The sequence below is a fragment of the Hylobates moloch genome, unplaced genomic scaffold, assembly GCF_009828535.3.
Source record: "Hylobates moloch isolate HMO894 unplaced genomic scaffold, HMol_V3 SCAFFOLD_2, whole genome shotgun sequence".
In the NCBI taxonomy this organism is placed as follows: Eukaryota; Metazoa; Chordata; class Mammalia; order Primates; family Hylobatidae; genus Hylobates; species Hylobates moloch.
Window position 1 is genome coordinate 29542130 of NW_026652277.1, and position 488554 is coordinate 30030683.

The 488554-nt window shown below is 38.6% G+C and overlaps 8 protein-coding genes, 3 long non-coding RNA genes, 1 other non-coding gene and 4 pseudogenes across 38 annotated transcripts in view; 10 read left to right on the forward strand and 6 right to left on the reverse strand.

The window, feature by feature from the left end:
* CENPE (centromere protein E) overlaps positions 1–6779 on the forward strand; it is a 92590-nt gene extending 85811 nt beyond the window's left edge. For all 5 annotated transcript variants that reach the window (XM_032175131.2, XM_032175208.2, XM_032175441.2 and 2 more), the window contains 3 exons: positions 1756–1939; positions 3680–3966; positions 6406–6779. In XM_032175131.2, coding sequence (XP_032031022.1) covers positions 1756–1939; positions 3680–3966; positions 6406–6500 — 566 coding nt within the window. In that variant the 3' untranslated portion in view covers positions 6501–6779. The remainder of the gene's footprint in view (positions 1–1755; positions 1940–3679; positions 3967–6405) is intronic.
* A 6090-nt stretch (positions 6780–12869) lies between these two features.
* Positions 12870–34419, forward strand: BDH2 (3-hydroxybutyrate dehydrogenase 2). The gene is made up of 10 exons (XM_032175703.2): positions 12870–13186; positions 16708–16799; positions 17697–17775; positions 20109–20205; positions 21525–21633; positions 26281–26341; positions 27329–27442; positions 30391–30449; positions 31147–31239; positions 33564–34419. Exons 2-10 carry the CDS (start codon positions 16728–16730, stop codon positions 33615–33617), a joined length of 738 nt encoding a protein of 245 aa, XP_032031594.1. The 5' UTR covers positions 12870–13186; positions 16708–16727; the 3' UTR covers positions 33618–34419.
* A 1891-nt stretch (positions 34420–36310) lies between these two features.
* On the forward strand, positions 36311–97131 carry SLC9B2 (solute carrier family 9 member B2). Of its 7 annotated transcripts, none has more exons than XM_032175963.2 (13): positions 36311–36484; positions 52206–52337; positions 53294–53474; positions 61771–61941; positions 67252–67394; positions 68611–68738; positions 70403–70578; positions 72557–72663; positions 74107–74256; positions 85837–85945; positions 88734–88870; positions 90873–91096; positions 97043–97131. In XM_032175963.2, exons 2-12 carry the CDS (start codon positions 52248–52250, stop codon positions 91092–91094), a joined length of 1614 nt encoding a protein of 537 aa, XP_032031854.1. In that variant the 5' UTR covers positions 36311–36484; positions 52206–52247; the 3' UTR covers positions 91095–91096; positions 97043–97131. The 7 variants fall into 7 exon arrangements, with proteins under 7 accessions (XP_032031854.1, XP_032032052.1, XP_058288526.1 ...); XM_032175797.2 differs by lacking the exon at positions 36311–36484 and adding an exon at positions 36870–37446; XM_032175879.2 differs by lacking the exons at positions 36311–36484; positions 97043–97131 and adding exons at positions 36955–37446; positions 93187–95182.
* LOC131382153 (uncharacterized) lies at positions 90971–97583 on the reverse strand. The gene is made up of 3 exons (XR_009211378.1): positions 97463–97583; positions 92587–92687; positions 90971–91080 (listed from the first exon to the last, which is right to left on the reverse strand). It is a non-coding gene; the product is annotated as an uncharacterized LOC131382153 (long non-coding RNA).
* On the forward strand, positions 97503–236872 carry SLC9B1 (solute carrier family 9 member B1). Of its 7 annotated transcripts, none has more exons than XR_009211357.1 (12): positions 97503–97827; positions 125743–125812; positions 172668–172738; positions 175194–175336; positions 177379–177506; positions 186933–187108; positions 207195–207301; positions 208972–209121; positions 212951–213059; positions 213951–214087; positions 231466–231558; positions 236784–236872. XR_009211357.1 is itself a non-coding variant. In XM_032176287.2 (12 exons), the coding sequence occupies exons 2-12, from the start codon at positions 125744–125746 to the stop codon at positions 218468–218470; spliced, it is 1548 nt and encodes a 515-aa protein (XP_032032178.1). In that variant the 5' UTR covers positions 97762–97827; position 125743; the 3' UTR covers positions 218471–218485. The 7 variants fall into 7 exon arrangements, 6 of the variants coding, with proteins under 6 accessions (XP_058288504.1, XP_058288509.1, XP_032032178.1 ...); XM_032176287.2 differs by lacking the exons at positions 231466–231558; positions 236784–236872 and adding exons at positions 127512–127653; positions 218255–218485 and having other exon boundaries at positions 97762–97827; positions 172568–172738; XM_058432521.1 differs by lacking the exons at positions 231466–231558; positions 236784–236872 and adding an exon at positions 218255–218485.
* Positions 160794–162169, reverse strand: LOC116482691 (actin-related protein 3B-like; annotated as a pseudogene).
* Positions 233912–253205, reverse strand: CISD2 (CDGSH iron sulfur domain 2). The gene is made up of 3 exons (XM_032176376.2): positions 252893–253205; positions 236682–236896; positions 233912–234793 (listed from the first exon to the last, which is right to left on the reverse strand). The coding sequence occupies exons 1-3, from the start codon at positions 252993–252995 to the stop codon at positions 234704–234706; spliced, it is 408 nt and encodes a 135-aa protein (XP_032032267.1). The 5' UTR covers positions 252996–253205; the 3' UTR covers positions 233912–234703.
* On the forward strand, positions 253185–326824 carry UBE2D3 (ubiquitin conjugating enzyme E2 D3). 7 transcript variants are annotated; one of them, XM_058432579.1, is made up of 8 exons: positions 292384–292755; positions 294389–294536; positions 311152–311215; positions 311302–311333; positions 318578–318655; positions 319668–319773; positions 321733–321826; positions 323744–326824. In XM_058432579.1, the coding sequence occupies exons 2-8, from the start codon at positions 294513–294515 to the stop codon at positions 323787–323789; spliced, it is 444 nt and encodes a 147-aa protein (XP_058288562.1). In that variant the 5' UTR covers positions 292384–292755; positions 294389–294512; the 3' UTR covers positions 323790–326824. The 7 variants fall into 7 exon arrangements, with proteins under 7 accessions (XP_058288554.1, XP_058288562.1, XP_032032469.1 ...); XM_032176578.2 differs by lacking the exon at positions 292384–292755 and adding an exon at positions 292968–293082; XM_032176665.1 differs by lacking the exon at positions 292384–292755 and adding an exon at positions 293078–293437.
* On the reverse strand, positions 255154–292835 carry LOC116483104 (uncharacterized). 2 transcript variants are annotated; one of them, XR_009211376.1, is made up of 9 exons: positions 292710–292835; positions 291537–291663; positions 281402–281557; positions 280226–280300; positions 277462–277637; positions 262272–262403; positions 259683–259884; positions 255273–255346; positions 255154–255168 (listed from the first exon to the last, which is right to left on the reverse strand). It is a non-coding gene; the product is annotated as an uncharacterized LOC116483104 (long non-coding RNA). The 2 variants fall into 2 exon arrangements; XR_009211377.1 differs by lacking the exon at positions 259683–259884.
* LOC116477807 (small nucleolar RNA U13) lies at positions 261327–261430 on the forward strand. The gene has a single exon (XR_004250651.1). It is a non-coding gene; the product is annotated as a small nucleolar RNA U13 (small nucleolar RNA).
* On the forward strand, positions 283894–283946 carry LOC116477598 (U7 small nuclear RNA; annotated as a pseudogene).
* Positions 326825–341543: 14719 nt separating the features above from the next.
* LOC116483151 (uncharacterized) lies at positions 341544–344370 on the reverse strand. The gene is made up of 3 exons (XR_009211379.1): positions 344253–344370; positions 342117–342277; positions 341544–341719 (listed from the first exon to the last, which is right to left on the reverse strand). It is a non-coding gene; the product is annotated as an uncharacterized LOC116483151 (long non-coding RNA).
* Positions 344371–361668: 17298 nt separating this feature from the next.
* MANBA (mannosidase beta) lies at positions 361669–476583 on the forward strand. 4 transcript variants are annotated; one of them, XM_058432597.1, is made up of 18 exons: positions 361679–361919; positions 383889–383983; positions 385988–386093; positions 386560–386665; positions 387484–387654; positions 396287–396410; positions 416411–416586; positions 417492–417602; positions 432973–433124; positions 435638–435755; positions 438003–438089; positions 442195–442362; positions 449134–449352; positions 456311–456475; positions 467512–467656; positions 471357–471499; positions 472317–472574; positions 475069–475830. In XM_058432597.1, the coding sequence occupies exons 2-18, from the start codon at positions 383908–383910 to the stop codon at positions 475291–475293; spliced, it is 2550 nt and encodes an 849-aa protein (XP_058288580.1). In that variant the 5' UTR covers positions 361679–361919; positions 383889–383907; the 3' UTR covers positions 475294–475830. The 4 variants fall into 4 exon arrangements, with proteins under 4 accessions (XP_032032911.1, XP_058288580.1, XP_032032993.1 ...); XM_058432599.1 differs by lacking the exon at positions 361679–361919 and adding an exon at positions 383216–383309; XM_032177020.2 differs by lacking the exon at positions 385988–386093 and having other exon boundaries at positions 361669–361919; positions 475069–476583.
* Positions 375858–376367, reverse strand: LOC116474280 (protein MANBAL-like). The gene has a single exon (XM_032754359.2). The coding sequence runs from the start codon at positions 376218–376220 to the stop codon at positions 375858–375860; it is 363 nt and encodes a 120-aa protein (XP_032610250.1). The 5' UTR covers positions 376221–376367.
* Positions 376219–383443, forward strand: LOC131382623 (leucine-rich repeat-containing protein 37A2-like; annotated as a pseudogene).
* Positions 380408–381849, forward strand: LOC116483287 (keratin, type II cytoskeletal 8-like; annotated as a pseudogene).
* Positions 476584–488554: the final 11971 nt, after the last annotated feature.

A 488554-nucleotide genomic window follows, 5' to 3' on the forward strand; every position in this document is an offset into this window, starting at 1 on the left:
TATATATACACACTTATATACTTATAAGTATATGTACACTTGTATATGCTTACAAGTATATATACAGACATATATACTTATATATATACTTACAAGTATATATACAGACATATATACTTATAAGTATATATACATTTATAAGTATATATACACATACACATATATACTTATAAGTGTATATATGTATACGTATATATGTGTATATATACACATATACATAAGTATACTTAGTATATGTAAGTATATATGTATAGATATGTATATATAAGTATATATGTATAGATATATTATAAGTATATGTATGTATAAGTATATAAGTATATACTTATATATATAAGTGTATATTTGTGTGTGCACATGTATATATAAGTGTATATACTTACATACTTACATATACGTATATATAAGTACTTACATATACGTATATATAAGTACTTACATATACTTATATATACTTATATGTGTGTATATATATACACTTATAAGTGTATAATACAAGCGAATATCTTCTGTTTTGCTTAGTATTTGGAATTTTCAATATGCAATATATAGTATGTAATACTTATATATTTACAGAATATATAGAATTCTATATATGTTACAGGATACATATAAGTGTATACACCTATATATGCACATGCACACATATATATATGGACATGGTATATGCACATATTTTTTGCGGGTAGTAACACTTCAGTCATGGGGAAAGTAATTTTTAGAGTTCATGTAATAAGTGTCTTTTTTAAAAAAGTGTATATACGTATACACTTATTTATATACATGCACACGCACACACATATACATAAAGATCAAACCAAAAGTTGTGGGTAAAAACACATTGAAAATTCCAAATACTAAGCAAAACATAAGATGATATTTGCTTATATTATTGTCCACTTGTTTCCAAAAAAAAAAAAAAGGTGGTGCTAAAGATGTTAAGGTGTTACCTAGTACCTATTGTAGCTTAAAGTTCCCTAGTGTCTGTTACAGGATAACCACAGCACCTACGGAGAAAACTTAAATGGGTAAAAATAGAAGTGAGGATTCTTTGTTTCAGAAGGTTGAGGATAATTATTCTTGATTTGTAGATGACTTTCAAGTACATAGTGTAGATGAATTCAAAATAAAATAGACATCAAGAATCGCCCCCCACACACACACTATCTCTCTTTTGAGAATTCCCAGTGACCTAATGGATTAATCCACTTCATAACTATCTCACATTTTTATGCAACTTTGCCTACAATTTACAAAACACAGTCTGTTTACACACATAGTGTAGAATATTTAATATGTACTTTAATATTATCGTAACATATATTTAGTTAATAATATGTATTGAATATACATGATGCACTGAATGACGGGGTGGCCCTACCTCACCTCCCCGCCACACACGCAGTGTGTTGTAACAAGCCCTCTAGGGGAAAACTGATGTAGAAAATATAGATCAATAAAGGACAGCGGTAAGTGGAGAGGATTGCTATTGCTGCAGTCAGGGTGAAAGATCTTGGTGATCAGGATATGCTGGTGGAATTGGTTGAGGGGGATTCTAGAGGCATAGAATTAATGGTTGGTCAAATAAGCAGAGGGAGTAAGGTAGAAGGCAGAAGTCAAGAGTGACTTCCAGAGAAATAAGACTTGAGGTGTTTGGGTCTCTATAATGGCTTATTGTACTTAGTAGTATTTCCTTTATTTTGAACTTTGGAGACAATTAAAATTATCACCTATTTGTATATTTTCCTCCCACAGTGATATCAGAACATACTGATCCTCAGCCTTCAAATAAACCCTTAACTTGTGGAGGTGGCAGCGGCATTGTACAAAACACAAAAGCTCTTATTTTGAAAAGTGAACATATAAGGCTAGAAAAGGAAATTTCTAAATTAAAGCAGCAAAATGAACAGCTAATAAAGCAAAAGAATGAATTGTTAAGGTAAGATCTGCTTACGTGATACGGATATTATGCTTATGGCTATTACATATATGTAGGGACATGGTATATGCACATATTTTTTGCAGGTGGTAACACTTTAGTCATTATGGGGAAAGTAATTTTTAGAGCTCATGTAATAAGTATCTTTTTTAAAAAATGAGAATATGGTAGCACTATTCCAATGTTTGCTGTCTATCAACTGACCAATTCTTAACTAAGGCAAGAAACAGGAAAGAAACAAAGACCTTTGAGGGGGCAGCTGAAATACACCACAAGTCCATATACCCAAGCCAGTGAGGCCTTACTTAGAGGGGAACTCCTTACGTCCATTATTGTAGGCTTTTTACTTTATAAACAGATCTAACAAATTATTTGGCTTCTACCACATGGAAGATTAGAATCTTTTCCCCAAGCACTCTACTATGATACAGTAGAAAAAAAAAAGCGTTAAATAATTTTACAAATAACTAACTCTTTGCCATGAGTGCTATTAAAAAAGAAACAAAAACAAAAGGGACATTATAAAAGGGTTATATTATGAAAGAGAGAGATCCAACGTTATCTAGGTGTTAGGGGTGGAGGGTTGGTTGATCAAGAAGCCAACAGGCATACCTCATTTTATTGCACTTATCTTTCTACTATATACACTGGGAACCCAAAAGATTTCTGCAATTCACTTTATTGCAGTGATCTGGAACCAAACCTGCAATATCTCCAAGGTATGCCTATATCAGAATAGATAGGAAAAATGAGTAGGAATTAGGCTAGATGAGGGAAGAAGAAGGGTAAGTTTTCCAGACCAGGGGAACATGTTCACAGGCTTTGAATTAAGAAGAATAACTAATTGGTGGGACTGAAAGACATCCAGTATGGCCAGAGTGTAGAGAATGAGACAGAGTAAAGTGCAAGACAAGGTGCCAGAGGTAACTAGATTCAGATTACATGGGCCCTTATAGTTCATTCTGAAGGATATGGAGTGGTATCCTAAATGTAATGGCAGGATTACCTGCACTGGAGGGTTTTAAGCTAGTGGCCTGATGAGATCATATAGCATCTTTGGCTGCTAGAGCATTATAGAGGGATCAAATTTTAGAATGTGTTTATGGTAGTTCAGGCAAAAAATAATTTTCGCATGGAGTAGCTTGGCCCCAATAGGGATAAAAACAAGGAAGTGAATTTGATAGATAGGATGAGATTGTATCAAGAGACTTGGATGACTGTTAAAATAAAAGAGAGTGAGGTCTCTAGGATTGCTTCCCAGGTTTCTCTCCGGAGGAACTGGATAAATGCCGGTGGCATCTCCTGTAAGAAGCAGCATTGTAACTAGAAAAGCACAGTGTAATATTTCTTTTATAGTAAGGTACATCAAAGATTCATCTATCCAGGAGGCTAATTTATCAAATTATTGTGGCAAAGCATCAATAGATAAGCCACTCTGGATTATTTCATTGATTCATTTGAAAACCTAATGTTGTACTTAGAGCTTTCTTTTCAAGACTCCATGATCATGGAAACTTACTACATTATTCAATTTATATAGATCCATTTTGTTTTCTGAACTTTGAAAATAGTCAAAACAGGAAGCATGAGGTTGAAATTAAAATGTAAATGTGATAAAATGGTACATTTTATGTTATATATATTTCATCACAATTTATTTTTAATTTTTAAATATAAATGTGAATACATCTTAAGAATCAAGAAGTCTTACAGTCTCTCTTTTTTTCCCCCACATTTAAGCAATAATCAGCATCTTTCCAATGAGGTCAAAACTTGGAAGGAAAGAACCCTTAAAAGAGAGGCTCACAAACAAGTAACTTGTGAGAATTCTCCAAAGTCTCCTAAAGTGACTGGAACAGCTTCTAAAAAGAAACAAATGACACCCTCTCAGTGCAAGGAACGGAATTTACAAGATCCTGTGCCAAAGGAATCACCAAAATCTTGGTTTTTTGATAGCCGATCAAAGTCTTTACCATCACCTCATCCAGTTCGCTATTTTGATAACTCAAGTTTAGGCCTTTGTCCAGGTAAGTAAATATACTGGTTACTTGGAAATCAGAGGGTAACAGTTGGAACTTATCATTAATATGTGATCCCAAAGGGCAAGTTTAGATAAGAGATGATTTAGTCGAGTAAGCTACAATGACAGGCTTCATTGATTTCTCCAAGGCACAGCAGTGAAGTGCAATTCACTTTTACCCCAAGTGAAGTCTTTAGTCTACCCTTTAAGCCCTTAGTTTTGTCCAAAGAGAGACAAGCAACTTTCTCAAGGACATGATACTACCCTAAAAAGCAACTTTTACTGAAAAGTCTTATCAATTCAATGGACCAGAATATCCAATAGCATTATATTTACTTTACCCAAGCCAGATAATAGACGAATCATTTACTTATTCATTTATTCAGTCAACAAAATTGTTTTGAGCCCCTACTATGTGTTAAGGATTAGATCCTGGTGGCACATTGATAAGCAAAACCAGACAGGGTCCCCACCTTCATAGAGCTTAATTCTCATGGAAGATACAGACAGTAATCAAGTGGTTAAAAAAAAAAAAAAAGTGAAATTCTAGCAGTGCAAGTACAAAAGACTATGAGAAATATAATAAGTATTTGAGGAATATTGAGGAAGGAAACAGATCAGATCTAAAAGGTTAACATGAGTTATCTTAACAAAGAGCAGAGGGAAAAGCATCTCAGGCAGATGGAACGTTAGGGTAGGTGGGAACATGACCAGGGGAAGAGTTGAAAGAAATACGGTGTGGTCAGAGCACAGTGAGTACAAGCTTGTGTGGGTGAAGTCAGTGAGGCCAAAGAGAGAAATAAGAGCCAGAAATGCTGGACTTTTATAAATTATATAAAGGAATTGTTTCATTTATTGTGTAGAGGAAGACTTTGAAAGATCTGAAGCAATGGCAGGAGAACATGAGTTATACATTTTGAAAACATCACCTCATCTCTAAGGTGACCAGCAAATAATAGGAGCAGGAGTTTGACAGTTGTCTAAACAAGACATGATGGTAGTGTGGACTTGGAGTAGAGAAGGAGAGAAGTAGACCGACGGGAGAGATTTTGGAGTAAAATCAGCAACACCAGGCACCTGATTGAACAAAGGAGTGGGGAGGTATCAAGGATCACCCCCAGCTCTGCATGGAGGTTGTCCACAGAAGTGGGGGGACTTGCAGTAGAAACAGTAACCAGCATTTCTTATAGTCTTTCTCACCACAAAGCATCTACTGTGCACAGCCCTTTGTGACAGTGTATCTGCCTACCCTACCAGAGGTACCCTGTTATGCAAGTGTAGAAATCTAAAGCAACAAAATTGTACAGTAAGAAAGGCAGTTGCCAAATCATTTAAAACCTTGAGCAATATTTGCCAGAGTTTATAAACCTCTACTTTGTGATTAAGAAAAAATCTATCCATTCTCATCAACTACATCAAAATTAGATCAAGTTGACTGTCTAAAAGTGTTCTTAGGGAGATAGGCACAGAAACATTTGGAATAAAAACATGTTTGAAATATTCTCTTCATTAAATAGTATTTAACAAATATTTAAGGACCTTCTATTGGCTAGCTAACACTTGCATGGAACTGTCTCGCTATGTTGCCCAAGCTGGCCTTGAACTCCTAGGCTCAAGCAATCCTCCTAAGCATCAAGGACTACAGGTGCATGCTACCGCACCCAGCTGTAATCACCTTTTGATTTTGTCTGCTAGTGCCAGAGGCATATGAATAATGTGAATTCATCAAACTGCAAATAAAAATGTTTGAGTCCTTTTTTAGTATGTGGATCTCTCTGGTACTGTTTTTAGATAAATAAGAGTAGCCTAGAAGAATACATAAATCAAAAACTGACCAATTCAGAGTTAAATGAGATAGTCCCAGCTTGAATTAATACCAGTCTTTAAAAAAATAAATGTGAGTTTTTACTTTTAATTATAAAAGGTAATCTAAATTACCTTAAACTAAGGTAATTGCCAAGACCAGTTATGCTAGATTTACTTTTATAAATATAATAATTGTAAAATAAATACTGTTTATAAGCAAATAGATGCAGCTAAAGTCCTTTTTAAAGGCTCACAGAAAGCTTTCCAAAGATGATTAAATATTCTCTAAAATACTATTTGTTTAGCACACCATTTATTTTGAAAAACAGGACGAAAGAAAACTCAATCAGTACGTGTTTGATTCACTTTGAATTTCAAATTGAAGAATTCCAAATAAAACTTTATTACCTCTCAGTTTAACTATGGTTTGTCTAATAGTTCATTTCAGGACAAAATGGGGAGTAAACTTCTCCAACTCTGAGGTGAAATACACCATCTTCATGACCAAACACGGTGAATCACGTTGCCATTTTTCATTCTTCACATCTCTCCTGTCTTAACGTTCTTTCCACTTCCAGCTGTGCTTGGTTTTTGTGTATTTTTGTAATAGGATGAATGTTGTTTCCATTTTCTTTCTCAGAGGTACAAAATGCAGGAGCAGAGAGTGTGGATTCTCAGCCAGGTCCTTGGCATGCCTCCTCAGGAAAAGATGTGCCTGAGTGCAAAACTCAGTAGACTCCTCTTTGTCACTTCTCTGGAGATCCAGCATTCCTTGTTTGGAAATGACTTTGTTGATGTGTCTATCCCTGGTAATGATGTCGTAGTGCAGCTTAATTTCAATTCAGTCTTTACTTTGCCACTAGAGTTGAAAGATAAGGGAACAGGAAATGAATGCATTGTGGTAATTTAGAATGGTGATAGCAATACCTTCTTCTTGCATATGGTAATACTTTTAAAAGTTGAATTGTTTTATTTATTTGTATATTTTGTAAAGAATAAAGTTATTGAAAGAAATGTAAAGTTATCTACATGACTTAGCATATTCCAAAGCATAATACATATTCCAAAGCATAATACATACATTAATGTAAAACATCATTTTATTAACAAAACTGTAAACATTTTTAATACCTTACACATTCAATAAATGTTTAGTAGTTCTGAATCACCACTCTTCTACATAATGTTAATGGTTTCTTGGTGAGGTAGTCTCTCTTGTTGACTCAGTATTTTGCTATGAAAACATACACAAGCTTTCTGGATTTAAATTCTTAAAGGATAGCAGAGGCTACGTCTTCTTAACTTTCCAGTTCTAATATTCCTTTTGCTGTAATAACCACAGAAGTTCTTTCTCACATTTCTGGTAACCTACCTATCCCGATCCCTATACAAACTCTCTAAATTGGTTGGTTTATTATTAGACTTTGTTTTTCATTGCCCCTCACTCCCAGCCTGGAGGAACCTGTAGATCATTTATTCTACCTCTTCATTGTAGACATAAGGAAACAGTACCAGGGTTTTTATCAAAGTAAAGTTTTCTAAACCTGGAGTCCCCACAGATAGATAAAGCATATATGGATGGGCTTCTTGTAATCTGTAAAACTTTTGAAATTTTTTATGAACTTTTTTGTGTGGATTTATTTTGGGGGAGGGGATACTAGGGTTTATACTTTGTTGTATCATATTCTTAGAGGGGCCCGTGATCCTGTAAAAATCTAAGAACTATGGTTTTAGAGGATATTTGATACTACTTTTATACCATATGACTTTGAAAAACCACTTAAAACAAGTTGCATTAGGTTATAGAACAGAGGTAAGTGATTTCAAGGCATTCTCGGCTCTTTGGTAAGATTCATTCAAAGGGAGAGATTATTGATTGCATCATATCTAGTATTTTAAAGTCTGTGGATTGGATATTTCCCCGTATCTTAACATACCACCAAAGGAATTAACTAAGACTAAGGAGAAACTATCCCTTCCTAAAATCTTTTCCCCCAGACCTGTACCTTGAGAGTCTGTCTTCTGCTTTCCACCCTTATCCAAACAAAACACTAACACACCTGCAGGTTTGATTCTTTATGTCTGCTTCTCCACCGAACAAAAGTAACCCAAAGTAGTGGTTGTTTACCTGATTGATAAAACTACATTAAAGCCATTAAAAATCTAGTTGTCAGGTGGCCAGCCTAGTAGAATATTGCTTAACTTTTGAATTTGGGTGTCCATTTTATTCCTCAAATTTGGGAAGTTTGTGGCCATTATTTCTTCAAATAAGCTCTGTCCCTTTTGCTGCCACCATTATCCCACACCCTTAATATCTATTCCCACCCATTTTTCTCAGATTTCTGCTTGTATAAGTTAGAAAACTCAAGTGGTTCTTTTGATTGTGATGCAGCTCCTCATGGGCCACACTTTTTACCTCGCATTAGGGATCTGCTGGGACTTGAGTCTAGTTATAGGTCTAGGAGCATAGAGGGGTGGTGGGGGTAGGTCATGAGGAGAATCAGCATTGTCTTGCTTGGCAGCTGCCTCAGGGGGGAGGCCATTATTATTTCGTCAGGCAATGCAGGGTTAACCCTTCAGACAGAGGTGGAAAGGCCATTACCAACCCCAACAGGTTGGAGAGGCCACTTCAGCTGGTAAAAAAAACTCATCAGAACGTAGGAACTGGCCAGGCATGGTGGCTCACACCTGTAATCCCAGCACTTTGGGAGGCTGAGGTGTGGGACTCAAGCCTAGCAGTTCATGACCAGCCTGGGCAACGTAGTGAAACCCTGTCTCTACAAAAAATACAAAAATTAGCCTGGCATGGTGGCATATGCCAATAGTCTCAGCTACTTGGGGGTGCTGAGGTGGGAGGATCACTTGAACCCCAGAAGTCAACGTTGTAGTGAGCCGAGATCATGCCATTGCACTCCAGCCTGGCCAACAGGGTGAAACTGAAAAAAAGAAAGGAGCTCAATGTTCTTGGCTTCAGGGTCTTCCCACACGTCCCCATCCCAACTTACAGAATCTCACTCTCCCAATCAATTTTACCAGTGGACACACTGAGGCCTTTTGTAATTGCACCAATCAAATGATGAAGACTGGTGTTTGATTTTCAGCAATTTTAGCCTTATGTCTACAAGAGAGAAGATCCTCTTTCAGGGTACGCCTAGAAGCTCTTAGGTTACTTATGTGGAGCTTGAGCCAGGAATTTGAATCCCTAAAGTCATCCTTTTTTTTTTTTTTTTTTTTTTAATAACTTTGCCCAACAATATTAGGAGCAACCAACCAACATTGGTATATTTCTTAGTTTTCCATAAATATTTGAAATTATTATAGGGCTGGGCACAGTGGCTCACGCCTGTAATCCCAGCACTTAGGGAGGCTGAGGTGGACGGATCACAAGGTCAAGAGTTCGAGACCAGCCTGGCCAACATGGTGAAACCCCTTCTCTACTAAGAATACAAAAATTAGCCAGACATGGTGATGCGTACCTGTAATGCCAGCTACTCAAGAGGCTGAGGCAGAAGAATCACTTGAACCCAGGAGGCAGAGGTTGCAGTGAGCCGAGATCATGCCACTGCACTCCAGCCTGGGCGACAGAGCAAGATTCTGTCTCAAAAATAAAAAAAGTATTACACATAGAGTCACTTAAGTTCCTCACCTCTAAGAAGTGGTTGATTAGGAGTATCCAATGCAGACATTTTGCATACCTCTATGAACAGTTCATTTCTTGGACAATCAGTGCTCTCTGTACTATTAAAAGGAGAGCCAGGCTGGGTGCAGTGACTCATCCCTGTAATCTCAACACTTTGAGAAACTGAGGCAGGAGGAGCACTTGAGACCAGGAGTTTGAGACCAGCCTAGGCAACATACTGAGACCTCATCTCTACCAAAAAAAATAATAATAATTTGGAGGGCTGAGGCAGGAGGATGGCCTGAGCCCAGGTATTCAAGGCTACAGTCAGCTATGATGGGGCTACTGCACTCCAACCTGTTCAAGAGTGGGACCCCATCTCAAAGAATAGAGCCTTTAGCATTTTCAAATCTAATCAGACTAAGAGCCAATTCCAGGAACCCCAAAACCAACTTAGGAAACTCATCCTTAAAATTTTGTTCCTTTAGAACCTCTCCTAGTACCAAAATCTGTCTCAGGATTTTCCAGAGAGACAGAACCAATAGAATATATACAGATGGTCATCAACTTATCATGGTTCAACTTGCGATTTTTCAACTTTAGGACGGTGTGAGAGTGATACGCATTCAGTGAAAACTTTACTTTGAATTCTGATCTCTTCACAAGATAGCAGTACTCTACTGTGATCATGGGCAGTGGCAGCAAGACACAGCTCTCAGTCAGCCACGGGATCATGAGTAAACAACTGACACTGTTCAGTGTACTCTGTTCAATAAATCCCATGAGTCAGTCAACACCTTGTTATAAAATAGGCTTTGTATTAAGTGATTTTGTCCAACTGTAGGCTAACAAGTGTTCTGAGCACATTTAAGTAGGCTTGGCTAAGCCCTATGTTCAGTGAATTAGGTATATTAAATACATTTTCAACTGACGATATTTTCAGTTTACAATGGGCTTATTGGGATGTAACCCCACTGAAGATTGAGGAAAATATACATACATATATATATATATACATTTATGTGTATATATATACATATATATATTTATGTGTGTATATATATATACGTATATATATATATGTATGTATATTTTCCTCAGTCTTCAGTGGGGTTACATCCCAATAAGCCCATTGTAAACTGAAAATATATATATACACATGTGTATGTATGTATATATACATATATATATACACATGTGTATGTATGTATATATACATATATATATATATATATGCATGCAGAGAGAGAGAGAGAGGATGTTTATTAGGGGAATTGGCTTACACAATTAGGGAGGCTAAGTCCCACCATAGGCTGTCTGCAAGCTGGAGAGCCAGGGAAACTAGGAGCATGTCTCAGTCCAAGTCTGAAGGCCTGAGAATCTGGCTGGAGTTCAGGTATCCAAGGGCAGGAGAAGATGGATGTCCCAGCTCCGGAAGAGAGAGAACTCACTTTTTCTCTGCCTTTTTGTTTTATCTGGGCCCTCAGCCAATTGGATAGTGCCTGCCCACATTGGGTGAAGTAGATCCTTACCCAGTTCACTGATTCCAATGCTGATCTCTTCCAGAAACACTCACAGATGTCCCAGAAATAATGCTTACCAGCTCTCCGGGGATCCGTAAATCCAGTCCAGTTGACACCTAAAATTAACTATCACAAACATTGTCTTGAGAGCCTGGCAGAATTATATTCAGGAAACTTATTAAGAAACTGCCATTCACTCAGCAAATATTTAATGACCATCTACTGTCTGCCAATTACTGTTTTAGGCACTGAAAGGCATTACCAATGTGGAACTCATATTGTAGCTAAGAAAACAAGTAACTAATACTCTTTTAATACGAGCTAATCACAATATAAAGGTGTAAAACATAGTCCCCACCCTTGAAGAAATTTAGTCTGCTGACAATACAAATGGGTAAGCAAGTATTTGCAATACCATGTGACTTACGCTGTTATCATCAAGTAAGCATTATTGCTGAAGATTACAGAGGGAGGCTGAAGAAAGCTACATCAAGAAGCATTGGAGTTGGCTTTGGTTAGAGAACTCTCATACTCATAAACAGTCTGTTCCAAAAGCCTCAAAATTCAAAGGGTATTATTAGTAAAGCAGGAACAAAGGTAGATGTGATTACAGATTGTTAGAGCCAGCGTTAGAAGTTGCTGAAACAATGAACAAGGAAGGACAATTTTACCATAGACCTTATATGGACACATGCAGAAACTAAGTCCAGTTTTTAAAAGAACATTAAAAAGGGCAACTTTTACCATCCATTATAATTAAATTTCTCCAACCATGTCTTCATCATAATAATCACTAACATGTATGAAGTACCTGTATGGCAAACATTGTGCTGATGGATTCACAGGCTTAGTTGTTCCTCCTCACCACATCCCTGAGGTAGGTGCTATTTTACCTTCATTTTACAGAAGAGAAACATAAAAGGTTCAGAGATTCAAGTGATTTACTCACTTAGCTAGTGAGAGAAAGATATGGGACTTGCCCTAGTCTTTCTGACGCCACAGTCTTTGTTCTTATCCACTGTGATGTTAGAAATCACTTAGCTCCATGTAATGAAAAACCTGAAAAACACTAAAGTTTATTGTCCTCACATAAGAAGTCCAGAGGAGTTGTTGCCTTGAGGCTGTCATCAGGGACACAGGCTCCTTCTCTTGCTGGTCCCTGTCATTAATGTGTGCCTCCAGCCTCAAACAAACTCACTAAATGGCTGCTCTGTCCCACGGCATCCTATCTTCATTCCAGGCAAAAAGAAAGGGAGGAGCAAAAGCTAAAAGCCTTTCAGAAGGGTTTACTTTTCTATTGAAGAAGGAAGCCCTCCTCAGAAATTCCCACCTGCATTTCATTGGCAAGATCTATGCTGCTTGGCCACCCCTAGCAGCAAAAGAGGTTATGAAGTTGAGAGTCTTGTTTTCCAGCTTTGACAAGTGAAAAAAGGGGAAAGTGAGTTGGATGAGTGCCAAGGAAACCAATTTATACAGTACCTATACAAGTAGCCTACACAATCACTCTGCTCAATGGCACCACAGATACATGTTGCTATCGTAACCTAGAGGGCTCATGAGATCTAGTCCTTTCTTTTTGGCTTTATATCTCTGTTCTCTTCAGCCACACTGTTTTGTTGTTGTTGTTGTTGTTGTTGTTTTTCTTGCTGTTAACATGTTCTCTTTTAAGCCTCCACCCTGTCATCCAAGTTTCACGTTCTCCCCGACCCCATTCCCAGTGTAGTAAGGCTCCTGGCATTCTGCCACTAAATGTGCATTAGTGTTAGAATAGTCTGAGCATGAAAAAATAAAAATCACAACTGTACCTTAAACAAAAAGGATTTTTTTTTTATTTCTCTCCCTTAAAACAATCCAGGCCAAGTGACAGGAAGGCTCTAGAATTTTCAGTGACCTGGGTTCCATTTTGTTGCTCTGCTATCTTCCACACGCAGTTTCCAGCTCAGCCAATCTCGTCTACCCTGGCACTGCATATAGTAGGCATAAACAAAACAGAGAAGTGGAGAGATTGAAGTGAAGGAAATGATTTCCGCATCCTAAGTAAGCTGTAAGGTGCTTTTCCACTTTTCACCTTCCACTTGGAATTCATAGTTCTACCTGAACTCCACTAGATGGCAGCACATACATTTATAAAGTTCATGGATGGAGCCACTAAACTCTGACAGCAGGGAAACTACAAATCCCAGCATGCATTATTAAGCACTTGACTTGCTTCCAGTCAAAGGTCTCAAGTTTGTTGCTCCCACCGAGTTCTGGAGAACGCCATCAGCTCGCTGCTTAAAGTAAGATTTCCTAATACTTTTGAAATGAAACTTTAGAAAGGAAAGAGGGGAGGTTTAATTTTTAGATGTTGTTTTGTTCTGCACGTTGCCTATTTCAAAATTAATCTGAGCAGTTAGATCAATGTAAAGATGGATTTTTAATGAGCCTGAAACTCTGTCGTATGTATGTTTTATAAAGTAGCCCAAGAAAAAAGGATTGTTACGGTATCCTAAGTGAACATTTTTCTTTCTGGCTCTTGAAAACAATGACTTCCTGAATATGCTGTTTGTGTCTCTGCTAATCAAAAATCAACATTTTGATTCTAACTTTTGGACTAAGGAAGCCAACATGTATGGTTTTCACGCTGGATATATTGAGAGGTACTTGTTTTACCATTTCAGGCCGTGTTTGCTCTCATTTTCCCAAAGAAATCTGTTTTAGTTTGAGATTACAGTTTATCAAATGTTAAGGCTTTGACCCCAAAATCTGGTCCCAGAAAGACAGGAAAGCCAACTAAGAGGAGGTTTTCAGAGTGCGTAGAAAGGCTGCTCTGTGCTTCGGCAATTGTTCTGGAAGTGCTTCTTCGGGTGGCAAAGATTCCTAGCAAAACCTTTGACTGGAGGCTTTACAGGGCCATACACCCAATATCACTAATGACAGTGTTGTAAAATAGCTTTCTGTACACCATGCTTAGGATTCAAGGAGGATAAAGATAAAGTATATCTTTCTAAAGTTATACTTTAGAAACTATCATTCCATGTTGAAATGATAAACATTCCATGTTTATCTTTTGTGTAAGAAGTAAAAAAGCAAAAATTCATTGCATCAAAGTAGGTCAGGCACTGTTAAAGCCCAGCTTCCCCATTGCCTAAAAAATGTGGACAAACTCAGAGGAAGTCAGTGAGTTGTAAGCTGATCCCTGGAGCCAGTTCTTACATAATTGTGTTAGTCTGCTCCTCCAAGAAGCAGACTCCAAGATAGAATTAAATATGCATGGATTTTATTAGGGGAAATGCTGGTGTGAGAGAGAATGAGGAGAGAACTAGGGAAGGCTGTGAGAGCCATCAGACCTCGATGCAAGTCCACCTGCGAGGGGGGAAGAGAAGGAAGCCAGGTTGAGTGGAAGCATCCCAGACAGCTGTGCAGTCTAAGAGAACTTCAGCAAGGTAGTAAGGAGCTTCTCCAGCCAGTCATCCGTTGGGGAGGAGCTCTACGTCTCCCAGAAATGGGTCTGCCTTAGTAAGCATGCATGCTCAGGCACTGGCTTGTAATGGCCCCAAGAAGGTGGCCTCAGCACAAGCTCAGAGAGGCAGCAGCAGCTGCGCCTCATTGTCCATTACTTCCTGGGTCAGCGGTCTGCGAGGCACAGGCTCCTGGTGCCACAGTGGGGATTTAGAGAGGCCGGCAGGGCTTTGAGTACCATGAGACAATGCCATGAGATCTTCCCTTGAACCTGCAACAAGAAGGCCTGGGTTTGAAATCATAGCTGTAAAACACTGGGCAAATAACATTTCTTTGAAATTAGCCACGTTGGTGATCAGGTCCTACCTATCTCTTATCTCTGAAACACTTCTCCAATCCACCTATCTCTCCATCCCTGCTATTTTCTCCAGCCCTGCTATTTCACCAGCGCCCCCCCGCCCCCAAGATAACCCTAGCAGCCTCATAATGGCACCCCATACTCCTGCCCAGGTATGTTCTCCACAGCAGTCCTTCCAAAATACGAATCTGATCATGTCACACCCTTTCCATAAATCCTTCAGTGGCTGTTGCCTATAGGAGTAACTTGCCCTTCACCATGTGGACCTTGGACCAAGTGTGGAGGTTTGAAATGGAAGAGCATACTGGGTATTTAAAAAAAAAAAAAAAAAGTTTGGCTAAAGAGAGAACTGAGATAAGTTCAAAGAGAAAGGACTAGGTAATATAAGCCCTTTAGGCAAGGCTATCAACCTGTACAAAATCAGGCAGATAATGGAGCAGAGTGATTGTGTAGGCTAATTGTGCATGTACTGTAAGTTGGTTCATCAACACCATCCAACTCACTTTCCCCTGTTCTTCACTTTATCAAAGCTGGAAACAAAAGTCTCAACTTCCAAACTCTTTGTAGCTAGGAGTGGCCAAGTAGCATAGATCTGGTGAATGAACTGCAGCTGGGAATTTCTGAGACGGTTTCCTTCTTAAATAGAAAGGTGAGGCCTCTCTGAAAGCCTTTTGGCTTTTGCTTCTCCCTTTCTTTTTGCCTGAAATGTGGATATGATGCCTTGGACAAAGCAGCCACTTTGTGAGTTCGTATGAGGTCAGAGGCACACATTAATGAGAGAGCCCAGCAAGACTTGGAGCCTGAGTCCTTGAAGACAGCCTCATTTGATGGTCATTTGACTCTTCTCCACCCCCTGCCTCACTACTAGCTCTTTCTCTCACCTTGTGATCTATAATCCAAGCACTGGTGGAATATCTCATGAACATGAGCCCCCGTATCAATGTTTCTCAATCTTTTAGAAATTACTGATTATGCCTGTTAATGTGTTACTACTGCCTGCTTAAACTTTATAAGAGGATCAGCAGCATTGTGGGCTGGACTGTTCACATAGCAAAAGAGTCTGGAAGTCTAAGTTTAGTTCTGGCTTTCCCATTGACTGGCACTATGACATCGGGCAGGTTTCAGCAGTTTCCTCATCTGTAAAATGGGAGTATTGGATGTGATTTGATTTTTCCATCCTTTTTTTTTTCGATGAATATCTGAGACCAACTATGAAATCTTTCCAAGAGAAAAGAAAAAATCATAAGCAATCGATAGTGCAAACCTCAACAAAAGTTTATGGAAGAGAAATCAAGAAGCAGCCCTGAGTAGTAAGGACACAAATAATGTCATAGCAATGTGTGCAGGGGTCATGGAGACAGTGATGGTGGTAGTGAGGAAACTCAGCACCAGAGGCTATCCTCTCCAGGTACTGAAGGAAGGGTGAGGTAGATTAAAGTGCAATATCTGGGCTGGGCGCAGTGGCTCACGCCTGTAATCTCAGCACTTTGGAAGGCTGAGGCAGGTGGATCGCCTGAGGTCAGGAGTTTGAGACCAGTCTGGCCAACATGGTGAAAGCCCATCTCTACAAAAAACACAGAAATTGGCTAGGCATGGTGGCAGGCACCTGTAATCCCAGCTACTCGGGAGGCTGAGGCAGGAGAATTGCTTGAACCTAAGAGGCGGAGGTTGCAGTGAGCCGAGATCACTCCATTACACTCCAGCCTGGGTGACAAGAGCGAAACTCCATCTCAAAAAAAAAAAAAGGCCAATGTCTGTCACCAGTCATCACTTCAGTGGGTTATAGTAAATGTGTTTGATATACAAAGCTAAGTATGTAGAGTAAGCATTCTAGGAGAATTCAGATGATGGGACTACTTGCACAGAGGTGCTGTCTTCAAGTTCCTGAAGGAGCTCACTAAATTATTCTTAAAAGAGCACACTGAACTACTCATTCTAGATGTTACTGCCTGCTCAAGATCATGTTCTACAGTATAACTCATTAAACACACATGTCTTTAGATTAAACCACAGGTTCCATTATGGGTCGACTTGATGGGAAAGTCATCATCCTGACAGCTGCTGCTCAGGGGATTGGCCAAGCAGCTGCCTTAGTAAGTTATAAGTTACTATCTTTGTTGTTTGCCTACTAACTCTTGACATATTGAATTATGTGGACTGATGCCATGGTTGTTTACTTCTGCTCTGCTTTTTTATTTTTTTACTTTTGTGCTTCTGTTGTCTTAAGTTATAAAAATAAATAAATAAATAGGTCCCTACTCCTGACTCCAGGCAGATGAAGGAATAAATACCTCGTGTTTAGTACATGACATCACTGATAACCATTGACTCTGAGAAACTTCCCTACTTCGGCTTCTCTGCATCATAATATATTCGCTACAGAGGGCAAACAGGGTTACACAGCTTTCTGAAATTGTGTCAATTTAGATATATGACTCCAGAGTTATAAGACAGGATACCTTGGTCTCCTGATTTATATCAATTTCTGTTACATTATGTACCCCACTTAAGCTAATAACGGCACCTTAAGTATAACAGTACCTTAAGTATAACGGCAGGGTATGGTTTGACATTTATGAAAGCACTAGCATACTCTCAGTAGGAAAAGTGTTGGAACAACCAATTTTTCTCTTATTGTTTGAAGTTTAGTAACTCAAACTCAGAAATGATATATAGTCTCATTACAGAAGAGCAGTATTTTGAGAGTATTGAAAACAGCTGTCATTTTTTTTAAAACATTATTTTGTTTGATATTACTTAAAGGGACTAAGTCAGATGACAAGCACAATGTATGTCACATTGTTCTAATTAATGATAAAAATAATAACAATGGAGAAGGGGTAAGACTAGATAGTTTGAAATTCTAGCTATCTTATAGGGAAAAGAACAACGAAAATAAGATAAAGGAGAAAAAGACCACATGATGTTTCATTCATGAGCACAGTGTATTCAAGTAAACAAGGGATTTATTTGTACTTTGTGTCTACTAGGCTTTTGCAAGAGAAGGTGCCAAAGTCATAGCCACAGACATTAATGAGTCAAAACTTCAGGAACTGGAAAAGTACTCGGGTAAGCAACTCAGCAGCTTGAACTTGGGATTCAGTGTCTGCAAGGTATTATAAAGCATGGTGCTCACATGTTGAAAGAAAATTCCTTAGCTACTGAGCTCCACTGCCCTACTTTTTAGATTCTCACTCTCCGGTATGAAATCTATATTTTGTGAACCTATAGACAAAAATCTGTGTACTTACATGCATAAAAAAATTTGAGGACGAATACTTACAATCCTTTATTTAGCCAACACATTGAGGGATTCGGTTCCTAATTACAAACTTACATGTGAAAATTTACTAGTTGTTAGGTTAACTTTTCATGACAGCTTTTCACTTCTGTGCCCTCCTCCTTTAGGATAGCCCTGTCTAATAGTAACATGTTGTGAGCTGCCTGTGTAATTTTAAATTTTCTAGTATCCACATTAAAAAAGTAAAAAGAAACAAGTGAAAATTAATTTAATAATATATTTTCTTTTATCCAATATATCTAAAATATAATCTCAACATGCACTCAAGTTAAAAAATTAATAGAATATTTTAATTTTTTTCTTACTAATTTTTTATTTAAATTATTAGAAGTTTCTTACAAACTTCAATCATTAATTTTCTCTTCTTTGCAGCTTTTCTCTTAATTTTCTCTTCTTTTAGGTATAATTGAGAGATAAAAATTGCATATATTCAAGATGTCCAACATGATGTTTTCATATATGTTGTAAAATACCTTGTGAAATGATTATCACCGTCAAGCTAATTAACATATCCATTACCTCATTTAGTTACCTCTGTGTGTATGTATGTGTGTGCTAAGAATACCTAGGATCTACCCTCTTAGCAAATTTCAAGTATACAATACATTATTCATAACTATAGTCACTGTACTGTACATGAAGTCTTATAACTGCAAGAGACTACCCTTTGACCAACATCTCAATATTTTCATACTAAATCTTTAAAACTCATGTGTATTTTACACTTGCAGCACATTTCATTTCAGACTAGCTGCATTTCAGGTGCTCAGTAGCCACATGTGGCTGGTAGCTACCATACTGGAGACAGCTCAGCCCTAAAAATCACACATCATCATGAGAAACCCTAAGAGATTACCCAGATTATTAGGTGTGCACCACCACTTCTTCACCCCACTGAACCAAACTCCAACATCAAAGGATTTTAATTGCAGTTTATCCAAAGAAATCAGAACAGAGAACCTATCTGAAAGTTAACCCTCACAGCAAAATAGAACAGGTTACATAATCAAACAGCAATTAGTTCCTCGAATTAGTTAATTGAATTGGAATATGTTGAACTATAATTCAAACAAGTCAAAGTAAAGCTGCTGCACTGGGAAAGCACAAAGATAAAGAAATGTTTCTGAAACAAAATTTCAAGTCTTCGCTTTCCTTATGAATCTTTCCTTTCTATATTTCCCCAAAATAAAATAAACCATACACATATTATTTATAACATATTATGAATTATAAAATATAATACACATTATAAATAATTATATATTATAATATATGTATTATACATATATTATTATATATACATATTAATACATTGTATATGTTATAAGTTATATTACTATATATTATAATATATATTATGGACATTATAAATAATATGTGTATATATTTATAATGATGACTGCTGCTTTTGTTAGACACTGTTTGGAGTTTCTCAGCAACTAGTACAGTGTGTATCTCTCAGGTGCCCGCCATGCCAGATCTCTCATGTCTAGCCTTCAAGTGTGTCATCCCTTCTTCTGACCCCCTCATTTCTTCTCCTTGCAGTTTAGTCCAGAAATACATGTATTTGACTGGATATCTTTGACTAACATAGTCATTTCTAATAAATAATGGAAATGACATAAAGGGGAAGCTCACAAATAGAAACAGTCTCTTATTCCAGAACCCTTGCTCTTCCCCACCCCTCACTCAGACAAAATTCTGCATTACTGTATAGGTACCAGCAACCCAGTCTCTGGCAGGGGAAGGATAGGCTCAAATGAGCCCATTTTCGGTTATTACTGCTGGCTTACTGAGAAACATCTAATGTACACCAGTCATTCTTTACTATAAAGCCATTACTCAGAAAGGACCCTTATTATTCAACTTGGAAAATGGACAGAGAGGAAGGAAGAGGGACGGATGGGTTATTGGAGGAGTCAAGATGGACTTTAAGTTTACTAATGAGACTCTGAAGATTCTTAAGACCCTAGTAAGAAGGTCAGCAATCTATGAAGCCTAGCTGGATAGATGTTGCCATCTTCACACTTCACACTTCAAAACAGCTAAACCTTCAAGGCTAAACACTTTTAGGAATAGTGCCTCTTGTTTTATTTTTCAGGTATTCAAACTCGTGTCCTTGATGTCACAAAGAAGAAACAAATTGATCAGTTTGCCAATGAAGTTGAGAGACTTGATGTTCTCTTTAATGTTGCTGGGTAATTCATAATTTTTTAATTTCACTTTCCTTACAGAAAGTTTTCTATGACTTTCATTCAAAGAATTTTGATAATATAGCAAAATCATTCCTTGTGAACCATGACATATTCCTTGGGAAATATGGCTAGATTTTACACAGCATTTTCATTACACATAAAATTCAGCAGATAAGACAGCCTTAGAGTGTGACATGATCTGGGGCAAATGAGGTCTACTCAAGACAGATGATACTGATACAAAGCTGTATTGTGTGTTACAATGTATGGAAGTTAAATTAAAGCAATAATTTCTGATAATCTATTTTATAAATAGTCTTGCATCCTCATGTAAGAATACAGCCAGAAACATGAAACAAATAGTTAGCAAAGTTGGTTTGTGAGCATCTATTAAATTTTCACCCATGTAGGGGATGCAGAAATATATCATGTGGTTCCTGCTGTCATGAAACTGACATTCTGATGAGCTGGCAGAACTTTGGTACATGGAAGTCACAGCCAACAATATTTTATAATTAATTACATAATTTGGGTCCAGAGGACCAAATCAGTAAGGGTTCCAGTGTTTTGGAAGCTTCCCTCAGAAAACATAACTTGAAAAATAGTGAAGGCTACTTTAAGGGTTTGTTTTGTTCCGCCTTAACGTCTCCCTTAAAACAAACTAACATCTCTCAGTATGTTAGAACACTAGCAATATCACTTTGCTGCTCTGAGATGTGGAGACACTTGTTTTCCTTGCAATTTGCATTTCCCTTGAGAATTCTAAATCTGTGCCACCTGAGGGCACTGTTGCTCTTGAAATAGGAATCACATAGGCAAATAGGGCAGATGTTTTTTCTCTCTTTTTTTTTTTTTTTTCTGAAACAGGGTTTGTCTTGGTTCCCCAGGCTAGAGGGCAGTGGAATGATCATAGCTCACTGCACCCTAAAACTCCTGGGCTCAAGTGGTCCTCCTGCCTCAGCCTTCAAAGTAGCTGAGGCTGCAGGTGTGTGCTACCATGCCTAGCCCTGTTCTCCTTTATTTGTTGTTTGTTTTTAATGGCATTGATGTTTCCAGCACAATTAATATAAAGCTTCTTATGTTTGGTGACCATACTTTTGTTTGGAAAACAAGAAGGATCTTGTTTTCAGATGACATTTCTAGCTTAAGTTGTTGGGATTCTTACTAATATAATGTACTAAGTGATACTATGATTTGTTTAAAGTCTTGATAAGGGAAAGAGACAGTGATCTAAGTCACTAAGTGACCATAAAAATAATCAGCAAATGGAATAGAAAAATTTTAATGGCAGTTATTCCTCCATTGTTTAATCACTCTTCTAGTTTTGTCCACCATGGAACTGTCCTGGATTGTGAAGAGAAAGACTGGGACTTCTCGATGAATCTCAATGTGCGCAGCATGTACCTGATGATCAAGGCATTCCTTCCTAAAGTAAGATCACCACCACCACCACCAGGATAAGCACCACATTAGGTCTCTGTACTGGGCACACAGAAGGGATTCCCACATGTGCTGAAGAGTGATAACTAACACAATGGTTAACATGCATTGAACATTTATATCAAGGCATTTCACATAAATTAATCTATTTAACCTTCCAGCTCATCCACTCAAGGAATATTTATTAAGCACTTTCCACATGCCAGGCTCCATTCTAGGCACAGAAGATACACAAGTGAACTAAACAAAGTGCCTTCTATAAGGCAGGTTCCATTATTGGGGGTGAGACGGGATAATTAGTAATCAAATAGACATAGAATATGTGGCGTGGTTTTAAGTATAATGAAGAGAAAGAAGCTAGGATATCAATGAGGCCCCTCTGGACTCCACCGCGAAAGTGAAATTGTCATAGCAGTCCGAGAAATGAGACAGCTGATCATTCAGGTACCTTGGGAGAGGATTCCAGGCAGAGGTAACAGCAGGGAGGCACACGAGACTGGAATGAGTGTATGAGGTAGATACTATTATCTCATCCATTGTTCAGAAGATGAAACTGAGAGTTCAGACAACTTGCTCAAGGTCACCCAACCAGCACATGGTTAGAACCAAGATTTAAAGCCTGGACATTGAGCCCCTTCATGAATTTCAGTCTAGGCTCACACTCTCAAGAGGGATGTACCCCATTGCTTTTCTCTACCCTGAAGAGTCTCCCTTTGCTCTTGTTTTGATCTGAACCACAGTGGTACTGGGCAGGTGAGAGACAGTGTGTGCTCAAGACAGCGTTCCTCCTAGGCCTGCTTCCCTTGAATTCTCAAGCCTTCACACAGCGCATCAATGTTTTAAAGTTTATTTTATAAACTAGCATTAAGCACCTCTTGGTATAAATCACTATATAAAGTATCCTAGGGGAGTATAAATATGAGCAACATACATCCCTGATTTCAAATGAGCTTATAAACCAGTAGTAACAGACAGCGCAGGCTGAGACAATGAAAGGGGTTGACTGGGTACAGAGCCAGCTCAACTCAAGGTTGTAAACTGAACTCAGTGAAATGCAGAAGAACAACTTTTCCCTTCCATCCTAGCTGGATTTGATGTCCTGTCCATGTCCGGGCAGGCGAAGAGCTTTGTTAATGGCACAGCAGGGCTGATATTCTACTCTGAATATTCAACTTAATGTTAAGGTTCCAGATGAACATTAACAGGAAAATTAGAGAAACTGACTTAGTAATGAAGAAACTTTGAAAAATCTACTTGTTTAGTGCCTAGAAGGGATTTTTGGGTGGGTCCACAGAATGCTGAACTAGCAAATTTTTATAACAAATTGTTTTTTTAAATGTAAGTTGCTTTTTTAGCCTCTTTGGAGTTTATGAGAAACTATATTATTTGGAACACGAATGTATTTTTGAAGACAGATCCTTTGCATAGGTTACAGAGGTAGAGCAGAGACTGTGGTACAGGAGGAAAGCTTAGGTAATCGTGGGTAAGACTGTGGCACATGCATGAGACTCATTTGCAAAACCAGGCTCCAAAGTGCTTTACAAATTTTAGTAAAGCAAGTAGGTTTGGAGTACAGTGGAGCTGAAATGTAAACTTGTGTTAATTTTTAAAATATACAAACATTAACTTGCAAACTAGTGAGTTTTGCTTGTGACTTACAATATCTTAACAATTATCCATATGGGCCAAAAACACAGATTTGTTTAAAAAAAAAAATCCCAAGAGATGTTAATGGCAGGAATATGGTATTAGAAGGTGCTAGTGCCTCTTGTTTAAAGTGACCTTGACAAAATCAAATCCTGGTCTTGGACTCTTATCATCAGAAGTCCTTAGGTGCAGTCTGCACCCTGCCCCTAATTGGCCATGTGCCATAGAGATGGCACTTGTACCCTCCCAGTACATATTTCTTTTAGCTAAAAAATGATGATGATAGGTTACACAATCACTTCCAGCAGTAATTATCTAGGATCCTCTGTATCATTAACTGTGACACACATATCTCATGTTAGAACTTTCCAGGGGAAGCTAGGATTTGGAGTCTAGGCAGCTCTGGAAGGTCAGCTGGTCAGAACATAGAACACTCATAGGAAATTTTTATTCATGGATAGATACACAGGAAAGCATTCCAAGACTCGAAGATCAGTCAAAAGCCAGAGAACAAGTTGAAAATACTTTAAGAAGAGGTCAATGCAGAATCCAGACTCCACCAGAAGAGAAGATCCATTAGGGCAAAGATTTGGGGATATCTTTGTTGTTTGGGTTGGTTGGTTTGCTTGCTTTTTTCCCCCACCTTGCTGTGTCTTAGAAGAGTCTTTAGCATATAGAGGTGCTCAGCAAACATTTGTCAAATAAATAAATGAATCAAGGTTGTCAGTCTAGCAGGAACCACTGGGGACCCAAGTGGCCAAGTTCCACCAGGGTTAGGGGCTGAGCTCTGGCCAATGGAGACAGAAGGGCTGGGTCAGAGTACGACTAACTAGGTACAGCTCCAGGGACTCTTAAGGGGTATTTCTAGCCCCTACCTAGGCTTCTGGAAGATCAATCCTAGAGAGCAGTACTATGTACCAGGCACTTCACTTTATAGTCATGCCTGCCAGAGAGGGCTATTGCATGGGGAGCCAGGAAGAGCCTGACACCACGACGACAGCTCCTGACCTGGACTGGGAAGGCAGCATGGGAACAGGCACCGACTATGGGCTCTAGAAGCAGCAGAGGGACCTTGGTTGAACTTGGTTGAATGGATAGTGCAAGTGTTAGGGGGCAGCACTAACATCTCTTAGGTGGCTTTATTCTAAGGTTTTGCCTGAGATAATATTGCATTTCTAGAGAGGACTTGAGATTGAACCTACTTAATAACCCATCTTTATGTATTAAATTGGGGTATATGTATTCTACATGTATTTTAAATGGGGAATGCTATTTGCTAAAATGGATAAGAAAGAACAATTTTAAGGCTTACTTTTCAACACCATTACACTTGACCAACATTCTTGACAATTTTTATGAGAACCCCATTTCGTTATGGTCTTCTTTATTATATAAAACACACAATTAAGTTAAACATTATTTTTTCCCCTGCTGTCTTCCTTAACTTGGTTGGGTTACAGTCAGCCTCTCCTTGTATCCACTTAGTCCATTCAGCATAGTGCCTTGGGGTTATTTTAGATTCTGTTTTTAGGGGCAATTAGTAGCTAAATCTCAGAACAAAAGCAGAAGAATATCCTAAGGAATCAATCATCTTGGCCACACCAATCCTGGATCCATTCAATTATTTACTTTCCCCTTTCCTATACCTCTTTTTCTAAAAGCTGCTAAAGAAACTCATCCCAACAGAAGTCATTTTTTTTCTCTGGCCCTTTACACTGCCTATTGAGACTTCTACGTACATGTTATAATTAGTAAAGTTTGAAAACATTTTTAAATTCATAGCAGTTTTCTTTATTATATATTTATTTAGCTACAGGACAGGGCCCAGCAATCTGTGTTTTAAACTAGCACCTCAGGAGCTTCTGATTCGTCAACATTTATTGACTGCCTACTGTGTATACTGTCTAGGACGAAACAGCCAAAGACACTCATCTTAATAAATTCACACTTTAGTGGGGGAATTCTGAAGAAGGTGTTCTTAGGAAACACTGCCCCAAATTGGTGAGGCCCGCCACCCCTGCAGCAACCATCTACAAGGTCCTGCCCATCCTGCCTCAGCCCTCTCCTCCTCAGCTACCCATAGACATTTCTGCAGCTCCACCTTTATCACTCTTTCCTGAACCCTGCATCAGCTTCCACTAGTCTCTGGGCACCAGAGTAATCCTTGCAGTCCCCAAGTCTGAACATGCCACTTCTCCTCTGCTTTAAACCCTTCAATGTCACTGCATCGCATTCAGGGTAAAACCCAGGTTCTAAATTCAGCCCTTGTTGACCTCTGCAGCCTCATTGCTTCCACACCCTGCATTCCAGCCAGACCCAGCCCCTCCTCCCAGTTCCTGATGGGACCTTTATACCTGTGTATCCACTCCTCAAAACATCCTTTTCTTTTTCTGACCAATACTCTAGTGTTCAAAATTCAGCCCATATCCTTCCTTCTCAGGAGGTACCCTCTGAGTGTTGCCCAGCCTGAATTCCTCCCTTTCTGCCCTCACTCTGCTGGCAGATCTCTGTGGAGGTCTCTGCGGTGGCTGGATGTGGATTATGTCAGCCACTCTAACCAGACTGGTTGTCTCCTGTAGGCAGTAATCTCCTGGACCTAGCACAATACCTGGCCTCACTAGGTATTCAAAAAATATGTGTTGAATGGAGTAAGTTTCCCAACATCAGTAACACACAATAACAACATTTATTCGCATTTCATTTAAGTCAGCATTCATTTGTAGTCTTGCTGACATTCTTGTACCATTGGAAGGTGGTAATCTCCCTGGGAAATGCCAGTGAGTGCGGTCACATTGCCATCATTTCCCAGCAATAGTTGATGAGGTGTTTTGGGTTCACTGTTAAGACTGCTTAATAGTGCTTAATGTGACTAGCTAATACAGTAATTAAATTCATTCTGCAAACCCTAAGAAAATGCAAATCTTTTTAAAAGGTAGTATTTTAGCCCACAAAGTGGATTTTTATATATATATATTTGTTTTGTTTTGGCAGATGCTTGCTCAGAAATCTGGCAATATTATCAACATGTCTTCTGTGGCTTCCAGCATCAAAGGTGGGTCTGTCTCCTTCTGAGGACTACGATGCTCATACACGCACATCAGTAAGAGCTCTGCGTTTAGGAACAGGCATAGCAGAGATCATAATTTCAAGTACTGAAATGATTTCAAAACTGCTTTTTTCGAAATTGGTATTAAGTTCCTTAACCACAGATCTTTTGCTCTAGATGTGAGCAGTGGTAAAATTAAATTAAAATGTGGGGTATTTTTGCCCTCCCTTTTATTCTTTCTAATGGATACAGAAATGAACATCAAACTGGGAGAAAGAACCATTTAACATTTAATTAATTTAAAATAGTGTATTGAGCACCGGTATGAGCTCTGCCCATAAAAGAATTCACAGTCCAAAACTAGAAGGAAGGCAGCAAACATCTTCTCCAGTGTGATGATATATAACAGAGGTTTATACAAAGTGCTGTCAAAATACAGGGAAATAACTGCCTGTGAGTTTGTGGAATGCTTCACAAAGACAGCTGATCTGAGCCATCAGCGAGAAGTCAAGTTGAAGGACAAGGACAGCAGTGCAAAATGTGGATTATGTCACAATCTGGCATAGTTGGATCTGTGAGTTTAAAATGAAATAGTTACTGCTGAGATAACATTTCTTCTCTTTGCAAGGATACACATATTCAACATACACAAGAGAGGAATGTAAAGAAGTGCCTAGGCCTCCTGTTTTATTGTTTTGTTTTGTTGTTAATCTTTATTTTCTTTTGGAATCTGCCTAAGAGTTATGGCAACTGATGATGAGAAACTAAGACTACCAATGTTAAATAAGTTCAGCATTTCAATTAAGTCTCAATTAAGTATAGGCACCTATACTGATATTATTTCCCTAGATCTAGAAACTGACTCTATTAAAGGAAAAAAATCTGATATCAATCTTTTTAAAAGGGGAGGAATGTGGGAGAAAGCATGAAAATTTTCTAAAGGAAAATACATTTTTTATTCCTTCAATTGTTGAACCTTTCCTCCACCCTCAGGAGTTGTGAACCGATGTGTGTACAGCACAACCAAGGCAGCCGTGATTGGCCTCACAAAATCTGTGGCTGCAGATTTCATCCAGCAGGGCATCAGGTGCAACTGTGTGTGCCCAGGTGAGTAAGGCACTGCAGGGCTGTGAACTTGGCCTTCTGACACTGTGTTTGCCACTGTGAAATGTATCTATAAAAGTTTGTTTACCATATGTTATATTGTATTCTGGGGAAAAGTTCAGAAAAAGGGGATGAGGGCTGGGCTTATTAAGATAACAGTACAGTTGTAAGTTGAGACGGAGATCCTAAGTCACTGGGAACGAGCCACAGATGCAAAAGGCTTAAATGCTACTCATGTGTTGGACAATTCAGAAGCAAGTGGCTAAGAGACATAGTTGGCCAGGCTTGCTGTTGGGAAGCCGACCAGGGTTGACCTTTTCAGGGGAAAGATGTCAAGGGAAAGATGAAAATAGACCACGCTCACAGGACAGCAGGAAAAAAGAAACGGGAGTCTTCCAAAACACAAGGATCCACTAAAATCATTTGAACCACTGGGGTGGCCTATAAATAAAAAGGAGGCATTAACCTTCCTTTATGCTATAAAAAGGGGGGCGGCAAACCATGGCCTATGGGCCACATCTGGGTCGCCACCTGTTTTGTAAGCAAAGTTTTACTGAAACACTTCCACACCCGATTTGCTTATGTTATTGCCTATGGCTGTTTTCATGCTACAAAGGCAGAGTTTAGTATAATAGTTGCAATAGATAAAATGACTCTCAAAGCCATACATATTTTTTGTCTGCCTCTTTACCAAGAAAGGTGTGCCAATCCCTCATACAAAGGAAAGAAGAAAAGCAGAACTTTCCTTTTCTTAATAACTATGGGGATATGTCTCATTTTCACAATAACCATAGATGTGTTTATTGAATTGATATGTACTTTTGCCTGGTTCTACCAATCTAAAAGGAACTTAAGGTATCTAATAAGGATTATAACATTCTTTAAAAAGAAATTATTGCTTATCCAGGATCAAGGTTTCTCAAGGTTTCCCTCGGTAGTGCACAATTGATATGGGGGGCGGTGTGTGAAAGGGAAACATTTCAGTATGACCTGGGGACCTTTCAAACCTGAAGGGCATGCCAGAATTTAGGGAAGGAGTTCATGGAGAGAACTGTGTTGTTTAGAAAGACCCACAAGAGATTCTGATTGAATCTTCAGTTGAAACCCACTGACTTAAAGAGGGAAAACTAAACATCCCCCAAGCTACAGAATTTCAGTGATTCAGATGTTCTGTTTTATTTTTCTTGGAACAGAGATGTAAACATAGGTAACACTAAGAAAAAGAAGAATACATGAGAGGTCATTTCACTGGGTTTTGATGTACATCCTGGCGATGCTTGAGTCTAGCTATTCTTGGTGCCATTTACCCAGTGGAATAAATGGTAAAATGATTTGGAAAATGTGGTTGTTTCAGCGACTGGACCTATCAGAAGATTGGAAAATATGCTATCAAACTCTTTGGAACAAGGAACTAACTAGCTGTGACTCAGTGAACCAATCACAGGAGAAAACTTGAGTAGGACTGAGTGTGTCTGAGATGCTGCTGATGGTTGTTATAGTCACAAATCTCCAGCCAGACTTGTGTAGACCCTGGCATAGTATGTCTGTGCCATGGACACAGCTGAACCCAGTGACACTGGAATACTCTAAAGGCATGGGCTTGCTCTACAGTTCTTATTTAATAGCCATTAGTACCAGTCATATGTAAGACATGATGTTCATTTACCTCAGAGGGACAAAGCTGTTAAAGCTGTAAGGATTCTGAGGAGACTGTTAGTGAAAGCTTGAGGTGCACACTGTTGGTAAAACTGTGGACTTTAAGGAGGCTATTGAGGAAAGTGAAGAAAATATTATTGAAAATTAGAAAAAAGAGTGTCTTTGTCATACAGTTTCAGAAAGTATATCAACACTGTTGCCTGTAGTGTGAAGGTAGAAGATGTTACTAATGAACTGGGTGACCTAGTTAAGGCGATTTCTACCCAGAGTCTTAAAAGTGCTGGCTTCTTATAGTAAAATGTGACAAGAGACAGATAACCAACCTAAAGAGGGGGTTCCAAAACGGAGTCAGGCTTTCTGATTTTGAAGATTTCCAGCTTCATCAGAAAAAATAGCAAATGATGCTAAAATTAAGAAATGTTTTCTGAACAAGGATCAAATCTATGGCACTCTCAGGAACATGATCCAAGGGTGAAGTATGACTGTAAAACCATTTGTTACAACCTCGGAAAGATCACATTATTTGCCAGAGTACTCTTTAGTCTGAAAAAAGGGCCCTCTAAAGAGAATGAACAGTTTATGTCAGTTAACAAAAAAGACTGGGTAACTTGCTCTAGGAGACCATAAACTAAGTGGAATTTTAAAATGTTGGTATTGTTCTTATTTTTCTTTTTTCAAGTAAAATAATTTTAAATTAGATTAAATTATATTTTTGATTAAAAACTTGAAACTGTGGTTAAAAGTAGGAATTTGATACAATGAAAATAGGCAAGGTGATAAGAAAAATTTAGCACCACCTGAATTACCAAGGACTATGGTAGCCATGGGATTGTCCCCAAAGATGCCACAGTGAACTTGACAGCAAAGAATGGTTTTGAGATCACTGAGGCAAACTGGCTCCTTAAGCTGGCAAAGTGCTTGTACGATTTTATGTACATCTCAGGGTTATTGTGAGGATTAGCTGAGATAATATACATAAAAGTCTTTAAAATCCATAAAGCATCATATAAATGCAATATGACTAAAATATATGTCCTTGAGAATGCTGGGTGATTCATCCAGAGTCCCTACATAGTGTCACAAAGAATCATAAACTGTGTTTTTAAAATCATAGAAATGTTATTGAAGAAGTTATAAGCCTATTAAATAAGAGGCCTCAGGCAGGCAGCTGTAAAGTTGTCATTTGAAGTCAAGGAGAAGAATCTCACTGACTATCATATGGAAAGGAAGTTTAGTTATCGACTTCTTTTTCAGTCTAATTGAGTAACCAAGCTGAATATCACCCTTTGATTTAGGAACGGTTGATACGCCATCTCTACAAGAAAGAATACAAGCCAGAGGAAATCCTGAAGAGGTATATCTAGCATTTAAAATGTATTTAAACCTTTGGTTAATAAATGCCTTCTTCCATACCTATAGCAGACAAATTCATAGAGACAGAAAGTGAAATGGTAGTTGCCAGGGGCTTGGAAGGAGGGAAATGAGTAGTTAATGCTTAATGAGTAGAGAGGTTCCATTTTGTAAGATGAAAAGAGCTCTGCTTGGGAAGCTGAGGTTGGGGGATCGCTTGAGCCCAGGAGTTTGAGGTACAACAGTGAGCTATGATCACAACGCTGCACTCCTGCCTGGGCAACAGAGCAAGACTCTGTCTCCAAGAAAAAATAATAATAATAAAAATAAGAGTTCTGGAGATGGACAGTGGTGATGGTGGCACAACAGTGTGAATGTGCCTAACACTATTGAACTGTACACTTAAAATGGTTAAGATAGTAAATTTTATATTCTGTATACTTTACCACAACTTTTGAAGATGAAAAAATAATGCCCTCATCCTTTAATATTAGCTTTCTGATCTGTCACAATATCTGTGAGTTTTAGTATAACACAAACAATTTGAGTGACTTTAGCAAAAGAATCACCATAACCCTAGTTGATTATTCATCAAGGCAGCAAGCCAGTGGATTCTCTTGCCTTTAAATCCTTGAAGAAGATGCAGGTGAGCACATACAGCTGCTTCCATCACTGATGTCTGGTATGGTCTCTGGTCACAGGCACAGAATGATTTCCTAAAGAGACAAAAGACGGGAAGATTTGCAACTGCAGAAGAAATAGCCATGCTCTGCGTGTATTTGGCTGCTGATGAAGTAAGCACTATTCTTCCCAAGGAGTTCATTACCCTCAATCACATTTGGCCACAATTTGCTCATCAAAATAATATCATTTTAGAGAGTTTATGGCATATATATGCTAAGATGCTACATTTATAAGATAAGGATAAGTTCTCATTTAATTTGCTCAAAGAAAGACCACTTTGATGTGAGCCACTAATTCTTCCTTATTGAGCTTTACATAAAATCTTGTAGCAAACAAAATGGAGGACTAAAAAAGTTAAAATGCTCAATTTTCTGAGAGACAGTTCCTTTCAAAAATTATAATTGGGCAAACCCTGATTAAATGCAAATCAAACAATTGAACCTCCAGGATTATAAGAGCTTTAAGTGAAATGGGGAGAGGATTAAGCAGATTTGTGTTCAGTGGACACAGAATTGGCATGTGGTGTTTTAGTTTTACTTGTAACTTGTTTGGGAGAATTCCGCTGGCTCTTTTTTCTCTATTAATTCTTGCTTGTGGCCCGGCATGGTGGCTCATGCCTGTAATCCCAGCACTTTGGGAGGTCAAGGCAGGCGGATCACCTGAGTTCAGGAGTTTGAGACCAGCCTGGCCAACATGGTGAAACTTCATCTCTACTAAAAACAGAAAATAGCTGGGCATGGTGGCGGGCGCCTGTAGTCCCAACTACTCGGGAGGCTGAGGCAAGAGAATCACTTGAACCAGGGAGGCGGAGGTTGCAATGAGCTGAGATTGGCCACTGCACTCCAGCCTGGGTGACAGAGCGAAACTCCGTCTCAAAATAAATAAATATTTTAAAAAATTCTTATTTGTTCATCATCGTGTATGGAAACTCCTAATTTAATCTCTTCCACTTTGCATCCGTTTAACAGTTTTTTCCTTAATGGCTATTGTTTACTTTTAAATGGTTTAAGATGAAAGCAAAAATGATGTTTATAAGGTATAGAGCACAAGAACGTCCTCCTCTGTTTTATGTCTCTGAATACTACAGGAACAAGGAACTGTAATGTGTGAGAAGAGGGAAGGAAAGGGGACTAGGCGGGAGTGAGGAGGGAACAACTGATAGCTCCTCTTCCCAGTAACTTGGTGCACACCAGATAGTTGGTGAATGTGACAAATACAGGGATTGAAATGTTTCTGTGACAGCGCAGTTTCTTCTCAGAACTTCTCCCAACTATTAACAACAATTGTTAATAGCTGGGGAAATTAATAGACAAATGTGTAATGGAGAAGCACATGAGCCTTTGTGATTTCTTTGAATCCATATCTTCAGCAGAGCTCATTTGATTTGGGTACTGCTGATAAGCTAAATTACCCTTAGTTAGCCAGAGTTTAGGTTACAAAATATTTGGAAGTGTTCTGGCTTGAAATGTGCTACAAAAGTACCTTTGGCTTTTTAGAGGTTTCCAGAGGAGTTCATATGTGTAATAGAGCTTGTCTTTTAAAAGAACTTGGGGGAGTTGGAGGTATTTCTTTGGTGAAGTGACTAGTAACTCCCTGGTTCACCTACTGTATATTATCAGCTTTGATATATTGAACTCTTAAAATTTCTCTATTCATTATGATGTCCTTATTTCCTCTTCCATTGTTTCAGGCTTTAGATGAATTTAGACTGTTTGAGTCTTTATTATCCATTTTAAGTTAAAAGATTTTTAAACTTCTACCAAAAAGATCACTTCAGCCTTATTTAGAAAATGAAAAATTTATGGAAATAAACCAGCAATTGTTTTTTAAATTCCTTAGTTTTATAAAGATTTGGATATCTGAAACTAACATAGAATATTTTTATAGCTTAATATATTATAGTTATTATTATTCATGTAAATTTTTAAAACACATTTAGTGTGCTTCAGCTCCTAGAATTATCCACTTATAATTGATCAACTAAATATATGCTGTCTTTTTTAAAAAACTGGTCATTAATATGACCATTTTATGACTGACACACTTATGTTCAAAGGTTTATTAGTGGCATAAAACTTAGCTAGTTTTGAATAGTTCTGAGTTTCAAAATGAAAATGTGCTTTTAGCCTATATCCTAATTTGGGGAATGGCTATACATCACTGTTCCTTAATTTGGGGATTCTGAGACCAAATACCTAACAGTGACAGGTGCTTAGACACCAGCCAGAGGCCATTTAGTTCCAGATCACAGGACACTCAGCAGTTCTAAATCAACCAAACGTTAATTTGGATTTCCCTGAATTAAGTGTTTAAGTGAGGTTTCCTGTTAGGACAAGAGTAAATTGTTTAGTTATCCTAGTCACAGGAAAATTTGAAAATACAGCCTGTATCAAACCTGGTTAATTGTTCTGTCTCCTTGTGTTTATCACTGCAGTCTGCTTATGTAACTGGTAACCCTGTCATCATTGATGGAGGCTGGAGCTTGTGATTTTAGGATCTCCATGGTGGGAAGGAAGGCAGGCCCTTCCTATCCATAGTGAACCTGGTTACGAAGAAAACTCACCAATCATCTCCTTCCTGTTAATCACATGTTAATGAAAATAAGCTCTTTTTAATGATGTCACTGTTTGCAAGAGTCTGATTCTTTAAGTATATTAATCTCTTTGTAATCTCTTCTGAAATCATTGTAAAGAAATAAAAATATTGAACTCATAGCAAGAGAATAGTTTTTAAAATAAATCTCAATATGTAAGCATCTGTCTTAGTCACTTTGGGCTGCTATAACAAATTACCATAGATGGAGTGTCATAGACAACAAACATTTATTTTTCAGTCTGGAGGCTAGGAAGTGCAAGATAAAGTTGCCAGCAGATATGGTATCTGGTTAGGGCCCACTTCCTGGTTTGCAGATGGTCCTCTTGCTATATCCTCACATAGCAAGAGCAGAGAAAAAAAGCAAGCTCTTATGTGTCTTTTTATAAGGACACTAATCCTGTTCGTGAGGGCACTACCCTTATGACCTGATTATCTCTCAAGGGCCCCACCTCCTAATGTATCATATTGGGGGTTAGGATGTCAACACATGACTTTGGGGTAATACAAATAGGCCATTGCAGCATATACAATTAAAATATAAATACGAAGAAAAAAAGGAAGTTTTTGGTTTTTTTTTGTGGGGGCGGGGGTTAAGGAAGAAGATAGTAATTTCAGGACTAGGCATGGTAGCTCATGCCTATAATTCCTGTATTTGGGAGGCCAAGGCAGGAGGATCACTTGCTGTCAGGAGTTCAGGACCAGCCTGGTTAACAGAGAGAGGCTAAGGCAGGAGGATTACTTGAGCCCAAGAGTTCCAGGCTGCAGTGAGCCGTAATCATGCCACTGCACTCCAGGGTGACAGAGCAAGACCCTGTACCTAAATAATAATAATAATAATAATAATTTCCACTTTATTTTTCAATATTCAAATTTTTTTTTTTTGAGATGGAGTCTCGCTCTTTCGCCCAGGCTGGAGTGCAGTGGCGCGATCTCGGCTCACTGCAAGCTCCACCTCCCGGGTTCACGCCATTCTCCTGCCTCAGCCTCCCGAGTAGCTGGGACTACAGGTGTCCGCCACCACGCCCGGCTAATTTTTTGTATTTTTAGTAGAGACGGGGTTTCACCGTGTTAACCAGGATGGTCTCAATCTCCTGACCTCGTGATCCACCCACCTCGGCCTCCCAAAGTGCTGGGATTACAGGCGTGAGCCACCACGCCCGGCCTCAATATTCAAATATTTTTATATAATTCTGCGTTGTTCTGTATGTAGATCCTAATTTTAAAATTTTACACTATCATAAATGAACAAAGGTAGGAAGGAGTTTGGCTTCAATAGCTTACAGTAAAAGGAGTAAAGGAGTTCAGCCTCAAAACCATATTGTTGACCTGTTATGTTATGAAAAATAATCCAGTGTTTATACTTAATGGATGCCATCCCTTATTATTTACTATTTTCTTAGTCTAACTAAACAATCTTTATTAAAATAAGCAATGATACTTGACATGGGCCTAAGAAATATATAGTTAGTTAACTGACAATATCGTCAGTTAGAGGGATTTCTTTTTTAAATTAAGTACAGATTTCTTCACCAAACAGGATAACAGAAAAGAGGACATAAAATTTGGACATAGTCTCTGGATAAATAAATGTAAATTTAAATATAAATCATATAACAGGAAACAAGCGAAATTAAAGAAAATAAGTTTTTCAAGAAAAGTAAATTTATGGATGGTAATTCTGTAACATTGTCAGGGCAAAGTTTTTTGTTTTTATTTTAAGGGTTTCATGTTTGTTTTTTACTTGTTGCAACCTCAAATGACCAAATGGTATGATGCACACTGAGATACTCAATAAATGTGCAGTTATTCTTAGCCTTTTTTCCTAGAACTTTAATATTAACAAGGAAAATTTTGAAATGGACAATGAAAAGATAACACTTTGTGTATCGGGAAGAATATCATGCAGTTGACGACGGTACATTAAAATTCACACAAAAGGACATTTTGACTAGCATTCCGAAAGAGTCCATTGATTATAAGATTATCTATGAGGTTTTGGACCAGGCATTACACTACTGAATTATGGCTAACTTTGGTTTGTGATCTAGACCAAGTCACCCAACCTACCTTGGATTTTAGTTTTCTGGTTTATGAAATTAAGGAGTTAAGCTAAATGACTTGGGTTTCTTTTCGTGTATCATAATCAAAATGCTGTAACTTCTCTAGTGAATTCATAGAACACTGACTCTTACAAGTATGTCATGAAATACTTTATGCTGTGAGCAGGTGAACATGTATAATATATGTATAGCTATGAACAAATAAATTCTAAATAAATGCACAACGAATTCTACAAAATGGGCTCCAATATTAACAAAGGATCTGAGTTAGTCTTTCTCAGAGCTGACCATAAACTATAAAACATTTTTATAAACACTATCAGCAATAAAAACGAAGTAAAATCTAGCCAAAAAATTCAGTGTTCTCCAAAGTCATGTTAATCAAATCAGGTGATATATTAATGAAGTACATATGACTAAAAGGAAAAATATATGTCATTCCTGTGGTAAGAGGAAGCTGAATGTCACTAGAAATTTTTACAAGCTTTAGGAGAGGAAGAGTTTCGTTTAGGAAAATAATTATTTCAGATGATCTGAAGAAGGGTATTGGATGGAACCTATCCAATAGGCTTCAGAAACAAAAGAGGACCTGAGAGACAAGAATGAATCGTTTCCGACTGGTGGAGAAATTTGAGGATAATCTCCCTTGCTTGAAAAGCGGTGATTAAGATTGGCACTTGCTTACAGGAGTGAAAAACAGGTAAGGGGTGCGCGCGTCTTCACACACACAAGAGGAAATCCAGAGAAAAGGAAGACACAAACATAAAATGAGAATTAAATGAAATAGAATCACACTGCTGATAGAAGGGTTAAAAATCTAAAATACAACAAGAAGGGCAGGTGTTAAGCGATAAAGGGGGGCAGAACAAGTCTTTTATCCCGCCATTTAATTGGTCACCTTAAGAAAGAATCCTATCTTCCCACCGCAGCTGAGAAGACACTTCTAAGAGGTACAGCTAAAAGGTGGAGGACTGATAGACAACTTAGAGGTTGGTTTCAGGAACGATAAAATAAGCAATGGGCTGCGCGGCCTGCGCCGCGGAGTCCCGAGGAGCCTGAGCTGTGCTCCTCGCGCGGTGTCTCGTCATCTCCGGGAAGACTCGGCGCCTGGGTCCGCGCTCTCTGGGTAAGCCTTCCGGGAAGCTTTCCCGGGAGCTCGCTGGTCCTGGCCCCAGAAGCCTGCGGACCCACCCAGGGAGGATAAGCAGCTGAAAGGCCGCGCGGTGCCGCTCCGAGGCCGGGACGTGGGCCCATAGTCGGCCTGGCGCCACCTTTCCGGGAAAAGCCACGCGCACCCGGCATCGCACGCGGCTCTGCACCCGCGCCGCCGGACCTGAAACCCAGCGGAGGGCACACGGGGCTGCCGCTGCGGGCCCCGGACCAACCCACGCTTACTCCGGAGCCTGTACCGGCGCCGACGGGTCGGACCTCCCTGCGCGGAGTCGCCCCGCGTGTATGTGCGAATGGCGGGGCCGACTACACGCGGTGCTGCGCCCTGCGACCGGTTATCTGCAGTCAACGCAGCCTCCCGGCTCAGCCTGGGATGATGCGCGAATCGGGAACCCCAGAGCGCGGTGGCTAGACCAGGCTCCGCCGCCTCCCCCACAGCCCCTTTCCCAGTCGTTCAGACGGAGCCTGGTCGACTTCGCCGGAGACTGCCAGGTGAGAGGCCTCAGAGACACTAAGGGTAAAAATAAACCCAGCGCCAGCGGCGGGTACCCTGTAGGCCTGCTGGGCCGGAGACGCGAGCGAGGGCCCAGCCTTTTCTGTTTGTACACCCGGTGACGGGCGCGTGTCTGTTTACTGTTGTCAGGTGTTGGCGTGGGTTTTTCTTGCTTGCTTTTATTTTAGTTCTCAGATTAACCAGAGGGTGTTGCCTTTGTGGACTGGGTTAGCATCCTCGAGGTGCTAAGAATCATCATATGCTATTGACTGAAGAATATAACCTTAAGACAGCAGTAGCTGCTGTAAGAGATAAAGTAAAAAATCTCAGTAACTAAACATAATTCAGGCTTATTTCTCGTTCACGTCAAGTCTATTCACGTATTCAGCTGTTGGCCTTCTACTCAATTATTCAGGAACCCAAACTCCTTTTACATTATGGCTTTGCCATCCCCTAAGACCTTGGAGTCCTTAGTTTCCAGGCAACAGACAGAAAAAGAAAAGCTACTAGAGGATTGCATGAGGATTGTTTCTTATGGGTGAGGACTGGAAATCACATACTATTTATGTCCACATGCCATTGACCAAACTTCAGTCACATGCCACACTGACCTGCAAGTGAGACTGGAAATGTACTATGGACCCAGGCAGAAGAGTAAACGATTTTGGTAAACACATATCAGTCTCTGACCCTCCCTGAAAGGGCAGACTGCATCTTAGTCATCTTTGTTACTCTTGTGCCTAGCACACCATAGAAACTTGTTAAGGCTTTGGGAGGCCGAGGTGGGCATATCACCTGAGGTCAGGAGTTCGAGACCAGCCTAGCCAACATGGTGAAACCCCATCTCTACTAAAAATATAAAAATTAGCTGGGCATGGTGGTGCACGCCCGTAATTCCAGCTATTCAGGAGGCTGAGGCAGGAGAATCGCGTGAACCCAGGAGGCACAGGTTGCAGTGAGCCAAGATTGTGCCACTGCTCTCCAGCCTAGGTGACAGAGCAAGACTCCATCTCAAAAAAAAGGAAATGAAACTTGTTAAGGGATGGCGTTGTTATGTGTCTAAAGTTGAAACTTAACCATATTTCATTGTGATTGCTTAGGAATCATTTATCATCCTCTAACTAGATTACAAGACCTGAATATAGGAACTACTTAAGACCGTTCACTTCTGAATCCTCAGCTCAAGGACTGGGACGTAACAAGAGCTTAATAGCTCTTGTTTGTTGAATGAATGAATGAATCCTCAGAGAGGAAAACGAGGGAGACAGTTTGTCAATGTTGGAGTTAGGAAATACTGAGAAGGTGACATTTGAGTTAGATTTTGAATTTCTTCAAGTAGAAAAAGCAGAAATGAAACTCCAGGCAGCAGTAGTAGTGATATTTTATTGTTGTTGTTTTGTTTCATGAGTGGAAATTTGGAAAACAACCAAATGTTTATAAGTCCAACTTTTCTTAATTCAATATTCAAATATTACAATTTAACTTCAGGGTAGAGGAGGAGAAATACATAATCTTACAATCCAAATAATTTCTATTGATTAAAAGAATAGCAGTGAAAACCTTGGCATTAATTTTTAACTTTCTAAAATGTTATTTTCTGGACATTTTTGAGAAATTTCAATACAAAGGCGGTGTTCTGATCATTCATTGTCTATGATGATTTTGCACTGTATCAAGAAGCTAGAAAGAAACTAAAGTTTATAAGACAGAGGTTCCTCATCATCGCTGTTCATCAGGGCTTCTCAGGGATGGTTCTGCAACAAAATCACCTGTTATATTGGTTAGGATGCTTTTGGCTGCAAGTAACAGGATATTCAGCCAAAACTCCCTTCAAAAATACAGATGTACTTTGCTCATACATGAAGATGTTTGAAGGTAGGTAGATCCAGGATTTGTTCAGTAGCTCAATAATATCAGGGCTCTAGGTTGCTTTCTGTGTTCAGCTAATCTTGACTTTTCTTCATGGGTGAATGATGGCTGCTAGAATTGTCCCAAGAAACCCATCCACAATCCCAACTTCCCTTGCCTCTTTACCTGGTCATTTAAAGACAAAAAGAGGAGAGGATTTTCCTCCTCTCTCTCTGTCTTTATTAAGAAGGAAAATCTTACGTAATGTGCCCCAATAGTCTTGCCTACAAATTCCAATGGCAAGAAATGAATCATGCTCAGTCCTCAGCCAATAAGTGGCAAAGAGGAATGGTGTTACAGAGATTGATTTACACCAATAATGACTTATCCCTAGGGCTGGAGAAGGGTCCCACTGGCACACCTGAACACTTGGCATTTAGACAGGCCGTAAGTCATGTCTGTCCCACTTGGGGTAGATTCAGTCTCTGTAGATTCTGATTTTAGTGGGCCTAGAAATAATATTTTAAACTTTTAGTAAATATATTTCACTTTGGTGAGGAGAGAGAATAGAAAGAATGAAAGCAAGTACTAGGTCCCTTATGTAGGGGTAATTTCCCTTTATTCTTATCTCATTATATAGTGTTTTCCTTCATGAGTCAATGAAATTACTAAATCAATTAACCAAATAAAATAGCGATTGTTTTCCTTTGGTAACTTGGCCCCATGTATTTGACACGCCTAAGTCTTTCAGATAAGGTGGTTCTCATTAAGGGAAACACTGTTAGTCATTTTAGTAATTAATTGTCTAAGAAAGTGTTAAGCCCTACTCTGAGCCTGATCTGAATTCCTCGTTGCTGGGTAGGGCTCCTTTTGGGAAATAAGCATTAGATCAGTGTTGATAAGCAAATACAGAAACTGGAATGTTTCTGTATGTTCTGTGTATAAATACTATATGAGACTCAGAACCTACACATTCAACACATGAATGGATGAACACAAAGGTAGGAGATTGTTGTTATTATGATCATTATAGAGTATCGAACAATCATAGTGATGCTCTTTCAAAGGCATGAATACAACCCAGAGTACTCTAGCAATGTCTTAGTCCATTTTTGTTACTATAACAAAATACCACAAACTAAATAATTTATAAATAATCAAATTTATTTCTCACAGTTCTGGAGGCTGGGAAGTCCTAGGTCAAGGTGCCAATTAGATTTGATGTCTGTTACACACTTGATCTCTGCTTGCGAGATGGTGCCTTCTTGCCATGTCTTCTTCACATGGAGGAAGAGACTAATGCTGTGTTCTCAGATGGTGGAAGGGAAAGAGCCAAAGGGACTAGGCTGCTCCCTTCGACCTCTTTTTTTTTTTTTTTTTTTCCATAATTTTTTTTATTATACTTTAGGGTTTTAGGGTACATGTGCACAATGTGCAGGTTTGTTACATATGTATCCATGTGCCATGTTGATTTCCTGCACCCATTAACTCATCATTTAGCATTAGGTGTATCTCCTAATGCTGTCCCTCCCCCCTCCCCCCACCCCACAACAGTCCCCGGAGTGTGATGTTCCCCTTCCTGTGTCCATGAGTTCTCATTGTTCAATTCCCACCTATGAGTGAGAACATGCGGTGTTTGGTTTTTTGTCCTTGCGATAGTTTACTGAGAATGATGTTTTCCAGTTTCATCCATGTCCCTACAAAGGACACGAACTCATCATTTTTTATGGCTGCATAGTATTCCATGGTGTATATGTGCCACATTTTCTTAATCCAGTCTATCGTTGTTGGACATTTGGGTTGGTTCCAACTCTTTGCTATTGTGAATAGTGCTGCAATAAACATACGTGTGCATGTGTCTTTATAGCAGCATGAGTTATAGTCCTTTGGGTATATACCCAGTAATGGGATGGCTGGGTCAAATGGTATTTCTAGTTCGAGATCTCTGAGGAATCGCCACACTGACTTCCACAATGGTTGAACTAGTTTACAGTCCCACCAACAGTGTAAAAGTGTTCCTATTTCTCCACATCCTCTCCAGCACCTGTTGTTTCCTGATTTTTTAATGATGGCCATTCTAACTGGTGTGAGATGGTATCTCACTGTGGTTTTGATTTGCATTTCTCTGATGGCCAGTGATGATGAGCATTTCTTCATGTGTTTTCTGGCTGCATAAATGTCTTCTTTTCAGAAGTGTCTGTTCATGTCCTCTGCCCACTTTTTGATGGGGTTGTTTGTTTTTTTCTTGTAAATTTGTTTGAGTTCATTGTAGATTCTGGATATTAGCCCTTTGTCAGATGAGTAGGTTGCAAAAATTTTCTCCCATTCTGTAGGTTGCCTGTTCACTCTGATGATAGTTTCTTTTGCTGTGCAGAAGCTCTTTAGTTTAATGAGATCCCATTTGTCGATTTTGGCTTTTGTTGCCATTGCTTTTGGTGTTTTAGACATGAAGTCCTTGCCCACGCCTATGTCCTGAATGGTATTGCCTAGGTTTTCTTGTAGGATTTTAATGGTTTTAGGTCTAACATATAAGTCTTTAATCCATCTTGAATTAATTTTTGTATAAGGTGTAAGGAAGGGATCCAGTTGCAGCTTTCTACATATGGCTAGCCAGTTTTCCCAGCACCATTTATTAAATAGGGAATCCTTTCCCCATTTCCTGTTTTTGTCAGGTTTGTCAAAGATCAGATAGTTGTAGATATGCGGCATCATTTCTGAGGGCTCTGTTCTGTTCCATTGATCTATGTCTCTGTTGTGGTACCAGTACCACGCTGTTTTGGTTACTGTAGCCTTGTAGTATAGTTTAAAGTCAGGCAGCGTGATGCCTCCAGCTTTGTTCTTTTGGCTTAGGATTGACTTGGCAATGCGGGCTCTTTTTTGGTTCCATATGAACTTTAAAGTAGTTTTTTCCAATTCTGTGAAGAAAGTCATTGGTAGCTTGATGGGGATGGCATTGAATCTATAAATTACCTTGGGCAGTATGGCCATTTTCACGATATTGATTCTTCCAACCCATGAGCATGGAATGTTCTTCCATTTGTTTGTATCCTCTTTTATTTCATTGAGCAGTGGTTTGTAGTTCTCCTTGAAGAGGTCCTTCACATCCCTTGTAAGTTGGATTCCTAGGTATTTTATTCTCTTTGAAGCAATTGTGAATGAGAGTTCACTCATGATTTGGCTCTCTGTTTGTCTGTTATTGGTGTACAAGAATGCTTGTGATTTTTGTACATTAATTTTGTATCCTGGGACTTTGCTGAAGTTGCTAATCAGCTTAAGGAGATTTTGGGCTGAGACAATGGGGTTTTCTAGATATACAATCATGTCATCTGCAAACAGGGATAATTTGACTTCCTCTTTTCCTAGTTGAATACCCTTTATTTCCTTCTCCTGCCTGATTGCTCTGGCCAGAACTTCCAGCACTATGTTGAATAGGAGCGGTGAGAGAGGGCATCCCTGTCTTGTGCCAGTTTTCAGAGGGAATGCTTCCAGTTTTTGCCCATTCAGTATGATATTGGCTGTGGGTTTGTCATAGATAGCTCTTATTATTTTGAGATACGTCTCATCAATACCTAATTTATTGAGAGTTTTTAGCATGAAGGGTTGTTGAATTTTGTCAAAGGCCTTTTCTGCATCTATTGAGATAATCATGTGGTTTTTGTCTTTGGTTCTGTTTATATGCTGGATTACATTTATTGATTTGCATATGTTGAACCAGCCTTGCATCCCAGGGATGAAGCCCACTTGATCATGGTGGATAAGCTTTTTGATGTGCTGCTGGATTCGGTTTGCCAGTATTTTATTGAGGATTTTTGCATCAATGTTCATCAAGGATATTGGTCTGAAATTCTCTTTTTTGGTTATGTCTCTGCCAGGTTTTGGTATCAGGATGATGCTGGCTTCATAAAATGTGTTAGGGAGGATTCCCTCTTTTTCTATCGATTGGAATAGTTTCAGAAGGAATGGTACCAGTTCCTCCTTGTACCTCTGGTAGAATTCAGCTGTGAATCCATCAGGTCCTGGACTCTTTTTGGTTGGTAAGCTATTGATTATTGCCACAATTTCAGAACCTGTTATTGGTCTATTCAGAGATTCAACTTCTTCCTGGTTTAGTCTTGGGAGGGTGTATTTGTCGAGGAATTTATCCATTTCTTCTAGATTTTCTAGTTTATTTGCATAGAGGTGTTTGTAGTATTCTCTGATGGTAGATTGTATTTCTGTGGGATCGGTGGTGATATCCCCTTTTTCGTTTTTTATTGCATCTATTTGATTCTTCTCTCTTTTCTTCTTTATTAGTCTTGCTAGCGGTCCATCAATTTTGTTGATCTTTTCAAAAAACCAGCTCCTGGATTCATTAATTTTTTGAAGGGTTTTTTGTGTCTCTATTTCCTTCAGTTCTGCTCTGATTTTAGTTATTTCTAGCCTTCTGCTAGCTTTTGAATGTGTTTGCTCTTGCTTTTCTAGTTCTTTTAATTGTGATGTTAGGGTGTCAATTTTGGATCTTTCCTGCTTTCTCTTGTGGGCATTTAGTGCTATAAATTTCCCTCTACACACTGCTTTGAATGTGTCCCAGAGATTCTGGTATGTTGTATCTTTGTTCTCGTTGGTTTCAAAGAACATCTTTATTTCTGCCTTCATTTCATTATGTACCCAATAGTCATTCAGGAGCAGGTTGTTCAGTTTCCATGTAGTTGAGCGGTTTTGAGTGAGTTTCTTAATCCTGAGTTCTAGTTTGATTGCACTGTGGTCTGAGAGACAGTTTGTTATAATTTCTGTTCTTTTACATTTGCTGAGGAGAGCTTTACTTCCAACTATGTGGTCAATTTTGGAATAGGTGTGGTGTGGTGCTGAAAAAAATGTATATTCTGTTGACTTGGGGTGGAGAGTTCTGTAGATGTCTATTAGGTCCACTTTATGTAGAGCTGAGTTCAATTCCTGGATATCCTTATTAACTTTCTGTCTCGTTGATCTGTCTAATGCTGACAGTGGGGTGTTAAAATCTCCCATTATTATTGTGTGGGAGTTTAAGTCCCTTTGTAGGTCACTCAGGACTTGCTTTATGAATCTGGGTGCTCCTGTGTTGGGTGCATATATATTTAGGATAGTTAGCTCTTCTTGTTGAATTGATCCCTTTACCATTATGTAATGGCCTTCTTTGTCTCTTTTGATCTTTGTTGGTTTAAAGTCTATTTTATCAGAGACTAGGATTGCAACCCCTGCCTTTTTTTGTTTTCCAGTTGCTTGATAGATCTTCCTCCATCCCTTTATTTTGAGCCTATGTGTGTCTCTGCACGTGAGATGGGTTTCCTGAATACCGCACACTGATGGGTCCTGACTCCTTATCCAGTTTGCCAGTCTGTGTCTTTTGATTGGAGCATTTAGCCCATTTACATTTAATGTTAATATTGTTATGTGTGAATCTGATCCTGTCATTATGATGTTAGTTGGTTATTTTGCTCGTTAGTTGCTATTGTTTCTTCCTAGGATCGATGGTCTTTACAATTTGGCATGTTTTTGCAGTGGCTGGTACCGGTTGTTCCTTTCCATGTTTAGTGCTTCCTTCAGGAGCTCTTTTAGGGCAGGCCTGGTGGTGACAAAATCACTCAGCGTTTGCTTGTCTGTAAAGTATTTTATTTCTCCTTCACTTATGAAGCTTAGTTTGGCGGGATAGCAAATTCTGGGTTGAAAATTCTTTTCTTTAAGAATGTTGAATATCGGCCCCCACTCTCTTCTGGCTTGTAGAGTTTCTGCTGAGAGATCAGCTGTTAGTCTGATGGGCTTCCCTTTGTGGGTAACCCGACCTTTCTCTCTGGCTGCCCTTAACATTTTTTCCTTCATTTCAACTTTGGTGAATCTGACAATTATGTGTCTTGGAGTTGCCCTTCTCGAGGAGTATCTTTGTGGCGTTCTCTGTATTTCCTGAATCTGAATGCTGGCCTGCCTTGCTAGATTGGGGAAGTTCTCCTGGATAATATCTTGCAGAGTGTTTTCCAACTTGGTTCCATTCTCCCCATCATTTTCAGGTACACCAATCAGACGTAGGTTTGGTCTTTTCACATAGTCCCAAATTTCTTGGAGGCTTTGTTCATTTCTTTTTATTCTTTTTTCTCTAAACTTCCCTTCTCTCTTCATTTCATTCATTTCATCTTCCATCAGTGATACCCTTCTTCCAGTTGATCGCATCTGCTACTGAGGCTTCTGCAATCTTCACGTAGTTCTCGAAACTTGGCTTTCAGCTCCCTCAGCTCCTTTAAGCCCTTCTCTGCATTGGTTATTCTAGTTATCCATTCTTCTAATATTTTTTCAAAGTTTTTAACTTCTTTGCTATTGTTTTGAATTTCCTCTCGTAGCTCAGAGTAGTTTGATCGTCTGAAGCCTTCTTCTCTCAACTCATCAAAGTCATCCTCCATCCAGCTTTGTTCCGTTGCTGGTGAGGAACTGCGTTCCTTTGGAGGAGGAGAGGTGCTCTGTTTTTTAGAGTTTCCAGTTTTTCTGCTCTGTTTTTTCCCCATCTTTGTGGTTTTATCTACTTTTTGTCTTCGATGATGGTGATGTACAGGTGAGTTTTTGGTGTGGATGTCCTTTCTGTTTGTTAGTTTTCCTTCTACCAGACAGGACCCTCAGCTGCAGGTCTGTTGGAGTTTACTAGAGGTCCACTCCAGACCCTGTTTGGCTGGGTGTCAGCAGCGGTGGCTGCAGAACAGCGGATTTTCGTGAGACCACAAATTCAGCTGTCTGATAGTTCGTCTGAAAGTTTTGTCTCAGAGGAGTACCCAGTTGAATGAGGTGTCAGTCTGTCCCTACTGGGGGGGTGCCTCCCAGTTAGGCTGCTCAGGGGTGAGGGACCCACTTTAGGAGGCAGTCTGTCCGTTCTCAGATCTCCAGCTGCGTGCTGGGAGAACCACTACTCTCTTCAAAGCTGTCAGTCAGACAGGGACCTTTAAGTCTGTGGAGGTTCTTGCTGAGTTTTTGTTTGTCTGTGCCCTGCCCCCAGAGGTGGAGCCTACAGAGGCAGGCAGGCCTCCTTGAGCTGTGGTGGGCTCCACCCAGTTCAAGCTTCCTGGCTGTTTTGTTTACCTAAGCAAGCCTGGGCAATGGCGGGCGCCCCTCCCCCAGCCTCGCTGCCGCCTTGTAGCTTGATCTCAGACTGCTGTGCTAGCAATCAGCGAGACTCCGTGGGCACAGGACCCTCCGAGCCAGGTGCGGGACACAATCTCCTAGTGTGCCGTTTTCCAGGCCCGTTGGAAAAGCGCAGTATTGGGGTGGGACTGACCCGATATTCCAGGTGCCGTCTGTTTCCCCTTTCTTTGACTAGGAAAGGGAACTCCCTGACCCCTTGCGCTTCCCGAGTGAGGCAATGCCTCGCCCTGCTTCGGCTCGCGCACAGTGCGCTTCACCAACTGTCCTGCACCCACTGTTAGGCACTCCCTAGTGAGATGAAACCGGTACCTCAAGCAGAAATGCAGAAATCACCAGTCTTCGGTGTCACTGGGGCTGGGAGCTGGATACCGGAGCTGTTCCTATTCGGCCATCTTGGCTCCACCCCCCTCGACCTCTTTTATAAGAGCACTAGTCCCATTCATGAGGGTTGAGTGCTAGTGACTTAATCACTTCCCCAAAGTACCTCCCTCTTAATACCATCACCTTGGCAGTTACATTCCAAAATCTGAATTTTGGAGGGACACAAACATTCAAGCCATAGCAAGCAATACATGTAAATTCTCCATAAGATTACTCCTTTAAATGTCAGCCTATCCAAATCACAGGCAGCAAATAGCAAGAATAAAAAGTCTTTATCCGTATCTTTTAGCAGTAACTGAAATGATAGCAGTAAGTCTATTTTACTTGACTGAGAGCCTACGGACATTTGCAAGTTGATAGTTCCTTTATTTCTTCTGGAATATTACAGAAAGTACTTGTAAACATTTAGATTAGTAAGATAATTTGAAAAAGAGAACATTTAACAAATATCTCTCTATGTGAAAACATATTTACAGAAGTGGTTTCCAAAGTATGCTCCACTTGCCAGAAGGAACAGGGGTGAGTAGACAGGGCTCCTGCAGTACCACCTTATTCGTTCCATTTGTAGGATTTAAGGATTAGGTTTCTTTTGATGAAAGATATTTGACATAAAGATATGAAGACCAGGGCCGGGTGCGGTGGCTCACGCCTGTAATCCCAGCACTTTGGGAGGCCAAGGCGGGCAGATCACGAGGTCAGGAGTTTGAGACCAGCCTGGCCAACATGGTGAAACCCCGTCTCTACTAAAAATAGAAAAATTAGCTGGGCATGGTGGCCGGCACCTGTAATCCCAGCTACTCGGGAGGCTGAGGCAGGAGAATAGCTTGAAACCGGAAGGCGGAGGTTGCAGTGAGCTGAGATCTCGCCACTGCACTCCAGCCTGGGCAAAAGAGCGAAACTCCGCCTCAAAAAAAAAAAACATGAAAACCAAACTTGAAAATTTTGAAAACCACTGCTGTTGGTGATTCTGGGCAGTTACTCATCTTCTTTGAAAAATCACAACTACAAAAAATGATTTTAAATTGTGGCAGGTGGAATTAAGTTACCTCAAATCAAACCACCAGACTGTATCTATGAAAAATATTACCAAGAAATGTGGTACCATTTTCTTTTCTCTAAAGCTTTAGGAATTGCGTAGATTATTTTTAAATGTATTTAAAATTAGGGCCAGGCAGGGTGGCTCACATCTCTAATCCCAGCACTTTAGGAGGCCAAGGCCGGTGGATCACTTGAGGTCAGGAGTTTGAGACCATTCTGGCCAACATAGTGAAAGCCATCCCTATTAAAAATACAAAAATTAGCCAGGCGCTGTGGCTCACGCCTGTAATCCCAACACTTTGGGAGGCCAAGGCGGGTGGATCATGAGGTCAAGAGATCGAGACCATCCTGGCCAACATGGTGAAACCCCGTCTCTACTAAAAATACAAAACTTAGCCAGGGATGGTGGCACGCACCTGTAGTCCCAGCTACTCGGGAGGCTGAAGCAGGAGAATCACTTGAACCCGGGAGGTGGAGGTTGCAGTGAGCTGAGATCGTGCCATTGCACTTCAGCCTAGTGACAGAGTGAGACTCCGTCTAAAAAAAAAAAAATACAAAAATTAGCCAGGCATGGTGGCGCATGCCTCTAGTCCTAGCTACTCAGGAGGCCGAGTCAGGAGAATCACTTGAACCCAGGAGGCGGAGGTTGCAGTGAGCCAAGATCATGCCACTGAACTCCAGCCTGGGTGACAGAGCGAGAATCCATCTCAAAAAACAAAACAAAACAAAACAAAAATATATATATATATGTATATTAAATTACATAAGAAAATCCTATTAAATCTGAATAATGTAGAAAATAAAAGTGAAAGTCCAGCCACTTCTCTTCCATTTCCCTTCCCAAAGGCAACTGCTGTTAAAGGATTTTTTTTTCTGTTTCCTTCTTAACAGGTACATATACCAAATTGCTTATATTCTTGATCTTTTAAGGACAGTTCTTTCAAGTGGGGAGAAAAGGTTAAGAAACTTTTTTCTTTTTTATTTTTTTATACAGAGTCTTGCTCTGTCGCCCCCACTATAAATGACTCTTAGATTGCTGTCCTTTTCATCTCTTTCACTGTCATCACTTGTCACTAATGCTGCTCTCAGTTTGCCTCTATCACAGCACTCTCTTCCTGAATTTTAATATTTAACACCTAATCTTCTGAGGGTTTGAAAAAGAAAGGAGCAAAGTCATTAGAATTGTTTTCAAAATAAGGGCCGGGCATGGTGGCTCACGCCTGTAATCCCAGCGTTTTGGGAGGCCTAGGCAGGTGGATCACTGAGGTCAGGAGTTGGAGACCAGCCTTGCTGACATGGCGAAACCCCATCTCTACTAAAAATACAAAAAATTAGCCAGGCGAGGTGGCGGGCACCTGTAATCCCAGCTACTCAGAAGGCTGAGGCAGGAGAGTCTCTTGAACCCAGGAGGCAGAGGTTTCAGTGAGCTGGGATCATGCCACTACACTCTAGCCTGGGCAACAGAGGGAGACTTCATCTCAAAAATCAGACAAACAAACCAAACAAAATAAGGGTTAATGGGCTCTGCGTGAGTCCTTAAGAACCTCTCTATGAGTAAGGAGAATAAACTTTCTAATAAGCATTTCATGACATTTTTTATGGCCCTTCAAAGGTCATTTTTGTAATTTCAAGACCCGATGACTATGAATAATAAATACCATGAACATGGTCACTTTAAGTAAAGCTAACATGTTTGAAATTTTCCTAAATTTAAGTGGGTTCCTGAAATGAGACATGCGTTTTAAATGGTCTTTTAGAAATGGAAACACAGCAGACAGCAAACAAATACAGGTGACTCATTGTAAGATCTCTTACTGGGCTTATTAAAAGACTTGTATTTCATTTTACCCTTTATTTCTGCAGTACCTTTCTGATCATGTATAAGTACTTTGGTATTTATGGTTGAGAGTATTGGAGAATAGGGAACTTTTCTGGAATGTAAAATTATATAAATTCCCACAGATGGCATAACATGCCAAGTTGTGATTGTTTATATTTAAAAGGACCCCATAATAACATTGATAAAACTTGCTCGCAAAGGCTTCATTTTAACCAATAGTTTTTGTCTACTAAAAATAATAATTTCTAATTCATGACTATTTAAAAATAATTTTTGTAAGTGGTGGAATTGGCTGATTTTGAGAATTTGATGAAAGAGGTAATTCTAGTGGTACTGCCAAAGAATTTCCATGTAATTCTCCTAATGAGAAAGGTGAAGAAATGAATGTTACATCCACCTGATCAAGAAGTGGGCCTCAAAAACAGATGAAAAATCATGACCAAATAAAATCTATGGGATTAAGTAGTAAATTCTTCAAGGTTGAGGTGACTTTTTCTTGCTTAATAGGGAAAGCAAAATGATTCTTAAAGATTCTTCTTATGATAATCAGGAAGAAGGAATATGCATGGTTAGCAATAACCAACACTATTGAATGCCAACTGTGCATAGTTAGAACTATTCTTGTCTCCATTTCATAAATAAGAAATTAATCACAAAGAGGTTAAGCAATTTGGTATAGATGGACTTCAAACTCAGGCTTATCCAAATCCGAACCCAGCCCATCTTGTCAGTTACCATATTTGGGGTCATTCACTTCAGAAGGTAAAGGCCAAGTGCTGTGGTTTGAGATACGGTATCCTAACTCTTTAACCTCATCTCTCATTACTGTCAGCCTCCTGCCACAAGCTCCAGCAGTTTCCCCTCACACACCACTGGCTTTCATGTCTCCATGCCTTTAAGACAAGTGTTCTCTGAGTCTAACATTTTCTGGTCAAGTGACTTTTTTATTATCAGTCTAAATTTTGAAATAAGTTTTTTAATTTAAAAAATTATATATACAAACATATATACACATATGTATATATCATTATATAAACGTATTTATTATAAATTGTATATAATGAAAAACAAACTAAAGGTTTTTTTGAGATGGCACTCTGGTTACCATTGTGTTTTGTAAGTAGGAAAAATGGGGGTGGTGGTGGTGAAAAGATTATGATGTTCTTTGAAATTTTAAATGCAAATTTCTTGGCACTTCATTGAACAGAGAAAATGATTCCTTGAGGGAGGGGTCCTGTCTAATTCATCCTTGTCTTTATGTCTAGCATAGTGCCTGGAACACATTAGGCACTTTGATATGTGTTGAATTAGATTTTCCCTTCTCTTACATAATTTTCTCTTTGATTCTACCACAAGTTTGTAGTGTGTACCTCTATCAAGATACTCATTGTACTTGTTGCATTAGGAGTAAGTTTCCTTACTAGTTAAAAAAGAAGAAAAAACTTGATTAATGGTGGTTTAAACAGTTACCCCAATGCTTGGCGTCCAAGGCTGATGGAGCAACTGGAAGATGTCGTCAAGGAACCAGCTTCTCCTATCTTACTTATCTACTATCCTAAGTAGAGGGCTTTTATTCTCATGCTTGAAAGATGTCTGCTGCCCTTCCAGGCACTGTATCTACATTCTAGGAAGGAGAAAGGGAAATGTTAGAGGACAAAGAGTACAAAGTATTATCCTCTAAAGGCCTCCCCCAAAACTCCCACCTAAATCTCATATGTAGAACTGTGACATACGGCCACCTCTACCTGCAGAAGTGGCTAGGAACTGGAGTACTGTATTTGCCTTGTAGCCTGTATAGCATGGAAAGCCAAGGGAGAATGGGTTGAAGTGAGTGTTTATTGAGCCAATCAGTAGTCTTACAGGTTTTCTTAGTTATTTGGTATAAATTTATTTTTCCTGGTATATGATAAGTCAATGGAAAACAAACAATATGTTTTGGTAATTTTTGAATTGCCCACAATGACTAAAAAGTGACTACCATAGCACTTATCATAGTGTCTGAGACATTGTGGCTACTCAGTCAATTGTGCTGTATTTTTAAACTTTAATTTAGAAATAAGAACCAGGCAGGAGTTAGTGACTCTAGATTCTCCGAAAAGGATGGAATCCAGAGATTTCCGTTTAGTGACTCATTCCTCATATCAACATTGGAAAGTTACCTGGAGCCTTCCTGCTTCGTCCAGTTGGCCCATGAGAGAGGACAGTTTAACACTGATATTGCTTGGATTGTTTTTAAGTTTAACTCAAAAAATAGTGTGGGAAAGAAATCATAAAAATGGGATGGGTCAACAAAGGCTTTTTCAAGAAAAATAAAAAGGTAGATAAGAATGATGATAATATACTAGAATCAAGCAAAAAAAAAAAAAAAAAACCAGCCATTGAAAATTAAGAATAGTCTAATTTCAAATAGTTTAGCCATTCGGAATTCTTAGGGAAAAAATAAGTACAATCCAAAGTCCTTGAAATCAAAAGACTTTCAAATTACTGCTCTATATCTATACTCTTTCAAAACAGATCTCGTTCCTCTTCCCTGTGTCATCTTCTTAATTATAAATAATGGGGGATGAAGATAAAAGAATTACATATGAAGATTCAGAACCATCCACAGGAATGAATCACATGCCCTCCATGCATCAAGAAACCCAGGTAAATCTAAGCTGTGATAGAATTGTGTTTTCTTCATATTCTACCACTCATTTACCAATTCTCCTATCCCCAAACTCACACAATCCAAGGCAGGTGTGACTACCAGTTTTCCCAGCTAACGTCATTGCCAGCTGACCCTATCTGTGGCTAGAAAAATGGAGAGCCTATGAAACGCTTTGTGTCTCTGACCTCATCTCTAGAATGGTTTTGATTTCTTCCTTTCTTTTTATTGTTTAAATTCAAGTAGATTAATGAATGTGAAGTGGTTTTCATTACAGATAGTTATCTTTTTCTAAACCACTTTGGTATATGTGCCAATTATTGCCCTGAATTTTATCTTAAATATACTTATTTTAAAACCCAGTATTACAAAATATAATAAAATGTTATGTGACCCAAGCATTTATAATACAGGTTGAATATCCCTTATATGAAATGCTTGGGACCATAAGTGTCTTGGATTTTTTATTTTTTTTAACATTTGCATGCACCTAATGAGGTATCTTGCAGATGGAACCCAAGTCTAAACAGGAAATTTATTTATGTTTCATATTTATACAGGTAATCCGAAGGTAATTTTATACAATATTTTAAATAATTTGTACATGAAACAAAGTTGCATTTGACTATTATCTGTCATGTGACTTTAGGTGTGGAATTTTTCACTTGTGTGTCATGTCAGTGCTCAAAAAGTTTCAGATTTTGAAGCATTTCAGATTTTAGACTTCCAGATTAGTGATACTCAACCTGTACTAAAAATAGTGACTGTGCTAAATACTCCTAGCATAATTCTTGTTTCAAGCTGATTAGCTAGTAATAAAGCTGTGTGTTTTTCCTACAAAGTGTTATCCTTGATTCTAGTCATAGAAATTTGATTTGTAAGGTGATGATGCAGTACCTATAAAAATGTGTAAAATATATACAGTTTTAAGGATTTTTAATTACTTTAAATACAGGAGGAGACAGTTATGAAGCTCAAAGGTATAGATGCAAATGAACCAACAGAAGGAAGTATTCTTTTGAAAAGCAGTGAAAAAAAGCTACAAGAAACACCAACTGAAGCAAATCACGTACAAAGGCTGAGACAAATGTTGGCTTGCCCTCCACATGGTTTACTGGACAGGGTCATAACAAATGGTAAGGATGAATTCAGAAAGAGACGGCAAAAGATGAAGTTGTTACAATGACAGATTACTAAATAATATGGTTGAAAGGACAAAAAGAAGTTCACTTCTTCCACACATAAAAACTAGTTGGTGAACAATTCACACACATGGGCGGCTCTGCTCCACACATTCAAGGGAAGGACCTGGACTAACAGGGCTCCACTGTCTTCACCTTGGCTTTCAGGATCACTGTGGTCTGAGTAATTTCACAGGATTACTTTAGGACTATCTAAAACACTACATAAATGTTTGTTGTTATTACTGTTATGTAATGCAAGTAATATTTTAGCAAACACAGCCCCATTTATACTTCCAGATGAATCCTATTACTTTATAAGTAAGAATATTGGTTTGCAATTCAGCTTATTTTAGTAGAGTTGCTGTTACATAAGACATTTGGGGGATTTTTCTTTGGGAGTTTATCTCAGCACTATTGTGAAAATTTTTAGGCTTGTAATATATTTGTCTTTCAGGAATGGATTTGGTCTTTGGAGGAAGCCAAAGGTTATTCTGCTATCAATTTGATAAATATATGGAAGTTCAGATTCATTTATGCCCTATTTTTCTTCAGAAATGAATTGTGTGCATATTTGTGTCTGTGCTGTGTATGCTGGGGGGATATGTGATAAAGTAGAAAAAAGAAGAGATTTGAAAATTATCTATAAAGGCAAATTAGGCTTTTTTAAGAAGACAATATTCTTTTATTGAGAGTTAAAATTGATTTTATTTTTTACATTGATAGATAAAATTGTATGTATTTACTATGTGCAACATGATGTTTTGAAGTATGTATACATACTGGAATGACTAATTTTAGCTAATTAACATATGTATTACCTCACATAGCTATCATTTTTTGTGGTGAGAACACAATACATTCACTCTTAGCATTTTTCAAGAATACAATATATTTATTAACTATAGTCTTCATGTTGTACAATGGACCTCTTAAACTTATTCCTCCTGTCTAACTGAAATTTTGTATCCTGTGACCAACAACCCAATATATATCACCCAATATACTTGAGTTATATATGTGTGTGTGTGTGTGTGTGTGTGTGTGTGTGTGTGTGTGTGTACATTTTTTTTTTCATGGATCTTCAGATTTAAAGTCTAGAGAAAATTACATGTCAAGGCATTGGTCATGGTCTTCCTGCCACTTTCACCTCCCCTACCCAACTTTTTTTTCCTGGAGACAGGATCTTGTTATGTTGCCCAGCCTGGTCTTGAACTCCTGGGCTCAAGGGATCCTCCCACCTCAGCTTCCCAAGTAGCTTGTTACAGATATATACCACTGCACCTGGCAAAACTAGTTTTAACCGGCCAACTTTTAAATGCCTGGAATCTGTCCAGAATTTTCACTTTTATAAATCATATTTTCAAAAGATAAAGATAATTTTAACATCAAAATATAAAAAGAACTGTTCAAAAACATAAACGTCCATTCATCAGCATTATTTATTTATTTTTATTTTTGACACATATTTGTACATATTTGTGGGGTACAATATGATGTTTCAATACATGTATATATTGTATAATGATCAAATCTAGCTAATTAGCATATCTAACACCTGAAGCATTTATCGTTTCTTCGTGGTGAGAACATAGAAAATCTTCTGTTTTGAAGTATGCAATGCCTTATTCCTGACTATAGTCACGTTGCTGTGGTACAGAACGAACTACTCTTCCTATCTAACTATCACTTTTTACCTGTTGACCACTCTCTCCCCATAACCCCAAGCTCCTCCCCTCCCCAGTCCCTGGTAATCACTGTTCTATTTACTACTTCCATATGAACAACTTTTTTAGATTCTACATATGAGGGAGAACATGCAGTATTTGTCTTTCTGTGCCTGGCTTATTTCTCTTAGCATAATGTCCTCCAGGTTCATCCATGTTGTTGCAAATGACAGGATTTCATTCTTTTTTATGGCTGAAAAGCATATCATTGTGTATATACACCATATTTTCTTAATCCAGTCATTCATTGTTGGACACTTAGGTTGATTCCATATCTTGGCTGTTGTGAATACTACTGCAATAAACATGGGAGTGCAGAAATCTCTTCAACATACTGATTTCATTTCCTTTGGATACATACCCAGTCATGGGATTGCCGGATCATATGGTAGTACTATTTTTACTTTTTTGAGGACTCTCCATACCATTTTGCATAATAGTGGTATTAATTTACATTCCCACCCATAGTGCACAGAGTTGCCTTTTCTCTACATCCTTGCCAACCCCTTGTTATCTTTTGTCTTTTTGATAAGAGCCATCCTGACAGGCATGAGGTGAAATGTTGAACATTTTTTCCTATACCTGTTGGCCATTTATATGTCTTCTTTTGAAAAATTCAGGTCCTTTGCCCATTTTAAATTGGATTATTTGTTTCCCTGCTATTGAGTTTTTTGAGTTCCTTTTATATTCTGGACATTAACTCCTTGCCAGGTACGTAGTTTGCAACTGCTCTCTCCCATTCTGTAGGTTGTCTCTTCACTCCGTGGATTGTTTACTGTGCAAAAGCTTTTTAGTTTGGTATAATCTGGTTTGTCTGTTTTTGCTGTTGTTGCCTATATTTTTGCAGTCATATCCAAAAAGTTATTGCTCAGACCAGTGTCATGGAGCTTTTTTCTTATGTTTTTTTTCTAACAGTTTTCATAGTTTTATGTCTTACTAAATTTGCCTTTTAAGGAAAATTTAAAGACAATTTCAAAAATTGTGTTGAGGAATAATAGCATCATTGAAGTAAATATATGGATGCCTACATATGTTTACTGAAAAATGAGAATCAATTCCATAGTTATACTTTGTGGGCTCTGAAAGACGTCTTTACCATTATCATCTGGGACAATGAAAACCAAGCATAATATATTATACTTTAGGCTCTAGATGTGTTTTTAATGAAACCAAGTCAGGTTACTTAACTAAGCATGGAAGAAAATCTCAAACTTAGAACATGTACAGAAAACCAGAATCCAAAAATATACACTAGCTGATAAGATCACAGATAATTGAATACCCTTTCTGTTCTTTTTATTATTTTTTTAAACTTTTATTATTCAAAATGTGGCCTACTTATAGTTAAGACGTTTACAATGAAACAGATATGGACTGACATAAGGAAAGAGTAAAAATGAATAATGTAATTTTGGGACACTTTTTAAAAAATGTATAATCGTTCATAAAGCAGCCTGAAAAATGAGGTTCATGGTAGATAAACATCTCATCGCTTATTTTTCTGTTCTTCTGTTCCAGAGGTTTACAAGACGACTTTTGTCCTATATTTTTTCCTGTGCCTATGCAGTATATATCAGTATTCTTCTTAAAAAGTAGGCTGGGTGCAGTGGTTCATGCCTGTAATCCCAGCACTTTGGGAGGCCAAGGCAGGTGGATCACGAGGTCAGGAGTTCAAGACCAGCCTGGCCAACATAGTGAAACCTCATCTCCACTAAAAATGCAAAAAATTTGCCATGCATGGTGGCTGGTGCCTGTAATTGCAGCTACTTAGGAGGCTGAGACAGGAGAATCACTTGAACCCAGGAGGCAGAGGTTGCAGTGAGCTGAGATTGTGCCATTGCACTGCAGCCTGGGTGACAAGAGTGAAACTGTCTCAAAAAATAAAAATAAAAAAAGGAAATCTTACATGTGAAAATTTGTGGTTTTCCATAATCGTAAATGAGAAGTAAATTGTTAACTGATTTAAACATGATTTAGAGAAACCTTATAGACATACCATTTGCTATGTATTTACAACCGTATTTCAAGTAAAGCACAGGGAAAGAGAGTTAGAGATTTTTTTAATAGTCTTGAAGTAGAAAAATCTCTTTTTTTTTTTTTTGAGATGGAGTCTCGCTCTGTTGCCCAGGCTGGAGTGCAATGGCTCAATCTCGGCTCACTGCAAGCTCCACCTCCTGGGTTCAAGTGATTCTCCTTCTTCAGCCTCCTGAATAGCTGGGATTACAGGCACGTGCCACCATGCCCGGCTAATTTTTGTATTTACTAGAGACGGGGTTTCACCATGTTGGTCAGGCTGGTCTCGAACTCCTGACCTCGTGATCCGCCTGCCTCGGCCTCCCAAAGTGCTGGGATTACAGGCGTGAGCCACTGTGCCCAGCCGAAAAGAGAAAACACTTAATTCTACCTTGCTGAATTTAATATTAGCTTGGGTTTATGCTATGATAAAGTATAATTTAGTATAATAGCTGGCAAATCCTGCTTTCCCATTCTACCTCTGATATCGCATAGAAATTTCAACCCTTGTAGCTAATTGGAAAATACTGAAAGTCCCTTAGGTATTCCACTGCAGTAGTGTCATAAGCCTAGAAAATCTGGAACAATTCTGTGAGGGTTTAGAAAAAGGGACATTGAATTCAGTCTCTGGCAGTATGGTAGACAAGACTCAATGAACAATCTTGTCACAAACCAAGGACATCATCTGAAAAAATATTTTAAGTCTTTTGAAATGATCTGGCAGAAAACAAGGAATCATCAGACACCAAAACCAAAGTGTAAGTAGCAGAGGTCAGTAAGCATTCAAGGTGGCCCCACCCTGGAGGTTTCTACCAAACCTCAGGGAACTTTTTTTTTATTATTATTATTATACTTTAAGTTTTAGGGTATGTGTGCACAATGTCCAGGTTTGTTACATATGTATACATGTGCCATGTTGGTGTGCTGCACCCATTAACTCGTCATTTAACATCAGGTATATCTCCTAATGCTGTCCCTCCCTCCTCCCGCCACCCCACAACAGGCCCCGGTGTGTGATGGTCCCCTTCCTGTGTCCATGTGTTCTCATCGTTCAATTCCCACCTGTGAGTGAGAATATGCAGTGTTTGGTTTTTTGTCCTTGCGATAGTTTGCTGAGAATGATGGTTTCCAGCTTCATCCATGTCCCTACAAAGGACATGAACTCATCATTTTTTATGGCTGCATAGTATTCCATGGTGTTTATGTGCCACATTTTCTTAACCCAGTCTATCATTGTTGGACATTTGGGTTGGTTCCAAGTCTTTGCTATTGTGAATAGTGCCGCAATAAACGTACGTGTGCATGTGTCTTTATAGCAGCATGTTTTATAATCCTTTGGGTATATACCCAGTAATGGGATGGCTGGGTCAAATGGTATTTCTAGTTCTAGATCCACCTCAGGAAACTTGAGATTGATTTTGAGAGTGCTGCGAGCACAGAAGGCTAAGCTAGAGCCTGCCCAGGTTGGGAGAAGTCTAACAGGAAAAAGCATTCTCCTTCACCCACATAAAGTTGAAACCCAGTGTGATGCCAAATTTGACGTAAACCTGTTCTGCAGATGGGGCCTGTGACTAAACCTGTCTAAACTGTAGTTGCTGGCTGGGGCAGGTATGGGGTCTCCAATAAAAATGGTTAACTTCATCCTGATTTGTCTCCAATTGCACAGAAAAAATTCAATTTGAAAATATATCTATTTTCAAAAAACATTTTCAGGTGGTCTCGGATGGGAAGCTTTTAAGTACATGGTAGAAGTAAATTCATTTCCCATCTGGGAAAACTCATTCAACGTAAGGCTTCAACAAAGTTGGACAAAGTTCCAAGGGAGAGCTCACTGTTGGAAAAGACAAACTAAAAAGTTTAGTTTTAGACAAAGTTCCAAGGGAGAGCTCACTATTGCAAAAAAACTAAAAAAAAAAAAAAAAAAAAAAAAAAAGAAACACAACATGCAGCAGGAAACAAAAAAAACAGATTTCAAAAATGTACATTATCAGAAAACAGAATATAAGACATTTATATATATAAAGAAGTTAAGAATTAGAAAACATGAGTACCAAACAAGTAACTTTTAAAAATGAATAGATTTGAAGAAGAACCAATAGATTGGAACTTGAACTTCTAGAAATGAAAGATATAGGATAGTAATTGAAATTAAAAACTCAATGGACAAATTAGGCAACAGATTAAGTGAAAAAAATGGTGAACTGGCAAATAAATGTGAAGAGATTATCTAGAATGCAGTACACACAAAGATGAAAGATACGAAAACTAGGGTTAGCAACATGGTAAAAGAGAATGGGGAAGAGGAAATCTTTGAAGAAATAAAGGCTAAGAATTTTCTGGAACTGATTTTTTTTAAAAAAAACATAAATCTTAAGCAAAACAAAAGGAAGTCACACCTAAACACATCATACTGAAAGGAAAACCAAAGAAAAAGAGAAGATGTTGAAAACAAGGAAAAAGAATTCCTTCAAAAAGCTGAAATCAGGCTCTTCAAAACCAGAAAACCAAGGAATAGTATTTTCAAGGAATGGAGAGACAATAACACTCAACCTAGAATTTAACATAAAACTGAGGTATACCTAGAAAAACCATCTTTTAAGAATGAGAATAAAGATAATTCCAGACGATAAAACTAAGAATTTACTACAACAGATCCTCCTGAGAAATACAGCACGCTGTGATACAGAGTGTTTCTGTATCATGAATTAGCTCATATGCAATGGTAAATAGAATTTTGTTAGAGTGTATGGAATTTGCAGTTTTGTGTATAATTTTTCCTGGCCCATAATATTTTGTGTCGTCAAGCAATAGCAAGAGAAGGCAAAGTGAACTGGAGAAGAAAAGACCAAATATATGCTTTCTTACAATTAAAGCCTTCCCTGCATGAGGACCTTTTAAAGGATGAAACCCCTGTGGAAGTGCTGACTTTTCATACAATTAGTAGCTGGTTTAGGGGCTTCAAGGACTCAAACATTCCACAACATTAAGCTATCTAATAAAACACATGTGGATGAAGCGGCTGAGAGTATAAGCTGAGATAAAGAAGCTGCCAACGCTTTTCCTTTTGTTGAAATTTATTGTATTGAGGCAGAGGGCTAAAATATGGATCAGATTTTGATGGAACTGCTCTCTGTTTAAAGAAAATACTCTCAAGAATTTCCATCTTGAAGTAGGAAATGTGAGGCCAGGTTTAAGTCTGTAAAGAACAGACTGCCTGTGTGGGACACAAATGTCAGTGTGTAGATTCATCTGTGCTAAGACTCTTATTAGGATTGTTTTGGTTTTTCTTAGTGCTTTGGTCACCAGTTTTGAGTATTCTGCCCCAACTCTCTTTTTCCCATAAACTTTTCAATTTTTAGTGCACAGTTTTGTAAAACACAAGTTTTCAAACGGAAACATTTCACATTTTTTTTTTTTTGGCAGGGTATCGCTGTGTAACGCAGGCTGGAGTGCAGTGGTGCAGTCGTAGCTCACTGCATCCTCAAACTTCTGGGCTCAAGGGATCCTCCTGCCTCAGCTTCCCGAGTAGCTGGGATTACAGATGCCCACCACCATACCCAGCTAATTTTTATATTTTATATTTAGTAGAGACAAGGTCTCACTATGTTGCTCAGGCTGGTTTCGAACTCCTGAGCTCAAGCAATCCTCCTGCCTTGACTTCCTAAAGTGATGGGACAGGCATAAACCACCATGCCTGGCCTATTTCACATTCGTATAGAAATGCTTTTCCTAAAGGAAATGCTTTAGGCAGCAGGATAATTGTCCCGATGAAAAATTTGAGGCTGGATGTTCACACCAGTAATCTCAGCACTTTGGAAGGCTGAGACAGGAGGATCACTTGAGCTCAAGACTTTGAGACCAGCCTTGGTAACATGATGAAACCCTGTCTCCACTAAAAACTTTTTAAGAAATTAACCAGGCATGGTGGTACACACCTGTAGTCCCAGCTACGTGAGAGGCTGAGGCAGAAGGATCACTTGAGCCTGGGAGGTTGAGGCTGTAGTGAGCCATGATTGTGCTACTGCACTCCAGCCTGGGCTACAGAGGGAGACCCTGTTTCAAAACAAAAAAAAAAAAGAAAAGTTTGAGATGCCATAATGAATGATGATTTCAAAAAAGGTAACTTAGTAGGTAATTCTAAACAAATACTGACTATAAAAAAAGAAACAATAATGTCTAATTCAAGACAGAACTAAATAATATATTTGTGTTAAAATTATAAAGAAAAAAGTGAATGGTGAAAAAAGTCAAAATAATGGTTCCTTCTGACAGTATAAAGGGAGATGGATGGGGAGGGGCACATAGGCAGATTCAAAAGTACTGGTAATATCTGATTTCTTAAGATGTTGGCAGTTACCCAGTTGTTCATCTTACTGATACTCTTTACAGAAACATGATTATAAATATTTGCATTTTCATTCAGTATTTATTTTTACAAATTATTTTAGATTTTGTCAAAACCTCCATGTGACCACTTATTGATAGTAACTAGTATTCCTGGTTTATTTCAGTTACCGTCATTGTTCTTCTGTGGGCTGTAGTTTGGTCAATTACTGGCAGTGAATGTCTTCCTGGAGGAAACCTATTTGGAATTATAATCCTATTCTATTGTGCCATCATTGGAGGTAAACTTTTGGGGCTTATTAAGTTACCTACATTGCCTCCACTGCCTTCTCTTCTTGGTAAGTGCTAAATGTTTCCTGTTTTATCATGAGTAAACCGTATTTTTAAGATAGTAGTTTGGAAAGCTTTGGGAAATAAAGTAATAAAATATTTCTGTATTTGCCATGCTGGAGCCAAAAGCCAGTTGTTAAATTTTGAGGAGTCCTGTGATCCAGTTGTTAAACATGGCAACTTAAAAAATTAAATTATCCTGGCCCGGGTGCTGTGGCTCACACCTGTAATCCCAGCACTTTGGGAGGCCAAGGTAGGCAGATTGCTTGAGCTCTGGAGTTCGAGACCAGCCAGGGCAAACATGGTGAAACCCTGTCTCTACAAAAAAATACAAAAATTAGCCGGGCATGGTGACGTGCACCTGTAGTCCTAGCTAATCAGGAGGCTGAGGTGGGAGGATTGATTGAACCCGGGAGGTCGAGGCTGCCATGATTGCACCATTACACTCCAATCTGGGCAACAGAACGAGACTTTGTCTCAAAATATGTGTGTGTGTATATATATATATATACTTAAAATTAAATAACTGACATTAAAAACAAGCATTCAGTGCTCAACACTGAAGACTTCCTAATGTTTTACTCTGTTTCCCCTCACCTATGCTCTTGAGATTATGGAAATACTACATAATGGTGTGCCACTGCCACCTCTTCCCAACTCCACTTTCAGTGACATCATGTTGTAGCTTAAAATCAGCCATGGTAGAAGTAACTGTAACAAAAAAAAAAAAATCAGCAAATGCTACAAATCAAAGTTTGTCATAGTATAAGTCACTTATGTCATTGACAGAGTGAAGTTCTGACATTTTTTTTATTGTTTCATTTTCATCTTATTAATATAAGCGAAAATATCAGCCAACATTCATGGTGACACTGCACTTGCTCATTCATGATATGTGACTTCTCTGCTGAATCAGATAGTATGCAACCATTTATTTGTAGTCTGATTCTGTCAAATCTTGGTAGAACTGCAACCACAGTTGGTTATGGACACAGAAGTTTGACAAACAGCAGTGAAAACATTCTGTGAGAATAAATTGGCTATATAGAATTTACAGTGAAGATGGTTGTATATTTGTAAACTGTGTGCTGCACATCCTTTATATCAGTAAAATTTAATAATGTATGTGCCTATATAAAATGCATACTTTTTTGGCAAGCCATTTGTTAAGCATTTACCAGCACACCATTGGATATATTTAAAATCTAATATTGGCCGAGCATGGTGGCTCACACCTATAATCCCAGCACTTTGGGAGGCCAAGGCAGGCGGATCACCTGAGGTCAGGAGTTCAAGACCAGCCTGGCCAACATGGTGAAACTCCATCTCTACTAAAAATAAAAAATTAGCTGGGCATGGTGGCAGGTGCCTGTAATCCCAGCTACTTGGGAGGCTGAGGCAGGAGAATCACTTAAACCTGGGAGGTGGAGGTTGCAGTGAGCCAGGATTGCACTGCTGCACTCTAGCCTGGGTGACAAGTGAGACTCCATCTCAAAAAAGATAAAAATGAAATAAAATACCATGATTCTTAAAGACATAGCTGAAAATACTCTTCCAGAGGCAATGAGAACTGCCCAGACAAGACACATACACAAATTAGTCTTAAAACTAGGTGTGATACCTTTAAGGTTTCTTCAAAGAATTCTGCATTATAGGCCAGGTGCGGTGGCTCACGCCTGTAATCCCAGCACTTTAGGAGGCTGAGGCGGGCGGATCACGAGGTCAGGAGATCAAGATTATCCTGCCAACATGGTGAAACCCCGTCTCTACTAAAAATACAAAAAATTAGCCAGGCATGGTTGGCACGCACCTGTAGCCCCAGCTACTCAAGAGGCTGAGGCAGGAGAATTGCTGAACCCAGGAGGCAGAGGTTGCAGTGAGCCGAAATCGCCCCACTGCACTCCAGCCTGGCGACAGAGCGAGACTCCGTCTCAGAAAAAAAAAAAAAAAAAAAAAAGCTGATGCCTAGGTCTTACCCCAGAGATTCTGAATTAATTGAAATGGAATATGGCCTGGACATCAGAAGTTTTAAAAAGCTCTCTAGATGATTCTAATATGCAACCTATGTTGAAGACTGTTGTTCTAGACACATGAAAATGCCCATTACACCCCATTTGTCTTTTTTTCACTCCATGCCTATTGCAAAAACAAAATATACCATGTTCCAAAAAAATGTAAAGTCTTGGGATTTGTGATAAAATGAGATCTCCTAAGGTAACTGAAATCATTCTCAAAAATTACATACATATTTCACCATTCTTTTTTATAGTTGTATACTTGCATAGAGGAAGAAAGTTTACTGGTTTTTATTATATTAAGGCCAGTATCCAAAACTGAAGCATTATCTGAATCCATAAAGGAAACTTATTAAGACAAAATATATGTGATGGTTTCCTGTTCTATATTTTTAAGAGTTTAATTGAAGTGATTGCCAGGGACAGCGTATGAGTGAGCATTTTTGATTCCTGAAATGAATTTGAAAACGGCTTCCCTTTGGAAGAGAAGAAAAATCATTATTGAAAAAATTTCCGTAACACAAATTATAAAAAAAAAAACAAACTTGGGAGTAGATGAAATGAGATTAGCCATGTGTTGATAATTTTCATAATACAAAATTTTAAGAGAACAACACTTCTCTATCCAGGAAAATGTTCTTTCCTCCATGACCAGGGGAGGCCCTAGAGGCAAGAGTGGGGACACGTGCCAAATCAAAATCAGGTGGTCATATTACATCAACCAGACCACTAGCAAAGGAAACAGTGTCCCAGGGAAGCTGCTATCACGTTCATTTCAGGAATGAAAAATGCCCTCTCAGGCCAAGAGAGAGCACTGGCTCATGCCTGTAATCCCAGCAACTTGGGAGTCTAAGGTGGGTGAATCGCTTGAGCCCAGGAGTTTAAGACCAACCTGGGCAACATATCAAGACCCTGTCTCAAAAAAAAAAAAAAAAATGCCCCTTCATATCCCCCAAAACAAAAAAAAACTCTTAACATAGTTTTGAGTTCTTCTTAGGATATTCCATTTGATTTCAGGTCATTGAATGCCGTAATTAATTTAGGAATGGCTTAGACACACATTTTAAATTTCATTAAAGAGCTATTGTCATGATAATGGAATGTAAGCATTAGTGCAGTATTTTTGGCTGGTAAGCCATCAATATATATAAAAATGATATATACCTATACCATAGGGCCTAACATTTCCACTGCTAGAAATTATAATATGAATGTAGTTAATGTAACCCTACAAATATATAAGCTCCATATGGACAAGGACCACATTAGTCTAGCTCAGGGGTGCCCAAGCCCTGGGCCATGGCAGGAGGTGAGTGAGCATTACTGCCTGAGCTCTCCTCTTGTCAGATCAGCAGCGACATTAGATTCTCATAGGAGCATGAGCTCTGTTGTGAACTGCACATGCAAGGAATCTAGGTTGTGTGCTCCTTATGAGAATCTAATTAATGCCTGATGATCTGAGGTGGAAAGCTTCATCCTGAAACCATTCCCCCTGCCATCCGTGGAAAAATCGTCTTCCACTACACCGGTCCCTGGTGCCAAAAGGGCTGGGGACTGCTGGTCTAGCTCACCTCTTTGTTACTAGGATCTCATACAGGGCTAGCATGTAGCAGGCAATTAAATACTTGATGTATGAATTGTGCTCATTTCAGCACGTTTATAATGAAAAACCTGAAAAGTTTCTTAAAATCTAGTATTAGTAGTCCAAAAATTATGGAACTTCCAAACAGTGAGATACTATTCCAGCTATTAAAAGAGAATAAAGCAAATATATATGTGCTTCAGTGGGAAAATGTCCAGGATATATTATTAAATGGGAAAAAACCCAAGCCGTACAGCAGTGTATAAGTGTCCTATTTGTGTTGAGCACAAAAGAGCTTATACACACAGAAATATACTTGAATAGGTACAGAAACTTTCTGGAAGGGCACAGAAGACCCTTAATGAAAAACATTCAGGAATGAAGATGGAAGGTTGCAGTTGGGGTACAGTATGCACTTGTCACTTTACATTTTGTCAGCAATGTCTTAATTTTACCAAGTGCATCTATAACTCATCATTCTTTCTTCCAAAAACCAAGCCTGTTCATATTGTTGCCCAATAAACATTCCAGAAAGACCATCGCCACAGCATTCAGAACTTAAGAGTCTTTCCCGAAGATAAATGGCAGTGATGAGAGACACCTGGCGTGATGCTTTCATGTGCAGCAGGTTGTCTCTCTTCTCCCATCTTGCATCACAAAATAACCTAACTTCAGTAAATTTATTTAGTTGTTTGAAGTGTGGTGCTTATAGAGACAAGGTGAGAAGAGGGCACTGCTGGAGAAGCATGGAGGGAAGAGGCTCACAGTCTCTCACAGAAACCTTTCCCTTTGTGTGGGCATGTGGTATCAGTGAAGGCAGAATTCCCTCACTAACTACTCAGCTTCCTCAGTTACACTCAACTACTTGCAGTTTCCAGAATGAGTCACTTTTTCTTTTACCTTTGAATAAACTACTGTCTTTTCCAGAAACTTCTCAACTCCCGCAGCCATTTCTTCATCCTCTTCCCCCTTCTCTAAATCCCCCTTCCTGCCTCAGCTCATGTAATATCTCCCTCATACTTTCATAAAATTGGTATTGTCCGTTTGTCTTGTTCCCTAGAGGCTGAAAGCTTGTTGAAATGTAGTCCATTATTATATGCGTGATGCATACTCTAGTATCTAAACTACTGAAGGCATTCAGTACAGTTGAATGACCGAGTGAAAGAAGAATTACCAACTGACATGACAGGGCAATGTCCATTTCATCATAATTGACATCTAAAACCTTTGCAAAGTAGATTATGTGTCTCTTGTGAAATTATCTAATCTGAAGGTAAAACAGAATCCATATAAGTATTTATTGATATTTCAAGTAATCTGACATAGCAAATAATTTCAGGGGCTGTTTGCTGTTTGCACGCAAAGGGCTGACTGAGCTGGCATTGTATTAAAACATTTTATATTTAGAATTTGATCATACTCTCTATCCAAATGCTGCATCTTGTCTCCCTTTTAAGTTCAGTTATTTTGGGAATATTAATTATTATAATCTATCTTTTTATCTGTACATTAAGGTATTTTCTTAGCTGATTTATTATACTAATTTTTAATTAAAAGTTTAACTTAATTTCTTCCAAGTTAAACTAAAAGTTTAACTTAATTTCTTCTAAGCATAATGAAGTGGTTCCTGGGATTATATAGTAGTCTCTATAAAATTAAAGTACTAAAAATATTTTCTGTGTTTGAAAACTAACTAGACATGTTTGATTTCTTCGTTCAAGGCATGCTGCTTGCAGGGTTTCTCATCAGAAATATCCCAGTCATCAACGATAATGTGCAGATCAAGCACAAGTGGTCTTCCTCTTTGAGAAGCATAGCCCTGTCTATCATCCTGGTTCGTGCTGGCCTTGGTCTGGATTCAAAGGTATGATGGGTAAATTTCTCATTATTAAATAGGAATTTTGTTTCTTCAATGCTTCAAGTATCTAATGGAATCACTAAGCATTAGGAAATGGATATGGACACTTTGCATGACATTCTTGAGAATAGAATAGAATTTATTTCATGGCGGATTGTTTTGCAAGTGAGACCTTGTGCTTTGCAATAACTCAAAAGATGGTCTCATTTTCTTCCTTTTTTTTTTTTTTTTTGAGACGGGTCTCGCTCTGTCACCCAGGCTGGAGTACAGTGGCTTGATCTCAGCTCACTGCAACCTCCGTCTCCCAGGTTCAAGTGATTCTCCTGCCTCAGCCTCCCAAGTAGGTGGGATTATAGGCATGCACTACCACACCTGGCTAATTTTTGTATTTTTAGTAGAGACGGGGTTTTGCCATGTTGGCCAGGCTGTTCTCAAACTCCTGATCTCAGGTGATCTGCCTGCTTCCACCTCCCAAAGTGCTGGGATTACAGGCATGAGCCACTGCGCCCAGCCGGTCTCATTCTATTTCTTGGAGAAAGGTAGAGTCTGTCTATGGGGCCAGCACCAAGAATAAAGGCCCCACTTTTCTCTGACATTGATACAGACCATGGTTATAAATAATGCTCACAGGGGAGGAAACAACATATTTTTGGTTTGCAAAGCCCTATACAAGTGTTCAGGGTTAACTATACTAGCTCAGGAAACTGCCTAATATATAAAATGAGGGTCAAATATGCCTTTTTAATGCTTTTCTTTCATGTATGTTTTTGAATACAGGAATGAATTTTCTTGGGGGTTCAGGCTCTTCACTTTAGTCTCATTCTGGGACCACAAATTATAAATAAAACTAATGAGAATGTTAAATTAGCTAGAGATTATGAACACAGATGCTGAAAGCAGCCTGCCTGGGTTCAGACCTGGCCCCATCACTCACCAGTTTCATGATCTTGGGCAAATGACTTTAGCCTCTGCCTTTTCAGATGAGGACATCTAAAAAAATGGGGATAATAATAGTATTACCTATCTTATAAGGTTGTAGTGAGGACTAAATAAGCTGTCTGAAAACACTTGGAGTGCTAAAATGTTCGTTAAATACAACTCATTACCTTGAAAACTCATGATGACCCAGACATGGTCCATATACTGAAGAGAAAGCATTCAAGGTCATCTTCTCTGCACATCTTCAGAGGATTATATTAGGATGTCTACTTTTCTATTTCAGGCCCTGAAGAAGTTAAAGGGCGTTTGTGTAAGACTGTCCATGGGTCCCTGTATTGTGGAGGCGTGCACATCTGCTCTTCTTGCCCATTACCTGCTGGGTTTACCATGGCAATGGGGATTTATACTGGGGTAATGATTGTTTCTTTGTCATATGAAAATATGTAGGGACATTTAGGCCTTTCCCTGATTCCATACAAGAGAATGCATAATAGAATTTTCTTATAGATATCAGAAAATGCAACACAGATGTTACAGCATAATCTAAATATTCTAACTTCAAAACATAGTTTATGTGTTAATAGGCGCTAACTCTTATAGTTAGCACCTACTATTCAAACTGTTGAAGAAATCGTGGTCTTTTGCCTACACCTGATTCAATGCCTGTTAAAGAGATACTGGATACCACCTAAAGTCTGCACAAAGGATAATAAACACAGCAACAGTGATCAACAGCTACTATTGTTTTCCTCCTGTCACCAGACTATTATGACTTGGCAGTTCTGCTGTCTCTTCCTTCCACTGTCAGTTCTTTACTTCCAACAGTTAAGAGCCACACAAAGTAAATAAATAAGAAAGGACTTAGTAGGAATTTAGTGCTAATAAGAGGCAAGAAGTAAGAAATTCTTCTCATGGTTAAGACTCTGGAACTCTACTCCCTGGATTCAAATCCCAGCCTTGTGATTTTCCAGTGCGTGATCTTTAACAAGTATTTAATCTCTCTGTGCCTCAGTTTCCTCAATTATAAAATTAAGATAGATTATGTCTATCTTATAGGGTTGTTGTGAGGATTAAATTAGTGAATACGTGTAAAGTGCTCAAAATGGTATCTGGTACATAGTAAATCTGTAAAATGCTTTCCGCTGTTACCACTGCTGTTGTTACTGGTATCAATGTGACTGTCATATCATTTTCTTCTAATCTGTTGCCTTATTTGACATAGCAAGCCCTGATAGAAGGCCCAGCATCACTGGGTTCCAAATCAGAAAGTCCATGCATTGTTTTTCAAACCTTATAACGTGAATTTTTTTGTTTAAAAAAGCCAGCATCCTGGGGCCTACCCTCATTAGGCCTTCTATACCACTAATAAATATATCTTTTTAGGCAACCTAAGTAGTCCAAAGCAGGTTGTTTATGGCTACATTTTGAAAAACAGTGTTCTGTAGAAGTTTTATACATACATGTTTTTCTGGATTCATGCTTCTCTGCCATTTGAAAGACTGTAGTTGTCAATGATAGACTGGATTAAAAAAATGTGGCACATATACACCATGGAATACTATGCAGCCATAAAAAAGGATGAGTTCATGTCCTTTGTAGGGACATGGATGAAGCTGGAAACCATCATTCTCAGCAAACTATCGCAAGGACAAAAAAACAAACACCGCATGTTCTCACTCATAGGTGGGAATTGAACAATGAGAACACATGGACACAGGAAGGGGAACATCACACACCGGGGCCTGTTGTGGTGTGGGGGGAAGGGGGAGGGATAGCATTAGGAGATAAACCTGATGTTAAATGACGAGTTAATGGGTGCAGCACACCAACATGGCACATGTATACATATGTAACAAACCTGGACGTTGTGCACATGTACCCTAAAACTTAAAGTACAAAAAAAAAGAAAAAAAAAAACAAAAACAATTCTTATTAGAGTTTGTTTTTTTAATTTAGAAAAAAAAAGAAAGACTGTAGTTGTCCAAGTATAACCCCTAAAAAGTGGAGGGTATTATAATTTCAAAATAGTAATAAGTAAGATGTTATCATAAATGTTTAAAATGCTGTCTGCCTAGTTTTGTTTTAGGTGCTGTATCTCCAGCTGTTGTGGTGCCTTCAATGCTCCTTTTGCAGGGAGGAGGCTATGGTGTTGAGAAGGGTGTCCCAACCTTGCTCATGGCAGCTGGCAGCTTCGATGACATTCTGGCCATCACTGGCTTCAACACATGCTTGGGCATAGCCTTTTCCACAGGTAACCTAATCAGTTCACAACAGGCTTTACTCCTGCACTGTAGGGATGTAGGTTAAAATGTTCTAAGCATGACATATTTGCTTGATAATTGATTAAGGCAAATTAAAAATAGGCAAAAGAACACTAAGAGTTCTGTACCTAAGGAGGGGCCAGAAGCTGTCTATCTTTACTCTCTTCCTCCCTCTAGGGACTGCTCAAGTAGCATGCAGTAGGTGCAGTACGGCGGGGGCGGTACAAGGTAGAAACATTTAAAGAACAGTTTCTGCTTGAAGTGATCCAGGAACGTTCAGGCTTCACACAAAAGATGTGTGGAGACTTCATACTAAAGTTAAGTAGGTTTTTCAAGGAGCACAAATGACAGAGAGCAGTCCAAGTGAAAGGAACAGCATGCCTTTAAAATAAGAAAAATTTCTCTTCTCTCCTCTTCAGCTTTTTATGGGTAATAACAGCAATGATTTTAATGGATGTCCTATTAATACTTAGTAAGTGTCTGAAATTGAGGTATTTTGTTTCAAGTATAATAAAAGAAGAACTTAAGTTATTTTTTCTCCCACTGTTGTTCAACACCTATATTAAACTGATGTGAACAGATAGTATGCTTGATCTTAGCCAAAAGGCCAAAAGCAGTTCAACACTTTTATTATCCTGTGGTACAGCACAAGTTTAAGTTCATTTCTTAATCTTATGTTCAAAATTGGGATATAAAATTTGCAACATTATATGATTGACAAAGTATAATTGTAATCTAAGTTTAGCTTCAGATTCTGTAGTGGGAACACATCTTCTTGGCAGGTTATACATTCTCGTTATCTCCCTATAGTTATCTTCCCATTCTGTGATTGTGTATGATTTATGCCTGTTACCTAGAATCCCACCCTGTCTCATTGCTCCAGAGCCTGCCTTCCATCCATTCCCTGGTAAATTGATTTTCTCAAAACATTGTTTTCATTACATTACTTTCTTGTTCAAGAACCTTTGAGGATGCTCTGCTACCTATTAAGTCAAATTCATACTCCTATTTTTAATGCTACTACACATATCTAAATTTATGTTCATACCACTGTCCTGGTATATACCTTTAAAACAATTGTTCTCAGCCTTAGCATCACACTAGAATTACCTGGGCGATTTTTAAAAATACTCTTATGTAGGTCCTATCTTAGACAATTAAATCAGAACCTTTGGGAGTGGAAACCAGTGCAGCTTGGAATAGGAACCACAGCTTTAGAGCAACAGAGTTTGCATCAGAATCATGGTGGTGGGAGGAGAAAGGAAAAAGGCAGTGGGGTTTTCATAAGCTACAGCTCGAAGAACCTTCCTAGTTGACTCTGCTGTGTTTCCTCTCCCCGCCCCACCTCCCCAGCAACTAAGTGTGGTCCTTAGACCTTTTGGATCTGAGCCCTGCTAGACTTACTGAATCAGATTTTTAGGGGTGGGGCCAAAGACTTTTTTTTTTTAACACCTCAATATACCAGAGACTAAAGCTAATTAGCTACTTGCTACATATTCATGGTAAATTATTACCACAATAGCTTAAGCATAATGCTACTATCACAACTAGATGCTTTTAACAGTCATAGCTTTACCTGGTAGAAAGCTATCCTAGCTAAATAAAATTACTTCAGAGGTAATTTTATTTAGATAAGAAGAATGATTGCCATAATAACAAGAGACCACAGAAACTAGTTAGTACATTTTTCTTGGGACAGTCTGTGAAGTGCTTTGTGTGTGGAGAAACTTTAATATAATTTTCTGCACAATGTGCTAACAAAAAAATTTTTTTAATTAAAGTTTCCTAAATCCTATATGCTATGGGGGAAAATGTACGTTCTACATACATATTTAAGAATATGGAAAGCAGAAACTCTCTTTAAAATGTTTCTTCTTTGTAATTAGATGCTTTATGTTGATGATTGTGGAATAAAACTTGTGTATTTGTTGGATTTAGAGCTCTAAGTTTTTTTAATGTATTTTTCAGGCTCTACTGTCTTTAATGTCCTCAGAGGAGTTTTGGAGGTGGTAATTGGTGTGGCAACTGGATCTGTTCTTGGATTTTTCATTCAGTACTTTCCAAGCCGTGACCAGGTGAAAGAAATAATATGTGGGAAAGTTGTGCTCTCAAATATCATTGGGAAAACATTCTAGAACACTTCCTCCAAAGACAGATGTGAAGGACATGTTTGAGCAAATGGTCCCTCATTTTAAAATTGCTTACTGCTATCCATGAGATTTATGAAGTGGGCTCAATATAGAAGATTTCAATGCAGTCCTGTAATGGGTTTCTGTTTTATATTCTGTACATTTCAAATTCCACTGTAAAACAAATAATATCATTCCAAAGTAATAGGATATGCAAGTTTTTTAAATGTTCATAATACTCAACTAAACCCAGATGTATAATAGCTTTTTTGTACCCTTTTTTAGTATCAAAATATCTTAGATTCTAGCCAGGCCTGGTAGTCCCAGCCACTCAGGAGGCTGAGGCAAAAGGATCCCTCTGGGAGTTTGAGTCCAGTCTGAGCAACATAGCAAGAGCCCATATCTAATACATACATGCATACACACACACATAAATCAGGCAATCATCATCCAGTGCCACTTTGTTCAGTACAGTAGCCACTAGCTACGTGTGGCTATAGCAGATACAGAACATTTCCATCATCACTAAACATTCTATTGGAAAGCACTGCTCTAGTACAACCCACAAAATAGTTCATAAAGAGATTTCTATTACTATGACCATTTTACTGATAAGGAAATTGAGGCTTAGGCAGGGTAAGTGACTTGAACAAGGTCACATAGTTAGAAAGCAGTGGAACTGGGAATGAACTTAGGTAATTCACCTGCAGAGCTTGCATGCCTTTTCCAAGTTAAGCACTTTTAAAGACCTACTTTCTAAAGTTATCAAGAAGTTTAAAAGCCTGGACAGGGAAAAGTAAAGGGAAAAAAAGTACACAATTCTTAGACTTTAAAACAACACCAACAAAAACTAATGTCAGTCTAGAACCTCTTAAAGCTTCCTGGTTTTCAAAGATTCAGAAAGAAAAACCAAGGGGGCGTCAAATTTAAAACAGTAAACATAGAGCCTGAAAATAATAGAGATATATATTTAACCTTCACACAAACCCTATGATGTAAATGCTTTCAGGAAACAAAGCTTGGAGAGGTTAAGTAATATGGCCACTACAGACGCCAACGATGTATAAAAACTATAAGTTTAACCTTGGTCTGTCCAGCTCCAAAGCTCGTGTACTTTTTTTCTGCTACTTCATTAAGTGCTGTGAAATTCTGCATTGATAACTGCAGAGGAGAGAATTGGTGTTCCTGAAAGAAGAGCTCACCTTTGCAGTGTGCTAACTGTGCTTTTGTTTAAGGAAATAAAGTAAATGTTATGTAGTGCACTTGTTTTGTCTATTTACATAGACATTTTAATTTTTATTTTCTTTCTAAATCCTAGATATGGAAAAAATCAATCATTAAAAATCAGGGATTTGAAATAATTAGCAAATGAATTTTTTTCTCCTAAAGGACAAACTTGTGTGTAAGAGAACATTCCTTGTGTTGGGGTTGTCTGTGCTAGCTGTGTTCAGCAGTGTGCATTTTGGTTTCCCTGGATCAGGAGGACTGTGCACGTTGGTCATGGCTTTCCTTGCAGGCATGGGATGGACCAGCGAAAAGGTGAATTTCATTTTAAGTTTTTCTGCTCATGACTCTTTTCTAATGAGATTAAGTTGGCTTTCCAGATACTTTCTTAGCATCGAATTAATAAAATATTTCATTATAAAAGCTATCTTATGGCATATACGAATGTACACCCAATGTTCATCTTTTTTCCCCTTACACATCAATCTATAACTTGATGTCTTTACTTAAAATATATCATGGTCATACTACCGTAATGCCTTCCTTATTCTTTGTAATGGCTACAGAATATTGAATTTTATAGATATTTACGTTGTTTCTAATTTTCTGCCAAGATAAACAGTGCTTCAGTAATATATCCTTACATACCATATTTCATAAACTCTGAGTCAATTCTAAAAAACACAATTATTTTATATGACACCAAGAAAGAAAAAAAAAGTGCCAATTAAACTATAACATAACATTCTAATTTCAGAAATGTTAAAATATAAAAATATGTGTCTTAAAATCAATAAAATATAGTATATATTTTAGTTTATACAATAAATTTCTAGAAATCAGATTGCTGTAGGAAAGAGTACTCACATTTATACTTTTGATAATATCAATATGACCTTTTAAAAGACTGTACCAATTTATATTTTTATCAATATTATGTGAGAGGATCTGTTTTTCTGATCTAAGTCTTCGAGATATTTTGCTGATATTATGAATTAAAAATATATCTTATTATTATTCTGATTTTCATTTCTTTATGGGCAATGCTCATCATCTTTTCATATGATTACTACCCAGTTTGTTCAAAAGCCTTTGCCATTTTTATAAGGTTGCTTTGGTTTTTCATACTGATTTTCAAGATTATTAAGAATATTCATTTGGTTTATATGTATTATGGAAATTCACTAGTTGTCATTTATTTATTTTAATTTTCAGATGCACTTTTATAGATTTGAACTTGATAGGATCATATGCTATTCTGCTTAATGAAGATGTTGGTGACCTAAAATAAATGCAGCTATATCATTTTGAGATAATCTTACAAAGCCTGAAGACAACTGTTTAAAATAATTAAACTTAAATAATTAAAATAATGCCATATGGAAAATATGGAAACGTTACAAATTTTGAGATGAGATATATAATCATAACTCAATTAAGTGGATCTCTGTGGGGATCTTCCATAGACAGCATTCACTGTGGGTAAATAACATTCATTCTCATATCAACAGTGTAACAGAACTGCTTTCTGTCACCACCTCTTTACAAATCTTTGCAAATTGAAATCAACTCATTATATTATACTGTCATGGGTAAAAAGAGAAAAAGGAATTAATAAATTTTTATTGCTACTCTGTATGAGGCACTAAGTGGATATGGTCATTTATTTTCACAAAAATACCTTTGAAAAGTATTATGATTTCTACTTTATAGAAGCTATATGTCAGAAAGACTTAAATAACATGTCCAAGGTCACAAAATTAGAAAATGGCACTGAGATTTAAGCTCAGATTAATTTGACTCCAAGGTGACTTGTACTATGCTGTAGTACAACTGTAGCATTATTGTGCATGACACAATTTTATATTTTGACATCTGTTTGAGTAACACTTACCATGTGTATTTAAACATAATTCTAAACTTTTGCAGTTTAAAATTCAGTTTCTAAATTCATAAATGATAGGATAAAAGGAATAAACAATGAGAAGGAGCAATATCATTTGAAACAGAGCATAAAAAGTAGTTTTAGCAACAGGGAAATCAAGGTGAGACTGATACCTCCTGCAAGTGGGCACTGGATAAGAGCACAGAAAGAAAAAGGAGGGAAAGGGAAACTTTGATCACTTCCAATTACACTGTTATTCAGAGAAACTATAATGTGGTTATCTAGAAATGATTCTTATAAACCAAACCATTGTTCCCTTTGTTTACATTTCCTGTAGCCCTGCTACGTAGAAGGTCAGTGTAACCCCACAATGAGAAAGATAACTATTAACATTTTTAAAAATATTTACCTCTAGTAACTCTCCTATGGGAATCTCTTTATCTGCACACATGGATGCACCATAGTTGGGTTTTTGGATTTTTTACCCATTCCTTTATATATAGTTATAAGGTTATTTCCACTCTCTGCTATTTTAAATTATGCTGAAATGATCAAAAATTGATCACTTCCTTAAGGAATATTCCTAACAGTAAAATTTGGGGGTGAAATAATATGAACATTTTGAGGTTTTCAACACATATTACCAAACTGCTTTCTAGAGTTCTATCCATTTACTTTTCTACCAGTAAAATATGAAGTACCTGTCTCATTACAACTTCACCTTAGAATAGTTTTCTCAAACTTTAGCAGAATTACCTAGAAGGATTGTTAAATTTGAGTTCTGGGCCCTACTGCAAATTTCTGATTTTAGACTGTGGTGGGGCTTGAGAATTTGCACTTCTAATTAATTTCCAGATGAGGCTGATGTTGCCAGTCTAGGGACTACACTGTGAACCACTGGCTTAAAATATTATTGCTTTTAATCTTTAGCCATACTGATAGGTAAAAAGTTGCATCTTGTTTATTTTGTGTTTCTTTAACAGTGAAATTGAACAGTTTTTCACATATTTAGACACTTGTATTTTTTTTCTTTTTCTTTGATAGGTCTTTTGTTCATTGTCTTCCAAAGTATAATGTGTGTTGATTATCCATCTGTAAGATACACCCCCCAATACACATATCTACATAAGTGATGACACAGTCTTCGTTACCCTGGGCTTATCTTTTATACACAGCCTATTCAATGACTCCATTTTCTTTATAGGCAAATTCATTTTAGTTTTGGCATTATGAAAAACCCACAAGAAGATAAGTTGTAACTTTTCTATGTTTTTCTATGTTTTGCAATATATAAGCCCATGTCTGATGTTCAACTAGTCTGAAGTGTTATAATCAAAATACAAATTGTGGTCTTTGTCCACACTTTAGAAATAAAAAATAATTTGATATAGAAATCTTGTTAGTCCTTCTACTTTCATTACTATTCTGAGTGTATGAAATACATTTGAGGACTTCTGTTAAACAATTAGTCCCAGCAACAAAAGTCTAAGTAATCTTTGTACCTTTTTATGTTGTTCACTTTTAACACTTAGGTATTTTATATTTTCATGTAGTCAGATCTGTCAGTCTCTTATAATAGTTTTAATTTTTTTGAAGAGCTCTTTGTTAGTGAAATATATGTTATTTATTCTTAACAATAATCTTGAAAGGTAAACATTAGAGCAACTTTTAAAGTCAGGATACCAAGGCTTACAAATACTAAGTATATTGCAAACGCCAAAAATATTTGACCAGAGGACAAAAAGTAAGTGGCAGAGCCAGGATAAGAATATACCATTTGAGACTGGGTGCGGTGGCTCACATCTGTAATCCCAGCACTTTGGGAGACCGATGTGGGCGGATCATGAGGTCAGGAATTCGAGACCAGCCTGGCCAGCATGGTGAAACCTCATCTCTAATAAAAATACAAAAAATTAGCCGGGCATGGTGGTATGCGCCTGTAGTCCCAGCTACTTGGGTGGCTGAGGCAGAGAATTGCTTGAACCTGGCAGGCGGAGGTTACAGTGAGCCGAGATCGCGCCATTGCACTCCAGCCTGGGTGACAGACCGAGACTCCGTCTCAAAAAAAAAAAAAAAAAGAATATACCATCTGAATATATCAAAATGGTTCCCCAAAGAAAGGAAGGAAAAGTAATGTTTATTGACTCTGTCGTGTGGCAGGCACTCTCCATATCTTTTCTAATTTAGTACTCAGGAAAGTTCTTATTCCTGTAGGAACTAAACCAAAGTCCTGAGTTTGGATTCCTTTTCTTACCTTATTCTAAAGGATAGCCTAGGGCCAAGAGCTCAGACTCCTCAGGCCAGTCTCAACTCTACAGCTTTTACTAGGTGTGTCTGACCATGTACAAGTTATCTAACTTCCCAATGATGATGACAACTTCACTGACTGGAGGATTCGGTAAAATAACCTATGCAAAGCACTAAGGAAAGTGCTTAATCATAGAACACATTCAGTGAATAATAACCCTTATTATTTTTATAGTTACCTCCAGAACAGCATGATATCATACTAAGAGCATAAGATTTAAAATATAGAGATTGGGATGCCAATCCCAGTTCTACTACTTTCTAGCTGTATAATCCCAAGCATGTTATTTGCCTTCCCAAATACTCAGTTTTCTCAACTCTAAAGTGAATACAATAATCATCTAAAAAATTGCTGTAACTATTATGTGAGAAAATGAAAATGACACACTTGTAAATTCTACAGGGCTGTAGCAATATTGTTGTTAACTTATTAGACTTTGAAAAGCTAAAATATTTTATAAAATTCTGTTTGTGTCCATAGTTTTCTGATACTATTTTATACTTTGTGCTTGGTTTTCTTATAAGCATTAATCTTTCCATTCGTTTGTTGTATTCAGATGCACTCACCTTTTTTAAAGCTGCTTCTCTTTTTTTGTCTGTTGTCAAATCTAGTGCTGCTTCTAATGACTTTTACAGATTTTTTTTGTTGATAACGGTATTTTGGATTTTCTGAATATTAAAATGTTCTTTCAAAAAACTATAAACTTAAGTAGATATCCAACTCATGATGAAACTTCCATTTATCTTAACTTTCTCCTTTGTCAGTCCTCCAAAGTAATTGATATTTTTTCAGATTCTTACTAATGATGCATACAAATGTGTCAAATGGCCTTAATTTTCAAGGGACAACACAGTCTTCATTACCCTGGGCTTATCTTTTATACACAGCCTATTCAGTGACTCCATTTTCTTTATAGGCAAATTCATTTTAGTTTTGACATTATGGAAAACCCACAAGAAGATACATTGTGACTTTTCTATGTTTTTCTATGTTTTGCAATATATAAGCCCATGTCTGATGTTCAACTAGTCTAAAGTGTTATAATCAAAATACAAATTGTGGCCTTTGTCTACAGTTTAGAAATAAAAAATAGTTTGATACAGAAATATTTTTAGTCCTACTTTCATTTGTATTCTAAGTATATGAAACACATTTGAGGACTTCTCTTAAACAATTATTCATGGCAAAAAAAGTCTAAGTAATCTAAAATTAATAGAGTTGATTCTTGTTCTTTACTACAGTGAGTATCAACTAAAGTCTACGTTGGCTGGATGCAGTGGGTCACACCTGTAATCCCAGCACTTGGGAGGCTGAGGCAGGCAGATTGCCTGAGCTCTGGAGTTTGAGACCAGCCTGGGCAACATGACAAAACCTCATCTCTACTAAAAATACGAAACTTTCCCAGGTGTGGTGGTGCACACCTGTAGTCCCAGCCTACTCGGGAAACTGAGGCAGGAGAATCACTTGAACCCAGGATTGAAGGTTGCAATGAGCCAAGATCACATCACTGCACACCAGCCTGGGCGACATAGCAAGACTCTGCCTCAAAAAAAAGAAAAGTCTTACCTTTAGCTATAATATACTAAAAAAACTAAATTAAAAAGTAAAATTTAAAGATATGTGGAAGGGTGTTAACTGGATCGTAGTTTTGGCAGAACTAGCCATTACATAATAAATGATCTTAGATGTTATCTAATATAAACCTTTTGTTCTACAGATGAGAAAGTGAGGTACTCAGAGGCAAGTGCCTTGCAGTTAGTGGTGGAAGGTTCAAACTTAACTCATTATCTGATGAAAACATAACATTTTGCAGGCTATAGAAACAGAACTATTAAATAAATCAACCAATGCCCTTACATATGCTCTCTTTCAACACTTGTAAGCTGAATGGAAATAGAATCTTCCCCCTATAAACACGCCAGAAATAATGCAAATAAAGAATACAAAGAAACATTGTAATCCTTCTTTGTCAAACTGCTGAATATATTAATAGTAAGTCCTCATTTTAGCATTGTCAGTAGGTTCTCAGAAGCTGCAATTTTAAGTGAAAGGACAAATAACAAAACCAATTTTACCATAGGCCAATTGATATAAACAAGAGCTAAGTTCCTAAGGCATATTTCTGGTCACAAAAACATCACCAAACTTCTGAATAAAAACCAAAACACTGTGAAGATTAAACATTGAAATAATTGTAATCTACACATACATTTCAGAAAGGTTAATACAAACAAGTAAGATAATAAGCCCGAGCCTATCCCAGAGGCTGAGGGCAGAAGGCAGGCACCAACCCTACACAGGATGCCATCCCATCACAGGGTGCATTCACATACTCCCACACTCATTCAGATAGGGACCATGTAGACACATCAGTTCACCTAATGAGAACATCTTTGGGATTTAGGAGGAAACCAAATTACTCACAGAAAATGCTTGCAGATATGGGGAGAACATGAAGAATTGATTTTTTTTTCATTGCTGGAAGGAAACAACGTTGAAAGAAAGGACATTATTTGAGGACCTGGTGTATATATTGCAGATCCTTAAATTGTGTAATTGTAAGCATTGAAATGTCATCAAAAAATATAGCTTCTTTTTAGTTATGAGAAAATCTGTTCTATGTAAATTCTTAGACAGTATAACAGGTACTGCTCAATTGCCCTCCAAAAAAGCATTATCAATTTGTTGTCCTGCCAAGTGGTGAGTTTCCTTACAAAGTCATGAACACTTTTCATTATTAAAACGTTTTACTATTTATCCAATGTGGTGTTCCCCCTTGAAAACAAAAAGGCATGTCAATTTAATTTGTGTTTCATAATTACTCAGTTTTAGTGTCTTAGATTTTGTGACTATTTGTATCTCTTCTTCTGTGAATTAGTTATGCATATGTATTGCCCATTTTTCTTTTTTTTTTCTTTTCAGCTTTTATTTTAGGTTCAAGGGGTACATGTGCAGGTTTGTTACATGGATAAATGATGTGTTGCAAGGGCTTGGAGTACAGATAATTTTGTCACCCAGGTAATCAGCATACTATTTTCAATCCTCACCCTCCTGCCACCCTCCACTTTAAAATAGGCCCCAGTGTTTATCATGCCCTTCTTTGTGTCCCTGTGGACTCACTGTTTAGCTCCCACTTATAAGTGATAACTGTGGTATTTGGTTTTCTGTTCCTGCATTAATTAGCTTAGGATTATGGCCTCCAGTTCCATCGACGTCACTGCAAAGGACATGATTTCATTATTTTTTATGACTGCATGGTATTCCATCGTATATATGTACATGGTATCTATGAGTTCTTGCCACATTGCTTGTTCTTGTTGGCTTTGTGACATATCAGATGGTTGTAGGGGTGCAGCTTTATCTCTGGGTTCTCTAGCCTGTTCTTTTGATTCATGTGTCTGTCTTAGTACCAGTAACATTGCTGTTTTAGTTACTGTAGCCTTGTAGTATATAGTATATATACTACATAGTATATATATATATGTAGTATATATATAGTATATAGTATAGTTATATATAGTATATATATACTATAGTTATATATATAGTATATATATATATACTATATATATAGTATACAGTATAGTTTGAATTCAAATAGTGTGATGCCTCCAGCTTTTTTCATTTTTCTTATCTGCATAGTACTCTATGGTGTATATGTACCACATTTTCTTTATCTAGTCTACTGTTGATGGGCATGTAGGTTGATTCCATGTCTTTGCTATTGTGAATAGCACTTTGATGAACATACACGTGCATGTGTCTTAATGGTAGGATGATTTCTGTTCCTTTGGGTATATAACCAGTAATGGAATGGCTGTGTCAAATGGTAGTTCTATTTATTTGAGAAATCTCCAGACTGCTTTCCACAGTGGCTGAACTAACTTACAGTCCCACCAGCAGTGTATCAGCATTCCCTTTTCTCCACAACCTCACCATCATCTGTTATTTTTTGACTTAATAATAGCCATTCTGTTGGTGGAAGTGTAAATTAATTCAACCATTGTGGAAGACAGTGTGGTGATTACTCAGACACCTAAAGACAGAAATGCATTTGACTCAGCAATCCTATTACTGGGTATATACCCAAAGGAATATAAATCATTCTGTTATAAAGACACATGCATGAGTGTGTTCGTTGCAACACTATTCACAATAGCAAAGACGTGAAATCAACAGAAATGCCTATTAATGATACATTGAATAAAGAAAATGTGGTATATATGCCCCCATCGAATACTCTGCAGCCATAAAAAAGAAGAAGATCATGTCCTTTTCAGGGACATAGATAGAGTGGGTGGCCATTATCCTTAGCAAACTAACACAGAAACAGAAAACCAAATACCACATTTTTGCTTATAAGTGGGAGCTAAATGATGAGAACACATGGACACATAGAGAAGAACAACAGACACTGGGGCCTATTGTAGGGTGGAGGGTGGGAGGAGGAAGAGGATCAGGAAAAATATAACTAATGGATACTAGGCTTAATACCAGAGTGATGAAATAATCTGTACAACAAACTCCCACAACACAAGTTTACCTATGTAACAAACCTGCACATGTGCCCCTGAATTTAAAATAAATGTTTTCAAAAAATTAAAAAGTATCAAAAGATGTACAATTATGTTTCCTTTGACATTTGGTCACCCAGTTTACTTCCACAAGCTCAAATATTGTGGTTAATTTTAAATATTAAAAAAATAATAATAGCCATCCTGACTGATGTGAGATGGTGTCTCATTTTGGTTTTGATTTGCATTTCCCCAGTGATTAGAGATGTTGAGCATTTTTATATGCTTGTTGGCCACATGTATGTCTCCTTTTGAGAAGTATCTGTTCATGTGCTTTGCCCATTTTTTAATGGAGTTGTTTGTTTTCTGCTTGTTGATTTGTTTGAGTTTCTTAAAGATTCTGGACATTAGACCTTTGTCAGATGCATGGTTTGCAGATATTTTCTCCTGTTATAAAGGTTGTCTGTTTACTCCATTGATAGTATCTTCTGCTGTGCAGAGCTCTTTAGTTTAATAAGGTCCCACTTGTCAATCTTTGATTTTGTCACAATTGCTTTTGGAGTCTTCATCTTGAAGTCTTTGCCTGGGCCAATGTCCAGAATGGTATTTCCTAGATCTTCTAGGGGCTTTGTAGTTTTTGGTTTTACATTTAAGTCTTTCATTCATCTTAAATTGATTTTTGTATACAGTGTAAGGAAGGGGTCCAGAGTCAACCTTCTGCATATGGTTAGCCAGTTATCCCAGCACAGTTTATTGAATAGGGGGTCCTTTACCAGTTGCTTGTTTTTGTTAGCTTTATCAAAGATCACATGGTTGTAGGTGTGCAGTTTTGTTTCTGCATTATCTAACCTGTTCTATTGGTCTATGTGTCTGTTTTTGTACTAGTGCCATCTGTTTTAGTTATTGTAGCCTTGTGGTATAGTTTGAAGTTGGGTAGTGTGATGTCCCTGGATTTGCTCTTTTTGCTTAGGATTACTTTGGCTATTCAGGCTCTTTTTTGGTTCCAAATGAATTTTAGAATGTTTTTTCTAATTCTGTGAAAAATGTCATTGGTAGTTTGATAGGAATATCATTGAATCTGTAAATAGCCTTGGACAATATGGCCATTTTAACAATATTGATTCTTCCTATCCATGAGCATGGTATGTTTTTCCATTTGTGTCGTCTCTGATTTCTTTCAGCAGTGTTTTGTAATTCTCATTGTAGAGATTTTTTACCTCGCTGGTTAGCTGTATTCCTGGATATTTTGTTCTTCTTGTGGAGACTGTGAATGAGATCACGTTCTTGAATTGGCTCTCAGCTTATACGTTATTGGTATATAGAAATACTGATTTTTGTGCATTGATTTTTTTATCTTAAAACTTTGCTGAAGTTGTTTCTAAGATCTAGAAGCCTCTGGGCAGAGACTATGAAGTTTTCTAGGTATAGTATCTCTATACTATTCTTGGTATAGTATTTCCAGGTATAGTATAATCTGCGAAGAGAAATAGTTTGACTTCCTCTCTTCCTAATTGGATGCGTTTTATTTCTTTCTCTTGCCTAATTGCTCTTGCTAGGACTTCCAGTACTCCAGTTAAATAGAAGTGGTGAAAGTGGGCATCCTTGTCTTATTCTGGTTCTCAAAAGGAATGCTTCCAGCTTTTGCCTATTCAGTATGATGATGTTGTCTCTGGGTTCATTGCCCATTTTTCTGTTAGGAACTATGTCTTTTTTTATTGATTGGCCAATGTTTCTTATTCTGTTACACATGGTACAGATATTTTCTTCTAGTTTGTCACTTTTTTGTTTTATGGCTTCTTTTGCCACAAAACATTTTAATGTTACTCTAGTCAATTGTGTCACTGTTTTCCTAGAGTCTTTTGCATTATGTGTTACAAAGTTAGTTCTTGTATCAATTAGGGTCCTATGAGTAAAGAGAAATCACATAGTAACTGGAATAGGGAAAGTTGGTTATTAACCACACCAGGGATTCCAGTAACAAGGTATTGGCTAGTAAGATGTGAAGACATCCTTAAAGAATATGGGAATAGCACCTATGGCTATAATAGATCATCCCCTTAAGCCTGTCCCCTCCTCATTCCTGCCTGCAGGACTGAGATCCAGACTTTGTTAGAGCTTAGAGAAGTCGCTGTGGTGCTGTGCTTGCAGAATTTGCTGAAAATCTACCCTCCCAATTTGCAGGAGATCCATCCCCTTGGGTGCATGGGGACGTATCTTGCTCAAGAGAATATGCTATGAAACTGCCCCAGGGGTATGCTAGGGAATGTAATGGCCACTAAGTGCTGGTGGTTGCATGAACTGTAGTACCCTGATACTGGAGAAGCCACCTAGGATGCAGGAACCTAGAGCTAAGGCCACCAGTGCATGCTATAAGATCTTGCTAGGAAGAGCCACAGAAACCAGGAAGAAAAGCACCTTCAGCTTGCAATAGCTCTTTAGCACACTGTACTGACAAAGTTTAAGATGGTGCTACCTGGCAAAGGAAAAATATTTTAAAGGCCCAGCTCCATTTTCTGTGGAGCAACAGTGAAAGAGGAATTGGAGATAATGGGTAATAAAGTGATAATTGGCACTGATAATCACTTTAGCAAACCTAGATTTTACTCTTGTGCATGATTTGAGATAACCTTAAACAGTATTTTTTGTACAGATAAAATTGGAAACAATTTAAAGATCTGTCAATAAAGAAATGATTGAATAAACTATGGTACTTCCATACTGTAGATTACTATGCAGCAGTAATAGGGGCATATCTAGATATATGTACCAATATTGCAAGCTCTCTAAATCATATTGTTGAAGGAAAGTTGACATAAAATTTTAAACTACAAAAAAAAAATTTAAACTACAAAACACTACTATATATTACAATATGTATACACACATGCACATATACACAGTGTATTCCGAAGTAGGAGTCCTCATAAGATTACTTTATAAGAATCTTTTTATTAACATCCATGTGCAAACTAATATTTAGTATGCTAAAACACCTCATGTATCTTAACTGTGTTAGAAAGATCTTCATGCAATTTTTTTGCTCTGTTCTAGCTAACCTTTTAGTTATAGATGGCACAGAAATAAAGCTTATGTCAGGCCAAATAATTCAAACCTCAAATTAATAAAATTCTTTGCATTTGTAACTTCACATAATAAAAATCTGTGTGTGTGTTTTATTATTATTTTAGGCAGAGGTTGAAAAGATAATTGCAGTTGCCTGGGACATTTTTCAGCCCCTTCTTTTTGGACTAATTGGAGCAGAGGTATCTATTGCATCTCTCAGACCAGAAACTGTAGGTAAGAATTTCAAAGTGTACTTTTGTTAAAATTCACTTTTTTTGGTCAACCTACTCACCAATAAAGTCTACTTTTTATATTCATTGAAATATCTCCAGTAGGTATGTGTACAGTGGTTACTATTGTCACAATTATATAAAAAGTTAATTATGATCTAAGTTTTTTAGAGTAGGGTTAGAAAATAATGCTTGTTCATCTAAGATGGTATATTTTACACATTTAATATTGTTCCTTGTATATGAAAGTGACACTGCTGACCACTACCCAGAAAATTCAAGCCTTACAATTCTTTTTCCAAGGGTAAGAATATTCATCTAGCCTTGTCCTGAACAAGAGCAAGAATTTTAAAGACAACTAGTTAGTTCTATAGTTTGTATCCATGGGATAGAAATGCCTGGTTGTTCATTAATTATTTATTCATACATTCAAAAGCCATCATATTAAAACTCTGTTGATTCAAAACACTGCACTTAAAAATTAATTTGCATACATGTACTCATTATTTCCTTCTTTCCTTCCATCACAGTATTCTTCCATCCATGCTAGGAATCCCATGTCCCGCTACCTCCTTCTGAATCTTGCGTGTGGATTTTTTCCTTTTCTCATACATCTTAAATATCCACGTCACAATTTTCTTCTTTTCAGAATTTAGTCTCCAATCTCTCTTATCTTAAAACAAAATGCTTCTCTTCTGACACATGCTGCAACATGGATGAACCTTGAGAACATTATGCTAAGTGAAATAAGCCAGTCACAAAAAGACTAACCCTGTATGATTCCACTTACATGAGGTATCCAGAGTAGTCAAACTCATAAATGGTACTTGCCAGGGGCTGGGAGTAAAGGGAAATTGTTGTTTAATGGGTATAGAGTTTAAATTCTGCAAGATGAAAAAATTCTGGAGATTGATTGCGTAATAGTGTGAATATACTTAATGATACTAACTATACACATAAAAATGGTTAAGATGGTGAATGTTATGTGTATTTTACTATAATTATAATAATGTGTATTAAAATAATATGTTAAAATTATATACATATAATTTCTCTATTTCACTTGCCCCCATCTCTACCATGCTACCTCTCTCATCTTCTTTTCAGGCTTTTTAAAAGAGGTCACTACATTCCCCTTTCCACTTCAGTTCCCATTTCCTTCTTCTATACATTTTAGCCCAGCTTCTGCCTATCACACAACCTGCCAACCTCTCACCAAGGAAATATTGCTAAATCCAGTCTTTGCTTTACTTGATCTGTCAGCAGCATTTGCTGCTTTTGACCCTCTAACACTCCTTTATATTAAGTTCTTAAACTTCCTATTTCCCAGTGCTGTTTGAACCTTTCCTTACACCATATGTAGCTTAAACGCTGCCCTTTATCAAAGTTCTAACTTTGTGCCTCTGGCTCTATATCACTTCTCTAACGTCATCTATACTAGTGACATCAACTATAAACTGTATAATTCCAAACTATTTATCTCTAAATCAATATATCCAATTGTTGATTGGACAGCACCACTTGTATGTCCTGTTAACCTTCAAACTCAGCTAAAACTTCCTTCTCATCCTCTTCTTAAACTTTCAGTGTTTCCTTCTGGGAATGGTATCAACTCTTTATCTTGTACTTCAGGCTACAGATATTTTTGAATACTTTCCAACCTTGAAGAAATACCTTTCAACAAAGAACCACAAAACTTTCCCATAAAAAAGCCATATGGCAGATTTACAATAGATCCTCCTGCTATGTCTATCTGATGTTTTACCAGCCCTTTGAATTTGAGAAAAGTACTTTTCTTTTCTGAGCTTCTGGTTTTTTCAACTATAAAATAATACTTATCCCACAGGTTGTAAGGACTAAGTAAAATAATACATTTAAAGCTTAGTACAGCACTTGGCACAGAGTAAATACTCAACAAATGTTACTTTTTTAAAAATCACCCTAATACTCAGGAGTCACCTTAGCTGTACCATTCTTAGGTCCAGTAGCATGCAGCAGCACTACTCACAATCCTTTGTTTGGCAAATGATGATGAACTTGTCTTTATCAGCAAAGAGTTCTACAGGACTAACTGGAGTAGCTGTATAGGTTAACCAGGGATAATTGGGACCAGTACAACCAGTACACATCAGTATGGTGAAACACTGGTAGACTGCCAGTGTCTATTCTGATTGGTCAGTGCCCAGCCAGCTCTGATTGGCTAATTCCCTCCATACTGGCTCATAAATATTTTGGCTATCACTTCTGGTCTTATACTCTGTAAAGAATTATTGACTTTTTGGGTTAAAATATTATTTTTCTCTCTTTTATGCCCTTAGTTTGTTTATACCTCACTTACCGTATAGTCTATGAATTAGTTGTTTATGTTTCTGTCTTTCTCTGACTTTGAGACAAAGTCTATACATTATACATTTATGTGTACCCAGTACTTAGTTTAAAGCTTATTACTTATCATTTAATCATATCGTTTAATGAATTCATCTTACACACATGAACAAGCATGGTTCTTGCTATAAAGCATAAGACATACATAACATTCAAATCTCTATATCAGAATTCAAATATGCTTAATTTCTGGTTTTAATCTAGGGAAACACCTTATTTTAAACAAATAGCCTGATTCATCCTTAATATTGATTGTTTTTATATATTCTTCCTAAACATTTTTGTATTTGTAATTTTTTAATGCTTTAAAAATTATTTCTGTTGATGGTTATTTTGAATTGGTAACCATGAGATGCAATTTCTCTCCTAGTATTTTATTATTTCTAAAAATTGAATATTTCTTACAGGCCTTTGTGTTGCCACCGTAGGCATTGCAGTATTGATACGAATTTTGACTACATTTCTGATGGTGTGTTTTGCTGGTTTTAACTTAAAAGAAAAGATATTTATTTCTTTTGCATGGCTTCCAAAGGCCACAGTTCAGGTATGATGGATAGGATGGCTTAGCATTTTAACTGCTATTTCTGCATGACACCTTGAAATATTGAATAAGAGGGCTTGTTTAAATTTAGTGAAAATAAATAATTGAAGTGGATTTATGAAAAGAGTTTATCCTAATCTATTCTTTAAAACCTATATTTTTGGTATATTCATTCCTTAAATGTGATAGCTCATTAAATTTCCTAGGATCACCAGGGTACAAGTAAAAATCCAGTAAATCTCTACTCTACTAGAAAGCAGTAGTAACAGGAGAGAAGAATTTGAATTTCATCAGTCAGCACTCTCTAAGTCACCCAAGGAAAGAGTTGTTAACTCTTTTCATGTTAATAACTTCCAAGAAGAGAGTAAAATAGAAATAACATGGTTCCCTTAATGTTTGGAGATACTTTAATGTTAATATGATTGATGATCAGTTGAGCTTGACCAGAGTCGTTGTATGTAATGGAGAAAAGATTATTGAAAAACAACTCAGAAAGTACTTTATTGATTTCCTAGATTATTAGTTGGTATTAATTATTCAAAACTCACTGAACTTCCTGGTAAATGTCTCAATCACTTAACCAAAAATTTGTGCATTCTAATAAACATGTGATAAATAAAGCTATTACAGATAGGTGCTTGAATTTGTTGACCATGCATTTGTTAGAATACCTATGATTGCTAATTAAGTTAGAACTGTATAGATTATGATTTGTTGCAAATGTGATGTATCTTTGGTTGTATATTTTCAGACTAATTACATCAAACAACATTTAACTGTTTTGTCCCAGATTATTTTATAATTAAATATTCAAATTTCTGCTATTAAGGAATTAAAATCAAGTGTTTTTCATTTAGGAGGCTTCGGAGGATGTGTATGCTCAGTAAATATATTCCAGATTTCAATTATGCTCTTTGCATTTGGGTATTACTTCAGAATTCCCCCCACCCCTATCAGACTTTCAAAAATGTCTAAAACATAATGGCTAAGAGTTCTATAAAAAGGTCTCTGGACAGCAATGTGACCAGCCAAACTTCAGGAGTTCTATTATAGAAGAGAAAGGGGTCATTCACATTTTTATGAGCAACTAGTAGTTTCTGCCATTGTTTCTGATGTACACTTTTCTTTTTCATTGTCTTAGAGGCTTACATTGTTCTCTGTGGAATAAGGGATAACCAGATTAATTAATACATTTTCCCATCTGCACTGATAATATTGCATTTCGCCTGTAAAAGAAACCGAGAATTTTCATAATATTTTCCAACAGATACATTCCAAATAAAACATTTCACCAACTTGTGTGGCAAGGAGTTGACCAAATACCTAATAAGATCAACTTCAAGTTGTCAGGGTGTCCACTATTTTCATGTTTCATGATGTTTGACAATGAGTTTAAGCTCTAAAGCAATATATATTTATTTAAAATTTAACAGTTTTCAGTAGGTATCACTGCATGTTTTTCATCTTATTTTTTAGTTCCAAATTCCTAGAGATAAAAGGAGATGACCAGTAATTTTCATCTTTATTCAGGAAAAATTCAGTACATAGAACTTTATGTTATATTTAATTAATATTGTGAGTCTGGATTTGCGTTGTGTTTTGAAATGTATTTTACTGATATTTATGTAACCCTGCCTTACACAGATAGGTACAAATGAGTCATCAGTATGTTCCCATGCAAGGGCAGAGAGAGTTTTTACATCATCACAACCAGCTGGGCTGGGCACAGTGACTTACACCTGTAATCCCAGCACTTTGGGAGGCTAAGGAGGGAGGATCACTTGAGGCCAGGAGTTCAAGACCAGTCTGGGCAACACAGCGAGACCCTGTCTCTAAAAGTAAAAAAAAAAAACAAAACCTGCAATACACTTTGAAAGAAGACTAAAACAACTTTCTTAGTTGAGCAAAAGAGCAAGCAATTTGCTTTTGCAAACAATAAAAAAATCACTTTTTTAATATATGCTTATCTTATCATGATTCCATTTTTACCCTTAAACTTTTATAGGCTGCAATAGGATCTGTGGCTTTGGACACAGCAAGGTCACATGGAGAGAAACAATTAGAAGACTATGGAATGGATGTGTTGACAGTGGCATTTTTGTCCATCCTCATCACAGCCCCAATTGGAAGTCTGCTTATTGGTTTACTGGGCCCCAGGCTTCTGCAGAAAGTTGAACATCAAAACGAAGATGAAAAAGTTCAAGGAGAGACTTCTGTGCAAGTTTAGAGGTGAAAAGAGAGAGTGCTGAACGTAATGTTTAGAAAGCTGCTACTTTTTTCAAGATGCATATTGAAATATGTAATGTTTAAGCTTAAAATGTAATAGAACCAAAAGTGTAGCTGTTTCTTTAGACAGCATTTTTAGCCCTTGCTCTTTCCATGTGGGTGGTAATGATCTATATCACCAACCTTAATCTCTCTACCTTTTTTTTCAAACACCCCTTCATCATCCATCTTAATTTGCATAAGGACATACCTACTTTAATGTACTACCACAGTTTACAGTTAACATGGGAAAGACCAGCTTCAGTATCCTCTTCAGCTAGGATTGCTCCTTTAACTTTCACAGTTTGCTGATTCATATTTGCCCAGGCTCTGATGCCTTGAATTGGTTTTGGCTCTTCTTTTTTGGTTTTGTTTTTGTTGTTAAACATCATAATGCAGTCTCTCATTAATTTTACCCTCATTTTCCCTGATAATCTGCCTCTTCTCCATTTCTCCTTCCCTTACTACCTTTCTTTGAATTACTGTAACTGATTGGTCCCACCAAAATTTTAAAGTACATGAAGTATCTTCATTGGTTCATCCTCTTGCCCCCTCCAGATGTCAAAAAACTTTATCCTGCCCCCTAGCTGATGACCCAGGTTCCTTTATTTCAGTGGCCCATGTGAGTCTACCTTCCCCTAAGGAGTGCCCTAATCCAGCCCTTTTTTCATTTGTTTTTATGACCCATATCTTAGGCTCTTCCCATTTCTAGATGGGAGATAGATAAGTTTCAAATCTATGCCAGTCTTATGAATATTACATTAGGGTAATGTGCTATAATGAAGAAACAAAAAATACAGTGCTTAAAAGAAAATAGAATTCTATTTCCGTCTAATGAAACTGGCTGGTTGGTTAATACTAACAGGGTTACTCTGCTCATGAGGTCTGCTCAGAGTCCCATATCTTTCTGTCCTGAAGCTCTGCCATGCCCTAGCTTAGGACATGGCTTAACCTATTTATGCCAGAGGTGCAAAATTTTTTGTGAAACATGAGACCTTGGCGATGACCTTGAGCAGTAGGATATAAATAACTCCCACAGGCTTAGCGTTCTAATAATGGAACACTAGGCATAAATGGGTTAAAAATGGATCTCTACCATGTCTCCATTCTATCTCTCAAGGAAAATGCAAGTATAGCAATTTATTTTTGAGGAAGTGATGTGGAAGTTGGACACATCTCTTCTCCTACATTTACTGGTAATGATCATATCTGGCTGTGAGGCAGCTAAGTGTTGTCTCTAGCTAAGCATTCATACTCCTAGGAGGAACGGAACATCAAATTTTTGGGGCCAGAGCTTCCACTATGTTGGATGTTATCATCACTTAGTAACATATTCTTACATGCAAACAAAAGCTTTTGAAAGACATTGCCTTAAACCAAAAGAGTGACTTCTATGGCAGGAATTTCAGAAATTGTGACTTGCCAGCAGAGAAAATATTAGAAGAAAGACTTACCTGCATAGGTCATATTTTATCCTACTTTGTAACAGGCCATCTCTGCTTTTGTGTATCACTCATAAGTTCCTCTTCACTCTAGGTCATCTTCTGTGTAGTTACTGAAATAATCACATTCACATACAGTTTACGGTTTTTATCATGTTATCTGTGTACCTGAAGTGTTTATTATATACTTGTCATATCCTATCTAAACTCCTCGACCTAGAATTCAAAGTTCATTTTAATCTTGAAGTAGGTATTAAATATGTATTAGATGAATGAATTATGAATATCCTAATCCCACCAAGCTAATCTGCATAAATAAAGCCTGTCCATTCCTCTCTTCATTAGACTTCTGTTCGAGCCCTATCCACCATGGCTTTCACCTCTATTCAAAACTAGTTTAATATTCACTTCTTCTAAATAGCTTTCAATTTTATGTCAACTTGACTGGTTACCCTATGGTGCTGTATTCCTTTAATGTTTATGCTCTTGATTTGGACTTGATTAATTTATACCAAAGGTCAGATAAGTGTTTTGAACTGAACTTCATTGGTTAGGTACACTTTGCTAGGGGCACCATAAACTTAATGATCATCTGGTCCTCTATTTTTGCAGGCTCTAAAAGTAGATGCATCCAAAAAATACTTACTGAAAGCTTTTGAGATCCAGGCACATCATCAAGAATAATATTGTCCCTGTCCTTAAGGATTTAACAGTCCAATAGAGATGACAGACAAATAAGAGAATGCAAAACAATATGATAAGTGCTATTATGCAGGAACTACAGGGCTGCTAGGGAGCGCATGGCAGGAGCACTCAATCAATCCAAGGGTGGTGGAGTTTAGGCACAGCTTCCCAGAGAAAGTAGAGCATTGGCTGAGGGAAGATTAGGACTTAGCCAGCAAAAGGGATGTGAGACCAAAAAGTGTTACACTTCATGCTGTTTCCCAGGTAATCAGTGGCATTTTGTCCAAGTAACAGGCTTGGAATATTTATTAACTTATACATAATACAGTTAGTATAACTAAATCAGAATGCTATTGAATATGTTTAGGGCCCCTAGGAAAATTAGAAATGGAAGTCCACAGAGTATAGAAATGATTGAAGGGCACCTCAAGCCACTGCCAATACCTGTTTCATTTTGCAAGTCATGCAGCAAACTCTTTTCTACCTCTAAGAGGGCAGCCACCATCTAAATCTCTGTGACTGCCCAGTGCTGGTTTTTTGACTTCCTCTACTGGATCTCTGAAATTTGTGCCTATTCCTGGAAGCTCTTTGTAGGAATTTATTAATTGCTATAAGACTATGTTGCTGTTATATATCATGGAGATGGTGAGGTTAAGAATGACAGAGGCTGACCATTCAGCAGGGGGTTTGTCACCACATTGAAAGCCACATCTCTTGACTTGGTTGGTGAACTTAGGGTTAACCCAATAGAGTACTGACCAACCCAACCTATCCCCACTTAAACCACAGATAGAAACAATTACTCTAACTTTTGGGTCCCTTATACATACTTACGTAAGAGCACATATAACACTTTTTTTCAGTTTATTTACATGTTTGTCTCTTATTAAATCAGCTCCCTATGGGTAGGAACCTTGTCTTAATTATCCTTGAATCCTCCGCATTTTTCACAGGGCATGGAACACAGTAGACATTTAATAAACATTTACTGACTAAATCTGAGAGGAAGAGGATCCTCTCTCAATATCAGAAAACTACTTGCCACACAACAGTTTGGATCTTAGTCTGCTTAGTCTATCTTAGTCAGCTTGGGCTGCTATAATAAAATACCATACACTGGGTGGCTTACACAACAGAAACTTACTTCTATTAAAGGTTGGAAGTTTGAGATCAGGATTCCAGCATTGTTGGACTCTGGTGAAGTCTCTCTCCCTGGCTTGCCAATGGCCACCTTCTCACTGTGTCATCACATGACACCAAGAGAGAGCAAGCAAGCTCTCTGGTGTCTCTTCTTATAAGGGTACTCTAATCACAGCATGAGGGCCCTACCCTCATGACCTCATCCAAATCTAATTGCCTTCCCAAATCCTCATATCCAAATACATCACATTGGAAGTTGGGGCTTCAACATATGAATTTGTGAGGAAGGACATAATTCAGTCCCTGAAAGAAGTGTCATATTTCCAAGGACAGTATTTTTCTCTCTGGTATTAACTCTCAGTCACCTTGATTGACCTTGATGTCCTCAAAATTTCCTCAGGTATACATTTGCAAATGATCTCAACCACTACATTCTTTAAAAATAGTATTTTTTTTCTGATTATAAAGTAACACATTTTCATTGCAGAAAATTTAGAACACAGAAAAATACAAACAAGAAAACTGAAACTAATATAAACATCTATTTTATTTTTCTTTAAAATTGTACTGCAGTTTTGGGGGATGTATTATTTTCAGAAAGATATATCATCAACTGAATTTGTTGGGTGAAAGGCAACATAAGTATTTCATATTTGACTTTTATGATGCTATGTAGATTGAAGAATTTTGTTGTGTATAATAAATGCTAAGCCTTCATGTTTATATTCGGATATTCATTTTGCAATGAATAAAACAGACATATCCCTGCCTTCATGGAGCTTATTTTAAAATCCATTTACTCCCTCACTCAGAATATATTATAACATGCCTACTATGTGCCAGGTCTTGTGCTAGATACTAGGGATACAGTGATGAACAAGATATTCAAGGGCTTGGTTTTCCATAAACTTGAATTCTAGTGGAAAATTGACAATGTGAGGTATACAAATATGAATAAGACATGATACTTGCCTTTAAGGACCTTAGAAGGAACTAAGATATGTACAAATAGCTATAATCCAAGTGAATAATTCAAAAGTGTTTTTAGCATAGAAGTTAAGGAAATCTTAGAGGAGCTGATACTTGAACTAGACCTTCGAGAATGGAGAGGATCTAGATGGATGGGGTTATATTAGGGAGTAAGGTGAAGATGGGAACAACTAATGTGGGAGACTGGCATATTAGCAAAGTTTTGAAAACAGTAAAGCCTGGAGCATAGAATGTGATTGGCACTTGAGATTGATGAAGAGAATTAGAGATAAGACCAGAAAAGAAAGTTGGCACTGAAATCATACTAAATAGATCATTGGCCAAATTTTTATTTTTATTGAAGTACTTTCAGAAGTATGAAACTATTTATGTAGAAAGTTTTAAAACTTTTTTTATCATGTCAAATATAGTTTTAAAAAATTGCTCTCAGTTAAGATTCTCCTTATTCCTCAAAAGCTTTTGCTTTCTATGACCTTGTTGCAAATATAATCAATTTACTTATTTTTAAAACACTATTAATTTTTATAAGAAAGGTTATCAGATGATTAAATGTTTTTTTATTAGTAAATTTTCATTATATTGTCTCCCAAAGAACCACTGTATTTTTTTAATGTCTCAGAACATTATATTTTTATATGAATCATTTATGTACCTCTCTGTAACAAGTGGGAATTGCTTCATGGCATTTGGGGAGTACGTAATATTATATTTATAGTTGACTGACTCAAATCCAGCCTGAGCCCTCTGGCCTGGTGAGAATTCCAAAACTCCATTTGTTGATGTGCCCTCCATCTTCCTTACATGGACCCTAAAGCGCTTAGCTCTCCAGGAGCCCATTCCTTCTAGAGCGTAAGAGTAGTGCCTTGGAGGCAAACAGACTCCCAGCAAAGGTCTTCCTTCCCTGCTTTACCATTTGTCCCACCTCCCATTATCTTTAGGGATCTACCTGCTTTTCCTGTGAGTACAAAACATTTCCTTTTCATGAGTACAAAACATTCCCTTAACCCTGTAATCATGAAACCCTGTCTACTCTCCTGAAATGAGGAAGAAAAATAAATCCTTGCTGAGATGTCTATAACACGTTGAAGGAGGGAAGGTGTTAATAAAAAGGGCAGGGCTGTGGTGGCTCACGCTTGTAATCCCAGTACTGTGGAAAGCCAAGGGGGGCAGATCACTTAAGTCCAGGAGTTCAAGTCTTCCTGGGCAACATGTGAAACTCCTCTGTACTAAAAATACAAAAATTAGCCGGGGGGGGTGGTGGCGCCCGCCTGTAGTCCCAGCTACTCAGGAGGCAGAAGGATCGCTTGAATCAAGGAGGCGGAGGCTGCAGGGAGCCTAGATCGCACTGCACTCCAGCCGGGGTAATAGAGTGAGACAACCCTGTCTCAACAACGACAACAAAACCAAAAAAAGATAATTTCGTATTTAAGTTACCCAAGAAGGAACTGTAATTTGAATCAGATCTTAGATGATGACTAAGAAAAAGAACACTCCGGTAGAGGAATTAACTTTAGAAAACGCACTGAGGCAAAAAGGAATACAGTGTTCAAGAGTAAATATTGTTTTGAGTGTCAGGAGAAACATTAAAAAGGGCAGTTTGTCTTTCTAAGAAGTTTACACTTTCTCCAATAACAGTTGTTTTTGTCTTTTATAGGAAGCGTGGATTCTATTACTGGAAACTTTGGGACTGAAAGGCCAAAGCTTCTGGGCCCACCATCAACGCAGCTCCGCTTTCATTTCTTTCACATACAACTTTCCACATAAGATTTCATGCGGAAAAAAAACCTCACAAAGGTTTTATACTGATAACAGTATATTAAGTGTTTACTTTGTACACAGCGTCTTTGTTCCAGACACTTGCCATGTCTCATTTACTCTCACACCACCACCACGGCGTCCTTTAAAGATGAGAAGGCAACCTCAGGGAGATGATGTATTTGCCTAGGTCCCATAGCTAGCAAGTGACAGCGCTGCAGTTTAAGCTCACGCCGCCTTGGGGAGAGACCGTGCTCTTTTACCATTGCACTTTAAGCTGACTTTAGGGAAAACACAATCTGAGTTTTGACAAGTTTACCTCTGGCACATGCAGTCCCGAGCACTGCTTTTTAGCTAAAATGCCCAGTGATGTCAACTCTGTCCCTGGATTTCTACAACCCGATGAGTCAATATTCAGAAGAGACGTCGAAAGGAAAGGGTTCAATAGACAGAAAACACACCAGACACTCCCAGAAGCCCCAGAACCCTCGCCTCTGCCGGCGCGGGAGGCCAAGACGTCACTTAAACGCGCTGCCGCCTCCTCGCCCCGCCCCGCCCCTGCGCGGGAGTCTATCCGGGCTTTCGCGTCACCACCCTGCCCACCAGGGTGGCGCGTGGCTTACGCAACGGTTACCGGGCTCCTGAGCCGCTCCCGGGCCAGCGAGGGCTGCGAAAGAGTTGTAGGTACGGCCCATTTTTCTTAACTCCGCCCTTCCAAGCCCTTTGGCGCTAGTCCCGACTCTCCCGCGATCGTTTCCTTGCCGTAGGCCCCAGGAGGGCCTTTCCTCTCCCTCACTTCAATAGGATTCTTGGGCTCCTCTCCCAGACGCTGAGGAAACAGCCACAGACATTGTCTCTCCTCGCCGTGACTCCTTTCCTTACTCTGTCATCCCACATCTCTCTTGTTTGTTCTCTCTCCCTCCTATTTTTCTTATTTTACAAATACTCGCCAGTAGTAAAGAAGAGATCTGTCAGTCAAGATTGACTGCAAAATTAATTTTATTAAGCGTGTACTATTTTACAAACAGTGGATCCCTGCAAATAAACCTTCACATACATGCTCCTGCGATTGGAGATTCTGGGATTGGTTGCCGATCCTGAAAAAGTTCTCTTCCCCCACCCACCCACCTCCACGCCCCTTAATCCTGTTTACTCTTCTTGGCTTTAACCCAGGGGACAAGCACTTCCAGCAATCCCCAACCTTTTTGGCACCAGGGACCAGTTTCATGGAAGACAGTTTGGGGTGGGGGGCAGGATGGGATAAAACTCTTCCATCTCAGATCATCAGGCATTAGATTCTCATGAGAAGGCACAATTTAGATCCCTCGCCTGTGCAGTTCATAATCGGGTCTGTGCTCCTATGAGAATCTAATGCCTTTGCTGATCTGACAGGAGGTGGAGCTCAGGCATAATCCTCTAGCCCCGCTCACCTGCTGTGTGGCCTCTTCCTAATAGGCCACAAACCTGTACCTGTCTGCTGCCCAGAGTTTGGGGATCCCTGCTTTAGACCAGTGCTTTTGAAGGAAAAAGGACAGTTGCACACACACTGTGTCTGTCACATCAGTCAGTAGCATTACAAGAGCTCTTCAAGGGACCATACCAGGTCCCTCACTCCCCTCTATGGGTGTCCTAGAGCCTATGAAATAACAGATTTGGTGTTGCAGGGAGACAATTGGCCCAGGTGGCAATGAGGGAGGCCACACCCCACTCTGATTTTCCTTATAGATAAATATAATTATGTGTGCAATAGAAGCATGAAAAATAACACTTATTATTGTCACCCCTAGAGAATTCATGCCCCAAATATTTTAGTCACTGTGTGCCTATGAAAAGGGCATTCATATGTATTGTCCTCTGTGAGTACCAGAATTTTTTTTAACTTACTTTAAAAAATTCTATACAGATTTAGTTAGTACAAGTTCAGTTTTGTTGTGTGGATATGTTGCACAGTGGTGAAGTCTGGGCTTTTAGAGTACCAGAATTTATACTGCTGTTTTTCAGTTGGCTCTTGTCATAAGGTCCTGCCAATTACTAGACAAAAGGAAATAGGTGGGTGCTGTAATTGTAACATATAAAGTATGGTTTTTATAGTACTTCTCATTTTGTACTTATTTTCATACTCATCCTGTTTAAACACTTCTGTTGGTTAACCCAATCCCATGTTACTGTGGTGTTTACTAAACACTGAGATTGAATAGTACCTGGAACATAGTGTAATATACATTCAATAAATATTTTTTGAGGGAATGAATGGATGAGCTTCTCAAGAAGCCATACCTTAGCCACTTTTGTTTTTCCTGGACTCAGAGCTTAGTCTAGCAGTAGTAAACTCACCAGTGTGAGTTAAGTAGAGAAGTCAAATGACTTGCTTAGGGAAAGGCATTCATTAAGTATTTTTTAAAGAATATCCTACTTTGTCAGGCATTGTTTTAGGCATTGTGAATACAATGGTAAGAAAGACTAGCAAGATCGCTGTTCTTATGAAGTTTAAATTCTAGTGAGTGGAAGATAGAAAATAGGTAAACTATATGAGCAAGGAATTTTGGATAATAGTAAGCACAGTGAAGAAGTAAAACATTGTGAAGGTCTTCCTTAAGACTGGGGGAGGGGTCAGTTTAGATTGATTGCTTAGTGATATTTTTAAAAACCAACCATGGAAATATTTGGGATCAGCTCACTACAGGTAAAGGCAACTCCAATTGCAAGTGCCCTAAGGAAGGAAAGAACTTGGCTCCTTCAAGGAACATCATAAAGACCACTGTAGCTAAAATGTAGAGAAAGTGGTACGGGATGAGCTTGGAGGGATAGGTAGGGGCCAAATCATGTAAGGCTTTGAATAGGCCATGGAAATCTACCCATGGAATAAGTTTGGAATTTATTTAAAATGTAAAGAGAAACCAGTAGTGAGTTTGGAGGGAGTGATAGGATCTGATTTACAATGTAAAAAGGTTTGTTCTGCCTATTATGTGATGACTGAATCATACTGGGTGGGGAGCAAGATCTATAGCAGAAGATAATTGCAGAAATCCAAAGAGGAATGACAAGTTCGGGATAAAATAGCAGAGAAATAGATGTATATGAGCTCTATTTTTGGGGCAGAGCCTACAGATTTTGTGATGTTTTGAATATAGAGGTGATGAAAAAGGAGTCACCTCTAGCCCCTAAATTTTTGTCTTGAGCTTGTGTGGATGGTTGTGCCATTTACCAAATGGAAAAGACTAAGGAAGAAAAAGGAGCAGCCAGGGTGGTGGGAGGGGGGGAGTTTTATTTTGCTTACCTTAATTTTTACATTCTTATTAGAAATCAAAGGTAAGTTGAGTCTTGAGCTCTGTGCAGAGTGTAAGGAACCAAAGATACAAAGTTGGGAGTCACCAGCATATGGAAAACTACCTAGGGCAAGTGTGCTCACAGAGAACATTGCAATGACTAGTGTAAAGCAGAGGAAAAGAAGCAAACAAAGGAGATGGAAGAATAGCCAATGAAGTAGGAAGAAAATCTGAAGAGTGCGATGACATAAAAGCCAAGACTGGCCGGGCATGGTGGCTCATGCCTGTAATCCCAGCACTTTGGGAGGCTGAGGCGGGTGGATCACCTGAGGACAGGAGTTCCAGACCAACCTGACCAACATGGAGAAACCCATCTCAATTAAAAAAAAAAAAAAAAAAAAAGCCAAGACTACAAAACATGGCCAATAGTACTGAATCATGCTTAGAAATCAAGTAAAATAAAGAGATCTGTGCATTGGGTTTTGGAAACATTAAGTAGTTATATGCCTTGACTAGTACAATAAAGAGAAAATGTGGTGTCAAGAAATTGACATAGTACTGCTGGCCGGGCAGAAATTGACGTAGTACTATAGACATCTCAAGATGTTTTACTATAAAAGAGAGCCAAGAAATGGAGGTAATAGAGGAATATGTATGGTCAAAGAAGGGTTCTTAAAGATAAGGATACTTAAGCATATTTAGACTGAGAATAACCCAATAGAGGGGGGTGGAAATGATGGTATAAGAGAAAGTGTATATATTTTAGGAGTGAAGTCTTTGAGAAAATGAGAGGGTATGGAATCCAGGGAATATATAGAAGTATTGGCATTAGGTAGGAACATGAACATATAAGATATAATTTCTTTTTTTTTTTTGTGACAGAGTTTGGTTCTTGTTGCCCAGGCCACAGTGCAATGGCGCAGTCTCAACTCACTGCAACCTCTGCCTCCCGGGTTCAAGCAATTCTCCTGCCTCAGCTTCCCGAGTAGCTGGGATTACAGGTGCGCACCACCACACCACGCCTGGCTGATTTTTTGTATTTTTAGTAGAGACAGGGTTTCACCATGGCCAGGCTGGTCTTGAACTCCTGACCTCAGGTGATTCACCTGCCTCAGCCTCCCACAGTGCTGAGATTACAGGTGTGAGCCACCATGCCCAACGACATGAACGTATAATTTCTAGTAAGAAGAAAGACAGCAAGTATGGGTAAAGATGCAGATAGATGGGTAGATTCAGTGGTCAGAGGTGAGACCTTTCTGCCTGATACTGATACTTTTCTCAATGAAGATAAGGTATGACGCAAGATTAGTAAGGAGTGAGGAGGAATATTTGGGTAGGAGGTTTAAGGGGAGAAGATAAGATACAAAATAGTCATTTGGAGGATGGAAAGCAATCAGAATAGTAGCACAGCTGGGCAAACTTGAGTGGCCATTTGAGATTTGTGGCCCTGTGAGTGAGTGGCTGAGATACAGTAGAAGAAAAAGACAATAGGAGCTAAGGAGATCAAGGAACTGAAAAACTAGAGTGTTGGGTGGGTAGACTACCTGGGTATTAGTGGTTGAATTGGTAGCTAAATTAGTATTTGAGCCCAGATATCTTGACTTTCTAGGTCAATGGGTTACCATTTTACTGTGAAACAGTTCACAGCATTACTCTTTTGTGCCACCTACCTACCCTTCTGGTCAACATTTTAAAAAGTTGTGGCCTGATTTTTTTTTTTTTTTTTTGGTCCATACATTCAAATTATAAACTATCATAGGCTGGTACTTTTGTCTTGTCCCTTTCGTACATTAATGTATACTTATTCAATTTTTGGCTTGTTTCTCTTTGTGATTTTTAACCATTTCCATCAATATGTGTTTATTAAAGTACAAAAGATTATCTCTTGGATGGTAAAGGGAAGATGAAGAATGAACTTTGAAAATCTTGTAGCCTTACAGAGCTGGGATAACCAGTCATAAGGAGACTTGATCTGCATTGACTTTAATAACAATAATAATAATAGACATCATTTTGGATAACCTTTTACATTTTATGCTTTTATTTTCTATTTATCTCATTTCATTCTTGTAACGGCCCTTTTCAGATGAGGAAATTGAGACTCAGAGAGGTTAAGGGTCTTGACCAAGGGCATATACCTAGTAAGTGGCAGAATTATTAATCACAGTGTTCTGACTCTAAGTCCCTTATTTTCCACTATATTAGTTTGTCTCTTTGCTTTTTACACTCTATTGTATGCAAAGTGATAGCAAAGAAAAAGTCGCTGGGTAGAAAGTATTGGCTGGTTGGTGGCCTCTTACAATGCAAAGAATATTTAGTATGTGTTTAAAATCCAATAATTGATGATATAAAATATTAATCTACTATATTACTATGTTAGGCAATTCAAATAACTCAGAAATGATTATGAAACTGTCTCTGCTTTAATTTAGTAGGGAAATAGATGGGAACACAAGTCACTAAGAAGCATTTCTTGGACTTCTCTCACATCCTAAATGTGCTTCTACAATACTCTATATTAACCACATTCTGTATACAGAGGAGAATACAGTATCTGTAATATAATGGGCTCTCAATGAATGTTTGTCAAATTTAAAAATGATGACAGTTAAACAAGGATTAAAATAGTGTGGTGGATGCTGTAATAAGTGTTGGATGCCATGATAAGGATGCATGTTGAAGGTAGTGTCAGGAAATCTAGAAGAAATGACTTCTAAATTGATGAAGCGTTAGCTGGATGAAAAGCAAGAGTGTTGGTGTTGGAAGGCAGCGTACAGAATGCATAAAGATTTGGAGATGTGAGACATGGCAAGTTTGAAGAACAAAAATTTAGTATGGCTAAAGTTTAGAGTGTCAAGTGATGAATGAGAAGGTAGGCAGGGTCAAGGTTAGAGCCTTATTCAAAGGATGCTATAAGCTGAATGTAAGGAGTTTTAACACTTTTCTTCTATGAGAAGTCATTGAAGAATATTAAGAAGGTAGTTGCCATAATCAAGCTTACATTTAAGAATATTGTTCTGCATTGTGAAAATTACATTTGGGAGGAACAAGACTGGACGTGGGGGAAAGATGGAAAGCCATTACAGTGTTTAGGTGGGGAAATGCTTATGGCTTGGACTGGACTAGGGACAATTTATCTGGAAAGAAATGAATAAAATTTTTAAACATTCAGTAACTTGTCTTAACATGATTTAATAATTCACTTGATTTTAGCAGATAAAGAAAAGCGAGAAAGAATAACTTCTCAGTTTCTATTTTGAGCAACTAGGTCGATGGTGGCTTCATTCTCTGAGATAGGAAATTATCTAGAGAAGGAATAACTTTGGTGGGGAAAGATCTTGAGTTTGTGCATATACTAATTGAAGATGCTTGTAAGACAAGTAGAGATATTCAATAAGTAATTAGATATACTAAATAGAATCTTGAGAGCTTTTCTAGTTCAAATTCCTCAGCATATTAGTTAGAACTGTAGCCATAATAGTAGAATAGATGTTGAGAAATGTATATAGAGTGAGAAGAGAATAGGGCATAGAGAAGAATTCTGAGGAAGCCCAATATTTAAAGGATGAATAGGGAAAAGAAACCACTAACAAAGACCAAGAAAGGACACCAGAGAGGTAAGGATGGTAGAGCAAATAACAAAATGATGTGAGAATTCAAAAGGGGAAAAACACATCCAGTTTTTGTAGTGTGCATTGCAGGAAGCTTTATTTAGAATAATTTGGATATTTACAAAGAGTTGCAGTGGGAAGATGTTCCAACCAAATAAAAGCATGGAGTGCAGTTAACAGTTTGACTGAAATGTAGGGTCACAAGAAAGAACCAGAAAGAAAGCTGGTAAGACAGTTTGATTCCATGTATAGCAAACCTTGGATTCTGGGTAAGTTTTTGGTAGCTTTGTCTGTAGTTGAGAAAAACCATTGTGTTTGGTGCTAAGAGAAAGACAAGAATATAAAACATGCCTGGAATGGTTTATGCTATGGTTTGACTGTTTATGTCTCTTCCAACATTCACGTTGAAACTGAATCTCCAACGCAACAATATTAAGAGGTGGGGCCTTTAGGAAATGATTAGGTCATGAGGGATCTGCCCTCATGAATGTATTATAAAAGTCCTTACTTTTATAAAGTTGAGGGCCAACTTTCTGCTCCACACATGTAGCTCAGCATTCCTTAGCCACACCAGCTGTGGCTCAAGCAGGCCCAGGTGCAGTGTCAGAGAGCCTGGGGACAGCTAGCTAGGACTTTTTTGCCTTTCCATCCCTTCCACCATATGAAGACACAATGTTCATTCCCTTCAGAGAATACAGTGTTCAAGGCACCCTTTTGGAAGCAGAGACCTCACCAGACACTGAACCTGACCGAACCTTAATCTTGGATTTCCCAGCCTCCAGAATTGTGAGAAAATAGATTTCTGTTATTTATAAATTACTCAGTCTCAAGTATTTAGGCATAGCAGCAGGAATGGGCTAAGAAATTGTTACTAAGAAGTGGAGTGTTCCTATAATAAATACCTATTATTGTAAAAGCAGCTTTGTAACTAGTAGTGAATAAAAGCTAGAACAGCTGTGAAGTGCCTCCTAGAAAAAGTCTAGATTACCATGAATAGAGCATGAAGGGCAATTCTGATAAAGGTTCAGAAGACGAGGAGAGCTGTAGAGAGAGGCTCCATGTTCTTAGAGATTATCTAAGTAATCGTGATCAGAAGGCTGGTAGAAATGTGGAGAGTAAAGACCATTCTGATGAGTTCTTCAATGGAAATAAAGAATATCTTCCTAGAAACTGGAGGAAAGGTCATCCTTGTTATACAGTAGCCAAGAACTTGGCTGAATTTCACCTGTGTCCTAATGCTTTGTGAAAGGCAGAACCTGTGAGCAATGAACTAGGATATTTAGGGGAAGAAATACCTAAACAAAATGCTGAGGGTGCTACATGCTTCTCTTGACTGTTTATGATAGTAGACAAAAAGAGAAAAATTAATTCAAGATGGAAATTATAATCAAAAAGGAAGCAGAACTTAAAGAATTGGAAAATTTTCAGCCTAACCAGGTTGTAAAGACTATAAAGGTGAGTTCAGGAGGGAATACCAAGAATACGGCCAAGTGAATGTTTGATACGGAGATTAGTATGGATGGAAGGAAGCCAGATGTTATTCATCAAGTCAGTGGAGGAGTGGCCCTGAAAGTATTACAGAGATCTTTGAGGCTACCACTCTTATCACAGGCTCAGAGTGCCAGGGTCTTCAGGGCAGAACAGTTTCAAGGGAGGGGCCCAGGGTGTCCATGGGACTTCAGGGCTTGCTGCCTAGGGCCACCTCAACTTTCTGCTCTACACATGTGGCTCAGCATTCCTTAGCCACACCAGCTGTGGCTCAAGCAGGCCCAGGTGCAGTGTCAGAGAGTATAAACAGTAAACCTTGGTGGTGTCCATGTGGTGCCAAGTCTGTAGTCATGGCTATCTCCACATAGATTTCAAAGGAGATCACAGAGAACCTTGGGGCTCAGGCACAGAACTGCCAGAGGTGTGAGGTCAGCACAGAGAGTCACCACTAGGGCAGTGCCTACAAGAGCTGTGGAGTCAGGGATACCACAGAGAGCCCCCATAAGAGCAATGCCTAGTGGAGCTATGGGGACAGGGCCATCTCCAAGACTGTAGGCAACTAGAGATACCAGTGTGCAATTCCTGCCTGGGAGAGCCACAGGCATGTGATACCAACATGTGAGAGCTGGTGCATGGGCTACTCCCACTAAAGCCATGCAGGCAAGGCTCCCAGGAGACATGGGGGCTCAACCCCTTCCCCATTGTATGCAGAAGGCAGGACATGGAGTCAAAAAAGATTATTCTCAAGCCTCAAGATTTAATGTTGTTTGCCTTGCTGGGTTTGGGACTTACTTGGAACTTATAACCCTTTCTCCTTTTCTATTTCTTCCCTTTTGAAAAGGGAATATCTATCCTCTGTCTGTCCCATTATTGTATTTTAGAATGATATAACTTGCTTGATATCATAGGCTCACAGCTGAGCAATTTGCCTCAGGATGAATCAAACCTTGAGTCTCACCCATATCTGATTAGATGAGACTCTGGACTCTAGACTTTTGAGTTGGTATTGGAAACCGTTAAGACTTTTGGAGCTACTGGGATGGAACAAGTGTGTTTTATATGTGAGAAAGACATGAATTTGTTGGGGAGGAAGGGGCAAAATGCTATGGTTTGAATGTTTGTGTCCCCTCCAATTTCATGTTGAAACTTAATCCCCAATGCAACAGTATTAAGAGCTGGGGCCTTTAGGAGGTGACTAGGTCATGAGGGCTCTGCCCTCATAAATGGATTAATGCCCTTATAAAATAAGTGGAGGGAGCTAGCTAGCCCCTTTTCACCCTTCTGTCTCTTCCAACATGTAAAAATAAAGCGTTTATTTCCTCCAGAAGACACAGCATTCAAGGCACCATTTTGGAAGCAGAGATCTGAGCTTTTACCAGGTGCCAAATCTGTCAGCACTTTGATGTTGGATTTTCCAGCCTCCAGAACTGTGACAAAATAAATTTTTGTTATTTATAAATTACCCAATCTTGAGTATTTTGTTAAAGCAACACAAATAGACTAAGACACTACTATGGTTTGAATGTTTGTCCCCTCCAAAACTCATGTTGATTGTAACAGTATCAAGAGGTGGGACCTTTAAGAGGTTATTAGGCCATGAGGGCTGTGCCCACATGGGTGAGGTTAATTTCATTATAAAAGGACAAGTTCTGCCACCCATTTGCATCCCTTACCCTTATACCTTCTGCCATGTGAGGACACAGACTCCCTCCCCTCCAGAGAATGGAACAAGAAGGCCCTCACAAGATGCTGGTGCCTTGATCTTGAACTTCTCAGCCTCCAGAACTGTGAGAAAGAAATTTTTTTCATTATAGATTATCCAATCTGTGGTATTCTGTTACAGCAGTACAAAATGAGCTGTACAATAAGACAGACACCGTGTCACTTTATTGTGGAAACAAGATCTAGGCACCCGAAAACAATTTAAAATCAAGGTACTATCTGACTAATGAGATCAAATCCTAAATACTATTAGGAATTTTAACAATGACAGTCAATTTGAATTATAGTAGTAGAAGTTTAGCCCAGATTTTTATTGTCCTGATTAAATAATAATACTAGGTAGTCATTATCTTAAAAAAAATACTGACCTAGTTTGAATGCTTTTTATAAAGAGTATTCTGTTGTGTATGTAGGTCTCAAATTCATTTGTTCAGAAAGATGTATACTGTGGTTGTTTATAATTGTGTTAATCTTTTATCTAATCTCAAGAAGAGTTCTTTGTTTGAAAGGCAGCAATAGTTCCAAAGATTCCAAAGCAATACATACTCACAAACACAACTATTATGCATATGTTTTACCTAACATTAATTGAATAAGTATGTGTTAAATGCTTACTACATGTCAGCAATGCATAGTAGATAAGAGAATAGACTATATTTAAACACACTGGAATTCAAAATCCCAGCTTTGCCACTCTCAATGGAAGGAAAAGAGCTGCAGTCTCATTTAGAATAATTTATACTGAATTCCGTATACATTATGATTTTTAAAGGAAATTTCAGTTCTTATTTAGCCAATTATTAATGCTATTGTCAAATTTAATTGGCATTCCTTTCTTTAGAGGAGAGAGGTGAGGAATTATTTTAAAGTATTTAGCTGGGCTACAAAGTAAATCATCCACATTTAGAAGAGTACAAGTTGGCCATAAAGTTTTGCTGAATGATCTGTGATATGTAGTCACTAGATGTCACTGTTGCACAACATTGCTCCAAAAACATAAACCCATAGTATTGTGTATGGACACACCAAGGAAAGACAAGTTGTTTATATTAAGTGATACATATGCACATACATGGTATTTAAGAAATGAAGTTCCCAAGAAGTATGTATTGCTATTCTTTCAGCCTATTTCTTGGTATGCCCCTCAGATAATAGAATCATAGACTTAAAACTGTTAAAGCCTGGCCAAGCACAGTGGCTCACACCTGTAATCCCAGTACTTTGGAGGCCAAGGTGGGCGGATCACGAGGTCAGGAGATCAAAACCATCCTGGCTAACACAGTGAAACCTGTCTCTACTAAAAATACAAAAAATTAGCCGGGCATGGTGGCATGCGCCTGTAGTCCCAGTTGCTCAGGAGGCTGAGTCAGGAGAATCGCTTGAACCCGGGAGGCGGAGGCAGCCGTGAGCCGAGATTGCACCACTGCACTCCAGCCTGCTACAGAGCGAGACTCTGACTCAAAAAAAAAAAAAAAAAACTGTTAAAGCCCTTAGATCATCTAAAATCCTCACTCCCTACTTCATTTTATAGGCTTGGAATCGAGCAGAGAGATGAAATGACAAGAAATTTACTGAATATGATGTATCAGGGTCAGGTGCAGTGTCTCATGCCTGTAATCCCAGCACTTTGGAAGGCTGAGGCGGGCGGACCACTTGAGATCAGGAGTTTGAGACCATTCTGGCCAACATGGTGAAACCCCATCTCTTCCAAAAAATAAAAAAACTAGACGGACATGGTGACGCGCGTCGGTAGTCCCAGCTACTCGGGAGGCAGAGGTTGCAGTGAACTGAAATCGCACCACTGTACTCCATCCTGGGCGGTGAGACTCTGTCAAAAAAAAAAAAAACATGTAGCAAATGAAAAACAGAGAACTTAGACTGCCCAATTCTTTTTACAATACCACACTGTGTCCATTATTAATATATAATCAAACAGACGTTCTAAAAAACCAAGGTGAAAATGGAACTTCTAAATCCATCAAAATTTTTCACTATTTTAAAAGCAAAGCCTAGCAATATAACAGCAGTACAGACTTCTAATAAAAGTTTTAAATACCATAGCTTTTGCTATAGGTTGTACAAACATCTCACTTAATTCCCATAATAGCAAGATATGTATATATGTGTGTTTATGTATGTACTTGTATCTACCTCATTCCAAAAAGAATTTTAAGAAGCTTATTGAAATAAGTAGAGCATAAAAATTTTTTAAACTAAGCTGGTCATTTATATGTAAGACACTGGAATATAAACCAGTAAGAAGTCTTATTTTTGTTAGTACAAAAAGCATTCCATAATTTCTAATAAACTTATCCAGTAAACTCATATTTGGGTGTCTGTCCTCAAATTTGATTCTGCTTTCCCTAACTGTAAATATGAAGAAAAACAGATAGTACTATGCCCAATAAAAGATGATGAGATTTGGGAGGCCAAGGCAGGAGGATCACTTGAGCCCAGGAGTTCAAGACCAGCCTGAGCAACATAGGGAGACCCCGTCCCTACAAAAAATTAACCAGACATGACATGCCTGTAGTCCCAGCTACTTGGGAGGCTGAGGTGGGAGGATCACTTGAGCTGGGGAGGTGGAGGTTGCAGTGAGCCATGATCGCACCACCGCACTCCAGCCTGGGTGACAGAGTGAGAACCCATCTCTCCAGAAAAAAAAAAAAAAAGGTGACGAGATTGTAAATTACCCAAGATCATACAACCAGTATATTTCTGATTTCAAGGCTGTTATGCATTTATAGTGATGCCAAGATACTGTAGCAGGAAATGTTTTTCCCTTTGTGTCATATCTGATTTCTTTCAGCAGTGTTTTGTAATTCTCACCATAAAGATCCTTCACTTCCCTGGTTAGCTGTATTCCTACGTATTTTCTTTTTGTGGCTGTTGTATATGGAATCTTGTTCTTGATTTGGCTCACAGCTTGGACTTGTTGGTGTATAGAAATGCTACTGATTTTTGTACATTGATTTTGTATCCTGAAATTTTTCTGTAGTTTGTTATATCTAGGAGCTTTTGGGCAGAGACTGGGGATTTCTAGGTGTAGAATCATACCATCTACAGACAGATTGTTTGACTTCCTCTCTTCCTACTTGGATGCCTTTTCTTTCTTTCTCCTGCCTGATTGCTCTGGCTAGAACTTCCAGTATTACGTTGAATAGGAGTGTTGAAAGAGGGCATCCTCGACTTGCTCTGGTTTTCAAGGGTAATACTTCCAGCTTTTGCCTGTTCAGTGTGATGTTGGCTATGGGTTTGTCATAAATGACATTATTTTAAGATATATTCCTTCAGTGCCTATTTGTTGAAGGCTTTTAACATGAAGTTATGCTGAATTTTATCAAAAGCCATTTCTGCATCTATTGAGATTATTATATGGTTTCGGGTTTAGTTCTAATTATGCAATGAATCACAATTATTGGTACATATGTTGAACCAACTTTGCATGCCAGGGATAGTCTACTTGATCGTGATGGATTAGCTTTTTCATGTGCTGCTGAATTCCGTTTGCTAGTATTTTGCTGAGGATTTTTGCATCAGTGTTCATCAAGGATATTGGCCTTTTTCTTTTTTATTGTTTCTCTGCCAGGTTTGGGCATCAGGATGATGCTATCCTCATAGAATGAGTTGGGGAGTTCTTCCTCTTCAATTTTTTGGAATGTTTTCGGTAAGAATGGTACCAGCTCTTCTTTATATATCTGGCAGAATTTGGCTGTGAATCATTCTGGTCCTGGGCTTTTTCTAGTTAGTAAGCGTTTTATTACTGATTCAATTTCAGAATTCATTATTTGTCTGTTCAGGATTTTAATTTCTTCCTGGTTCAATCTTGGGAGGTTGTACGTTTCCAGAATTTTACCCATTTCTTGTAGTTGTTCTAATTTGTTTGCATAGAGGTGTTCCTAATAGTCTGAGGATTTTTTGTATTTCTCTGGGGTAATGTCCCTTTGTCATTTCCAATTGTGTTTATTGGGATGTTCTCTCATTTTTTCTTTGTTAGTCTAGCTGCAGTCGTATTTATTCTTTCAAATAATCTTATTTGTTCTTATGTGTAATCTTATTTATTCTTTAAATAATCTTATTTATTCTTTCAAAAAACCAACTCCTGGATTCCTTGATCTTTTTGTATTGCTTGTCATGTCCCAATTTCATTCAGTTCAGGTGTAATTTTGGTTATTTCTTTTCTTCTGCTTACCTTGGGGTTGGTTTGCTCTTGTTTTTCTATTTCTTCCAGCCGTGAGGATAGGTTGTTAATTTGAGATCTTTCTAACTTTTCTATGGGGGCATTTAGTGCTATAAACTTTTCTCTTAGCATGCTTTGGCCCTGTCTCAGAGATTGTTATATTGTGTCTTTGTTCTCCATAGTTTCAAAGAATTTCTTAATTTCTGACTAATTTTATTGTTTACCCGAAAGTCATTCAGGAACAGGTTGTTTAATTTCCATGTAACTCTATGGTTTTGAGAGTTCTTTTTAGTATTGATTTCTATTGTTACTGCACTGTGGTCTAAGAGTGTTGTTCAGTTTTTTTTTAAATTTGCTGAGAATTGTTTTATGGCTGATCATGTGGCCAATTTACAGTATATGCCATGTGCAGATGAGAATAATGTATATTTTATTGTTTTGGGGTGGCAAATTCTGTAAAAGTCTGTTAGGTTCATTGATCAAGTGTTGAGTGCAGGTCCCAAATATCTTTGTCAGTTTTCTGCCTCAATGATCTGTCTAGTACTGTCAATGGGATGTTTAAACTTCCCACTACTTGTATGTGGTTATCTAAGTTTCTTCATAGGTCTTTAAGACTTATTTTATGAATCTGTTTGCTTCTGTGGTGGATGCATACATATATTTAGTATAGTTAGGTCTTCCTGTTGAACTGAACTCTTTACCATTATGTAATGTCCTTCTTTGTCATCTTTTTTCATCACTGTTTGTTTAAAGTCTGTTTTGTCTGAAATTAGAATAGTAGCCCCTGCTTTTTTCTGTTTTTTTTTTATTTGCTTGGTAGATTTTTCTCCGTTCCTTTACTTTGAGCTTATAGTTATCATTGCATGTGAGATGAGTCTTTTGAAGACAGTATATTGTTGGGTCTTGCTTCTTTATCCAACTTGCCATTCTGTGCCTTTTAATTGGGGCATTTGGCTCATTTACATTCAAAGTTGATACTTTGATACATGCAAATTTAATTCTGTCATCATGTTGCTAGAGGTTATTATGCAGATTTGATTGTGTAGTTTCTGCTTTATAGTGTCAATGGTCTATGTATTTAAGTGTGTTTTGTGGTGGCTGGTAACGGTCTTTAATTTCCATGTTTAGCACTCCCTTCAGGACCTCTCGTAAGGCACATCTGGTGGTAACAAATTCCCTTAGCATTTGTTTGTCTGAAAGGATCTTATTTCTCCTCTGCTTATGAAGCGTCTTTTAACTAGATAAGAAATTCTTGGTTGAAATGTCTTTTCTTTAAGAATGCTGATATAGGCCCCTCAATCTTTTCTGCCTTGTAGAGTTTCTGCTGAAAGGTCCACTCTTAGCCTAATGGGGCTCCATTTGTAGGTGACCTGCCTCTTCTCTCTAGCTGCCTTTAATGCTTTTTTCTTTCATTTCGACCTTGGAGAATCTGATTACTTTGTGTTTTGGGGATGGTCATTTTGTGTAGTATCTCACAGGGGTTCTCTGCATTTCTTGAATTTGAATATTGGCCTCTCTAGCAAGATTGGGGAAATTTTCATGGATGATATCCTCAAATATGTATTCCACATTACTTACTCTTTCTCCCTCTCTTTCTGGGACATAAATGAGTTGTAGATTTGTTCTCTTTACATAATCCCATATTTCTCAGACATGTTTATTCTTTTGGTTCATTTTTCTTTATTTTTGTCTGACAGAGTTGATTCAAAGAAATGGTATTCAAGCTCTGAGATTATTTCCTGAGCTTGGTCTATTCTGCTGTTAATACTTGTGGTCGTATTATGAAATTCTTGTAGTGAGTTTCTCAGTTCTATCAGATAAGTTTGGTTCTCTCTTAAAATGGCCATTTCATTTTTAAGTTCCTATATCATTTTATCATATTCCTTAGAATCCTTGCATTGGGGTTCAACTTTCTCCTGAATGTCAATGTTCATTCTTATCTATATTCTGAATTATGTCTGTCATTTCAGCCTAGTTGAGAATCATTGCTGAGGAACAACTACAGTCATATGGAGGTAAGAAGATACTCAGGCTTCTTGAGTTGCCAGAGTTCTTGTGCTGGTTATTTCTCATCTGTGTGGACTGATGTTCCTTCAACATTTAAGCTGTTGTCCTATAGATGGGGTTTTTTGCTTTTATCTTCTTTGGTGCCCTTGGGGGTTTGGTTGTGGTATAAGGTGGGTTCAGTTGGCTGGCTTCATTTCTGGAAGATTTTAAGGGGTCAAGGCTCAGCTGAGCTCTCCTTGGCTGTGTGCTCTAGCTCTGGGGGGCTGAAACCAGGCCCCTAGCTCTGTTCTCTGGCCCCTCAAGATTAGGAACATGCTGTGCTACAGGAGCCAAGGTGTTCCTAGTCCACTGCCACAGTACTCCAATGGGGAATTACCCCCATTGGAGTGCATCACTGGGGTAGTGGCAAGAGGATCTTTGCTTGCTCACACATGCCAGCCACCTCAGCAGTGCGAAAGGGTGCATGTCTGTCAGCTGGGGAGAGGCATCAGTGGAAGTAGGGCAGCAGCATTCCTAGATTGAGGTGTTTCTAGAAATGTGCAAAAATGAAGCAACAAAGATATTTCAAGATAGTTTAGGATATTTATAACAGTATTTTGAGGATGATGGATCACAGATATTGAATACAAAAACAGGTAAAGAAGGAAGACGGCAAAGTTTGAGTTACAGGGTTCATTACACTGCACATCCTGATGAAAGTGAAGAATAATTGGAGGGGATGAAGTGAATACAACTGAACAAGAGAACTGAAAGAAGATGAAGTAGTATTCAGAGATGTAGATGCTTGAAATCATGATTATCAATAATAGAGTATTCCAGATGATAGAAGGGTTTAGTGTGGTCTTTCCTTTATTAGAAAGGAAGTAAAGAACTGAAGAAACAAGATAGTAGATGAATTATCCAAGTGTGTAAGATGAAAAGATTACAAATATGAGGGTCAAGCACCAATGTCTTTGGTGAATAATGGAAAGGGATCAAAATAAGGTGAGTAAGTAACAGTGAGTAGAAGAGGAGGAAGGTGGTATTGTCAAATTATACAAGCTTTAAAAAAGCAAGGATTTTGTTTCTTTTTTATATAAGAAGTTTTAGAAATAGCAGTAGGGTGTCAGAAGGAATGTTAGTGAATAAACTGCTGTTATGTAAGAGGACTATAGGGGAAGCAGTGTCCTTCTTAAAGGAAGGGCTTGGTTTCAGATAGGGCACAGAATTTGAGAGAATGCTTTGAAAAGAGGTTGAGAGTATAATACAGTTTGATAATCATCTGGCAGAAGTGCCAGAGTGTTCAGTGAAAGCACCCGAGAGTTAAGGACCATGGAGAGGGCTGCTCAGAGGCAATGGAATAGCATTATTGGCATAATCCCCAAGGGTCTGAACAGCTTTGTAATTGATTTCCAATGGGCTATTTCTAAACTATTTTAGCCTTCTGTGACTTATTCATCCTTTATTTTCTATTTTTAAGTTTTTCTTAAGACTCTTTTTTACTTCCTAAAGAAGTTACTTGTACTAGTTCATTTTCTAAAACAGAAAAGTCAAAAAATTATATAGTTGTTTGATTTTTTTCTCTTTTCTTGGTAGATAATTTAATCTTTTATAGATTTAAGTTATTACAGCATTTTCTAAATGTTAGCCTATAAATTCTTATGAGAGCTTTAGTCTGTCTTGCACAGAATACTTGTCACATTATAAGCACTTTAGTTTTAAGAGTATGGGCTCTGGAGTCAGACTGCCTGATGGACTCCAACTCCTTTATTTATAGTTATGTAACATTGAAGATGTTAATTCAGCTATTCCAGTACAGGAAAGTATGGACAGTAGAAATAAACCAAGTCAGGAAATGGTAAGGTATTCCTGATATGGTTTGGCCCTGTGTCCCCACCCAAATCTCATCTTGAATTGGAATCCCCACTTGTTGAGGGAGAGACCTGTAAGCCCACATGTTGAGGGAGAGAGGTGACTGGATCATAGAAGCAGTTTCCCCCATGCTGTTCTCAAGATAGCGAGTGAGTTCTCATGAGATCTGATAATTTTATAAGCATTTGGCCTGTTCCCTTCTTGCACTTCTCTCTCCTGCCACCATGTGAAGAAGGTCCGTGCTCCTCCTTTGCCTTCTACCATGATTGTAAGTTTTCTGTGGCCTCCCCAGCCATGCAGAACTGTGAGTCAATTAAACCTCTTTTGTTTATAAATTACCCAGTGTTGGGCAGTTCTTTATAGCTGTGTGAAAATGGGACTAATACAGAAAATTGGTACTGTGAAGAGTGGGGTACTGCTATAAAGATACTTGAAAATGTGGAAGTGACTTTGGAACTGGGTAATAGGTAGAGGTTGGAACAGTTTGGAGGGCTCAGAAGAATAGAGTAGTATGTGAGGAAGTTTGGAACTTCCTGGAGACTTGTTGAATGGTTTTGATCAAAATGCTGGATAGTGATATGGAGACTGAATTTCAGGCTGAGGTGGTCTCAAATGATGATGGGAGCTTATTGTAACTGGACCAAAGATCACTCTTCTATGCTTTCACAAAGAGACTGCTGGCATTTTGCCCCTGCCCTAGAAATCTGTGGAACTTCATACTCAAGAGAGATGATTTTGGGTATCTGGCAGGAGAAACTTCTAAGCAGCAAAGTGTTCAAGAGGTGATAGACCATAAGAGTTTGGAAAATTTGTGGCCTGACCATGTAATAGAAAAGAAAAATCCATTTTCGGGGGAGAAGTTCAAGCTGCCTGCAGACATTTGCATAAGTAATGAGGAGAATGGGGAAAATATCAGAGATCTTCATGGCAGCCCCTCCCATAACAGGCCTGGAAGCCTAGGAGGAGAAAATGGTTATGTGGGCCAGGCCCAGGGCCTTGCTGCTTTGTGCACTCTCAGGACTTGGTTCCCTGCATCCCAGCCATGGCTAACAGGGGCCAATGTACAGCTCAGGTTGTTGCTCGAAGAGGGTGCAAGCCCCAAGCCCTGGTGGCTTACACATGGTGTTGGGCCTATGGGTGCACAGAAGTCAATAATTGAGCTTTGGAAACCTCCACCTAGATTTCAGAGGATGTATGGAAATGACTGGATGCCCAGGCAGAAGTTTGGTACAGGGGTGGAGCCTCAAGAAGAACCTCTGCTAGGGCAGTGTGGAAGGGAAATATGGGGTTGGAGCCCCTCACACAGGGTCCCCAATGGGGCACTACCTAGTGGAGCTGTGAGAAGAGGGCCATCATTCTCCAGACACCAGAATGGTAGATCCATTGACAGCTTGCACCATGCCCCTGTAATGTCAGCAGACACTCAATGCCAGCTGTGAAAGCAGCCAGGCATGGGGCTATACCCTGCCAAGCCACAGAGGCAGAGCTGCCCTAGGCCATGGGAGTCTACCCTTTACATCAGCATGCCCTGGATATGAGACATGGAGTCAAAGGGGATTACTTTGGAGCTTTAAGGTTTAATGACTGCCCCCACTGGATTTTGGACTTACGTGGGGACCATAGCCCCTTTGTTTTGACCAATTTCTCTCCCATCTAGAACAGGAATATTTACCCAATGCCTGTACCCCCATTGTATCTTGGAAGTAACTAACTTGCTTTTGATTTTACAGGCTCATAGGTGGAAGGAACTTGCCTTGTTTCAGATGAGACATTGGTCTGTGGACTTTTGAGTTAATGCTGGAATGAATTAAGACTTTGGGGGATTGTTGTGAAGGCGTGATTGGTTTTGAAAACTTGCCTTGCCTCAGATGAGACTTCGGACTTGTACTTTTGAGTTAATGCTGGAATGAGTTAAGACTTTGGGGGACTGTCGGGAAGGCATGATTGATGTTGAAATGTATAAAGGACATGCAATTTGGGAGGGCCAGGGCAGAACTATATGGTTTGGTTTTGTGTCTCCACCCAAATCTCATCTCATATTGTAATCTCCATGTGTAGAAGGAGAGACCTGTAATTTCCATGTGTCAAGGGAGGAAGGTGACTGGATCAAGGGGGCGGTTTCCCTCATCCTATTCTCCAGATAGTGAATGCATTCTCATGAGATCTGATGGTTTTATAAGCATCTGGCATTTTCCCCTGCTTGCACTTCTCTCTCCTGCCACCATGTGAAGAGGGTCCTTGCTTCCCCTTCACCTTCCACTTGATTGTAAGTTTCCTGAAGCCACCTCAGCCATGTTGAGTTGTGAGTCAATTAAACCTCTTTCCTTTTTAAATTACTCAGTCTTGGGCAGTTCTTTATAGAAGTGTGAAAACAGACTAATACAATTCTTGATATGGGAGGAATCAAGTAACACTGCCATAATTTATCAAGGAAATCATTTAGGGCAAAATACCTAAAGGACTATACTTGAGGAACAAGGACAAATTGAAATAAAACTGAGCATTACAAAGCTATCAACTGAGCTCAATCTCTGATTTGGTTAAAGTGATTTTTCACTCCCCCTACTCCACATATTTCTTTCCAACAGAAGTTATCATCTGGAGACTGTACAATTTGTACACGATATCAAGCTTTCAATAAAAATTGTGACCCATAGTATTAGACAATGTTATATGACCTTAAGCCAAGATAGAAAATTGAAAAGAGAAACAGACTCAAAAGGGATCCAGATTTTTGAGTTAAAGAGGTTACGATAACTATGATTATAAGAACTAAAAATATTAAAACTCTTAAAGGAAAATATAGAAGGAAAGCTCCATGATATTGGATTTGGCAGTTTACTTCTCGGCTATGATGCCAAAAGTACAGGCAACAAAAGGAAAAACAGATATATTGGACTACATTAACATTTAAAACTTATGTGCAACAAAGGACACTATTAACAGAGTGACAAGGCAACTTACAGAAAATACTTGCATGTTACTAATAAGATATTAATACCTATAGTATATAAAGAACTCCTACAACTCAGCAACAGAAAAAAACAAACATCCCAATTTTAAAGTGGGCAAAGATGCTGGGTACAGTAGCTCATGCCCATAATCCCAGCACTTTGAGGCTGGGGAGTTTTAGACCAGCCTGGGCAACATAGCAAGACCCTGGCTGTACAAAAAAATAAATTGCTGGGTGTGTACATGTGCACCAGTAGTCCTAGCACTTGGGAGGCTGAGGCAGAGGATCCCTTGAGCCCAGGAGTTCAAGGTTGCAATGATCTATGTTTGTGCCACTGCACTCCAGCCTGGGTGACATAATGAGACCTTGTCTCAAAAAAAATAAAAATAAAAATGGGCAAAGGACTTGAAGAGACATTTCTCCAAAGAAGATATATGCAAATAGTAAGCACATGAAAAGATACTCAACCTCATTAATCATTAGGGAAGTGGAAATCAAAACTACAGTAGATACCATCCACACCTATTGGGATGGCTATTACCAAAAAACAGAAAATAACAAGTGTTTGCACGCATGTGGAGAAACTGGAATCATTGTGCATTGTTGATGTCAATATAAAATGATGTAGCTGCTGTGAAAAAAACCATATGATGATGATTCCTCCAAAAGTTAAACATAGAATTATCATATGATCCATCATTTCCATTTCTAGGTATATACCAAATAGAATTGAAAGCAGGTATTCAAACAGATATTGGTACACCTATTTTCATAGCAGCATTATTCACAATAGCCAAAAGGTCTATCAGCAGATGAATGGATAAACAAAATGTGATATATACATATAAATGCATATTATTCAGCCTTTAAGAAGGAAGGAAATTCTGTACATGCTACAACATGTACAGAATTTTGAATAAATTTTAGATGGATTTTGAAGACATGATAAGTGCAATAAGCAAGATAAAAAAGGGCAAATATTGTATGACTTGACTCACGTAAAGTACATAGGATATTCAAATTCATAGAGACAGAAAGGAGAATGGTGGCTATCAAGGATTAGAGGAGGGGAGAATGGGAAGTTATTGTTTAATTAATACATACAGAGTTTCAGGTCAAGATAATGAAAAAGTTCTGAAGATGGATGGTGGTGATGGTTGCTTAACAATGCAAATATACATAATGCCCCTGGAACTATATACTTTAAAGTGGTTAAAATGGTAAATTTTATGCATATTTTACCACAGGAAAATTGATTAAAATAATTGTGATTAGTATCAGCCAAAATAAAAAAGATATTATTATTATCAAAGGAGGCATAGCAAGAATGACAGTTAAATTTTTGACAGAAACTATGGGAGCCAGAATACAGTGGAACATCTTTAAAGTACTTAAAGAAAATAAATTCTAACCTATATCTAATAAGAATCACTTTCAAAAGTGAAGGTTAAATATAGATATTTTTCAGGCAAAGAAATAAGGAATTTATCGCCAACAGATCTATATTAAAACAAATTCTGAAGACAGACATTACCAAGGTTAGCAGTGATTTAGAGCAACTTAACAGCAGGTTAAAGCCAGAAAAACAAAGAAAAAGGGAGAAAAATGCATAACATTTAGACAGGAAGAAATAAAACTTATATTTGCTGACAGTATATGTATGTACTTAGAAAATCCAAACAAATCTACAGACTATTAGAATTAAGTGAATTTATCAAGGCCTGATACAAAGTGAAATGAATGAAAATTATGTGTATTTCTGTATGCCAGCAAGAAACAAATAATGAATTTTTAAAGTTATAATTTCTATAACCATCCAAAAAACGTAAAATACCTAAAAATAAGCCTAATGAAAGACATACTGTTCTTTACATTGAAAACATAAAAAATTATTAAGATCAAGAAAATCTAAATAAATGGAGGAATATATAGTGTTCAAAGATTGGAAGACTCAATATTGCTAAGATGTTAGTTCTCCCCAAATTAATCTATAGATTCAATGTAACTTCAGTCAAAATTCCAGCTGTGTGTGTGTAAATTGACAACTTCGTCCTAAAATGTATGTGGAAATACAGAGGATCAAAGAGTCAATCCAATTCTGAAGAACAACAAAAGTGGAGAATGTACAACACCACCAGATGTCAATATGTATTATACTGGCTGGATGCAATGGCTCATGCCTGTCAGCACTATGGGAGGCTGAGACAAAAGGATTGCTTGAGCTCAGGAGTTTGAGACCAGCCTGGGCAACATAATGAGACTTGGTCTCTACTAAAAATAAAAATAAAAAAAATTGCTGCACATGATGGCTTGTGGCTGTAGTCCCAGCTACTTGGGAGGCTGAGGTGGGAGGATCACTTGAGCCCAGGAGATTGAGGCTGTAGTGGGCTATTATTGTGTCACTGCACTCCAGCCTGGGTGACAGAGCAAGACCCTATCTCAGAAAAAAAAATACAAGCACTAGCATAATGTTAGCCTAAGGACAGACAAATGAGCCAGTGGAACAGGATAGAATATGAAAATAAATGCATATATATGTGATTACCTGATTTACAAAAAAAGTGGCATTGCAATACAATGGATAAAGGATGATATTTTTAATAAATTGTGCTGAATCAATTAGATATTGATATGGGAAAAATAAATTTTGATCTCTTCCTCACATCCCATATATGAAATTCAATTCCAGATGGCTCATAGACCATAGACCTATTGTTGTTCCTTTCCTATGTGAAAAGCAAAACAATAATGTTCATGGAAGAATATATAGGAGAATAAACATTTGTGACCTCAGGGTTGGCAAAGATTTCTTAAACAATGAAAGCTCTAAGGATAAAGAAAGGAAAGATTAAACTGGGCCAAATTAAAGTATCTTTTTAAAAAGGTATTATCAGCATAAAAAGGCAAGACACAGAGTGGGAGATGATATTATCTCTTTATATATCTAATAAAAGATTTATATTTTTAATACCTAAAAAGAACTCCAACAAATCAATATGAAAATGGGATCCAGTACAACAAGAAAATGGAAAAGAGATTTGAACACTTTACTAAAGAAGATATTCAAATGGCCAGTAAATATATGAAAAAATGCTCATTATAGAAATGCAGTTTAAATTCATAATGCAATGTCACCACAACAGTTAAAAGAAAAAAGAGACAATACCAAAGTTGACAAAGATCTGAGTAATATTAAAGAGTACTTCATTTAAATTCCAGCTCTGCCACTTGCTAGTTATATGACTATATTGAAAGTTAAATTACTTAACTTTCCTGCATCCATAGTTTGAACATCTATAAAATGAGATAATAGTAGTAAATACCTCATAGAGTTGTTGAGAGAATTGAGGGAGATGATTCATATTAAGTGCTTAATATAGTTCAACTGGCATCAGCTATTATAATTTAATTCTTATGATAACCAATAAACTAAGCATTATTATATATTTTTTCAGATAAGGAAATTGAGGCCAATGGAGATAAATCACTTCCCACAGTTATGAAAAGATAAGAGAAGCGTTGAATACATTTCTTTCTCAGCTCAAAGACCTTGCTTTTAGGCATACCACCTACCAATTCCACTCTTGGCAGATATATAAAGAGGGTATTGAGTGACTGCCAGTCACAAATATTGCTTGACTCAGTATAAAGCTTCTCTTACAGCTATTAACCTGTACATCTATTATTCAGACCCCTTACTTAGGTTTTGAAGTTCTAGTGCATAGTCTGCTTGCCTGGATTCCAAGCCCTGCTATCCTAATCATTATAGTTACATATCTTAAAATATGCTGCCTAGTTTCTTGATGTCTCTATTTATATGATTCTTGGTGTTATGTTTGCCTGCTCCTTGTCCATCTGCTTACTTATGACTCACAGCTTCTCCTCATTTAGGGCACAGTTCAAATGTCACCTTGATCTCTATAATATGGTCCTCATTTATTTTCTGCAGTACTGAAAATGTTTTTTATAATCTTCCCCTTCCACCTAACAAGAGTATAAGATCCATGAGAACAGAATCCTATGTTTCTGTTTTATTTTGTTTTGTTTGGCTGCTTTACTTTCAGAGGCCAGAAGAGTAGGCATTCAAAAATTATTAAGTGCGTAAATTAATTTTGTGTCCTCTCCTCAAAATTTATGTGCACTTCAGCTCAAACTTTTTAATGGCTCTAATTCCCAATCTGTCTATTCAGAACATGACACAACTTAGGTGATTCACCTACCTCCCTTATTCTTACCAATTACCTCATAATCTAACAGCTTATGACAAGGTAGTCATTTTATATGGTTTGGTTCTGTGTCTCCACCCAAATTTCACCTTGAATTGTAATAATCCCCATGTGTGTGTCAGGGGTGGAACCAAGTGGAGGTAACTGGATCATGGGGGCAGTTTCCCCATGCTGTTCTCATGATAATGAGTGATCTGATGTGATCACATCATGAGATCTGATGATTTTTATAAATGTCTGGCATTTCCCCTGCTTGCACTCATTCTCTTTCCTGCCGCCTTGTGAAGAGCTGCCCTCTGCCGTGATTGTAAGTTTCCTGAGGCCTCCCCAGCCATGTGGAACTGTGAGTCCATTAAACCTCTTTCCTTTATAAATTACTCAGTCTTGGGTATTTCTTTGTAGTAGCATGAAAAAGGACTAATGTAAACTGGCACCACAGAGTGGGGTGTTGTTATAAAGATACCCAGAAATGTGGAAACGACTTTGGAACTGGGTAACAAGCTGAGGTTGGAACAGGTTGGAGGGCTCAGAAGAGAGGAAGATGTGGGAAAGTTTGGAACTTCCTAGAGACTTGTTGAATGGCTTTGACAAAAATGCTGATGGTGATATGGACAATGAAGTGTAGGCTGAGGTGGTTTGAAATGGAGATGAGGAATTTGTTGGGAATTGGAGTAAAGATCACCCTTGCTATGCTTTAGCAAAGAGACTGGTGGCCTTTTGCCTCTGCCCCAGAGATCTGTAGAACTTTGAACTTGAGAGTGATAATTTAGGATATCTGGCAGAAGAAATTTCTAAGTGGCAGAGCATAGAAATTTGGAAAAATTGCAGCCTGATGATGCAATAGAAAAAAAACATTTTCTGGGGAAGGGGGTAGAAATTCAAGCCTGCTGCAGAAATTTGCATAAGTAATGAGGAGTCAAATGTTAATCACCAAGACAATGGGGAAAATGTCTCCAGGGCATTTTCAGAGACCTTTGTGGGAGCCCCTCCCATCACAAGCCTGGAGACCTAGGAGGGAAAAATGGCTTTGTAGGCCAGGCCCAGGGTCACCCTGCTCTATGCAGCCTTGGGACATGGTGCCCTGATTCCCAGCTTCTTCAGCTCCAGCCATGTCTAAAGGAGGCCAGATACAGCTCTGGCATTGCTTCAGAGGGTGCAAGCCCCAAGCCTTGGCAGCTTACACGTGGTGTTAGGCCGACAGGTGCACAGAAGTCAGGAACTGAGCTTTGGGAACCTCCACCTAGATTTCAGAGGATATATAGAAATGCCTAGATATCCAGGCACAAGTTTGCTCCAGTGGCAGAGCCCTCATGGAGAACCTCTGCTAGGGCAGTGCAAAGGGAAAATGTGGGGTTGGAGCCCCCACACCGAGTCCCCACTAGGGCACTACCTGGTGGAGCTGTGAGAAGAGGGCCAACATCTTCCAGACCCCAGAATGGTAGATCCACCAGCAGCTTGCACTATGTGCCTGGAAAAGCAGCAGACCCTCAATGCCAGCCTGTGAAAGCACCAGAGAGTGGGACGGTAACTCTGCAGAGCCACAGGGGCGGAGCTACCCAAGGCCATAGGAGCCCACGTCTTGCATCAGCGTGACCTGGATGTGCTACATGGAGTAAAAGGAGATCATTTTGGAACTTTAAGGTTTAATGATTGTCCTGTTGGATTTCGGACTTGCATGGGGTCTCTAGCCTCTTTGTTTTGGCCAATTTCTCCCAGTACCTCCATTGTACCTAGGAAGTAACCAACTTGCTTTTGATTTTATAGACTTATAGGCAGAAGCGACTTGCCTTGTCTCAGACAAGACTTTGGACTTAGGCTTTTGAGTTAATGCTGGAATTAGTTAAGACTTTGGGGGACTGTTGGAAAGGCATAATTGTGTTTTGAAATGTGAGCACATGAGATTTGGGAGGGGCCAGGGGCAGAATGATATGATTTGGCTCTTTGTCCCCACCCAAATCTCGCCTTGAGTTATAACAATCCCCGCATGTCATGGGTGGAACAAGGTATAGGTAGTTGGATCTTGTGAATTAGTCTCACAAGATCTAATGGTTTTATAAGTGTCTGGCATTTCCCCTGCTTGCATGCATTCTCTCTTCTGCCACCCTGTAAAGAGGTCCCCTCCAGTATGATTTTAAGTTTCCTGAGGCCTCCCCAGCCATGTGGAACTGTGAGGCAATTAAACCTCTTTCCTTTATAAATTACCCAGGCTCAGGTATCTCTTCATAGCTGCATAAAATGGACTAATACATCATTCTAATGACAAGATAGTTATTTTGACAGTCACTTCAATCAAAATGGAACTACACTTTAAAGGAATTTAGATCTAACTTTCTAATCAAAATTTTTAAAGGTTATTTTTTGCTTTAATAAAGTTATAAATTTAGTTATGATTCTTTATAGGATTTTACACAGTAATATTTTACTTCATTACAGTAAGACAATAGATGTAAAGCAGCTAGCATATGGTAGCTACTCAACTGTTAATGTTCCTTTTCATTAACAATTTTCATTATTAAAATTGTTTTCCTTTTAGAAAAGTATAGATACTTGAAACACTACAGGATATGGTAATAAGACTATCTAAAAATTAAAACTTGAAATCTTTAGTTTTGTTCTTAACAACAACTCAAAAATTGAGAGAAGATATTTTTAAGAAAAGTTACCCTTCTTACATTCGAAACTAGCAAAGATTACAGAGGAGGTAGAAACAACAGATACTTTAAAATAAAAGTTATAAGTAATTATTCTTTTATTAATCTAGTTTATTCTTCTTCAAAATAAAACTTTATAGATATGTTTAAATGTTGGACCTACAGATCCTTCAAATGGACCATATAAAAAGATAGTATGTATCAGTAACTTATAGATGTAGGTGTTAATGTAGTTGGTCATATTTCATTTAAAATTTTTCTGGAGTCTTTTATGTAAAAGCATGACAGAAGATAGATTAAATCAACAGTGGATATTAACTCAAACACACCAGTTCAGTGCATAAAATAAATTTCTGCATTTTCTGATACATGATTCTATGACATGGGCCAGCATTATGAACTGTTGAGAAATGTTACATTTCTGTATGATAATGGTTTTTAAGACTTATGCATATGGCTTTGGTTAATAATGTTAAAGATGAATATTTGGATCTATGTTGACTATAAAGGTATCTGACTTGACTGTGATACAACTATAGAACAAAAAAATCCTTTAAAAAATTAATCCCACTTAACCATGTTTGTTTTCATATGGATTTATAGTCTTGTTTCTTCTTTTAAAGTATTTTTCTTTTAAATCTTAGCATGCACACCACAGAATCAAAAAATGAACATTTGGAGGATGAAAACTTCCAAACATCTACAACTCCTCAGGTAAAAACTTAAAAGTATATTGTAATATATGATATAAAATCAACCTGATCTTAAAATTTATTCCTAAAGTTTACTTATTTGATAGGTTTCTTTTATATATCTGGTTAAAAATGAAAAGTGGTAAATTTAAAAATAGCTAGTGGTAATGGGTCCTAGGAAATGAGCAGAAATAATGAAACAAATGGAAAGGTGTGACTATAGAGCATTTTAGAGCTAAAGAGCACAGATTTTAGGAATAAGGACATTTGTCGCTTATTATTTCTTGCCACATTCAGGGAAAACTCAGTAACTTAAACTAACAGAGCTAAAGATAAGTCTAGATTAATTAAAATGTTGTGCTGTGTATATTGAAGAGACCCAAGTTTTTTATTTTTATAGATACATAGAGCAAGTGGTTAGACCTTTTGTTGATCTAGTTTTACTTAGTAATAATTGCTCATAATTAGAATTGTAAATTTCATATTTTTTTAAAATAGAGATTTCTACAGTTCTTACGGGGCAAAAAGTCATTTTTAAAAATATTTTAAATATTCACCATTGATTCTAATTATCTGTGAAGAAGTCATCTTAGTCTACATCAGTTTATTACAAATTCTAAAATAATAAAACTTAAAATAATATGGTTTTACTCTACATGACCTTTCACCCACCTTAATAAAAATTCACCATTGTGTCTTTATCCCTTTTATATGGTAACAGAATTTTCAGAAAAAGCCTCTATACCAGAACTCCAATAGGTTAATTATGATCAGATTTGAAGAACTTTGATCTTAAAGAGCTATGTAATTCATTTTTAGCCATCAGCTGCTTTGATATCTCTGTCTCCTTAGTCATTACATGTAAAATTCCGTTCCTCAATGTGTCCGTGCACTCTAGCCTTTTTATTGTTTCCTGGGATTATGTGATATTCCCTCTTTCACTCACTCAAAGTATTATCAAGTCACTCAAATTGCTGGCATACACACCCCCACACCCACCCACCCATGACAATCATAAGGCAAATTTGGAGATTTCTATTGCAGAGTTAACCGTACTCTGGTGTTTTGTTGTTGTTATCATTGTTTATGTTTTGTTTTTTACATTGGAAGAAGTTTCTCAATATTCTCACGAACCAAAGATTCCTTTTTTTCAAAATCAGCAGTTTCATAATCAGGCTACCATTAAAAGGCCTGGGAGATTAAGGTATACCCTTGCACTATTTAATATGTTATCTATAAATATTAGTGGAAGCATGCTTGAATTTCTGAAGGCTTGACCTATGTTGTTCTCATTTTTCTTTCAGTTATATAAATTTATCAAATGAGATGAATCCAAGTAAAATTATATTTCACCTCCTTTCTAATTGAGTTGTATTTTCATTTCACAAAAGTTTTGGTGAATAATCTTTGGGATGTATACGGAGGATGGACACTTTTAATTATTGTGCCCAAACTGTAGGCACCTTTATTCAGTATACACAAATGATTGAATATAGTGGGGACCCAAGTCTATAAAAGGTTAAATCGAGGTACCTTGCAAAATACACTGCTGTTACATCCCCAAACAACTACTGATATGGAGCATGAATCTTCTTTTCTATCTGTGATTCCTTGCATTAACAGTAATAATATAAATTTAATTCTAAAATTTGGTGGTTTAGTTAATTCATAAAATTATACAGAAAGTATGGTTCCTTAAAGATTTTCTTGTTTTACTACAGAGTCTCATTGATCCTAGTAATACTGCACATGAAGAAACTAAAACTGTCCTATTAGATACAGAAGAAATAAAACCACAGACAAAAAAGGAGACATGCATTTCTTGTCCTCTAAGAGGAGTATTGAATGTAATTATTACAAATGGTATGTGAAACAAAAAATGTAAATGAAGAGAAAATGAGAAATATGTTTGATAAATATTAAAACATGAGACAACAAAGACACTTCTTAATCAATATACTCCAGATCAGATGATCAGCTCTATTACAAGCAATATGTGAACAAAGAGGAAATATTTTCTTGAATCTTTCAAAGATAAAAACAAAATATTGCCTAGGAGGTGTATGTTTTAATATTTGTCATACTTTTTTATGTTAAATTTTTGGGATTAGAAACATCACTGATTAAGCGGTTTTATTTAAAACTTACTTTGACATTTCGTTTTAAGTTAGCTAGAAAGAACATTATAATTTTGGAAATATTGTGTTTCTTATTAAAATTGGGCCCTAAGTTTTAAAACAACAGCAACCTTGTAAAAAGTTGTATAACACTTGCTTTCCCACTACAATTTTAAAGCATATTGTTGTTGTCAGCAAATACTTATACAGAGCTTTTTTTGTGTTTTTTTTTCCTAAATATTCTGTTTGATTAAACCTATGAGAGAAAGAGATTTTGGCTTCCAGAAGTATATAGAATTTTATTCCCTATAGAGTACAAAAAATTGATTAAAAATGATGAAGCACAAGTAATTGAAGTTTTAAATTTTTATTTTCTTATTTGCTGCTTGCTAACTTTAAACTTTTGAAGCAAATTTTATTCATTGATTTTTTTATTAGTAAAAGTTGCTTTTTAATTTACCTCAGTATATTGATAGCCTTGAATCAAAGTTTTCAGTGAACTTGAATAGTCCTCATCTGCCAGTGTAAGTGATTGGACTCCTTTGTAAATATACATATGTTCCCATGACCTGGTCTATTTAGTAGGCCATTTCTAGAGAGCAGTTATTAGGAGTACGGCCAGGGCCTGTGGAAGAGAGGGAAATGTATTATTTACCAAAATTATTCACTGAGTGTGGACTACAGTTTGCTCAGGAACTAATTGAGGAGTTCTAGAACATCAGAACTGAAACTGCAGGTTTAGATATAACTCATTTCCCCCTCTGTTTTCTTTCATTTTTGATTTTGCAGTTTTGGACACATTTATAGGAAAAGGAGATTTTCTATGTTTCTATTTGGGGGTGCATATTCTTGCACTCTCTTTTTTGAAATCAATCTCTCTCTGTTAGTCACTCTTTCTCAACACACTCCCTACATTCAAACTGTTTCCTTTATATACAAAGTACAGAATCTCAATCTCTGGGTATGCTTAGAACATGCCACTGTTAGTAATCCCACTCTGCCGCATCATGGAATAAGTAATGTACAACCATGTGTAAGCAGAATGAAACAACAAAATAATTTCTTAAAACTGCATAGAGTTTGGATAATAAAAGGAAATAGAACAACATGTTTTTCTATAAATAATAGTTAATTCACCAATACCACATGTGTACAAGTTAAATTTAAATAAGAAATCTAAACTCTCCAACGCACACAGAAATCAGTCTCATCACATTTAATCATACTGTTTACATACCTTATTTGAGGAATGGCTTGCTTCATCCCAAATAAATGGATAGTCTAGGACAGTAGATTTAGAGCTTAAGATATTATTCCTTTTTGTTTCTTTTCAGCCTACTTTTAACAAAAATGCTAATGTATTTTTATGAAGCTTTTTTTTCTTTAAATCAATTACAGTTTTCTTATACATCCAACTATGATTTTTAAGAATCTTGGGGACAGAACTTCTCCATTAAAATTGTATTATCAGTTTTATGAAGTTAGCAGTCTTGGAAGTTTAAGGTTCAAAAATAATATCCCAGAGACTTCCAGTTTCCAGTTCTACATGTAAGGAGATTAGAAGTCATCACTCTGTCCTAAAAACAAATAAAAAGCTGAAGAAACTGAAAAATCAACAATTCTTTTTAAATCCATCAGAGAAGTGAGTCACAGGGCAAACTGCTGCCCAAAAAATAGGAGTGATTAGACAGATTCAGAGAATCATAACTTACAGGAATGAAAACCTCTTTGGGAACCAGGAGCAGGGTACGAAAACCTGAATTGTAATTTAAAACTTGGCTAAAGCTCTGTGTGGAAAAATCAAGAGTTAAAAACTCCAGGAGGTCCCCAGTTATGGGATAAGAGAGGCCCACACTTTTTTAAGTTTTACCTTCTGCAGCCAACCAGCAGGGGGAGATGGAAAATATCAAGGAAGGAAGAGGGTAACCATTGTGAAATATACCACAGCATTCTGTTCTTCTTACAAGGTCTGCCCCCCAAAAAAAACACAATTTTTATCAGAGCCTAACCTATACATGTTTTTATCAGAGCCTAACCAACTTAGATCTGATGGGTCTAAGAAGAGTTGTTGATTTTTCAGTTTCTTCAGCTTTTTATTTGTTTTTAGGACAGTGATGACTTCTAATATCCTTACATGTAGAACTGGAACCTGGAAGTCTCTGGGATGTTATTTTTGAACTAAACTTCCAAGACTTCTAACTTTATAAAAACTGATAGTAAGATTTTAATGGAGAAGTTCTGTTCCCAACTCTAGTCAGCCTCCTCTAGCCTTCCAAATAGTTGAAGGGAAATATCCAATTCTGGCCCCCTCTAACCATCCTGCACCAACTAATGGAGTGGAAAAAAACTGAAAAGCATTTTTGACATTCACAGCTCAGAGGCACAGGCCTACTAAAAGGCTGAGATCTAGTGATAGAACTATAGAATGTTCTCTCCACCCCCAACACACACACCTTATCACCACATTACTAAAGTCTTACTTACCATAGGTCCTTTTACTCAGTACATCATGTTCATCTTTCAACTAAAATTTACAAGGTGTATTAAAAGGCAAAAAACACAGTTTAAAGAAATGGAGCAAACATCAGAACCAGACTAATATATGGAGGGTATGCTGGAATTAGACTGTGAATTTAAAACAGTTATGTTAAATATGCTAAGATCTCTAACGGAAAAAAAATAGAAAACATGTAAGAACGGATGAGTATTATAAACAGGATGAAAATTGTAAGAAAGAAATGTCAGATATTAAAAACACTGTAACAAATGAAGGATGCCTTTGATGGGCTTATTAGTAGGCTGGACAAAGCTGAGAAAGAATCTCCGGGCTTGAGAATATGCCAGTAGAAACTTCTAAAACTGAAAAGCAAAGAGAAAAAAATACTGAAGAACAATGAAACAGAATATCCAAGAATTGTGGGGTCACTACAAAAGGTGTAACATACATGAAATGGGAATACCAAAAGGAAAAGGAAGACAGAAAGGAATAGAAGACATAGGTGAAGCCATAATGGCTAGGAATTTCCATAAATGAATGTCAAGCACCAAGTCACAGATTCTGGAAGCCCAGAGAAGACCAAACAGGGTAAATGTCCAAACTGACTACACCTAGGCATATCATATTCAAACTTCAGAAAAGTCAAAGATAAAGAAAAAATCTTGAAAGAAGACAGAGGTAAAACTACCTATAAAAGAGCAAAGGTAAGAATTACATCCAACTTCTCATCAGAAACCATGGAAGCAAGAATCGAGTGGCACAAAATATTTAAAATGTTGAGAGCGAGAAAAAAAAAACAACACCAGCCTTAGAATTCTGTATCCTGTCAAATTGTCCTTGAAAAGTGAAGGAGAAACAAAGACTTTCACAGATAAACAAAAATTGAAGAACTTTTGTGCCAGTTGACTTGGCTTGCAAGAGATGTTGAAAGATGGTCTTCAGAGAGAAGGAAAATAATGTAGGTCAGAAACTCACATCTACGTGAAAAAGGAAGAATATTTGAAAGGAAATACACAAAGAAAATCTTTTTTAAGTTCTTAGTTTATCTAATAACGATTTGCTCAAATTAAGAATAGCAATAATGTATTTATGACTATAGCTTATGTGTAAGGGAAATGAATGAGAGCAGTAATACAAGAAATGGGAGGGAGGAATTAGAAATATTATTATAAAGTGTTTGCTCTACATATAAAGCCATATAGTATTATTTGAAAGTGGACTTTGACCAGGCACGGTGGCTCACACCTGTAATCCCAGCACTTTGGGAGGTTGAGGTGGGCGGATCACTTGACGTCAGGAGTTTGAGACCAACCTGGCCAACATGGTGAAACCCTGTCTCTACTAAAAATACAAAAAATTAGCCGGGCATGGTGGCAGGCACCTGTAATCCCAGCTACTCAATTTGCTGAGGCAGAAGAATTGCTTGAACCCAGGAGATGGAGGTTGCAGTGAGACGAGATCACACCCTGCACTCCAGCCTGGGCAAAAGAAAGAAGAAAAAAAAAAACAGAAGAGAAAGTGGATTTGTATTAGTTGTAAATGCATGTTGTAAGCTCTCAGGCAACCATTACAAAAATTTATAAAGAAGTATAATTGATATGCTAACAGAAAATTGAATCATATAAAATGCTCAATTAAAACCACAAAAGGCAGGAAAAGAATGGAAGACAAAAGTAGGAACAAAGAAGAAGGGCAATGAATAGCAAAGAGGAACAAGCATGATTGATATTAATCCAAATATATCAATAATCACTTTAAATGTCAATGGTCTAAATACACTAGGTAAAATACAGAGATTGCTAGAGTGGGTCAAAAATAAGACCCAACTATGTGTTTTTTACAAGATACATATTGATTAAGGAAAGAGATGGAGAATGATATTCCATTCTAACACTAATAAAAAGAAAGATAAATTAGGTATATTAATTTCAGACAGCAGACTTCCAGCAATGAGTGTTATCAGGAATAAAGTAGAGCATTACATAATAATAAAAGGGTTAATTATTCAAAAAGACATGACAATCCTTAATGTATTTGTGCATAACAAAAGAACATTAAAATACATGAGTCAAGCCAGGCTCATTGGTATGCATCTGTAGTCCTAGCTACTCTGGAGGCTGAATAGGAGGATTGCTTAAGCCCAGGAGGCCAGCCTGGGAAACATAGCCAGACCGTTTTTCTTAAAAAAAGAACACGAGTCAAAAACTGATAAAACTATAAGAAGAAAGAGATAAATTTCATTTTTCTAGTTGGAACTTTAACACCTGTCTATCCGAAATGGACAGAGACAGTAGGCAAAAATTCAATAAGGACATAGTTGAACTCAACAGTATCATCAGTCAACTGGATATAATTGACATTTATAGACTACTTCATCCCAAAAGAGCAAAATACGAATTCTGCTCCGGCTAATATGGAACACTCACCAAGGTAGACTGTATCCTGAGCCATAAAACATACCTTAATAAATTTGAAAAGATGCAATCTATGCTCTCAGACCACAATGAATTTTAACTAAAAATCAGTAACTGAAAAACAGCTTTAACATCCCAAAATACTTAAAGATTAAAAAACACACTTCTAAATAACACCAAATCAAAGAAGAACTCTCAAGAGAAATGTAAAAATACTTTGAACAGCCAGACATGTTGGCACACACCTGTAATCCCAGTACTCTGCTAGGCCGAGGCAGGCGGATTACTTGAGCTCAGGAGTTTGAGACTAGCCTGGACAACATGATGAAGCCCTGTCTCTACAAAGAAATATAAAAATTAGCTGAGTGTGGTGACACATGCCTATAGTCTCAGCTACTTGGGAGGCTGAGGTGGGAAGATTGCTTACCCCAGGAGGCAGAGGCTAGCTATAATGAGCCAAGATCACACCACTGTATTTCAGTGTGGGCGACGGAGTGAGACTCTGTCTCAATAAAATAAAATAAAATAAAAAATACAAGTACTTTGAACAAAATGAAAATACTACTTATCAAAATTTATGGGATGCAGCAAAAGCAATGCATAGAAGGAAGTTTATAACATTTGATAATATTTCTTAATAGAAGAAAAGAAAGATCTAAAATGAATAAATTAAGCTTCCACCTCAGGAAGCTAGAAAGAAAAGAGCTAATTGAGTTCAAAGTAAACAAACAAAAAAAAGTAATATAATTTAGAGTAGATATCAATACAATTAAAAACAGGAAATCAATAAATTCAATGAAACAAAAACCTGGTTCTTTGAAAAGGTCAACATAATAGCCAAACTAACTAAGAAAAATATGAGAGAAGACACACATTACTTATATCAGAAATAAAAGAGAAGACATTGCTGCAGATCCCATGGGCATTAAAAGGATAATAAAGGAATACTATGAACAACTTTATGCCCACAAATTCAATAACCTATATAAAAAGGACCAATTCCTGGAAAGACACAATCTGCCAAAACTCACAAGAAGAAATGGATAATATGAATAGGCCTATAACTATTAAAGAAACTGAATCAGTGTTTCTTTCCAAAAGAGAAAGTACCAGGCCCAGGTGGATTCACTGATGAATTCTACAAAACATTTAAGGATGAAATTATACAGTTTTCTCAGCTATTTCTAGAAGACATAAGCAGAAGGAATACTTTCCAATTTTTTCTATAAGGTCAGCATTCCTAATATCAAAATCTGGCAAAAACATTATAGAACCAATATCTACAGACCAATATCTCTCATGCACATAGATGCAAAAATTGTTAACAAAGTATTAACAAATTGAATTAAACAGCATATAAAAAGGATACACCATGACCATGACCAAGTGGGATTTATCCCAGATATACGAGATTAGTTCATCATTCAAAAATTAAGTAATGTGATCCATCACATCAACAGGCTAAGGAAGAAAAATCACATGATTTTATCAGTAGATACAGAAAGGTATCTGACAAAATCCCATGCCCAATCATGATTTAAAAAAAAAAACTATCAGCAAGCTAGAGTAGAGTGGAATCTTCCTCAACTGGATAAAAACTATTTACTAAAATCCTACAGCTAACGTTGTACTCATTGGTGAAAAACTAGAAGGTTTTCTTCTAGATCAGTAACAAGGTAAGGATGCCTCCTCTTACCACGTCTGTTCAACATTGTCCTGGAAGTCCAACTAATGAATTATGACAAAGAAAATAAATAAAAGGTATACAGGTTAGGAAGGAAGAAACAAATTTGTCTTTGTTTACAGATAAGATGATTGTATTGGTAAAAATTCTAAAAGAATCATGTAAAAAATACTCCTGGAACAACTACTAAGTGAGTAAGGTTGCAGTTGCAAGATTAATATACAAAAGTCAATTGTTTTCCTATGTGCCACAGTGAACAAATGGAATTTGAAATTAAAAACAGCACCATTTACGTTAGCACCACAAAAATTAACATCTTAGATACATGTCTAACAAAAATATATACAAGATCTATTTGAGTAATAACTATTTGAATAATAACTATAACTATAAAACTCTGATGAAATAAATAAAAGAACTAAATAAATTGAGAAATATTTTATGTTCATGAAAGACTAGTATTGTCAGATATCAGTACTTCCTAACTTGATTCAATGCAATCCAAATCAAAATTCCTGAAAGTTATTTTGTGGATATGAACAAATTTATTTAAAAATTTGTTTGGGCAGGCGGCAGGCAAAAGACCCAGAAAAGCCAACTCGACATTGAAAGAGAGAAACAAAATCAGAGAACTGACATTACCCAACTTCAAGACTTACTATAAAGCTACAATAATCAGGACAATGTGGTATTGGTAAAACACTAGACAAAGAGATCTATCAAACAGAATAGTCCAGAAATAGACCCATAAAAATATTGTCAACTGATCTTTGACAAAGGAATAAAGGCAACACAATGGAGCAAACATAATCTTTTCAACTAAACATGATGCCAAAACATATGGACATGCACATGCATGCAAAAAAAAAAAAAAGGGGGATCTATACATAGACCTTAAAATGTTCCACAAAATTACCTCAAAATGTATCATAGACTTGAATGTAAAACACAGAACTATAAATGTAGATGGTAACATAGAAAATCTAGATGACCTTTGGTATGGTAATGAGTTTTAGATATAACATCAAAGGCACACTCCATGAAAGAAATAATAGATAAACTTGATTTCCTTAATATTAAAATGTATGTTCTTCCATGCTGTTCCCTTATGTGAAAGAGAAGGGAAAAAAATCTATGCTCTGTGGAATACACTTTCAAGAGAATGAAAAGATAAGCAACAGACTGGAAGAAAATGTTTGCAAAGGACATATTTGATAAAGACTGTTATCTAAAATATAAAAAGAACTCTAAAACCTCACCAAAAAGAAAACAAACAACCAGATTAAAAAATGAACACAACACTGGAACAGGAACCTCACGGAATAAGATATACAGATGGCAAGTAAGCTTATGAAAAGATACTCAACATGATAGGTCATTAGGTAATTGTAAATTAATACAACAGTCAGAGACCACTACACACCTATTAGGATGGCCATAATCCAAAACACTGACACCACTAAATCTTGGCAAGGGTACGGGGCAACAGGAACTTTCATTCATTGCTGGTGGGAGTTGTACAAACTGTACAGCCCCTTTGGATGATAGTTTGGTAGCTTCTTACAAAAACAAAAAGACTCTTAGCATACAATCCAGCAATTACACTCCTTGATATTTACCCCAATAAGCTGAAACCTTAAGTCCACACAAAAACCTGCATATAAACATGGATGTTTATGACAACCTTATTTATAATTGTCAAAATTTAGAAGCAATCAAAATGTGTTTTTTTATGGTTTTATTTTTATTTATTTATTTATTTATTTTATTATTATACTTTAGGTTTTAGGGTACATGTGCACAATGTGCAGGTTTGTTACATATGTATCCATGTGCCATGTTGTTTTGCTGCACCCATTAACTCGTCATTTAGCATTAGCTATATCTCCTAATCCTGTCCCTCCCCCCTCCCCCCACCCCACAACAGTCCCCGGAGTGTGATGTTCCCCTTCCTGTGTCCATGAGTTCTCATTGTTCAATTCCCACCTATGAGAACATACGGTGTTTGGTTTTTTGTCCTTGGCGATAGTTTACTGAGAATGATGTTTTCCAGTTTCATCCATGTCCCTACAAAGGACACGAACTCATCATTTTTTATGGCTGCATAGTATTCCATGGTGTATATGTGCCACATTTTCTTAATCCCATCTATCGTTGTTGGACATTTGGCTTGGTTCCAAGTCTTTGCTATTGTGAATAGTGCCACAATAAACATACGTGTGCATGTGTCTTTATAGCAGCATGATTTATAGTCCTTTGGGTATATACCCAGTAATGGGATGGCTGGGTCAAATGGTATTTCTAGTTCTAGATCCCTGAGGAATCGCCACACTGACTTCCATAATGGTTGACTAGTTTACAGTCCCACAAACAGTGTCAAAGTGTTCCTATTTCTCCACATCCTCTCCAGCACCTGTTGTTTCCTGACTTTTGAATGATGGCCATTCTAACTGGTGTGAGATGGTATCTCACTGTGGTTTTGATTTGCATTTCTCTGACGGCCAGTGATGATGAGCATTTCTTCATGTGTTTTTTGGCTTCATATATGTCTTCTTTTGAGAAGTGTCTGTTGATGTCCTTCGCCCACTTTTTGATGGGGTTGTTTGTTTTTTTCTTGTAAATTTGTTTGAGTTAATTGTAGATTCTGGATATTAGCCCTTTGTCAGATGAGTAGGTTGCAAAAATTTTCTCCCATTCTGTAGGTTGCCTGTTCACTCTGATGGTAGTTTCTTTTGCTGTGCAGAAGCTCTTTAGTTTTAATGAGATCCCATTTGTCAATTTTGGCTTTTGTTGCCATTGCTTTTGGTGGTTTAGACATGAAGACCTTGCCCACGCCTATGTCCTGAATGGTATTGCCTAGGTATTCTTCTAGGGTTTTTATGGTTTTAGGTCTAACATGTAAGTCTTTAATCCATCTTGAATTAATTTTTATATAAGATGTAAGGGAGGGATCTAGTTTCAGCTTTCTACATATGGCTAGCCAGTTTTCCTAGCACCATTTATTAAATAGGGAATCCTTTCCCCTTTCCTTGTTTATGTCAGGTTTGTCAAAGATCAGATGGTTGTAGATGTGTGGTATTATTTCCGAGGGCTCTATTCTGTTCCATTGGTCTATATCTCTGTTTTGGCACCAGTACCATGCTGCTTTGGTTACTGTAGCCTTGTAGTGTAGTTTGAAGTCAGGTAGTGTGATGCCTCCAGCTTTGTTCTTTTGGCTTAGGATTGACTTGGCGATACGGGCTCTTTTTTGGTTCCATATGAACTTTAAAGTAGTTTTTTCCAATTCTGTGAAGAAAGTCATTGGTAGCTTGATGGGGATGGCATTGAATCTATAAATTACCTTGGGCAGTGTGGCCATTTTCACGATATTGATTCTTCCAACCCATGAGCATGGAATGCTCTTCCATTTGTTTGTATCCTGTTTTATTTCATTGAGCAGTGGTTTGTAGTTCTCCTTGAAGAGGTCCTTCACGTCCCTTGTAAGTTGGATTCCTAGGTATTTTATTGTCTTTGAAGCAATTGTGAATGGGAGTTCACTCAAGATTTGGCTCTCTGTTTGTCTGTGATTGGTGTACAAGAATGCTTGTGATTTTTGTACATTGATTTTGTATCCTGAGACTTTGCTGAAGTTGCTAATCAGCTTAAGGAGATTTGGGGCTGAGACAATTGGGTTTTCTAGATATACAATCATGTCATCTGCAAACAGGGACAATTTGACTTCCTCTTTTCCTAATTGAATACCCTTTATTTCCTTCTCCTGCCTGATTGCTCTGGCCAGAGCTTCCAGCACTATGTTGAATAGGAGTGGTGAGAGAGGGCCTCCCTGTCTTGTGGCAGTTTTCAAAGGGAATGCTTCCAGTTTTTGCCCATTCAGTATGATATTGGCTGTGGGTTTGTCATAGATAGCTCTTATTATTTTGAGATACGTCCCATCAATACCTAATTTATTGAGAGTTTTTAGCATGAAGGGTTGTTGAATTTTGTCAAAGGCCTTTTCTGCATCTATTGAGATAATCATGTGGTTTTTGTCTTTGGTTCTGTTTATATGCTGGATTACATTTATTGATTTGCGTATGTTGTACCAGCCTTCCATCCCAGGGATGAAGCCCACTTGATCATGGTGTGTAAGCTTTTTGATGTGCTGCTGTATTCAGTTTGCCAGTATTTTATTGAGGATTTTTGCATCAATGTTCATCAAGGATATTGGTCTGAAATTCTCTTTTTTGGTTATGTCTCTGCCAGGCTTTGGTATCAGGACGATGCTGGCTTCATAAAATGTGTTAGGGAGGATTCCCTCTTTTTCTATTGATTGGAATTGTTTCAGAAGGAATGGTACCAGTTCCACCTTGTGCCTCTGATAGAATTCGGCTGTGAATCCATCAGGTCCTGGACTCTTTTTGGTTGGTAAGCTATTGATTATTGCCACAATTTCAGAGCCTGTTATTGGTCTATTCAGCGATTCAACTTCTTCCTGGTTTAGTCTTGGGAGGGTGTATCTGTCGAGGAATTTATCCATTTCTTCTAGATTTTCTAGTTTATTTGCATAGAGGTGTTTGTAGTATTCTCTGATGGTAGATTGTATTTCTGTGGAATCGGTGGTGATATCCCCTTTTTCATTTTTTATTGCATCTATTTGATTCTTCTCTCTTTTCTTCTTTATTAATCTTGCTAGCAGTGTATCAATTTTGTTGATCTTTTCAAAAAACCAGCTCCTGGATTCATTAATTTTTTGAAGGGTTTTTTGTGTGTCTATTTCCTTCAGTTCTGTTCTGATTTTAGTTATTTTTTGCCTTCTGCTAGCTTTTGAATGTGTTTGCTCTTGCTTTTCTAGTTCTTTTAATTGTGATGTTAGGGTGTCAATTTTGGATCTTTCCTGCTTTCTCTTGTGGGCATTTAGTGCTATAAATTTCCCTCTACACACTGCTTTGAATGTGTCCCAGAGTTTCTGGTATGTTGTGTCTTTGTTCTCGTTGGTTTCAAAGAACATCTTTATTTCTGCCTTCATTTCATTATGTACCCAATAGTCATTCAGGAGCAGGTTGTTCAGTTTCCATGTAGTTGAGCAGTTTTGAGTGAGTTTCTTAATCCTGAGTTCTAGTTTGATTGCACTGTGGTCTGAGAGACAGTTTGTTATAATTTCTGTTCTTTCAGACACTTCTCAAAAGAAGACATTTATACAGCCAAAAAACACATGAAGAAATGCTCATCATCACTGGCCATCAGAGAAATGCAAATCAAAACCACAGTGAGATACCATCTCACACCAATTAGAATGGCCATCATTAAAAAATCAGGAAACAACAGGTGCTGGAGACGATGTGGAGAAATAGGAACACTTTTACACTGTTGGTGGGACTGTAAACTAGTTCAACCATTGTGGAAGTCAGTGTGGCGATTCCTCAGGGATCTAGAACTAGAAATACCATTTGACCCAGCCATCCCATTACTGAGTATATACCCAAAGGACTATAAATCATGCTGCTATAAAGACACATGCACACGTATGTTTATTGCGGCACTATTCACAATAGCAAAGAGTTGGAACCAACCCAAATGTCCAACAACGATAGACTGGATTAAGAAAATGTGGCACATATACACCATGGAATACTATGCAGCCATAAAAAATGATGAGTTCGTGTCCTTTGTAGGGACATGGATGAAACTGGAAAACATCATTCTCAGTAAACTATCGCAAGGACAAAAAACCAAACACCGCATGTTCTCACTCATAGGTGGGAATTGAACAATGAGAACTCATGGACACAGGAAGGGGAACATCACACTCCGGGGACTGTTGTGGGGTGGGGGGAGGGGGGAGGGACAGCATTAGGAGATACACCTAATGCTAAATGACGAGTTAATGGGTGCAGGAAATCAACATGGCACATGGATACATATGTAACAAACCTGCACATTGTGCACATGTACCCTAAAACCCTAAAGTATAATAAAAAAAAAAAGACCCCAATCCTCCCCCAAAAAAGTGAAAAAAAAAAATGAAAAAAAAATTTCTGTTCTTTTACCTTTGCTGAGGAGAGCTTTACTTCCAACTATGTGGTCAATTTTGGAATAGGTATGGTGTGGTGCTGAAGAAAATGTAAATTCTTTTGATTTGTGGTGGAGAGTTCTGTAGATGTTTATTAGGTCCACTTTGTGCAGAGCTGAGTTCAATTCCTGGATATCCTTGTTAACTTTCTGTCTCATTGATCTGTCTAATGTTGACAGTGGGGTGTTAAAATCTCCCATTATTATTGTGTGGGAGTTTAAGTCCCTTTGTAGGTCACTCAGGACTTGCTTTATGAATCTGGGTGCTCCTGTGTTGGGTGCATATATATTTAGGATAGTTAGCTCTTCTTGTTTAATTGATCCCTTTACCATTATGTAATGGCCTTTTTTGTCTCTTTTGATCTTTGTTGGTTTAAAGTCTATTTTATCAGAGACTAGGATTGCAACCCCTGCCTTTTTTTGTTTTCCATTTGCTTGATAGATCTTCCTCCATCCCTTTATTTTGAGTCTATGTGTGTCTCTGCACGTGAGATGGGTTTCCTGAATACAGCACACTGATGGGTCCTGACTCCTTATCCAGTTTGCCAGTCTGTGTCATTTAATTGGAGCATTTAGGCCATTTACATTTAAAGTTAATATTGTTATGTGTGAATCTGATCCTGTCATTATGATGTTAGTTGGTTATTTTGCTCATTAGTTGATGCAGTTTCTTCCTAGGATCGATGGTCTTTACAATTTGGCATGTTTTTGCAGGGGGCTGGTACCGGTTGTTCCTTTCCATGTTTAGTGCTTCCTTCAGGAGCTCTTTTAGGGCAGGCCTGGTGGTGACAAAATCACACTCAGCATTTGCTTGTCTGTAAGGTATTTTATTTCTCCTTCACTTATGAAGCTTAGTTTGGCTGGATATGAAATTCTGGGTTGAAAATTCTTTTCTTTAAGAATGTTGAATATCAGCCCCCACTCTCTTCTGGCTTGTAGTTTCTGCCATGAGATCAGCTGTTAGTCTGATGGGCTTCCCTTTGTGGGTAACCCGACCTTTCTGTCTGGCTGCCCTTAACATTTTTTCCTTCATTTCAACTTTGGTGAATCTGACAATTATGTGTCTTGGAGTTGCTCTTCTCGAGGAGTATCTTTGTGGTGTTCTCTGTATTTCCTGAATCCGAATGTTGGCCTGCCTTGCTAGATTGGGGAAGTTCTCCTGGATAATGTCTTGCAGAGTGTTTTCCAACTTGGTTCCATTCTCCCCATCATTTTCAGGTACACCAATCAGATGTAGGTTTGCTCTTTTCACATAGTCCCAAATTTCTTGGAGGCTTTGTTCGTTTCTTTTTATTCTTTGTTCTCTAAACTTCCCTTCTCTCTTCATTTCATTCATTTCATCTTCCATCAGCAATACGCTTTCTTCCAGTTGATCGCATCGGCTACCGAGGCTTCTGCAATCTTTGTGTAGTTCTCGATACTTGGCTTTCAGCTCCATCAGCTCCTTTAAGCCCTTCTCTCCATTTGTTTTTCCAGTTATCCATTCGTCTAATTTTTTTTCAAAGTTTTTAACTTCTTTGCTATTGTTTTGAATTTCCTCCTGTAGCTCGGAAGCCTTCTTCTCTCAACTCGTCAAAGTCATTCTCCGTCCAGCTTTTTTCCGTTGCTGGTGAGGACCTGTGTTCCTTTGGAGGAGGAGAGGTGCTCTGCTTTTTAGAGTTTCCAGTTTTTCTGCTCTGTTTTTTCCCCATCTTTGTGGTTTTATCTACTTTTGGTCTTTGATGATGGTGATGTACAGATGGGTTTTTGGTGTGGATGTCCTTTCTGTTTGTTAGTTTTCCTTCTACCAGACAGGACCCTCAGCCTCCTTGAGCTGTGGTGGGCTCCACCCAGTTGGAGCTTCGGGGCTGCTTTGTTTACCTAAGCAAGCCTCGGCAATGGTGGACGCCCCTCCCCCAGCCTCGCTGCCGCCTTGCAGTTTGATCTCAGACTGCTGTGCTAGCAATCAGCAAGACTCCGTGGGCATAGGACCCTCCGAGCCAGGTGTGGGACACAATCTCCTGGTGTGCCGTTTTCCAGGCCCATTGGAAAAGTGCAGTATTAGGGTGGGACTGACCCGATTTTCCAGGTGCCATCTGTTACCCCTTTCTTTGACTAGGAAAGGGAACTCCCTGACCCCTTGTGCTTCCCGAGTGAGGCAATGCCTCGCCCTGCTTCGGCTCACGCACAGTGTGCTTCACCAACTGTCCTGCACCCACTGTTTGGCACTCCCTAGTGAGATGAAACTGGTACCTCAAACAGAAATGCAGAAATCACCCGTCTTCTGTGTCTCTCAGGCTGGGAGCTGTAGACCGGAGCTGCTTCTATTCGGCCATCTTGGCTCCCAAAAACTAGAAGCAATCAAAATGTGTTTCATTAGGTGAGTGAGTAAATAAACTGTGGTACATCTGGAAAGTGGAATATTATTCAATACTGAAAAGAAATGAGCTATCAAGCAATGAAACAACATAGAGTAAACTTAAATGCATGTTTCTAAGTGAAAGAAGCCAATCTGAAATAGCTACGTTCTGTGCAAGTCCAACTATATGACATTCTAACAAGGGCAAAACTATGGACACAGTAAAAAGATCAGTGGTTGTCAGGAATTGAGAGGAGGGAGGGATGAGCGGGCAGAGCCCAGGGGATTTTTAGGGCAATGAAACTGTTCTATATGATATTATAATGATGGAAATATGTCATTATACATTTGTTAAAAGCCATAGAACATACAAACCCAAGAGGGAACCTAATGTAAACTCTGAGCTTTGTGTGACTTTGATGTGTTAATATAGGTTTATCAATTCTAAAATATCGACCACTCTTGTGTGGAATGTTGGTCATAGAGGAAGTGTGTGGGAGCTGGGATTTTTTTTTTCATCAACCTTTATTTTAAGTTCCAGGGTATGTATGCAGGATGTGTAGGTTTGTTACAAGGGTAAACGTGTGCCATGGTGGTTTGCTGCACAGATCAACCCATCACCTAGGTATTAAGCTCAGCATCCATTAGCTATTCTTCCTAATGCTCTCCATCCCTCATCCCCCTCAACAAGCCTCAGTGTGTGTTGTTCCCCCCATGTGTTCTCATCATTCAGCTCCCACATATAAGTGAAAACGTGTTATTTCGTTTTCTGTTTCTGCATTAGTTTGCTGAAGATAACAGCTTCCAGCTCCATCCATGTCCCTGCAAAGGACACGATCTCATTCCTTTTTATGACTGCATAGTAGTCCATGGTATATGTACCACATTTTCTTTACCCAGTCTATCATTGGTGGGCATTTATGTTGAATCCACATCTTTTTTATTGTGAATAGTGCTGCAGTGAACATCCATGTGCATGTGTCTTTATAACAGAATGATTTATATTCCTTTGGGTATATACTCAGTAATGGGATTGCTAGGTCAAATGGTATTTCTGCTCCTGGATCTTTGAGGAATTGCCACACTGTCTTCTACAATGGTTGAACTAATGTAGATTCCCACCAACAGTGTAAAAGTGTTTCTTTTTCTCTGAACGTCACCAGCATCTGTTGTTTTTTGACTTTTTAATAATCACCATTCTGACTGGCATAAGATGGTAAATCATTGTGGTTTTGATTTGCATTTCTCTAATGATCAATGAAGTTGAGCTTTTTTTCATACATTTGCTGGCTGCATAAATGTCTTCTTTTGATAAGTGTCTGTTCATGTCCTTTACCCACTTTTTAATGGGGTTGTTTTTTTTCTTGTAAATTTGTTTAACTTCCATGTAGACTCTGGATATTAGACCTTTATCAGATGGATAGATTGCAAAAATTTTCTCCCATTCTGTAGGTTGTAGAGAGCAGGGATTTTTGAGATCTCTCTGTAATCTTTGCTCAATTTTGCTGTGAGCCTAAAACTGCTCTAAAAAATAAAGCCTATTAAAAATACAATAATATCCCCATTCCTTCTGGGTTATAGTCAGTAGAGAACAGACACTAAGGAGCCAAGTGGGGATGAACATAGTTCCACTAATGGAGGGCCAGTGCTTCCCCCAAGTAAGACCTCCTTGGAAAACTGGAGTAAACATAAGGCTTCTCCATAGATCGTGTCTCCTCCTGTCTGGAAAGCTGATCCTTCAGAGCAGACTTTGAGTACCCAGTTAACTATGAGGAAGGACTTGCCTCAAAAACACCATGATGAGCAGACTGGAGTTCACTAGAGGCTGGAGAAGAGAAATGGACGCCTTTTAGAGGGGTCCTGATCTACATGTGTTTACTACTGAGAATAACAAATGAAAAGAGGAGAGTTTACTCATCTAAACAATGCAAAACAGACAGAGGAATGGATTTCTCACTTTTGAGGCAAAAGAATCCTACCTACTGGTTCTAGGATATGGCTCAATAACTCTGAGGTTCTCACCAATCAGGTTAACTACTTACTATTCCAATCTTGGCAAAGAGAAAATAGGAAATGAAAAGAGTTGAAAACTTATGTCTCTAACATAATGAACTTGAGAAGGGTTTTCACCTACAGTTTCACATTATAATGCTTTTTTATTCCCCAAGAAGTCATTCATTCAATTAAGTATGTTTGCTTAGTGGTTTTTAGCCTGTCATAAGTAGAACTATTTATGCAGCTGCTCTCTGTAATACCTTTCACAGCATCATATTTAAAAAGCTTTTAATAATGAGTATAACCATGTACTGTAAATTAAGAAACCAGAAAGCTAACCACATCAATAAATACTAGAGAGCAAATAAAAAGTTTTAGAGCATTTATTTTAGAAAAGTTTTGTAATGTTATCCTAAAGATAAGAATACGTATTTAATGCTTTGGGTATATACCCAGTAATGGGATTGCTGGGTCAAATGGTATTTCTAGTTCTAGATTCCTGAGGAATCACCACACTGACTTCCGCAATGGTTGAACTAGTTTACAGTCCCACCAGCAGTGTAAAAGTGTTCCTATTTCTCCACATCCTCTCCAGCACCTGTTGTTTCCTGACTTTTTAATGATTGCCATTCTAACTGGTGTGAGATGGTATCTCATTGTGGTTTTGATTTGCATTTCTCTGATGGCCAGTGATGTTCAGCATTTTTTCATGTGTCTTTGGCTGCATAAATGTCTTCTTCTGAGAAGTCTGTTCATATCCTTTGCCCACTGGTTGATGGGGTTATTTGTTTTTTTCTTGTAAATTTGTTGGAGTTCATTGTAGATTCTGGATATTAGCCCTTTGTCAGATGAGTAGATTGCAAAAATTTTCTCCCATTCTATAGGTTGCCTATTCACTCTGATAGTAGTTTCTTTTGCTGTGCAGAAGCTCTTTAGTTTAATTAGATCCCATTTAAGGATTATAAATCATGCTGCTCTAAAGACACATGCACACGTATGTTTACTGCGGCACTATTCACAATAGCAAAGACTTGGAACCAAGCCAAATGTCCAACAATGATAGACTGGATTAAGAAAATGTGGCACATATACACCATGGAATACTATGCAGCCATAAAAAAGGATGAGTTCATGTCCTTTGTAGGGACATGGATGAAGCTGGAAACCATCATTCTCAGCAAACTATCACAAGGACAAAAAAACCAAACACCGCATGTTCTCACTCATAGGTGGGAATTGAACAATGAGAACACATGGACACAGGAGGGGTAACATTACACACTGGAGATGGTTGTGGGGTGGGGGGAGGGGGGTGGGATAGCATTAGGAGATATACCTAATGTTAAATGACGAGTTAATGGGTGCAGCACAACAACATGGCACATGTATACATATGTAACTAACCTGCACACTGTGCACATGTACCCTAAAACTTAAAGTATAATAATAAAAAAAGAATACGATTTTAAAAATTTGTAACTTCTCATAGACTACACATTTTTAAAACTCTAGCTGTCCCATATTAATTGCTTAGCCATATACTGCACCCAGCTGGGGCTCTGAGAATGGCACATTGAAAAGAATTATGAGGGACAAGAAATTTTTCTGGTTGTTAGAAAAAAATTGTACTAATGTTCTAAAAGTTCATAATTAAAGTATTCCCAAAAACGTTCTCAACATTGGTGTTTAGGTGCTCTCCTGAAGTAACATTAATTAAGATACATCAAAATGTCATTTACTCAGCAAACATTTATTGAATACCTATAAGGTTCTGTTTGCCAGGGAGCTAAAACAAAATATCTACCCTCAACTACAAGCATAATAATAAATTATTTAGCCAGAATCCTGTTTGTAATTCTCTTAAGGTCCCTCACACCAGTGTAGTCAAAAGTATCTTCATCTTCTCACTAGAAAACTCTGCTCCTCTTGTTCTTCTTTCTTTTTTCTGTTTTTTTTAAGTTATAATATTGTCTCAGTTATACAGCCTAGAGAGCTCATAAGCACCTTTGACTTGGCCTTTTTTCCTCATGCTGTTATTCAGTTTGTTTATAAGCCCTATCAATTCCACTTCCATAATATTTCTCTCTTTTTTTTTTCTTTTTTTGGAGGCAGAGTCTCACTCTGTTGCCCAGGCTGCAATACAATGGTACCATCACAACTCACTGCACCCTTGACTTCCCGGGCTCAGGCGATCCTCCTGCCTCAGCCTACTGAGTAGCTGGGACTGCAGTCACATGTCACCATACCTGGATAATTTTTAAAATTTTTTGTAGGGACAGCATTGCCCTGAGTTTCCCAGGCTGGTCTTCAACTTCCGGGCTCAAGCCATCTTCCAGCCTTGGCCTCCCAAAGTTCTGGGATTACAGATAATAAGCCATTGCACCCAGCCCATAACATTTCTTATGTTTATTTTACTCCTAAAATTTAGCAAAGCCTTCAAGACACTTCATGTTTCAATTATGAATTTTCTTTCCACTCTCACCTGCCAAAATATCTCACTTCATCCGGACAAATTTACTTACCTCTCAATGTGCTCTTGACTTCACATTGCTATATCTGTGTCCATCCTATCCCTTAACTTAGCATGTCCTTATCTTTGCCTATTGAAATTTCATCTTTCAAGAACCTATGATTTTTTTCCAGATTTTCCAGTTTTACTTTGGCACTTATGCCATTTTAATTTGTACATTTCTGTCTTTTTATTAAATTAATTGTAAGTTCCTTCAAAGCAGGGGTTAGCTCTTTATGATTGGGACCTTTCCTTGCATATAGTCATTTAGAAACCATTTATTAAATTAGCTAATGCAATATTAATTAGTTATTGCTTCAAATGAGATGTCATGAAAACTATTGATGACTGTTAAGAAATGGTAACATCTTTGAATTTCAGAAGAGACAATTTCTTGATTTTAAAGTAGAAGTTCAAAGTAAATCAATACTGATATCTACATTCAAGACCTAGAATATTATATAGGCTAGTGAATATTATCCTTCATCTCTGGAGAATGAAAAGGACTGTAACTGGTGAAATTGCCGTTTTTTTGTTATCTGACTAAGTGTATTAACCAAATCCAGTGAACGTTTCTGTCTGCATCGTATTCAAGATCTTTGCAGCTTTTGACACCAATGATCACTCTCTTATTGAAACACTTGTCTTTTTTTTTCTAATTCTGAGACACCACTTACTGGTTGTCTTCTTCCTTCAGTGCTTCTTCCTTTCTTATCTTCCATATTCCATTCTTCTTTTCCTAACTTCTAAATACCAAATATCACTCAGGACTTAGACCTGGGCCTTTTCCTCTTTTCCTTTTATATAGTTTGTCTATGTGGTCTCATCAATGTCCAAGATAATCATATTTATGCATGCGACCTTCTAATTTAAACATTATCTGGCCAGGCGTGGTAGTTCATGCCTGTAATCCCAGCACTTTGGGGGCTGAGGCGGGCAGATCACCTGAGGTTGGGAGTTCAAACCAGCCTGGCCAACATGGTGAAACCCCATCTCTACTAAAAAATGCAAAATTAACCAGACATCATGGCATGCACCTGTAGTCCCAGCTACTCAAGAGGCTGAGGCAGGAGAATCGCTTGAACCCAGGAGGCGGAGGTTGCAGTGAGCCGAGATTGCGCCACTGCACTCCAGCCTCAAAAAAAAAAAAAAAAATGTATATATAATCATTACAGATATAGTTGAAGCTTCCTGTGTACTATTTTCCAACCTCATTCCCCTCCTTTTCCTGGAGGTACCAACTATGCAGATAAAAGCAGAAATTAATGTCAGTAGCAGTGTGTTCGTCATGTGTCTATCTATGCCTTCACGAAAAAGGAAGTTTAAAAACTTGAGTTCCTGGCTTCTACATTGGGAAAGTAATATTAATAATGTTAGAAATTCTCCAAACATGGGGTGACTTATTAAAACCTGCTCAGGCCAGGTGCCATGACTGATGCCTGTAATCCCAACACTTTGGGGCACCAAGGTGGAAGAATCATTTGAAGCCAAGAGTTTGAGGCTAGCCTGGGCAACATAGTGAGACTTCATCTCTACAAAATAAAAACTTTTTTAGAATTAGCTAGGCATTGTGGTGTGTGCCTGTAGTCCCAGCTACTCAGGAGGCTAAGGCAGAGGGTCCCTGGAACCCAGGAGTTCAAGGATGCTGTGAGCTATACGATCGTGCCACTATTCCAACCCAGGCAACAGGGCAAGACCCTGTCTCTTTAAAAATAATAAAATAAAATAAAAGCTGCTTGGGCAAACTGTTAAATGTTTGCTTCTATTCCTGAGATACCCAACTGGTCCAGAATTTTTTTAGAATGCATTACTAGATTTACTATTATTTTATTTTAGATGTTTGTATCTAAGCTTAGTTTGGCCTCCAATTTTCTTGGATTATAATGATCTTAAATATTTATATTGCATTTATGTTAGCCTCACAAAATGAATTGAAGGTGTTCCCTCTTTTTCCATTCTCTGAAATTATTTTGATATGATAGTGCTTATTTATATGTTCTTTGAATGTTTGGTAGAACTTTCATATTAAAGTATCTCATACTAGTGGGTGTTTTCTATGAGAAAGTATTTACTGATTGAATTTTTAAAAATAGATACAGGAATATTCAGGTGTCCCATTTCTTCTTGACTAAGTGTTTATAAGTTATAGTAGCCAACAAAGTTGTTCATTTCACTTATGTTTTTAGACTGTTGTCATATAGTCATTTATAGTATTCACTTTATTATTTTTTCACTCATATTTTATGTTATACTTCATTTTTATTCCTAATATTGCTTATTTATGCCTTCTCTTTTTAATTAATCAATCTTACCAGAAGAGTGCCTATTTTATTATTCTTTTCAAAGAATCAGCATTTGGTTTTGTGAATCTTGCCTATTGTTTCTTTGTTTTATAGTTTATTAATGTCTATTTCTACTTTTAGCCTTATTTCCTTTAATTTATTTTATTTAGATTTACTCCGATTTTTTTTTTTTTTTTTTTAGACAGAGTCTTGCTCTGTTGCCCAGGCTGGAATGCAGTGGCCCAATCTCGGCTCACTGCAACCTCTGCCTCCTGGCTCAAGCAATTCTTCTGCCTCAGCCTCTCAAGTAGCTGGAATTACAGGCACCCACCACTACACCCAGCTAATTTTTGTATTTTCAGTAGAGACGGGGGTTTCACCATGTTGGCCAAACTGATCTTGAACTCCCGACCTCAGGTAATCTGCCCGCCTTGACCTCCCAAAGTGCTGGGATTACAGGCCTGAGCCACCATGCCCAATCTCTTTTGCTCTTTCTAAACTTCCTAAGGTGGACACTTAACTAATTTTCAGCCTATTTTTCAATATAAACATTTAAAGATATAAATTACCCTTTCAGTACTGCCTCAGCTCTATCTCACAAGTTTTGTTATGTAGTATTTCACTTCCAAATATCTTCTGATTTTTGTTTTCATGTCTTCTTTGACTGAAAAATTATTTAAGGTATGCCTTTAGTTTGAAAATGAAAGAAATTTACATTTTTTTCTATTATAAATTACATTTTGGTTACAGAGTATAAGCCGCATGTTATAATGTTTGTTTATTTGTTGTGATTTAATTCATAGGCTAGTATAGGTTCAGTTCTCCTAAGACTTTACCAGGCTTCAAAGTATATATATTCTCTAATTTGAGCATACAGCAGTCTATATATTTCCTTTAAATTAAGCTTTTTTAATACGGTGGTTAAAATCTGAGATAATCTTACTACATTTTGATTATCATTGACTCAGAGGTTTAAGTTTCTTCAAGGTTGAGGATTTAGCCATTTTTCTTTGTAATTCTGTCAATTTGTGCTTCATGTATTTTAAGGTTGAATTGTTACATGCATACATGTCTTTACATAATGACTTATTCCTCAGAATGTTTTTTGTCTTAAATTATAGTTTTTGATATGAAAATAGCTATATCAGCCATATATTGGTTAATATTTGTTTTATTTATCATTTACTCTTCTCATACCTTCAGAATTTTGTGTCTTCATGTTTTTAACTATTACAGGTTATACCTGGATTCTCATGTTTTTAATCCAGTCTTCAAGTGTCTGTCTTTAACTAATTTGGACCATTTAAGTTTATTGTGGTTATGGATAAATTTATATTTACTTCTGTCATCATATTTTGTGCTTTCTGTTAACCATATTATTTCTCTAATTCTTTTCCCCAATGCATTCTATTAGATTGATCAAGGTTTTTCCCCTCTATTTGTTTAAAAGTTGTATGTTCTAGTTCTGTTCTATTCACGATTACCCTTGAAATTTAATATGTGTACTTGAATTAACAAGTAATTTAAAAAACTAATTTTAAAATAAAATCACTAGTTTCATCTTGAAGGATGCATTAATTTTGATCACCCTCATTCGTCCCCAACTTATTGTTTTCCAGTACTTTTGTTCCAATTTATATTTTATCAGCTTTTTTGAAGTATAATATACAGACAACAAAATTTATTTATTTTAAATGCACATTTCGATGAGTTTTGGTAAATTTATAGAGTTGTACAACAATTACAAAAATTCAGTTTTTGAATACTTATATAATCTCAAAAAGTTTCCTCATGCTTATTTGCATTAAATCCTCACTCCCACCTACCCAAGTCCCAAGTAACAAATGATCTGCTTTCTTCATAGTTTTGCCTTCCATGAAAAGTTACATAGATTGTCTGGGCACAGTGGCTCACGCTGGTAATCCTAGCATTTTGGGAGGCCAAGGCGAGCAGATCACCTGAGCCCAGGAGTTCAAGACTAACCTAGGCAACATGGTGAAACCCCATCTCTACTAAAAATACAAAAATTAGCTGGGCATGTTGGCGCACCTGTCAGCTACTTGAAGGCTGAAGTGTGATGGATTACGTTTATTGATTTGCATATATTGAACCAGGCTTGCATCCCAGGGATGAAGCCGACTTGATAGTGGTGGACAAGCTTTTTGATGTGCTGCTGGATTCGGTTTGCCAGTATTTTATTGAGGATTTTTGCATTGATGTTCATCAGGGATATTGGTCTAAAATTCTCTTTTTTTGTTGTGTCTCTGCCAGGCTTTGGTATCGGGATGATGCTGGCCTCATAAAATGTGTTAGGGAGGATTCCCTCTTTTTCTATTCGTTGGAATACTTTTAGAAGGAATGGTACCAGCTCCTCTTTGTACCCCGGTAGAATTCGGCTGTGAATCCATCTGGTCCTGGGCTTTTTTTCGTTGGTAAGCTAATTAATTATTGCCTCAATTTCAGAGCCTGTTATTGGTCTATTCAGGGATTCAACTTCTTCCTGGTTTAGTCTTGGGAGGGTGTATTTGTCCAGGAATTTATCCATTTCTTCTAGATTTTCTAGTTTATTTGTGTAGAGGTGTTTATAGTATTCTCTGATGGTAGTTTGTATTTCCATGGGATCGGTGGTGAAATCCCCTTTATCATTTTTTATTGCATCTATTTGATTCTTCTCTCTTTTCTTCTTTATTAGTCTTGCTAGTGGTCTATCAATTTTGTTGATCTTTTCAAAAAACCAGCTCCTGGATTCATTGATTTTTTGAAGAGTTTTTTTGTGTCTCTATCTCCTTCAGTTCTGCTCTGATCTTAGTTATTTCTTGCCTTCTGCTAGATTTTGAATGTGTTTGCTCTTGCTTCTCTAGTTCTTTTAATTATGATGTTAGGGTGTTGATTTTAGATCTTTCCTGTTTTCTCTTGTGGTTATTTACTGCTATAAATTTCCCTCTACACACTGCTTTAAATGTGTCCCAGAGATTCTGATATGTTGTGTCTTCGTTCTCGTTGGTTTCAAAGAACGTCTTTATTTCTGCCTTCATTTCGTTATTTACCCAATAGTCATTCAGGAGCAGGTTGTTCAGTTTCCATGTATTTGTGTGGTTTTGAGTGAGTTTCTTAATCCTGAGTTCTAATTTGATTGCACTGTGGTCTGGGAGACAGTTTGTTGTGATTTCTGTTCTTTTACATTTGCTGAGGAGTGCTTTACTTCTAACCATGTGGTAAATTTTGGAATCAGTGAGATGTGGCGCTGAGAAGAATGTACATTCTGTTGATTTGGGGTGGAGGGTTCTGTAGATGTCTATTAGGTCTGCTTGTTGCAGAGCTGAGTTCAAGTCCTGGAAATCCTTGTTAACATTCTGTCTCATTGATCTGTCTAATATTGACAGTGGGGTGTTAAAGTCTCTCATTATTATTGTGTGGATGTCTAAGTCTCTTTGTAGGTCTCTAAGGACTTGCTTTATGAATCTGGGTGCTCCTGTATTGGGTGCATGTATAGTTAGGATATTTAGATCTTCTTGTTGCATTGATCCCTTTACCATTATATAATGGCCTTCTTTGTCTCTTTTGTTCTTTGTTGGTTTAAAGTCTGTTTTATCAGAGACTAGGATTGCAACCCCTGCTATTTTTCGCTTTCCATTTGCTTGGTAGATCCTCCTCCATCCCTTTATTTTGAGCCTATGTGTGTCTCTGCACGTGAGATGGGTCTCCTGAATACAGCACACTGATGGATCTTGACTCTTTATCCAGTTTGCCAGTCTGTGTCTTTTAATTGGGGCATTTAGCCCATTTACATTTAAAGTTAATATTGTTATGTGTGAATTTGATCCTGTCATTATGATGTTAGCTGGTTATTTTGCTCGTTAGTTGATGCAGTTTCTTCCTAGGATCGATGGTCTTTACAATTTGGCATGTTTTTGTGTGGCTGGTACTGGTTATTGCTTTCCATGTTTAGTGCTTCCTTCAGGAGCTCTTTTAGGGCAGGCCTGGTGGTGACAAAATCTCTCAGCATTTGCGTGTCTATAAAGGATTTTATTTCTCCTTCACTTATGAAGCTTAGTTTGGCTGGATATGAAATTCTGAGTTGAAAATTCTTTTCTTTAAGAATGTTGAATATTGGCCCCCACTCTCTTCTGGCTTGTAGGGTTTCTGCCAAGAGATCTGCTGTTAGTCCGATGTGCTTCCCTTTGTGGGTAACCCGACCTTTCTCTCTGGCTGCCCTTAACATTTTTCCCTTCATTTCAACTTTGGTGAATCTGACAATTATGTGTCTTGGGGTTGCTCTTCTTGAGGAGTATCTTTGTGGTGTTTTCTGTATTTCCTGAATTTGAATGTTGGCCTGCCTTACTAGGTTGGGGAAGTTCTCCTGAATAATATCCTGAAGAGTGTTTCCCAACTTTGTTCCATTCTCCCCATCACTTTCAAGTACACCAATCAAACTTAGATTTGGTCTTTTCACATAGTCCCATATTTCTTGGAGGCTTTGTTCATTTCTTTTTACTCTTTTTCCCTAACTTTCCCTTCTCACTTCATTTCATTCATTTGATCTTCTGTCACTGATACCCTTTCTTCCACTTGATCGAATCGGCTACGGAAGCTTGTGCATGCGTCATGTAGTTCTTGTGCCATGGTTTTCAGCTCCGTCAGGTCATTTAAGGTCTTCTCTATGCTGTTTATTCTAGTTAGCCATTCATCTAATCTTTGTTCAAGGTTTTTAGCTTCCTTGCAATGGGTTCGAGCATTCTCCTTTAGCTCGGAGAAGTTTGTTATTATTGACCTTCTAAAGCCTACTTCTGTCAACTCGTCAAAGTCATTCTCCGTCCAGCTTTGTTCCATTGCTGGCGAGGAGCTGCGATCCTTTGGAGGAGAAGAGGTGCTCTGGTTTTTTGAATTTTCAGCTTGTCTGCTCTGGTTTCCCCCCTTCTTTGTGGTTTTATCTACCTTTGGTCATTGATGATGGTGACCTACACATGGGGTTTTGGTGTGGATGTCCTTTTTGTTGATGATGTTCCTTTCTGTTAGTTTTCCTTCTAACAATCAGGACCCTCAGCTGCAGGTCTGTTGGAGTTTGCTGGAGGTCCACTCCAGACCCTGTTTGCCTGGGTGTCACCAATGGAGGCTGCAGAACAGCAAATATTGCTGCCTGATCCTTCCTCTGGAAGCTTCATCTCAGAGGGACACCTGGCTGTATGAGGTGTCAGTCAGTCCCTACTGGCAGCTCCGTCCATTCTTAAAGTTCAAATTCCATGCTGGAGAACCACTGCTCTCTTCAGAGCTGTCAGACAGGGACGTTTAAGTCTGCAGAAGTTTCTGCTGCCTTTTATTCAGCTATACCCTGCCCCCAGAGGTGGAGTCTACAGAGGCTGCCAGGCCTTGTTGAGCTGCAGTGACCTCCACCCAGTTCGAGCTTCCCAGCTGCTTTGTTTACCTACTCAAGCCTCAGCAATGGTGGACGCCCCTCCCTCAGCCCAGGCTGCTGCCTTGCAGTTTGATATCGGACTGCTGCGCTAGCAGTAAGCAAGGCTCTGTGGGCATGGGACCCACCAAGCCAGGCATGGGATATAATCTCCTGGTGTGCCATTTGCTAAGACCATTGGAAAAGCACAGTATTAGGGTGGGAGTGTCCGGATTTTCCAGGTACCGTCTGTCACGGCTTCCCTTGGCTAGGAAAGGGAAATCCCCTGACCCCTTGTACGGCTTCCCAGGTGAGGCGACGCCCCACCCTGCTTTGGCTCACCCTCTGTGGGCTGCACCCACTGTCCAACCACTCCCAGTGAGATGAACCAGGTACCTCAGTTGGAAATGCAGAAATCACCTGTCTTCTACATCAAGTATGCTGAGAGCTGCAGACAGGAGCTGTTCCTATTCGGCCATCTTGGAACGATCCTTTCTTTTCATTTATTTAAGAAATATTTGAAAAGCAAAGATTTCATCATCTTGATGAAGTCCAATTTATCAGTTTTTCTTTTATGGAACATGTTTTTGATATTATATCTAAGAAACCTTTTCTTAGTCCAAGGTCATAAATATTTTCTCCTATATTTTTTTCCTAGAAGTTTTACAGTTTTAGCTCGTACAATTAGGTCTACGATCCATTTTAGTTAATTTTTATATATGACCTAAGGATCTAGGTTTAGTTTTTGTAAATGAATAACCAGTTCTCATAGAATCATTTGTTGAAAGAACATCTTTTTCCTATTGAATTGTCTTAGCATCTTTGATGAAAATTAATTGACTATTTATGTGGGTTGGATTCTGAACTCCACTTAGTTCCATTGATCTATCTCTCTTAATGTGGATTCTACACTGTCTTGACTACGGTTGCTTTACACTGAATTTTTAAAAAAGGCAATATTAAGTACTCTAACTTCATTCTTACTTAGCAAGATGGTTTTGGCTATTCTAGGTATTTTTGTATTTCTATATAATTTTAGAATCAGCTTGTCAATTTTTCCAATAATCTTTCTAGACTTTTGGCAGGAATTGCAGTTAATTTGTAGATCAATTGACATCTAACAATATTGAGTCATCTAATCCATTAACATGATATATCTCTCCATTTATTTAGGCATTTATCTGAGTGATGTTTTTTAGTTTTCAGTGCAAAGGTTTCACACTTATTTTGTTAAATTTATATTCCTAATTATTATTGCTATAGTAGAGTGTCTCTACCAAAACTCATGTTGGAATGCTTAAGAGGTGGGGCCTAACTGGAAGTGTTTGGGTCTTGAGAGCTCTTTCTTTGTGGGCAGCTTGGTACTATTCTTACACTGGTGAGTGAGTTCTCACTCTTGTGAGATTAGTTCTCTCAGGAATGGATTAGTTACCATGAGAATGAGTTGCTATATGGTGAGGTCACACTTCATGCTTGGCCTCCTGGTACATGCCTACTCCCCTTTGACCTTCTTCTATCATGTTGTGACACAACACTAAAGCTTTCACCAGAACCCAAGCAGATGCCAGTGTCATTCTTTCCAGCCTGCAGAACTGCAAGCCAAATATACCTCTTTATAAATTACTCAGTCTCCGTTATTCTGTTATAGCAACACAAAATGGACTAAGACAGAAAATTGGTACTGAGAGTGGGATGTTGCTATTTGGATACTCAAAAATGCAGAAGCGTCATTGGAACTCGGTGATGGGCAGAAGTTGGAAAAGTTTGAAGGAGCAGACTAGGAAAAGACTGTATTGCCATAAACAGAGCATTAAGGATAATTTCAGTGAGGGCTCAGAAGACAACAAAAAGACGAGAGAAAGTTTAGAATTTCCTAGAGATTGGTTAAGTAGTCATTACCACAATGCTGATAAAAATATGGACAGCAAAGGCCATTCTAATGAGATCTCAGATAGAAATGAGGAACAAGGTATTAGGAACTGGAGACCAAGTCATCCTTGTTAGACCATAGCAAAAATTTGGCTGTGTTGTTTCTAAGGCTTTGTGCCCTAAGGTTTTGTGGAAGGCCAAACTTAAGAGTGATGAACTAGGGTACCTGGCAGAAGAAATTTCTAAGCAAAATATAGAGCAGCTATGTAGTTACTCCTTACTACATTCAGTGAAATGCAAAATGACAAGGGAAGCAAGCATAAAAATTTGAAAATTAATAGCCTGGCCATGTGGTAGAGAATGAAAGAGCATTTTCAGGAGAGGAATCTAAGGGTGCAGCAGAACAACCAATACTAAAGAGATTAGCACTGAGAGAAGAAAGCCAGTTGATAATTATTGAGACAATTTTTTAAAGGCCCTGAAGACATTTCAGAAATTTTTGAGGTTGCCTCTCCAGAGGTCTAGGAGGACATAATGGTTTTAAGAGACAGAACCCATGCATCACTGCCCTATGCTGTTTTGAGATCCTGCTCCCCAAATTCTGGCACAGCCCTCAGCAGCCACCCCAGCCATGGCACAATCATACCCAGGTGTGGCTCAGGCTGCCATTCCACAAGATACAAACCATAAACCTTGGTGGCACGCAGTCATGGATCAAGCAGCCTCAGATACAGCTCATGACAGCACTCCGGAGGGTGCAAGCGGTAAGCCTTGATGGCATTTACAACCATGTGGTACTAGTTTTGCAGATGTGCAGAATACAAGAGAAGTGGAGGCATGGTGGCTTCCACCTAGATTTTAAGGAATGTACTGAAAAGACTGGGAGCTCAGGTGGAGATTTGTTGCAGGGCCAGAGCCACTGCAGTGTACCTCCCCTAGGGCAATGCTGAGCAGAAATGTAGGGTTGGAGCTGCCACAAAGAGTCTGTACCAGGGCAATGCCTAGTGAATCCATGAAGTGGACCACCAGTGGGACTCCAGAACTATAGAGCCATTGCCACCATACAACCTCAGCCTGGAAAAGCCACAGGTATCCAACTCCAACCAGTGAGAGCAGCCGTGTGGCTATGCCCAACAAAGCAATGGAGGTGGAACTGCCCAAGGCTTTAGGGATAAAAACTCCCCACTGTGCCCAGGAGGTAGCACGTGGAGTGGATAATTATTCTGGAGCTTTAAGATTTAGTGTCTGCCCTGCTGAGTTTTGAACTTGCTCGAGGCCTGTCACCTCTTTCTTCTTTTGGCCTATTTCTCCCTTTTGGAATGGGACTGTCTGCCATATGACTATTCCACCATTGTATCTTGGAAGTAAATAACTTGTTGTTGTTTTTTTTTATTTTATTTTACAGGCTCATAGCTAGAAGGAACTTGCCTTGAGTCTTATATGAGACTTTGGACTTTGACCTTTGAATTGTTGCTGGAATACATTAAGACTCTGGGGACCATTGAGATTGAATAATTACATTTTATAGTGTAAGAGGGACATGAGTTTGGGGTTCCAAGGGTGGAATGCCATGGTTTCCGTGTCTCTGCCAAAAATCATGTTGGAACCTTTAAGAGGTAGGGCCTAATGGGAGATGCTTGGGTCATGGGGGCTCTGCCATTTTGAGCAGCTTGGTACAGTCCTCATATAGTGAATGAGTTCTTGCTCTCATGAAACTGGATTGGTTCCTGTGGGAATAGATTAGTTACCCTGAGAATGGATTGTTATAAAGCAACCCATTGTACAAGGTTGTACCTTGTGTTTGGCCTCTTGGCACATTCCCACTTCCTCTTTGGTCTTCTGCCATGTTGTGATGCACTGCTAAAGCCCTCACAAGAAGCTAAGCAGATACTGGTGTCATGCTTCTTGAACTTCCCAGTCTGGAGAAACATGAGCTAAATAAACCTCTTTATACAGTCTCAGATATTCTATTGTAACAACATAAAACAAACTAAGACATTTATTTTTGATGCTATTGTGATTGGAATTGTTTTCTTTATTTCATCTTTGTATTGTTTGTTGCTACTACATATATAACCGATTTTTGTATATTGATCATATACTCTCCAAACTTTCTAAGCCCCCCTCTTAGTTCTCATAAGTCTGGGAGGGGGTGTGGTATGTGGGTGTGTATGTGGGTGTGTTCCTTAGGATTTTCTGTATACAAGGCTAACAATAAAAAGAGTTGTCTTTTTTCCATACTTTTTTTCCTTGACTATTGAACAAACTAAGACCTGTGGTGCATTGTTAAATAGAAGTGGTAAACACAGATATCTTTGCATGTTTCCTAATCTAGAGGGAAGCACATTTTTACCATTAAGTATGTTGGCTATAGGCTTCTGGTAGATGCCTTGATCATTTGAAGAAGTTCCCTTCTATTCATAAGTTGATGAGATTTTTTTTAATATATGAGTGTTGAATTCTGTCAAATGCTTTTCTGTCTCTTATTGAGGTGATCATATGGTTTTGTCCTTTATTCTGTTAATATAGTTTATTACATTGATTTTTGGATGTTAAGTCAACCTCACATTCCTGAGATAAACTTCATTTGATTATGGTATAAAATCCTTTTCTTATGTTGCTCAATTACGTTTGCTAATATTTGGTTAAGAATTTTTATGTCTAGGTTCACAAGGGATATTGGTATATAGCTGTGTTTTCTTGTAATGTCTTTGTCTTGTTTTGATATCAGGGTAGTATTGATATCAAATGAAATAAAGTTAGTTGGGAAGTTTCCTTCCTCCTCTATTTCCTGAATAAAGTTTTTGTAACATTGGTATTATTTCCTCCCTTAATAGTTTGATAGAATTCACCAGTGAAGTATATTTTTTCTCTATAGGAAGATTTGAAATTACTGATGCAATTTCTTTACTTGATATTGGTATTTGTTTTTTTTTTCCTTTTTCCTTGAGTCAGTTTTGGTAATTTGTGTCTTTCTAAGAATTGTTCTATTTTGTCTAAGTTGTCCAATTTTTTGCCTTAAAGTTATTATGCTGTTTTCTTAACATCCTTTTAAGGGTAGGGTCTGTGGTGATATTTCTCTTTGATTCTTGATTTTGGGAATTAGTGTCTTCTTTCTTTTTTCTTGGTCAATGTAACTAAATATTATTTATCTGCTTGACTTTCTGAAATAAGCAATTTTGGATTTCTTTGGTTGTTTTTAATGTTATCCTGTTCTGTATTTATCGTTTTCCACTGTGACCTTTTTATTTCATACATCCTACTTACTTTTGGCTTGGTTTACTCATCTTTTTCTAGAGTCTTAAGATGGAAGTTTTAATTTTCAATTTTAGATTATTTTTCTTTCTGTTTTTAAAGCTATACAATTTCCTCTATACACTGCTTTAATTGCATCCTGTAAATAATGCTATGTTATTGGTTTTTTGTATTTTAAGTTTATAACATTTTATTTATAAAAATAGGCTGGGGGAAAAGGATTTATACCACTGCATTCTTTCCTGGGGGAGAACTATTTTGGGCCATTTTTGAAATTTTTTTCCTCTTAACAATTTTCGAAGTCACATTTGAATTCCTTCAGAATGGTATTTGTCAACAAAAAAGCTCAAGTGAAAAGGAGGAGGGAAACTGGGGAAGCGTGAAGAAAGGGAGTGAGAGAAGAAGGAGTGGACATACAACAGTCAACACATAAAGAAATGGCTTTTACTGAAATGACTCTGCCCTGTGCCTCATGCACTAGGTAATGCAAGCATGCTGCTCAGACATCAACACCAAATGTCATTTAGAAATGGTAGTCTTCTCTGAGTTCTGAAGGACACTTGTTCCCCAACATGACACTACTAAATGATGCTTTCAAGGCAGACACTAAGACATTACTCCAAAGAGAAGGCTGTGGTGGCAGATGCTGGGGCCATATTATTCGTAGTCCTTCTTGGTGTGACAGGCCTGAAATAACTCCAGAGTTGAGGCTAGCACTAAGCTTCCAAACCATAAGGCATAGTGCTGCATGTGATGGATTACCACCCGAACCTCTGCAAGCTTAGGTTTGATTCTCCTACCACTGAGCTCCTTAGTGAGTTTTAATCTGGTATGTACCACTCTTCAAATCTCTCTGTAATTGAGGTTCAAATCCCCGAATATGGTCAAACCCCTTGAAAGAACAACATTCTTATACAGTGGACAATGCACATCAATGGGACAGTTTTGTATTCATCAACAACATTCAAGATGGATTCCATAAAGTCTGGGTTGGCAAACTCTGGGTAAAAAAATATTTCAGGTTGCAGGAACCTTTTGTAACCAACATCTGTTATGAACTTCTCCTGGTTGATCACATTGATACCTGTGTACTGTTTGATCCACTTCCAGGGATCCACATCATGCTTAGCAAATTCCTTGACTATATCAGGGCAAATGTAACAGTATTTCTCCTTAATGCCTTTTGTGGTCTCCAGTGACTTCTCAAGAGGGATTCCTACCTCCCTCTCCCTTAGCAGCTGTTGAATGAAATACACAGTATCACCTACAATCAGGATGTGATTGATGCAGCTCCCAATTACATAACCTTCCACAACTTGGAGAACATGGGTGACTCCATCTCCTTTGTCAATGACTATACTCATTAACATACATTCACCCACTTGTTGAGATGTCCAAGATACTGCCAAGGCCAGTACCTCCTGAACTGCAATGTAGAATCCTGGTACATTAAATAATTCAAACATAATTTCTGTAAAAATGCTCTGTATTTTCTAGTGTATTCAGTGGAAGTTCTGTCATTAAAAAATAATGGTCCTCAGATTCTGCTCAAAGATATTTAAAAACCACTTGCTCCATGGACCTTTCCATAATATCCCAGTCTTCAGTGATTCCATGTCATATTGACCACTTTGTAGCATACATAGATTTATCAATGGCTTCATCCTGTATGAAAAAGTCAAGGTCATCAACTCCCCTCAACATTCTCCTTTGGGCTTTGTCAACTACCTTTGCCGACTCTCTGATAGAAATACATGAAAGAATAGTAAACTATGGCTCAGTGTTGCCTGCATAGCCAAGCTTGGAATATCTACTGAGGTGATCACAGGGCTGAGACCCAGAGCAGTGGGTGCAGCTCAACCTCCAGGTGTGGGCTGGATGCCAGGGGCTGAGAGCAAGGCAATGGAGGAGCCAGGGTGGGCACCAAGTGGCTCTTATCAGATGCCACAATCTGCCACACAGGAAGGCAGGAATCCCGCCATGCTTGGAATACACAGCACTTAGCCCCACTGGCCACCCTGGAGCACCCTGCCACCATCCACTTGGCAACCCACTCACCCCATACACCACGTCTCCTGTGTGTTTCCACTTTTATTCATTTTAAGATATATTGTAGCTGGGTGCAGCAAACCACATGGCACGTGTATACCTATGTAACAAACCTGCACGTTCTGCACATGTATCCCAGAACTTAAAGTACAATAAATTTTAAAAAAGGAATATTTTAAAGGATCAACCTACTATTTGACAGTCATGGAAATAGTGAATGGGAATTAAAGGGAAAAAAATAAGTTAGCAAAGGAAGGGAAGAGGAAACGGAAAAAGAAAGGGAAGGAAAAGGAAAAGGGAAATATAAGAAAAGAGCCAAATAAATAAATAAATAAATAAACAAATAAGTGACTGAAAGTCTGGGAGTTGGCAAATACTATTCAGACAACACTGACAAAATAGGCCTCTTGCTAAAAATAGCAGAATGCACAAAGCATAGGAGCAGCCTGTCTGTCCTGAGAGGCTGGGGAGGTTTAGGAAAAGAGGCTGGGGAGATTTGAGACAGATCTGAAGTATGTAGTCAGTTTTTGCTTGGTGAAAAAAGTAATCATGGGTGATTCAGAAAAAGGAAGATACTTACATAGTAATTGTTTTGTACCTTTTTTTAGTCTTGTATTACTTTCATAAAATTATCTTTGCATCAAAATTTATTAACACTTTCAGGACTCCTTGTATGCAAAATTCATTGAATTGCATTTCTTAATTTGTGATCGCACTGGTAATTTATCTAGCACAATGAGCTGAACATGTGTCTTTATGTTTAAAGGGAAAAATAAAATTCAAAACAGCATATTCGATGTAATTTATGATTAGATAATAGAGAAATATCAATTTTAATATATTTTTTAGAAAGTAAAGCTTAGGCCTGTCACGGTGGCTCATGCCTGTAATCCCAGCACTTTGGGAGGCTGAGGCGGGCGGATCACCTGAGGTTGGGAGTTCAAGACCAGCCTGACCAACATGGAGAAACCCTGTCTCTACTAAAAATACCAAATTAGCCGGGTATGGTGCTGCATGCCCTGTAATCCCAGCTACTTGGGAGGCTGAGGCAGGAGAGTCGCTTGAACCCAGGAGGTGGAAGTTGTGGTGAGCCGAGATCACGCCATTGCACTCCAGCCTGGGCAACAAGAGTGAAACTCCATCTCAAAAAAATAAATAAATAAATAAAATAAAGCTTAATGAAAATTTCTTATTAGCAGAACTACTAAAAAAATATAGTGACTCTAAACTCATATCTTACCATGCAGTAGGAGATGTGTATCAGAATTTAAGCAGCAGAGAAATCATTTTTAACTTTTTTTTATTTTTACTTATCAAAAAACCATATGAGCTAAAAATAACAAGGCTTCCTAAAATGTACAAACCTCACCACAGCTTTATCATACTGTTTTTTGGGGGGGTTTGCTATTTTAAAATATAAAATAATTCTTCAATATAACTCACAATTATTTAAGTATCAGCAATACTTTGTTATTTATATTAATAAATTCTGCTTCCTTTTGTGAGATTAATTGCTCCATAGCCTTTGCCAGTCTGTTTCTGGGCATTTTACTATTTCTCTACTCAGAGTTGTAATTGCCCTTTACCTATCCTTCTTAATCAGAACATCTTTCCTTTATACCACTTTTTAAAAAATAAATTTAATACTTAATTCAATTTAATATTTCTAAATAAACATATATATATATATCTATAATATAGTCAAGTTCATTAGGAATATATGTGTGATTTCTCACATTTCTTTAATGTCCAAAAAGATATCCCACTGCATATATGTTTTCTGGTGGGTTTTAATGTACATATTATTTATTATTCTTTTTTCATGACACTAGTGCTTCTCAAATTATCTATGATGAAGAAACAGATGTGGTTTTTTGTTTTGTTTTTCTTTTATAAAAAAAACTTTTATTTTGGGTTCAGGGGTACATGTTCAGGTTTGTAACATAGGTAAACTTGTGTCATGTGGGTTTGTTGTACAGATTATTTTGTCACCTAGGGACTAAGCTTAGTAGATTAATACCCAATTGTTTTTGTTTTTAATTTCCTATTTGATGTAGACTGATATTTACTTTTTATAAGATACAGTGTCAAATTGCTATAGAAGTTTGTAACCACTCTCCATTTCTGTGTTTGTCTTGTCACTGAGAACAAATCCTTGGCACCAGCCAAGCAGGCCCCTGACCAACAGCACAGGGGAGCGTCCTTCCGGCTCCTTGCTTCCTGTCAGCGTTCCACTCACTAGACAAGTGCCTGAACCACCCCCTTCTCTTGTCTATTGATATTCAAGCAAAATCTCAATGCAAAAAGAGAATCCATGATGTAATTAGAGAAGATAAAGTGTTCTTTTCGCATATATCCTAAAAAATATCTTTCCTCAAAAATGTCAAAAATTATATTACCAGAAATGTTCTGATTCTCCTAGAATGCAAGAATTCCTGGAAGAACATCTTAACAGATTGCAATGTTCTTTCATGCTCACTAGTTCATTTTATTGTAACAAAACCTATTTATGTTGGCAGGAGATAATTTTTTTATCCCCATTTTACAGACAATAAAACTGACAGGTTAAAAAAATTACATATATATATACTAATTACACTTGTGTTTTCTTCTTTCACCCATAATTACCATTTGCATATATATATATGTCTCCTAATCTCCTATCCTTTTACATTCAACCTGCTTGTTTTATCTAAAGTTTGTTTCTTGTAGGCACCATATAGCTGAATCTTGTTTTTTTAAAGTCCTGTACAGTAGTAGTTGCCTTTTTATTTTAGTTCATTCACATAATTATTGATATGGTTGGACTTGCATTTAACATTTTGTTATTTGTTTTCTATGTGTCATGTTTTTTTGTTTTTCTTTTCTTACATTACTGCTTCTTTCATGTTAACCAAGTATTTTTAGTGCCCTATTTCAATTTCTCTGTTGATTTTTTTTTTTTTTTTTTTTTGAGACAGAGTCATGTTCTGTCGCCCAGGCTGGAAGTGCAGTGGCGGGATCTTGGCTCACTGCAAGCTCCACCTCCTGAGTTCATGCCATTCTCCTGCCTCAGCCTCCCGAGTAGCTGGGACTACAGGTGCCCGCCACCACTCCTGGCTAATTTTTTTGTATTTTCAGTAGACATGGGGTTTCACCATGTTAGCCAGGATAGTCTCCATCTCCTGACCTTGTGATCTGCCCACCACGGCCTCCCAAAGTGCTGGGATTACAGGTGTGAGCCACTGCGCCCGGCTTCTCTGGGGCTTACTTTTTTTAAGAGACAGTGGCATGGTCATAGCTTATTGCAGCCTCAAACTCCTGGGCTCAATCAGTCCTCTCATCTTTGCCTGTCAAGTAGCTGGGACTACAGGCATGTGTCATCACACCTGGGTAATTTTGCTTAAATTTTTTAGAGACAGGTGTATTAGTCCATTCTTGCATTGCTTTCAAATACCTGAGACTCAATAATTTATAAGAGGTTTAATTGCCTCACAGTTCTTCAGGCTGTACAGGAAGCATAGAGGCTTCTGCTTCTGGGAAGGCTTCAGGAAGCTTACAATCATGGCAGAAGGCAAAGACATGTCACATAGCGAAAGCAGGAGTAAAAGAGCAAGGGGCAGTGCCACACACTTTTAAATGATGAGATCTCACAAGAATTTACTCACTGCCCCAAGGATAGCACCAAGAGGATGGTACTAACCATTCATGAGAAATCTGCCCCCATCATCCATTCACCTCCCAGCAGGACCTATCTCCAACATTGGGGATAACAATTCAACATGAGATTTGGGCAGGGACACATATCCAAACTATATCAACAGAGTTTCATTGTGTTGCTAGGGCTAGTCTCAAACTCCTAGCCTCAAGCAATACTTCTATCTCAGCCTCCCAAGTACCTTTGGGGATTATAATAATCAGTCATCTTCACTTTTTACAATCTACTTTGGTTTAATAATTTTTACTTAATTCCAGTGTTATATAGCAACTTTGATCCAATGTACCTCTTACATGCTATGAACTCAGCAGTATTGTTATAGTTATTGCCTATAATAATCAGATGCTTTTTTTAAAAAAAGAGATGAAATCAGAATATGCACACACACACACACACACACACACAATCTTTTATACTTACAAATTTATTTACCATTTCCAGTGCCGTTTATTCCTTATAGGTTCAAGTTGCCATCTGGTGTCATATCCTTTTATCTTAAAAGCATTTTCTTTAGTGTTTCTTTAGCAAGGATAAGTTCTCTTTATTTTTATTTATCTGGAAATGTCTTTATTTCAGCTCCATTTTTGAAGGATCATTTAACTGGATACAGAATTCTTAATTGACAGTTATTTTTCTCTCCACTTTTGAAATGTTGCTTCATAAGGCCTCCATTTTTTTCAGATAAAAATGCCAGTATTGATCATATTATTGTTCCCCTGTATGTGATAAGTCATCTCTTGCTACTTTCATGATTTTCTTATTATCCTTGGTTTTCACCAATTTGACAATGATGGCTCTAGGTGTGAATCTCTTTGTGTTTATCCTACTTGAGATTTGTTGAACTTCTTATATCTGAAGATTAATGTTTTTCATAGCATTTTTGAAGTTTTCAGACATTACGCTTTCAAATATTTTTCTGCCCTCTTATCTCTCTCTTCTCCTGGAATTCCCATTATGCATATGTTAGTGCTCTTGATGGTATCCCATAAGTTTCTGAGGATCTGTTTATTATCCTTCATTCTTTTTTCTTTTTGTTCTTCAGATTGATTAACCTCTATTGGTCTATCTTCAAGTTCACTGGTACTTTCTTTCACAAGGTCAAATATGCTATTGAACCTTGCTAGTGATTTTTTCACTTTAACTGTTGTACTTTTCAGTTCTAGATTCTATTTTTAAACATATTCTGTCTCCTATTCATATTCCCTATTAGACAGCACATTATCATATTTTTAATTTGAACATATTTATAATATATACTTTGAAAACTTTCTTTCTAAATCCAATATCTGAATTGAGACAGTTTCTATTCACTGCTTTTTTTTCCAGAGTATGAGCCATATTTTCCTGTTTCCTTACATGTCTGATAATTTTTAATTGAAAACTAAACACTTTAATTATACATTATAGCAAATCTGGATTTGGTTTTTATTTGTGATTGTTTTTGTTGTTGTTATTGTTTTGGTAATTGGCCTATACTTGTGCTGTGTAACCTTCTGCCCAGTGGTTTTCAGCAGTGATGTCTTTTATATTGTGTTGTTGTTGTTATTGTTGTTTTAGCCTGTCTTTCTAGGGATTTCCTTTTTTTTTTTTTTTTTTTTTTGAGACGGAGTCTCGCTCTGTCACCCAGGCTGGAGTGCAGTGGCACGATCTTGGCTCACTGCAAGCTCCGCCTCCCGGGTTCACGCCATTCTCCTGCCTCAGCCTCTCCGAGTAGCTGGGACTACAGGCGCCCGCCACCACGCCCGGCTAATTTTTTGTATTTTTAGTAGAGAGGGGGTTTCACCATGGTCTCGATCTCCTGACCTCGTGATCCGCCCGCCTCGGCCTCCCAAAGTGCTGGGATTACAAGCGTGAGCCACCGCGCCCGGCCTAGGGATTTCCTTTGTGTCTGTTGCATAGCTTGGTTTTGGAGAGACATTATGTTAAAGCTAGTAAGGCTTCCACTCTCTGCCAAATAATCTGTGGGTGGGTGGGTGAATGCATTCAAAGTTGCAATTAATACTCAAGTCTTACTTCATTTTTACTTTTTGTCATACTTTCTTGAGTCTTTCCTGCACTTCTATACTTTTCCAATCGGCCGTATATGTGTGGAGAACTTATCTCAAACTTTCTATGATTCTCTCCTTTCCAGGATCTCTCTTTTTTTTTTTTTTGAGTAATACTCAGGTTTTTAATTTATTATAGTGAATGGATACAAAGCAAAATTAGCAAAGGGAAAAAGTTGAATGTGGTAAAGTCTGGAGGATACCAGGCACAAACTTCCTGGAATCATCTCCTATGGAGTTACAAGGATGTGTTTCTCTTCCCCAGCAGGAAATTTTGACAGCACATGTGCAATGTCGTCTACCGGGACCAGAGTCTCATTAGAGACTCAGTACTCAGGATTTTACGGAGGTTACTCTCCTTCACATATACCAGAATTCCAGACTCCCAGAAGAAAAGCAGCTGTTCAGAGTAAACCACATTGTTTGTATAAACAGTTTAGGCACAGTGAGCCACTCCTCTCAGTGAGAGAACTGGAACTTGGAACTGGAAACTCTAGCCTTGCATGTGGGTCTTTCTTTTCTTTGCTTGCTTGCTTGCTTGCTTGCTTTCTTTCTTTCTTTCTTTCTTTCTTTCTCTTTGTTTCTTTCTCTCTCTCTTTCTTCCTCTTTCTTTCTCTCTCTCTCTCTCTCTCTCTCTTTCTTTCTTTTTTAATTTTACTTTGAGTTCCAGGATACATGTGCAGAACGTGCAGTTTGTTACACAGGTATACTTGTGCCATGGTGGTTTGCTGCACCTATTGACCCTCAGGATCTCTCATTTAAATTTTTGTCGTGTCTTCTACTTCCCCAGTTGAAACTGCAACCTCAGACTAGCAAAACTGCAATTCTCTCTGTTCATTCCCAGACCACTCTGCTATATTTAACTGGCAAAACCATTGATTTCTTCCCTCTACTCCATACCAAATCCACCCCTGCCCCCAGCCCTAACAGGAAAGCTGCTGGGTTTTACATGCAGCTTCAAACTGGTAAAACTACAGTTTTTCCCAACTGAGCTTCGGGATGAGAAGAGAGATGGGAGTGTATTAGTCCGTTTTCATTCTGCTGATAAAGACATACCCAAGACTGGGAAGAAAAAGAGGTTTAATTGGACTTATAGTTCCAGATGGCTGGGGAGGCCTCAGAATCATGGTGGGAGATGAAAGGCACTTCTTACTTGGTGGCAGCAAGAGAAAATGAGGAAGATGCAAAAGCGGAAACCCCTGATAAAGCCATCAGATCTTGTGAGACTTATTCACTACCACGAGAACAGTATGGGGGGAACCACCCCCATGATTCAATTATCTCCCACCAGGTCTCTCCCACAACACATGGGAATTATGGGAGTACAATTCAAGATGAGATTTGGATGGGGACACAAAGCCAAACCATATCAGGGAGCAACCCCAGTCAGGAAGGGCTCAGACTTTTACCAATCCTACCCAAAACCCTAACACTTTTTTCAAGAATAAATGCTTCTTAAATTTGATAACTGCCTTTGATGAGTTTTCAGGGTCCTGAAATGATTGTTTTTGGTATTTCTGCAATTTTGGGGGGGAGTTTTGGTGTGGAAATAAATTGCCAACCTTTTCATGTCACCTCCCAACCTTATCTTTATATCCTCTGATTAATAATTTTCATTAGTAATGTGTTACACAACCAATACTTGTTTAGACTAACCTACATTTTACCAATTTCTTTGCACATTGTTCCTTCCTTTTTGGTTCTATGTCATATTTCTAAAGCATATCTTTCAGTAGATTTGTCCCTGGTAAAAAATGGCATATGTTCTTAAGTGTATTTGTTTGACAATATCTTTCATTTGTCTTTTGTTCGAGTGACAGTTAACTGGCTACAGAATTCAACATTGCATGGTTTCTTTATCTCTGTACTTTGAAGATGTTATTTAATTATCTTCCATCTTCTATTGTTGCTGATAAGAATTGAGAATCTGCTCTATTGTTTATTCGATTATGATTAATCTCTCTCTGTCTAGATTCTTTAAGATTTTATTTTTGCCTTTGGTAGTCTATAGTTTCTCAACATTTTATCTAAGTATCTATTTTTACTTAATCCTGATTAGAACTCATGTGACTTCCTGTGTCCAAATCAATAAAAACCCTAATCAATTCTGTAAAATTTGAAGCCAGTTTTCTTCTCAAATATTATATCTTCTTCATTCTTTCAATTATGTTTCTGAAACTACCATTAGTTGTGTTTTAGATCTTTTCCATAATCTAAATCTCTCATTTTCCACCTCGGTTTTTTGTGTGTGTGCTATGCTCTTAAGTAATTTCCTCATATCTACTACTTTGCTGTGTTCTCTCTTCAGCCATGTCTAGACTGCTATTTGGGTACTTAGTGGGTTTTATTATTATTATTATTATTATACCTTAAGTTTTAGGGTACATGTGCACAATGTGCAGGTTTGTTACATATGTATCCATGTGCTTAGTGGGTTTTTTTTAGTTGAGTAAATTTTAAAGTTTTTTCTAGATGTTCTATTTAATTATTTTACAATACTTCCAAGTAATTTCTTCTTCTCATGTCTCCAATTTTTAAAAATTGTCTCTAGTCCCTTTGAAAATACATATTTTATAGTGTCTATCTAGTGGTTCTATTAGCTGAGGTATTTAGACATCTAATCCCATTCTTTGTTGTATCTGTTAACTTTTGCTCATGGGATATTTCTTATTTTAAGTTAGATTCACTTGGCTTTACCTTTGAGACTTTATGCAGTCTGGGATCAGGAGTGTCATTAGAGATTTTTTGAATTAGCATCTACTAAGTGTTCTAGGGATACTTCTATGCAGGGACACTTTTATGGTAGGTTTAGAACTTTGGGATCCCTAACTTGTGCACATAATGTGATTTGAGCCCTACACATAAGTTGGATGAGGCCAGTTTTACATATGAATTCTCAAAAAAGACTTTGCCACCCAGAGACCAGCTAAGACAAACTGCCTTGTCTTCTCAATTTGTCAGTAGGATGACATTTTCTGGTCCGTGTTTTTTATTTTTTTGTTTTTTGTTTTGTTTTGTTTTGTTTTCTTGAGATGGAGTTTTGCTCTTGTCACCCAGGCTGGAGTGAAGTGGCGCCATCTCAGCTCACTGCAATGTCCGCCTCCTGAGTTGAAGCAATTCTCCTACCTCAGCCTCCCAAGTAGCTGGGATTACAGGCATGCGCCACCAGGCCAGGCTAATTGTTTGTATCTTTAATAGAGACAGCGTTTCACCGTGTTGGTCAGGCTCATCTTGAACTCCTGACCTTGGGTGATCCGCCCGCCTCGGCCTCCCAAAGTGCTGGGATTACAGGCACGAGCCACTATGCCCAGCCTGGTCCATTCTTTTAGTAAGAGTTTAGCCCTCAAGGCTTCCAGTTTTGCAGAATGACAATAATCAGAGGGGAGGAGGAAAGAAACTTTGTTCTAACTTTCTACCTGGAGTGAGTCAAAATCCTCCTCTTTTACCCTGGCAAATTCTATACAGCCAGAAAGGGGTCATAGCTAAAAAATTCATGTAAGCTGTTTTAAGAATATTAAAAGCATTAGCAATTATGATTCATAGCAAATAAAGGTAGCCATTTAATTAGCATATGGAAATTTACCATGTTATTGTCTGTCCTTTACGGAAACCTATGGATTCCTCAGTGAGTAGCACCTAGTTGCCAGAAACAAGATGTCTAGTAACTTACACCTACTCATCTTATCTACCTCTACCTCCTACACATAATCTAAGATACTTTATATTTATTCCCACAAAATCTAGGTTCATTTCTTCCAGCCATTACCTCGTCTAATACATTTATGCCAAATATTGGTTGAATTATCATTTCAATACAAAGATTTAGTAGGTTCCTGTTAAAAGATTTGGCACCTTAACACTGTGATCTTCAATAAGGTTGTGAATTCTTATCACAGCCAATCATCCTCTTATTTTCCATCCTGATGAAAAAGTTATTTTAAAATATAAAATGAAGTAAATCTCATCATATTGCCATGATGTTTTTAACTATCATATATTATAAGTTAGCATTTTCAAGAGTTCACATATAGGTTTTTTTTATTTTTTTATTTTTTTATTGAGACTGAGTCTCACTGTCACCCAGGCTGGAGTGCAGTGGCACAATCTTGGCTCACTGCAACCTCCACCTCCCGGATTCAAGCAATTCTCCTGACTCAGCCTCCCATGTAGCTAGGATTACAGGCACTCACCACCATGCCTGGCTAATTTTTGCATTTTTAGTAGAGACGGGATTTCACTGTGTTGGCCAGGCTGGTCTCAAACTCCTGACCTCATGTGATCCAGCCTGCCTCAGCCTCCCAAAGTGCTGGGATTAAGGCGTGAGCCACTGCACCTGGCCCACATATAGGTTTTAAATATTTTTAAAATGAAAACACTTTGTTTAAAACCTACTTCATAAATTGACAGGTTATTTGGAATATATGTTAAGCAGATATCTCTTTCACCAAACTAGTAAGCAATGTTGATCTATACCATGTATCATTTTACAGAACTGGCTATTAGTATATATGATAAAAGAGAATTGATCCTTTGTTTGTATACATCTATGTGTACGTAGATATATAGCTGCATGCTTTTTTGTATTTCAGGAGTTACACTGTTTGTGATATGGTGTATGACCTGGTCAATCTTAGGCTCTGAAGCTCTCCCTGGTGGAAATTTATTTGGATTGTTAATTATTTTTTATAGTGCCATTATTGGGGGAAAAATTTTACAACGCATTAGAATACCTTTAGTGCCTCCACTTCCACCTCTTCTTGGTAAGTATATAATTAGCTCTCTTTTCTTTATTATTGACTATATGCAAATTTTGAACATTTTCTTGTTGAATTAGTTATAATTCAGAAATATTTCAATGTAGTATGTTTTATATAGTTTCTTCATGTATGTATTTACTGTATGTGTGTGTGTGTGTGTGTACAGCTCCTTTATAGATGCATTTATTTCTCTGTCTACATATATACACTCACAAGTTTTATCCAAAATTTATTTTTAAAATAAATTTAATATCCTTAGCACATTATTCCTGTTGCTTTATTGTTTAATAGAATCTTTAAAAATTTTAGATTCACGGAGTACATGTGCAGGTTTGGAACATGGATATATTGCATAATGGTGAGATTTGGGCTCTAGTGAACCCATCACCAAATAGTGAATACTATACCCAATAGGTAATTCTTCAACCTTAACCCTCCAACCCTCTCTCCTTTTGGACTCCCCAGTGTCTATTATTTCCATCTTTATGTCCATATGTACCCATTGTTTAGCTCCCACATATAAGTGAGAACATGTGGTATTTGATTTTTCTGTTTCTGAGTTATTTCACTTAGGATAATGGTGTTCAGCTCTATCCATGTTGCTGCAAAGGACATGATGTCATTCTTTTTTATGACTGCATCGTATTCCATTGTTTATATGTACCACATTTTCTTTATTTAGTCATTTAAGTTGATTCCATGTCTTTTTATTGTGAGTAGTGCTACAATGAACATATGTGTATATATGTCTTTATGGAAGAATGATTCACATGTTGAACCATCCTTGTATTTCTGGAGTAAAACCCACTTAACTATATTATCTTTTTGATGTACTATTAAATTCATTTTGCTAGTTGAGAATTTTTGCATCTATGTTCATCAGGGATATTGACCAGTAGTGTGTGTGTGTGTGTGTGCGTGTGTGTGTGTGTGTGTATGGCTTTGCCTGATTTGGGTATAATTGTGATACTAGATTCATAGAATGTGTTAGGGAGGGAGGCCCTCCTTGATTTTTTCGGATTAAGGTTCAGTCACCTTTGACCCTGAACTAGTATTCTAGTGGATTGTACCATGACCCTGAACTAGTGGATTGTACAATGAATAAATGAATGAATACAAATTATTGTAAAATAAAATTTTGTTAAGTATATGATAACCAAACAAATGCATGACAATAAACAATGTGATGTGACAACTCTTAGCCAGCCTACCATATTTATGATTGTTTTTGAACTGCATAGTGGGAGGAGGTGCTCCTTACAATTTTCACTTTGTAAACATTTATTCTTTGATTTTAACCATCACCGCTATAACCACCATCACTCGTGAATTCACCAAAAATTAAGTAAATAATCATCTTATTTGTTTTTATAAAACTTTGTAAAATGTATGTAGAGCTCACATGTATTTCACTGTTTAATACTAGAAGTGTTTTGGATCTTTATTTAGAAGTTTGGTGATGTTTTTTGACCAGAAACATGCTGTAGGAAATTGACTCTTGTTTATATCACTTAGCCTATGCTAAAATTGGTTTTGTTATATACGATTTTACTCAAAGTTGCCATTTCCAATAACCTATCGATGATGTTAAGTGAGAACTTACTGTATTCAAATGTATCTAAATATTCAGTAAAGTGGGCCAGGCATGGTGGCTCATGCCCATAATCCCAGCACTTTGGGAGGCCAAGGCAGGAGGATCACCTGAGCCCAGGAGTTCAAAACCAGCCTGGGCAACATAGCAGACCTTGCCTTTACAAAATATTAAAAATTTTTCTGGGTCTCAGCTGCTCAGGAGGCTAAGGCAAGAGGATCACTTGAGCTCAGTAGGTTAAGCCTACAGTGAGCCATGTTTGCATCACTGCACTCACCTTGGACAACAGAATGAGACCCTGTCCCCAAAAATAAATATATATTCAGTACACTGTCAGTAGAGAGAATCTCTACATCTTATCTCTGCTGTCCCTTCTGTATCCACAATTTTCTTGCAGCACCTTCTAAGTATTTATTGAATCATTTTCCTCCTCTCCAAACTTTCTCTTTTGCTCTAGCTTAGGCTGTTTGTTTCCAACTTTTGCGTGGACTGTGGCAGAGCCTTCAATTTGGTCTCTGTCTCCAGTTTTATCCCTAACTAATTCACCAAGGCCTAAAACCTTCCCATGGTGCCTTACTTTGCCAAAGTGGAGGGAGACCTTTCTATGTTCTGGCCCACCAAACTCATTCTCCTCCCTCCTTTCCTTGCCCTGTATGTTCCAGCAACACTAAATTAATTGTTGAACCCCATTTAGGTGTATTGTTTCTTATCGCCATTCCTTTATTCATGCTGCCTTCCCTACTTGCTTGTAACCTGCCTTTTACCAAAATAATGAGAGACATAGTGCATTAGAGAAGAAAGTAAACATTTCCGTTTTCTTTCTCAGAAAAATGAACTGTCATGTATCTTTATTTTCTTTCTTTTAAGGGATGTTACTGGCTGGTTTTACAATTAGGAATGTTCCATTCATCAATGAACATGTCCATGTTTCTAAGACATGGTCTTCAATTTTAAGAAGCATTGCCCTTACCATTATTCTAATACAAGCTGGGCTTGGACTCGATCCACAGGTAGATTTACAATTACAAATCGAGTAAGGTTATTTCAAATATTAGAGGATGATAAGAAAGAAAAAGAGGGAAAAATTTTGTTTACCTGTTCCAAGTGGAGTCTGTAAACAAACCTAAGATAAAGAAAAAAAGGCCGAGCATGGTGGCTCATGCCTGTAATCTACAAAAATTAGCCGAGCGTGGTGGCATTTACCTGGTAATCCCAGCTACTCTGGAGGCTGAGGCAAAAGAATCGCTTGAACCTGAGCAACGGAGGTTGCAGTGAGCTGAGATAGTGCCACTGTACTCCAGCCTGGGGGACAGAGTGAGACTCCATCTCAAAAAAACAAAACAAACAAACAAAGAAAAAAACAGAAGAAAAAATGACTGTATAGAAATATTGGCACCTTAGTGGCACATATACACCATGGAATACTATGCAGCCATAAAAAAAATGAAGAGTTCATGTCCTTTGTGGGGACATGGATGAAACTGGAAACCATCATTGTCAGTAAACTATCACAAGGACAAAAAACCGAACACCACATGTTCTCACTCATAGGTGGGAATTGAACAATGAGAACACATGGACACAGGAAGGGGAACATCACACTCTGGGGACTGTTGTGGGGTGGGGGGAGGGGGGAGGGATGGCATTAGGAGATATACCTAATGCTAAATGATGAGTTAATGGGTACAGCACACCAACATGGCACATATATATGTTACATGTATACATATGTAACAAACCTGCACATTGTGCACATGTACCCTAAAACTTAAAGTATAATATTAATAAAAAAAAAAAGAAATTGGCACCTTAATTTCTATTTCTAGCCATCATAATCACTGATATGAAGAGAACTGACTGTGTTGTAAGGTCTTTATTAGTGATCTAATAATTTGCACAGAGATAAATGTTATGTAGCACCTATATTATTTGGGAGGCTCTTCTATGGAGAACTATGTACTTTTCAGTTAACATAGGGTAAGAAAAACCTTATAAAATTCTTTTTCTTTTTTTAGGGAGATTAAGAATTTCAGTAATTTTTTATGATGTTTTCTCCACAGGATTATGTTCCTGATTATCTTTGCATTATTGTAAAATCTAATATTTTAAAGCATTTCTTAAAATATTACATTCTAGGGATCATAAATCCTATCTATAAGAAGATGACTATTCATGAATATGACAGCCACTCAAATAAATGTAGCAAATGTGGTTTAATAGAAATAGCTCAAGAGCATAAATAATTATAGCCAATGAGATTATATTCTCCAGTAGAAAGTATGAACCAAGGAGAAAATTGAAAAGTTCTCCCTTTTTTTTTTTTTTTTTTTTTTTTCTGAGACGGAGTCTCGCTCTGTCACCCAGGCTGGAGTGCAGTGGCGCAATCTCGGCTCACTGCAAGCTCCACCTCCCGAGTTCACGCCATTCCCCTGCCTCAGCCTCTCCAAGTAGCTGGGACTACAGGCGCCCGCCACCATGCCCGGCTAATTTTTTTTTTTTGTATTTTTAGTAGAGACGGGGTTTCACCGTGGTCTCGATCTCCTGACCTCGTGATCCGCCCGCCTCGGCCTCCCAAAGTGCTGGGATTACGAGCGTGAGCCACAGCGCCCGGCCAAGTTTTCCCTTTTAAAATGAATTATGTAGTTTTTAAGTTATTTTCTTTGGCATGTTGGTATTCTATTTATACTTATTAAGTTAATCAAACAGTTCATATCAAAAAGTTAATGGGAAAACACTAATAGGACACTATTATTATACTATTTATTAGGAAAGTTTGGGAAGGTAGCATTAGCTATTTAATCACAGTAAAATTGATCTTTTAATAATTAAAATACAATAATATTTTATAAAAGATGAAATTGTTTATAATCCAACCTATGATGACATATAAAATATAATAGAGTTCAAAGTCCAGTGGGACAATCTGTTGAAATGAGATTTCGTTTAGTGAAAGCTTCTTATGAAAAAAAGACTTTATAGTTCGACATTTGTTAAAATAATTTTCTTGTTGGCCATTGTAAATGTATCTAAATGTGACTGTTTTGTATTTCAGGCTTTGAGGCATTTGAAGGTGGTTTGTTTCAGATTGGCTGTAGGTCCATGCCTTATGGAGGCAAGTGCAGCTGCTGTTTTTTCCCACTTCATTATGAAATTTCCCTGGCAATGGGCATTTCTATTAGGGTAATTTCTTTCTCATTTTTTCTTTTGGAAATATTCAATTAAGGATGCTTGGTTAAAACTGTTAAAATATTCAGAATGTTGTATAGAAAAGCTCTATTAAAATTCATTTCACAGTGTTAAAATCCTTGGAAAGCAGTTGATTAAAAGCAGAGCCATGTCCCAAATTGTACGAATTTTTTTTAACAAACATTCATAGCCCCTAAATGTTTATCATCAAGAAAATTCACATGATCAATTTATTCCTTTTCATCTGTATTATAACATATCTGTATGTTTTAATCTATCTAATGGCCTCTTCCTCATAGCTATATGTAAATATAGTTGCACATTTCATATATATGTATGTGTATATATATATATTTGAGAAATATTTTATATAGACATAGGTGTATAAATATAAACTCTCCCATTTTAAAGAAAGCAAGCAAACAAAAACTCTTGCCGTATATCCATTGCCCCATCCATCTTTATCTACCATCCATTTGTCTTATGTTTGAATTCCTCAAAATAAGCCTGTAACTACTGTCTCTAGATCCTAAGTCCTTTTCATTTCTTAATTCATCAACTTTTGTCTCTGTTTATCCATTCCAATGACACTCATAGCAAAGTTCATCTATTACATAGTTACTATAAAATCCAGTGAATTTTTAAATTAATGTTTATGATAAAATACTCAAATGCACTTTTATTTTAAAAATTAGAACTTTATAAATAAAGGAGGAATGACCTTAGACTATGCCTTCAAATCATAATGCCCATAACTCTACCCAAAGTGACAACTCTTAAGAGTTTTTTTTCTTCTCCAATTTTTATTTCGGCTCAAGGGGTACATGAGCAGGCTTGTTATATGGATAAATTGCATGTCACAGGGTTTTGGTATGCAGATTATTTTGTCACCCGGGTTATAAGTATAATACCCAATAGGTAGTTTTTCTATTCTCCCCCTCCTTCCACCCTCCACCCTCAAATTCACCTAGTGACGATTGTTCCCTTCTTTCTGTCCATGTATACTCAGTGTTTAGCTCCCACTTATAAGTGAGAATATGGGATATTTGGTTTCCTGTTCCTGTGTTAATTCACTTAGGATAATGACCTCAACTCCATCCACGTTGCTCCAAAGGACATGATCTCGTTCTTTCCTATGGCTGTGTATTACTCTGTGGTGTATATGTGCCACATTTTCTTTATCCAGTTCACCGTTGATGGGCATTTAGGTTGATCTCATGTCTTTTTTATTTTTTTCATTAGTTTTTAAGGAACAGGTGGTGTTTGTTTACATGGAAAATATTTTTAGTGATAATTTCTGAGATTTTGGTGCACCCGTCACCAGAGCAGTGTACACTGCACCCAGGGTGTAGTCTTTTATCCCTCACCCTCCTCCTACTCTTCCCCCAAGTCCCCAAAGTCCATTGTATCATTCTTATGCTTTTGCATCCTCATAGCATAACTCTCACTTATAAGTCAGAACATACAATGTTTGGTTTTTTCATTCCTGAATTACTTCACTTAGAATAATGGTCTCCGACTCCTTCCAGGTTGCTGTGAATGCCATTATTTCATTCCTTTTTAAGGCTGAGTAGTATTCCTTTTTAAGTATTATTCCTTTTTAAGGCTGAGTAGTATTCCGTCCATGGTGTGTGTGTGTGTATATATATATACATATATACACATATATATATACACATGTATATATGTGTGTGTATATATATATACATATATACACATATATATATACACATGTATATATGTGTGTGTATATATATACATAAATATACATATATACATATATATACACACACATATATGTGTATATATACACACACATATATGTGTATATATACACACACATATGTGTATATATACACACACATATATATGTGTATATATACATATATACATATATGTGTGTGTATACACATATATACATATATGCACATATATGTGTGTATATACACATACATATATACACCACATTTTCTCTATGCATTCATTGATTGATGGGCATTTGAGCTAGTTCCATATTTTTTGCAATTGCAAATTGTGCTGCAATAAACGTGTGTGCAAGTGTTTTTTTCATATAATGACTTCTTTTCCTCTGGGTAGATACCCAGTAGTGGGATTGCTAGATCAAATGGTAGATCTACTTTTAATTATTTAAGAAATCTTCATACTCTTTTCCATAGTGGTTGTACTAGTTTACATTCCCCCCAGCAGTGTAAAAGTGTTCCCTTTTTACCACACCCATGGCAACATCTATTTTTTTTTATTTTTTGATTATGGCTATTCTTGGAGGAGTGAGATGGTATCGCATTGTGGTTTTGTTTGCATTTCCCTGATAATTAGTGATATTGAGGATTTTTTCATGTTTCTTGGCCATTTATATATCTCTTTTGGGAAGTGTCTATTCATGTCCTTAGCACACTTTTTGATAGGATAATTTGTTTTTTTCTTGCTGATTTGTTTGAGTTCCTTATAGATTCTGGATATTAGTACTTTGTTGGATGCATAGTTTGTAAAGATTTTCTCCCACTCTATAGGTTGTCTTTTTACTCTGCTGATTATTTCTTTTGCTGTGTAGAAGCTTCTTAGTTTAATTAAGTCCCATCTATTTATCTTTGTTTTTGTTGCCTTTGCTTTTGGGTTCTTGGTCATGAAGTCTTTGCCTAAGCAAATGTCTAGAAGGGTATTTCCAATGTTACCTTCTAGAATTTTTATAGTTTCAGGTGTTAGATTTAAGTCTTTGATCGATCTTGAGTTGATTTTTGTATAAGGTGAGAGATGAGGATCCAGTTTCATTCTTCTACATATGGCTTGCCAATTATCCCAGCACCATTTGTTGAATAGGGTGTCCTTTCCCAACTTTATGTTTTTGTTTCCTTTGTCAAAGATCAGTTGGCTTAAGTATTTGGCTTTATTTCTCGGTTCTCTATTCTGTTCCATTGGTCTATGTGCCTATTTTTATACCAGTATTATGCTGCTTTGGTGACTATAGCCTTGTAGTATAGTTTGAAGTCAAGTAATATGATGCATCCACATTTGTTCTTTTTGCTTAGTCTTGCTTTGGTTATGCGGGCTATTTTTGGGTTCCACATGAATTTTAGGATTGCTTTTTCTAGTTCAGGGAAGAATGATGATGTAGATTGCTTTTGGCAGTATGGTCATTTTCACAATATTGATTCTACCTATCCATGAGCATGTGATGTGTTTCTGTTTGTTTGTTTCATCTATGATTTCTTTCTGCAGTGTTTTGTAGTTTTCACTGTAGAGGTCTTTCACCTCCTTGGTTAGGTATATTCCTAAGTTCGTTTGCTTGGGGTTTTTTCATTGGTTTTGTTTGTTGGTTGGTTGGTTTGTTTTTTGCAGCTGTTGTAAAAGGGGTTGAGATCTTGATTTAATTCTCAGCTCAGTCACCGTTGGTGTATACCAGTGCTACTGATTTGTGTACATTGATTTTGTATCCTGAAACGTTACTGAATTCGTTTATCAGATCTAGGAGCTTTTTGGATGAGTCTTTAGGGTTTTCTCATTATATGATCATATCATCATGAACAGCAACAATTTGACTTCCTCTTTACTGACTTGGATGCCCTTTATTTCTTTCTCTTGTCTGATTGCTCTGGCTAAGACTTCCAGTACTATGTTGAACAGAAGTGGTGAAAATGGGCATCCTTGTCTTGTTCCAGTTCTCAGGGGAATGCTTTCAACTTTTCCCCATTCAGTATAATGTTGGCTGTGGGTTTTTCTTTCTCTCTCTCTCTCTGTTTTTTTTTTTATTTTTTATTTTTTGAGATAGAGTCTTGCTCTGTTGCCCAGGCTGGAGTACAATGGCCCAATCTCACCTCACTGCAACCTCTGCCTCCCAGGTTCAAGTAATTCTCATGCCTCAGCCTTCCAAAGACCTGGGAGTAGCTCCCCAAGCTCACCAGCGTCTATTACTTTTTGACTTTTTAATAATAGCCATTCTGCCTCCTGTGAGGTTGTATCTCATTGCAGTTTTGTTTTGCATTTCTCTAATGATTAGTGATGTTGAATATTTTTCCATATGCTTGTTGACTATGTGTTTGTCTTCTTTTGAGAAGTGTCTGTTCCTGTCCTTTGCCCATTTAATGGGGTTGTTAGGTTTTTGCTTGTTGATTTTTCTAAGTTCTTTTTGGATTCTGGATATTAGACTTTTGTCAAATGCATGGTTTGCAAATATTTTCTCCCATTCCACCATTCCATAGGTTGTTGATGATTTCTTTTGCTGTGCAGAGCCCTTTAGTTTAATTAGGTCCCATTTGTCAATTTTTGTTTTTGTTGCAACTGCTTTTGGCGCCTTCGTCATAAAGTGTTTTCCAGAATTGAAACTTCCTAGGATATGTCCAGAATGGCCTGTATCCAGAATGGTATTTCTTAGGATATGTCCAGAATGGCCTGTATCCAGAATGGTATTTCTTAGGATATCTTCCAGGGTTTTTATAGTTTTGAGTTTTACATTTAAGTCTTTAATCTATCTTGAGTTGATTTTTGTAAACAGTGAAACGTATGGAGTCCAGTTTCAATTTTCTGCATATGGCTAGCCAGTTATCCCAGCACAATTTCCGAGTAGGGATTCCTTTCCCCGTTGCTTGTTTTTGTCAAGTTTGTTGAAGAGTAGATAGCTATAGGTGTGTGGCTTTATTTCTGTGTTCTGTAACCTGTTCCAGTGGTCTATGTCTGTTTTTGAGTTCCTTACAGATTCTGGATATTAGTACTTTGTTGGATGCATAGTTTGTAAAGATTTTCTCCCATTCTATAGGTTGTCTTTTTACTCTGCTGATTATTTCTTTTGCTGAGCATAACCATGCTGTTTTGCTTACTGTAGCATTGTAGTACAGTTTGAAGTCAGGTAGCGTGACGCTTTCGGCTTTGTTCTTTTTGCTTAGGATTGCTTTGGCTATTTGGGCTTTTTTTTGGCTCCAAATGAATTTTAGAATGCTTTTTTTAATCCTGTGAAAAATGTCATTGGTAGTATGATAGGAATAGCATTGACTCTGTAAATAGCCTTAGGCAGTATGGCCATTTTAACAATATTGCTTCTTCCTACCTGTGATCATGGAATGGTTTCCTTTTGTTTCTCTTGTCTCTGATTCTTTGAGCACTCATTTGTAATTTTCATTGTAGAGATATTTCACCTCCCTGCTTAGCTGTATTCCAAGGTATTTTGTAGTTTTTTTGTGGCTATTGTGAATGGGATTGCATTCTTGATTTGGCTGTCAGCTTGGATGTTGTTGGTGTATAGAAATGCTACAGATTTTTGAACATTGATTTTTGTATCCTGAAACATTGCTGAAGTCATTTGTCAGCTCTGGGAGCTCTTGAGAGGCTACTATGGGGTTTTCTTTGTATAAAAGTGTTTCACCTATGAAGAGGCATAGCTTGACTTCCATTCTTCCTATTTAGATGTCTGTGTTTCTTTCTCTTGCCTAATTGCACTGGCTAGGACATCCAGCACTATGTTGAATAGGAGTAGTGAGAGTGGGCATCCTTGTCTTGTTCCAGTTCTCAAAGGGAATATTCCAGCTTTTTCCCATTCAGTATGAAGTTGGCTGTGGGTTTGTCATAAATGGCTCCAATTATTTTGAGGTATGCTCCTTCAGTAACTCAGTGGACTGGGAGAAGCAGATCCACCCTCAATGTGGGTGGGCACTGAGGTGTTCCCAGTCCACTGGCAACACACTCTGATGGGGTGTGCCAGCCAAAGTGCTTCATTGTAGTGATTGTAGCAAGGTCCCCACTCACACATATGTGCCAGCAGCAGCAGCACACAGCAGGTATGCATGTGTTGGCAGGGGTGCAGTGCCGGCAGGAGTGGGATGGGGGTGTTCTGCATACTTGCATGTGCCAGCCGGGGCAATGGTGCTGTGGGGTGCACTCATGTGCCACTGGGGACAGAGTGGCAGCATCTTCGTGAGTTTTATCTTATCATTCTAGATCTTTAAAAATAATGTTCTGGACTTCTAACAAATGTATTTGTGAACCCAGAGAAAAAAAAAGAGTATTATTTTGTGCATTTTTATTTAATCGTACCCAAGAAAATTTTACTTTACAATTTGTTCTTTTCACTCAACAATAGTCTTGAAGTTTATCCATCTCAAGATGGATACACACGTAGTTTATTCCTTTTAATTGTATAAGATTACATTGTATGTCAACAGCAGATTTTATTTACAATGTTACAACAAAAATAGCATTTTATTCGTCTCATTTTACATAAATATAAGTTTGTCTAGAATAGTTACCTGGGTTATATGCATTTTTAGTTTGATGTACACTGCCAAAATCCCTTCGGTATGGCCACTTTAATTTGCCCTAATACCAATAGCTTATGAGCATACCTGTTGTTCTTGAAAATCCTTGATATTATTAAATTTTATAATGTTTTCCAATCTGATAATTGAAAAAATGGCATATTTTTGTTGTTTTAATTTGCATTTCTGTGATCATTCACAAGCTTGAATATCTTTTATATATGTGTTGTCCTTCAACTTTTCCTTATCTGTAACTAGCCTGTTCATATCCTTTGTCCATTTTTTTGTTGAGTTGGTCTTCTCTTCTGTGTTAATTATATCTGTTATATGCATTTGTAAATTATATGTATTGCAAATATCACTAGATATTTAATTTGTTTGTGATGATTTGTTTTCACTCTAAGAAGTATATTTTGTTATTTTCAACAGACAAAATTGCCAATACACAACACTGTTCACTTGACTTTGAAAATGAAAAAGAAAAAAAGGGGGAGAAAGAGCAGAATTGCTTTTGAAGCTTTTGGAAGTTTTGAAGTACTTTATTGTAGTACTTTTGAAGTTGCTTTTGAAGTACTACTTTAATAAAATTGAATGTATCAAAATCTCTTTTTATGTCTAATGCCTTTGTATGTACCATTCAAAAGGTCCTTTTTACCTCATGATCACAAATATATTATTCTACATTTTCTTTTTTTTTTTTTTGAGGCAGAGTCTTGCTGTCACCCAGGCTGTAGTGCAGTAGTGTGATCTCAGCTCACTGCAACCTCCACCTCCCAGGTTCAAGTGATTCTCCTGCCTCAGCATCCCACATAGCTGGGACTACAGGCATGCACCACTGCACCCAGCTATTGGTTTCATCATGTTGGCCAGGCTGGTCTCAAATTCCTGATCTGTCCGCCTCAGCCTCCCAAAGTGCTGGGATTACAGGTGTGAGCCATCGCGCCCAGCCCCCTACATTTTCTTATTACTACTTTTCCTTTTAAGCTTTTAACATTTATTATGTGTAAGGATCTATCTATATTCCTTTCCACATAAATAGTTATCTCAACACCATTTATGAAAGATTTCTTTCTTTCTCCCACTGATTTAAAATACCAATTGTATGATGTAACATATCCCATAGATTTGTTTCCACACTTTGTATTCTCTTTTCTTCCAATTTATTTTGTCTATTTATATGTCACTATTATTCAGTTTTAACTATTTTACCTTTACAAAAACAGTATCTTGTTTTCTTAAGTTTACTTGATCTTTCGTTCTAAGATCTTATTCTTCCAAATGAATTTTATAATCAGCTTGTCAAGCTCAGTAAAAATCCCTGCAAAGGTTTTGATTGGTGTATCCCTGATTAATTTATTTGGGGGAGAGATTACATCTTTATATTATTGAGGCTTTGGCCGGGTGTGGTGGCTCACGCCTATAATCCCAGCACTTTGGGAGGCCAAGGCAGGCATATCACTTGAGGTCAGGAGTTCAAGACCAGCCTGGCCAAAATGGTGAAACACCGTATCTACTAAAAACACAAAAACTAGCTAGGCGTGGTGTTGGGCGATGGTAAATTAAGGCTTTTTGGTTCACACTTGTGAAATGTCTAAGTATTCAGGTATTATCTTAATTATTATATTATTATATTCACAACTTTTATAAAAGTATAGACTATCTTCACAGTTTTGTTCTTAGATATTTTGTGTTTTTAATTGATGTTGTGGATTAAATTCTCTTTGATCACTTATTCCTGGGGAAGCCAGCTGCCATGTCCTGAGGCAGACCTGTGGAGAAAACCCCATTGGAAAAAACTGAAGCCTGCAATAGCTACATGAGTAAACTTGGAAGCAGATCTTCTCCCACCCTACCCTACCTCATGGGAAATCTTAAGTCAAGGCATACAGCTAAGCCGTGCCCAGATTCCTGACCCACAGAAGTCATAAGACAATAAATATTTGTTGTTTTAAGCTGCTATGTTTGGGGATGACTTGTTAAGCAAAATGAGAAAAATAATACAACAGGTGATTACAATGTGCAGCAGAGTCCAGGAACTACTGAACTAGACCAGTATGTGGTCTTAGAGAAGTCTAGTCTCTTCTTGAGCCCACAGGGAAATCTGTAGCATAAACTGCACCATAGAGGTTGTACAGCCAGAAGCAAATGGGCTAAACTATTAGACACTCACATCAGTCAGTCACTGGCAGATGCTGTCTGGAGGGAAAGTAGAGGGGTGCACAACCTCCCTAGTATTTCCAGGTAGGTGCTTGTCAGCAGGACAAGGGTTCTGGAAACCTGCAGATATTAGCAGCCAACAAGCAGCACTGGGAGATGTGTTCATTGACCTGGTAAATGGATTCTGGCAGGAGCACCAAAAGCATTTCTACACAGGATATACTTCAGCCTTTATAAAGTAAATGTAGAAGAGATGAGGTGAAATTCTGGAAAAGATATGCCAATAGAAGGTATTCTGAGCAGGAGCCTCCCCATTCCTCCTGGGTGTCATCAACCACTCCAGAAATGTAACTGCCTTTGTAACTTAGGTGGCCACACTTGTTTTTTTGGGCAGACAACTCTGTTCCTTCCTTCCTTACTTATTTACTCAAGAGGTAGGAAATGTGTGGAAGGTAGATTTGTCTGACCATTCTTACAGTGGTACTACAAATAATCAACTATTTGGTTTCCCCAGAGGTCTCTCCTGCTCCCAGCATCTGCCATTTCAGGGTTTGGAGCACTTTTAGAAGCACATGTATCTTTTGAGGCGATCTTATTTACACACATTTTGGTTTATGATTTCCTTTTTTCAATCCTAAATTGTCTGTCTCTTATCTTCCTGGGATATACTTAGTTTCTTGTCCATTGAGGATTCACCTTTTGCTTTCTAGTTAGGTTATGAATTTTTCTATTACTTTTACATCTTCACTTCAAAGGATTTAGAAATAGAGGGAGAGGCTGCAACCTGTGCTCAGCCCAACATTTTAAACCACGTCTGTATAAAATTTTAGCCAGCACTAAACAATGCATGAAAAGTTTTATCACCATTAAATTGCATTCACTCAAATTGGAAATTCTTCTAAACAATGTTTGTTATAAAGTTATTATAAACTACTTGTACTTATAAAACACTACTTGATTAAAAAGATGCTTTTAAATTAATTTTCATTCTTTCTTTCAGTTTTGTCCTAGGTGCTGTCTCTCCTGCTGTTGTTGTCCCTTACATGACGATGTTGCAAAAAGATGGATATGGTGTTGAGGAAGGCATTCCAACCTTACTAATGGCTGCTAGCAGTATGGACGACATTCTGGCTATCACTGGATTCAATACATGTTTGAGCATAGTCTTCTCCTCGGGTAAACAAGAAAACATAACAAACACCAGATCATTCATGACCTTTTTTGTTAGTTCTTCAAACAGGGTTTCTGGCTTTGCTTCTTCATTTATTAACCAAGACTGTTCAATTTAACATCTTTTTAATCTCCATAGAAAGCTCATTCCAGACCAAGGAAGATGTTTCAGTGGCTTAAGATACTACTACTTAACTCACATGATCTCATTTTAACAATCATGTGACCATTAATTTGATAAACCATATTATTACTATTTATCTGCTTATGTTGCTTTGGAATTTTATCAGTTCTCATTAGAAAAAATTAAGCAGCAGTATTATTTGTACTACTAATATTTTAATAGGCATTTTTGAAATGTGCCTTTTTGGCCATCCTAATAAACAACTGGTTGCTCTATTATAAGGCAACATAAACATACAGAGCTGCGACAGCCATATGCCTTTTTGGTAGTGTTAGGACAAGATCCTGCACCGGTTCTGATTCCCAAGGTGATATCTGGTCTTGAATATCACTACAGAAATTGTGAAAGTAAACATTTCCACATTTAGTAATGCTTTAATTATCTGCAATGTTTGAGTCTTCTGTATTATTGAAGCACTAAAATATTTTTAAGTTGAAAAGTAATATATATAGTTTTATAGTTTCTCTTAAAATCAGAAAATATAAATAAATAAGAAAAAGAGGAAAAGTTAAAAATAAAATCTGCAATAGTCACATCCAGAAGAAAAGAATCATTTCCTTCTGAACCTTTTGATATAAATCCATCCATATTCCCTTCCCCTCCCTTCCCTTCCCTTCCCCCTTCCCTTCCCTTCCGCCTTCCCTTCCCTTCCCCCATCTCTGTCAAATATTCTTATAAAAATCTGTGAATATTGACCAATATGTTCTTTTTTTTTTTTTTTTTTTTGAGGCAGAGTCTTGCTCTGTCGCCCAGGTTGGAGTGCAGTGGCACAATCTCGGCTCACTGCATGCTCTGCCTTCCGGGTTCACGCCATTCTCCTGCCTCAACCTCCCAAGTAGTTGGGACTACAGGCGCCCGCCACCACGCCCGGCTAATTTTTTTGTATTTTTAGTAAAGACAGGATTTCACCATGTTAGCCAGGATGGTCTTGATCTCCTGACCTCATGATCCGCCCGCCTCAGCCTCCCAAAGTGCTGGGTTTACAGGCGTGAGCCATCACACCCGGCCTAATATGTTCTTATAACCTGAATTGTTTTACACTTAACTGTATATCACAAACATGTTTCTTTTCAGTAAATGTCTTTGTATATCATTTTTAATAGTTGTTTAGCTTGATGAAAGAATATACAATGGGCCGGGCGCGGTGGCTCACGCTTGTAATCCCAGCACTTTGGGAGGCCGAGGCGGGCGGATCACGAGGTCAGGAGATCGAGACCACGGTGAAACCCCGTCTCTACTAAAAATACAAAAAAATTAGCCGGGCGTGGTGGCGGGCGCCTGTAGTCCCAGCTACTCGGAGAGGCTGAGGCAGGAGAATGGCATGAACCCGGGAGGCGGAGCTTGCAGTGAGCCGAGATCGTGCCACTGCACTCCAGCCTGGGCGACAGAGCGAGACTCCGTCTCAAAAAAAAAAAAAAAAAAAAGAATATACAATGTGCTGCATCATAATTACTTATCCTGTTCAAAATTAAAGTTGACTCCAATATTTACTATTAAAATAATACTTAGTTGTGCTGCTATAAAAATATTTTTTTAAATTAAAAAATTGGCCAAGCATGGTGGCTCATGCCTGTAATCTCAGCACTTTCGGAGGCCAAGAAGGGTGGATCACTTGAGGTCAGGAGTTCAAGACCAGACTGGCCAACCAACATGGTGAAACCCCGTCTCTACTAAAAATACAAAACTTAGCTGGGCATGGTGGTGGGCATCTGTAATCCCAGCTACTCAGGAGGCTAAAGCAGAAGAATCACTTGAACCCAGGGGGCAGAGGCTGTAGGGAGCTATCCAGCCTGAACAACAGAGCGAGACTCTGTCTCAAAAAAAAATTTTTTTTTAATTTAAAAAATAATACTTAGTTGAACATATAGAGAAATATTTCTACCTAATCTTCATATTTTCTTAAACTTAAAAGTGTAATTGTTGATCTAAAGGGTATATACATTTATGAGTGTTCTGAAACATATTGCCACAATATCATATCCTACCAGGGTACATAAACTTGTCATTTCCTCTCACCTCTCTTCAAAACTTGGTATTACTAGCCTTTTTCATCTTTGCTAATTTGATAGGTGAAGGAGGGATCTCTATACATGAAGTACTTTGAATACTAGTGATGTTAAATATCCATGTTTATTAGTCATTGGCATTTTGTAAATTGCTTTTCTTGAAAGTTTTTTGCCTATTTCTTTTAGGTGGCTTCACCTTTTGTTCTTTTTGATTTGTCAAGATTCTGCATTAAATTAAGGATGAAAACCTTTGTTTTATATACTTTAGTTTTTTCAATTTGTAATTTGGCTTTTAATTTTCTCACTCTTTTTACCATTCAGAAGTTAAAGTTTTTTACTGTCAATTGTGAAAATCTTTTCCTTCATGATTGGTATCTGTCATTCTTTCAAAAAATATTGTTATCAGTCATGTTTCAAAAAAATATCAAGACCAGCCTGGCCAACATAGCAAAGGTCCATCTCTACTAAAAATACAAAAAGTTAGCTGGGTGTGGTGGCACAGGCCTGTAATCCCAGCTACTCAGGGGGCTGAGGCACAAGAATCGCTTGAACCCAAGAGGCAGAGGTTGCAGTGAGCCAAGATCACACCACTGTACTCCAGCCTGGGTGACAGAGGGAGACTGTCTGAAAAAAAGAAAAAAAAAAATTCCTCTTCCTTTTGCCGGCTACTATGCCAAACACTGAGAATAAACAGTAGGCAACAACATTAGCTTTTATTGAATACTTGCTTGGCTCTTGTTCTAAGTTCCATATATATCACCACTCATTTACAGGTAAGGAAACTGAGAAAGATGTTAAGTAATTTACTCAAGGTCAGAGATCCAATAAGTAGGGGAGCCAAGATACAAATCTGGCAGTCTCACTCCACACCCACACATTTAACTCTTCTCTTCTCCACTGCCTCCCAACACAACAGACAGACAAGATCAAATGGTGCATGTTCTCAAGGAGCTTGTATATTAAAGAAAAATTACAAATGGGATGAATATTACATTGTGAAGGTTAATATTAAGTGAGTGTCAACTTGATTGGATTGAAGGATCCAAAGTATTGTTCTCATTTGTGTCTGTGAGGGTGTTGCCAAAGGAGATTAACATTTATTTAGTGGACTGGGAGAGGCAGATCCACCCTCAGTGTGGGTGGACACCATACAATCAGCTGCCAACATGGCTAGAATAAAGCAGGCAGAAGAAGGTTAGGAGAAGTTGACTTGCTGAGCCTTCTGGCCTTCATCATTCTCCCATGCCGGATGCTTCCTGCACTCAAATATCAGACTCCAGGTTCTTTGGCTTTTGGACTCTTGGACTTAATCCACTTGTTTTCCAGGGACTCTCAGGCCTTCATCCAGAGACTCAAAGCTGGCCTGTCGGTTTCCCTACTTTTGAGGTTTTGGGACTCGGACTGAGCCAATACTAGATTCCTTGCTCCTCAACTTGCAGACGGCCTGTTGTGGGACTTCACTTTGTGATGGTGTGATTCAATTCTCCTTAATAAACTCCCTTTCATACATATATATATATCCTACTAGTTCTATCCCTCTAGAGAACCATGACTAATACAGATTTTGATACTGAGGTAATGGAGTATTGCTGTAAGATACCTGAGAATGTGGAAGTGACTTTGCAACTGTGTAATGTGCAGAGGTTGGAACAGTTGGGAGGACTCAGAAGAAGACCAGAAGATGTGAGAAAGTTTGGAACTGCCTAGAGACTTGTTGAATGGCTTTGACCAAACTGCTGATAGTGACCTGGACAGTGAAGTCCAGGCTGAGGAGGTCTGAGATGGAGATGAAGAACTTGTTGGGAACTGAAGTAAAGGTCACTCTTGCTATGCTTTAGTAAAGAGACTGGTGGCATTTTGCCCCTGCCCTAGAGATTTATGGAACTTTGAAATTGAGAGAGATGATTGAAGACATCTGGTAGAAGAAACTTCTTTTTTTGTTGTTGTTGTTATACCTTAAGTTCTAGGGTATATGTGCACAACGTGCAGGTTTGGTACATAGGTATACATGTGCCATGTTGGTTTGCTTCACCCATCAACTCATCATTTACATTAGGTATTGCTCCTAATGCTCTCCCTCCCTCAGCCCTCCACCCCCCGACAGGCCCCAGTGTGTGATGTTCCCAGCCCTGTGTCCAAGTGATCTCATTGTTCAATTCCCACCTATGAGTGAGAACATGTGGTGTTTGGTTTTCTGTCCTTGTGATAGTTTTGCTGACAATGATGGTTTCCAGCTTCATCTATCTTCCTGCAAAGGACATGAACTCATCCTTTTTTATGGTTTTAGGTCTAACAATTAAGTCTTTAATCCATCTTGAGTTAATTTTTGTAGAAGATGTAAGGAAGGAATCCAGTTTCAGCTTTCTACATATGGCTATCCAGTTTTCCCAGCATCATTTATCAAATAGCCAATCCTTTCCCCATTTCTTGTTTTTGTTAGGTTTGTCAAAGATCAGATGGCTGTAGATGTGTGGTCTTATTTCTGAGGCCTCTGTTCTGTTCCATTGGTCTATATATCTGTTTTGGTACCAGTACCATGCTGTTTTGGTTACTGTAGCCTTGTAGTATAGTTTGAAGTCAGGTAGTGTGATGCCTCCAGCTTTGTTCTTTTTGCGTAGGATTGTCTTGGCAATGCAGGCTCTTTTTTGGTTCCATATGAACTTTAAAGTAGTTTTTTCCAATTCTGTGAAGAAAGTCATTAGTAGCTTGATGGGGATGGTATTTAATCTATAAATTACTTTGGGCAGTATGGCCATTTTCATGATATTGATTCTTCCTATCCATGAACGTGGAATATTCTTCCATTGGTTTGCGTCCTCTTTTATTTCTTTGAGCAGTGATTTGTAGTTCTCCTTGAAGAGGTCCTTCAACAACCCTTGTAAGTTGGATTCCTAGGTATTTTATTTTCTTTGTAGCAGTTGTGAATGGGAGTTCACTCATGATTTGGCTCTCTGTTTGTCTATTAATGGTGTGTAGGAATGCTTGTGATTTTTGCACATTGATGTTGTATCCTGAGAGTTTGCTGAAGTTGCTTATCAGCTTAAGGAGATTTGGGGCTGAGATGATGGGGTTTTGTAAATATACAATCATGTCATCTGCAAACAGGGACAATTTGACTTCCTCTTTTCCTAACTGAATACCGTTTATTTCTTTCTCCTGCCTGATTGCACTGGTCAGAACTTCCAACACCATGTTGAATAGGAGTGGTGAGAGAGGGCATCCTTGTCTTGTGCCAGTTTTCAAAAGGAATGCTTCCAGTTTTTGCCCATTCAGTATGATACTGCCTGTGGGTTTGTCATAAATAGCTCTTATTATTTTGAGATATGTCCCATCAATACCTAGTTTATTGAGAGTTTTTAGCATGAAAGAGTGTTGAATTTTGTTGAAGGCCTTTTCTGCATCTATTGAGATAATCATGTGGTTTTTGTCTTTGGTTCTGTTTATGTAATGGATTACGTTTATTGATTTGCATATGTTGAACCAGCCTTGCATCCCAGGGATGAAGCCCATTTGATCGTGGTGGATAAGCTTTTTGATGTGCTGCTGGATTCGGTTTTCCAGTATTTTATTGAGGATTTTTGCCTCGATGTTCATCAGGGATATTGGTCTAAAAATCTCTTTTTTTGTTGTGTCTCTGCCAGGCTTTGGTACCAGGATGATGCTGGCCTCATAAAATGAGTTAGGGAGGATTCCTTATTGTTCTTTTTTTTTTTTTTTTTTTGGACGAAAGAAGAACTGTTTAATTTTTTTGATGTTTTCAATGTTGGTATATTTTCCAAGAAGTAGAGAAATATCTCTGGATGGTTATCTCAAATTTATAATTTTTGTACAGATATGGTATATAGGACAGTGTCATAGTTTTTTTTATTATTATACTTTAAGTTCTAGGGTGCATGTGCACAATGTGTAGGTTTGTTACATATGTATACATATGCTATGTTGGTGTACTGCACCCATTAACTCGTCATTTACATTAGGTATATCTCCTAATGCTATTCCCCCCCCCCTTTGCCAACTCCATGACAGGCCCCAGTGTGTGATGTTCCCCACCCTGTGTCCAAGTGTTCTCATTGTTCAATTCCCACCTATGAGTGAGAACATGAGGTGTTTGGTTTTTTGTCCTTGCGATAGTTTTCTCAGAATGATGGTTTCTAGCTTCATCCATGTCCTTACAAAGGACATGAACTCATCATTATTATGGCTGCATAGTATTCCATGGTGTATATGTGCCACATTTTCTTAATCCAGTCTACCATTGATGGACATTTGGGTTGGTTCCAAGTCTTTGCTATTGTGAATAGTGCCTCAATAAACATATGTGTGCATGTGTCTTTATAGCAGCATGATTCATAATCCTTTGGGTATATGCCCAGTAATGGGATGGCTGGGTGAAATGGTATTTCCAGTTCTAGATCCTTGAGGAATCGCCACACTGTCTTCTACAATGATTGAACTAGTTAACACTCCCACCAACAGTGTAAAAGCATTCCTGTTTCTCCATATCCTCTCCAGCACCTGTTGTTTCCTGACTTTTTAATGATCGCCATTCTAATTGGTGTGAGATGGTATCTCATTGTGGTTTTGATTTGCATTTCTCTGATGGCCAGTGATGATGAGCATTTTTTCATGTGTCTGTTGGCTGCATAGATGTCTTCTTTTGAGAAGTGTCTGTTCATATCCTTTGCCCACTTTTTGATAGGGTAGTTTGATTTCTTCATATAAATTTGTTTAATTTCTTTGTAGATTCTGGATGTTAGCCCTTTGTCAGATGGGTAGATTGTAAAAATTTTCTCCCATTCTGTAGGTTGTCTGCTCACTCTGATGGTAATTTCTTTTGCTGTGCCGAAGCTCTTGAATTTAATTAAATCCCATTTGTCAATTTTGGCTTTTGTTGCCATTGCTATTGGTGTTTTAGTCATGAATTCCTTGCCCATGCCTGTGGCCTGAATGGTATTGCCTAGGTATTCTTCCAGGGTTTTTATGGTTTTAGGTCTTACATGTAAGTCTTTAATCCATCTTGAATTAATTTTTATATAAGATGTAAGGGAGGGATCTAGTTTCAGCTTTCTACATATGGCTAGCCAGTTTTCCTAGCACCATTTATTAAATAGGGAATCCTTTCCCCATTCCTTGTTTATGTCAGGTTTGTCAAAGATCAGATGGTTGTAGATGTGTGGTATTATTTCCAAGGGCTCTATTCTGTTCCATTGGTCTATATCTCTGTTTTGGCACCAGTACCATGCTGCTTTGGTTACTGTAGCCTTGTAGTGTAGTTTGAAGTCAGGTAGTGTGATGCCTCCAGCTTTGTTCTTTTGGCTTAGGATTGACTTGGCAATGCAGGTTCTTTTTTGGTTCCATATGAACTTTAAAGTAGTTTTTTCCAATTCTGTGAAGAAAGTCATTGGTAGCTTGATGGGGATGGCATTGAATCTATAAATTACCTTTGGCAGTATGGCCATTTTCACGATATTGATTCTTCTTATCTATGAGCATGGAATGTTCTTCCATTTGTTTGTGTCCTCTTTTATTTCATTGAGCAGTGGTTTGTAGTTCTCCTTGAAGAGGTCCTTCATATCCCTTGTAAGTTGGATTCCTAGGTATTTTATTGTCTTTGAAGCAACTGTGAATGGGAGTTCACTCATGATTTGGCTCTCTGTTTGTCTGTTATTGGTGTATGGGAATGCTTGTGATTTTTGCACATTGATTTTGTATCCTGAGAGTTTGCTGAAGTTGCTTATCAGCTTAAGGAGATTTTGGGCTGAGATGATGGGGTTTTGTAAATATACAATCATATCATCTGCAGACAGGGACAATTTGACTTCCTCTTTTCCTAATTGAATACTCTTTATTTCATTCTCTTGCCTGATTTCCCTGGCCAGAACTTCCAAGACTATGTTGAATAGGAGTGGTGAGAGAGGGCATCCTTGTTTTGTGCCAGTTTTCAAAGGGAATGCTTCCAGTTATTGTCCATTTAGTATGATATTGGCTGTGGGTTTGTCATAAATAGCTCTTATTATTTTGAGATATGTCCCATCAATACCTAGTTTATTGAGAGTTTTTAGCATGAAGGGCTGTTGAATTTTGTTGAAGGCCTTTTCTGCATCTATTAAGACAATCATGTGGTTTTGGTCTTTGGTTCTGTTTATATGATGGATTACGTTTATTGATTTGCATATGTTGAACCAGCCTTGCATCCCAGGGATGCCAACTTGATGATGGTGGATAAGCTTTTTGATGTGCTGCTGGATTCAGTTTGTCAGTATCTTATTGAGGATTTTTGCATCAATGTTCATCAGGGATATTGGTCTAAAATTCTCTTTTTGTTGTTGTTGTGTCTCTGTCAGGCTTTGGTATCAGGATGATGTTGGCCTCATAAAATGAATTTGGGAGGATTCTGTCTTTTTCTATTGATTGGAATAGTTTCAGAAAGAATGGTACCAGCTCCTCTTTGTACCTCTGGTAGAATTCATCTATGGATCCATCTGGTCCTGGACTTTTTTTTGGTTGGTAGGCTATTAATTATTGCCTCAATTTCAGAGCCTGTTATTGGTCTATTCAGAGATTCATCTTCTTCCTGGTTTAGTCTTGGAAGGGTGTTTGTGTCCCGGAATTTATCCATTTCTTCTAGATGTTCTAGTTTATTTGCATAGAGGTGTTTATAGTATTCTCTGATGGTAGTTTGTATTTCCATGGCCTCAGTGGTGGTATCTCCTTTATCATTTTCATTGCATCTATTTGATTCCTCTCTCTTTTCTTCTTTATTAGTCTTGCTAGCAGTCTATCAATTTTGTTGATCTTTTCAAAAAACCAGCTCCTGGATTCATTGATTTTTTGAAGAGTTTTTTTGTGTCTCTATCTCCTTCAGCTGTGCTCTGATCTTATTTTTTGCCTTCTGCTAGCTTTTGAATGTGTTTGCTGTTGCTTCTCTAGTTCTTTTAATTGTGATGTTATGGTGTAGATTTTAGATCTTTCTTGCTTTCTCTTGTGGGCATTTAGTGCTATAAATTTCCCTCTACACACTTCTTTAAATGTGTCCCAGAGATTCTGGTACATTGTGTCTTTGTTCTCATTGGTTTCAAAGAACATCTTTATTTCTGCCTTCATTTTGTTATTTACCCAGTAGTCATTCAGGAGCAAATTGTTCAGTTTCCATGTAGTTGTTCAGTTTTGAGTGAGCTTCTTAATCCTAAGTTCTAATTTGATTGCACTGTGGTCTGAGACAGTTTGTTGTGATTTCTGTTCTTTTACATTTGCTGAGGAGTGCTTTACTTCCAATTATGTGGTCAATTTTAGAATAAGTGCAATGTGGTGCTGAGAAGAATGTATACTCTGTTGATTTGGGGTGGAGAGTTCTGTGGATGTCTATTAGGTCTGTTTGTTGCAGAGCTGAGTTCAGGTCCTGGATATCTTTGTTAACTTTCTATCTCGTTGATCTTTCTAATATCGACAGTGGGGTGTTAAAGTCTCCCATTATTATTGTGTGGGAGTCTAAGTCTCTTTGTAGGTCTCTAAGGACTTGCTTTATGAATCTGGGTGCTCTTGTATTGGGCGCATATATTTTTAGGATAGTTAGCTCTTCTTGTTGCATTGATCCCTTTACCATTATGTAATGGCCTTCTTTGTCTCTTTTTGATCTTTGTTGGTTTAAAGTCTGCTTTATCAGAGACTAGGTTTGCAACCCCTGCTATTTTTTGCTTTCCATTTGCTTGGTAGATCTTCCTCCATCCCTTTATTTTGAGCCTGTGTGCGAATTTGCGCATGAGATGGGTCTCCTGGATAAAGCACACTGATGGGTCTTGATTCTTTATCCAATTTGCCAGTCTGTGTCCTTTAATTGGGGCATTTAGCCCATTAACGTTTATGGTTAATATTGTTATGTGTGAATTTGATCCTGTCATTATGATATTTGCTGGTTATTTGCCCGTTAATTGATGCAGTTTCTTCCTAGCATTGATGGTCTTTACAATTTGGCACGTTTTTATACTGGCTGGTACCGGGTGTTTCTTTCCATGTTTAGTGCTTCCTTCAGGAGCTCTTGTAAGGCAGGCCTGGTGGTGACAAAATCTCTCAGCATTTGCTTGTCAGTAAAGGATTTTATTTTCTCCTTCACTTATGAAGCTTAGTTTGGCTGGATATGAAACTCTGGGTTGAAAATTCTTTTCTTTAAGAATGTTGAATATTGGCCCCCACTCTCTTCTGGCTTGTAGGGTTTCTGCTGAGAGATCTGCTGTTAGTCTGATGGGCTTCCCTTTGTGGCTAACCTGACCTTTCTCTCTGGCTGCCCTTAACACTTTTTCCTTCATTTCAACCTTGGTGGATCTGACAATTATTTGTCTTGGAATTGCTCTTCTCAAGGAGTATCTTTGTGGTGTTCTCTGTATTTCCTGAAGTTGAATGTTGGCCTGCCTTGCTAGGTTGGGGAAATTCTCCTGGATAATATCCTTAAGAGTGTTTTCCAACTTGGTTCCATTCTCCTCATCACTTTCTGGTACACTAATCAAATATAGATTTGGTCTTTTCACATAGTCCCATATTTCTTGGAGGCTTTCTTCATTTCTTTCTACTCTTGTTTCTCTGACCTTGTCTTCTCACTTTATTTCATTTATTTGATCCTCGATCACTGATACCCTTTCTTCCACTTGATTGAATCAGCTATTGAAGCTTGTGCATGCATCACAAAGTTCTCATGCCATGGTTTTCAGCTCCATCGGGTCACTTAAGGTCTTCCCTACACTTGTTTATTCTTGTAAGCCATTCGTCTAATCTTTTTTCCAGGTTTTTAGGTTCCTTGCAATGGGTTCCAACTTCCTCCTTTAGCTCGGAGAAGTTTGTTATTACCAACCTTCTGAAGCCTACTTCAGTCAACTCGTCAAAGTCATTCTCCATCCAACTTTGTTCCATTGCTGACAAGGAACTGTGATCCTTTGGAGGAGAAGAGGCGCTCTGATTTTTAGAATTTTCAGCTTTTCTGCTCTGGTTTATCTCCATCCTTTTGGTTTTATCTACCTTTGGTCTTTGATATTGTTGACCTACAGATGGGGTTTTGGTGTAGATGATCTTTTTGTTAATGTTGATGCTATTCCTTTCTGTTTGTTAGTTTTCCTTCTAACAGTCAGGACCCTCAGCTGCAGGTCTGTTGGAGTTTGCTAGAGTTCCACTCCAGACCCTGTTTGCCTGGGTATCACCAGTGGAGGCTGCAGAACAGCAAATATTGCAGAACAGCAAATATTGCTGGCTGATCCTTCCTCTGGAAGCTTCATCCAAGAGGGGCAGCCACCTATATGAGGTGTCTGTCAGCCCCTACTGCCGAGGTGTGTCCAAGTTAGGCTACACAGGGGTCAGGGACCCACTTGAGGAGGCAGTCTGTCCATTCTCAGAACTCAAACGCCATGCTGGGAAAACCACTGCTCTCTTCAGAGCTGTCAGACAGGGACGTTTAAGTCTGCAGAAGTTGCTGCCTTTTGTTCAGCTATCCCTGCCCACAGACGTGGAGTCTAGAGGCAATAGCCTTGCTGAGCTGTGGTGGGCTCCACCCAGTTCAAGCTTCCCAGCTGCTTTGTTTACCTACTTAAGCCTCAGCAATGGTGGATGGCCCTCCCCCAGCCAGGCTGCCACCTTGCAGATGGATCTCAGACTGTTGCGCTAGCAGTGACCAAGGCTCCATGGGTGTGGGACCCGCTGAGCCAGGCACAGGAGAGAATCACCTTGTCTGCTAGTTGCTAAGACCTTGGGAAAAGTGCAGTATTTGGGTGGGAGTGCCCTGTTTTTCCAGGTAGTCTGTCACGGCTTCCCTTGGCTAGGAAAGGGAAATCCCCCAACCCCTTGTGCTTCCCGGGTGAGGCAACGCCCCACCCTGCTTCAGCTCACCCTCTGTGGGCCTGCACCCACTCTCCAACCAGTCCCAATGAGATGAACCACGTACCTCAGTTGGAAGTGCAGAAATCACCCGTTTTCTACGTCGATCATGCTGGTAGCTGCAGACCGGAACTGTTCCTATTTGGCCATCTTGGAACCCATCCAGGACATCTGGTAGAAGAAATTTCTAAGCAGCAAAGTGTTCACTTTATGACCTGAGTGCTCTTAAAAGTGTTCAGTTTTATGCATTCACAAAAATATGGTTTGGAATTGGAACTTATGTTTAAAAGGGAGACAGAGCATAAAAGTTTGGAAGATTTGCAGCCTGATGATGTGATAGAAAAGAAAAGCCCATTTTCTGGGGAGAAATTCAAGCTGACTGCAGAAATTTGCGGAAGTAACAAGGAGCCAAATGTTAATTGACAAGATAATGGGGAAATTGTCTCCAGGGCGTGTCAGAGTTCTTCATGACAGCCCCTCCCATCACAGGGTTGGAGGCCTAGGAGGGAAAAAATGGTTTTGTCGGCCAGGCCCAGAGCTTTGCTGCTCTGTGCAGTCTTGGGTCTTGGTGCCCTGTGTCCCAGCCATGGCTAAAAGGAGCCAACATACAGCTCAGGCTATTGCTTCAGAGAGTTCAATCCCCAAGCCTTGGCAGCTTCCACGTAGTGTTGGGTTGATATGCTAGTTGGCCGTTTGTATTTTTTTTGGAAAAAATGTCTGTTCAAGTCTATCTTAGTCCATTCCTGCTGCTATAACAAAATACCTTAGGCTGGTAATTTATGAACAACAGAAATTTATTTCTTGCATTCTGGAGTGTGAGAAGTCCAAGATTTAGGCTACAACAGACACAGTGACTGGTGAGGTCACTATATGCACTATAGATAGCACCTTCTCTGTGTCCTCACATGTTCAAAAGGGAAAACAAACTCTCTTAAGCCTCTTTTATAAAGGCCCTAGTCCTATTTCTGAGGGCTACGACTTCATGAACTAATCATCTCCAAAATGCCCCACCTCTTAATATTATCACATTGAATATTAAGCTCCAGCATATGAATATTGGGAGAACATAAACATTTGGACCATAGCAAAGTCAACTGACCATTTCTCATTTAGGTTGTTTTGTTATTGAGTTGTTGTTCTGTATATATTTTAGATATTAACCCCTTATCAGGTATTTGGTTTGCTGGGAGGTTTTTGATTCCTGATTCAGTTACTAGTTATAGGTCTATTAAGATTTTTTATTTTGTGACTTAGTCTTGGTAACTTGCATGTTACTAGGAATCTGTTCATTTCTCCTAGGTTATCCAACTTGTCAGTATATAATCATTCATAGTAGACTCTTAGAATCCTTTTTATTTCTGTAATATCTGTTGGAATGTCTTCTCTTTTGTTCCTAAAAGAAGTTGAGTCTTTATTTTTTTCCTTAAATATTCTAGCTGATGATTTGTCAATTTTGTTGAACTTTGAAACAACTACTAGTTTCATTGAGTTTTTTCTATTCTCTAGCCATTTTTTTTGAGATGAAGTTTTGCTCTTATTGCCCAGGCTGGAGTGCAATGGCACGATCTCAGCTCACTGCAACCTCCGCCTCCCGGTTTAAGTGACTCTCCTGCCTCAGCCTCCAGAGTAGCTGGGATTACAGGCATGCACCACTATGCCCGGCTAATTTTGTATTTTTTAGTAGAGACAGGTTTCTCCATGTTGCTCCGGCTGGTCTCGAACTCCCGACCTCAGGTGATCCACCTGCCTCGGCCTCCCAAAGTGCTGGGATTACAGTTGTGAGCCACTGCACCCGGACTTCTGCTCTAGACTTTATTATTTCCTTCCTTTTGCCAACATTGGGTTGAGTTCTTCTTTTTCCAGTTTCTTGAGGTGTAAAGCTAAGTTGCTGATTTTAGATCTTTCTTCTTTTTTAAGGTAGGTAGTTAGATATATAAACTGTCCTCTTCATATTCATTTTGCTGCATCCCACAAGCTTTGGAATGTTGTGTTTCCATTTTTATTTGTCTCAAGACATTTTCTAATTTTCCTTGTGACTTATTCTTTGACTATATATTAATCAGATTTCTCCAGAGGGTCAGAACCCATAGGAGATATAGATATAGATATAGATATAGATATAGATATAGATATAGATATAGATATAGATACATATACATGCATATAAAAGAGAATATATTTACATATATATGAAATATAATTTATTAAGGAGAATTGGCTCACATAATTACAAAGGCAAAGTCCCACAATAGGCCATCTGTAAGCTGGAAAATGAGAGAAGCCTACAGCATGGCTCCCAAGGAAGCCAGTGACATGGCTCAGTCCAAATCTGAAAGTCTCAAAACCAGGGAAGCTGACAGTGCAGCCACTAGTCTGAGGCCAAAGGCCTGAGAGCTCCCAAAAGGCTGCTGATGCAAGTCCCAGTGTCCAAAGGCCAAAGAATCTAGAGTTTGATGTGCAAGGGCAAGAGGAGAAAAAGGCATACTGCTCTGGAAGAGAGAGAAAGTGCATAGAAAAGAAATCCAAGCAAGCTGAATGTTCTCATTCTTCTGTCTTTTTGTTCTAGTCACACTTGCAACCAATTGCATGATGCCTACCCACAGTGAGGATGGGTCTTTCTCTCTCAGTCCACTAATTCATCCATCATTCTCCTGTGGCAGCACCCTCACAGATAAACCCACACACGGTGCTTCATCAGGCATCTAAGCATCCCTCAATCAAATTGACAATGTTAACCATACAGGCCAATTGGTTAAGAGAGTATATTTTTGTAATTTCCACATATTTATTACTTTTCCTTTGTCCTTCTTCTATGAATTTGTAATTTCATTTAATGTGATCAGAAAAGATACTTGGTATGAGTTCAGTTTTCTTAAATTTTTAAAAACTTGTTTGTGGACTAGCATGCCATCTATCCTGGAGAAGTCTTGGTATGTACTTGAGAAGAAAGCGTATTTTGCTATTATTGGGTGAAGTGTTCTGTATATGTCAGATAGGTCCAGTTGGTCTACAATGTTGTTCAAGTTCTGTGTTTTCCAGTTGATCTTCTGTCTGGTTATTGTATCCATAATTGAAAGTGGGATATTGAAGTTTTCTGTTATTATGATGTTGTTATCTATGTTACCCCTCAATTCTGTCTGTGTTGGCTTCATATATTTAGATGCTGTACTGTTAGTTGCATATACATTTATAATTGCTATATCTTCTTGGTCAATTGGCTCTTTTATTATTATGTAATATCCTTGTCTCTTGTGCTATTATTTGACTTAAACTCTATTTTGTCTAAGTATGGCCATCCTTGTTCTCTTTTGGTTACCAACTGCACTGAGTATCTTTTTCTATCCTTTCACTTTCAACCTTTGTGTGTGTTTAGATCTAATGTAAGTCTCTTGCATATAGTATATATTTAGATTTTTTTAATCCATTCGGCCAATTCTCTGTCTTTTGATTGGAAAATTAGCCTATTTGCATTTAAAGTAGTTACTGATAGGGAGGGGCTTACTATTGTCATTTTGTTCATCTTTTATATGCGTCTTGCAGCTATTTTTTTTCCACTTTTCCTCTCTTCCTGCCTCCCTTTATGTTTCACTGATTTCTTTTTTTGGTAGGGACATGCTTTGGTTCCTTTCTCATTTTTATTTGTGTATCTTCTGTAGGTCTTTTCTTTGTGGTTACTGTAGAATTACATGAAAACATCTTATAGTTATAATAATCTATTTTAAATTGACAACAACAACTTTAATCACATACAAAAACTCTACTTCTTTACACCTCTTTCTCACTTTGTTATCAGTGTCACACAATATATATTTTTATATTGTTTATTCACATAATTTAATACAGTACTATTATGCTTATACCTTTTAAATTCTATGCTTCAATTAAAAGTGAATTACAGGCTGGGTGTGGTGTCTCACACCTGTAGTCCCAGCACTTTGAGAGGCCAAAATGGGAGGATCGCTTGAGCCTAGGAGTTTGAGACCAGCAAGACCTTATCTCTGCTAAAAATTTAAAAATATTATCTGATTGTGGTGGTGCATGTGTGTAGTCCCAGCCACTCAGGAGGCTGAGGTGGGAGGATTGCTTTAGCCCAGGACTGCAAGGCTGCAGTGAGCTGTGATCAAACCACTGCACTCCAGCCTGGGCAACAGAGCAAGACTTTGTCTCAAAAAAGAAAAAGAAAAAAAGTAAAGAAAAAAAAGTGTTTTACTTACCACCATTACAGTATTAAAGGATTCTATGTTCACTCATATATTTACCTTTACCAAAGAAGTTTATATTTTGTATGCTTTTGTATTTCTATCCAATGCCCTTTCATTTCCACTTGGAGGACTCCCTTTAACATTTTTTCTAAGGTAGGTCTAGTGGTGATCAATTTCCTCACCTTTTACTTCTCTGGGGAACTCTTTGTTTGTCCTTCATTTTTGAAGTACAGTTTTACTGGCTATACAGTTCTTGGTTGACAGTTTGTTTTTTCTTTCAGCCCTTTTAATATATCATCCCATTCTCTTCTGGCCTGTAGAGTTTTTGCTGAGAATTCCACTGGTAACCATATGGCATCTCCCTTGTATATGAAAAGTTGCTTTGATCCTCTTCCTTTAAAAATTCTCTCTTTGTCTTTGACTTTTGACAGTTTGATTGTAATGTGTCTCATTGTAGGTCTTTTGCAAATTATCCAACTTGGAGTTCTTTGAGCCTCTTGGATTTGTATGTTCATTTCCTTCTTTAAATTTAAGAAGTTTTTGGTCATTATTTTTTTAACTGGCTCTCTGCCCCTTTATTTTTCTCTTCTCCTTCTGGCACTTTCATAATGCATACATTGGTCTGCTTGATGGCATCCTGTAAGTCTCTTAGGCTGTCTTCACTCTTCATTCCTTTTCTCTTTTGTTCCTCTGACTCCGTAATTTCAAATGACTAGTCTTCGTTTCACTGATTCTTTCTTCTGCTTGATGTTATTGAAACTGCCTTTGCAAAAATTATAACTGAAGAAATTATGACAGTGAAAGACATCAGACCTAATCAACTCCATCTTGCTTCTAGCATTTAAACCGTCCTTGTTCATTCCTGGCAGTAGGATGAACTAATTTTGGGAAGGTATTCAGTTCATGGTTTGACTCTGAAACAAAGTTGATAATAGCCATTTCCCAAAAAGATCCCCTTCTTGCCTGGAACCAGTCTGCCTTTGCAGGATAAACGAATTAGCTATAACATTAGAAATTACAGTTGAGGGGTTATGCAGCCTCTGGCTCCAAGAGTCTGAACCTCTCCAAATTGCTCCTGGGGATAACATCACTATTGTAAAACCTAAAATCAGTGCTTGAGATATTTTGTAGACCCTGCACTGGATGAATCAGCTGACACCACCCAGACTGGTAAAATGGCTCAACTAGTTCTGCCATCCCACCCACAAACAGAAGACAGCAAGAAAACATCACTTCAACCCCCTAAGATTTCATCTCCAACCTGATGAATCAGCAGTCCCCACTTCCCAAGCCCCTACCTGCCAAATTATCTTTAAAAGTTCTGATCCCCGAATGCTCGGGAGACTGATTTGAGTAATAATAAAACTCTGATCTCCCGCACAGCCGGCTCTGCGTGAATTACTCTTTCTCCATTGCAATTCCCCTGTCTTGATAAATCAGCTCTGTCTAAGCAGGGCATGAGGTGAACCCATTGGGCAGTTAACACAGTCCGTTGGTGATTTCTGATAGTGAATTTTTCAGTTGAGCTATTGTATTCCTTAGCTCCAGAGTTTCTGTATGGTTCCTTTTTTTTTTTTTTTTTTTTTTTTAGTTTCTATCTCTTTGTTAATATTTTCATTTTGTTTATGAATTATTTCCTGCTTTCATTTAGTTGTCTATTTCTGTTATCACTGGGCTTCACTAAGATAGTTAATTTGGATTCTTTGTCAGGTAACTCATTTATCTATTTCTTTAGGGTTGGTTTCTGGAGATTTATTTTGCTCCTTTAATTTAGTCATCAGGTTTCTCTGTTTCTTCTTATGCCTTGTTATTTTTTATTTTTTTATTCTTTATTTATTTTTGCCAAGATTTGGACCTTTGAAAAAACTGACACTTCTCCCAGTTTCTATCAGCTGGCTTCATATGGAAGACCTTTACCTGAATCAGCATGGCTACAGGTTCTAGCGGCCTCTCAAACCTTTTCTGGGAATGCATCTTCTTTGGGTTTATACATTACAACATCCCAAGTAGAGGTTTGCCAGTTTCTTTTTCTGGAGCTGTTGCTCCCTCTGGTATTTGTCTGTGGTACTGCAGGTTCCCTGGTGCTGCATCATCTCTGACCTCTCCTTTATTCCCAGTGGCTCCCATGCATCCAAAGTATGCCAGTTGGGTGTCAAGTTAGAGAGAGAGAGAGAGAGCTTCAGGTAACCTCATAAAACAATTCCATTCCAGTCTTCTCTTTCCCTGCTAATGGAGAAGCTGCAAGTTGAGTGCTTCCCAGCCACACCAACCTGTTCCAGCTTGGGGAAGGGGTATCATGAGTATAATGCAACAGCTTTTCTTATTTGTTCAATGCCACTATTCTTGGCTTTGCACTTGTCTGTGCTACTACAGCTTCTTAATGGTTTATGGAATGCCATAAAGGCTTTTAGACCATATATTGTTGTTCAGTTGGTATCTTTATGGAGAATCAAGGTTTGGAGCTTCCCATTCCACCATCTGGCTGACATCACTCTGTTTATATTATTTTTTATTTTTATTATATTTTATTTTCTTGAGACAGGATCTTGCTCTGTCAGCCAGGCTGGAGTGCAGCCTCGAACTCCTGAGCTCAAGGGACCTCCTCCCTCAGGCTACTGAGTACTTGGACTACAGGCACACACCACATACCGGGCTAATTTTTTATTTTCTTGTAAAGATGGGGTTTCACTCTGTTGCCCAAGCTGGTCTCAAACTCTTGGGCTCAAGCAATCCTTCTGCCTTGGCCTCCCAAAGTGCTAGGATTAAAGGTGTGAGCCCACTATGCCTGTTATATTTAGTAGAAAATATGTCTAAAAATATACTTATTTACTATATTGAATCCACTACCCATAGCTTAACTGAACTATTTTTGTGACTCATTCTGTTTTTTTATTTTTTGTTTTTTACTTATTACAATAAACTACAAGTATGGATATATTAATATTAATTAATATAAAATATACTGGAATCTTTTGTATTTTTTTTCCTTTTTTCGTCACCAAAAGCAGATACTTAAATATACTGAAATCTTAAATGACCCTTGAATGTTTCTAGGACTGACCCTGGAACAAAATTTTTTATGTTGTTATTACATTGTTCTTTTCATGTTAAAATCATTTGTTTCTTTTTCATATAGTACATCAAAGAAGAATTGTTAATATAGCCCTTACCAGCCATATGCTAAGTGCCGCAAGTGTTTCGGTCTCTCTCCATTCTTGTACCTCATTTGGTCTTTTTTTTTTTTTCTTTTGGAGGTGTAGCCTCCGTCTTTCACCCAGGCTGGAGTGTGGTGGCACGATCTCAGCTCACTGCAACTTCTGCCTCCTGAGTTCAAGTGATTCTCCTCCCTCAGCCTCCTGAGTACCTGGGACCACAGGTGTGTGCCACCATGCCCAGCTAATTTTTGTATTTTTAGTAGAGATGGGGTTTCATTATGTTGGCCAGGCTGGTCTTGAACTCCTGACCTCAAGTAATCTACCCTCCTCAGCCTCCCAAAGCTCTGGGATTACAGGCGTGAGCCACTGCACCCGGACTACCTCACTCTGTCTTTTAAGTTGGCTATGTAAGGGGAGCATCTTGTGCTTGTTAAGTCTTTGTTTTCTGGCCTATTTATATAATGGACATTTCTGAGTTGTGTGTATATATTAAATTATTTGAGAGTATATATTTAATGTACTAAATAGATCTACATGTTTTCATATATGTCACTATAAAAAGACCATTTGCATATATTTGTTCTATAAAATGCTTTTCTATAAAATGAACCACCTAGATTTGCTTTTCTGATGTGTAGTGTATATGAAAATATTTCTTTGTGAATTTTTTTTTATTGTGTGCCCCTACAGGTGGTATACTTAATAATGCCATAGCCTCTATAAGGAATGTATGTATTAGTCTGCTGGCAGGAATTGTTTTGGGATTTTTTGTTCGATATTTTCCAAGTGAAGACCAGGTAAATACAAAATCTATTTTATAGAAGTATAGTATTAGACATTTTTTTCAAAATATTAAACTTTGGTAAGATCCACGAAATTTAATACTTAATTCTATTTGTCTAAAACTAGGCTCCAATGCCTACTCTGTACTTAAAACTGAGCACAGCAGTGGTTGATACAGGTCAATGGCTTTGATTAAAGTCTCTGCTTCCTGATTTGGCAAATAAGGAATATCAAAATATATACTTAATGCAGAGTATCCCTCTGAATTATACTTTCCCTTTCTCTACTAAATTGCCTATTGATGTTTGATAATTTCCCTCAAATTTTCCCTTAAACATTTTAGGGGGAGATAGGTTCCCATTTATTTCTGCGTATTTTCTGACTGAAATTCATTCCTGCTCTCCTTTGACAAAGGCAACACTCAAACTTAGCCATTTCCTGCCTTAAAGGAAAACATGCCATTACTTTTGTATTTCTGTAATTTCCATCCAAATTTAGCTGTAACATATTGACCAAAGAGATATTCAAATATTTTTAAAGAATTCATTGGATATGTTATATGAAACTGGAGATTTTATGGGTTTCTTTTCTTCCTCACTTAAAGTAATACTTTAACCATTTTACTGATACTAGTATCAGAGATGTGGCAGAAGATGAAACGTTACTAATTGCAAATTTTGTTACTTGGTAGTAAGTCTGCTAAAATATATGGTGAGAAAGAAAATCAAAATTTTAGACATTTAATAAAGACATAATATCAAAAGGACATGAACAGATACTTCTCAAAAGAAGACACTTATGCAGCCAAAAAACACATGAAGAAATGCTCATCATCACTGGCCATCAGAGAAATGCAAATCAAAACCACAGTGAGATACCATCTCACACCAGTTAGAATGGCCATCATTCAAAAGTCAGGAAACAACAGGTGCTGGAGAGGATGTGGAGAAATAGGAACACTTTTACACTGTTGGTGGGACTGTAAACTAGTTCAACCATTGTGGAAGTCAGTGTGGCGATTCCTCAGGGATCTAGAACTAGAAATGCCATTTGACCCAGCCATCCCATTACTGGGTATATACCCAAAGGACTATAAATCATGCTGCTATAAAGACACATGCACATGTATGTTTATTGCAGCACTATTTACAATAGCAAAGACTTGGAACCAACCCAAATGTCCAACAACGATAGACTGGATTAAGAAAATGTGGCACATATACACCATGGAATACTACGCAGCCATAAAAAGGATGAGTTCATGTCCTTTGTAGGGACATAGATGAAACTGGAAACCATCATTCTCAGTAAACTATCGCAAGGACAAAAAACCAAACACCACATGTTCTCACTCATAGGTGGGAATTGAACAATGAGAACTCATGGACACAGGAAGGGGAACATCACACTCCGGGGACTGTTGTGGGGTGGGGGGAGGGGGGAGGGACAGCATTAGGAGATATACCTAATGCTAAATGACGAGTTAATGGGTGCAGGAAATCAACATGGCACATGGATACATATGTAACAAACCTGCACATTGTGCACATGTACCCTAAAACCTAAAGTATAATAATAAAAAAAATACATAATATCAAAGGGTCAAAAATATATAATAGATAATGTCAAATCTTGTATTATATATTTAATATAAACTAATTTCTAAATATCTGTCTACTTCTAGAAAAAACTTGCATTGAAGAGAGGATTCCTTGTGTTGACTATGTGTGTTTCTGCTGTCTTAGGCAGCCAACGTATTGGTTTACATGGATCTGGAGGATTATGCACACTAGTGTTGAGTTTCATTGCAGGGACAAAATGGTCCCAAGAAAAGGTGAATATTTTTAATATGCTATATTTTAAAAGCTAAAACAACTGAGTTTTTTACATATATTTAGGAAATCCCCTCATTCTGGTTGGAAAATATTCCAAAAGGTTTTCTATCCTCAAGAAAGTGTATGAATCAATCGAGGAAATAAAATATTTAGGAAAAGCACCTGGAAATATACTAATATGGAATCAGAAGTTGAGTTAATCACATCAGGCTTCTCTTTTTCCCAAGTTTTATATAATATTATTATATTACTTTTATCAATCTAATTATTTTATTCCTTGAAATTTTAATTATACAATTAATCCATGAAAAATGTTTGTAAAAGGCCGGGCACGGTGGCTCATGCCTGTAATCCCAGAACTTTGGGAGGTCAAGGCGGACAGATCACCTGGGGTCAGGAGTTTGAGACCAGTGTGGCCAACATGGTGAAATCCCATCTCTACTAAAAATACAAAAATTAGCTGGGCATGGTGGCGTGGAGGTGGGCACCTGTAATTCCAGCTACTCAGGAGGCTGAGGCAGGAGCATCGCTTCAACCCAGGAGGCGGAGGTTGCAGTGAGCCGAGATCATGCCATTGCACTCCAGCCTGGGCAGTAAGTGCAAAACTCCATCACAAAAAATAATAATAATAAACAAACAAATAATAAAAATAGAAATGCTTGTAAAAGAATAAAACATATAGAATTAAACGTAAAAGATTTCTTTATTCCCCACAACTGTCAAATATCAAACCCCCTTACATTTTTTTAAGTAACCAGTATTCTATTTATAGACATTAAGATTGTTTCTACTTCTTGTTATTTGCAAACAGTGCTGTCATAAACAGTGTTAGTCATGTCTTTTTTTTTTTTTTTTTTTTGAGACACAGTTTCACTCTTGTCACCCAGGCTGGAGTGCAAGTAGCATAATCTTGGCTCACTGCAACCTCCACCTCCTGGATTCAAGTGATTCTTCTGTTTCAGCCTCCCTAGTAGCTGGGATTACAGGCGCACACCACCACGCCCAGCAAATTTTTGTATTTTTAGTAGAGATGGGGTTTCACCATGTTGGCCAGGCAGGTCTTGAACTCCTGACCTCAGGTGATACTCCTGCCTCAGCCTCCCAAAGTGTTGGGATTACAGGTACATCTATAGGGATAGAGTCCTAGGTATGATTTTTTTTTTTTTTTTTTTTGAGACAGAGTCTCTCTATGTTGCCCAGGCTAATCTCAAAATCCTGAGCTCAAGGGATCCTCCTAACTTGACATCTCAAAGTGCTAGGATTACAAGCATGAGCTACCACACCTGGCTGGAAATGATCTGTGTTTTATTTTGATGGACACTGCTAAATTATCCCTTCAAAAGATTTTGGTTATTTACACTCTGCCAACAGTGCACAAAAATATCTAATACCTTAACTCATCAACAGCACTTGATATTATCACTAGTTCTATTCTTTTTACTATTAGATGACCTCACCATCCAATTCTTATAGTTTCTTACAATTATGTGATATTGTTATTCTTTATTTACATTTCTCTGATTAGTAGTATAGTAAGCTTCTCTTCATATATTCTTTTTAAAATACCTATGATCTTCTTTGACCATTTTTATTGGGTTATGTTTTTTTGTTTCTAATTTATAGTTTCTCTTAGTGTTAGGGCTACTGATCCTTTGTTATGTATATATTGCATATAATTTTTGCTTATCTTCAACTTTGTTTATGGTGTCTGGTGTATGAAAGTAAAATTTCCTCTGACCAAACCTATTGGGTTTTCCTTTTTTGGTTCTGGATTCTGCATCTCATTTAAGAAAAACTTTCTCACTGAGGATTATAACATATAAACATTACAAAGATATACTATTTTGTATAGTATCATTTAATATTTTGGTAGTTTTTGTTTAATTTGTTTTTTCATTTAGTCTTTTAATCTATCTGTAATTTATCTTTGTGAATGCTGTGAGGTAAGGTTATACATACATACATATGTGTATCTTACAAACTATATATATATATATACACACACACACACATACAGTTTGTAAGTTAACTGAACAGAGATAGAACTACATCATGCCTGATGTGTGTGTGTATAGATATATATATCTATACACACATACATAAATATACATACATATTCAGACACACATATATACTTGCATGTGATGAATATGTACATACAGATATATGCACATAAACTAGACAGTCATTTTTTGCCAAATTGTTTATTTATTGACCAATTCATTAATAGTTCGGTTTTTTAACATGAACTAAATTCTCCCATATATATTAATTCTGAAGTCTATTTAATCCTACTTCTCTATTTCTATGCCAACACCACTGTTTTAAATCACTGCAGTTTTATGTGTCAAAATCTAATATAGATTATACTTCTTTTTAACGTATTTTTTGGCTGTTCCTACACATATTCTTTCTTAGATAAATTTTAGAATCAGCTTGAGAAGTTCCCTAACCAAAAATCATAGTGGCATTTTGTTTAGTATTCTTACATAAACATAATTATAAAAGAAATGAAATGAATGAAATGCAAATCAATAAATAAAATTAAAACTGCTAGAATTTTTTTAAATGGTAAAAGAAACAGAACTAAAACGAGTTTTAAAGATTAAAAGTAACAAATAGGATAATTATGCTGTAAAGAATAGTAACATTGTTTTTCTTTTTTTAAACTATAGTAAGTGGGGATCAGAAAACACAGTCATAAGGGAAATAGTTATGAAGATAGTTTATGCCTCAAGGAAGAGACATCAAAGTTCTTATGTATCTTCTGTTTAAAAAAAAAAAATGTTAAACCCAGACTGAGACTGAAATCTCTTCATCCAAATTCCTGGAGAAGAGCCAGAGTAATGTAGGCCAATAGGGGCCTTTCCTGTAATCTTTTAATTGGGGAAGTAGCACTGGGAGGCATTCGTTTCCAGAAAGGGAAGCTGGGTAGGCAGCTAAATGAGAATCTAATATATGTTTTGGTTTTGTTTAAAGGAAAAAGTAACTTTAAAGTATTCAACATGGGTTCTTTGAAAGCAGGCCTAGCAGATTTCTAAATTGTTTTTCCTAGTAGTATATGCTATATATATCAGGATTCACTTTAATGGGATTGAGTTCCAGGATGGTTGTTAGTGGAGGGCTTCCCAACCCCCTTCTAAGAACCCAAATGTTTGCATGAACTAGGTATGTTCTCATCAGGCATGATGTAGTTCTATCTCTGTTCAGTTAACTTACAGACAAAATCTGGAACTCATACAAAACATGGCTAGAACCCTAAGGACATCACTTATTCTGTGACAAAATGGCCAAATAGTATTATTTTATTGCTTTGTGAGTTTCTTTTAATCAAATTCTACCTAAATGTTTGAGTAAAACTATTGAAGTGCTCAGTTTTTATTAATTAAGTTTAACATTTTTATTAAAATAAAGTGTCTTAAATTTATTAAATGTTAAGTGACTTCAGGCCAGGCATGGTGGCTCATGCCTATAATGCCAGTGCTTTGGGAGGCCACAGCCAGAGATCACTTGAGGACAGGAGTTCTAGACCATCCTGGGCAACATAGCAAGACCCCATCTCTATAAACAATTTAAAAATTAGCCCAGCATGGTGGTACACACCTGTAGTTCTACTTGGGAGGCTGCGAGAGGATCACTTGAGCCCAGGAGTTCAAGGCTACAGTGAGCTATGATTATGCCACTACACTCCAGCCTGGGCAACAGAGCAAGATCCCATCTCTAAAATACTTAAAAAGTGAAAAGAAAAAAAAAGGCGGGAGAGACTTTAAGTTTCTGAAATATATTTATGTGCCAAAATAATTATAAATGTATTTCTCTTTTCTATAGATTAAAGTCCAAAAGATTATTACAAATGTATGGAATATTTTTCAACCACTTCTTTTTGGCTTAGTTGGAGCAGAAGTATCTATTTCATCACTTGAATCAAATATTGTTGGTAAGAATAATTAGAGCACAAAAAATATGAAATTCATAAATATTTAAGAAAATTATAAATACATTTATTTTTATTTACAATATATCTTTGAATGGCTACAAGGACCTTCTTCAGAAACACATGTTGATACAGTGTCATATTTTCATATTGCTCTTCCTTTAAACTGTGTGCTCTTTTTTTTTTAAACCAAGGACAGCCCTGAATATCTTCCCTGAGTTATCTGAGGAAATAAATGTAAGATTTCTTTCCTGAGGGAACATGTTTGATACGATCAGCACTTTTTGAGTACTTTCATTTAAAACTATCAGCTGGGTGTGGTGGCTCATGCCTGTAATCTTAGCACTTTGGGAGGCCGAAGCAGGCGGATTTCTTGAAGTTACGAGTTCAAGACCTGCCTGGCTAACATGGGGAACCCCCCTCTCTCCTAGAAATACAAAAATTAGCCAGGTGTGGTAGTGCGTGCCTGTAATCCCAGCTACTCGGGAGGCTGAGGCAGGAGAATTGTGTGAACCCGGGAGTCAGAAGTTGCAGTGAGCTGAGATTGTACCACTGCACTCCAGCCTGGGTGACAGAGCAAGAATCCTTCTCAAAAAGTAAATTATTATTAATAATAATAAAAGTATTCAAAAAAAGTCTATTAGTTCAGAATTGTATAAATGTCATCTGTCTTATTTTTCATGGTACCTCCACTATCAGATACTGTCTTGCACTTTACAGAGAATCCTCCATCGTATTCATTTTTTATAATCATTGTTTTTATGTAAAAAATAAACACATGAAGAGACAATAGCCTTAAAATGTTTTCAAAAGTTTTAGAAATCATATTCCTGGGCATAAAGAACACTTCTTCACAAATATTTTGTTATTTATGTTTGTTTTCATCTGTTGTAGGCATATCTGTTGCCACTCTGAGTTTGGCATTATGTGTTCGAATTTTAACCACCTATCTATTGATGTGCTTTGCTGGTTTTAGTTTTAAGGAGAAAATATTTATTGCTTTAGCGTGGATGCCCAAAGCTACAGTACAGGTAAGAACATATTAAGCCTATTGCTTAATGCTTTCGTTTTGATGCTTTTGAAATTTAAAATGAAAAATGTTACTCCAGTCACAAAATATGAGCTATTATCCTTACTTTTTAAATGTTTGATTGATCATAACTATTCATTAAAATTAATGTAACCAGTCCCAGCTACTCAGGAGGCTGAGATGGGAGAATCGCTTGAACCCAGGAGGCAGAGGTTGCAGTAAGCTGAGATGGCACACTGTACTCCAGTCTGGGCGACAGAGCAAGACTCAATCTCAAATAAATAAATAAATAAACAAAAACAAACAAAGAAACTTAATGTAACCTTTTTCTATTTTTATTTTTATTTTCATTTTGAGAACAGGTCTCACTCTGTCACCCAAACTGGAGTGCAGTGGCATGATCACAGCTCACTGCAGCCTCAACCTCCTGGGCTCAAACAATCCTCTCACATCAGCCTCCTGAGTAGCTAGGATCACAGGCACTTGCCATCACACCCAACTGCTTTTTTTCTGATTTTTTTTTTTTTTTTTTGAGACAGAGTCTTACTCTGTTGCCCAGGCTGGAGTACAGTGGCATGATCTCAGCTCAATGCAACCTCCACCTCCCAGGTTCAAGCGATTCTTCTGCCTCAGCCTCCTCAGTAGCTGTGATTACAGGTGCACACCAACACACCCAGCTAATTTTTGTATTTTTAGTAGAGATGGGGTCTCACCATGTTAGCCAGGCTAGTCTCAAACTCCTGACCTCAAGTGATCCACCCGCCTCAGCCTCCCAAAGTGCTGAGATGACAGGCATGAGCCACTGCACCTGGCCTTTTTTTTTTTCTGATTTTTTTGTAGAGAGGAGGTCTTGCTATGTTGCCCAGGCTGGTCTTGAACTCCTAGGTTCAAGTGATCTTCCTGCCTCAGCCTCCTAAAGTTCTGGGATTACAAGCATAACCCATTGGGCCCAGCCAATATAACCTTTTTAAATCTCAGTTTTAAAAGCAATTATTTTGAAATTAAAAAGTATTCTTTCAATAAGTACTTCCTAAGTTTATGAAAATATGTTTTTTATTTTCCTAAAATATATAATAAGAATATATCTGAAAATTGGAGTTGTTATATTTTGCTGAATATAACAAAGCTAAATGTTATGATTTTAAAAAGTAGAGACACAGGCCAGGCATGGTGGCTCATGCCTGTAATCCTAGCACTTCGGGAGGCTGAGGAAGGCAGATCACTTGAGCTCAGGAGTTCAAGACCACCCTGGGCAACATGGTAAAACCCCCGTCTCTACAAACAATACAAAAAAATTAGTCAGGTGTGGTGGCACGCACCTGTAGTCACAGCTACTTGGGGGCTGAGGCAGGAGGATTGCTTGAACTCGGAAGGTTGAGGCTGCAGTGAGCTGAGGTCACGCCACTTCATTCCAGCTTGGGTGACAAAGTGAGACCCTGTCACAAAAAAAAGTAAAGTAAAATAGAGACACATTGATTTTTTAAAAAATACTTTTCCTACCTTGCCACTCACTCCATCACACAAATGCACATATATTGTTTTTAATTACACATTTATTTGTATACTATTTGGTTAACAGCTAAATCCCTGCCCCCATCCCCTTGATAGACTACGTAAGGACAGGGACAGTGTCTGGTTGTTGCAGTTGTTTTTCATTATATCTCCCTGGCACTTAACACAGTGCCTGACATGCAGGAGGCAAATATGTATTGCATGCCTGCAAGAATGAATGAATGGAAAGGGAAACCTTGTAATTTTGCCCTGTTATGCAAGGATCTTCTCCTCCTACTAAAATATATTGCTACTTCTTGTTCGACTGTTTAACTTGGCAGCATAATATACCTTAATTTCCTGTGGCTCTTTTCTTAGTTGTTATTCCAAAACAGAAGCTCCTAAATTTTCATGCAAAAAAACCTCTATTATCATGTTAGAAAAGCAGGTTCATAGGGCCAGACTACCTGTTTTGAATACCATGTTACTTGCCTATAACCTCAGGAAAATTATTTTCTAATCGCAGTCCTTCAGTATTCTCATCTTACAATGAAGTCTATGACTGTATCTATTTCTTAGCAGTGTTGTCAGGATTCAATGAGATAATCCATGTAAAGTGCTTAGCACTCTCTCTGGCATATGGTGGTGCTCAGTTAACAATGTTGTTATTTTATCTTACCTTCAAGTAATATAAATAATAACTTTTTATTTTTAATGTGTACTGTAGGGGATAATAAATCTACGAAAGGAGTATCTGTTCTCTCTCCTTCCAACAATACTCTTGCAATTTTGTTTTATTATTTCATAATTTTCATAAAGCAGGGAAAAAAGAAAAGCAGGTATGAGGAAAGAGACCACTCACTCGAGTCCTGCAGTATTATTCTGTTTCTGCCTATTCCTGTCTGCTGGCTCCAGGCTAGCTTCTACACAAAGAATATCAAGCTGGTTCCAGGAACTGGCAAGACATAAAAAATTAATTATTTATACAAATAGAGTCACAACAGCAATAATAGATAACAATAATGTCACAAGAAAATAAGATCAACAAATATTTAAATTTCAATTTTAAATTATTTTCACCTTTATCCTCTTCCACCGTTCTCTGCTGCTAAAATAAAATTGGCTAAGGTTCAGCTTTCTCTTTTTCCTTAGTTTCGAGTTACTGATAGAAATTAGAGTGGAAAATTAGAAGCTATTAGGAGAGTAAGTAAATAATTTAGTTTACAAATGTAAGATCAGCTTGGCAATTGGATTCTTTTAAAGGAATAATATTAAATTTCAGTCACTAGGAGGAAATCATTTATCATCTAATAAAAGTCCTCATGTAATAAGGTTGTCATAAGAATTAAATGAATTGATAAATGGAAAGCTTTAAGAATGATACCTGCCATATGATGAATGCCATATAACTATATAAATATTATTTCTAGTTTCACCATTATCATCATCATCTCTTAAAAGTCAATGGGTTTGGTTTTGGTTTTTGTTTTTTCTGTTGGCAGTTCTTTTATGTTCAAATCCTCTTCTAAACTGTAAGATTCTTTCAAGTTGGTTTTCTGCATGATTGTCTTTTTCTCCCTAGCATCCTCCAGCACACTGGCTCATGTTCAGTACATTAAAAGTTATGATATAAAAATGATACCATTTTAAATTATTGATTTAGGATATAGAAATTGATCTTAAATTGAGGGGTTCTTTTGCCATAATGTTGCATATCAGAGGTAATATTTCTACCATTGTGTTGTTACTTTGCAACTCCATAGAAAATCTTATATATTGGTATTTAATTCCCCAAAACTTTAAGGCAATTTCATGCCTAGATTATTAAACACAAAGAAAGAGGGTTAGCAAGAAATTTGCTTTATGTTATTAAAAATAATGTGGTAGAAGGTAACTAGGGAAAAAAACTTGTGACCCAGTAGAGTCATTCTAAAACAAAAACTTCAAAGGAACTAATTCTCTGACCTGGCAGGGGATGAGGAGTGAAGGAGAAAGAAACTTACTACTATCTGAATACCTACTGTGTGCCAGGTGTTCTTTGCATTCTCATATTTAATTTTCACAACTGTCCAGTAAGATAAGTATTTTGTCCTTCATTTTACACGTAAGTAAGTAGAAGGTTAGAGAGTGTGAGTCATTTGTACAAGGTCACTAACCTAGTTGCAACAAAAATAGAATTCAAACCCAGTTGGCTAGATTCCAAGCCTGCTGTCAGTTCTGCTATCACCCAGTGCCCCCTGAATAGGGAGAACAATGAGAAGAAGGGCAACAAATCCTAGAGAACCATAAGAAATCTTAATATTTTATGTTGTCTTCTTGTAGTCAAGAACCACTGGTACATGGTAAAGGCAACTAAGCAAAATTGGTTTCATTAGAACTCCTGGTGTTATGAGGGCAACACTCAAAAGAGATATTTGAATAGAGGAACACTGAGAGGACAAGAGTGCAAAATCAGCCCAAAAATGTTTGCCTGCTGATTTGTCACTATTGTACTCTTCCTCCACATATATTTGCTAGGAGGAACATGGAACTGATGAGTAACTTATGAAAATTACTGAATACTTTTTTTTCTAATAGTCTAGTACTAGGTTTTGTTTATTTTAACAGAGCCATTTACATTATATATTAACTCAGTTTAATATTTTTCTTTATGCCCCATTTTTACCCCTAAATGCAGGCTGTGTTAGGTCCTCTGGCTCTAGAAACAGCAAGAGTCTCCACACCCCACTTGGAACCATATGCGAAGGATGTGATGACAGTAGCATTTTTAGCCATCTTGATCACAGCTCCAAATGGAGCTCTACTTACGACCATTCTGGGGCCTAAAATGCTTACACGCCATTATGATCCAAGCAAAATAAAACTGCAGTTGTCAACATTAGAACATCATTAAAAAGTTTACCTGTCATCATCTGCCTGCTTCTTTTAATGAATTATTTCACATGACAGAAGAATTTTAAAGTAGAAATATGTGGGGACCGTACAGAAAATCCAGGATTTAGTAAACATGTGATTTCAGTACAAGGCTTTTCTTGGACTTTTTACTCCAAAGTTAATTTAATAAAAATAATATTAAATGGAATGCTCTCTTGGTATTTACATACTGTAAGAACAAATTAAATCTGTAAATACCCTAGGAAAGTTTAAAGTAATCCCTCAGGCTGACTTTGATATCATAATACAAACTGAGCTTAATATAAAACTAAACTTAATGGCAGAAAGAAAAACTTTGAATATTGAACTTGGTAAGATAGCCTAAGTTTCCAAATAGGAGGAGGAGAACTCCCCATGATGTCCAGTAATTCAGTTAAAAATATCACCACAAAAAGAAAAAAAAAAGGAATAAAACACATCAACTTTAAATGGGTTAACTAAATAGATTTTAAATTCTGGTTTTGGTGACTACCTGAATAAATAATATGTTAAGTAATAGAACCAAGTTAGTCTTTCCTTACTTCTGCCATGCCCTTAAAATGAAAGTCTGGTTTAGCAGTTTTTAGATGAAACACTATCTGTATTTTTATTTATAGAAATAAAATTAAATCACAAATGGAAGTAAACTATATTTTTTTCAATTAGTATTTTAAAATCTAGGCATAAAAGGCAGCCTCCAAAAATGAAAGATTTGGAGACTACTGTCATGTGGCAGTTTCTTCTCCTTAGTAATACAGAATTACCTTTTAATTCTGGCTGATTAAATCTGCCATGTTAATGTAGAACCCATCACAAGCAAAGTGAGTTTTAATTAACTTCAAGACTCTTTATTTTAAAGTTATAAGAGTCATATAAATGCTTCTAAAATGGCCTTATTGAATGGCATCTTAGAAATTGTTTAGACTTCTTTGGCAAAAGCTCAATGCAAGGACTGAATATTTCTTTCATTTCTCTTTTTCCTCTTCTCCACAAGCAAGGTATTAAAATACCACAGAATATGAAATTTACACACAAATTTGCCAAGTGAAGCAATTAAAATTTAAGACAATCAAAACTATGTGTTATTCCTATTAAGACTAAGGGCTTTTACAGAATGTATCACCAAAACTGCCAAAAGTTCTAAAACCCTCTGGGAAATAACTGTTAGAAAATACACTCTAGGAGAATAACTCTGGGAAAAGATAAAATAGCTACTGTTTTAGTGACATTTTCTCCTTATAGTTTTACAACAAAGTACAGACTCTATTTTCTAATATTGTAATTCTAGTACTCAAATTCTAAAAATTTAAACTGTGCCTGTGTTTTGACTACTATTTAAATCATGAGGGCATCTCATTGTCACTTATAAGAAAATAAAAATATAGGCAGGGTGTTGTGGCTTATGCCTGTAATCCCAGCACTTTGGGAGGCCAACACGGGCAGATCACGAGGTCAGGAGTTCAAGACCAAACTGACCAATATGGTGAAACTCCGTCTCCACTAAAAACACAAAAATTTGTCAGGTGTGGTGGTGCGCACCTGTAATCCCAGCTACTCAGAAGGCGAGGCAGGAGAATCGCTTGAACCCAGGAGGCAGAGGTTGCAGTGAGCTGAGATCGCACCACTGCACTCCAGCCTAGGAAACAGAGCAAGACTCTGTCTCAAAAAATAATAATAATAAAAATATATATATATATATTTACAAGATAGTATTTTACATTCACAAGAGGACTAGATTTCAAAGTAGAAAGTTTATTTTAATAAAAGAGAGATAAGAAATAATTTTCAAAATAAGGAATTGTGTTTTTGATTAGGAGGAAAATTGTTGTACCTATTCTTTTTATTCTTTATTTATTGAACTTTCTCTAAGTGTCTGTGATATATGTTTATTATACTGAAATAGTCGCCCTTTTAAGGTAGTGTGGCAGATGTTGTTATTTATTTGAAATTTTTTTATTTATAAAAAGTTTTTATAAAAATTTATTAATATAATTTAAAAATTACAACCAGTTAACCATGTGTATGATATTAGTGTTTATAGTATTTAAACAAATAAGGCTGGGCACAGTGGCTCACACCATCCCAGCACTTTGGGAGGCCAAGGCGGATGGATCATGAGGTTAGGAGAGGGAGATCATCCTGGCTAACATAGTGAAACCCTGTCTCTACTAAAAATACAAAAAAACTAGCCAGGCGTGGTGGCAGTTGCCTGTAGTCCCAGCTACTCGGGAGGCTGAGGCAGGAGAATCACTTGAACCCGGGAGGCAGAGGTTGCAGTGAGCCAAGATCATGCCACTGCACTCCAGCCTGGGTGACAGAGCGAGACTCCGTCTCAAAAAAATAAAATAAAATAACAAATAAATACAAGATTGTTGTTTCTTATAAACTTTTTTTGTATCTTTGCCTGTTTTTTCACTGTTTAAGGAATTTTTATTAAAGCAAAATTTTATAATCCAAATTACCTTTCCTTGCTCAGTTATCAATTCTGTTACTTAAAACAGAAGTGACATTCTTAGCTATTCCACACTAACTAACTACAAAATTAAAGGAATGCTTTAAATTTTTATACTTTGCTGAAAATTATTTATCACAGAGTCTGAAAAGCATTACAGTGTTTTTATATTTTATTATTTGGGGAGGATTTTTTGTTTTCAAATCAATAAGTAATCTAGGACTATCATTGCATTTGTTAGATCTGACATTTGCTTGGTATGTAAAGTTCAAAGTTTCCTTTTTAAATTTATTTTATACTTTACAAATTTTTTCCATAGTATTTAAGGTTTTTGATATTGAGATATTTTTCTTCAGTGATGCACAAGTTTCTTTCTGTGGTCCCTGATCAGTTTTAAACAATTGGAACACCAGTGGCACCATTAACTGCTTTCTGGGCAGCCTCTTTAGCTTGGTGGTCTTGTAGTACAGCTATACCTTTGTGAACTTTAGTATAGAGAGGCTCTGGAGATTCAAGCATATGAAGAAGTTCTAAATTACCAATCTCCAACAACATGCCAATGATTTTACCAGCATGACTAGGGCATAGCTTGAAGAAGAGGAAAGAGCCATTCACTTGTTTGCTTTTGCTTTTGAGGAGGAGCAGATGCCATCATGGAAGTCAAAGGTTCTTGACCTTCTACATGAACAGCAGGCTGCTGCATGGTAACTTGGGGCTGTGCATGAAAATGCCATTGAGGATTGTGAGCTTCTATAGCATATTTATACTGTGAAATGGTGCAAATAGCAGGAGTATCTGTAGTAGCAGTAGCGGCAACTGCAGGATGTGCTCCTATTGTCTGTGTTGATATGTTACAACAGCTGTGTTGACATGACTCGTGGAAGCTGTGAAGAAGCTGGTCTCTTACTACTAAATGTAGTGAGCTAGGAGTGGCTTGGGCATATTTTCAATGGATCAGGTCTGGCACCCTGAGCAATTTAGGGAGGATTTGATCTTAGTTGAGCAGTTTGGCTAGGAGAATACTTTGCAGCATGGCTGTCAGTCTGTGGGATAACTGCCATGATGTCAATTGAAGAAGGTGCTGGCTGATAGGGGCTGATTCCCAGGTTGAGCATAGTTTTTACACTTGCCATTCTTTGCACATACTGTACTGGTTAATGAGCTGAGCCTGGTGCTCTTCATTGCTCTTCTTCCCATGGAGTTAATACTATATACAATGGCTCAGTGCCCACGATTCTACCATTCATTTCTGAAAGTGCTTTAGTTGCTTCCTCTGGAGAGGAGAAGCATACACAAATCAAACCTTTTGTTGTGACAACCATCCTTCATAACCTTTGCGTTAGTGATTGTACCAAGTGGAGAAAGTTCTTTCCAGAGACATTCATCAATACCATCAAGATTTTTTGCATAAATGTTAACACTTTGTTATCTGGTGATCCTATACTGCTTGATCTTTTCAAATTTGCACACAAGTTCCATCTGCCATTCTACTTCTTTCTGAGCTTGACCAACATCAATTTGTTTTCCATTGAGCTTCTTTCTGTTCATCTCATCTGTGCATCTTCATGCCTTTCAAAGCTGACAAATCCAAAACCTTTGGGTTTTCCACTTTCATTAACCACTACTTTCACACTTAAGACGGATCCCAACTTGCCAAAGAGATCTCTAAGGCACCTACCATCCATGTCTTCTCCAAAAATCTTCCTGTAAACATTGGTGAACTTTTTGACTCCGAGTTCTGCTTTTCATTGTTTACAAGACTTAATCCAACAAAGACTTTGCTATCATTTAGAAGCATCCATTTCATTTTTTAATAGATCTTTCAGCTGCTTCTGTGTCTCAAAATGTACAATGCCATCACCCTTGAAACCATTTTCACCACAAAGCACCTAATGTGAAAGTGATAGAGACAGGAGGCAGCCAAGGGTCCCCCGGTAAAACCCCACCTTCAAGACTAAAACAGCCTGAAGGCTGATAAACTGGACTGCGGGTCCTGGTTGAAGCCACCCTTTCCCCACTGATTCTGAATAATGCCCACCTGCACACTGGGATTATGGGGTGGGGCCTCGGGAAGTTTGTGCGGTGTGCAGTGGAGAGGAGTCTGGCCTGTTCCCATGTAGTGACCTAGGATTTAATCTATGAGGTGGGCTGGGCGCGGTGGCTCACGCTTGTAATCCCAGCACTTTGGGAGGCCGAGGCAGGCGGATCACGAGGTCAGTAGATCAAGACCATCCTGGCTAACACGGTGAAACCCTGTCTCCACTAAAAATACAAAAAATAAATTATTTCTTCTTCTTGACTAATTATTCTGGCTAGAACTTGAATAGAAGTGGTGAAAATGGGCATCCATCTTGTTTCTGATCTTAGAGAAAAAGCTTTCAACTTTTTACCAGTGAGTATGATATTAGCTGTGGGCCTGTCATATATGTCTTTATTGTGTTACATGGACATTGATACCTAATTTGTTGAAAGTTTTTATTACAGAAAGATGTTGAATTTTGTCAAATGCTTTCTCTGCATCCATGGAGATATTCATATGGTTTTTGTCCTTCATTCTGTTAATGTGTATATCACATTTATTGATTCGTATATGTTGAACCGTCCTTGGGAGGATTTAATCTACTGCTATCTTTCCATAGCTGAAGTAGGCTGCTATCATTTTTTACTTACATCCACATCCTGAGTTGATCTTCCAATGAACAAGCTTAGCTTTTTTCCTCTTTTAGCAATATTGGAACTCCCACATAGCCAGAGTTGCCAGCTGAGGGAGAGAATCTAGTGTCACAATTTTGATAATGTGGGGACCTGGATCACCTGATCATATTGCTTACTTGTGTCCTCTAGTCTTTCTCATGCCCAGTCCTTGATGTGATATGGTTTGGCTCTGTGTCCCCACAAAATCTCATCTCAAATTATAATCCCCACATGTAGAGAGAGGGACCTGGTGGCAGGTGACTGGATCATGGGGGCAGTTTCCCTCATGCTGTTCTCATGATAGTGAGTGAGTTCTCATGAGAGCTGATAGTTTAAAAGTGTTTGGCACATCCCCCCTTGCTCTCTGTCTCTCCTGCTGCCTTGTAAAGAAGGTGCCTGCTTCACCTTTGCCTTTAGTCGTAAGTGTAAGTTTCCTGAGGCCTCTCCAGCCATATGGAACTGTGAGTCAATTAAACCTCTTTTGTTTATTAATTACCCAGTCTTGGGTAGTTCTTTATAGCAATGTGAAAATGGACTAATTCAATGTGCTACTTCTATTTTATTATGATTTGTTGCTGAGCCAGCCTGTCCTTGTGATCTGATAGATCTAACAAGACCAAACTCATGGTGGGAACTTTTAGCCACATGGTCACTTAATATTTGTTGTCAGATAGTCCATCTCTACCTAGATGCAGTAGCATGCTAGGACCTATTAAAGTACACAATTATGCTATATATTTATACAATATACAATTACTTGCAGATAGCATGACCGTGCTAGTGAACCCCACAAGACTATGTGTGAATCTTCTATTAGGGTTTGCTATAAACTCTACATGGTGCTTTTTCCAACTGCATATACTTCTAATACCATAGAGCCTACTAGATTGTATGGCTCAAACAGTAGGGCTGCTTGCACTGGATCCTGGACCTGCTGCAGAGGCCTTTTCTGCCCTAAGCTTTTGTCAAAGGTGGCAGCCTTCTGTGTCACTCAGCAAATGTGTCAGAACAGTATTCCTTAGTATAGGGGGACCAATGGGCCCCCTAAAATCTTCTGCTACTGGTGTCACAGGTCCTTAAATCTTCAGACGATTTTCTCTCTCAGGGATGCATGTGTCTCACCAGGCCATCCAACATGCTATTTCTTACCCAGTCTATTTTAACTGGTAAATAAAATGGACAAATGTAACATTCTACAGAATATCCAGACAGCTCAGGTCTCTGGACTACATTAGGACAGAGAGTCAAAGAACTAATATACATCTTGGACAAGTCTCTAAATGTATGCTGTTGTCCTTCCCATGAATGTGAATTGCTTCTGGTAAATTTCACACTAAGAACTGCTTCAGTTATTTTACATGTATATTGATCTGTAATCTTTTCGTTTTCATTCAATTTTAAGCATGTTCTAATTTTTATTATAATTTCTTCTTGCTTCCATGAATCATTTGGAAGCTGTTTTTAGTTTCTAAAATTCATGGATTACTTTTGGATAAGTTTTTGTTATTGATTTCTAATAGTACTATTACACATTTGTTATACCAATGTAAATATTTGATACTACCTTTAGGCCTAATATCTGGTCAATTTTTGTAAATACTGCAAGTGTGCTTGAAAAGAATAGAAATTCTTTAACTGTTGATTAGCCTTACTAATTTTATGTTTATTTATTCAATTACTAAAAATGAATTGTTAAAATCTCTCACTGTGTTTGTGGATTTTTTTATTGCTCATTCCAATTCTAATTTTGGCTTTATTTATTTTGAGACTACATTATTAGGTATCCACAATTTTATAAAAATTAAGAAAAAATTAGAAAAGTTTAGAAAAAAATTAGAAAAATATAGAAAAAGATGTGACAGAAGCACACATGGGCTTTATCAGGATGATCTCTTGTCAGGTTTGTATCCTGGGGAAGGCCTTCACAGCAAGAGATGGACCAGAGGATTGAGACAAGGGAGCCACCACTCAGAAGGGGAGGAGGGCAAAGGAACTCCTGAGGGAGGAAAGGATCAGAGAGGAGGCTTTCATGTCTCAGTGATATCACTCAGCAGCATGGCATGGAGTCTGTAGTTCACAGAGTTCCAAAGAGCAGAAGCAGCTTGGGGTCTTTACAGCCTAGAGTTTATCTGTGGCAAGCAGATTTTGGACGTAGTTTCCCAGGGCATGTAAATCACGCAGGCTCTAAATGCCTACAAATCTGCATGTCTGGGCTATGTTTAACACCAGTGGATGTTTAAAAATTTGAGTTTGGTGCCAGTTGGCTTTTGAGCTAATGGGTCTCAGCTTGCTGTGAAGAAATAACCTAGGCGCCAATACACCGAGGCCATCCTTGTCTCATTTACGTTATATGCAGTGACTCTATCCTTTTTTGCTCACGATTGTTTTATTCATTTCTTTTAGATTTGTTTACTGAGATTATTTGGTAGGTAAGATTTCAGTTTATTGTAGTTTGCTAATTCATTATTCAAAGTGTTCTAATAAAAATTTTGCTCCATCCTTAGTCCCCATTTAAACAAAGCTGCTGTGGGTAAGGTCATCGATGGCCTTCGTGTTATCAAATCCGTTTTGTTAAGAGAATTTTAATGTTTAAAATTTTCTTATGTGTACACATGTTTAATTTATGTAATTTCAAAACGGGGTATCATACATGGAATTTGGTAGTTTTCTTTCATTTTTTGTTCACTTACTCTGTTTCTTAATGCTTTACTTTAACCCACAAAGCAATGTCCCCAATATTTATTATGTATAACTGATATTCACATAAAACATATTTTGTCATTAAGTGTTATCTTTTTCCACATATGTGTTCCTGTCTTTAGTCTTCTATTTTCTCTCTCTCCCGCTTCTCTCCTACCCTTCCTCTCTCCATTTATGTACGTATTTAAATCATTTTAAAAATCATTTTATGCGTCACTTCAAAGCCTTCAGTGTAAATTGAGGGTCCAATTTTGTTTTCTTTGAATTGTTTATTTTCATATATTAATTTTTCATCTACATGTAGATTCTCAATTTTTTACCACTCTTGCTTATTCTTAATTAATACAATTGTTTTTCTTAATTGATCAATTCCAACAGTTCTATAGTAGGTGCCGATATCTGGTGAGAAAAGTTCCTCTTAATAGTCTTTTTTTGGTACAATTTTCTGACTATTCTTCTACATGAACTTTAAGATAATTTAATCCAATTTTAAAATGCTTTTGTGATTCTAATGTGAATTTAATTGAATTTATATATAATTTTAGGAGATTTATGTTTTTACAAGAGCTTTGTTTGTTTTTTTGAGACAGGGTCTCACTTTGTCACCCAGGCTGGAGTGCAGTGGTGGGATCTCAGCTCACTGAAGCCCCAGCCTCCCACCTCAGCCTCCCAAGTACCTGGTTCTATAAGCATGCGCCAAGCCCAACTAGTTTTTTGTTTTGTTTTGTTTTGTTTTGTTTAGAGATAGCATTTCACAATTTGCCCTAGCTGGTCTTGAACTCCTGGGCTCAAGCAGTCCTCCTGCCTCAGCCTCCCAAAGTGCTGGGATTACACGTATGAGCCACTGCGCCTAGCCTCATCTGTTTCTTATTCAATAGCTTTTGGTAACATTTTTATAGTTTTTTTCTTATAGATCTTCTTTCTTGGTGAATTTATTTTACCTTTATTATTTTTGTTATTGTGAATATTTTTACCATTAGCATTTCAAGGTGCTTATTGCTAATATATTTTGTATTATCATCTTATTTCCAAATACCTTACCAATATCCCTCTTTAAAACATTTGAAAGTTCTGTTTTTCCTAATCTCTGTGATTTCCTAGGCATATAATCATACCCACAAAAAGTTTTCTATATATTTATACTATTATTTCATTTAAAAATCTTGTTACATTCATGGATCCTCCAAGATAATCTTTAATAACAAATAATGACAGCAGCTATTCCTACTGGTTCCTTGTTTTAATTGAAACGTTCTTTTATGACTTAAAATAAACTTGTTTTGTAGGCGTTTCATAAATAATGGTTATGTTTAGACACTTTCCTTCAATTTCTATTTTACTCAAGAATCTTCATTAGGAGTGGATGTTTAATCTTAACAATAGCCCTCTCAGCATCTATTGATATAATCACATTTTTCTCTTCTTTGATGTCATTTATGTAATTGTATTACTATAGTTAACTGATATTGAAATACCCATGAATTCCTGAAATACAATGCTCTTTGCGTACTGTATTACTCTTTTTTGTTGTTGCAATTATTGATAACAGTGCTGGGTTTTTATTTAGAATATTCATTCATATGTATAAGTCAGATTGGTCTATAGTTTTGGTTTTTTGTTTTTTTGTTTTGAGACGGAGACTTGCTCTGTCACCGAGGCTGGAGTGCAGTGGCGTGATCTTGGCTCACTGCAACCTCTGCCTCCTGGGTTCAAGCTGGGATTACAAGCAGGCACCACCATGCCGGGCTAATTTTTGTATTTTTAGTAGAGATGGGGTTTCGCCGTATTGTCCAGGCTGGTCTTGAACTCCTGACCTTAAGTGATCCACCTGCCTTGGCTTCCCAAAGTGCTGGGATTACAGGTGTAAGCCACTGCACCTGGCCTATAGTTTTGTCTTGTGTTTATCAGGTTTTCATATTAATGCTGCACTGCCTATGTGAAATGAATTGGATTTTCCTTTTTTAAAAAATTTGGGATACTTTAACATTGGAATTATCCTTCTTGCAACCCTAGTACTTTTTAAATTATGGATTTAAAAAAATCACTTTACATTCTCTTCTTTGTAACTGGTCTATTAACATTTTAAATTTCTTCTTGGATTAGTTTTGGTCATTTATATTTTTCCAGAAAATTACCCATTTTCTCTAGATTTTCCAATGTGTTGCTATATAGTTGCATGCAGCATTTCAAAGTGAATCTTTCTTTTTTCTTTTTTCTTTTTTTTTTTGAGATAGTCTTGCTCTGTGGCCCAGGCTGGAATGCAATGGCACGACCTTGGCACAGTGCAACCTCTGCCTCCTGGATTCAAGCGATTCTTCCACCTCAGCCTCCCAAGTAGCTGAGATTACAGACATCCGCCATCATGCCCAGCTAATTTTTGTATTTTTGTAGAGATGAGTTTTCACGATGTTGGCCAGGCTGGTCTTGAACTCCTGACCTTAGGCGATCTGCCGCCTTGGCCTCCCAAAGTGCTGGAATTAATTACAAGGTGTGAGCCACCGCATCTGGCCCTCAAAGAGAATCTTTCTACCTTCATCTTATTTTACTTCTTGGTAGCATTCTACAGAGTTGAAGATTGTACTTGTGAGTTTTGAGTTTCTTGATTTGTTGAATGGATGTGATTAATTTATATCTTTAGTGTGATCATGCAGAGAAATGTATGAGGGTTAGTGACAGAAAATTACAGGAAATCTGAAAATTTAATAAATTGTTAACATTTTCATTTTCTCACTAGTACAGGGTTCATCTCAGTAATTATGAAATGTACTACCCTCTTTTCCTTTTCTATATTATTTTGAAAATTACAGCCTTTTTATAGAGATCAGAAATGTGTTAACATTATGGCTGATCTATCTGACAAGAGTATTCTAAGAAAACAGTATCACAAATATACTTTCTCACCATAATTGTTCAAAACAGAAATTTTGTAAGCAAAGAATCAAGCATTTAAATCAAAGGAAAGTTAGAGTGATGTCATCTCTGGTTGAAAAACACAGTCTTTCTAAACAGATTTTCAATGTCCTTCAAGACCATAACTAATATAAAATTATACAATTGCTAATAATATGAACCGTACACTTTTTATATTAAAATGATGCTTGCTACAACATGACTTTACTAAATTGGATTTCTGCAAAAGATAAAACACCAGGCATGGTTGCACACGCCTGCAATCCCAGCACTTTGGGAATGCTGAGGCAGGGAGGATCACTTGAGTCCAGGACTTCAAGACCAGCCTGGGTAACACAGTGAGACTCTGTCTCTTAGAAAAGTACAAAATTAGCCAGGCATGATGAAGCATGACTGTAGTCTCAGCTACTTGGGAGGCTGAGGTGGGAGGATCGCTTGAGCACAAGAGGCTGAGGCTGCAGTGAGCTAGGATCACGCCCCCGCACTCCAGCCTGGGTGACAGGGCCAGACATTGTCTCAAAATATATGAAAGTAGATAAAATTAGTTTACTTGCTGAACATGATCAAATATAGCAACTTTCCAGTAAAAGACTATTAGGACAAACTATGTTAACACAACCTCAGATGATGCAGCATAATTAAAACAAAACAAAACAGCTTTGGGCATATTCTATACTCCAACCTCTGTGTTGCAAAGGGACTATATGGCCAACTAGGTGTTGAGGCAGTCACAGAACTGCTGCACATGTGGTTTTTAAACATGATTTTTAATTCCCCCTAAAGTGGAAGAAGTCATCTAACAAAATTTACTATGACTTAAATTGCTACTGCTTTAGTTTTCCTCAAACTTTAACAAAATAAATTATGTAGTAAATTATAGTCATTAAGCTTGAAAAATGTTTCAATTGAATGGGAAAACTTCCTGTGATAAAGCCTCCAATCATCAAGGAATAAGTCAATATATTTTACGCATAAATTTTCCAACATGTTAAGCACTAAGCTTTTAACTAAATAGCTAAGGGGAGCCGGGCGCGGTGGCTCACGCTTGTAATCCCAGCACTTTGGGAGGCCGAGGCGGGCGGATCACGAGGTCAGGAGATCGAGACCACGGTGAAACCCCGTCTCTACTAAAAATACAAAAAATTAGCCGGGCGTGGTGGCGGGCGCCTGTAGTCCCAGCTACTCGGAGAGGCTGAGGCAGGAGAATGGCGTGAACCCAGGAGGCGGAGCTTGCAGTGAGCCGAGATCGCGCCACTGCACTCCAGCCTGGGTGACAGAGCAAGACTCCGTCTCAAAAAAAAAAAAAAAAAAAAAGCTAAGGGGAAATTGTTACCACCAAATGCAACACATATCCTGCCTTTTTAAATAACACATACTTACTTATCTTGATTCCAATTCATCACTAAATATCACTTGTATAATTTGATCACAGTGATGTCCTCAGAGACGGTTGTATGCAGAATCTTATGAATCGTCTCAAGCTGCTATGCTTTTAATGTTCACCTTAAATTTATTTTTGTTCCCCTGCCTTACTGTCAGCTGCCACATTTTATAGTTCACCCCTTCTGCGAGACCCTTTCAATACTTGTGATTTGTTAAGAAGCAGAAATCAGATAACCAAACTTGTTAGAATTCAGTGTGAAGTAAGAATAAGTAGACTCTGGGTAGCTGCTGCCTCTACCATTAAAAAATTTTTAAAAAGAAGACTTTTCAATTACCATTTAATTTGAACTTGACTTACCTAGACTACTGTTAGTCGATATTAGTTTAACAGAGGGAAAATTGTTAATAAAGTAGATGTAATATGTAAACACATACATCATTGCCTTGTTCCGGATCTATCAATGATTTCATACTTTGACTATATCTAAATTACCTGCTTTTCCTGGCCTTCTAAGTGGTCTTTAATTCAGCCCTGCTTTCCATGGGTCAAATTTCCTACAATGCTGAGATGTTTATATTGGTTTCCTCCTGTCCTATGAACTTCGTACTGATTTCTGCCCCAATAAATTTGATTAGATGAAGAAAAAAAAAGACTTTTTTTTTTTTTTAAGATAGAGTTTCACTCCTATTGCCCAGGCTGGAGTGCAGTGGCACGATCTTGGCTCACTGCAACCTAGGCCTCCTCAACTCAAGAGATTCTTGTGCCTCAGCCTCCCAAGTAACTGGGACTACGGGTGCGCCACTGTGCCCAGCTAATTTTTGTATTTTTTTTGTAGAGATGAGATCTCACCATGTTGCCCAGGCTGGTATGGAACTCCTGAGACCAAGTACTCCACCCACCTCAGCCTCCCAAAGTGCTGAGATTACAGGTGTGTAGTCACTGCACCAAGCCAATGAGGCACTCACTTCTGAATAAAGTACAAGCATTAGTAACATCTCCCCTGGTCTTTTCAGTTTGGTTATGCTGCCACAACTGAATTCTAAATGGGTTAAGTATTACACAATTAGTTAGGTTTCTTTGGTAGGTATCAAATAAAACATCCACATAATTCTTAAGAACCTTGTCAAATAGTGGAATTTACAAACTCTCTATACAGATTCTGATAGCACATTTCTATTGGAAGACTATGGAATCACAATGAGGAAGGTAGTACTATATAGATCAGCAGCTGGCTTAATTGGCTTCCTGTAACTTATTAACAAATTAGGTTACAAAATACAAAGGCAACTTAATGAATCATCATATTTGGCATTGAACTCAAAGCTGAATTGTATGAATTGTGAGGTGCTTTCCATAATTCAACTTGCTTAATTACCCATATGAATGAATCATTCATACCTCAAGCCTGCTAACACTTTTGGATACCTGATGTTTATGTAATTGTGGTGCTCATTTGCTGAGTAAGGCATGAGTAGTTTCCTAGGTAAGCAGAAGCAGCCCTCAAAACAATCATAATGTGACACAGTAACAACAGGGCTGTATTTTGAAGGCTCTAGAAACCCAAGAGGTATTTCAAGAGCCAAGTTACTTTTTTTTTCTTTTACCACTTATCCTCAAGTTCTACAAGTTACTTATACTGTATCAATTCAAATACATTTGGTTATTAGATGTCTATTTTTTAAAGATGGACAAGATAAAATTGTGTGAATTTACAAGAAGTAATGGAAACTGCTAATAATGCTTATTTAAAGGAGTTATTAAAGCAACAGCTTACTACCAACCCTAGGCTTCTAAAAAATTTGCACAGGTGGGAAAAGATATGGGCATAGCTCTTAGCATATTTTAACAACTGAAAATGTGGCAGGGAAAAAGTTTTTATTCTGAGAGTATAACCATCTTACTTTTGGGGTATTAAAATTACCTTTTATGAGATAATTAATTTTCAATGTTATTTGACAAAATTCAAAGTTGGTCATTCATTTTAGTCTCATTTTTAGTAAATTTGCCTCCTGTCAAATCTAAGTTATGGGAACCACTAGAACATGTGTGAAAACAAGTTGCTGTGAGATGCAGTGATAGATTTTACAAAAAGAAAAGCATTTCATGACCACAGACCAGGATATCCAAAATTTTGGTGAGGTGGATTTTTTCCAAAGTCTGGTGACCAACTGTGGAAAAATAATTGGTTAATCTGACAGTAAGGCCCCTTAACAGTGTTGAAGAAAATGTATCCAAAAAAGTACCCAGAGTCAAAGAAGTGAGAGCAATGCTGTATTTATCCCCCACTGACATATGAGGAAAGAACAATAATTTTGGACATACACCTTGTAAAACTTCTCAAAAACCAGACTACATTTCTAACTCTAAAATACATGCTGCTGGTCATGAAGATGTTACAATCATATAATTGAACCTACTGACATTACATGTAATAAATTAAAAACCCAAGTACCATGCTTAGTGTAGTGTCTGGTACATACAAGTGCTCAATAACAATTAGTTTTATTTCTAGAAGGATTACCTCTCTCTGCCTCTTGTACCTTCTTATAAAAAGCAAGCAAAGTGAACTGAATAAATTGTATCTTAAACAGACTAAAGAAAAGCTTTTGTATTATTTCTCTTTTCTCAACTAAGCAGTTTCCATAGTGCCCAGCAAGGTCTCAGAAACGCACTCAGTGAAGGGGGTTAAATGATAACTCTTTCAGAACAGAAAGGATTCCCTACAGAGCCCAGCAGAGGCAGAGCACTATGTTGCCCAGCCTGGCCTTGAACTCCTGGGCTCCGGCATTGCAGCCATCCTCCCACCTCAATCTTCCCAGCAGTTTGGACTATAGGCCTGTGCCATGGCACCTGGCTAAGGATAGCTATTATGAGAGTAGTAATGTAAGATGAAACTAAAAAGACTCCTAATAGTAGGATTAAAAAGCACAAAAATTTTAACAGTTCTCCAGTACGTTTATTTTGCAAACTTTTTTGTACAGTTGACCCTTACACATGGGTTTGAACTGGGTGGGTATACTTATGTGCATACTTTTTTCAATCAAATGCAGGTGAGCTCACACAGATCAGCATTTGTGCATGGGATGTGAAACTCATGTGTACAAGGGTCAATTGGAGGGCCAACTTTTCTACGTATGGGTTCTGCAAGACTTTCTGTGGGACTTGAGTATGGGCAGATTTTGGTATATGTGTGGCCCTGGAACCAGTCCCCAGCGTATACAAGGGATGACTGTATTTTAACGGTTTATAGTGTTAAAAAGAGAAAAATGTCCACATAAGCACAATTTTGAACACTGAACTATTTTAATATGAATTAATATGTCTTATGTTTACTACCAATTGATCTTCAAATTGCAGCAGCCCATGAGTTTGGTTAAGTGTTCTTGCCATTCCACCCCAGCTGTCACTGAGTCAAACAGTTTAAAATATACACACACACAAACAGACACAAGCCTTTTGTAAAGTAAACAAATCTTTTATATTGTAAATAACTGTTCCTCAATGGAACTTTTTGTATCCAGTTTACTTCTTTTCTAAAGCTGGGATATTCATATTAAATACACAACAATCTCTATAAAGCAAAGAGTCTATCTCTGTGAAAACACAAGTAATTCTTGATGGCAATATTTTTCTTAATTCACCTAAACAAATGCAGTTTGGAAGGCCAAAAGGAGAAAAAAACACTTCAGATTATCAAAACCAAAAGAGATATGAAAAAATAACATATTTAACAATGTAGGTGGGAATTTTAAATACAAGATCCTGTTGAAAATATTGATATTCAAAGAAACAAACAGCTTTGGATACATAGCCACAATTTAGGTTTTCCTAGATTAGAATCAGAAGTGATTTTATTGTTGGAAGATACATTAATTCTTTGAAGTCAGAATAAGAGGCTTGACAATTTAATTTCTAATTAAGTGACTGAATAGACAAAGGATCAAATACAAACAGTAGTGCAGGAAGAAAATAAATTGGAAGAAATAATTGTTCAACCAGTAGTAATAATTAAGACCACCACTTTAAAATTTTCTATACACAAAGAATGAGAAAATATTGTTACAATATTATTATTATACTTCTTTCTTCTTCAGTATTAGTGGACCCACATTATCTCCTGTCAATTCATTGTGTTTATTATGTGAACCATCACAGGCAGGAAACTAAAAAGAAAAAAGAATTACAAGTGTTATTTTTAAAATATGATTCATTAGGTAGAAACATTTGTGAAATGCTCTCAGAAAGAAAGCATATCACTTGCTAAAAAAATCAGATCGTTTTCCTGAGTAATAGTTACATTCTACATCCAACTGAACCATATTCAAAATCTAACAATTTAAAGTTACTTCATTATTTGGTTTAGATTTTAAATAAAAACCTGTAAATGATTCCATATGAGTGATTAAAATAGACAACAGGTTTAACAGGGAATCAAATAAGTTCTTGGTCATTTGTGGAGCTTAAAATTCGAGCTTACCTATTGCTTAATTTTAAAACAATGGAATTTAATTCAAAATAAATTATAATTTTTTCTTGCTATAAAACTCATGCATACCACACAATTTTTGAAAACAAAAATATATTTTAGGCTGGGTGTGGTATCTTATGCCTGTAATCCCAACACTTTCGGAGGCAGAGGTGGACAAATCACTTGACATCAGGAGTTCAAGACTAGTCTGGCCAACATGGCAAAACCCCATCTCTAACTAAAAATACAAAAGTTAGCTGGGCGTGGTGGCATACGCCTGTGTCTCGGGTGCTTGGGAGGCTGAGGTGGGAGAATTCCTTGAACCCAGGAGGTGGAGGTTGCAGTGAGCTGAGATCATGCCATCGCACTCCAGCCTGAGTGACAGAGCAAGACTCTGTCCCCCGCAAAAATAAAGAATGAAAATAAATTTTAAAAAATTCACTCATAACACATCCAGATATAGGTAATAATAATTAACAGTTTGGTATATTTTTTCCTATGCATTTACTGTGTGTATTCTTTTTTTTCTTTTTTTTTTTGTGAGACAGAGTCTCACCTTGTCACCCAGGCTGGAGTGCAGTGGCGTGATCTTGGCTCACTGCAACCTCTGTCTCCTGGGTTCAAGTGATTCTCCTGCCTCAGCCTCCTGAGTAGCTGGGATTACAGGTGCGTGCCACCATGCCTGGCTAATTTTTTTTGTATTTTTTAGTAGAGACAGGGTTTCACCATGTTGGTCAGGCTGTTCTCAAACCCCTGACCTCGTGATCCACCTGCCTCGGCCTCCCAAAGTGCTGGGATTACAGGCGTGAGCCACCGCGCCCGGCCTGTGTGTGTACGTTTTTTAAACAAAATTGGGATCATACTGTAATATGCTTTCTTACTTATATCAGGATCTCATGTCATTATATATCCTTTAAAAACATGATCATTCCCTTAGTTTATAAAAATTTTGCTATTACAAAGGATGCTGTGATGAGCAATACTGTACTTAAAACCTCAAATAATCTATGATCAAGTACAAGAAAACAGATTTTGTCAACTACTTATAGTACTTATCACTCCAAACTCCTTCCCCCATTAAAAATCATGTATAATTGAGGCTATCATTTACTACCTCATATTATTAAAGCAGTTTACATATATCATCTCACTTCTTAATATGTAATGTGGATGTATCAGGTTAAAACAAACCCTGAAGATTAGATTAAAAATTAAGTAACTTGTCCAACCAAACTCATTCTGTGACAATTATCATATTTGACCACTATTTACTATGACACCAAAGCTTTTTTCCATTAAACCTTATGTCCTCTCTCAAAGAATGTGTATTTTAAAATACATGTTACTCTACATAAATGCCAAACATTGCAAAAGCATGAGATTTTTCTTTTTTGCTGCTCCAACTTTTCTAATGTAGGTAGTATCTATCATGACATGAAAACTTCAATTTAGGAATATGGTCTTTCAATACCAAATATTACAGAAAATTCTCTCATCTTAAAGAACTTCAAAACTGGGAATTTAAGAGGCAAAACAATCCTAGCACTGCAAAATTTTAGTGTACACGTAAACAGACATCTTACCGTTTTAGAACGCCAACACCTACAATAAGCTGCTTTAGTAAGACACAAATCTTCAATGTTTATTTCATTCACTACTTTCGGATTTTCCTTTTGTATTTTAAGATTAATCAAGCTATCCTTCTGTTGTTTCTTCTTCGGGAGGAATGGACGAACTGCAAGGTAGCCAAGAAGTGCCAGTACACCAAGGAAAGGCAATAATCGAAGCCATTCTGAAACTAAACATGTAGATTTGTCAGAATCTGCAGTGCTCTTGGAAAAGAATTCAAAATAGCATGTCTAGTTTCATCCTTGAGCTTATTCTTTATCTGTTACTTTTCACATTAATTCCTTTTTAATGGATCCATAAAACTGTGAGTAAATAACACAATAAAGCCAGCTCTACCAAAGACCACCTTATTTTATTTATAATTTGAGACCAGTGAAACTAGAAACCTAACTTTTCATAAATATGTTCCATTTCAAATATCCTATCTCATTGTCTACATCAAGTCTATTTGTGATTGTCTATTTTTATTTTAGGAATTATGATCACTATAACTATAAACAAAATTCAATGTATGTTTTATAGGTTAAGAAAACATTTTAACTCTTATCTCCTTAATACTATGTCTAAAATCATACAACAGAATATCTGCAAAATTTTTAGCACTGATTCATAATATCAGAGAGAACATATCCTCTGATGCTTTAAGGTACATTTTTGGTAAATGTTGCTAAAGAGCACTGAAATGTTCTGTAAAAGCTACTATTTTAAAGAACAAATTGAAACTTTCTATGTTGAATGTTCTCATTTTAAGATACATCTAATTCCATAAACTTCACTTAAAGCCTTTTGGAGTACCTAGCCTGTCTTAAGGGGACAGAAAATATAAGTGATACAAATGAAACAGTCCCTATGCCTGTGGAAACAAAAATACCAGGAAACCAAGATAAACATTCAACACACATTTATCAAATGTTTGCTAGCACCCTGCCTCTGCTGGGCTTTTTTCTGTTCTTATAGACTTATCAGTTAACTTCCTTCACTGAATGCCTAATCTGATACCTTGCTAGGCACTATGTAGAAATAGCTTAGTTGAGAAAAGAGAAAAACAGGAAATAATATGCTAACGCATGCTAATAAACATTAAAGATAAATGAACAGGTTATGCTAGGAGAATAAGGGCACTAGCTCATTTAACACTATGTTAGCTTAAACAACTATATGTGGTAGGTATCATTATTATCCCCATTTTACATGTGAGAAAACTGTAGCCTAAGCAGGTTTAGTCCAGGACACCCTAAATCCAAAGCCTGTTGTCAGTTATCATGAATCAAACCCAATAGATCTAAAATTAAAATCTGTTCCTCTCTTGGTAAAACTACTCTCAAGAGATAATAGTACTATTTAACTATTGAAAGAAAGACAATACGAACTCTTCCAAAATGGAATTATTTTTGATATAACATCGTGCCAAAGAAATCTAAATGAAAAAACCTATTTATCTACCATTTGCATAGATAGCACCTATAAGAGTGGCTGGCAAAAAAGACACAATAAATGGTAGCTTTTATTCAGAGATTACAGAGATTGGTGAGGAAGTACTAGCAACTCCTTTGAAAAAAATATTTTGCCAAATAACTTGACAATGCTATATGGGCAAAAATCTTCAGGAATATAATCTTGTAGTTACCACAATAAAACTCTGTAAAAGTATGAACTTTGTCTGCCATGTTGGCTGTTACATTCTCATAACCAAAGTGGAGACAATCCAAATAGGTTCTCTGAGTGAATTAAAGCTCTGGAGATGACACAGAACTGTTTTCTGGGGAAGGAGGCCTATGTATAAGATCTGTGCTACTCAATATGGGCACCACTAGCCATACTGTTTAGATTTGTACCCAATAGACTTGTAGAAACTGTCTTGAAATAACAGTTTATTACTTATAGTTCCCAAGAGGAGAGGATACACTGCAATGCAGGGCCACATGAGAAGGTACTAGGGTTGATCAGGAGGAAGAAAGAGGAAAGGGAAAAAGCATGGGCACAGGCCTTTATTGTGGTTTCCATGGAAAAGGCAAGGCAGGAAACTGTTCAGGACTGGCTAGCTTGAATAATTTCAGTGGGTTCTGGTCAAAAGTACTGGTCCCCAGTCGTCTCCTACCTGTCCCTGGGGTGATTTAGGACAGGAGAAATATTGACTTCATGTGTAAGGGTTAGATAAAGGAGGTGGTTGGGGGCATGGGCTTTGGATTGGTTGGTTAGCATATGAAAGGCATGCTCACAGGCAAGTTATTTAGTATCTCTAGGAATTAAATCGTCTCCACAGCCAACAAGGCTCCTAAGATATTAAAGCATAATAAAATACAGAAAATTGAAAACACGGTTAATATACACATGTGGGTGTGGTGGCTCATGCCTATAATCCCAACACTTTGGGAGGCTGAGGAGGGCGGATCACAAGGTTAGGAGTTCAAGACCAGCCTGGCCAACATGGTGAAACCCCGTCTCTAATAAAAACACAAAAAATTATCCAGGCATGGTGGCAGGCGCCTGTAATTCCAGCTACTTGGGAGGCTGAGGCAGGAGAATCACTTGAACTCAGGAGGCGGAGGTTGCAGTGAGCCAAGATCATGCCATTGCACTCCAGCCTGGGCGATAAGAGCAAGACTCCATCTCAAAAACAAAACAAAACAAAGCAAAAACACATGTGGCTATTCACATGTAAATAAATTAAAATTAAGTAAAATGTAAAATGCTGTTTCTAAGACACACTGGTAACCTTTCAGAGGCTCAATAGCTAGCTACATGTGATTAGTGACTACCATATTGAACAGTACAGAGAACATTTCCATTACCACAAAGTTTTACTGGACAGTGCTACTATAGATCATTGGCTCTATAAAGTGCCATCTCCATAGAATGGCAAGGCTACCTTTCCAGCTTCAACTTCCACAAACATGGTCTCTTCACGTACCTGAGGCTAGCCAAAGCTACTGTCTAGTAAGCAGCCTTTTTGAGTTCTTTGCATATGGAGTTCCTTCTGTTTTATCTGACTAATTATCCTAGCTGGCAATTGGCCCCAGCATCCGGTATGTAACTTGAAATGGCAGTCATTAAATGTTTGTTCAATGTAGAATAACGTTAAGTATTTGTATATATTATGATATTTTAGAAGTCATAAGAGCTTAAATTTATCAAAAAGCAAGTGAATGGGAATGCAAAGATGAAAACCTTATTTATTTTTGAGACAGGGTTTCACTTCCATTGCCCAGGCTGGAGTGCAGTGGTATGCTCTTGGCTCACTGCAACCTCCACCTCCCGGTCTCAAGCTATCCTCCTGCCTCAGCCTCCCAAGTAACTGAAACTGCAGGAGCACACCACAACATCTGGCTAATTTTTGTATTTTTAGTAGAGATGGGGTTTCACCGTGTTGGCCAGGCTGGTCTCAAACTCCTGACCTCAAGTGATCTGCCTGCCTCAGCCCCCCCAAAGTCCTGGGATTACAGGTGTAAGCCACCATGCCTGGTTGAAAACCGTAATGTTAGACTCTTAAATATAGCATTTCCTATCTTAACCCACAAACCTCAAGAACAAATGGTATTATTACTGTTTTAAAATCCACTTCAGAAAATATTCTTTTGAACACTTAATTCCTTGGTAAAACACTACGCTTAAAAATACAGTAATGAGAGGTACTATTACCTCCTACAACAAATAACTTACCAAAGTCTTAACGTAATCTACTTTTTAAAGATAACCAACTACAATTTAACTACTGAAAAACTTTATACATGAAAGCAATACAGCTTGAAAAGCTCAATTCAAATGACTGTAAGTACATTTATTCAGGCTGATTTTTTTGTACTGATACATAGTAACTGTACATATTTATGGGGTACATGTGATATTTTGGTACATGCATACATGCATACGATTTGCAATATCAACTCAGTGTAACTGGGATATTCATCACCTCAAACATTTATCATTTATTTATATTGAGAACCTTCCAAATTTTCTCTCCTAGCTATTTTGAAATATACACTAAAATTACTGATAACAATAGTCACCCTATTATGCTATTGAATACTAGAACTTTTCTTATATAACTGTACTATAGTGCCCATTAACCAACCTCTCTTCATTCTCTCCCTCCCTACCCTTCTAGCCTCTGGTAACTATCATTTGACTATCTCCATGAGATCAACTTTTTTAGTTCCCACATATGAATGAGTACATAGAATATTTCTCTGTCAATTAAGGCTGATTTTATATGAAGAAAGATAAAATACAGAAGAATCCAACAAGAAATTTAAAAAAAAATTTTTAATGTGCTAGTCCCTATGGATCTGTTTGATATATGTTCAGCTATTACAGACATTTTAGATACTTTGAAAGGAAAATATTACTAACTGTAAATAATGTACACAAAAAATTTTTTTTTTGAGACAGAGTCTTGCTCTGTTTCCCAGGCTGGAGTGCAGTGTCAGCTCACTGCAACCTCCACCGCCCGGGTTCAAGCGATTCTCGTGCCTCAGTGACCTCCCGAGAATCCGAGCTGGGATTATAGGCACATGCCACCATGCCCAGCTAATTTTTGTATTTTAGTAGAGACAGGGTTTCACCGTGTTGGTCAGGTTGGTCTCAAGCTCCTGAACTCAGGTGATCCACCCACCTTGGCCTCTCAAAGTGCTAGGATTACAGGCGTGAGCCACCGTGCCTGACCAAATAAAATAATTTAAAATAATTTTTTTTTAATGAGGCAGTCTCACTCTGTCACCCAGGCTGGAGTGCAGTGGCGTGATCTTGGCTCACTGCAACCTCTGCCTCCCAGGTTCAAGTGATTCTTGTGCCTCAGCCACCCAAATAGCTGGGATTATGGACGTGCACCACCACACCAAGCAAATTTTTGTATAAAATAATGTATTTCATTCAGCATATATTTATTTTTGTCTTAGGATTATTAAAAATAACATTTATGTATTTATTTGGTAAATATATCTTTTTTGGTATGTAAATACATAGGCTATAAATGCTTAAAAAAATAAGGCTATATTGTACTTTTCACTTAATGGTATGTCAGGTTATTATATTATTTCCCCAACTCCTTAATATCAGTTGGAAACATAAATTTTAATGGCTGCATCTACCTATCATGTTCCCCAATCACAATATAAGAGATACAAGGGGGCTGGGCGTGGTGGCTCACGCCTGTAATCCCAGCACTTTAGGAGGCTGAGGTGGGCCGATCACTTGAGGTCAGGAGTTCGTGACCAGCCTGGCCAACATGGTGAAATCCCAACTCTACTAAAAATACAAAAAATTAGCTAGGCGTGGTGGCACGCGCCTGTAATCCCAGCTACTCAGGAGGCTGAGGCAGGAGAATCACTTAAATCCCAGAAGTGGAGGTGGCAGTGAGGTAAGATCTCACCACTGCACTCCAGCCTGGGAGACAGAGAAGAGACTCTCTCTCAAAAAAAAATTAAAAAAAAAGAAAAAAAAAGAGAAAAAAAAGAAAGAAAAAGAGAGATACAAGGGCAGGGACTTTATTTGTCCCTGTGTCTATATAATGTCTGGCTCAATTTATTTAACTTACTTTTGTTTAAAGTGTTTAATATACAGTTCAGTTTATTGAGCTTGGTGTTTGGTTTTTTTTTTTTTTTTTGAGGTGGAGTCTCGCTCTGTCGCCCAGGCTGGAGTGCAGTGGCATGATCTTGGCTCACTGCAACCTCTGCCTCCCAGGTTCAAGCGATTCTCCTGCCTCGGCCTTCCGAGTAACTAGGATTACAGGTGCCTGCCAAAACACCCTGCTAATTTTTGTATTTTTAGTAGAGATGGGGTTTCACAACGTTGGCCAGGCTGGTCTCAAACTCCCATCTGCCTGCCTCAGCCTCCCAAAGTGCTGAGATTACAGGCGTGAGCCACCGCACCTGGCCAAGCTTTGTGTTTGTGAAGCACTCAGTTTGATGAGTTTTGGAACTATATGGACCTATAAACACCACCTAAGACAAAATATATTTCCATTGCCCCAGAAAGTTTGCTCTTGTAGTACTTTTCCAATCAATCCCCCCCTTTCTGATTTTTATTAAGTGCTTACTAAACATTTTCTGAAAGAATAAATCAATTTCTCATTGTTAAACAAATTTTTACTATATAATTACTATAAAAATTAAATATTTACTATATAAAGTATTACTAATATGGTTTGGTTCTGTGTCCCCATCCAAATCTCATCTCAAATTGTAATCCCATAATCCCCACATCAAGGGAGGAACCTGGTGGGTGGTGATTAAATCATCAAGGCAATCTCCCCCATGCTGTTCCCTGATAGTGAGTTCTCATGAGATCTGGTTTTAAAATGGGCTCTTCCTGCTTTGCTCTTCACTCTTCTCTCCTGCCTCCTTGTGAAAAAGGTGCCCCTTCCACCATAATTGTAAGTTTCCTGAGGCCTCCTTAGTCATGCATAACTGTGAGTCAATTAAACTTATTTCTTTTATAAATTACCCAGTTTGGGGTAGTATTTTTATTTTATGTTTTTATTTCTTTTATAGCAGTGTGAAAACTAATACAGTAAATTGCTACAACAGAGAGTTGGGTACTGCTAATAAAGATACCTGAAAATGTGGAAGCAATTTTGGAACTGGGTAACTGGCAGAGGTTGGAACACTTTGGAGGGGTCAGAAGACAGTAAGATGTGGGAAAGTTTGGAACTTTCTAGAGATTTATTGAATGGTTTTGACCAAAATGCTGACAGTGATATGGACAATAACATCCAGGTGGACATGGTCTCAGCTGGAGATGAGGAACTTATTGGGAAATGGAGCAAAGGTCACTCTTGCTATGCTTTAGCAAAAAGACTGGTGGCATTTTGCCCCTGCCCAAGAGAGTTATGAAACCTGTAACTTGAGAGAGAAATGATCTGAAATCGGAACTTAGGTTTAAGGGGAAGCAGAGCATAAAAGTTTGGAAAATTTGCAGCCTGATGATGCAACAGAAAAGAAAAACCCAGCTGGGTGCTGGTGGCTCATGCCTGTAATCCCAGCACTTTGGGAGGCTGAGGCGGGCGGATCATGAGGTCAAGAGATCGAGACCATCCTGGCCAACATGGTGAAACCCCATCTCTACTAAAAATACAAAATTAGCTGGGCATGGTGGTGCGCACCTGTAGTCCTACTCGGGAGGCTGAGGCAGGAGAATCACTTGAACCCAGGAGGCGGAGGTTGCAGTGAGCTGAGATCGTGTCACTGCACTCCAGCTTGGATGACAGTGCAAGACTCTGTCCCCCTCTTTCCCCCCCACCAAAAAAAAAGAAAAACCCATTTTCTGGGGAGAAATTCAAGCTGGCTGCAGAAATTTGCATAAGTAACAAGGAGCCAAATATTAATTGCCAAGACAATGGGGAATATGTCTCCAGGACATGTCAGAGGTCTTCACAGCAGGCCCTTCCATCACAGGCCCAGAGGCCTAGAAGGAAAAAATGATTTTTCATTTTGTGGGCCAGGCCCAGGGTTTTGCTGCTTTGTGCAGTATTGGGACTTGATGCCGTGTCCCAGCCATGGCTAAAAAGGGCCAACATACAGCTTGAGCCACTGCTTCAGAAGGCAGTGGTGGCTTCTATGTGGTGTTGGGCCTGTGGGTGCATAGAAGTCTAGAATTGAGGTTTGGGAACGTCACCCTAGATTTCAAAGGATGTATGGAAACACCTGGATGTCCAGGCAGAAGTCTACTGCATGGGTGGAGCCTTCATGGAGAACCTCTGCTAGCACAGTGCAAAGGGGAAAATGTGGGGTTGGAGCCCTCACACAGAGTCCCCACTGGGTCACTGCCTAGCAGAGCTGTGAGAAGGCAGCTACCTGCTCCAGACCCCAGAATGGTATATCTAACAACAGCTTGCACCATGCATCTGGAAAAGCTGCAGGCACTCAATGCCAGCCCATGAAGGAGCTGCCCAAGGCCATGGGAGCCTACCCCTGGCATCGGTGTGCTCCAGATGTGACATGGGGTCAAGGGAGAACATTTTGGAGCTTTATGATTTAATGACCGCCCCACTGGATTTCAGACTTGCATGGGCCCTGTGGCCCTTCTGTTTTGGCCAATTTTGCTCATTTGGAATAGGTGTATTTACCCAATGCCTGTACTGCCATTGTATCTTAAAAGGAACTAACTTGTGTTTTATTTTACTGGCTCATAGGTGGAAGGGACTTGCCTTGTTTCAGATGAGACTTTGTACTGTGGACTTTTGAGTTAATGATGAAATGAATTAAGACTCTGGAGGACTGTTGGGAAGGCATGATTGATTTTGAAATGCAAAATGGATGTGAAATTTGAGAGGAACCAGGGGTGGAATAATATGGCTTGGCTCTGTGTCCCCACCCAAATCTCACCTCTTATAATCCCCGTAATTTCCACATGTTGAGGGAGGAAACTGGTGGGAGGTGACTGGATCATGGGAGTGGTTTTCCCCATGCTGTTCACATGAGATCTGGTTTTATAAGGGGCTCTTGCCCTTTCACTCCTCACTCTTCTCTCTCCAGCCTCCTTGTGAAGAAGGTATCTGTGTTCCCTTCTACCATGACCGTAAGTTTCCTAAGGCCTACCTAGCCATGCAGAACTGTGAGTCAACTAAACCTCTTTCCTTTATAAATTACCTACTCTTGGGTATTATCTTTTTTTTTTTTTTTCAGATGGAGTCTTACTCTGTCACCATGCTGGAGTGCAGTGGCGTGATCTTGGCTCACTGCAATCTCCGCCTCATGGGTTCAAGTGACTCTCCTGCCTCAGCCTCCTGAGTAGCTGGGATTACAGGTGTGCGCCACCACACCCAGCTCATTTTTTTGTATTTTTAGTACAGACGGGGTTTCACCATGTTGACCAGGATGGTCTCGATCTCTGACCTCGTGATCTGCCCACCTTGGCCTCTCAAAGTGCTGGGATTACAGGCGTGAGCCACAGCACCTGGCCTCTTGAGTAGTTATCTTTATAGCAGTGTGAAAACAGACTAATACACCTACTATGTAGAGATACTGTGCTAAATGCAAATACAGTAGCTGTCTTATTTATATCTATGTAACCAGTGCTTAGTAATTTGCACAGAACAGGACTTCAGTAAACAACTAATTCAGTTTATCTGTGGTGTAAATCCAGATTTTCATATACTTGGAACCAGGTTTCTTTTGTCTGCAAAGCAGGAGTAACAACTGTAAGTTCATTTATTCAACAGTATTTACTTGGTACCCACCACACTCCAAAAATTGCACTACATGGGGATAAAGGCTAATAGATAAGGTCCCTTCTCTCATAGGGTATATATTTCAGAAGACAGTGACTATAAACAAGTGAACAAATAAACAAGATGATCACAGACTGTAGTAACTGTTATAAAAGAAACAAAGGATGACATAAGAGAAAAACTAACCTGGGGCAAAGCAGTAGGTTGGCTGCAATTTTAGGTAAGGGGTCAGGAAAGGTTTCTGAAAAAAGAACCTTTAAGCAGAGACCTAACGAATGAGAAGCCAGGAGCTCAAGCACTTGAGAGCAGAATTTTCAAGGCACAAAGAAAAGTAAAGAGTCTTCTAACTTCACAGGATTGCTGGGAGAAACAAATGAAGTAGGAACCCACTCAGTAAAAACTACAGAACATAATTGAAACTATTAACGCATTCTGCCTTAAAACTATATAGTTAGGTAAATATTTGTCTCCTCCCCAACTAAACAAAACAAAAAATCCCTAACTTCCTACCCTTTAACAGAGACTTACATAAACCAAGACCTCAGTAAGTTTTAGCCTAATTGAGTTTGTACTCTAATAAACTGGCATTTGAGATAATTCCTACAAGGTCTGGTCTTATTTGTCTTTGTTCATGGCTTATGAATAATAACAGTGTAAGTTAAAATACAGTAAGACTACTTAAAATATTTAAGAAAAAAACTTTCAGCACCTTCTCAAATTATAATACCTCACTCACATGTATCAGGTGATGGGACAGGTACTGAAGATACAAAAATTATAAAACACAGTCCCTGTTAGAAAGGAGCTTGCCATTTAGTATGGAAGACAAACCTATAAAAGACGATTATAGTACTGTGTAGTATGAGCAGTCATACAGAAGCAACACAGAGGTACAAGTTATTCACTCTTTACTGGCATGAGCAAAAACTGTACAGGTTTTGATACTTAAATAGGTTTCTGAAAGATGAAGAATACAGAAGTTCATGGGAATATGGGAGGAGGAGCTTCATTCCATGCAGAGGAAGCTGCATAGGCAAAGGTACGGAGATATGACATACATTAAGTGTCTGGGAAACTAAGCACCATAGTATTGTTAGAATTTAATGAAAGGGAACTGTAGAACTGAGCAGGTGCCATATGATGACAAGCTCTGATATTCAACAGGTAAGTAGGAATCTAACCTGTGCATAATAGGAAACCACTGAAATATTTGACTATTAACCTAACTAGGAAATTGTTCACCTATGAAGTCACTCTGGTATCAGATGGAAGATGGATTAGAGGGCCACAGGAATAGCAGAGAGGGCTAGTGGAAGAACACAAGGCAAGACAACCTGTTGGAAATCCATGGAAATGGTCTGGAAGAAAATAGTTTGAGATAAAACTAAGGTAGTGGCCATTAAAGCAGAGAAGAGAGAACAAATGTGAGCAGTAGTCTCTACTAGGATTCCCTAAACTGCAGAGAACAATGTGTTTGTGCTTGCATTTTCGTTTTCTTTTTTAGCTTAAAACAACAGAAACGTATTCACTCACAGTTCTAGTGGTGAGAAGTCCAAAATCAAGGTGTCAGCATGGTTGGTTCCTTCTGGAGGATCTGAGGGAGAAGCTGTGGTGTCCCTTAGCTTGTAGGCCTATCACCCCAATCTCTGCCTCCATCTTCACATGGTGTTCTCCCTTTGTGTGTGCCCAAATTTCCTTTTTAAAATATTTTAATATAATTTTGACTTTTATTTTAGGTTGAGGAGGTAAATGTGCAGGTTTGTCATATGGGTATATTGTGTGATGCTGAGGTTTGGGATATGGCTGATCCTCTCACCTAGGTAGTAAGCATAGTACCCAATAGTCTTCAACCCTTGACCTCCTGCCTCCCTCCCCTTTAGCAGTTCCCAGTGTCTACTGTTGCCATCTTCATGTCCATGAATACTCAATGTTTAGTTCCCAGTTGTAAGAATATGTGTTATTTGGTTTTCTGTTTCTGTGTTAATCTCCTTAGGATAATGGTCTCCAGCTGCATCCATATTGCTACAAAGGATAAGATTTTGTTCCTTTTTCTGTTTTGCCAATTTTTTTTTTTTTTTTTTTTTTTTGAAGACAGAGTCTTACTCTGTTGCCCAGGCTGTAGTGCAGTGGCACGATCTCAGCTCACTGTGACCTCTGTGTCCCAGGTTCAAGCGATTCTCCTGCCTCGGCCTCCTGAGTAGCTGAGAATACAAGTGTGCACTACCACACCCGGCTAATTTTTGCATTTTTAGTAGAGACGGGGTTTCACCATGTTGGCCAGGCTAGTCTCGTACTCCCAACTTCAAGTGATCTGCCTGCCTCAGCCTCCCAAAGCGGTGGGATTAAAGGCATGAGCCACACCGTGCCTGGCCTGTTTTGCCAATTTTTAAATGTGAGTTGTTCATCTTCTTACTGAGCTCAATACTGAGCAAGGACCTAATATTCATATTGACTTTTATGTCCCATTTTTTTTTTTTAAGAGATGGTTTCGCTCTGCTGCCTCGGCTGGAATGTAGTGCCACGACTCAAGCAATTCTCTTGCCTCAGCCTTCCACGTATCCCACTATTAAGATAAATAACAGGACCAAAAAGGAAGAATGAAAGAACCAGCACCATCAGAGAAACAAAATCTAGGCCACTCGCAGTGGCTCACACCTGTAATTCCAGCACTTTGGGAGGCTGAGGTGAGTGGATAGCTTGAGCTCAGGAGCTCAAGACCAGCCTGGGCAACATGGCAAAACCCCGTCTCTAAAAAAAGATACCAAAAAATGAGCCAGGTGTGGTGGCGTGCACCTGTAGTACCAGCTACTCAAGAGATTGAGGTGGGAGGATGGCTTGAGCTTGTGAAGTCAAGGCTGCAATGAGTGGGTAGAGATCATGCCACCTGCACTCCAGCCTGGGCAACAGAGTGAAACCCTTTCTCAAAAAAGAAAACCAAAATCTAGTCAGAAAAGAAAATTTCAAAGCAACTTGAATAGCTGATTTGGTCAGGCTTTGTGTCCCCACTGAAATCTCATCTTGAATTATAATCCCCATAATCCCCACGTGTCAAGGGAAAGACCAGGTGGAGGTAATTGGATTATGGGTGTGGTATCCCCCATGCTGTTGTTGTGATAGTGAGTGAGTTCTCATGAGATCTGATGGTTTTATAAGGGGCTCTTCCTCCTTTGCTCGGCACTTCTTCTTGCCATGATGTGAACAAGGTGCCTTGTCTCCCCTTCGCCTTCCACCATAATTGTACATTTCCTGAGGCCTCCCCAGCCATGCTGAACTCTGAGTGGATTAAACCTCTTTCCTTTATAAATTACCCAGTCTTGCATCGTTCTTTATAGCAGTATGAAAACGGACTAATACAGTAGCTACCAATTTTAACATAAATTTTCTGAAAGTTTAGACACTGTTAAAACGAAGTATCTTCTTTGAGAAACAAAATTAGGTTTAACCTTTTATTATATATAGTGACACAGGCTAGCTATGACACCTATTCCTTATGACATATAAATACTATTATTAAAACATTTTTTAACATACTCATAGACAAACTCGGATCTCAATGAGGAATTACAATCCACAGAACTAGAACAGAATTTTTCCATTTCAAATTTTCAAACATCTACATCTAATATAGCCATATCATCTTCTGATACCATAAAAATACTGGCAGCTTGGTTGCTGGTTATTTTATAACATATTTTCTCATTTATCATTTGTAGCTAAACACAGAAATTATTTCTATTTCTTAACTGTAGAAAAGATAAAATATTTTCAATGCATGGGTTTACTATTACCACTTAAAACCTAAGGTAGGGCTGGGTGCAGTGGCTCACACCTGTAATCCCAGCACTTTGGGCGGCCGAGGCAGGTGGATCACCTGAGGTCAGGAATTCAAGACCAGACTGGCCAACATGGTGAAACTCCGTCTCTACTAAAAATACAAACAATTAGACAGGCATGGTGGCACATGCCTGTAGTCCCGGCTACTCAGGAGGCTGAGGCATAACCATTGCTTGAACCCAGGAGGCAGAGGTTGCAGTGAGCTGACACTGCACTCCAGCGTGGGCAACAGAGACTCCCTCTCAAAAAACAAAACAAAAACCTAAGTTAAACATAAATTAGCTAATCACAGTAATTTATCTTGAACACCTCACTCTTGAAAATGTGACATAAACAAAGATAGTTAAGTTGTTTCTGATAGGTAAGAACTGCCTGTACTTAATTAGTATATGGTCATTAAAGATCTCCATGTGGTTTCTAAGAATGCAGTCATCATAAGAGAGTCAATAGCTTTAAAAAAAAACAGCTAGATTTAAATAGGGAAGGAAATGTAGGCAATAATAATGTAAACTGTATTGTTTTTTGCTCTAATTTTCATAGAAGAAAATGGAAATATTTTTTGGTCTCCTAGACATTTTAAACAATTGCTAAATGTTGTCTTCCAGGTGTTTATTTTAACAAAAGTGTACATTATGGGTTCTACAAGTAACTCATTTAAGAAAGCCAAATGTCATTAACTGTTACAATCTATTCAGAATGGGAGACCGAGAGTGGAAAATAGCCACTGAAATTTTTCTTCTATAGTACTCCAAAATAAACCCTGCAATTGTTTTGTCCAGTCCAAAAAGGGCTAGCTCATGTTTTTCATAAACCAGTTATTACAAGTATGTTCATGTTTCCTAAATAAACCAGCAATAATATGAGAACTATTAACTATAACCACACTGTAATGGGACTTAAGTTAAATGTATGTTACTAAAATACTTCTCAGAATGGTCATTATTTCTGAGAAGCAGTCTTCATATTAAATATTCAACAACTTTTAAGAGGAAGTTACTATATATTCTTGATTTAAGAGGGAAAAGGTTTTGGTTGAGTTTTCTTAATGTCTTTAATAGGAATTAAATATTTGTTGACACTAGGGATCCTCAAGAAAAGAAAGCATACTTCTAAAATCTAGCCATTAAATCTAGTTTCATACTTTCTAATTTTCTTCAATTATACTTGATTTACAGAGAATTGAAACTAATACAAATGTAGCCACCATCTGGAAAAAACATACGTAATTCATTGGACATTTTCCTTTCTTGACTGTTAAAAATTCCTCAACAGTTAACTTATGCAAATTAGTAAGAAGGTACAAATGTCAAAATGACAAAAGGGTACAAATGTCACAATATGATCATACCGTTTTGGCCTGGTATTGCTATTTAAGTGAAGATATCCAAAAGGGAGAAATATGACAACTGGTATTTGCTTACTTGCCAATGAATTATTACATAATGAATTTTAAAAAGTAGAAACATTTCTAATTTCCAGCTGTAAGGGAATGAATGGTTAGGCCCATTGTGATGTTAAAACTAAAATAAGTATTTAGTTGTTAGGGAAAAAATGAGGATTACATTAAAATATGTAAAGTACTTAAGTAAAAGAAGTGGGGAAAGAAAATTTTATGGAATTGCTGCAATTCTGTCAGAGTAAACTGGTAGGATCAAAAGATTTGATGTTTATAAACACTTGTGGTGAAACGTTTTTCATTTTATTTTACTTTTGCATTGCTTCTGATGTTTACATATTCCTTTTTAATGTTTATTATTGTTACCATGCTTTCAATTGCATGTTTTCTACTAAAGCTCTTAATATTTAAAAAATATTAAAATCTCACGATCCACTCAACAGAGCGTCTGTCTGACCACAATTCAATGAATCTCTAGATTTGGAAGAGAATTTAATTGTCGTCTAGTTTATCCCTTCTAAATCTATCGATCACCCACCACCAGTCTTTTTGTTTGTTTGTTTGTTTCATCTTTGAGAGGGGCTATCACTGAAGCACCACATTTGTTTGGGGAAAGCATTCTTTAATTTAAAAAAAAATCTTCCTTAGACTGAAATTCACCTCTCAATAACCTTCACTAATTTGGTTAATTTGTTATCAGTTCTATATTTTAGTCTACACAAATCTTATCTTTCTTCTACCACACAGCTGTGCGATTGCTGTATTTTAGGTCAGGTACTATAGATCTTTAGAACGTTCCCGGCGAAGCAACCCTATTTACCTCAGAATTATCTTAATTCATGTTTGCACTCCCTGATAACCTAGGACATAGTAGTTCAATACTTGCTGATTTCTTCACCATCCTACTCGGTCTGAGTTCCGTTTAGAAATATCCCCCTTACAATGAAATGCTCATAACTCAACACAATCTCCCAAGTGTTGACTGCATTCTGGAGATTTTCATCCTTTAGATGTGAAATCCTCATGAGTTGTGTGGGTTAAGTGAGGGTCCTTAAGTATAGAACGTTAAACATATTCACTAAATTTCATTTTCTAAGATTTCACTCCTCATAGCGGCCTTCGAATACTTTCTTGGGTAAGGTATCTTTCTTCCAACTTAAGTTACCTCAGCAGGCCCCGGGGCTGTAGAAACGGAGGTGACCTCAAACGCCCCCCATGATAGGTCAATTCTAACCTGAGGGAATGGAGGTTATCTCCTACTTTCGTTACTAAATAAAACGGTCATATACGTGTTACGTGTGAGTCTATATTTCTCTCCCACACACTCCCACCCACACGCTGAGGGTACAACCCAGCCGGTAGCTGGGGCTGCCTGTTACATGAGGCCTTAGATAACGACGACTTAGCCCGCTTTAAAATAAACAAGTACGCTACAGAGAGCGATGAGCAGGACAGGAGATGAAAGACACTGGCCTGTTCCCAACTCAGCACCTTCCAGCACCTTCTCTGCAAAAACCTAGTATCTTGCCACAGAATGACACCGGAGACAACTCCGAGGACAAAAGACCCTGGGACATCAAGCACCGGGAGGCTGCCTCACAGGCGTTCCCCAAGCAGCTGCGCCGGCGCGCGCCCACCTTCCTCTGCGCGCGGGGATCACGTGCCAGGCGCCGAGCTCCGTCCCGCCCCTTGGCCCTAGGATTTTTACGCCTCCTTCCCCCGCTTGGCGAGCGTGCAAGGATGGGGACTGGCTGATGGGGGAGGATTACCTGTGAGCCTAGCGAACCCGGTAATGCTTTCAGGGACTGGGAGCCGCTTCAGATATGCGGGGAGCTGCACCTTCACGATGCGGGCCACGCTCTCCAGCACCATCCTGGCCCGCGGTGTCCACTCTTCTCCCGAGCCCCCTCCGCTCTGGCCAAGCTGCAGCGCCTGCGCCGAGAGCGGAAGCGGCCGGCGGGCACTCGCGGCCTCGGCCTGGGCGGCGGGCGGGGCGGCGGGCCCTGGGAGGAGAGGTGACCTGCCGGGCGCCGATTGGCGGCGGGCGAGTGACGTACGCTCGCGGCGGACTGCCGAGCCGCGGGAACTGGCGGGTAGCGAGGCCCTCGTCGGAATCTCGTGTGAAGGTGTTGGGCCTTTAAGGTCTGTAGATGCATGCTGGAGACCAGCAGAAAGGATACTGTGTGCGATGAGATAAGCATGTGAGAATGCTTTCTAACCGAAAGTGCCTTTCAAAAGTGAGTCTCTCTTGCTGTCTCTACTTCGTCCCCTCTTGCCCCGCCTCTTCCCCTACAGTTTGGGTGTTGTGGCCCTAGGGTTGCATACTCGCCCATGAGTATCCTACCCCTACCTAGACCCCGGTGCCTAATTTTACTCCTTCACCCAAAAGGCCAGGCTTAAAAAAATAAAAATTAAAATATTTTAACTAAACCAGGAACTGCTTACATCTCTGCCCCTTGGCAACTGAACTGCAGCCCTGGCTCCAAAAACCTTCTCTGGTTTTTGCCACTACAGAGAAGATTCATAGTAGTCCTTCCTTAGATATTTTCAGTTCCTTTCCCTTCGGGAAAGTGGTAAAAGAATCTAAAGCTGGCCAGGCGCGGTGGCTCACGCCTGTAATCCCAGCACTTCGGAAGGCGGAGGCGGGTGGATCACGAGGTCAGGAGTTCGAGGCCAGCCAGGTCAAGATGGTGAAACCCCGTCTCTACTAAAAATACAAAAATTAGCCGGGCGCGGTGGCAGGTGCCTGTCTCAGCTACTCAGGAGACTGAAGCAGGAGAATCGCTTGAACCAGGGAGGCAGAGGTTGCAGTGAGCCAAGAATGTGCCACTGCAGTCTAGCCTGGGCGACAGAGCAAGACTCCGTTTCAAAAAAAAAATCTAAAGCCTTATGTATGGTTTTCTTTATGTTGCAAGGCTTCTGCTGAAGTCTAGCGCAGGGGGTCTTTATGGCTTCCCTAGGCCACACTGGAAGAAGAATTGTCTTGGGCCACACATAAATACACTAACACTAATGGTAGCTAATGAGCTAAAAAAAAAAAAAAATTCATAATGTTTTAAGAAAGTTTACAGATTTGCATTGAGTGGCATTCAAAGCCATCCTGTTGGGCAAGCTTGATCTTGAAGGTTTTAATTTTTTTGTTGTTACAAGGTTTCGCTCTATCGCCCAGGCTGTAGTGCAGTGGTCAGATCATAGCTCATTGCAGCCTCTAACTTCGGCTTAAGGGATCCTTCTGCCTCAGCCTTCCAAGTGTCTGGGTTTACAGGTGTGTGCTACCACACTCAACTAATTTTAAAAAATTTTGTGTGTATGTAGATGGAGTCCCATTATATCGCCCAGGCTGGATAGTTGTTTTTATTATGTCTAAAAGATTTGAAGGGTAAGAGGAGAAAATTTCACTCCCTTGAAATAACTTTCTTGCTATGACTTTGTTTCATATTTTGGCTGAAGTCAAAATGTCCGAAGTCGTGCACTTGCTGATTGGATAATGTGTGTGATATCTTAATAACATGCCTCATTATTTACAGTTCTACACTTAACAACATATAATAACGAACTGCTCATGGTCCAGTATTTCATTGTGTATGACAGTGTAACAGCCAGTTATAATAAATACTTTCTGTTTTTCCCCTTGGTATTTTTATTTTACAGTGAGAAAAGGAATTTTTTGAAGCAATCTTTCATTCTCTGGACTGTATACATTTAGTGTTTGTTCTTCACTAAAAAAGAATAACTATCAGTAATAGAGTTGACCAAAATCTAGATTAAATAATTTTCTATCATTATAACCTGTTCAAAATTGTTAAAGTAAAATTTACGACGGAAATTCTACAAAAATGTTTAGATACAGGTTCATGTTTTTGAGCTAGGGCAGTACAGAAGATGGTACATACAAAGTGATGTTTAAAAGGTTGATGGGATTTCCTTTAGAGAGCTTTAAGTTTGGAGGTAAACCCTGGAGCTTTTTTATCCTGAAGATGATGGAACTTGAATATCCTTGTCCTCTGGACTATTCTGTTAGCTGTTATCTTTAATCTCTGTGGATCTAATATAGAAGCACCCTTGGGTACAACTAGATACCCTAGTTGAGGTAGGGGTAGGTTGGAAGTGGGGTACATTAGGAAAAGAAAATCTGGAAAAGGCCATTACCTATTCGCTTCTTCTCTTAGAGGATCTGTCATCTTGACAAGGGCAAGACTTGCTGTGTTGAGTTCATTTTTCCCCTTGGTATTTAAAAGTGAGAAACGGAAAGAATTTTTTTAAAGCAACTTTACATTCTCTGGACTGTATAAATTTAATGTTTGTGATTGTTGTGCGTTAAGAATAAGACCTCCAAGCAGTTTTTCTTTAAAGAATTTAAAAAAAATACATACCTCAATTTAAAGGCATAACATAGTAAAATGCTCAAGTGCCAAATGTACAGTTCCAGGTAACCACCACCCACATCAATATATAGAATGTTCAACAGAGGCGTTTTAAAAAAGTGACCCTTCCAACCACATCCACCACCATTACTACTATTCTGTATTGCTGTGCATGTTTTTGACCCTCACATATAAGTAATTTTATAGTATGTAATTTTTTATGGCTGGCTTCCTTCCTCTTAGCAGTTTATGTGAATAGCTGGTTTGCTATTTTCAAGTAGAAAAAATGTAGTGAATGCAAGTCTATATGGATAAAACTTTTTTGGGAGGCCTTGAAATTCAGAGAACAGGTGTGGATCATATATTAGGTATTCTGATGCATTACATGAGCTATGCAAATGTATAAAAGGAGATAATTCCTAACTCCACCAATTTAAAAATCCTTATTATCCACTTAAAAGGAATATTTTCTTAAATTCCCTTTACTTAAAAGTTAAATCCTGTTTTCATTTATATTTGTATTTCATTTCCACAACCCTGCCTTCTTGGCTGCAGATGAAACATGGTCTAAAGATAATATTGCTCTAAATAGATGTAATAGGCTTATCTGACCACCTTATGAGATAGTGTTTTTAGATTCCATCTTTAAAAGACATAAAGAAACTGTGGCCAGAAAAGTCAGGATAAAGTAAACATGTAAATACGGTTAAAGGAGTCATTATTTACTTTCAGGCACTTGAGCGAGGATCACTAATCCTCTGCCTGTCCTAGCTAGGCCCAAGACTTTTATTTCTTTCATGCTTTTTTTCCCATTAGGTCATCCAGTGCCCCAAATTCAAATATGATCATTAAGATATAGGCCGGGCGCAGTGGCTCACGCTTGTAATCCCAGCACTTTGGGAGGCCGAGGCGGGCAGATCACGAGGTCAGGAGATCGAGACCATCCTGGCTAACACAGTGAAACCCCGTCTCTACTAAAAATACAAAAAATTAGCCGGGCGAGGTGGCGGGCGCCTGTAGTCCCAGCTACTGGGGAGGCTGAGGCAGGAGAATGGCGTGAACCCCCAGGGGGTGGAGCATGCAGTGAGCCGAGATCGCGCCACTGCACTCCAGCCTGGGCGACAGCGAGACTCTGTCTCAAAAAAAAAAAAAAAAAAAAAAGACTGTAGACTCTTGGAGCCACACTGTTTGGACTACAGTTCTGATTCTACTAGGATAAATTATATAACCTGTAAAAATGTAGGTAATACCTACATGTTAAGGTTGTGTTGTGTATATTCACTGAATTAAGACATAGATAGCAATTAAAACAGTACCTGGCACATAAACATGCATAGTCAGTATGATATTTCATCATCATCATTTTTTTTTTACCTCATTATCAACTCATCTTTTTTTATTATTAGCTGCACCTTGTTTTTTCACAGTGGTTGGTCTAGATCTACATGATCAATGTAATTATGTAATGTGTCAATACTAATAACATGGCTATTGAGTATGTAAGATTGTTACTAATATAAAATGCTTAAGGAACCCCATGCAGATTTCTGGAGCTCTTTCTCTAGATGTGGTTTGTTTGACCCCTCCAAGTCTCATATTGAAATTTGATCCCAGCTGGGCATGGTGACTCACACCTGTAATCCCAGCACTTTGGGAGGCTGAGCCGGGCAGATCACTTGAGACCAGGAGTTCAAGACCAGTCTGGCCAACATGGTGAAACCCCATCTCTACTAAAAATACAAAAATTAGCCAGATGTGGTGGCACACACCTGTAACCCCAGCTACTCAGGTGGCTGAGGCATGAGAATCACTTGAACCCAGGAGATGGAGGTTGCAGTGAGCTGAGATTGTACCACTGCAACCAGCTTGGGTCACAGACTGAGACTGTCTCAAAAAAGAAAAAGAAATTTGATCCCCAATGTTGTTGGTAGGGCCTAGTGGGAGGTGTTTGGTCATAGGGGTGGTTCCCTCCTGAATGGTTTGGTATAGTCCTTGTGATAATTAGTTCTTACTCTGTTCGCTCCTGTGAGAGGCAGTTGTTAAAAAGAGCCTGGGGCCGGTCTCGGTGGCTCACGCCTATAATCCTAGCACTTTGGGAGGCCAAGGTGGGTGGATCACCTGAGGTCAGGAGTTCGAGACCAGACTGACCAACATAGTGAAACCCTGTCTCTACTAAAAATACAAAAATTAGCTGGGTGTGGTGGCACACACCTGTAATCCCAGCTACTTGGGAGGCTGAGGCAGGAGACTCACTTGAACCTGGGAGACGGAGGTTGAGCCAAGATCGTGCCACTGCACTCCAGCATGGACTATAGAGTGAGACTCTGTCTCAAAAAAAGAAACAAAACAAAACAAAACAAAAATACAAAGAAGCCTGGGCATACCCATACCCCTCATTTCTGGCCTTTCTCTCTCACCATGTGAACTGTGTATTCATGGGCTCCTCTTGCCTTCTGCCCTCAGTGTAAGCAGTCTGAAGATTTCACAAGAAGCAGATACTGGCCTCATGCTTCTTGTACAGCCTGCAGAACCATGAGCCAAATAAACCTCTTATTTAAATAAATGACCCAACCTCAGGTATTCCTTTATAGCAACCCAAACAGACTGAGACACATACTACAAAAGTTAAATGTACTGGACTTCTTAACAGTAGCTCTGGAAGTTAAAGGGCAATTCTTAAAATATCTGAAGAAAAATTACCTATAATTTAGAATTCTATACCAATCCAAACCAAGAACCCATTATGAAACTACAATAAACTCATTTTCAAACCTAAAAGGTTTAAAAATACACAATTTACGCATTCTCTTCTCAAAAAGCTAATAGAGGATGTGTTCCACCTAAATGAGGAATAAACTAAGAAAAAGTAGGACATTTGATCAAGGTATAAGAAACCCAAAATAAGAGAAAGGTAAAAGGAATCACAGATTGATGGATTGGAAAAGTAGATGAAATTAATGGAACAATTAATATGCTTTAACAAATTAAGAGGATACTTACAGTGGACTATAGGTTGGGGTTAAATTAATGATTATCATATGAGAAACTAATCAATTTTTTTAAAAAAAGAATTATTATTAAATGTCTATTCAACATTTTAAAGAGATAAACAAATTTTTTTTATTAGAACATTTTGATTTTGGTGTTTGGTGTTCTTACTTCCCCTTTGTGTATGAGGAACTACATTTGGAACTGCCTTGCCTTAACCCCACAGTTTTAAGAGGAAGTCCAGCAAACTAGAAATAAATGGAAAACTAAAGAAACAAAACTGGGATCTATAAATCAATAACATGGCGAAATTATTTTGAAATCACCTTCCATAATACTTTGTGGTACTAAAAACTAGCAGTATATAGAATTATCTATGTAGCTAAGGTGGGAGGATCACCTCAGGCCAGGAGTTTAAGGTTACAGTGAGGTATAGTTATGCCTCTGCACCCCAGCCTGAGCAACAGAGTGAGACCCTGTCAGTCAATCCATAATAAATAAATAAACAAGCAAACACATGATAGAATAGAGTAAGCTCTGAAGAAAGCTTTTCTTTCCTATAATTCTATAAGTGTATACTGATATACCACTTTTGCAGTCATTGACTAGACAAAGATTATGCTTACAAAGCAAATATATGATATACATAATTGTATATGCATATGTGCATAATTAAAAGCTTAATTCCACAGATCTTTGAAGTTTCTTTTTTCTGTTTTGGAAGCCATCTTTTTTGCCTTAGAAATTTCATGGTTACTGTAATCTGCAAATATAGTCATTAAATAATAAAATAACAAGGCAGATTCTTGTTTACCTCAGAACTTTGTGGAACTAGCTACTCCAAGCACTGGTGAACTAGGCATTAAGAAGGAACCTGTATAATGCTTTCCGATATTGTAGTTGTGCACAGAATAAATGTGAGTTTAATAATGTTACCTTATATATTTAACTGTTTGTATTTTGCCTCTGAGCTACTAAACTCAGAGATAGCATTCTGTGTGAAATAATACTATTCAGATTAAAGGCACCCTGACTGACATCAGCAAGTTGGTGGATTTAGTAGGTTCCGGCCCTCAAACCCATGCAGAAATACTAAATACCGTTTTGGGAGCCTGGGAGACCTGCTAAGAGGTTCCAGCACCCCAGTAGAATGAAAAACTCAAGAATAGACACATTGAAGAGGGTAAGAAAAACAGTTTCACTTTACCTACATCCTTCTCCTCCAAGGCAGCAGAGTTCAGTGCCAAGAGAGGCCCTTTTGGCCCATGAGTTCTCCCAGGAAGGAAAGTAAGAGTCAAGTGAGTGCCCAGCTTCCCTAGCCTTGCGTGGTGCCGCCCAAAAGGCTCACTTCTGTTTTTCCCTATCCAGAATACTGAGGGACTCTTCACAGATGAATAGTCTAGGAATATCTAGGAGAAGAGAAAAGAAGCAGAGGCTTATAGCAACCAACACATGATTCTTCAGAGCTAGATGTGGAGTCTGCTAACTGGCTTGCAGACTCCACCATAGGCTCACCCATGAGCCCTACAGGACACTTCACCTGCAGAACCCCTCAACTGACAAGTACACCCAACACTCCATGCACCCACCCACTAGCCAGCAGCCCAACCTCCCCTATAGATAGTGTATGTAGGCCCCAGCAGATAGCACACAGATATCAGCAACTGGCTCCTGCTGGATTGGAAGAAGGCACACTACCTTGAACACTCTGGGGCACTGCACTAGAGAAAATAAAAGGAGGTTCTCAGCACATAGTCTAGCTTTGTGAGACGGAAAGAAAGCACACAATCCTAAGACTTCCCCTCCCAAGACAGAACAAGAGGAATGGAATGGGCATATCATAGGAAAGGTCTGAGAGACCTTCAGAATCTCTAGTCAGGCTGACTGGTGATCATCTTTCCCTTCTGAAGCTAGTCAGTAAAGACTGGAGGAAGTGACTGTTCAAATGCAAAGGTAGAAGGCAAGGCTTAAAGGAACACACACACACACACACACACAAACACACACACACACACACACGAAAACATGACAGCCAAAGGAACAAATTAAAGTTCTAGCAGTTGACCCCAAAGAAGCAGAGACCTATAAATTACCTGATAAAGAATTCAGAACACTCACCTTGAATCTCAGTGAGCTAAACGAAATCAGGAAAACAATACATGAACAAATGAGAATTTCAACAAAGAAACCATTAAAAAATCTAATTCTGGCTGGGCGCGGTGGCTCACGCCTATAATCCCAGCACGTTGAGAGGCTGAGGCGGGTGGATCATGAGGTTAGGAGATTGAGACCATCCTGGCTAACACGGTGAAACACCGTCTCTAATAAAATTACAAAAAAAATTAGCCGGGAGTGGTGGTGGGTGCCTGTAGTCCCAGCTACTCAGGAGGCTGAGGCAGGAGAATGGTGTGAACCTGGGAGGCGGAGCTTGCAGTGAGCTGAGATCGCGCCACTGCACTCCAGCCTGGGCAACAGAGCGAGACTCCATCTCAAAAAAAAATCAAATTCTGAAACTAAAGAACACAGTAACTGAACTGAAAAATTCAAAAGTGAGCTTCAGTGGCAGATTCAATCAAGCAGAAGGAAGAATCAATGAACTTGAAGACAGATAATTTTATATTATCCAGTCAAAGGAACAAAAAGAAAAAATAATGAAGTAAGCCTACAGGACTCTAAACCAATATGCGCATTATAGAAGTGGTAGAGCAAGCAGAGAACGAGAAAGGAGGCAGATTGCTTTTTTAAAGAAATAATAGCAGAAAACTGCCCAAATCTGGGGAGGAAAATGAACATCCAGATCCACAATTCCCAAAGAATTCCATGTAGATTAAACATAAAGGTGTCTTCACTGATCTTTTTGTGGTTCATAAGCATGGTGATTGGGTTTTCATGCCATTGTGTAAGATGTGCCTTTCTCAGACCTTGCTAAAACACTGGCACATTACCTGTCCGATATGAAAATTTTTTCACTGAGACACATTATAATCAAATTGTCAAAAGTTAATGACAAAGAATTTTGAAAGCAGCAGAGGAAAGCAATTTGTCACGTACAAGGGAGCTCCTATAAGACTTTCAGCGGGTTTTTCAGCAAACCTTGCAAGCCAGAAGAGAATGGGATGATATACTCAAAATACTGAAAGAAAAAAAGCCTCCTAACTAAGAATAATTTACCCACAAAGCTGTCATTCAGAAAAGGAAAGATAAAGACTTTTCCAGAAAAAAAAAAGCTGAGGGAGTTCATCACTAGACCTGCCTCAAAAGAAATGCTAAAACTGAAACTAAAGTTGAAGTACTTCAAGTGGAAACTAAAGGATGTTAATTAGCAACATGAAAACGTGAAAGTATGAAACTCCCTGGTAAAGGGAAGTATAGAGTTATGTTCAGAATACTCTAATACTGTAATGTAATGGTGGTACATAAAATCATTTTTAACTCTGAGTTAAAAGTATTACAAATAACTATAGCTACAGTAATTTGTTAATTGATGCACAATAAAAAAATGTAAATTTTGACATCAATAACAATGTGAGAGAGGATAGATGAGTTAAAGTGTTGAGTTTTTGTATGAGATCTAAGTTGTTATTAGCATAAATGATTAGAATGTATCCCCAAACTATTTGTATTATATACAATATATACAGCTTTACATGTCAATCATACCTTAATAAAGTAGTTATTTTTTTAAATTAACATGCTCTTTCCAGAACCATTACTTTATAGTGAGTAACTTGGAAGCTTTTACTACATTATTAATGGATATAAATAGAATATTTTTTTAAGTTGAAAATGAACTCACCTTGTGTCGTTTCTGAACATCTTCATTTGATACTCCTAGAGATGCCAAACCTATTTCTTGTAAAAATTGAGCAAGGAAATACCAGGATCCACAAGCAGTGGAACATGTCCCAAGAGTTCATCATACGTGTCTCTGAAAAGAAAAACATCACAAAGAACCATTATACAAGAAGCCTTAAACTACCACTGGTGGTAGAACAAAACTTAAAATCTCAAATATAACCTTGTTACTATAATAAAAATACTTTTAAGTCTGAATTTCAGATTCATCTTATCAGCATTTTGAGCTGTATGATAACACACTATTTTAATAAAATAGCCACTACTATTTTCAAGTGCTTACTATATGCCAAATCATGGTGTTTTATTATGTACATTATGTGTTTTAATTCTCAAGACAAACTTAAAGAATCAAAGTAACTTATTAGTGCAAGATCCTATAGAGCAGACCACTGCCTCTTTTTGTCAATCAATTTTTATTGGAATATGGATACACTAACAAAAGAGATTAAAGGCATCCAATAATAACTTGGTAATGGCTGATCTTTTAAGAAAATACAGGCTGGGTGCAGTGGCTCATGCCTATAATCCCATCATTTTGGTAGGCCGAGGTGGGTGGATCACGAGGTCAGGAGTTCGAGATCAGCCTGGCCAACATGGTGAAACCTTGTCTCTACTAAATACAAAAAAATTAGCCAGGCGTGGTGGTGCACGCCTGTAATCCTAGCTACTCAGGAGGCTGAGGCAGGAGAATTGCTTGAACCTGGAAGGCAGAGGTTGTAATAAGCTAAGATCGCGCCACTGCACTCCAGCCTAGGTGAGGGAGTGATACTCCCTCACACACACACACACAAAATAAAACTGAATTAAAAAATACATATATATGTTACAGAAATCTGGAAATAAACAATTTAAGAATATAAATAAAACTAAATACAGTAGATGCATTTCCTGTTCCTGTGTGTCATGTTAACTTTAAAAAGAAACAACATATTCAACATGTTATGGCTATTAGCATCTTTTCAGCCACATTTCCGTTTGCTCTCATAATTTTTATGCATATTGTGTTTTTTCCTACTTTTGATTAACACACTGTGTTTGATACATGATTTCTTTATATTAGAAACTTTAAATTCCACTCAATAATTTCTTTTTTTTTTTTTTTTTTTGAGACAGAGTCTTGCTCTGTCGCCCAGGCTGGAGTGCAGTGGCGCGATCTCGGCTCACTGCAAGCTCCGCCTCCCGGGTTCACGCCATTCTCCTGCCTCAACCTCTCCGAGTAGCTGGGACTACAGGCGCCCGCCACCACGCCCGGCTAATTTTTTGTATTTTTAGTAGAGACAGGGTTTCACTGTGGTCTCTATCTCCTGACCTCGTGATCCACCCGCCTCAGCCTCCCAAAGTGCTGGGATTACAAGCGTGAGCCACCGCGCCCGGCCCACTCAATAATTTCTAATGTGAAATTTTCTTAGGTATTAGCAAACCTATTCAAAGTAATTTTATTTGCTACCATAGTATAGCCCTTTATTATTTTATGTTTGGGCCATAGCAACAGTCTACCAGATATGTGACCTCTACCCTCCAACTTTAAAATATTCTATACAAAGCTTTAAGAATAGTTTTTCTAAATGAAGTTTTTTCAAAGACTTTTTAAAGAATAGCTTTAAATTTACAGAAGAATAGGGCAGAAAATACAGATTCCCATATGTCACCCTCTAACCCAACACACACCATTTCTCCTATTAATATCCTCCATTAGTGTGGTACATTTGTCACAACTGATGACCCAGTACTGCTACATTATTAACTAAAATCCATAGTTAACATTAGGGGTCACTCTGTGCTGTATAGTTGTATCAATTTTGACAACTGCATAGTGTCATGTATCCACCATAATAGTAGCATACGTAATCATTTTATTACCCTATAAATGCCCTATGCTCTACCTATTTACCCCTACCAACTCATACCCCTGGGTAACCAATTATCTTTTGTCTCTGTAGTTTTGCCTTCTAAATAAAAATTTTCATGATATTTAAAACCTCAATCTCTGGAGTAGGGCCATATGTGTGAATGAAAAAAGCAAATTGTAGAAAGTATGTATAGTATCCTATTTATAAATTTTAAAAATTACATGTATTTGATTATACATAGAACATTTCTGGAAGGATACCTAGAAAAATAACTTATGAGGAAAGGAGGAGAGACAGTGGATGAGGCCTTTTACTTTCTACTGTCCTATTTTGTTTGAATTTCTTTCCATATACGAATATTATAATTTAAAATAGTTTAATTATCAACCTAAAAATATCTCTGGATAAAAAGTTTTTTTTCAAAGCATGAAAGCACGAGAAAGCACAAAGGAAAAGTTTTCTAGAGATTTTAACTGCACAAAAATATTAAAATTCTGTATCTCAAAAGCATCATAAGATCCGATCCACCTGCTATTTATCTATGATGTTCTTTATTTTTTAATTATTTATTTATTATTATTTTTGAGACAGTCTTGCTCTGTTGCCCAGACAGGAGTGCAGTGGCACAATCTCAGCTTACTGCAGCCTCTGCCTCCCAATTTCAAGAAATTTTCGGTGCCTCAGCCTTCCGAGTAGCTGGGATCACAGGCTTGCGCCACCATGTCTGGCTAATTTTTGTATTTTTAGTAGAGACAGGGTTTTGCCATGTTGGCGAGGCTGGTCTTGAACTCCTGGCCTTAAGTGATTTGCCTGCCTAGGCCTCTCACAGTGCTGGGAGTACAGGCATGAGCCACCATGCCCAGCTATGATCCTTATTTTAGCTCATACTTTTCCACACCTAATAATCTCACATGGCTTTATGATTTCCTGTTCACTCTTCACATATTACCAACCTTACTGCAGCCCTGCATCTCTGTGGCTCCTATTTTAGAATGGGTTTCATTTTTAAATGGCAACCCTTTTATCAGTCCCTATCTACCTACTCTGCATTGTTTTGGTAGTAAATATTACCTTCTAAAATTGTTTATTATTATTTGTATGTTTTTGTCTCTATCCCCTTGCCATGTCCCACATGAACAAAATTATTCACCTATCTTGTTGACTGATGAAACCTTAGTACCTGACACTTGGTAGGTGTTCAGTAAAAAACTACTGAATGGACTGGGCACAGTGGCTCATGCTTATAATCACAGCACTTTAGGAGGCCAAGGCAGGATGATTGCTTGAGGCCAGGTGTTTGAAGCAGCCTGGGAAACGTTGCAAGACCTCGTCTCTATAAACAATATTCTAAAATTAGGTGGGTGTGGTGGCACACACCTGTAATCCCAGCTAGCAAGGAGGCTGAGGCAGGAGGATTGCTTGAGCCCAAGAGTTCAAGGCTGCATGAAGTGAACTATGATTTCTCCAGCTTGGGCAACAGAGTGAGACCGTATATCTTTACAAATTGTGTTGAATGAATAATTGAGTTATTAAAAGTATTGGCATATCCTATTATTCTACTTCTGTTGGTATATGTTGTAGAATTTGTTGTGTTTGATAGTGATCATACTCCTCAGGTGTCTAGATACTTTGGTTCACAAGCCATGTTCTCCTAGTGTTATCTACTACCCCTTCTAATAATGGATACAAAGGTAGAGCAAAATGGCAGACCCTAGTTTTTATCCCTTCCCACAAGTTTAAGGAGCAGAAAGCAAGAGCTCTAGGCAACCACAGAACTGATGGTCTCTCTTTGCTACTGTTTCTCTAGTAAGGATCTGTGTTGAGATCCACAGTCCAGCAGCAGAAGGCTGTTATAATTTATCAAAATTCTGGCAGCAGGGAAGGAGTGGAGGGGTGAATGCCCCAATATTCTATAGTATCTGGCAGCCCCACTTTTTCATTGGCAACTCACTTCAATTAGGTCCTTTATCTAATCCTACAGGAAGCCTGATTTGTTGCTGGTGATTTCTGTAGCAATCAGTAGTTTGGCACTGATTGTCCCAAAGCAAAGTGGGGCATGGCGAAACAGTATTTCAGAACTTACTCCTAACACTAACTATGGTTTCCTCTAAGTTTTTCATCTTATTCCTCAAGCTTTTGCTTCCTTCTTGTTTCTGTTGTTACTCAGGGTTGATTTGGAGGGAGGAAGACAATAGCCTTTATTAGTTTTTCATTTTTTCAGGAACCATATGTAAGAAACTCACTTTAAATATAAAGACATAGATAGGTTAAAAGTAAATAAAGAAAGATCTGCCATGCTAAAACTAATAGAAAGCTGGAGTTGCTATATTGTCAGACAAAGGAGATTTTAGAAAAAGGAAAACTGTCAGGGATAGAGAGAAGCATTACATAAGTATAAAGAGGTAAATTCTCCAAAAAGAATTAACAATCTTAACATATATGCACCTAACAGCATTAAAATGTGTAAGGCAAAAACTGATAGAACCACAAAGAGAAATAGACAAATCCAGTATCACAGAGACTTCAATATCTCTCTTTCAATAATTCATCCAGCAGGCAGAAAATCAGTAAAAATTGAACTGTAGTATCATTAATCTACTGGATCTAGTTGACATTTATAGAATACTTCATGTAAGAACAGCAGAATATACATTATCTTTAAAAAATATACACATTTGTCAATATAAAAATAACCTTTGTTTGCAAAAAAAATCTAAACGAAATTAACAGATACACAACAAATTTAGAAAAATATTTGCAAGGAGGTTTAATCAGGGAACTCAGAAATTCACATCAAGGAAACAAGCAATTCAACAGAAGAATGGATGGGCAAATAATATGAATTCAGAGAATAATAAATCCAAATGTGAAAAGCAGCTCAGAATCAGGAGAAATCAGGAAAATGCAAATTAAAATAATAAGATGCCAGTTAGTTCTAACAGACTGACAAACAATTTTTTTTAATTCAACTAACATTTACTGAGTGCCTAATATGGGACAGACACTGAGCTAAGCACACCTCTAATTTAGTGTTCAGAAAGTACTGTGAAATGGATCTTATCCCTTTTATTCAACTGATGAAAGGATCATAAAACTCACAGTACGGGAAATTGAATTCACTGTATAGGAGCTATTTTTCTTTTTGAATAGATAGTTCATTCAAATAGTGTATGTGTAGAGAGAGAGTGAGATGTTTTGAGTTTCAGTCTCCCCTGTGATCTCCTGTTCACCAATTTCTCATAACACCACCACCTATCCCATTAATACTTTTATTAGTTTTTTGCGTACCTTCCCAGAGATTTTACAGAAAAATACAAATTTATATTATTCTCCATTTTAAAAATAAAGGTAACAATATATACACTGTCCTACATATATTAGTTTACAATATATCTTAGAATTATTTATGTAACTCCATAATGAGATTCCTTATCTTTTAATGGCTGCTTAGTATTCCACTACATGAATGCCAGAATTTATTTTACTAGCCCTTATGATGGACATGGGCATTGTTTTCAGTCTTCGGCTTTTAAAACAGTATCATTGAATAATAATGTACATAATTTTGTCTCACATGTTCAAGATATCTGCTGGATAAATTCACAGAAAAGAGATTGCTAAGTTAAAGATGGGTGTGTTTGTGTGTGTGTGTAATTTTGACAGATATTGCCAAATTTGTCTCCATAGGTGCTGTATAAACAGATAAGAGTGCCCCCACAGCATTGTTACTAGAGTATGTTATTCAAACTGTTGGATTTGGGACTAATAAGCAGAAATGTTTAATCTCAGTAAAGTTTTACTATGCATTTCTCTTGTCACAAGTGAGGTGAAACATCTTCTCAGACTGGGAAAAATGTTAAATGACCAACAGCAACTATGGCTGGTGAGGGGTCCAAGTAAAAGGGTATTGTTATAGATAGCTGGCATAAATGTGAAATTTTTCAACCTATTTGTAAAACAGTCTGGCAACCTGTATTAAAATTTTTTAAGCTACAAATATCTTTTGTCCTTGCTATACCATTCTTGGGAATCTGTTCTATAGAAATAAAATACATAAGGTTATATTCACAAAAATATTCATAGTGGAAAAAAGGGTAACAAAATGAAAGCTAATCAGTAGGAAAACAGCAGAATGAATTACAACTCCTGCATCCTATAAAATATTATACAGCTATCAAAAGGAATTAATTCAAGTTGTATGAGTTGTCATTTCCAGATATTGCTAAATGAGAAAAAGATGGAGAAAAGTGTAGGATCTCAATCTGTAAAACAAAATACATCAATACCTATAGAGATGTTTACATATTTGTGTGTGCACATACAGATATTTGTATTTGTAGATGTATATATATACATGAACATATATATACGAGGGAATGTGAAAAACACATATTACTTGGGATTGCAGGTTTGCTTGCTCTCAGGTCAAAATAGTAATGACATAAGATGTAAATTTCTTTTTCTCATAGTCCAAAGATAATCAGTTCAGGACTGATAGAGCAGCTCTGGATATTAGGTACTCAAGCTACTTTTAGCTTTTTAATCTGATCTACTCAATATGTGGCTTCCATTTCATGGCCTAAGATGGTAGTTCCAGCTCCTGCCATGATACATTTGAGAATAGGAAATAGTAAAAGAGTATACCTCTTCTAAGGGCATATCACAGAAGTTGGAGCCATCATTTCCACTTATGACCCATGGGCCAAAATCTAGTTACATGGCCACACTTTCAAGAGTTAGGAAATTATAGTCACTATCTGTGTAGCAATGTACCCAGCTAACATATGGGGGTTCTGCCGGGCACGGTGGCTCACGCCTGTAATCCCAGCACTTTGGGAGGCTGAGGCGGGTGGATCACCTGAGGTCAGGAGTTCGAGACCAGCCTGACCAATACGGTGAAACCCTGTCTCTACTAAAAATACAAAAATATTAGCCGGGTGTGGTGGCGCGCACCTGTAGTCCCAGCTACTCGGGAGGCTGAGACAGGAGAATTGCTTGAACCCAGGCAGCGGAGGTTGCAGTGAGCCGATATCACACCATTGCACTCCAGCCTGGGCGACAGAGCAAGACTCCATCTCAAAAAAAAAAAAAACAAAACAAAACAAAACCAAAAAACATATGGGGGTTCTAATATTAAAGGAAGGAGAGGATAAAGGACATTGGGAAATAATAGTATTCTCTGCCACAACAGAGTAAATTAATAGGTGAGCTAGGTAATGGAAAAGGGATTCTGTTTCCTACAAGTTATCTACTTCTGCATTACACATGCATTCCAAAACAGTGGCTTAAAACAACATGATTTATTATCTCTCACCACACTGTGATTTGGCCAGAAAGTTCTGTTAGTCTCCCCTGTGTTCACTCCTGTGGCTGCCTTTACACTGTCTTTCACTCCCAGACTTATAACATAGTGGTCTCAGTGCAGTGTTCCAAACGGTGGAAAAAGAAGCTGTGAAGCTTCTCTAGACCTAGTCTAAGAAGTTGTACAAAGTCACATCTATTTGCATTCTACGGTCAAAGCAAGTCACAAAGATAGCTAGATTCAAGGGGTAAGGAAATAAACCCTTTGATGGGAAAAGTGGCAAAAGCACATTGCAAAGATGCATGAACAAAGTAGGCATGATTTATTGAGGGCAAATATTGTAACAATCTCACAAATTACACATTTTATGTATCTTTAAATTTTTATTTCAATAGTTTGTGGGGAACAGGTGGGTTTTGGTTACATGGATAAGTTCTTTAGTGATGATTTCGGAGATTCTGGTGCACCTGTCACCTGAGCAATGTACACTGTAGCCAATGTGTAGTCTTTTATCCCTCACCCCCCCTCACCCTCCCCCAACAAAGTTCCCAAAGTCCACTATATCATTCTTAAGCCTTTGCATCTTCATAGCTTAGCTCCCACTTATAAGTGAGAACATATGATGTTTGGTTTTCCATTCCTGAGTTACTTCACTTAGAATAATGGTCTCCAACTCCATCCAAGTTGCTGTGAATGCCATTATTTCATTTCTTTTTATGGCTGAGTAGTATTCCGTGGTATAAAAGCTATATATTTATATTTAATATATGTATATAAATTTTCATATTTGTTCACAAAGAAATATAAGTAAAATTGGTTAAATTTGTGGTGGGTAGATACAAGTCTGACCGAGTCACTCTTCTGCTCTTTATTGCCACACAGATTAAAGTCCAAGTTCCTTAGCCTATACTATTTCCACTATATTACACTACCTCCCAGAGAACATGGTATAAAAACCAGGAAGAAAGAGAAATTGTTTCTGGCTGAAATGGTTGGGAAAGGCTTCATGTAAGGTGTGGGATCTGAACTGGAAGAAATATTTGAATTGATAGAGAGGGGCAAGGCGGTAAACCCTAAATCATAATCTTTTAAGGACCACCCTTTTAAAAAATTGAAATATAGCATATATGCAAAAATGAGTGATTTATCATAAAGAATGTCCCTGTATCCAGCACCCAGGAAATAGAAACCTTCTTATGAGAGCTCCCAGTAACTATCCTGTCACTTTTCCCCAAATGTAACCACTCTTCTAATTTCTAACCATACATCATTTTTGCCTAGTTTTGAATCTTACATGAATGAAATTATGTAATGTGTATTTTCACCATTATATTTCTGAAAATGATCTGTGGTGTTTATAGTTTGTTCATACTCACTTCTATATTCTATTAAATGGATAAAATATATTTATCCATTTTATTGTTGATATTTCAGTGGGCTGTTTCCACTTTAAAGCTATTAACCAATTATGGTGCATTCTTCTGTATGTCTCTTCACATGCAAGTGAAGACATTTCTGTTGAGTATATACTTAGGTACTTAGGATTAAAGTTGCTTAGTCATTGATGTATTTTCAAATTTTGTAAAGAATGACAGTTTTGCAAAGTTTATGGAAACTTTACCCAATCCCTGTCCCCCGTCCCCCGTCACTGCCCCACAACAGTGTGTCAAAGTTTCACTTTCTCCACACTGTGGTCAACACGTGGTATTGTCAATCTTTTTAATTTGGTCATTCTGATGGGAATGTAGTGGTATCTCATTTTGACATTAACCTTTTACTTGATGACCATTGAAGTTGAGCACCATTTTATGGTACTTAACATTCGGAGATGTTTTTGTTTTTGACAAAAATGGCCTTCAGAGACATTTCGGAGATCTTTTCTGTAGTGCCTGTTTAAGTCACTTGCCCATATTTCTGTTGGGTTGTCATTCTTTTTCTTACTGATTTTTAGGAATCATTTATATATTCTGGATATGAGTTCTTGGTCAAATATATGTGTGGCCAGTATCTTGTCTTACATTGTGGTTAGTCTTTTTGTAATGGTGCCTTGATAAACAGAATTTTTAATGTAATACATTTTACCAGTATTTTTCCTTTTTTTTTTTTTTTTTTGAGACAGGGGTCTCACTGTGTCACCCAAGCTGCAGTGTAGTGGCACAACCAGGGCTCACTGCAGCCTCAACCTCCTGGGCTCAGGCGATCCTCCTACCTTAGCCTCCCAAGTAGCAGGGACTACAGGTGTGTGCCACCACACCCAGCCAGTTTTTTTTGTAGAAATGGGATTTTGCCATGTTGTCCCGGCTAGTTTCAAACTCCTGGGCTCAAGCCATCCTCTTGGCTCAGCTTCTCAAAGTGCTGGGATTACATGCATGAGCCACCATGCCCAGCCTTCTTAAATTATTTTTAATCTGTTCTCTATTTCTTCTTAAGACTCCAAAGATATGGTAATTTGCAACAGAAGTATTACAGGAAATGGGCCCTTAAGTAAGATTTTGAGATTGGGTTGGATACACACACACACACACACACACACACACACACACACACACAAAATCAATCGGAGGAATAACCTGGTTGCTACAAGGAAAGAGACTACAGACTACAGGTAATCCACGGCTTACGGTATTTAGTTTTTTTTGAGACAAGGTCTCATTCTGTTGCCCAGACTGGAGTGCAGTGGTGGGACCATAGCTCACTGCAGCCTCAACCTCCTCGGCTCAAGCAATCCTCCTGCCTCTGCCTCCTAAGTAGCTGGGACTATAGGCGTGCACTACCATACCCAGCCATTATTTATTTATTTATTTATTCATTTATGAGATGGTTTCGCTCTTGTCACCCAGGCTTGAGTACAATGGTGTGATCTCGGCTCACTGCATCCTCCGCCTCCCAGGTTCATGTGATTCTCCTGTCTCAGCCTCCCCGGTAACTGGGGATAACAGGCACCCACCACCACACCCAGCTAATTTTTGTATTTTTAGTAGAGACAGAGTTTCACCACGTTGGCAAGGCTGGTCTTGAACTCCTGACCTCAGGTGATCCACCCACCTCGGCCTCCCAAAGTGCTAGGATTACAGGTGTGAGCCACCATGCCCGGCCTATTTTTATTTTTTTGTAGAGACAGAGTCTCACTATATTGCCCAGGCTGGTCTTGAACTCCTGAGCTCCAGTGGTCCTCCTGCCTTTGCCTCCCAAAGTGCTAGGATTACAGGAAGGAGTCACTGCGCCCAGCCAGTTTGCAGTAGTATTATGATTACCAGTAACAACATGAAATCAAGTGAAGCAGGTGAGGAGTGTACCACCATGGTAACCATAATAGTAATTATAAAGATTATAGATCCATCTGGCTTTTCTTATGGTCCGAAACAGAAAGTACTTAACCCGTTTATGCCAGAGGTTGCAATTTTTTGAATTTTTGCATGAGTGAAAAATCAGACCTTGCCGATGACCTTGAGTAGTAGGCTATAAATAATTCCCACATGCTTAGCGTTCCAATAATGGAACACTAGGCATACGTGGGTTAAGGGGCATGGTGGCTAATACCTGTAGTCCCCTATTTGGGAGGCTATGGTGGGAGGATCTCTTGAGGCCAAGAGTTTGAGGCCAGCCTGGGCAACACTGCAAGACCCCATCTCTAAAAAATTTTTTTTTAATTAGCTCGCATGGTGGTGCACACCTGTTGTCCCAGCAACTCAGGAGGCTGCGGCAGGAGGGTTGTCTAAGCCCAGGAGTTTGAGGCTGCAGTGAACTATGATCTTGCTACTGCACTTCAGCCTGGGTGATAGAGTGGGACCCTATCTCTAAAAAAAGAAAAGAAAAATACATAAGAAAAAGAAAAACATAAAAACTACAATTAAATCTGTATGTGGTGACCAGGTGTGGTGGCTCACACCTGTAATCTCAGCACTTTGGGAGGCTGAGGTGGGTGGATCACTTGAGGCCAGGAGTTCAAGGCCAGCCTGGCTAACATGGTAAAACCCCATCTCTATGAAAAAATACAAAAATTAGCTGGGTGTGGTGGCGCATGCCTGTAGTCCTAGCTACTTGGGAGGCTGAGGCATGAGAATCACTTGAACCCGGGAGGTGGAGGTTGCAGTGAGCCTTGATTGCACAATTGCACTCCAGCCTGGATGACAGAGTAAGACACTATCATAAACAACACAAAAAGAAAATGACTGTATGTGGAGCATCAGAACTCCATTACAGGTCTGAAGGAGTTGATTATCTTCTGTAATTACTGGGCAGATGTGGTAGATTTGTAGTATCAATTATATGCTTAATTCTTCCCCTTTCCTATTCTAATGCTGGGACACTGGTGGGGAGAGGGGTCCTAAGACATACGATAGGGACATTTGAGCAGAGAAAAATGAAGCTGAAAACTCTGAACATCCATCTTCCCCTAAATCTCTTTCTGAGGAAACCAGCCTCCTATGCATAGAGGCTTTCAGTGATTGCACTTGGGCAAGCACCTTCACAAGCTGATACATGCTCTCCTCAGAATTTACCAGCTGGGGCGAGGCATGGTAGCTCATGCCTGTAATCCCAGCCCTTTGGGAGGCTGAGGTGGGAGGACTGCTTGAGCCCAGAAGTTCAAGACTAGCCTAGGCAACACAGCAAGGCTCTGTCTCTAAAAAAAAATTTATTTTTAATTAGCCATGCATGGTGGTTTGCGCCTGTAGTCCCAGCTACTCAGAAGGTTGAGGTGGGAGGATCACTTGAGCCCAGGAGTTCAAAGTTGCAATGAGCCATGATCACACCACTGCACTCCAGTCTGAACAAAGCAAGACCCTCCCTGTCTCCAAAAAATAATAATAAAATAAAGAATTTACCCTTACTACCTATTAGTGCCTCCAGTTATATCCCAACATAGCCTAGTCAGAGAAGTATGAGGCCTTCTCTGGAGAGAGAAAGCCTACGTAGGAGAACTAAAGGCCTTGCCATTTTAATCAGCGGGAACTTGGACAGCATATATGAGAATGCATTTAAGGTTAGATGATGGCACATTTATTGGTATGGGTGCACGTACCTAAGAATCAAGAGTTAATATTTTGGCATTAATAATTTGGTAGGATGAGGCTTAAATTCAGTAATAGCCTATAAATAAGATGGCCAAAATGCCAGAAATTCCTGGGCATATTGTAGAGGAGAAAACACAAAGGCTCCTTAGCCATTATTAATTTTCACCATGTCATTAAAGAATGCTATGATGATGGGAGCACCACCATTTCCAAGGAGCCCTGAAGTGGCTGTCTTTATTTGTGAGAGATGATGGTGGTGAACACTGTAGTGGAACCGGGTTTGCTGATCTTAGTGGGAACATTAGAATCCTAAGGCAGTAGAGGCCACATAATGGCATATAAATATCAGAGACAACACGGACACAGTGGCTCATGTCTGTAATCATAGCACTTTGGGAGGCCAACACAGGCAGATCACTTGAGGCCAGGAGTTCGAGACCAGCCTGGCCAACATGGTGAAACCCCATCTCTAGTAAAAATACAAAAATTAGCTGGGTGTGGTGGTGCATGCCTATGGTCTCAGCTACTCAGGAGTGGCTCTGAGGCAAGAGGCAAGAGAATGGCTTGAGCCTGGGAGGTGGAGGTTGCAGTGAGCCGAGATCACGCCACTGCACTCAGCCTGGGCAACAGAGCAAGACTCTGTCTCAAAAAACATAAAAATATAAATAAATAAATATCAGAGACAAAGTAGGCACAATTACCAAAATAAGTCAAAGGAGAGAACGTTAACCAGAGTAGTTTGACCCACAGGGAAAAGTGATAATGGCTAAATGATCATGAGGTCCCTGGAAATATAATAGATTAAGTAACCTACCAAGGTGCTGCTTGACATATATAGGTGGAAAAATTATTGTGTTTTTGTAATAAAATTTGAAGCATCTCATCTAGCTCCCACACTTGGTACTCCTTCACTGATGGAAAGAGACTGGATCCTTTGACGAAAGGGGCAATGCAATCACAGCTGTATACAACGAATTGTTCCCTAATCCAGTGGGGTTCCCAAACTTGTCTGCACATTAGAACACCTTAGGATTCTAAAGCCCAGGCCACAACCCAGACTAATTAAATAGTAATCACGGGGAAGACCCAGGCATCAGTATTTTTTCAAGTTCCCCAGATACTTCCAGTGAGCAGACATGTTGGGGGAATCATTGCCCTAAGCCTTTTCCATAGGGACCAGTGACCATTCAATAGAGAAAGGAAAATATCCAAAATTCTTTTTGTTTTTTGTTTTTGTTTTTCTCTTTTGAGACAAGGTCTTGCTCTGTTGTCACCCAGGCTGGAGTGCAGTGGCACAATCTCAGCTCACTGCAACCTCTACCTCCCGAATAGCTGGGACTACAGGCGTGCACCATCACTCCCAGCTAGTTTCTGTGTTTTTGGTAGAGATGGGGTTTCATCATGTTGGCCAGGCTGGGTAGAATTCTTTTTTTTTTTTTTTTTTTTTTTGAGATGGAGTCTTGCTCTGTAGCCCAGGCTGGAGTGCAGTGGCACGATCTCGGCTCACTGCAAGCCCTGCCTCCCAGGTTCACGCCATTCTCCTGCCTCAGCCTCCCAAGTAGCTGGGACTATAGGCGCCCGCCACCATGCCTGGCTAATTTTTTTTGTATTTTTAGTAGAGACGGGGTTTCACCATGTTATCCAGGATGGTCTCGATCTGCTGACCTCGTGATCCACCCGCCTCAGCCTCCCAAAGTGCTGAGATTACAGGCGTGACCCACTGCCCGGCCCAGGCTGGCTAGAATTCTTAAGGCACTGTCTCTTAACTTGTACTTATACTAGAAACCCAAAACTCTACCCTCGACAACTAGTCAAAATAGGGGACCTAAGGAAGTCAAGTGATGGAATCTTGGCCTGGCTGTGGCTAACAGTAGATCCAGAAGGACCCATACTGTGGTTATTTCTCCAGTCCCAGATGTGTAGTAGTAATATATATCTTTTAATAACAATCTTTATTTTGGTTTCCTGATCCATGGAGGGATTGCTATTATGGTAGAAAGTGCTACACAGCAGCTTAGGTCTGCTTTCTACCACTCCTCATTAAGATAGTAAAGGAAAAGCAGGACTATATCCCTGAGGAAATTGCAGAGATTGGCCAGGCACAGTGGCTCATGCCTGCAACCCCAGCACTTAGGGGGGCCAAGGCAGGAGGATTGATTGACCCCAGGAGTTTGAGACCAGCCTATATAACATGGCAAGACTCCATTTCTACAAAACATAAAAAAGCAACATAGAAAAACCAAAAGAATTGCAGAGATTAGTGCCACCATGTTGCCATAGTGATTCATACCACATTCCCATTTAAATTTCCTGTGGCCACCAGATGCATCATGGAGAATGACAGTATAAAAACCAGATGGCTAGTGAAGAATGACAGTGGACTGCAAACTTTAATTAGGTAGGGATGCCAATTATGGTTGCTGTTCTAGGTGTGGTATCTTCTTTGGAAGAAATACACATGTTGACATGATACTGATCTGATATTGATCTGGAAATGTCCCCCCACCCCCATTCTAATTATAAGGAGAATCAGACTACGTTTAAATAGGAGGGATAACAGTAAGTCCTTACTGTCTTGTCTCTGGCTACATCAACTCTCCTGTTCTCTATATGGTATGAAGGGACCTGGAAGGTCTTGTTATTCCATAGAACATGACACTGATTTATTAGAGTAATGAAATTATATTAAATGAAACTGATGAGCAGAAGTAGGCAGCATTCTACATGCTTTGGTAAGACATATGCATGCTAGAGGTGCAAGATGAACCTTGAAAAACTTCCAGGACTTGCCATAGGTTTCTAGGGGTCCAATGGCCAGAGATATGTTAGGATATCCACAACATCCATACTTTTTTCTCTTCCATTAACTGGTCAGAGGGAACTCCTTATGATGACAGTTTATGTGGGTTGAGGGAGAAGTGCTGAAGGAGTAGAGGCAGGTACTATAGGAGTCTGAGTCACCTGCTCATTCATGGTTCCAGTCCCATATGTAGTGCACTGCTCCTGTGTTCATCCAGTTGTACAGTTTGGTGAATCAAATAACAATTCATGACAGGCAGTTTGATTCATGCAGTCACTTGATGTCCGATGGTCAGGTGTTACATCTCTTCCAGGTACTAGTAGCAAGTCAAGAGGTGCTTTTCAAAAAAAAAAAAAAAAAAAAAAAAAATGAAACAAAACCATGGCTAAGGAAGATATGGCCTTACTCCTAAACCTTAAGGGTCTATGTTGTAATTCTTGCACTGAAACTTGCCAGAGGCTTCATATAACATCTCTCCTACATTAACTTCTAATACCATTGGGTCTACAGGATCATAAAGCCTAAGTCTGGGCCCTACCCCACTCAAAACTGGTAATTTTTTTTGAGATGGAGTCTTGTTCTGTTGCCCACACTGGAGTGCAGTGGCAAGATCTCGGCTCACTGCAACCTCTGCCTCCCAGGTTCAACCAATTCTCCTGCCTCAGCCTCCTGAGTAGCTGGGATTACAAGCATGCACCACCACTTCCAGCTAATTTTTGTATTTTTAGTAGAGACGGGGTTTCACCACGTTGGCCAGGCTGGTCTTGAGCTCCTGACCTCAGGTGATCCGCCCACCTCAGCCTCCCAAAGTGCTGGGATTACAGGTGTGAGCCACCACGCCTGGCCAAAACTGGTAGTCTTATAGTTACAGTTAAGCCTCTAAGAACAGCTTACCCAATTGTACTATGTTTTGTTGTCTCCAAATCTAAAGACGCCTGCCACATATTTTGCCTTTTCCTTTGTTGTGATAGTGGAAAATATAACTTGTCACTAACAAGTGCCTTTAAACAGGGGTGTTTGTTTGGTTTTGGTCTAGCTTTTCTAGTAGTTCACAGCAGAAGTATGATCAAAACCACGAGTTCTTAATTATCAGAAGTGAAACTCGAGGTTTTGTTTTGTTTTGTTTTGTTTTGTTTTTGAGACAGGCTTTCTGTCGCTCAGGCTGGAGTGCACTGGCCTCATCATAGCTCACTGCAGTTTTGAACTCCTGGCCTCAATTGATTCTCCCACCTCAGCCTCCTTGAGTAGCTGAGATTACAGGCATGCACCACCATGCCCAGAGTTTTTTTGTTTTTTGTTTTGGTAGAAACAGGGTCTCACTGTGTTGCCCAGGCTGGTCTCAAACTCCTGGTCTCAAGTGATTCTCCTGCTTTGGCATCCCAAAGCAATGGGATTACAGGCATGAGGCACCTCACCCAGCAAAGAGGACTCTTTTTTTTTTTTTTTTTTTAATACCAAAAGCTTTACTCCCTCAGTCAAAATATACAAGGTAGTTGTTGTGGATATATGTAGTCTATAGATAATGCTTGGTACATAAATATCTAGATCTACGGCAATAACTGTTACTTAGGGACTTGAAACTCAAAGAAGGTTAACACTGCTAAAAGCAAAGGCATACTCTTAGAAAAGTAAAAGTATGTTCAAAAGAATATGAGGATCACAGTTGAATATAGAGATATCCTGTAAAAAGCAGAGATAAAGTTTTTCTCCTCTATACAATAGGAAACCATTGAAAAGGTCTTTATTGTGCTACATTATAATGAAACCTGTGTTTAATTTAATGGTGATGTGGTTTGTAGTCTCCAGACTACAAGATAGTCTGGAGAAGGAAAAGTAGAGTCAGAGAAGCCGACTATGAATTTACAGTAATGGACCAAATATGAGTTGAGAGGCATCATAGTGTGACGAAAAGAATGTTGACATTAGAATCATAGGACTGGTAATAATCACTGATCCTGTCACCTTGGGCAAGTCATTTAACCTGTCTGATTCTGCATCCTTATTTATATGTCACTCACCTTGTAGTGACCTTGTAGGCCCTCAATAAATACTTGAGTGATGAAATGTTAATCACTTCTGCTTAACTCAGAGTGATTATATAATGATGAAAATATTTTAAAATGTATAAACTGTTATACAATTTAAGGTGTAATATGCATTGAAGGCCTAAATAAGTAGAAAGGGACACTCATAAGGAAAGGGAAGGGTGAAAGACAAAGATGACTCCATTATACTGAATCTTAGTCGTGGTAACTGGAAAAATATATTCACTTAAGTAGACTGGTTAAGAGAGTAACTGAGTTTTGGAAATCTGGACAAGGTTAGGGAAAAAATAGTGATTTGTTTAAATAGTCAAGATGTTCGGCAGTAACTAAAAACTGAACAACTAAGTTACCATTAATATATGTAATAGCTTTCTATTACGTATATTAGTTTCATATATTCTTAGGTATTTTTCATATGAGAATATTCTGTCTCCTCCATAAAACTTTATGTTCTTAGAAAAAGAGGTTATCTCCTGGGGAATTTGTATTCCCTCCTCATTTAAAAATAAACCACTTGTATCCACTAAAGTTCCATCTGTTCTGTCCAATTTATGGGTAAACAAATTACATAGGGCATTGACTGGTTTCAAGATTATTTGTTAGGTCCTTTGGTCCTTCCAGTTTTAATACCAAATTGCTATACTTTTTAAGGGTCTTGTTCTGTCACCCAGACTGGAGTGCAGTGGCACGATCTCAGCTCACTGCAGCAAACTCTGCCTCCTGGGTTCAAGCGATTCTCCTGCCTCAGCATCCCGAGTAGCTGGGACTACAGGCGCTTGCCACTGTGCCCGGCTAATTTTTGTACCAAACTGCTATACTTTTAAAAAAATTGATATATAATAGTTTACATATTTATGACGTATATGGGCTATTTTGTTACCTTGACTGGGGTATCCATCACCTCGAATATTTCTCATTTCTAAGTGCTGGGAACATTTCAAGTCTTCTCTCCTAGCTATTTTAAAATACAAAAAGCATTCATTGTTACTAACTATAGTTACCCTACTCTGCTATTAAACATTCTTTTGTTCCATATCTCACTGTATGTTTGTAGCCATTCACCAACCTCTCTTCATCCCCCCTCCCACCCAGACACCTTTCCCAGCTTCTGGTAACCATCATTCTACTCTCTGCCTCCGTGAGATCAACATGTTTAGCTTCCACATGAGTGAGAGAAGATGTGATATTTGTCATTCTGTGTCTGGCTTATTTCACTTAACAGAATAATCTCCAGTACCTTCCACGTTTCTGCAGAGGAAATGATTTCATTCTTTTTTGTGGCCGAATAGTATTCATTGTGCATAGGTAACACATTTTCTTTATCCATTCATCTGTTGATGGACACTTAAGCTGATTCTGTTCTTTGCTACTGTGAATAGTGCCGCATTGAACTGATTTCTTTTCCTTTGAATAAATACCCATTAGTGGGACTGACAGATCATATGGCAGTTCTTTTAGTTTTTTGAGAAATACTGTGTTTCCATAGAGGCTGTACTAATTTACAATCCCACTGACAGTATAAAAGAATTTCTTCTGCATCCTTACCAGCATCTGTTATTTTCTGTCTTTTTAGTCATAACCACTCTGTCATAGGTGATACCTTATTGTGGTTTTCATTTGCATCTTTCTGATGATTAGTGATATTAAGCATTTTTCATATACTTATTGGGCATTTGTGTCTTCTGAGAAATGTCTATTCACATCCTTTGCCCACTTTTAATGGGGTTTTTTTTTTTACTTTTAAGTTCCTTGTATACTCTCAACATTAGTCCCTTGTTGGATTAATAGTTTGTAAATATTTTCTTCCATACAACAGGTTATCTCTTCACTCTGCTGTTTCCTTTGCTGAGCTTTTTAGTTTAATACAGTCCAATTTGGCTATTTTTTTCTTTGCTGTTTATGCTTTTGAGGTCTTAGCCATAAAATCTTTGCCTAGACCCAATGTCCTGAAATGGTTTTCCTGTTTTCTTCTAGTAGTTTTATAGCTTCAGGTCTTACATTTATGTCTGAACTGTTCTTTATGTGCATCACTCTAAACAGTTTTTACTGCTAGTACCTTGTAAAGCATAAAGCAAATGCCTTATTCAAAATCATATGAGGCCGGGTCCTGTAGCTCATACTGTAATCGTGGCACTTTGGGAAGCCGAGGCGGGCAGGTTGCTTGATCCCAGGAGTTCAAGACAAGCCTGGGCAATATGGCGAAACCCTGTTTCTACAAAAGATAAAAAAAAAAAAATTATCTGGGTGTGGTGGCAAGCAGCTGTAGTCCTAGCTCCTTGGTGGTGGTGGCTGAGGTGGGAGGATCACTTGAGCCTGGGAGGTTGAGGCTGTAGTGAGCCATGATAGTGCCACTGCATTCCAGCCTAGGTGACAGAGTGAGACCCTGTCTCAAAAAAGTAAGAAAGAAGAAGAAAGTCATATGATATATTTCTTTCTTTTACATTTTAAATGTATATGCCTTTCATTTAGACCCTAAAGTGTAAGACAGTTTCTATTCCATTTGAAATCCTTAGTCAGTTTCTCCTAATTTTAAAAAAATTTAATTGTAATAGCCATTCAACCTTAGCTGTAGATTTATCTTTTATACTAAGAATTTCCCTTCCCTCCCTCTCCCTGCAAGTTTATTTGGTTTTCTCTGGACTGCTATAGTATTTTACTGAATCTGTTTGGGAACTTAAATTCCTAACAACATCCAGAAGCTTCAGTAACTCTGGACAAAAAGAGCTTCATCCCTTAAAAAGCTGATTTGGGGGTCAGAAGAAACTCTCCTCTTGTATCATCTTTTGCTCCCTCACATGAATAGAATTTTGGTTAGATAGAGCTATTTGCCTTTCCTTTTCTTTTTTTTTTTTTTTTGCCCAGCAGAGTTTTGTTTAGCATCCTTTCTAGTTCTACTTCAAATGTAATATTTTATGCCTTTACTTGAGACCACAGAACTACTGTATTAGTATCCCCCCTTATCCAGTAGTCAGACTTTACCTTTCTCTACCTTAGAGAATTTGGAAATAAGGAAAACATTGAACACCAAGAAAACTAGGTGTTACAAGCTTTATTCTGTAACAAAAATATTTCTTTTTGAGAGTTAAGTGTTTCACAAAGGTAAACTCTCCATCTAACTGATGCCTCGATTATTCATTACTGACAGAAGTCAGTCAACTTGAAGGGTCATGTCATCACAAGTGTGCTGGTAAAGTTTAACAACAGGCAGAGATCTGATCTGTGGTGTTTGCAAATTTCCCTGGGGAAAGTACTCCTATGTGGTACTGTGTCATGTTCCAAAGAACATCACTGAACACAGAGCTGGGAAGAGGTGCACACTATCAAACTGTAATACTTCCACCATGCAGATACAATAGACATAACCACAAAAACACAGAACATGGTAAAAGGTATAGCATACCTCAGAGATACTGTGGGTTTAGTTCGCGTGAATTTTTCCATTTCCTAGTGCATATGAAAGTTATGTTTACACTATATTAAATGTGCAATAGCATTATGTCTGAAACAAGTGTACACATTTTTTTTTGAGACAGAGTCTTGCTCTGTCACCAGGTTGGAGTACAGTGGCAAGATCACGGCTCACAGCAGCCTCAACCTCCCAGGTTCCAGCAATCCTCCCACCTCGGCCTCCCAAATAGCTGAGACTACAGCTATTTTAGAAAATTTTCGAAAAATATATATATATTTTTTGAGACGGAGTCTCACCCTGTCGCCCAGGCTCGAGTGCAGTGGTGCGATCTCGGCTCACTGCAAGCTCTGCCTGCCGGGTTCACACCATTCTTCTGCCTCAGCCTCTCCCGAGTAGCTGGGACTACAGGTGCCCGCCACCACGCCTGGCTAATTTTTTTGTATTTTTAATAGAGATGGGGTTTCACCGTGTTAGCCAGGATGGTCTCGATCTCCTGACCTCGTGATCTGCCCACCTTGGCCTCCCAAAGTTCTGGGATTACAGGCGTGAGCCACTGCGCCCGGCCGAAACATTTTTTGTAGAGATAGGATCACTGTGTTGCCTAAGCTTGTCTCAAACTCCTGGGCGGAAGCAATCCTCCCACCTCAGCCTCCCAAAATGCTGGGATTACAGGCATAAGCCATTGAACCTGGCCTGTGTACATACTTTAATTAAAATATACTTTATTGCTAAAACATACTAACAAAGTGGGCACATGCTGTTGGAAAAATGGCACCACAAACTTGCACAATATGGGCTGCCACAAACTTGCAATTTGTAAAATATACCATATCCATGAAATTCAATAAAATGAGGTATGTCTGTAGTAAAATAACTAGGAAGTGAGTTTTGAGTATTTATTATTGAGCTTTATTTAACAGATTTTAATATAATTGTCAGTTTCTATAATTAATTTTTAATAATGGCTGTGTTTAACAATCAGCCTGCAAAATTCCTAAAATTTTTAAATTGACCCTTGTAAGCTGTTACAAGCCAGTTCTATCACACTACTGCCTATACTCTTAATTGTGGAAGTGACTTAGGGACTAGTCAATATGAGTTGAGGTGGTTCTGCTAGCTAATAATTTAAAAAATAGACATAGTATGACTGCTCTTTTAGAATCTGTCTAGCAGGTTTCACCCAAAAACCCACAAAAAAAAACTTGACCTAATACTCAGATTTATATAGTGAAACCTTAAATTTTGCTATCTCGCAAAGTAAAGTTTGTCATGCTTTTTCATATTCCTCCAGGTATGTGTTACCTTGTTATGACTTTATTAGTTAAAAAACATTTAAGGCCACTCCCATATGTGTCACCTATAAATAAATACTGACAAAAGGAATACAATGAACAATGGGGAAAAATACAGACAGGCATTTCAGCAAAGAAGATATGTGGATGACAAAGAAGCACATGAAAAAATGCCAATATCATTAGTCACTAGGAAAATGCAAATTAAAATGGCAATGAAATACCACTACACACCTATTACAATGGCTAAAATTGAAAAGACTAATCCTAACCAGTCAGGAGAAATTGGAACACTCATACATAGCTGTGGGACCATAAAGTGGTAAAAAACACTTGGGACAGTTTGGCAGTTTCTTAAAAAGTTGAACACATATCTACCATATGATCTAGCTATTCCACTCCTAAGCTACTTAAGAGAAATGAAAACATATGTCCATATAAACACTGTACAGAATGTTCATAGTAGCCCTATTTGTAATAAGACAAAAATTGCAAGAGGCTGGGCGGAGTGCCTCACTCTTGTAATCCCAGCACTTTGGGAGGCCGAGCTGAGCGGATCACCTGAGGTCAGGAGTTCGAGACCAGCCTGGCCAACATGGTGAAACCCCGTCTCTACTAAAAAATAAAAAAATTAGCCGGCGTGGTGGCGGGCGCCTATAGTCCCAGCTACTCAGGAGGCTGAGACAGGAGAATCATTTGAACCCAGAAGGCAGAGGTTACAGTAAGCCAAGATTGCACCACTGCACTCCAGCCTGGGTGACAGAGTGAGACTCAGTCTCAAAAAAAAAAACTGGAAACAAACCAAATGTCCACTGACTGATGAATGGATAAATTGTGGCAAATACATACAATGGAATATTACTTAGCAATAAAAGATAATGAACTACTGAGAGACAACAATATAGGTAAGTCTCAAAATAATTATGCTAAGTGAAAAAAGGCAGACAAGAAGGTGTATTGTGATTCAACTTCAATAAAGTTGTAGAAAATGCAAACTAATCTACCGTGACAAAAAACAGATCAGAGGTGTCCGGTGGGTAAGAAGACAGAGGGGTGGGGGAAGAACAAGAGAAAGGATTTATAAAAGAGTGTAAGGAAACTTGTGGTGAAGTTCATTATCTTGATTTTGGTGAGCTTCATGGGTATATACATATATGTCAGCTTATCAAACTGTTTAGGTATGTATAATTTATTGTATGTCAATTATATTTCAATAAAGCTGTTAAAAATATAACAGTGTAGCTGTGGTCTAAGTGGTAGAGATGAGAAAAAGGTAAGTGCTTTATGCTAGACAACATAGTTCCTTTCTTTCAGGGTTAAACTGAAATAGGTTCTTTGGGCAGCCAACGAGCACATATCTCTGGCTTACACTGAGATGTCAGGCAACTGAAATTCTCATGTTTTTATTACATGTCTGCTGGTAAGCCACTCCTCTGAGTGCCTGTCTTTATATGTTTATCTCTAATATACTTCATATTATAGTCATCCTCCAGTATCCATGAGGGATTGTTTCCAGAACCACTCTCAGATACCAAAATCCAAGGATGCTTAAATCCATTATATAAAATGCCATAATATTTGCATATAACTTATACACATCCTCCTTAGATTGCTTATAATACTTAGTACAATGTAAACACGCTGTAAATATACTGTATTGTTTAGGGAACAGTAACAAGAAAAAAGTATGTATGTTCTGAAAATATGCAATTAAAAATGTGTATTTTGGATCTGTGGTTGGTTGAATCCATGGATGTGGAACTCACAGATCTGGAGGGCTGAGTGTATTTGCTTTACGTGTTACTATTACTCATAATTAGGCTTCCTCATTATAATTTAAAATATTTTATATTCGTTAGACTGGTGGTTCTGGAGACTGTGATAAGTGAACACTAAGGATACCCACAGAGCCATCATGGTATCCTGAGAGAGTGGGGATTGGAGATGGATGGAAAAGGGGAAAGAATCTGAGTGGGCAAGTTCAAAAATTAGCCAGGCCTAGTGGCATATGCCTGTAGTCCCGGCTACTCAGGAGGCTGAGGTGGGAGGGCTGCTTGAGCCCTGGAGGCAGAGGCTTCAGTGAGCCAAGATGGTGCCACTGCACTCCAACTTGGGTAACAGAGAGACCCTGTCTCAAAACAAACAAAAGACAAGACAAAAAAAATTAGTTGAGCTTTTTTTTTTTTTTTTTCCAGACAGGGTCTCACTCTGTCATCCAGGCTGGAGGGCAGTGGCCTGATCACAGCTCACTATAGCCTTGACCTCCTGGGCCCAAGTAATCCTCCCACCTCAGCCTCCCTAGTATCTGGGACTACTGGTGCACACCACCACGCCATGCTGATTTTTTATTTTCTGTACAGACAGGGTTTTGCCATGTTGCCCAAGATGGTCTCTAACTCCTGGGTTTAAGCAATCCACCCTGCCTTGGCCTCCCAAAGTGCTGGGATTACAGCTATGTACCACCATACCCGGCCCTCAATCTTGTGACTTTTTCTATTGGGTCTAATTTGTTAGGTAGGGGTTGGGGCCTGAAGTGGTGGTAGGAGGGAAACCAGGATCAAATGAGAGTTTTTTAACCCTTTACCCATGGATTCCCTGCTAGCTGCCTGCTTATAATCATATATAAACACTAAAGTCATACTTGTAGAAATAAAAGCCCTTATGAAAACTTAACAGGGTGTATATCTGTTTTAGGAACAAAAGTATAAGAAAAGTTGAATCTTGTGAAACTGCTCTTCTCCGTAGAAAAGGGGGGAAAAGAAAGCTTACTGGTTTCTGTCAGGAAGCAATTGATAATGGCAGTGGAGAGGAATGTAAATTAATGGATCTGGCACCAGAAAAGTATCCCAGCACTAACCCAAAACATACAGTGACACTCAAGAAGGCTGAATGTACGGATTCCTTAACCACCATTCTCCAACTTTCCAAAGCTTTCATCCAACCACTCAACATGATTTACCCTCAGTCAATTCTTCCTATTCAGCTTCAGTACTTGCCCTGAGCCACAGGAATTCTGGTGGGCAGAGGGGTAGGTCGGTCCTCCTGTATCAATTTGGAATTCTATGGAGCATTTTCTCATAGGTGTAATATATACAGGGAGGGTGGGTTTTAAAGCCTTTTGTGGATTGACCTGCAGGCACAACTACTTTTCTATAAGAAATTATGTCTTGAGATCCAGAATGAGAATGAATCTTAAAATGCTTCTAACTCTTTAAAGCCCTTTTACTTCCATTTCAGAATCAGGTTTATTAATTTATCTGTTCTACCTGCCTAGCATTTCTTGACTCGAAAGTCACAAGGTCAAACTCAACAAATTCCACTTTAGGTATGTGACAAAAGGATTTTTATAATCTCTATATCAAACTAAATTCTTTCAATTCTCCACATGAACTTTTTTCCATTTTGTGATTTTAGTAATCTATAATTACTGTAAGCACAGTCCCAGTCACCTTGATACCCACTTATACTAAGTACTGCCATGTGATTTTAGAACCTGTGTTTTATTTAGGTTTATGATCTTGTTGGCAACACGTAATCGTATTTTGTCTGAGGCAGATGGAACAGAAATAGATAATGAATTCTTTCTTCTGGCCACATGAAAGCCAAATGATATCAGTCAAAGAATGAACAAAAGTCTCCCAAAGGTTCTAGTAAAGTGGTAGGAGAACTGAGACACGGATCACAGCAGTTAGTACAGACATGGCCAAATTTAAAAGAAATGAAATTGTGGCAGTTAGTCCTACATTTGAGTTTCAAGAAGATTTGATTTGCAAAAAAAAAAAAAAAATGTAGCACGTGTTTCCAATGTTATGTAAACTTTAGTTTCATAGTTCTTTAAGAGCTAAAAACATAGGAAGTTCATATTGTTGTTTCAAGTTATTTTATTAGAATATCATATTTTATTGTCTTTTTTCTATAAACTTTTTTTTTTTTTTGAGACAGGGTCTCACTCTGTCACCTAGGCTAGAGTGCAATGGTGCGACATGGCTCACTGCAGCCTTGACCTTCTGGGCTCAAGGGATCCTCCCACGTCAGCCTCCAGAGTAGCTGGGACCACAGGCACATGCCACTATGCCTAATTTTTTTGTAGAGACACAGTTTCATCATGTTGCACAGGCTGATCTCAAACTCTTGGACTCAAGCGATCCTCCTGCTTTGGCCTCCCAAAGTGCTGGAATTACAGGCATAAGCCACTGTGCCTGGCTTGATTTTATTGTAACATTCTAATAAAAGTAACTGGAAGGAGCATTCCTCCCCCCCAAAATGTTTTTTAGGCAAACTTGACCCAGTAAATAAACTAAATTTACTTCCTGTACTGAGAATCCCCCCCAAAATATTTTTTAGGCAAGCTTGACCCAGTAAGTAAACTAGGTTTACTTCCTATACTCTCTCTTATTAGTGCAACTATTTCAGATCTTTCTCACATTTCCTCAGGATTATTTCATTAACATCCTGTTTTTCTTACCTCTAGTCTCCATCCCAATACATACTTTGGGCACATGCATCAACACTGCTATCACAGTTACCTTTTTGCCATCAAATCTGATCAGGCCATTTTTGTTAAAAATTCAATTCCTCCATCCCATCCCATCCCCTTCAAAATAAAAGGCCCTCAAGATCTCCAGTCATGTCTTTCAAATCTATCTTGTCTCCTCATCTTCTCTGTCTTCTCATTCTCTCCTTGCCGCTCCCCCCGCCACCTCAACCTCCCAATACTGCAGCCAAAGTTTTTCTAGTTTCAAAAACTTATCAAGTCATCTCTGAGACTTTGCATGCTGTTTCCTCTGCCTAGGAGCCTCCCTCACAATTTTTTTCCAACTTTGCCTTGCTCCCTTTTTTTCGTTTGTTTTAATACAAACGAATGTCTTCCTCAGAGAAACTTTCCCTGACCACCCCCAGCTGAGTTCAGTACATTAATAGTGCTCTGTGCACACATTTATGTCACTGAACCCACTCTATGATGTTGTCTGATGCTTACTGGTCTCCTCAAAAGACTTTCTTAAAGATGACATCTGTGTCTTTTATGTATCTTCAGTGTCTAGCACCTAATAGTAATTCGATGTTTTTTAAATAAATAGAAAACTAGGAGTGATTCTATCAACAGATCTCTACTACATTAACATTCTTTGTCCTAAACCTGAAAGACTCTCACTTGCCTATTCAGACCTAAGTATCACTGATTGACAAACTGAATGGCAGTCTCTTTATCGTGCCTCACCCTACACCAAAAGCAGTATTACAAATATATATTTTTTTAACCTGTGTTTATAAGTAAACAAGCTTTTTGGAAGAAGACAGAATGCACTATTCTGGTCATTTCATATAAATAGAATCAAACAGTATGTGGCCTTTTGTGTCTGGCTCTTTCACTTGACAGAATGTTTTAAGGCTTCAAGATACATTTTGTAACATGTATTAGTACTTTGTTCCTTATAATAATAATTATATTCCATTATACACATATATCACATCTTCTTTACCCATTCATCAGCTGATGGACATTTGAGTTGTTTCTACTAAAAAGTAGAATAGCCCTACTCTGAACATTTGTGTATATATATAAGTTTTTGTGTGGAAAAATGCTCTATTTTTATCTCAAAGATTTGTGCATGGTTCATTACATGCCAAAAGCCTTATTAAGGCCAAAATGATATCTTAGCATGAAATAAAGTACAGTTTCTTAAACCATATTAATTTGACTTAATGAGATTCTGAATTAAGTATAGAAATTAATTTGATTTTTGTGCAAGCAAGGTAAAATAACATTTGGTTGACCTGGGCTCCCAAATTACTTGGTCCAGGCAGAATATGTAAATGAGCATTCTGAATATAAAATCTGGACCGTAGCATTTACAATTTAATAAAATGGTATACACTGTACTAGAGCCAGTGTCTTTGGCAAGTTATAATATTCTGTAACAAAGGTAAAGATACATGAAAACATAGATACAATATTAAGTATATATATATATATAAAATCTGTTAATTATGTTTATTCATCAGTACATTCTAATTAACCCCTTACTCAAGTCATTATAATAACGTGGCCTCACTGAAAAATTCATGTAATATTAAGACCCTGGCACACCACCATTATTCAGATTAGTAGATTAATTGCCCATTTACTAGTAATTTTCTCTGAGACAGGGTCTCGCTCTGTCACAGGCTTGAGTATAGTGGCACAATCACAGCTCACTGCAGCCTCAACCTCACAGGCTCAGGCAATCCTCCCACCTCAGCCTCCCAAGTAGCTGGGACCATAGGCATGTACCACCATGCTCGGCTAATTGTTTTATTATTTTGTAGAGATCGGGTCACCCTATGTTATCCAGGCTGGTCTCAAACTCCTGGGCTCAAGTGATTGTTCCACCCTGGCCTCACAAAGTGCTGGGATTACAGGCATGAGCCACCAGCCCAGCTTTAATTTTCTTGATCCTTTATATTTTCTCATGTTTTATGTCAATTCATGCAAGATAATCTGATCTACTATATTTACAAAGTTTTTAGGACTTCAAAATAGTATTTATTAAGGAAGGGATTTTGTTAATTAAATTTTCAACATTTTTGTACCTTTATTAATTTCTAAATGTAAATTTTTCAGTATTTACAGCCATAATTTTTTTCTTTTTAGCATATTTCCGACTGCAATATAAAAAACATGATTATTTTCCTTTCTTGTTTCAAATGAGGACATTTCTACCATTGTAATTCAAGTAAGTTAAATGAATGCAAATGTTTTAGCTTTATTTGCAACTGTAAAGTGGGCTCTCTGTAACAACAGGTATGTGAATAATGTTTAAAAATTTGACTTAATCTTAGCCTGCTTTATCCTAAGGCATCAAAATGCTTCTAGGCTATGTTTCTTTTGATTTTAACCATGGCAAAATATAAGCAGAAATGTACGTCCACTAATGCAAATACAAACGTGTAAACAGAAAGCCCAATCAACCAATGAATTTACTGCCTAACAAAAATGAGTTTGTGATTACACAATCACTTGCCTTTATAAGCATAGATAATCTAGAACTCCATATATATTAGTTTTTTTTTTTTTTTTGAGACAGGGTCTCACTCTGTCGCACAGACTGGAGTGCAGTGGCGTGATCTTGGCCCACCGCAACCTCCGCCTTCCAGGCTCAAGCGATTCTCTGGCCTCAGCCTCCCAAGCAGCTGGGATTACAGGCGCCCACCACCACGCCCAGCTAATTTTTGTATTTTTGGTAGAAATGGGGTTTCACTATTTTGGCCAGGCTGGTCTCGAACTCCTGATCTCATATGATCCACCCGTCTCAGCCTCCCAAAGTGCTGGAATTACAGGCGTGGCCACTATTACTACATTTGTTTCACACTATGACCAGTTAATGTCTGACTGGTTACTTTAATAACTGACATTTATACAGCACTGTAGAGTCTCCGGTGTCCTTTCACATATATTATGACACTTAAACCACACAATCACCCTGTGAGAAAGGACAGTTATTATTACTTACTTTAGCAGTGAAGAAACGGGGTCAGAAGATAACTAACCAGGCCAATATCAAACAAATGGGAAGCAATAACAAATCTGGGTTCCTCTCTCCATCTTCATGCCTACTCCTGTGCTTTTAGTGTATCAGGCTAGATAGGAGAGAGAACACAGATTATTCAGGGAGGAGGGAGGGGCCAGAGGTGTTCATGAGGTGAGCCTCACGAGCAGTTAGGCCATGAGGTAAGCACTTAAGTGCTTTGCTACTCACGGGGTGGTTCGGACTAGAAAAATCTGTATCACCTGGGAGCTAGTTAGAAATGTAGGCTCTCAGGCTCCACCTCTGCCCTACCAAATCAAAGTCGCATTTTCAACAAAACCCCAGGTGGTTCCTATGGACACTAGTTTGAGAAGTGCTTCACTAGTGACACTACATGGTCACTTGAACAGTATACATTAGACCATTTATATTCATTATTGTTGACGTGTTTAAGTTTTTGTTAGGTAAAACTTTTGCAACAGTTTTCAAATTAAGTGTATTTTTTAAACAAGTTTATTTTTCCATGTAATTAAAGATCTCCACTTCGGTAACTGGGGTCATGAAGGAATGTTAGAAAACCTTAAGCTGGTCAGTGCTTACCCACCTTTAAATTCCTCATAAAAATTAAGTTCTTTCTTTTGCCTGAAGGATACACTAGAGAGCATAACTGCCCTCTCCACACTTTAAACCCTTGACTAAAATAGGCCAATCCTATTCATGTAAATCCCACCTCCCAACTTGGATATTTCAGGAAGTATTGTATTGTTTTTCTGACTCTAAACTCTACCTAATTTCTTAATTAGTCTCAACACTTTCTGGCTCAAGAACTGAAACACAGCAACAGAAGCTAAAGGTTGAGAATTTAAGCTTGTTCCCACACCTTGGCGGACGGCAGCGACTGATTGCGGAGACCAGTGAAAACCCTGCCCCTAACCCTCTCTGTCCTAGCCCCATCCACTCAATTGAGCTTGACTCAGCCTGCTCCCTGCTCGTCTCAGTATTGCTCCCTTAGGGTCAGACATGCACTAGACTTCAGCACGTGGGAGCGCTGATGAGCGGCCAACCTGGGTCTATTTAAAACTACTATTCCCATCTCGAGGGGCACCTCCTCCCACAGCACAACCAGCCCAGGAGGGCAGGCAAGAAAATACTGCTCACCTGCTCCACCGGAAACCTCAAAATCCCGACCCGACCTAAACTAAAGGTATCTGGTAATTAATCCTTGGCACCTCCCACCACACGCTCCTGATTGGGCGCGTGAGAGAAGGCTGTGTCTGCGCGCGCTCTTACTAGTCCGGGGAATTCCATATCCTCTTCCAACCACCGGCATAAGCATTCAGGGGCGTTGCTTTCCTGGCAGTGGCCCGCCCCAGTTCGAGCCGGTGCCTTCCTGCGTCTCGCGATAACTTGTGCATTTTTTGGGGGCGGAACCACGTCAGGAAGAGCGCACAAAACTGCTCTTAGGTCATTGCAGAGCTACCGCTTCGGTTAGCCAGCCACGAAGTTCTCGCGAGAGTCGTCTCAATACCAAGTGAGGAAACTGGGGGACGCTGTGGGGAGGGGCGTGGGGATGGATCGCGCAGCGGCTGCTTCCTTTACCTTCCTCCCATGGTCTCCTTCCGGTTCTCGATGCTTCTCTGAGCTTAAGGGTTTCCGCCACTCGTTTACCCTCCCCCCAGCTCATGATCCTCCTCCCTCCCCCGCCCTCCTGCTCCAATCTCCGATCTGTTTAGTAAGAAGGTGCTGTTCCGAGAAGGAGAAGGAAAAGGGCTTGGCGCGTATTCACTCGGCCCCGGACGTGGGAAGCAAGCCGTCTGGCTTTGGCCTCACATCGGTCCTCTGCTCGCGACGGCGGCGTTGGCGGACTGATCCGCGGCGGTGAAGAGGCAGGAGGAGGGGGAGGGGCGGAGCGTGGCAGCTGGCAGTAGTTCCGTCAGAGCGGACATCTTGTGGCTGTGTCGTGCGCGTGAGCCCCGTAGGGCCGGGGAGGCACCAGCTGCCGCGCGGGGAGGAGGCCGAGGCCGCAGCTTGAGGGAGGCCCCGGCCCCTCTGTACGCGTGGGTGTGGACGGCTAGGGCAGGGAAGGGAGGCCGGCCCAGTGGCCGGCCGGGTAAGAGGGGCAGTGCGGGCCCTGGGCGGCTTGAGCGGCCAGCCTATTGGGTGCGGTGGGTTAGGATGGGAAGGCTGGGGAAGCCGCGGTCTCCTGCTGGAGGAGGAGGGGGAATGGGCGCGTCCTCGCGCCTAAGCCAGAGCCTCAGGGATAACACGGGCGCGTGGTGGAGGTGGCTGGGCGGGCACGCGCGGGAGCGCGCTGGAAGGCGGAGTGAGTGTACGGTGGCGTCAAGGGTGACAGAATAGCTCGCTGCGAGGACAGCAACACACATCAAGCCTCCCTTCCTTTATTTCCTTTCCTTCTCCGGCCGCACCTTTGGGCAGAAACCGAAAGCAGCCCGGCGTCCGTCCAGAGTCTTATGCTTCCCCCTCCCCCCTTGCCTTTCTTTGCCCTAGTGACGCCGGTATAGCGCCAACTAGGCCCCGGCTCCTCCTCTGCTGGGCTCCGGACCCTGCCCCGCACCCACCCCTTTCTCCTACGCCTCTTCCTCTCCCACCCGGGTCTCTTCCTTTCTAGAAGCTGGGAAGTTAAACTTGTAGCCACCACCTCCGGTCTTCCCGTCACCCTCGCCCCCACTTTGGGCCGAAAGCACGGTACACAGGCTGTTGGTGGCTTTGCCACGCCACCCCACCCACCCCGGATCGCGGCCGTTTTAAGGGACCTGGATTCATCAGGGGCTCTCCGGGGCCTGTGCGAGTGCTGATCTGCTCCGTTTTTGCAAAAGGCGCCTGTGTCTGGCAGAGCTGGTGTGAGACGAGACAATCCTGCCCCGCCGCCGGGATAATCGAGAGTTTTGGCCGGACCTTTGAGCATACACCGAGAGAGGAGCCAGACGACAAGCACACACTATGGCGCTGAAACGGATTAATAAGGTAACCCGCGGGGACAAGGGCATGGGGTGGTAGGAGAAAAGGAAGGCTCGGGCCAAGAGGAAAGCGTGGGGGTGGGAAGGAAGCATAATTCTGAAAATACCTCTTGGATCACTTCTTCCATGGGGGGATGGAGAACGCGGATATACTTCTTGAAGAAATGAAGTTTAAAGCTAGGAAACGGAGAACACTTGTGGCAAATGAGGTGTTATCCTGAGTGTGCTTCAGTGGAATCGGTGCAAATTAGGGGTGGAGGAGAGTGACTTAAGGCGCCTTTATTTTATTTTTTTGCTGCTTAAAAGAGTTCTTTTTGGGGTCCGAATTGCGGAGAGACGCTCCAGCAGATGTCATGGCGCTTCCTATTCTTGGTGCTTGAAAACTTACTTTAGTTGTGAGATCAAGGTTATCTAGGCCTTCTAGGGGGGAAAAAAGTCGGAGGAGAGAAAAAAAATCTGGCGAGTCCCGAACTTGACTGAGGGTCGGGTAGAAGTCTTGCGTATTGAAGGACACTCAGTGAGTCTAGTAGAAACTCTTAGTCAACTCTGGGCAGGTTACACCGAATAAGTGGGTTTGGGAGGAGATGGAATGACACAGTGTTGCCACTTCCTGTATTTTGTAGTTGCGGCTTTTCACCCGAAGCTATTTATCCGAGGGACACCGGGAACTGATGTAAAAGGCATTCTGGAAGCTCCCTTTTCCTTTTGGCTGGAGAGTGGGGGTGGATAAGGGGTGCGATGGCAGTAAGGGAAAGCTAATGTACCTATTTTTGCCTCATTCTATTTAATAACACCCTTGGGGAAGATTCTTTCGTTACTTGAAATGTGGTTTGATAGTATATTATCGATTTAAGTTGGAAAAAAATTAGGATTTTTCGGAGCTCTGGGAGTGAGCGGAACCTCCACCTCCGGTGGTTTAGTCTCATTTTCTTGCTCTAACTTCTATCCCGCATTTTAAGATGGCGGCTGCTTTAACTGGTTCAGGCTCTTTCCGGCATCTCCTTTCGTAATAATGTGAAATAATATGCTTTGTTTAATGTTAACTTTTATATCGCGTTGTGCACTGCTCTAAGACCCTCTGCTCAAAACTTACCTAAATTCAAACTCTTAAACTGTATTTCCCTTTTCTGTGACTTGTGTTTGTGTGGTGTGTTTGGTTGTTGCACAATCGAAGAGGGTGGAGTGTTTACAGCTAACTTGAAAAAAATGTCATGGAATAAATTCAGCCTTACTAGAAAAATTGTGGGGGGGGCGGTGAGTGTTAGAAACTTTGGTTTTAATAGATTACTTTTTTAAAAAGAGTTCTGAGAGGAATGGCAAGAATTTGCTTTTACTAAAATAGACTTGATACTACATTTGCATTTATTTAATTATGACTGAAGTTTATTTGGCAAGATTGGTGTTTCATGAAAGAGGGAGGTTTAAATATTCACTCTTAATATATATTGATACGAAATCTTGAATTTTGTTTTGGGCCTTCATTACATCGTCATTTTGGGTTATGCGAAATACAAATTCAAATCTGTGTGTTTGTGAAATGAAAAGAGGAAGAAAAGCTTTTTAGGAGTTAAGGATTAAAGTAAAAATTATTTTGAAATAATAACCTCTTTCTGTGACCACTTTAAAGGCCAGGAACATATTGGAGAAGCCTAGTTGTATGTTACAGTGTAGTTTACACAAAGAGCGTAACATTCAGCACAAATAAAAATCTTTTCTGTTGGAATTAGTTTAGGCCACTAAAATGTGGAATAGTTTCAGATCCATAGCTTTTTGTGCATGTGGAACAGAACACGTTAAAGGAAGGCCTCTGATTTTTTTTTCTCTTACAGGTCATACCCAGCTGCTGTGACACCACTTAAATGATTTTAAAGCTTTAGAGAGACAATGTAACAGTGGCTAAGAGTGTGAACATTGGAGCAGAAATGCTCCAGTTAGAATTCTAGCTCTGGGCAAGTTTATGTGCCTCTATAAGAAGGGTATCTGTTGTAATATGAACAATAAATGACTGTGTGCCTAATATGTACCAGGCACTGTTTTAGACATTGGGGTGGCAGCAGTGAACAAAACAAATTTTAAGTTCTTAGATTTGTTTTGAGGATTAAATAATGTGCAAATTTGAACATGCTCTTGGCACATGACACTTCTAGTTATTACTATTTTAATATCACCATTTATAATTTTTAAAAACCATTTTTGTTAACTTTGATTTCTAGGTTAGTACTCTTAACCAGGTTGTCTCCTTTTGTAAATATTTTCAGGATTTATGTAATATAGACATAACATAAAAACTTGGCAGATTGGAAGTACCAGTGTTTATGTGAACATTATTGATTCAACTTACAGAAACTTTGACATGTGCATGTGGTTTGGTTTTTCAGCTGTTAATGTTAGAATCACATGAGGCAACTTTCAGACATTCCACATCCAAACAGTTTTAGTGAGTGGACAGCTCTGAACTGGAATGCTGTTCGGTTTAGGCACCTCTTCTAGAAATACGGAGTCAAGTAGCCGTTGATGTCAGTATGGTATGCTTGTGTTACATACCTATTTCGAATTTATTCTTGTCTGATGGTCCCACATTTCAAATATTAAGATATATCTGTACTCTTCATTAATATTTTACTGAAATGATTATTGGAATACTTTTAACCGTTAGTCCATTTGATCGAGCTTTTGAATTTATACTTTGTTTCAGCTATGTTCTTGGAGTAAGTTTTTTGACTGTTAGACCAATCAACTTTTTTCCTGTATTCTTTATTTGAACGAGCTGTAATAATGGTCTTAAATAGGGCTATTAAACAACAGGAGTTAAAAGTGGCACTCCAAGTAGATTGGTATTGAGAGCCGTAGACAATTTTGCCACTCCCATTAAACAGGGACTACAGTATATGTGTTTTAGGGACGTTTGAAGATAAATATGTGAACCAAGCCTAAAAGAATAGCTCATGTTTTCATTATATACACCCTGTTAAGTTTTCATAAGGGTTTTTATTTCTGGAAGTATGACTTTAGTCTTTATATATGATTATAAGCAAGCAGCTAGCAGGGAAACCATGGGTAAAGGGTTAAAAAACCCTCATTTGGTCTTGGTTTCCCTCCTACCACCACTTCCACTGAGATAATTTCAAGATTATCTCCATCTCGAAATTGAAAAACTTCGGCACAGAGGTTAAGAAGATGACTCCGGGTTCATGTTGTGACAGTTGGGATTAGAACCTAGGCAGCCTGGTCCAGAGTATGTGCTCTTAACTACAGTTTGATATCATCCTTTAGGTTTGTCATTCAGAACGGTTTACTTTTGCATATAGTATTGCCTATTACAGTAGTTCAGACAGTGCAGTCCCATCTAAACCCTAACTCATTTAATCTTCAAGACAACCATGTGGGATAGATGTGAGAATTTTATAGATGAAGTAACAGGCTCAGAGAAATAGTTGTCTAGTCACACAACTAGTAAGTGACTGAGATTCAAATCAGATAGGCACCAAAAGCTCAAGCTCTTTTTTGAACCATTTCAATTCCCCCCCCTTTTGTTGTTGTTGTTGTTGTTGTTGTTGTTGTTGTTGTTGGAGAGGGAATCTCACTGTGTCGCCCAGGCTGGAGTGCAGTGGCACGATCTCAGCTCACTGCAAGCTCCGCCTTCTGGGTTCACGCCATTCTGCCTCAGCCTCCTGAGTAGCTGGGACTACAGGCGCCCGCCACCACGTCCGGCTAATTTTTTAATATTTTTAGTAGAGACACGGTTTCACCGTGTTAGCCAGGACGGTCTTGGCTTGATCTCCTGACCTCGTGATCCAACCGCTTCAGCCTCCCAAAGTGCTGCGATTACAGGCGTGAGCCATCACTCCTGGCCCTTCAATTCCTGTTTTATGTATGTGGTTTTAGTTTGTTGCCTGAAATAAGCTGCTTTGCTCTCCCACTTCTACATCTAAGTAATTGGGAGTTAGCTTTACTCTTAGGTTATAGCTAATTTGTGAGTTAAGATTTTAGCTAATAATGTTTTGAAAGTAGAAGTGGATTTAATTCTTTTGGAGTAGTCTATTCAAGCACTGAAAACTAACATGTGCCAGTTAACTGCTTAGGATGTCTTAGAGTAAACAAAATATACTTACTGTCCCCAACTAGTATATAGGCTGGGTAAACTGTCTTGCATGTGTTTCATATATGGTCCTCAAGGCTTGTCTATAGCCAGCTCACTTCATGTGTAGGATAGTTGTGTGTCTGAAGGATGCTGATAATAATAAGACCTCAGTATTTGTTTAATTTGAAAAAGGATGCATTACTGACACTGCATACTTTTCTTTCATCATGCTCATCTGCAGTGTTGATTCTGGTTTTTGTTATTTACACAAATAAAAAGTTGAATGCTCCATCATTGGGATGAACTACTGTGTCACTAGATTGCTCTGTCAGACTTTGCACCTGAGTTTAGGTGACCCTTTTTATCCAAGACAGGCAATCTTTGAGGATTCTCCACAGCATGTTGCTATAATCTATTAAAAAAGAAACTAGATTCCTAACAGTAAGACAAAAAAAATCTTTCAGATTAAAATCTCAAACCTAGGTTGGTTTTTGCATTCTTTTTTTAAATAGCAGTTTTCTTCTATCTGTTAGTGTATAGAAGAGCTTACTGAATATTATATATTATTGGGTGTGACATGAATTACATTTATATTCCAGAACATTTGGAGTTTTTAAAAAAATTTTGTGGGTACATAGTTGGTGTATATATTTATGGGTTACATTAAATATTTTGATACAGGCATGCAATGCATAATCACATTAGGGTAAATGGGGTACATACCTTGAGCATTTATCCTTTGTGTTACAATCCAATTATACTTGTTTAGTTATTTTTAAATGTCAGATTGTTTAGAGTTAAAAAAAAAAAATACAGCTGCATGGGGGTCTTAGACTTACTAAATCATTTTCCCTGGAAACATAATTTCGAAAATTTTGTAGGTGATTCTGAAGCTCCTCTCTGATTAAGAACCACAGATACAGGGGAGTGAAGGTCCTAATCTGCATTAGACGTAGTATTCTAGTCCCAGGGAATAAATGAGGAAGATGGTCCTTACCTATGGTAATCTTTGCGTTCAGTGGTGAAAATAAGCATGTAAACATATGAATAGTTGTTTGTCACTTTGTACATTTACCTTTCAAGAATATTAGATCTAGTAGGGGAGGTATGTAAAATAAATTTTCTGTACTATATTTTTTATACTAGTATTATTACAGTGTGGTTTGTCTTGTATTATAATGACTTAAAATTCCCTTTGCCAAAACCAGTGTTTTGAAATTAGCGAAATAAAACTCTTCATTCTTGGAAATGTTGTGGTCTTGAGCTTGCTACCATAGCAATGTTATTTCATAATTAAAAATGAATGCATTCACCAAATATCTTATTGTCCAGTTTCTCTTAATAGATAAGATTTATTCAGAATTGTACCCTCAACCTTGTTATGTAGGGAAGGGAAAAGTTTATGGAAGTGTTTTTATACTTTGTTGAAACATCTGATTTTTATCTCCTAACTATACTTTCAGCATAATGTGTTGTAAAAGAGACCTTCAACTTTTCATAGCTGAATTTGTCGTATTTAAATGTTTCTCAGTTGTGAGTCACGATTTCTTGTACCTTTTTCAGTATGAAATACTTACATTAATCCTAACCTTGCTGTAATTTCATGGCTAATGTATAATTGAATGTTTTCTACTACTGGGCAGCTGTTTGGCTGTTAATCTTTGTTTTTTTGTTTGTTTGTTTTAATGTCCATAAAATTGCTTTCATGGAGCAGAGCTTCAAATCTAAATTTGGGTTTCTTTGCCCATTTTTAAATAATGCTTACAAAAGAATGGCTTCGAATGATGTTAAGTGACTTTACCTTCAGTGGTGATTGAAAGAACATTAGTAATATTCAGTCCATTCTTAGTACCTCATGTAATGAACACGCATGCTTGTTTCACCTATAATTACAACTAAACAGGAAGTTAATACCTTGTCAGTGATGCAGTGAGATACTGTGCAGTGCCTACTGTTAATCCTTAAGATAAAAAAGGATTTCTCAGAAGAAATTTCAAATTAAAATGCGTTTTAAAGGGACTATTTGGAGTTCTGTGAAATTGTTCATATCTTTTTGCCAAGCATCCTTCTTTTGAAATAACCATGTTTCTGAAGTTTGTTGTTCCCTTCCTTGATACTCGCATCTACATATTTTATACAGACATTCATAACATTAAAGTTAATAAAACTTTTTACTTTATGGTAAACTAGATCTTTATATGAGCAATTACAGTAGTTATTTTCTGCCTGGTGGGCAGCTAATTGCACTGCATTTCGAACTCTGTTGTTGGTTCGTACCTTTGTATTTTTCTAGGTTGGTTGTAAAGTCTCCTTGAGGATGATTCTTAAAATTTCTTAAGGCACTTACTCCCTTTGTTTCCCACCTCATTTTGTCATCTCGTCCAGTCCCCAAAGCTGTGTTTTGTGTTGCTCAGTATAGGTTTTTGAGGCAAGGGCTGTTTTTATGGTGCTGATTCACAGTCGTACAAATCTTGTCTTTGAGTCATGTAAATCTTGTCTTTAGTTCTGAAAGAAACAGACTCTTAAATAGAATACAAGAAATTAACTTTTAGTAATGGCATAAGCTTTTAGTTTTCCCGAAAGTGCTGAGAGGAAATGTTGTATACTACATTCTGTCCTCTGTATGACCTTTATGTGATGACGTGCAAAATAGATGGTAGAGATTGGGATAGCAAATGATTTGTGGAACATCGTGGTGATAATTTTACTGTCTTAAAGGTAGAATCCATGAACTTGGCCTTGCCACTATATAGGCTTTTAAATTTTGACAAGACTTGGGGGGATGAAACCTAGAATAAGTTATTTATGGCATTACGCTTTAATAGGGTTGACACTTAAAACCCTGTTTTCATAAATGCGACCGTTTGGTTACGTTGATCTGATGAACAGATACTGGCTGTCATTGAAAGAAAGTTAACCGAATGTTCAGATACTTATTGGGCTCCTGGAACATGGCTGCTCTGTAGCTTCATGAATACTCATAATATCCGTAAATAATTGTGAATAAATATTTTTAGTATTTGCAAATATTTTTAGTATTTCCAATTTATAAGCTCTTTGAAGGGAGGGATTTTTTTTTTTTTTTTTTTTTTGAGATGGAGTCTTGGTCAGCTGCCCAGGTTAGAGTGCAGTGGCACAACTGCGGCCCACTGCAACCACCGTCTCCCGGGTTCAAGCAATTCTCCTGTCTCAGCCTCTCGAGTAGCTGGGATTACAGGCACCCGCCATCATTCCCAGCTAATTTTTATATTTTAGTAGAGATGGTGTTTCACCATGTTGGCCAGGCTGGTCTTGAATTCCTGACCTCAGGTGATCCGCCTGCCTCGGCTTCCCAAAGTGCTAGGATTACAAGCGTGAGCCACCACGCCCAGCAAGGGAGGGAACATTCTTATGTTTCTGCTAGTATCCTTTCAGGTCTTTAATGTTTTCAGTACCTTGGCCTACTGTTCTTTGAAGCCTGTGGTTGGTCACCACTGCTAGTACCACTTATCATTGAATGAGGAAGATAGAAAATAGAGAAGCAGAAAGCATAGTCTAACATCTCCAACAATCAACTATTAAATCCCATATCCCATAGTGACTACAGTAAAGGTCTTCCTCAAAATAAACCATTTGCAGGCTTTGTATTAAAAATCTCATGTAAGGAATGTTTCAGAATAAAAAAAATAGTGGCCAAACCCATTACTGCTTAAATCACGTACTTCCAGATGAGAACACTCACCAGTGGCTTAAGCTGTACCTGTTGGTTGCCTTTTAGAGAGATTTTTTTGGTGAAAAAAATCCTGCCCTATTTTCTACCATGGTGCCCACCAGGTCTTCAGAAATAGGCAAACAATTCAGTTGTGTAAAGTCTGTTCCTGTCTCAGGTTTCTTTGTGGTGTTTTAACTAATGAGGCAAACTAGACCACGTGAGAGCTTTGAGAGGGTCTCATTTACCTAGCTTAGAAGGCAGAGAGGGGTGTCCTTGACTTCTTTTCCTATAGGTATTTTCAGGCTTTTAAAACAAGTATTTTTTCCAGTGAGAAGGTCTGGATTCTCACACTAGCCAAGTGTGCAGAAAGTTTGAGGAGAAGCAGCTCAGAGGAAGATGACACTAAAAGGAGAAAGTTTCCTAAAAGAGCACTCTGTGGAAAAGAAATGTCCAACCTTTTAGCTCTTTTTATAGCTAGAACGGTTTCTTAGTGTTGTGCCCTGATTGTATGTGCTTGATCTATCTTAGTGTCCCTTCAACGTGAGTGGAGCCTTGAGCAATTCCTAAAGTATGTCAGTGTCCCCAACCAAACATTTTCCTGTTTCAGTGGTCTTAATAGTTGAGTAATGCTGTTCCCCTTAGGTGAGGGGTAGTCAGCACAGTATAAAAAAATTTTACAGGTGCCGTGTGAGAGCTGTTCCTTCTGATTCTTGCACTGTTCCTCTTCCTCTAGACTACTAGGAAGGAATAATAAGCTGAAAATTTCAATTGTGTGAATTTTTTACATTGTTTTTGTCTCTGAAGCCTGTGAAACTTTAGGCTCTAAAAACATTTTGTTAGGTGACTCTCGTAGACAAAATTACTTTTAACAATGCTGAATATGGGCGTCGTTGGAAATTGATTTCCAGTCCAGTAAATGGTCTTGCCGTGGGATAGAATCATTTTCTCAGGCCATGTAACTTGAAAAATAGTACTGGATTCACACTACGTATAATGAGATACAGACTAACGGGGGATAGTTATGGAGAAATAAATCGTAAGGAAAACATTAGTTTTCCATATCCTGTTCATTCTGGAGCATTGAGTAATAGTCTGGTGCAGTTGAGATTTTTTTCCCTCAATTTGCCAAACATTAAATTATCTTTACAAGGACACCCTGTTGAGAAAGGAACCTTTTTGAAACTTACCCCTAGTCCTAATTTTTAAGTTGTTAGTAGGTACACTTAGTTCACCTGTCCTAAAGGTGAACATGTTCTATGCTCGAATGTAATCATTTCTTTCCCCTCTCTTAAGGGACTCAACTGTAAAACAGAGAAGATGAGCTCTATTTCCGTAAAGTGGTTATAAGAGTACAGTTAAACACTTGTGATGTACGACTGCTAGTATATTTAAAAATCAAAACTCATTTGTCTTCTATTTCGAAACCATCAGTGACTTCCCATTGCCTTTGGAATAGTCTAAATTCAAGGGCTCTTTTAAAAGATGAAGTCATAACCTGCCTTTCTAGCTAAATCTGCCACTCTCCTAGTATACTCTGTCTGGTATACTAAACTCTGCAGTATTTGTTCTGGCAAATTTTTATGCCCTGTGTTCTTTGACACTCCTGACTTTGAGTTTCTCTACCTAGAATGCTTCTCTTACTCCTTGTTCTTGGTAAATGCCTGCTTATTTTTCCATCAAGACCCAGCTCAAATGGCACTCCTCTAAACCCAAGAAAAGTTAGTGGTTGGTTTTTCAGGATTCGCAGAGCATTTGAAATCCCTTTATTTTAAACATGTAGGTTGTTAAAGTATAATTTTTGTTTTGTCTTGCACCTGCTTTCTGTTAGCTGAGTCTGAGGAGGCATTTGTATCTTAATTATCTTGGTGTTTTTATACCTAACATGCATGGCACCAAAAAGGCAGTGTTCCTGTGAATGAATGAATGTTTTGATGGTGAAATTAACATTACATTTTCATTTTAGAAATGGATTTAAATTAACCTCCAGTGTGAAAGTTAACCTTGTTACTCCTAATTCAATTTTGAGACTTAGCTTCATTTAGATTTCTTACATGTTTTTCAGCAAAACTCAAAAACTAAATTGTGTTTGAAGTGGGATAAAATCTAAATAATTGGTATTCAGAATTGGTCTCTCACTACCGCTGTATATATTTTTTAACTCCTTAATGTAATCCGGATTAAATAAGGGATTTATTAGAAGGAAACTGGGATAGTTAACAATGAATGGAATAGGTATAGGAACCAGAGCAAGCTACAACCTCAGGAACCAAAATTGCACATCTGTATGGAAAGTAAGCTCTTTGTTATTGCTGCTGTTGAATATGGTCTCTTTAGCTTTTGACTTTACCATGTAAGTCCATGACACGTGCCTGTCAACAGCTGTGGGTCACATTCTTACAGCTCTTGATTATAGAAGGAAGAATGTCCCTTTGATTTGGAAAATCTTGGGTTGGGGTGGACAGTGGACTAATAGTTGGGTCCCAGCTGAGGGAACAAAATTCTGTGGTTAGTCATGTCCAAATAATTGGTTAATGATGGCTGACCCAGGACTACAGTCACATGATTTGGAGTAAGGGAAAAGGAATTCATGAGTAAGATGGTTTATTGAGTAGACAAAATGTCTGCTAGCTACAAAGAGCATCTGCTGTGACTTACTCTTTGCTCACATTTTTTTCCTAAGATACTGTCTTGCTCATTCTGTGGGCATATAATGTTACAAAAATTATTTGATAGCTCAAAGGTAAGTGTTTGTACATGGTTTTGTTACTATTGGGTACTAAGTGGTACTTTAAATAGTAATATTAGATACTATTTAAATGGCAAGAAAGAAAATGATGAAGTAAGAACAGCATTTTTATCTTAAAAAAAAACCTTTGTTTTGATTGTTAAAATACTTAGGTCATTTTTCTGTATTGAATTTAAAGTAGGTAAGTTAATTGGCCTGCTTTTATATCTTTGATTATTACTAAAGAGATGTCTTGATGATGGAGAACTTGGAAAATAAGGCGGTTAGAAATGTTACGAGAGTAACAAGAACCTGAAATTACTGGAGCTAAGAGCTGAAACCCAGTGTTAACTAGCTGAAATTATACTTTCACTCTAAAAGGATGATAATGCTAGCATTTAAAGGCTTAGTGATAAATATCAGTGTGCCGAAAACTCATTTATTCTATAAGAAATACTTTCTTACTTTCTTTGTAATTGAAATGTGTAACGTTGAAGTAGTATGGTGTTTATATTCTAGGTCAACTTTGTAGTTTTCTGACCTTTAGTTTTATTTATAATGAAGTATTCCAACATTATTGGGTATTTTGTTTAGAGCAACCATGATTACATTGATTTTTATTTTTAAATTAAAATATCTTAATATTTATTCTGGCCAGGCACAGTGGCTCACACCTGTAATCCCAGCACTTTGGGAGGCCAAGGTGATCACCTGAGGTCAGGAGTTCGAGACCAGTGTAGCCAACATGGTGAAACCCCGTCTCTACTAAAAATACAAAAAATTAGCCGGGTGTGGTGGCGCGCACCTCTAGTTCCAGTTACTCAGAAGGCTGAGGCAGGAGAATCACTTGAACCCAGGAGGCAGAGGTTGCAGTGAGCCAAGATTGCGCCATTGTACTCCACCATGGGCGACAAGAGTGAAACTCCATCTCCAAAAAAATAGAAAATTACGCTAAATATTTTTGTTCAGACATTTTAACATGTATTAAATGTAAAATCTAGTATGTTTATTGAGGTAATTATGAGTAAATAAATGTAAAACTTGGATTGTGTTGTCAGCTTTTTAAACTCTTATTTCAGTATTAGGTATATTCAGATGCTTACAAAGACATTTTTAGACAACTAAGCATATCAGGATTTATCACATAGGTCAAAAATTTAAATAAAACAAGTGGCTATATTATGTGGCCCATGTATGGAGCAGTTTTGCTTTTGTTCAATGACAGATGAATTAAGAGCCTTGCCCAGGAATCTTGGTTCAGGATGGCTGGTCTACACATGGTCTGCTTGTTAAGTATCGGTACATTATGTGCCAGGTAGTGATCCCTATTTCAGAGATGAGAGGAGAACCTTGAGAAAAAGTAGGCCTGAGTAGGATTAAAAGTAAGACTGCAGGCCTGGTGCAGTGGCTCACGCCTGTACTCCTAGCACTTTGGGAGGCCGAGGCAGGTGGATCACTTGAGGTTAGGATTTCGAGATCAGCCTGGCCATGGTGAAACCCCATCTCTAGTAAAACTACAAAAAAATAAAATAAAGAATAGCCAGGTGTGGTGGCATGTGCCTGTAATCCCAGCTACTCAGGAGGCTGAGGCAAGAGAGTCGCTTGAACCTGGGAGGCGGAGGTTGCAGTGAACCGAGATCACGCCACTGCACTCCAACCTGGATGACAGAGCGAGACTCCATCTCAAACAAAAAGTCATTTTCTTAATAGTGGATAATTTAAGTTGCAAAAAAAAAAAAAAAGCGTCTGAAATACTGATTTGGTTCAGTTAATATTTTCTGTAAAAATTTTTTGAAGGCCAAAAGCCATGTAGTTTTCTTCTGCAGATTGTTGAACTGCAATATGAATTTCTGAAATTCCCACTGATCAGAATCAATAGTATTTGGAATGAGTTTTCTTCCATTTCTGAATATGTGGAAGACATGAGGGTATATCTATATAGACAAGCATATAAAGGGTGTGATATACAGTATTAAAATTGTGAATCTTGGGATCTCTGGCAACCTTGTAAGTAGTTGTGATGAGTTTCAAAAGTGAATTGGCACAGCATATCAGGACAATTCTCCTTGCCTACTCTATTTTTGTTGTTTGTTTTATGGCATTAATCTAGACTGACCATTCCTGAACAACTGGCCATTTTCTGAAGTGTATTTTGAACATAAGAGGCAAATATTTGCCTCTTAATTTTCCTGCAGTGTTGTTTATTGTGACAAAGCCTTCCTTCACATTCTTTATTTCTTTTAACTTTTCAGGTTACTGGCCAAGGTTCCCTTTCTTAGTGTTAAATTAGTCCAGCGTTCACTCCTAGGACCTTCTGTTCTGGGAGTGCTCTCACCAAGTTGAATGGCTATAAACATCATCTGTTTATTAATGATACATTGTATTTGTTTCCAGCCTGTTCTCAACTTGTATATATACTTTTCTTATTGAGTCTTTACTTACATTATCCTACTTTACTTACTTTATCTCTACATCTGCCCACAAGCTTCACCTGTAAGTTGAGCATTTTACTTAATACCAATCTCATGCTTTGCTCAAGCCAAAAATCTTAGCGTCACCTTTTCTTCCCACATGGAGTCAATCAGCAAAATTCATTGTTTAATTTTACAGTTAAAAGTGTACATTTATTGTTCAACAAATTGCTGTACATACTGATGCATACCTGCAACTCCAGCTACTTAAGAGGCTGAGGCAAGAGGATCCCTTGAGCCCAGGAGTTCTGGGCTGTAGTGCCTTATGATTGTGATTCCGCCTGTGAATAGCCACTGTAGTCCAGCCTGGGCAACAGTGAGATTCCCATCTCTTTTTTAAAAGGGGAGAGGGTTGGTGTACTTTTAACTAAACAGCTTTAATCAAAACTTAATTTTTAAAAAACTATTAGAGCAGTTAAAACTTTGTGTTGATCATCTTAACATTTTTAAAGGTCGTACAATTATTCTTAGTCCTTATTTGTGTACTCTAGTTTCCTAGCCCTGTTTCTCAATGCTGTTTTGCTACTATCTCTAATAGTCTTACTTTAATCTTGTTGAAAGTAGCACTTTTGAGGTTAATAAGGTTTAAATTAATAACCCCCATTGACTCTAGTCTGTAATACTATAATTTTTTAAATGGCAAAATACCCTCTGGGAGCTAAGGTGTTTTAAAAGCTTAGAGCAAATCCTGTTAAATGGGACAAAGTCTCAATTCTTTTTTAACAAGACAAAAACACTTTATGTAGTTTCTTTTCTTTTTCAGTGTTTCTCGAAATTTCAATTTTATTCCATGCTGGTACAGAATACAAACTTACCCGATAAAAATAGCAGCTCCATTGAAAGAGCTTTCCCACAAATTGAAATATTTAAAGCACAGATATAGGCTTGTGTACTGTTGGTGCATACATTGTTTGATTTGTTCAGTTCCTCAGTTTTGCAGGGAAAGATGTCAACATCATCTGATTTTTCAAGCTATGTATTCAATGATTCTAATTTTCTAAAAGCCTCGAAAGCTGGGTTGTTTTTTGTTCTGGCCCCTCAGTTTGTTGAGAGCCTATTTTAAAGATTTCCAGTGGATTTAACAAAATGAACAAAATTTAGAGGACTCATTTATTTCTCCCAACCAAGTCAGTGCCATAGTGGGACCCTTACATAAATTTATCACTGTGTTTAAATTCCATGTAGTGAATGAAAGTAATCATCTGAAGCCGGTATAAAATAGGCATTAAACGTTGTCCAAGCTAGAATGCAGTAGCTATCCACCAGCATGATCATTTAACACACAAAAACCTGAAACACCTAGGCTTAATCCTGCCTCAGCCTTCCGAGTAGCTGGGACTACAGGCACATGCCACTATGCCTTGTTAAATTAAGATTTTTAGCTCTTCTTCCCATGAGAGAGCTTATACTGAAAATTCTGCATTTGTGTCCTTGATTTTGCACAGGAAGACAAAAGATCACAGTTGAGGAAAAAAAGTGCATGTACCCACTTTGAAAACCTGTTTCCATTTTTAAATTCCTGTAGTTATAGGGAATAAGTTGTTCTAGTAGACCAAAAGAAGATTAATGTTTTGTAGTTACACACGGATGCATTGATATTGTGGTAGACAGTTGATACTGGCTTTATTGTAATTTTTTTTTCTTTTTATGGAGAATGGGGTCTCCCTGTGTTATCCAAGCTGGTCTTGAACTCCTGGGCTCCAGCTGTCCTCTCGCCTCTGCTTCTCTGTTGTGTCTTTTATTTAGGCATCCTTTCTTTTGCTTTCTAGTACTTGGTCTTTTGTATATGAGTACATTCAGCTTTTCTGGGGGTTTTTTTGTTGTTTTTGAGACAGTCTCACTCCTTCCCCCAGGGTGGAGTGCACTGGCGCGATCTGCAGCCTCTACCTCCCAGGTTCAAGTGATTCTCCTGCATCAGCCTCCCGAGTAGCTAGGATTACAGGCGTGCGCCACTATGCCTGGCTAATTTTTGTGGTGTTAGTAGAGACAGGGTTTTACCATGTTAGCAGCGCTGGTCTCGAACTCTTGACCTTAGGTGATCCGCCCTCCTCAGCCTCCCAAAGTGCTGGGATTACGGGCGTGAGCCACTGCGCCCAGTCTAGCTTTTTTGGTCTTGTATTGTTTTTTTGTTTCTGAGACAGGGTTTTGTTTTTTTTTTTTTTTTCTGTCTCAGACAGCTTTGTTGCCCAGACTGGAGTGCAGTGGCATGATCACAGCTCACTGCAGCCTTGACCTCCTGGGCTCAAGTGATCCTCCTACCTCAGTCTTTTGAATAGCTAGGACCCCAGGCATGCACCACCATGCCTAGCTAACATTTTTGAAGAGATGGGGGTCTCCCTTTGTTGTTCAGGCTGGTCTCAGTCAAACTCCTGGGCTCAAGCGATCGCTGTCTTTGCCCCCCAGGGTGTTAGGATTACAGGCATGAGCCATGTACTTAGTGGTCTTCTGCTGTTCAGATGGAATCCCAAACCTTACCCTTCATTGTTATTTCCATGTTTATATGAGAAAGGGGTAGGAGATATAGTAGTCCCTAGACTTAATGGGTATACTCACTTATGTCATAGACTAAACTTACGAGAAACTGTTAGTTTGAAATGTTGAAGGCAGTAGTGTATTAACATTGGTTCTATTTATTGTCTTTTTTTTTAAACTTGTGATTATTAGACATTGGTTATATCATTGGTAAGATGGAGCTGTACCATCTTAAAAATATTCTAATAAACTATATTTTCATAGTAGATAATTCATATTGTTATGCACAAGTCATGGAACAGTGAACTACATACTTGTTGGAAATAAAACGTTCATATTGAATTGTGCAGAGTATATGTTAAGAGCAAACGTCTTTCTACTTACAGAAGTACACTCTTCAGGGTCAGAATTTCAATCATGAGGTCAGGAGATCGAGACCCATCCTGGCTAACACGGTGAAACCCCGTCTCTACTAAAAATACAAAAAATTAGCCGGGCGTGGTGGCGGGCGCCTGAGGCAGGAGAATGGCGTGAACCTGGGAGGCGGAGCTTGCAGTGAGCCCAGATTGCGCCACTGCACTGCGGCCTGGAGACTCCCGTCTCAAAAAAAAAAAAAAAAAAAGAATTTCAATAGTTAAAAATGGATGCTGAGTAAAAAAAAAAAAAAAAAAGGTTGAGTTGAGAGAATAAGGAGATTAGAAAACAAAAAAGGTACTTAGCCCCATGAGAGTTTTTTTGGTTTGTTTTCAGGTGGAAAATAGTTAGTGGATTAGGGAGGAAGGATGGTTCAGGAAGAACAAAGAATTTAAGACAGTTGAGGGCCTGTGAAAGTGGTCTTGGAAGTTCAACAAATAACATGAATGTTGAGCTCTCCCTGGTCTAAGCTCTTAAACTATGAGAATATCTAATTATAGCTATTTCGGTTTGTAAGAGATTGGCTTTTGTTTATGTAAATAAAAAATTTTGTATCAGTGTGTGTGCATAGATATTTTTACGAACTCTAGCTAAGATGATTGTCTCAGCATATGTTCAGGCATGTTTTCTCCTAATGGAATATATTATGTGAATTGTGATGGAGTGTGCCTTTAAAAATAGGGTGAGAGTAACTGAAAGCAGTGGACTCACTTGCTTGTTTTCTTAAATTAAGCTTATGTGACTCACCCATTTTCTGTCTTGGTGTAGGAACTTAGTGATTTGGCCCGTGACCCTCCAGCACAATGTTCTGCAGGTCCAGTTGGGGATGATAGTAAGTAACTTTCAAGTTGATTTTTATGCGTAATTTTTTTTAAGCTTGTGCATTTTTAGATAACCAGAGTTTTTTTCTTTTTTTAGTGTTTCATTGGCAAGCCACGATTATGGGACCTGTAAGTATTAAGAATTTTTAAATTTAGTTTTAAGTGAAAATCCAGCATTGATTTGGTTGTAATTTTTAACTTGGGCTGTAGGTTTATTTTATCATATAGTTAATTCTCTTTTGGATATTCCATAGTTCTACTGCATTTGACATAAACAACATAATGAGTTAGTCATTTGTTATGTGTACTTCGTGTCTATCCCTGTGTTCACGTTCTAGAGTATAGTCATCTCTATGACCTACTAAACATCTCTGTATCTCAGTTCAGTTTTTCTTCATAGCACTGTGTAAAGCATTGTCATGGAACTTCCTGTTATTTATAGAGACAAAGTTACTGGCTCTGATCCTGCCATGAGTTGTGTTACTCAGAGATCTTATTCTGTTACTGCAGCTGCCAATAATCTAGCTTAATTGTATTTTGATATTTGATTCTTTATAGAACTTCAGTTTATGCAAAATTTGAATATATTTAGGCAGAAAGTGATATTTTGAATATAGCAAAATTCCTTTCTATCCTGGGTAGATAAGCAACTATATGCTGGATAATTGAATATTCAGAATTATGGATACCATCTAAGAATTTCAGAGAATTAGAGCGCACTAAAACATCCTGGGGTAAGACTGTATCTTACACAAATATTTAACTTTTTTTTTTTTTTAACTTGGTAAGGCACTTAAGGATTTGTTTTCTAAGTTACATGTGTATCTTACTGAAAACTGTCTTCCCTTTTTGGTGGTTTTATAAGCAACATAAAGAGCAATAATGTACTAGGTAAGATAATGGTCAGTAAGTAATATTTAGAATTCTAAAAGAAAAAATGCTCTTAGAGTTAGTAGATGAGTTGAATCAACAAGTATTTAGTAATTCTGATTCTAACTTTAGTCATTTTTCTGTCTCAAATGTGAGTACATACTGTGTGCCAGGTAATAAGGATACAAATTGAACATAATAAACATCCCTGTCAATCTTATAGGGAAGTTACACTCTATTAGAGGAAACAGATACCTAAAACAAGTGCTGAAGTGTGATAAGATGGAAAATAAGTGATTGGTGAATGAAGTGCTGAATAGGAGAAATTAATGGGAAATTGTAGCAGGGAGGATTAATTTAGAGTAATTAAAATGTTAGTGCCCTAAAGGTAGAAAAACTAAAAGTAAGATATGGCAGGGGTGCAAATATTAAGTTTAATAATCTGAAATGTCCTGGATCATTTTAGTAACTACAAAGCCAGGATTGTGCATTTTGTTATTACAGGACTATTTTTAATGTTTTAAATGTTACTTTGTTTTAAAAGTACTTACTTTTATGTAATTTGGTAGCAAAATTGTGTAATTTTAATACACGCAGTTAAATGTTGAGTTACCCAGTTTGGCCCACACAATGTTTTTGAAAGCTGGCAGTCTTCAAATAAAAGCCTTCTGAGTAGGCCCACATTCCATAAGCAGTAATGGCTTGAGATGGAATGACAGCTGCCTCCCTTTTTTAGATGGGATATGTGTTTACCACAATGCCTACTAGGTCAATTCCGTATTATCTACCTAGTGTTTTGTAAAGCAGTTGCTTTTGCAACCTCTAGAATTTTCCCATTTTGGATTACCAGTTTTCAAAGAATTCTATAAAATGCTTTAAAATAAAGCTCATCTTTGATGCAGAGGGTAGTTGATAGTTTCATTATAAAAATTGTCAATACTAAGAAAGCACAGAAGCGTTGGTAATTAAAATTTCTAATTGGATGGTGTGCAGAATAAACCAACTCCTTAAAACTAGTTGGTTTTTCTACTTGACAGTTTAGACTTTGTTATTTTGAACAACACACTAGTTTTTCCCAAAAGGCAAGGAACATACCTGTAGACAATCAAAAAGAAACATGAATGATGAGTGTATGGTAGTAATTTTTTTAGAGAATGGTGTTGCTTATTCTGACAGATTTTTTAGCAGTTTAATTTGCTGTTATTTTCAGAAAACATTTACCTTTTTTCATTTTTTAAATATATATTTCAGATGATGGCTATTCCTTGCTGAATTTTTTCAGCAACCTTTTAATATAATGACTAGCAGTTTTCTGCTTTTACAAACAGAAGCATGTGATTTTCAGAACTATTTAAATATTAACCTGATTAACCACAACTGCTGGGTTTTGCTTTGGTAGCAGTACTCACTGAAATATGTTTTCAGTTAAAAAGGTTAGTTCTCACTGTTGGGTGGGTAAGTATCAGGAAGGAGTCAAAGATTATAAAAATCCACCCAAAGTACGGGTATTGTCTTGTGCATAAGTAAGCACATAATTTAGATGCCAGCTTTAAATAGTTAACTATATGCTTACTGTGGACTGCACCAATGAAACAACTCATTTTGTTCTTTTGGCTTCTCAATACTTCTTTGTGACAAAGCATCACTGTATAAGATAAATAGTAGCTTATTTTGTGAGTATGGTTACTCTATGTAGCAAGCAGTCATGACCCAAAGCAACCCATAAATTACGGATTTAGTGGGAGAACTGGACAGTTAACAACGTCACTTTTGCTTTGGACTACTACTTAGGTCCCTTAAAGTGGTGTCAGTGCCACAGAACTGAAGATTCCTGACTTTGTAGGGAATATACCATCTAATTTTAAGTTTCAATAGAGTAACTTTGATTTTAGTGAGTTGTTGGGAACTCCTTTAGATCATTAGTTATGCAGCAAAATTGCTTAGTTTTAATAATCATGTGTACTGGCTTATTTCTGAAGGTAAGCTACTTCGGAAGCACAACTATTGACTAAAAACTAAACCTTCGAAAGAAATGACAGCATTGCTAGTTTTTTGTGTGCGTGGTTTTTTTCGGTGGGGGATGGGCGGGGGGGTACTATATTAAGGTTAGTTTCCAACAAGAATTGATGCAATTAGAAGAAATTGACTTCCTTACCTATTGCCTCTGATATTTACTTGCTTAAAATTTTTTTTTTTATTGGAAATGGAGTTGGCAGAAAAAATGGATTTAGAGAACAACACTAACTTCCACCTAATCTATGACAGAGATGTTGAAAAATGTGAAATTATCTGAAAAATGTAACCTTTGGCAGCCTGAGCATAATCAACCGTAAAAACTATCTGAATTAAAATAATTGGTCCATAGGTACTATTTTATTTTGTCCATAAGAATTATTTTTTCAACTTTTATTTCAAGTGTATTATGTCATTTCCCATATAGGTTACTGATAGCTGAAGACTTTTTCCATCTTTACCTTACTCGTTTAGGAGCTTTGTAGTCTAATAAAAGAAAAATATAAGTAAATGTTAGATATATGGGTGGATAATGGTAACTATGTGCTTAAAGAGGTATAAAAGAAGGGTAGGGAGCAGATAAGACAAAGGAAGGGCTATATTATAAGGAAGAATATTCCAAGCAGGGGAGAGAAAAAGATATGTTATCCATATAATATTTTATGTGCCGTAGAGAACATGTTCTATAGAAGAGACAGAAGATGAAACTAGATGGGCACCCAGATCATAAAGCACCGTATGTACTTAGGAGTTGGAATTATCTTAAAAACTATCATAGATTTCAAGCAGGGGAGTAACATTTTTGAAAGACCACTTTATCATTAGGATGGAGGGATAATCATTAGTAAGCTATTGCCATAATCTAGGCTGAAGATAACATCGTGAACTAAGATAGTAGTGACAGTGGGCATAAAGGAGAGGCTAATTCAAGAAATTTTAAAGATCTTACTTGATAACTATCTTGACTCTGAGATAAGAGAGGAAGAAGTCAATAAAGAGATCCTGGTTTATGGCTTTCAGTTATGGCTTGCTATTAATAAACAGGAAAGAAGGGATTGAGGAGACAAGTTTCAGTTTTGGACGCATGAGATGAGATATCCAAGTAGAAATATCAGTAGGCATTTGAATATATGCCCTGGAATGAATAACTGCACCAGAGATATATTTTGCAACTCAAATTTTTATGGGTCAGCAGTTAAGAGTAGAAAATCAACCTATAAGAATACCAGCATTTTTAGCTGGGTGTAGTGGCACATGCCTGTAATCCCAGCTTTGGAGGCTGAGGCCCGAGAATTTTCTTGAACCTGGGACGTGGAGGTTGCAGTGAGCTGAGATCACACTACTGCACTCCAGCCTGGGCGAAAACACCACTTTTATAAAAAAAAAAAAAAAAATACCAGGCCGGGCGCGGTGGCTCAAGCCTGTAATCCCAGCACTTTGGGAGGCCGAGGCGGGCGGATCACGAGGTCAGGAGATCGAGACCATCCTGGCTAACACGGTGAAACCCCGTCTCTACTAAAGATACAAAAAATTAGCCGGGCGTGTTGGCGGGTGCCTGTAGTCCCAGCTACTCGGGAGGCTGAGGCAGGAGAATGGTGTGAACCCGGGAGGCGGAGCTTGCAGTGAGCCGAGATCACGCCACTGCACTCCAGCCTGGGGGACAGAGCAAGACTCTGTCTCAAAAAAAAAAAAAAAAAAAAAAAAACCAACATTTTATTGCCACAGAAGAGCTGAGGCACTGTGAGGGAGCAACTTTGCACTGATAAGAGCAAAACAAGTAGAAGGTCTCTGAAAAAATCTAATTATAAATTCTGGACTTGTAAGATTTGAGTCGATTTGCTGATCACAGTGTTCCTTGATTCATAATTGAATGTAAATATCATAGGGTCTCAATTTTTTATATGGCCTAGTTTCATTATCTGTGAACCTCGTAGTTCTTCCTCTTTTGGTATGGCAGAACTTTCGTGTTAAATCGTAACATTGAAATATTTTGCCTACTTTATAGAGTTCTTTTTTTGAACAAATGAAACAAAATTTGGCTATGCCTAAATCCCATCAGCAGATTGCCTCTATTCAGAAGCAGCCGTAGACAGCATTTGATTTTATGAAAATTGAAATGAAAGCTTACAAAGAACTTCTGGAATTAGGTTATTAAAACTTCAATGTTTGGGGCCGGGCGTGGTGGCTCACGACTGTAATCCCAACACTTTGGGAGGCCAAGGTGGGTGGATCACTGGAGCTCAGCAGTTTGAGACCAGCCTCTCAACTAAAAAGACAAAAAAACTCCATAAAAAGACAAAAAAAATTAGCCGACTGTGGTGGCTCACTCCTGTAGTTCGAGCTACTCAGGAGGCTGAGGTGGGAGAATCACCTGATCCCAGGAGGCAGAGGGTTGCCGTGAGCCAAGATTGTGCCACTGCACTCCAGTCTGGGCGACAGAGCAAGACCCTGTCTCAAAAAAAACAAAAACAACTTTAATGTTTGGGATTACCCTTAAATTGCTAATTTTACACAGAAAAAACATATCTTATATCGGATCAGATGAAAGTATATGCTATTTGAAGCATCTATTCAAAATTAATGTAACTATTTAACAAAGATATGTTAATCTAATAAACTCAGGTCACATTCTAAGTGACCTGGGTGTTTTTCTAGTTCCATATTTTGTAGAAAATATGAAAAAGGGCTGGCACGGTGGCTGATACCTGTAATCCCAGCACTTTGGGAGGCTGAGGCAGGCAGATCACCTGGGGTCAGGAGTTAGAGTTCAGCCAACATGGTGAAGCCCCATCTCTACTAAAAATAAAAAATTAGCTGGGCACGTTAGTGCACACCTGCAATCCAAGCTACTGAGGCAGCTGAGGCAGGAGAAGCTCTTGAACCTGGGAGGCGGAGCTTGCAGTGAGCTGAGGTTGCACCATTTTACTCGAGCTTGGGCAACAAACAGCAAGACGAGATTCTGCGTCTCATTTGTCCCCCTTCCCATTCCCCCCCCCGTCCTCCACCCCCACAAAAAAAAAAAGGGAAAGACTTGGGAGTTGGAGAAGGACTCAATTTAAATAAGCTCTGGCTGGGTACGGTAGCTCACGCCTATAATCAGCACATTTTGGGAGGCCGAGATGGATGGATCACAAGGTCAGGAGGCCGCAAGACTAGCCTGGCCAACACGGTGAAACCCAGTCTCTACTAAAAATACAAAAATTAGCTGGGTGTGATGGTGCATTCCTGTAATCCCAGCTACTTGGGAGGCTGAGGCAGGAGAGTTGCTTGAACCCAAGAGGCAGAGGTTACAGTGAGCCGAGATCGTGCCACTGCACTTAAGCCTGGGCGACAGAGTGACACTCTCTCTCAAATAAAAGCTCTTCCATTTACTAGTTGTATATTTCTTTGAACCTGATTCTTCATTAATAAATTGACCTTTCTTCTTTGAACTCCACGTGTCCCTTGTTCATATTTCATGATACCTATAACATTTCATTGCAGTTACTTTACATGTCTATCAGAGTGTAAGCTCATCAAGATAAAAAAATCGTTCTTTGGATCCCTTACACATACAGTATATAGCAAGGGGTTAGATTAATTGAATTAATGTTTAATTATTTTACAGAAGGGTAGGAATTAGATGAGCTGTGTTAGCGTCAGGCCTGTTTTTTATGTGCCTGATATCCAGAATGGGCATAGTGAAAGGCTCATATAGCTGTATATACAAAGCCTTTCTAATAGAAGGGAGTCAGTGTTGGTAAAAACCCAGTTCATGTAAGTTTTAAAACATGTTTTCGAATTGGTTCTTTGCATACCCAGAGGCAGTTAGGCATTCCACATTTTAACTTTAAATTCCTGAGTAGGTCAGTATCTTTGGTCATTAAGTGGTCTTCAAAAGACTTGTGTTTGAATCTTGGTTCTATCATTTACCATTTGTACACTAGACTAAGTTCTTTAAGCCTCATTTTTCTCATGCATAAAATAGGGACAATGCACGTATTCTCTGGTATTGATTAAAATAAGAAGCTTAGGCTTTTCTCTGGTCTCTTGAAGGTGGTGTGTGTTACCTGGAATAGCTAACATTTGGTTTGCCAGTGGGCAGAATGGACTGTTGTAAAGCCATTTGTACACATCTGGCACTGGAAGAAATAATCTACACATGTAAAATTTTATTTACAGATTATTCTGAAACATTGTGTAGGCTTTATTGCTGTGTGTACTTTTTCCTTTGAGAATTGAGATGTAGAATACTTGCGTTTCTGGATAACTTTTAAAAACATTTTGGTGACTTGTGTAAAATCACTGTAGGTAGATTAGGGTTTATTACTGTATAAGTTTTAAGTGTTTTTTTCTATTACTATAGACTGAATTTTCATGGAATAGATTATTTATTGCAGTGTAAATAGGTGATTTGGGTTCATTATTAGAGAAATGCTTGGAAACAAATGTTACGGAATATTTAGCAATAATATTTTAAATTTGAGTTAAGCATACTTTTCTTTTTACAGAATGACAGCCCATATCAAGGCGGTGTATTCTTTTTGACAATTCATTTTCCTACAGACTACCCCTTCAAACCACCTAAGGCAAGTATTTTCCCTCAAAATCTGTTAGTACAGATTTATGCTTTATTTCAAAGGAATAGTGCATTCTTGGAAGATAGCGTTCTGCGTAGGCTGTATATATATGTTGAATCGAGGCACTGATATATAGATGCTGACTCTTAACTTTGGTTTAAAGATCTAGACCTCAGTTTGAACTTTGTAAATAGGAATAAGGTTTGCCTTTTCTTTAATGTTGCAAGATTCAGACCATGTGGAAGCTTCCCCCCTTATCTGTATTATTGTTACACAGATTCTGATTTTTGGGCTTTTGTTGTCTTGTAAGCATCAAATGTCCAACTTCAGTTTATATTTGCATGTATTGTTATAGCATATGCTTATTATGCTTACAGTTTTGGATATGTAAGTGTAAATTTATGAAAACTTAGAGTTGCTTAGTGCACTGAGTTGATTGGTTTATAGGTATTAAAGCATATTATCCTTGACTTTTCAGTCATTAACATAAATTCAACCTGTATGAGTAACTAGAAAAGGTAATATACAAAGGTCGTAAACATGTCACTGTAACAGTCTTTAGTAATGTTATAGGTGCAATGCGATGGTTTCCATTTTTGTGATTCAAGTTTATGTTTTATGTACGGTGGAAATGCAGACTCAGGTGTGCCTGTGTAACTTAATGAAACTTTAAATGAGATGGTCTACAACTTTTGGTTACATTCAAAAGTTACAGCTTTTATAAATGAATGTATTAAATACCTTTAAATTGCCCCTTGATTCATGATATGGTAGGGCCAAAGTAACCTTTAGAACTTTACATCATATGAGTAATGAAATTTTTATCCAAAAGTTTAGGTTTCTGTTGTAAAAAGAGGAGGTAGGGGGGTTGTGGTCAGATTGTAAAAATCAGTTTCTATAATATTTAGAACTTCTATGCTAATAGATGACATTTTTAACATTGTGGCTTGATTATTTTAAGTTTTGCTTTAAAAGATGTTTGTTTTTATTTGAATAAAATACTTAAAAGTTTCTGTTTTAGGTTGCATTTACAACAAGAATTTATCATCCAAATATTAACAGTAATGGCAGCATTTGTCTCGATATTCTAAGATCACAGTGGTCGCCTGCTTTAACAATTTCTAAAGGTAAATACTTCTAGTGAAATAATCTTAAGCTGTTCTCATTGTCTAATAAAGCTTCATTCTTAGATCTACTTATCTGAGTATTTTTATTATGGCAGCTTTTTGGTAAGAGATGGGGAAGCAATAAAGTTATTTTTATCGTTTTTGTTCTTTTAGTAGTGTTGATTTACTTTGTGAGAAGTTGTTAAAATTCAAATTGTGGTGAGTAGGCATTATTTGCCTGATGAGTTATCTTCATCTCATAATAGCAAAATTTATTTTAATAGACCTCTGTATTTTTCAATCCCAAACCACTTGGACATCTCACACTAACTTGTGGCCTTTTTACCAAGAATGGTATGATATACCTAAACTTAATAGAGCTTTTGAATCCTGAGGTTTCCACTCTAGGAAAATTCTGATTTTGCTTTCCTGGGTTAATTTTTAGACAAATCTTTAGTCATGTTTTATGTAACCATGATAGGTTGTTTCTACCTAATGACAGTCTAAAATTATATAATCTTCGAAAGATCTGTAGATCGATTCTGGTCTCTTACTTTTAATAGGCATCTGTTATGTTATATGTAACAGGTTTTCCAGTCTCTGCATGAATATCCCAGGTGACGTTGTAATAATTAACACTATTCACCATTAATTGTTTTTTGATTTTATGAGTTCAGTAAGTACAAAATAGCTTTTTCAAAAGGCAAGGCGTTGTATGAAAGTTTCATATGCGTATATACTGCACTTGAATCTCAGGGAGAGAGACTGTAGCAGTAGCATTTCCCAAACTTTATTGAGTAGAATCACTTAAGGGAGAAAAAGAAACAACTTAGGCAGATGCTGCCATAATTCAAGTGTTTTTAAAATTTTAGACCTGTTTTTCACCCTCTTGGATGCTTTCTAATTTCTTTTCAAATCATGCTCCATACCTAAATATCAGCTTCCAAGTTTTTCTACTACTGCTGGGAGCGTACAGTAACACTGAAAACTGTTTTTGTAAGGACAGATTGAATTGGTATGTTTTGTCGTTAAAGCAACTTACTTTTTTGGCAGCCATACTTTGCTAACTTATTAAACTAGCAGTCACAACTGAAGCTGCCTTTTTTCTGTGAGTGATTGTATAGCCAAGTCTCCTATATTAGGTAATTTTATATTCTGCTGTATTTGGGGTTTGAAATTAAATTTGCTGTAGTCAATAAATATGTGAGTGTTGTCTTTTTTACACTATTGCTTTTTAAAAAAAAAAAATCAGAACCATTTCAAGCATTTATATCTTAACATTTTATAACAGCACCACCATATATGGTGACTGGCACATAGCAGGCACTCAAAGTGAATGCGATCTATGTTCCTTAATGCTTGACATCTTATACATCAGTATGTTGAACTGGTTAAGGTAAGAACTAGAGCTGATGACTCACTTAGTACTGAAGAGATTTTGGCATTGTATTTAACTAGTACTCTTGGGAATATGGTTTCTTGCTTACAAGTTCAAGGAGACATTTAGTGGAGCTCTTGAAGGTTTTTCTCAGAAATTCCCAAGACAGTGGCTAAGAATGGATTTTTCGTCATGCCTAACAGCTATGAATATGGCATGAGTGTTACCTGCATATTCTTGCTAAAGTCCCGTCCCCCCCCCCGCAGCCACACAGAGTACCAAGAAACCCCTGAAGTTCTAATATCATTTATGCATATTTAAAATACATATATTAATACGGCATCAGTTGCCTATCTTAGAAACTATTTTTATGGCTAGTCAGCAGTGAATTTGATGCCACAAAACCCTGTTTTTAGCACTTCTTACTTACCAGAAGCTTGTCTTCTGTGAAACAAAATCTCTGTAAAACTATGTCTCATTGAGATAGAGATACACACTAATAAAAGTCTTTTGAGGATTGAGTTTTGTGATAACACGGTTTAGAAAAATTTATTTATCCAAACTCCTGAAACTGGGTAACAGACGTTTTTGTTTTCTTGCAGTTCTTTTATCCATTTGTTCACTGCTATGTGATCCAAACCCAGATGACCCCCTAGTGCCAGAGATTGCACGGATCTATAAAACAGACAGAGATAAGTAAGTATGTTAAAAAGTTATTATAAAAGTGGTTTTACTTAATGAGTTAGGCTTATACTTTGCTTGTGACAGTGCCAAGAAGACTTGATATTTAGTAAGATAATAGTTAAAATATGGAGAAAGCTATTGAAATGTGGTTATTTAAAAAAACTTAACAGGATTTAGCTTATGTGGCAGTGAATGCTCCCCTCTAAAATGTTTGTTTTTCCTAGCATGTTAAACAGTATCACTTTATTATCAAATTTTGGGGAAGAAAGCAAATTTTTCTTTACCCCAAGCATGTTTTTCCAAAAAATGTTAGTACTATTGTAAAAATTTGGTCTAAATTTCTCAAATATTTGAATTATATTTATGTTCAACTTAACCATTATAACTTTCATATGTTATAATTAATGCTAAGTGTACTTGTTCAATTAGGTACAATAGGTTAGCAAGAGAGTGGACAGAGAAATACGCTATGTTGTAGGGTAAGAGGATCTGCACTCTATGGTGCGCTTATTCATGGTACTGCCAGCACTTGAGTGCTGCATGCGTTAAGGCACTGTATTAACTAACAAAAGGTAACAGATATGGCAGTCTTCTGAAAACTGTACATTTAACTGCTTGGTCTCTGTTTAACGTGAAAGTAAATATCTGGTAGCCGTTATTGCTTGAAAGTATTGCATGGCAAAGCAGTTACATAGCACTAGTAAGAAATGGGAATTTATGTAGTATCTTTTTCTTTCAAACTATCATGGTGTTTAAATTTTAGCTTGAGACTTTGTACCAATCCTGTACAGAATGTGGTGGTTTAGTTAAAATTTTGCCAGGAGATAGTAATGTAAGGGGAAAACACTTTTAAGCCTAAGCATCTAAACTAAATGTTCATTACTGACAAGCATGCATTAGCGTCAGCTGTACTTTGTGGCTCCCTGTATGCTAAATAAAGCCTTTGTTTTAAAGTACTGGCTTTTTGAGAGAGTATCCTTAGGAGATGACAGTGAATTGGTAGAACTTTTTAAAAAGTTTAGGAAAGTTGTTGGACCATATTTGGTTCTTGGTTTGAAATAAAGCTAGTTAATATTTAAACAATATAAAAATTCTCCTGTGCATATATATATATATATTCATTTCTTAAGGTTATCACTGTTTTTTGGGGTAAGTAGTCTGGCATGAGTATAATCCAGGGGGGAAGCTGACAGTATTTATCAATGTTACTAGTCTTCCTGAGTAATAACCTTGCTTGTGTGTGAATTACCTGTTGATCTTTTTAAACAAAGATGCCCTTGTACTCAACAGGTCTCGGTGGTGCTTATTAGCCTCAGTTACCACACTTACTAAAAGTAACACGTGATTCTGATGAACACAACCACTCACACACACACCCCTTTTGAAAATTACTGCCCTTTGTCATTCTGCCCAGTGTCATCTTCCCCTTCTGCTTCTACCTAAGTCCCAAAGCCATTTTTTCTTATAGTATCCAGGACCAAGTAATTTCCCAAACTCTAGGATTCAGATAAAATTGTTTTAGTAAAAGCCTGGTTCTGGCCTTAGTGGAAATTTCTGTGGATGGATAGAATGTGTATACTATTTTAACGTTTTTCCATAATGAACTGTAAAAATTTCTTCATGTTAAAATTAGAGCATGAGCTCGGTGGTAGAGAGAAAGGGTCTTTTATTTTTGTTAGCCTCCCAGTTTTCAGTGCTGCTTTGTTAGTTTTAAAATACTACTTTGAGAGCATCAGGCTCTCATTTCATACATTGCTTTGAGTACCAGTGCTATTTCTCCCTTGTTGGCTTTTATTCTGATCATAGTCATTAGAGATGACTTCATGATGAGTCTGGAGATGATAAAATGGAAATCATCCCCTTCCATTTAAAGTATTAGGAATTCTTTCACTTTATTTTAACTTTTAAAAATAACATCTTTATTTACAGGTACAACAGAATATCTCGGGAATGGACTCAGAAGTATGCCATGTGATGCTACCTTAAAGTCAGAATAACCTGCATTATAGCTGGAATAAACTTTAAATTACTGTTCCTTTTTTGATTTTCTTATCCGGCTGCTCCCCTATCAGACCTCATCTTTTTTAATTTTATTTTTTGTTTACCTCCCTCCATTCATTCACATGCTCATCTGAGAAGACTTAAGTTCTTCCAGCTTTGGACAATAACTGCTTTTAGAAACTGTAAAGTAGTTACAAGAGAACAGTTGCCCAAGACTCAGAATTTAAAAAAAAAAAAAAATGGAGCATGTGTATTATGTGGCCAATGTCTTCACTCTAACTTGGTTATGAGACTAAAACCATTCCTCACTGCTCTAACATGCTGAAGAAATCATCTGAGGGGGAGGGAGATGGATGCTCACTTGTCACATCAAAGGATACAGCATTATTCTAGCAGCATCCATTGTTTAAGCCTTCCACTGTTAGAGATTTGAGGTTACATGATATACTTTATGCTCATAACTGATGTGGCTGGAGAATTGGTATTGAATTTATAGCATCAGCAGAACAGAAAATGTGATGTATTTTATGCATGTCAATAAAGGAATGACCTGTTCTTGTTCTACAGAGAATGGAAATTGGAAGTCAAACACCCTTTGTATTCCAAAATAGGGTCTCAAACATTTTGTAATTTTCATTTAAATTGTTAGGAGGCTTGGAGCTATTAGTTAATCTATCTTCCAATACACTGTTTAATATAGCACTGAATAAATGATGCAAGCTGTCAATGGATGAGTGATCAACTAATAGCTCTGCTAGTAATTGATTTATTTTTCTTCAATAAAGTTGCATAAACCAATGAGTTAGCTGCCTGGATTAATCAGTATGGGAAACAATCTTTTGTAAATGCAAAGCTGTTTTTTGTATATACTGTTGGGATTTGCTTCATTGTTTGACATCAAATGATGATGTAAAGTTCAAAAGAGTGAATATTTTGCCATGTTCAGTTAAAGTGCACAGTCTGTTACAGGTTGACACATTGCTTGACCTGATTTATGCAGAATTAATAAGCTATTTGGATAGTGTAGCTTTAATGTGCTGCACATGATACTGGCAGCCCTAGAGTTCATAGATGGACTTTTGGGACCCAGCAGTTTTGAAATGTGTTTATGGAGTTTAAGAAATTTATTTTCCAGGTGCAGCCCCTGTCTTAACTGAAATTTCTCTTCACCTTGTACACTTGACAGCTGAAAAAAAAAACATAACATGGGAGTAATAATGGGTCAAAATTTGCAAAATAAAGTACTGTTTTGGTGTGGGAGTTGTCATGAGGCTGTGTTGAAGTGACTTATCTATGTGGGATATTGAGTATCCATTGAAATGGATTTGTTCAGCCATTTACATTAATGAGCATTTAAATGCAACAGATATCATTTCAGGTGACTTAACATGAATGAATAAAAGTCAATGCTATTGGATTGTTTTTTGTTTGACAAGTGCTATCTGTGCCACTAATTTAACTTCTGTAGTAACAAGGGCATTACCATTCTTCACCTTTCCTAATTCTGATCCCATAGTTTTACATTTTTCCTGTTTATTTTGATTTTGTCCACTGCTTTATTTCTTAAAGTTCTAGCACATCTGTGACTCCTCCACTTCCACATTTTTGCACTGCTTACACTTATGTGCAATCTTATTCCTTGTCTGCACACAGATGTGGAAAGCTAGAAATAAATGTTAAAACTTACTTTTTATAAACATTTTAATATGTAGTTTGGACATGATTTATTGACTTAAGGTTCTTCTCTAAACTGGAAGTGAAATGCATGCCTTCTGAAGATGTTCTGGCTTTGTTAATTCTGTAATCATTTCATTGGGGAAAAAACCAGCTATGCAGTTTTTCCAATGAGTGAATTTTTTCATTTTGTGTTTTGCTTAAAATGGCTCCTTCAGGGTAGATGTCATACTGCATAACTTTTTTGGATTCAAATTACAAATGAGAAATTAGTTACATTCTGCTCCACAAGGTAAGAAAAACTGCTCTTTGGCTCTGTTTTAAAAATTACTTCTGAGATGCATATACTCTCAAAATAACAGCTTTAGTAGGCATATCACTTCTTGAAAGCCAAACATGAGTGTAAGACACTTTTATGAAACACAGTGGATCCCTAACTGGCTTTCAAATTGACCTTTATAGCCTTAGACAACCCTTAGGTATTTATGGAGACGACTTTGATTGTCGTAACAATTAGTGGATGTGTCCAGTTCTCTGTATCTTTGACTTGATGCTTTATACATCGTTTCATTTGTTGCTTCTAAGGGAATAAGCCATAGAGGCTTCTCCAGGTTTAAAAGAACAGTAAAGTACCTGGAAAACCAACATTTTTTAATGTATGGACACTGGACATGAGATCATGTACAATGAAATCTTCAAAAGAATCTAAGAATTTGCCCTCTTTGCCCCACTCCACCCAGTAATTTGACATTACTAGTGCCATGTATAGGACCCAACTGAGTATTAGAATCAGTTTTGACTATGTCTTTGTATTTCCTACATCTTTTAATGCGTAAACCGAATTAGGATCCAGTTGGCCTGTTAATGGTAAATTTACATTTTAAATGACTCAGTTTGTTTTTCTTGGGCAAGTTTGCAATGTGATAATCAGATTTTTTTAAACTGATTAATTTGCTTTCTTGTGTGGGTGTACTCACATTTTAAAGTATGAACCACAGTTAACTAGTGGTCTCAGGGGTAGTGAAACACTCACTTTTTTTGTTGTTGTTGTTGTTTTTGTTTGTTGAAATGGCTTAGTTGAAGTATACTTAAGGTACTGATCATGCCGTGTTAGTGCTTTGGGCGGGGAGGGGGGTAACTCAGCCATGTTTTGTGTTGGCATAACAAAACTGTTAATGATTGTTGATTACACTTTTAAGTGAATTTGTCTTTTATGAGGAACCCAGTGCAAGTCACTAAATATTGTCTAATAGTGACATCTGCATAAGACTTGTAATAGCTAAAGTTAATTGAGCTTAAAGGAATTGTTACCATTAAAGTCTGTGTTTAAAGACACTTTGGTCTTACTTGGTAATTCCAGCTAACATGAAATCCACACTTGAGCTTAATATTGTGTGTGAGCTCGATTTTTAACCTTATACAGTTTATGAAGAATTAAGGTGGTAGTTCTCAAAATGTTTCTTGAGATAACAATCTCAGCATCATTTAGGAAATTCTTTGTAATGTAAGTTGTCAGGCCCCATCCGAGTCCTGAATCAAACTGGCATGGAGCCCAGTCACCTATATTAAAACACCCTCCAAGCGATTCTGGTGAATGATGAAGACTCAGAACCGTTTTCAGAAGTCTGCTCGTAGCATTCCCTTGTAACAGACTATAACCAGTAATCCTTTGACTCTACAGCTATTTTTTTATAGCTGTTTTTGGCTATAGAGAATGTGTTTAAGTATTACATTTCTGATACCTGACAATTTCCTAGTACTTTGAATTGTAATACAGTACATTGATTTCCACATTTACACTTGGAATATTAAAATACGTTAACATCCTACAGTTGGCTAATTTGAATAACCATACTGGCATGGAATTCAACCAATCGTCAAGTATTTAAAAGTAATCGGGTGCAATACCTAAGTATTGTGTTGGCTAGCTGAACAAATTTGAACCCAGATCCCATTCTGTGGCCTGACACCAGGCAATTTTTCCAAGTGGAAATGATGCTATGTTAAGGGTGTTCGCAGTGTTTGACAGGTATTAAAGGTACCCTAAGGTGACTATTAAGACATCTCGTGCTGTCCCATTGTAATGGAAAAATACAGTTAAAGGTATTTGGAAATGGCTTCAAAACATGACAGTGCCCCCCCCCCCCCAAAAAAAAAAATACTGGAGGAACCGTTTTAACAAAAAGACTTAAAGAAATACATTGAAGTTGGCCAAATGTCTTAAGTCCCTAGAAATTATTACTGTGTTGCATTATTTCTTGCTACCTTATAACTACTTGCTCATTTCTGGCCTCAGGTTTGAAATTTTTTATGTGATTTAGGTATACAAGATGTTTCTGACAATTGTTCTTTTACTTGGGATGCTTCCATTAAAGTCCCACTATCAGTATCTAGCTCTTCCCAGACTGTATGCTATTTATGAATGAGATTTTTTAAGAGCCCTCTTTTCTGTATTGTAAAAAATGTTTTTATGAAATTTACATTTTTATGTACTACTGTCTGATCCTCTATAGAACTTGATTTCTCATTTACCATATCAAATTTGTAGTCAAAGCAGAACAATGAACTTTCATGTCATACTGGCTTAGGAGTCCAGTTAACTACCGTCATTTGCTAACCTTCCAGCTATTTCTCCTGAGCTCCCATATAGCTTCTGTTCATTATCCACATGACAATCTAAAGGGCATCTTTTAAAATGTCTAAAACTGGCCATATGTCTACAAAGACATACACACACTATTACCCCATGCTCAGTAAATGTCAGCATTCAATTGCAATGGCCTAAAACCTAGGCAACCAACTTTGACTTTTCACATTCCCTCTTCAATCAGACTTAGCAGCCTTTAGAACCTGCCCATTTACCATGTTCACTGTTAGCACCATGATCTAAAGCTGTATCATTTCTTATTTGGATTATTGCAATAGCCTCCTGAGTGATCTCCTACCTTGGCAGCAATCTGTCCCACACACAATCCCTTTAAACCTTATCAGATGGCATGGCTTTCCTCCAAACTAATGGTTTCCCATCTCATTTGGAGTAAAAACACAAGGTATTGGCCGGGCGTGGTGGCTCACGCTTATAATCCCAGCACTTTGGGAGGCCGAGGCGGGCGGATCACGAGGTCAGGAGATCGAGACCACGGTGAAACCCCGTCTCTACTAAAAATACAAAAAATGAGCCGGGCGTGGTGGCGGGCGCCTGTAGTCCCAGCTGCTCGGAGAGGCTGAGGCAGGAGAATGGCGTGAACCCGGGAGACGGAGCTTGCGGTGAGCCGAGATAGCGCCACTGCACTCCAGCCTGGGCGACAGAGTGAGACTCTGTCTCAAAAAAAAAAAAAAAAACACAAGGTATTAAAAGTAATCTACAAGGCTGTAGATAACTTTCTTCCCTACCCTTGCCTCAGCTTAATCCCCAATTCCTTGCTTGTCTCACCACCAACTCCCTCAGCTCAGTCACATGGAACTGCTGAGACTTGCAAAGATGTGTGAAGATGTTTACTCTTGTTCTTACCTTTGCCTAGGATGATCTTACCCCACATACCATACAGCTTCCTTTTCCCTAAGTAGGTCTCTATTCAAATACCTTATCAGAGTAGTTTTTCTTGACTATTCTATGTAATACACCAACGCAGCATCACCTCTATAGAGTACATCATGGCATATTCAGTATTATCTATCTTATGGGTAATAATTGTCTCACCCTCAGCCCCACCCCAGTTCTATGAGGACAGATTTTTTTCTCTTATTTATCAATGACTAGATGACTACTTGGCACATTTTAGGTGGTCAAATATTTAACACAAATGACTGAACCAAATGGTAGTCTGTCAAAGGTACATATACTTACTGGCCAGTTGTATATCTTCTTCGGGAAGATGTTTAATCTGCTTGCTTCATTTCTAACTCCAGAAGAACAAAGAAAACTAATATACTACTAAAACTTTGTTAATCAGACCTTTATTCTCTATTGTAAGTAAAATAATGCAGTTCAGATTCTGTCAGCCTGGATGATTACCCTGATAAATCCTTTGAAAAAGCAACCACTTGCTGGGGGAAAACCTTTTTTTTTTTCAGTGTGTCAATGTTCTATCAAGAAAGAAAGGAGTATTCTCAGACCAAAACCAAACTGAAACCAGGAACCCAGAGGAAAACAGAACATACCCAGAACCAGCTTGCGTTGCATTTTGAAAACACTTGAAGTACCTACCCCAAGTGAACTTTCTTCATTTTTTCTTTTTTTCTTCAAGACAAGGTCTTGCTTTATCACCCAGGCTAGAGTGCAGTGATAGACCCCTCGACCTCCTGGACTCAAGCAATTCTCCCACCTCAGCCTCCTGAGTAGTTGGGGCTACTCGCCATGTTTCCCAGACTGGTCTTGAACTCCTGGGCTCAGGACCATTCACCGCGGCCTCCCAAAGTGCTGGGGTTACAGGTGTGAACCACCATGCCCAGCTGACCTTTAATTTTCATGATGGCAAATCCCAGGATGCACCCAAAAGTGGTGTCAAATAGGAGAAACCCATTCCTAGTACAACTAGGACTCTACCTATCTTGAAACTTGGTGCTCTGTGGCAGGAGAATATTGCGAGAATTTGTAATAATAGTTTGGGCTTTGTGAAGATTTGCAGCCTCAGGTGGTCCCAGAAAATTCAAGCAGAGGATTTAATTTTTAGAGTGATTCCAGATTAGTAGAACAACCAGCTACTGGCAGAAGCAAACACTGTAGGAATTCCATAATAGCTCACATTTTAAAACCAGCAAGAAAAAGTACAAGGTAATGTAGCACCACGAATTGCCAACAAATTTGCAAGAATCAAAACATTAAATATCAATATTTTTTAAAAAATAAATTTTTAGTCAAATTGGAAAGGAAGACTTAATAAGTGACATCTTGTATATGGAAAATCCTAAATCATAAAAACCACAGCGCTAATAGAATTAGGCAAATTTGCAGGATACAAGATTGACACACAAATCAGTTGTATTTCTTTAAATTATTGATTGTAAGCAATGCATAAATGAAGTTAAGAAAATTCCATATACAATAGCATCGAAAAGAATAGGGGCCCAGTGCAGTGGCTCACACCTATAAACCCAGCACTTTGGGAGGTTGAGGCATGCAGATCATGAGGTCAGCAGTTTGAGACCAGCCTAGCAAACTTGGTGAAACCCTATCTCTACTAAAAATATAAAAAAAGAAAAAAGTTGGGTGTGGTGACACGCACCTGTAGTCCCAGCTACTTGGGAGGCTGAGCCAGGAGAATTGCTTAAACCTGGGAGGCAGAGGTTGCAGTGAGCCGACTTCATGCCACTGCACTCCAGCCTGGGTGACAGAGTGAGACTATTTCAAAAAAAGAAAATAAATGAAGTGCAAAAACATGTACACTGAAAACTATCAAACTTTTCTGAAAGAGAAGTCCTGAATAAATGAAAAGACATCCTGTGTTCATGGATTTGAAGATTTAATATGCTGAAATGACAGTGATTCTCAAAGCAATCTACACATCCAATGCAACCCCTATCAAAATCCCAATGACTGTTTTGCAGAAATGATAAAATGTAAAAATTCATACGGAATTGCAAAGAACTGCAAGGAGCTAAACAATCTTTAAAAAGAATGAAAGTAAGGAGCTCATACTTCCCTATTTCAAAAGTTAATACAAAGCTACAGTAATCAAAATAGCATACAGAGGAACACATAGACTGATGGAATAGAATTGAGAGTCCAGGAATTATCACACACTTAATGGTCAGTTCATGTTTGACAAAGATGACAAGACCATTCAATGGGAAACAATAGTCTCTTTAACAATATGGTGTAGAGACAACCAGATATCTACATGCAAAAGAATGAATTGGACCCCTACCTCACATCCTATACAAAAATTAAAATGGATCAAAGTCACAAATGTAAGAGCTAAAACCATAAAACTCTTAGAAGAAAATGAGAGTGTATCTTTGTGTTCTTAGATTTGGCAATACTTAGAGATGACACCAAAAGCACAAACAACCAAAGGAAAAAGATAAATTGGACTTCATTAAGACTATAAACGTGTGTGTCAAAAGACATTATAAAATGAAAGGATAACCTACAGAATGGACACAAATTTTCAAATCATCTATCTGATTAGGCTCTAGTATTCAGAATATATAAAGAATTCTTAAAACTCAACAAGAAGAAGACGACTGTAATTAAAAACAGGCAAAAGATTTAAATATTTTCCCAAATAAGATAAACAGATGGCCAGTAAGTATATGAAAAGATGTTCAACGTACTAGTTATTAGAGAAATGCAAGTCCAAACCACAATGATGTATCACTTTTTACCCCATAGAATAGCTATAAAATTTTAAAATAGAAAACGTGCTGGTGAGGATTTTGTGAAACTGGAAACCTTGTACATTGCTGGTGGGAATGTAAGATGGTGCAGCTTCTGTGGAAAGCAGTTTGGCAGTTCCCCAAAAAGTTGAACATAGAATTACTGTATGACTCAGCAATTTCATTCCTAGTTATGTACCCAAAACAACTGAAAACAGGTATTCAAACAAATACTTGTAAATGAATGTTCATAGCAGCACTCACTATTCACAATAGCCAAAAGATGGAAACAATGAATAAAACAAATTGTGGTATTTCCATATGATGGTATATTATTCAGCCACATGAAAGACTGTAGTATTGATGCATGCTATAATGTGGATGGACCTTAAAAACATTTTGCTAAAAGAAAGAAGCAAAACATAAAAAGTCACATATTGTATAATTTCATTTATATGAATATCCAGAATAGTTCTATAGAGACAGCAGATTCAGCTACTAGGAAGATAGGGAAATGGGGAGTGACTGCTTGATGGGTATGTAGTCTCTTGTGGGTGATGAAAATGTCTTGGAACTAGAAGTTACTATGGCTATACCACATTGTGAACACATGAAATTACACTGAATTGTGCATTTTAAAATAGTTAATGATATGTGAATTTCACCTTAAAATATCAGTGGCAAAAGATAGTAATAACCAACGTTTATGTAATACTTTTAAGTGTCAAGCACTTTTCTAAATTCTTCAGATACACACACACGTATTTTATTTATTTTTTGAGACAGAGTTTTGTTCTTGTTGCCCAGGCTGGAGTGCAATGGTTTGAACTAGGCTCACTGCAACCTCTGCCTCCCAGGTTCAAGCGATTCTCCTGCCTCAGCCTCCCAAGTAGCTGAGATTACAGGTACTTGCCACCACGCCTGGCTAATTTTTTGTATTTTTAGTAGAAATGGGGTTTCACCATGTTGGCCAGGCTGGTCTCAAACTCCTGACCTCAGGTGATCCGCCCCCCTCGGCCTCCTAAAGTGCTGGGATTACAGGCGTGAGCCACTGCACTCTGCCAATTCTTTACATAATAATAACTCTTAATTCTGATAACAAACGTGTACTTATTTAAATGCTTATATTACTATTTCTATTTTATAGATGAGGCAGCCGAGGAAAAGAGGTTATGATTTGCCCAAAGTTACTCATCTAATGGTAGAGGTTGGGATTTAAATCTAGATAATCAGATTCCAGAACCTAACCTCTCTATCATTATGGGAGAAATAAAATAAGTTTAAAATATGAATAAAGAGCAAGAGGCTATTAAAATGATCAATCAGATTTGAAAAATAACCAAAAGCAGTACTTCCAGAATTTAGAAAACAGACTAATTAAAACTTAAGGATAGGTTTAATAGCCTAGTTGACACAGCTAAGTAAAGAATTAGAGGAGTGAAAGATACGAAAAAATCATTCTGAATGTAGCACGAAGATGAAGATGAAAGTAACAGCTTAAGAACCGTGGAAAAATAACTTGGTCTAACATGGCTAATTGGAGCTTGAATTCAATTTACTGCTTCCAGGCTCCAAATGCGCCTTTCAATAAAGTAGTTCCTCATTATCCTTGGGAGATACATTGCAAGACCCCTAGTAGATAATTGAAACCACAGATAGAACTAAACCCACTATACACTGTGTTTTTTCCTATATATATATGAGATAAAGTTTATAAGTTAGCCACAGAGATTAACAATAATAATAAAATACAACAATATACTGTAATAAGATGAGTGCGAACTCTCAATACATCTTATTGTATTGTACTAACCCTTCTTGTGATTATATGAGATAAAATGCCTAAATGAATGACATAGGCATTACGACATAAATGAATAATTCTAGAAATAATTCATGTTTTAAATTGCACTGTGTTCTCAGTAACGATGAAATCTCATTCCATCTCACTCCTTCCTTCTCAAATTTCTGTTAGTCACTTAGTAGTCATCTTGGTAATCACATGGACTATCACAATATTACAGTGCTGTGTTCAAATAACTCTTTTTTTACTTAATAATGTTCCCAAAGCACAAGAGTAGAGACGTAATATTTTCAGACCATGGTGAATCATGGGTAAGAAAAACTGCAGAAAATGAAACCATAGATAAAGGGATACTACAGATGGTGTTTGACTTATAATGGTTTGACTTACCATTTTTTGACTTCATGATGATGCAAAATGATACGCATTCAGTAAAAGCCATACTTTGAGTACCCATACAATTTTTCTGTTTTTTCCTTTTCTTTTTTTTGTTTGAGACACTCAGTCACCAGGCTGGAGTGCAGTGGTGCGATCATGGCTCACTGCAGACTTGACTTCCTGGGCTCAAGCAGTCTTCCCAGCTCACCCTCCCAAGTAGCCGGGACCACAAGCACATGCACTGCACCCAACTAATTTTTGTTTTTATATTTTTTGTAGAGACAGTGTCTCCCAATGTTGCCCAGGCTGGTCTTGAACTCCTGGGCTCAAACAAGTCTCCTGCCTCCGTCTCCAAAAGTGCTAGGATTACAGGTGTGAGCCACAGCACCCGGCCCTGTTTTCCATTTTCAATGTAGTATTCGATAAATTACATGAGGCAGTCAACACTTTACTATAAAATAGCCTATAGTAAGAGAAAATAATCTAAAACAAGTCTAATGTTAAGTGTTCAGAGCACATTTAAAGTAGGCTAGGCTAAGCTATGATGTTTGGTAGGTTAAGTGTATTAAATGCATTTTTGACTTACGATATTTTGTATTTACAATGAGTTCATTGAAATGTAACCCCATCATAAGTCAAGGAACATGTGTTACTGTATATCTTCTGTGATAGGCAACTGAATTTTTTTCAGAGTCCCTCCTTTAACGTGGGCACGATGTTAAGCTTTCTAAGTAAAGGGCATTGGAGGAATACTACAGAGGAAGAGGTTCTCCTGCTGTCCCTGTTATGAGCTGAGGGTTGGCTAGTGTGGGTATGAAGACAACCAGTAAATATCCACAGGCCCAAAACACAATCTGTCTGTGACTTTGCAGCTTTGGCCTGCTGATAACCTTTTTGCACCCCTCTTCACAAGGAAACCAAAGCTCTTGCATGGCCTGCACTGACTGCTTGTGGCCTGGAGACTCACACATCTGAAGTCAATCTTTACCAGCCTCTGCACAACCTGTGCATAGCTCAGTGGCCCAGTGGTCTACACAGATCTACCACTCCCTCTGCAACTTCCTGAGTGGCCTAAATGCTCTGGATGCATCCCACCCCATGAGTGGTAGATTATTTAATAATATTATTTCAGTGTTGGTTAATTACATTTGATTATGCTATGAATATGTAATATGTTGATACTAGGGGAATCTGGTCAGCATGTATAGGGGAAATTTCTGTACTAATTTTGTGGATTATTCTGTAAGTCCAAAATTATCTCAAAAAGCCTTTTAAAATGTAGGGTAAACACAAAAGAATAGAAAAGGTGCATAATTTCTAAATTAGAAGAGAAGAAATCAATGGACAAAGGAGAAAAAAAGGCAAATGAGAGAGACCTAGAGATGGCAGGACAAATAGAAGGCACAATATGGTAGGTAAAATTCCAAATTGTATAAGTAATTATTCAAAAAGTAATTGGGGCCAGGTGCGGTTGCTCACGCCTATAATCCCCGCACTTTGGAAGTCCAAGGCTGGAGGATTGCTTAAGCCCAGGAGTTTGAGACTAGCCTGGGCAACATAGAGAAACCCCATCTCTACAAAAAATACAGAAATATTAGCCAGGCATGGTGGCATGCACCTGTGGTCCCAGCTACTTGGGCTGAAGTGGGAGGATCACCTGAGCCTGGGGAGGTTGAGGCTGCAGTGAGTCATGATTTCACTACTGCACTCCAGCCTAGGTGACAGGGTGAGACCCTGCCAATAAATAGATAATAAATAAATGTAACGGGTTAAATTATCCAATCAAAGTACAAAGATCTTCAGACTGAATAAAAATTCAAAATACAGCTCTATGTTGTTTTTTAAGAAAATAAAATATAAGTAGACAGAAAAGTTGAGGTCCAAGGGGAGAGGGATTTTTCTCTTGCTTCGTTTACTGCTAAATCTCTGTTGCCTACAGCTATGCTTTCCAGTATGAGGGTCACTAGCCTTATATGGCTACTGAGCACTTGAAATGTGGCTAGTGTCACATTTTAAAATTTAAAAACTGAAGAAAAGTAGCATGTTTTCCATTAAACCCAACTTTATAGTTTGGTTAGGGCAACATTTCACTTTAACCATTGCATCATATAAGACATTGTTACAGAGTGTATGTTGAGCATGTAGGTCAACTCTAGTATTACATATAAATATATCATCAATCTTGTCAGTTACAAACAGGTTTTTCAATTTGGATGTTTTGTTCCTATGCACTGATTTATTTAAATATTTTTGCAGACAGTGAAAGTTACAAAGATATTATATAAATTTTAATTGGTAATAAAATTTAAATAATTATATAATCAAATTATTTTCTCTAGCTTAAAAAATAGGCCAGGCGTGGTGGCTCACTCCTATAGTCCCAACACCTTGGGAGGCCAAGGCGGGCAAATCACCTAAGGTCAGGAGTTCGAGAGCAGCCTGGCCAACATCTACTAAAAATTAAAAAAAAAGCCAGGCATGGTGGCACATGCCTGTAGTCCCAGCTACTAGGGAGGCAGAGGCAGGAGAATTGCTTGAACCTGGAAGACAGAGGTTGCAGTGAGCCAAGAGCATGCCACTGCACTCCAGCCTGGATGACAGACTGAGACTCTGTCTTCAAAAAATAATAATAATACGAAGAAGAAGAAGCAGCAGCAGCAGAAAAGGGAGGAGGAGGGGGAGGAGGAGGAGGACGAGGCTGGGCGTGGTTGCTCACGCCTGTAATCCCAGCACTTTGGGAGGCCGTGGCAGGCAGATCACCTGAGGTCAGAGTTCAAGACTAGCCTGCCCAACATGGCGAAACCCCATCTCTACTAAAAATACAAAAAATTAGCTGGGTGTGGTGTTAGGCGTCTGTAATCCCAGCTGCTCAGGTGGCTGAGGCAGTAAGGCAGGAGAATCATTTGAACCCGGGAGGTGGAGGTTACAGTGAGCTGACATCACCACTGCACTCCAGCCTGGGCGACGAGTGAAACTCCGTCTCATAAAAAAAAAAAAAAAGAACAAATTTTTACATTTAAGTTGGATTCAGTGGAGATGTCAAAGGTACTACTATGACTGGAATGAATAAAGAGTCTGGAAGAAGGTATGTTACAAAATTCACAATGAATGGCAATTGCAGTTTATTAGGGCAGAGCAAAATGAAAAGACTTTTTATCTGCTGTATAAAAATATTAAGATTATAAAATACACAGTAATGAGAGACATTTTTAGCAAAAGCATAGTAAATATCATAAGAACTTTCAACAATCAAAAAGAATTGATCAAATTAATTGCCTGAATTCAGAATTAAAAGTACAACAAAAAAATTTAAATGATATCTGACAGGATCCAAGTTTGTAAATATGGCCAGTTATAAAAGGTCTTGGATTCTTATACAAACACACACACCCTCTAACAGTTTTTTTAGATGGAGAGATTGTAAAATAAACCTATTATATCATTTATGGAAATGTTAGAAAATTATGAAGAAATGACTAAAAACAATATTTTTAAAAAGTAAAAGATTTTAAATTACCAAACAAGTGCCTTGTAGAATGCAGTATCTTTTTAACAATATCAAAAATCAATTGATTCAAAATTTAAAATGTTGCAAATAGTTTTCTTTAGCTATAGATAAATCAGGTAATATAAGAAGTACTGCCCATATCTGGGTATGTCGTGTCTCAAAGAACTTCCAAATTTACAGAGAAATATCAATTCATGGCCTAAGAATCAAACTCATGATGTGGTTTGTTTGTTTTTGAGATGGAGTCTCACTCTGTCACCTAGGCTGAAGTGCAGTGGCAGGATCTTGGCTTACTACAGCCTCTGCCTCGCAGGTTCAAGCAATTCTCCCGCCTCAGCCTCCCGAGTAGCTGGGACTACGGGCACACACCACCACGTCCAGCTAAGTTTTGTATTTTTAGTAGAGATGGGGTTTCACCATGTTGGCCAGGCTGGTCTGGAACTCCTGACCTCAAGTGATCTGCCTGCCTCTGCCTCCGAGAGTGCTGGGATTACAGGCGTGAGTCACCACACCCAGCCAATTCTTTTTTTTTTTTTTTAAATTTTTACAGTTGTTGGAAAATAATTTCAAGGAAAAAAAAGTTAATTTATATCATCAGAGACAAAGCTCTAGCTATGTTAGGTCAAAATCCAAATTTATTAGCATTTTGAAATAAGTGATCATGATTTCTTATTGCTACATTCCACTGTATGATAGATATTAAAAATATCTGGGCTCAATTTTCTGAAGCAAACTCCATGAAGAGGTAATGGATATAGTTATCGAAATTATTCTGTGTATCCATGCAAATTCTGTGAATCATTGCCAGTTTATGAAACAATTGAAAGAAATAGAAGAGAATGAATTTAGCTATCTTGTGTTCTTTCTCAATATTCATTGGTTGAGTTATGGAAGAGCTGTATAAACATTACAAAGTTGTACAAATATTCCATAATCAAAGAGAAAAATACACCCGTGTGATTTATGCTTTCTTATCAATATCACAGTGCATGTGAACAAACTAAATTTGAAACTCCAAGAAAATCAAAAGCTCATGACCTATTTAGACAAGTACAAGGATTTATATTGAAATTTAAACTTTTGGTAATACAAACCAATAATAATGATTTTACACATTTTTAAAAGAGTTTACATTTTCTAACAAATCAGTATGCAGGAGATTTTAATTAAATCAAAAGTATTATATAAGTTAACAGAACTACAAGAAAAATTTGAACACTATTGATATTCAGAGAAATTTCAAGTTGCTTTTCAATTTATGAAATACTCTTTTTGAATTCAATGTCAATACCACTGAGTCAAGTAAGATTTAGTGAATGTACTATGTCTTGAACAGACATAGTTTTGAAATTGATATGCCTTTGCTTTCAAAGTCAAATCAATTATTTTCTAAAAAATATGAGGCAGTTTTTTTTTTTAATGTGGATGTGACTATTAAAGGAAAGTGATTTTTTTTTTCTGGTACTCAATTTAGGTTACTGGAAAACTTTCAGGTATTTTTGTGTCAAGAACTGCAAGTGGTCTGAGATTGTACCCTGCTTGTAAGATAAATCAACCTTCCACAGTTTTATAGATACTGGTAAAAAGGCACAGAACCCTTGGGTTCAAGACAAAGGAGTATGTTAATCACAGCAATAGCAATAGTCAGAGAATCAATATTTCTTTGAACCAATGTCTGCCTGATTCCTACAGAGCAATACAAAGAGGGTCAAATGGCATCTGTATATACAGCTGATTGTCTTATAGGTAAGGAACCCTTAGTTCAGGGAACCTAAATATTTTACAATGGTGGTAAACAATGCAAAGCAGCTTCACTGTACACTGGTTACCAACTTACCTGAGTTAAGAAATAACACTCATATGCCACAAGTTACATGAAATGATTTATTAATTGCAGATAGGCAGCAAGAGACAAAAGAATCCCAGGATCCATTGTGAGCCAGTCCCTGAAAGCTCTATTTACCTAGGGCAAATAGAGTCTCAACAACGTGTGCCCTACTTGCACCACAGCTGAGGGACCCTGAAAGGCAGCCCACCTTGGGTTATATACCTTGGGGTCATAACACACAGGGCTGGAGCTTTGAAGGACATCCTGTTCTGAGGGGTGGGGAAGAGAGACTACAATAGAGCCTACACAGTCCCTCCTCGTCTTAGAGTGTTGCATTCCCAGTACATTCTACGGTCACTTTTTGAGGACTACAAGCCAGAAAGGAGGAGGAACTGGGTGGCATAACGCTACCTGGAGAACTGTCCTGCAAGCACAGCTGCACATTAACTTTATGATCTCGACAATAAGCATACCTACCTCATGCTTCAGAGGGAGACACTATGTCAATCTTCCAAGGCTATTTGATATACAGACATCCTTTAAAGATAGTTCAGAACAAAGACAACCAGTGCCTCTGCTCACAAGATGTTCAGAAATATGAGAGAGCCATGGAGAATTGTCTCCCAATATTTTGGAACAACTTGGGAATGTGAATCTTTTTTATTGTAAAATTTATGAAATCTAATATAAATCAAGTATTTCCAGTGATAAGTTAACATTCAAACTGAGATATGCTGTAAGTATAAAATTCACAATAGACTTTGAAACCTTAATATAAAAAAGAATAAACTATTTCATTATTAGTTATATTAAATATGTGTTGAAATGACAACATATTAGGTATATTGGTTTAAGTAAAATTAATCTCACCTGTTTACTTTTTTAAATGTGACTACTAGAAATTTAAAAATTTTATAGGACACTCATATTGTTTCTATTGAACAGCTCAGGCTCAGGCTGTCTAATTTTTACTGGACAGCCCTAGAATGATTGAATGACTAAAGACTAGAAGTTGGAAGGGGTCTTTGCCTGAGTCCTCTGGAAAATAGAGACTCAAACAAAGCTTAATTGTTAATATTTTGGGGGGCGAGTTTCCATCCCAGAATAGTAAGAAAGTAAGAAAAGGGAAGTGAGGCTGAGAAAGAGGGGAAGAACATTTGGGCAGTTACTGGAAAAGCCCAATCCCATTTGCTGTGGCATGGAACTTCATCTGAGATTGGAAGTGATGATAGGAGCCAAAATCACAATGGGACTGATTGAGTTAGGCCTATGTTCTAGCGGGACTGAGGCTCTTGTCATGGTGGGTTGTCTTGGATTGTGGTTACTGTAATTTCCTGACGACAATTAACACTGGGCATGGAAATGGTAAGAGATGCTCCACGGAATCCCTTCGATTCCAGACATACCCTCCCTGCTTTCATTAGGTAGTAGCAACTCTAGCTCAGAGTTCATTACCCTAGCCAGTGCATTAACTCCATTTTTCACCTGCTTGCTCAATAGAGTGAGTAACCCAAAGTGACTCCACTTATTACACTTATTAGTCATAACTTCTAATTGGGTGGAACTCTGTACCTCCTAACCTAGCCTAGTCAGCAGTTTCAGGGTCAGGATTATCTCCAGCAGTATAAGATCTGCTTGATGTCATGACACAAGTGTTTGAACAGCTTGCATGATTGCCTTGACCTGCTTGTAGTTCTGGTCCCCACTCAAAGTATATACTATATGCTTTCTCCAAAATCCAAAGAAACCCAGAAACCATTATGCCTCTTTCTTTTTCTTTCTTTCCCTCCCCTCTCCCCTCCCCTCCCCTCCCCTCCTCTTCTTCCCTTTCCTTCTTTCTTTTTTTTTTTGAGACAATGTCTTGCTTTGTCACCCAGGCTGGAGTGCAAGTGCAATCACAGCCCACTGCTCACTGCAACCTACACTTCCCAGGCTCAAGCAATCCTCCCACCTCAGCCTCCCAAGTAGCTGGGACTACAGGTGCACACTACCATGCCTGGCAAATTTTTGTATTTTTTGTGGAGACAGAGTTTTGCCGTGTTGTCCAGGCTAGTCTTGAACTTCTAGGCTCAAGTGATCCTCCAGCCTTGGCCTCCCAAAGTGCTGGGATTACAGGCGTGCGCCCCCATGCTTGGCCTATGCCTCTTTATTTATCATAGATGGCGCAATATTCTACCACCTGTCTTTACCTTATAACACATGTATTGGATTGCTGGATTCTTCAAAATTTCAACAATGCGGTAGGCCTCTGAATCTCTATGGAATTATTTCTCGCTATGTACTTACTTGGGCATGTAGGGTATTTGCCACTTCTTGCTCATAATTCACATTAGCATCATGCCACTCATGCAGTCAACCAGAATTATGTTTTGCAGAATGTCAAGATGGAGTTACCTGCAAATGATGACAGAACAAGAGAAGGAGAAAGCAGCCTGGATCACATATTGGCTTTGGCCTGTCTCTTTCCTGTTCTATGGCTGTGACCTGTACCCTCCCTGAACCCTCCTTGGAAGGAACAACTTGGCTAACCTGATTAATGCTTAGCTGCCAAAAGATTGAGTTCTCAATGAAAATCATATGGTAATTTTAGTAATACCTTTGTGTATGACCTTGAAAAATACAGACACAAATTTCTAACGCATTTGAGGAAGTAATAAAGTTTAAAAGAGTTAGAGGGTGCGGGAAGAAAGCAGCTTTTTTTATCTGGGCTCCCAGCTAAACCCCACCCATATGCCTGAAACCGTGGCCCCAAGTGAAAACAGCTGACCCCATTTTTCTGCCCAAATGTTACCTTTTTGGCCTGCCATGCTCCTATCCTGTGCCCATAGAAGACTTCAGCTGGCAGAGCAACACAAGCGGCTGAGCAGAGAGCAGAGAAGCAACTGAGCGTTGGAGACTATGGATAGACGTGGCTAACTTCAGACAGGGCGGCTTCACAAAGGGGCAGCCGGGCTTTAGGGAGAGAGAGATCACTTTCCCAATCCATTTTCAGTCTCCCTTTCTGCTGAGAGCCACCCACTGCTCAATAAAGTCTTCTGCATTCATCAACCTCTCAAACAGTTCGTGTGACTTGATTCTTCCTGGATGCTGGACAAGAACCTGGGTGCTGAGAGGTCAGAGGCTGCCACCTTGACCCTCCAGTGAGCTGGTTGGCACTTCCCTGTCCCTGGACGGCTAAGCTGACAGAGCATTGGTCATAACACGCTTGGACTCTGGCCAGTTCCAGTGTTTGTTCGCTTCAGTTCCTGCACTTGCTTGCTCGCACCCTCCCTCCTGAGAGGAGGAGTGGCCATCAGCGGGCTGAGTGAAAGAGCCACTCCAGTTCCTGCCTGCGAAGGGGATCAACAAAGTATCCCATCGCATCAAGATACCTCTGAATATGAACAGCTAGGAATCATGATGGCTGCAAAGATGGCTATTACCCAAATTGTGAAGAAGAGAAAGAGAAGGAAAACCAGAACCCTGAAGATACATAAAATTATTATGTGCAAGTAGCCAATGACATGAGACAGCAGGGATTTGATATTTTTGATACTGAGGCATACCAGTGGTCATCATCCCAACCTACAGGAGCTCAAGGGCATCCTAAACAAGTACATAGCCATATAGTCTTAATGCTACTATAGGAAATTATATAGGAAAGAAAAATCTTTTCAATAAATGGTGCTGGAAAAACTAGATGGACATATGGAAAAATATTAGTCTCAATCCTTACCTCATGCTACACAAAAAACTAATTTTGAGATGCATCATGGACCTAAACTCAAAAGCTAAAACTAAAAGGCTTCTAGAGAAAAACAGAAGAATATCTTCATGACTGTGGGGTTGGCAAAGATTTTTTCCATGAGACCAAAAAGTACCAACCTCAAAAAAACTAACACATTGGATTTAATCAAAATGTAAAACCATAAGAGACACCGTTAAGCAAATGAATAAACAAGCCAGGACCAAAAGAAAATATTTGTAATACATACATCTGACAAAGGATGTGTATCTAGGGGATGGAAAGAATTCTTACAACTCAGTAATAAAGATAACTCAGTTTTAAAATTTGTCAAAGAGACATTTATAAGCAAAAAAAAGAAGCTCAACTTAACACTCATACTTTATGCAAAAATTAACTCAAATGATATTATGAACTTATATGTAAAATATAAAACCATAAAATGTTTAGGAAAAAATAGGAGAAATTTCAGGACTTAGGACTAGCAAATAATTCTTTGACGTGACATACATGTTCCTCTTACACAATCTGTAAAAGAAAAAATTGACAAATTGGATCTCACTGTAAATGAGAAAGAGACTTAGGCAAACATTTTAGAAAAGAAAAAAAAATTCAAATGACCAAAAAGCACATGAAATGGTAGTTACACAAGTGTGTACATTTGCTAAAACTCATCAAACTGTACACTTAAGATGTGTGAATTTCAATGTATATAAACTATTCTTCAATAAAAATACATTTTAAAAAAGAATATTTTTATAAGTTGAACAGAGAAGCAATATTCATGTTGATAAAGATCAATTATTTCCCTTCCTACCTTACACTCACTGTCAGAATCGTAACTGCGAGATTCAGAAAAACAAAGATAAAGAGGGCACTCTAAAAGTTTCCAGGAAAAATTTCGAGTTCTTCTTAAAAAAAGAAAAGAAGGAAGGAAGGAAGGAAAGAAAAATAAGCAAATAAAGAAAATGGAAAAAAATCAGACATCTCATCAGCCATAATGAAAACTAGAATATGGTAGGGTAAAGGTCTTCAAGGTTTAAAAAAAATAATTCCTCTTGAACCTAGAATTATTTACTCAGTCAAACTATCAACAAAGTGTAGTGTCAAAATAAATTCATTTTAAGACATAAAGGGATTCCTGAAATCTACATTATTTGTACCTTAAAATAATTTTTTCAAATTAAGATATAATTCACATACCATGAAGTCTACCATTTTAAAGGGTACAATTCAGTCGATGTTAATATATTCACGAGGTTGGGCAATCATCTCCAGTGTCTCTTTCCAAAACATTTCATCACATTATAAACACCATACCAATTAGCAGCCATTCCCATTCCTCCAATACCCGATCACTGGCAAGCACTTATCTCTTTTCTGTTTCTATGGATTTGCTTATTCTGTACATTTCCTATAAACGGAATCATACAATATGATGTCATTATCAGCATTCTATTTCTTTTAATGGCTGAATAATATTCCATTGCATGCATATATCACATTTTGTTTATACATTAGCCAATTAATAGACATTTGGGCTGTTTCTACTTTTTGGCTATTATAAATAATACTGCCGTGAAGATCTGTGTACAACTTGTTGTGTGAACCTATGTGTTTAATTCTTTTAGGTATATATGTAGGATTGAAAGTTCTAGGTCATACAGTAACTCCACATTTAATTTTTTGAGGAACCACCGACTTCTTTTGCACAGAAGCCATACCATTTTACATTTCCACCAGTGATGGACAAGAATTCTAGTTTTTCTACATCCTCTCAAACACCTGTTATTGTCCATATTTTTTATTATAGCCATCCTAGTGGGTGTGAAATGGTATGTCATTTTGGTTTTGATTGGCATTTCCCTAATGTTATGATCTGCTCCCACTCCCTGACCCCGATATTAATATGTTGAAATTCTAACACCTAAGGTGGTATTATTAGGGGTTGGAAAGCCTTCGAGATATGATTAGGTTACGAAGGCTCTGCCCTCATGAATGGTAAGAGCGCCCTTATAAAGGAAGCCTGAGAAGTGCCCCTTTGTCCCCTCCATCATGTGAGGACACCATAAGAAGGTGCCATCGATGAAGCAGAAAGTGGGCTTTCACCACCCACTGAATCTGCTGGTGCCTTGATCTTAGACTTCCCACACTCCAGAACTGTAAGAAATAAATTTCTTTTGTTTATAAGCTATCCAGTTTATGGTATTTTGTTATAGCAGCCTTAATGGACCAAGGAACCTAATAACTAATAATGTTGAGCATCTTTTTATGTGCTTAGTAGCCATGTATATGTTTTCTTTGGATAAATGTTTATCCAAATCATTTGCTGATTTAAAAAAATAGACTTTATTTTATAGAGCAATCTTAGATTCCCAGCAAAACTGAGTGGAAAGTACATAGTTCCAGTACACACCCTGCTCAGCACATGCAGCTCTGCTCCCCCACCTCCTGCTTCTTAATCAACATCCTTAGCAGAGTGGTACATTTGTTACAATTTATGAACCTGCATTGACGTATCATTACCACCCAAAGTCCATAGTTTACATTAGATTTCTCTGTTGGTGTTTTACATTCTATGGATTTGGACAAATTATAATGACATGTATCTGCCATTCTAGTATCACAGAGTATTTTCAATTCCCTAAAAATCCTCTGTGCTCCGCCTGTTCATCCCTTCCTCCCTGCAATTTTTGGCAACCACTGATGTTTTTACTGTCTCCCATAGTTTTGCCTTTCCCAGACTGTCATACAGTTGGATACAGTATGTAGACTTTCAGATAGGCTGCTTTCACTTAGTAATATGCACTTAAAGCTGGAGTGTAGTGGTGCAACCTTGGCTCACTGCAACCTCTGCCTCCCAGGTTCAAGCAATTCTCCCACCTCAGCTTCCAAAGTAGCTGCAACTACAGGCATGGGCCACCATGCCTGGATAGCCCCCCCGCCATTTTATTTATTTATTTTTTTGAGATGGAGTCTTGCTCTGTCGCCCAGTCTGGAGTGCAGTGGCGCAATCTCGGCTCACTGCAACTTTCGTCTCCCGGGTTCAAGCAATTCTTCTGTCTCATCCTTCCAAGTAGCTGGGATTACAGGCGTGCATCACCACACCTGGCTAATTTTTGTATTTTTAGTAGAGATGAGGTTTCGCTATGTTTGTCAGATTGGTCTCGAACTCCTGACCTCAGGTGATCTGCCTATCTCAGACTCCCAAAGTGCTGGCATTACAGGTGTGAGCGACTGAGCCCATTTTTTAAGTGCTGAATAATATTCCATTGTCTGGATGTACCAGACACCTGGTTTATCCATTCACCTACTGAAGGAAATATTGGTTGCTTCCAGGTTTTGGCAATTATGGCTAAAGCGCTTATAAACATCCATGTGCAGGTTTTTGGATGGATATATATTTTCAGCTCCTTTGTGTAAATACCAAGGAATGCAAATGCTGGATCATATGGCATATTAGTCAAGATTCTCCAGAGAAACAGAACCAATAGGATGTATATACATTATAAAGATATTTATTATAAGAAATTAGCTCACAAAATCACAGAGGTGGTAAGCCCAAAATCTGTAGAGCTAATGTTCCAGTTTGAGTCCACAGGCTGGCAGGCTGCTGTAGAACCAGAAAGAGATAGTATTCCAGTCTGAAGCCTGTCAGGCAGAAGAGTTGTCTCTTCCTTCAGAGAGGGTCAATCTTTTGCTCTATTCAGGTCTTCAACTGATTGGATGAGGCCTATACACATTACGGAGGGCAATCTGCTTTACTTGGTCTACCAACTTAAATAGTACCCTCATCCAAAAACACCTTCACAGAAACACCCAGAATAATGTTTGACTAAATATCTGGTCAACCCATGACCGAGTCAAGTTGATACATAAAACTAATGATCACATGTGCTAGGAGTATGCTTAGATTTTGTAAAGAAGTGCCAAACTGTCTTCTGAAGTGGCTTTATCATTTGGCATTCCCACCAGCAATGAATGAGAGTTTCTGTTCCTCCACATCCTCACCAGCATTTGGTGTTGACAGCCTTTGGGATAATGGCCATTCTAATAGGTATGTAGTGGTATCTCATTTTGTTTTCATTTGCAATTTCTGTTATGGTGTATGCTTATTTTTTATATAATTATTTGCCACCTGTATATCTTCTTTAGTGAGGTGTCTGTTGAGATATTTTTGTCCATTTTTAAATTGGGTTGTTCATTTTCTTATGGCTTAATTTTAAGTGTTCTTTATATATTTTGGATACCAGTCACCCATAAACACTGTAGACTTAGGATATATTAAATTTATAAAAAATATTTTTTGTTTCTTCAATAATAAATTAACCTTAGCTTACTGTAACATTTTAACTTTATAAATGTTTTAATTTTTCAACTTGTTAACTCTCTTGTAAATAACAATTAGCTTAAAACACAAACACATTGTATAGCCATACAAAAATATTTTCTTTAAACTTGTATTCTATACGCTATTTTCTATTTTTTTAAATTTTTGTTTTATTTTTTCGTTTTAAAGATGTTATTTAAAACTAAGACACAAACACAAGCATTAACCTACGTAGTTAGTTCTGCATAGTTCTAGTTCTACATAGGGCCAGGATCGGCGATATCACTGTCTCCCACCTCCACATCTTGTTCCACTGTAAGGCCTTCAAGTGTAATAACACACCTGGAGCTGTCATCTCCCATGATAACAATGCCTTCTTCTGGAATACCTCCTGAAGGACCTGCCTGAGACTGTTTTATAGTTAACTTTCTTTAAAAAAGTAAGTAGAGGCCAGGCGCGGTGGCTCACGCCTGTAATCCCAGCACTTTCGGAGGCCGAGGCGGGCAGGTCACAAGGTCAGGAGATCGAGACCATCCTGGCTAACACGGTGAAACCCTGTCTCTACTAAAAAAAAATACAAAAAATTAGCCAGGCATGGTGGCGGGCGCCTGTAGTCCCAGCTACTCGGGAGGCTGAGGCAGGAGAATGGCGTGAACTCGGGAGGCAGAGCTTGCAGTGAGCCAAAATCACCCCACTGCACTCCAGCCTGGGTGACAGAGCAATACTCCATCTCAAAAAAAAAAAAAAAAAAAGTAAATAGAAGTAGTATTCTGTAAAATAATGATAAAAAGTATAGTATAGCAAATACATAAACTAATAGCATAGTCACTTATTATTAAGTATTATGCACTGTATATAACTGAGTGCTATAATTTTATATGCACGGCAGCACAGTAGGTTTGTTTACACCAGCATCACCATAAACATGAGTAATGTGTTGCACTATGACATTACAGTGGCTACAACCTCACTAGGCAATAGGAGTTTTTCTTCCCCATTGTAATTTTATGGAACCACCGTTGTATATGTGATCCGTCATTGACTGAAATGTTGTCAAGTGGCACATGACTGTATTTCCTTTCCTAGTCTTTGTGCATTAGCTAGGGTTTCCAGTACGATGGTGAAAAGGAGTTGTGATAGGACACATCTTGCCCTGTTTGTGATCTTAGCAATAAAGTTTTCTAGCTTCTCACCATTAAATATGATGTTAGTTGTAGTTTTTTTATTTTACTTTTTATAATCAAGTTGAGGAGGTTCACTTCCATTTCTAGTTTGCTGAGAGTTTTTATCATGATGGCTGTTGGATTTTGTCAAATGCTTTTTCTTTATTTTCTTCATCTATTGATATGATCATGTGTTTTTTTTCTTCTTTAGCCTGTTGGTGTGATGAGTTGATTTTCAGATGTTGAACTAGCCTTGTATACCCAGAATGAATCCCACTTGGTCATAGTGTATAATTCTTTTTATATATTGTTGGATTCAATTTGCTAATTTGTTGTTGAGAAATTTTTCATGTATATTCATGAGAGATATTGCTCTGGGTAAGTCTGTAGTTTCATTTTCTTTCTTTCTTTTTTTTTTTTTTTTTTTTTTTTTGATACGGAGCCTTGCTCTTTCGCCCAGGCTGGAGTGCAGTGGCGCGATCTCGACTCATTGCAAGCTCCGCCTCCCGGGTTCACGCCATTCTCCTGCCTCAGCCTCCCAACCAGCTGGGACCACAGGCGCCCGCCACCGCGCCCGGCTAATTTTTTTGTATTTTTCGTAGAGACGAGGTTTCACCGTGTTAGCCAGGATGGTCTCAGTCTCCTGACCTCGTGATCTGCCCGCCTTGGCCTTCCAAAGTGGTGGGATTACAGGCCAGAGCCACCGCGCCCGGCTGTAGTTTTATTTTCATGTAATGTTTTTGTTTTATAATATGAGGGTAATATTGGCCCCATAGAATGAGTTAGCAAGTATTCCCTCTGCTTCTATCTTCTGGAAGAAATTGTAGAGAATTGGTATAATTTCTTCCTTAAATGTTTGGTAGAATTGTCTAGCAAAAACATCTGGCCTGGTGCTTTCTGTTTTGCAAGATTATTGATTATTGATTTCTTTAATAGATATAGGCCTATTAAGATTGTCTATTTCTTCTTGTGTAAGTTTTCAGCAGATTGTATCTTTCAAGGAATTGGCTATTTCATCTATGCTATCAAATGTGTGAACATAACTTTGCTCATAGTATTTCTTTTTTATCATTTTAATGTCTGATTGGGATCTGTAATGATGTTCCCTCTTTCATTTGTTATATGAATAATTTGTGTCTTCTCTCTTATTTTCTTAGCCTGGCTAGAGGCTTATCAATTTTATTGATCTTAAAAAAAAAAAAACAGCATTTGGTTTTGTTGATTTTCTCTATTGATTTCCTATTTTCTTGTAAAAATTTTTATTGAGATAAAATATACATATGTAATTTACCATCTTTACCATTTTTAAGTGTAAAAGTCAGGAGTAATAAATACATTCATATTTTTTTCTTACCCCCTCCTCCCTGATTTCCTCGAAAAATTTCATTATTTCTGCTTTAATTTTTATTATTCCTTTCCTTCTGCTTACTTTGGATTTAATTGGTCTTTTCTAGCTTCCTAAGGTGAATGTTTTGATTACTGATTTTAGATCTTTCTTTTTTCCTAATACATGACTTTAATGCTGTAAATTTCTAAGCACTGATTTGTGGGTCCCACACATTTTGATAAAATTGTTTTTTAATTAATGTATTAAAAATTTTTAAATTTATCTTGAGATTTCTTTGTTGACTTGTGTGTTATTTGGAATTGTGCTGTTTAACCATCCAGTATTTTGAGGTTTTCCAGCTTTCATTCTGTTATTGCTTTCTAGTTTAATTCCACATTTTGTAATTTATATTCTTTTAAATTTGTTAAGGTGTAATTTATGGCCCAAAGTATGGTCTATCTCAGTGAATGTTCTATGTGACCTAGAGAAGAATGTGTATTCTGTTGTTGTTGGATGAAATGGTCTATAGCTGTCAACTATACCCAGTTGATTGATGGTATTGTCGAGTTCAACTATGTCCTTACTGATTTTTTTTGCCTGCTAGATCTGTCTATTACTGATGGAGGGCTGTTGAAGTCTCCAAGTATATTGTTAGATTTATCTTTCTCTTCTTACAGTTCTATCTGTTTTTGATTAATGTATTTCGATGTTCTGTTACTAATTAAGCACATACACATTATGGATTGTAAGGTCTTTTGGGAGAACTGACCTGCTTATCATTATATAATGTCCCTCTGTATCCTGATAATTTGCTTTGCTCTGAAGTGTGTTTTCTCTGAAATTAATATAGTTACTCACTTTTTAAAAAATTAATGCGGCCAGGCGCGGTGGCTCACGCTTGTAATCCCAGCACTTTGGGAGGCCGAGGTGGGCGGATCACGAGGTCAGGAGATTGAGACCACGGTGAAACCCCGTCTCTACTAAAAATACAAAAAATTAGCCGGGCCTGGTGGCGGGCGCCTGTAGTCCCAGCTACTTGGAGAGGCTGAGGCAGGAGAATGGCGTGAACCCAGGAGGCGGAGCTTGCAGTGAGCAGAGATTGCGCCACTGTACTCCAGCCTGGGCGACAGAGCAAGACTCCGTCTCAAAAAAAAAAAAAGAAAGAAAAAAAAAAGAAAAATTAATGCGTGTGGTATATCTTTGTCTTTCTTTTAAGTTTTAATCTAAATGTGTCCTTATAATGAAAATAGGTCACTTATAGACAACATATAGCTGGGTCTTATTGTTTTCATCTACTCTGACAATTGTCCTTTAACTGGTGTATTTAGACCATTGATAGAGTTGGATTAATATCTATAACATCTGACAATAACCACATTTGTTACTGTCTTTTTATTTCAATAGTTTTTGGGGAACAGGTGATTTTTGGTTACATGGATAAGTTCTCTAGCAGTGATTTCTGAGATTTTGGTGCAACCATCACCCTGTTACTCTTTTCTGTTTGTTGCCCTTGTTCTTTATTCTATCGTTGTCTGCCACTCTTCTTCTGTCTTTTGTGGTTTTAACTGAACATTTTATATAATCATATTTCTTAGCACATCAGTTGCATTCCTTTAAATTTTTTTTTCACTGGTTGCCCTAGAGTTTGCAGTATACATTTAGAGTGAATTCAAGTTCACTTAAACACACTTTTCCACTTTTATTTTAGATTTAGGAGGTATATGTGCAGGTGTGTTACAAGGATATATTGTGTGATATTGAGGTTTGGGCTTCTATTGATCCCATCACCCAGATAGTTAGCAGAGTATCCAATAGGAAGTTTTTCAACCGTTGATACCCTCCATTCTTCCCTCATTTTGGAGTCCACATTGTCTGTTATTCCCATCTTAATGTCCATGTGAACTCAAGACTTAGCTCCCACTTATAAGTGAGAACATGTAACATTTGGTTTTCTGTTTCTGCATGAATTCACTTAGAGTAACTGCCTCCAACTGTATCCAAGTGCTGCAAAAGACATGAGTTCATTTTTTTATGGCTGCATAGTATTCCATGGTGTATATGTCACGTTTTCTTTTTTTGAGACAAGGTCTTACTCTGTCACCCAGGCTGGAGTGTAGTGACATTATCTTGGTTCACTACAACTTCTGCCACCCAGGCTCAAGCAATCTGCCCACCTTAGCCTCTCAAGTAGCTGGGACTACAGGCACACACCAGCATGCCCAGCTAATTAAAATTTTTTTTTTTTTTTATAGAGATTGGGTTTTACCACAGTCTCAAACTCCTGAGCTCAAGTGATCAACCCGCCTTGGCCTCCCAAAGTGCTGGGGTCACAGGCGTGAGCCATAGCACCCAGCCTTATGTACCACATTTTCTTTATCCAATCCACTGTTGGTGACCACTGTTGATGCTGATGGGCATTGATTCCATGTCTTTGCTATTGTGAATAGTGCTGGAATGAATATACGAGCGCATGTGTCTTTTTGGTAGAAAACTTTATTTTCCTTTGGGTATATACTCAGTAATGGAATTATTGGTTCAAATGGTAGTTCTATTTTTAGTTCTTTGAGACATCTCCAAACATCTTTCCACAGAGGCTGTACTAATTTGCAATCCCTCCAACAGTGTATAAGCATTGCCTTTTCTCTGCCTCCTCACCAACATCTGTTATTTTTTTGACTTTTTAGTAATAGCCATTCTGATTGGTGTGAGATGGTATCTCATTGTGGCTTTGATTTACATCTTTCTGGTGATTAGTTATGTTCAGCATTTTTTCATGTTTCCTGGCCATTTTTATGACTTGTTTTGAGAAGTGCCTGCCCATGTTCTTTGCGCACTTTTTAATGGGGTTTTTTGTTTTCTTGTTGATTTGTTTAAATTCCTTATAGACTCCGGATATTAGTCCTTTTCAGAGATATAGTTTGCAAATATTTTTTTCTAATTCTGTAGCCTATTTGTTTAGTCTGTTGAGAGTTTCTTTTGCCGAAGTTCTTCATTTTAATTAAGTCTAATTTGTCTATTTTTTAATTTTGTTGCATTTGCTTTTGGGGTCTTCATCATAGATTATTTGCCAGGACCAATGTCTAGAAGAGTATTTTCTAGGCCTTCCTCTAGCATTTTTTTTAATAGACATGAGGTCTCTCCATGTTGCCCAGGCTGGTCTCAAACTCCTGGGCTCAAGCATTCCACCTGCCCCGGCCTCCCAAAGTGCTAAGATTATAGGCATGAGCCACCATGCCTGGCCTCTTCTAGAATTTTTATAGTTTGAGGTCTTACATTTAAGTCTTTAATTCATCTTGAGTTAATTTTTATATGTAATGGGAGGTGTGGGTACAGTTTCATTCATCTGCATATAGTTAGCCAATTTTCCTAGCAACATTTATTGAATTGGGTGTCCTCTCCTCGTTATTTAGCTTTGTCAATTTTGTTAAACATCAGTTGTTTGTAGGTGTGTGGCTTTCAGGGATCTCTATTCTGTTCCGTTGGTCTATGTGTCTATTTTTGTACCAGTACCCTGCTGTTTTGTTTATTGTAACCTTTTAGTATAGCTTGAAGTCAGGTACTGTGATGCCTCTGGCTTTGTTCTTTTGGGTTAGGATTGCCTTGGCTATTCAGGTTCTTTTTTGGGTTTTATTTTATTTTATTTTTTATTTATTTATTTTTGGAGACAGAGTCTCACTCCGTTGCCCAGGCTGGAGTGCAGTGGCATGATCTTGGCTCACTGCAAGCTCTGCCTCCCGGGTTCATGCCATTCTCCTGCCTCAGCCTCCCGAGTAGCTGGGACTACAGGAGCGTGCCACCACGCCCAGCTAATTTTTGGGTTTTTTTTTGTATTTTCGGTAGAGACAGGGTTTCACCGAATTAGCCAGGATGGTCTCGATCTCCTGACCTGGTGATCCGCCCACCTCAGCCTCCCAAAGTGCTGGGATTACAGGCGTGAGCCACCGTGCCTGGCCTTTTTTTATTTTTTCAGACAGTTTCACTCCTGTTGCCCAGGCTGGAGTGCAATGGTGTGATCTTGGCTCACCGCGACCTCCGCCTCCTGGGTTCAAGCAATTCTCCTGCCACAGCCTCCCGAGTAGCTGGGATTACAGGCATGCGCCACCACACCCGGCTAATTTTGTATTTTTAGTAGAGACAGGGTTTCTCCATGTTGGTCAGGCTGGTCTCAAACTCCTGACCTCAGGTGATCTGCCTGCCTCAGCCTCCCAAAGTGCTGGGATTACAGGTGTGAGCCACTGTGCCTGGCCTCATATGAGTTTTAGAATCATTTTTTCTTATTCTGTGAAAAATGAAGTTGGTAATCTGATAGGAATAGCATTGACTTTGCAGATTGCTTTGGGCAGTGTGGTCAAGTCTACTTTTTAATTAATTAATTTTAATTTTAATTTTTTTGTTTTGAGACAGGGTCTCACTCTGTCATCCAGGCCGGAGTGCAATGGCACAATCATGGCTCACTACAGTCTCAATCTCCTGGGCTATCCTCCCTCCTCAGCCTCCCCAGTAGCTGGGACCACAAGCATGCACCACCATGCCTAGCTAATTTTTTTTATTTCTATTTTTTGTACAGATGGGGTCTCACTCTGATGCCCAAGGTGGTCTTGAACTCCTAGGCTCAAGTAATCCTCCCAGCTCAGCTTCCCAAAATGTTGGGATTACGGGCATGGGCCACTGCACCTGGCCCTACATCAGCTTTTATTTATTTATTTATTTGTTTATTTATTTATACATGGGCCACTGCACCTGGCTGTAAATCAGCATTTAATTATTGATTGATTGATTGATTGAGATGGAGTTTCGTTCTTTTTGCCCAGGCTGGAGTGCAATGGTGCTATCTCAGCTCACTGTAACCTCTGCCTCCCGAGTTTAAGCAATTCTCCTGCCTCAGCCTCCTGTGTAGCTGGGATTACAGGCACATGCTGCCACGCTCTGCTAATTTTGTATGTTTAGTAGAGACTAAACACCATGTTGGCCAGGATGGTCTTGAACTCCTGACTTCAGGTTATCCACCTGCCTCAGCCTCCCAAAGTGCTGGGATTGCAGGCACAAGCCACCGTGCCAAACCTAAATCTTCTTTTAAATAGCACTGTACTGCTTCATTACTTTATAATAATAAAATATTCCTAATTCTTGTCTCATACCCCTTGTGTTATTGCTATCATTCATTTCACTTATACATATCTTTGATAATCAAACACATTGTTGCTATTACTATTTTGAGCACGCTGTTATAGGTTAGGTCAATAAATGATAAGAAGAATAAGAGTTGTTTTTTCTTTTCTTTTTTTCTTTCCTTTTTTTTTTTTTTTTTTTTTTTTTTTTTTGTAGAGCCAAGGTCTTGTTTTGTTGCCTAGGTTGGTCTCAAACTCCTGGCTTCAAATGATCCTCCTGCTTTGGCCTCCCAAAGTGTTGGGATTACAGGCATGAACCAGCATGCCTTGGCAAGAATAAGAGTTTTTGTTTGACCTTCACTTATTCTTTCTCTAATGCTCTTCTTTTCTTTATGTGGATCTGATTTTCTAATTTTCTATAGTATTTTTCTTCTCTTGGAAGAACTTCTTTTAACATTCTTCTCAAGGCAGATCTACTGGCAATAAATTATTTAAATTTTTGTTTGTCTGAGAAAGTCTTTAATTCTCCTTCACTTTTGAGAAATAATTTTGCAGAGCACAGAATTGTAAGTTGGTGCACTTTTTCCTTGCAAGTCTTTAAATATCTTACTCTACTCTCCTTTTGTTTGCATGGCTTCTGAGGAGAAGTTGGATACAATTCTTACCTTTGCTCCTCTATAGGTAAATTGCTTTTTTCCCTCTGGCCTCTTTCAAGATTTTTTTAAATCCTTGATTTGAATATGATATGCCCAGGTGTAGTTTTTTGGGCACTTATCCTGCTTGATGTACCTGGAGCTTCCTGGATCTGTGACTTTGTGTCTGACATTAATTTGGGGGAAATTCTCAGTGATTATTACTTCAAATATGTCTTCCGTTCCTTTCTGTCTTCTCCTTCTAGTAGTCTGTATTCATGTATATTATATTGTAAACCAAAAATAAAATTCTTAGCCCCACAATTGACTGATGGACTCTCCCCTCAGCCAAGGGCATTCCAAAGTTAACCTGAAAAGCTAGTTCAGGCCCTGATGGAAGTGGGGGTCAGACATGCCTCATTATACCCTTCTTCCTTTGGAATTCAGGCATACCTGCCAGCATTAACATTAAAACAGAGATCTTAAGACTCATAGAAGACTCTTTAAGTCAGATAAGAAACATTCCCTTCTATTGATTCTGTCTGCATAATAAGAACCTTGGTCTCCACAACCCCTTATCTTAACCCAGACATTCTCATTTATTAATTATAGGTTTTTAGACAATAACTTAACTCCTTCAACCAATTGCCAATGAACAAAATTCTTGAATCCATCTATGACCTGGAAGCCCTCACTTCAAATTTTCTTACCTTTCTGAACCAAACCAATGTACATCTTACATGTATTGATTGATGTCTTATGTCTCCCTAAAATAAACAAAACCAAGCTGTGTAGCCTTGGGCAACCTTGGGCACATGCTCTCAGGATCTCCTGGGGCTGTGTCTCAGGCCATTGGTCATTCATATTTGGCTCAGAATAAATCTCTTCAAATATTTATAGAGTTTGACTCTTTTCATTGACAATATCTTTTGTAGTTGTCCCCCAGTTCTTGGATATTCCGTTCTTTTTTTTCATACATTTTTCTCTGCTTTTTGGTTTTGAAAGTTTCTGTTGACATACCTCAAGCTCAGAGATTCTTTCCTCAGCCATGTTCCATCTACTAATAAACCATTCTTCATTTCTGTTATGGTGCTTTTCATCTCTAGCATTTTTTATTATTTTTTAGAATTTCCATGTCTCTGCTTACATTACCCATCTGTTTTTGTATGTTGTGTAAATTTTCCATTAGAGCCCTCAGCATATTAATCATAGTTATTTTAAATTCCTGGACTGATAATTCTGACATTCCTCCCATATCTGAGTTTGGTTTTGGCATTTGCTTTGTCTTTCCAAGTTGTATCTTTGGCTTTGTAAATTTTTGTTGAAAGCCATACATGACATCTTGGGTGAAAGGAATTGCCATAAATAGGCCTTCAGTGATGTGTTGGCAAGGTGTTGGGAGAGGGAAAATGGTCTATTGTCCTCTGATTAGGTCTCAGTCATCTAGTGAGCCCAGTCACCTGGACTGTGAACTTCACAGTGCTTCTCAGCTGTGTTTCACCCCCTTGGATGGGGCAGAATGTCTATGGGGGGCTGGAGTTGGGTATTTTCCTTCTCCCAGGCTGGCGAGGCTCTGATAAAACCCCAGCTGGTTCAGCTCTGGTAAAATTGTTTCTTTTGAGAGTGGGTCTTGTTAAGAAGCACAGAATCTCTGGCACATTCAGAATAGTTACTTTCCTCCTCCCTTACAGGAAACAGGAGAGGATTTTTCTTCAGTCTTCACTATGAGAGCATTGTGGAGCTCCTGGAGGCAAACTTACAAAAGCACAGCTGCTCCCCTAAGACTGGGCCCCCTTGGAGTTTTTAACTCTCAAATTTGTGCATATTGGTCCTCCAGTAATTTGTCAATTATAGTCCAGGTCTTCCTACTCTGTACGGGTTCCCACTGAGATTTCAGCTATGGGACAATGGTTGGGGGGTAGTGTGTGTGGTCTACTCAGGTAAGTTGTAATTGCTGTATCTACCTGTCTACATCTCTAATTTTGGGGGCAGCAGTTTGCCCTGTGACCTCACTTCTTTGACTCATCTAAGAAGAGTTGTCTATTTTCAATTTGTGCAGCTTTTTACTTGTTTTTTAGGATAGAGTGATGACTTCCAAGGTCCTTACATGCCAGGCCAGAAACTGGAAATCTATTATTGTTTTGACCCATGCATTATTTAGGAATATAAAAAAAATATATATATATTTAACATTCCAAATAAGTGGGTTGTTTGGTTTATCCTTTTTTATTTCTTATTTCTAATTTTATTACATTATGATAAAAGAATGCTGCTTTCCATGCTAGCAATTTTTTGGAATTTGTTGATATTTTCTCTGTGGCTCCGTATGTTGTTGATTTTTTTTCAATGTTGTATATGACCTAAAACAGAATGTATCAGGTGCAGTGAGGTCTTTACGCCATTAAGTAAAGAGCTTTAACTGTATGGTTCATAACTCAAGCTCTGTAGTCCACAACCTGATCACTATTCCTCACTCTCACCCCCAGATGACCCAATAACATTGACAATGATATTAAAATATGCATTTTATTTTTCCATTTAAGTCATTGAGAGATAACTTTCCTTCTGTTACCAGAAATGTTACAATGTAGCAAACAGGCAAACTTCTCATGAATTTTAAAATTAAACACAGTTCAATTTAAAATTTTAGTCTCATACCCAACTCAAACATTTATTTCCCCCACCCACCTAGTTCAGAATTAACCTGTGGCTGGTGGACGGCAGTGGAGAAGTCGGGTGGTCTCTTTTTACAACCCTCCTTGCTTTACACATCTCCCTTCTCTCCAATGCTTCTGGGCCTGCCTTCCTTCTCAGGTTGGTTGTAATGCCTAATGAGGGATGGTGTGGGTTCTTCTTTGGAGGCTTCTCCAGGGAAATACTCTACTGCACAGTTTGCTGACGTAGGCCATGTGTCCTCTAGTTGACTTCTTGGACTCTCTTGGGTAGAGTCCCATTATACTGGCTCAAGCCTGGTTAGTTCCTACGGTGTCCTCTTGGTTTATAGGAAACTCGTGCATATGCATCCTTGACACACCAAATTCTAGTGGTGTACATAGTTCCCACTACCTTCTCTCTTTGTTCTAACATTTGGGGCTTCAAACTCTGGGGAAGTATGTCAAACCTTTGGGCAGGATACTTATGGCCTATTATCCCCAGTCCTGGGGTTTAATCAGACACTATGAGTCTAAAGGAAAATGTCCACTCCACATCTCATTACTCTTTCATTTTCTTTCCCTTATTATAACTTCTGCAATATATCATGGGATTTGAATATCGTTGGCCTTGGTATATACCATGGTGTTCTAATGAGTTTACCAATTTTATATATTTAGATATGAAGGAAGTGTTGTCATATAGCAAAGGGCCTGACTACCTCCATTGGTCTGTTGTGACAGGATACTGACCCTACACATCATTTAATCACTGTGGGCATTATTTATCTTTTTAAACCAGGGAACTGTCACTTGTTCTAAATAATTCAAGTTTTGGGAAGCATCAAATGAAATGATCAAAATGAAATCTGTTTATACAGTGTAAGTTAAAGATACCCACAACTATTTTAAACATTGCATTTGGTATCATGACTTTAAATTACATAAGTTGAGAAGTTTTATGAATATCTCTAAATAAGGTTTATTTACCAGAAAATCATGGACAAAAATTATCCTATAACAAAATGAAAACATCATGTCATCTGTGCCAATTGCAATTTTAGGAAGAGTACTTATTAGGGCTTTGATTATTCTTTGATGTTCTCTGTTGTCAATGTGAAGTAACCTAAATGATGTTATGCTTGCATCCTGGAATGAAAGGAGGAATGAGAATCTTCTATTATTGTTTTTCTAAAAATTATATTTCTTAAGTATTTCTTTTTTTTTTTTTTTTTTTTTTGAGATGGAGTCTCGCTCTGTCACCCAGGCTGGAGTGCAGTGGCGCAATCTCGGCTCACTGCAAGCTCCGCCTCCCGGGTTCACGCCATTCTCCTGCCTCAGCCTCTCCAAGTAGCTGGGACTACAGGCGCCCGCCACCACGCCCGGCTAATTTTTTGTATTTTTAGTAGAGACGGGGTTTCACCGTGGTCTCGATCTCCTGACCTTGTGATCCGCCCGCCTTGGCCTCCCAAAGTGCTGGGATTACAAGCGTGAGCCACGGCGCCCGGCCTAGTATTTCTTAATACAACAGACCATATCCATATGTATCATCAAGGATGAATTTTCCTCTAATTTGGCTTAATGAAATCTCTAGGAGTTATGAAAAAATTCCTTTGCCGCTCTTGTTGCCATAAACCTTATGTTATCAGTGTTGCACAGACCATGGCTAGCCATTTAATGCCATGAATTATGGCATATAATTTGAATTGAGAGCTTTGTTTCTACCAAAGGTAAAAATGCTTCTGAAGTGAGTGAGGAAGGCTTTGAAGCAGTGAGAGCGTTTCCCCTGTAGTATCACTGGGCTCTGACAGTAGGACCTTGAAGAGAAGGGTTCTAATCCTGTCTGCCACTATGTGACAGGCAAGTCACCTGATCTTTTTTTTTTTTTTTTAAGAGTCTTTCTCTATAGCCCAGGCTGGAGTGCAGTGGTACCATCTCGGCTTACTGCAACCTCTGCTTCCTGGGTTCAAGCGAGTCTCCTGCCTCAGTTTCCTGAACAGCTGCGACCACAGGCACGTGCCACCACGCGCCCAGCTAATTTTTGTATTTTTAATAGAGACAGGGTTTCACCATGTTGGCCAGGCTGGTCTCGAACTCCTGACCTCAATGATCCACCGGTCTCGGCCTCCCAGAAGTGCTGGGATTACAGACGTGAACCACCGCGCTTGGCCCCGATCTCTTTGAACTCAGTTCCCTCATCTGTAAAGCCAGCGGCTTGGGTTGGGTAATCCATACTGTCCTTTGAGCCAAGATATTCAGGGCTTGTAAATAATGCTGACTTTGCAAAGTAAGATATTGCCCGGTGTCTGCAGAATCAGTCAATTCCAAGGCCATTATAAGGCAAAACAAAGCTCAGATTTGATGAAAGAAAATTTCTTTTCAAGGACTTCTTCCGAAGCATAAATATAAGGCAGATAGCGTCAACACAGGAGAAAGGCAGTCTATTTTATGCAATGTAAAATTCCCTCTTAACTTCTAGGATTACTGTTACATCCTATTGCAAGAATGAGACTCAGGTAGACCATTTGACTACAAGACCCGAAATAAGTCCGTGCTATTTCTTGGGTACTCTGGCATTGTTACGGACGATCACATATGTTTATTCATTTTATACTTATAACAACTTGAAAACTTCAAGAAACGGAGATGGAGATTTTGCGGCTTGCCCAAGTCCCACAGCTAGTGAGTGCAGAGGATTTTAAACTCAGGTGCGCCTAGTGCAGGTTCCAGAACTTCAGAAACCTCCGTGGGGCTTTATGAAACATAAGGACGTAGGCCGCTAGCAACAATAGCTAACGTGAGTGCCTTCTCTGGGCCAGGCTCCATGCTGCATGCTGTAGTTGCATTTTCTTGGTTAGCCCTCAGAACAACCTTTTGATGGAGAATACTGCCAGTACTTGTTTACTCTTTGAAGGGCGGGGTAGGCTCTGAGACCCGCGAGTTGAGCTGCAGCGGGGTGAGTGTTACGCTACCAGGTAGACGAGGGTCTGTGTAAATTTGGGGGAAGGGAAGTGGTGGGTTGTCTCCCAGTTTCGGTTCTCTGAAGGAGTGAGGGGCCTCTCCGGCTATGGTCTCCACGTACAGTCGGTCTCTGATCTCCCGAGGCTTTGTGCCACTGCGCGCCCAGGGATCTTTATGTCCCAATTACTGTGCAAGATTCTTGCCTCCAGTTGTATGTACTGAGGCGGCGGGAAGAAGCGCTGAGGGAGGGCTCAGACCGCAATGCCCCCCAGCCTGTAGCTAGTCTCTGGGGCTGCAGCTCCCGCACCCGCGACGCCCGGCTTCCAGCGGATGCAGGCGCAGCCTCCTCGTTCCCCTCCCGCCCGCGGCTGCGCCGGGAGAGCGCTCAGCTGACCTAGGGGCGGGGCCGGGGCGGGGACCTAAAGCCTCGGCTCCTTCCGAGGGGGTGAGTGGCTTCCCCGCTGGTCCCTTGCAGCGCTGCCTTTCGATCCCTCCACATGTCAGTGGCGCGGGCTCTCAAGATGCCCCTCCACCTGCTCCTGCTGCTCGCGCTGTGCGGTGCAGGCACCACCGCCGCGGCGCTCAGCTACAGCTTGCGGGGAAACTGGAGCATCTGCAATGGGAACGGCTCGCTGGAGCTGCCCGGGGCGGTCCCCGGCTGCGTGCACAGCGCCTTGTTCCAGCAGGGCCTGATCCAGGTATGGCGTGCGGCCGACGCGCGGCGAGCCTGCGCCCGCCTTCCTCTGGTGCTGAGAGGAGCCCAGGAACCGCCTGGCAGCCCCCAGCTCTGGGCCATTCTCGTCGGTTTGGCAGTAACTTTCCCTTTGCATCTTGTGATCTGCGGGGGGAAATATCCAAGCTATGGGGTAGGGGCTTGACGGAGACTGAGCGACCGACCCATGTTGGGACATCAGTAACTCTGGAAAGCGGAAGTTTAGATAGAGGAACAGTGTTGCTACTAGCAGTTTACTTACTGCAGTCGTTCTCTACTGAAGCGTGTATACAAAGGGCATGCTGTCACTGACAAGCATAAGGTCGGGAATTACTGTCTCTGCTATCTGCACGCCACAGGGGACAACAGCGTTTTGCTAAGTAAGGGTTAACTCTATTGAGTAATGTCTCGGTTTTTTATTTTTGCTGTTAAGCGTCAGGGAGTCAGATTTGGGATTGACGCAGCACAGACGTTGTGGAGAATGACCTACGAGAGTAAAGTTGGGTTTGTCAGTGCTAGTGTGGCTAATAATGGGTAAATAATTTTTAAGGCTAACTTGGTGATGAAGAAAGGTGCTGCTTCCTCTCAGGGAGTGTGTGTGTGTGTGTGTGTGTGTGTGTGTGTGTGTGTGTGTATCCCAATGGAGTCTCCAATTTACAGACTACTTGTGGGGAACGTTTTCCTGTTTGGCTGCCTGTGCGCATAGGTTTGCAGACTGACTTCCATCCTGCAACTGCTTTTGCTGTTCCCTCTTGCACAGCGTTCCCACGTGTTGTCTTTACTTGGGGCAAAATGTACTCGTAATTGATCTACTTGTGGGACGCATATATTGTCCAATCCTCATAACAACTCTATACGGTAAGGGTTCATATCTGAATTTTATGGATAATATGGAATTATGGAACACAGAGAAATTAGGAAGGTGACAGCAACTAAATGGAAAGAAATGGAATTCTAACCCAGGTGGTCTCAACTCCATAGCCTGGTCTCTATACTATGTGGTATGCTTACTTTGGTGTTTTTAAAAATCATGTGTTTTTGAAGCACTGTGGTTGACTTTCAGGAGCACCATTCTAAGTTTATTTCCATGACAAGGTGGTCACCTAGGGTTATGCAAAATTTCTGACCTAGTACTTAGTAGTTTTTTTTTTTTTTTTTTCCTGAGATGTGTATCAGAAAGGAGGTGAATGTTGTAAATGACGCTGACCATTGTCCAATGTATTTTTAGAGTAAATCATTCCCAAACTTTAGTACTTTATTTTTAGTTGACAAACTACTTGTGATAGAGACCACAGCTGACCACAGTATACTCTGAGTTTTCACTTATATCTGCTTTGAGAATGCCTGTGTTTATTTTGTAGGGTTCCTCCTTGCCTGATTTTACTGAAATAATTAAGCCAATGGGTGCTAGTACGTTGGCTCAAGCCAGTTATTCCAGAGCTTTGGGAGGCCAAGGTAGGAGGATCCCTTGAGTCCAGGAGTTCAAGACCAGCTTGGCCAACATAGAAAGAGTCTATGAGGCTGAGGTGGGAAAATTTCTTGAGGCCAAGAGTTCAAGACCAGCATGGCCAACATAGAGAGATTCTATTTCTACCAAAAAAAAAAAAAAAAAAAAAGAAAGAATTAAGCCAATGGGAAATAATGAGTGGCTTCAGTAAGTCAGATTATTGTGCCATATTAGAGCTAAGAAACAACGTTTGGTTACAACAGATACTTACTGAAAATGAATTTGCTCATAGTATGAAATAACTTCCTTATAGGAACAATTTGAAGAGATTTCTTAACTCTCTTCATAAATTCTTAGAAAAACCTTGAGGTTTCAATCAGGTGGATATGGGTCTCAAATGACAGTGAGATGAGAAATGGGAAGGCTTTTGGGGCTTAGGAAACACAAGGCCTGTTGAAAATAATCATCAGGCTGGGCACAGTGGCTCATGCCTGTAATCCCAGCACTTGGGAGGCAGAGGTAGGTGGAGTTTAAGACCAATCTGGGCAACCTGGCGAGACCCTGTCTCTACAAAAAATTAAAAAATTAACTGGGCGTGGTGGTGTACACCTGTGGTCCTAGCTACTAAGGAGGCTGAGGTGGGAGGATCGCTTGAGCCCAGGAGGTTGAGGCTGCAGTGAGCCATGATCTGTACTCCAACCTGGGCAACAGAGTGACACCCTCGCTCAAAAAAAAAAAAAAAAAAAGTAAAGAAGCAATCATCAACATCAGATCAGTATCGTTATTCAGTAATGTGAGACTGTTATCCCATCTGCTTTATTATAACATCCCTTTTTGGTGTTGACTTCAGGAAATATTCTACGGTTTATAGTAGACACTGGGCCAAATATTGTGTTTGTATAAGAACTTGAAACATATCTCGGTGATATCATTCATTTGTTTATTTATTCACCTAGTTAATTATCTCATATTTATTTTGTACCTCTGATGTGGCAGGCACTATTCTAAGTACTTGAAATTGAGTGGTAGAGAAAACAAAGTCCTTTCCCTAATGGACATTCTAATGGAGGAGATAGACATATACCAAATTAATAAATAATGTAATGGCTGGTGGTGCATTGAAGAAAAATTGAGCAGGTTAAAGGAAGAGACAGTGAAGGCTGGTTGGAAAGCATTGCTATTTTTTAAAAAGTGGTTCAAGATAGGTATTTTGATAAGGTGACTTCTAAACAAAAAGACCTGTTTGAAAGGTCACTTTTAAGGAGAAGTGTATTTCCAGCAAAGAGGAAAAACACAGGAGTGGGGAGGAGAGAGGCCCTGAGGCAGGAACGAGCTTGACAAGTTTCAGGAATAGTCAGCAGGCCAGTGTGGCTGGAGACCTGGGAACCAGAGGGAAGGAGAGGAGTTCAAAGTCTAGGGCACATCATGGAAGGCTGTGAGCCATAGGAAACACTTTGGCTTTTATTCTACATGTGATGGGAAGTTATTGGGGGCTTTGAGCTTAGAGTAGCATGATTAGATTTGCCTTTTTAAAAGTCACTCTGTTGTGTGAAGGCTACAGTGCAGGAGAGTGGAAGCCTGGAGACCAACCAGGGAACTATTGCTGGTCTACGTATGGGCAAGAGATGACTTCTGGCTTGGACCAGCATGGTGGCAGTGAAATGGTGAGAATGGTTGTGAGAACACATTTTACATGTAGAAACAAGAGGATTTCTTCAGTTGGATTTGTTAATGGATTGGGAGAGAGAAGGGGGAGGTGCAGGAAAATACCAGGATTTTTTTTATCTGAGCTGGTTAAATGAAATTTGTATTTAATGAGAGATTATGTGGCTAGTCTTGACTATTTCATAGGTGACTCTGGGCTTTCTGTACAGAATCTAAACCTTTGGTTTCTTAGAGAGGCTTTTGGGTTCTCTGTGAAAAGTTATTCCTTCAGCCTGCTGTTTTTTTTTTGAGACGGAGTTTCGCTCTTGTTGCCCAGGCTGGAATGCAATGGTACTATCTCGGCTCACCGCAACCTCTGTCTCCTGAGTTCAAGAGATTCTCCTGTCTCAGTCTCCCAGGTAGCTGGGATTACAGGCATGTGCCACCATGCCTGGCTAATTTTGTGCTTTTAGTAGAGACAAGCTTTCTCCATGTTGGTCAGGCTGGTCTTAAACTCCCAACCTCAGGTGATCCGCCTGCCTCGGCCTTCCAAAGTGCTGGGATTACAGGCATGAGCCACTGTGCCCGGCCCTTAGCCTGCTATTATGCCACACAGTATAATAGGCGTTAGAAATAAAAAAAGAAATAGAGAGTGAGACTATAGTTCCTATTTTGTGGGAGGCCACTTCAGTGAGGCAGAAAACAGATTAATTTCCATATGATATGTTAAGTGCATGGATAAAGGGACCCTTGTTAGGAATGTTCTCAGCTTTTCTGTGGAATTTCTCACTGGTGTAAGTTTTGAAGCAGCTGCTTCTTTTTTTTTTTAGATAGTCTCTGTATGCCAACATTAAAATGTATAGATAAGTAAGAAGAAGAAGTTTGGAAACATCACTTCCAGAGATAACCACTATTTTTTTTTGACCGCTGTTCATGTGGCTAATGCCCCCAAAAGTTTTATTTATTTATTTATTTATTTTTATTTTTTATTTTTTCCTTTTTTTTGTTATACTTTAAGTTCTAGGGTACATGTGCACAATGCGCAGGTTTGTTACATATGTATACATGTGCCATGTTGGTGTGCTGCACCTGTTGACCCGTTAACCTCATTTACATTAGGTATATCTCCTAATGCTATCCCTCCCCCCTTCCCCCACCTCACGACAGGTCCCGGTGTGTGATGTTCCCCATCCTGTGTCCAAATGTTCTCATTGTTCAATTCCCACCCATGAGTGAGAACATGCGGTGTTTGGTTTTCTGTCCTTGGATAGTTTGCTCAGAATGATGGTTTGCAGCTTCATCCATGTCCCTACAAAGGACATGAACTCATCTGTTTTTATGGCTGCATAGTATTTCGTGGTGTATATGTGCCACATTTTCTTAATCCAGTCTATCATTGATGGACATTTGGGTTGGTTCCAAGTCTTTGCTATTGTGAATAGTGCCGCAATAAACATGTGTGCCTGTGTCTTTATAGCACCATGATTTATAATCCTTTGGCTGTATACCCAGTAATGGGATGGCTGGGTCAAATGGTATTTCTAGTTCTAGATCCTTGAGGAATCGCCACACTGTCTTCCACAATGGTTGAACTAGTTTACAGTCCCACCAACAGTGTAAAAGTGTTCCTATTTCTCCACATCCTCTCCAGCACCTGTTGTTTCCTGACTTTTTAATGATCGCCATTCTAACTGGTGTGAGATGGTATCTCATTGTGGTTTTGATTTGCATTTCTCTGATGGCCAGTGATGATGAGCATTTCTTCGTGTGTCTGTTGGCTGCATAAATGTCTTCTTTTGAGAAGTGTCTGTTCATGTCCTTTGCCCACTTTTTGATGGGGTTGTTTGATTTTTTCTTGTAAATTTGTTTAAGTTCTTTGCAGATTGTGGATTAATTAGCCCTTTGTCAGATGGATAGATTGTAAAAATTTTCTCCCGTTCTGTAGGTTGCCTCTTCACTCTGATGGTAGTTTCTTTTGCTGTGCAGAAGCTCTCTAGTTTAATTAGATCTCATTTGTCAATTTTGGTTTTTGTTGCCATTGCTTTTGGTGTTATAGACATGAAGTCCTTGCCCATGCCTATGTCCTGAATGGTATTGCCTAGGCTTTCTTCTGGGGTTTTTATGGTTTTAGGTCTAACATGTAAGTCTTTAATCCATCTTGAATTAATTTTTGTATAAGATGTAAGGAAGGAATCCAGTTTCAGCTTTCTACATATGGCTAGCTAGTTTTCCCAGCACCATTTGTTAAATAGGGAATCCTTTCACCATTTCTTGTTTTTGTCAGCTTTGTCAAAGATCAGATGTTGTAGATGTGTGGTATTATTTCTGAGGGCTCTGTTCTGTTCCATTGGTCTGTATCTCTATTTTGGTACCAGTACCATGCTGTTTTGGTTACTGTAGCCTTGTAGTATAGTTTGAAGTCAGGTAGTGTGATGCCTCCAGGTTTGGCAACGGGTGACCTTGGCAGAGGAGGATTTTAATAATCAAGTGAATAAGATGACTCGTTTTGTGGACAACACTCAGCCTCTTTCCCCAGCCATCCCTGTCATTGCCCAATGGGCCCATGAACAAAGTGGCCATGGTGGCAGAGATGGGGGTTATGCATGGGATCAGCAACATGGACTTCCACTCACCAAGGCTGACCTGGCTATGGCCACTGCTGAGTGTCCAATTTGCCAGCAGCAGAGACCAACACTGAGCCTGCGATATGGCATCATTCCTGGGGGTGATCAGCCAGCTACCTGGTGGCAGGTTGATTGTATTGAACCGCTTCTGTCATTCAAAGGGTAGAGGTTTGTTCTCACTGGAATGGACACTTACTCTGGATATGGGTTTGCGTATCCTGCACCCAATGCTTCTGCCAAGACTACGATTCATGGACTCACAGAATGCCTTATCCACCATCATGGTAATCCACACAGAATTGCCTCTGACCAAGGCCCTCACTTTACAGCTAAAGAAGTGTGGCAGTGGGCTTGTGCTCATGGAATTCACTGGTCTTACCATGTTCCTTATCATCTTGAAGCAGCTGGATTGATAGAATGGTGGAATGGCCTTCTGTAGTCACAATTACAATGCCAACTAGGTGACAATACTTTTCAGGGCTGTGGCAAAGTTCTCTGGAAGACCATGTATGCTCTGAATCAGCATTCAATATATGGTACTGTTTCTCCCATAGCCAAGATTCATAGGTCCAGAAAGCAAGGAATGGAAGTGGAAGTGGTACCACTCACCATCACCCCTAGTGATCCACTAGCAAAATTTTTGCTTCCTGTTCCTGCGACGTTACGTTCTGCTGGTCTAGAAGTCTTAGTTCCAGAGGGAGAAATGTTGCCACCAGGAGACACAATGATTCCATTAAACTAGAAGTTAAGATTGCCACCTGGACACTTCGGGCTCCTCCTATGTTTAAGTCAACAGGCTAAGAAGGGAGTTACAGTGTTGGCTAGGGTGATTGACCCAGACTATCAAGACAAAATCAGTCTACTGCTCCACAATGGAGATAAGGAAGAGTATGTGTGGAATACAGGAGATCCCTTGGGGTGTCTCATAGTATTACCATGCCCTGATATTAAGGTCAATGGGAAATTACAACAGCCCAATCTGGGCAGGACTACAAATGGCCCAGACCCTTCAGGAATGAAGGTTTGGGTCACTTTACCAGGAAAAAAACCATGACCTCATGAGGCACTGTTTGGTAACATGAAGTTCTTCTGTGGTGATTTCTGAGATTTTGTTGCACCCATCACCCAAGCAGTATACAGTGCACCCAATGTGTCGTCTTTTATCCCTCACCTTCCCATCCTTCCCTGCAAGTCTCCAGAGTCCACTATATCATTCTTAAGCCTTTTGCATCCTCATAGCTTAGCTCCCACTTATAAGTGAGAACATACAATTCTTGGCTTTCCATTCCTGAGTTACTTCACTTAGAATAGTGGTCTCCAACTCTACTTTATTTTGTTCCTTTTTATGACTGAGTAGTATTCCATATTATGTATAACATATACTGCATTTAAAAAATCTACTTGATGGTTGATGGGCATTTAGGCTGGTTTCATATTTTTGTAATTGCAAATTGTGCTGCTATAAACATGTGTATCCATGTGTCTTTTTCATATTATCACTTCTTTTCCTCTGAGTAGGTACCCAGTAGTGGGATTGCTGGATCAATGGTAGTTCTACGTTTAGTTCTTTAAGGAATCTCCGTACTGTCTTCCTTAGTTGTACTAGTTTACTTTCCATCCAGCAGTGTAAAAGTGTTCCTTTTTCACCACATCCATGCCAACATCTATTTTTTTTAATTATGGCCATTCTTGCAGGAGTAAAGGAGTATCTCATTGTGGTTTTGATTTCCATTTCCCTGATAGTTAGTAATGTTAAATATTTTTTTATTTTTCTGCTATTTGTGTATCTTCTTTTGAGAATTGTCTATTCATGTCCTTAGCCCACTTTTTGATGGGATTATTTGATTTTTCTTGCTAATTTGTTTGAGTTCCTTGTAGATTCTGGATATTAATCCTTTGTCGGAAGCATAGTTTGTGAAGGTTTTCTCCCACTCTGTGTGTTGTCTGTTTACTCTGCTGATTATTTCTTTTTCTGTGCAGAAGCTTTTTAGGTTAGTTAGATCCATCTATTTATCTTTGTTTTTGTTGCATTTGCTTGTGGGTTCTTGGTCATGAAGTCTTTGCCTAAACCAATGTCTAGAAGAGGTTTTCTGATGTTATTTTCTAGATTTTTTTTAATGGTTTCAGGTCTTAGATTTAAGACTTTGATCTATCGAGTTGATATTTATATAAGGTGAGAGATGAGGATCCAGTTTCATTCTTCTACATGTGTCTTGCCAATTATCCCAGCATCATTTGTTGAATAGGGTGTCCTTTCCTCACTTTATCTTTTTGTTTCCTTTGTCAAAGATCAGTTGGCTGTAAGTATTTGACTTTATTTCTGGGGTCTCTATTCTGTTCCACTGGTCTATGTGCCTGTTTTTGTACTTGTAGCATGCTGTTTTTGTGACTACATCCTTATAGTATAGTATACTTTGAAGTCAGGTAATGTGATGCCTCAGGGTTTATTCTTTTTGTATAGTCTTGCTTTGGGTATGCAGGCTCTTTTTGAGTTTTATATGAATTTTAGGTTTGCTTTTGCTAGTTCTGTGAAGAATGATGATGGTATTTTGATGGGAATTGAGTTGAATTTGTAGATTGCTTTTGGCAGTATGGTCATTTTCACAATATTGATTTTATCCATTCATGAGCATGGGGTGTGTTTCCATTTGTTAGTGTTATTTATGACTTCTTTCAGCAGTGTTTTGTAGTTTTCCTTGTAGAGGTCTTTCATGTCCTTGGTTAGGTATATTCCTAAGTATTTTATTTTATTTTTCTGCAGCTATTGTAAAAGGGTTGAGTTCCTGATTTGATTATCAGCTTGGTTGCTGTTGGTGTATAGGAGTGCAGCTGATTTGTGTACATTGATTTGGTATCCCGAAACTTTGCTGAATTTATTTATCAGGTTAGGAACTCTTTGGATGAGTCTTTAGGGTTTTCTATATATATGATCATATCATCAATGAACAGTGACAGTTTTACTTCCTCTTTATTGATTTGGATGCCCTTTATTTCTTTCTCTTGTCTGATTGCTCTGGCCATGTCTTCCAGTACTATGTCAAAGAGAAGTGGTGAAGTGGGCATCCTTGTCTTGTTCCAGTTCTCAGGGGGAATACTTTCAACTTTTCCCTGTTCAGTACAATGTTGGCTGTGGATTTGTTGCAGATGACTTTTATTTCCTTAAGGTATGTCCCTTCTATGCCAATTTTGCTGAGGATTTTAATCATAAAGGATGCTAGACTTTGTCAAATGCTTTTTCTGCATCTGTTGAGTTGATCATATGATTTTTGTTTTTAATTTTTTTTATGTGGTGTATCACATTTATTGACTTGCATATGTACCTGCATCCCTGGTATGAAACCCACTTGATCATGGTGTATTATCTTTTTGGTATCCTGTTGGATTTGGTTAGCTAGTGTTTTGTTGAGGCTCTTTGCAGCTATGCTCATCAGGGATATTGGTCTGTAGTTTTTGTTTGTTATGTCCTTTTCTGGTTTTGGTATATGATAATACTGGCTTCATATAATTATTTAGGGAGGATTCCCTCTTTCTCTATTTTTTGGAGTATTTTCAGCAGGATTGGTACCAATCTTTCTTTGAATGTCTGATAGAATTCAGCTGTGAATCCATCTGGTCCTGGACATTTTTTTTGGTCAGCAATTTTTAAATTACTGTTTCAACATCACTACTTGTTATTGGTCTGTTCAGAGTTTCTATTTCTTCCTGTTTCATCTGAGAAGATTGTATATTTCCAGGAATTTATCCATTTCCTCTAGGTTTTCTAGTTTGTGCACATAAAGATGTTCATAGTAGCCATGAATGATCCTTTGTATTTCTGTGGCATCAATTGTAATATCTCCCATTTCATTTCTAATTGAGCTTATTTGTGTCTTCTGTCTTCTTGATTAATCTCACTAGTGGTCTATCAATTTCGTTTATCTTTTCACAGAACCAGTTTTTGTTTCATTTATCCTTTTTTCTTCCCTTGTTCGATTCTGTTGTTGAAACTTTCCAGTGTATTTTGCATTTCTCTAAGTATGTCTTTCATTTTCAGAAGTTGTGATTGTTTTTTCTTTATAATATCTGTTTCTGGAGATCTTTTCATTCATATCCTGTATTGTTTTTTAAATTTCTTTAAGTTGGCTTTCACCTTTCTCTGGTGCCTACTTGAGTAGCCCAATAATCAACCTTCTGAATTGTTTATTTGGCAGTTCAGAGATTTCTTCTTGGTTCGATCCATTGCTGGAGAGCTAGTGTGATCTTTTGGGGGTGTTATAGAACCTTGTTTTGTCATATTACTAGAATTACTTTAACTGGTTCCTTCTCATTTGGGTAGACTGTTTCAGTGGAAAGATTTGGAACTCAAGGGTTGCTGTTTAGATTGTTTTGTTCCATGGGGTAATCCCTTGATGTGGTGCTCTCCCCCTTCCCCTAGGGACGGGGATTTCTGAGAGCCAGACTGCAGTGATTGTTATTACCTTTGTGAGTCTAGCCACACAGTGGGGCTACTGGCCTGCAGGCTGATGCTGGGGACTGTCTGCCAAGAGTCCTGTGATGTGATCCATGTTCAGGTCTCCTAGCCATGGATACCAGCACCTGCTCCAGTGGAGGTGGCAGGGGAGTGAAGCGGCCTCTGTGGGAGTCCTTGGTTGTAGCTTCGTTTAGTGCACAGGCTTTCTCAAATGCTGGTTATGCTAGCAGTGAAGTTGTCATGTGAACAGTCTCAGTACTTCTGGTTAACCAGGATATTTCAGGCAGTGGAATTAGTTGTTTTCTTCTTTAGAGCAGGGTTGTTCTTTTATCAGTTTGAGTTGATTGGTCTCCAGCCAGGAGGTAGCCCTGTCAAGAAAGCACTAGCTGCAGTAGTAGAAGGGGGGATATAATCTTGCCCTACATTGGCCAGGATGAGTACTTGGGTTTCTCAGGTGATGGGCAGGGCCATAGAGGTCCCAAGGGTTTATGTCATTTGTCTTTGGCTATCAGGTCCGGTAGAGAAAATTCATCAGGTGAGGACAGGGTTAGGCAGGTCTGAGCTCAGACTCTTTTTGTGCGGGGCCTGCCATGGCCACTATGGGGTTCTCAGGCTAATGGAATTATGTTGCCAGGGGGATTATGATTGCCTCTGCTGCATCATACAGGTGGCTAGGGAAGTGGGGGAAAAGCCAGCACTGACAGGCCTTACCTGGCTGGGTGCGGTGGCTCAGGCCTGTCATCCCAGCACTTTGGGAGGCCGAGGTGGGCGGATCATGAGGTCAGGAGATTGAGACCATCCTGTAACATGGTGAAACCCCATCTCTACTAAAAATACAAAAAAATTAGCCAGGCATGGTGGCAGGCGCCTGTAGTCCCAGCTACTCGGGAGGCTGAGGCAGGAGAATGGTGTGAACCCGGGAGGCGGAGCTTGCAGTGAGCAGAGATCGCGCCACTGCACTCCAGCCTGGGTGACAGAGCAAGACTCCGTTTCAAAACAAAAAAACAAAAACAAAAAACCACAGGCCTTACCCATCTTCCATGAAGCCAGCAAGGCCAGTCTCACTCCTACTGTGCCCCCCCAACAGCACTGACTTTATATCAGTTTATATCCAGGCAGCCGGTGAGCAGGGCTGAGATCTTGCCCCAGGCTATAAGCCTCCCTGCTGAGAAAGCAAACATGGCTCTCAGGCCTCACCCCTCCCCACCTGCTCACACCTTTTGCTGTGCTCATATCTGTTCTTCCTGTTCGCCACCCCCAAGCTCCTGGATTCTGCTCAGGAAAATTCATGCTTGTCGAAAATATTACAAAGTTCAACCAGGAGCTTCCTTCACCCCGTGACTCCCCTCCAGTTCTGCTGGGTGCCTTCCCTTCCCCAAAGACCTCTGTGAGATAGGCCAGAAATGGCTTCCCTGGACTCAAACTGGGGACTTGCTCTTTCTGGTGCTTCTTTTCTTGGTGTTATTATATTTTGCTTGGCTCCTGAAGTCCATTTCAGCTCTAGGTAAGGTTAAATCCTTCTCCTGTGATCTGAATTTTGAGGTTCCCAGAGGGGATGTGTGTTTGGAAGCAGACATTTTTCCCTCTCACACTTTGGGAACTCATAGTTTTTGGCTGTTTCACAGAGTTTGCAGTGGCAAACCACTTGTTTCAAAGGGTCTTGAATTCTTTTGGTTTTCCCGATATGTTCCTGTGGTGGTTCTTGGAGCAAAAATTCACAGTGTGAGTCTCCACGTGCTGTTCTGTTCATCCAAGTGAGAGCTGCATGTTAGTCCTGTCTCCTATCTGCCATTTTATCTCAGTTTGCCAGATAATTATGTATCCTAATCCACATTTTGCTTGTTTTTGATAAATATTTTCTTAACATCTATTTATTTATTTTTGCCCAAATGTCTAAGAAAACAATGCCTGTAAACAAGATAATTGAAAAAACTTTCTCCATTTAATTCTATTCGAAGTAATTGTATCTGGGGTAAAGTCTGACATTGGTCTGAAGCAGAATTGGGGAGTGGAAAAGCTATACCTGGTTAAGTATCTCTATATCTATAATCAGGTATAATGATGGAGTCCAGAAACTTACTGAGAAAATGAGACTGATGATATTGTCATTTGCATGCTCTGATGACACATGGCTTGTTGATGTACAGTAAACATAGTAAATATGGTAAGTATCAATTATAAATAACTAGCCGAGGCACACACGGCATGTCTATTTCATGGTTGCTGCTTCATAAGCACTGACATTGTAACTATTGATGGTGTTGTGACGTTAATAGTAGTACTAGGTAATGACTAAGTATATGGACCCTGGAGCCATCTTTCCTGGTTCTGAGTCAGTTCTCCACCACCTAATAGCCATTTGAGTATAAGCCTTAGAGTCTTTGTTGGTAAATGGGTGTGATAATAGTACCTACCCCACTAGGATCACAGGCAGTAACTTTTAACTATTATTATTGTTGTTGCAGTTACCAGCTGGTATAAATGTGTAAGTATATGTAGCATGAGGCATTGTAATATAGTCCAAAAAATTCAGACCTTGGTGTTAGACTAGATTGGTTTCTCTCCTCAGTGTACATACTTCTGCTTAGTTGTGGGACCTCAGGAAAGCTATTTCACTTTTTGGAGCTTTAGTTTCTTCCTCTATTAAATGATATTTGCTGTACATGTTTATTATGAAGATAAGAGTGTATGAGTGCCTACTTTAGAGGCTGATGTATAGTAAATGGTTGACAAATGATACTTTTATTTGTTTTTAGGGTTCATGGGTTTGCTTAACAACTCAGACTGACATGGGTCCTTAGTCATGAGAGGTAACCCTGAGCTGCTGTTTGCTATAAATAAGGCTCAGAATTTCAGTATGATAAATAGGGTCAGACCAACCTGGAACCAAATTAGGTTGGTTGATTAGCATTTGGAATAGTTATTTTAAATGTAATTTAAACCTCTATAACTTTTTTTTTTTCTGGTATTTTCTCTTAGTAAGAGAAAAATTTTTAGTAGACTATTTTTTTTTTTTTTTCAGCATGCATGCAGTTTATTCACCACATTTCCCCCAGGAACTCTCTCTGGTTGGGGAATGAAAGAATTGAAGGGATGGGGGATGTATAGGTGGAAGTAAAAGGCACACCTTGAACGTGCTATGATGGGTTGAAGGGTTGAAAAGAGGTTGGTCTGAAATTGACGAGTCTCCCATTTCAGAAGCTCAGGAAGTTTGTGCCCAGGAAACATGCATGCCTTCAGCCAAATCCCCTGCACCTGATGGAGCAGAAGCAGGCACTGCCTACCCTGGCCTGGGCTGTCTGCTGGCTCTCATGTCAGGCATTTTCTGGGCCTAGCTGTTGCAGCTAATGGGATTACTAACATTGCATGGCCATGGCGTCTTGGCCTAAACAAACAGGTGAGGCCTGGCTCTGTCTACACAGCAGCAAAAAAGGTGACTGATTAGCAGGAGATCTGTAGTGCACAGATAATGGGAGAGGGTGGGCCTGTCAGCATTAGATAATGACTCCAAAATGTAGTGTAAACTCACAAGGAGGGGGTGACTCAAGGCTGGACACATGACTAAGTAAGAAAATATGACTCTGTGAGCTGACTCAACTTCTAAACAAACCTCCTAATACAGTCACAGTGTGTTTCAGTCCCCTTGACTCTAAACCATCACAGAAGCAGAAGGAAGAGGAAGTGGTGGACTGCCCAGCTGGAGCCTGGGGACTGTCATGACTGTCTAGATCTCTGAGGTCAGAGGGCGTCACAGCCTCCTCAGACCCTGAGCCTGGGATGGAGAGGGGGAACAGGATATAGATTCCCAGGAGGGCTGTCCCCAAGGCCCTCTCCCTGCCTGTCTGGCTCCTCGGGCCTCCTCTTCTCCCGCTTCTTCTTGGTCTCTTTCTTGGGCCTCTTGTTCACAGAAGAAACAGTAGCCTTGGGCTTCCTCATCACCTCAGCACTTCTGAGCTCAGACGGTTCAGCTTCCACCTCGTGGGACTTGGGAATGGGTATGATGATGGCCAGCACACAGATGAGCTGGAAGATGGCTCCTAGGAAGAGTCCGTACCATAGCAGGTTCTCCAGGAAAGTGGGCTCAGGCACCTCCGGAGGTGAGAAGTCTAAGTCAGAGGCCATGGCCCAAGTCACTTGCTGCCTGAGGTCTCTTCTGACCCACCACTCTTCAGAGCCAACTCTCACGCTGCTGCCCCGCTGCCCTGGAAGAGTAGACTTTGTAGGTTCACAGCAAAATTGAACCGAAAGTACAGAGGGTTTTCACGTAACCTCCTGCCTCCTTGCATGCACAGCATCTGATTCTTCAACATCCCCCACCAGAGTGGTACATTTGTTAGAATCAATGAACAGACATTGACACATCTTTATCACTCAAAGTCCACACTTTACATTAGGGTTCATTCTTGGTTGAACATGCTGTGGGTTTGGACAAATGTATAATGACTTGTATTCACCATTGCAATATTGTAAAGAATAATTTCACTGCCATAAACTTTCTCTGTGCTCTGTTTATTCTTCCCTCTCCTCTGCTTAACCCATGGTAACCACTGATCCTTTCACTGTCTCCATAGTTTTTTCTTTTCCATGTCAAAAGACAAAATTACAACAAATGTAGTTAAAGATCAAATTGTCTTTTATTTGTGATTCATGAATCAGGAAAGCATCCATTCTACAAAATACAATGAGCACTTTCATAAGGCCATGGAAGAATAGTGGGTTTTGTAAGGAACAAAGAAACAGAACAGTAGGAAAAAAAAAATGATTGATTAACATCAGATTACTTCAGGTTACTTTTCTAGAAAGGGTAAAGGCAGAGAGAACCGGCCAGTGTGGTGGCTTACGCCTGTAATCTAAGCATTTTGGGAGGCCAAGGTAGGAGGATTGCTAGAGCTACGGATTTTGAGACCAGCCTTGGCAACATAGTAAGATCTCCATCTCTACAAAAAAATAAAAATAAAAAATTAGCTGGGAGTGGTGGCATACACCTGTACCCCCAGCTCCTCAGGAGGCTGAGCTGGGAGGATTGCTTGAGTCCCGAAGGTTGAGGCTGTAGTGAACCATGGTTGTGCCACTGCACTCCAGCCTGGGTGACAGAGCAGAGCAAGACCTGTTTCAAAAAAAAAAAAAAAAAATGCAGAGAGGACTTCCTTACTCAGACGAACTGGAATCTCAAGTTTTCAGGAAAAACTGCCCTGTTTGCGGATCTACCTGCTTCGTTAAAGTTTCAGTTTGATTAAGTGGTACTTAGCGTGAGTGACTGTTTTGGTTTGATCTGGTCTGCTGTGGCCTAGTTATAGGAGCTCAGTCAACAACAGCCTCCTATAATTTTTATTTAACATCCAGAATGCCATATAGTTGAAATCATACGTTATTTAGCTTTCTCAGATTGGCCTCTTTAAAGTAAGATAAAATTTTAAGCTATAAATTATGTTTGTGTTGAAAAAATATATCTGGGAAGATTGCCCTCTTGAACCAACTTGCAGATTCCTTCAGGGAGCTGGGAGAAAGGAAGGGGACTTGTGCCCCGCCAACCAGATCATCAGCCAGCCCCCGGGCTTAGTGTGTTGATGTGTTGTGGCTGAATTGCTCTCACACCTTCCTTCTCATGATATTTTTAACTGTATTGGACTAAGTCCACAGTGTAGAGTTATAAATAGGGCTTGGGGGAGTGACATGGTCATGCTAATAATTAGGTGCCTCTTCAAACCTGCGTCTGTAAATATGTGTTCCATGTTTGCTCATTGGAGAGGCCAAGTCCTGTGTGGGAGAAGAGCAGAAAAGGAAGTAAGTTGGCTGGGCTTGGCTCACGGCATTTAACAGAACAAAACCTTACCATTAACCGGACCTTAAAAGCCAGTTTGGTGATTACCTGTTGTTTTAAATCTCATCAGTCACTCTCTCCCCTAGTAGCTTATCAAAATATTTCTTCCAGTTTGGATCAGTTTCTGGCAGATACCTATCTTGATCTTGATACACTCCCAGTGATGTTGTAGTGCCTCTTACAGATTTGCCCTGGGCAACTGCCTAACTGGCCATTGCCAGCCTAACGTGTTCATCCGGCTCTTACCTGTGTGGAACTTAGACAGAGCTGGCTTTTCTTTCTCAACTTGGAGTTACGGTCCCTAAGGAAATAACTTGGATCTGTCCCTGACAAAGAAGGGGAAGCCCATCCATGCCTGCACAATTTCCTTCTATATATTGTTTATAGATAGATGAACTGGAAAGATTTGTTTGCCACTTTCTGTTCTGCCTCCTGTCTTGAGTCTTCCTCTGGGAGATAAAGAGTGGAAAGAGTCCAGATGCGGTGGCTCATGTCTGTAATCCCAGCACTTTGGGAGGCCAAGGCAGGCAGATCACCTGAGGTCAGGAGTTCGAGACCAGCCTGACCAACATGGTGAAAACCCATGTCTACTAAAAACACACAAAAAATTAGCCAGGTGTGGTTGTGCATGCCTGTAATCCCAGCTACTTGGGAGGCTGAGGCAGGAGAATCGCTTGAACCTGGGAGGCGGAAGTTGCAGTGAGCTGGGATTGCGCCATTACACTCCAGCCTGGGCAACAAGAGTGAAACTCCAGCTCAAAAAAAAAAAAAAAAAAAAAAAAAAAAAAAAGTGGAAAGAGAGTGGAGAAGAAAGACTTAAGGATTTATGAAGAGGCAGACTTGGGTCTAGACACTCAGATGGAGCAACATCTATGAACATCTAGGAGGCCAGTCATCTTGGGCAGGGGTTAGCAAACACATTCAGTAAAGAGCTAAATATTAAATGTTTTAGACTTCGAGGGCCAGATGGTCTCCATCATGTCTACTCAACTCTGCCACTATAGCACGAAAGCAGCCATATGTTAATTGTAAAGGAAAGGGCATGGCTGTGCTCTAGTAAAACTTTATGGGCACATGTCCATTCTCACTTAGCTTGCTAGCCACACAGAAACATGTAGTGAGCTGCATGTGGCCTGTGGGTGGCAGTTTGCTGACCTGAGGTAGGATAATATAAGAAACCTGATGTTAATAAGTTTTGTAGTATCTTTGCTGCCTGTGTATTCTCTGTAGAGATCCTTTTCATGCTCACTTAGCTAAGTGAAAAATAACTGGAAATGCTAAATGAATCCAATGAGTGGAAGGAAGGGAGTTGTGCTGACTTTTGGGCAGTAGAGAAGTATTCCCCCTGGAGGCCGGCTGGGATAGTGGCAGCAAAAAGCAGAGTGAGAACCACAGGGCAATGAGATACTGCTGGCTACACACCACAGCTTCAGTCTTTCATTCTCTGCCAATACCTTAGTGGTTTTGTGTTTGGTTTTAAAAGGGGAAGCCAATCTTTTTTTTTTTTTTTTTAATTCTTTCAGCAAGGCAATTTACTTCTGCAAAAGGGTGCCACTTGCATCAATCAAGATCGCAAGAGCACAGAGAGCAAAGGAGACCAGGGGTTTTTTTATCCTTAACGCAGTCCCTATGGGCTGGGGTTGGACTGCACAATTTGAGCTGACCCGATTGGCTACTTGTACATATTTTTTTAAATATAGAAGGGGAGGGGGACAGAGGTGGAGCGTGTGAGACATGCAGTTTCAGGGGAACATGGGGTACAGGTAACCAAGGGAACAGATGTGAGTTATTGATTACAGCTGATGGGAAGGGGGTAGGCTGTTTACGGTAACTAGGGGCAAGGAAGAACAAGAAAGTTGAATTTGAGAACAAAGGATAAGGAAATTAACAAGCTAAACCCTGTAAGAGAAACTCAGAAAGACTTATTGTGTCTTACATGACAGTTGAAGAAGCATCTGTAGGGAATCCAGAAGGAGCGTTCATGAAGGTAATACAAGCCCGGAAGAAGCACAAGAGCACGAGCTGACTACTGAGCCGGAGGCGGCCTCAGACAGCAATGGCATCAACTTGTCAGGCTTTGGGAGTGAGCAGCTAGACATCAATGACGCACTAAATTATGTCTTGCCTTATTTCTCGTAGAAAAATCTATAAGATGTAGAATCAATGTTGTTACTGTTAGGGACGAGCTGCCCCAGGAGCTGCCCCCTCAGTGCAGCTGACCCTTACCCGGAATTCTCTGCAGCTGCATTCCTGAACCCTTATCTAGGTGCCACAGCAAGGTCGCCGACTTGCTACACTAAGCAAACCCTGCTTACAGCCCTCCAGGCGGCACGGGGAAGGTCACGAGAAACGTGGATAAATCTAAGTTATACCCTCTTGTAAATTCCTCTGGTCATGAGATGATATGTGGTAAAGTTAACTGACAAGACCAAGAAGCAGCTTCTCCACTCCTTCTGGGATCTCCATCTGGTTCGGCCTTCCTGCCCCCACTCCTGCCTCCACCATGTCCATCAGAGTGACCCAGAAGTCCTACAAGGTGTCCATCTCTGGGCCCCGGGCTTTCAGCAGCCACTCCTACACGAGTGGGCCCGGTGTCCACATAAGCTCCTCGAGCTTCTTCCTAGTGGGCAGCAGCAGCTTCCAAGGTTGCCTGGGCGGAGGCTATGGTGGGGCCAGTGGCGTGGGAGGCATCACCGCCATCACGGTCAACCAGAGCCTGCTGAGCCCCCTTAACCTGGAGGTGGACCCCAAAATCCAGGCTGTGTGCACCCAGGAGAAGCAGCAGATCAAGACCCTCAACAACAAGTTTGCCTCCTTCATAGACAAGGTATGGTTCCTGGAGCAGCAGAGCAAGATGCTGGAGACTTAAGTGGAGCCTCCTGCAGCAGCAGAAGATGGCTCAGAGCAACATGGACAACATGTTCCAGAGCTACATCAACAACCTTAGGCAGCAGCTGAAGACTCTGGGCCAGGAGAAGCTGAAGCTGGAGGCGGAGCTTGGCAACATGCAGGGGCTGGTGGAGGACTTCAAGAACAAGTATGAGGATGAGATCAATAAGCGTACGGAGATGGAGAATGAATTTGTCCTCATCAAAAGGATGTGGATGAAAGTTACATGAACAAGGTAGAGCTGGAGTCTCACCTGGAAGGGCTGACTGACGAGATCAATTTCCTCAAGCAGCTGTATGAAGAGGAGATCTGGGAGCTGCAGTCCCAGATCTCGGACACATCTGTGGTGCTGTCCATGGACGACAGCCGTTCCCTGGGCATGAACAGCATCATTGCTGAGGTCAAGGCACCATACGAGGAGATCGCCAACTGCAGGCAGGCCAAGGCTGAGAGCATGTACCAGATCAAGTATGAGGAGCTGCAGACATTGGCTGGGAAGCACGAGAATGACCTGCAGTGTACAAAGACTGAGATTTCTGAGATGAACCGGAACGTCAGCCGGCTCCAGGCTGAGACTGAGGGCCTCAAAGGCCAGAGGGCTTCCCTGGAGGCCGCCATCACAGATGTCGGCAGCACAGGGAGCTGGCTGTTAAGGATGCCAACGCCAAGCTGGCCAAGTTGGAGGCCGCCCTGCAGCGGGCCAAGCAGGACATGGCGTGGCAACTGCTTGAGTACCAGGAACTGATGAACGTCAAGCTGGCCCCGGACATCGAGATAGCCACCTACAGGAAGCTGCTGGAGGGCGAGGAGGGCCAGCTGGACTCTGGGATGTAGAACATGAGTATCCATACGAAGACCACCAGTGGTTATGCAGGTGATCTGAGCTCGGCCTATGGGGGCTTCCCAAGCCCCAGCTTTGGCTCTGGCTTGGGCTCCAGCTCCTTCAGCCGCACCAGCACCACCAGGGCAGTGGTTGTGAAGAAGATCGAGACCCATGATGGGAAGCTGGTGTCCTAGTCCTCTGACGTCCTGCCCAAGTGAACAGCTGCGGCAGCCCCTCCCAGCCTGCCCCTCCTGCGGCTCTCCCAGAGAGCAGAAGAGTAGCACAGGGAACGTGAGACCCACCTGAGGCCCAGCCCTAGCTCTCAACCCACCCAGGGGGGAGTTTACTACCTGGGGACTCCCCATGCCTATGCCTTCAGCTACAAAAAAATTCAATTGCTTTTTTTTTTTTTTTTTTGTCCAAAATAAAACGTCTGCTAGCTCTGCCAACAGCTAACCTTATAGTTACCTGTTTTTTTCAAATGTAAAATATGGGTATTCCGAAAAAGCATACAAAGAGTCCCTCTCTTCAACCTGCATCCAAAAACTCACGAAATTGGAAACTGTCCAACCACAGGAAAACAGCCTGGTAAGATTCAAGGTGTAGGCAAAAGCCTGCAGAGAGTGAACAGAATCCTCATGGGCCCAAGGAGCATCCAGAGAAGTCACTTCAGAGGTGGGAAAGCAGAGCAACAGGAGAGAACAGGGTGCCTGGGCATTTGTGGAGAACGCTGCCAAAGAAAGGCTCGGGAGTCCAGCCCCAAGGGAGCTGGAACAGCCTCACATAGAGCAGGGGCACGAGAAGTTAGCAGGAAACGCCGTCTATACCAAGCCTTCGTTCACCCAAGAGCATAAGGCAGCAGTCTCCTCTTTGCTGAAACCCTTCTATCTCCACCCTTGCAAAAGCCCTACCTGAGGTCAGAAACAGATTGAAAGACTTACCCATTTTGGTTTTAGAAAATGCAAAGTTGAGTTAAAACCAATCGCACATTCCAGAAAAGTTCTGAATAGACTTTGCTTGCAAAGAGGCCTCCATTCTCTGCAGCGAAGAGCCTCATAAATGCCCCTTCACAAGGGGCTTTTTCATCTTTAGGAGACCGGAGTCTTCAGGAAAATCCGTTTCTGGAAGTATTTGCTCCATCAGAACGTTTTAAAAACACCACTGCAAGAAATGCCTTTGAACGAAACATTTTTATGGAAAACACTACTTTGCCAGAAGGCACCGTCTCTGAAAACACAACCTACAACCATCCTCCTGAGGGAGATTCTGCTGGGACTGCGTTAACTTAGAGAAGACTGTGAAACACAATGGGAATACAACAACATGGGCACTGGCCTGTCTCCCAAGCCCAAAAGCTTCAATTACCCATTGCTCTTGTCCCCAGGTGATCAGTTTGAAATTCAGCTAAACCAGCAGCTACGGCCCCTCATCCCCAATAATGATGTGAGAAGACTCATTTCTCATGTTATCTGGACCTTGAAGATGGAGTGCTCTGAGACCCACGTGCAATTGGCCTGTACCAAGCTCATCTCCGGGACAGGCCTCCTGATTCATCAGTGAGCAGCAAGAAGTCAAGGTGTCCAAGGCAGAATGGGATACGGACCAATGGAAAACTGAGAACTATATCAACGAGAGCACAGAAGCCCAGAGCAAACAGAAAGAGCAGAAGTCAAGTGAGGTGAGGATCACACAGAAACATGAAACCCAGATTTTCCTCTCATTTAGCATCTGCCAGGAAAATGCCCACACAGGAGAACCTGGGACTCCCAGACCATAGTTTGTCTTGGCCATGTAACTTCGGCCATGACAGTGATCTCCCACTTTACTCATTTAGAGAGTGAAACAGATTAGTACACAAGATAAACTGTAGGCCGGACGCGATGGCTCATGCCTGTAATCCTAGCACTTTGGGAGGCTGAGGTAGGTGAATCACTTGAGGTCAGGAGTTTGAGACCAGCTTGGTCAACATGGTGAAACTCTGTCTCCAAGGGGAAGCCAATCTTAATGTCCACCCATTTTCTTTCATAATGAAGTTGTATTATTTATATCTCAGAGAATTAATTCATTTCAGGTAATTTGTTGGAATTTTCCCTTCACATTTTTCAGTATTAACGATCTGTCCCCTCTTTGCACTACTAGGCTAAAAGTTCATTAATTTTTAGGTGATAAATAGCTGTTGTCAATAATTTATGTTTGTTTTATTAATTTATTTGTGCATATTTAACCATCTACCATAATTTTTACCTTGTATCAACAGGATCCTTACTACAGATTTAATGACCTTAACTACAGATGGGTCTCTTTGGATAACTGGACCTATAGCAAGGAATTTAAAATCCCCTTTGAGATTAGGTATGTATGTTTGTGGGTGTATTTTTATTATTATTTGAACTTTTCTTCTTTTTCTATCTAGGCAAAAATTTTGTGTTTTGTTTGTTTAGGTTACATATCTGAGAGTTAAGTAAGATGAAAGCCTTGTACTATAAAAGTGAATATGTTATTTATGTTTTGTTTTGTATATGAGGATGGTGCTACTAATCAACAGTCACCAAATTGTGTCTTATGGGGTCATTTTTCCAGTGGTTATGCTCTATGTAGTGCTAACCAGCCATTGAGACTATGACCTTGACCTATACTATGTGGTGAAGCCAGGAGGTGCAGCACAGGTACTGTTTTCAGTAATGTTCTGTTATTATAAGCAAATATTTCCATATGAGGCAGAATGTTACCCAAAGGTACCACCACTACTGCTAAATGAAAAAAAATCCTTCTGTCCCTTTTATGTGATTTTTTTTTTGGTAATTACTTACTAGTCTTTTAAAGGGGGGAAAAGGCCAGAATATTGTTATCAATATCATGGAGTTACTGCTGTGCTCCAGGCTTTTATTTACAGATAATATTTAGAATATCTTTCGTAATGGTTCTATTTCACTTTGAACCCAACATATCCAGTTGAAATCAACTGGAAAATTCCCCCTTAAAACTAACTTTATATTCTAACAGCTTCATTGTTTTTCTTAATGTAACACATTTTCCAATCTATGTCTAAGGTGCTTTGGGCTTATTACATCTTTTCTTCATCTTCCTGTGTTCAGTCTGTTCTGGGTCTTGCAAATTTTTGTCTAACATTTCTCTTGGTTTGGCCCCTTCCGTCTCATTTCCATCTTTCCATCTTTGCCTAGAAGAGTGCCAGGAAAGAGGCCAAAGCTGCCTAATCAAATTTCTTGCTTCGTTCTTTTATTCTCCAATCTTTTCAATTTAGAAACATTAGATTAATCATCCCAGAATATTGATTGTGCCAAGATAGGTATTCGTTCAAGAATAGCAAGTGTCTATTTTACTTGGCAAATCAAGTATAAACTTCTCACTTGTCTGTGAAAATACAGCTGAAAGATGTCTGTCCCTGTAACACTGCCCGCACCTCTCTGCCCCTCGGAGTTGTCCAGCTTTTTCCTCCTTAGCTCCCCAGCCCAAATTACACATATGAGTCAATTACCTAAAAGTAATTCATGCTGTCAGCACTTCCTTGTTTTGGTTTTGCTCTTTGCAGGGGTAAGGGGTTCCTGCAAAGAGCAAAGAGTGTAAGGGGAGTAGAAATGCCTCTACCCAGTCATTTCTACCTAGTTTTAAAAAAATACTTTATTGATATATAATTAACATATTGTACAATTCAGTCATTTAAAGCATATAATTCAATGGTTTTTAGTATACTTACAGTTACAAAACCATCACCACAATCAATTTTAGAACATTTTCCTCATCCCCCCACAAAAAGTTACACCCATTAGCAGTCATTTCCCATTGCCCACTCCTCCTGCCCCTGAATTCTTACCCCAGCCCTAGGAACCACTAATTTACTTTCTGTCCCTCTGGATTTGCTTGTTCTGGATACTTCATATAAATGGAATCATACAATATGTGGGCCTTTGTGACCGCCTCTTTCACTTAGCATAATAATGTTTTCAAAGTTCATCCATGTTGTAGCATGTATCAGTACTTCATTCCTTTTTATTGTTGAATAGTATTTTATTGGATGAATACAACACATTTTATTTATTCTTCATTAAGTTCTTGTTTCCATTTCGAAATCTTTTCTTATGAGATAAACTCTTATAGCACTTGGTAGTTGTTCAACAATATTGCCAGCCAGCAACCAAGTGCCAACCAGATTGCAGACTCCTTAAATACAGGCACTGTTATAGTTTCCTGTAAGGCTTAGCAGAGTGCTGGGTGCATAATATTCACCTGTAGATGATAGTTTTCTAACGTGTTCTCTTAGACAGTGTCAGTAAATGTAGTTTGTGAGAACATTTTATGTCTATTATGTAACTTGGTTCTCTTTTTTTTTTTTTTGAGATGGAATCTCGCGAGTGCAGTGGTGGGATGTCCGCTCACTGCAACCTCCGCCTCCTGGGTTCAAGCGATTCTCCTGCCTCAGCCTCCCTAGTAGCTCAGATTACCGGTGCCTGCCACCACGCCTGTCTAGTTTTTTGTAATTTTAGTAGAGACAGGGTTTCGCCATGTTGGCCAGGCTGGTCTCGAACTCCTGACCTCAGCTGATCCGCCTGCCTAGGCCTCCCAAAGTGCTGGGATTACAGGCATGAGCCACTGCTCCTGGCCTAACTTGGTTCTCATAATAACTTTCTGAAGTATCAACTAGAAAAAGTCAATATATTTGGAAATTATAAGTTGTGCTCTTGGTTTTATGGTGATTTATTGTTACATTATAGAGAAAGATAAGCTGGATCACTCAAAGGATGTAAGTATGTTTTAAAGCAGTACTTCTGAAAATGTCACTGGAAACTGCCTTTTAAGAATCTTTTTTTGGTGTGAAATATTTATTTCTTTAGGCCTTAAATAATAAAAAAGAGACTTATCTAAGTTAATGCTTTACACATCTTGTTTTAAAAATCTTTTCTTTTTTTTAGCAAATGGCAAAAAGTAAATTTGATTCTTGAAGGAGTGGATACAGTTTCAAAAATCCTGTTCAATGAAGTCACTATTGGGGAAACAGACAATATGTTCAATAGATATGTAAGTATATAATGACATTAGATTAAAAAAACCATTTATTTGTGTTTATGTTAATTGCTTTTGTGAGTAGAGAAAAGTAAATGCATAATTGGCCATGTGACAAATACGAGCTCATTAAAGCACTGGATGAGTTACTTCATTTCTCAGTTGCCACATTTGAGGAATAATGGAAACCTTACAAACCCCATGGGGTTAGTGTGGGGATTTAGTAAGCTAATTATATAAAATGTTGGCAAGTTCTTGGCACATAGAAAGTGTTCAAAACATGCCAATCCCTCCTCTGGTGATACAGTTTCATTGGACAAACGATTTTAAAATAAAATGTCATTTCCTTTCTGGAATAGTTACATTAAGAGATTATATCCTGATCTTCCTTTCCTTTCAAAGGTAGACTTTTCAAAACAAAAATAACTCATGACTTAGAAATGCATGCTGTTCATACCAGAGAGGCAGGTTGTCATGAAGTGTCTAGGAAACCCTTGGCGGTTCAAGGCCACGTATAAGTAGACAGAGCAGACATTTCAGAGCTAAAGTTATTTTTTGCTCTATCCATTTCCCTAAGACCATGATTTTGCCAGGAAAAATAGAAGGAGAAGCCTAGAAACTTGGACTGGGTAGGAAAATGTGCTTAGTTTTAACTAAAAGTGGGCAACTAAGTGATACTACAGTATTTCAGAGAAGTGTTTCCTCTTGCAAGGAGGCTAAACCTACATCAGCATTATATTATGCGTCTTTCATACCAAATGCCTTTATCTAAAATTTTACACACAAGACTACTTCCACATCATGGGTTTGTCTGTTTGTTCCCTTTAACTTAGAGCTTTGATATTACCAACGTGGTCAGGGACGTGAACTCCATTGAGCTGCGTTTCCAGTCAGCGGTGTTGTATGCAGCACAGCAGAGCAAAGCTCACACTCGCTACCAGGTTCCCCCAGACTGCCCTCCACTTGTGCAGAAGGGTGAATGCCATGTCAACTTTGTTCGGAAGGTAATGGTCTCTCAAACAGGTCGGGTTTTATTTTTGAAGATGGGATGTGCTGGCATATGAAATGCTTATTTGGGCTGGGCGTGGTGGCTGACGCTTGTAATCCCAGCACTTTGGGAGGCCGAGGCGGGCGGATCACGAGGTCAGGAGATCGAGACCACGGTGAAACCCCGTCTCTACTAAAAATACAAAAAATTAGCCGGGCGTGGTGGCGGGCACCTGTAGTCCCAGCTACTCGGAGAGGCTGGGGCAGGAGAATGGCGTGAACCCGAGAGGCGGAGCTTGCAGTGAGCCAAGATTGCGCCACTGCGCTCCAGCCTGGGCGACAGAGCGAGACTCCGTCTCAAAAAAAAAAAAAGAAATGCTTATTTGAAGACTCCCATGGCAATTCAGAAGTTAGGAATCTCTTTCCTGATCCCTTAGTGGGGTTTGAAAATTTGAAATAAGAACCAAAAGATTATTTGAAATATTGTGGAGCATCTTTATCTTTTTCTAAGTTTTCTTCCTGAAGCGTGTTCTGAACTTAGGTAACAGAAAAAGAAAGGAAAAGAAAAATATGTGGCTGATAATGGAACTTTACAAATTATTTTCTTAACATTTAAGTTTATCAAACTTTTCACCAGATTGTGAAAATGTATTAGTGATTCTTGTTTCTAGGAAGCCCTCTGCCGATATTAGTATATTTGATGATATGTTCTTGCATCTTACTGTCAGGTTCTCATAAAATCTAACCAAAAGATAACAAAGTCCACAAAAGTAATTATTTTTCTTAGAATCTGATTCCAGTCTAGAGGACTTGGATCTATTTTACTACATGATTGAATCAGTTTTCTATGTGACATTTGGTTTTTTAATGTTTATTTCATTTTACTTCATACTTAAAAAATTTTAATTGTATAAACTGTACATAAAATTTATCACTTTAATAATTTTTAAGTGTACAGTTTAGTAGTGTTAAGTATATTTACATTGGTAAGTAACCACAGAACTTTCTCATCTTGCAAAACTGAAACTCTATACTCATTACCCATTATATTATATTATACCCATTATTGTTTAAACAACAGTTCTCCATTTCCTTCTCTCTAGCCCCTTGCAACCACCATTCTACTCTTTTCTTTTTTTTTTTTTTTTTTCGAGACTGGGTCGCACTCTGTCACCCAGGCTGGAGTACAGTGGTGCGATCACAACTCACCGCAGCCTCCACCTCCTGGGCTCAAGCGATGCTCCCACCTAGGTCTCTTGAGTAGCTAGGACTACAGGCGAACGCCACCATGGCCAGATAATTTTTGTATTTTTTTTGTAGAGACAGGATTTTGCCATGTTGCCCAGGCTGGTCTCTAACTCTAAGGCTCAAGTAATCTGCCTACTTTGGCCTCCCAAAGTGCCGAGATTACAGGTGTGAGCCACCATGTCTGGCCCATTCTACTCTTTTCTATGTGTTTGATTCCTCTAGAAATCTAAGTGGAATCATACAGTATTTGTTTTTTTGTGACTGACTTATTTCACTTAGCATAATTTTCTCATGATTCATCCATGTTGTAGCATGTGTCAGAATTTCTTTACTTTTTAAGGCTGAATAACATACCATTCCGTGCATATACCACATTTTGTTTATCCATTCATCCATTGACGGACATTTAGGTTGCTTCCACCTTTTGGCTATTGCTGCTATGAACATGGGTGTACAAATATCTCTGCATGACCCTTCTTTCAGTTCTTTTGGATATATTCCCAGAAATGATATGGCTGGATCATATGGTAATTCTCTTTTTAATTTTTCGAGGGATTGGATTTATTATTTATTTATTTATTTGAGATGGAGTCTTGCTCTGTTGCCCAAGCTGGAGTGCAGTGGCGAGATCTTGGTTCACTGCAACCTCCATCTCCCGTGTTAAAACAATTCTCTTGCCTCAGCCCCCCGAGTATCTGGGATTCCAGGCATGCACCACCACACTTGGCTAATTTTTTGATTTTTAGTAGAGACGGAGTTTTGCCATGTTGGCCAGGCTCCTCTTGAACTCCTGACCTCAGGTGATCCACCCGCCTCGGCTTCCCAAAGTGTTGGGATTACAGGCGTGAGCCATGAAATTTAGTTTTAACAACAAATGTAATGATTTGGCTCATTGTAAAGATACTAAACATATTTTCCCAATACTCTTTAGGTAGAACTGTTACAGTAGCTAATATGTTCTGATTAAATTAAGTGGCTCTCTTTCAGCTGGATGGATTTACTATTAAATTATGTTTCCTTAATATAAGTACTAGGGTTAAAATTATACCTCCTCCTGTTTGATTCAACCTACCCAAACTTGTGTCAATGACCCATTAACCATATGTTCAAACTACTGTAATAACAGCCTTAGAGTATTGCTTTGACAATTTTGAATAGTCAAGTATTCCATGGAATATTTGTATACTTATAATTCTGGATAAGATTTATCTTTTGATTCTTTTGCCTTTGGCTTCCAATGACACAGTGGTTTAAATGCTAGAGGTTGTACTTTTTCCCTCTCCCCGTCCTTTTTTTTTTTTTTTTTTTTGAGATGGAATCTCACTCTGTTGCCCAGGCTGGAGTGCAGTGGCGTGACTTTGGCTCACTGCAACCTCTGCCTCCCAGGTTCACGTGATTGTCCTGCCTCAGCCTCCCGAGTAGCTGCGATTACAGGCACCTGCCACCATGCCCGGCTAATTTTTGTATTTTTTTTTTTTTTTGAGACGGAGTCTTGCTCTGTTGCCCAGGCTGGAGTGCAGTGGCATGATCTCAGCTTACTGCAAGCTCCGCCTCCTGGGTTCACACCATTCTCTCGCCTCAGCCTCCCGATAGCTGGGACTACAGGCGCCCACCACCATGCCCGGCTAATTTTTGTATTTTTAGTAGAGATGGGGTTTCACCATGTTGGCCAGGCTGGTCACGAACTCCTGACCTCAGGTGATCCACCCACCTTGGCCTCCCAAAGTGCTGGGATTATAGGTGTGAGCTACTGTGCTGGCTTCCCCTTCCATTTTTAACCTTTATCAAAACTGAAACTATCCTGGATCCTAATGTGAAAAGTTACTTTTCAAGTCAACAATAAAGATAATATAAATGTTATACATATATCCATATGCTATTTTCCCTCCACCCTCTATTCAATTTGTGGCATTTAAAACGTACTCTCAAGTTATCTAGATAGAACATAGCCCTTTGTCACTAACGTCAGGAATCAGACCCAGTTTTCTGCTATCACAATGTTTTGGACACTAACCTCTGGGCAGACTTCCAGAACAATTGCAAGTTGCATCTAGGTATTTCTGACTAGATTGACATGGTCCAGTGGGAAGATACCTGAGTTGAAGACCAAGTCAAGAGTGTTGGGTCTGAATTCTGGCTTTGTGAATATAGAATAACTTGAGGCATGCCCATCATTTGTACATGGAGCTAATCCCTGATATGAGGATATAGTGAAATAACAATGTAAATGCACTTTGCGTGTTGTAAAGTGCTATACAACCATTCAAAATGTAGAGTGGTGATATCTATTTTGGAGGCTTACTACTATAATTACAAGTAATTAACAAGATGCTCAGCTTAGGTTATATGAAGTTAGTGGGGTCTTTAATCTCTTAATCCTGTTATCTTCATAAACTGAGACTGTATGTCACCTCAGGACCACTATTGTATAAATTGATTGTAGAACATGTGTGTTTGAACAATATGAAATCTGATTGTAAAACATGTGTGTTTGAACAATATGAAATCAGTGCACCCTGAAAAAGAACAGAATAACAGCGATTTTCAGGGAACAAGGGAAGATAACCATAAGGTTTGACTGCCTGTGGGGTCAGGCAGAATAGAGCCGTATTTTTCTTCTTGCAGAAAGCCTATAAATGGATGTGCTAGTAGGAGAAATATCACTGAATTCTTTTCCCAGCAAGGAGTGACCCTGGGGAAGGAATGCATTCCTGGGGGTAGGTCTATAGATGGCCACTCTGGGAGTGTCTGTCTTATGTGGTAAGCAGAGACATATACCCTGATATAGGACTGAAATACACCCTGGTCTCCTGCAGTACCCTCAGGCTTACTAGGATTGGGAAATTCCAGCCTGGTAAATTCTAGTCAGACTGATTCTCTGCTCTCGAACCCTGTTTCCTGTTAAGATGTTTATCAAGACAATGTGTGCACAGCGGGACATAGACCCTCATCAGTAATTCTAATTTTGCCTTGCCTTGTGATCTTTATTGCCCTTTGAAGCATGTGATCTTTGTGACTTACTCCCTGTTCATACACCCCCTCCCCTTTTAAAATCCCTAATAAAAACTTGCTAGTTTTGGGGCTCGGGGTCGTCATCACGGTCCTACCAATATATGATGTCATCCCCAGAGGCCCAGCTGTAAAATTTCTCTCTTGGTACTCTTTCTCTTTATTTCTCAGACTGACCGACACTTAGGGAAAATAGAAAAGAACCTATGTTGAAATATTGGGGGCTGGTTCCCCCGATACTCTCTTTCACTAGTTCTTTGAACCTCTGCTTTCCCTGTAGCAACCAAATTCCCCTCTTGTCTCTGCTTCCTTTTCTGTCCAGAATGGATAGTGGGACTCATCACTTTAGCTACTCTCTTACCAATGTTTGATGCCATCTTCCTTATTTTCCATTTACATCTCTGGCCGTTCCTTATAAGTCTCTTTATCCACATCCTTCTTCTCCTAAAAGTTATATTATAAGGCCTTTCTCTGTTCTAGATTCTTTTCTCATTTTATACCCTCTCTAGGCTATCTCATTTTTCATTTCTTCCATAACAAATCTCTTTGCCATTGTCTCCTAATATTGTGTCTTCAGCCCAACTTTTCTTCAATTCCAGACCTTACATTCAGATGCTTATTTAGCATCGTCACTTGTCTGATTCACAGGGACCTAAAGCTCAGTATGCTCCACACTGCGCTTGTGATTTAAATCCTTCTCCCAGGGTTCTGTCTCTTGCTGAATGGAATGCTATCCACAACAGGTGCTCAAGCCAGAAACTTGAGTTTTTCTTGACACCTTTATCTCCTTTTTCTCTCTTCCAATCAATTGCTTAGTCCTCTTGATGATGTGAATAGTACCTCTTCAATAGCTCTTCAGTCTGTTCACATTTCATTTCTGCTACTATGTCTTGAGTTCAGTCATGCCTTGCATGAAATATTGCCCTGGTTGCCTAACTGGCATCCCTGAAGCTTCACTTGCCTTCTTCTAGTTAATCATTCACAGAGCAGCTAGAATGGTCTTTTCAGAAAAAAATGATGACAGCACCGCTTCTCTTCAAACTCTTCAACAGCTTCTCACTGCCTTTAGGCCAATGTCCATGGGTCTTAGCTCTGTCTGGCCCATGCTCACTTCTCCAGTCAACTCCCTGCCTCTTCCCATTGTTGTCTCTTCAGCTCCTGGAATGCATCATACTGTCCTGTACCTCCAGACCTTTGCACATGCTGTTCTTCTGAAAGGAATGCTTCTGGGCCGGCACAGTGACTCATGACTGTAATCCCAGCACTTTGGGAGGCCAAGGCAGGTGGATCACTTGAGTTCAGGAGCTTAAGATCAGCTTGGACAACATGACAAAACCCCAACTCTAAAAAAAATGCAAAAATTAGCCTGTAGTCCCAGCCACTCAGGAGGCTGAGGTGGGAGGAGCCTGGAGGTTAAGGCTGCAGTGAGCCAAGATTATGTCACTGCACTCCAGCCTGGGTGACAGAGTGAGACATCTCAAAAAAAAAAAAAAAAGTTCCTGCTTGCCATTTGCCTGCTCACAGTGGATAAATGGTACTCACCCTTCAGTGTCTTTTTTTTTTTTTTTTTTCAGGAAAACTCATCTTGATACCCATCCTCCTCAACCTCTCACTGTATGTTCCCTGCCTATTTCCATTATAAAACTCATTATACTTGTAATTATTTATTCAATGCTTGAATTTCGTGCTTGACTGTGAGCATTATAAGCAGAAGAGCTGTGTCTGTTGTGTATATTGAAGCACTCCCAGCCTGAAACATAGAAGGCACTTCATAAATACTTCTTGAAGTGGTTAAGAGTGATTTGTAGCTCTTAATGGGGAAAATAGTCTCCCTCATAAGATGTGGATTATTTTGCTCTCCTTCTTTTCCCTATCTCCAATGAAAGAATTACAAATAGATACTAAAATTCTCCCATAAATGTCCCCAAGATGGTTTTCATTCTGAATATGATAATCTGGTGCTTAAGTGGTAAATTTAGACAGATGTGGATGCTATAAAGTAACTTTAGTTCTTTGTTTTTCTTCATAGTAAAAGCAAATTTATCTCTATCTTAGGTGAGTACAGAGCTAAGGAAATAATACCCAAGTGACAACAGTTTGGCCAAATCTTCAGGTTCTATTTTACAAATGACTCCATCTAGAAGGATTTTAGTATTTCCTCTGGTGCTTGTTACTTTTTTCCCCCCATAAAATGTATGACCCAAACTTGTTCCTTTTTAAAAGCTGAACACATAGCTTTACACATTTTAATTAACTGTTCTGAAAATATTTTTTTCTTTTAAGAAGTAGAAATTAGAAAACATTCTGTGTGAAAGGGATTTATTTTACAGAATTATTTCTTATTTTTGAATTTGAACTCTGTAACCTAATATGGAAGTTGAGTGTCATCAAGGGAGAGACAGGTACCCAGGTCAAATAAGATTGGGTAAAATGTCTGCCTTGGCCACCTGTGTCAGGGGCTAAAGATCGAACTGATTGTTTTTGGGCTTCATGTTCAGAAACAAGGACTTCTGAATTCATACCTGAGGTTGGCAAGTTTAGCCAGAGCTTTTTAAAACCTATTTATAAAGTGTTTGTCCTTCAATATGTTTCTGCATTCTCTTTTTTTTTTTTGAGACCGAGTTTCACTCTTGTTGCCCAGGCTGGAGTGCAGTGGTGCGATCTTGACTCACCATAACCTCTGCCTCCCGGGTTCAAGCGATTCTCCTGCCTGAGCCTCCTGAGTAGCTGGGATTACAGGTGTGTGCCACCACACCCAACTAATTTTGTATTTTTAGTAGAGACGAGGTTTCTCCATGTTGGTCAGGCTGGTCTCAAACTCCCAGCCTCAGATGATCCACCCGCCTTGGTCTCCCAAACTGTTGATATTACATGCGTGAGCCACTGCGCCCGGCCTCCTCATTCTTTTCAATTATTACATGTAAGCACAATATTCTTTGTAGCTTTTCGATTTAAATGCAATGGTTAGGTTCAGGGATATTATAGAGAAGTTTAAAGAGGAACTATTGAGTTGCTTCAATGTAGTATGCATTTGAAGAATAAATGTACAACTCTTCATAGATTTTATGTTCTTAGAACATTTCTGCCAAATTTATCTGTTTCATAGGTTATGTGCAACATAGATATATTGGATATATTGGATATTGTATTAGTTATCTATTGTGATGTAACAAATTATGCCAAAACTTATCAGCTTAAAACAACATTTATTGATGAGAACACATGGACACATAGAGGGGAACAACACACCCTGGGGCCTGCCAGAAGGTGGAGGGTGGGAGGAGAGAGAAGATCAGGAAAAATAACTAATGGGTACTAGGCTTAATAGCTGGATGATGAAATAATCTCTATGACAAACCCCCGTGACACAAGTTTACCTATATAACAAACCTGCACTTGTACCCCTGAACTTAAAAGTTAAAAAAAGAAAACATGTGGACTATAGGTTTTCTGATTTCTAAAAAATAATAATAAACAAAACATTTATTATGGTGGCTTCTGTTAGTTAGGAATCTGAGTTGAGTGTGGCTTAGCTGGGTGCCTCTGGCTTAAAGTCTCTCATGAGGTTATAGTCAAGCTGTCAGCCACGGCTGCAGTTGTCTCAAGGCTTGGCTCAAGATGTCTCAAGGCTGAAGAGTCTGTTTCTGAGCTCACTTGTGGTTATTGGCAGACCTCAGATTGCTCATATGGGTCTCTCCACAGAGCTGCCCCATGACACAGAGGCTGGCTTCCCTCTTGGCCAAGAGAGGGCATGAGAAAGTACCCAAAATTCAAGGCTTAGTCTCTTATAACCTAATTAATAAAATCACATCATTTCTGCTATATGCTGTGGGTTAGAAGTGATTCACTAGGTCACTTCAAAGTGGGGATCATTGTGGGCCACCTCAGAGGCTGTGTATGGTGGTTGGGGGGCACACACACAGTTTTGCACTAACTTGTGGTCCCCCCAAATTCATATGTCGAAGTCCTAACCTCTGGTATCTCAGAATGTAATCATCTTTGGAGAAGGTCTTTAAGGGCTTATTAAGATAAAATGAGGCAGTTAGGGTGGGCCCTATTCCAATACAACTAGTGTCCTTGTAAGAAGGGGACATTTGGACAATGAAGAGAGACACAAGGGATGCCTAGCACAGAAAAAGACCATGTGAGGACACAGTGCAAACAGAGGAGAGAGGCCTCAGGAGGAACCAAACCTGCTGATAGCTTGATTTTGGACTTCACTATGAGAAAATAAATTTCCATTGTTTAAACCATTTAGTTTGTGATACTTTGTTATTGCTGCCATAGCAAACTTACATACACATACGTAACATTTTGAAAGAAAATGTTTCTCATAATGTTTAAATTTCATGGTAATCAGAATATATCTTCTTTTTCTCCTTGAAATTGCAGGAGCAATGTTCCTTTAGTTGGGACTGGGGGCCTTCCTTTCCTACCCAGGGAATCTGGAAAGATGTTAGAATTGAAGCCTATAATATTTGTCACCTGACCTACTTCACATTTTCCCCAATATATGGTAAGCTGAAAGATGTGGTTTTTTTGTGTTTTTTTTTGAGTCTTCTTGTTATAAAAATTGGGTTTATAATTGAAATACAGACGTATGTTTTTCAGAGATTTAGAATTTTTAAAAACTTTGTGGTACAATCAATTTATAAAAGTAAAAAATAGGTGCCAACTGATTTTACATGAAAATCGACAATATAAAGCAGGTATGTAGGTAGATATCTTTTAGCATATTTTACAGAAAAAGGAAAAAATAAAATGGAAGAGCAGCTCCAAGTTTTCCTGAGGTAAGTATTCTTTCTTGAAAGAACTGGGCCTGCTGGCTGGTGCTCCTTTTTGCTGCCTCTGTAGTCACTTTTAGTGTCGAATTCTTGCTTTGCTCACATCGTTAGACTGGCTTTCTGTCTCTGTACATTTTCTTCATAACCGGGAGCACTACTCTGAGGGCCCTGACACAAGGGCCCTGACACAACACCCTTGTGAAGAGTTAAAAATAAACAGGAAGGTAAACAGGGCAAAAGAAAGATTTCTTTTCTTTTCTTTTCTTTTCTTTTTTTCTGAGATGAAGTTTCACTCTTGTTGCCCGGGCTGGAGTGCAATGGCGCGATCTTGGCTCACTGCAGCCTCTGCCTCCCAGGTTCAAGTGATTCTCCTGCCTCAGCCTCCTGAGGAACTGTGATTACAGGCATGTGCCACCACGCCCAGCTAATTTTGTATTTTTAGTAGAGACAAGGTTTCTCCATGTTGGTCAGTCTCAAACTCCTGACCTCAGGTGATCTGCCCGCCTCAGCCTCCCAAAGTGCTGGGATTACAGGCGTAAGCCACCGTGCCTGGCCAAAAGAAATATTTCTAAGGTGAAAAATAGTACTTTTTAAGTTGAAGCAACTATTCAATATCAAGGAGCATTGAAATAGAACCTCAGAAATCTCACAGATGTCAGTGGATAAGTTAAAAGCTGGTTAAATATTTATTGCTTTCTTTGCTCAGTGCTGTGTTTATTTGATAAAAGAAATAGAGTAGGTACACTGATCCCTTCATGTGTGTGGGGGGGGAGATACAAACAATTACCAAACAAAACAAATAACCTTCCAAGATAAGAGCCAGAAAATCAAAGATCAGTGAGGATTTGAGAAGTTAGGGAAATGAAGGGTGAAGATGGAGGCAAGTGAGATCTTAAATGAGAGCTTGCAATGCTCAGTGTAATCACACGGAGGCCTAACTAGATGAAATCAGTAAGAAAGAATGTGGTGTGTCAGTACAAGAGTTCTGTTATCTTGAGAACCCTGGTGACCTTAGCTTGCTATTCAATTGAGCCAAATCTGTACTTTCTGAAGGCAGAAGATGAAAGCAAATGATAGATGCTTAGATTTGAGGAGGTTATTTGGTGCTGTTGGTATTTTTAAACTTTAAAACGGCATTAAAAGATCTAATTTAAATTGCACATGTAAATGTGGCTGTGCTTATAATTCTCTAGTTTAGTGCCTCCCAAACTATTCTTTTTTTTTTTTTTTTTTTTTGAGACGGAGTCTCGCTCTTTCGCCCAGGCTGGAGTGCAGTGGCGCGATCTCGGCTCACTGCAAGCTCCGCCTCCCGGGTTCACGCCATTCTCCTGCCTCAGCCTCTCCGAGTAGCTGGGACTACAGGCGCCCGCCACCACGCCCGGCTAATTTTTTGTATTTTTAGTAGAGGCGGGGTTTCACCGTGGTCTCGATCTCCTGACCTCGTGATCCGCCCGCCTCGGCCTCCCAAAGTGCTGAGATTACAAGCGTGAGCCACCGCGCCCGGCCCCAAACTATTCTTCTGAGGTGTAATCCAACTAAAGATTTTCGCTACTAAAATCAAATAATGGTTTAATCTCCCTTCATCCCATGTTACCACCCATACATTTTCTCAGGTATAAATAACAGAATCTGGTGTGAGAAGTGGTCTGAGCTGAGCGCAGTGGCTCATGCCTGTAATTCCAGCACTTTGGGAGGCCAAAGTGGGTGGATTCCCTGAGCCTAAGAGTTAGAGACCAACCTGGGCAACATGGCAAAATCCTATCTCTGACAAAAAATACAAAAAATACAAAAATTAGCCAGGCCTGGTGGCGTTCACCTGTAGTCCCAGCTACTCAAGAGGCTGAGGTGGGAGGATCACTTGAGCTCAGGAGGTAGAGTTGCTGTGAGTTGTGATTGTACCACTGCACTCCAGCCTGGGTGACAGAGCGAGATGCTGTTTCAAAAAAAAAAAAAAGTGGTCTGATTTAGCAAAAAGTTATTTATTTGTTTTGAAGCTTAATCAGTATTTTAGGTGGTCTGCAAAATGCAGTATAAGCTCTAGGTACCCTGTTGCTTGAAAAAAATTTGAATAATACTGCTCTGGTTTAATTTACAATTTGAATATGAAACTAAACATTTCTTCCTGAGTTATTAGAGTTCACTTTATTAGTCACTAGTGACTGAGTGAATTTTATATGAATTAAATTAATTTAAATGATGCTTAAAATTCAATTTAGATTCAGTGTAAACAGTTCCTCTCAGCTACATTTGTGAAGGTTAAATACATTTTTTAAATTGATACATAATATTTGTACATATTTATGGGGTATGTGTGGTATTTTGTTACATGCATAGAGTGTGTAATGATCAAGTCAAGGTATTTCGGGTATCTATCACCTCTAGTATTTATCATTTCTGTGTGTTGGGAATATCTCAAGTCCTCTCTTCTAGCTATTTTGATATATACAATACATGTTGTTAAGTATAGTCACACTATTATGCTGTCAAACATTAGAACTTATTCCTTCTATTTAAATGCATGCTTGTACCCATTCATCAGCCTTTCTTCATTCCTCTCTGCCACTCATATACCCCTCCTAGCCTCTGGTCTCTATTATTTCACTCTCTACCTCCATGAGATCAACATTTTTATCTCCGACGTGTGAGTGGCAAGATGCAAAATTTGTCTTTCTGTGTCTGACTTATTTCACTTAACATAATGACCTCCAGTTCCATCCATGTTGCTGTGGAAGATATGATTTTATTCTTTTTTATCCATTCATCTGTTGATGGACACGTAGGTTGATTCTATATCTTTGCTACTGTGAATAGTGCTGCAATAAACATGGGGGTGCAAGAATCTTTTTGTTATACTGATTTATTTTTCTATGGATAAATACCTATTAGTGGGATTCTTGGATTGTATGGTAATGGTTCTACTATTAGTTTCTTGAGAAATATTGTATTTCCATTGTGGCTGTATTCACTCACGTTCCCACTAACAGTGTATAAATGTTTCCTCTTCTCTGCATCCTCTCCAGCATCTATTATTTTTTGTCTTTTCAGTAATAGTCATTCTAACTGGAGTAAGATAGTATTTGTGGTTTTGATTTACATTTCCCTGATGATTAGTGATGTTGACCATTTGTGCATATGCCTGTTGGCCATTTGTATGTCTTCTTTAGAGAAATGTCTATTCATGTCCTTTGCCCACTTTTAAATGGGGTTATTTGCTTTTTTACTGTTCAGTTGAGTTCCTTGTGTATTCCAGATATTAGTAACTTGTCAAATGAATGAATAGTCTGCAAATATTTTCTCCCATTCAACAAGTTGTCTCTACATTCTGTTGAATGTTTCCTTTGCTGTGAAGAAGCTTTTTAGTTTAATATAGTACTATTTGTCTATGTTTATGTTTGTTATCTTTGCTTTTGAGATCTTAGCTATAAAAATCTTTGTCTAGATTGATGTCTTGAAATGCTTCTCATGTGTTTTCTTCTAATAGTTTTATTGTTTCAGGTCTTATGTTTAAGTCTTTAATCCATCTTGAGTTGATTTTTATTTACAGTGAGAGATAAGAGTCCAGTTTCATTTTTCTGCATATGGATATCCAATTTTCCCAGCACTATTTATTGAAGAGGATTGAAGAGGGTATTCTTTCTCCAATGCATGTTCTCTGACCAAGATGCCTTTGTGAAAAATCAATTAGTTATAAATAAGTAGATTTATTTCTGGGGTTTAGATTCTGTTCCTTTGGTTTATGTGTCTGTTTGCAGGTAGTGTGATGCCTTCTTTTGACTCAGGATTGATTTGGTTGTTTGAGCCCTTTTTTGGTTCCTTATGAATTGTAGGATTGTTTTTTCTATTTCTGTAAAAAGTGACATTGGTATTTTGATAGTAATTGCATTGACTCTGTAGATTGCTTTGGGTAGGATGGTGGTCATTTTAATGATATTAATTCTTCCAACCCATGAGCATGGAATGTTTTTTGATTTATTTGTGTGACCTCTTCAATTTATTTCATCAGATGTTTATAGTTTTCCTTGTAGAGGTCTTTCACCTTTTTGGTTACATTTATTCCTAGGTATTTTATTTTTTGTAGCTATTGTAAATGGGATTGCCTTCTTGATTTCTCTCTCAGCTAGTTCATCATTGATGTGTAGAAACACTACTAATTTTTGTATATTGACTTTGTATCCTACAAATTTGCTGAATTTATTTATCAGATCTAAGAATTTTTTTTATGAATCTTCCACATTTTTACAGATGTAAGAGCATGTCATCTGCAAAGAGGAATAATTTTACTTCCTCTTTTCCAATTTGGATACCTTTTATGTTTTTCTCTTGCTTGATTGCCCTGGATAGGACTTCCAGCATTTTATTGGATAGGAGTGGTGAACGTGGGCATCCTTTTCCCATTCTAGTTCTTAGAGAAAAGACTTTCAGCTCCTCCTCATTTGGTGTGATGTTAGCTCTGGGTTTTTACATGTGGCCTTTATTATGTTGAGGTATGATCCTTCTATGACTAATTTGTTGATAGTTTTTATCATGAAGGGATATTGAATTTTATTAAATGCTTTTTCTGCGCCTATTGAGATGATCGTCTGTTTTCTGTCTTTCATTCTGTTGATGTGATGTATCACGTTTATTGATTTGTGCAAATGTAAGATCCTTGCATCCCTGGGATAAATTCCATTTGCTCATGGTATATTACCTTTTTGATGTACTGTTGGAGTTGGTTTGCTAGGATTTTGTTGAGGATCTTTGGATCCATGCTAATCAGGAATATTGAACTGTAGTTTTCTTTCTTTCTTTTCTTTTCTTTCCTTTTTTTTTTCTTGCTGCCTCTCTGTGTGGTTTTGATATTAGTGTGATGCTGACCTCTAGAATGAGTTAGAGAGAATTATCTCCTCTTCAATTTTTGGAATAGTTTGTGTGGAATTGGTATTAGTTCTTCATTGTAACTTTGGTAAAATTTGGCAGTGAAGGCATCCAGTCCTGGATTTTTTTCTGTTGGAAGATTTTATTACTGATTCAGTCTTGCTACTTATTATTAGTCATTCAGGTTCACTATTTCCTTCCCTTCCCTTCCTTCCTTCCTTCCTTCCTTCCTTCCTTCCTTCCTTCCTTCCTTCCTCCTTCCTTCCTTCCTTCCTTCCTTCCTTCCTTCCTTCCTTCCTTCCTCTTTCTTTCTTTCTTGTTTGCATGCTTGCTTGCTTGCTTTTTTCTTCCTTCCTTCCTTCTTTTTTTTTCTTTCTTTCTTTCTTTCTTTCCTTTTTCTTTCTTCCTTTCTTTCTTTCTCTTTCTTTCTTCTTTCTTTCTCCCTCTCTCTTTCTCTCTCTTTCTTTATTCCTTTCTTCCTTTTTTCCTTTCCTTTCCTTTTCCGCCTTGCCTTGCCTTTTCCTTTTTCCTCCCTGTCTCCCTCCTTTCCTTTATTTCTTTTCCTTTCCTTTCCTTCCTGACAGGGCCTTGCTATGTTGCCCAGGCTGGTTTCCAACTCCTGTTCTCAAGCAATCCTCCTGCCTTGGCCTCCCAAAGTGTTGGAATTACATGAGCCACTGCACCTGGCCTCTATTTTTTTGTCAGTCAGTATCGGCAGGTTGTATGTGTCTGGGAATTTACCTATTTCCTCTGTGTTTTTCAGTTTGTTAGTGTATAGTTGTTCATAATAGTCTCTGGTGATCTGTTGTGTTTCTGTAGTATCAGTTGTAATGTATCCCTTCTCATTTCTCATGTATATATATTTTGTATATAATAATATACAAAATATTAGTATATTTTGTAAATGTGTATTAGGTTCATTTGGTCTAAAGTACAGCTTTCTGATTTTGTTTAATGGGTCTTCTCCTTGATTAGTCTACATAGGGGTTTATCAATCTTGTTTTCAAAAAACAAACTTTTCATTTCATTGATCCTTTGCTTTTTTTTTGGTCTCTATTTCATTGAGTTCTGCTCTGATCATTATTATCACTTTTCTTCTTCTAATTTTGGATTGAGTTTGTTCTTGTTTTTCTAGTTCCTTGAGGAGCATTGTTAGGTTGTTTATTTGAAATCTTTCTACTTTTTGGATGTAAGTATTTGTTGCTATAAAATTCCCTCTTAGCACTGCTTTTGCTGTATTCCATAGGTTTTGATATGTTGTGCTTCAATTTTTATCTGTTTCAAGACATTTTTTATTACCTCCTTAATTTCTTTCTTGACCTAATTGTCATTTCAGAACATGTTGTTTAATTTCCATGTGCTTGTGCAGGTTTCAAAGTTCCTCTTGTTATTGATTTCTAGTTTTATTCTACTGTGGTCTGAAAAGATACTTGATATGATTTTAATTTTTAAAAACTTGTTGAGTCATTTTTTTGCCTAACCTATTATCTATCCTTGAGAATATACTATGTGCTAATGAGAAGAATGTGCATTTTGTAGCCATAGTCTATTTTGTAAATGTGTATTAGGTTCATTTGGTCTAAAGTACAGCTTAAATACAATGTTTCTTTGTTAATTTTTTGTCTAGATAATCTGTGTAATGCTGAGAGTAAGATGTTGAAATCCCCCACTATTATTGTATTGGAATCTGTCTCTCTTTAGATTTAGTAATATTTGCTTCATGAATCTGGGTGCTCCAAGTTGGGTGCAGATATATGTAGAATTATTATATTCTCTTGTGGATTTGATCCTTTCATCATGATATAGTGACCTTTTTTGTCTGTTTTTACTGTTTTTTGACTTAAACTTTGTTTTATTTGATGTTGATATAGCTATGCCTGCTCATTTTCATTTCCATTTGCATGGAATGTATTTTTCCATTCCTTTACTTTCAGTCCATATATGTCTTTAGGGGTGAGTTGAGCTGCTTGTAGGCAGCATATAGTTTGGTCATGTTTTTAAAAAATCCAGTCAGTCAATTTATATCTTTTAGGTGGAAAGTTTAATTCATTTACCCTCAAGGTTATTATTAATATATGAGGGCTTATTCCTGTCATTTTATTAATTGACTTCTGGTTGTTTTGTATACCTTTTTTTCTTTCTATTATTGTTTATCACTGTGGTTTGGTGTTTTTCTGTAGTGTTAACATTTGGGTCCTTTATGATCCTCATTTGTGTTTACTCAACCAGTGGTTTTATGCTTTTATGTATTTTCATGATGGTAGGTATTATCCTTTCGCTTCCATGTGTAGAACTCCCTTAACCGTTTCTTGTAGGGCTGGTCTAGCGGTGATGAATTCCCTCAGCTTTTGCTTGTCTTAGAAAGACAATTTGTCCTTTATTTATGAAGGATAAATTTCCTGGGTATGGCATCTTTGGCTGGGAGCTGTTCTCTTTCATCACTTTGAATATATCATTCCATTTTTTCCTGGCCTGTGAGGTTTTTGCTGAAAAATCTGATCTGCTGTTAGTGTGATGAGGGTTTCCTTATAAGTAACTAGGTGCTTTTCTCTTGCTGATTTTAGAATTCTCTCTTTGTCTTTGACTTTTGACAGTTTGACTATAATGTGCCATGGAGAAGGCCTTATTGAATGGATCTATTTGGGAATCTCTGAGATTTTTGTATCCAGATACTAAATCTCTTGCTAGACTTGGGAAGTTTTCAGCTATTATTTTGTTAAGTAGGTTTTCTCTCTTTGTAATTTTCTGTTTGCTTTCTGGCACACTGAAAATTAGAATATTTAGTTACTTTATGGTATTCCATATGGCATGTAGTCTTTTGTCAATCTTTTTTATTCTTTTAAAAAATTTTTGTTTGACTGGTTTACTTCCAAAGATCTGTCCTCAAGTTCTAAAATTCTTTCTTCTGCTTTCTCTAGTTATTGTTGAAGCTTTCAAATGTATTTTGTATTTCATTCAACAAATTCTTCAGTTCCAGAATTTGTTTGGTTCTTTTTTATTATATCTGTCTCTTTGGTAAATTTCTTATTGATATCCTGAATTGTTTTTCTGATTTCTTTTTTTTTCCGAGTTATCTTGCATCTCAATGAATGTCTTTAATTTCCTTATTTTGAATTCTTTATATGGGATTTCATACTTTTTATTGGAATCTGTTGGATAATTATTTTGTTCCTTTGGAAGTGTCATATTTCCTTGCTTTTGTATGTTTCTTGTGTCCTTATGTTTATATCCATGCATCTGGTGTAACAACCACTTTTTCCAATTTTTTGAATTCACTTTTATAGGGGAGAAATTTTTCCTGAAGATGTATCTGTGGTACTGTTTGGGTAGGGCACTTTTGCTTTGATTTTGAGGGCTTGCAATAGGATAGTTTCTGTATGATTTCTTCAGCTGTAAACAGCATCAGTGGCGTTTGTGATTTCCTCAGTGACTTAGGGTATAGTTGTTAGTGGAGGCTGTAGTGAAGTTTTGCTGGGGATGGGGACATCAAGAGGGCCAGTACTTGGACTTCACTGGTGGCAGCAGCCGGCTGAGTGTGCCTGTCCTTGGGCTTCGGTGCAGTTTATGCTGGCACTGGTGTTAGTGAGTCCAAGCATGATGAATCTTGGGCCTCTAGGTGACTGGCCTGCTTAGGTGCTGGCAGTGGCAGTGGTAGACCGCTGGTCTGGATGGGTGGGTCTTCAGGCCCCTGGGCAGCAGGTGCAGCATGGGAAACGGCAGTAGCAGTGGCAGGACAATCCTCTGGTTTCGAAGAAGTCTGCATTGGTGCTGACAGTGGCTGCAATGGGCTGGGCACACTAGTCCCCAGGCCTGTAGGTGGCACATGCAGGCAGATGTTAGCTGTGGTAGTAGCTGCAGATTTAGTGTTCTTGTCCTCAGGCTCCTGGGAGGAGTGCTCAGGTACCAACAGTGGTGGATGAGGCAGGGTGATCCCCAGGCTTCCAGACCATTTGCTCAGGCACTGAGTGGGAGTGTAGAGCCAGGCCAGGCAGGCCTGTCCTCAGACCCCTCTAGTGGTGCATGTGGGAGCTGGCTGTGGTAGGCAGGCATGGGATGATATCCAGACCACTGGTGGAATGCTTGGGTGGGGGCAGTAGTGACTGTGCTGCCGCCCTGCTCCTGGGAAGGATGGGGTTGCTTTCAGTGGCAGTAGCTGTAGGTGACTGGAGAGCATGCACTTTCGCCCCAAGTAGTGGAGATAAGCAGGGTAGCCCTTCCACAGGGTGTTTTGAAATGTGCAGCAGCCTTGCTCTTGGAGGTGGTGGAGTTGCTTCATCATTGGTGGCAGCAGCCAGCAGCAGTGCCTGGCTACACATGGGGATGTCAGTAAGTCTCCAGGAATGTGGAGATGTAGGGGCTATTAAGCCCAAAGTCAGCATGCAGTCTGCTCGGGGCTAGGCTCTCAAAATGGTGCCTTGCTTTAACCGCTTAGGAGCTCCCTCTCTGGAGCAATGCCATTGCGTATCTTGTAGCTCCCTATACTAGTCTTGGGGGCTGTGAGGGTGGAGGTGCTCTCTCATGGCTAGGATTGTAGGAGTCCATAATGGGAATGTAGACCACTGGAGGCCACTCACCTTCTTCCAGCACTGGGGAGCCTCTCCAGGCTTTCAGCTGGTCCCTGCTAAGCAGGGTTCCTTGCTTTTCTCTCCTTCCTTACCTTAGGTGTTTTCTGTCACTTCTCTGTTGAAATTCAGTGTTTTTTGATAGGTGATCTATCTGAAGGGGTTCTTCTTTGTGGAGGTGGCAAATACCAGATGCTGCTAGTCAGCCATCTTGAAGCTCCTCCCTCATTTTTGAAATATTATGACTGTAATATATTTTGTACTTAACATAGAGAAATATATGTTTCCTGTTAAGAAGATGTGCTTTGTTCATGTTAAGCAGTAATTCCTATATTTCTAATTAATTTTGTAGTTATCAATTTGGTTGTTTGATGTAATAAAATTAGAGTGTAAGCTCATGAGAGCATTAAAAGAGTTCTACCTTTAGGAGTTTTTTCAGAATTTTTTTTTCAGTTTTTATCTGGAAGACAGCAGTTATCACTGATATCAATAGACGTTTAAATGTTGAAAAATAATAAAAGAATAAGCTAATGTGGTCTGGATACTTTTATGTATTTATTTGGTATATACTATGAGGCAGGCACTGTGAGAGTTACTGAAAATTTTTTAAAAAGCTTAATTCATAATAAAAAAGATACATATAATTTTTGTTTAAAATAAAATGTATTCATTTTTAAAATTTAAGTATGAAATGAGGTGGGTCAAAACTAATGCAAGGCTGGGCATGGTGGCTCATGCTTGTAATCTTTAGCACTTTGGGAGACCAAGTTCGAAGGATCACTTGAGGCCAGAAGTTTGAAACTAGCCTGAGCAGACATTGTCTCTACAAAAAATAAAAAAAAAATTAGCCATGTGTGGTGGTATATGCCTGTAGTCCCAAGTACTTGGAGGCTGAGGTGGGATTGTAACCGCCCAATAAATCCACCTTGCCTGCTGCCTAGACAGAGCTGATTTATCAAGACAGGGGAATTGCAATGGAGAAAGAGTAATTCAGGCAAAGCTGGCTGTGTGAGAAATCAGAGTTTTATTATTACTCAAATCAGTCTCCCCAAGCATTCAGCATTTGGGATCAAATTTTTTTTTTTTTTTTTGAGACAGAGTTTTGCTCTGTCACACAGGCTGGAATGCAGTGGGGTGATCTCGGCTCACTGCAACCTCTGCCTCCTAGGTTCAAGTGATTCTCCTGCCTCAGCCTCCCGAGTAGCCTGGACTACAGGCGGTCGACACCACGCCCGGCTTGTTTTTTGTATTTTTGGTAGAGATGGGATTTCACTGTGTTAGTGGGGATGGTCTCGATCTCCTGACCTCGTGATCCACCTGCCTTGGCCTTCCAAGTTGGGATTACAGGCGTGAGCCACCGTGCTGGGCGGGATCAAAGTTTTTAAAGATAATCTGGTGGGTAGGGGCTTGGAAAGTGGGGAGTGCTGATTGGTCAGGTTGGAGACGGAATCATAAGGGGAATGAAGTAAGGTTTTCTTGCTGTCTTCTTTCCTGAGTGGGATGGCAGAAATGGTTGAGCCAGATTACCAGTCTGGGTGGTGTCAGCTGATCCATCCAGTGCAGGGTCTGCAGAATATCTCAAGCACTGATCTAGGTTTTACAATAGTGATGTTATCCCCAGGAGCAATTTGGGGAGGTTCAGACTCTTGGAGCCAGAGGTTGCATGACCTCTAAACTGTAATTTCTAATCTTGTAGCTAATTTGTTAGTCCTGCAAAGGCAGACTGGTCCCCAGGTTGGAAGGGGTCTTTTCAGGAAAGGGCTGTTATCCATTTTGTTTCAGAGTCAAACCATGCACTGAATTCCTTCCCAAAGTTAGTTCAGCCTACTGCCCGGAATGAATAAGAACAGCTTAAATGTTAGAAGCAAGATGGAGTAGATTAGGTCTGATTTCTTTCATTGTCATAATTTCCTCAGTTATAATTTTGCAAAGGCAGTTTCAGGAGGATTACTTGAGCCTGGGAGGTCAAGGCTGCAGTGAGCTAAGATTATTCCACTGTATTCTGGCCCGGGTGACAAAGCAAGACCCTGTCTCAAAAACAAACAAACAAGTAAACAAACAAAACCTAATGCAAACAGTAGCTATCTCTGTAGTAGTGTTACAAATGGTTTGCGTTTTATTCTTCTGTTTAACTGTCTTTTCTAAATTTCTATATTGGGCCTCTGTTATATATATGTATATGTAGTAAGTGGGTAAAGTAGTTATTAAAACAAACTAATCTAGTCTAGTAACTTCAGCTAACTTGATATGAAAGCCTAAACTAATTTGTCTATGGGACACTTTCTGCCTTCCCTCTGTTGAGGCTAGAAAGAGATACTGTCATCTTTGTGCTTTTTCAAGTGTTCAATTTATATCTTGACTTAAAATTATTGAGTTTACTCCTGAAGATCAAAGGACCAACCATAGTTCCTTAACTTAATTGTGTATGACAGAAAGAAGGCTATTAAACTTTTAAAAATTAACGTGAAATTCTTGTGAATTCATTTACTTATATATATGTATATATCTGTTTCTTTTTTGTATTCTTAGTCCTTAAAAATAGTGGTTTCTAAACTTTTGCACTTTTTAATATCCTGTGGTCATTTGTTTGATTTGCCCTAACTTCAGCTTCCTAAATGATGTTCACATATTCTTAATGTTTAAGGTAGTTAATAATAAAACAATTTATATTTGAAAAAATACTGAGGTCAAAGGAAAACAGAAATTACTGCTGTTTATCTTTATCTCTAAGACCTTTGTGATTTATCTAAACATTACGAGATTCCAGTTCATTGGCGTGACTTTCTTTAAAACCTCATTAGCAAATACTAATTTGAAAGATTTTTCCTTAGCTCTGGAATATTCTAATCAGGTTTTAAATATCAGTAACTATTATAGTTACTTTAAAAAGTGAAAGAGTAACTTTAAAGTACTTTAAAAAGTGAAAGGGTAACGCTGTATTGGAAAGAGAAACTGAGATGCTTTTTAGTGGGCGTGGAAACCCAGCAAGAATCTGTTGTCCTTTTCCCTTGGAGATGAGGGCTGGGAGGGAAACTGACCTCATCACTTGGGAGAAGAAAGGGAGAAGTCTGGGCTGAACGTGGGATGCTAAGATATGTGAGGAGGGGATATGGGGAGAGGGTAACTGGTAAGGGCAGATGCCTCAATTCCAAGGATTAAGGACATTTATAAGCAAATAATCTGTCCAAAACTGAAGGCCCTGGATGGTGGTGATGATGATGATGATAATTTTGTGTGTGTGTGTGTGTGTGTGTGTGTGTGAGAGAGAGAGAGAGAAAGAAACAGACATATATTCATTTATTGATTATCTTGTCCATGCTAGGTCTTGTATGTTTACAATCTGATGTGAACTATTCACACTAGGCCATACATTTATTAGGAAGGGATGATTGCCTAATTTTATGAACTTTTCATAAAGTTATATAAACATACTGAGTTAAAAATATACAATAGGTATTTTCTGTTGAAACAATACACTGTTCACTTTTATTACCACATTAGAAATAAATAATATAGAGATGTTTTTCAATGTGTGAGCTCCCTTGCCTTGTCTTCTTGAGCTGAGGTGAGCTGTGAATCTTTGACATGTGCTTGGGACACTTCTGTTACCTTAAAGATGTTCTTTTCACCACCCTATCCAAATTTACTTGCTGTCTCAGCCTAAAGCACCCTCTTCTTCCTGGATGACCTAGCCGTGGAGTTGTAGTGTGGGCTAGCTCTCAGCCAGACCCCGGCCTGCTCAATAGATTAAAGGGCATTGCAATCCTTGGGTTATGGCTTAATACAGAGAATATAATATTAAAATAAAGATTTGTCAGTCTTGTTTATTTGATAAGCATGCATTTTTTTAATGCATTCATTTGGAATCAATTTTTCATTCATCTTTAAATTATTTTTTCCATAAAATAATCCTTGAAAATAACTTTATGGGTATTTTGCTTGAAATACTCATAAAGAGGGTAGGTTGCTTGAATAATTTTTCCTCTGATTAGTCTCCTCATTGCTTGAGTAAATTTTCTTCTTTGGAGCTTACTAACTTATCCTTGTTCTGGGGAACATTTTGCCTTGGGTCTCTTTTGCCTTGATTTCATTTTCAAGGATTTTGTGCTGCTGAGTAGGCAAGGAGATCTTGCTGCTTGGCGAAGAAGAGGGAAAACAGCTGTTTTAACTAACTGTGGGCCAGCATTTTTGGCTGAGGCAATGGTTAGCTCTTTGAAAAGCAGCTGCTTAAGTCTGTCCCATGATTCTGGCAGGAGTACATGAAAATATCTAATGTTTGAATTTATAAATTCCATGGCTCGTTCATTTCATTTGGTGTCATTGCTGTTTCTTTAAATGCACATAACTACCTTTCCCTGCAGCTTTTCATATTCTATTAAAGATAGAGGAAGAAGATAGCCTGCAAAAGGGGGAGCTGTGAGGAGCTCAGCAGGGCAAAGCTAATCCAGGCAGCTATCTTTGAATAGCTTTTCCCCTCAATGAGATGAAGCATCTTTTTCATCTACCAGTGTTTGCAGATTCATCCCTTGCTGACTTGAATGTGCCCTGCCTCTGAACTTTCACTGCCCTGCTAGTCCTTATGGTTCCCGATGCCATCCTGTACTCTTAACTGTGACACTGGGTATATTTTATCTTTCTAAATATGTTCAAAGAGTTAGAGACAACATATTTGCCTTTTTGGATTGGGATATAATTTATAATGCCTGTCAAGGTTTACAGACAGTAGTTATTCAAGAAATAGATTTCATTTGCTTGACAGAAATGCTCACATAACTATTTTAGTGCCCTCATCAGCTAGTTTAGGTTACAAAGACGCTATTTTGATAAGTACAGGAACTGTGGCATCATGTAAATATACATTTAGCAGAGGATCAGACATATTCTCTATGTTTGTAGATTTCAGTGTGCTTTCTTTTTTTACTTTGAGACAAAGTCTCATGCTGTTGCACGGGCTGGAGAGTAGTGGAGCGATCTCAGCTCACATTAGCCTTGACCTCCTGGGCTCAAGCGATCCTCTCATCTCAGCTGCTCAAGTAGCTGGGACCACAGGTGTGCCACCACACCCAGCTAATTTTAAAATTATTTTTAGAGATGGGGTCTCATTATGTAGCCCAGGCTGGTCTCAAACACCTGGGCTCAAGAGATCCTCCTGCCTCAGCCTACCAAAGTGCTGGGACTGTAGGCATGAGCCACTACACTCGGCCCATTTCAGTATTCTTTTTTATAGAGACCCTCTTATAAGAGGCTAACATTTTATTGTTACAGTGCCCCCAAAATGCTTTGTTTTACATTGAATATATTCGACATTTGGCTTTAGGACTCTGAAAGGCAAAAAGTACCTTTGCTTTTGCTTTTCCTCATTATTCATATACAAATGTCAATCATTGTGTACCTGTGAGTGTCATTCCTTTTGGTAGGCATCGCTGCAAGAGGCTCATGGAAAGTCGGGAGCACCAGAGTTAGGAAACCTGGACCCTCGGCCTGTCCATTGGCTCAAGAGGGAAGTGCTGCAGTCAGGGCCTCAGAAACATCTGCAAAGTGACGAGAACATCTCCAAGTTTCTTCTACCTCGAACATTTTATGGTTCTTTTCCTTTATTTGTAAATTAGAATAGTCATTACCACCTAGTGGTATAAGTGTGGAACAACCCAGTTTTTCTTGAAACTAGATATCACATGACTAGATGAAAACATTGATACTTGAGTCTTTATTACAATCAAAGTAAGGCTTAGCGTATAGTTTGGGGGTATGTCTTCTTGTTACTTTTTGACACACTTGAGTAATGTAACTGAGTCCTTTTATTTTCTACTTTCTTATTCTCTCCTTATACCTTTTTCTCCTAGACAACTGAATAAAGTTTTTTTTTTTTTTTTTTTTTTGGCTTTTTTCCCCCCCAACTACATCTTAACAAAGGAGTAGACTGTATGAGAATATAAGAAGAAGCTGGCATATTTGAGAGGATTTTGAAGGCTGATGTACTGGACACATCTACATGAGCTAGAGTTGTCTTGTGATACACTGAACGAAGGAGCAGTATACATTAATCTAGGCTATGTAGCTGTTTACCCTTTCTACAAATTCCCATCCAGGTCAGACACATTGTGCTCTTTGTTTTTTTCTTTTTTTAAAGAACCCTCACTGAGTCATCTCTGGGAAAACCTTAAAGTGAATTAGTGGCCAGAACCACATTCTCTACCATCCTCTGGGTTGCCTTCCTGATTGAGGTTATATGAACAAACTATAGAACATAATCTCTTCTGCTTGGGCATAGGACATTAGCGAGGACACCAATAAGCCTTCAGGCCAGGGAGGGCCTCAAGGCCTCGACTTGTGGAGAGGGCAGGCCAGCATTGCCTTTCCACCTGTTTTGATAAAGAATCCTGTCCTCTTCGTGCCCAGAGTTGTTTAGTCAAAGTAAAGAGAGGATGCAGAACTTGGTGGTGTGATTGGAAGAATGAGCTCTGTAGGGGATTCTAGAAGATGTAGCTATCCTTCTTTCCTGCCCTCACCCTCAGTACTTCATCCATTTTTGAAATGATCTTGCATTTTACTGCAGGAGAGCTAGTGATGATAAGTGTTCTTCAGGACACGGTGACTTATTAATGCTAGGAGAGAGACGATAGGAAGCTGTATTCTAGAAATGGGGCTTAATTTATAAGATGGAGTTCTTCTTAACTATAAATAGGATTATGCAATTTATGACCAAAGAACATCAGGAAAACTACTGGTTATTTAAGACTTTGTGCCTTGTGAACCTAAATTACCTACTTTTCCATGTGCTACTGGAAGGAAGGGGTTTACGCTATTTGAAAGAAGAGGAGAGGGGAAAAATATGTTATTAAGTATATCTGGTGATAACTTTGTAGGCTCGTAGATCTTCATACTGTGTTTTTAATTCTACAACCTTAGTTTTTTCATTTAGTAGTTCCCAGGGGTGTTAACGGGTGATGCTCTGGAGGAGTGCGGACTTGCTCGAGAACCTTCCAAGTTCAAAGCAAGAGAAACTGGGGAACTTTGCCAATGACCTTTGAGGATTGCATTATTTGTTTTCCTGTCAGAGGCTGTCACTAACAGCTGATTTTCCTACCAAAGAAGAAGTAACAGAAAACAACACAGGAGCCTGCTTTGTTGGTAGGAGGTGCTCAAAGGACAGAGCTAAAATCTTTAGGTGGATATTAAGGAGAAGTATATTTCAAATTCAGTGTAAAGGGAGTCTTTACAATAGCCAAGCCTGGCAAAAATGGGAAGGCTACTTTGTGAGGCAGAGGTTTTTTGTCATTAGAGATATTTAAAGAAAGGTTGGAATGGGGTTTTTTGGGGGTAATATTCTAGGGCAGGGATTAGCAACCTTTTTCTGTTAAGGATCACATAGTAAAATAGTTTAGGCATCTGTCACAACTACTCAACTATTGTTGTATTGCAAAGGCAACCAAAGACAATAAGTAAACAAATGAGTATGACTATTAAATTAGTCTGCTCTGGCTGCCCTAAGAAAATACCATAGGCAGAGTGGCTTAAATAACAGAAGTTTATTTCTTGTAGTTCTGGCAGCTGGGAAGTCTGAGATAAAGGTGTTGGCCAATTTGGTTTCCAGTGAGGGCTCGTTTCCTGGCTTGCAGACAGATGCCTTCTTGCTATGTCCTCACATAGTAGAGAGAGAGATGGATATCTATTTCTTCTTCTTCTTATAAGGCTGCAATCCTAACAGATTACTGCCCCACCCTTATTACTTCATAAAAAGCTGGAGGTTATGGCTTCAACATAAGAATTTTAGGGGAGGAGTCCATCATTTAGTCCATAGCATCTGTGTTCCAATAAAAGTTTATTTATAAAAACAAGAGGTGGGCTAGATTTGTCCCAAAGACCATAGTTTGACAACCTATTGAATAGAGGAAATTAAACACTGGTGAGCGAGTAGACTAGGTGATCTACCAGCTGATAGATTCAAAACCTGGAGCCTATCGGTAAGTAACCTGCAAAATTAACTGGATCAGAACAAACCTAATTCAGGGCTCATTGACTAGTGTTTCTCAGAATAAATCATTTAATAAACAAAAATAGTTCTTAAGTCCAGGATTAATTTTACTTCAATGTGCATCAAATCTATGCTTTTGGCTGATGGGAGATGCAAATGATAAACTGTGCTGGGGTCATCTGTAGAACAGGCCTGGTGTGGTCCTACAGTTGTAAACAGTGCCAGTTATAACATCTTTTGTCATTGATCAGCATACAAACCTAGCTTTTTTTTTTCTTTTGCAGCAAAGCCATGATTATTAATCTCTTCTTTATTTGTAGGAGAAAGGTCTCTAAGATACTTCTCAGCTAGTAGCCTTCTCCCTCCCCTTTCTTTGGAGAAAAATAGAAGCCACTAAATAGGAACTCCTTCCATATTTTGCCACGAATCATAGAAACTTAAGTGCCTCTGCACAGTCACTGCTCTTCTCCTTTCTTTCTGTGGCAGCAAACAATGAGAACCTTTTTTGCTCACTCTAACCCTCTGTACCTCCAAGCTTTTTTGAGATCTCGTCACCAGTTTCTTCTGCGTAACTTTAAAAAACGGTCTGTTTTTCCACCCTGCTCTTGTCCCAAGTCTGTCCCAGTGCTCTATCTTGTTTAAAAATAAAAACTAAACACAAATCCAATCCCAGAGACATTATACAAATAATATAAATTTAACAGGAAATGGAGGACAGAGTCATACTGCACATATATAAAACTCTACTTCAAAACCCCTTCGAAACATTCTGACACCCCAAACTCTGCACCCAAAGTTCATCCCTCATCTTTCTTCTTTCCCTCTAACTCTCCTCTTCCGTCTTGTTTTCTCTTCTTTCTGATCAACACTCTTCTTTGCCTCCTCTCTGTTCCTGGCTTTTCCAAGCGGCATTTTCTGGGGCTTTTGGTACACAGAGAGATTTTATATCTTTCTGCTTATTTCATATTCATCCTGGTATATCACTATGCTGGGACCCTTAGCAATTCTTATAAAATGCAAATCTGGTCATGCTCTTTGATGAAAAATCTTCAGTGACTCCGCATTGATCTGGGGTGAAATTGCCAGACTCCTTACCTGTTCGAAAAGACTGTGCTCAACTTTTCAATTATGCTGACCCCCTCATCAATTTTGTTATTGCCCAAGTTCCTTGTTTGCCTTGTTATGGCATTGCTCTCTCTCACTCATGGGCCTTCACATGCTTCTCTGTGCCCAGAATCCTTATCATCTTCCTCTGTACTTAGCTGAGGCATCCTTCTGGTCTCAGCTAGATACCACTTTCTAATGAAAGTGTTCCTTGGCCAGGCATGGTGGCTCATGCCTGTAATCCCAGTGCTTTGGGAGGTGGAGGCTGGAGGATTGCTTGAGGCCAGGAGTTCAAGACTAACCTGGACAACAAAGTGAGACCTCATCTTTACAAAAAGTAAAAAAAAAAAATTAGCTAGGTGGGTGGCACATGCCTGTAGTGCCACCTGCTCAGAAGGCTGAGGCAGGAGGATCGCTTGAGCCCAGGAGTTCAAAGCTACAGTGAGCTATGATTGCACCACTCCTGGGGCAACAGAGTGAGACCCTGTGTCAAAAAAAAAAAAAGAGAGAGAGAGAAAGCCTTCCTGCACCCTCTCTGTATTAGCTGTGCTTTCTGACTTCCTGTTTTTATTTCTCAGGACAACCTTTTATTTCTCCTGTCCTGATATTATTATGCTTTTGAATTTGTGTATAGACTTTTAGTTCATGAGAGTAGGGACCATGTTTATCCTGGTCACCATTTAATTCCCATCACTTAGCAGAGTACATGGCACATAGAAAGTCCTCAGGAAATATTTTTTGGATAAATTATCTACATTTAAAGTGTAACTTTATTTTTTCACATTTGATTAATTTTAATACATATAAATTTATACCTTATTACATAACTTTAAAACCCATTTACATTATAAAGTAAAATACTATTACTTTTCACTTTATGAAGTATTTTTACTTTATAAAAAGGAACAAATGTGTATTATTCTTGGAAAATTTATTTTATCTTTCCATTTGTCATTTTCTGTTTATGCTCCATAAAGTTTTTATGACTTAAAATCATAACATTTTTAGAGTGGAAGTCTATATAAAATATATCATTTTTGTTATTCTTCTTCAGAATGAAGGATTAAACTGAAGATTAAAAGAAAATTTCCACGAAGTTTTGATTATGACAGCGTTGTGGAGCATGTACTGGGTTTGAAGCTGCTTTAGTCTTACCTTCAATGAATCCTGAGAAATGCAATGATAATGCTTAGCATATTATATATATATATTTCTTTTTCTTTTTATATTTTAGATAAGAGTGCCCAGGAGTGGAATCTGGAAATAGAGTCTACATTTGATGTTGTCAGCTCAAAGCCAGTTGGTGGTCAAGTGATCGTAGCCATCCCTAAGTTGCAAACACAACAGACATACAACATTGAACTTCAACCTGGGAGAAGGATTGTTGAGCTATTTGTGAACATTAGCAAGGTAAATGATGGTACTTCCTGAGAAGCACTGGATGAAAAGCAATACCTGTGCTAAAGAAATGATCAGAAAGGAGGGACTAAGTATGAAAGAAAAATCTACTTTCTCTGCTTATATTTGTCATTTTCTTCTCTATTTTTAGTCTCTCATATATCTTCTGTGAGTATGAGCTAAAGAATGATTTTCCCAAATTTTAAGATTAAGAAAATAGAGAATATATCATTAATTTGGTAATTCTTCCTCTCATTTTATTTTTATCATTATATTTTAATTTTCTGTAGTATTTGTAGTATCCTGAAGCCAAAATACATTCTATGGATTATATTTAAATAGCAGTGGTTATTTTTGGTAATGTCAATTATTTTGATTATTGATACTTATCTACATGCATAATTTTAATTCTTAAACTCATGATCTTTCATACATCAAGGTAGAATGGATTATTTTTATCTTTTCTTTTTTCTGTTCCTCTAATTGATAATTGTGTACTGAAAAAGGTGGAGCAAAATAACATTCAGTAGCTGTTGAGATAAAGTAAGAACTCAAAATGATTTTTAGTTTTTGGCTTGAAAGAAGAGTTAACTTCAAAGTCCCATTTTAAGTGTTAAGAATGTGGAATAAATGTAAGCTCGGTGTTAGAGATAGGGAGAGTTGTTTTTCTGAACACTCATGTTATTCTGTTCTTTCCTTTTGCTTTTGATGTATTGATCCATGCTAGATTCCCAGCATGCTGATTTTTAAATATTATCAATGAATTGGTCTGATTTGGCATAATATAGGTAAGGAGATTTACATTGTTTTAGAACCTAGAGTTTTGTACTTGACTATTTGAGAAATTGATGTAATGCTTTGAGCCTTTTTTACTGAAAATATGACATATTAGAGTGACTTTTTAATTTTCTTAAAAGAATATTACTGTAGAAACTTGGTGGCCTCATGGACATGGAAACCAGACTGGGTACAACATGACTATTCTTTTTGAACTGGATGGAGGCTTAAATATTGAAAAATCAGCTAAGGTAAGTAGGTAATTTAAAATATTTTGTGAAATAATTTTATTTCTTTTAAACGGAAGAAGAAACCAAATTTATGTCCCCACCCATCAGATGTCACTATTAACCATTCAAATTCCTCTGTGTGTGTATACATATATATATTTTTTTTTTTTTTGAGACAGAGTCTTGCTCTGTCACTCAGGCTGGAGTGCAGTGGTGCAATCTTGGCTCACTGCAACCTCCATCTCCCGGGTTCAAGCAATTCTCCTGCCTCAGCCTCCCAAGTAGCTGGGATTACAGGCACCCACCACCACACCCAGCTAACTTTTGTATTTTTAGTAGAGATGGGGTTTCACCATGTTGACCAGGCTGGTCTTGAATTCCTGATATTAAGTGATCTACCGCCTTGGCCTCCCAGAGTGCTGCGATTACAAGCGTGAGCCACTGCTCCCAGCCTTATATTTTTAAATGGATCATACTTTAGATATTATTTTGTCAATAAGTAGTCTCCTGCTATGATTTAAAATTGTACCTTATATCAAAATAATACATGTGTAATTTTAAAACTCAAATATTACTAGTAAGTTTATATGAAAAATAAGACCTCTTGCCCAACACTTATTATTCTTACTTCCTACTCCCCAGAACCAATAATTTTTAACTTCTATTTATTTCCTCTGACATTCTTCTTCATTTTTCTGAATAAGGTGCTTCTACTGGTGTTTTCTGATTTTTCAGTTTTACCCATTTTAGGATATAGCGCTAGGAACTGGAAAGAACTGCACTTAGTTATTTATTAGCCGTAGGCTACTTACTTAATCTCGAAATATGTAAAATGGGGACAATAAGAACGAGATGGCTTGGATCTGGCTTATAAGAGTCATGGCATATAGTTAGTAGAAACGGTATTAACCCTCTTCAAAGATCTCCTCCTCTCCCAGACACCAGCTTCGGTGTTTACAGTTGGCTGGTGTCACCTCTCACATTTGGTATTTCCTCTCCTGTGGGCCAGACAACATGCTAAGGATGGAGATATGTCCTTCAGGAGTGCATTTTCTGTTTTTCTTTTGTTCAATCATGCTGTGTATTTTCTGAGACACTGTGAATGTGTGTGTGTGTGGGGGGGGGAGGGGAGAGAGAGAGAGTGTGTGTGTGTATGTGTGTGTGGGGGGGAGAGAGCGTGTGTGTGTGTGTGTGTGTGTGTGTGTGCGCGCGCACATGCACAGAGTTATGTACAGGGAGAACATCCTGGACCCGTCTTAAGGGCCAAAGCATTCACTCTTATTGTACCCCTCTTGGCTAAGAGGACGTGTGCTGTCTCACACAGTGAGTTTGTTGTGTGTTGTTTTCATGAAAATGTAAAAAATAATGAGTCATTCCAACTTACTACAGAGAAATAAGAGGAACTTCTGTCTTTTTCTAAGGGAAATAATTCTTTTTCATTCAAGCTAATATGATTGTATTATTGTTCATTACACATAAAGATGCCAACCTTTGAATCGAGCAGCAACAGGAGTGAAGGAGGATGTAACTGCCCCACACCTTGAGTTAATGCATGTGTGTGAAATGTGCTCTTTGGCTGTGGCTGCCATAGAGTTGCCATTTTTGAGGCTGATTCATTCAGTAAATACTTAGGGCACACCTACTGTGTTTTGGCTATTTTGCCAGGTGCTGGTGATAGAGCTGTGACTAAGACACTGCTTCTGTTTCTCTCTGAGACCTTAGTAGAGCTAATAATCTGACTGGGAAGTTAAATCATTAAATGAGCAATTGGAATACATTAGCACTCTAGAGATGTAGACAGTGCCATGGAAGTGCAGAGCAGGGGCATTCTGGGAAGATTCCCAGAGCCTGTGTTCTGAGGGATAAGTAGAATTTGGCCGAGTAATGTAGCAAAGAGGCGGAGGGAAAAGAATGTGAAGGCCCAAGGACTAGAAAGGATGTAGTGTGTTTGCGGAAGTGAAAGAAATTTCAATGCAGTTGTGGTTGAGTTTGAAGTTGAAGAGCAAGAGATGGTGTTGTAAAAGTAGCTAGGACAAGGTCCTGCAGGGCCTAGTGAGCCACATGAAGGAACAAGCACTGTCCTGAGTGCTGCTGGGATTCTTGGAAGGATTTTAAGGAGGGGGTAAGGATTATATGCATATTTTACAAAGATTGTGTAGATCAGATTGGAAGAATGGCAAGAGTAGGGGGCCAGTTAGAAGACTGTGGTGGTGATTCAGACAAAAAATGAGGATTGGTTGGTCTACAGAACTGCTGAGGAAATAAATCTGAAAGAGATTTAGGATATAACATCAGCAGGCTTGATGATGTGGGGGTGGGAAAAAAGGGTTAAGAATGGTTCCTCAGTTGCTGGTTTGGGCTGCTGAACAGATGGCAACTCTGTTCATTGAGTTACATTACTCAGAAAGAAGGGAAGGTTTGGGGGAAGGGGTTGGGTGGAAATTATTTCAGTGTCAGATGTGTTTTGTGTGGAGTGATTGAGAGACACCCAAGGAATAATATTTGATGGGTGTTTCATTAGATAGATCTTAAGCTTAGGGATTGCATGTGGGTTAAGGATATAGATGTGTAAGTCAGCAGAATGTAGATAATTGTAGCCATGGTAGTGGATGAAATACCTCAGGGATGGCACAGAGAAAAGAGCTAGGACAGAACCCCAGGCAGTCATAATTAGTAAGGTTGGGGTTTGGGGAGAAGCCAGTAGAAGAATCTAAGAAGGAATGGTTGACGAGGTGGAGGGAAAACCGATTTGAGTGGGGAATCACAGAAAGCAGAGGGAAAGAGTGTTTTAAGAAGCAAAGAATGTTCAGAGTGTTGAATGCTGCAAGGGAGTTCAAGTTAGAAAAGAATTGAGAAAGATCCTTTAGATTTGGTGGCAAGGAGATTACTGGTCACCTTGATCAGCATGGAAATCAAATTGTAGTGGGTTGAGGAATGACTCAAGGTATGGAAGTAAAGACGGTGAATATAGGCAACTCTTCTGAAAATGTCTGATTGGAAGCTATGCTTAGACCAGGTGGTAATGGTGGCCAGTTGGGATCAGATTGGCTTCACACAGGCAACTGAACAAATAAGTAAATATATTGAAGTGGTGGAAGCCAGGCTTTTCATGAATGGAGAAAGGTGGTATCAACATAGAAAGGGGGAAAGCTACAGTGGATTCGAATTGGAGCTAATAGTATGAAGTCATGATTTTCAGTATGTATAGACAGATAGAGAAAGAAATGTCCATGTAAATGCATGTGTATGTGTGAGTGGACACACACACACACACACACACACACACATTTCCTAGCTCTTTTCACACATTTCCTAATCCTTTCTCAGAGCGCCTGGGAAGAGTGGCTCTTTAGTAGCAGTGAATGAATTTAGGACCCATATCTTGATTTGGAATACCACTCTGTGCTAAAAGCAATCAGGTCTCTTTGGAGAAATGACTGATTCTCAAACTGGAGCCTGAAATATCTTGCTGTTCCAGGAAGTAAGGAGGTACTCAATAATAATGTGACACATTGAAAGGACACAAGGGCCTTCAGTCTTCAGTCTTCAATCTACTATAATCTTCAAAAATGTCAAGGAAAGATTGAGGAACTGTTCCACATTGGAAGAGACTATGTACGAACTGGGTGCAGTGCAGTGATCTTTTTTGTCATATTGTTATTGGGGCAACTGATGAAAACTTGAATGGGGGGGTGTCTCTGGGTGATGGTCATATAGGAGTTCTTTGTATTATTGTTGCAACCTTATTACAAGTTTGAAATGATTTCAACATAGAAAAGGATACCATTAAGAGAATGGAAGGCAATAGCAAAATCCTGATGGAAAGGGGCCAGTAGCGAGGGAAAGACTAAAAAGAGTTAGAAAGCAGGGAGGTATTTGAGAGGGCAAGGTCTCTGGGAGGTAGGAGATAAGAAGAGGATGGATTCACTTTGGGATGAGGGGCTCTGTTTTAGTTGTAATAGTGGTGAAAGATAACACATGGGAGGAAAGGATGCAGCTTGAGGATGGAGGTAATTTTGAAGGTCTCTCGGACCACTTGAAGTATATTTTCTTTCTATAAGACTTGCAAACACTTTTGTCAGTGGAGTTTTAGGGTGAAAAAGTGAGCCTGAGAAAGAAAGCTAGGGAGTTTTGGTCAAATAACATTTTATTTTTTATTTATTGTGAAATATAACACATACAGAAAAATACACAAGCCATAAGTGAAAAGCTTAATGAATTATGAGAAAATGAACACTCAAGTAACCATCAACATGTTCAAGAAACAGAACATTAATTACTAGCACTTCACACCTCAAACTCTCCCCTCCCTTCTGCGAGCCTCCCCAGTAATGACCCCTGTTTCCTTCCCAAAGATCCACTATCCTGACATCCATCACTAGGTTACTTTTGTCTCTTTTTGAATTTTATGTACGTGGAACCATATAGCATGTATTTTTTAGTGTGTGGCTAATTTGGCTCAACATTGTGTTTTTGACATTTAGGTACAGTAGTGCCTCCTTATCTGTGGTTTCAGTTACCCGTGGTCAACTGTGGTCTGAAAATAGTAAATGGAAAACTCCAGAAATAAGCAATTCATGAGTTTTAAATTGCTCACTGTTCTGTGTAGCATGATGGAATCTCGTGCTGTCCCGCCCTGTCTTGTCCAGGACATGAATCATCGCTGAGCATATCCTTGCTGTATACATTATCCACCTGTTAGTCGCTCAGCAGCCTTCTCCTTTATCAGATGGAAAAAATCATAGTATATATGGGGTTCGGTACTATCTGCAGTTTCAGGCACCTACTGGGGTTCTTGGAGTGTATCCCCTGCAGATAAGGGGGGACTGCTGTTTGTTGCTCTGTGTAACTGTAGTTTGTCTATTTAAGTTGTATAAGATTTTATTATACTACACATTTTGCTGTTGCAATTTGACTAGTTGCCAGTTTTGGCTATTCCAAGTAATGCTGCTGTGAACATTACTGATATAACACTCGGAGCACATATGCCCCCAACGGCATATCTGCTGGGAGTGGAATGGCATGATTATGGAGGATGCATGAGTTCAGCTTTTTAGATTATGCTAAACTGCCATCCAAAGTGGTTCTATGAGACTTGCCTAGGCTCCTCATGCTCACCAGCACTTGGTACTGTGTCAGACAGGACATTGAACACTGTTTTCTCATCACCAGCCCCTCCTTATTTCACCTCGATTGCTCTTGTTTCGTAATGGTTTTATTGTTACCCTGGGCTTGATTTATGCAAAAATAATTCTATTTTAAATATACCTCATTGAAATCCATCTTGCTTCAGTTTTATATCTTTGTTTCTCGCCTCTCCTCTTCCGCTGAGCTTAGAAACGTGTTTAGGATTTTTTTTTTTTTAAGTGAGTATATCAGGAGATAGCAGCATATCTGACTCAGAGAAAAGGTCCTGGGGAAGTTACAGATTTTGAATGCAGCCCATACAGCAGAAATGTATGGAATCATGAAACGGATGCAGACACGCGCGAGAGAGGAAAGGGCTGACTACATTTCTTTGTGAACATGGCAGAATATCTTGATGACTGAGAATTTTCTTATGTTGAGTGACATTGGGGCAAATGGTTTAAGCAAGAAGGGAGGTAATACAGGGAAAATATCAACAGGCAATTTAAACATTAAGAAATAACAAAATAAAAAATAAATGTTGGGATATCATAAATTCTGCCAAATAAATCATTTCATGAGGGACCTTAGAATGTGAGTCTGGGAGAGTTAGCTTTATCAGTTTGGGAAACTAAACTGATTTTTTAACAAAAGAAAAAGTTTTATGTATAAGTGGGAATGGGAGAGGATACTCTGGGTAAATGGAATAAAAAATCTGACCAATCAGTTTTTGCCATTTTCTGCCCAGGTTAACTGAGTGTTTTTATCCTACTGATTGATTGTACTGAATTGACTAGGTAACGTGTTTTTATGAACTAATACATATTTTTGAATGCTTATTATGGCTTGCCTTTATGGAAAAACACGAAACCAATTAGTTGATATTTCTCTTACACCTAATTTATTTTATAAGAATTTCCCAAGTATTCTTGTATAAGGTATCATTTTGCTGAAAGCAGCAGAAGGCTGTTGCTGTGTACATTTGCTCCTGGGATCAAGATTCTCCAAATAAATTATTGTAGGAAAATAGATGTAATAATAAGTATTCTACAATCAATTAAAACTTGTATTTCATAGTGCTCAAGCCAGAGGAGGTGAATGATTATCCATGGCTACTACAATTAGAAAAACAATTGGGATTTTTTTTTCTTTTTCAGTTTTTTTTTTTTTTTTTTAATGTCACTTTGTTCTTTGTTTCTTAAATTCCTGTCTTCGTCTTTGCAAATTGCACAGGGCAACAAACCAATATAATACTAGTGGAATTTTTTCTAAGTGCTACTCTTGGCTCTCTAAAGACCTTAAAAGTACATAGCCAAAGAATATGGAATTAAGAATAATCAAGGTGTATTTTTGTATTGAGAGGGCACAGAGATTATGAAGTGTGTCTCTTTCTGTATTAGGTTTGTAGGTCTATCATTACAAATTACTATAAACTGAGTATCTTAAAATTTATTTTCTCACAGTCTTGGAGGCTGGAGGCCAAAATCAAGGTGTTGGCAGAGCCGTGTTTCTTCCGAAGGCTCTGGGAAAGAATTCTTCCTTGCCCCTTTCAGCTTCTCGTCATTGCTGGCAATCCTTGGCTTGTAGATGCATCACTCTGATCTCTGTCTCCACCATCATATAGCTTTCTCCTGTGTGTGTCTCTTATTTCCTTTTCGTATAACAACACCAGCCATTGGGTTAGGGCCCAGTATGACCTCATTTTAACTAAACTAAATATATTTGCAAAGACTGTATTTCCAAATAAGGTTGCATTTTTGGGTGGACATGAATTTTGGGGGGACACTGTTCAACCCAGTACACTGTCCTTTTGTCCTTATTTTTGTCAGAAGTTTTATTGAAGATTTCCAAGATGGCTATAGGCAGTGGCTTCTCCAGGTGGGCCATGGGAGCAGTTAGCCCTAGGTGCAGGCAGTAAGTGGGTGCATTGTGTGTAGAGTATAGATTGGCCTGTTTTTCATTATTGCGATATACTGGCAATCCTATTAATAAATAATGCCAGTGATAGAATACTTCTCCTACCCTCCCCCTCCACCAATCATATGTTGGTCTAAGTTTTACCTGTGTGTTTGGTTACTCTTGAATGTTAATAATATACATGTATGCTTAGATTTAGCACATTTTTATTACCAATCCTCTAATAGACATTATATTCTACATGAAAGTTAATTTGGAGTACTTTTTTTTTTTTTTTTTTGAGACTGAGTTGTCTTTTGTTGCCCAGGCTGGAGTGCAATGGCGCAATCTTGGCTCACCGCAACCTCCACCTCCTGGGTTCAAGCGATTCTTCTGCCTCAGCCTCCTGAGTATCTGGGATTACAGGCATGCACCACCATGCCCGGCTAATTTTTGTATTTTTAGTAGAGACGGGGGTTTCTCCATGTTGGTCAGGCTAGTCTCAAACTCCCGACCTCAGGTGATCCACCCACTTCTGCCTCCCAAGGTGCTAGGATTACAGGCGTGAGCCACTGCACCTGGCCTGGAGTACTCTTAGTTATACAGTCATTCCCAGATACATGAAGATTCAGCTTCATACAGTCATTTTGAAAGCAAATTTATAACAGTTTGGAATAGTTTGAGCTTGTTTTGAACACAGTTTGTGCCTCCATTCCCTGTCCTATCCATGCCTGCGTTTAAAAGCATTGCAGATTAGAAATAAACAACAATAGCACAGTGATTATAAAAAAGGAGAAACTCAACATAAGTTACTTCAATTCGATGTGATCTCTTGGAATTATTTTTATGCTTTAAATTTACAATTGAGAAAGCTATGGACTCTGAGGTGTAATGTGTAATATTTTGCCTGGTAAGTGCATATTTTAGTTCATGTATGAAATATATTCTACTAATTTTAATAGTGTCTTTAGAATTGAAATTTATTCTTTTAAATTTGTTGTTTTAAAACTAAAGAAAGAGTCAAAGTAAAACATGACATCAGTGGTATGCTTTAGCAGGGGGTGGCAGATATTGAAAAAAATACTTTAGAATTATTATTATTATTTTGTTCTTTTTAGAGACAGGGGCTCACTCTGTCACCAAGGCTGCTCGTAGCTCACTGCAGCTTTGAATTTCTGGGCCCCAGTGATCCTCCTACCTTGTCCTTCTGAGTAGCTAGGACTACTACAGGCACATGCTACCATGCCTTGCCTATTTTATTTTTCTAGAGATGGGGAGCAGTGAGCCTTGGGTGCAGATAGTAAGTGGGTGTTGCAACACAGCCTGCCATGTTGCCCAGGCTGGTCTCACACCCCTGTCCTCAAGCAATTCTCCTGCCTCAGCCTCCCAAAGTGTTGAGGTTATAGGCATGAACCACTGCCTGGCTGGAATTCTTTTTGATAGCACTCTGGATACTTTAAACAGAGATCAAACGTGTGAATTGGTCAGATAGGCCTATATTGAAGGTGGCAGAGTGGAAATAAAGAAGTCATTCTTACATTTCTGGAAACAGAGATCAAATGTGTGAACTGGTCATAGAGAAGGTGGTAGAATGGAAATAAAGGAGTCATTCTCATATTTCCAGAAAAACTGCTGCAGAATGCACAGAAAATAGCTTCAAGGAACGGGATTATTATTTCATAAACCTCTGCCATGGTCCAGGATAAAAGATGCTGCATATGTGGCTGGTATTCACTGTGGAGTTCGTGCAAAAATCAAAGAAATTAATCCCAAATTTTATTTTAGCCTCTTGGAAATTATTCTCTGAGCCTTGTGGAATTTGCTTTTTTGGAAACTTTTTTTTTTCCTGTGTGATCTTGTTTTAGAACTTTGGAAAAAATGTATTCATTCTTTCTCATCTCACCTCATTGATGGGGAAAAGCTGCAGAAAAGCTTTCCTAGACAAGATGGAAGGTTCATTATGAAGCTGGGTCACAGTAGAAAAATTCTGAAAAGTTAATCTCAACTTCGAAGTACCATGTAATCCAAAGAAAATGTGGACACGTGAATCAGCTCAGACATTCCTCTCTGCTGTGTGCAGTTTTCTCTTTGGAATTATCTTTTTTCTGGTGTAGTTTTAGATGACATTAATCAGATACAAAAATATTTGCAGATAGACTCCATCTTGAACAATGTACAGTGAAATACCAAACTTTAAAAGTCTTCTTTGAAGATAAGTGCACAGAAATTTTGGTGAAGCCTATTTACTGTGCAACAACAAAATATAAGGAAATCGACATTTACATAGAAAAAAGAATCAAATTTTGAAGAAGAGTGCCAGGAGAAACAACAAAGAGTTACTGGTTTTCCATTGCGCAAAGAAATCCACATAGCAAGGGTGCCAAACGCCCCAATTGTTGTCTCTGAGAACTGGACACTTGTTCTACAGCAATGAATCAAGTAGTATCTGTGTTCACAATCATTTAGCCATTTTCTCTGATTTTTCAGAAGAAATACTTGAGAAGTGGGATTTTTTTTTTTTTTATACCTCAGAGGCATTTGTACATAGTTTGAATGAAAGTCAAAAGAACAAAGGCATGGATATGACTACATTTTTTGGAGTTTAATGTGATGTGGGATTTTTATGAATTTCTACCAAACTTATTATATTTAATACTTTTCTAAAATATTTGCTTATCTCTGGCCTCATCTGGAAGAACATTTCTGAGTTAAAATTAATAAAAGGTGTTTTTCCATCAGCTATGACAAATAAATCAAAAGATCTGGCTATACCCTTTATTGAACATGTATGTCCAAAGAAGATCAATTTTGAGAAAGTTGTTGACAGATTTTTAGAAGGTAAGGCTGAAAATAGCAAATATTATTGTTTCTTACTATAGCGTACCATTATGTATGTTATTCCCTTTGTTTATAATTTTATTAAATATATTAATATAATCAAAACTTGAATCTATTAACTTTTCCTTTTTTTATACTCTAATATTTGTTTTACTTTTTAAAAAAACTGGCATGATTGTACAAAGTTCAGGGAAAGAAAATTTTTAATGTCTATATTCTTTTCTGGACATTATCATTATTCATTTCATTTCATTACTTCTATTGAAAATAACTTTGTCATACAGAAGAGAAGGTCTTAAAAAGTGATCCTATCTGGTGTCAGATATACTAGATACACATCTGGCTACAAGGATAGATAACTGTGCCGATGTCAATGTTAATCTGTTAACTTCTGGTTATGCTGTCTGCAAATTGCAAGGGCACGACAAAGAATGTCTCTTGTGTCATCCTGCATGGACCTGTTTGACAAGAGCTATTTGTGGAGACCCAGAGCTTGTTTTCTCAATACTTTTACATGCTGGAGCACTTTCAGAGCAAAGACAGAAATGCAGTGTTTGGTTGTCTCTTAAAATACATGTAAAAGGATTTTAGCAGGTTTGACATTTGACAAGGTTTAGAAATAAGTGGGTTTCTTTTTAAGAAGAAAATTGCCCTTTTGAAAATCTAGTGATGCTATTACAGCTTTTTAAGTATCTGATTACAAACAGCTGAGAAGCAGCCTTGGGTTTATGAATCAATGATTCATTACATATCATCTGTTTGGTCTGCCAGAGAAAGAAATTTGAGGAGTACCATATTTATCAGTCACGTACCTCTTAGGACCTTTAGTTCACATATCCTTAATTCTTGTTTGAAAGAATGCATTCAACTATCCTGCACTTTTAAAGTTAATCCTTCTATTTTGAAAATGAAATCTTTATGAAGCTAATAAAAACACTGATCTAGTGAGGAATTAATAGAAACTTCAAAAATAGATAAAAATTTAGAAGTTAAAATTTTTAATTTTCAAACTGCCCGACTTACCCATTTTTTAGTTTCTTAGGTATTTATACCTTTTTCCTACTGTTAGACAATAATTTGCTTTGTCTGACTGTTTAAAAAATTTTAGTCTCATATGAAGATTATATATTTACTTTGGATGCAAATATGTGTTACTCAAAGGTCTTTTCAAGAAATCTTTTAGAACCCATCATTTTCTCTGAAGTAAAATACCTGTTGTAGAAGAAGGCTTTTATCAAGACTGCCAGAGGACGTGGAAAATTACTGACACTTATCATAGAAGCAGGAGCCTTTCACTTGTCAAAGAATGCCCAGAGGGAAAGGTGGCTGGTAATTACTACTTCACCTCTGAGGCACTGTCAGGTGGTTTGGGTTTATTGTCACCCCAGTCATAACTTGTTATTGCAAGAGTTGGGGGATAGGGAGAGATGTCTTTTTATAGGAACATTTGCACAGAAAGGAAAAATATTCTGGAAAGTGTTATGTTGTATAGTTAATATAATTTGTAGCATTAATATATATTAAGAAATAAATTCTATTTTCTGCAGTAGTAATTCTCAAATTTTTCTGGACTCAGAATTGCATTATACTTACAAAAGTTATTGAAAACCCCAACATTCTTTTGTTTATATGGGTTATACGTACCGATATTTACCATATTAAATATTAAAACTCAGAATTAAATACTTATTCATTTTAAATAACCATAATAAATTCATGGCACATATGACTATTTTTATATACGACTTATTTTATAAAAAATATATTGACCAAAAGAACTAGTGGAAATAATGACAGTTTTACATGTTAGCAAGTCACTTTAATGTCTTGTTTAGTAGGAGACAAAGGGATTCTCATCTGTATCTGCCTTCAGTCAATTTGCAATATGTTGTTTCAGTTGAAACAGATTAAGGAAATCTGACCTCACACAGATATACTTGGAAAAGGAAAAAAATAGTCTTTTCAGATAAATTGTGGATTTTTAACAAATGATAGTTTCTTAAAGGTTAGTTGCAATGTGAATTGCAACTAACCAATGAACTTTTTGTTCTCTGTTACATTAAAATTCATTGGTCTATCTTGCACTTTGTGTGAATTCTTTACCTATATTATGTGATACTGTAATAGAATGCATTGGTTATTGGAAAATGTTTGTTTCTTGAGAGTTACAGATCTTCCAAATGTTGAAACATTTCCTTTTATAATATCACATTTGTTAATATCACGACTGATGTCATCTAAAAAGTTTTTAAGTATTTAAGTAGTATCTACTACCATGAGGTAGTAGATACAAGTTTTCCATAATCCCAATTTTTTCTTGAAAGTTTGAATTTTATCCTTGGCCACAAATACTGCTAGTTGTTTTCCTTGAAATGATAGGCTCACTCCATTCATTTTCTAGAGAATGTCTGCCAGGTATCCAAGTCTGAATAACCATCGTTTGTCTGTCAGTCCTTCTATCAAGTAAAAATGGAGTGTCATGGACAAGGCCAATTCAGCTTACATACAACTCTAATAATGGCCCAGAGGCTTTTCCTCCAGCTATCTATTGTGAATGGTACTTTATTGATATTGCTCATTTCATAATGCAGGATATTAAAATGATGCATACTGAGGGTTGGGATTTAATGAAATTAATGTTTACTGCTTTATCAAGGACATCCTTAAGTGAAACTGGCTTTTTTCGTTTTCCTGCTAATGCATGAAGGTGAAAGATGTAACGACTACTAGCAGTTTGGAGCTACTGCCTTGATTCCTGCTAAGGCACCAGCAGTGTTACCCACCACTGCTTTTGTAACGTCAGTGCAAATGTTAACACAGTAATTACAGGATATTATTCAAAAAATTATTTAATACTTTGAATATTTCAGCACCTCTTGTATATTGTTGCCAAAAATTCACAGAAAAGAAGATTTTTGATGATTTATTGTGCTGATAACAGACAAATACAGGCAAACTGGCAAGTCCATCTGTATCTGGAGATTCACTCATTTGTAAAGCAAAAGTATGATTATTTCAGATGAGATATCAGGCCAGTCTTCATATTGCAGTCAAATCTCTTAATTGGACGAGTTACTCTGTCATTGCAAAGTGGCAGTGCTGTTATTTCCTTTACTAACTTTTCATCTAGTAAGCATTCTGCAATGTCAACAGTACAACTATCTCTCAGCTAGTATGTGTACTTCTCCAGCCAGGGGTGCATAACTAACCCTGTAAGATGCTTCAGTGGGTTTTTCATGTCTGGTTTGAAAAGATGTAATAAACACTGTTTGACTTTTAATGAGCTTATCATGTATAAATTTAAATATTCAATTCTCTTTTCTTCATACTGTGAATGATTTGTCTCAATGAGACACTACAACTTAACTGGCACCATAAATATTATTTTAAAATGTTCCATTGCATAACGCACAAAAAGGTAAGTTATTAACATCCATAAAGTCAAAAGAAAGATGGCTTTCATCATAATTTCACTTCTTATTCATAATTTTACCCAGTTTCTCTAGAGTAGATTCTTCCCTTCCATGAGTCAAAAGACTGTCTGATATGTCAGTTTCACTTTTTTCAGCATCCTCAGATATAGACAGATAGTGCAGTTATAGGTTGAGAAGGTAAGCCTTCTTTTTTTTTTTTTTCAAGACGAAGTCTTGCTCTGTAGCCCAGGCTGGAGTGCAATGGCACGATCTTGGCTCGATGCAACCTCCGCCTCCCGGGTTCAAGTGATTCTCCTGCTTCAGCCTCCCAAGTAGCTGGGATTACAGGCATGCACCACCACACCCAGCTAATTTTTGTATTTCTAGTAGAGATAGGATTTCACCATGTTGGCCAGGCTGGTGAGAAGGTAAGCCTTCTAATCCCATTTTGACAATTCATCCCTAAATTACAAAAAAGTATTATAAATAAATTTTCTTTTAGAACAAGATAAAATATTATTAAAGTGTAAAATGAGTTTCAATTAAAATTAAAATTTGTTTTTATTTGAAAACTTAAAAATATTGCTGTGAAACAAAGGAATAAGTAGTACCTACTCCTTTTGTGCTTCTGTGTAGGTTGCAAGGGAAACTTTGGGGTTCAAAGTAAGAATTTATTGAACAACAATGAGGGTACAGAGATTACAGCAGGAATAATCAAAGACAGCTATTAATAGTAAGAGCACAGTAAAAGTACTGAGAACAAACTGAGTTAATCTCTGAAAATGCACTGCTTCATACCATAAACCTCTGCGGCAGAGCTACATCACAATGGAATACACAGCACACATTCCATTAGCTGTCAGAGTGATGAAGTAGGCACACATCATGTAGTCTCTGGAAAATTCCACTGACACTCAGAGACTGAGAGAGATAAAGGCAAATAATGTTTTAGTTTTACTCTAAGTAAAGTCAAGGACACACTGACAGTCTCCAAGGGACCTCCTGGAGTCCCCAGGCCACACTTAAAGAACCATGCACTGTTCTAGATATTGGAACCCACCATCATGGTGTTTTAAAAGTCACCTCTGAAAATCGCTGTGCATTCTTGACATTTTGCAACCCTGAAGCAGGAGTGATCATCGCGTGTCAAGGTCCTCCTTATCCAGGACATATTCTGTATCTTCTTGTAAAGTTAATTCTGAGATCTTTTGTCATTTCATATAAATAAAGTCAGGAGTCAGGAAGCAGGAGAATGGTGGACACTTTTATTACATGAAATAATTTGACTAATTCATTCGCTGATTTTTTAAGTTAGAGAAATGTGTGCTTTTGGCTTAAGGCTAGGCTTTATTAGTATAAAATCTTATCGTATAAACTTGATCCAATTTATGGCTGGCAAGAATAAAGATTTTGATAAAAATGTCAAAGCTTCTCTATCTGGAGTCTTGCTGCCCATGCTTAACTGGGGGAAAACCTGGCTAGGCTGTCACCAGGATGGAGCCTCTGCTTCCTCTCCAGAGCCCAATAGCACAGAGTGCGTGATCCTGCCGCATCTACTTCCATTAGAACACCACGTACATCTCCAGTCAAGAAACCAGAGCGTGCTCAAACACTGAGTTTAATGTGTAATTAGGATTAAATTACCCATTAAACAAAGTGATTTTATGGTAATGTGTTATTAAGATTGCAAAGTTGTTAAGTTATAACATTTGATTCTAAGATGCATGTTTGGCTACCTTTTAACAACACTGAAATGAGAATGTGTTTTTCAAAGACAGCATTTTTTTCTATTTTTTTAAATAGCATGTTTTTGTTTTAATTTAGAAATGTTATTTTCAAATTGTCTTTTTTGATGTTATCACAAATGCCTATTTCATGTGGAAGACTACAGTAGCTCCTCAGTGGTTTCTATATTTCTCTTTTAAAAGAGAAATAACAGATGCTAGCAATAATTTATATGTGTATATTCCTGAAATATGCATTTCCACATTATGTAATAGGAAAATTAACATTAAACTACTGAATGTAATTTTTCAAAAAGGTCTGCTTCTTTTTTAAAAAAACTATTTTGCTTATGTTTAAATTCGATATTCATCATTTAATTCTGTTCATTGCAGGTTTATTTTAGGACAGTGGAACTTATAGAAGAGCCCATAAAAGGGTCTCCTGGTTTGAGTTTCTATTTCAAAATTAATGGATTTCCCATATTTCTAAAAGGCTCAAACTGGATCCCAGCAGATTCATTCCAGGACCGAGTAACCTCTGAGTTGTAAGTTATTGATCTTTCTTTTCTCGTTCCTCTTTTAATTAGCAGTCCCGCAAAGCTTGAGGTTTACTCATTTTTACTTTCTTTAGTCTCTGGGCAAGGAACTAAGAGGTAGTATAGAATTCTAGATGATGGACACTTTAGAATGGACAGGATTTTAAAAATCATATATTCCATTCTCCTGGGTTACAAGTAGTCTTACAGCTAAACTATTTGAGACTGTTGAAACCATTCGACTTTTAGAAAACGATTATGTTTACTCTGGCGAAATAAGAAAATGCCTAATTTATATTTTGAATAGTCCCTGAAAAAAATATTAAATTCAACTATTTTCAGCTTTTCAAATGATACCTTAAATGTTTTTGAGCATGGTTTTGAAAGACAAGAACACATATTTACCTTTCTTTTTTTTTTTTTGAGACGGAGTCTCTCTCTGTTGCCCAGGCTGGAGTGCAGTGGCGCAATCTCAGCTCACTGCAACCTCTGCCTCCCAGGCTCAAGCAATTCTCCTGCCTCAGCCTCCGAAGTAGCTGGGATTACAGGCGCAGGCCACTACCGCCCAGCTAATTTTTGTATTTTTAGTAGAGACGGGGTTTCACTATGTGGGCCAGGCTGGTCTTGAACTCCTGACCTCAAATGATCCACCCGCCTTGGCCTCCAAAAGTGCTGGGATTACAGGCATAAGCCACGGGGCCCAGCCCCATATTTACCTTTCTATGCTAAGGTATTTGCATATTCTTTTACTTTTATCTTAACAAAAGAACTGAACAAAATCTTGTGTGTTGTGGAGGTGCTGTTGTGGGAGGGTGGGGAGGAAACTGGGAGCTGTTGGTCAGAGGATACAATGTAGCAGATATGCAAGAGAACAAGTCCAGAGATCTGATGTGCACTAGGAATATAGATTAAAAAAAATTGTGCTGTTTATAGGATTCATGCTAAATGAGTAGATTTTAGCTACTTTTGCAAAGAGTGGATAACTATGTAGGACAGCAGTCCCAAACCTTTTTAGCGCCAATAGCCAGTTTCATAGAAGATAGTTTTTCTACAGATTGGAGGTGGGGGATGTGGGGGCTAGTTTTGGAATGAAACTGTTCTACCTCAGATCATCAGGAATTAGGTTCTCATAAGGAGCATGCAACCTGTATTCTTCGCATGCACAGTTCACAATAGGGTTCCTGCTCCTATGAGAATAATGCTGCCGCTGATCTGACAGGAGGTCAGGTAGCAATGCTTGCTCACCTGCTGCTTACTTCCTGCTGTGCCGCCTGATCCATGGTCCAGTCCGTGGCCTGGGGGTTGGGACTCCTGTTGTAGGATGGTAAATATGTTAGTTGGTTTCACTATAGTAACCTTTTAACTGTCTGCATATATGTCCCATAACATCATGTCATATACCTTAAATATACACAATACAATTTATTTAAAAACAAAATATAATCTTAAACGTTCTAGATCTAGGAAAAAAAAATAAAAATGTTTTTCTGAGACTGAAGGAATAGAACTCTGGAAGAAAATAATATTTCCTAATTGGATCTGTAAACTTACATCTTTGTGATGCTGAAAATAAACTTTATGAAATGAAAATAAACACATTTAAACTTATTTATTATCTAAAAATAACATTTTAGCATATTTACAAATGTATAAATGTGCATTGTAGTATATTATTTGATGTTTAGAATGTAAATGTCATCAGTAACTAAACCCTGATTTTTTCCAAAAGTTGTAGTAATTTCCTTTTAATTTAAAATGTGTATATTATTTTAGATTTCATAAGAAAATGAAATTCTTCTCCAGACACAGCCATGGGATAATTGGCTCTATCTTTTCCTTTTCAAATGCTCCTTTCCCCTCCCAGCTGGGGCTGGGTTGGCTGTGGTCCTTCAGCCCAGCTGGGCCAACTGGTGAGCTTGCCGTGGTGCCTGTACTGAGCCCACAGTGCTCTGGGTCTGCCCAGCCTGTTATTTGGCTTGAGCAGTGTTCTGGGGATGGAGGGAAGGCACATGCTCTCAAGCTGCCTGTAAGTTTCTAGATTTTCCTGAGGGTAATGTGAATAGGAATTGGAAAAAGTAGAAAGGAAATTTACTAGAGAAAGAAATACTGGGCTGGAGGAATTGTATAAAAGGAGATAGGGGTGCTAGGCACTAATACTCAAGTATTGATTTTGTTTTATAGTTTGGAGGGTTTGTATAAAATTAGTGCATACTTTCCAAGGCTTACAACTGTATTTTTTATAGGAATAAATATAAAACATAAATTTAATTTTAAAAAGAGTATAATAATGTTACTGAAAATTTAATAGGTAAAGATATCACCCATACTTTTTCTGTTTATTTATTTTATGTGGTTATAGTTAATGTGTATATAATTTTATCTTACTTTCTTTAATTTACATTATAACCAAACCATCATGATTTTAGAGTATGTTTTTCTAACAGAGATTAGAAATGTGTTTATCTGTCACAATCTGTTTTTTTTTTCCAAATTATGATTTGTTTATAAAATGTCTTCTACAGGTTACGGCTCCTTTTACAGTCTGTTGTGGATGCTAACATGAATACTCTTCGGGTTTGGGGAGGAGGAATTTATGAGCAGGATGAATTCTATGAACTCTGTGACGAACTAGGAATAATGGTGAGAAGTTGATAGCATTTTATATATTGATAAGTTACTATATCCTCAGTTTGACTGCCAATGTTCTGAATGATGCAGTTGCCCCAGTCTCAGAGCTAGGAATGATATTCCATTTGGGGCTATAGGAATAAATGGCATCTTGTAAACCCAGAGACATAGGTGATAGCAACTACCATAATTATTTATTTTTAAATGATAGATATCCTGTAAATTATTTATATCCCGGTATACATATACCTCCTTTTAAAATAATTTTCTTCGTGATATTTAGGTGTGCATATAAAAGAAAACAAAATATTTAAAACACTTAAAGGAGATCTGACAAAACCTAAAGAGAAGAAAAATAATAAAATTAAGTAAAGAAAAGGTGTGTTTCATATTGTTTTTCTAAATTTTTTCTAATTTTTTATTTTTAATATGTTAAAAATTAAAAATGTTGCCCAGGCTGGAGTGCAGTGGTGCAATCTCAGCTCACTGCACCCTCCTCCACCCCAGGTTCAAGCGATTCTCCTGCCTCAACCTCCAGAGCAGCTGGGATTACAGGCACGTGCTAAATTTTGTATTTTTAGTAAATTAGCATCCAGCTAATTTTTGTATTTTTAGTAGAGATGGGGTTTCACCGTGTTGGCCAGGCTGGCCTTGAACTCCTGACCTCACGTGATCCACCTGCCTCGGCCTCCCAAAGTGGTGAGATTACAGGTGTGAGCCACTGTACCTGGCCCTAATATTGTTATTAAGTACTTTTAATGTGTTTTGCAATTGTGAGGATAAAGCAAAGAAAATATATTCTGTTAGTTCTATTATTACTGTTCTAAAATATAAAGAGTGCCACCAAAGACTAGGAATTATTCTAATAATGATAATGCTGATGGTCACTGTGACGATGACAATATTCTATAATATTCTCTGAGTGCCAGGCATTGTTCTAAGTGCTCTATGTATTTTATCTTCATGCCCGTTCAATGAGGTAGTTACTATTCTCTATCCCCATTTACAGATAAGGAAACTGACAGATGAAGAGGTTAAATATTTTACCCAAACTCTAACAGCTCATTTATGGTGGAATCAAATTCCGACTCAGACAGGCTGCTTTGGGGCTATGATCTTTTTTTTTTTTTTTTTTGAGATGGAGTCTAGCTCTGTTGCCTAAGCTGGAATGCATTGGTGCGATCTTGGTTCACTGCAGTCTTCACCTCCTGGGTTCAAGTGATTCTCCTGCCTCAGCCTCCCAAGTAGCTGGGATTACAGATGCGTGTCACCACGCCCGGCTAATTTTTATACTTCTTTTTTTTTTTTTTTTTTGAGACGGAGTCTTGCTCTGTCGCCCAGGCTGGACTGCAGTGGTGCAATCTCGGCTCACTGCAAGCTCCGTCTCCCAGGTTCACGCCATTCTCCTGCCTCAGCCTCCCGAGTAGCTGGGACTACAGGTGCTCACCACCTCGCCCGGCTAATTTTTTGTACTTTTAGTAGAGACGGGGTTTCACCATGTTAGCCAGGATGGTCTCGATCTCCTGACCTCGTGATCCGCCCACCTCGGCCTCCCAAAGTTCCGAGATTACAGGCATGAGCCACCATGCCCGGCCTAATTTTTGTATTTCTAGTAGAGACCGGGTTTCACCATTTGGCCAGGCTGGTTTCCAACTCTTGACCTCAGGTGATCCGCCCCGCCCCCCTCAGCCTTCCAAAGTGCTGGGATTACAGGTGTGAGTCACTGCTCCCAGCAGGGGCTGTGTTCTTAACCATTGCATCACACAGCCTCCTTAGGAAGGGACTTACATGGTTTCGTTACTAAAATGTGCATGTAGTAATCCTTTTGTCTATGAAAAGCTAATTCCTTTATAAATGAAGTATGATTCTTAACAGTCTGGTGCATCTCTTAATACCAAATGCCTGGTGAAAATTGGAATGAATTAGGAGTGACAAGAGGTTGGAGGGAAGCCTCATTCTGTGTCCCCTCCACATATTTTTTCTTTTTCAAATTCTTCCATCTTCCCTCTCTTCTATACCTGCCTGGGATTTTCTCTTCTCAGGTTTCTGTACACTTCTGTGCAGTTCTGGGAAGTCCTAATGTCTTTGATACCTTTCTTGGGTGCCATTATGCATAATGGTGCCCCAATGATCACACTCATCAGGCTAACTGGATTTTTCATTTGTGTGAAAGATAATGCCCAGAGCTCAGAATAAAGACTTACTTCTGTGTAATAAAACTTATGGAAGTGTTGCATTCCCTTTTATTTGATTTGCTAGGTATGGCAGGATTTTATGTTTGCCTGTGCCCTTTATCCAACTGATCAAGGCTTCCTGGATTCAGTGAGAGCAGAAGTTGCCTACCAGGTATGTTATTACCCTTCCAAGAAGAAATAAAACACATAATATGTTTCAGTATTGCCTTTTGTTAAATCTTGCTTCATTTTGGTTTTTGTTCTCTACTAAATCCCATGAAAAATTACACAGCCAGGTAATTGACATCCTAGGTGATTCTACCCAGTGTCATGGCTTTACCATCATCTATTGGCTGATGACTCCCAGATTTATCCCCAGTCCTGATTTCTCCACTGAATTCCTCTTTCTTATATCCACCTGCCTACCTGGTGCCTCTGCTTGGAGGTTTAACAGGCATCTGAAATGTAACATGTACAAACTAAACTTATATTGCACCCCCTCCCCAATCTTGCTTCTTCTGAAGTTTTTTCCATCTCAGCAAACAGCAACACCACTGTTTGAATTGCTCAGGAGAAAATTTTAAATTTATTATTGATTCCTTGATTTATTTTGGATTCCACATACTGACATTTATATTTATATTCACAGATATATAAATGCAAGGAAGTGATTATATGCTTTCTCTGTCTACTGAAAAGATCTAGAAATAATGCCCAGCGTTGTAGTTGAGTATTCTTACACTGAAGTAATCTTTCCTGTTAAGAGAAAAGCTTCTTAGAGAAATGACTGACTCCAGGTCTGGCACAGGAAATATATTAAATGATCCTGGATATCTTCTTTTTACAAATGGCAATGGTGTTAATATAATATTATCAACTGATAATTTTAGCCACAGATCTGAAGTTTATGAGCTGTGTGCTGAATATACTTATTTTTCCAGCAAGGTCTGTTTAGGGGATGATCATGCTTTGAAACACAGATTGCATTATATTTCCTCTCCCCTAAATATTAAGTGCATGGCATGGGTTTCCATGTAGAATCAGAGTGGAATGCTTGTCAATACAAGAAAATTCTAAATCATGATGTACTCCCAAAATACAGTTTAGGAACCAACTCGTGAGTGTATCATATGCTAGTAAAATACTACTGAAACATCGGACTGATTCATTAGCATCCATTAGAAATGATCACTGCACCAGGAGATCACGCCTACCTTGTAAAGAGTTTGCAAGACTGTGGAGACATATTGAGTTTTTATAGTGCTCTGCAACACGTTAAAGAAGAAAACAAATCCATTTTCTCGGTAACCTCAGGTAAAGCTACAATGTGGATAATTATCGACTCCGATTTCAATTTCTCATGTCCAACTGTCTGCCAGATTTTTTGAAATGTTGATATATAAAGAACAAATATTTTGATATTTCTTCTTGAATGGTGAGTCTGCCACCTTAGGGAGGTCACTTTACCTCTTCAGCCTCAATTTCTGTATCTATAACTCTAGTATGATGTCACTCCTCATGAAACTGTTTCAAAGATTAAATAGGATAATACATGTAAGGCATGCAGTTCAAAAGAAATAACAAATAATACCAGCTGTCCCACTAACTCAGCATGTCTTCAAAGTACATCTATTATCTTTTACCCAATGCACTCTTTCAAGATTTTTCTTTTTAGCAGGAAATACGAAAGTCATTGATACTTTCTTCTTTCTCACCTCCCACATCCATCTGGTTTTAAGTTGAGACAATTTTTTGATACCAGTGTTACTAGTATTTGTATTTACTTTCTCACCCCCGTACTTACTACTCTAATTCAAATCCTATTTTTCCCTCTCCTCAGTCATTGCATTTGTTTTCTGATTGGACTCCCTAGCATTGTTCTCTTTCAATGTGTGCATACTCAACAGAGCTGCCAAAGTCATCTTCCACTGACACATTTTAAGTCATACCACATTCCTGCTCAGAACCCTGATCCTGGAATATCTCAACATGCAGATAACAAGGAAGCTATCGAAGTTATGTCAAAAGGATTTTGAGAGACTCTGAGCAACCAAAAGGGGACAATTTGAGATTCAATAAGGATAAGGATGTCAATGAATTGAATCCATCAAGTGTGTTAAAATCTAGAGTTCATATTATAGTGTCTGCAGATGTATATTTTGTGAAAAACCATTCCTTGCAGAAATGCAAGGAAGCGATTTCTATTGCACTATAATACTCTAGATAGTGGTCACTTTTGGAAGGAGGAAGGGGCTGTGATTTGGAAGAGGCACATGGATGGCTTCTGGCGTGGCTGCACTGGGTGGTGGCTACAAGGGTGTTTGCCTTATAATAATTAACCGTGTCATAATTTGTTTTCTGTAACTGTGCTTCATTTTAAAATAAAAGGTTTAAAAAGTACAATCGAACTCCTTCCCTAGCCAACAGCTCCCCTGAGGTGGCTTCTTGACCTCTGGATAAGGTATAAGATCCTCTTATGCGGGACTCCGGCCAGCTGGTACCTGCACCTGTTCAGGCACCATCTCCATCTTGCTGTCTATGTGCTGGAACATCTTCCCCATCCACTGCCCTTATGGGCCACCTCCTTTGTTCTCTTTTGGCCCCTCTTACCTTAAGCGTGGGAAAAACCTTTTGCCTTTTGAGACGCACATCACACTTTGAATTACTTGTTCAAGGATTTGACACCTCTGCAAGATTGTCATCCCCCTGAGGCCTAGGACTCATTCCCCTCTGCGTCCCCACTCTGTGGATTATTCACAAAGTGGATAGATGAATGGATGAATGAATAACGTTAAACATATTAATTATAGTTACACAGGTTGCAAGCATTTCAGTTTTATTTTTAGTTTTCTTTCATATAAATAATTAAAATATAACATCTATGTATCTTCAGTTCTTTGATGCATTATTAAAGATAAGGAGAGCAATTTCATGCAGAGTTTGTTAAAATTTTAAAGTAGAGCTTACCATAAAACTCTAAGTCAGCTTGAGGGTTGTGTGTAACACGGTGCCACTGAAGCTTTTTCTCCCTTCAGGATTTATATTTGTATTTTCATCAGTGGCATAAATATGTCAGTCACAGTTGGTAGCAGCTGTCCCTTTCTTGGGCATGTACAAAGACAAAAAAAGAAAATAGTGTTTATGTGGCTGGCTGAGAAAAACACAAGACTTAATTTTTAAAAAAATGAAATATATCTCTTTAATATGCCTTCAGTGCATCTCTATTTCATCTACGTGAGTTTCTGAGCTTCTTGAATGGAGAACACATTGAGAGCATCAGTTGGGGGCCATCAGTGTAATCATGCATCACAGCGAAAGTGAACCTATAAATATCAATGAGGTAACATTGCCAAAACATGTTCCAAAAGAATTTTTCTTGACCATTGACTCACTCTGCCATTCTCAGACGAATTTAATTGCTCTCTACTGGGGCACATGTCCTAGTGTGTTAGAAGAAGCGACATGTCTGAGTCTGTCCAGTGCAAACATAACACAGGTGGATCCTTTTGCCTTTATGTAGGGCCAGCCCAGATGAGCTCAGTTTATGCAGGCCTCATGTGGCACGGTTTTCAGGTAGATTCTCTAATTTTCCCTTTTATATTTAGATATATTCAGTAACTCAATGTTAGTTGATTTCTCAGGACATGACATTGATAGTTATTTCAGGAGACATCACCCTGATTGCCCTAATCTGTTTTCCTTTAGAGTATTCCATATTTGTCTTTAACTGCCAGCATACCTCTAGTACTCGCTTGCTTTGTAAAACCTCGTTTCCCTTCTGGTTTTCTGATCTCAGTGAGGACTGCATAGGAACCTCCGTCCTTCTTTCAGTGGTAGTGTTTGCTTTGCCTCCTTTGTTTCTTCACACGGAACTCCAATTTGTCCAATTTGCTCTTAAGAACCAATCCCCAAAATATAATGTCTCCTGCCTTTTGTACTTCCTGAAAGTTTTCTTTGTGGCAATCCACAGAGTGAAGAGTTTATTTATTCCCTTTTTCTTTCTCTTTCTAAAAAAGGGATTATATTATCTTCAGTTTTTATATAGCAGAGAAGAGAAACCCTATGTATCAGTGTTTATAAAATCTAGTTAAAAAGAATCTCGGAGATTTCTTAAAATATATTCCTGCAGCTAACATGACTAGCCATTTTCAAATTAGGTTTTTGGCACATAGAATTTATGTGCAGAAATGCAAGGGCTCTAATTTTATGAGTAATTATAGCTCTGAGTTTTTTATGTTAACTCTTTGAAAATCATTTTATGTTTTCTTAATTTTCAGATCAAGAGACTGAAATCTCATCCTTCTATCATCATATGGAGTGGCAATAATGAAAATGAGGAGGCGCTGATGATGAATTGGTATCATATCAGTTTCACTGACCGGCCAATCTACATCAAGGACTATGTGACACTCTATGTGAAAAACATCAGAGAGCTCGTATTGGCAGTAAGTAATGATTTTTAATGCAGTAGAATTTAAGAATGTATCTTTAGGGTCGGGCGTGGTGGCTCATGCCTGTAATCCCAGTACTTTGGGAGGCCGAGGCAGGCGGATCACGAGGTCAGGAGATCGAGACCATGGTGAAACCCCATCTCTACTAAAAATACAAAAAAAATAGCTGGGTGCGGTGGCGGGCGCCGGTAGTCCCAGCTGCTTGGGAGGCTGAGGCAGGAGAATGGCGTGAATCCGGAAGGCAGAGCTTGCAGTGAGCCGAGATTGGGCCACTGCGCTCCAGCCTGGGCGACAGAGCGAGACTCCGTCTCAAAAAAAAAAAAAAAAAAAAATGTATCTTTAAAATGGATAAGTTTGAATACTGATATAGTATGTTTTATGCCCCTTTTTAGGGCTGTCTTCAACAGTATCGTTTGAATACAGAATATCCCATTGTAGTGCAGCAGCAGATGAAAGGATTCATGGGCTGTGGACTTCTGGGAGGATTAACTTCTCTGTGCAGCTCTCCACACATACACCAATGCAGTGCTTGCAATGCTAGGTTGTCACATACTCCTTGGAGTCCATCCGTGGATCCCAAAAAGTTTAGAATCGCTAGATTAGATGATTATTGATATGCCACTTCTAAAATTCTGTAATCGTATATGTTAAAGTAGAATTTGGTATATATCACATATGAATATCCTGGTATGTGATTTAAGGGACAAAGAGAGATGAGAGAGCTGGTCTCCAACCCCACTGTATGGCCCTTGCTCTATAGTGGTTCTCTTTGCACCACTATTTGTCTAATTGGCATATTATACAGACATATGTTAATATAAATTGGCCTTTTTGTGAGAAAAAGCAGCATTTTTTTCAGTAATGCCTTCAAAAGTTTTAACTTTTGAAAAACTTTAACACGTGATTTAGTAATCTGGTTGTCTTTACACTTTTGTGTCTGTAAATAGATGTTTTAAATATCTGGGTATATCCAGAAGCAATTTGAAAAGGCATCTATTTTTTAAAATAGTATGTGATATTAGCACTTAAACATGCCCAGTTTATGGCACTATTCCATTTATAGAAGAAACTTCATTGAGAATTCATGAAAAACATAGGTTCAAATTTATAGTTTACTTGATATACTAAGTCATGTGTCATGAAGAATTTTTCTATTCAGAAAATGTGATGACACAAATTTTAAATAATATTTACAGAACACTTATTTATAATCTTTTTATTCACAATATTGGTATTATGTTTTTCATGTTTGATGGATTTATAGTTTCTGAGGATTTTCATTTTATAGCATAGCGGTTAAGTACGCGGGCTTTGAAATCCTGGCTGGGCCACTTCCTGTCTATGTAATCTTGGGCAAGTTACTTAATCTTCCTTTTCCTATCTATAAAATTAGGTTAAAAATAGGAGCTAACTGTTAAGAGTTGTTATGTGGACTAAGTGAGATAATGGATGGAAGGCACATGACTCAGTCTGACACATAGTAACTTTTTTTTTTTTAAGTTAAAATATTTCTTTGGGAGAGGGGACACTACATTTCTGCTTAATGAAAAGAAATATTTTTACAGTCCAGAGCTCTTTTATTTTTTAAACACCTGTTATGCCATGCATTCATAGGGAACAGGTTCTGGAAGCTCAGGCTCTGTTCCATTGGTTCTCACAGTGCACTTCTCTGGGTGGAGCCAGCTGTGCTTCCATTGAACTCAGGCTCCTTTCTCTTTGGCTTCCTTCTTTTTCTTTTCCTTTCTTTCCTTCTTGAGTTTTGGGGAGCTATCTTGGCTCCTAGAGTGCTTAATATGCTCAGCACATTAATTCTCTTGGCAACAATTTTGCACTTGTTTGTTTACAACAGTGCCAACAGCCTGCTAGTTAACACAGTAGACTCCTCTGGTTTTCCCATGTTAATGTGTGTGGGGCATTCCCTTTTGAACCAGATGCATTCCCCTGATGTCTACATCACCTTTCTTGTAGATTCACATGTATATGGCCAAAGGAACAACTCCATATTTTCTAAAAGACCTAGAGAATATCAGGTGCCTCTCCTCTTTCCCTTTGTGTGTCATCGTTGTGGTGAATTACTGGAAGATGGTGGTTCACGGTACCTTTTTCTTTTGTTTTTGAGACGGAGTCTCGTCTGTCACCAGGCTGGAGTGCAGTGGCATGGTCTTGGCTCACTGCAAGCTCCGCCTCCCAGGTTCAAGCAATTCTCCGGCCTCAGCCTCCTGAGTAGCTGGGATTACAGGCATGTGCCTCCACGCCCAGCTAATTTTTGTATTTTTCATAGAGATGGGGTTTCACCACGTTGGCCAGGATGGTCTTGATCTCCTGACCTCCTGCTCCACCCACCTCGGCCTCCCAAAATGCTGAGATTACAGATGTGAGCCACCACGCCTGGCCCACAGTAACCTTTTAATTAAAACTAGCCATCATTATCATCATCCTTGTTGGTTTTGTTCAACAAGGTAGGTCTTCAGATACTTACACATTTTGATCATTAATTTTAACATTACATTCTTAAGCTTTAAAAAATTAGCTTATTTGTGCCATTTCTTTTTCACCTCTGAAATGGAGATATGCCTTTCTCTTTAGGGACTTATTTATCTTAAAACGAGCTATGGGCAATAACTGATGTTTGTAAATTTTTTCAAAGATGAACAGTATTAAAAGCTGCATAATCACTACTGCTTTTAATTTCCATCAAAGTATTAGGCATCATAAAAAGGGAAAGTACCATAAATTGATTCATCTACAAATTGGCTGTAATGATTGGTTTACTGCTACACATGCTTTCTTTTTATGGCCATTCTCTTGGATCACCTTATGGTATTTCCTGGTCCAACTAAGGGTTTAAGGTCATGGCTTAGAAAGATGTCATCTGTGAGATTTGCAACAAATAACCACACCTCAAGAATAAAGGATTTATAAGTGGAAGGAAATTATAATGCATCATCAAAGTCAGATATTTTTAGGTGGAGAGTTGTTTGTAATTTTACTGCATGGCTCAGCTTGCCAAATTTCTCAAGAATCTCAAGGAATGAAGGGAAATCTCTCAAGCTTGATCAGTGAAGGCCAGTTGACTGGCCTTCTTCTTCAATGTTCTTCAAAGCCATTGTAGCAAAAATATTTTTAAACATTTAATATCACCTATAATTTCATCATACTTTTTAATATTTTTAACTTCACCCAACATCTACTGAGTACCTATTACCAAGAGCAAAGCCTCATTCCCGATGCTGTGGGGGACACTCTTATCTTTGTGGAGCTTACGGTCTGCTGTCAAAGGGAAACATGGAAAAAATTATCAGACTTTGGGCAGTTAAAAAAAGTGCTATAAAAAACGTAGCTTCAAAATGCTGGGAACTATGTGGCAGAGCCATTAATTTTAACTGAAAGAATCTGAAAAGGCTTTCAAGTAAAAGGTTACGTTCAAGCCAAACCTTACAGGTGGAGAATTTTGAGGCAAAGCATTGTCTAGTAGTACTTTAGGTCATGAGAACAATGTAAATAAAGGTAAAAAGATGTGAAAGTAGGTGGTATGTATAATGAGCAGCAAGCAGTGCCTGGTGCCTAAGAGCAAGGGACTCCTGGATTACTGTGGGAGAATGGAAGGTAGTAAAGACTGGAAGCAGATCATAGAGGGACTTTAAATCATATTATGGAGTTGAGCTTATTCAGTAGACGGTGGGAAGCTGGTGGACATTTTGGGGGAGAGGAGGAACTTTATCTGGTCCATGTTTATGGAAGATTACTAGCAAAGATTAGGGAGGTGAGAGGTTCTAGACAAGGAAACCGGTTATAATAACTAAGAACTCCAAGTTACCGAGATGCCAGGCATCAATATGTTAATTATAATTATTATATTAATTAATATTATTATATATTAATATATTAAATTAAAGCTGGATGTGGTGGCTTACACCTGTAATCCCAGTGACTTCGGAGCTGAGGCAGGGGGAACATTTGAGGCCAGGAGTTTGAGACCAGCCTGGGTGATGTAGCCAGACCCTGTCTCCAAAAAAATTTTGAAAATTCTCTGGGCATAGTGGCGTGTGCCTGTAGTCCTAGCTACTTGGGAGGCTGAGGCAGGAGGCTTATTTTGAGCCCAGAAGGTCGACGCAGCAGTGAGCTATGATCATGCCACTGCACTCCAGCCTGGGCAACATTCTGTCTTTTAACAATTTAAAAAAATTTTAAAAAACAAATTTTTAAAAAATTAATTATATAAGTGCTTTGTATAATTTATTTACTTAATTTTTAGAAGTTCCCTGGAGTGTAGGTGATATATTTATTTTAGAGTCATCAAGTCCCCAACATCATGGAGGTCATAGGTAGTGGAGTCCAGTGGTGTGGGACTGGAAATTTGGTGATGGAAAAAAATATCTGAATGTAGAGTTACTACTACTCAGAGTGACTGAATGTGGGAAGTAAGAGAGGGAGAAATTGAAGATGACTCCAATCTGGGTACCATTCAGCAAGAAAGGGAGCGTAGTCAGATAAGTTTGGAATTAGTAAATAAGGAATTCTGCTTTAAAAGGTTGGATTTGTGTTGTTGGCAAGACAACACAGGTGGAAATGTGGAGCTGGTTATCAGGAATGTGGTGGTGAACATGAGGTCAAATGTGCAGGTGTGGCTAGGAGTAATCAGAACATCCATGTGAGGGGAAGCCATGGGACAGGGTATAGAACAAGGAGAAGCCTGAGAGAGAGGTAGAGTGTCCATCTGGGGATGGAGTGGGTAGCTGGAGAAGGAAGAATCAGGAAGGTTGGGGGAAACTGGAATGTGGAAGAATTGTGAACAAACAGCCAGGAGTGGAGAGAGCTTTAGAAATAATAGGTGGTAAATAGGGTCATTTATTGCACACCCGAGAGGGAATAAGTGGGGACAGAAAGAACTGCTTTATTTAGTAAGTAGAAGTTCATGGGTAATTTTTGAAAAACATTTCAGTGGAGTGAAATGATCAGGAATTGAATGTCACGGGTTTAGGAATGAGAGGATGGTAAAGAAATCTGATGGACTGCAAGGGATCCAAGGGACTTTTTATTAGGATAAAGGAAGTCCTAAGGAAGCTAAGGGAAAACGGCAGTAGAGGGAGATTAAGAAAAAAAAGGAGTGGAAGATAGTTTGTTGGCTGTAGCACCAAAGCAAACTAGAAAGATGACCAGAACACAGAGAGTCTGGCAAAGGAAAGGGTTAAGGATCTTTTTTTTTTTAATGACGGAAGAGAAACAAGAAATATGAATGGGTATACCAAGAAAAAGTGAAACCTAATGGTGAAAAGTTGAGAAAATTGTTTTCTGAAAGTCTATCTCTCAGGGAAGCCTTACTGGCCTTCTGCAATATGTTTTACATTCCCAAAGAGCCTTGCACTTTTCCTTCAAAATATTCATCATATTTATAATTACTTGTTCAGTATCTGGTTTGAGCACTAGATTGCCATCTGCTCTTCCAAGAGGGTCACCATGGCTGTCTGCTGAACCTCCAGCACATAGAAAGAACTGCATGCCTGGCTCATAGGAAATACTCAAAAGAGATTTGATGTATAAGTACTTGACAGAGTCATAGATTCTTTCTCTCTCTCTCTCTCTCTGTCTCTCTCTGTCTCTCTCTTTCTCTCTCCCTCCCTCTGCAGTGTGGAAAAATGCCAGAGACACAATAGACTTGACGAATACTTGCTAAATGAATGAATCTTCTCAGTGAAATAGGAAGTAGTCTCATCTACTGAGATGATAACTATATTTTGAGTTCTCACAGTGTGCTAGGCATTCTGTTAAGTACTTACATGCTAGATGTTGTAACAGGTAAGCCACAGTATTTCAGTGGTTTACATAATAAAAGTTTATTTCTTCCTCACTGACACTATGAAAGGGCTGCTCCTGATTGACAGGAAGCTCCTCTTTCAGAGATATAGACACCTCATTCCAGCTGCACCATGTCTTGCACCCTCACCTGCAAATGGGGGAAGAGGATGAGAATGAGGCACATGGCCCCGTATGGGCTAGGAAGCCACTTCCTAGGGATGGCTCTATATTACAGAAACGAGAACATGAATTGGTGGACACCTAGCCATTACTTTCACATAAGAGTTATTTACTATTTATAATACCTGTAAAGGAGGTACTGTTATTATCCTCATTTTACAGATAAATCTACCAAGGCTTAGACCTGTCCACAAATAATAAGTTTCAGATTTGAGATTTAAAGTCAGGTTCGGGTCCATCTGACTCAGTAGCTTCTGTTCTTACCTGTTAGACCTGTGGTTCTCAAGTGATGGTGATTTTGCCCCCATGGAACATTTGGCAGTGCCTGTAGACATTTTTCAAGATTGGGGGAGGGGTACTGACATCTATTTGGTAGAGGCCAGGGATGCTACTAAGTATCCTACAGCGCATAAGACACCCCCACCCCCAGCCAACCCCAACAAAAACGTATCCAGCTCAAAATGTCAATAGTGTCAAAGTTAAGAAACTCTGGACTAGACTGTACACCACCCATGATGGATGAGAGTGGAGGCAAAACATGATTGAAAAGATTAAGAACAGCTGCTGTGAGGGATGAGCTAAGTGTTACTTATGAAAAGATACAAAGGATTGGCGAAGAGCAGAGAGGTTCTGGTAGTTGTTGAATAGGGAAGAAGGTAAGTGGTCCTATTAATTTTCTATCAGCTACTTGGCATTTCAGGGACTTGTTAGTATTTTTAAAGAAGTAAATGATATATACTTTACAGGATGAATATATTATCCTTGAATTCATTTTATTTCTGAACTCAGGGAGACAAGAGTCGTCCTTTTATTACATCCAGTCCTACAAATGGGGCTGAAACTGTTGCAGAAGGCTGGGTCTCTCAAAACCCTAATAGCAATTATTTTGGTGATGTGCATTTTTATGACTATATCAGTGATTGCTGGAACTGGAAAGTTTTCCCAAAAGCTCGATTTGCATCTGAATATGGATATCAGTCCTGGCCATCCTTCAGTACATTAGAAAAGGTAAGTCATCATTTGATTTTCTAATGTTTCAAAATGATAGACTGTGGGCATGTGTTTATTCTGATCACTGGTTCAGAAAATCATATGAAACCTACGTCTTATTTAAATGAAAGTTTGAGAAGAAGATGGAGGAAAATGAATTTTTTAAACCTTTGGGGATTACTTTTCTATATTGCTTTTACTGTGTTCCTTCAGGAGCACTGAAAGCACTGAATGGGACCCAGTGGTTGCTTAAGCCTGACATTATCACACATGGAAATAACTCTTACTTGCTACAATAACTCTTGCTTGTAAATCATATCCTGCAACTGTTTTACCATTTACAGATATTCATAGCTGGATATTTCACTACAGGAAGAGGGTAAATGTGATAAATAAACCTTAGTCTAATGTTGTCATCTTACCTTTTCTCTCCTCTTTCTCTTCCTATTCCATTCCCACCGCCCCCCCAACTCCTCTCTCTCCCTCTTTTTCATCATGTTGGTGTGTTTTATTTTCTGTATGGATTTTCACTCTCTGTTCCTAAAGATTCAGTTTCAGCATTTTGTGTGTTCTTCTTAAAATAGCTTTATTGAGATATAATTCACTTGCCATACAATGCACCCATTTAATGTGTACAATTAGTAGTCTTCAGTATATTCACAGAGATGTGCAGCCAGCACCACAATTTAATTTTAGAACATTTTTATCACTCAAAAGAAACCCTGAACCCATTAGCAACCACTCCTTATTTTTCCCTATCCCTCCTCCCCAGTCTTAGGCACTACAAATCTACTTTCTGTGTCTATAGTTTTCCTTATTCTTCATAATTCATATAATTGGGATAATATAATGTGTGGTCTTTTGAGACTTATTCTTTGACTGTGTCTTCAGGGTTCATCCATGTTGACCATGTATTAGTATGTTCCTTTTTTTTTTATTATTGCTGAATAACATTCTGTTGCGTGGATATACTACATTTTGTTTATCTGTCTATCAGTTGATGGACATTTGTGTTGTCTCCTCTGTTTGGGTATTATGAATAATGCTGCTGGGAACATTTGTGTACATGTTTTGTGTGAATATATGTTTTCAGTTCTACTCCCAAATATCTAGGAGTGGAATTGCTGGGTCATATGGTAGCTCTATCTTTAACATTCTAAGGAACTGTCAAATTGTTTTCTGTAGTGATTGCACCATTTTGCATTTCTACCAGCAAGGTATTAGGGTTCCAATTTCTCTACATCCTTGCCAACACTTGTTATTTTCTTTTTTTTCTTCACATTTCCCTGGGAATTTACATTTACAGGAAATTTGCATATCCTTGATGGCTAATCATGTTGAGCATTTTTTTTTCACATGCTTACTGGCCATTTGTGTGTCTTCCTTTGAGAAATGTCTATTCAAATCCTTTAGCCATTTTGTTTTTTGAAATAGAGACAGGGTCTTGCTTTGTTGCCCAGGCTGGTGTGCAGTGGAGTGGTCATGGCTCACTGCAGATTTGACCTCTCAGGCTGAAGCAATCCTCCTGCCTCAGCATCCCCAAGAAGCTGGGACTACAAGCATGTGCCACCACACCCAGCGAATTTTTGTATTTTTTATAGAGACAGGGTTTCACCAAATCATCCAGGCTGGTCTGGAGCTCCTGAGCTCAAGTGATCTGCCTACCTCGGGCTCCCAAAGTACTGGGCTTACAGGTGTGAGCCACTGTGCATGGCCTGGTAATTTTAAAATTATTTGTCTTTATTTTATTAAATTATGAAAACTTAAAAAATATATTCTGGCTATAAGATTTTATCAGGTATATGATTTGCAAATATTTTCTCCCAGTCTGTGGGTTGTCACTTTATTCACTTTCATGGTATCACTTACAGCACAAAAAATTTAAATTTTGATGACGTTTTACTTACCAATCTGTTCTTTTTGGTGTTGCATCTAAGAAATCATTGCCTCACCCCAAATGGCAAAGGTTTATTTCTGTGTTGTCTTCTAAGAATTTTATAGTTTTAGCTCTTGCATTCAAGTCTATGATCATTTTGGGTTATTTTTTATGTATGGTGAGAGGTAGGAGTTCAGGTTCATTCTTTTGCATGTGGATAGCCAGTTGTTCCAATAGCATACATTTAAAACTCGATTCTTTCCCCCATTAAATTCTTTTGGCCCTGAAAATCAATTGACCATAAAAGTTAGGGTTTATTTCTGAATTCTCAATTCTGTTCCAGTGGCATATTTCATGTCACTGTGCACTGTCTTGATTACTATAGCTTTGTAGTAAGTTTTGACATTAGGAAGTGTGAGTCCACCAATTTTGTTCTTTTTTTCAAGATTTTTTTTACTATCCTGGGTGCCTTGCATTTCCAAATGAGTCTTGGGATCTATTTGCCAATTTCTGCAGAAAAGCTAGCTGGGATTTTGATAGAGATTATGTTGAATCTGTTGATCAGTTTGTGAGTATTGCCATCTAGTAATATTAAATCTTCTGATGCATGAACATGGGATTGTCTTCTTTAATTTCTTTCAACACTGTAGTTTTCAGTGTACCAGTCTTACACTTCTTTGGTTTACTTATTCCTAAGTGTTTTATTCTTCTTGATGCTATTGTAAATAAATTATTTTCTTAATTTCATTTTTAGATTGTTCATTGCTAATGTATAAAAATACAAATGATTTTTGTATATTGAGCTTAAATCCTACAAAGTGGCTCATCTCATTTATTAGCTCTAATAATATTTTGGAGGATATTCTTTAGCATTTTCTATATATAAGATCATGTCATCTATAAATAGAGATATTAATAATATTACTTCTTCCTTTCCAATCTGGAAGCCTTTTATTTCATTTTCTTAATTTCCCTGGCTAGAACTTTTCATACAGTGTAGAAAATGAGTGGGAAGACGAGATATCCTTCAGTTGTTCTTTTTTCTTAGGGGGTACATTTCAATGTTTTACCATTTAGTGTTATATTGACAACAGGTTTTTAGTAGATGTCCTTTATAAGGTCAAGGAAGGTCTCTTTTATTTCTAGTTAGCTGAGTGCTTATATCATGAAAGAATGTTGCATTTTTAAGTGCTTTTTCTTCATCTATTGAAATGATTATGTGGTTTTGCTCCCCCTGCATCAGTTGTGTAAAGTAACCCAAGAAAAAGTCTTTTAAGACAATTTCAAAATCTTTTTCAATTTAACTACCTGAACACAACTATAATTTGCTTATACACATTGAAGTTATATTGTACTTTTAACTTTAATGATGTCATAACCTTAGCTCTACCTTTGTTTTTTTAAAATTAAAAAATTAATTAGCCAAAAATTGTGTATATTTATTGTGTACTACATGATGTTTTGAAACATATATACATTGTGAAATTCCACACCCCCTTTTTTAATTGCTCCCAAATTGTGGGGCTAATCTTTTGGGAATACTGTTGTTCCAGAGTGAAGGAGGAGGAAGTTCAGTATCCTGACGCAGGTAGGAACAAGTGTTGAGAATGGGAAGGAAGGAATGAAGGAAGCAAGAATATTTACTGAATAATTGCTGTGTACCACGTACTCATTCTTTAATTCGACAGTAATCTACCCACTCCACTTTGAGACCCAGGGGGAAATCAAAGTACTGCAAGAGGACACAGAACTCCCACCCTGCAGTGGTTTGATTTCCTTTTGGGCCTCAGGCAAAGCGGAGTGGGTAGAGTATTTTCTAATAAAAGAGTGAGTACCTGGTACACAAGCAATAATTCAGTAAACATTCTTGCTTCCTTCATTCCTTCCTTCCCATTCTCAACAATAAGTAGCTGGGTTCAAACTTACTCTCTGTCTCCAGAACCGATAGATTTTCTTTTCACCACACTTTAGAAAGATTAGTGTTAGAAATTGCTATACCTTTTCCTTAAATCTATAATAATTTCTACTGGCATCCTTCTCATAATGGAATTATTTTTATCCCATATTTTTGTGAAATGCGTGATGATGTTCAGAGATAAACACTACATTTTAAAATAGAAAAAGTTGAGGATAAGTGCTGCTCATTATGAATCATTTGTTATCTCTTGATTTACTCATCTTTTTTTAAGCTACACTGCTTAGTTGAGAATTCGAATAGGTGATTGGGAAAATAAAAGAAACCAAAAGAACAACTAAATAAAACTTTGGCTCCTTTATTTAGAAGCTCTTTCATGTATTCAACAACTTGATTAAAACATATCTCTTTAATTTGGGATACATTGATTTTTCATAAAATATAATTTTAACATGTGATTATCAATATTGCACAGTGATTAAAAGTTTGGGCTTTGGAATAAACAGAACTGGATTGAATATGACAGCTGCCACTCATTATCTGTATCATCTTGGACAGGTTATTTAATCTTTCTGAATTTCAGTTTCCTCATCTGTAAATTGGGGTTAATGGTAGTAAATACCGTGTGTGTGTGTGTGTGTGTGTGTGCATGTAGATATGCATATGTGCATGTGTTCATGAGTAAAGATTAAGTTAACTAATACGTTGAAGCACTCAGCACTCTACCTGACACAGTGAGAGCCCATGAAATGTAAACTATTATTACCTTTAATATAGTCCATTTTAACCATATGATTTGTATGACAGTTTGATTTTCTTCAGATCCTTCTGGGTTTAATGAACTAGAGTCTGGAGCTAGACTGCATTGGATTTGGATACTGAACAAGTTATTTAACCTTTCTGTGCCTAGTTTTCACATCTGTAAAATGGGGTGATAATAGTACCTACTCATAGAGTTTGTTTTGTTTTTTGTTTTGAGAGAGGGTCTAGCTGTGTCGCCCAGGCTGGAGTGCAGTGGCGTGATCACAGCTCACTGCAGCCTCAAACTCGTGGGCTCAAGCAATCATCCCACTTTAGCCTCCCAAGTAGCTGGGAATACAGGCATGTGCCACCACACCAGGCTAATTTTTTATTTTTATTTTTGTAGAGATGGGGTCTCACTATGTTGTCCAGGCTGGTCTTGAACTCCTGGGCTCAAGCGATCCTCCCACCTTAGCCTCTCAAAGTGCTGGGATTACAGGTGTGAAACACTGCATCCGGTCGGGTTTTTATGAGTATTAAATAAGTTAATATTCTTTTTTTAAAAAAGTTAATATTCTTAAAGTAATTAGAACATTGCCTGGCCCTTTCCAGTTCTTTCTGGTAATATTATTATAGCTGAAATTTGAAAGATTTTCAAACCATAGTTATAAGAAGGTAGAAAGCCTCCCATATAACTAAAGATCAGGTTTACTGATTATGGGATAGATTCAAATTATTACAAATAAGAAGGCTGCATGGCCCAAAGGTATATTTCAGACTTTGAAAAGGAGGAAGGACACTCCGATGTGAAAGCTAAAAAAGTTGAGCTCGAAGAAGTAGAGTGGAATAGTGATTACTAGAGGGTGGAAGGGTTGTGGGGGAGGGGCAATAGAGGTTGGTTAATTGATACAAAAGTATGTATAGCTAGATGGGAAGAATAAGTTCTAGTGTTCTATAGCACTTTGGGGTAACTATAGTTAATAATAATTTATTGTATATTTTCAAATAGCTAGAAGAGATAATTTTGAATGTTCCCAACACAAAGAAATGATGAATGTTTGAGGTGATGAATTTGCTTATTACCCTGATTTGATCCTTATACATTGTATACATGTATCAAATTATAACATGGTACCCCATAAATGTGTACACTTATTGTGTCAATTAAAAATAATAAACATAAATAAAATAAATTAAGAGGAGGAAGCATAGGAAGAAGACTATTGATAAAGGATGTGCATCTAAAATATTTATGAGATGATTGTAAATGTGAATCTCTCTTTTAAATACATAATAGGAGTAGTTAGCATTCTTTAATTCTGGTGGTGGCATTTTGGAAAAACATCTATAATTAGGAAAAACTTCCAAATTTAATATGGCTAGTGTACATTTCTTATATTTGGGTATGAATCAGTTCCTGAAGAATAACCTTTTCCTTTTAAGGTAATGGGCCCATGTGTTGCTTGATTACTGGGAATGAGAAGTCATACTTTATGAACAGGGATTAAGCTTTTTTAATTTTCAGGTTTTTGGGTGGAGGGGCAGAGTATGTTTTTTCAAAGTCTGTGTAACTTAAATTAAAACTCCGGATATTTTCAGATGTAGCCAGCGATTGTCTTCTTTCTTAAATGCTAACAGTGCATTAAATTATAGGCCTAGAAGCCAGAATTATTGCTTTTTTCTTTTTTTTTGTAGAAGGTATACTCCAACATATGTGAGTTTTTTTACTTTGTTTTTTAATTTGAGCTGATGATAAAAGAAAGATTCTGTAAATTGGGATAAAAGGGATAAAACAAAGATCCTATAATTTGGGCCTGGCTTAAAAAATAAAAAATGATTTTTTTAGGGGAGAGAAGTAACATTATTTGGTTTGTGTCTTCAACTATATAAAAATTAAACATATGTATATCAGTTTCATTTAGTAATCACTGAGAAACAAATGAGCAGTGTGAGTAAGTGCTAAAGCATTTACTCTCATAATATTCCTATTATAGTGTAATAGGTGTTTTATTCCTATTTAAGAATTGTGACAGTTTTAACAGTGTCGAGTGCATTCTATTAAGTTTTGACAAACGAATACTAGATAAAATATTTACCTAAGTAGATAAAATGATATTTAAAAATACATATAGTGAATGTTTCAAAAACCAGGAATATGTTTTGATAAAACAAAGTCTTAAGAGAAACACCAAAATATAACTTTCTTAGTTGGAGGAAGGGAGGACATATGTACCAAACCCTGGTTTTGTGATTCCCCTTTCCACAAGGCTAGTCCTTCACTGACAACAAGTAGGATAGCAAAACATTTATGAAACTGGAGCCACAGAACAAACCCCGAGGTCTTTTCTAGTGTGTAGAATACTTTCCAGGTTTGTCAGGAACTTATAGAAAAGTAGTTTTACTGCCAACTTTCAGATTTCTAATTCTTATTCTTTATTTGAAAGGTCTCGTCTACGGAGGACTGGTCTTTCAATAGCAAGTTCTCACTTCATCGACAACATCACGAAGGTGGTAACAAACAAATGCTTTATCAGGCTGGACTTCATTTCAAACTCCCCCAAAGCACAGATCCATTACGCACATTTAAAAATACCATCTACCTTACTCAGGTAAGTCGTTTTCATTCTAGAGTTGAACAGGTTCCTGCAATTAATGTAAGAGATTATGTAGATTTTGTAGGCCATATATGGTGAAAAATATTCAGGTTTTCATTCTACTGGTTAAGGAATTTATTTTCTTCAAAGAACATATATGATGACACATAGGACATGAAATAGTTCATTTTTGGCATTTGCCTCTCTTACAAAAACAGCTCACAAAATTCTGAAATAAATTGTGTATGAAAATATTCTCGACTTCAAGATTACTCTAAAGGTTTAGCAATTAAGACAGTGCCATTTCCCAAGGATAAAACAGAACAATGGAACACAATAGAGTCCAGAAACAGATTGCTGTATAATATGGACACCTGATTTGTGGCTGTGATGCCACCACAATTCAGTATGAGAACAACTGTTTTATCAATAAACAGTGCTGAATCACGTGGATACCTTTATGGGAAAAGAAATGAACTTGACTCCATATACAAATTAATTTGATTGTTGAGCATGGTGGCACACACCTGTAGTCCCAACTACTTGGGAGGCTGAGGTGGGAGGATTGATTGAGCCTAGGAGTTTGAGACCAGCCTGGGCAAAATATCAAGAAACCCATCTCTAAAAAGTAATAATAAATTTTAGAAACTTCATTTGATTGACTGAAGACTCAAATGTGAAAGGTACTACAATAAAGCTTCAAGAAAACGTGGAATAGCTTCATGATTTTGGGATAGGTTAAGAGTTTTTATATAGAACATAAAAAGCACCAACTAGAAAAGAAAGTGTTGATAAATTATACTCCATTGAAACTATGGACACCATTAAGTATAAAAAACACCATTAAGAGAGAGAAAAGGCAAGCCACAAATTGGGGACCAATAGTTTTAATTCATATATTTGATAAAAAGATTTGTGTCCAGAATAAAGCAATTCTTATTGCTTTCTATAAAGCAATAAGAAAAAACCAGACAATCTATTTGAAAATGGACAAAAATCTTGAACAGGTACTTCACCAAAGAAGATATCCAAAGGGTCAATAAATATATGAAAATTTGCCCAATCTTGTTTTAAATCAAGAACATGCAAATTAAAGCCATACCAGGATACCCCTACACATCCAGCAGAATGGCTAAAATTAAAAAGATTGACAATAACAAAATAACAACTGCTGGTGAGGAAGTGAGACAGCTGGAAATTTAGGCATTGTTAGTAGGAGTTTAAATTTGTTTAACCACTTTGGAAAATTTTATAGCAGTTTCTACCTAAGCTAAATGTTTGCTTCCCTTTTGAATCAGCATTTCTGCTCCTAGCTATGCACCTAAGAAAAATGAGTTAATAGTTAATATGTCCACCAATGGATATCTCAAATAATGTTCATAGCAGCATTATTCACAATAGCCCCAAAGTAGAAACAACCTAAATGTCCTTTAACAGGAGAATTTATAAACAAATTGTAGTATATTCATACAGTGGAATACTCCACAGCAATAAAAAAAGAATAAACTACTGATAATCAGCATCAGCTTGGATGAGTCTCACAGGTATTGCACTGAGTAAAAGAAACCAGACATAAAAGGATACATAACTGTATTGATTTCTTTTATATTGAAATTTAAGTATATTATAGAAAAAAGTACAGATTAGAAAAAAAAAAAAATCAAGATGATAGAGAGCAAAGTAGTATTAACTACTCTTGTGGAGGAGGGTGTGAGCAATGATTAGGAAGGTGTACAAGAGAACCTTCTGTTTTCTATCTTGACCTGAGTGGTAGTCACATAGATGTATGCATGTATCGAAAGATTTGTGAATGTTATGGCATGCACCTTGCTGGATTTTAAAAACAGTTCTATCAGGGTATGATGGACATATCATAAAATTCACCCATCTTAAGAGTACAGTTAAGTGATATTTATAGAGTGGTGCAACCATCACTATGGTCCAATTTTAGAATATTTCTGTCATTCTAAAAAGATCCCTTGTACCTGTTTACAGTCACTTCCCTTTCTCACCTCCAGCTGCAGGACAACATAAATCTATTTTCTGTCTCTATAGATTTTACTTTTCTCAATGTTTTATATAAATGGAATTATGCAATACGTCATCTTTTGCATCTGGCTTCTTTGACCTAGCATAAAGTTTTTGAAGATCATCTATGTTATAGCATGTAGTTCATGTCCTTTTTCTTGCCAAATACTATTCAGTTGTATGGTTATACACATTTTGCTTATCCATTCGTCAGGTTCATCTGTTGATGGACATTCGTTATATTGTATTCCAACTTTTGGCTATTATGAATAATGCTGTTAGGAATACTCATATACAAATCTTCATATGGATGTAGATTTCCTTTTCAAAGGGTAGAAATGTACGAATGGAATTGCTGAGCTATATAACAAATTTATGTTTTTTTTTTAAGAAACTGCCAAACTGAATTTTGGATAATGTTTTCATTTTACTTTTTTCATTCGCCTATTTTAGTTCATGAACCTGTGACCACACTTAAGACTCCATTAAAGTCACTGTTTATTTACCTGCTAGTTTTGCTATACTTGTTTAAAGTTCTTAGAGAGGAGGTAAAAGCCTAATCCCAATAATAAAGTTGATCTGAAGTAGACAGGAAATTTTTAAAAACATAATCACAGTTAAATTTTCCTATCAGTATCTAAAAATGTATGAATTCTAATCCAAACTCATGCTCACACCTTCATCAGTTTTCTCCTGTATGAAAACACAATCCCCATGATAGAAACTAAAGCAGAAAACTGTAAGCTGAAAGAATAATCTTTTTTAGAAGGTGATGAAATGATTAGGAGAATTTTAATGTTTCAATCATAATCTTATATGTTAGGAAAGTTTTGCCAGGGTTATATGTAATTCATGAACTTACCAGAACACAAGGTTAAAGGCAATGTTGGTATCTGTCCCTTGATAAGTGTTGCACTTTATCTTTTAAGTTTTCCACAGATAATACTTTGTTAAAGTGTTCTGATATATAAAATAGGCTGATTATTATTTGTGTGTGTGTGTGTATAAGAGACTTTTCTGCTATTGTTTTTTATGCTGGATTTCCTCCTTCCAGCTATTTATTACTCTAACTTTATTCTTTTCCTCAAAATTATATTCCAAGAACTGATAGAAATAATTTTTCTTTTCTGAACTTATCAGCATTCAAGGTCCATAGTTAGGAACTGGGCATGCAAGTGGAGTTATTTGTTGCCAGTTTTTGTTGGTGATGGTTTTGTCTGAGAATTTAGCACTAGTGTCCTCTCAGGCTTTGGCTCAGAATTGGACTTGTCCTCGTGTGGCTTGTTAGTGTCTACCTTGGCACTTTCCAACATACTAGATGCGATCTGTGATGAAAGAAATCAGGGTTATGATTATTTTGTTTTGTTTTTAGTGTCAGATTTTCTTGACTGAAATACAAACAGAAAATGTTAGGGTTTTAGGATTTTTCCTTGTTACTTTGACTTTAGAACAGTCCTCTTTAATCTGTGTATTAGAAATAAAACCCTTCTCTGTTCCATTTTCTATGTTCCTACTCCAACCCCTGTTCTTTTTCTCGTTGTCTGTCATACTGTTCTGAAGAACAGAGTGCTTGCCTATGTGCCACTTTTTAGACGGTTTATTAATTAAGGAATATTTGCAACTGTCAGCAAAGTCTTAGCTGAGAAAACTGTCCAGTAAATTTCTTCACATTTGGATCCTTCCCTATCTTCTCTTTGTCTTATAGCCAAAAAGATATCCCTCTGGGCTCCTGCCTCTTTAGTTCTCCTAGTATTCCAAGATAATCTTGCCTCACCTTTTACTCTCCCCCTTGCCCTGTTATATTGTATTCCCAATAGCCCATATACATGAGCACATCCTCTTTAGCTGTGTTACACAGATCTCACTCTCTAGTTTGAGGACCAGCTATCTAAATGAACACATCTAAACTAACTTTTGAGTGTCTTACTCTACCAGCGTGGCCTCTTATTGGCCACTGAGAGAGCAGGCCAGGCCAAGGACATTAATTACCAAGGCCTTAGCTTACAGCCTTCTCTAGTGCTTTTGTTTATTCTTCGTGTGTCTGTTGAATATCTAATGATGGCTTGGGGATGTCCTTGAGAAACTCATTTTCTTTAGGGGCCCATTTTATCTTCCCATGCTGTGAGTAACTTGATCATAAGAACTAGGACAAAAGGTAGGTGATGCTGTAGGCCCAGGTTTTGATGATACCTGCTGCCCTGGAATGGTTATTTGTTTGGTAAGTAGCACTGAGACATGATGGAGGATCCAGGCCATACTGAGCTTTTAAGATGAGAGTAGGGTGGGCAAAGGAGGGGAATGAAAGCGTGACCACTAACATTGTGTATTATATATTAGGAGTTTGTATAGGCATCATGTAATTTAATAATCAAGCAAATATTTAGCATTCTTTGGGTATCTACTAAATGCCTGGTCCTGGGTCATGAACTGCTTTGTAAATCTTATCATTTAATTCTCACATTATCTCCAGACACCCATATCACTCTTTCCATTTTACACATGAGGAAACAGAGTCTCAGAAAAGTTAAATATTTTGCCTAAGGACTCAGGGCAATGATTGGAGTAGGGTTTCTGCTTTTTAAACTGTAATATTCTATCCCTTCACAGTTGCGATAATGGTGTTTGGTTAAATTGTTAACAGTAATTTTCAGCAATTAAGTAAAGTGGGCATCAGAAATTTGGCACATTAAATAAAGACCTCATTAGAATGCTGGAGAAAACCAATGAAGCCAAAAGTTAGTTCTTTGAATAGATCGATAAAATTGACAAACCTTTAGCTAGACTGGCCCAGAAAAAAGAGAGGACACTTGAATTACTAAATAAGGAATGAAAGAGGAAATATTACTACTCACCTTACCGAAATAAATAAGGTGATAAGAGAATATATACACAATTATATGGCAACAAATCAGATAATTTAGATGAAATGAATGAATTCCTAGAGAAACAACCCATGAAAACTGAATCGAGAAGAAATAGAAAATCTTAATAGCCCTATAACAACTAAGGAGATTGAGTTAGTTAAAAAACAAAAACAAAACAAAACAAAAAACCTTCCCCTAAAAAGAAAAATCCAGGACCAGATGGCTTCACTAGTGAATTCTAAGAATGTTTAAAGAAGAATTAAAAGAAACCCCTCATTAACTCTCTAAAAAAGTTAGTAATAAGAGGAGGAAACACTTAACTCATTCTGTGAAGCCAACATTATCTTGATACCAAAACCAGACAAATATATCTCATGAAAAGCAACCTACAGACTCATATCATTTGTGAATGTAGACAGAAAAAAATCCTCAATAAAATGCTGTCAATCCAAATCCAGCAGCATATACAAAGGATTATATATCGTAACTATGTGGGAAATATCCCAGGAATGCAAGATTGATTCGACATATGAAAGTTAATCAGTGTAATAAACCATATTAGTAAAGAAAGAAAAAATACACATGATCGTCTCAATAGATGAAGAAAAAGCATTTGACAAATCTTATACTGTTGAAAAAAAGATTTTAAAACTTACTTCAAAGCTATAGTAATCAGGACAGTGTGGTAATGACAAAAGACAAGGTATATATGATAGATTGATTCAGTAAAATTGAGAATCCAGAAACGAATATACATTTATGGTCAACTGATTTTCTTTTTTTAAAAAAATTAATATTTCTTTATTTTAATTGATAAATTAAAAATATATATTTGTGGTATACAACATGATGTTTTGGTATATGTGTACATTATGGAATGGCTAATTCGAGCTATTAAACATATGCATTGCTTTCACATACTTATCTTTTTTGTAGTGAGAACACTTAAAATCTACCGTTAGCAATTTTCAAATATACAATACATTATTAATTATAGCTACCATGTTGTACAATAGATCTCTTGAACTTATTTCTCCTAGTTGAAATTTTGTATTCGTTGACCAGCATCTCCTTGGTACTTCCTCTTTCCCCCATCCAGCCCTTGGTAACCACCATTCTACTCTCTGCTTCTATGAGTTTAACTTTTTTCAATTCCACGTATATGTGAGATCATGTAGTATTTGTTTTCTGTGCCTGACTTATTTCACTTAACATAATGTCCTCCAGTTTCTTCCATGTTGTCACAATTGACAGGATTTCCTTTATTTTTAAGGCTGGATCGTACTCTATTGTGTATATGTATCACATTTTCTTTATCTACTCATCTGTTGATTTCATATCTTGGCGATTGTAAATAACACTGTAATGAACATGGGAGTGCAGATATCTCCTCAACATACTGATTTCATTTCCTTTGGGTAGATACACAGTAGTGGGATTGCTGGATCATATAGTAGTTCTATTTTTAATAGCTTGGGGAGCCTCTATACTGTTTTGCATAATGGCTGTACTAATTTACATTCCAAATGCTAAAAAGAATAAAATGGGAGGAAGAATCATGTTTTCAACAAGTGGTGCTGGAACAATTGGATATCCACATGCAGAAGAATAAATTCAGACCACTACCTCATACCGTATACAAAAATTAACTCAAAATGGATCAAAGATCTATATGTAATAGCTAAAACTATAAAACTCTTAGAAGGAAACATAGGTATAAATTTTATGGCTTTTGGTTAGGCAACAGTTTCTTAAATTTGCCATCAAAGAAATTAACCAAAGAAAAAATAGGCAAATCGTACGTCATCAAAAACAGAAAACAAAAAAACCTTTTGTATGGCAAAAGACACTATCGAGAAAATGAAAGGATAGTCCCCAGAATGAAAGAAAAAATTTACAAACCATATGTCTGATAGGGATCTAGCATCCAGAATATGTAAAGAACTCTTAGAACTCAATAGTGAAAAAGACAACCCAATTGAAAAATTGGTAAAGGCTTTGAATACACACTTCTTTAAAGAAAATGACCAGTAAACACATAGAAAGATGCTCAACATCATCCATTATTAGAGAAATGCAAATCAAAACCATAGTGAGATACCAGTTATATCCAGTACAGTACCTACAATTTTTTAAAAAAGGAAAATAATGAGTATTGGCAAGGATGTGGAGAAATTGAAACCCTCATATGTTGCTGGTGGGAATGTAAAATAGTTCAGCTGCTGTGGTAAACAGTTTGTTAATTCCTTAAAAAGTTAGACATAGAGTTTGCCATATGACCGAGCAATTTTACTCTTAGATATATATACTCAAGAAAATTGAAAGCATATGTTCACGCAAAAACCTGTTCACAGATTATAGCAGCATTGTTCATAGTAGCCAAAAAGTGGAAATAACCTAATTTTTCAGCTGATGAATAGACAAGCAAAATGTAGCATATCCATACAATAAAATATTATTCAGAAATAAAAAGGAAGCCAGTCACAAAAGCCACATATTTTATCATTCCATTTATGTGAAATGTCCAGAATAGGCAAATCCCAGAACAGAGGAAGTAGATTAAGTGGTTTCCAGAAGCTGGAGAGAGGGGAGAATGGGGAGTGACTGCTTCCCAGTATGGTGTTTCTTTTTGGGGTGATGAAAATATTCTGGAATTAGATAGTGGAAAGAGTTGTGCAACCTTATGACTGTGCTAAAAACCAATGAATTATAACCTCTAAAATGATGAATTTTATGGTATGTGAGTTATATCTTGGTTTTAAAAACAGCTTTACTGGAAGATTCTTAGTGTCGGGATAATTTTAGTAAATAAAGTATATAGATATTGAGGGAACTTAGTTACATGGATACTGAAAGTCCCAGGGGTTGGGGTGTGTTTCTGGAAAATGTAGTCCAGCTACAACTCCGTCACTCTGGAGGAAAGGGATATTGGTTTTGGAAGACAGCTAGCAACCACCAGTGGCAGTGCTGGAATTGGAACTTAGGTCTTTGTATCTTGATCCAATTTCTTTTCACCATATCATCTGTCTCTCATAGGAGACTCATTTCATAAGGGTAATCAAGCAAGCTGCTGAGAATAGGCATTTTTTTCTTTTTTTTTCTTTTCTTTTTTTTTTTTTTTTTGAGACAGAGTCTCGCTCTGTTGCCCAGGCTGGAGTGCAGTGGCTTGATCTCGGCTCACCGCAACCTCTGCCTCCCGAGTTCAAGCCATTTTCCTGCCTCAGCCTCCTGAGTAGCTGGGACTACAGGCACGTGCCACCACATCCGGTTAATTTTTTGTATTTTTAGTAGATACGGAGTTTCACCGTGTTAGCCAGGATGGTCTCCATCTCCTGACCTCGTGATTCACCCACCCCGGCCTCCCAAAGTGCTGGGATTACAGGCGTGAGCTATCGCACCCAGCCAAATAGGCATATTTTTAAAACTAAAATACATTTGTCTGCTAACAGTGGACTGAGTAACCTAGAAAATGACTAAGCATTTATCCCTCTTATGTGTAAAGATTGCCCTTTTTAAGAAAGGATGCATGGATGTGTAAATATAGGTACAGTTTTTAAAGGGGAAGGGGAAGTTCTAGAGATTTTCCAGGGAACTAGGATTGTACAACACCCCTTTAAGAAGTTTAGTGGGCAATAGCCTTCTGCATTTTTATGAATAAAGGTGTCTTTCATTAGCTTTGACTGGTACCCACTGGTTTGGATAGATTCAGGTCCATGTTATTAGCATGGTACCATCTGTGTGTGGAGTGTACTGCACTGTGCCAGAGCCTGGAGCACACAAGAGTCTTGGTTATGCTCTTTCATGCTAATTTCCTGTAAGAGAGGCTACTAGATAGATCCACTTTGTGCTCTTTTCATTGCTAGCGAGAGTTAGGAATCCTACTTGCATTTAAAATTTTTTCAAATTTTGAAAATTCTAAGGGACTAATAAGTTTTACCTATTAAACCAGGAAAAAATAAATTATAGTGAGGAGATTAATGTTAGAATGGATATATAGAAATAAATATATCTTGCAGATAATGCTGAAAATTGATATAGTTTAGAGACTGAAAACTCAAATGTTTATAGGGGCCATGGTCATTTTGAGGTGGCACCAATGCTGCTTGCTTTGTGAGATTCTTGCTTTAGAACACTTTTTCCAGCTACTGTTGCTGTGGTACTAGTAGTCTGGTTCCTGAATGAGAAGACATTGCTTTGTCTGCTCATAGCTAAAACCATCTCTTGCCTAAATGGTCTACCTAAATCCACTCTAGCCCCCTTGCAATCCCTTCCTCCTTCAGTAGTCTCAGTCATCTTTTGGAAATGTAAATCTGCTCACATCACCCTTTAGTTTAAAAGCCCTTCGTGACCTCCATTTGCCTTTAGGATGCACACCAACACCTTCAACATGTGGCCTTCGAAGATCTGGCCCCTGCAATTCTCACCAGCTTCTCTTCCATTGCTCCCGGCTTCCTGTGCTCAGGCCTTCTTGGCCTTCCTTCAGTTCTTAGCTGACCTGGCATCCTCCTCCAATGGCATATTGTCCTCTCTGGAAGGTTCTGCCCTCTGTCTTTTTCCCATTCCTCTTCTTTTAGGCCAATCCTCACTCTACAGCTCTGCCCAATTGCCACACCATATGAGCTCGTAACATTGCATACCTCTTCTACTTAGCATTGGTACTGTTTAATGATTACATGTCTTTCTGTGATTCTTTGATGAAGGACTGTCTTCTACACAAGCTGATAAGCTCCATATGGTGGGCTGTATCATTTTTTTCTGGGAGGGGTGCCACCATTCTCAGTAGGTAACATATCCTGCAGGTTCTTATTAAATATTTATTGCCTGACCACAATTTCTTCTTGCTTCCGTTCTGGAATTTTTTTTTTTTTTTTGAGACGGAGTCTCGCTCTGTCGCCCAGGCTGGAGTGCAGTGGCGCAATCTCGGCTCACTGCAAGCTCCGCCTCCCGGGTTCACGCCATTCTCCTGCCTCAGCCTCTCCGAGTAGCTGGGACCACAGGCGCCCGCCACCACGCCCGGCTAATTTTTTGTATTTTTAGTAGAGACGGGGTTTCACCATGGTCTCGATCACCTGACCTCGTGATCCTCCCGCCTCGGCCTCCCAAAGTGCTGGGATTACAAGCATGAGCCACCGCGCCCGGCCCCGTTCTGGAATTTGATGGCTGTGACTCGTGTAAGTCATAACCTCATCTATGACTTCCTCACTAGTCAGCCTTCCTCTATCTAAAGGTTCTACCTTTATCTGAGCTTTTTTGCTTTTATGGGAAAGTGTCTCGGCCTAGTCTTTTGGTGGCCGTATGCACCATTCTTTTTCTTCCTCTGTGAAAACCCCAGCCCTACTCTAAGGCCTTCTTGTTCTCTGAAATCCTTACTGCTCTGACCATCTTTGGGTTCTCCTCAGTGGCCCATTCATGAGCCCCTCCTCAGCACAACTCCAGGCTAAGAGCATGTGATTCATATGTGCCGGTAACAGCAGCGATAAAAGAGACTGATTTTTCCATGATGGTGTCAGTAATCAAGGATCCTGTGTGAAGTTCTTTAGTGTCTCTTAAACAAGAACTAAATTCATTTGTCTCATTGCTGCAATTTACCATCTGTTCTGCTACAACGAAGGAATTGCATTCATGAGAAATCTTACATTACCAAAAATCATGACATCAAAACAATTGTTTGACTAGAAAAAATAATTAGGGATTGGATAATATCAGACTCATAATAACAATGTTATTTTTCTTATAGAATTTTTTCTAGTAAAAGTTTTTCTTAAAAAATAGCTATGAAGGTATTAGCAAAATTTATCGATGAAAAAATCCAGTTTTGGACTATATATAGCATTTGCTCTGGAATAGCAGTCTTTGTTTTTCTTTATGGCCTACACTGTCATTAGCAGAGAACCTTTTACACCATCCTATTTCCGTTGTCACCATAATGAAACACCAAGTCTACCAGACAAACCCACTGTTATAGACAACAGCTTCTCTCATGCTAAGGGGCTAGTTACAGATCTAGTATAATGTATTCCTAATACTAATTAAATTCCCTCATTTATCCAAATTGCTCCAAAAAAAACCCCAAAACAAAACTAAACCCTGTATTTTTCTCAGATCTAGGCAGTCTACATCAAACAATAACACCTGTGTGTGAATGTTTTCCTGAATCAGGTGATGCAGGCCCAGTGTGTCAAAACAGAAACTGAATTCTACCGCCGCAGTCGCAGCGAGATAGTGGATCAGCAAGGGCACACGATGGGGGCACTTTATTGGCAGTTGAATGACATCTGGCAAGCTCCTTCCTGGGCTTCTCTTGGTAAGTGTTTCAGCGTTCTTTGTGTGAGTGAGAGAAAGCAACACTGTGGGACTGAGAAAGCACAGAGCTGGAGGGGTCAGATTAGCCCAGGCAGAACTATGACCAAAAGAGGTCATTCTTTAAAAAGCCCACCTAGGAACTACAGCCACCCAACTCACCTTAGTAGCCTTTCCATGAGCCTTAGGGTCAACCTAATTATGAGTTCTGTGCTGTGCAAAGTTGCAACAGCAGGCTAAACATGGGATAGATTCCTATACAAAAGTCTCAGCCATGTGTCTTGTTATTACTGCACAGAATTTTCAATTTGTTTAAGAGGACATTCCGGGGCTAAAGAAGCATGAACTTAAGCATCCCTTCTTCTGTGTTGGAGAATTCAATCAGGTAGAAGTTTGGCCCGGTTATATGTTAAAGTTTCCCGTTCTCTGATTCACCTTTAAGGACAAATAAAGATGTCCTTTAAGGACATAATGAAGATGTCTCTTAAGGCCATCTTTATTATACCCTATTTAGCTCTTGAGGAAAAGCTAGCAGAGGCAGAATCCCAAATGGGAAAGGTGACCAGTTGAAACAGTTCAACTAGCAACAGGTGAGATGACTGGCATAGAACCTGCAGTTTGAATTATCCCATCTATTCTGGTACATTAAAAAAAATTAAGGAATAATAGTGAGTCTTTGCCCTTCACTAGAGGTGACTTGAAACAAAGTTCAGTTAATAATGTAAAGAGTAGTTTGGGGTGAAAAATGAGGCAAGGCCACCAAGTAGAAAGGTTGGGTTAGGTTCTTTTTGTTTTTTTTTGAGACAGTCTTGTTCTGTCACCCACGCTGGAGTGCAGGGGTGAGGCTCTTAAACTGGCTGTGAATGCAGATCAAAAGAAATTCATTCCAAGCATGTTTTCATTAGTGCCAGATGGATGACTCTTACAGAGAATTGGATTTCTAATCAAGTTTCTCTGACCAAACTCTTTTATCAGCACCAACCAGATAAGACAGCATTGAATGAGAATCAGGGGTAGAATTGGGGGGAAAATCCTTCTGGGATGCTGGAAAGGTAGACAAAGAGATACTGTTCAGAGACTCTTGGATACTGATCCTGCTTTCTGTCTGTGGATGAGGTTGTGGACTTCTGAAACTGAGTTCGATTTAAGAAATGGGAGAGCCCAATTTTTGTAAATATTCCTTTAAGTGATTCCATGTAGATTATTCCTGAGTTCCTCAGGAAGAGTAGGTCTGTGGGGAAAAAAAACACTCAAACTCGAAGTGCTTTTTTGTTTTGTTTTGTTTTTTTGTTGAGATGGTCTCACTCTGTTGCTCAGGCTGGAGAGCAGTGGTGCAATCATGGCTCACTGTAGCCTCCACCCCACAGGCCCAAGCCTTCCTCCCACCTCAACTTCCTGAGTACCTGGGTCTATAGCTGCACACCACCATGCCTGGCTCATTTTTGTATTTTTTTTCTGGAGACAGGGTTTTGCCATGTTGCCCAGGCTGGTCTTGAGCACCTGGTCTGAAGCAGTCTACCCTCCTCAGCTTCCCAAAGTGTTGGGATTACAGGCGTGAGCCACCACACCTGGCCTAAAAGTGCTTTGTTAATTCCCTCACTCCACAACAACAATCCACACAGAAGACTTCTGTGACCAAATATATGGGAAACTTCCCCCACATACCAAGCAAGCAATCACTTCTGCAGTGGACACCATGCGAGTGCCCTCCAATTTAAGTCTGACACTATCTACCTGCAGATTGCATCAGATTCCATAGGTTGAGAACTCAGTTCCACAAAGCTGCCTTCCCCCTTTAGACAGCAGTCGCAAGTCTGGGCCTCTAGAACTTCTGACTGACCAGCTTCAAGCTGGGGTTCCCATGACCCCCTCTTTGGGTTTAATTTGCTGGAATGGCTCACAGAACTCAAGGAAACATTCTGACTGGTGTCTTACAAAGGATGTTTAAAAAGACACAAATAAACAGCCGTATGAAGAGATATATGGGGTGAAGTCTGGAAGGGTCCTGAGTGCAGGAACTTTATCCCTGTGAGGCTGGGGTGTGCCACCCTCCAGGCTTATGGATGAGTACTTGTTCATCTTTCTGTCAGCCTTCACGTGGTCAGCTATGTGGAAGTTCTTTGAACTCTGTCCTCTTGGGCGTTATAGGGAGACTTCATTGGATAGCCATGGTTGATAACCATGTAGAAATGTGATTGGACAAAGTGGGTATGATCTAATACCATTAGACTGAGCAGGGAAACACAGCAAGGCCTGTCCATTCAGCTTCTTGGCTTCTCTGTGAAGCATTTCCTCCTCCAGGGTATGAGGCAGGACACCTTCTGAATGAGTGTCTTATGACCCACAATCAGATTAGAGTCCTGCCTGGGGCTGGTGAAAGGAGGGAAGGAGATCAGAGAGATAGATTCTGTTTTCTGAGGCCTGCTTTTGAGTCCTAAAGCATCTCAACATTATAACAAGAGTCTGTAACAAGGGCTATGGTAGCTGTGAGCTAGGAACCTGTATTAGTCTCTTCTCATGCTGCTGATAAAGACATGCCTGAGACTGGTAATTTGTAAAGAAAAAGAGGTTTAATGGACTCACAGTTCTACATGGCCGGGAAGACCTCACTATCATGGCAGAAGATGAAGGAAGAGCAAAGGGACTTCTTACATGGCAGTGGGTAAGAGAGGACTTGTGCAGGGAAACTCCTTCTTTATAAAACCATCAGATCTTGTGAGACTTATTCACTATCACAAAAACAGCATAGGAAAGACCTGCCCCCACGGTTCAGTTACCTCCTACCAGGTCCCTCCTACAACACATGGGAATTGTGGGAGCTACAATTCAAGATGAGATTTGGGTAGGGACACAGCCAAACCATATCTAACTGTAGAAGAAAATTATATATATTTAATAATATGACAGTAGGAAAACCCAAGTACCAGAGCTTGGCTATTTTCTAAACCCTGGCAGGATCCTGCCTGCCTGAGGAGGATCGCCAGCTCCTTGTACTTATTAGACAAAAAGGTTATCTGGGAGAAGCTGTGACAAGTTTTCTATATCTGCTTCTGCTCCGGGGGCCTCACAGCCCCATGTTGATTGGCTCAATAAATCCACTGCTTATAGTGAGTGCGGTAAGGGAGGTATTTGTTATCCCTTATTACCCGAAGTGGTTATACATTAAAGCAATCAATAGCTACCAAGAATCTGTAAGTTATTATATACAGTCATGCACCGTATAACATTTCAGTCAACAACACAGTTCATATATGATGGTGGTCCCATAAGATTATAATACTGTATTTTCACTGTCCCATTTCTATGATTAGAATTACCTACAGTATTCAGCACAGCAATATGCTGTACAGGTTAGTAGCCTGGAGCAACAGGCTATACCATATAGTCTAGGTGTGTAGTAGGCTATACCATCTTGGTTTGTTTAAGTACACTCTATGATCACACAATGATGAAATTGCCTAACAGCATGGTTCGTTAATGCCTGCCCTGGTTCGTTAATGCCTGCCCAGATGTTGTGAGGGTGACACGACATAATGTCCAGAGTGCTCAGAGTGCTTCACAAACATGGGTACCTTCCACTGTTGACTCTCCCTCACATGCTCACTCCCTTAGAACCCCGATGAGCCACACACAGCTGGGCCATTGGACAACGCCTCTCTGACTACTTGACCTTGCCGTCTCCTGACACTCTTGATTATTTTCAGAGTACGGAGGAAAGTGGAAAATGCTTCATTACTTTGCTCAGAATTTCTTTGCTCCACTGTTGCCAGTAGGCTTTGAGAATGAAAACACGTTCTATATCTATGGTGTGTCAGATCTTCACTCGGATTATTCGATGACACTCACTGTAAGTTACTTAGATGGTTTTCTAAGATCGAAGGAGACTTTTAGATGATTTCTTTAGTTGTTTGCTTACATTCTTTTGGGAAAATAAAAGAGAAATTAATTTAGAGTCAGAATACATATATTCAGGCTACAACCCTGCCATTTATGATGTGACCATAAGCAAAACTCTTCACATCTTGTTGATTCAATTTCTTCCTCAGTAAAATGATACCAGTCTCTCTTCTTACAGGATTTCTATGAGTAGCAAATAAAATAACTAGATGAAAGCAAATCACATATGCTGTAAAGTGCCCCTTAAATGCAAGGTTATTTATAATTATGAGAGGCTGGAAATAGTCCAAACTTTATAAAAAGAAATGGTTAAAATGGCATGTTATAGTGAAAATCAGTAAAACTATTCAGAATGGGCATGTGGAAAGCAAATTTGTTTTAAAAAACAAATTTAAGTAAAAAGAGAGGCTAGAAACTCAAAGTCTTAGGTGGCTATAGTTTGGAGGACACTAAAAACACTGAAAATAGGTCACATTTACAGAAAAATTACAACGCACCAGGTACTGTGCCTTCCGTGGATTATTTTTTAAGTTCTCACAACAGCCTGTGACATTACTGCTATTATTGTCATTCTACATATGAAGAAATGAAGACTGAGAAGTTAACTTAGTCACGTAGCTAGTATTTTGCAGGACTGGGATTAAAACTCAGGTTTCATAGTCTCTCAACCATTTCTGCTAACCTGACTTTCAGCAATTACTACTATTGTTCCTTAAAAACATAGCAACCAAGAATGCCTGTTTTTATTCTGTTTTATTTCTCCCCAGGTGAGAGTCCATACGTGGGGCTCCCTGGAGCCCATGTGCTCTCGTGTGACTGAACATTTTGTGATGAAAGCAGGAGAGGCTGTCCGCCTTTATGAGGAGCCAGTGTCTGAATTGCTGAGGAGATGTGGGAATTGCACACGGGAAAGCTGTGTCGTTTCCTTTCACCTTTCAGCTGACCACGAACTCCTGAGCCCAACCAACTACCACTTCCTGTCCTCACTGAAGGAGGCCGTGGGGCTGTGCAAGGTGCAGATCACTGTAAGCACAGGTCATGGCGAGGGCAGGGGAGTGTGGCCTTTTGGGGTTCTCCTGCTCTTGGGCCAGCTCCTTGCATCCTGAGATTTGCATGTGTCCCCCTTGGTGCTGAGTTTACCTGAGGCCTGGAGGAAGATTGGCCTCTTCCCACTAAAAGCAAACACCAGATGATTTCTGTTTCGAATCCAGGATTTGTCAGAGTTGCTGCTGACCACCACTCGTTTGTCCCATCACGCCTCCTTAGTGGGCAGGTGCAGTGATGGGAGAGAAGGCTCGAGTCATCACCACTGCCTGCGTGTCCACTAGGTTCCGGGCTGTGTTCTAGGTGCTTCACTGCATAGTCTCTGAGTTTCACCACAGCTCCAGGCATTATCATCTGCATTTCATAAGTTTGGAAGCCAGTTTAGGAGGTTAAATGATGAGCTCGAGGTCCTGTAGCTGGGAAGCATTGGAGCCCAGCTGACGCAGTCTAATTTTAAGTAGAGTCTATTAATATTCACTCTAGTCTCTTTGATTTATTGCTTCAAAGTAGCTCAATCACCAAATCTTTTTATAATTGCCAAGATATAAAAATGGGATGATCAGGATGTGTTGTTATAAAAATTGTGCAGCTGGAGAATTTGGAATTTGTCTAGTAGGTTGAAAACCTTTCCTTCCTTCTCCCCTACACATAGCAGTTGGAAATATATGTACGTATATATGTTTTTAATTTTGTTATCTTCTGGACACTCAGGAAATATCTTTCTAGAAAGTTACATTCTCTGTTTTTAGAAAATTTTAAATTTATTTTACACTTTTACTTCATAGAAAGGGATTTTCTACATTTAATTTAGAAATAATCATATAAAAACACCTAATTCTTGTGTTTTATTTGAAAGAGGCCTACCAATTGAAAACATACCTTCTTTCTATATCACATAATAAAATCCAAGTTATCTGCAACAACTAATAGAGAACAGAAGAAAATGACAGTCTTACATGTATTTTTTTCCAAAAAAGAAAAAAAAAACACTGTGTACTGGATGAATTTGCAGTCTCTAAACTTATGATTTTGAAAACAAAATTTTTTTTCTTTCCTGAGTTGGGCCGTCATTACCTTGAGGTGGGTAATTGGGGTGGGAGAAAAGCAGGGCTCTTTCTTTATTCTACCTCATTTTGATTTCAGTGATACTTGTCCTTCTTAAAGAGATAAAATGATAGTAATAAGAATGTTGGTTAACATTTAATTCAGGGTTAATATAGACTAAGTATTTGGCTTCTTTTCTCAAGAGAGATGTCAGAAACTTGTTCTCCCCATCTCCCTGAAGCCAGGGTGCAAGCTTGAATCCTAGGCCCTGCAGTCAGACATACAGAGAGGAGATTTCCAACCCAAAGAAGATAACCAGCATAAGCATGGCACCAGCATCTCTTTCGGCCTTGGTCTTGGAGCAGCAGAAGCTGATGCTACCCTGGCAGCTTCCTGGGCACGCTGGCATGAGCCGCATGAACCTTGTTCCCGTGGCTGCTTTAGGACCTTCACTGGAACAGCTGGGCGGTGTGATCTGGGAATTTGCCATCCAAATTCAAGCCTGAGTCTCTGATCCTGAAGAGCTACCTGATACACTTTATTAAGCTTCTTTTCTGCTTCTATCAAGATAGGTTTCCTTGTGTATAACTCAGAACCCTGAATGATAACATATTACACAAATATGTAAGGCTAAATTATATATAGTGAAAATGGCCCTTTGAAGTTATTTATTTCACACATAACATATAATGTAAGACTGAGATGTTGCATGACAAATGCACAGATTAAGAAACCAGGTTGCACTCAGCTCCGTGCTCACACTAAGAGAGGTTTGCAAACCCTCCCACTCTGGGGAGCAGCGTATCCTCACTCTGGGCACATGCTATTCGGCTACTTAAGAGGAATGGAGCCGACACGATTTAAATTGCACTCTCTCTTTTTGCTGCTATTTTGTGGAATTCACACATGTAAAAAAAAATGCTAATAATGTGACTTAACTATGCAATAAAAGAGAGAAGCTCTAATGGTAGAGCTGCTGTAAATTTCTGGCAGTGGACTTTCTAGATTGCTGGATCTTTTCAGAAGACTCGAATGTAAGCTCCACAGTTGGGCTCTGTAGCTAGGTCCAGATATATCCTTAGAAAGTCATTAAAACCACCCAGGCTGTGTGTAAAAATGTTGCTCTCTTGATGATACTCTGAGAAAAACTGTAAAAGATGTAAAGCTTTGAGCTTCTTGTGAAATATTCTCCTTAATGATTGGAGATGATGTATTTCCTTGATTGTGATTATAATTTGGTAATGTTCCATAGCCTATAGTCATTTTCCATGTATTGTTATGTGTTTGAAACTGCACTTTAGCAGTTGTAGAACCAAAGTTGTGGGAAATGGGCTCCTTATTAAGCCCACATAAATGTTTACAGGAACTGTATACAGACTATATAACTCTTCCCTCATCCTTCACTTCATTCATTTTTTTTTTCTTTTTCAGGCCACCATCTCTCAGCAAGGTGACGTATTTGTTTTTGACCTGGAGACCTCAGCTGTCGCTCCCTTTGTTTGGTTGGATGTAGGAAGCATCCTAGGGAGATTTAGTGACAATGGTTTCCTCATGACTGAGAAGACACGAACTATATTATTTTACCCTTGGGAGCCCACCAGCAAGAATGAGTTGGAGCAATCTTTTCATGTGACCTCCTTAACAGATATTTACTGAAGGAATCTAGGTTGTATTTTCAGTGCACAATGGGAATAAAGCATTTCTAAAGCACCGAATGGAGAGGAAGGCAACAGAGACAAGGAGAGAAGCCGAGAGACATGTCTGCGTGCTGCCACGCGTCTGAGCGATTGCTCTGTGAAGAGCTGTACGCTGAACATTTTCAGGGCAGGCTGTTTACCCAGGCAATGTCCTCAAACAAGCCTGTGCCGGGGTGTCCTGAAATCTGTGCCAGGACTGTGTTTTTAGCCCTTCACCTCTCAGCTTTAGCAGGACATGAACCAGTTATAACAAGATGGCCCTGCAGCTGGTTACAAGAATGTGACATGACAGGATCTATGGAACCAAATGGAAGGTTTTGAGGTGATGTAGATCTTTCACAGTTAGCTTTGGGGAATACTGAATACTCAAATAAAGTGCTTTGTTATTATTTCAGAGGGAATGGCGATTGAAATGTTACAACAGATTTCTTGGTGGTAGCTATTTGGGTAGAGGTATATGGGTATTTTTCTGTACGTGTGAAATTATATAAAAATAAAAGTTACATAAATTACATTGACAACTTGATATTTCATCTGTGGCTTATGTAACCATTCTGTAAATATTCAACTTTGCCCAATACTGTGCTGGACCCTAATTTCCATTTAGTTCTCGTTATTATTCTGCTTGGTAAACTGGGAGAGTTTGAAGACTCTAAACTAAGACATATGAAAGGTTTTCTCTGGAAACAGTCATGTAATTGGTTATAGAATGGACCAGCAAAGAGTATTTGGCTTTAAAACTAAGGTATTATTAGTGATTTTGGTTTTAAAAATGAGAAGCATTATGTTCAGTGACTCTAAAAGTAACTACAGACAATCCAGTCTTCTTCGGTATCTAAGAGTATCCTCATTTTATATGTACACACACACACAGACACACACACACACACACACACACACACACACACACACACAGCCTTATCAAGGGGGTAAGGGGACTTAGGGCTGGGACTCCGTAGAGTCTTACTTGATAAATACTATATCATGTTCTTATGACTATTGTAAATCCTGTTTTAGCAAAGCATTGCTGCGAGGCAGGGAGGACTGCTCTTCTTGACACCTGTGCATGTTCTGCCAGGGCCCTGAGGAGGGGCTTTCAAGCTGATGGGCCAGAGTTTACTTTGTAGTTTGCCCTTACTAGTTCTATAACCTTAAACAAGTTATTTAACTTCCTGTGCTCAGTTTTCTTGTGGCTAAATGGGAGTGGTAACACCCACCTTGTAAGTTTGTTTTGAAGAATAAATAAAATAATTTAGCTCAAGGGCTGGGCCCCAGATTGGCACATAGTGATGCTCTGTAATGGAAGCATCATCCTGGGACTGAGCTTGGTGTCCTGGAGGGGGTGAGGCTTCCAGCCACAGTCTCTAGATTCAAATCCAGGTACTGAAGCTTCTGACTGTGTGTCCTTGGGCAACAATTCAACTTTTGAACTGTAGTTTCCACCTCTGTAAAATGGAGCTAATGATCCCTCACCTTCAAAGGTAGTTGTGAGGACTTAACAAATAGGGTCTGGAACAAATTAAAATGCTAAGTAAATGGTGATTGTACTTTTTAACATCACATTCATTATCACCCAGTTAGTACAGAAAGCAATAGTAAAAATGAAGGGAAGAGAGGCAAATGGTAAGTAAGTTCTTACAGCAAATTCTTTCTGAAAATAATACCAGAAAAGAATAATTTGTAAGGGAAGAATAAATTAAAGGACATAAATATATGCTGACAACAACTTCTAAAAGAAAAGAAATGTGCCATATACATATTTTTCCTATTAAGGAATAATAATAGCCAAAATATTCTTCCACAGTTCATGTGTGGCAGCACAGTCATTTTTACTGTTTTCATAGATTTATCTTGCCATGCAGGAATACAGTCTGATGCACTTACGCTTGACTTTGAGTTTTTGATAGGGTTTTTCTGTTAGTGGTGGTTTTTGTCCATTCGTGCCTTGCTGTACCTTAGACTGGGTAATTTATAAGGAAAAGAGGTTTAATTGGCTCACAGTTCTGCAGGTTGTACAGGAAGCATCGCAACAGGCATCTGTTTGGCTTCTGATGAAGCCTTAGAAAGTTTACAATCAGGGCAGAAGGCGAAGCAGGGACAAGCATGTCATATGGCGAAAGCAGGAGCAAGCAAAAGAGAGTGGGTGGGAAGTGCCACACACTTTTAAACCACCAGATCACCTGTGAACTCAGAGCAAGAGCTCATTTATCACCAAGGGGATCCATGCCTATGATCCAGACACCTTCCACCAGGCCCCGCTTTCAACATTGGAGATTACGTTTCAACATGACATTTGGATGGGGACATATATCTAAACCATATCCTTAGTTGTGTGAACAATAGGATAAAAAGACCAGAACCAGGTCCTACTCTCATATGCTCTTGCAAAGCACATTCCAGAGAGAGTGGGATGAAGAGAGGTCAGTTCTCAGGATTATATCTTCCCCTTTCGGAACAGAGAGAACAATAAAAATCATAATTTTCTCATTCACATTCATGATAACTCTTCTTATTCTCTCTTTTTTTCCTTACTTCACTTTTCATTGTGAGACATTTTCACACCATGAGAAGTCACTTGGAAAATAAATAGAAAGATTTTGTTCTCTGTTGGAATGAAGGTGAACTGGAGTGCAGGAGAAATAAAGATATGTTTTCCTAACATTCCTAAAGTGACAAAGACCTGAGATAGAAAGAATATTCTCTTGGGCTACCTCTGGCTCTCAGATATGAAACTTATTCCCCAGCTTGGTAAGATTTAGGGAGAAAAGCAGGTAGGCATTGTCTGTGTGGGAAATTCAAAGCATTTGAAAACATCCCCAGCGTCTGCCTTGACTGAATACAATCTTATTAATTCAATAAGCGCATGCAATTAAAAGGGTTATGCAGAAAAGACAGTAATATTTTCAAGTGAATGGGAGAATTGTTGTTTTCTAATTGATTTTATCAGAGGCATGAACCAGAGTAGCATACAAAACCTTAAAATCACTGGCAAAACCGGTGTTGTCTTAAGACATGTTTACATTCTGCCCCTAGACATTGTTTAACTTAAGGATTTATTCATTCATTTATCAAGCATGTGTTGCAGACCACTCTGGGCAGGCATTGTCCTTGTCACTGGGGTATGGCAATGAAAAAGGCAGACAAGTCCTAGTTCTCATGGATCATTAAGCCAGCGAACGAGGCAATTCCAGCTGGTGATAAGTCCTTAAGGTTCATGTGATGGCGACAGGGGAGCAACATTAGATAAGGCACCATCTTGTTCAATACTTTAGGGAAGCTTTTTGGAAAGTATATGGTAAAAAAACAAGTGAAAAAATTTCAGTTGAGAAATGAGTCTTTAAAGACCTTCATTGTAATTAATACATAAGGAAAGAAAAGCACAAAATCAGCTGGTTAATGTAGTTGGGGCTCTGAGCCTGTGATCTACAAGCTGTGGGTGAACTAACCTGCCAAGACATCTTTAAGTCCTTGTATGGGGCCAGTGAATGAGCTTAGCAAAGGTAAGAGCAATGCATCACTGTTTCATGTTTTATAAATATCTCTCCTTATTTCTGTAGACACGGTTTACTGAATCTTGCCGTGAAAGAAAAGTTTGCTTAACCCCTTAGGTTGGTCTCTGTCTTTAAACAAGATTTATTGAGCTCCCCTGTGTGCCACATCATGCTATGCAGTGATCAAGTACACATGATTATAGTAGCACCTAAGTTACCTACAACTCTCAGGAAATGAGACATTCTGGCTCACGAACATTTCTGTTTGAGAACTAGCACTCATCCCTGCCTCATAATTTAGGTGGGAACAACCATCTTGTTCTGATTCTGTTCCTGTTACTTTTTGTTGGTTTTGTAAAATTTACTGGTCCACTGCCAGTAGTTGGAGCAGACACTGTTGTCTGGCCACCTCACAGCCAGATAGTCCTCCTCTCTGCTAATAGAGGTGGCCGTGTCCAGCCTCAGAGACTGAATCATAATTTGTTATTCTAAGCGTAGTCTCCATTGCCAGTGATTGATGTAGGGTTAGGCCCATGACACATTTCAAGAATGAATCATAAGTTGATGTCTAATGTGGGGTTTCTGGGGGAAGGTTTCCATGCCTGATAAGAGATAGACCTGAGGCAAAACCCTCTGCTGTTGGGTAAAATTGAGAAACTATTTGAGGCCCTGACACCTGGAGCTGCTGCAGCCTTTTTTTGGTGATCTTAAAGAAGCATTTTTGACAGGGGGTGTCAGAGATGTTTAGCTGCTAAATTAACCCTGCAACCATCTAACATTGGTCTTATTACAATGTGGCAAAAAATAAAGGCTTAATTGTTTAATCTTGTAGTCAGGTGTTCTGATTTTACAACCCAAAGCATCCTGATTGATACAGCAGTTAAAGGTGTGGGCATTGAAATCGGACTGACTTGTGTTTCAGTCCCAGATCTACCAGTAGCAGGCTGTTCTTCATTGGATACAGGCTACTGAGTCTTTCTGTGCCTTAGTTTCTTTAAACATGGGAATAATAACAGTATCTGCTTCATAGGTTAATTGTGAGGTATAAAGGAGATAATGCATAGATTATTGATAGCACATGATAACTATCACCAAATGTGAGCTATTACAATCATCATTGCCTCTGTGTGAAGCCTTCAGAACAAACCTAGGGAGGTGGGCAGAACTGAACGTGTGCAGGCACTGGGTGGTGGCTGTGAACAGCATCGACCAGGTGAGCTGGGGGTGTTGGGGGCAGCAGTGAGCCTGGGAGAGGAGCAGGTAGGACCTGGATACCCCCGCACCCTGCCTTGTCATCCTGAAGATTTAGGTCATATTTGGCCAGCAGGTCATGGTCTAGACTGTGTTTTAAAAAGTTGAATTACATGCTAACATTTAAAAAGGGAAAGATTCCGTGTAAAATATAGATGTATCTATCTCTGACCTTCTTGTAATGGTATTTTTTAAAGCCCTTATTTGTTTAACCCACTTATAGTCAGGCATTCTCATTTTTTTTTTTTTTTTTTTTTTTTTTTTTTGAGACGGCGCGATCTCGGCTCACTGCAAGCTCCGCCTCCCGGGTTCACGCCATTCTCCTGCCTCAGCCTCTCTGAGTAGCTGGGACTACAGGCGCCCGCCACCACGTCCGGCTTTTTTGTATTTTTAGTAGAGACGGGGTTTCAACGTGGTCTCGATCTCCTGACCTCATGATCCGCCTGCCTCGGCCTCCCAAAGTGCTGGGATTACAAGCGTGAGCCACTGCGCCCGGCCAGGCATTCTCATTTTACAATTAAAAGCATCCTCCTGGATAAAGGCATGGGTCTTTGAGGTCAAACATATCTGGGCCTTGGAGAGAGCGGTGTGGGCACCTGGGTGTCCTATTAGCTGGGGGGATTCGTCACCTACTTCCTTGTGCTGGGTTGCTGCAGTGGCAGTGGTGCCTTTAGTGAGGAAGGCTGTTGGGGCCATAGTTTGCCAAAGTGGGCTGGGAGCGGTGGCTCACTCCTGTAATCCCTACACTTTGGGAGGCTGAGGCGGGTGGATCATCAGGTCAGGAGATCAAGACCATCCTGGCTAACAGGGTGAAACCCCGTCTCTACTAAAAATACAAAAAAATTAGCTGGGCGTGGTGGTGGGCACCTGCAGTTCCAGCTACTTGGGAGGCTGAGGCAGGAGAGTGGCCTGAACCTGGGAGGCAGAGCTTGCAGTGAGCCGAGATTGCGCCACTGCACTCCAGCCTGGGCAACAGAGCGAGACTCCATCTCAAAAAAAAAAAAAAAAAATTGCCAAAGTGGGTGAAGGAAGGGCCCCTGCTCTTTTACAATGAGCTCTCAAGCCAAATTGGGTGACTGGCATGCTTCCCTACCCATATTTTTGGTATTGGAATGAAAAGATTTTTAACTAGTCAACTACAAACATGAATGAGATTTTGCCTTGTCAAAGATCCAAATTGTGTGAGCATGCACGTGCGTGTGTAAGTGTGAAGGCTGCATGTGGTGCGAGGGCTATGGGCTCATGCTCTGATACGGAACCTCCCAGTACTGGCCTTGGACCAATCACTTAACCTCTAAGCCTCAGTTTCCTTATCTTGAAGTTGAGATTAGTGGTAATAACTATCTCAGTGTTCCTGTGAAGATTAAATAAAATAAAGATGAAAATGTAGTAAATGCAATAAATGCTGGTTTATCAATGTCATTCCTCAAAGGATAAGGCTGGTGGTGGCTGAAATGTTCAGGCCTAAGAATCTTTCATTCCGCTTGCCAAAAGGAAAGAGCAACTTAAGCCTTCTGTACTAAGGAAAAATAATCATCAGGGTTCATGACCTGAGTTGAAGGAGAAAAATCCAGGCAGAAAGCTGAAGAAATTTCAAATTCCTTTTTTTTGGTAAGGTTTTTCCAATTTTACAGAAGCAATAAAATAAAATATAAAATAATAAAATTCAGTAGCAATAGGCAAGCCAGCTGTTGGATGATTGTGCAAAGTTCTGCTTCTTCCAGCAGAGGTCTCTTGTGCTCCGGAAATGAGGCTGGTGGTGGGTGGAAGGGACTGCCCTGGGCCAGGGTGCTGGCTTCCTGGAGGCCTCCCCAGAGTACAGGGTGTCTGCTGCCTTCAGCGAGGGGAGGGGAGCCTAAGGAAACACTTGCAGGGCTGCTCCCCAAACCCTTCACCTTCTGGGCTTCAGGGAGCTGGATGCCAGTGCCCCAGAGGAATGCATGAATGTGAAACTACCTTAAAGAAGGAAATAAAGAGAAAGAAAAGGGAGGGATGAAGGGGGAAAGAGGTCAGAGAAAGAGAAAAAGAAAGAGAAAGAGAAGAGTTGAGAGAAAGAGACTAGGAGAGAAAGAGAAAGGAAAAAGGAAGGGAGAGCAGAAGAATGAGAGAGAAAAGGAAAGAAATGGTGAGAGAGAAAGAGAAAGGAAGAGAGAGAGAGAAAAGAGAGAAAGAGAAAGCGGGGGAGAGAGAGAAAAGTGGAAGGGAGAGAAAGGAAGACAGAATGAGAAAAGGAGAGAAAGGAAAGGAGAGAGAAGAGATAGAGAGAGAAAGGGAGAAATAGGAAGGATGGAGGTGAGGAGGAAGGAAGGAAGGGAGGAAGGAGAAAGAAGGAACCCAAAGGGCAGCTCTGTTCGCTGAGCTCTGGTTTCTTCCCTGGCTCCAGGGCTAATAAAGGCTGAGCACCAGCATAGCTGGATCACAAGGTTCAGATCCACAGAGCAAATTTGTCCACTTTCTGCCTGCCTTTAGGTTACAGACAGGTCCCAGACTTAACAATGGTTCAACTTACGATTTCATGACTTTTTGACTTTATGAGAGGTTTATCGAGGTATTAAGTGCACTTTTGACTTATAATGGGTGTATCAGGACATAACCCCATTGTTAAGTGGAGGAGCATGTGTATTTCATTTCCATCCACTGTTGCTACCTTGGCAAAAGGGTGGCATATAAATGCTTTTTAATTCAAATTTACTTACTATGGATCTATGAAAACTTGGCACCAAGCCTCCTGAATAGATGATTGACAGAAGAGAAGTCAGATGAGCTATTTAAAGGCTCAGTAACAAAACAATCAGGAAAGGACCAAAACTGAGCTATGGGCATGATTTGGGGAAAGGAATTACATTCCGCTGGTGGAGGGACCAAAATGGTCCTTGGCCCATACGCTGTGTGCATATGTTGCTCATCATTCAAGATGTGCTTTTGGCTAGGCAGTAAAGGAAGGCAGGGCCAAATGGTGGCTTTGACCTTCCCAGATCAAAACTGGGATGGAGAAGAATGCTAAGGACTGCTTGCATCAATCAGGCCTGAGAGGTTCGCTCATCCGTGAGCATATATGCACTTCCTGAGCATATACAGTCTTCATCTATTGGGGAGGTAAAATTCCCCCTGCTACGGTGGTCGCAGGCAGCAGTGGTGAAGGGGCAGGGTCTTCAGGACCTAAAAGAAGAGAACAAGAATGTTGCTTTTTGGCAGCCCTGCTCCTGTAGCAGGACCTGTCTGTGGGATTATGATGGGTCTTTATGGGGATGTCATTTCTGGTCCCTTTGGCCTCCCTAGGCCAGGCTTTGCTTCAGCTCGGAGGCAGGATTCTGTATTAATGTGAGTGGCCCATGGATAGCTTTTTGGGGGTCCTGGCTTGAATTGTTGAGGGAAGGTGAAGGGACACAAAGAAATGACAGAAAGAGGCAAGTGGTGGAGAAAAAAAGCTTCTGAGGGCCCCAAAGCAAAAGGAGTGGGGCTGGAAAGAGTAGGTAGGAGGAAGAAAATCAGCATAGACTCAAGGCGTCTTCCTGGGCCTGTTCTTGGGGACTGGTGCCAAGCATCATGTGTGCTGCAGCTGAGTTCATTTGTTGAGGGAATGCTGACTTCCTGCTGTCTGGCCACCCTCAGGTAATACTTCAGGGCCCCATTTGGCAAGCTTCTTCCCTCTCCTGGGTATGACCCACTCCTTCGAAGCAGTTGTGTGTTCCGTGACACACTGCTGCAGTGTGAAGCCAAGGAGCACGGTATGAGGATTGAAGACTGAGTCCCAGCCCAGCCCTTGCTCTTCACATTAGACCAGGGGCCTTCTAGCACATCAGCAACTCTGTCTTGTGGAGAATGGCAGGAATTAAAACCCCTCCCTGTTCACCTCTCAGGCTGCTATGACAGTCAGTACTTGAAAATATTTTCTAAATGAAAACATTCACATTTAAAGTTTTTTATTTTTGCGAATTTTTTTTCAAAATTACAGAAAAAAATTATTTCAAAAGTGTAAGGGAACATTTGCATTTGAATAAGGTGATAAAAAGGGATGCTGAAAATGAAAAAAAAAGAAAACCCACGACATGAAGTTTTTCATTCAATTTTTTAAAGCCAAAAAATAAGTTGTGCATTATTGCTTTAGGAAAAGGAAAAAGGAGCTGCGAAACAGTTTTGAAATGAGGAAAATATCGATAGCTTTTCACCAGGGAACAGACCTAATAACCTGGTTGTCTACTATTGGGCATCGACTTACAGCCTTCCCTGATCTGATGTACCCCCAACATAGTCCTCAGGGTTCCACTTCACTGTCTTCATCACCAGCTCTGCTTCCTGGATCCCAAGAAGGAATCCCGGGAGAAAGGGTTTTGAGAATTTCTGTTTCATCTGCTATCCTTCTGGCCTGAAGAGAATATTATTTCCACAAGAACCAATTTCTGCTCCTTTCCAATTTATCTGAGAAAATGGGAGCCAAGGTCTTTCCAGCTCTCTGCAGATCACAACCAAGATAAACTTGCTTGTCCCTTTCTTTTGGGTAGGATCTTAAAGGGCCAGGGCCTCTTGAAGAACGCTAACTGTGGTGTCTACAAGCCCAGGACTTCTTGTGCAGCGTTTAAGGAACTATGGAGCATAGAGGTTGGAGAGCAGAGATCTCTGTGAATCAGTGCTAGGGCAAAAAGATGTAGCTGCTGTTAAGTCTTCCCCAGCCTACCTGCCCTCATATCCTTGATCATCTCTGAGGATTTCCTTAAGAAAAACTGTGACTTTGTGCTTACAATGCAATCTTCATGCTTAATCCTAGAAAATGATTTTGCCTTTAGTGATGGCCATTTACCATGATTGCAGGTGACTTTCAGAGTGAATATCTGCATACAAGTTGGAACTAGAAAGAACCTTATGGCTCAGCCTCCCTCAGCGAAGGGATTATGACCTGTGCCAAAGTGTGACCTGTTCCAAAATCAACAGCTCTCTTACTACTGGGAACAGAAGTAGACCACCCTCCTATCTTCACTGCTCTTAGTGTGACCAAGGGGCAGAAGTTTTTCTCCAGCACAACATGAGAGGAGGTGACACATTCAAAACTCCCTCACATACTTCTCTCAACATTTTTCTCCTGGCTGACTGGGGCCATCACCCCTAGCAAGACCTTAGGAGCCAAGTGTTGGAGGAAGAATGCCTGTCAGCCTGGATCCCTGCGTGGCTAAGTGGAAGAGAGACACTACCCACCCCTGACCCTGCTGCAGCGTTGTTACTGGAGTCAAGTGATCCTGCAGTCATGCCTCTCATGTGTCTCAGTTTCCCCGTGACCACCCATTGTAGTGCCTGGCAAGCAACAGATGCCCAAGAAATCTTGATTGAATACATATCTTTATTCTTTGAAGACTCTTGTGATAGTTCAGTGAAATAATCACTTTGGAAAGAGATACCAACGTGGAAAAGCTAGTTGACAGAAGTAAGATGATGCTATCTCAGCACCTTCCTCCCTTTCATCTTAAGAAGCTTGAACAACTTGTGGAACTATTCATTTGTCCAGGGTAACAGAAAAAGGCTATCATGGACATAATGAAATCCATAGTAATTGAAGGAGATCCATTTAATTTCAAGCCTCTCCTCAGTGTCTCCCCCAGTTCCAAAACCAAATGACAAACCTGGAAAACCAATGGGCAGGAACTTGTAGTCTCAAGGATTGGTATTTACACGAAGCAGCCAGCCACAGTGAGGCCAATGGAGAAGAGACACTCTCACTTTGTAGGCATTCAGAAAAAGATAAAGACTTGGATAGTTTAGGAAGATGATCTTTAAGATCTTATCCAACCCCAAGTTCTGTGATCTTCAAGAAAATAAACAGAATTTTAGTTTCATCTTCTTTTGACTCCTGTGCCTCCCATGTCCATTCCCTGCGGAAGCACAAGTCAGAAACAGAATTTCCCCCAAAAGCACAAAATGGAAGGCCGAAAGAAATGCAATAACTGCCAGTCAATGAATAATTCATATTTAAGCATCCTTGCCTCTTATTAGGGGGAAAATCAAGTCTCCAAGCAATATGTCCTCTTAGTTATACTTGGGGTTCATTTTGCATTTTGGTTGGGTACGTGAAAACTCCATCATCTTTGTAGAGGACTGTATGCATTTTTCTTTCTCTTTTAAATAAAGCATGTTTTTGTCAAAGGACTGCAAACCTCACTAAAGAACAGTCTTTGGAATTAGACGGGCCTGCATTTGAATCGGGGTGAGTTATTTAATAACTTCAGATCACTCATTTCCTTATTATAAACTGGGGTTAAATATTATACCTCATAGGGGTGTCTTGAGAATTATTATTAGAAATTATTAATCCAAAAGGGCTGGCATGTAATAAATGCTCCACGCTGGCTGGATCTTTCCTCTCCTCCTTTTTTCCTGCTAAAATGTACAAAGTCCAGTTTGCGCGGCTGCATTCCATGGCGGTGACCAGGAACGTCTGTGCCACATTCGGCTACTTCAGAAGATGCAGGTAGGTAAATGAGCAGCAGCAGGGCTTCGTTCTGCTGAAAAGAAAGACCGCTGATCCTGAAAAAGTCTGGGTTATGCCTGCAGAGTATAGAAACCTCAAAAATGACTGAAGTTCTGAGGAAGCTATTTTTAAATGGCCTCCTGCTGTGACACAAGCTTTCTGGGAAGGTTTATTTCAGGCCCATTATAGCTTTCCACCTGGTCTCCTGCATTCCTTTTGGTTTATCTCCATCTGCTGGTACAATATGAAAGATACTTTCACAGAGACCCAGACAACACTGGTGGCCTTGCTGATGCAGCACCACACAGAGGTTCAGGCCAGCACTGAGATCTGGGAGGAAGAAGAGTAAGTTTTTGGGACAGAAGAGAAATTGGGCTTCTTATGAAAGAAGGGGAATGTAATTTTTCTGTCTTGGTGTGAGTTGCTTAGTTGTTCCTCCTCAAGTCAGCTTCTCTACACATGAACTTCTGGTAGGTGAGCTGTCAAGTTGGAAGCCTGGAGCATGGTGACAATCCACTCCACACTTAAGGCTTAAAACCTCAACCATTATTTAATTTGCTCACGAATCTGCAATGTGGGCAGGGCTCTGCAGAACAGCTTGTCTCTATTCTGGGCAGCATCAGCTGAGGCCGTTTGAGGGCTAGATGGGGTGACTCAATAGCTGAGGGCTGGAATCTTCTGAAAGCTTCACTCCCTTACACATCTCTTGGTTGATGCTGGCATCAGCTGGGGCCTCAGTAAGTCTGTGGACTGAACACCTGCACTTGGTTCCTCCATGTGGCTGCTTGGCTCCCTCAGAACACAATGACCAGCTTCTAAGAGAGAGGGCCCAGCGGGATGGGGCAGAAGTTGTATTCCATTTTATGACTTAACCTTGGAAGTCACTTAGCATCTCCTCCGTCCTTGTCACTTTTGCTTAGATTCTCAGAGAAGGAACCCAGGCCCCTCCCCTCAGTGGGAGGAGTGTCAGCCTCACGTTGTAAGACAGGAGGCTTTGTAGTGGCCAGCTGGAAAACAATGATCTGCCACAGAAAGGAACCCGCAGAGGTGTGGAGGCATGGGCTGCTTGTTGGAAAATTAAGAATTAAGGAAAGTCAGAGCTGTATTTTTTCACTTCACAGAAACTTCACTTTACAGTGGGGCTGGGTAGCGGTGGAGAAATGGCAATGTAATAGAAAACATAAGTAGGATTCTCCTTGAGATTCTATTTATTTGGGAGATGCTGTAAAATGAAGAACCTAAACTGCTTTTATACCAGTGAAAAGTTTTGCTTAGAAAAGCCTTCCCTATATCAAGATTTATCAATGATGTCTAGTACTTCTAATATTTTTATGGCTTAATTTTTGATATATTTGGAAATTATTTTGATGAAAGGAGGGAGGCAGGTGTTCAGATGGATTGTTTTCAAGTGATTAGCCAAATTGGGACCTCGGTTTATTGAGTGATATGCTTTGGCTGTGTCCCCGCTCACATCTCATCTTGAATTATAGCTTCCACAATTCCCACGTGTTGTAGGAGGGACCTGGTGGGAGATAATTGAATCATGAGGGCAGTTTCCTCCATACTGTTCTCGTGGTAGTAAGTCTCACGAGATCTGATGGTTTTGTAAGGGGAAACCCCTTTCGCTTGTCTCTCATTTTCCTTTCTCCTGATGCCATGTAAGACGTGTCTTTCACCTTCCGCCGTGATTGTGAGGCCTCCCCGAACGTGGAACTGTGAGTCCATTGAACCTCTTTTTCTTTATAAATTTCTCAGTCTCGGGTATGTCTTTATCAGCATTTATCAGACTAATACATTTAGTAATCATCTTTTTCTCATTGATTTGAAATTTTACTGTATCATATACTAAATTCCTATATATTTTGGAGCCTACTTCTGGACTCTATTTTTATCTGCCTTCTCATCAAAAGATAATGTCCCATCATAAGCTCTGGAGCTAGACAGGAATTGTCTAATCCTTACCCAGCTCATCTTATTTAGATTGTGCCACCTCACTTTCCTCCATCTCATGCAATGCTACA

What these genes read in the sequence shown, in the direction of transcription:
- BDH2 (XM_032175703.2), top strand. Translation starts at nt 16,728, where the DNA reads ATGGGTCGACTTGATGGGAAAGTCATCATCCTGACAGCTGCTGCTCAG. An exon ending in TTGGCCAAGCAGCTGCCTTA is followed by an intron (nt 16,800 to 17,696) that starts GTAAGTTATAAG and finishes TGTGTCTACTAG; the next exon opens with GCTTTTGCAAGAGAAGGTGC. An exon ending in TGTATTTGGCTGCTGATGAA is followed by an intron (nt 31,240 to 33,563) that starts GTAAGCACTATT and finishes TTATCACTGCAG; the next exon opens with TCTGCTTATGTAACTGGTAA.
- SLC9B2 (XM_032175963.2), top strand. Translation starts at nt 52,248, where the DNA reads ATGGGGGATGAAGATAAAAGAATTACATATGAAGATTCAGAACCATCC. An exon ending in GCCTTGGTCTGGATTCAAAG is followed by an intron (nt 67,395 to 68,610) that starts GTATGATGGGTA and finishes TTTCTATTTCAG; the next exon opens with GCCCTGAAGAAGTTAAAGGG. An exon ending in ACTTTCCAAGCCGTGACCAG is followed by an intron (nt 72,664 to 74,106) that starts GTGAAAGAAATA and finishes TTTCTCCTAAAG; the next exon opens with GACAAACTTGTGTGTAAGAG.
- SLC9B1 (XM_058432521.1), top strand. Translation starts at nt 97,503, where the DNA reads ATGCCCAGTGATGTCAACTCTGTCCCTGGATTTCTACAACCCGATGAG. An exon ending in AAACATCTACAACTCCTCAG is followed by an intron (nt 125,813 to 172,667) that starts GTAAAAACTTAA and finishes TATTTTTTATAG; the next exon opens with TGCCATTATTGGGGGAAAAA. An exon ending in TGCCCAAAGCTACAGTACAG is followed by an intron (nt 214,088 to 218,254) that starts GTAAGAACATAT and finishes CCCTAAATGCAG; the next exon opens with GCTGTGTTAGGTCCTCTGGC.
- CISD2 (XM_032176376.2), bottom strand. Translation starts at nt 252,995, where the DNA reads ATGGTGCTGGAGAGCGTGGCCCGCATCGTGAAGGTGCAGCTCCCCGCA. An exon ending in CGGGTTCGCTAGGCTCACAG is followed by an intron (nt 236,897 to 252,892) that starts GTAATCCTCCCC and finishes CTACATGTTTAG; the next exon opens with TTTCAGAATGGCTTCGATTA. An exon ending in GGTGTTGGCGTTCTAAAACG is followed by an intron (nt 234,794 to 236,681) that starts GTAAGATGTCTG and finishes TTTTCTTTTTAG; the next exon opens with TTTCCTGCCTGTGATGGTTC.
- UBE2D3 (XM_058432571.1), top strand. Translation starts at nt 253,331, where the DNA reads ATGCTTTCTAACCGAAAGTGCCTTTCAAAA. An exon ending in AGGTCCAGTTGGGGATGATA is followed by an intron (nt 311,216 to 311,301) that starts GTAAGTAACTTT and finishes TTCTTTTTTTAG; the next exon opens with TGTTTCATTGGCAAGCCACG. An exon ending in ACCCCTTCAAACCACCTAAG is followed by an intron (nt 318,656 to 319,667) that starts GCAAGTATTTTC and finishes TTTCTGTTTTAG; the next exon opens with GTTGCATTTACAACAAGAAT.
- MANBA (XM_032177020.2), top strand. Translation starts at nt 361,719, where the DNA reads ATGTCAGTGGCGCGGGCTCTCAAGATGCCCCTCCACCTGCTCCTGCTG. An exon ending in TCCAGCAGGGCCTGATCCAG is followed by an intron (nt 361,920 to 383,888) that starts GTATGGCGTGCG and finishes TTGTATCAACAG; the next exon opens with GATCCTTACTACAGATTTAA. An exon ending in TCCTTCCTGGGCTTCTCTTG is followed by an intron (nt 467,657 to 471,356) that starts GTAAGTGTTTCA and finishes GATTATTTTCAG; the next exon opens with AGTACGGAGGAAAGTGGAAA.
- LOC116474280 (XM_032754359.2), bottom strand. Translation starts at nt 376,220, where the DNA reads ATGGCCTCTGACTTAGACTTCTCACCTCCGGAGGTGCCTGAGCCCACT.